Raw genomic sequence first — 576716 nt, forward strand, 5'->3', positions numbered from 1 at the left:
AAAACCTTTGCTTGTTAGTTGATTTTTAAAAATGTGATAAGAGGTTACATTTTTATATTATAATGTGGGATTTTCCCAGCTCCCTGACCTCTTAGACATTGTCAGTACTGAGTGAGCTAAAGTGCAATTACACTAGATAAGTTTAGGTATAACCCAGACTTGTACATTTTTGGTTTCGCTATATCTGATTTGTTGACTGCTAATGCTTTGTGCTTTGACGCTCTCCACAGGCCTGCCCTTTTTTCCCCTTCCCTGCACTGCATGACATCACCAGCTTTAAATATTCCAGCTGCTTTTTTTTTCCCTCAGCGAGTTTGTGCTCCACACAATGACCATGTAGAGTGAGCAAAGGAAACTGCACAGCTCCAGACTTCGCCACCCAGTTCCCCAGGACGTGGCTAAAGAAAGCATCTTACTGGAGAGAGAGAGAGAGATACTCATATTACTACAGACAGGCAGACTCTGAACAACACTGTTTGAACAGGCTCAGAAAAGCTAGAGGGAATCTCTTTTCTGCATTAAGAGTGGTTTGTAGCAGCTGGTCTGAATTGAGACAGAGAGAAAAAAGGAGCAAGTCTGTAAACTTGGACGAAAAGTCAGACTCAGTGGACTATTGAAGAGACCTTGAAGTTACTTCATCATGGCTCACTCGACCCCACAGAATGGAGTGGACGGACACAAGGATCCTTTGATAGAGTTGTTTGTTAAGGTAGGATGTGCCAGAATCTGACTCCTTATTCCAGAAACAGCCAGCAGACAGCTGTCTGAGTGGCTCTTGGCTCTGCTGTGCCCATTGCCTTTTTCTCACCAGAACAAATCTATTTTTATATTTAGGCAAAACTGATTACCATTATACTGCTGAACAATTGACTCTAGATAGTTCTGTATGAAAAATGGAATTGTGTTCCAAAGTATAACATTTTGTACTGAGCCAGTTAAGAATTTATGATTCAATTCTATTTTTGGTTCGCTTTGTGCTGCTCTCTTGCTTTGTTACATTTGTGTAATATTCTCAAACATATGTGAAACAGTTGCAGGTCAGTAAACAATTTTAATGAATTTATGCCTAGCTGTCAATCACATTTTATGTAGACAGTTATATAGAACACAATGGCCATTATTACAGTATTGGTTTCTTTTAGTGTAAAGTTGTGCTTCGAAGTCATTATTTTAAGTGAAATTCAAGCCCTTCTGTGGAACTTGTTACTGCGAAAAGCGGCTTTGTGGAAGCATAGTGGGTCAACGATGGCGTGAAACCACTCCCCGTTGACTAGAGTTGCTTTCCCTAAACTGGAGCCAGTTAAGATCGATATCAGACGAATCCTTCTAGCTGTAAAGATTATGTAAATGAAGCTGTTTCTTTGATTAGGTATGAATTGATTCACTCAGTGCCCACAGAAAATGCTCTGAGCTTAGTTCACCACGTTCATGGACAGACAGGCTGTGACTTCACATTTCATTATGCCAGCAAAGAAATATGTTCATATTTATATTGTCTGTAAGAGATTTTTGGGTGTGGCGTATGCATATTGTATGATATAATGGCTTCCGACATAAACACCAAAACTATCATTCATGGAGTGGTCACAATGGAGCAGTAAGCAATGAGGCCAATTTGACCCCTCCATTCTCTCATCTGTTGTTGAAAGTTTGTTTTTTCAAAAGAAGTTTACCATCTATGTCACGGAGTTCTTTGTCTGCCATGATTAGAATTATCTGTTTAAAGAAAGTGATTTACCTGGGCAACAGGCATCTGACTGAAGCATCAGAATGATTAAATATAATGTCTGCACGCATACTGAAGACCACACCCATGAATTGCTTGATGGCTCAGTTGTGCATTGGCCAGCATGAAGCTGAATCCTACAGACTGGGCCGGTCAAGACTGTATTGAGATAGCTGATCTTGGCTGGTGCAGGATTAAGGGGTTCTTCAATTGGCATAGCAGCACTGGGCATGGGAAGGGAAAATTCAGAGAGATTTCTTGTTTCTGATCTTTGTACAGTGCCCACCGTTGAAAAATGTGCACTTGTGAACTTCAGTTGCCTGTGATGCTGTCACTGCTAAATAGCCTAGCTACTTTCACTGATTAGACATTGGCATTTTTGTTGCACCTTGTCAAATTGTCTGGATATCCCACAGCACTTTACAATTGATGATTTTGTAGGCACACATGAAGGCCAACTCCACTCTGTTATGCTGTAACGTGACTGACGATTTATGCACAGTGAGGTCCCACAAACAGAGACTGAATGAATAACCAAATAATCTGCTATTTGATGGTGGTTTGAGGGAGAGATGTTTCCTAGGACAAGAGGAGAACCTTTCAATAGTGCCATAGACTTTTTGTTTGTCCGAGTAGGCAGATGGGACCTTGGCTTTAATAAAAGGCATCTCAGAAGATGCAGCACTCCTTCACTACTGCACTGACATATCAGCTTAGACTGTGTACTCAAGTCTGTAGTGGGGTTTTAGATTTAGAGATACAGCACTGAAACAGGCCCTTCGGCCCACCGAGTCTGTGCCGACCATTAACCACCCATTTATACTAATCCTACACTAATCCCATATTCCTATCACATCCTCACCTGTTCCTATATTCCCCTACCACCTACCTATACTAGGGGCAATTTATAACAGCCAATTTACCTATCAACCTGCAAGTCTTTTGGCTTGTGGGAGGAAACCGGAGCACCCGGAGGAAACCCACGCAGACACAGGGAGAACTTGTAAACTCCACACAGGCAGTACCCAGACTTGAACCCGGGTCGCTGGAGCTGTGAGGCTGCGGTGCTAACCACTGCGCCACTGTGCCGCCCCTCAACCCCTTAAACCCACAACCTTCTGATGCAGAGGCAAGAGTGCTACCAACTGAACTAAGCTAAGTTTGCTTACCGTAAAAGCTGAAGCTGATCTCTGTGGCTCCCATCAGCACCTACATGTCTCCGGTCTTGGCTCCATCCTGCAGCCCAGGTTTCTTCTCAGGGTAAGTCAGCATATTGCAGGATGCCAAGCTAAGCAAGCTCCTCTATTCCTTTTCAAGACCATTTCTTTCCACCTCTACAACAGTCCCCACCTCTCCACCCTTTCCCCACTGCAGCTGAAACCCTTGTTCATGCTTTTGTCACTTCAATGCTCAGTTTAAAGCTCTCAAGCCAACTACCCCTTGCCAAAACCTCCACAAGTTACAACTTATTTTGAATATTACATTCTGTCTCTTCACCCATAATAAGTCTCACACTCCCATGTACTTTCTGAGCTTGATTGACTTCCTTACCCCAGGAAAATGACTTCAAGATCCCCATCTTCATTTTCAAAGCCTGCATGGCCTCATACTGCCTCAGCTTGGTACAGACAACTAGCAAGTTAAGGCAGCACTTGTTTGACACTGTTAATCCTTTGTGCCCCACTCCTACTGCTTCACCATCAAGAGCTTTGCTTTCAGGCGCTATATCCCTGCCCTGTGAGACTTCATCCTTGGATCTCCCTCACTTTGCTATTCTCTCCTAGCAATTGAGGACTTGCTCAAAGCTCATCCCTAAATCTTCTTTGCAAAGCACCTTGTGAGGTTTTACTGTACATAAGAGGAGAATTGTGTGGAGTATAAACACCATCACTGACCAGCTGGACCAAAAGGCTTCTTTAGGGGCTGGGTTCTTCTTCTTTGGCCTCCTTATCTCGAGAGACAATGGATAAGCGCCTGGAGGTGGTCAGTGGTGTGTGGAGCAGCGCCTGGAGTGGCTATAAAGGCCAATTCTAGAGTGACAGGCTCTTCCACAGGTGCTGCAGAGAAATTTGTTTGTCGGGGCTATTACACAGTTGGCTCTCCCCTTGCGCTTTTGTCTTTTTTCCTGCCAACTACAAAGTCTCTTCGACTCGCCACATTTTAGCCCCGCCTTAATGGCTGCCCGCCAGCTCTGGCGAACGCTGGCAACTGACTCCCACAACTTGTGATCAATGTCACAGGACTTCATGTCGCTTTTGCAGACGTCTTTAAAGCGGAGACATGGACGGCCGGTGGGTCTGATACCAGTGGCGAGCTCGCTGTACAATGTGTCTTTGGGGATCCTGCCATCTTCCATGCGGCTCACATGGCCAAGCCATCTCAAGCGCAGCTGACTCAGTAGTGTGTGTAAGCTGGGGATGTTGGCCGCCTCGAGGACTTCTGTGTTGGAGATATGTCAGCCAAGAGCGACGTCTCAATTCATTCCATCTTCGCTGCCTCCGGAGAATACTTGGCATCAGGTGGCAGGACCGTATCTCCAACACAGAAGTCCTCGAGGTGGCCAAGGTGCTGTAGATTCTATTTAATTCTATGTGAGAAATTTTGCAAAATATTTACATTTAACAATTCAGCTAATGTGTAGTTCAATCCCAATAAATGTTTCAAATTTCTTTTTCATAATGTTAAGAATATTGGGCATGTGGTAACCTTTCACAGATTGAAGAAATCTTGCTAATTAAAAATCATGGCATCAACATTGCAAATCCTAAATGTAGGAGTGCTCACTACATACTTTTAAAAAATTGTGTTGGTTGATACCCTGATTAAGAATGCATTCAAAATATTACATCTGTATCTTTCTATTTTAGTATCAAAAGGATATTGCAGTCTTCTTGCCAAATTAACTGAATCCATCTCATCGGGCCCTTAATCAAAAATGATTTGAATAGGAAGTCTGAAATTCAGCTTGTCATATCATCAGTGCAAGTCCTTTTCAGAAAAGCAAGATCAACGTCAATCTTAATAAATAAATTGTGGGGTTTATATTCAAGACATGAACCTTAATTTTACAAATAGCTATCGTTACCAAAGTTTAAAATTTTTCTTATTGATTAGGAAGCCTGGGCAACATGTCTGCATCCGAAGGAATAATCCATTAAAATCTTTGATTTGATGTGCACAGTAAGCAAGAATATGCATCCACTTTCTTTTACCTAGCTCTTTATTGTTGCATGGTGGTTTATTTTAGGAGATTAACAATTGTAATTGATAAAAGCCTGCAGCCTTGAAAATACTGAATTCTAATTCATTAATAGATTCATAGCAGGGGAACTGCATGCCCTTCAAATACTGGTCCAGTGCGCTTCTACTGATGTGCCACTTTCTTACTTTGTAGTTTTCATCTGCCTGCCACATGCATACCAATATTCTCATGGTTTCACCACAGTTACTGTTAATGTCATGTGGCACTGCGGCCGCTTTCTCGGGTCATATAAGATCCCACGGCACTATTTCAAAGGAGAACGGTGGAGTTATCTCCGGTGTCCTGGCCAATGTTTATCCCTCAACCAACACCATTAAAGCAGAATATCTGGTCCTTATCATGTTGCTGTTTGTGGGACCTTACTGTGTGCAAATTAGCTGCCATGTTTCCTACGTTACAGCAGATGATTACACTTCAAAAGTACTTCATCTTAAAGCATTTTGGGATCTCCTAAGGCCAGGAAAGGCGCCATATAAATACTAGTTCCTTCTTTCATAACTAGAACCTGGACTGAAAGTCTGAAGAAAGACGAAGGAATATAAGTGTAAGGAAAATTGAAATGAGTGTTTTGTAATTCTGTTGGCTGATGCAGTACAAACAGGAGAAAATCCCATATCTCTGCTCTGGGAGAGACTGAGCACATTAGTACCAGACTCCTCACAACCACCAGGTGAGAGGAGACACAAGGGCATTGCATCTTGGTGAAAAATCAAAAAATCATGTCATGCATGAGATGGTGAAGTACAGGCAGCAGTTCAGTAAGCAGAAACATAATTAATTTCAAACAAAAGGATAAATAAATAGACCTAGTTAACAAAAATATATAAAATTAAATATATTTTTTAAAATGGCTACTGCAGGAATATTAACAGCTCACACAAGCCCCTCCCCTCATATCCTATTGTTCAATTATCAGTTGCCAGTGATTGCCAGAGCTGGCGGACTGCCATAAAGGCGGGGCTAAAGTGTGGCGAGTCGAAGAGACTTAGCTGTTGGCTGGAAAAAAGACAGAAGTCCAAGGAGAGAGCCAACTGTGTAACAGCCCCTACAACCAATTTTATCTGCAGCACCTGTGGAAGAGTCTGTCACTCTAGAATTGGCCTTTATACCACTCCAGGTGCTGCTTCACAAACCACTGACCATCTCCAGGCACTTACCCATTGTCTCTTGAAACAAGGAGGCCAAAGAAGAAAAAGAATTATAAAATACAACATTTTTCTGTGCTATTCTGAGCGAGGATTTCTAGCATTTTCATTACAATGACTGTCATTGCAGAACTACATAGAATTTGCACTTTATTTTAAATATGTTATGTAAATTGGTGTAAAAATTGCACTGGCATATAAGCTTCCATTTACAGTTATGGGCTTAAAATAGGCACTACAGGAGTGGCTTGTACTCTGGTTTTGATAGAAACTGGATGTGAGCCAAAGTAAAAAGCTGGTGTACTTTAGGCTTCCTGGGGCATGTTGAAATATTTGGGAGTAGACCTTTGCACAGATATTGCGAAAATGGAAGCCCTGTTTTAAGAGGCATTTATTTCACAGGAAACTATAATACTGTACCGCCCTGAGGTTAAGCATTCAAACTCAGTACAACAGTTGCCACAGCTTGTGAATTTAATTTTTTTTGGAACCAGATCTAAAACAGATGGCATTTTAATAGTCTAATCATTTGGCCAATTCATGTCTAAAAGAAATTGTTGCTCCAGTAAATGACCATATTTAATTTTAACCCTTTAGTAGCCTGTAAGCTTTCTACAGCATGGGAAAAGAAAATGAAGCAAATTGAATTCTGTGCATTTATTTAAAGGATACAGTTTGCAAAGAAAACTATGCTCTTGCGGCATTTTATTTATTCTACTTTGTAGTTTGAAAAATCGTTGTGAAATTATTTTTTATAAACAGTAATAAATGAGAACCATGTACGTAACATGAAACTCATTGAAGCGATTCAGTGCTCAAAGGATTAGTAGTTAGGATTAGTGAAATATTTGGAGGTGATGTTGGTAATGCTCACCTTTTGGAGCAACTAATTATCTTCAAAGTACTCAGTACTATTTCACTGCAAATAGCAGTACTTCGCCTGACATATCTGGAGTCTGAAAGGAACAATGGCTAATTCATCAAAGGACTGCAAATAGTTTAATACCTTCTGTAAGGTCAGGTCAAGTCTGAATAGTTTGATACTGACCTGCACATCTCTTGTTCTGGGGTGGAGCCAGGATCAGGATTTCAGAAAGGAAAGAGGAAAACAATAGAATGTCACCAACTGATGATGGGGCAGATTCTATGACCTCATCTGCTCTGGCCCAATGTTATAAGAAGGTGAGTTAAACAATGTTGCACTCATGCTTAAATGTTTCGCTGCCTCTGTATTCAGCTTGATTATCCTTATAGATGTATGTGCTTGCATTGGCTGGGATTTTATCCCAGCAACGGGGGTCCCGCAGGCTGGCTGGAAGGTGGGAGTGACCCCGCCTTGGCCCCCGCTTGATTCCTGTTGCAATTTCATAGCGGGCAGCCAATTAACTGCCCACTGTTGGTGACGCCGTCCTTCTAACGGATGAACTCCCGCCTCCAAAGCTGCCAGCCAATTGGATGGCTGGCAGCTCAGCAATACCAGCGGTGCCACCAGGAGCAGTGGCCACTGCCGGTATTGCAGGAGGCCTGCAGTGCTGAAGGTGGACGAGACCCCGGGACGCAGGCAAATGGGGTTGGGGACACTGGGGCCAGTCAGTCAGGCCCCGGGTTGGTGAGGGTGGGAGGGGCTCTTGCTGGGGGCAGCCATTGCCACCAGACGGGGCCCTCTGGGGGCCATGGATTGTCCCCAGAGAAGGGAACCGCCCCCTGACCCCACTAGGAGGCCACCAGGTCTCACCTGGAAGTGTCTCCATGAGCTGGCAGGCCCCCTCCATTTCAATAAAATCGGAGTGGAGGCGGGAGGCTGCCCTTAAGTGGTCATTAATTGGCCAGTTAAGGGCCTCATTGGTCTGGGGTGAGAAGGCCCTCCTCTGCCTTCTCCCCCCCCATCAAAATGGCAGGGGGCCAGGACAACGTTGTGCATGCCATCCTTCCCATCTTGTGTGCTGCCTCGCCTCTTTTCTTGTCTCCAAGGGCAGGGATAAAACCCTCCCCAATTGTTTCTGTAAAGAAAATACAAAATTTCTTCCTATCAGCAATCTGCTGAGATGAATTGTATGTGTCTGGACACGTGTCTTTTGTGGTATCTCAGTCTCATCAAAGTGGTCATATAGAAGTCTGAATGTTATGTCCAGGAAGCTCACCTGTGCTTGCTCTATGCCAGAATCAAGTCTTTTTTTGGCTCATTTGTAAACTACTAACAGCTGCCATTATTCATGCAAGAAGTTATTTCAAAGTTGACCTGGTGACAATGGTTTAGATTTTACTATGGGCAATAATCCCGAAGGCTGTTATTGCTCTGATAGTAAAAAAAAATTAACCTGTGCACAGGCAAATTATGTGTTTATTCTGGTGCTGCCAGAAAGGGTAGAATGGAAAGATCAAAAGATGGGACCTGGTTACCAGATTTTTCTTTTTTAAATCTTCGTAGAGTGAACTCTGGGCTCAGTTTCATGAGCACAGATTGCCCTCTGGTATCCTGTCCAAGTGAACATTGATAGTGACTTTCAGCAGGCTGTTCTTGCACTGGGGGAAACCAGGCCAGTTTTGGTCTGGTTAACCCACGGTGCAAAGACCAACTGTAGCATTCCTCCTGCTTCCCCAACTTATATCTGTCAACTCAGTGCAGACTGGGAATTGAACCTGGGACCTTGCTGCTTTGTATGGCTGGGCTACTCATTGGGTTAAGCAGCTCCCTTGTTCCATTTATTGTGCTGTTACACACTCTGTTTTAAAGTGGGGGGGGGGGGGTGGGTGGGGTCTGTTGTCTCATTAGAGAGTCTTCAGATAAATATATGTTCAGGAAACTCGACTGCAACTCTCAGCAGGCCAGTCAGCATCTCAGGACAGAAGAAATAAGCTCATGGGGTTGATTTTCAGGATCTCAGCCTGGCGGGAACGGGGTGGTTGTGGGTCTAAAATGGCTGTGCATCAGTTATTGCCCCTTTCCCGCAGGCAATACAGCCAGCGGCATTTCCCACTCATGGCTGATGTGTGTATCGAGCACTCTCTGCCCACTGATACGAAGCAGCATGTGGCCTAGCCAGTGGACCTTAACGGGACCTGCGCAAGCCCCTACAAAAACAGGTCAATAAAAGTTTTGTGCATGATTCTAGCTGGACCAGGTGGAAGATGTATGCTCATCCTGGTCACACAAAATTTGTGAGACCCGTGTCTGGCCTGTACATGATTTCCCCGCTTTAATATGAAACTTCTGCCTGACACCATGGAGGACTTGCTGTAACCTCCCCTGTTACCCACGAGCTGCCTAAAAGTGCTGGTTCAGCCCTCACATCTTTCCTTCGTTATTCAAATGACGGCTCGTCACCAAATGACTTGCAGGTTGATAGGTAAATTGGCCATTATAAATTGCCCCTAGTATAGGTAGGTGGAAGGGGAATATAGGGACAGGTGAGGATGTGGTAGGAATATGGGATTGGTGTAGGATTAGTGTAGGTGGGTGGTTGGTGGTTGGCACAGACTTGGTGGGCTGAAGGGCCTGTTTCAGTGCTGCATCTCTTAAAAAAAAAAATGGCTCAAGCTTCTCACCAAAGATGAGTGACGTGATCGCGCTGCTTGCCTGCTCCTTGTCTGATGTCCACCCAGAGTCAAAGTTGCCCAAACATTTCAGGTATGGACCCATCATCAGAACTGCTGGTTCATTCATCCGTGTTCTCCACATATGCTGACTGACCTGGCTGAGTGTTTACAGCATATTATATCTTGTTTCAGATATTTAAAAATGACAGCTTTGTCATTTTGAATTGAAAATATCCACATTAGAATATTAACATTATAATGAAGTTCCTGCCTTACTATGGTTGTTTAGGACTTTTAAACAGTTTGGTGTCTTTGGTCCTCAAGCTACAATCTGACTAATCTACCACGCCCTCCAGACTATGGTAACCAAGTGTTAACTGTTCAAGGGCCATTGTCACTGTAGCATCTCAATGCTACATTGTCTGTCCTTTTGAGTTTGGATACTGTGTCTAATGTAATACAAGCTTTATTGAAATACGTTTTGTACTTTGATCTTGATTTTCATTAAAAGCATTAGAAAAGTCAATAATTTCCACCACGTGATGTGGCAGTGACATAGATTGTTGTTATTAATTGCATCATTGCGTGTGTATACAGATCTGGTATAGTGCCTGCAAGACTTTGCCATGGTGACAGCAACCCTTTAATCTCTATTCAACAACTATTATCCTAAGGTACCCTAATAGATGGTGTGATGACTGCATTCCCTGAAGCAAATATTTAATTCTTTGAATAGCTAGTAATTGAAAAAGCAAAAGCAGTTCAGGCTCATTGTATGCATGTGTGCATATGTCTCATCGCCTGTTACCTCGTAGCCATACATTATTAATTCAAAAGATTTGGTGCCATTATTTAACTAGATTAATTGAAACTGGTCCTGTTTGGGATTCAGTGGATGATCTTGGTTGTTGAAGACATTTGCAGGCCAGTGGCAGAGATCTCTTGCTGATTATAGTACACCAGTTGTTTTTCGTCTAAAGCATGAAGATTCAGACACATTATAAACAGTTGTTGGAAGGTAGCAGACAATGTTGCTGCTGGGAATCTGTTGTGCAATCTATTTTCTGTTAGAGTGACAGCGAGCCATCCTTTAATGGTTCAGCATGTTTGCCCAGTGAGCAGCTGAGCCATTCAGAGCAGAAAGATCAGGTTTGATCCCCAGTCTGTGTCAAGTTACCTGATCTTGCCCTGGACAGCAGCAAAGACACGACAATTGACCTCAACAGTCAGGTCTTTGAATAGCTGCTAACTAAGGGAGCAGAACATCAACTGATGGATATCCAGCAGCTTCTGCTGGAAGTGGGTGTGTGGATATTTGGCTAGGGCCAGATAATTCTTTGTTCCAATATGGTCGATTAGCTCGCCAACACTCGAGGCTGAATTTTACCAGCCCCTTGAAGCCGCGGGTCGCGGCAGGGGGGGGTGGGGGGCGGTAAAATCTGTGGGGAGAGGCCCACCCCAACCCGTGACGTCGAGAAGGGCCCGCTGCATATTACTGGCGGTGGTAGGACCTCGGTGCAGCCCCCCCACCCCACTGCCAGGCGGCGGGCCTTCACCTCCATATTAAAATGAGGACTAATGAAATTCAAATTAACCTACCTGTAGGCGGTGGCCGTCCCACTCCGATATTACGGCTGCTATTCGTGCTCCACCCGCCTTTGGAACTCCGCATGGAGTTCCAGGCGAGAACCTGGTGGGGAGGGGGGAGCAATAGAATTTTCAGGGCGGGAGGGGTGAAGGAGCGGGGAAATCAATTTTAATCGGATGTGGGGGTGGTGGGAAGGGTTAAGGGTCAAAGGGAACTAATTTTGGCGGGGGGGAAGTTCTGGATACTAATAAAAGTTTATTATTTGGGGAGAGGGCAATTAATATAGAAATTACCCATTGGGGGGTGGGAGTTGGGCTTCAGAGTTGAAATTTAAATTTATTTTCATTTCCCAGAGATTGGGACCTTTAAATTTAAAAATGTTACTGAAAGGCTTGAAGCTGTTTAAAAATGACGCCAGCACCTGCGCGGTGGCACCGGACACCGTTGCTGGGGAAATGGTGGCTGCCCCCTTCCGTCATCGGGGGCGGCCGCTCTGCCCCCTCTATTTAAATGAGCTCCCACACGAAATATCGTGGGGGCTCCTCGGCAGCTGCTGAATGTGGGCACCGCACTGAGTTTAAAGGGCGCTGCCTCGGAGTACGGCGCCCGAATAAAATTTAGCCCTTAGTGTCTAACTCATATATGAAGGCTGACCATTAAGGTGAGTCACCAGAGAGAACCTGCGAAACTGAACACCCACAACAACATACCAGTCCCTTCAGGAGATGAAAACTGGGCCTTTTTAAAAAAAAACATTGTTGCCTAATTTAGTGAACCTGGTATGTTTGAAGCACATTGCAACCACAACACAAGAAATCCATGCATACTGTAGCCCTGCAGATTCGAGAGAAAACACACTGGGAACCACAGCCTGTCAACATCTTCCATGTATTTAGCAGCGTGTTAAATATCTTTGACAATTTAGTGAGAGAACAATGGCCTTTTGAAATAAGCATCTTATGGTTTTTGTATAAAGGAAGGTGCAACTTTCAAAGGAGCACTTAATTGCTTCCAAGTGGAGCAGAAAATAAAATGTTTCATCTTCTGACAAATTGCTATAGTTATTTTTGATAGAATTTAATGTTTTATGACAGAGATTTGATTTATCAATATTTATATGTAGTACATAATTATGTATGCCTGCTTCTTAAGAGGATATCGAGTCCAAATTATTCAGATATTCAAAATGCTGTGTATATTTTAATTTTCATAAATTTTTATGATGATTATGCTGAAGGGCATTTGGACACCCATCAAGTACATTCAGCTCAGGTGGAGATGATTGAGTGTAAATGAGAGGTAGTCTTACAAGGTAAATTGGGTTGTTTTTGTGTTACTGCAGCAGATGATAAGAGAACGGCACAACTTCAGTATGCAGCTTCTGGTGTTTCCTATAGAGATATAAATAGCCAAAATTGCCTTGCTTGAGTGGCAGGGGAGACCCACTTTATCATGTGTCGTATGATCTGCCATTAGATATGCCAGTTCTACATGTGAATGATGTCTGATGGAAAATAGCCCTGATACCGGAGAGTGACTCAAAGACACCTGTGTAATGCTACTCTCATGAAACTAGAACTGCAATGTCAAAGTGGCTTAGATCTCCCTCATGGACTTCTTTACCACTATAATTTGGCCTTTGTTGCTTATCTCCATTCCCTTGCTCACCGAATGAAACCTCCCCCAGTCTTCCTCAGGCTCTACCTGAGCCCTGAATCCAGAACCCATGTCTTTCTCTAGTATCTCTCCCAACTCCCCTCATACCCTATCGCAGCTTATCTTGTCCATGACACCAATCTCCTTTAACCCAATTTCTACTAAAATTGCTGACTGCTCAGTTACCCTTTCTGGCCCCTATGCTAGCTGACATTGTAAATGATTCTCTCTTCTCAGCTACTGTCTCCTCCCTTTCAAAACCACCCTCATCAGTCCCTCCTCAAAAAGATTACCCTCTGACCTTGAAAACTGCCTTCCATCTTGTTTTTTCTTTCATGTTATGTGGGCGTCGCTAGCTCGGCCAGCATTTATTGTCCATCCCTAATTGCCCTTGAGATGGTGGTGGTGAGCTGCCTTCTTGAACCACTGCAGACCATGCGGGGTAGGTACACCCACAGTGCTGTTAGGAAGGGAGCTCCAGGATTTTGACCCAGCGAAAGTGAAGGAATGGCGATATAGTTCCAAATCAGGATAGTGTGTGGGATTGCCCTCATTTCATTCCACCCTTATCAATCCGATCGTAATAACAACATTTCCAGCAAAAGGTTTCTTTTCCTGCCCCAACAGTGTTACCAAGGATCTATCCTTGCCCCCGCTCTCAACTGTATGCTGCCCCTTGTCAACATCATTCGCAGATATGGATCAGCTGATGACACCCAGCTCTATCTTTCCACCATCTATCTTAGCCTCTCCACTGCCTATGTACGTTCAGGCTGCTTGTTCGGTATCCAATAGTGGATGAGCAGCAATATTCTCCATTTAAGCATTGGGAAGATGGAAGCCATTGTCTTCAGCCCCTACCACAAATTCTGTACCTTCACCTCCTTGCATCCCCTTCCCAGGCTATTGCCTCAGACGCTTCACAACCTCAGTGTCTTATTCAATCTGAAGCTGAGCTTCCAAATCCATATGCACCCCATTACAAAGATCCCCTACATTTAGTTCGATAACTGCCATCACCCTGCCTCAGCCCATCTGCCGCTGAAACCTTTATCCGTGACTTTGTCATCTCCACACGTGACTGTTCCATTTACCTGACCAGCTTCCATTCTCCACCCTTTGTAACATCAACTCATCTAAAACTCTATCCATAGCCTATCCTGCTCCATGTCTCACACACCCATCAAAACTTTCCCACTGACTTACTTTGACTTCCTCTCCTCCATTGCCTCCAAATTAAATTCTCATCCTCATATTTAAACCCACATGATGCCTCCCCGCTCCCTACCTCTGTAATCTCATGCAGCCCTACCATCTCCCCAGAACTATTGCTGCCTCTTATTCTGACATTTTTCATCCTTTTGCCCCACCATTGGTGACCACACCTTTAACCATCTACAACCCACAATGTTGAATTCCCTTCCTAAGCCCCTCTGCCTCTCCACTTCCCTCTCCGCCATTTTAAGACCCTCCTTAAAACCCATCTTTTTGATAAAGCTTTTGATCACCCCACCTAATATCTCTTTTTTTGGCTTAACATACATTTTTGTCTGATTATGCTTCTGTGAAGTACGTTGGGACAGTTTTCTGTAATGTCCCAAGGTGCTCCATGGTGTAAAGATACTTGGTAGAAAATCAGATTGGTTTGATTATGCTGTATAACAACTTGGTGTTTACTAAGGGAAATATAACTAAGTTGCTTTAAAATGTTTATTTTTTGAATCAAATCATTTCCTCCTCTCACACATGTACAAAACTGCCATTGATTTAGATCAATATTTGCATTCTCGGGTTTCTTTCTCATTCCCGCTGGGTTGGGATTGAAACAACTGATCAAACAATGAAAGGACAACACTATACAAAGTTTTTGGTATACATTGTATAACCCAGTTCCATGGTTAACAAGAAATGATTAACAAGAAATTGCTTTTGAACAAGAATAACACAGAAATATTAACAGTGTGCATATTTTCTGACCATCATACATTCAGAGAAATAAGATTATTTTCAGAATTCAAAATCTGAAACCCTTTAACCTTGCCATTCACCTGTAAATTTTGACAACAACAACAACTTGCAATCATATAGCTCCTTTATCATAGTAAAACATCCCAAGGCGCATCGCAGAAAATTAATCAGAAAAAAATAAACCAAAATAGGAGACATTAGGACAGTTGACTAAAGGCTTGGTCAAAGAGGTAGATTTTAAGGAGCATCTTAAAGGAGGAGAGAGAGGTAAATTAGCAAAAAGGTTTAAGGAGGGGAACCAGAGTTTAAGGCCTAGATGGCTGAAGGCACGACCACCATTGCCAGGGTGAAGCAAGTGGGGGTTGCACGGAGGCCAGAATTAAAGTGTTGCAGAGGTCTCAGAGGGTTGTGGGGCTGGAGGAGGTTGCAAAGATATAGTGGAGAGTTTGAACATGGAAGATGAGAATTTTCAAAATCTCATTGTTGGAGCATTGGTAGACCAGAAGCAAATGGAGGACAGTGAGCACAGTGGTAATAGATGAATATGACTTGTTTCGAGTTAGGATACCAGCAATACAGTTTTGGACAAGCTTACGTTTAAGGAAGGTAGAAGGTGGGAGGCTGGCAAGAGAACATTGGAGTAGTTGAATCTGGAGATAATAAAAGCACGGATGAGGCAGAGACAAGCGATATGTTTGAGGTGGGAGTAGCTGGCCTTGGTGAGGAGTGGTAATAGGGTCAGAAACGCAGCTCAGGGTTAAATTAGATGGCATGGGGAATAGGAACAGTAGTTACAGATGAAGTTTCTGGCAGGGGCCAATTAATTGGAGGAAACCTCTACTTAACTAATACTGGATGCTGGACGAGCAATCTGACAATGCAGAGGCGGTGGAGGGGTCAAGAGAGGTGGTAGAGTTACATACAAACATAGAAAATAGGAGCAGGAGTAAGCCATTCGGCCCTTCAAACCTGCTCCGCCATTCGTTATGATCATGGCTGATCATCCAACTCAGTAACCTGTTCCCGCTTTCGCCCCATACCCTTTAATCCCTTTAGACCCAAGAGCTATATCCAACTCCTTCTTGAAAACATACAATGTTTTGGCCTCAACTGCTTTCTGTGGTAGCGAATTCCACAGGTTCATCACTCCCTGGGTGAAGAAATTTTTCCTCATCTCAGTCCTGAAAGGTTTACCTCGTATCCTTGGACTATGACCCCTGGTTCTGGACTCCCCCACCATCGGGAACATCCTTCCTGCATCTAACCTGTCAAGTCCTATTAGAATTTTATATGTTTCTATGAGATCCCCCCTCACTCTTCTGAACTCCTGTGCATATGATCCGAACCGACTCAATCTCTCCTCATACGTCAGTCCCACCATCCCAGGAATCAGTCTGGTAAACCTTCACTGCACTCCCTCTATAGCAAAAACATCCTTCCTCAGATAAGGAGACCAAAACTGCACACAGTATTCCAGGTGTGACCTCACCAAGGCCCTGTATAATTGCAGCAAGACATCCCTGCTCCTGTACTCGAATCCTCTTGCTATGAAGGCCAACATACCATTTGCCTTTTTTACCGCCTGTTGCACCTGCATGCTTACCTTCAGCGACTGATGTACGAGAACACCCAGGTCTTGCTGCATATTCCCCTCTCTCAGTTTATAGCCGTTCAGATAATAATCTGCCTTACTGTTTTTGCTACCAAAGTGGATAACCTCACATTTATCCACATTATACTGCATCTGCCATGCATTAGCCCACTCACTCAACTTGTCCAAATCACCCTGAAGTCTCTCTGCATCCTCCTCACAACTCAGCCTCCCACCCAGTTTTGTGTCATCTGTAAATTTGGAGATATTACATTTAGTTCCCTCATCTAAATCATTAATATATATTGTGAATAGCTGGGGTCCTAGCACCGATCCCTGCGGTACCCCACTAGTTACTGCCTGCCATTCGGAAAAAGACCCATGTATCCCTACTCTTTGTTTCCTGTCTGCCAACCAATTTTCTATCCATCACAATACAATACCCCCAATCCCATGCGCTTTAATTTTACTTGCTAGTCTCTTATGTGGGACTTTGTCGAAAACCTTCTGAAAGTCCAAATAAACGACATCCACTGGCTCCCCCTCATCAACTCTACTAGTTACATCATCGAAGAATTCTAGTAGATTTGTCAAGCATGATTTCCCTTTTGTAAATCCATGCTAACTCTGCCCGATTCTACCACTGTTCTCTAAGTGCTCTGCTGTAAAATCTTTGATAACGGACTCTAGAATTTTCCCCACTACCGACGTCAGGCTGACTGGTCTATAATTCCCTGCTTTCTCTCTACCTCCCTTTTTAAATAGTGGGGTTACATTAGCTACCCTCCAATCTGTAGGAACTGTTCCAGAGTCTATAGAATCTTGGAAGATGACCACCAATGCATCCACTATTTCTAGGGCCACTTCCTTAAGTACTCTGGGATGCATACCATCAGGCCCTGGGGATTTATCGGCCTTCAATCCCATCAATTTCCCCAACACCATTTCTCTACTAATACTGATTTCCTTCAGTTCCTCTCTCTCACCAAGCTTTGTGTTCCCCAACATTTCTGGTATGATGGGTGTTGTCAACAAACATGTATTGTGTTTTTGTCACCGAGAAGCAGCATGTAGATGAGAAATTGGAGGGAGGCAAGGATAGATCCATGTGGGATTCCAGAGGTGGTAATGGGAGAGCAGGAAGAGAAACCATTGCAGGAGATTTTCTGACTATGACAGGATAGGTAAGCGTGGAATCAGCTGAACAATGGAGTAGAGGCATTTGAGAAGTATGGTGTGGTCAGCCATGTCAAAGGTTGCAGATGCTTGCAGTCACATAGGATGCCATTTGCAACTTTGATTAGGGCCATTTCACTCCTGAGGCAAGAGCAGCAACCTGATTGGAGAGTGGAGAATGCAAAGATGTAGTTGTGGGATAGGTGGGCACGGATATGAGAGCCAACAATATTTTCAAGGATTTTGGAGAGGAACAGAAATTTGGAGATGGTGTGGTATTTTGGAAGGACAGAGAGGCCAAGGATGGGTCTTTTGATGAGGGGGTTGATCATAGCACATTTGAAAGGGAGAAGGACAGCAACTGAGAAGAGGGAACCATATCCAATACCAGATAGCATGGAGGCCAGATGGTAAGTTGAGTAGTCAGCAGTTCAGTGAGAATTGGTTTGAGAGAGAATATGGGCAAGCTGAGCTCAGTTAGAACATGATAGGGGATATAGGAGAGAAACTAGAGAAAGATGTTAGTTCAGGGCTAGGATAGGGTGGAGGGTGGGGAACCTTGAGGGAAATTTGGCTTAGTGGGCAAGAGGAAGGCAGGGATGTGGTAGAGGCTGCACAGATTATTTGATTCTTAGTAACAAAGAAGTCAGTAAGCTCCTGGCACTTGTTGTTGGAGGTTAAGGTGGAGGGGGACAGGAAAGTGGAGTTTAAGGTTATGGTTGGTAGTGGAGACAAGAAAGGGCTTATATGTAAGGAGAGGCCAAGGGAGGACAGGGGGTCGGTAAACTTAGAGAGAGAGAGAGCAAGGTGAGTTGAGATGGAGGTTGAAGTCACCGAGATGAGCAGTTGCTCACCCTTATGAGCACATATTGAGGTGACTCAGTCCAAGTCTTAGCTTCTTCCATCTCATGCAAAGGCTGGCTGTTGTAAGGTTCCTTTCTCTACTCAGACCCTCAACATTATTACAATTTTATTATTGTTGAGCAGATCTACATAAAAACAAATACTAAAAACTACAATTCATGTGATGGCATATCACATACATAGTTGAGTTGACAATGTAGACACAGCAAAGAATAATGGTATTTGTAGTTTTTAGTCTTCATTTGCTTTCTGGGGTAATTCAGCAATCCTGTGCTTGCAGGAAGCATGGGTCAGATATAACATTACAACATTGTGACCCTGATACTTCAGACCTCACTCCCTTCGAGCCCATTATCTCGTTTCCCTGGAAAACTGTTTGATTCTCTGCATTCCCTTCTTCCCTGGGAAAATTAAGCTTTTTTTTTTACAATTACTCTTAAAGGGAGCTTGGTCTTCAAAAATGTATGTCTTGCAAATCCAAAATATATGTACTGATAGTTGTCAGCATGTAGAATCAAAGATTAAAAAAAAAACACATTCTCACAAAATATATTTTAGACTGTTTCAGAAGTGTAATCAGGGAATACCCCTCAAGGAAGTCCTTTAAAACTCTCCAGAAAATGTTTTAGTGTAAAACTTGTACTTTGCTCCTATTAACCGCCTAACCTGAGTTCTAAATGAAACCATCAACTTTAGAAAGCCATGTAATACATACACCATTTGGTATGTCCATTGTTCATGTTCATATCCAGTACACCAAATGCTGCAAAGGGCACCTTCCAAAAGCAGCAATAACCATCCCTAAAAAACATAACTTGTGTTGCTACAGTTAGTTAAAGTAAATTTGGTGATTCAAGTTGAAATGGTAGTGATGTTCAGTACCGGAACTTCTAATACTGACTAAGTTATCAAGCTGATTTCCTTAAAGTACGCTACAGACCATTTTAGAGTTGACCTGGAGAGATGGACCTCTTATGTTCAGCCATATTGGAGTATGGAGTATCGATTATTTTCAACATTCGAGCTTATTAGGTATTGTCATGAAGACCCCCATCTGCCAAGAATGAGGCATATTAATTTCATCATATTAACATTAACTTTAAACTGCAGCTGGAATGAAGAGATGACTTGTTTAAAGAGATCAGCAGTGGCTGGAAACACATTTGCATACTAAAAGAAAGTCGTCTAGGAAAAGACAATGGGAACTGTTCACTGATTCAATTAACAGAGATTGGTCTGGACAATGGTGATCCACATCTTGGTGTAAGATACAGCACTACACCCACCACACCCCCCCCCCCTCCCCCCACCGAGAACTTTGGAATCCACAAACGCAGAAAGTGAGTCACATGACTAACCTGCTGGCCCAGGTCTGGTTTTGAACTGCTCACGGGACAGCTTGGGTCAGACTGCAGATTGCAACTGAACTTGGAAGAAGAGAGCCTCTCTCTCCCTCTCTCTCTCTCTAATCTCTGGATCCACTGAAGTCACTTAAACCTCAAGAGAGAAAAGACTGCTACATCGAAGCAAGTTTTAAAGTGTGCACTGGGCCCCAATGAAACGGCAAGACTTATCGGCAACCAAAGACTCTACAGCGAACTTAAAAGACTGTAAATAATTCCCAGATATTGCCTCAAACTTTTCCCCTTTATTTTTTCTACTTTTTCTGTCTCTATCTGCGTGTGTGTTTATCGTGATGCATGCTAGTGTGGTCGCGTCACGTATTTGTAGTCGTTTTAACCGAATTAGAGTTTTAAGGTTAATAAACCTCACCTTTCTTGTTTAAATGTAAGAAAACCTGTCTGATTGATTTCTTTGCCTTACAATTGGAGAGCAGTGAACAAGGATTCACTGAAGGGGGAGCTAAAAACACGGTGTTTCTAAAATTAAACCCTGTTGCGGTTAAATCAGGCAGGGTGAGAGGGAACCCCTAGACCCCTTTCTTACCTGGTCATAACAGAAAGTTTTTAATTTAATGTGTTGCTTCTTTATGATAATATTGAACAAAGTAATTAGAGACTGACCTTCTACAGAAGCTTGTGTAGTGTGATGGTTGGACTACAGTGTGCTACACAGCTACAGCACAATCAGCAGTTTAATCAGCAACAATAAGAGTGAGTCCCAACACTTTGGAAAAGTCATTCTTTTCAAATTTGGCCACGGGATGTGGGTGTCTCTGGCAAGTCCAGCATTTATTGCCAATCCCTATTTGCCCTTGAGAAGGTGGTGGTGCGCCTCTACCCTGAGATTGTGTTCCAGCCTCCATTTCTTCCACGTCACCTGTAATTTTGTGGTCAACATACATGCCACCTGTTTGCATTTGCACAGATGGGCAGTGTTTTTACGTTGTCCATGCTACTGTTTCTGATCATTAAAATCTGCACTTTCTCTGCTTTCAGTAAACATTGTCTCAGAATGTTAGTTAGATTAAAAGTAATTCCTAAAAACATGTACCTCGCAGCATTGCTGTAATATTGCTTGTAATTTCAGCAATCGTGGAGGATGTTACTGATGTAATAATTGTTAAGCTGCTTATTCAGAGTGGAAAATATACCTATTTGATTTATGAATAATTGCACTTTAATTCCATTGTTGTACAAAATTAATTGATATTAATTCAGCATGGGAAACAATACAGTGTAATGAAATAACTATTGATGCAGGACATGCTGGGACTATGAGCAGTTCAGTAACCAGTCAGCCTGGATCGATGGAATGTGGATAAACAGCTTCCCACTGTGTTGTCATCAGCTATAATGCCCTGACTTCAGACAATATGGAGATTCTATCTAGTTATTATTTTACTCCTGTATGTACTGGTGGCTGTGGTACTATAAAGCCTGTGTCGCTTTGGTGTTTGTAATTGTGTGCTTTGATAATCTTCTGAAGATGACAGTGATTATTATGTCAAGTGACAGTATACAATAGCAATTATGCTGAAAGTTCTCCCGTGTACAAATCGTATGACGAGAGACCTGTGACATTGGGACATGCTTGCTACTGTTTTAAGAATTAGACAGTCACAACATATTACACAGAAACGACATAACCTTACATTGTTGTGCATATCCGTACACAGGATCTTGTACCTGCTGTTATACTAATACTTAAAGCACTTCAATATGGCAGCATAGCCAGACAGATAAGGCCTGTTGAATTGATGTGTGCCATGTGTTCTTTGCTGATAGACTGCAGCACTGCAGGCTGTTGCTAATTGCACTGTAATAGAAGCTGCAAATCTATACAATGTGAGGTAAGAATTCCAGGAAGCAGGACACATCACCAGCTGATTCAGCTACAGCGATCTGAAACAAACCAGGATATATTGTTGGAAAGGAAAACAGCAACACAGGAAAATGGGAATGCAAAATGATCGTAATTCCCAGAACACTTGGGTGTTTATGAGTCATTCAGCAGATGTGTATTTACTTGTGTGTTTATGTTAACTTGCAGTATTTCTGGACAAAGGGGGATTTGTTTTGTTTTTTCCTTTAGGTCTCATGTTCGATCCAAAAACGTCTACAAGGATTTCTAGGAAGGTCTGCACACTGCTTCCCATATCTGTGGAATTCTCTCGCAGACAGCATTATTGCCTGGAACAATGACATTGCCCTAATGCTGGCCACATTTAGGGCAGCCCAATTTTGCATAGGAGTCTCTAATTGCCCCCTAAGTGCAGATACAAAGAGCCTAATTCCTGTTTCAGGCATGGGCCCTCATGCCTCTTTTTCTGCCTTCCCCATGGTAGACGAGCAGACAAGGAGCACATGCACCTCGCCCATTGTATTGGCTATCTAGGTGTTTGTTTTGTGCCTGAAAAACTGGCACGCCATCATTAAATCTCTCGACCTCTATCTCCTGGATTACTGGGTGCATAAGATCACATTTGAGTTCATTGGACGTGAGGGTTGAGATGTGCTGAGCATGAGAAAGAGTGTCTGAACAGCAGTCAAATTGTAATAAGCAGCAATTAAAAAAACATTAGTTTGTTAACCTGGAGACACACTACATCCCATTCACAATTTCCATGAGGTTATGTTTTAGTTCATGACAGTCCTAGGCCTGCTTCCCAAATTGTGATGGTCTGTGCTACCTTATTCTGTTAAGTGTTTGGTCTTGTGCTTTATCAAATTGTTCTTTCTGAGTAAAATGATGAAAATTGGACTGTTGACCTGTACCAAAGCAGAACAAAATGGGTCACACGTAGCAGTTTCACTGCTCATGTTACAGCCATAACAGCTTTAAATATGGAAATAATGCTTTTCAGCAAGGTGCACTATACTTCAACTGAATTGTGGTTGACCAGTTCAGAGCAAGATACAGAACTGTTAGTGATTTTGAATTGCAATTTTATTTTCTCCCTCCACTGGCCCCAAAAAATCACTCATGTATGTAGGGATCAAATGGTTAACCTACTATAGAGGCAGATTGATGGAATTTTGGAATTTCAGTTGAATCTTGCTTCAAATGCATATCAAGAAGGGTTAGTATGTTATTTTCTGGCCCAGTAATCACCATTCTAGGTGATTAATACAGTAAAGTCTGCAACCAGAAATATTTTAGGTGGTGAGTTTCTGTTGCCAAGAGACGCAAATTTAATTTCACAGCAACTGAACGGCTGGTAGGTTAAAACCCTTATAAGTAACTTGCACTGTACAGCCATTTATTACAATTATCAATTCTCTAAATGCTGTAAGAGTTTTAGTTCTAAGGATTCTGGACTGATTAAATGATGATGCATAAGGATTGTGTTTTTTCCTTTTACAGCAGAGGCCCTTCATGCTGGTTACTATTTATTCATTTAGGTTACATGGTTTAACACTTAAATCTTGGTATGAATGAACAGGAATACAGTTAATTGGGAAGGAGCCCAACTAAATCAGGTTGATTGGTATTAATAATAAATTCTCCCAGCTACTAATGTTTATAAAGGTGACCGTTCATCATTTTAGATTCAAAGGTCACAAAATTTGGCTCCTTCACACCCAGTTTGTCGCTGCTTACAAATGCTGTTCTGGCGCCAAAATGGCATCTGCGGCTTACTTCCACATTTCTGGTGCAAGCCTTGCCGGACGCCATTTTGGTGAGAGCATTAGCACGGTGCACGGTCCATCAGCCGGAAGTATGCAGAGTAGGCAAATCGCGACATCAGTCCGTGTGTAATGCAGATTTGACACCAGTGCTGTCTCCTATGCGTGCACAGCTGAACAGTGTTCAGTGACAGGAAGGACCCCCTCACCAGAGCCTCGTTGGATGCAATATTTTTGAGGGTGTTAACATGCATCCAGGGAGTGTCTACCAGAAGTATGCAGAGTTGGCAGATCGTGATGCCAATCAGCGTGTAACGTTGAATTGATGCCAGTGCTGCCATTTTGGAGCTCAAAGCTCCAGCTGATGCCGTCTCTTAAACATGCACAATTGAACATGCATTCAATAGCAGGAAGGAAACCCCACTAGCCCGATTTAAATGGATCATTAACTACTTACAGGTTAGTGCTGATTGATTTCTACCGGCTCTTGCCGTGATTGTAGAAGTGTTTAGTGGTTTTTAGAGTTGTTTAGAGTTGCTGAAGTTTAACGGGAGTGGTGTGGCACGTGGTGAAGAACTTTGTCCTGACTTCCAGAATTCTGCACAAGCCACTTGCTCCCAGACATGGGTGCAATAGTATGCATTCCTCTTGGACAATAGCTTGACAGGGAGAATGAACAGAAACGACAGAGCAGGACAAGCAATCGGAAGAGAGAGAAGGAGGAGGGGGAGAAGGGCTCTCAGCAGGAGGCCAAATCTGCCCGGAGTGTTCAGGGAGCAATTCTCCTACTTGAACCTCAGCAAGGAACAATATGTGAGCCAGCTACACTTCAGGAAGGATGTCCTCACAGAAATCTAGCATTGTCAATTGCTGTGGTGACTGTGGCCATGAACTATTATGCACCGTCTCCTTCCAGCTGGAGCTGCTGATATTTGTTATCATTTTCTTGAAAAAACGGCTTGAAAATTGCAGCAATGAGGAAAGATTGGATCGGCTAGGATTGCTTTCCTTAGAACAGAGGATGCTGAGGGGTGACTTAATTGAGGTGTACAAAATTATGAGGGGTCTAGATAGAGTAGACAGGAAGGAACTGTTTCCCCTAGCGGAGAGGGCAATTACCAGGGGGCACAGATTTAAGGTGACTGGTGGAAGGATTAGAGGGGACATGAGGAAAAGAGGGTGGTGGGTGTCTGGAATTCACTGCACGGATCAGTGGTAGAGGCAGAAACCCCCAACTCATTTAAAAGGTACTTGGACCTGCACCTGAAGTGCTGTAACCTGCAAGGCTACGGACCAGGTTCTGGAACGTGGGATTAGATTGGGCGGCTTGTTTTTCAGCCAGCGCAGACATGATGGGCTAAATGGCCTCTTTCTGTGCCATAACTTTTCTCTGGTTCTGTGGTTCCCAGTTTGACATCCACTGTTTTATAAGGGAGGTCACTGAAGCTCTGTATTCTAAGAGAGCTGAATACATTTCATTCTTACTTGCTAGTGAGAAGCAGGCAGAATGAGCATGTGGCCTCATGAGGTTTGCAGTCTTCCCCACGGTGCAGGGTGCCAATGACTGCACGCGTATAGCTTTGCAGCGCCTGCATGTCAGCTCTGAAATGTACCGCAACCAGAAGAGAATCCACTTGGTCCAGCAGTCCACACTTGTGCCACCTACATTTGAGCCACCACAGCAAACCAAATGACATGGCTTGTATCTCTGGTGCACAGCCCATGCTGCCACACAGCCTGGACTGATCTCGAGGAGCCCTGCAGTACTTGGCAGAGAGTGTGTCAAGATTCATGGTGGTCTGCTGCATGCAGCACAACCTCAACATCATGAGGATACAGCCCTTGTCGTCAGCTATATGGTGACTGGCTGAGGAGCAGGAGAAGGAAGAGGAAGGGAGAAGGCAACCAACACAGCCGATTTCTGGCTGGGCTGTCTGTGATCGACTCATCCAACTGCGACAGCAGTAAATGCAACCCCAAGTCCCCATTCACCAACCATCCACACCTTACCTTCCCTCTGTCACTGACCATCACAGCATCCTCCTCGCCACAATATTCAAATAAAAGCCATCACAAAATAAACATGCCAAATCAAATTTATAAATCAAACCATATCATATTGCATACAGAGATCAACTAATCACCCTTGTACATTCCCTTAGTGCCTATGGCTGTCCTAGTGCTACCTGACACAGTGCTACCACATGGCTGGTGGAAAGTGGGGAAGTTTGCCGATGGCCTTGCAGGACAACCTTGAGCAGCTCTGGGCCTAGAATGTTAAACAGCAGACTGCACCATCTCTGCATGTGCGGAAGCAGTCTCAGCTGGCTGGTTGACGGGCAACAGAAAGGGCATGAGCGGAGTGGTAGGGGTTGGAGAATGAATGCTGTCATTGGAAGAGGACAACAGTTTTGTGCTCCACGGAGCCACTAGTCCCAAGGGTTGGCACTTCAGCAATGCAAATAATCTGTTTGAGGACAGATTGCTGGACTGCTGTGATACCCTGCGAGCTCCTTAGAACACTGGTATCAGCAGCCATGATGGCAGCAGTGTGAGCTGGCGTGGCGGCAATCTGAGACATTGGCCATCGGGAGCTGCATCATGGTTGGATATCTATGTGTGCTAATAGAGTTGGCCACCACTTCCACACTGGAAAAGATGGGCTGTACGCTCTGCACAAAGCCCTCTGCCAAGTTGACGCCAGATTCCTTCATGATCCTTGACATTGGCGGCAGGCTTTCTGGCAGACCTGCCAATGCACTTGCAGGTTAATTGCTGATTGATTTCTACTGGCATACTCATCAGCCTTCTTCAAAGTCCTCATCTGGGTCCTCTGCAGCCAAACTCATGTGCTCCCTCATCCTACGGTGTCTCACCATGTGCAGATCCCACCTCTAAGCTATCCTCTAACAAAGTGACTCCTGACAACGTAAATAATGCACAGAGTGATTGCGGATGTCATCAGTGCGTACGAACATTTGCCAGCTTGCCAGTATGAATGCGCGCATATGCGTGCATGATGTCACCACGCAATGATGTCCTCACCCCTCAATTGCTGTCTCCATTCACTCGAACAGTACCCCGCTCCCTCCCGCCATCCCCGCAACAATTGTCACTTCACCCCGCTTGACCACTCGCTGCCCGCCACGCCGCCGCCTTCCCTCAGCCACTCGCGAACCCCACTCCCGGCCACTTTCCCCCCTCAGCTACTCGCTCCCGCCCCACTGGCCGCTCTCCTCCCTTGGCCACTCGCTCCAGGCCTCCCTGCTTCCCCCCCTCAGCCACTTGCTCCCGCACTGGCCGCTTTCCCCCCACCCCACTGGCCACGTCCCCCTTTCACTGCCGCTCCCGCCCCCCCCTCAGCTGCTCGCTACAGGCCTTGCCGCTGCTCCCCCCCTCCCCTCAGTTGATTGTTCCCCGCCCCGCCGCCCGAAGAAGCAAGGCGGGCCTCGAGGGATGACGGGGCGATGTTGGAGCGAATGGCTGAGAGGAGGGAAGCAGCGCGGCCTGGAACAAGATGCCGGGGGCGGGGGAGCGGAGGAGCAGGGAGTGAGCTCCCAGAGGGCGGCGGTGGGAAGCGGGAGCGAGCGGCCGGGGGCGTGGGGGTAAGTGTGGAGCGAGCGGCCGGTGGCGGGTGGGGGCGAAGTGGGGCGGCGAGTGGCCGGAGAGCAGAGGCAGGGTGGGGGGGGGGGGGGCAATCAGCCAGCAAGCAGGGAGGGGATGAGCGAGAGCGAGCAGCCAGCGGTGGGGGGAGCGGTGAGGCTGGGATTGAGTAGCTAAGGGAAGGCAGTGGGGAGCGAGCGGCGAGAAGACGGGCGCAGGAGGGAGCAGCGAAGAGAAACGTGATGGCAGGAGGGAGCAGGGAATTGTTGGGGGTGGAATGGAGGCAGAGGGGATTTTCGGGTTGCATTTGCTTTTTGTGATAAATTGAACAGCGCCATCTTTATTACTGCCAGCTGCCTGAAACGTCGCAGACAGTGAATTTCAGTGGATGAGGCTGCATGTGCTAGTATTGCACCACCCAGTGGTTGTGTTGTCTGCAAATGCAGCTATCCTTTAAAATATGCACAGTGTCAGTACCTGAGCTGGTGGCAGTGAGTGTGAGAGTGAGTGATGGTGTTTCTTCTTCTTCATGGTTTTCCTGCTCTTCCAAGTCAAGTTACAGTCCTTGGGTATCTGAAAGAAGAAAGGCATTAGTTTCGGGTTGTTGCGAGGGAAGGGTGAAGAAGCAAGAGGCACATGCTTACACCATCTCCAAGATGTGTCAATAACAACTTGAGATATCAGGATTTAAACTGTGTGCAACCCAGGAAGACAAAAAGCTTGGATACTCTTGCACTAGGCTACCTTTATTTGTCAAGCAATTCTGCAAGAATATCTGCTTTTTCCTGAGTCATTATGGACATGGTTAACCCTGCATTGCTCATTATTGACCTTAATAAAACGAGGGACAATAATAATAGACCATAAGAGCTGGTAATGGCCACAATGAACATATCAATTGGTGCTACATTTTCTGTACTCAGCTGTATTGCATTGTGACAAGTCTTCAATAATTCACATTTGCTGTTCTACTAACATGTCTCATATGTGGATTGTGATTTTAGTAATTGGTTAAATTATATTTACAGTAACAATTCAGCATGTGTCATTGAGCTGTTTGGATAATGTTTAAGTGGCTGAGCCCGTGGTATCAATTTAGATTTATTGACCTTTTATGATCTCATGGGAAGTTCTAGTTTCGCAAAAACAAAATTAATTTTCAGATTCTACATGATTACAGAGTCTTCCTTCTGGATTATGATAAATTTCACATGTTCGGATACACAGGATCAGTTCGAACTCACATAGTTGCACCAGACAATTTAGTGGGTAAACAAGCATGGATAGAGAGGCATTCACTACATTTCCTCATTAGGGATGCCAGCTCTGGATGACATTCCTGGAGATGTCTTCATATGACTGCCTGCCTCCAACCATTTCACCCCCACACTCCTGCCACTGGTCGCCTAAGATGGCGATACTGCCTTCCTACACCAATTGGATAGTGAATAAACGCTACCTTCCCTGATTGGATGATTCTCCAGGTCACTGCTGTGAGCAACCCAGGAGAAAAATCATAGGGGCAATTAAAAGTCGTGTTTTTAAAATGTTCTTGAAACACTTTTGTTTTCTAGATATAAAATTATTGAACATAGGAGTAAAGGCTGACTGACAAGATTCTTCGATGACCCTTTGTCAGAACTGATGAAAGGTCACTGGCCTAAAACGTTAACTCTTTTTCTCTCTCTGCAGATGCTGCCAGAGCTGCTGAGTATTTCCAGCTGTTCTGTTTTTATTTCAGATTTACAGCATCTGCGGTATTTTGCTTCTGTAGGACTGAGCCTTGTTCTTCAATATACAGCAGGTCTCAGGCTGGATTAATATAAATTCTAAAACAGAATCGTCACTAGCAGAATCAATAAACTCTTGTGCTTAGTGGGAAGAAGCAGATGCTCTGCTTTACATTTGATACAATGGCACAAACAGCGAATGCTGAATTTCTCTTTTGTGTGCTAGCCCCAACTTTCAGGCTTTGTGCAATTCTGTGGGTCTTCTCCCAGAAAGTGCCATTTTACTTAACAGTGCGAAGATCCAATGTACACTGCCAATTACAAATTCTGAAATTCATTTAAAATTAATCTTTACCACACTGCAATTTAAAATTTAGAAATTCATTCCCATGCCGATAAAAAGGCAATTTCCCTTCTCATCAAGGAGCAGTACAAATAAGCTGAAAATAGCATTAAAATGCTTGGACAGTCCTGACCCATGTGTAAGAAGGGTGTGGCTGCATATTTAAAACAGAAAAATGTTGGTAAATTGTGACAATATGCCACTTATAAAACATTCAGAATGGCATAACATGTATCAAAGGCCACAAAACACTTATAGTATTCATGTCCTTGATTGGTTATGTGCCAGAATAAAGAAACACCATCACTGCTGAGGGAGAATAAGATAACATTATTTGTGCTTTGTGTGTTTGAACTGCAAATGTGCCACGAATACAAATATGCCATCCCGTCGGGTTAAATAAAATAATGTAGTACATTTACCATTGCTAATCTGTTATCCCTCTAGTCATCAGTACAAATAAAACTAACTTAATGTGCAAAGGATCCTTCCTTACTCTCCAAGTCAAAATGACAAATGAAATGCTTCAAAAAGAAAGGTTATGGAATTGTCTTTTGAAGATCAGCACAAATCAACTAATCTGATGATAGCAAACATGAATACTAAAACAGGAACAAAACTGTTGTAATTGCAAGCAAGAGCAGGGGAGTGGGACTAACTGGATTGCTCTTCAAAAGAGCTGGCACAGAGCTGATGGGCTGAATGGACTTTTTCTGTGCTGTGCTATTCCATGAAGGCTAAATTGGACAGTCCCTGAAAATAGGCACGACAGTCATGATGCATGATTAACCCACATCTTTTGCTTCCATTGCAGGCAGCATGCCAACCTCATGCGGTCTGATAATTTGCATGATTGCTTCATGCAGTCAGCTCTAAATGCACTGTTGAGCACACCTCAGCAGGGGTCCCAAGTTCTTGCAAGCCTTGCAACCTTTAAAGCTAGGCTGCACTACTTCAAGCCAATCAGACTCTTAAAGGGGAGGCCCATTCTGATTGGAGCAGGTGCTGGAACTGTTTGTGCAAAGGAGCTTGAACAGCAAGAGTGAACCATGATGCAACAGAGGAGAGAGAGTACTCCAAAGTTCTGTGAAGCTGCACTGAGAGCGTTGGCAGGGGATGTTGAGAGGAGGCGAGATGTGATCGATCCACAGGGGGCAGGAGTCGCTCCGGATAAACTTTACGAAGGCAGTGGCACCAGATAGCCGTGGTGGGTAATGCCAGGAGTCAAGTACCAAGGACCTGGATGCAGTGCTCCAAAAAGTTCAATGACCTCACACGAGTGGTCAAGGTCAGTGAATGCATTTCAACTGCCATATCCTACCAACTGCACCACTAGCCTCAGACACTGCACAATGCACCACACCCATAACTCACCTACCAATAATCTCTATCAATCATGACTCATAATTGACATTCATAGCTTCTCCTCACCCTCATACACTTGGCACTGCTGCAAGCCTCACGCCCACATCTCACAGCTTGCACACACTGCCAGCTATTCAATCATGATAGCAAGATCACCAAAATTAATCGCACCATGTTCACTCTCTTGTCAGGCAAATAGGCGCATAACCGGAGTTAGCCACTAATTCTCTCTCGCTACCCCACTCCACAAGACCTCATCCTTCTTTGTGTGTGCTACACAGCTGAATTTCTAGGCCATCGTCTTTTGTGAAGGCCTTCCCCATGACTAGAAATGAAGCAGCTATTTCATTCTAACCCGCTGTTTATGATGTTTACATCACACATGAAAAAAGGTAATGATTGAGTTTGGTCTGACTGCAATGAAAACTTATGAATGGATGCTGTTTTATATTTCCCATGGCATCATGTGCTGTGTACTACTCCCTTTCAAAGTTTATTTGTGAATTGCACATATTTTGATGGTTCTGGGTAGTGACAGGATTTTATTTGTGCAAGTGTATTTTAAAACAGAGAGTCAGTCTTCAACTGGCTGCAATGCAAACAGTCAGCGCACACTGACAATTTTCATGGTGCAACAATCATCTTTCACTTCAATCCAACATTGATTATTTTATTTGAATTCTCTGTTTTAGTGATGAATTTGTAGTTCCCTGCATCATTCTTGGGGCAAGAGGGAGAGCAGATAATCAACTACCAGTCAGATCCCACATGATGTGGTTAACAGTCATTTGTAGTGAAGTTTTTTTTCTTCCTTTTGGGGAGTGATTTAAAATTGGGAATGCAAAAAAGGCCAGAATTGGGAACACACACATCTCGGAGTGCTGCAGGGCTAGAGGAGGTTACAGTGATAGGGAGGGCTGAGGCTAAGGAAGGATTTGAAAAAAAAAACGATGAGAATTTAAAATTCAAGATGTAGCTGAGTGGGGATTGGTACAGGCTAGGGTATGGGCATCAAAGATTTTGATGAGCTCATGTTTACGGAAGGTGGGAGGATGGCCAGGACAGCATTAGAATAAATGCAAAATACTGCAGATGCTGGAAATCTGAAATAAAAACAAAGTGCTGGAAATGATGAAAGGTCACAGACCTGAAATGTTAACTCTGCTTCTTTCTCCACAGATGCTGCCTGTTCTTCCAGCACTTTCTGTTTTTATTTCAGAGCATTGGAATAGTTCAGTCTGGTGATTCTAAGCACAGTCAGGAATGAATTGCCTGGGCTTTATAGGCTAGATTACCCCTGCTCTAGTGATTCTGTGTTTTTGGCACAGCTTCATTATGATGCAGTACCTTAAAACCCTGTGATCATGGCGCTGTACATATTGGAAGACATAACAGTCTGTTCTATCAATTTGTTCTCTACAGTCTGGCTGTTCGGTTTTTATGATTTGCAAAGCAGGAAGCTACGCAGATTTGGCTGGATGTCTCTAACAGTAATAACTTGTGCATTACTTGTGGTAGCTTATCCTGATGTCAATACTGTTTAAGAACCAGGACATCTAGTTTGCTCTTTCAGTGTCAATACAAGAACATTTCAGTGGAGTAACACTGTAAATATATGCAATTAAACTGCAGTATGGGTGGGATCAACAGCTGCAGATCTATTAATATTGTTCATTTGAACAAAAGAAAATTAAGGGAAGATATATGATGGATGTTTTCAAAATTGTGACAAGTTTTGAGAGGGTAAATAGTGAACGATTGTTTCCATTAGTTGGCAAATGAGTAACGAAATTTCAAAGGGCTGAATATTATGGCGGGAATGAAATTATCAGCGCCATCCGGTGTGCTGATTTCCCATTGCCATTCCTGGTGCTGGCGAGTTTCATCAGGGCGGGGGGGAGGGTGGCCCTGAGAACCCACCTGATCCGTTGATTACTGTGATTGAGGTTGTTAAGGAGCTCATTGAGAGCTCTTTGAGGACCATGTTCAGATTTGGGCGGGGGTGCACTTCCTGCATGCGGTGTCTGGGGCAAACCAGGTGCTTGGAGGCAGCAACACAGTGGAGAGCCAGTCATAGCTGCCGCAACAAATTAAGTGGGTCCCATGAAAGGGACTGCAGCGCAGAGAGGGACTTGGCCTTTGACACACAGCTGCCATTGGGTCAGTGGATGTTGAGGGGCGAGTGGTCAGTAAGCACTTGGGCAGTGCTGGGGGCCATCACCCTCCTGGTATCACGGGGGCATAAGAGGAAGGACAAGGCTTGTACACACAATTGGGAGATCACCTGAGCACAAGGAAGGTAGCAGCTGGCAATGGGAACATGACTCTCAGATTTCGGGTCCAGTGGTGATGAGGAGCAACATCCTCCGCAGGAAAGGCAGAACCCCAGGCAACTGAAGGTCAGAGGAGAGTGACAGGTTGCAGGAAGGCAGCGGAGGCCATACACTCAGCATAGGATCTACCGCCGAAGATGGAACAACCTTAAGATGACCAGGAACCAGTGCTGGAGAAGACTGTGACTCTCCAGGCAGATGGTTACACAGATTTGTGCCCTCATCACGGAAGATCTCGTGCCTCGTAGCACTGGTCACCATGCCCTGCCAGTAGCCATCAAAGTCACTGTAGCCTTGACCTTATTTGCCTCTGGTTCCTGCCAGGGATCAGCTGCGTAACTTAGTGGCGTCTCGCAAGCAGCTGCACACCACGCGAAAGCTGGGCATTACATACAATTTCAGACAGATGGTGCCTCGCAGGTGCAGTGGGCAGTGGGTTTTGCCTCCATCGTTCGATTCTCCCAGGTGATTCATCAACAGGAAGAGCTTCCACTCCCTCAACATTCAACTGGTCTGTGACCACAACAAGAGCTTCCTGCATGTGTGCACTCGCTATCCTGGCAGCTGCCATGACTCCTTCATCTTCCAGCAGTCCAGGTTGCCACAGCTTTTCATTCCACTCCCCAAACTGCATGTATGGATTCTAGGGGACGAGGGACATCCCTTGAAGAGAGGGCTATTCACCTCTCTACACAGAGGCACAGAGGTGCTACAACCGTAACTACACGCTCACTAGGATAACCATTGAGCAGGTCATCGGGCTTCTGAAGATGCAGATCAGGTGCCTGGACTGGTTGGGTGGAGCCTTGCAGTATACTCCTGCAAGAGTCTCATGTCTGGTGACCATCTGCTGTGCTGCCCATTAAAATGGCCTCCCAGAGAGGTCTGGACCTTCAAGAGAATGAAGCGCTGGGTGGACACAGACCATCAGAGGAAGAGAAGGAGCTGGATGTGGAAGAGGAGGACAAAGAGGACGAGCAGGAAGAAGATGGAAACCATAAAAAAGTTACAACACAGAAGGTGGCCATTCAGCCCATCGTGTCTGCGCCATCTGAAAAACCTAGCCTCCAAATCTGATTCCACTTTTCAGCACCTGGTCCATTGCCTTGCAGGTTACAGCACTTCAGCTGCAGGTCCAGATACCTTTTGAATGAGTTGAGGGTTTCTACCTCCACCACCAATCCAGGCCGTGAATTCCAGACACCCGCCACCCTCTGGGTGAAAATGTGTCCTCTCTAATCCTTCTGCCAATCACCTTAAATCTGTGCCCCCTGGTAATTGACCTCTCCGCTCGGGGAAACAGGTCCTTCCTGTCTACTCTATCTAGGCCCCTCATAATTTTGAACACTTCTATTGTCACCCCTCACCCTCCTCTGTTCTAAGGAAAGTAATCCTAGCCGATCCAATCTTTCCTCATAGCTGCATGTTTAAAGCCCTGGCAACATTCTTGTAAATCTCCTCTGTACTTTCTCCAGAGCATTTATGTCCTTCCTGTAATGTGGTGACCAGAACTGTACGCAATACTCCAGCTGTGGCCTAACTAGCGTTTAATACAGTTCCAGTATTACATCCCTGCTTTTGTATTCTATACCTCGGCCAATAAAGGAAAACGTTCCATATGCCTTCTTCACCATTTTACCTACCTGTGCCCTAGCTGCACAGGGAGGTAGCCGGTCCTGACGTGGGGCTCGAGGGTCTCTTCGGGATGTCATGAACATCGGGGATCATCTGATTCAGGTTTGTTTCAGATGAGCCCCTCTGTCCCAAGAAGAACGGCATGGTCTGGAACTCACTTTGAGCTGCCTGTGGAACACTTACATTGAAAATACAGCCTGGAACAGCTCAACTCTTACTATCAATGAAGGATGCACATCTACCCAGAGGTTTCACCGATCATGGACCCTTGCTCCCCTTCACCACTTTATCCCTCTTTTGCTGTAGCGCCATTAAGAAAAGGAGGCTCGCATGTCTTCATGTGTCAATATTTACATGGTGCGCCAAAAGACAAAAAGTGCCGTTACATGTGATGGACACCCCAGTGACCCACTCAGTGCTCTACGTGGTGCTTCCCTTGCAGCCTCGGAGGAGGTGGAGGCAGCCTGCTCACTTGTCTTGGCTTGTGGCTGAGATTCACATGGCGGTCGTCCTCGTCATGAAGGTGCCAGTGGGGGCACCTCCAGAGGCTGACACACCGGCCTCATTGCAGGGGTAGCCTCTCCCACTGGGCCCTGCTGCACAGAAGCTCCCACAGTCAGAGGGGCCAAGGAGGCTGCTGATGAAGGTGGTGCCCCATGAGGGCTGGCACCCTCATCCTCCTCGGTGACTGCCTCAGTGCTTGGATGGCACTCCAGATGGTTGGAGGGGCCCACCAGCTGGGGTGCAGCTGGCATCCCCTCCAAACATCTCTACGCCATTGACGCCACTAAGCGGTCAAGGCTACATAGGGTGGCATGCATTCTGTGAACATCAGTATGCAGTTCCTGCACGCATTCCAATAGCTGCTGCATATGGCTCTCAATGAGGTTGGCCAATCTCTCAATGGAGGAGATCATGCACACAAAGCCCTGAGCCATGGTGGCGTTCATGAGCTGGATGGACTCCTCCATTCTCAGCCCATGACCCCGCACTGCCTCAGGGAACTCTGACATGTCAGAACACATTTGTTGCTGCTGGTCTAAGTAGAGCCTCCTTTTCTGTGGCACCCGAGGTCTTGCATCTGTGCCCAGCTGAGCAGGGTTCTCGCTGTCCATCCTCTGAGGGGGACTGCCCACAGCTGCCTCTCCCTCTGTCACCTCCTCCTGCACACTCGTGACGTGCTCATCACCCGGTGCCACCCTGCCTAATTGCGCATAAGGACTCACCAAAGTGACTGTGTCTGAGCCGGTGGAGGGTGTGCTTGTAAGGTGTGACAGTGCTTGGTTTGATCTCTGCCCTGACACTTGGCGCAGCGATGGCGAAGGAATCGGTCTTAGCACCACAACGTTTGAACCTGTGGGAGATACAAGAAGAGATCGTGAAAACTAACCTTGGAGAGCAGAGGCCTCTGCAGTGTTGAGGCACCCCAGTGGAGCCCAGTCTCCGGCATGCTGTCAGACTAGCTGGAGTCCAATGCACCCCTGTAATGTATGCAATGCAGTCTCTAACCGCCATCTCCACCATGGATGCCCATCTCGCCTTCCCTGACTTGCTCTTTGTCAGCAACCTTGGTGATCTCCATGACTCCCTCTTCCATTGTTGTGATAACATGCAGGTAAGGAACCCTTCCTTTTAGTCTGGGCCCTCATGCAGGCATTATATGCCTGTTTCTCCTGCAAGGACAAAAGAGAGCAATCAGGAACTGCTGGCCTCCATGGGCAAAGCCAGTGGCTCATATACATAAGAAGCTGCATGTCTCATTGCTGGCAGGTCCTCATCAGCACTATGGCTCTGAGCCTTGCTGAGGGCTAAGTATCCTGTGCACATACCCCTCGCATGTTCAGGAACAGCGTGCACCCTGAGGCTCCTTAGCTGGTATGTCTGCTGGAGGTTGAACACCCAGAGGCTTGTCCTGAAGGTCTGGCATTGCACTTACCTTGTCAGAGTGAATAAGGTCACTGGGCCTCTTCCTACATTGGACCCAGTTTCTGCGTAGCACACTCCATCAACTCTGTGCTGGTGGCCTCTGTCCAGGCCTGCTTGGTCTGGGAAGGTGTCATTTCATGTTTTACTGACCCTATGTGTGAAAAACCTCCCTCTTCATTCTTCAACTGATAATACTGTCTTTGGGCAGGATTTTCCGACTGGGGGTGCGAAATGAACATTGGGACTGTTTCCGGGTCCCGATCCCAGCCCCGGAGTGGAGGGGAAGCAGTCACAGCCCCCGATTTTCACAGGGCGGAGCTTTAATTGGCTATAGGTCAGGTTTACATAGGAAATAGGAGCAGGAGTAGGCCATTCAGTCCCTTGAGCCTGCTCCACCATTCAACTATATCATGGCTGATCTTCTACCTCAATGCCATTTTCCCACACTATCTCCATATCCCTTAATATCTTTAATATCTAGACATCTATCGATCTCTGTCTTAAATATACTCAATGACTGACCCTCCACAGCCTTCTGGGGTAGAGAATTCCAAAGATTCACCACCCTCTGAGTGAAGAAATACCTCCTCTTCTCAGTCCTAAATGGCCTGCCTCCTCTTCTGAGACTGTGTCCTCTGGTTCTAGGCCCCACAGCCAGGGGAAACACCCTTCCTGCATCTATCCTGTCGAGCCCTGTAAGAATTTTGAATGTTTCAATGAGACCACCTCTCTTTCTTCTAAACTCGACAGAATATAGGCCCATATCCTCATAGGACAATCCCACCATCCCAGGGATCAGTCTGGTGAACCTTCGTTGCACTCCCTCTATGGTAAGTATATCCTTCCTTAGATAAGGAGACCAAAACTGTACACAATACTCCAGGTGCAGTCTCACCGAGGCTCTATACAATTGCAGCAAGTCTTCTTTACACCTGTACTCAAATCCTCTTGCAATAAAGAGCAGGCATGGCCAATTAGCGGCCGTGGGGGTGAGAACAGAGGCAAGACTGGAAGGGAGTGGGCCCAATTTAAACAGGCCTTGGCAGCCATTGCTGTGGCTGCCATTTCATTGCATTACATTACCTGCTGTTGGAAAAGATGGTTCAGAAGAGGCAGTAGCCTGGAACCTGGGGCAGGGCTGCCCCTCATTTTGCTGAGAGGCAACCTGGAGGAAACATGAAATGCTTTATTGTAAGTGGAAACTGAGGCTGAGACTTCAGCATTATTTATAAAGGAATAGGATATATTTTTGAAAATGAAGAATATTAAAGGATGTGAGGAAATAGAATTAAAGTAGACAGCTGTCATGAGGAACACGGTCCAGGACAGACACAATGGGCCTAAAGGCTGCTTTCTGTGTTTTGATTTCTTTGACTGACTGAGAGAGAGAAAAAGGCAGAATATGGGATCCACAGTGTCTGACAAATGATCAACTGGCAGTAACTGAAGTCACCATTGAGAGTGTTAGCCAGCATATTGTATATCCTCAACAATTGGCAACAACACATCAAGTTTCTGAAATGCCATTTCTAGTCCTGATCATCTCCATTTATTTCCTTTAGTTGATCAAAGCCAGGCTATTTCTTTCCAACTGGATGGGTCTGAGAGCCTGGACCACAGACTTTGCCATAGCTGCTCCCAATGCTGCTCCCTTGTACACTGGCAGAGAAATACTCTCCATTCAGTGGCCAGCCTGCTTGCTCTCATAAGCAATGAGATTGAATCCTAGGCCTCCTGGGATAAACCATGAACATATCTGGCTGGGTGTTGGGCTTTAATGGGCGTATTACTGTTTTGCAGATTTGAAACATTATCATTTGCACAAACTAAAGGCAACTTTGCAAATCTAAAAGCAATGTTAGAACTAATTGCAAACTAATGGCAACTGCTAAATGCGTTCTTATTAGGCATTCATTTCATTGAGCTTTGAGCTTATCCAAGGTCTGTAATTCACTGGCAGCCTTTGTAGTCGCAAGAAGTTTGCACTTGTTTCTGTAACAAAGTCCCACTAAATACTTTTCCTGTGCTGGAGGCAACATCCGACTTGTGGGTTTATGGTAATGAAAGAGTTTTGTGAAGCTCTAAAATACACGCTTCATTTCAAAGTCTTGCGCCACACCTCAGTTCAGTGGAACAGTTATGAAACATAGGAAAAAGCTTTCCCTCATGATTCACCGTACTGTGTGCTATTTTTAACACTGCAATAATAACTCTGAGCAGAGACAAGAATTTCCTGTGTGATTTCTGTTACCAGTTAAAAGTCCATCTTTCAATTTTCTTTAGGGTGCACAAGGAATGGCTGTTCTATTTAATAAGGAGTCTATGTGCACAGAGTAATAACTGACTTAAGAACAACAATGCAAAATACAGAATTTCAGTGAATTAATGTAAATCCCTTTCACTCAAAATTCCTCATCTCATTCACCCCTTGCTAAGCTGAGTTATAATGAAACCAATCTTCTCCCATTTATTTATATTGTTTGGACCGATTAATGCAACCAATGTGAAAAGGGTTGGAGGATAATCACAGTCCAAGGGTAGCATTTCTATCCACTTATTTATGTTATTGCTCAGCAAATCGTCAATTTATTTAATATACACAATTCGGAACCTTTTGGCTTTCAGATGTTTGGTGTCCATTTCCTGTTGGGTAGACATGTAGTTTCCCACCTAAACTTGAGCCAGCAATTCTAAGTTGTGAAGTCTGACAGGCATTTCTTCTTGGAAATCCACATCCAATACTCACTCCTAAGCAGCACCCTTGGCTAGGTTTTTGGCTTGGGACATTTCCAACTTCCCAGTTGCAAAAAGATCCTGTGGCTGGGATCTTGTCCTTAACATGTTTTACCTCTATTTTTCTCCATTTTGCCCCTCATTTAGCTCTCTGGAAGATAATAACTTATGTTGGGATCCAGTTCCTGTCAGGGAATTCTGATTAGCTGTTGCATGCAGACATCAATGTGGAGCCTTGTCCTACCCTGACCTGACACTCCCATCCACGCATTTGCAGTGGGGAAGAGGAAGTCCCTGATTAGCAATCGAGACTGTGAACACTCGCCATTTTGAGAACACTGGGCGAACTGTAGTACGTCCACGATTGCTGAATGGCCCCCTTCTATGCTATTCTAAAATGATGGACAGTCACCTTTAGAAACATTAATAACTGGGAGATTTTGCAATTAATACCAATTAATCCGATTTAGTTGGACTTCTTCCCAATAAACTGTGTTCCTGTTCGTTCTTCACAAGATTAAAGATTACACCATGTAATCTAAATGAATAAACAGTAACCCATTTGAAAGGACTTTGGTGTATGAAGACAAACCTCACCTCTTCTGCATCATCACTAAACCAGTCCAGAATTCTTTGATGTAAAACTCTGAGAGCAGTTAGAGAAAACAGAAGTAGTTGCAAAGAAAAAGTACTTCAGTTCTTTTTAAAAAAAATACTTCATCACATTTTAGAAATTTCTACACGACGTACTTAAAAACCTCAGTATATGAGGGCCTGTGCTCATTAAAATTGTATAGGCCCTAAAACTTCTTTAAGTAGAATAGAGTGAGAGAGATGTTTAAATCCCTGTGGTATTTCTTGACCCAATGGTATGAAATAGCTACCTTGTGACAGTTTAATGATGTCATAAAGCATGTCAGGGTTTTAAGGTTGTCTCTTTTTATTCTGAAATTATCACATTGAGGACATCCTTTCTGAAGTGATCTGCCCAAGATTTTCTTGATAGTTAATGACATAAATTTGCTTTCTTGTCTTTGGAACTTGTTGGTAAGTCCTGAATCCTCCCTCCCCATAACGATGTTAAATTCAAACTCGATGCTCATGTGGTATTTGAGAGTTTTACTTTCATTCAATGGATTTCTCTCAAACTGTAAACATTCTTATTCCACTGGGTGCGCCACGCAACTGGAGCACCTATTGTTTTCTGAAGCTAATTGCAGTCAAGTATGAGTTGAATATGAACTAATATCTGGAAATCTTTGGCAATCGACCTGTGTACCTGAGGAACCCAAATACCTGTGGCCTGGCATATTTCAGTGCAATGTGACTAGTTATGCCAAATATTGATGCATAAACCTGGCATATGCAGTCTTTGAAAAATTATTTTCTGATATTTTTTCAGACCATCACATTCCTGAAAAGTCGGCTTCCATCTTTGCATTGGCAAACATCACAATATAGGAATGAACACAAGTGCAGGAATTGTGAATTCCTGGTCCACTGCTGCACATAGCTGCCCAATTAATACTTGCAGATACAGAAATGGGTGTAAAAAAAAATTAAACTGTCCTATTGTAGAAACTTGGACTTTCCCATTTTTGATGAACAGGGTTGTGCTGCGCATGGTATTTTCCCTGTGCCTGAATAGTGAGGCCTGAGGTGCTATATTGGGGCTCAGGCCTAATTTCCATAAAGTGGAATAGCTGCAGAGATTAAGAGACAGCTTGCCTGTCAAAGCATTATTGAAGATCAGGCCATTTCATTACTGGCAACGGCTCTCAAGTAATGAGAAAGGAAGCATCCATAGGTGGAGTTTGGAGGCCACAGGGATAGGGGGGTTTGGTGGCTTTGGAGGATCTATAGGGTGGGGGTGAGCAATCAGTTGCTGGGGGAGGGTTTGGTAGCCAGAGTGGGGGAGGTGAGGACTGGTATCCAAAGCAACGGCCCATGTTCTGCTCTTTGAGCTCAGTAGGAGGCTCCACATTCAGGTAAGTATATTTTAAAATCTTACCTTATTGGCAGGCCACATGTAAGCCTGGCTTTCCTGAGTGCAGCCCAGCTGTTTCATGCAAACCAATCTAGCAGTGGGGGCCTCAAGCAGGGTTAGTTAGGGCCCTTCTTTGCATGTGCTGTGCAGCTGAATTTCTGGGTCATTAACTTTTATGAAGGCCTTCCCCATGAGTAGAATGAAGCAGCTGTTTCAGTCTAACCCGCCGTTTAGGATGTTTACATCATTTGTGAAAGAAGGTAATGATTGAGCTTAGTCTGACTGCAATGAAAACTATTATGAATGGATGCTGTTTCATACTTCCCATGTCATCATGTGATGTGCACTATTCCCTTTCAAAGTTTATTTGTGAATTGTACATATTTTGGTGATTCCAGGTAGTGACAGGATTTTTTTAATGACAGAGTCAGTCTCCAACTGGCTGCAAACAGTCGTTAAAGTACACTCACAATTTTCATGGTGCAACAATTGTCTTTCATTTCTATCCAACATTGACTATTTTATTTGAATTCTCAGGGGGAGAAATTCATTTGTGTAGCACCGCTTCTATCAGTGAAGAACGGTGTGCAGGCCACGCAGGTAGCAGCCCATGGTGCTGTCTGCCCCCATAGAATCAGTGCAAGCGCTACGCAAATGAATTTCTCCCCTTCAGTGTTTTAGTTACCAACTTGCTGTTCCCTGTATTGTTCTTGGGGCAAGAGGGCAACCAGACAGCTAACAATTACCAGTCAGATGACACATGATGTGGCTCACAGTCACTTGTGGTGAAATTTTCTTCCTTCTGGAGAGATAACTAGCTTCTATTTAGTACTTTTTCATAAATTACATAGAATTGCATTGGATTTTATAGAATACAAGCAGCTCATTTGACCCAACAGGTCTCTATGCTTGTGTTTATGCTCCACATGATCATCCTCCCACCTTATTCCATCTCATCCTATCAACATAAAAAACGGAGATTACAAATTCCCAAAGAAGGAAATCATAGCTACCCCGCAGTGGCACTGCACTTTGACACTGTAGCACTTGACATTAATTGTACATGGAGAACATTAAAAAATGCATATGGGATATAAATAGGGTCAGAAAATCAAATCACAATGTGATCAGGTCCTGTCAGTCTGACTATGAGTCAATATTGTTCAAACCTCATGTAGTTTTAACATAAAAGGTCACACATTTGTGGTGCATTGCTCAAGTATGACCAAGAAAGGAAGAAATTCAGGATTAATAATAATTCCAGCCATCACTGATTTCTACAGCCTCAGGCTGGTTTAATGATGTCATCAATGGAGAGTCTGAGAGTTGGCATTACACAGGAAAACTGGCACCCACTACAGTCTGTGATTGTTAGATTCTCAAGGGTCGTTACTTAGTCATCTGTCTGGCCCTGACTTTAGAAGAACTATTCTGCCTGATACCTGACACTTCACAAATTAACTCTTTCAGCACTACTCCCTGATATGTTAAGTTACTTAGTCAAATTATTTCTTGTAGATTTGTGTGTGATTTGTATTCTTTTCCTTAGAAGATTTGTTTTTGCTTTTTCTCTCACATTTCATTTCAGATTTTATACCTGTTTTCTTCCACTGTTTTAAAGTGCACTTACAATACAAGTTTAGCATTGGTGCGAAGTAGTGCCAGCTGACACTTGTAAATCGTGTGTTAAAGCCAACTGACTCTGAAGCAAAGCGAACTGAGACTCTGCTAAGAGTTTCACTCCATTTCACTGTGGTGTCTGTTGAGGCTCTCACTCCAGATTCAACTGCTCTGAAGGTGTGAAGTGACAATACTAGATAGTAGTCATAGTATGAATTATTCTTAAGATCTCCCTATGCCACATTCACTCCCCAGTCAAAAGTGACCTGATCTGTATTGGAGCCTTATTAACAGTTATGTCACTGGTATGTCATCACCTTTAAAGTCCATATTTGGACTGTCTGTTTAACAACTCTAAACTAACTCTTTTAAGGAGATTAAGTGGAAATGCACAACTAAAATTCTGTACTTAGATTAAAATTATACTTAAAACAGGCAGACAATTAGACACCATTCAGATTTATTTTTAACATCAGTGAATCAAATTATCTGACAAGCCTACCAAGTTTTGCTTTGTTATAATAGGATTTTTGTTTAACTTTAGTGATGTAAATAGAGCGTAAAATCCTTGTATAGAGCTGTGGAATTCAAAATGACCAGATAGTGGTTGAGGGATTGAATAGCATGGTGTTGGTTTCAATGCAACAAAGGGGCTGGATTTTAAAAGCCCGCCGGCAAAATGGGCAGTGGGCGGAAAAATTTGTGGCCTGCAGGCATGGGGCCCACATTGCGGAGCTGCCGTGATTCCAAACCCGGCGGCTCATTAGCATGTCTGGGGCAGCCGCCCCTCCTCCTCCTCCGCCGATGATGTGGAGGGGGCGGGTGAACCAGCAACAGCGTCTGCCATCAATGTGCAGGAGTGGCGCCATTTTTAAAGGGCTTACAGCCCTCAATGAGCATTTAAATTTTAAAGGTACAGTGACTTTTAAGTTTTTAAAAATGAATAAAATAAGCTTTCCATGCCCTCTCCCACCATTCCCCCCCCCCACCATGACACATAATTCCTGCCCTTTTACCCCTCCCCCCCACCACCCCACCCCAGAATACTTACCGTGAAAAATTGACCTACCCACCACCCCCCACCAAAGTTCGGAAGCTTTGTCCTTTACCCCTTCCCATCAACCGCCCCCCCCGACCAATCTGAAGCGTTTTAACCCTGTTCACCACCTCCCGCACAGAGAAAATCATCTCCTCCCCCTTCCCCACAGGTGTCGTGCCTTGTTTCCCCGAATGGGGATTCGAAGGCGCGGCATTGCCAGCTGCCCGAATGAAGATTGGTGCGGCAAATAAGGAGGCAATGGGACCTTCATTAATTCAGGTAGGTAAATTAACTTAAATGTGGAAATCGTGGTCCTGTCACCGAACAGCGGGGCAGCCACCATGAGGCCTCGCTGCCACCGCCGAGGTCGGCACGGGGCCTGCCGGTGCGGGATCGGTGGCAGGCCTCCTCCATTGCTATCTTCATTCCCTCCCCCCCCCCCCACCCCGCCACCGTTCCTGGCATCAAAGAGCCTTTAAAATCCAGCCCACAGGATCAACACTAGGTCCATAGTTGGATTGATGCGACTGAATCAGGACATGCAAATACACATTAGAGCTGCCATTTTTACCCATGTACTGTTCCTGGTCTGAATCCTACAGTTGGTGGACAGTGTATTGACAGGTAATTACAATGGCTATATGGTCGATTATACTGGGAGTTCTAGCTTTCCCTGGACTTGGAGTATCACTGCATGCATTGGCATGGATGTGATGCAAAACACAATTTTTCATGCTTGATCATGGACAACACTATCCCAGACCTAGGAGGTCATCCAGTTGCATGTGGCCAGTATAGCCTTGGCAGCAAGGACACTATCCAATCCATCACACTTGTACCATCAGGTTACAAGGGTATATGAATGAGCATCTGTGGCAATCTCCAAACCCTTTTGTGGAGTACGTGCAGTGGTTGCTGAAAAACGCCAATAACAAATTGTCTCAAAATCTTACAGTATAGCAGATGTGAACATCTGTTGTTAACCTGATGTCGTCCTTCACTTGGGAGTAGCTGACATTTTCTGATCTTACAAAGCAATAGAATCTCAGTAATCAAAAGGCGATATTCTGCCCAGGGCAGGCAGTAATGAATTTCGCACTAGTCTTGCTAACAGGAATATACTTATTATCTAGAAATTGTTTTCATATTCCTAAAATAAGAATGATTATTTTTAAATATCTACCTGGCAAGTCTTGTGTGGCATTTATTCTGGTGTTTGCAGAGTTGGTTTTTCATTTGGCTGGGTGTGTTTCATCAGTCGTTCCTGACCCCACCTCCTTTTCCATAAGTCACAGCTGACTCTGCTCAAAGACAGAGAAAACTGCTGACAGCCATAGCTTACTAGTGTCCAGAGTCAACTTAGGGTATAGCTGCTAGCACTGTGCATCTCCCTCTCTTCCCCTGTCTCTAAATGCTATGAAAATATTCACCTGGAGTTTCCTATTCATAGTTTCATGAATTGCTTTAATTAATACTTGTATTTGAAGTAAAATTTGACTGACTTTATTGGCTGTCCGACAAACAGACATCAAAAGATTTGATTGGTAATCCCACATATATATTAATTCATGCAACTACTGAAATACCTTTATAAATGAAGAACAGTTAACTCATTAAGAGATTGGTACTCCACAGGCTGATGCAAAAAGGATAGATAGTTAAGGTAAGCAACGCCTGTTTTTTAATTTTTGCGGCATTTTATGTGAACTTGTTTTTTGTGTGTCTATATGGAAGAAATTATATTGTGCCCTTTTCATTGTAGATGTGGCAAAGTTTTTCTTGATTGTATACAGACACAATGGCACAAATCCTGTTGAAATGTATTGTACCTAGATATCAAGGAAACCCCATATGCCAAATGAGAAATATTAATTTCATTGGTTGGAAACTTACATTAGACACTTAATGGGAAACAATCCAACAGTTGACTTTAAAAAAAAAATTAGCAGCCGAGATGGCCACTGCAATTTGCATCTGAAATACCAGAAGATTGAACTGAGACAAAAGTCTAACAAGAAGCCCAGCCAGAACAATGCTTTGGCTAACTGACTAGATTACCCAGATCATCCTCATTAGTGGGCCATGTAAAGTTATCCTGAGGCATTCATAAGTGGAGATATCCCTCCGGGGGTAAACACTGACAAACCCATCTGTGAGAGCTTTTGGGTTTTAGACTTTGGACCTCATTAAAAACAATGGGGGATTGAGAGAACCATGTGTCTGTCTGTCCATCTCTGAAAAAACAGAAGTTTTGTTACGCTCAGAGAAGACAAGCAGAAACTGAGTGTGCAGTAGCAGAGAAAGCTACGGGCTTCCCTTTCACTCTCCCCAGAAAACATCAAGTTTGAAAACTGTCTGCAACTGTAGCCCCTCCAAGCCTACAAACTGCTACAGCCAGTGACCAAGGGAAGAGAGCCAACTACAATACTGCCTTCAAGAAAACCCTCAGCAAAGCAGGCCAACCACAAAGTGCACTTTGACCAGCGAGGACTTCAAGAATACAGCTTCAGTCAGAGGACTACCAGATCACCCACTTCACAGACTGTGTAACAAGTTCCATTTATTCTGGACTTTAATGCAACCACCAAATCTATTTTTCCCTTTGTAATCTATTTGTGTGTGTGTAATTCTCGCGTGAATGTGTAGCATTTTTTTTTAGTATTTTTAAATCAGGGTTAGAGTGTTAAGTATAATAAACTTGCCTCTTTCTGGTTTAAAGTCAAGAAAACCTGTCCAAACGGTTCTTTCAAGATCACAGTAAAGTAAATAGGTAAAACACTCACAGAGCTGGTAAGCACAACGACTGTTTAAAAGGAATAAACCCTGTTGCAGACAAATAAGTAGATGGGCAAGAGGGGAGCCTGAGACCCCCTCCTCACATGGCTGTAACACTGGCTCTACCCACTTCCCAAGCAAAGATTGATTTAACTCTTTTAACACTTAAGTAAATACGTTTTTTTAGATTAGATTAGATTAGAGATACAGCACTGAAACAGGCCCTTCGGCCCACCGAGTCTGTGCCGACCATCAACCACCCATTTATACTAATCCTACACTAATCCCATATTCCTACCAAACATCCCCACCTGCCCCTGTATTTCCCTACCACCTACCTATTCTAGTGACAATTTATAATGGCCAATTTACCTACCAACCTGCAAGTCTTTTGGCTTGTGGGAGGAAACCGGAGCACCCGGAGAAAACCCACGCAGACACAGGGAGAACTTGCAAACTCCACACAGGCAGTACCCAGAATCGAACCCGGGTCCCTGGAGCTGTGAGGCTGCGGTGCTAACCACTGCGCCACTGTGCACTGTGTTAGTAATATAAATGACAACGGAGTGATTGGTGCCTTAAGAGTTAACAGGATGTGCTGTTACCCGAAGCCCCTGGAGAAGATGAAATGGTGATTAATAACCCTTAGCTTCTGTGAAGCATTTTCTTTCAGTTGCAGTTTCTCGGCATGGGCTCCAGAAAGCACTGGGTGTGTAACTTTCTGCAAATTATCTAAATTAGGAGTCTGATATGAATAGATCAAGTCTCTGATTCATGTTATGTGCCATGCCTTCTTGGAGAAATGTTATTTTTAAGCTGAGCTAAGGTTGTTTATTTTGACCCTGTGCCACATGTCTACTTAGTGAGGCTTTGTCTGAAATTGGAGGCAGGAAGGAGTGAATGAGCCTTCGTGGCTTTCTTGCACACTATTCCCAGGGGCAGCAGACAGCCAGGAGAAGGACCTGTATGAATAAAATAGCCAGGCTCATTACACTGTCATAAATCTGTGCCCTGAGACTGGTTTTGGACAAGAAATTATGAATATTTTATCCTTTCATTAAAACTGCGTGACTTAGCCGAGCCCAGACAGAGGTACAGGATTGGGGGTCGGGCAAGAAAATCCTACTCATTATACAGGAAGCTCTGTTGGAGCACCAAGAGCATGGACCGGTTTGGCTTCTCTGTGATGCCCTCATGATGGAATAGCCATCCACATTGTTGAGACTCACACATAGCTGGCCAAGTATTTGGCATATTCCTGGCTTCAGTGCATTCGTACCTCACCAAGAATACATTGCTTCCAGCAATGGTGAGAAAACTATCTGTATAATTGTAGTAAAATAATTTCTGTTAAGACCCACTAAGTTTGTTTTGTGCATTTGGGCCTTCTACCTTCTGGTGTGTTGTACAAGATGTAAAAAGGCCTCATTATTTAAAAATCACTTCCTTCAGGGGATTTCAGTCTAGCTGAGTTTCTCGAACAGCTTGCTTATAAAACATAGCATCTATGAGTTATCACACTCTGCTGAAGCAGGTGCAACATCTGTTGCTGTACAACATTTTTTTTTAAAGAAAAGGTAACTATTTTTACTCTGAGTGGAGATAAAAATAAAAGTTTTGGAGCGACAGAAGCAGTTTGTGATATCATAGATGGGTCTCACACTGTGTTCTGTTCACACAAGTGTCTTGCAATATACTGTTTAACAGCCAGACATTTAAAGCAATTGGATACATCTGCTATTTCTATCAGTGAATGTGTTCACATTAACCCCTCAACAGTATCAGGATTTCAGAAAAGTCTTCAATATAGTGGCAGTTATACTTGTCTGGAACAGATTTTCCCCTCAAAGTGTTGCTGTTCTCTTGGGTGCAAATCCAGTACAAGAGGTGAGCCACCTGCTCTACTTCCTGGTTTCCCTTTAATGTAAGTACGTGTAAATGAATTTTCAGGGAAACTGGGCATGCCAGGGCCATAAAAATGGCAAGTTATGTATAAGAACTGTTTGGTAGCAAATGCAGTGCAAAATGATGGCATTTTGATGGAGCCATTGAACTTCCTGATCTTCTGCCCCATCATAAAGTCTGCCTATTTAAAATTGGTAGTAAATAAAAATAAATAAAATAAATTGTGGGCCTTTACTACCAATTTTAAATAGGCAGACTTTATGATGGGGCAGAAGATCAGGAAGTTCATTGGCTCCATCAAAATGCCATCATTTTGCACTGCATTTGCTACCAAGCAGTTCTTTAGCTGCCTTTTGAGAAGGGAGGCTTATTACTTTTTCTCCCTGCGCTCCCCACCCCATCCCCAGCCTGTGCAACACCCCTCCCCCACTATCCAGCATATAAGCACTGTTGTTCATCATATAAATGATTTGGATTCTGAATTTGATATTGGAATTTGCAGCTGATACCAAATTGGCAGGGCTGTAGCTAATAAATGGACATCTGCACCAAAATATAGGAAGACCTAAACCAGCTTGCAGAATGGATGAATAAATGTCAAATAAAATTTAATATAGCAAAGAGTTCAGTGGGTCATTTCAGTAAGAGGAATAAGGAGCCCACTTATTCCTTGGAAGGTCAAAAAGTAAATTGGGGACAAGAGTAAAGAGACGTGGGAATACATAATTACTAAAGATAGCAACATAGAGTGCACAGAAAGGTAATGGGGTTCATTTTTAGAGTAATTGAACACAGGAGGTAAAGTTAAATTTATGTCGAACTTTGATTGGATCATACTTGCACTACGTGCAGTTCTGGTCTCTGCCATGTTCGCAGAGTCACTCATATTGTGCGGGTATTAACTAACTGTTTTTATTTCCAAAACATTTCAAACATTTCATTGAAGAATAACAAAGGTATTTTGACATCAGTGGAGATGAAAGTTGGAATGAGCGTAAAAGGGGCGGCTGATTCTCTGTCTCCTGTTTTTAGCCACTGTTCAAAACTAATTCATACCTCTTTGTGTCACAAGTTCTCCCTGCTCTGCCTCTCTTCCTACAACAACACTTTACATGTACTTTAATGTTTATTTCAGCAAAAAACAATGATGGCGACCCCTGCCCCTTTAAGCTGCTGCAGGTCCTTAAATCCTGTAGCAGCATGCTACTTGCTGCACTGCCCACCCCACCCCTACCCTCGAACAAGCTGCCAATCAGTACATTTATAATATCTGGAGCTCTCTAAAATATTATAATAAGAATCACCCCAGAAATGATAGCAGGGTCAATGGTCATGATGTTGAGTGACTGTGAATCACTCTCCGCTCTGCTTCTGGTTGGGCTCGCAGCCAATTGGAAAATCTAGCTTGTAGCTCATAGTCAAACTCAGTATGTTAAAGACGTATATACAGCACAAAGAGGCATGGTGTCATGCACAAATATGCATAAGAGTTTAATTAATATATCTCACTGCTGCTGTATAGTGGCAGAAGCCCGAGGGCATGTCTTCAGCCTGTATTCTCAGCATGGGGGAACCAAAGGAGACAAAATATAATCATTAAAGAAAGTGGAAGGGATGTAATTTTAATGAACATTTTTGAGATATTAGAGGGCAGAAATATGCATATTTTGAAAGTTGCAAAGTACATTCTGCGTGCAAGCTTCAGGCTCCATATAGAATTTGGGCTGTCTTCACCTGAATCACAATGAACACGTCCACATAAAAAGAAAACTAAAATGAGGCAGTAATTTGCACTTCAATATATTTTTGTTCCATTTTTCCCATAAAGTAATAATAAAGCTCTTACAGTTAATAATAGTTTTCTACATCTGTGTTGTTAATGTCTCCCCAGGCATTTTTGTGGAGCACCGCTGTGCTGGTGCTTTAACATCTCCAACACATTCCCAGGGGGTTAGTGGCTACAGAACTTGAATATATTACACACAATAATACTTAGCTGATATTTTGCTACAGTCAATATCTGTACAGTTACTGGGTATTTTAAATTTTGGAAGATGCACAAGGTGCACCAGAAGACCCGCATTTGTAAGGATATCACAATCTATTTTTACTACATGAATATTATATTTGTGATCTCAGATCAGCCAGGAAAATATCACTAGGATATCATTTTACTGGCTTCCTGTCATCATATTAATTGCATATGTTCTGTTCCAAAATGGCTTTTACCCAGTATTATATTTTGGATACTATTCCCAACACCTGAAATCCTCATGTTTGCTGGACTTTAGTGTTATTAATAAAGGTCTGAACAACTCAGTGTAGCAGTTGAGGTGTCCAAATACTTGGCTCCAAAGATCCTTTGGATATTAGTAAGGGAGCTTAAAGTTTGTGGCTGACATTCGTACTCATATATTAAATATTGACTGTAAAAATCAAAATAATATATGAATATATCATGCCTTTGTTATCTCTAAACTTAACTATTCCAATGCACTCCTGGCCGGCCTCCCACATTCTACCATTACTAAACTTGAGGTCATCCAAAACTCTGCTGCCTGTGCTCTTAGTTGCACCAAGTCCTGTTCACACATCAACCCTGTGCTCACTGACCAACATTGGATCCCACTTAAGCAATGCCTCAATTTTAAAATTCTCATTCTTATTTTCAAATCTCTTTATGGCCTCACCCTCCCAATCTCACAAATCTCCTCCAGCCCCACAACCCTCCAAGATATCTGTACTCGTCTAATTCTGGCATCTTGGGCATCACTGATTTTAATTGCTCCACCGTTGGTGGCCGTGCCTTCAACTGCCTAGGCCCTAAACTCTGGAATTCCCTCCCTGCACCTCTCTGCCTCTCTAACTCTCTTCCCTCTTTTAAGGCAGTCCTAAAACCTACCTCTTTGACCAAGATTGTGGCCAGCTGCTCTAATATCCTCCTTATGTGGCACTGTGACAAACTTTGCTTTATAACAATCCTATGAAGTGCCTTGGGATGTTTTATTACATTAAAGATGTCGAGACCCCCGCCATCCGGATAAAATCCCGGCCTGACAGTTTCTAGTTAGTTTCCTGCAGATTTGTGCCGTGTCATGCAAGCAATATACCTACCATCTATAAGCTTATTCCTGAAAGAAGGGCAATGGTGAGTTTTCAAAGTACACCAATGATAATTTGAGTTAAAAACTCCCCACAGAAGAGTAACCAAGAACAAATATGCCTAAAAGGGCGATGCCTTATTTAAATCCTTTGCTCTTCCCTTTGAGGTTGGCAAGCTTCCAATAGAAAGACGAATTTACAATTGCCGGCAGGTTGTTGAGGCTATGGAATCATTCGCTGTTTTAAGGGTTAAGTCCATGATTTCATATGACAACCCCCTCGGCTTTGTTCCCTGTCATTTGTACCACAGTGCTTTAAATCACGCACAGAAATCAATTCCTTCAATAGCCAGCACCCGGAATCCACCCTTTGTTCATATAATAGACACATCTCATTAAAGAAAGAGATATTGTACTTAACTCCAGGGAGCTTTAAGAATGGCCATAATGCACCCTCAGAGGTGGAATCCTAGAAAGTAATTTCACATATAATAAATTAAATTCAGGAACGACTGCAGTAGCAATCAAGCCTCGCCTCAGTTCTCAATGTTTTCATTCCACCTCATAGACAAATGGTGCTGAGAATTAATTTTTCCACATATTACACAATCCAAGCCAAAATTTTTCCATGAAAATGGCAGTCCTAGTGCATTTAACTGGATGCCATTTTATGCGATTCACAATTCAGCTATTTTTAGGACACTGCTCTGTTTTTCAGACTGGTATCTCAAACAAATTATTTCACTCTGCACATCATTAAATAAAGGGTATACATCAGATACTCATGAGCTACAATCCTGATCCAACAGTGAACGATTGGGAGAACACTGAAAACAGGTGTAGGGATCGTGATGCACGATTAACCCGAGCCTGTTGCTTCCAATGCAGGCAGCATGCAAACTCTGTGCTGTCTGCTAATTTAAATGATTGTAGCGTGCAGCCAGTGATGGGCACACAGTTAAGTGGTGGCATGCCTGAGCAGGGGCATAAAATCGTGAGAGGCTAGCACCAGTTCAAGCTAGCCTGCCCTATTTAAATCCAGCCTACACTTCATAAAGGGGAGATGCATTTTGACTGGAGTATTGCTGGAAGTCATTGTAAAAGTGAGCTTGATGTGAGAAAGACACAAAAATGGCAGACAGCAGGACCCAATATTTTCTAATGCTGCCCAGGAAGCCTTGGTACAGGGCCTGTGGAGGAAGAGAGATGTCATCTATCCACAGGGACAGAGGAGGCCCACCAGACAAACTTTGCAAAGGCAGTGGGACCAAATGGCTATGGCAATCAGTGTCAGGAGTCTAGTCCCGCTATTGCTCCATATCCCTTAATACCTCTGGTTAACAAAAATCTATCAGTCTCTGATTTAAAGTTAACAATTGATGTAGCCTCAATTGCCATTTGTGAAAGAGTATTCCAAACTGCTACCACCCTTTGAATGAAGAAATGTTTCCTAATTTAATTCCTAAAGGGTCTTGTTCTAATTTTTAGACCATCCCTCCTAGTCCTAGACTCCCCTACCAGTGGAAATAGATCCTTTTTATCTTTCCTCTACCCTCTACTCTCCCACTATGGAACAGCCTTGCAGCACTGGGCAGAATGCATGTCAAGATCCAAAGTGGCCTGCTGCATGCTGCACAAATTCACTATCGTGAGGGCACATCCATTCTACCAGCTAAATGGTAACCAGCTGAGGAGGAGGAAGAGGAAAAGGCAACCAACATTACAGAACAGGCAAAGGCACGTGGAGGATGAGCTCTAAGGGATTGCATAAGGGTGTTTAGTTGACTTTTGTATTCACTATGACATGGTTTGATTTATAAATTTGGTTTGGAAGGTTTATTTTGTGGTGGCTTTTATTTTTCCAATATAGCCAAGCAGACACTGTGATGGTTAATAACAGAGGGAAGGTCAGGTGTAGGACTGTTGGTGAATGGGGAATTGGGGCTGTGTTTAATGGTATTACACTTGGATAAGTTGATCACGGACAACGCACCAGAAAGAGGTAATGTTGGTTGCCTCTTCCTCTTCCTCAGCTGGTTACCATTTAGCTGGTAGAATGGATGTGCCCTCATGATAACGAATTTGTGCAGCATGCAGCAGGCCACTTTGGATCTTGACATGCATTCTGCCCAGTGCTGCAGGGCTCCTCCATAGTGGTCCAGGCAGCAGAAGCATTGTTTAAGTGCCACAATGGTCTGCTCTATCACATTTTGTGTGGCAGTATGGCTTTTGTTCTCTGCACACTGCCCACATATGTGTGGGTTATGCACCGGAGTCATGAAGCCTATTGTCAAATGATATCCCTTGGCCCAGTAGCCACCCTCTGGTTTGTTGTGGTGGCTCAAATGCAGGTGGCACAGTTGACTGTGCAGAATGAAGGCAACATGACTGACGCCAGGATACCGTGCTTTGACCGACATGATTCTGTACATTTGGTCACACACCAGCTGGACATTGAAGGAGTGAAATCACTTTTGGTTACAGTACACCTCATAGTTGACATAAGGTGCCCATAAACAGCATGTGTGCAGTCAGCACTAATCTGAAAGTTATTGATGACACCTTTAATCAGCACTTGTGGAGGATCCTTTCTTCTGCTGAACACATGTTAACTGAGGGTGTTTCAAGAGATGGCGTTAATTGGAGCATTGAGCTCCGAAATGGCAGTACTGATGTCAAATCAGCTGACATCACCATGGGCGAATTTTACACCCCTCGTGGGAGCGGGCTGGAGGTGGGGAGAGGTGTGTAAAATTATGTGAGAGGCAGGGGTGCCGTTCCCATCGCCTTCCTGCCCCTGCTGCAGTTTTATGAGCAGCGGGAGAGGTGACAAACAGCCCACCTGCCCCAGGCCAATTGAGGCCCTTGTGGCCAATTAATTGCCACTTAAGGGCCTTCTCCTGTCACTGCTTGTATCTTACCAACAGTGGACTTTGTCAGCTGTGAAGGCTGCCCAGTAATACCAGGCGGCCTCATTACGGGCCCGAGGGGTGCCCTCCTGATCGGGCACCCTGTGCCCCACGGAGGCCCCCCCAGCAGCTTCTGTCACCCCCACTAGTCCAGCTCTGACCGCCCTCCTGATTGACCCCCACAGCCCTCGCCCGGGCCCAGCCAATTGCCGCCGGCAGCCATGATCCTCCTGATGCTGGGTGCAGTCCCAGCACTGGCCACCGCTCTCAGTCGCACTGCTGAGCCTGAGGAGCTGCCAGCCCCTGATTGGCTGGCAGCTCCTGGAGCTGGGATTCCCTGCCAATTAAGAGTCTGGGCAACGTAAAATCTCTGCATGGCTCCCTGGCCTGGCGGAGGCGGACTTGCGCCCGACCTTTAAGCCAGTGGGCAGCACCTCCGCCCTGACCTAAACTTCTGGCCCATACTACTGGCAGATGCTCACTGCGCGTGTGTCAGCATCCTCTCGAAAATAGTGTCTGGTGAAGCGAGCACCAGGTGTGTATGCATGTGCCATGGATGCCATTTTGTAGGTAAAACGTTACTCATAGCACCAAAAAAACAGGCACTATGGAGCTCAATTTCATGGTCTTAGGCTGCACGTGTACAAGTGAATTGTGGCACTAAATCCACCCAGTAATATATCTTAAATGTCATGGCACCTAACATTCAGGGTAAAAATAGAAACTCTCAGTATTGAAACCAACCTGCATCTGAAATAGAATAAATATGAAGAGAAAAAAGAGTCTGGAGCAACTGGGTTGTAGTGATGTCTAATACCACAGTTTTTGCTCAACTACACAGAGCGATGCTGAAATGTTAGGCTAAATAAATTGTAAGTGCCCCATTTTCTATTTATTATCTTCTCTGGTCTTGAACAACTATATTTTTATGTTTGAGTCATGCATTTGGACGTCAGTTAGAGGGTCTGCCATCAGTAAAACTCATAATTGGTATCTCATGGTCGACAAGACTGGCAAATGTATAATAATTTTGAGGTGAAGGCCTTTTCCGGGGATTTGTAATTTTTTAGATTTCTGCTCAGTTGTCATGGCAGCTAAAGAGTTCAACATTTGGTAATCAAAACTTTTTTGGCACAGGAAATAAAAACAACAGAGAAAATACCTGGGGACAAAAACCAACAGAAGTGAGTAAAATTGAGTAAATCTTAGTAAATTGCAGAGCAATATGTTCCCCCCAGATCAGGGAACTTAATAGGTGGAGGGTTGATTTTCTACTAACATCATTGCAGCTCAGTGTAACCATCAACTTTTCTGGCTCAGTCAGTTTAGAAGGATAAGTTCCTCTCATTTATAACTCATTCAAATTTTGAGTGAACTTAACGTTCAAATGTTTTAAGCCTTCAAAGAGGAATTTGGCTCCCAGCTGTTCATTTCACTATTGTCATCCTTGTCTCACCTTTAAACATTTTCTTTCAACCTCACTCCCAGACACTAAGTAGTCTAGGGTGATACGCAGGCTCCTTATTGGAGGTGACCAAATCAAAGTGCATACATAGGAGATGGGTTGTTTAAAAACTGAGCAAAGAAAGGAACATCGTACTGCAAGCAGAGGCTTCAAAGATCTGCCTTCCTTAACAATATACGCTGTGGTGTAGTGCTTTCTTTGCATTCCATTAATCTGCTGCGGGAGTTCTGAAGCGCATTTATCTAAGGTTTCTTTAACAGTCATGAAACTCTACTCACTCTTAAGCGAGATTTTAATTGCTCCACCTTTGGTGGTCGTACCTTCAGTTGCCTGGGCCCTAAGCTCTAGAATTCTCTCCCTAAAGCTCTCTATCACTCTACTTTGGTCACCTCCTTTAAGATGTGTTTTAAAACCTATCTCTTTGAACAATATTTTGGTCAACTGTCCTAATATCTCCTTTATGTGGCTCACTGTTAAATTTTGTTTGATTATGCTCCTGTGAAGCATCTTGGGATGTTTTATTATGTTAAAAGTGCTATCTAAATACAATTTGTTATTGATGGGAAAGGGAAGGATGATGTAAAACCAGTCTTCTGTGCTTCTCAGCTATTCATAGGTTCAACAGACTCTCTTCCTTGCCTACCTAAGGGTATGGTAGCAAAGTGCTTATGTTATTTGACTAGTAGTCCAGAGGCCTGGACTGCTTATGTTATTTGACTAGTAGTCCAGAGGCCTGGACTGATCACCCTTGACAATGAAGGCCAGCAGACTACTGGTTGTCAGGAGCATCAGCGCTGCATCTGGTCCTGTTCTCTCCATAGATCTAGACACTTGTAATTCCACCAGGGACCACTAGATACTGATCAAGAGCATGAATGCTGTGCCATTCTCAGGCACACTGAGGTCAATTACAGCACTCCTTCCAGCACCCTGGATGATATCAGATAATCCAGCACATATCCACAGATTAAACCTGGGGCAATACCGGTCTGTCTGGCTTGGTGTTCATTGTCTCCCATCCAATAATGCCCCCACCCTCTGGCAATAATGTTGTATGGGTCTTTGATTTTTGGCAACGCTCAATGATCTGCACGATGGGGAAGCAGCAATTTGGCTGCTTGCACATTGTAACAGGTTTAAACCCTACAATACGCTGTTGGAACATTTATGCTAAGAGTTGGCAGGAAAGAAGTAATAAGTATCTTATGGAAGGAATAAAATGCCCTTCACTGATTGCACATTGTACTGGCACATTGCAAGGTCATTGGAAAATAGAGCTGTTCTGTAGCACTGATAATCACTTTTTTGTTTCATTGTCTTGCAGGCTGGGAGTGATGGAGAAAGCATTGGTAACTGCCCCTTTTCTCAACGACTCTTCATGATCTTGTGGCTGAAGGGCGTGGTCTTCAATGTCACGACAGTTGATCTGAAGAGGTAAGATTGTGGGCGCGTGCCAGAATATTTTCAGATTATATACCCAAGGCCCTGCAGTATACACAGTAACTGCTGGTACGAGTGGATGCTGCTGCTGCTAGATAATCAAACTCTCCTCAGGTAAGTTGGTCTGACACTTGAGCGCCCGTCTCAAATTATGTACCACATTTACTGAGTTAGAACATAAACTGCAATCAGCCTCTGAAAGAAACTAAAAGGTAATGCGGAAGTAGCCAATCTGAATTGTCCTCTCAGTTTTACCTGGGGTAGAATTTTCTCCAGTTGGGTGGAAAATGGATTTCACTGATAACACAGGTAATGTTTGTCTGCTCCAAGGAGCACAGCATCAACCAGTTTCCTTGCCCACAAGTAGGTTGTGTTTCAGAAGAAAATAGCTGGTTTCCTACATTAGAACAGTATTTCGAAAGTCCTGCATTGGTTGTAAAGCACGTTAAGATGTCCATAGGTTGTGAAAGACACTATATAAATGCAATTCTTTCTAGATTGTTCAGTTTAAATTCTGTCACACTGAGGAAATGAACGCACATTAGGATTATCCCAGATGTACCAGGAGCTTTTCCTGACGTCCTTATCTCCACTGATACCAACCTAAAAAGTGGAAAATTACATGATAGTTCAAAATTACCGTCACACAGCTCAGCTCCTTCTGTGAGCCTCATCTTAACCACTCCTGAAACACAATCTAATTTGAAAAGGAAACTCCTACTCTGTATTCGAACCAGCATTAACTAGCAATATGGAAAAGAATGAATGGCATTTTCAGTGACTGGAAAATATTCACCATGAAAATTGCTTCTCATGTGGATGAAATGATTCCAAAATGAATTCAGTATTAGATTCTGTCAGAGTGGTCCAGCTCAGTAACATTGAAGATTGTAGAAGATCCTAATACCCTACACTGTGTTTTACTACCTATCAAAAGCATGATCTCCAGGCAAAATCATTTATATGAAATCACCATATCGAAAATATCAACATTATCACATCAGCCTTCTGCCAGCTTCTTTGAGACTCGAACTGGTTGCTCTGAAAATGGAAATTTCCAACCTGTACAGAAGAAATTCCAGATGGATGAAGCTTTAACCGTAAAAGTCAGATTTTGTTAACAAAATCAAATTGATGAAAGGATGTTGGCAGTAAAGGGGTAAAGCTGGTAAATTCCTAATTTTGTTTTAGAAACTGGGCGTACTGTTGTATTTGAAGGCTCAAATTTACAATGACCAAATAGTTTCAATATGTGCCTATTAAGAGTTGCATCCTTTAATCTTTTCTTATTTCTTAAGCAAGGATGCAGGTCTGTTTTCACAATATCCTGAAGTGGATTAACCTGGTAGTGCATCAGATATTTAATGCTTGCATTACATTACGTTAACTTTGGCACGGCCTTGAATGCTAATTAAATCTGCTGATGGCAGCAAAACACTCTCCAGCTGGGGAGAGTGTAATGCAAATGAAGTAGTAAATGGACTTTAATAACATAAAGCTACAACATGATATAATGCAATTCTGTCACTTCAGAGTGTTATATTAAACACATCTAAAAATAACTATCTTGTCATGCAGGCCCCCACCTGCCAAGAATGAAGCATAGTAATTTTGTCATATGAACATTGATTTTAAACTGTTGCTGGAGTGAGGAAATGACTTGTTAAACAGATCAGTCGTGGCTGGAAAAAATATTTGCATACTAACACACATTGCTTGGAGGGACAAAGGGGCTATTCCTTGCTCCAATTTAACCCACAATGGACTTTGAGCACCAGGTATCATGTGTAAGAAGAGACATTCCAGGGTCGGCTAAGACAAGAGAATCCACAAACAGACATGGTCAGACCAGCTAGTCACATGACAAACCTGCTTGGCAACCTGGGTTTTTTCTGAATTGTACAAAGAGTTTGAACCCATTAAGACTGTTTTGCTTCTGGAGTGAGAAGACCTCTCCTGTCTGCTCCCATCTCTTTCTCACAAGCCTGTGGACCCACTGAGGACACATGAACCGCAAGAGAGAAAAGTCTCCTACATCAAACAAGGTTTAAGAAGAATACTGGACCCCAACAAAAAGCAAGACCTACCTACAATCAAGGACTCTACAGCGAGCTCGAAGAACAGTAACCAAAACCATCATCAGATATTGCCTCAAACTTTTCCACTTTATTTCTTCTGCTCTTTTTTGTCTCTATCTGCATGTTTATATCGCATATGCATGCTAGCGTGGGGGCGTCGCATATCCATAGACATTAACCGAATTAGAGTTTTAAGTTTAATGAAGTTCAACCTTTTTTCTTTAAACCTAATAAAACCTGTTTGGCTAGTTTCTTTGCCTTATAGTTAGAAGTTAGTGAACCAGGATTCACTAAGGGAGAGCTAAAAACATGGTGTGTAAAATTAAACCCTGCTATGGTAAGACCAGGTGAAGGCTGAGAGGGAACCCTAGACCCCTTTCTCACCTAGTCATAACAATCTACTCATAACTAAACCCAGAAATCACTACAAATGAGTGCTCAGTGCAGTCATATTACATTCCTCTGTCTGCTATTTGAACAGATGTGTTAACTCAGTTAAAATAAATAGGATACTACCTGCATTAAATCAATAGACTGAAGAACATCCGCCAATATCCTTAACAGTAATGTCTAGCCTCTGGTCATGTGAGTCATAAAATTTTTTTGTCTCGGTGTTAGCTGTCGTATTTATGATGTAAGCTACGTAGGTTTTATGCTCACCTTAACAATGGAGGCAGTATTTCAGAGAAGGACATTTTTTTTGGTGATGGAGCATTTATTTGTCTAGCATTTTGGGTAGGTGCAATCACCCTATAAATGGTATACATCTCCTCTGGAAATGGTGCACAATTCCAATGTGACATCACTCTACTATATCAATGTTACCATGGCTAGTGATACTCTCAACTTTTCTCTCTCTTTCCTCCTAAGCTGCAACACTTTTCCACCTCCCTGCATCTTCACTGTGTGGGAGTCAAGGCACAATTGCCTATCCTAACTCATTTTTGTCCCAGGACCTCAAAACTGTGGAATACCTGGCAGTCATTTTCAGCACTTATAACCTTCAGGCTTTCAATCCCTAAGCTTGTGTCACCTAATTATTACATCTTGATTTATTCCATCTCTTTCACACTTTTCTGTCTTGATGCTATTCTGTGCTATTCGGTGCTCCCTTTGTGTGCTGAATTTAAAAAAAAAATACGTAGGAGTACAAGACAGTTGAGGATGGGAAAAGCCATTCAGCCTACTGAAGCTCATTCTTCCAGTATTCTAACTCTGCCAGTCTAACATCTAACTGCGCTTTCAACACCCCGGCCATCCAGCACTATACTTAAATGAGAGTGCTAAATCTTTTGACATATTTATGGCAGATATATTTGACTGCAATGGGTAGGATTATTATGAGCCTACTTCTGAAAGTGCTAGGATTTCAAATCGGCGTGGAAAGAGGAAAACCCTGCTCGGTCTGGATTCCACTGTTACAAATTCTGACCTCTCCCACTGCAGACGTTATGCTGCTTAACCACCCTTCCCAGGCCTCACACAGTTTTGGGAACGGCAGCTCTCCCACCCTGCCTAACAGATTATTCCAGATATTTCTTTCCATTTGCATAAAGAGTTTCCTTCTCATGCCTGATCTAAATTTAATTTCACTAGTTTATAGGTTTGGCCTCTTTGAAATTTACATATGGGATATGTAAACACGTCTCAGCAAAAGCTCTTATGCATCATGAATCATGCCTTTAAGTGACAAAAAAGAACAGTGCTAAATTTAGAATAGCATTGACAGTATTTGATTTGGTTTTTAAAAAGCCACACAAGACTACAGGAATAACACTTAAGAGTACTTCTAAAGAGTAAATCCTACTCAGATATTGTAATGTTCCTGTCCTGATTTCAATGTCACCCCTCAGTGAACTGTGAACAAGTGGTGAAAATCATACGGGATGAAAAAGTTGATTACAGATTCCACATTTTGGTCTCTGCACAGGCAAGACAGAGGGCCCATTCATCACAGTCTCACAGTTCTGTAGTGTAGGGCTTTGTGTGAGCACTGACTCCATCTGTTGCCTCAAGTACTTTCATGTGATAAATACATCATATTTTCCCCTAATTGTAAAGTTCAGTAAAAGTTGGGACAAATCTTCAAGTCTTCACCTGTCTCTGAGCATGAGTTGTTCTGGTAACCTTCCGTTAGGACCTGGTATGATATAGGTTGTAGAACTTCTGAAAAAATCCATAAAGCTTTTGACTTTTTCCCTGCAAATCCATTAAGAAGGAAGTTGAGACCAGTGGACAGATTCTTACTTGAAAGACACAGCCGTTCAAAACAAAAATAATTACATAAATAAATAAAATGCAGCTCAGTTCCCCAGATAGGTCATATAATGTCTTTTTTTTTAAACCCAATTTGTTCAATTTTCTCCCATTATCCTATGAATTGCTGACTAGCACCACCTCATCCAGAATCTCATCTCAGCTGCTGATTTTCACATGTGAGCCTGGGCAGTGAGTGCTGGCAAGCTATTTCATCCTAGAGGCATCAGAGCCCATCTGACCCTGTCCTCACTTGACTGGGGTTGCCAATTCTGGTTGGATGTACAACTGGAGGTTTCATCACATAACCTCGTTGCTGTAACAGCTCAGCTCAGTTCTTTGTTGGCCAGTGGGTGGCACAGTGGTGCAGTGGTTAGCACCGCAGCCACACAGCTCCAGCGACCCGGTTTTGATTCTGCGTACTGCCTGGAGTTTGCAAGTTCTCCCTGTGACTGCGTGGGTTTCCACTGGGTGCTCTGTTTCCTCCCACAGCCAAAGACATGCAGGTTGATAGGTAAATTGGCCATTGTAAATTGCCCCTAGTGTAGGTAGGTGGTAGGAGAATTGTGGGGATCTGGTAGGGAATATGGGATTAATGTAGGATTAGTATAAAATGGGTGGTTGATGGTCAGCACAGACTCGGTGGGCCAAAGGGCCTGTTTCAGTGCTGTATCTCTAAATAAAATAAAATAAATAAAGGTCACTGAGGAGAACACCTTACTCTTCTTTGAACCGACCCATGGGATCTTTTACATCCATCTGAGAGAGCAGACAAGAGCTCAGATTAACATCTCATCCTAAAAAACAGCATCTGCTACAGTGTAGTAGTCGCTCACTACTGCACTGGAATGCCAGCCTAGATCTTGTGTTTAAGACTCTGGAGTGGGGCTTAAATCCACAATCATCTAACTCAAGAGGTGGGAGTGCTGCCAACTAAGCCACAGCATCCAATCTACCTGCAGCGGCATGAAATCTCTGTGTTTTGCACAAATCATTCTGTAGCTCCTTATTATTACAAAGTCTCACAGCACTCACCACCTTCATGATTTGGCCCCACTAAATAGCTTGTTATTTGTGCCTTTCATACTGATGGAATTTAGAGCGAAATACCATTCAGCTGCTTCAAATTCTGTCTGCTTACCTCCCCTGCCCTGCCCTGCCCTGCACACAGTGCCAGTTTTCAACTGCTATGACCCAATTAAGGCAATTAAGTTTCTGTCACACAAATGTAAAAAATGCATGAATTGGTTGTATTGCATTTGAAAAATTCACTAGCGACTGTAACAGTATTAGAACACACGAGTTTTGCACCAATTATCCAAAGAAAAACAATAACCGTGCAACACTCAGTGGTAACAATGGCAGGTAGCTACCTTGGTGCTTAAAATATTTTTCATAACACAAGGTTCTAAGGTAATCAGAGAACCAGTAAATTGCAAGCAATTTGTAACCTTCACTGCCAGAAGATACATGATAGTTAAATGTAGCAATAAATTTTGTGGATTATCCTGTAATAATTATTTTCTGTCGGGAGTATTTTGTTGTGGATTTGATGGCATAACAACCGGATGGAGCTGGTACAACTGTAACAGGAAAAGATGTTCCATCAAATCAACCCAGATGTTACTGGGGACACTGAAAAATGTGAGGAAATTTTACAATGGGCAATTCACAGATTTCCGACAGGCTAATATGTGAGTCAGAAATCAAAATTCAGCTCATTCTTTCAAAGTTCCCTTGATGGTTCATAGCTAGTGGGTTATGGGAAGCTATGATATTATTTTTGATGGAGTCTGTTGTGAAAAAGTTTGAAAACCGTTGTTGTAGAGGAATAACATCCTTGTCCAAAGCTGCGGAGGGCATCTGCTCCCTTTGGCCTTGTTCTACATTGAGTCCTTGAATAAGGGATGGGTTTTCCAAACAGGCCTACATATTCCATTAATGCACAAATGTAGGCCTTGTATCTCCCCTAGGATCCTTTCCATTGGGCATCCTCCTCCCCCTTTGCCCCATCATTAGCAGCTGTATCTTCAGCTGCTTAGACTCCACGCTCTGGAATTCACTCCCTAAATCTTGCCACCACCAATTTTAAAACTCTCTTTAAAACCAGATTCTTTGACTAAGCTTTTGGTCACCCTTGTTATTCTTCCTTTATGGCTCAGCATTCATTTATTGATTAAACCTCTGAAGTGCTTTGGCATGCTTTTCTACATTAAAGGCCCCAAATAAATCCAAGTTATTGAATTAGCAGCAACCATAGTAGCAATGCTGACAATTGAGACTAAACATTCTTCAGAAGTTCTGATGTGTTGACTGCAAAGAGTGCTAATAATTTTCAGTTACACATTTCTTCTTGCTTTTAAGTGCAGTGGGTTGTTATACAACTGCCTTTGTATCAATATTTGAGAAGAAAAATTATAGTGTATTTCAGGAGTCAGGTCAGAGTTTTTAATATAGAAGAGAACCCATGTTCTCACCAGCACTGTCCTTACATTAAAATTTAACAAGTTAGTGAGATGAGACAGTCTGTCACCAGAGTTGTCGCCTGTGTATCATGCTCGCTGACAAGCAGTTTCAGATCATAGTATAATGGCAACCTTATCACATTATTTTTTCAAAGATATACATGTTTGTGCTTAATTATGTTTGTCATTCCTCTAGAATGGAAATGCTTCCATTTATGACAGCATTGAGTAATCCCAAGTCAATTACAGTAGGAAAAAGCAGAGCAAAGCTTCCTGTATGAAGCCTCAAAATGTGCCTTCGTCCAAATCTCTCTAAATGAAATTACCAATCTGTGTCAAATTGTGGTCAATTTAGTGCCTGGGGTCCAATAGCAATGTGAATGAAACTAACCAAATTTATTTTAACCCCTTATAGGGACTAAACCAAACCAAGCGTACATCCCTATGAATCTCCTTTAATTTAAGTTCAAACTAGACAGATCCTTACAGACACTTATTTGGGTCTAAAGAACTGAACTAGTCTTCCCTCAAAGAAAGAAAACTAACAGAGAATATTACCACCTTTTGGATAACCTTTTTTAAAAATAATTATGGCTGAGTCATAAATATACCAGATATTAAAAAGGTCTAGGAACCTCTCTTCAATACGTATCTCTCCACTTAAAGAGACAGAGAGAGGGGGTTCTTGTAGATGTATACAGAATGCTACATGAGACAATTTATGAACTTTAAGTGGCTAAGTATACCACAATATCAAAGATTACTGAGATGTAACACATAATCTTATTTCTAAAATAGAGTCCAAAAGTTCAACCTTGATATTGTTACAGCAAAATATCTTTGAATATCCATTAAAATTTAAAGTAAACTTTTACCTTAAACTTCCCAAGTAATCCATAAGTTGAGCAGCATTGATGAGAAAGTCAATAATTCTAGTTTCTTGATTCAAAAACTCTCATGTTTATACTGTTTCTAAGCTATCATCTGACCTTTTAGCATATAGGTGTTACCTTTCTGTGTGTGTTTTTCCTGATGTTGAGATCCATATTGGGTAATATTGTTAGCTACCATCCCCACTTAACTTATTTGCTGGAAACCCCCTGCTCTTGAAGTTGTGAGCTTTTATCTGGTCAAAATTTATATTATTGGGTTTACATGGCATCTGTTTCTGTAAGTACCATTTAATTTTATTATTTTATTATCTATATTGTCTTTTTATGGTACCTTGAATCCTTCTTTTGCATCATTCTGTCTTTTTACTAACACTATCAACTAATTAAGTTTATAGCTATCTCTTACTGACGTCACACAGGATGTTTCAATGTGTGTTTATCCTCCGATTCCCTGGAAACAGAGACCCTGAAATGGATTTCACAACTTAAAAGGTGTTTCTGGTTCACATTCTATTGTAACAGGGACCTTGGAAGACCTTGACATTTTTAACTCTACCTTCATAAAGGGGAATTTCAGTGAGTCTTGAAAACTGACCATTTATTCAATCTTTAATTCGAAAAGCTATAATATATTAACTATATCTAAATTCTACCTAATTAAGCCTATGTTTCATCACAGCACATGACCAAGTTTAAGACCAGAATTTTGACACAGGCACACCTTTTGCATGATGAACTTTTATTTTGAGAAGTAGGAACATCAATACTTAATCTGTCAAAAATGTTGAGTGTGCCACTCAATCATCTCAAAGCACTTTTGAGGAGTACATGATTTTAGCATTTGTTTTGACATTTGAGATGAGGGCAGTTGAAAACTGCTCCAATACTTTTTCTTCTGTAAAGAATATTTGAGAGTCAGGTTTGGCTGAAGGAAATAACTTTGCCACTCCTCTTGTCATGTGACCCTGTGTCATTGCAAATGCTTGTGCTGCAGTTGTTGAGGCAGCTGTACAAGATTGAAATGCAAATGGTAAAGCAGCACAGCAACAAAAAACAGAATAGTACATATGCATTTATAAAAATAACAGCTGCTATGGGCAGCACGATATGAGTCTGAAACACAGTCTCAGAGTCCCAGCAATCTTATAACTTGCTATTGACATTTATATGATCTTGGTCATAGCGTATGGCAGCCACATGTATTGTATTTTAATAATATGTTAGGAAAACAAAAATGGGGCTACCTGTATTTTTCTCTTTCTATGCTGTATGATTCTATTGCAATAAACTAACAATTGTGAGGTCAAAATATCTTTAACTAAGAGCAGCAAAAGAAAGGCTTTTAAATATACAAACAAGAGCAAATTCCTGTATTATCCAGTGTTTGCGGTGAAGGCTGTGTAGTCCAGGGCAACTGCAGGCTGGGCAAGAATGTAAATTCTTTCTGGACTGTGGATTGAGCAATGATATTAGTTGGCTAAGCTGGGCTGGGTTGCTGTATGTATTCGTCCATACTTCTTAGTATGTTTATCTTGCTTTCATGGTTTCTAATAATTCAGTGTTTAATAATAAAGAAATAATCACTTACTGCAAGCTTACAAAGTCCATCTTGCAGACTAACCTATTTGCCTAATCAGCATCCAACTGATTGCTTAATTGTAACATTGATACTTGGTGATGGATATGGCCTTACATCCTCTTCTCTTTTTGCCACTGATCTGTCACATGATAAAGCTAATATGGCTCAATTTTGCATCCCCAATAGATGATTCCCCAATAGGTGATTCCGGAGTGTGTTCCTGATTGGCTTCTCTGATGTCTTAATAATAATATCCAAGTTAAGCAACTGTCCACTTCGTACCAATTAAAAAGCTTGGATGTTGCTTCTTGATAGTGCCTTTCTATGTCCCTTGTTATTTGTGGTGTAATTTTAAGCTATTACCAGATTTCAGCGCTGGTAGCCTTTGTGTTCTCTTATTAAAATAAAACTTTTATCTGTGGTTATTTTGTTCTTTTTTAGATCTTAGCATTTCTAAAATACTAGTTTGGAAAATCTTTCTTGATCATAGATTGGCTCTTATTTTCTTTCTTATAAACAGTTTCATTGATGATAGTCTGCCCTAAAAGGTGACTGGGGTAATATGGTAAGATAACAGACTCTTAGAGAAATTGTTTCCATTACCCCACATTTTCTTCATAATCCATACTTACATCTCCACAAGTCCATTTAACTGTGGTAAATTCAAACTTGAAGTTGTGTGAGGTGAGATTCCCTTCTTTGGAAATTGTCTGAACTTACAAACTATGTCCCATTGGTCACTAAAGACAGCATTAAGTAGCTTACATACAATTTATCATTGCTTCACTTGTTGTGCTGTGTACCAGGTACACTTCTGGGTAAGTTGAATAGTATTCAATAACTGAATTATTTGCGAACAAATTGGTATTAACTTTTCAGTACTGGCTGAAATATCAGTCGTTCTGCTTGTCAGCTTAACTTCAAACAGGATAAGTAATTTAGAGTACCATCTTATTTTATTTCTTACCTCTCTCCATTATTTTTTCTTTGAGGAGACCTATGGTCTTATCTCTTTCTTCTTCATTGGCTTTTGTATCCTGGTCCCTATTCTTAATCATGTATCAGTGATGTATATACATTTTTCAAATGCACTGAATAGCTGCTCCTCGATAACAACTCACTTTTATTTTAGCCTCCTGCAATTTTGATTAATGCTACAGTCTCATGTAATCTTTATCAGAAAGGACATCCACTGGTGCTGCTGTGTCAAATTTAATTCATGACCAGAGGTAGTTACCAATCTCTTTTATTTATTTGACTTATAGTGATTATATTTATATAAAATTCCCAAGTTATATTTGTTTTCCAAGTATTGTCACACTCACAGAGGGAACAGTGATGAATGTGAAATGAACTGGAGGAATTATGAAATAAAAGTCAACTGTTGAACTGAATTACAAAAAATGGATACATTTGTGCCATAGACAAAATGCAGTCGCAGTCAGGTGACCCCCCCCCCCCCCACACACACACCGCCCCCCCACTCCTGTACTGTCAATAAACATGTTTATCTGTTGAAGACGAAACCCATTATCCACTTCTGAATTAGCTTTGGAGAAAAGACATTGTAATGGAAGACAGCCCATTCCATGTTAACAACTCCTATCTGCAGGAATGGAACTAACAAAAACTTTTGCAGACAGACGAACTCCAAAGCCAAAGCCAAAATAATTGGTGTGAAAAACACCTATTAATCAAAATGGACCACATTCAGATGCCATCATGTAACAATGGTTCCCATATCCTGGAACATTTTATGAATCACCCCAGGGGAGAGAGCCCTTAGTCACCTGACCGGCAGCCCAACCTGACAAGTTTCTACCTTAAAAGGTATCTCTCTGGAGAGAGAGGGACAGAGAAGATCTTTTCCAGTCAGGAGAGCTGTGAGACAGTTCCAGCTAAGGAGGAGTCCTGCCGATGACAACTTTTAACTACGACAGCAGAGAAATTGCAAGGTGACTTTGGAATTCCCCATCTGTGAAAGTGAACCAGGATTTCCACCATTGCCTTTGGATTGAGGCTCAATCACAAGGAGCCTGCGACACTTCATCCTTTTCAAGATAATGAACATTCGGGACTGCGCCACTGAAAGATTTCCTCCTGAAAAGCTTCTAAAGGTTTCTTTTAAAACAACAAACTCTTTTGCAGCAATTGGATTCTAATTGCATGCTACCTTCTACTCTATTTTTTCTTGTGTGTGTGTTTGTGTGTGAATGTGTGAGTGGGTGAAATGGCAAATATTTTTAGTTGTTGTGTAGAAATGAATATTTATCTTTTTTAATCTCCGAGAAACCTGTTGTATGTCTATTTAGTTGATCCTTAAAACACAGGGGAACTAAAAAGACTATTTTAAAAAAAAACTATCTGCAGTCAGTTGAGAGGTGAAAAATGGAAGTCACCCACACCACTTCCCACCTCTCCATATCAGAATGCACTTAATTGTTATAAAATCAAAATACTGCCGATGATGGAAATCTGAAATAAAAATAGAAAGTGCTGGAAATACTCAGCAGGTCTGGCAGCATCTGTGGAAAGAGACGCAGAGTTAACGTTTCAGGTCGGTGAAAGTTCATCAAGTCGGGGAACGTGCAACAAGCTGACCCAGTGTACCATCGTCATGGGGAGGGAGTGCAGGTGGCAGGGTCGCCCGATAGCGAACACATGTCAGGATATGTGCCTACCCACCAGGAGGGGCATACCGGCTGCGTCTGAACTACCTGCAGCTGTCAGATCGCCAGTGCAGAAGAAGACTGCGGCTGTCACGGGAGACTGTCACATCTCTTTGTGAGATGTTGGCAGTGGATGTTTTCTCAAACTGTCTTCGAGGCCATCCAATGCCGGTCGCGCTAAAGGTTACAATATCTCTTAACTTCTATGCGTCTGTCTCATTCCAAGCCTTAGCAACAGACTTGTGCGGAGTCTCACAAGCAGCAGTGCACCACTGCATTAAGGTTGTGACTGATGCATTGTTCCAACGTGCTAACCAATTCATCACGTTCAAGGCGGACAACACTTGTAAGGCTGAGAAAGCCAGCGGCTTCAGCACTATATCTGGGTTTCCAATGGTACAGGGCATGATCGACTGTACTCATGTGGCCTTTAGAGCCCCAGCAGGTCAGTCGGGGGCATTGATTAACCGCAAGGGATACCATTCAATGAATGTTCAGCTCGTCTGTGATCATCGTTAGAGAATCATACAGGTATATACACGTTACCCTGGGAGTTGTCATGATGCCATCATTCTCCGAAACTCCCACGTACCTGCACTTTTTAGGCCTCCATACAGAATGGAGGGATGGATACTTGGCGACAGGGGTTATCCTCTGAAGACATGGCTCATGACACCAGTGAGGAATCCAAGGGGTCATGCGGAGGAACGATACAATGAGAGCCATGCGGCCACCACAGTGACCTTCGAACAAACTATAGGCCTGCTTAAGATGAGGTTCAGGTGTCTTGACCGCTCAGGTGCAGCACTGCAGTACGCACCTTCAAGGGTTTCAAGAATAATTGTCGTCTGCTGTGCCTTGCATAACCTGGTGACTGAAAATGGAGAGGCACTGGAGGAGGATCAATGTCAGCGTGATGTGTCATCAGATGACGATGATGTTTCTGATGTTGAAGCTGGACACCACTGACTTGATGATCATGGAGAGGAAGCTGAATGTAATTTGGATCTAAGTGCTCGAGAGACAAGGGTGTCTTTAAGAGGCAGATGTTTCCATTGAGAGTCTGTAAATTTTCGCACAATTGGGATTACCGTATGACAAGACTAATTGTCAGGCTCTGAAAGGGCAAATTCACTCACCTTCATGGGGAGAGAGAATGCGACGATGCAATCCTTCACATCATGAGGAACGCCACCCAGGTGTGAGACCTCACATGTTGAACTACTTTTGTTGAGCAACAATGTTGGAATTGACTTGAGGAAAGCCATGACAAAATCTCAGAGAACCCGATTTTATTATAATATTTTATAACACATTCAAATAAAAACCTTTCAATTCACCCTGTGAACCAGTAGTGATGTTAAAGTGATTTCTTAAATCTTTTCCGAGTGCTCTTTCGGGTGCATGATCCCTCGCCACCAGACACACCAGAGGGAGGTGGCTGAACTGTTTGCTGCCCTGCTTGTGATGACTTTGGCGGACGTCCTCTGCTTGCTCACGACCGTGAGGGCTCTGGCATCTCAGGGTTCTCCTGAGAAATCTCATGAGTACCCTGTAACACCCTGGGATTTCGCTGATCACATGTCCCTGGCAGAGGGAGCAAGGAGCTGCAGGATGCATCAGAGGCGCCCTGAGAGGAACTCCCATATGCGATCTGCTGCCCCTGTGCCCTCGTGAGACTCGGACGATCCTCAATGGTGATATCAGAGGGATGAGCGGCCTCGAACTGGCGCCAGCGCATCAGATTCTGCTCTCTGGTGCTCTGGTCCAGGGAGGCCACAATCGATCTGACGTCACGAAGTGCATCCAGAACTGGCCCTTCCACTGCAGCCGCCAATCTGTCAATGGGGGAAGCCAGATGTTCAATTGCCTGAGAGTAAGCAGAACTCATACTCTGGATGAATGTAGCCAGAGTTTGATTAATTCCGCGCATTGTCTCAGGCAGCTCCACCAGATTTTCAAGGACCGCTTGCTGCACCTACAACATCTCCCGCCGAATGGATGTTCTCAAAGGCATGTCATCAGCTTGCTGCTCTGCACTGGCCTGGCCTCCCACACTGCTCCGACTGTGTGAGGCATCGGCCGATTCTGTCTCCGGTGGCTGGCCCGGCACCTGTGCTGTGCTGACACCTGGATGTGAAATCGAATCCACGGACACGCAAATCCCAACCGAGGTGTCTGTATCTGCGCTGGTGCTTGGTGCGTCGCGAGGATGTGACGGTGCGCCCTCTGAGGCGCCCTCCTCAACCTCAGAGGTGGATGGTGGTACAACTGAGATGCTTCCTGTTCCATGCAGTCACCTGCTGGGAAAATCATATTGATCAGTTTGATCAGAAAGCCAGAGTGGAGAACATGTATTTGAGTCCATTATGGTCACATCAGTGTGATGTGACTTTTGAGGACCAAATTATGTTCATTAGTAAATCATAACAACATTGGCCCATCAACACTCCCCCACCCTGCCCCCTCCCTCCTGAAATGCACTAATACACCACTTTCTGGATTACTCACTCTCATGGCCATGTCCACCGGCCTCGCCATCTGCTACAGCTCGTCCTCCTTCCTCCCCTGCTATCATCAATGTGTCCTCCTCCATTCGACTGAGGAATGCTGGACTGACCACGCACCACCTGTCCGGGACCTTTTTCAGGCGTTGTGTGCCCTCTTTTCCTAATGAAAGAAAAATATTAGGTCAAACATTTTTGTGCGCATTTCACGCAATCACCCAAATGGGTTGATGTGTATTTTAACTGCTGTGCCATTGCTGAGCGTGCCCTCATCAATCCCTCCTTAATGTTCATCTCACATATGCCCATCTTGCATCCCAATGCAAGGAGGCAGCCAGGCAATGATCACACAGGGGTTCCACATTGCATCATGAATACAAATACACCCTCCCTTGACAAAATAACGATTAGATGAATGAGGAATGCCCCTTACCTGGGCAGAGTGAAGCAGGTCATTGAGGCACTTGTGGCACTGTATCCATGTGCGCCGAACGACACCACGGCTGCTGACCTCCTCTGTGATCTCTAGCCAGGCCCTCTTTGTCACTGTTGACGGTCGCCTTCTACCATCTGCATTGAAGAGGATATCACGCCTCTCCTCAACCGCCTGAAGGAGGACCTGTAGTGAAGCATCCGAAAAACGGGGGGCTGAGTGAGTGCTTCTCCCCTCCATGACTTCCTCCACCTGTGTTTAAATCTCTAACTCCTTCTGCCCTAACAGAACTGTAGCCTCTCAGTGAACTACAACTACTACTGCAGATTTTTAAACAATGAATGAGTACCTGGTCAATTTCATTGAGGTAAACATTTTTCAAGGGTTTACGTCAGACATTACCGGATGTGGCTCCGCCCCCTATGATGTATATCTTCCCGCCCACACCAGCCGATTCAGGTCTCAGTTACGCCGCGGGGCCGCTAATTGGCTGCCCCGCACGTGATGCCGGTGGACAGGAGACGCAGCGCGGGAACGGAGGCCGCATCCGTTTGAGTTCCACCCGTACCAGAGCCAGCGATTAAGGTAAAATTCCAGCCATAATCTGGGCTGATACTTTAGTGCAGTTCTGAGGCAGTGCTGTGCTGATGGAGGTTCCATTATTTGGATAAAACGTTAAACCTAGAACCCATTTGCTGTCTCAATGGATGTAAAAGATCCCAGGCACTATTTGAAGAAGGGCGGGAGAGATTTCCCCAGTAAAACAGTTTAAGTGGCCGTTCAGCTCATTGCTACTTGTGCGATACTGCAGTATCATATCCCATCTGAGATTCATGAACATATATGCACAATATGCCTTTTCTGAGATTGGTATGAGAAAAGTGTGGAAAATGTTGAGCTGCCTTGTCTTGAAAGTAGGAAATTGAGAGTTTTTTTAATGAAGTTTGTAAGTTATTAAATATTGTAGAAAAGATAGTTTTTGATATATGACATCAATCTACAACATGACAATAGTAAAAAGACAAATTTGATATGAAGAAGTATTTTACACAGAGTGATCAACACATTTACTTGATTTACTGGGTAGAGTAATCAAGGTGATGAGCCTAAAAATATTTAAGGAACAGTTTGATATAATTATGGAGGCAGGGGAAGCATGGGGAATTGCAAGGTCTTTCTGATTTGATGAATTACAATGGGCTGGATTGTACCTTAGGCGGACGGGAATTCGCCACCGACGTAAAAGACGGTGGTGAACCCGCTTCCGCCTAGCCCGGGATTCAGTCCGTATTTTGGGGGTCCCGGGCCTTAATTGTCCCAAGGCGGGACTTCCACCCGCTTGTGGGAGGAGGTCCCGCCTCAGTGAGCTGCCGGCCAATCAGCGGGCTGGAAACTCTTAGTCCCAGCAGCACCACCGGGAGCGGTGGCCACTGCTGGGACTGCAGGTGGGCGCGGGGCCCTTAAGTGGCTATTACGTGACCACTTGAGGGCCTTAATTGGCCTCAGGCGGGTGAGCCGTTCCCCTGCCCGACTGCCGTAAAGTTGACCGGAGGCGGGAGTGGGGCGGGTAGGCCTCCCGGAGCCTCCCTCTCAATTTTACGCTGCCCCCACACCACCAACTGACCCATTGGAGCGGCGTAAAATTCCGCCCAATGTGTGGGTGACCGTCCTCATTCTGTGAACCAAAAAAATTGCAAGAAAATGGTTTTCTCCTCTCTTGTATTGGCTGCAAGAGCTGCTAAATACACCTCCAGCTGCTTTTAAATATCTGTTTTCCTTTACTCATGAGAAATTACTTAAGGTGATTATTGACTTTCACTTTTCCTTTTCTTCATTAACATTTTCAAAATCACTTTTGTAAGGTTCTTATTATTCTAACATTTCATAATAAAAGAACAAGAACTAGATTTATTATAATTGAAAGCAATTTTATAGCCAGTAGTTCTCAAACTCTGAGATAAACAATGGCCCAACTGGTCCCAACTGTTTGGTTAATTGCAACAATGGTACAGCATTTACTGCTGTTCAGACCTAAAAATTTGTTTAAATAAACTGATATATCATGATTACTTCTTCAAAACGAATTAACATTTGCACTATAACCTAAATGACCACCTTTCTGTTTAATTCCAATGAGATGTTTTGGATGTATTAAAGCAATTTTGATTTTTTTGGGTTATAAGCTGGCGAAAGTAACATTCACACTGCAATGTTTTCATCAGTACTCCAAATCTGGCTGTATGATTTAAAGACTTGGCATTGCTTGACCTTAGTATCCTTTTCTGATTAAAATGCAGATGGCTATGGGTGTTCGTGTTCTGCTCACTTCCTCTGTGTGAGTGCATTTCCTTCCAATGACGTTTACAGTAAGTTGCATGTGCTGAGCTCCTGCTGAAAATATGAACATTTTGTATCAGAGAAAGGGGGCTTTCCGGACACTTTGCTGTTAGCTGCTGTGGTACTTGGTCAAAAGGTCATGGAAAAATGCCAAGGCACTAAATAATTTCCTGTAATTGTTTGCCAAGTTGAATATTTCTCTCTCCTGAAGGGTGACCATATGTGGTAGGGTGAGTATTTAACAGCTGCATGAAAAACATTATGAAGGATTTCCTTTAAGAATTGGGTTTTCTGACATAAGATGGACAGATTTCTGTGTATTTATACTGTCAAAAGATTTTGCAGTAAGTGCTGAGTCTTTGAACTTGAATGCATAATCATTTGATTAGGAGACTGGTGTTCTCCTGGACCAAAATAATTGAATAAATATTTATGTGTTGCCCTAAATTTAAAAAAGCACTCAGTGAATTGTTTTGTTCAGTGATAAACTTGTGAAAAAACAACTTAAAGTAATTGGGGAAAGGGAATTAGTATGATAGAGATAAATACACAGGAAGAGATAATGCTGAACCTGATAAAAAAAAATATGCATCCTGCCAGTATAGAAATGATGCAGATGCCCATGTGCGATAATTTACAATTTACTCCCGGGAAGTAGGGACAGACATTGTTCTGGCAGCTGTACAGACTTGATTCAGGATATGACAATCAAAATCACAGTGAGTGAGTGAAGGGAAGCAATTAATAGCTGAGAAAGCAATTTTCCAACGCTAATGGGGAGACTCTAAGATGTTATGTGCATATTCCATACAAATGTGCAAGCAGATTTGAAACAGGCCTGACTCCTGTTCCATAGTTAAAACCAATAGGATGAAGTGAGCACAGCTAAGACTCAGGAGTTCACTGCAGAAAGAATCATGTTGTTCCAATGAAAGAGTTGCCTCAACAAAGACGCACCAAGTTAGTTGGCTCAGAAGTCCAATGGGGAAAAAAGGAAAGCTAACTTCAGCAGAATTTAAATTAAGACACCAGGAATTCTTAAAAGACACAAGAAAAAGATGCTTAGAAAAAAATTGGTAATTGATGTATAAATGTTCCCATAGATAACATCTGTGCAGATCTACCGATTGTAAGGATAAGCATTAAAAACTGAATGCTAAAAGAAGCACATTTTCAAAATAAATAAGGAAATGACTGTTTGAGAAACAGGAATTGCTTACAACATAAAAAAACAAAAAAAGCATAACTGAATGAATTAGGTAGATTATTGTGTTCAAGAAGTAAATCTTTCCTTTATCATTGTCATGGATCTGTAATTATTTTTCTCCTCGGATTAAAAACCTGTGTGTGTGCTTTAAGACATTGTTAAAAACAGTGCACCTTTATGGGAGAGAACGTTCTGGAGAGACAATATGCCACAGCTGCATTTTCTGTTACCCTGGGCAACAGCAGGAGAGAGAGCTCACATGGTGCAATGGCCAGAATTTTACGCCACCCCAGAGGGTCGGATGGTGGCATGAGGGCAGCATAAAATTGAGCGGCAGGCTCCAGAAGGCCTACCCGCCCCGATTCTGCCCTGGACATGTTTACGGAGGTCAGGCGGGCGGGGGGCGGTGGGGGTGGGAAACGGCCTGCCCGCCCGCCCGAGGCCAATCAAGACCCTTAAGTGGCTACTTAAGGGCCCTCGTCCACCTCCAGGGGTATTTTGCCCATGGCAAGCGGTTGTGCTGGGGACGTGAAAGGCCGCCCAGTGATAGCTGCCAGCCTTTCTGCGCCCTGGGGGGGGCATGGCAGTCGGGCACAGGGTGCCCGGTTGAGGGCCACCCCTCCCTCCCAACCCACCCCCGGAATCCAAGACATCCCTCTCCTCCCAAAAGACCACTCCAGCTTCACCAGGGAAGGACCGATCAGCCTGGTGAGGCATGCCCCTACTTACCTTCCCTCCTCGATCCATGGCGTCAGCTTGGCTGCAGTCCCAGCAGTGGCCACTGCTCCCAGTGGCACTGCTGGGACTAAGAGCTGTCAGCCCGCTGATTGGCTGGCAGCTCACTGAGGCGGGACCTCCTTCCTCAAGTGGGTGGAAGTCCCCCCTCGGGACAATTAAAGCCTGGGGATCTGTAAAAAACGGGACGGATCCCCAGACTAGGCGGAAGCGGGTTTGCCACCGACTTTCACATCGGAGTCCGGCTCCCGTACATCCACCGTAAAATTCCGGCCAATGTGTCCACTTGACTGTGTGTGGAACTGGCAGAAACCGGCTGAAACCAGTTATTTCTGAGAGATTTTCCAGCGAAGCGAACTGAAGAGAAGAAAGGAGCTGTTTATTCTATCTCAGCAAAAATTCTACAATGAACTACTAGCCAAGTTAATTCCCCGAGTAAAGAAGAAAAGCTTTACCTTTTCAATAAATAATTTTTATTGCTGTGCTCATTGTTCTAAGAACTGTTTAATGCTATTGCAGCTGAAGAGTTGAATGCCTATCTTCTGATGGACTATTTGCATCTGGATGAAGACTTCAAGTGACCTTTGACTATTTCCACATTAGAAGACTGCATCCATCAGGAACATAACCTACAAAAACTTACTTATTTTATTATTAAGAGACAGCTAATTTGAAAAACTCCACTTTTAAAACTGTACTGTTAGTTTACTGTATGTGTGTAAATTAAATTAGAGTTAGGTTAAATTAAGACGTTATAAGGTCTTTAGACATAGGTTTATCTTAATAGTATTTAAGATTTAGTTTTTTAAAAATAAATAGTTAATTTGTTGTTGTCTAAAGATACCTGGTTTGGTCTATTTTATTCTGGGGTCACTAGAGTGTTTAACTGTTTTGCAGTTGGGTAGAAAGCTTTAAATAATATGCTGCGAACTGTGGAGTGATGGGACTGAATTAACAGTGCGTTGCTCCCGCCACAGTCATAATATCATGAAAAAATGCCCTGAAATGTTGCTCTGTATATGAGGAGAACTACAGAAATGTAAATTGTTGAATGGGACGTGCTCTATCAATAGTCCAGGTACATTATTAAACTTTTATATATAATTTAAAAAGGGCATTTTAGTTTGCTGTTTAGTCATCCTCTGTACTGATTAGTCTTATTATGTCAGCAGGGTTAATCTAAGCCAATACTTCATTAGTGTAGAGAATGTATGCCTATAAATTCTGGTCAGCAATGTTCTTGTATGAATACTTAAAACACTTGTACCAAATTCCCGAGAGGTGTTAATATCTCCATTAAAATAGTGCAGAAAAGTACTTGGTAGCAGTATATTAGTATTTATGAGAACAGCACTGACCATAGCCTCCACCTATTATGAGTATTCCCTTTAATTTTCCCTCAGAAACTACCAAAGCTTCTTACTATCTTTTATGATTCTTTGTTAACTTTTAAAAATTAATTTTCAATAAATGTTAGAACTTAACTTTCAACTGACCATGATGTCAATTGTTTCTTTGCCTTTGCTTAATCTTCAAGTTTTTTTAACTGCTCTGTCTGCTCCTTCTTAAATTTCCCTGTCCATTTGCTCTGTAATCTTTTGCGATCTCTGTTGCTGCTCTTGTTGATTTTGCTATTTTTACATTTTGATAGTAAAACATCTTGAAATCTGATTGCTAATGAATTGTTTTTTTTAAATGATCATTTGGTGATTTGCATGTCAAAAATTCTCAGAGGCTCAGTACTTTTTTAAAATTTGCTTTGAACGGAGTAGGGGTTTCCTAATTAATGCTATCATGGATTAATTACTAAAGGGCATTGCAACACACATATTACATGCTGTAAGCACTCTTTTCTTCTCATACAGAGTTAACAACAAAGTTTTGGTCATTAGTACACCACTGTCTGAACCTGGTACTAAACAACAAAAGATCCGTAATCAGATTTTAAATTCACATGCACGGAAAACATTTTCAAATCCCATGTAGACATGTCAAGTTAGATTTGGAGTATTGGGAGCAGACATTGAGTAAAGTCTTTTAAGTCGTCAGAGTTCCAAATCAATACATTTCAATTTCACTTTCAATTGCAAATTAGGACTGATCCCTTAGTTTGCTTAATTCCACTATTCTTGTTGAACTATAAATGCATTCAATAATACCCATCTTTCCAGTAATTCCTCCACTCACTCATTGTGAAGGTATTGGCCTTTGGCTAGTGTCTGCTTTCTTGGGCTCAAGTGTAAGTCTAGACGGTGAGTGCTGGCAGGTTATTGATCGATGGAGGGCATTACAGTTGAGGTCAATTCTGTCCTTAGTTGATGTCTATATGCAAGCACTTTCTGAAAGGGTAGTTGGATTGATCGGAAATGGTGACTTTGCTGATTTCTCCTCCTTAGCCTTGGCTGTTGAAATTAGTACTACTTTTATAGTTGGTGTTTCTACTCATTAAGATATTTGGGGAATCAGAAGAGGCAATTTTGAAGTGCTTGATAGTAGCAGAACACCTCAATACTGACATCCAAGAGGAGGCCTGCAGCTACATTCCTGTTTTTACCCTTGATCCCAGCTGAAGGCTCTGGTGGAGCTGGATCTGGGTTGAGACGGTGCCCAGACCAGGAAAATTCAGCGACTCATCCACTCACAGGAGCAGTTCACCCCAACAAGCTACGCATTCTGAATGTCCTTTGAAAGGAAAATCACCACTGTTGTGTGTTACCAAGATTTTGATTTGCGTTCCTCTCATTAATCACTGGGTTCTTTTAAATAATGGCCATTCTGGGACCATCCATAGGTTCTGTTTATGTACCTATAAGTCTTGATTGATTACTCCAAGCTAATTCTTGGAATACTTTCTATAAAAAAATGAATTACTTCCATTTTTCAAAATGGGATGCCTCAATGCCTTTTAACATTTATAATCTGCCCTTAATATAGTTGTATTATCCCAGGACAGATGTGAATCAACTTTACAATGTGAATTAAAAATTAACAGGGTAAAACAGTAACAATTTATCCAACAGGAACATATTGCAAGTTTTATTCTGAAAAATAATTACGTTGGTAGTTCTTCTGTAATGTGAAGTCAGTAAAATTTGCTCATTACAAATATACAGTTGATATTTCTTTTGAGTTCTTTTTTCAGCACTTTACAGTGATCATATTCTTTTAAGCAAATATACAGCTTTAGTTCCGAAGAAGGGTCACTGACCCGAAACGTTAACTCTGCTTCTCTTTCCACAGATGCTGCCAGACCTGCTGAGTGAATCCAGCATTTCTTGTTTTTGTTACAGCTTTAGTTTCTGTGTGAATATTCCGACAGTACCGAGAGCTCCCAAGTTACAAGATCCAATATTTTAAATTTTGCCATGTGAACAATACTTAAATTATTGCCCCACGCTGTAGAGAATATGTGCAACCCTCTTTAATGCTGTTTTTATCTTATATAAAATAGTCCTGAGGAAACAGAAGACAGAAACCTGCAACTTCCTTGTGACTCTCTTTACTATTTATCTTTCTCCCTGCTCCGTTCCTATCCAAACCCAGAGATCTGTGATTCTCGTGGTGAAAAGGAAAATAATCTGATTTTGTACTCTTAGTTTTAGCTGGTTAACCAATGACAATAGCCAACAGTTATAAAAATGTAAGTCTGCAAGACAAATGGGTCACAGGAGGATAGATGGTTTATGAGAGTGAAGTCGTATCTGTAGGCAACAGCACTCCATTAATGTAATACCAGGTTTAAAATTCTCTTGTTCTACCTGGATAATATACTATGACAGGACTGTCACTGTGATTGATTGTGCTGCTGATTTCTCTGGAAGATTTTCGGCACTGTCCCCGAATAATTCATTCTGTATCGTTAGTGGATCTCCCATGACATTGCTCACAGTAGGTCACAGGGTGTGCTGTCTGCATTACCTATCTATCAGGTTGCTGATGTCTCTATCTCATCTTCTACTTCTCTCCATCTCCTGAAGTTTCAGCTTTTCTTTTTGTGAATGTTTGCTTCTGTGTCTCTTCATTTCTGGTTAATTCTCTGTCATGATCTTTTCCCTCTGTCTTTTTCTTTTCCTTTTTATCTCTCTCTTCTGTTAATTGGCATCTCTCTCTTTCTTTTGTTGGATGCTGATCAGTGTGGAGAACAGGTGGTAGATAGTGGAAGGATCTAGCCAGGGTTTCAGGCAGGTTTCAAGTAATGCATCAAGAGCCAGGGTTCAGGGCATCAGCGGAAAGCAACATGAAGCAGCCTGAAGCTTGCTCAGTCTGTTTGTACGGCACTAACACAGATTGCCGCAATGTCCACAATGTGAGCATTCTGTGCCCTGTCTTTGAATTGTATTCTGTATTGTGGCTGCCCAGTTATTTTCCTGATGATAACTGATGACATTCTCTCACTTTCTTAATCAATAGGAAACCTGCTGACCTGCAAAATCTGGCTCCGGGTACACACCCTCCATTCATAACCTTCAATGGAGAAGTGAAAACCGATGTCAATAAGATTGAGGAATTTCTTGAAGATATCCTGGCTCCACCCAGGTAAGTGTCTCAGCGTAGGACTACAAGTTTCTGTTTCCCTGATATCCATTGGACAACTACAGCATCAAACTAGATTAATGGATGTTCCAGAATAGTGCTGAGAATTTAACATAGTCTTCCAGATGGAGCCAAATTGAAATTGCCACCAATTTCACTACAAGCAATCAAAAAGCACTGAAATGGGTTTAAAACATCCTAATTCAAGGATATAATTTTGTAAACACCCACAGAACAGGCTTTTGCACTGCAGCCTCTTAACTAATTTTTAAAAAATTGACCTGAAATGCAATTGGATCTATAACAGGCACGTTAATATTCACTGATTAAAAAGGAAAAAAATAAGAATACTCATCTGCCATCACTAGATGCAGCCACGAGATTCAAGCCCCATTCCAGCACTTGAATACATGATGTAGGATGACACTGCAATACAATACTGAGTTGGTGCTGCTCTGTTAAAATTGCCATCCTTCAGATGTGATGATAAGCTGTCTGTTTTGTTAGTTAAGGTGGGCATTAAAGATCTACCGTTTAAGTAGAGTGTTCCTGGTGTTCTGCTCAATATTTATCCCTCAGACAACACCACCACAACAGATTGACTGGCCATTTATCACATTGTTACCTATGGGATCTTGCTATGTGGAAAGTTACTGTTATATTTGCCTGCTTAAAAACAGCCACCACACTTCAAAGTAATACATTGGATGTGAAGTGTTTTGAGATTTTTTAAGAAATGTAATGGGATGCAATTTAAATCCATGTCTTTATTTTCTTTTAAATGAAAACATATTTTAAAAAAAAATTCTCACAGCTTTCGCCCCCCCCCCCTCCTGCCCCCCACCACCACCCTTCTGATGTCTCCAGTAACTTCTCAGTCTCTGCCCATACAATCTCCTCTGGTTGTCTGAGCGACCCATTACTGCTCCCCTGCTGTTTATCATCTACATGTTGCCCCTGGCCTTGTTGTTCTACTCCATTAGGTCCAACGGTGAAGGATAGAACTGGAGCCATTCGTCACACACATTTATAAGCTTTTATTTGCAGAGATGCACATTACAAACATGCACTTAACCCAGCCACCACAGTTCAGTTCCTGTTTATAGGAGCACAAGTGAATCTCCAGTTAATGCCCACCACCTGCAAACAATTTAATACGCAATTAATTTACAATTAACACTTGACTTCACCAGCCTTCTCATCTGCCACCTCAGCTTGAATCAGATGTGAAACGTTGGCAAACTGCTCAACCCCAAACTGAGCTTCCTCCCTCACATCTGTTCTGTTGCTAAGTTAGGAATCAGTTAAGAAAAGTCAGGCTTGTTTTGATTTTTTAAAATATTGGTTTGGATCCTGCCCATAGCATTTGGTTCCAAACTTCCATTGGGCAGGCATACTTGACAGGAGTGGGTCAGAGATAGGGCTACAAAAGCTTCACTGTTGGATTCTCAATCATGCTCTCTTTTGAGCACAGTTACCCATGTGAGGTTTGGCATTGGTCAACTTACCATTATATGTTTTGCACAGCTTTTAAAATAACACTTGCTTGATGTATAAGCTCAACAGAATTTTTTTTAAAGTTTTAAAGTTTTAATGTTGAATAATTAAAAGAAAAATTATGTCTGTATATGGAACTCCAGCACATTTTTATTCAATAGTGCACAGCTCCATGACACTATATAAAATCCATTTCAGCCCAGTTGCCCATTGATATACTGAAATTAAAATACTGCTTTTCGTCACTTTTGCAATTTAAAATGAGCTCCATTACAGGGTGCTTCAGAATAATTTTTCATCAGCAGAATTCTGCTTAGAATTTAGGAGCCCTTCCCATTTTATTGATTGTTTGCAGACTTGCAAAGCTTGTGGGAAAACATTCTTAAAAATGAGCAGCAAGCGCACTTAGATCATACAACCAAAACAATAGGGTTGATCTGAATGTGTTCCCTTCTTACATTGTCTATGTTGGCAGTTTTTGTGTGGTGATTTTTTAGAGTCTGTATTTCTTCTCTGTTGCAGTACTTCCCAATTAAACGCAAGTGCTCGCAGCTCCCTCTGATTGATCAGTGTAATTAACATCTGCAGACAATTGTAAGAACAGTCACTGCACAAAGCAGCCTATTTAATTCCCTGTCATTTTACTACACAGCAATTCATCTTCTGAATGTCATTCTAACAGCTACATCATGCTGGAAGAAAACTGTGCCCCTGCCCCTTTATATGTCTGGTGGTGAAACACTCCACTGCAGCTACTGCTGTTGATTTTCTTTGGTTTCAAATTACTTTAGGATGAATTTTGTGCTCATTGAGGTGAAACAAGATTGTGTTAGAAAAATTTTGAATTTTGTGCTCATTGAGGTGAAACAAGATTGTGTTAGAAAAATTAACATTCTTCCACAGAAAACACAGTCACAGTCTCGAGCCCAGGTTAAATGCAGTTCAGGACTGTTCTCACAATTGGCCTCAACTTCAACTCCCCCCCCTTACTGCAACAGGATGAGATTTCTGAATGCCATGATACAGATCCTGTGAGTGAGACTGCATAGTTAGTGCCGATTAGTGTTTTTTTATTACAGGCCGTTTTATGCTGGATGGCGGCTGCACAAGCTCATTTTATTTCTCACCCTTAACAGTGAAGGAAACCATAACCTAATTTGTCTGGGTTTTTTTTAAACTCAGGTTCTGAGGGCAAAAGGGCACAGTTGAACAGATTGTATCACCAACTGTGCCATGTTTCAATCTCTATGCTGTCAGAAGTGTTTATGACATAATGATGTTATTTGACCTGCTAGATTGTGTTTTAAAAATGGACATTCAATGTAAGATTTTAAAGAGAACCGAAACATTTTATTACTTTAATATCTCTCAAATTTATGACAATATTATACCAGGGATGTTGAGTAGGCCTCTTGACCTTTCCACATAACAGTTGCTGTTTGTAAATGTGCTGTGTGAAATGTGCTTAGGTGAAAGGCAACATTGTTGTGTCCCCAGTAACTTGCAGTGGATATCATTTGTTTTTATAATACAGCGCAGGAGAACCCAAGTTAGGCATGTCTTTATAGAAGCTTCAGCCACGGTGAATCCAGCATCTAGCATGGTACAGTTTGTTCTTCAGGATGGGTCTGGACATCTTTGCTAAGCAACTTCTGGAAAACTGGAGCTTGGATTTTCCAATTGCTGCTATTTAACCCTAGCAGTAACCTACTGATTTTCAGTAGTAAGAAGATGAGGGCTCAGGATGGATAGTGATAAATAACAGTTGCAATTATAAAGCATGACATTAAACATCTCAAAACAAGTTATATCCGAACTTACTTTTTGAAGCACAGTGATTATTGTAACACAGGAGATATTACTAAAGCAGGCAATAATGATAAGATTATTAATTAGAATGGGAATAAATGAACTTGGTGTGCAACATGGATTGAGATGTCAATCTTAGCCAAACTTAAAACACACCAGTGATTGAGTTTATATGTGGTATAAATGTGACTGGAGGGGGAAATAATTTACAAGACAATATAATAGAGCATTCAAATTCCCTCTATATTTACAGTGGTCCAGATTAAATACTAAATTTAATTTATACTAGGCTTTTAGTAGAATTAGCACGTTCAGCAGCTCTCTGTCCTCGTATCATTCATGGCTTATTTGGTCAAGTGGGGGATATCTTCATATTCAGTGTCTTTATTATAAGGCAGTCGTTTAATATTTAACAATCATCTTGGGAATCGAAAAAAATTACTTTGGTGGGGTAGATATCTGGATCTATATCTTGAACGCTGGCTTTCTCCAGTGTTACTCTATTGGTACTCAGTATGTAAATTTCATTGTAATATAGTTTCCATGTATGATAGGTAAATCTTGCACTACAGGATGGAATATTGTAGGGACCCAGCTTCTATTTTTAGTTGTTTACATTTCAGTCTAAGTTATTAAAAAAGTCCCCATTTGAATTCTAATTAGCACTTTAGCACAGATTAATTACTATTGACTGGCCTTGTTTCAATTAGTTTTTAAAGGGACTGATACTCTGGGTTGTCTCACTTTAATGACTCAAGGTTGGTAAATGTTCACTGCGGAAGTGAGTCATACAGATGAGGAAAGCCTCAGGTTCAATCACTAATCTGTGCTTAGTTAGCTGATCTCAGCTGGGCAGCAGTAGGAAGTGCTACAAGTGCAATGAAATGGAGCCTATCCACAGTAAACTGGGCAAACCTGTTTATGGGTAAAACAACAGAAGGTCAGGCAGAGATGTTCAAAAAAGACTTTAATGTGATAAAGAGCCAGTTTATGCTCTTAAGGGGCAAGAGCTCTACTTGCCAAAATAGAAACAGCCATGGACTACTAAATGGTAACAACAAAAAATTAAAAGAAAAAGCTTACACAAATGCGAAAAATAGAGCAGATCCTGGCAAATGAAAAAGATCCAAAGAACAGAAAAGGGTGACAAAACAAATAGTGCTATAAAAAGGGAGAATGAAAAACTTGCAAGGGATATCTAAATCAACACAAACATTTTTTACAGTTACTTTAGGGAAAAGAGGGTGTTCAGGACCAATGTGGGCCCTTAAAACCTGATAACAGTGATATTGTCGATGAAAATAAGGAAATGGTGGCCATGACAAATAATCCCAAGGAAACTGATATTGAGTCAGGGATAGGGACCCGCCAAAATTAACGTAAGCAAAATAATGAAGAAAATAATGACACTAAAGAGTGCCAAATACCCAGAACCAGATGGTTTTCATTTCAGGGTTTTTAAAGGAAGTAGGTGAGAACATTACAGAAGCCCTAACTATAATCTTCCAAATTTCTCTTGATTCGGGAACCATTCCCTTAGATTGGAAATTGCACATGTCACTTAAGAAAGGTGAGGGAGGAAACTAGGGAATTATAGACCAGTTGGCCAAACAACTGTTGTCAAGAAAGTACTAAAGTCTATAATTGAGGATAGGGTGACTGATCACTTTGAAAGTTTTCAGCTGATCAGAAAGAGCCAGCATAGATTTGTAAAGGGTAGACTGTGCCTGACAAACCTTCTTGGATTTATTGAAGAGGTGACTGAAGTAGTGACAGGGAAATGTCTATGGATGCTATTTATATGGACTTCCAGAAGGCATTTGATAAAGCCCATCATAAATGACCGTTAGCTAAAGTTGAAGCTCATGAAACTGAAGGCAAGTTATTGACCTGCTTAGGAAATTGGCTGAGGAGTGGGATAATGGGCAGGTACTCTAATTGGCAGGATGTGACTGGTGGTGTCCTGCAAGAATCTGCATTTGGGCCTCAACTATTCACGTTATTTATTAATGACTTAGGTGATGGGATAGAAAGCCATATATCCAAATTTGCCGATGACACCACAATAGATGGCATTGTAAACAGTGTAGATGGAAGCATAAAATTACAATGAGATAGTGATACATTAAGTGAATGGTCAAAACTGTGGCAAATGGATTTCTGTGTCGGCAAATGTGAGGTCACCCACTTTGGATTTAGAAAGGAAAGAACAGATTACTTTCTAAATGGTGAAAAGTTGGAAACAGTGAAGGTCCAAAGAGACTTGGGGTTCCAGGTATGTAGTACATTAAAATGTCATGAATAGGTACAGAAAGTAATTGAAAAAGGCTATTGAAGTGCTTTCTCCCTGTTATTTTGTCTCATCTCTATTTTCTGTTCCTCTCTCATTCTCCCTATTAGCTGAAATTCCTGTTCAATTTTACCAGTCAACATCAATGCTTCTGCTGGTGAGGAGAGGAAATTTTATCAGCTCTCCTAACTCATTGCTACTTTTCTCCACATGGTCTTCTTACTTATCTGTTACTCTTCTCTCTGTGTTTCTCTGTACTCTATCTCTAAACGGCTCTCTTTTACATTTCTTTTTCTCTGTTACTCCCTCTTTTTTGCTATGTTTCTGTTTTCCCTGCTTTGAGTGACTGTGTCTGGTGCTTTCTCTGTTCCTCTGGTGATCTCTGGGTCTTAATTGTGGACATTCCTCTCCTCCCCCCAGTAATCCCCAACTCCTGCCTTTTCTTTCAGTGATCTCTGCCAACTCTATACCCGATCATTGTACATGACACTTACACTCCTTCATTCTCCAGACCCTTGAACAGCTGGTAGAAGTTTCTCCTGTGCTTTGGGCCCCCGAAAAGCTAATTGACGCATATTTGCTGCTTGACACTGGGGACCTTTCATGTTTGAAGCCTCTGTAATCACAAGATTTGAAGCTGAGAGATTTTCTTAACTTTTTTTTAAGAAGTTATTGGACAGAGCTGGAACTTGAATAACTAAAATTTCCGTGTCATTAGTTGTGGCAGATTTAGTTTCATTGTCCTTAGTGAAGAAGAAAAACAGAATTAATAATGTCCACTACAGCCATATAATGCAGCATCCTGAAAATGATTTTAATGGGATTTAAACATTGTGGCACATATTACTGTGACATCAGTTAAATGTTACATTTTCTGAGTTTGGGGAGTACAAGTACATCAGTTGTGTGTTGGGAATGGAATCTGAGCTTCAAAGCATGGATTACAGACAGCTCACACACAATTAATAGCTTTCTTTGTTGGTGGGTAGAGTGGTGCTGGAATAATTCCATGGTTCTCTGTTTGGAATTTGATAAAGTTCATTTGACAGTAAAATCCTTTGCTAAAGTTTCCTGCTATACAGTACTTAACAATAACGGAGCTAATTAAAAGGAATGATGCACTGTGGTAGTGCCATTTTGTCATTGCTCATGCAATGCATTTAGGGTATTATAATGGTTGACTCAGACTTCATGTTCAGATCAAGCTTCTGAAGTCCTCAGTGTAGTTATGGTCATCTTGCGACTTATTCAGTGGCGGGAATTTTTCGTTGGGCGGGGGGGGGGGCCCCGTCCACTGGCCAAAATGTCGGTGGCAAGCTCGTCTCCGACAAGCCTGGTGAGCCAGACCAGATTTTACACTCCCCAGGCCCCTTAGTGGTCTTGGGTGGGAGTTCCACCTCCTTGAGGCAGGAAGTCCCACCTATTGGAGCTGCCGGCCAATCAGCGGGCCGGCAGCTCTTAGTCCCAGCAGCTCCACTGGGAGCGATGGCCACTGCTGTGACTACACCCAGCCATCAGAAGAAGATGAAGGACGGCTCCTGAATAAAGGTAAGTTTTTAGGGCCTGGCCAGGGACAATCGGTCGGGACTTGGTTAGGAAAGGGGGGTGGGTTAGGGGGGGTTGGGGGAGTGTTGTGCGTTGGTGGCAGTTGTGCATTCCATAGAGTACAGGGTGCCCATGCTCGATCAGGAGGGCCACCCTCCCCCGCCAGTTGGCAAGAAGGCTGCCTGCTTTCATCAGGTGGGCTTTTTGAGGCCTCAGCCTCAGCGGGCGGAGGCTCTTATGTGCCAGTTAATTGGCCATTTCAGGGCCTTGATTGGCCTGGAGCGGGTGGGACGTTTCGTGCCGCTGCCGCCCAGTGTAAATTGGCAACGGGCACGGGAGGGTGTCGGGACTGACCTTCCCCCGCCTCCCACTCAATTTTACACCCCCCACTCCCACCACCAGCCCGCTCGTTTGGGGGCGTAAAATTCTGGCCAGCAAGTTTGTTTTCACGTCAACAACAACAACTTTCATCTATAAAGCATCTTTGCTCAAGTAAAAATCCCCAAGTAGTGCACAGAGCATAACTGAATATGAACTACTGGGAGAAGTTCAAAAAAAAGCAAAAAAAACAGCTTCACAAAAGAAAAGGTGGCTACCTTGATAATTAAATTGTTATCCTTAATAAATTGGCATTATTATGCACCATTTGCCAGTTGTTAAAATCCAGATTATTCAATTATAATATGCTGATTTTTCTTTGTCATGGCATACATTGAAATATTAATGAGATATTAAAATAGTAGGCATCCTAGTAAAGGAAGGGGTTAACTCACCATAAGATATAAATTTAGAGGGAAAAAGCGAATGAAAAGGGATTAATGATAAGTAGGTAAATGATTTGCTGGGATGCAACATCCCACGTAACATAATCTACCCCCTAAACATAGCAATTTTGGAAACCAGATCTAGAGGCAGTAAAAATGCCAATTTTCTGAGCAGATCTAAGTGACTATGTCAGATGCCCGCACAATTATGTATTCAGAGTTAGTTTTCAACCAGATCTTTTCTGTATTTTCCAAGGGACCATTTCTCGTGAGTTCAGATCAACTGTAGTGTAAAACAATTACTTGCAATGAAACAAAACAACAGATCTCCTGGTCTGTAGTACTAATGTGTGTGTGTGCACATACACAGACTCAAAATAACACCGTGGGAGAATTTAAAGAGATTTTAGAGACCTTGAGGGACTGACGCTCATCTCACAGCCTAATCCCTCCAGCCTTTTTTTGGAACTGAGCAAAGAACACTTAACTGAGATAAGTCAGAGGTGAAAAATAAAGGCTATTATTGACCCACGGTTGTAAGAGGCAAGCACAGTTCATATGAATTTGTGGTTTCTAAAGCCTTTGTAATTGTTAATTTGTGCCATCTTTTGACTCTCCTAATCACAGAATTCAGTATTTTGTTTCTTATTAGGTGGAAAGGGTACAGAAGGAGCCAGACCCTCAAGGCCTCAAGAAGTTGGAACCTTCAGTTCTATTCATTCGTGGCATTTGGAGGTCAGATTGCCTGGAATCTGCCAAAATCTGATCTGCATTTGCCACTATAAATTGTTTGGAACTTACATTCTCAATTGGCCTTTTTGTAAACTCGACTCACCACAAGGATAGGTTTCATACCAGTGCTAAAGCAAAGGCATGCAGACAAACACCAGTATTAACTGACAGTGAACTTGTGAGTCAAATATTTCCACTGCATCACCCTCATTGCTCCTCCCTCTGCCACAACTTCTCTGTACCACCCACCACGTCTCGCACACCACATACCACCTCTTCCTGCTGCTGTTCATTAAAAATAAACTCCGAAACAAATTGCAAGTACATTTATGGAACGTCTGTGTGTTTGCAGTCACAAATAAATGTAATTTAATAGAATATACCGGTGGGAGGTCAGCAGTCCATGAACTTAGTTAGGTTGTCCTCTGTGGTTGGACTGTGAGCCCTGATTATGAATCTCAATTTTAAAAAGCAAATTAATATTTCGTCTTGTGCTGCTGTGCAGTTTCACATCTGGCAGAATTTTATGCATAGGGCACATATCAGACGAATACAATACAAAGAGAACAGACTGAGCAAGCATTAAAAGAGAGCTAAATGGGATTTCACAATGACCTCAAGGCCTGCATTAAATGTATTGTAGTTAACACATTCACTAAGGTGTAGTTAATGACAGGAATATCTAAGCCAGACCCATCCAACAAGTAATTGAGTGTAGAGTTGGTTGTTGTGATGTATATTTTATTAGCATCACTTGTTTCATGTTGTTCCAAGTGGTTTGCTAACACACAAGATGAGTAACACTGAATATGTTGGCATGCCTTGTATCAAACTCAAATGAACTGCTGTATAAATTTTTAATGCTGTTTCCAACTATTTATTTAGCTCTTGGGGGAAATGAAGCTTGTTTGTCTGGGACAATTTGTGTTATTTAAACTGGTTTAATGCTGTTGGAGGAATAGAGTAGCATCTTTAAAATAAAATTGAAGATGTAAAGGGTTACTGTCATTCAAAGGTTATTCTGTGGTTCCATATATTTCTAGAATTTCTCTAAGGGAAATAATAATGAAAATTTAAAGATAAGAATGGCTCCAAAGGTCTGCAGGCTGTGATCCCAGTGGTTATGCTGGATTAGGCCCAATGGTATCTTCGAGCATTGAGTCCACCAGAATTTCAGGGTTCAGTTCAGGGGCACATAATTTGCTAGTTCCAGCCGGTTGCAACAACACTGCAGGCCCATCCCCAGTGTCCACCTACCCTATGCAACTGGAAGATCCAGAATCTGGCTATCAACTGGAGGAGGTTTGCTCTGGGTTCCTCCCTCAGACTCCATTTTGTCATCCAGGTCCAGACTTGTTTCTCTTGAAATAGCTTACCTTTTCCTCAGGGAACAGACTGCCACCTTAGCTTGAACACCGCCCCCCCCCACCCCACCCACCCTGTGGAACCCACATGCACCCATCTGGAAGTCAGTATGCCTTGTCTTTCAATGTACGGAACTTCAGTGATATGCTGGGATCCTAACTGAGCAGCCTTCTGGGTGTTAGACTTCTTGTAAGAGGCAGGTAGAGGTTTCACCCCTTACAAGGTCACCAGACAATCCTGGAATTGTTGGGGATCTGCCGTAACTGGGTCCCTGCCTTTATCTGGTCAGTTTTGTCAGAGTTACGGCAGGAGTTTGGCGGAACCCTAGAGAAAAGTCAAGGCCAAGATTTTCTTTTGATAAATGTTTTGTGACAGACTATATATAGGCTGTGGAGGATAGTTCACTTTCCAGTAATACTGAATCTTTGATGATTTCAAATTTGCAGACTTTCTATCCTTGTCTCGTTTCACACTTGAATTAATTACTTCTACGGACAAGTTTCATTGGAAAGGAAGCATAAAGATTAGCAGGGAATGTATCCTGTGAAGCTCACTTGTTGCTGACTAGACATGGAACTACATTGATAGCAATGGTGGAAAATTATATAGTCCAGCCCCATTATACTCTCCAGGCAGAAGAAGCAACAGAGACAGTAATTTGGGAATATGTTCTTTAAATTTGATTGATTAGACTTTCCTGTTATATTGTATTATGAAAGCTGATCCCACCTGACTGAGCTTGCCAGTTAAAACAGATACTGGGATGAGGTCACTTCAACACACCCTGAGTCATGGTTGGACAGTCACATGGAGAGAGTCAACAATCAGAGGGACTTCTGCACAAACACGCAGTTTTGTGGACAAAAATACCAACAGCCTTTGGAGATTATTTTTGTGGTTTTGTAAACATATTTTCTTCTACTGAATAATTCAATTTTTATTTTACTTCAAGAGATTGTTTTCTGATTAAGCACTTTTCTCTCTAGTCTCCTGAGAAATAGGTCTCTTGGGTTAGAATTTCTCAAAACAACTGCATCTGATAAAATAGGACCCAGATTTGGAAATGTAATCATTTTACAACTGAGCCTCAGCCACCTTTGGTATAATAAAAATATAATTAATTTTTACAAGACACTGTTTACATTTGGGACAGAGAATGGGGTTAACCCTATTCAGAGAAGCATGCACTGAAAAGATAATTAACTTGACAGAAATATAATTCTTGGATTAAGCCTTTGTGGAAATGTTCTGAGTGGACCTTAAATTCTGTAGTGTTGGAATGGTACAGTAGAATTTGAATCTCTAGTCATCAGGAGCTGAGTTTTCCTTTACATGCAGCTGTCTTGAAGGCACTCGAATCCGACGAAATGTTTGACTATATTAGAACTTTGTTAATAAAAGAATGTCACCCATATATTGTCACATCATTATATTTCCTGTGAAATGTCCTTAGCACAGTGGCGCAGTGGTTAGCACCATAGCCTCACAGCTCCAGAGACCTGGGTTCGATTCTGGTTACTGCCTGTGCGGAGTTTGCAAGTTCTCCCTGTGACTGTGTGGGTCTTCACCGGGTGCTTTCCTCCCACAGCCAAAGACTTGCAGGTTGATAGGTAAATTGGACATTATAAATTGCCCCTAGTATAGGTAGGGGAATTGAGGGAAGGTAGGGATGTGAGAGGGGAATGTGATTAATGTAGGATGAGTATAAATGAGTGGTTGATGGTTGGCACAGACTTGGTGGGCCGAAGGGCCTGTTTTAGTGCTGTATCTCTAGAAAATTAATAGCTTTAAAAAAGATATGGATGAATAGCTGATTTTGAAACCAATTGAGTGGTATAAGGATAAGGTTTAGGTAGAGATGATTAAATGCCATGGGGATTATAGTTCCTCACTGCTTGCACAATGAAGCTGTACTTCATTTTTCTATAATTTGGGGTGGGGGATGCGGTGGAGGGGTATTGCTGGTGGGAACTTTTGTCAGGAAGAAGTCTAACAGAACCTTTCCTTGGGAGCTGAGTGCTGAAGATAGCCTAGTGCTAATTAGCACTGCAAGCCTGATTTTATTTTTTCCAGCATAATCAGATTTTTCTGAGGTGAAAAATACAACAGTAATTTCCTATTATTTTTAGCTGCTGTTGTGATATATTTTTGTGGCACTAACAGGCTAGATGGACATCAAGCATGGGCAGTTCAAGGAAATATTTATTTACGCATGCCGTCATGACATCATCAATCATTAGCATATTATGCAAATACACTATACCACTTCCCCTTTCAAAAGCAAAGTTTTTTTCTACAATGATCTATATTTACAAAACATGTTTTTTAACAGGTTTACAAAGTCTTTCTGATCTCCTGACAAATTTTGGTGTAGTCAGGTTTTTGATTGCATGGTTCAGGTTCAGAACTTAGACAAGATCTTGTTTCTTTCTCAGAAATTGGTCCTGTAGACACTGATATCTGAACCAGTTCAAACTCTGCCAAGAGCTCGTGATCAAGCAGATCATGCTCATCTTTTGGTTTATCCCTTGCCGGAAACATGTGATCTGCATGGAAGTTTTGAAATGTTAGGGTCAACCATGACCACAATTGCAAATGAGTTTTAGGGAGCTTGTTTCTACAGTTTTGGCAATGATTCTAGATCACTGTCTAGACCAGGCTGATAAATACTTTAGCCTTCGTATTTGTGTTTAGGATGGAGTTCTGCCATAATCCTATCTCTCAGAGAACTAGGCACTACCACTCTATGACCCCATTTAATGCAGTTCTGTTTACATGACAACTCATTGAGACGATTGTGTTTCAGTTCCTCATGTGTACAATAATCGAAAACAGTCCATCCATTCCTGAACTGCCTGATAAACCTGTGTTTTAACGTACTGATGTGGCACAGCCTTTGCTTTTTCCTATAGTCTGGGGTGTCAATAAAAAATTTTCATCGCACTAACCCTCTTTACTACTCTGTACGAGCCACTGAACCAGGCTTTCAGCGGTTCTCCCTGTATTGGTAATAGTGCTAACACAAGGTCTCTGGGCTGAAATGTTCTGGCCTTGGCATGTTTATCTGCCTGCCTTTTCATAACTGTCTGGGAGGTTTTTAGGTGTTCCTGAGCCACTGCACAGGCTCTCGTGAGCCGCTCCTGGAACATGGAGATGTAATCTAACATAGAAGGTTCATCCACGTGTCCCAAAAACCTCTCCTTGATTAGTTTAAGAGGACCTCTCACCTCGTGTCCATAAATTAATTCAAAGGGACTAAAGCCAGTGGACTCATTGGGTGAGTCCCTGGTAGCAAAAAGAAATCCCAGCCCTTTGTCCCAGTCATGGGGGTGCTCATAGCAGTATGCCCTGATCATTGTCTTCAGATCTGGTGGTACCCCTCCAAAGCCCCTTGTGACTGTGGGTGGTAGACTGAGGACTTTAGCTGGGTTATGCCCAGATTACCCTTGAACTTTTGAAAAATACTGGACATAAAATCTGTGCCCTGATCCGACTAGATCTCAGCAAGCAGCACATATCGGGTGACGAATTGGGTTAGCCCCTCCACCACTACCTTGGCAGAGATAGTTCTTAGAGGGATAGCCTGTGGAAATCGAGTAGCCACATCCATAATGGTGAGAAGATACTGGTAGACCGTTTCACAGAACTCCACCACATCCTTGTGGAGTTGTGGCCAGTCAAAATGCTGTCTGATGCGGGCTTGGGTTTTTCTGATACCGACACGTCCAGCCATTAGAATTTCATGGGTTCTTCTCAATATTTCCCTATGGTAGCTCAGCAGCACCACTATCTGGTGGACCACTCTCCAGTTTTCATCCGCAGGTCTATGAGGAGGTCTCCTCTTCCTCATCGGCACCTCATTCTTTAAAAAGTAGCATTCTGAAACTATCTCTGCTTTAGTTTCAGTTTGGGCATTCTGTGCTAACCTTTTTAACACTGGGTGGGCTTGCTGAGCCTCGACCAAGGAAGACCTGTTGAACACTTCCTTTGGTTTCTCTAAATTCCTGAAGAAGGTTTCGGATAACCAGACAGCAGGTCATCCATCTGTGGTGCCAGTTCAGCCTCCTGTGACGGAGCTTGTTTAGCCATGGACCGGATCACCACACAGTCAGGGAAAGTGCCAGGGACCTTTTCCTGTAACTGCTCTGTCTCCCTGACCTCTTTCAGTCTCTCTAACACCACTGGGGAAACTACCATCTTTGCCCCCACCCCAGGTCATTACCAAGGAGTAGGTCGACCCCGTTCACAGGTAAATTAGGGACGATCCCCACAGTTACTGATCCTGAAATAAGGTCGCACTCCAGGTGCATCTGGTATAAAGGTATGGGCATATACTTTCCCCCCCATACCGTTTACTAATACTTTGACATACAATGCACTCTCTGGGGGTAAGGTCATGCCTTTTCCAAGCAGAAGGGATTGGGTGGTCCCTGTATTCCTAAGTTTGACTATGGGCTTACTGCCTCACTTGAGGCATATGGGGTCACTTTTCCTGGTAACTCTCAGGGATTTTGTTGAGTTCTCCCGCACTCTCAGCGGTGTGTTTACTGGGTCTTACTGCCGCAGTTAAAGCCACGGCCTCGTCTGCTGTGCTTTCCATCAGGGCCCCTTTTCCTGTCCTGGCCTGGTGTACCTGACTAATCCTACAGGTTTTCCCCGTAACTTCCAGCAGTCAGTTCAAAGGTGACCTGCCCAATTGCAATGGAAACAATACAGGCTTTCGGGCATCACTCCTGTTCTCAGCACCTTCCTTTTCGGCCTGAGGAGAGCCCCCTGTGTTTCCAGCTTTCCCTTCTCGCCCATGGCTGTTCATCCTCCTATCACCCCCCTGTCTTCTATCCTTGACAGGCATTTGGAGGTGACTAGGGAAGGGTTTCCCTTGGGGCAAGGGCTTGTGAATAAGTGTATAATCATCAGCCAGGATTGCAGCCTGCCTGGCTGTTGGAACTTTTTGTTCCTCCACATGGGGTTTTATGGAAAGGGAAGTGAGTTTTTGAATTCCTCGAGGAGGATCAACACTCTTACATTTTCATTGGTGGAATCTATCTTAAGCACCCATATCCATCAGTCGAAAGCAAGTTGCTTAACCCTTTCAAACTCGATGTAAGTTTGTTCAGGCTGTTTTCAGAATTTTTGGCAGTACGCCTCCGGTATCAACTTATGTGCGCTCAGGATAGCATTTTTGGTCATCTCATAGTTTGATGAACTCTCGTCAGACAATCGGGAATAAACTTCAAGGGCTTTTCCTGTTAATTTGCTTTGCAGTATCAGGTCCAGCCCTCTGCTGGCCACTTCAGCTGCTTTGCAAGCTTTTCAAAAGAAATGAAAAATGCTTCCACATCCCTCTCATTGAACTTTGGTATCAGTTGGGAGAATTTTAAGAGCTTAGCACTCGGTCCTGAGCTGGGGTAGTTCCCTCACTGGTGGTGCCTTCACTGGGTGCATTGGGTCTTCCCCTATTCAGTTCGATCTTCCTTAACTCTGTTTCCTGCTTCTCCTTCTGGAAAGCTCCTTCTTTCTCTCTTTCCTGGAATTCTCTTTCCACATTCCGTTCCTGGAATTCTAGCTCTAGTCTCCGCTGCTTTAGCTGTAGCTTGGCTAATGTTATTCTATCTGTTTCAGATTCTATGCCTGTCTCCTGTTCTTCAGTGTCAATTTCAAAATGGTTGGCCACAAGTTTTAGGATTTTGGGTTTGGCTTTTGGACAAATATTTATCTCTAAATGCCTAGCTATACTCCTTAACTCTTCAATGCCTAAGGCTTTTAAACTGTCCCAAGTTACTTCACTCTGTTCTAGGAAGGTACTGGCCTCAAATGTAGACATTTTAGTACTCTAGCACTGAAAACCACAAGAAAACTGAATTGAAGTTGTTAAATTATTGCGAGGGATCAATTTGGTTTCCCACTTCCAATTTTTCGTTTGTCTTTGGATTTGATCCTGGATGAGTCCCCAAATTTCTGAGGAAGGGTCAAAGGAGTCCCCTCTTTTCACAGAATCACAGAATAATACAGTGCGGAAGAGGCCCTTCAGCCCATCGAGTCTGCACCGATGCATTAAAACACCTAACCTGTCTACCTAATCCCATTTGCCAGCACTTGGCCCATAGCTTTGAATGTTATGACGTGCCAAGTGCTCATCCAGGTACTTTTTAAAGGATTGAGGCAACCTGCCTCTACCACCCTCCCAGGCAGGGCATTCCAGACTGTCACCACCCTCTGGGTAAAAAAGTTCTTCCTCAAATCCCCCTTAAACCTCCCACCCCTCACCTTTGCCCTCTACTTGTTTGAACACAACAGGTTTATTTCCTTTTTAAAGTGGATATACTTGCCAATTCAGTGAGTGTTTAACTATTTCCATGCTATGATCATAAAAAGAACTAACTGGACAGGTTTTCTTAAGTTTAGCAAAGAAAGAGGTTGGCTTTATTGTGCTTAACCTGATCTAAGTAAAATAATAAACTACGCTCCAACTTTCACACACGCGCACACACACACACACACACACACACACACACACACTCAAGGTTCATGCACACAAATAGGTTACAGAGTGGGGAAGGATAGATTGGTCGAATTAGGGTCCAGAGAAATAAAAAGGGGTATACAGTCTGTGGCGGTTGGTGACTCAGCTGGCTTCAGGCTGAATCCGGTGGTACTGAGGCTTACAATTTGAAGATGGGGACAGCTGATTCAGTGGTTCTCCTGAAGACAGTGATGCAGATGATTTCCTTCAAAGGGTCTCTGTCTGCAGCAGTGATAGGCCTATGTAGTTACAGCCAGCAGGCAGGCTTCAAAGCTTGCAAGGTGGATTGGAGAGAGAGAGAGGGGGAGGAGGGACCTCACTTGGGTCTTCTCTTGCCAGTCTCGAGCTGCTTGTCTCGTTGCTCCAGAGAAAACACTAGCTTAAGCACACAGATGGTGGGCCTGTCACATGACTGTCACCCAGTCATTCAACATGGCGGTTACCAATGTGTATTCCCTCTTGCACCTTAATTAGTCCATGTCTAGGAATTCCCTTCTCTCAACCATCCCATTGTTCAAGTGATTAGGTTTGACTGGTTTGTCTCTACCAGTTTAATGTCCCAAGTGGTGGCCTTAATGTCTTGCTAATAGGAGCAGGATAGGTAGTTCACTCAGATTCCCCAGGTCATTGTTTCTGCTGGGACTGTGCAGAAAACTTGTCTCCACCTCAATGCATTGGAATGTGGAGTATAGTGATGCAAATTGGGGTGGCCATCTTAGCTGCAAGTAGAGTCAACTTTTATCTGTTTCTTTTCCTTCTAAATTTAATTAAGATTTCCAGCCGGAGGATTAAAAAATCTTCATCCGACATGGCACATTTTTGTGACGCACTCCATTTGTCTGCACGTTTCTAGCAATTCAGCAGAGTAGGTTTTCAGTTGATCTGTGCTCTCAGTCAGAGATACATCACCGAATTTGCTCTCGTATATTTCTCTACTCCTAATGAAGTAATCTGCAGCCGTATAGATGCATCTTGATGTACTGTTGCCTTACCAACACCTTTGTACAAAAGTCTCTGTCATTTGAGTGATTGCTATTGGCATAAATGCTGTACAGCCCTAATTCCTCTTTGCTTAGATACAGTGCATTCACTTCAAGATTCTGGACTCCACCTTTATGATGACACTGTTTTCCATTACCACTGGAATGAGTTCCCTTTCCTACTTTGGTCTTTGCTTGGTGTCCTACTTTGGTAAGCAGTAGCAATATGGCCTTTCTTCTGGCAATTAAAGCACTGAGCATTTCTTTACTGAAATGCTTGTGCCGTATGGTTGCCCTTGCAGTGATAACAAGACACTAAAATGCAATCATCAGCATTCTTCTGACTAGGCTTGGCGTAAGCCTTCTGGCTGTGGTCAGAAGCTGCACTAGTCATTGGCATGGGACAAAATTCCAAGCATTCCCCAATGCCATCTCTAAAAAGAGCAATGTGACACGCCAGCTCATTGTGAGATTTAGTAACGTTGATTGGATTCTTTCGTCCATCAATCCACAAGCAAATCTGTCTCATAATGCACGATCTAAGAATGTGCCACGGTTGCAACGTGGTGATAAATTTTTCAGTGCCACAATGTACTCACCAACTGGTTCACGACTTTTCTGATTTCTGCTTCCAAATTTGTAGGTTTCTGCTATCTCTAGTATCTTACGGTTGAAATGTTTCTCCAACTTGGTGATGATTGTTTGAATGGCACATCTTTTGCCTGTTGTAAGAAAAAAAGTTTGTTAACATGCCATACACTTCCAGGCCAATTTTCGTTAGCAAAATTGCATTCTTGCGCTCATGAATTGCCTTATTCTGAGTTTTGACCTCTTCACTATAACCTTTGGCTCTGAATTAGCTCTGAAAAACATGTCCATTCTTTCAATATATGATAAATGGTTCTTGAGCCCTCTCATATATTCCTCGCTTTCCAATGTATCACATGCTGGCAGCCATTTTTCCCATTTGCAAATTCACAGCAACTCAGTAGACCCTTTACTGAAGTTGTCTGTAACCGTGATACCTGAAACCACTCTGGTTGGTGGTTGCAAATATTCTCTTACCTGAATGAGCACTTTGAAACCAATGCACACTAGGACCCTGCGACATCCCAGTCAACTGAGGAGCTAGCTTGAGGCTCAGGTTTCGCACAGCCGAAATCTCCACCATCCGAGCAGGTAGGTTATCAGAAGCTGGCTAATCTTGTTCACTGCAGGCCCTGCTGCTGTTTGCTGCCTATATTGACAGACCTTTATCACATCCTCATCACCATTTACTGTGATATATTTGGGTGGCACTAACAGACCAGATGGACACCAAGCATGTCTATCTAGTTCAAGGAAGTGTTCATTTACATCATGATGTCACATGTCATCACACCATTAGCATATTATACAAATACATTACAGCTGCTAATGAAGAAATGGAGGATTTGTGTCATGAAGTGGTGACAGCTTCAGGCCTATCTTTTTAAGCCTTTGATCCATTGTGCCCTTGTGTTTCTTTCTCTTTCAAATTCATGGCTGGTTCAAGTTTAGAATCATTTCTCAATAGGAGTGATCACATTGATGCAGGTTGCAACTCTGCGATATTACTGTCAGTAAAGCGGCAGTATGCAGAGCTGTCAGGAGCAAATACTGCGTGTAACTTCAGAATGAGTAATGTGCTACTATAATCCTCCTGCTAAAAACGTAGTCAGCACCTTAGAAGAGGATACAAGTGCTGTTTCTAATTGTGTCCATTCAGGAAAAGAAGAGGAGACATTATTAATAAGTAAATAAAATAGTGCACTTACCTGTTGTGACACAGGGTGCATGGAATTCTACTGGATATATCGAACCGCAGAATTGCTGATTTCTTTTTGTCAACTTTTTTCCAATTAGAAGTGGTAAACCTAGATTTTTGCCCCTCAGACCTAGTGGCACTGAGGCCAGCTATCATGTTCTAGCTGAGATCAGCTAACACCGCACAGACCGGGGGTTGAACCTGAAATCTTCTTGCACTATATGGCTCGGCATTTTGCTGGATGAACTTACTAAGCTATCAGACGCTATCACAGCTGAACGTTGCAATATGATTAAAACAACCCCAAAAAACTGGATAATTAAGAAATAGAAGCCAGTGAAATATTCCAAGAAGCATGTCACATGTACCCCTTTATACAATTTATTTTTTAAGCAATTAAGTTCAACAGGCCAATTGAAACTATATTGTTGACAGTGGGGGAAGTATCTGACTGAAATCTGACAGACTTTTAGAGAAGTATAATTTTCAGGGCTGTAAAGTCTCAGGGTTCTGATGTGTTCTGAAACTGCAATTAGTCCCAGGCTATTTAGCTCTACATAATCCTTGGATACTGGCCTTTGACTTTTATGGAATCTGCTGGTAATTCAGTACTAATGGGCACTGAATTGGTAACCTTACTCAGAGGCTACAGGATGGGCGGTGTGGAAAGTGGAGAATTATCACACTGGTGTAGTAGAACAGAGAAAAAAGAGCTGTACTCTGCATCTAATCTTGAGAGTGCTTTATGCTAACCCTGGAGTGCATCAGCTGTGAGTCAGTTGGTAGCACTCTCGACTCCGAGTCAAAAGGTTGTGGATTCAAAACCCACTGCAGATACTTGAGCACAAAATCTAGGCTGAGACTGCAATGCAGGACTGAGGGATGCTGCACTGTCAGACGTACTGGTCTTCGGGTGAGCTGTTAAACTGAGGCTCCGCCTGCCCCCTCGGGTGGTTATAGACGGAGAGGAACAGGGAATTCTCCCAGTAAAGTCTGGAAAACAAAAACCCGACCCGAACCCGACAGAACCATGTCGGACCCGAGCCTGACCTGGCCCAAGTCCTTCCATTTCTTCCTGTGCCCGACCCGACCCCCGCCCAACCCGACCCTGACCTGACCCGCGCCCAACCCGACCCGTGACCGTCCCGACCATAGTGCATTCACTGTACTTACCACTTTTGGATGGAATGGAAGGAAGCTGCGCTGCTGCAGCATGAGCAGGATGACATCATCGAGACGCTCACTGCGCCGACTAAGAGTCTGTGGAGTACTGTGTGTGTCCGACGCGGATCCGGCCCGACCCGAGCCCGAAAACCGGACTTGGAAGAGCGACCCGACCCAAACCCGACACGTCGTCGGGTCCCATCGGGGTCAGGTCGGGTAGCAGGACTTCATCTCCCAGTGATTGGCCAATACCTGTGCTACTGCCAAAATCACTAAAGCAGATTATCTGGTCATGATATCATTGCTGTTTGTAAGATTTTGCTGTGTGCAAAATTAGTTGCTGCAATTGTGACATTACAACAGTGACTATGCTTCAAAAGTTTTTCATTGGTTGCAAGTGTTTTGGGATGTCTTGAGGTTGTAAAAGGTGCTATATAAATGCAAGTCTTTCTTTCATGGATGTCCGAAATGTAAAATGTTACATTCCCCATGTCAGCTCACCCCACACCCCACACCCCCCGCCCCCCGCCTCCCGCCTCCAGTTCTTACATCTTAATGAATGTAGAATTCATATTTTTAAAAAAAACTTGAGTCCTAATTTAGTATGTCCTGATTAGTTGGCCACTGTCTTGAGGAAAGACTGATGCTGATTTACAATCTGACCAGTGGTTCAATTACAGAGCAGATATTGGCTTAAGACCAGTACCTGCTTAGAGCGATGCAGAGATCTGTGCATACCTGCTTATACATGTATTCAGAACTCTGTGCATGTTTGTGCATGCAATGTTAACAATAGAAAGTTTTAAAATGAGCTTCATGAAGTTTGCTGTGCACTGGTTGAAATGATACTGTAATCAGCAGCAAACCGAAATGATTGGCGACTTTGGGGGAGAAATTTGTTCACTGCTCCGCAGTCATATGTCAATTCCCTGGGAGCAGGCAGCGCATATGCAGCATTGATATCGTTGAACAACATAATTTGAGTAGCATCGCTAAAACGGCGCTACGCGAGCAAATGTCTCCCCCAATGTCTTCATTATACATGTAATCGATTCTTCATTATATACTACTTCCTCCTGGCTTGCATTCATCTCATTTTCAACCTGTTATTGCCCCACATCCAGTTCTGGGCAGCCGATTTATAGATCTTCTCTGTATAGTGCACCAAAGCTGTCCTCCACACCACGGGCTGGATTTTGTGCAGGAGGCGGGGCTCCTGGCGCCAGGCGGAAAAGTCGGAGGGAACCCCGCCTGTACATTGATTCAGACCCCGGAGTGATCCTCTGGTCTTTTGTGGTCAAAGTTTAAGGAGGCGTGATCCCCATCCCTTTAAAGACTTTATCGGGACGGGGATCCTGTCTCCAAGAGCTGGCCTATCACAGGGCCGGCAGCACAGCAATATCAGCAGCGTCAACGGGAGCAGTGGCCACTGCTGGTACTGCAGAGGCTTCGCACCCAGGCCCAGCGCTGGAACCCCAGAGAAGAGGTAGGAGAGGAGGAGTTGCCGGGGCAAGTCCAGAAGGCCCTGGCGAGGTGGGGGACGTTCGATCCAGGGGGAGGGAAGTCCCAGGGGGTATAGTTATTTCCGCTGGGTGTCCTCCATGAGCCACAAATTGCCCATGACAGAGGGACTCTCCCCAAGCGGGCAGGGAGGACGTCTCATTTTACAGAGGCCAAGTAGGTCGGCGTTGGCCTATCTCACCCCCGGGAGAACTGGAACCGAGAATCCCAGCATCGGGTTCTGTGGCAGGTGATTCTGCCCCGATTCTACAGCCCGCCTGCCACGAAACCCGCCGTCAGGATGAGAACAAAATCTGACCTCACGTCTCTGACTGATTTCTGGTTGTCTTGCCACTTGCAATGCAGGTGTCATAAATTCAATCCACTTGATTATTATATCAGTTATTGATGAGATGCATATTACAGAGCTGTGATTTTTTTCTACACTCAGGACTAAACTAAATACTTCTGATGTGTTCCCTGGCCAACACTCCCAGCATCTAGTTCCAGGCAATGTGTCTCTGGTAATGCATTTTGTTAGGTGATACAGAGCACAGGTCACACCTCTGCATGGTGGTGAATTCACTTCAAGATGTTCCCCATATGTCAATGTACTAGTTGGGAAATGGGCTCATAGAACCATGAAGGTTAAAGCAACAATTTCATCTCTGATTGTGGAGCAGCCCCACTACATTTCTAACGTCAATAAAATCCATTTTGAAACATGATGTTGCAATAGCCAAAGATGCATTTTGTTTGAATTTCTCACTTATTATACCTTTTGTTTCCAGGTACATGAAGCTTGGCACAAAGCATCCAGAGTCCAACACAGCCGGGAATGATATCTTCGCAAAGTTCTCCGCTTACATCAAAAATTCCAAGCCAGAAGCTAATGAAGGTGAGCAGTATGGTAGAGTAGCTGCATTAATGAAGTATCCAGTTCATAATTTCAGTAACACACACAGAATACATTCTCTAAGTTAACCATGCTGAATTTATTTTATTCTTGGGGAGGTTTCTCTCCATTTTGGAATGTCTGTTAATGGGAATTGTTGGGTAGTTTGGTTATGGATTAAATTCTTCCATTTTGAAAGAGTGCATTTGTGATTTACTTGTGTCTAGCAAGGTGGTAGGGAAGTTTAAAAAAAAAACATATTGAGAAACCAAGGTGTTGGCCCAAGGCTCATAGTGCAGGACAGCACGTAGTTTAAAAAGAGTAAAAGAGAAGTCAGGGTAAATCAGGAAACCGTGATTAAGTGATGCTCAGCTTGACTTTTAAAAGCTTCAGGATTGTAGCAGGAGTAAAAGACAGGGAAGTCTGGAGATCCGCAGCCTTGAGATTCTGAGAAAAAATAAATTGGAGCAAGAGATTATGCAGTGACACTTGATTTCAGCACAGCAGGAATGTAGGGAGATATAAATTGGTGCATTCCAAACTTAGAATGAACAAGTGAGAGAATGTTCAAAGGAGCATTAATCGTAGAACTATTGATATAATTAAGGAAAGAAAAGTTCAACTGAGAAGTTGTGGAATGTAGCTGTTTGAGGGAGAAGTTGTCTATCATTTGACAAGCTGTCCTTGTATCCTGTCCAGAAGTGAAAGATGTGCCAAAATAGGCTCTCCACAAATGGAAGTTTAAATGCAGTTCCTCCTGGCTACCAACTTCCTCATCTTTGGAGACCCCTAAACAGAAAGAAGGAGAATATGTGTTAGTATATAGTATATATATGCAGTTGGAATCCCATTATTGTAACTTGTAGTAGAGAGGCAGATATGGCTGCCTGTTAGTAACTGAGTGGCTAGCAATGATATTATGTTGGAGCAAACACTCATCTTGTTCGGCTGGCACAAAAACCACCAAGCTCTACCTTGCCAACTCCCTCAATGGGCTCCATCCCATTTATTTAATTGGCCTGATCCTCATGAAGGGTGAAGTGTCACAGGTTGGATAGACTGCCATTAATGTGGGTTCTCTCCTGGTGGTTATGTGCAGCCTTCTCTTGAAAAGAGAACAAAGAGACCATGTGAGCATTGGAAGGTAACATGATGGACACTCCAGCGAGCAGCCTGCATTCCACTTGATGCCAGAGGGTGAGCAGAGAGCATGCAGCTAGTTCTAGAAGCCAAATAATGAGTGGTCAGAAAACATGCCAGAGATTGCAAGATAATTGTGGGCGAGGAAGTTCATTTGATCCATCATAATTTATCCATCCCTTCACTCCTCCAATGATGAATCTCATTCTTTCTTAAATGATGGAAGAATCTTTGCTTTAACTTTATCTAGAAGTTCATTCTGAATATTGATCATTGTGTTTGAAGAAGAACTTCCTGATATCAACCTTAAATTTACCTTTTACTGGTTTGAGCCTGTATCCTCTTGTCTTACTCTCACTATTTAATTGAAAATAGTTGGCCTGGAATCTTTTTTTTAATTCGTTCATGGGATGTGGGTACGTTGGCAAGACCAGCATTTGTTGCCCATTCCTAATTGCCCTTGAGAAGGTGGTAATGAGCTGCCTTCTTGAACTGCTGCAGTTTGTGTGGTGTAGGAACACCACCCACAATGCTGTTCGGTAGGGAGTTCCATGATTTTGACCCAGTGACAATGAAGGAACGGCGATATAGTTCCAACTCAGGATGGTGTGTGGCTTGGAGGGGAACTTGTAGGTGGTGATGTTCCCATGCATCTGCTGCCCTTGACCTTCTAGGTGGTAGAGGTCACGGGTTTGGAAGGTGCTGTGGAAAGAGGCTTGGCAGATTGCTGCAGTGCATCTTGTATATAGTACACACTGCTACCATTGTGCACTGGTGGTGAGGGGAGTGAATGTTTAAGGTAGTAGATGGGGTGACAATTAAGTGGGCTTCTTTTTACTGGATGATGTTGAACTTCTTGAGTGTTGTTGGAGCTGAACCCATCCAGGCAAGTGGAGAATATTCGATCACACTCCTGAATTGTTCCTGGTAGGTGGTGGAAGGGCCTTAATGAGTCAGGAGATGAGTTGCTTACCACAGAATTTGGTAAGCCTTTGACCTGCTCTTGTAGCCACAGTATTTATGTGACTGGTCCAGTTAAGTTTCTGGTCAATGGTGAGCCCCAGCATGTTGATCGTGAGGGATTCAGCAATGGTAGTGCTGTTGAATGTCAAGGGGAGATGGTTAGATTCTCTCTTGTTGGCGATAGTCATTGCCAGTCACTCGTGTGGCGCAAATGTTACTTGCCACTTATTAGCCCATACCTGAATGTTGTCCAGCTCTTGCTGCATATGGGCTTCAGTATCTGAGGAGTATCTGATTGAAGACAGTGTAATCATCAGCAAACATCCCCACCTCTGACCTTATGATGGAGGGGCCATAGATTCGAGATTAATTTAAAAGATTTAGAACAGAGGGCAGGAGAAATATCTTCACAGAAGAGCATTGTAAGGCTGTGAATTCACTTCCAGGGTTAGCAGTGGAAGCAGAAACTAGGTCAACATTCAAGATTAGATTAGGTGGATGTAGGAGAAGGGGATGAAGCAATATGGGAACATGGTGGCTAAATGTGATTAGGATGATACCAGCAGACTTCCAAACTCTGGTTGTAACCCCAATGTGAGATTGTTGAAACCTCCAGTGCAAACTGTTGAAAATGGTAAGAGGTACAGCAGGAGACTGTGAGAGCCCCCACAGAATTTCAGGCTGGTATTCTGAATTTTTCTTGACTGCTCCTTCAACTTTCATATATATCGATAAGGTCACATTTCACAGACATCTCCTATGCAGCCAGAAAAAATCAAGTTTCTACAGACTCTCCTCAACCCAAACTCCTAACACTAGAAATCAAACTCATGGTTCTTTTCTTGCAGCACTTAAAATGAATCCCTTCTTGATTAGTGACCAAAACTGACATATAATCTGAGAAAAGCATTGCACTATTTGATCATGACTTCTTTTGCCTTATACTCTGCAGTTTTTGCAATGTAGTTTAGCATTCTATTCGCTTTGCTGATTGTTGCTCTGTGTTGGTTGGACATGATGAGTGTCAAGTTTGTTATGACTGGATCTCAACTTCATCACCATTTAACATAATTCTTGGAGTATATAGCACCCATTTTGCCTTTCTTTGTGCGATAGTTGTCACTTGGGTACATTAAATTTCATCTGTTATTGTTCTGTCCACTCACATATTTTGACGAACTCATTCTGCAATTTTTGGACTGGTTCCTTCAATTTCACTGCCCCTCTCAGTTTGGTATTAATTGCAAATTTGGCCAATTTGAATTGGACTTGTTTGCTATCATGTGCAAAACACAGAGGAACTTGGGTTTTATCTGAGTGTGATGGTACTGAAGGGGACAGTCACACAAGGAGAAACCATTGGATGTGGGGGGAAACTGCTGCCAGTGGGAGACGAGGAGAGTGCAAAATATATATCTTTAGCAATGTCAGAGCAGTTCCACTAAAACTAAGAGTACCAGTTTTGAATACTGAGCCAAGATTAGAGTGCCAAGCCTCGATGTAGACCATATGGCCCATCGAGCCTGCTCCACCATTCAAAATGATGATGGCTGACCTTAGGATTTAACTCCACTTTCCCTCCGCTCGCTATATCCCTTGATTCCTTGAGAGACCAAAAATCTGTCTATCCCAGCCTTAAATGTATTCAACGATGAAACACCCACAACCCTCTGGGGTAGAGAATTCCAAAGATTCATAACGGTTTGAGTGAAGTAATTTCTCCTCATCTCAGTCCTAAATGATCGGCCCCTTATCCTGAGACTGTGCCCCCATGTTTTAGATTCCCTGAACAGTGGAAATAATCTCTCAGTGTTTACCCTATCCAGCCCATTTAGAGTCTTATATGTTTCAATGAGATCACCCCTCATTCTTCTAAGCTCCAGAGAATACAAGCCCAATTTACTTAGTTTCTCATCATAGGACAACCCCCTCAACCAAGGGACCAATCTAGTGAACCTTCACTGCACTGCCTCCAATGCAAGTATATCCTTTCTTAAATGTGGAGACCAAAACTGCACACAGTACTCCAGATGTGGTCTCACCAAAACCCTGTAGCAATACTTCATTATTCCTGTACTCCAATCCCCTTGCAGTAAAGGTCAACATGCCATTTGCCTTCCTAATTGCTTGCTGTACCTGCATATTAACTTCTTACGTTCCTTGTACAAGCATACCTAAGTCTCTTTGAACATCGCGACTTACAAGTTTCACACCTTTTAAAAAAATATTCTTGTCATGCAGACCCCCCCCCCAACTGCCAAGAATGAGGCATATTAATTTTGTCATTTGAACATTGATTTTAAACTTTTGCTGGAGTGAGAAAATGACTTGTTAAACAGATCAGCCATTGCTGGAAAAAACATTTGCATGCTAACAGACTTGGAGGGACAAAGGGGCTATTCCCTGCTCCAATTTAACCCACAATGGACTTTGAGCACCAGGTATCATGTGTAAGAAGAGACATTCCAGGGTCGGCTCGACAAGAGAATCCACAAACAGACATGGTCAGACCAGCTAGTCACATGACTAATCTGCTTGGCAACCTGGGTTTTTCTGAATTGTACAAAGAGTGTGAACTCATTAAAAAACTGTTTTGCTCCTGGAGTGAGAAGATCTCTCCTGTCTGCTACCAACTCTTTCTCACAAGCCTCTGGACCCACTGAGGACACATGAACTTCAAGAGAGAAAAGTCTCCTACATCGAACAAGGTTTAAGAAGAATACTGGGCCCCAACGAAAACCAAGACCTACCTATAATCAAGGACTCTACAGCAAGCTCGAAGAACAGTAACCAAAACCATCTTCAGATATTGCTTCAAACTTTTCCACTTTATTTCTTCTGCTCTTTTCTGTCTGTATCTGCATGCATGTATCGCATATGCATGCTAGCATGGGCATGTCGCGTATCTGTAGTGTTAACCGAATAAGAGTTTAAGTTTAATAAAGTTCAACCTTTTTTCTTTAAACCTAAGAAAACCTGTTTGGCTAGTTTATTTGCCTTATAATTGGAAGTTAGTGAACAAGGATTAACGAAGGGGGAGCTAAAAACACGGTGTTTTAAAATATAACCCTGTAACAGTAAGACCAGGTGAAGGCTGAAGGGGAGCTCTAGACCCCTTTCTCACCTGGTCGTAACAATTCTGCTTTTCTATTCTTATGACCAAAGTGCATAACTTCACACTTCCCCACATTATACTCCATCTGCCATCTTGTTGCCCACTCATGTAACCTGTCTATATCTCTTTGCAGCCTCTTTGAATCCTCCCCACAGCTTACTTTTCCACCTACCTTTGTAGCATCAGCAAACTTAGATACATTACTCTCTGTCTTTTCATCTAAGTCATTAATATAGATTGTAAGTAGCTGAGCCCCCAGCACTGATCCTTGCAGCACTCCACTATTTAATGCCTGCAAACTTGAAAATGCCTGTTTATGCCCACTCGTTGCTTCTTGTCTGTTAACCAATCATCTATCCATGCTAATATATAACCCCCAACACCATGAGCTCTTATCTTGCCAATTAACTTTTTGTGTGGCACCTCTTCGAATGCCTTTTGGAAATCCAGGCATACGACATCTACTGGTTCCTCTTTATCTACCCTACTAGTTACATCCTCAAAAAGAGTTAATAAATTTGTCAAATAGGATTTCCCTTTAGTAAAACCATGTTGACTTGTTCTAATCATACTGTGCTTTTCTAAGTGCATTGTTAAGACTTCCTTAATAATAGCTTCCAGCATTTTCCAATGACTGATATTAGGCTAACTGGCCTGTAGTTCCCTGTTTTCTCTCTCTCTCCTTTCTTGAAAAGCAGTGTAACATTTGCCAACTTCCAATCTGATGGGACTGTTTCCCGAATCTAAGGAATTATAGAAAATCATAGCTAGCGCATCCACTATATCTACAGCTACCTCTTTTAGAACCCAAGGGTGTAGGTCATCAGGTCTTGGAGATTTGTCAGATTTTAGTCGCTTAAGTTTCTCCAATACTTGTTCTCTGCTGATATGAATTTCCTTAATTTCCTCACTTTTTTGAGCCCTTAGGTTACTGTCTATTTCTGGTATGGAACTTGTGTCTTCTACTGTGAAGACAGACACAAAATATTTGTTCAATGCCTCTGCCATTTTCTCATTCCCCATGATAATTTCTCCTGTCTCTGCTTCGAAGGGGCCAACGTTTACTTTAACTACTCTTTTCCTTTTGATATACCAATGTTGTTACATACACATTTTCATATTCTATTTATCGTGTGCAGTAAAACAGCACATTATGTACATAAATGCTGTTTTTGTTGCATTGGGTACTAATAGGGTATGTTTAAATGGGAAATAGCTGCTGGCCTAGCAACTGATGTCATGGTGGCTTAACCCTTCAAATAAAAACCAGCTAAAACTGAAAAAAAATTCTACATCATAACAGTATTACAAAATGGTGTCATCGTTATGACATACACCCACTCAATTCAATTAACCACCCCAACATAATTAATAGCTGTATTGCCAAGATTACCTAGGTAGTAGATAGAGGTCACCAAAATGCAAGTTTTATAAACTCAGTTAAACTCTTACAATCTGTTTTTATATTACTGGCTAGTTTACGCTCATATTCTATTTTTACCTTTTTTTAATCAACTTTTTGGTGGCCTTTTGTTGGTTTCTAAAATACTCCCAATCCTTGGACTTGCTACTATTTTTTGCAATATTGTAAGCCTTTTAGTCTAATACTATCCTGAACTTCCTGGGTGAGCTACGGATGGGTCTTTCTGGCTGAGTTTTTATTTTTCAAAGGAATGTATGTTTGTTGAAAATTTTGAATTGTTTCTTTAAAGGTTTCCCACTGTCTATTTATCCTATTTACCATAGCCAGTTCTCCCCTCATGCCTACATAATTGGCTTTCAGTTTAAGATTCTTGTTTGTGATTGGAGCATGTCACTTTCAAACTTAACATGGAATTCAATGGTATTATGATCACTATTTCACAGTGGATCTTTTACTGTGACATTACTAATTAACCCTGCTTCATTACACAACACTAGATCTAAGATAGCGTTATCCCTAGTTGGCCTCACAACGTGCGGTGCAGTGGTTAGCACCGCAGCCTCACAGCTCCAGTGACCCGGGTTCAATTCTGGGTACTGCCTGTGTGGAGTTTGCAAGTTCTCCCTGTGTCTGCATGGGTTTTCTCCGGGTGCTCCGGTTTCCTCCCACATGCCAAAGACTTGCAGGTTGATAGGTAAACTGGCCATTATAAATTGTCCCTAGTATAGGTAGGTGGTAGGGAAATATAGGGACAGGTGGGGATGTGGTAGGAATATGGAATTAGTGTAGGATTAGTATAAATGGGTGGTTGATGGTCGGCACAGACTCGGTGGGCCAAAGGGCCTGTTTCAGTGCTGTATCTCTAAATACTAAACGTATTGCTCCAAGAAACTGTCGTGAAAACATTCTACAAACTCATCTTCTGGACCACTCCTGGCAGTTTCATTGTCCCAGTCTAAATGAAGATTAAAGTCCCCCACAATTATTACATTGCCTTTGTTACAAGCTCCAATAATTTCTTGCTTAATGCTCTGTCCAACGGCATAACTACTGTTAGGGGGCCTATAAACTACTCCCACCAGTGTTTTCTGATTCTTGCCGTTCCTTATATCCATCCATACTGATTCTACTTCATGATCTTCTGAGGCCAGATCCTTTCTCACTAATGCCCTTATGTCATCCTTTATCATCGGTGCTACCCCTCCTCCTTTGCTATTCTGTCTTTCTGAAATATTGTGTACCCTGGAATATTTATTTCCCAACCTTGATCACCATGTAATCATGTCTTTGTAATGGCAATTAGATATAAATCATGTCCCTCTATTTGTGCCACTGGTTCATCTATCTTATTGCAGATTCTTCACGCATTCAGATTATAGAACCTTTAATTTCATTTTTTCGGCTTCTATTCTCTTCAAAGCCCTTATTTGCTAATGTACAATTTCTGTTAAACTCTCTGTCCCTTCCTGTCACATTCTGTTTGTCTTTATCCACAATGCTATACTCTTCCGATGCCTTGGCCTTTCTCTTTGGATTTCTAAATCTCACCTCTCCCAAACCCTTCCCAACTCTGTTAGTTCACAACTTCGAGTCTTAACTGCTGGCTCACTCTTGAGTTTGTAAGCACTGTCCCTTCCTGTCACACCCTGATTATCATTATCCTTATAGCTAGCTTGCTCTCTTGCCTTCTCCTCTCTCTTTAAATTATCACATCTTCCCTCGCTTGATCCCTCACCCCCACTATTTAATTTAAAGCCCTCGCTACTGCCCTAGTTATACAACTTGCCAGAACACTGGTCCTAGCATGGTTCAGCTCCCACCTTCTCCAGTACTGGTGCCAGTGCCCCATGAATTGAAAACCATTTTTCCCACACCAATGTTTGAGCCACGCATTTAACTGTCTAATCATATTTACACTTTGCCATTTTGCTCGTGGCTCAGGTAATAACCCAGAGATCATTACCTTTGAGGTTCTGCTTTTTAATTTAGCCCCTAGCCACTCATACTCCCTATGCAGAACCTCTTTCCGCATAAGCAGATACATCAAGTATTATTTTCTGTAAGATAAACTACAACTAGTCTGCCAAAAACCATTATTGGATTCCAATAAACTTTATTTAAAAATAGCACAAAATCATACATACTCATCACCCTTATCCTCATTGGAGTTCATTGGCTCCTTATGGACTAGAAAATTGATCTAAAGATCCTAGTGTAATAAAAATAGAAAATGTTGGAAATACTTAGCAGTTCTGGCCGCATCTGTGGAGAGAGAAACAGAATTAACATTTCAGGTCTGGCATTTTCTGTTTTTATTTCAGATTTCCAGCATCTGCAGTACTTTGCTCTTGTAAAGATCCTAGTGCTTGTGTTCAAATCTCTCTGTGGCCTCGCTGCATTCTCCTGTTGCTGTCTCAGGACTTGTTTCCTTCCATGTTCTCCACTATTGGAGGTCTTCTGCGCTCTCTAATTCTCTTCCAAAATTACTTCTTTTTGCTTGCTATCTTTTTAGTTGTCGCCAAAAGATTCACAAAGCTCCTCTCTTTTTGATTGTTCCTTCAGCCTTCTCTTTGCTTAACAACTCAGTGTCCATCTCTCCCATTGTAAAGCACTCTGAAATGCAGATAAATGTGAAGTTGTTTTTATTATTACTGTTTGTTAGCTTTAGTTTAGGAATTCTGTCCAAGTTAGATGAAACCTCTTTTTTCTCTTTGCTGTCTTCACACTCAGCCCAACAGACATGAGTTTGATATTGTTAGGGGACACCTAGGACAGCCAGGTGAGGAAAAGGGAAGCATTATAGAAATGGGCACTATTTTAAATTCAGCTTGGAGCAGAAACACAGATTGTAGAGGGAGCTTTATACTCTGAGCTACCCAATACCCCCTCAGAAATAAGCATTTAATTGTTTTTCTCACCAATTGTCCTCTGCAGGTTCTGATTCATGCTGAGGAACAGTTTTATGAATACTTGCATCTCCTCCATGCGGCCCATTTTATTCATAAGCCTCGAGGGTGATATTCAGGCTACACAACTGTAGGGTGTCACAGCCAAACCGTATCACCATTCATATCATATATTTTCCTCAAAGAATTGATAATTCCATCTTTGTTCATGTTTAACAACCACCAATCGAAATGGCAGGTACTACCAATTTTACCTCAACTGTTTCCGGGCAACACAAATTTAGAAATGGGAATGACAGAAAACTGATCAATCAGAACACTAAAATAAAAGCAAAATACTGCAGATGCTGGAAATCTGAAATAAAAGCAAAGTGCAGGAAATAAGTATGGCAGCATCTGTGGAGAGAGAAACAGAGTTAATGTTTCAGATTTGCGACCTTTCATCAGAGTTCATCTTTTTGTGCATTTTTTTCTGTGAAATATGCAAAGCTCAATTCAAATGGACTAGTGAAGATTTTTTTGAAGTCAGTATTACACACTCTGTTGACTAGTTTGACTGAAAAGCATGATTTCTCAACTCAACCCCTATTCTCAGACTAGACCTGACCCAATTTCTTCTGGCAGTCCAACCCAACCTGACTCAATAGCAATCTGGAGCTGCTGCCCATGGCAGCCCTAATTTGACTGGATACGTGTTGTAGAAAGACTAGGGTAGCAGGTGCATGGGAACACCTTTACGTCTAAGTTCCTCGCCAAGTTGCACATCTCCTAACTCAGGGATATAGCGTCAGTCCTTCATCATAATCCTGAAACTCCCTACCTCACAGCACAGTGGGAGTATTTTCAACACATGGAACGCAGCAGTTCAAGAGGAAGGCTCACCACCACCTTCCCAAGTTTACCTAGGGATGGGCAATAAATGCTGGCCTTGCTAGTGATGCCCATATTCCAAGAATGAATGAAAAAAACTTGCATGAACTTATAACTGACAGATGTGTCACTGTTAATATGGATAGGATATACATACATTAGAGGTAAAGTTCCGTGTATTTGCTTTTTAACAATATGAATACAATAAATGAGCTCTATTGAAATGAATGAACGTATGATGAAGCAGATGTTAAGCCTAACTTAAAACATGAAGAGTGCTGACTTGGGCAAGATACTGGGCTGATGGAAGGTAGTGTAACATGATTCTACAGGGAGATAGGAGGGGGATTCCAGATATTTTTGCTTATTCCTGTATAAATAAATTTATCTTCAATTTTTTTCTGTAGTGCTGTAATCTTTAAATTCAAGAAAGACTTTCAAATGTTTTGAGTGAATTAAACCTAATTTGAAAACCCAACCTCTCAGCAGCCAGCTGTAGTATGATAATCACTGATTTTAATAAAGAGTGCAGTGAGTTAAGGAATTCAACCTCTGAAGTGATTTAAGACTGAGCTCATTTCCTTGCAGTCCCTGGCTAGCTTCTTGGAAGGGGAGACAATGGAGTTATTGAAGCTACCTAATCCCCCCTCTGATTGGCGACTGGACTAGCAGGGCTACTGAAAAAGAAAACCTATCATCCTGTGAAGATTAGTCGTCACACAGCTGAGGCTGACAATTCAGTCTTGCTCCCTCAGTATCAATATCATTTTTGAATAAATATATTACTCAAACTCAGTGAAAGTGGGCATTAGCTATTCACCATCATCTCAGTAAAAATACTCAAAGGGTAATTCAAGACATTGAAATAGTATTTCAAAATATTTGAGCATCAAATGTCAACTGCAGGAAGATTTTCAGTCATTTAGGGCCTTTGCTTTTCTTAACCAACACTTTTAAAATCAAGTAAATAAGACTGCGTTGAAGTTAATTACAATTAAGAGCCACAAAAATCACCATAATTTTTATATATAAAGGATAAGATAATGCAGTAACAATACACATACTTATAGTATAGTGGTCCCTCTCTTTCGTTTCTAAGTCACTTGGGAAATAGAGTTTTCTAATTACACGATGCAGCTTACTACAGGTTATGGGGGTACTGATATGATTGGAGTCACCCAGAGCAATTCAAGCTTTAGAATTCCATCCTAAACCTCCCTGTCTCTCTCTCCTCCTTTAAGTTGCTCCTTAAAACTTACCTCTTTGACCAAGCTTTTGTAGCCTGTGTACAAGGCTCATTAAAAACTTGAATTATCACAATAATGAGAATAAGTCCTCATAATATGATCTCAGTGCCTTAGCAGTGTGCCATAGGATAAGGACCCATATATAACAGATGATTTAAGAGAAGTCTTTCGTTGGGTTCTTGTTGTTCAAAGCAATGTATCTCTTAGCAGCTCATTGTCTATCTAAATCAAAATAGTACAGAAACAAAGAAAGTTATGGATAATTCTTGGTACCTTCCTGAGAGCTTTGTAAAACCGTACTCCATCTCTTATCTGTCCCTGCTATGGAACTGGTTTGCAAGTATGGGTGTACGAGTGTGGATAGTTCTTGGAGAATCTTAGTCTGTGTAGGCAGTTAACTTTGGACAGGACTACATGCAAGATCATAGCCTTGCAAACATGAATGGCAGTCTAAGGATGGGTCCTAATGGAGATCTAAAGTCCAAATACATCTGTTTGCATGTATCCTCCCTCAAAACTTGTAAACAAAGAACTATAGCAGTAGGAATATCCATATCTGCAATTGAGCACACTAAGATCTTCAGCTGTACTCCCATGTCTAAGAACTGGGAGAACCATAAAACTGTATACCTTACATTATGCTGCGAGATCAGCCATGTACCCCCACGGCATACATACTAATGATTGCATAGCAGCCCAAATGCTACCGCTGAGAGATTGCATTATCAGCTTTATGGTTTCTGTTGTCTCATTGGACTTACTGATCTTTGTCTTTACCTCATTCATTGTATTACTAAAATAATGACAGTAATAAAGTTACTCAATACCTATATTAGTGCACTGTTTTACTCATTCCAGAACTCAGAGGGCTATTCTGTTGCAAGTGAATTTAGCTCTTCTTATGCTTGAAATGAGACTATCATGGAAAGACAGGGGAGGAGGAGATAGCGGAACTATTTTGGAGCAGGAGAGTGACACTGGGCAAATCCAACGTCATCAAGATTAAAACAAGGTTACAAGAGTCCCTTAGGAGGTCACCACTAATATTACTAAAAATACAATTATTAACAATACAATTAACATCTTGCAGAGTCCATTCGTTGTGAAAGACCTCAAACGTACTGGTGGGCACTGCATAATCCCTCTCCAGGGCCACCGGGCAGGCAAAAGGCACAAAAGTGAGGCAAGCAGTTGGAGTGACCCTCCCCAGCAGATCCTGTACACCCTGAACCTATGAATATTGGATTTTGGCCGCCTTTACTTTTGGACTGTTCCACGAATATCAACAAGTTGATTTCCCCCCATTTTCAAAGAAGTTTACTCTGTTTTCTAAAATAATCTGTATGAAGTATAATGGTGATCTGAGGCTATCTGGGCCAGATTCTGTTTAAGTAAAGTTTCTGTTTTTTGACCCCAAATCTTGCATTGCTGGGACAACATGCTCAGGCACCAGTGAAAGTGACTTTTTCTGAGATCAGTAAACCCTGCTGATAAAACACAGTTCCATCACTCCCTCTTCTGCAGCAAATTGGGGTTGGGAAAGAATTTTGTTGCTTTCCATTTTTTAAAGAATATATTTCTCTGCAAAATGTTTGATTGAGAATGTACACTAACATTTTCTACTGCACTTAAGTGAAGTATCTTTCAAGGTCATGTCAAAATCTTTATCACTTCTGTGTAATATATTGAACAGGAACTACATCATGAAAAGCAGCAAAGTAATATTCTCATGAAATATATTTCAGCATGACATGATGAATGCCTCAGAGGTAATCTCTGTGGAAGCTGCCTCACTTGAAGGAGTAGAGCTTAGCCCAGTAATGATTGGCAGAATGAGTTCACAAATGTAATCAATGTAAAATCCACGTTTTGCATGATTATAATGTACAGTTTTCTGTACCCTAGGTCATTCTCAGGGCTAATTTCTATGATGACTTGAGGTCAAATCTCACTTCTGGTAGCTGATTCAAGCAGCCAGTTACCCTTCCCCTGCTGTAATCTCACCCAGTATTTGAGTCTCTCTGGTTAGATCAAGTGGAGTTGTGCAACATATAGAGATGGACAGCTCGACTGCTGTATATGTTATTATTTTGTTTTGTTTTGTACATTAGGTATGGTATTGGTGTAGATCCCTAGAACAGTGTCATCAGCTCTATAAGCTGAACAATCACTTGTATTTAAGTACAGTACCTATATTCATAACATTAGTCACAATGGAGAGCGAGGGAAGGTGCGAGTGAATCAAATCACAGCATCATATAGAATTTGTTCCTGCTTTGAGCATGCAACTGACATGAACATACAGTAAGTAAAAGAATTAGAGACATGTAGTATGGTAATAGACAGGAGAAATCGTTTTGAGAGTGCAACTGAAATTTTAAAACAACTGGATTATATCTGGCAGAATCAACATTAAAACCTAAAACTATGCTTGTTTTGAGATGTATCTCTATGACATTTACTACATTCTTTTGGGTGAAAGCCTATCCTTTAGACTGTAATTTGCATCAACAACTTGTATTGATTCAGCCCCTTTACCATAGAAAAAAATCTCAAAGCACTTCACAGAAGCATAATCAAAAAAAAAAATCGACAGTGAGCCAAAGGAGTTATGAGGAGGGGTGGGGTCACCAGATGTTTTATCAAAAGTTGTTGGAGATGTGCTGGCTACGATTGCGTAAGAGTTTAACCAAATGAAGGTAGTCCCTCTGAACTGCAGATGGTCAAATGGAGGTCCTGACCACGCATTGTGTCGGGAGCGGGCACCCGACAATTTGCCTGAATGGGCCAATTAGTGGTCAGAGGGCATGCTAGCCATCCAATTAAGGATGGCGGCGGGCTCTCAAAACTGGAGGGACAATGGGAGGCATTCCAGCACAGAAGAAGCTGCAGCCTGCCGTCACAGGTAAGGGAGAGAGGGGGCACCTCCATCTTGAGGAGCCTGCTCAGCAACTTTTAAAAGATCAGTGATACAAAATGGCCACAGCTCCTGGGCCACCATTGTGGAGAGAGAGCCCTGCCATAGGGCGGCCTGTGGCCACAGCTCTGGCCAGGTAGGCAAGGGGTGGGGAGGGCCTCAAAGGCATCCTGAAGTGTTGGGCCCCCCGTCTGCCATCGGGAGGCTGCCACCAGGCCACTTACAGTCCGGTAGCCGTTCTGCTCCAGAATTGGCCTCCAGCAAAATGGCTTGGGGGTGGAATAGTGCTGAATAACTGGTGTGCTGGATGAGGGCGTTCTCACTCCTTATCAGGCCGAAAATTCTGCCCTATACATGCTTACTAAAGATTTACCAGTACAACATTGACTGAAAGCATGAAAATATTATGTACCTTCACTATTTTGTATGTAAGAATCACATTATTTCAATGGAGTTCGCCTTAAAGCTTTATACATAAAAACATGCTTTTATTTCAGTTTCATGGAGAATAGCTTCACTTGGTGCTGGTTATGAAAGGAATGGAAACTTTGAGTGAGGACACCCAGTACAGATGGGGTATGAGGCAATAGTCATTGTGGGATTCAGATATGCAGGAAAACGTGCAGTCTACTTCCAGTCTAGCTGCTTTTTTAACTACTACTTCTTTCTTCTTTGGCCTCCTTGTCTCAAGAGACAATGGGTAAGCGCCTGGAGGTGATCAGTGGTTTGTGAAGCAGCGCCTGGAATGGCTACAAAGGCCAATTCTAGAGTGACAGACTCTTCCACAGGTGCTGCGGATAAAATTGGTTGTCAGGGCTATTACACAGTTGGCTCTCTCCTTACACTTCTGTCTTTTTTCCTGCCAACTGCTAAGTCTCTTCGATTCACCTCTCTTTAGCCCCGCCTTCCTTTCTGTCCACCAGCTCTAGCGATCGCCGGCAACTGACTCCCATGACTTGTGGTCAATGTCACAGGACTTCATGTCTTTAAAGCGGAGACATGGACAGCCGGTGGGTATGATACCAGTGAGGAGCTCGCTGTGCAATGCGTCCTTGCCGATCCTGCCATCTTCCATGTGGCTCACATGGCCAAGCCATCTCAAGTGCTGCTGGCTCAGTAGGGTGTATATGCTGGGGATGTTGGCCACCTGGAGGACTTCTGCACTGGCGATATGGTCCTGCCACCAGATGCCAAGGATTCTCCGGAGACAGCGAAGATGGAATGCGTTGAGACGTCGCTCTTGGCTGACATACGTTGTCCAGGCCTCGCTGCCGTAGAGCAAGGTACTGAGGACACAGGCTTGAAACACTCGGACTTTTGTATTCCGTGTCAGTGCACCATTTTCCTACACCATCTTGGCCAGTCTCGACATAGCAGCAGACACCTTTCCCATGCGCTTGTTGATTTCTGGATCGAGAGTCAGGTTACTGGTGATAGTTGAGCCTAGGTAGGTGAACTCTTGAACCACTTCCAGAGCCTCGTCGCCGATATTGATGGATGGAACATTTCTGATGTCCTGTCCCATGATGTTCATTTTCTTGAGGCTGATGGTTAGGCTAAATTTGTTGCCAGTAGCCGCAATCCTGTCGATGAGTCTCTGCAGACACTTTTCCGTGTGGGATGTTAATGCAGCATCGTCAGCAAAGAGGATTTCCCTGACGAGGATTTTCCGTACTTTGGTCTTCGCTCTAAGATGGGCAAGGTTGAACAACCTGCTATCTGATCTTGTGTGGAGGAAAATTCCTTCTCCTGAAGACTTAAATGCATGTGAAAGCAGCAGTGAGAAGATCCCAAACAGTGTAGTTGCAAGAACACAGCCCTGTTTTATGCCACTCAGGATAGGAAAGGGGTCTGATGAGGCACCGCTATGCTGAATTGTGCCTTTCGTATTGTCATGGAATGAGGTGATGATGCTTAGTAGCTTTGGTGGACATCCGATCTTTGCTAGTAATCTGAAGAGACCACATCTGCTGACCAGGTCAAAGGCTTTGGTGAGACCTATGAAGGCGACGTAGAGGGGCATCTGTTGTTCGCTGCATTTCTCCTGCAGCTGGTGAAGGGAGGAGAATGCAGTCTACTTCCAGTCTATCTGCTTTTTTAACTAGTCCATCTATTATAAATGAAAAGTAAAAATGCTGGAAATACTCAGCAAGTCTGGCAGCATCTTTGGAGAGAAAAACAGTTAACATTTCAGGTCGTTGACCTTCCATCAGAATTGGAAAAAGTTAGAGATGTAGCAGGTTTTAAGCAAGTACAGAGACATGGAAAGGTGTGAGGGGAGGAAAGAACAGAAGAGCAGGTTTGTGATAGGATGGAGGACAGGAGAGATTAAATTACAAAAGGGATGATGGTGCAAGGGGGTGGTAATAGGACAATAAAAGAAACAAAAGATGGGTCTGGAGGAGCTGGAAGTGGCAAGAACAGAAACATTACATTAGAACATTACAGCGCAGTACAGGCCCTTCGGCCCTCGATGTTGCGCCGACCTGTGAAACCATCTGACCTACACTATTCCATTTTCATCCATTTGTCTATCCAATGACCACTTAAATGCCCTTAAAGTTGGCGAATCTACTACTGTTGCAGGCAGGGCGTTCCACGCCCTTACTACTCTCTGAGTAAAGAAACTACCTCTCACATCTGTCCTATATCTATCACCCCTCAACTTGAAGCTATGTCCCCTCGTGTTTGCCATCACCATCCGAGGAAAAAGACGCTCACTATCCACCCTATCTAACCCTCTGATTATCTTATATGTCTCTATTAAGTCACCTCTCCTCCTCCTTCTCTCCAACGAAAACAACCTCAAGTCCCTCAGCCTTTGGGCGGCACAGTGGCGCAGTGGTTAGCACCGCAGCCTCACAGCTCCAGGGACCCGGGTTCGATTCCGGGTACTGCCTGTGTGGAGTTTGCAAGTTCTCCCTGTGTCTGCGTGGGTTTTCTCCGGGTGCTCCGGTTTCCTCCCACAAGCCAAAAGACTTGCAGGTTGATAGGTAAATTGGCCATTATAAATTGTCACTAGTATAGGTAGGTGGTAGGGAAATATAGGAATAGGTGGGGATGTTTGGTAGGAATAGGTGGGGATGTTTGGTAGGAATATAGGATTAGTGTAGGATTAGTATAAATGGGTGGTTGATGTTCGGCACAGACTCGGAGGGCCGAAGGGCCTGTTTCAGTGCTGTATCTCTAATCTAATCTAATCTTTCCTCGTAAGACCTTCCCTCCATACCAGGCAACATCCTAGTAAATCTCCTCTGCACCCTTTCCATAGCTTCCACATCCTTCCTATAATGCGGTGACCAGAACTGCACGCAATACTCCAAGTGCGGTCTCACCAGAGTTTTGTACAGCTGCAGCATGACCTCGTGGCTCCGAAACTCGATCCCCCTACTAATAAAAGCTAACACACCATATGCCTTCTTAACAGCCCTATTAACCTGGTTAGCAACCTTCAGGGATTTATGCACCTGGACACCAAGATCTCTCTGTTCATCTACACTACCAAGAATCTTCCCATTAGCCCAGTACTCTGCATTCCTGTTACTCCTTCCAAAGTGAATCACCTCACACATTTCCGCATTAAACTCCATTTGCCATCTCTCAGCCCAGCTCTGCAGCCTATCTATGTCCCTCTGTACCCTACAACATCCTTCGGCACTATCCACTACTCCACCGACCTTAGTGTCATCTGCAAATTTACTAACCCACCCTTCTACACCCTCTTCCAGGTCATTTATAAAAATGACAAACAGCAGTGGCCCCAAAACAGATCCTTGCGGTACACCACTAGTAACTAAACTCCAGGATGAACATTTGCCATCAACCACCACCCTCTGTCTTCTTTCAGCTAGCCAATTTCTGATCCAAAGCTCTAAATCACCTTCAACCCCATACTTCCGTATTTTCTGCAATAGCCTACCGTGGGGAACCTTATCAAACGCCTTACTGAAATCCATATACACCACATCCACTGCTTTACCCTCATCCACCTGTTTGGTCACCTTCTCGAAAAACTCAATAAGGTTTGTGAGGCACGACCTACCGTCACAAAACCGTGCTGACTATCTCTAATGAACTTATTCTTTTCCAGATGATTATAAATCCTGTCTCTTATAACCTTTTCCAACATTTTACCCACAACCGAAGTAAGGCTCACAGGTCTATAATTACCAGGGCTGTCTCTACTCCCCTTCTTGAACAAGGGGACAACATTTGCTATCCTCCAGTCTTCCGGCACTATTCCTGTCGACAATGACGACATAAAGATCAAGGACAAAGGCTCTGCAATCTCCTCCCTAGCTTCCCAGAGAATCCTAGGATAAATCCCATCTGGCCCAGGGGACTTATCTATTTTCACACTTTCCAAAATTGCTAACACCTCCTCCTTGTGAACCTCAATCCCATCTAGCCTCGTAGCCTGAATCTCAGTATTCTCAACAACATTTTCTTTCTCTACTGTAAATACTGACGCAAAATATTCATTTAACACTTCCCCTATCTCCTCTGATTCCACATACAACTTCCCACTACTATCCTTGATTGGCCCTAATCTAACTCTAGTCATTCTTTTATTCCTGATATACCTATAGAAAGCCTTAGGGTTTTCCCTGATCCGATCCACCAATGACTTCTCGTGTCCTCTCCTTGCTCTTCTTAGCTCTCCCTTTAGATCCTTCCTGGCTAGCTTGTAGCTTTCAAGCGCCCTAACTGAGCCTTCAAGTCTCATCCTAACATAAGCCGGCTTCTTCCTCTTGACAAGCGCTTCAACTTCCTTAGTAAACCACGGCTCCCTCGCACGACAACTTCCTCCCTGCCTCACAGGTACATACTTATCAAGGACACACAGTAGCTGCTCCTTGAATAAGCTCCACATTTCGATTGTTCCCATCCCCTGCAGTTTCCTTCCCCATCCTACGCATCCTAAATCTTGTCTAATCGCATCATAATTTCCTTTCCCCCAGCTATAATTCTTGCCCTGCGGTATGTACCTGTCCCTGCCCATCGCTAAGGTAAACCTAACCGAATTGTGATCACTATCACCAAAGTGCTCACCTACATCTAAATCTAACACCTGGCCGGGTTCATTTCCCAGTACCAAATCCAATGTGGCGTCGCCCCTGGTTGGCCTGTCTACATACTGTGTCAGAAAACCCTCCTGCACACACTGGACAAAAACTGACCCATCTAAAGTACTCGAACTATAGTATTTCCAGTCGATATTTGGAAAGTTAAAGTCCCCATAACAACTACCCTGTTACTCTCGCCCCTGTCGAGAATCATCTTCGCTATCCTTTCCTCTACATCTCTGGAACTATTCAGAGGTCTATAAAAGACTCCCAACAGGGTAACCTCACCTCTCCTGTTTCTAACCTCGGCCCATACTACCTCAGTAGACGAGTCCTCAAACGTCCTTTCTGTCGCTGTAATACTCTCCTTGATTAACAATGCCACACCTCCCCCTCTTTTACCATCTTCTCTGTTCTTACTGAAACATCTAAATCCCGGAATCTGCAACATCCATTCCTGCCCCTGCTCTACCCATGTCTCTGAAATGGCCACTACATCGAGATCCCAGGTACCAACCCATGCTGCAAGCTCACCCACCTTATTCCGGATGCTCCTGGCGTTGAAATAGACACACTTTAAACCAGGTTCTTGCTTGCCAGTGCCCTCTTGCGTCCTTGTAACCATATCCCTGACCTCACTACTCTCAACATCCTGTACACTGGCACTACAATTTAGGTTCCCATTCCCCTGCTGAATTAGTTTAAACCCCCCCGAAGAGCACTAGCAAACCTCCCCCCCAGGATATTGGTACTCCTCTGGTTCAGGTGAAGACCATCCTGTTTGTAGAGGTCCCACCTACCCCAGAAAGAGCCCCAATTATCCAGGAAACCAAAACCCTCCCTCCTGCACCATCCCTGCAGCCACGTGTTCAACTCCTCTCTCTCCCTATTCCTCGCTTCGCTATCACGTGGCACGGGCAACAACCCAGAGATAACAACTCTGTTTGTTCTCGCTCTAAGCTTCCACCCTAGCTCCCTGAATTTCTGTCTTAAATCCCCATCTCTCTTCCTACCTATGTCGTTGGTGCCTATGTGGACCACGACTTGGGGCTGCTCCCCCTCCCCATTAAGGATCCCAAAAACACGATCCGAGACATCACGAACCCTGGCACCTGGGAGGCAACATACCAACCGTGAGTCTCTCTCGTTCCCACAGAACCTCCTATCTGTTCCCCTAACTATGGAGTCCCCAATGACTAATGTTCTGCTCCTCTTCCCCCTTCCCTTCTGAGCAACAGGGACAGACTCTGTGCCAGATACCTGTACCCCATTGCTTACCCCTGGTAAGTTGTCCCCCGCAACAGTATCCAAAACGGTATACCTGTTGTTGAGGGAAACGGCCACAGGGGATCCCTGCACTGCCTGCTGGTTCCCTCTCCTTCCCCTGACGGTAACCCATCTACCTACTTCTTTTACCTGAGGTGTGACTACCTCCCCATAACTCCTCTCAATAACCTCCTCCGCCTCCCGAATGATCCGAAGTTCATCCAGCTCCAGCTCCAGTTCCCTAACGCGGTTCTATTGATTTACTATCATTGATTTACTATCAATGATCTGGTTATACAACAAGAACTTGCAGTTGACATCATAAAATATCCCAAGACCCTTCACAGAAGTGTTACAAACAAAATTTGACATGAGCCACATAAGCAGATATTAGGACGGGTGGCCAAAAGCTTAGTCAGGAGGTAGATTTTAAGGAGCATCTATTAGAGTAGAGAGGTGGCCAAGTTTAGGGAGGAAATTTCAGACCTTAGGGCCAAATGTTCTGAATGGATTTAGCTTTCTACTACTACTACTTTCTACTACTTCTCTGAAACAATTTAATGAATCAATTACATATGCTTCACTGGAGTGCACTGTATCTATTTTCATTCCTATTTCCACAGCTCTGGAAAAAGGCCTGCTGAAAACACTGCAGAAGCTGGATGAGTATTTGAACACACCCCTCCCTGAAGAGATCGATGCTGACAGCATGGAAGATGTCAAGGCTTCCAACCGCAAGTTCCTGGACGGAAATGAGATGACACTAGCAGACTGCAATCTGCTCCCAAAGCTTCACATTGTCAAGGTACTGAGTTATTTCTTATTGTGTTTGGATCCAGTCAGCTATACAAATGTGTGTCAGCGAAGAAAGGAAGTAATAAAGCATTCTCTGTAGGACCAGGTGATCCAGAGCAATGGCACATTGTTTTGTCAGTACATTTGGGATGCAGTGCAGTGAAATGGTTTCTGAAGCTTAGCATTTCTGCTTCTCCTGGCCAACAAGGGAAGTTAAATCTTCTTTTAAAAAAAATTACCTGCCTGCACCTCTTCTGGCCCACAATCCAGCTCCTGGCAGCTTTGACCAAGCAGGGAAACTGTCATTGCTCCCCTACTCACGCCTCCAGTTAGAACAGCAGATTGGGCCTCAATGATGTCATCAAGCCTGATCTACATATTTAAAGAGGACTCGGCCAGCTTTGCATAGCATCTTTGCTGCAGACAACTAGAACGGAACAGGAAAGCTGTGGTTAAGTCCCTCACTCCATTTTAACTCTTTACTGCCTTGCTTGCGCCAGGTGGGAGGGAGTTAACATCAGGGCCAAAGACTTCTTACCCCTCTGTCAATCACTAAATACCATTACTGGAAACTCTAGGGACTTTCATACTCTGAGACACCCTGTTATAAAAAAAAAACACAAATAGCGAAAACATTAAAATAAATTAATGAAGTCAGCTTGGTACCAGTCTGCAGAAGGAGTTGATGGGAAGCCAACAACTTTTGGAGCTGCCTTTGTGAAACATGCTTCTCTGCTCCATCGTGAGGCCGCAATATGCAGTAAACATATTTAATTTCTGACAATATTCAATTTTTCTTTATGATTACAATTAGACTGCAACTGCTGTGGGGCACAGTTGTTATCATTTTAGTTAAACGGGAACACAGCGTGATGGAAGCATTTCAAACACAAGAAATAGAAGCAGGGGTAGCCCACTTGGCCTCCTCCGAGATTCAATAAGATCATGGCTGACCTTCTGCATGAACTCCATTTCCCCACCCGATCCTCAAATCCCTTGGTTCCCTTAATGCCCAAAAAATTTATCAATGTCAGTCTTGAATATACTAAACAACTGAGCATCCACAGCTCTCTGAGGTAGAGAATTTCAAAGATTAACAATCCTCTGAGTGAAGAAATTTCTCCTCACCTTAGCCCTAAATGGCCGACCCCTTATCTTGAGCCTATGGCCTCTACTTCTAGACTCTCCAGCCAGGGGAAACATCATATCAGCATCTACCCTGTCAAGCCCTCTAAGAATTTTGTACATTTCAATGAGATCACCTCTCGTTCTTCCAAACACCAGAGAATATAGGCCCATTTTATTCAACCCCCTCATCCCAGGGATCAATCTAGTGAACTGTTGTTGCACTCTTATTAGCGCAAGTATAACATCCTTAGGTAAGAAGACCAAAACTGTACACAGTACTCTTGCTGTGGTCTCACCAAAGCAAAAATACAATTGTAGCAAAACGTCCTTACTCTTGCCTTGCAATAAAGGCCAACATGCCATTTGCTTTCCTAATTGCTTGCTGTACTTGCGGTCTAATTTTCTCTGTTTCTTGTATGAGGACACCCAAATTTCTCTGAACATCAACATTTAAACATTTCTCACCATTTAAAAAAATTCTGCTTTTCTCTTGGGCGGTGGTTAGCACCGCAGCCTCACAGCTCCAGGGACCCGGGTTCGATTCCGGGTACTGCCTGTGTGGAGTTTGCAAGTTCTCCCTGTGTCTGCGTGGGTTTTCTCCGGGTGCTCCGGTTTCCTCCCACAAGCCAAAAGACTTGCAGGTTGATAGGTAAATTGGCCATTATAAATTGTCACTAGTATAGGTAGGTGGTAGGGAAATATAGGGACAGGTGGGGATGTTTGGTAGGAATATGGGATTAGTGTAGGATTAGTATAAATGGGTGGTTGATGTTCGGCACAGACTCGGTGGGCCGCAGGGCCTGTTTCAGTGCTGTATCTCTAATCTAATCTAATCTTCTTCATATCAAAAAACCTCACATTTCCTACATTATACTCTGTCTGCCACATTTTTGTCCAATCATTTAACCGGTCTATATCTCTTTGCAGTCTCTTTGCATCCTCCTCCCAACTTACTTTCCAAACTAGCATTGTATCGTCAGCAAGCTTGGATATTTTACACTCAATCCACTCACCTTAGTCATTGATATTGATTGTAAATAGCTGAGGCCTAAGCACTGATCCTTACAGGACCCCACTCTGCTCTCTGGCTGTTAACCAATCCTCAATCCATGCTAATATATTACCCTCAATCCCATGAGTCCTAATCTTGTGTAAAAATCTTGATCCTTTCAGAACTTATTGTTATAAACAGTCAACATTTCCAAATGACAACAAAGCAACAATCTCATTAGGCAGCCCAGATGATGTCAGTATATTACCCGTAGATAAATGAAGACCTTGAAATCACTCTTATGTACATGCTATTTTCTTTCATTTAATATATCTTCTTCTTTGGCCTCTTTGTCTCGAGAGACAATGGGTAAGTGCCTGGAGGTGGTCAGTGGTTTGTGAAGCAGTGCCTGGAGTGGCTATAAAGGCCAATTCTAGAGTGACAGACACTTCCACAGGTGCTGCAGATAAAATTGGTTGTCAGGGCTGTTACACAGTTGGCTCTCTCCTTGCGCTTCTGTCTTTTTTCCTGACAACAGCTAAGTCTCTTTGACTCGCCACTCTTTAGCCCCGCCTTTATGACTGTCCGCCAGCTCTGGCGATCACTGGCAATTGACTCCCACGACTTGTGACCAATGTCACAGGACTTCATGTCACGTTTGCAGACGTCTTTAAAGCGGAGACATGGACGGCCGGTGGGTCTGACACCAGTGACAAGCTCGCTGTACAATGTGTCCTTGGCGATCCTGCCATCTTCCATGCGGCTCACATGGCCAAGCCACCTCAAGCGCCGCTGGCTCAGTAGGGTGTATATGCTGGGGATGTTGGCTGCCTCGAGGACTTCTGTGTTGGAGATACGGTGCTGCCACCTGATGCCAAGGATTCGCCGGAGACAGCGAAGATGGAATGAATTGAGACGTCACTCTTGGCTGACATTTAATATATACTGTGAAGCTTATGGGGCAAATTTGTCATAGCAACTTCCATTTTTGCCCGTAGTGAGTATTGTGGAACATGAGGATTCCATGTGGCTTATATGTTGACACATGATGACATAGGCACTGAAACCGATGGTCGCTGCACGTTTATTGAATAATATTCCACAAAACATAGTACATATCAAATGAATAAACTGATGAGAAACACAAATGAGATTTAAACATGATATCATCAGTTGTTCTGTGGGACCTTTTTTAAAGTACTTCGGGTCATCCTGACAATATAATAAGGCAATATATAAATGCAAGTTCTTTCTTTCTTAGGTTGTAGCAAAGAAATATCGGAACTTTGACATCCCCAAATCCATGACGGGAATCTGGCGATACCTGCAGAATGCTTACACCAGGGATGAATTCACAAATACCTGCCCCGGAGACAAAGAAATTGAAATCGCTTATGCAGATGTAGCAAAACGCCTCAGCAAGTGATGGTGGACAAGGCCAGCACAAGCATTCACTAACAGAAAAGCTTTTGTTAACAGACTACGCTTTACTTTTATTGCATGGTTTTGCAAGTTGTCAGATATTTTATATTTTCCATTGGATTATAACTTCAGGTATCTCAGTCCTTACTTTTTTATATATATATTTTTAGGAAGGGCTTTCAAGGTTCCCTAAGTTAAACAAGCAGGTGCCTATGTGAGCGGAACCATTTGGCAATTAATATCCAACAAACTGTTGACTTTCTTGATATCTATGGGAAAATGTTATAGGAACCTGTGCCTTTAAGACCTTGTGCTGTGAAAGGTCATTCTACAATATGTGAAAAGTAGCAAAAGAACATTGCTTGTCTTAGTCAATTTTGATCACATTTATATGTAGATATCACAAACCAATCTTAGCCTCAAAAGTTAACAGGTTACAGTTGCCTAATTGGTTAGGATCCTATTAGTTAACACAAGTACCTAAATGTAACTACCACCATTAATTAGGCAATAACTTTGAAAGCCCTAGTTGTAGGTATTATGAAAGAAATACACATACAAACACTAAATATAAGTTACAGTATTCAACTGATCAGTTTTATCATTGTATTTATAATGCTGCAATAATCCTCAAATCCTTGATTGATTAATCATGAATAAAATATTCCCATTTTCCCCTTTGTTAAACTTCATTCCAAATTTTTTTGACAGATTTTATTGGTTTTTGTTTGGTTTCACAGATATTTTGAAAGTTAACAGAAGAATAAGTTTGTCCTGGATTCCTATAGTTGATATTAGGGGTGGGTGAGTCAAGATTGAGCAAAATCAACACTGAAGTAAAACATGATGAGTGGCTGTAGCGGGTGATGCAATATCCAGTTTATAGAATTTTTTTACAAGCATTTGTTAGGTAGACATTATTGTCCTTATAGAGATATACAAACTCAAGACAATAAAGTCTGTATTAATAACTCTCCCCATGTTTTTGTGTAATTTCAGAAGAGTTCATCTGGTTCATTTGAATATATAAAGAAAAAGATATTAATTTGCCATGAGCAGGTATTCCTCATGTCTGTGCACAAAAAGAGCTGATGCCACTTGTATTTTGGATGTTCTGAAGAGAGAGATGCAAAACCCTGATATATTGCGTGGTTCTCTGCACTGTGGGGCCAGTTGCTCCACAGGACATTTGTTGTTGGAAATTTCTGACAAGGAATGCCCAAATTGGTCTTACATTTTTTTTTTGCCAATTCTTCTTCCTCTTCTTTATCTGCAGCAGAATACCAAACCCAGGAGCAGTGGCAGTGTATGTTTGGCATATGCCAAGTTCATGACTGATTTTCAGAATACAATGAAAGTGAACACTTCCACTGGTGATTATCTCATGGCTCAAGTAAATCGTTGTTGTAGAATGTAACGTACCCGACAACCTACAGACTACTTATCTAATAGTCACTTGGTAATGCAGTTGTAATCTATAAAGTATGTCATCTGAATTTATCCCAGATTGATTTGTCCTGATTTAAGGCCATTCATTAGTGATTTTGAAGGATTTTATATAAAGATCAAGCTGCCATTTTCCCACTTGTGACTGAGTTGTGCTTGGGACCGCATTATTCTCCTCCCAATGATGGCAGAATTACAAGTCAATGAAAGATTACTTCAGTTCAGATGATACAAGTAGAAGTGATTGTTGCAACATTATAAAATAACTCTCTTTGAAATGCAGTGAAAATGAAGTTACACCAAATTGGTTTTATTACGAACATTTTCATATTCCTGAGTGCAGAAATGGAAGTCATTTGGAACACCAGCTGGATTGTTGTCTATTTGTGTGCACAACCAAAGTGTAGCACCGCAAAACTGTGCGTTTCATCGACTTGTGGCCAGCTCATTCACTTTACCTCATGCACATCTCCAGCCAGTGGGTGGTAGTAAAGCATTTCAAGGCTGTGCTGGAGACTCTACAACTGAGACAGTAACCTCTGGAGACAGAGACTGCATGGTGAGAGACAATAGCTCCTCTGAGAACACTGGAGAATGTACATCCTGTTCACAAAAGAAAGCAGCTTAAAAATGAGCCCAAGTCCTTTTTGTAAGTAACAGTACAAGCTTACAGAATTTTCTACCAGCTTATAAGGAAACCCGAACTGTAAATTTGTAATTTCTGATTCAATAGTGGTGATATTTTGGGTGGTATTTAGTGCTGTCCCACCGTGGCAAATTTGGAGGCGGGGAGGGCATTTAATTGGGCAGGATGGTGGCAAGTCTCTGTCCCAGTTAAGTCCGTGGATGGAAGACCGGTGGGCAGCCTTCCCACCTTGCTGCCAATTGAGGCTGTTAAAGGGCAATTAATGCTCAATTAAGGGCCTCTTCCCACCGTCGCTGGTATTGTCACCATGCGGGGAGCATGACGTGCAAACCTCTGCGGGGTTGCTTGTGATCTCCCGTGGGGCGGGGGTGGGGGGGGAGGGGCGGTTGTCCCTCATTCAAAGGTACTCAGTGCTTGATCGAGGCGCCTGGCATTGCCTGCTGACAGCCACCACCCTGACCTTGCTGCTGACTCCTCTACACCTGCTGCCACTGTGAACCCCACCCCGCAAAACCCTTCCTGTCATCACTTACCTCTGGCCTGGGCTGCTCCACGATCCTGGGCCTCTGCTAGGTGCTGTTCTGGCAGCAGCCACGGCCTCCATGTTGGCGCTGCCGGCCTCTGATTGGCTAGCTGCTCTCGGTGGGCAGGACTTCCTGTCCCTGGGGTCTGATCCCAGGAAAGGCTACCAGTGGCCTCTCAGGTGCCTGATAGGCTCCTGATCCGGCAGGGCTTCCCCAAAGTAGGCAACGCAGGTCTGTCACTGGCTCCCCAACTGGCAGCCGAGACCCCTGTTGCTTCCATTAAATTCTCCCCTTTTAGTTTTGTTTTCACGATATCAGGCTGATTTCATTGTAAACAGATTTCCCAAGGAAAGCAATCCCAAGTGGGATACATTACCCAGAGTACTGAGTTGCAAAGCACCATTAAGTCATTTAAATTATGAGTCTCACCTGGTACCATTTGTACCTGAAAGCCACAATTAGGTAAGCAAGCAAACTGAAAGAATCAGAATCGGCGAGCTTATGTTCTGACAAGGTACAATCATTCAAATTGAATCTATGTTGACATTTCTTCATTTTTAAGTAGAGTAAAATTTTACTTTAAAAAAAAAACAAAATAGCTGAATTACTCTTTTGTAGAATAGGTTCATTTTCAATGTGTTATTAATAATCTAAAGATAAGCATGCCCTTTTAAGAAATGGTTGTGCACCACAAAAGCCAGTGTGTATTCCCCAGCTGTACATCATTTGAGCTGCCCATTCTCCTCTGGAAAATGCAACTGTCTGTTCATTTTTATGTTAATATACTGTTGCATAAATAGAATAAATGGAATGGTGAACAGGTTATGGTTGATTGCTTTTGTACTTGTGAGCAAGACCTGGAAACTCACTTGTGACTTAGATGAAGAAATTTGCATCTGTACTAAACTGAAACAATGTTGGTGTCAAAAGGTAACAAATGTGTAGTTTCAGGAATATTTGCAATGATTTAAGGAAAACAAGTATTAGTGTAAAGTAAAAAGCAAAATACTGTGGATGCTGGAAGTCTGAAATAAAAACAAGAAATGCAGGAAATACTCAGCAGGTCTGGCAGAGTCTGTGGAAAGAGAAACAGAGTTAACGTTTCAGGTCAGTGACCCTTCTTCAGAACTGGCAAATATTAGAAATGGAATTCCTTTTCTAATATTTGCCAGTTCTGAAGAAGGGTCACTGACCTGAAACGTTAACTCTGCTTCTCTCTCCACAGATGCTGCCAGACCTGCTGAGTATTTCCTGTATTTCTTGTTTTTATTTTATATTAGTGTAAAGTCACAGGAGGGGCTCTTAGCATGAAATTTGAAGTGATTGTGCTCTCATCTCCTAAAACTGGACTATATACATCTCCTCTAAATATGGTTCAGCCCAGTTCAACTTTCTTATCTTCCAATCAATATTCCTTAAACTATTTGCTTTTCTCTTTTGTAAACACCAATAGTTTGGTTTAATACAGATGCTAGATTGTTAATCTCTACCCAAACCCATTTTGTTTACACTCTTCTAAGTTGAACATTTGAGCATTTAAGGCTTTGTGCAAACGCTGATGTTGGATTCACAACAAAGTAAGCACACTTCCAAGATGGCGGTGACGTTACTGCTGAGTTAATATGAATTCAGTATTATAAACACTAGTTCTTCTGGGGTGGCGGCAAAAGTGGGTGGAAGAAAAAATACTTGTTCAAGTTATTTGCTGCATGGTAGAAAGGGAGAAGGAGGCTATTGGCATTCTGTCAAATGAAAAAAAAAATCATTTCACCTCTTTTATATCACCATCATGAATTAATGGATTATTATTTGCTTTTCAACATGGGTCTTCTAAACTTTGTCAACAATATTCCATGCTCAGTATTGCTCATTTGCATTTACTTCTAGGATAATGATGAGTCGATGTTTATTGACTATGGTTGTCCTGAAACTATAACAATGTTTCCAATGTCCACATTATATCGAACATTATTTTCAAGACATTTGCTTATTAACTTGAGTACATAGGATATTTACATTTAGAATTGCCCACACTGTTGCTGTCAAGATTTTAAAACAATTATCAACACTTCAGTAAAAACATTTATAAAAGTAATGCTTAGCAGATGGAAAAAAAAATATTTTAAGCGTAGCGAAAGACAGGGACTGAGATTGACAAAAATTGGAATGGAGCGAAGTCAAGACTCCAGGTAGGATATTAGGGAACCAAGAAGATCGTAGGCTTCAGTAAACTTTGAACTAGACTGAACTGAGCCAGGTATATGTGAAGCAATGTTGGTTCTTACTGTTCAGGTAGTCCTTACTGATTTGGTGACATACATTAGGAATTTAGGCTTACAAATTGGAGAGTAGGAATGTCAGTTTAGCCTGGGATTCCTAATTCCCAGCTTATTCATGATTACCTACACAGTAATGATTATAGGTGAGATGGAAGAATCAATCCAATGATCCAAGAGCCTAATTCCTCATAGAAATCTCTAGAATGGTGCATCTGGGAATCTGGCACATCACAAGAGTGTGTTTCATGTTTGCATGCAAACTGGTACCCCTTTGCTGAATTTGATTAAACATCATTACCCCAATTAAAAATCCACAATTATACTTAGATGTGCAGTTGCATTTTTTAAGTTTTTAAAAAAATTTTGCAAATGAAAATAAAAATCTGGTTCAATTTACCCAAAGTTCACTTGACCTTGGATTCCACATTCAGGTTCCATATTGTCTTTACTTCAGTAGTTTCCATTTATTATAGCATTGATAACCCAATGGTGAGTTTTATAGCACGCACTGTTTTAATACAAGAAGAGGGGCTCTATATCAGTACCTTATACACTGTGTTTTCTTGATATTTGGACTGTTGACTAATTGTGCCAGCCCCAAACTTTTACAGTTTGCTATATCATACAAAAGGGCTATATACTAAAGTGCCACCAGCATCTAACATTATTGGGGTCAATGTTAATTGGCTATTGTCTTAAACTTTTAAGAATTTGAAGTGGGCACATCTTCAGAGAACATCTAAAACAGATTAAGCTGACTTTCGGCAAACTCTTTCAATCATAGCACCAACAGTAAAATAATAATTAAGTAGCGGTGGAGAACGCAGAGATTCTTCTGACCCAGTATGATATATTAGGAGGTGTCATGTTTAGCTTCATCTGTAAAGGGTCACTGTTGGTCAGTAAAACTAAGGGATTGGACCAGATTTAGCACTACTGTGATCTCCAATTTTTAAATACAATTTTAAATGTGAGTTTTTAAAATTGTGAAATAATTGAGACAACAGTTAGAATGATTGTCGCAATGTTAACTGAAAATGCAACATAAAGACCTTTCAGAGCCAGCTATGACAGTGTGTTCAAAAGGTTCTAATACTGGGGTATAATGTCATCCGTTTGTTTTTAGACATAAATAATCAAGTGGGGAACGCTGCTTTTTCACTCGTGAATGAAAAGGTAGATCATGATTATGATCTCAATTATTTCTAAGCTGCGTCTTACAAAAGTTAAACCCTATTCTGTTGTCTAAGATGATGGTTTAAAAATAAAAATAAATTGAATCAACTGAAACCGTATTTGAAGCAGATTACTGACACTATCGTAAATTCAAATCCAAATACATGCAGATATGTTAATGCTGGTCCAGTATATACTGTAGCTGTACAAAAACTTAAATTCACTTGTAATTTCTAAAGCAGTTACCTCAATAGAATGCCTCAGCCGTTAAATGTATGTTTGTATCCATCTTAAATCTGTGCTCTCCTTAACCCAACACATTGGTACGAGTACCCCGAAAATAATTTCTCCATGTTCATTTTCTTTGTATTGTAACCTTTTACTGTTTTTTAAAATAGTTATGCAAATTTAATGTAAGTGCTTATGTACAGTCATAGGACAATACTTTATCAGCAGAAATGGGGAAACTATGTGTAAAGTCACTGAATCAAAGCTTGAACAGTGTAACACACATTCTTGGAAATCACAAGGAGCACACATACCTTGGTGCCTACAGTGGACATTATGTATTAGTAGTACTAGACTGTATTTGGAGATTTCATAATAAAGCTTCAATTTGAAGTTTTTTATTTTTATTTTTCAAATTTAATGATTTTAAAAAGGATCGCTGCATAATCCCAATCCACCAATGAAAATGAACAACTATTTGCTCATTTTGTTCACGGTTGGTATTTGCTGCAGGCAATCCTTATTTTGATGACTTCATGTTTCTGCACAACACAACCAGCAGAGTCCATAGCTTAATGCTTTGTTTATGGCTGATCAGATTTGATGGGAATCGACAGCTAAAAATGAAACTACATTGACAAACTTCATGGTGTTTCTCAAGTTGTAACAAGCTTGAGACTGACAGCCTAATCATTCATCAAGGAACAATGCCAGGTTGGTATTGAAAGAAGCATCTTTTTCTAGTCCTTTCAAAGTTGTTTTGCAAAGAGTAGCCTTTTGTTATATTTATGAAGCTTGAGTGGCAAAAGAGTTCTAGCCACTGTTAGTAATTTTAACCAACCAGTCAAAATGAAGAGAGAACACATGCATGTAATTCGTTAACGTTGCAGATTTGTACTCATCATTTAAGACAAGTACCCTGCCAGTACTGAAAATTAGAGTACCAATTTTTTTTTAAAGGCGCCTGTGTACAGTTTGGGGCGTTTTCCTCCTCAGGCCTATTATTAGTTTCAGTCCCTGTTGTACAGTATGCTTAAATCTCTTACTGTATATTGACTATTTTGCAAAAAACACCGGTATACTGCTGGCAGCTGTTAATAAAATAAAATGTATATTTTCACATCCAAGATATGTTTCCTGTAGCATTTGTATGTGTACATATATCAGTATAAAAATTGGCAATGGAGAGTAATGGGCCAAAAATATTATTCGAGTATTACCCAGCAAAAAGGTCAAACCATCTTACCAATGTATAATAGCATCTGAAATTCCATTACCTCAATGTTCTATTCTATTAGTGGGAACTTCAAGAACTACCTAAATACTGTCATTTTGAAACTTGTGAGACTTCTCAATTATAATGTGACTGTCTCCCAACTCTGTGTTCACAGCAAAAGGCAGTTTCTGTAAGTATACCTGTAATCCCTATGATATGGAGCGTATAATCATGTGTGTGCATGAATGGGAGTAGTGTGGCTCAGAATTAGCAAGGATTCTTTTTTGCCAGATGATATACAGCTACCTTCCTGTTCACATTTGAAAGGGGGAAACAATCAGCCAATGTTAGAAAGTAACATTCAGGTTAAAATGATAGTTAGGTTTATTGAAAAGAACAGTAATTACACAAAGCAGCAAAAGTATAGTGAACAGTCAGGAACACAATGCTTGAATTACCCAATACTTCAAATTGTTTCTGAAAATGAAAAGTTGAAACTTTTGGTGTCATATTCAGAGTCTTTTGAACTGAGTTTTTGAATGTTATATAGCCCCTTCTCCACAGTACCCCTCCCACTGTTGCAACTAAATGCAGAAAGCAGGTTATTGGGAACTGGAGATGCTGGGGATAACCAGCAACATTTATAAAGCAGACTTTTAATGTCACATATCAAAGCAGACCTTCCCATTAGGAATCCTTCTTTGAAAAATAAACATAATTAGAATATTAATTATTTCTACTAATCAAGCATTTAGGATGTGAAAAGCACCCCCTTGACTATTCAAACTCTTTTCTGATTAGTTATTTAACTGGCCAGGCCTGAGACAAACCTATTAAAATTTCTCACTGACATGACATCCTCTTAATGGTTGCAGTGATAACAGACAAATTCTGTCTACACTCTCAGTGGTAAACTTGTGTATATTAACTCCTTCAAAATCTGAGGTATTAGCCAAACAAACTTAGATGGATTACATTCTGATTACACCAATACTATTGGGACCCCGCCCTTCCTCCTCACTCCAAGACTAACAGTTATTTTAAGCAATATTTGTGTATTGTCTTTCCTCCATACAAAGACAAAAAGAATTCATTGCAGAATTTAGCTAATAGAAGTCCATTTTTATTTATTTATTTATACTGACTTGATGGGTTGAATGGCCTCATTCTATGCTGTAAATTACTCTATATAAATGACTCCATGATACACAAATTAAAATTGAAGTTTCTGGAAGAATAATTTGTTCTTTCCTGACTTGTATCTTTCCTCGTGTTTCTCTTTGGCTCCTTGTCTGACTTCGTGTTTCAGAGCAGGATCCCTGGAAACATCCTTGTTCACAATGGTCGTATCCAGGGAAATGTCAATTGAGTACCTGGCCAGCCAGGAGATTGTAGTTGTATGCTTTCACAAAGTACTTAAACTTTGACTTCTTGGCCACCTTCTAGCCCATTTTGGAAACTCACCATCTTTGAAATTCATCTGGCAAAGATATCATAGATTTTTTGGTTTTTGGCACAATAGAGCTTTGCTTTCATTATAAGCAGTCATCATGAAATTATGCAATGGACTGATCTGAATTAGAATAAAACTTCTCAAAACACGCAATATTTTTAGGTGTGCTAAAAATGACTGCCATTCCAGATTGGTTTGCTAACCAATTGGTGATGGTTTGGCTTACAAAACCTGAGCTGACTGTTGCCTGCTTTTTCTTGTATTTGTGAAATTGTTTAACTGGGTATATATCTCGTACAATAAGAATTCTGGAATTGGACTTTTGTCAACATTGCACACTCAACTTATCAATAAGTCAGAGATGAAACATTTTGATGGTGCAACAAGAAGGATGTTTTCATGAAACTTGTGGAATTGGTGTGTTTTTTTATTTGGAATGTTGGTTTTTTCCAACAATCAACACTCTTTCCCATGTTAAAAACAAAGCATTTCTTGCCTTTGCATCACATTATAGTATGGTACTATAGGCTTAATTCCAGTGATCATAAAGAAAGTAGCAGGTGGACATTGAAGGGATGAGACAAAAAAGACCTCATTGCTTTACTGTCAGGTTTGATTCACAGTGATTATAATGTTAAGTCTTTTAGTAAATACCAACATTCAAAATGGCAGAGAAAGATCAGCTGGTCCATCTATGCATGTAGACTGCTGAAAGAGGTGAAAAACCATTTTTAAAAAAAGAGAAAAAATAATAAAAGTCCAGGACGCCCCATCAAAACGCTTGTTTTATTTGGCACCTGCCTCTTGTCATGTTGTGATCGCCATTCCCGCCAGGGACCAGGCCCGGTCTCTCTTGAAGGTATACCACGATTATGGGGAGGCAGTGGTGTAGTGATAATGTCACTAGACTAGTAACCCAGAGCTCTAGGCTAATATCCTGGGGACATGGGTTCGAATCCCAACATGGCACAAGGTGGAATTTGAATGCAATTAATAATAAAAAAAAATCTGGAATTAAAATTTAGTGGTGACTATGAAACCATAGTTGTAAAAAAAAAACCCATCTGGTTCACTAATGTCCTTATCTGGTCTGGCCTACATGTGACTCCAGACCCACAGCAATGTGGTTGACTCTTAAATGCCCTCTGAAATAGCCTATCAAGCTACTCAACTGTATCAAACTGCTACAAAGTCTAAAAAAAAGAATGAAACCAGAGGGACAACCCGACAGTGACCTAGGCACTGGAAATGGCAAACCCAGTCCTGTCGATCCTGCAAAATCCTCATTACTAACATCTGGGGGCTTGTGTCAAAATTGGGAGAGCTGTCCCACAGACTAGTCAAGCAACAGCAACAGAATCATACCTTACAATGTCCCAGACACTGCCATTACCATCCCTGAGTATGTCCGCCCCACTGGCAGGACAGACTCACCAGAGTTGGTGGCACATTGATACACAGTTGGAAGGGAGTTGCCCTGGGAGTCCTCAACATTGACTCTGGGTCCCATGAAGTCTCGTGGCATCAGGCCAAACATGGGCAAGGAAACTGCCTGCTGATTACCACCTACCGCACCCCCCTCCCCACCCCACTTAGCTGAAGAATCAGTGCTTCTCCATGTTGAACACCAATTGGAAGAAGCACTGAAGGTAGCAAGAACACAATGTATTCTGGGTGGGGGACTTCAATGTCCAATGTTCAATGGCCAACAGGAGCAGCAGAATTGTATTCAACCACTATCTGTAACCTAATGTCCTGGCATATCCCCCACTCTACCATTACCATCAAGCCAGGGGACCGACCCTGGTTCAATGAAGAGTGCACGAGGGCATGCCAGGAGCAGCACCAGGCATACCTAAATATGAAGTGTCAGCCTGGTGAAGGTACAACACAGGACTACTTGCATGCCAAACAGTGCCAAAGGAGCATGCAATAGATAGGGCTAAGCGACCCCACAACCAACGTATCAGATCTAAGCTCTGCAGTCCTGCCACATCCAGTTGTGAATGGTGGTGGACAACAACTGACAGGAGGAGGAGGCTCCACAAATATCCCCATCCTCAACGATGGAGGAACCCAGCACATCAGTGCAAAAGACAAGGCTCAAGCATTTGCATCCATCTTCAGCCAGAAGTGCCAAGTGGATGATCCATCTTGGTTTCCTCCTGAGGTCCCCAGCATCACAAATGCCAGTCTTCAACCAATCCAAATCACTCCACGTGACATCAAGAAATGGCTGAACACACTGGAAACTGCAAAGGCTATGGGCCCTGACAACATTCCAGCTGTAGTACTGAAGACTTGTGCTGCATAACTAGCCACACCCCTAACCAAGCTGTTCCAGTATAGCTCCAACACTGGCATCTACCCAGAAATGTGGAAAATTGCCCAGATATGTCCTGTGCACAAAAAGCAGGACAAATCCAACCTGTCCAACTACCGCCCTATCAGTCTACTCCCAACCATCAGCAAAGTGATGGAAGGGTTTGTCAACAGTGCTATCAAGTGGCACTTGCTCAGCAATAACCTGTTCACTTATGCTCAGTTTGGGTTCTGTCAGGGCCACTCAGCTCCAGACATTACAGCCTTGATCCAAACATGGACAAAAGAGCTGAACTCCAGAGGTGAGGTGACAGTGACCGCTCTTGACATCAAGGCAGTATTTGACTAAGTATGGCATCAAGGAGCCCTAACAAAACTGGAGTCAATGGGAATCAGGGGGAAAACTCTCCACTGGTTGGAGTCATACCTAGCACAAAGGAAGATGGTTGTGGTTGTTGGAGGTCAATTATCTCAATTCCAGGACATTACTGCAGGAGTTCCTCAGCGTATTGTCCTAGGCCCAACCATCTTCAGCTGCTTCATCAATGACCTTCCTCCATCATCAGGTCAGAAGTGGGGATGTTCACTGATTGCACAATGTTCAACACCATTTGTGACTCCTCAGATACTGAAGCAGCCCATGTCTGTATGTAGCAAGACCTGGACAACATCCAGGCTTGGGCTGATAAGTGGCAAGTAACGTTGGCACTACACAAGTGCCAGGCAATGACCATCTCAAACTAGAGAAAATCTAACCATCTCCTTTTGATGTTCAATGACATTACCATCGCTGAATCTCCCACTATCAACATCCTGGGAGTTACCATTGACCAGAAACTGAACTGGACTAGCCACATAAATACTGTGACTACAAGAGCAGGTCAGAGGCTGGGAATTCTGCAGCGAGTAACTCATCTCCTGTCTCCACATGTCTGTCCACCATCCACAAGGCACTAGTCAGGATTGTGATTAAATACTCTCTACTTGCCTGGATGGGTGCTGCTCCTACAACACTCAGGAAGCTCGACACCATCCAGGACAAAGCAGCCCACTTGATTGGCACCTCATCCACCACCCTCAACTTTCAGTCCCTTCACCACCGATGCACAGTGGCAGCAGAGTGTACCGTAGACAAGAAACAACTCACCAAGGCTCCTTCGACAGCACCTTCCAAATCCGCGACCTCTACAACCTATAAGGACAAGGGTAGCAGATGCATGGGAACACCACCACCTGCAAGTTCCCCTCCAAGCCACACACCATCTTGACTTGGAGCAATATCGCCGTTCTTCCACTGTTGCCAGGTCAAATTCCTGGAATTCCCTTCCTAATAGCACTGTTGATGTACCTCCACCCCAAGGACTGCAGCAGTTCAAGAAGGCAGCTCACCACCACCTTCTCAAGGGCAATTAGGGATGGGCAACAAATGCTCACCTTGCCAGCGATGCCCACATCCCATGAACGAATAAAAAAAATGAATCAACATTTGCTAAACAAGCTGACATCCTGTTCCATAGGTAGACAGTTCTCTAGGCAGAGAGGAAGTAGATAACATCTATCCTATTTCTTTCCTTGTGTAATTGACACCAATGAGCTCTGCTCCTGCTCAACCTATCAAATTGCCATAATTTGTCAGCCTGCACAAAATCCAGTCATTTAGAGTCTACAAACTAGTTCTTTATGAATATCTGGTAGCTAAAATATTTTAAACTGGGTTTCATGCTTATGGCTCTCCTCTGAACCTTTTTCAAAACCTCAATATCACAGCTTGTGAGGGGACCAAAACTGAACAGTATTCTGAATGAAGGTCTTGCACAATGCCAAAATGGTATGGTTTGGTTTGTAATTGGCAGTCCTGTGAACAAAATCCGGTACCATATTTACTTCAGCTGTAGCTTCATGCCATTGGTTGTGAACCTTTAGAGAATTATGAGTTATCTTTTTCTTGCACGACAGGCTTCAGTTCTTTCTTATAAGATTCAAGTGTGCTTACCATTGGTCCTTCCCAATTGTGTAACCCTACTCATCTATGTTAAATGCCATTTGTGAGTTGCAGGCCCATTCTCACACACATTAAGTTCTGGGGCTGGGTTTTCGTTACAGAGGCGGGAAACAGAAACCGGCTCTGGTTTTGGGTCAGAAACCTGCCTCCAGTGGGAAACTGATTCGATTGAGATTTTCAAATGGGTAAGCCCTTGATTGGTATGGCGATGGGTTTCCTTTCCACCTAGAGCCAGTGGGACTGGGAATGGAGGTGAGCCAAATCAAGTGTGGGACTCATGTAGACTCCCATAGCAGCCATCACTGAGGCTGCTTGTCATCCTATGGGAGAGATCTGCCTTCCACAGCACCAGGGGGAAGCAAGATGTCAGCTGCAGTCCTGGCACTAGGGGCAGAGCAGACGCTCATTTCATCGATGCTGACCTGAATCTAATGCTGGAGGCCATAATGGAGAAGAGGAAGGTCCTCTTCCCAGAAGGTGGCAGGAGGAGGCCACTTTGTTCGGAGTTATCCCCCTCCACCTCCTCTTCCTATTCCTCTCTTACCTCCTGCTCCTCCACTGATGAGCTTCCTCCTTCCAGGAACTCTCTGTCCTCAAGGTCCACACCTCTCTGAAGGGCCATGTTAGGTAGAGTGCAGCAGACCACCGCAATGACATTGCAGGAGGGTGTTGGAGGGCACCACCCAACCGGTCCAGGCACCAGAATCGCACTTTCCGAAGCTGGATGGCCTGCTAACCAGTTTTGTTTATTTTTGGTTTGTGCGCATTGCTGCCTGACGAGCATTTGTTGCTCACTCCTAATTGCCCTTGAACTGAGTGGCTTTCTAGGCCATTTCAGAGAGCAGTTAAGAGTCAACCAAATTGCTGTCCATCTCGAGTCACATGTAGGCCAGATCACATAAGGATGGAGGATTTCCTTCCCTAAAGGACTAGTGAACCAGATGGGTTTTTATAACAATCAATAATTGCATGGCACCATTACTGAGACTAGCTTTCAATTCCAGATTTTTAAAAAATTAATTGAATTTATGAATTGAATTTAATTGCCGCCAGCTGCCTTGGTGGAATTTAAACTCATGTCCCCAGAGCATTAGCCTGGGCCTCTGGATTACTAGTCCAGTGACATTGCTCTCCCCTATGGCATTGGTTGCATCACCTCTGTGCCTCTGTGTGGGCCTCCTGTTCCGGGGCCAACAGCTATCTCTTCAAGGGATTTCCCTTGTCCCCTTGGATCCATCCACATACTTTGGGAGATGGAGTGAAGATCCAAGGAAGCCTGGACTAGCAGAGGATGAATGCGTCATGGCAGCTGCCAGGAAAGTGAGCACACCATGCAGGAAGCTCTTGTTTGAAAACAGGAAGTTGTGTTTGCAGAGCAGTTGGACATTGAGGGAGTGGAAGCCCTTCCTGTTGATGGATCTCACTTGCTGGTCACTGTGTAGTTGATGGCCACATGGCTGCAATCAATGATGCCCTGCACTTGAGGAAGTCCAGGCATGGAGGCGAAACCCAATGCTTCCCGTGCCTGCACAGGCCCATCTGTGTCAAAGTGGATGTAGTTCCCCACCCTCCAGAATATAGCATCCATGACCTGCCTGATGGTGTGATGAGCTGCCAACTATGCGATACCACCTAGGTCTACAGATGACCCCTGGAACGACCTGGGTGTGGGGAAATTCAGGGCAACAGTGACCTTAATGGCTGCAGGTAAGGGACTGCCATGGTTGGGGGGGGTGGTGGGTGGTGGGTGGCGGTGGGAGTGCAAGGCCTCAGGTCATTTATGGATCAGAGCACAAAGGTCTGAGACCATCTGCCTGGATAGGTGTAGCCTCGTACAGCACTGCTGTTCTGCCATTTGCAGGTAGCCTCTTGGGCAGTAGACCTGATGTCTTAGGTAGTGCCTTCTTCCCCTTGCAGACCAAAACCCCGCCCCCTGCTGCGCTCCTCTGGCCTCCTGCTGTCCAGGAGGTTACATCTGCTGCAATTCATCCTGGCTGCTCTGTCCAATGTCAGAGTAACCTGTTCCCATCTGAATTCCTTCAGCTGGGCTCCATTCATTCACCGGACCTTTCCCGGCCAACATCAGGTGCCCAAATAATGCCAGTAGGCTCATGTCCCTCTCTGGATTCCTGCCACTCATCACTAAGGAAAGCAAGTCTCACAGCTCCAAAAATGGCTACGCTGTGGCAGCTTTGAAGCTGTTGAGCTTAATTTTGTACCTTAACATTATTTTAATCACTCCTTCCTGTACCTCTCATGGTCCCCCATAGTGTTCACATCTTGTACACCCTGCCATGTTCCAGACATAACATTCTCCTCACTCCCTACCTTTAAAAATCTCAAACTGCTGCTAACAAGCCTGTTAATGAGCTCCACAATGAGCTCAACAGACAATTATTTGGGGGCGTGTGGGGTTGCCATTCCCTTCCTCCCAGCATCCCTTTAAAAATGGCTTTGCATTCTGGAGGTGGCGGGACTCAGTGCTGACCTCGGAGAACGCAGTCTTTAAATCATGCTCATGCCCTTCCCCGCACCCGGCAGGCTTTAAAAATCCAACCCCTGATTGCAGTTGTTGAGTGTCTTCATTGAGTAAGTCTCCCTCTTAGTCTTTTTCTGGGCTGCAAACACACTTTTACTATATTTGGCTTTTTGCAGCCTTGGTTGAAAATCTTCAGTACTTAGTAGCATATATAAAAAACACAAGCTTCACACAAATCATACCATTCAACCTTTGGGTATAAAGAACCAAATTTGGAAAGGTAGTTTGGGAACTTTTGATTGTAAATCTGAGTTCTGCCAGTCTAATTTCTGCCAGTCTAAGTAAATGATTAGAATATATATATATATATCACACACACATATATATGCGCACACACACACACAAGCATATGCACACAAGCTAGTTATCAATGGTTATTGAACAAGGATCATAGAGAGCTAAGAGACTGACACCAAAATACTCAATTGGATATAACACTGATTAATTTGATTGTATCAGTAAACTAAAGGGAGAAGGATCAGAAGAGAGGGAGTTGGTTGCAGCAATAGGCTTGCTTACATTTCTTGGATAGAGTCCAAGCAGTAAGAATGAGTCTCAGATTGGCAGCTGCTGTGTAAATACAGCATTGGTATGCTGGTTGCAATAAGAACCTTGTTCCATAATCAATCAGCTTAGTGCTTCTGTTCCAGTTTCACCATGCAAAATGCCTTCAAACATTACTTCTAAAGGTGATACAATTCAGATACAAAAGTAAGATAATAGCAAAGAAGCAACAAACATTAAAAAAGCAAACATACTCAAAACTGAGGATGAGCACAAAATAGTAAATAATTCAAATGATGAGTTCTTCTAAAATTTCACATGGGAGGATATGAGCAACATGCCTTGCCCAAATAGAGATATTTTAAGTAAAATGCCTTTGATATAACTGAGATGAAAATGCTAATAAGGCTAAAAGGGCTCAAACAAACTAAATTGCCAGACATGGATGATCTAAATACCAGAGTGCTGAGAAAACATAAAGATGACATTTTTGAGGCACTGACCATCATTATGAAGAGGCAATTGGCACTGGGGTGGTACCAGCTGACTGGAAGCAACAAAAGGAACAACAAAACAGAAGCAGACTCATGTAAAATAATGACATTTATTAACAGGAGTAAACCTGAGAATCTTCTGTAAAATAACAACATAGTAAAAATCAGTCAACATGGGTTCAGAAGGGAAAGGTCCTGCCTGACCAACCTCCTTGACTTCTTTGAGGAAGTGACAACTCATGTGGCCTGTGGTAGGCCCTGTGACATGGTGTACCTTGACTTCCAAAAGACTTTTGACAAAGTTCCACATGAAAAGCTATTCGTTAAACTCAAAGATGTGAGGATTCAGTGTAAACCTTGGGATAGATAAGAAACTGGCTGAAGAGACGAAACCTATTAGACTTATGTTATTGTCGGGACGAAGTACTGAAATTTAATGTAGAAAAATGTAAAATACTGCATATAGGAAGGAAAATGGGTGGCATGTTCTCTATGAATAGTATTAAAAAGCAAAGGATGAAGCTAAAGGGACCCTAGCAGTCTGCGTAGAATGGACACTTAACATATGCAACCAATTCAGTGCAGCAATCAACAAAGTCAGTAGCATCAGCCAATAAAATATAAATTAGAGGATGCTGAGATCAAAATTTGTAATATTCTGGTCAGATTACACCTTGAATAGTGTCCAGTTCTGGCATTGTTAACCCCATCATTATTCTCAATGCTATAGTGGAAGAAATCTGACAGCAACTTTTGGAGTGCACACATATGTATTTAAATGCAAAAATCCAAAGGTTTCTGTCAGAGATACCGTGTTCCTCCACCATGGTGCACTGTTGCAGTCCTCGCTGACAGACATGGCATTGAAATGACTGCAACGCTGTAACTTGCCCATTATTTCCACACTAAAAATGGCTGAAAAAGTTAGGGCTGGTGCATTCAGGAGTGAGAGAGTTTCTAATGGTGTGACAAGTGATAATTACTGAACAACCTCTCTGGTCCAGAAAAATTAATTTTACAAGTGTGGAGTCTCAGTTCCTCAGAAAAAACTGTTGGAGATTTAAAATAAATTTTAAAAATTCTTGTATTTTTAGCTTTTCTGAGTGTTTCTTATCTTTCTTCCAAAATTCCATCTGTGTTTCCCAATCTTTATTTCACTTTCTGTACATCATTTATATCAACTTTTTATTTCCTGCTTTAAAGTTCTTGGTTTGGACTTTGCATTGTCTTCTCAATGAGGATCCTTCAATCTGATCAGTTGAAGAGCCTTGCTATTGCTTGCTTTGTTCACATACACCACAGATCCCCTTTAAAGGGCGTTGTGCTGAAATAGATGCCAGATTAGGTGAAATTTCCATTGACAAATTCACAAAAAGTCTGTGGGCAGTTCTCTGAGGTAAATGATGAGCACTGTTACTTTATCATTGACAGCACAATCTGGGCCAATGGCTACATTCAAGTGCTGGCGACAGTGTGGAGAAGAGTCACACAGCTGATACTTAAAAATTCAGCCCCTAGTGTCCGACTTATGAGGAAAGACTGAATAAAATTGGGCTTTTTAAGCCTGGAAAGGAGATTGTTGAGAGATGACCTTATTGAGGTATGTACAATATTTAAAGGAATTGAAAAAGTAGTATAATAGAATCATAGAAATTTACAGCACAGAAGGAGGTCATTCGACCTATGGTGCAGTAACCAGAACGGCACGCAATACTTCAGCTGTGCCTAACTCGTGTTTTCTACAGTTCCAGCGCAATCTCCCAGTTCTGATATTCTATGCCTTGGCTAATAAAGAAAAGCATCCTGTCTGCCTTCCTGACCATCTTATTAGGGTGGTGCATTGGTGCAGTGGTTAGCACCGCAGCCTCACAGCTCCAGTGACCTGGGTTTGGTTCTGGGTACTGCCTGTGTGGAGTTCGCAAGTTCTCTCTGTGACCGCATGGGTTTCCTCCCACATGCCAAAGACTTGCGGGTTGATAGGTAAATTGACCATTGTAAAAATTGCCCCTAGTGTAGGTAGGTGGTAGGACAATTGTGGGGATGTGAGAGGGACAATGGGATTAATGCAGGATTAGTATAAATGGATGGTTGATGGTCGGCGTGGAATCGGTGGGCCGAAGGGCCTGTTTCAGTGCTGTATTTCTCTATGACCTGTCTAGCATCTTCAGGGATCTGTGGACATGCACTCCAAGATCCCTCTGTTCCTCGACACTTCTAAGTATTCTATCACTGCCAAACTCCCCCGTTTTCTATTTTCTAGCCTTTGTTTCCTCTGCCTTCCAAACCTGCTTACTAATTTTCTGCCTTCCATTTCCAACTTTTCTTTTTTCCCTTCTGAATCTACACTCAGGTTCCCGTCCCCCTAGCAAGCTAGTCTAAACCTTCCCCTTCAGCACTAGCATACCACCCTGGGAGGATATTGGTCCCGGCCCTGTTGAGGCGCAACCCATCCGGCTTGTACAGGTCCCATCTCCCCCAGAAGCAGTCCCATGCCTCAGGAATCTAAAGTTCTTCCTTCTGCAACATCTCATTAGCCATGTATTCAACATCTTATTTCAGAACTGACCAGCACGTGGCACCAGGAGCAATCTGGAGATTACTACCTTTTGAGGTTCTACTTTTCAATCTCATTCCTAGCTCCCTAAACTCTGCCTTCAGGACCTCATCCCTGTTTCTGCCTGTGTCATTAGTGCCGATATGGACCACGGCCTCTGGCTGTTCACCCTTTCCCCTCAGAATGTCCTGCGTTCAGTGACATCCTTGACCTTGGCGCCATGGAGGCAACATACCATCCTGGAGTCACATCCACGGCCACAGAAGCACCTATATGTTCCCCTCGCTATCAAATCCCCTATCCCTATTCTCTTCCACTTTACTTCCTCCCTCCCCTGTGCAACTGAGCCACCCATGGTGCCATGGACTTGTCTCTGCCTGCGCTCCCCAGAGGAACCATCACTCTCGCCGGTATTCAGAACTGAATACCAGTTGAATCCCTGCCCTGCCTGCCTGGTCCTCCTTGTCCTTCTGTTGGTCACCAATTTCCTCTCTGCCTGCACATTTTTAAGCTGCGGGGTGAGTACCTTCTGAAATATACTATCCATGAATCTCTCAGCCTCGTGGATGCCCCATAATGACTCCAGCCATCATTCAAGCTCCAAAACACGGAGCTCAAGCTGCTCTAGCTAGCAACACTTCCTGCACATGTTGTCCAGGCCACTAGAAGAGTCCAGAATTTCCCACATGGCACAGGATATGCGTTCCATAGGGTTGAGTTTCCCTGCCTTGCATTTGCTTTCCTAGAGCATTATCTGGAAACATTTACCCAGATTCTCACCAATTAGCTCCTTCCCTGGTCGGTACATCACTATAGCTATTTTGCAGATGTTGCTTTTGTTGTCAGATTTTGCTGGAGGCGCTCTCCTCTGCTGTAACTCCTCAGTTGCTCTGCTTCCTCTTCACCCAGGTCCACCACCGGTGCTTGTGCTGACGTGTCTCTCTGTAATATGGATAAAAACTTCCCTGCTCACCTAATTAATGCGTCTAGAATGCAGCTTTCTGATCTCACTGTCTCTGACTCCCTTTCTCGGACCACTCCTTGTTTTATGAAAGACCAAAACAGCATCTCTTCCCTCAATGCACCAAATTCCCCGAGTTAGTACTCAGTCGAAGTAGTACTCGTTAAGCTGGACTTTGTGCTACTTACAGTAAACTTGAAATATTTCTTATAATTAAACAGCAGGAATAGAATACCAATTTAAATTAAAAAGAAGATAATTCATGACTAATCAGGAAATTCTTCTTCATGCAAAGAGTGATTAATGTGTGGAGGTGGTTGACTCTTTAACATCCTCTGAAATGACCTAGCAAACTATCCAATTAAAACAATTTTTACAAAGTTCATCAGCAATGACCAGGCATTATATTAGGCTGACTAAGGCAATCTCTAACCAGTCAACCCTGCAAAGTTCTCTCCTACACATGGCTAGTGTCCAAGTTGAGAGAACTGTCTCAGACTAGTCGAGCAACAGCCTGATATTGTAATTCTAGTTATCAGACAACATTCTCAACTCCTCCATCACCACCTCTGGATATGTCTTATCCCAGGGGTGGACTACAATAATGTTCATTTCAGTGGAAATGGTGTTGAGTCATTTACTCCTGACCTCATGAAGTCAAAGAGTTATAGAGAGATACAGCACTGAAACAGGCCCTTTGGCCCACCGAGTCTGTGCTGACCATCAACCACCCATTTATACTAATCCTACATTAATCCCATGTCCCCTACCACATCCTCACCTTCCCTCAATTCTCCTGTTACCTACCTACACTAGGGGCAATTTACAATGGCCAATTTACCTATCAACTGGCAAGTCTTTGGCTGTGGGAGGAAACCAGAGCACTTGGCGGAAACCCACGTGGTCACAGGGAGAACTTGCAAACTCCGCACAGGCAGTACCCAGAACCAAACCCGGGTAGCTGGAGCTGTGAGGCTGCAGTGCTAACCACTGCGCCACTGTGCCGCCTTAAATTTTTAGGTCAAACAAGGTCAAGGACACCTCCTGCTGATCATCACCTCCCTGCCTCCCCTCAGCTGACAAATCAGAATTCCACGTTGAACAGTACTGGAAACAAGGGCACAGAATATACTTGGGTGGGGGACTTCAATGTCCACCAGCAAGCATGACTCAGTAGCACCACCACTAACTGAGCTTGCTGAATCCTGAAAGACGTAAATTTCAGGCTGGGCCTGCATCAAGCAGTGAAGGAACTAACACGAGGAATTAACCTACTTGACCTCGTCCTCACCTACCCTACAATCAGAACACCTCCAGTGCCTGGAGTCGTACCTGACACAAAGGATGATAATAGTGGTTGTTGAAGGCCAGTCAGCAGAGCCCCAGGACATCACTGCAAGTGTTCCTCAGGGAAGCATCCTTGGCCCAACTATCCTTGGCTGCTTCATCAGACAGCTTCACTACATTATAAGATTAGGAATGGGGCAACTTGCTGACGATTCTGAATTGCTCAGTTCCATTCACAACTTCCCAGATAATGAAACAGCCCATGTCAGCCCACAGCAAAACCTGGACTGGTGCCAGAAGCCCTGGATATTGGACCACAGTCCTCATTTGCATAGGACCAGCACTGTGGGAGGAGCCCTAGAAAGGTAAGCGGTTTAAAGTTGGGCTACTGTTGGTGCCGCAGCAGCCTACAGGTAAATGATGGAGAAGATTGTGGGTCTTGGGTGGGGGGAGGGGAGCAAAATCATGGACCTCAGTGGGGCGTGCAGAGCTCGGATAGGGATGGTGTCAGCCTGTACTGGCCATGGGATCGGGACCTCGGTTAGGGATCTCAGGATAGGGCGGAGGGAGATCGGGGGTCGGATGCAGAGAGCCTGTAAGTCAGGGGTTGGGATGGTAGTGGAGTGGAGCCAGGAGTGGTAGTGATTGGGCGGGTGATTTAATGTGGGGTCCGGAGGAGCATCCTTACCTTTTTTTTAAACAGGCATTCTGCAGCATTGGTTTCCCTGCATACAGCCAGCCAACTGTTGTAGACCAAACCAATCTTGTAATGGGGACCTCATACAGGTGTTGGGCCCCTTACTTGCAGATGCAAAGGCCACCTCGTTTGTCCTTACCTGATATGGCGAGCTGGGCATTTCCAGTTAGAAGTGTGTGTGTGCTTGCTGCCCCCCATTTTGTGGGCAAGAGGCCACATAGCACCTGAGAAACAATCAATATGTAACAACATTTTGAGGTCATAAATTAATCATTTGCCAGATTGTCTGTTTAACAGTTACAAACTTTCAGAATGAGCTTTGAAAGATAAAATAAGGTGCTCACTATTTTTTTTCTCTGTTGGAGAACCCTGAATCTGTCCACATGAATTCCTATAAATACATTTCTAGTGTTGCTTAAATCTTCTTGATGCACACATTTCACAAGTCTTGGGTTTTGAATATATATTTTTCTAATGTTCATTCTGACAATAGCACTTCTATTAACAACTCATTTACAGGAGAATGAGTTTCCTACTACTATACTGGCTGCTCTTCAAAACCACCCAGGCCAATCAGGGTCCTTAAGTGGCCCGCTGCCATGGGGATTTTACCATTCCATTGGCAGGCGGGCGGCCCAGGCCTGAGAAAATCCGCCTGACAAAAGTAGGCAGCTTTCTGGCGACCTGGGGAGGGCCCCCCTCCTGTTCAGGTATTTTGTGCCCGACGGAGGGCCGTCCCTGATGCCCCAACCACCCCCAATGCCCAGCATGCCCCCGCCCCCCCAATCGACCCCCTCTTGCCTTGCTGGGGTTCGACCATTAGATGGGGCTTCCTGCCTCGATGAGGTGGAATTCCCGCCAAAGACCAATTAAGGGCCTGAGGACTGTAAAATCCAGACTGGATCCCCAGGCCCGGTGGAGGCAGGATTGCCACCGACCTTTTGGTTGATGGACGGCTGCCATCCAACAAGCGAAAAATTCCAGCTATCATCTATAAAGAAGTCCATTGTGTTGGTAGTATCCATTCTATTGCATTCGAATTTCAGTTTTCTGGAGGTTGCTCTTTCAAACTTTAAGAATTTTCTGACTATCTGTGTCAACCAATTCAACTTTGTTAGTAAGTAGCAATTAATTTTCAAGTACAGAAGAATTTGGTGCAGCCTTCAATTTTCTGTTGCTCGATACACAGCTCTGGGCTTCAATCTGTCTGATCACATGTCTATTGCTGCTTGTAATCTGTTCTATCAATCGCTATACGCTGTAACATCAGTAACAACCTATTAGTTATTTTGCTGATCGTTGCTGTGAAGCTGAATGCCAAAGGCCCATTTATTTCAAATTCTGATCCCATGTTTTGTCTGTTCTTAAGGATTTGTAATATTTCTCCGACCAGAATAGAATTGTCCATATCAAAAAATTTAATTCAAACAGATATAAATGAAAATGATAGACTACAGTAATGCAGCCAAGTGTTGTTTTCAAGTGATGCAAAACAACAATAACCCAAAGTACCTTAGAGGAGGTAACTGTACAAAGAAGTCTGGGCACCTGGTAATTGGGAGGAGAGCTGGAACAGTGACCGAAAGCTAAGGTTGAAGAAATAGATTATGTGGGGGCTTTTGAAGGTGGAAAGAGAGAGAGATAGATAGACGGAGGGAGAGAATCCCAGAGTAAAGGACCATGAAGGCTAAAGGTGTTGCCTTTAATGCTGAAGCAGAGGGAGTGGGAAATGAACAATAGACTATTAATGGCAGAGGGTGTAAGTTAGGTTGTAGGGCTGGAAGAGATTGAAGAGGTAGAGTGGAGAAAGGCTATCGAAAGGATTTGTAAACAAGAATGAGGATTTTGAAATTTAAGTTTTGGGGGATGCAGAACGAGTAGAGGTCAATGAGGATGGAAAATAGGTGATTGGAATTTAGCATAGAATAAACACTGACAGTGGAGTTCCAGATGAATGATAATCTGGGTGGGCTGGTGCTTGATACTGGAGAGTAAACTGTTGGTCGAGATTAGACTTCAATTTAAAACAACTCTTGCTATTGAAGTCAATTGTTATTGTCTTGGCAGAAGATTCCACTTCTGACTGGAAAACTATATCATTTCAGCTTGTTATCCTGACTTTCATAAGGAATGACCAAATATGCCCTCCGGAATTTAAAAAAAGAGTAAATTTATTGGAAAACGTTCCAGTAACATCTATAATCTCATTATACCTCAAAAGCTTCAGCAAATATCTGCTGCTAGTCTCCAGACCTTCTCTAGGCTGCCTACCCAAACCTTTATCGTTTTGCATTATTTTGTTTTAAAACATTAATATAGCAGATGCTACAGGGAGTCATTAACTGGATTATAGTGTTCCTGCCAACAAAAACACTTTCAAGGGAAATGGCTAACCTGCTTTAACAGAGCAGCTGTTAATGCTTACTGCAGTTGGAGACACTAATATCTCCAATTTCTTGTGAAATCAGATTCCACAAAAACTCAGTTCTTCAACATGTATAAACCGTCACAATTTTTTTCAAAACATTAATGAGCGTAATTGCAAAATGGAGTTCAATTGTTTTTTTTTACAATCTACTTGTATGGTTTATCCCGACTTTTCTGTTGCGCTGTCAAACTGAACTGCTCGACCTGAAGCCGCCTAGTGTTTGCGGATTTGAGATCTCAGCAGGAGGACGTAGTGCCGACCAATGGAGCAGTGAAGTTTCAGAAACACAATGGGGCTCCTTCATGGCAGTGGAACAGTCTCAACTCTGTTCTATCGCCATAAACCTACAGAGCACAGAAGGGATCAAGGGGGGACATTTCCTGAATTCAGAGAACTGTGCAGGAAAGAAAGCTGAATTGGCTGAGTCACAAACTCTGGTAACAAATGATAGAAAATTCAGTGAGTCCTATGGCTGATTCCCAGTGTTTGTGTAAAACTTTTCACTTCAACCTGCGAACAAGCAAAGAAACCAAAAATGGGAATTTCAGACGAGCTTGTGTACTTCATACACTGGGAGTTTAGAAAATGTGAACAATCAAAACTTGCCAAGAGAAGAAGCAAATGGGAACTGCTGGAAGCTGTTTCATGAAAGGATAAATTTTCTTTGTGCATTATATTGCCAGTGAGCTGTTGTTTGTACTTTAGGGTCAGGGCCCCTTATCAGTTCCTCCTTCATTGCGAGAGCCCATCTCTCTATTGCTTTAGAAGCTTTCTTCTCTGAAGTGGTCTGATCTCATGGTTCACTGGGCCCACAGCCTCGATAACCTCATGAGGTTCCAGCTACCATGCAAAGAGCTTGCTTTCAGGTGCGGTGACAACAACCTTAAACAGGGTCGGAACCTCCTTACTGCAGCCTCCTCATTATACCGGGCTCTCTGGTTTCACTGTGCCTTCTCTAAATGATCACTGTGCATAATGGCCTTAATCCACTCCCTCATCTACACTACGTGTTCCACCATATTTTAGAATGGTTTGTACCTCCCATTCCTCTTTCATAATGCTGAAGATTCTGCAAGGCTGTCGCTCGTCCAGCAGCTCCATCAGGGATAACCCTGTGGCTCCTCCCTAACTGCAAACATGAGATATGGCAGTGTGATATCTTAGTTTCTCCCATCCTTATTCACAACAGAGTTTTGTTCAGTGTATGTGAGGGTTCTATTGAACCTCACCACAAGGCCATTGGTTTGAGGATGCTACATGGAGATACAAAAGTCTTTCATCAGTTTGGACACAGAGGTAGCCCTCGGTCTATTAAGATCATCATTGGGATCCCTACCCTGGTGACCATCTTCATTAATTCACCCACTATGGTTTTATAGGTTGTATTCCTTCATGGAATCACTTCAGGATAACGCATAGCATAGTCAACAACTACTGAAATATATTGGTGTCCTCATACTGACTTCTGCACTAGGCCCATAGCAATCCTTTTAAAGGGCACCTTAATTATTAGGAGGGGACTAATTTCCGGGCCCTTGATACAACTCTGGAACTGAAAAGAAAAACACTTGGAAGAGGCTTTTAACCTGCCCTCTTTCTTGCAGGCAGTCTGGATCCCCTTTGGATCAGTGTATTAAACCTCAGGATATCCCTCCAAAGTATTACAGGCCAAGGAAGCTTGGGTATCACGCCAGTCTTTACTTCCTAGGGACCCATCCTCACTTCCACCTTAAGCCAAGGGGTGGGGTAATAAAATACGGCCCCATGCTGGCACGTTATTCCCATTTTATCCACATGGTCTAGACATGAAGCCGATATGTGACTCAAGGAAGCTAGGGTTAATGCTTCAGCTGAACAATCGATGCTCCCCTGCATTAATAGTCTCGTAGTCCTTCCATCCTTTAAATAAATAGCATCTCCCCAGAGACCAACATAGACTTATCATGTAACACCAGGTCACCGCCTACTACTGGAACACTCTTTTCACACAAAGATTTCAAAAAGGTTTATACTTTTCTTTACTTGTACAAATGCAGGCATACTAATTAACATAGAAAACGCTGGAAATAATCAGCAGGGCTGGCAATATCTGTGGTGAGAGAAACAGTTAATTTTTCAGGTGAATGACCTTTCATCAGTTTTAATGACAGGCCATCGCCCTGAAACGTGTTAACGTTTCTGTCTCCACAGATGCTGCCTGATCTGCTGAGCATTTCCTGCACTTTCTGTTTTTATTTCAGATTTCCGCCATCCACGGTATTTTGCGCTTGTCACACTAATTATGATCTTGGTATGATTCCTTAATGCCTGCCTTAAGTGCTCTTTTGCCTACATTAGTCCTTCTATGAGGTGCTTCCCCAGTGGCTGCAGCATGAGAGAATGGTAGAAGATTGGCTGGCTGATAGAAAACAGAGAGTATGCATAAATGGATCCTTTTCTGATTGGCAAGATGTGACAAGTGGAGTCCCGCAGGGGTCTGTGCTGGGGCCTCAACTTTTTACAATTTATATCAATGACTTACATGAGGGGAGTGATGGCATAGTAGCTAAATTTGCAGATGACAGAAAGATAGGTAGGAAAGTATGTTGTGAAGAGGACATAAGAAGGTTGCATACCGATTATAGATAGGTTGAGTGAGTGGCAAAAATCTGGCAGGTGGAGTATAATGTAGGAAAATGTGAAGTTGTTCAGGAAGAATAAAAAAGCAGAGTATTACTTAAACAGAATTTCAAGGTGCAGTGGGATCTAGGTGTTCTAGTGCCTGAGTTACAAAAAGTTAGTATGTAGGGACAGCAAGTCATAAAGAAGACTAATGGAATGCTATCCTTTATTACGAGAGGAATTGAAAATAAAAGTAAGAATATTATGCGTCAGTTATACAGGGCATTGGTGAGATCACATCTTGAATACTGTGTGCAGTTTTGGTCTCCTTATTTAAGGAAGGATGTAAATGCATTGGAGACGGTTCAGAGAAGGTTTACTAGATTGATACCTGGAATGAGCGGGTTGTCTTATGAGGAAAGGTGGAACAGACTGGGCTTGTTTTCACTGGAGTTTGGAAGAGTGAGGGGAGACTTGATTGAAGTTTATAAGATCCTGAACGGTCTTGACAAGGTGGATGTGGAAAGGATGTTTCCACTTGTGAGTGAGTCCAGAACTAGGGGGCACTGTTTTAAAATTAGGGGTCGCCCTTTTAGGACAGAGATGAGGAGAGTTTTTTTCTCTGAGAGTTGTGCAATTTTGGAACTCTCTGCCTTAGATGGTGGTGGAGGTGGGGTCATTGAATATTTTTAAGGTGGAGGGAGATAGATTCTTGTTAGTCAAGGGAATCAAAGGTTATCAGGGGTAGATCGGAGTGTAGAATTCGAGACACAAACGGGTCAGCCATGATCTTATTGAATGGTGGAGAAGGCTCGATGGGTCAAATGACCCACTTCTGCTCCTAATTCATATGTTTGTAGATGGAAAGCTGCTGTGGCTTAGTCAGTGGCTCATGAGATGCTTATGGAGCTCAGACCTGCAAGGGCCTGACTGGAGATTGTCCCTCGTCCCTAAGCAGCCAGTCTCTCACTTGCTATGTAGGAGCAAAGAGTGTAAGGGATGGACAATTGCCCCAATATACAAACAATATGGCAGCTGCCAGTAAAGTGAGCATACTCCTAAATGATGAGCTCCTGCTGATCACACACCAATTGCACATTCATGGAGTGAAAGTCTTTGCGATTCATGAAGGCTGTGGATTCGTGTGAAGGAACCCACAGGGCAACATGGATGCAGTCAATGATACCCTGGACATGGGAGAAGCCTATAATCTGTGCAAACGCCAGAGCCCTAATGTGCTTCTCCCAGATATTCAAGGGGAAAGTGATGAATGTGTTTGCTGTAATTTACTTACATCCAGTTTGTGCTGTGAGTAAAATTTAGATTATTGAGAACAAAGTCAAATATTGCTTTCTGCAGGTTTGCTCAATTGTTTAATCACATTTACTTCTTTGTTCAAATAAACTTCCAGAGCAAAAAGCTGTAGTTGCACAACCTGAGAGTTCTGTCTTCCAACTGTGATATCAAGTCTCCAGGCCCTGGCCAGTTTCCAACAAGCAATGAAGTTCTCTGCTCCTCATTGCTAATTTTGAATTTTGGAAGAGAGCTAGTGGGAGTGTTTTCTTTATTCTAACATTCAAATGATTCTATAAAAAGTTTTAAATGCTCCCAGGAGATCCAATGAACTGTTTTAGGCCTGAGGGATAACAAATCATAAAGAGCTGATGGGGGAGCATGGGTAAGAAGGTGAAAGCTATGCCACACCAAAAAAATCTGGGGGGATGGGTGAGGGTACTTGTTCCCATTGAACCCTCCCCCAGTTGTTGCGTCTAAACCTTAGATACGTTAAAAGGTTCCTGGTGCATCTGGTGGAAGCAATGTGAGAAGACTTCTTTGAGGGGATCTCACACTACTTGGCATTAACCTACTTGGGCATGATATTGGGACCTTGACACTTGTGCACACCCGAAACAGCTTCACACTGATGCCAAAATGTAGCATGATTGTGTTATATGAGTTTCATACCCCATGAAATGGAATCTAAAGCTAATGCCAGACTTTTGCACAGACGTCCATTTCTAGTCGATCGTCTTTCTTCCAGTTCTTTTTTCTCCTTACCTATCTTTCAACTTTGGCACTCTTCACCAAGGCCTCACTGCTCGGAGTAAAAGGAAACATCGCCCACGTGAAGCAGTTGAAATATATCACCCAGTTTTGATGCAAACATGTTAACTCGAAAAACTAGCCAGTTATAGAATTCAGCAGCTTTACATTGTGGCAGATGTGTGGGCAGACAGAAAGTCTTTGAAACGTTGTCTAAGCATTGAGAGTTTCTCAATCGAAGGGAAATATACCAATTGCAGTAGGCTGTAGAGTGATCATATAGTAAGCTTGCTTGTATTGCAGTTTTTTTGCATCTGTGAGACATCTGTGACCACAAATGACATTGGAAGGCCATCAAAGCTTCACTGTGGTGTTAATTGTATATTAATTGTACACAGGTGGTGGGCATTAACTTGGGTTTCACTTGAGCATATAAATAGAGACACTTAGTGAAACTGTAGGGTGGCTGAGTTAGGAAGTGTATGCTTGTAATGTTTAACCGTAAATAAATATAAGCCTGAGTAAAGATTGACTCCAGTATCATCCTTCACCAACTGGCTTTCTAGATTATAACGTGGTTCCTAAAAATGTCATAGGTTTCAAGTTAGTTTTGTTTACACTACTGGATAGTCAAGTTAAATTATTTTGGTGGGGTAATGGGACCTCTCTTCCTCCCTTCATACCCCAATCCCCACTAATGGTGAAGTTGAAAGACCATAAATGCTGCTCACCAACCCAATAATTTAAAAATATCTTATGATATTTGAGCCAAACTTCTGAAGTAATTTCTGCTGACCTTACACTGTGCTGTTTTTAATGACTGAAATGGTGATAAGTAACAACTTGTGCATTTCTATCTCTATAAGCTGAAGTACTCTAGAGAAACTAACTCAATGTTTTAGATTTATGAGCCACTTCAAGAAACAGTTCCATCCTGTCCAAATCTCAAACCTGTGCTGTTTAAAACCACCCCATTTATCATGTAGAATAATAGTGCGAACACAAAGGACTGTGACAGTAAAAAAAAAACCCATGACTGCCCCAGCATGAGTGGTTGAACTTTTCTACTTTCCCTGTGGAAGGAGTGAAGTGATGTTAGTATTGCTGGCTTGTATGGCGATTCCCCAGAATTGGGGAAATTATTAGAAAAATTATTTTAAAAAAGGTCAACAGTTTCAAAAAGAAAGACTTGCATTTACACAGCATCTTTCACGACCTCAGGATGAACCAAAGTGCTTTATAGCTAAAGACATACTTTGAAGTGTAGTCACTGTTGTAATGTAGGAAATGCAGAGCTCAATTTGTGCACAGCAAGACCCCACCAACTGCATAATAACATGGGAAATAGGGCTAGGAGTAGGCCATTCGGCCCCTCGAGCCTGCTCCGCCATTCAACTAGATCATGGCTGATCTTCTGAAATAAAAACAAGAAATGCTGGAATCACTCAGCAGGTCTGGCAGCATCTGTGAAAAGAGAAGCAGAGTTTCGGGTCAGTGACCCTCCTTCGGAACTCTCTTCTACCTGAATGCCCTTTTCCACTCTATCTTTATATCCCTTGATGTCTTAAATAGCTAGAAATCTATCAATCTCAGTCCTGAACATACTTAATGACTGTGCCTCCACTGCCCTCTGGGGTAGAGAATTCCAAAGATTGGCCACCCTCTGAGTGAAGAAATTCCTCCTCCTCTCAGTCCTAAATGGCCTACATCTTATTCTGAGATTGTTTCCCCTGGTTCTAGAGCCCCCAGCCAGGGGAAACATCCTTCCTGCATCTATCCTGTTGAATCCTGTAAGAATTTTGTATGCTTCAATGAGATCACCTCTCATTCTTCTAAACTCTAGAAAATGTAGGCCCATTCTCCTCAATCTAGCCTCATAGGTCAGTCCTACCAACCCAGGGATCAGTCTGGTGAACCTTCATTGCACTCCCTCTATGGCAAGTATATCCTTCCTTAGGTAAGGAGAACAAAACTGTACACAACACTCCAGGTGGGTCTCACCAAGGATCTATACAATTGCAGCAAGACATCTTTACTCCTGTACTCAAATCCTCTTGCAATAAAGGCCAACATAACATTTGCCTTCTTAATTGCTTGCTGCACCTGCATGTTAGCTTTCAGTGACTTACGAACAAGGACACCCAGGTCACTTTGGACTTCAATACTTCCCAATCTCTCACCATTTAAGAAATACTCTGTATTTCTGTTTTTCCTCCCAAAATGGATAACTTCACATTTCTTCACATTATATTCCATCTGTCATGTTCTTGCCCACTCACGTATTCTGTCTAAATCCCCTTGAAGCCTCTTTGCATCATCCTCACAACTCACATTCATCAGCAAACTTGGAAATATTACATTTGGTCCCCACATCTAAATCATTGATATAGATAGTGAGAAGTTGGGGGCCAAGAACTGATCCTTGCGGTACCCGACTAGTCACCGCCTGCCAATCTGAGAATGAGATAAATGACTAAGTTGGCTGTTTCAGGTGTTGGTTGAGGGATAGATATTGGCCTGGACACCAGGGACAACTTCCCTGTTCTTCAGAATAGAGCCAAGGGATCATTTATGTCCACCAGAGAAGGCAAACAGGAACTTGGTTGAATGTGTTGTCCAAACAACGGCACCTCCAACAGTGCAGCACTCCCTCACTACTGCATTGGAGTGTCGGCCTACATTACGTGCTCAAAAGTTTTAAATCCATTTTTGCTTTGCTAATTCCCTCAAAGAGCGGGGAACCTCCAGATATGTGAACTTGAAACTTATTCACTCCCCACACAGAGTGAGTGAGGAAGTACAAACATTCATTCTTGTGGCCAATGGTTGATGCTACCTTTAATTCCAGCACTGTGACTGTTTGCATTGAGTTTGTATCAGAGTAGATTGATGTTGAAAACACACAAAAACCTTTTACATTTACAGTGCAAATCTGCCTGCACTTTCAGCAGTTCCATTGTGATGTCATTGGGCTATGAGGCAACGCTAGATTGTTCCTCGTTGCTTATAGAGGACTGTTGGATTTTGACTCTGTTTCTTTTTAAAATATCACTATTGCTGAGTGTTATGAAGATCCCCACCTGCCAAGAATGTGACATATTCATTTTGTCATATGAATATTGATTTTAAACTGTTGCTGGAGCTAGGAAATGACTTGTTAAACAGATCAGCTGTGGCTGGAAACAACATTTACATACTAATAGACAGTGCTTGTGGAGACAAAGGACCATTCCCTGACACATTCAAAGAACAAAAGAACAAAGAACAGTACAGCACAGGAACAGGCCATTCGGCCCTCCAAGCCTGCGTCAATCTTGATGCCTGCCTAAACTAACACCTTCTGCACTTCTGGGGCCCATATCCCTCTATTCCCTTCCTATTCATTTATTTGTCAAGATGTCTCTTAAACGTCGCTATCGTATCTGCTTCCACCACCTCCCCTGGCAGCAAGTTTCAGGCACTCACCACCCTCTGTGTAAAAAAACTTGCCTCGCACATCCCCTCTAAACTTTGCCCCTCGCACCTTAAACCTATGTCCCCTAGTAACTGACTCTTCCACCCTGGGAAAAAGCTTCTGACTATCCACTCTGTTTATGCCGCTCATAACTTTGTAAACCTCTATCATGTCGCCCCTCCACCTCCGTCGTTCCAGTGAAAACAATCCAAGTTTTTCCAACCTCTCCTCATAGCTAATGCCCTCCAGACCAGGCAACATCCTGGTAAACCTCCTCTGTACCCTCTCCAAAGCCTCCACGTCCTTCTGGTAGTGTGGCGACCAGAATTGCACGCAATATTCTAAGTGTGGCCTAACTAAGGTTCTGTACAGCTGCAGCATAACTTGCCAATTTTTATACTCTATGTCCCGATCGATGAAGGCAAGCATGCTGAATGCCTTCTTGACCACCTTATCCACCTGCGTTGCCACTTTCAGTGACCTGTGGACCTGTACGCCCAGATCTCTCTGCCTGTCAATACTCCTAAGGGTTCTGCCATTTACTGTATACCTCCCACCTGCATTAGACTTTCCAAAATGCATTACCTCACATTTGTCCGGATTAAACTCCATCTGCCATTTCTCCGCCCAAGTCTCCAACCGATCTATATCCTGCTGTATCCTCTGACAATCCTCATCATTATCCGCAACTCCACCAACCTTTGTGTCGTCTGCAAACTTACTAATCAGACCAGCTACATTTTCCTCCAAATCATTTATATATACTACAAACAGCAAAGGTCCCAGCACTGATCCCTGCGGAACACCACTAGTCACATCCCTCCATTCAGAAAAACACCCATCCACTGTTACCCTCTGTCTTCTGTGACTGAGCCAGTTCTGTATCCATCTTGCCAGCTCACCTCTGATCAGACAATGGACATTGATCACCAGAGATTGAAGGTGAGGAAACTCACATTCCAGGATGACTGCTAAGATGGCCGAATCCACAAACAGACGTGGTCAAACCAGCTAGTCACATGGCTAACCTGCTGGGCAACCTGAGTTTTTCTGAATTGTACAGACAGTTTGAGAGAGAAAGACTGTTGGCTCCCGGACTGTGAAGACCGCTCCTGTCTGCTCCTATCTCTTTCTCACAAGCTTCTGGACCCACTGAAGACACGTGAACTTCAAGAGAGAAAAGTCTCCTACATCGAACAAGGTTTAAGAAAAATACTGGGCCCCAACAAAAAGCAAGACCTACTTACAATCAAGGACTCAACAGTGAGCTTGAAGAACAGTAACCAAAACCATATTCAGATATTGCCTCAAACTTTTCTACTTTATTTCTTCTGCTCTTTTCTGTCTCTATCTGCATTTGTATATCGCGTTTGCATGCTAGCATGGGCGCATCACATATCCATAGGCATTAACTGAATTAGAGTTTAAGTTTAATAAATTTCAACCTTTCTTCTTTAAACCTAAGAAAACCTGTGTGGCTCGTTTCTTTGCCTTATAATTGGAAAGCAGTGATCAAGGATTCACTTAGGGGGAGCTAAAACATGGTGTGTTTAAAATTAAACCCTCTTATGGTAAGACCAGGTGAAGGCTGAGAGGGAACGCTAGACCCCCTTCTCACCTGGTCGTAACACTGAGTTAAGTTTAATGTACGTTTTTGTCTTATTTCTCACGATAAATGTTCTAATTCTTAATACGCCCATGATATTACAATAAGCCTTATTTGTATCTACTGTAACGTTTATGTACGTTTAACATTTGGTGGTGCAGTTTTTTCTGTGTACTTTTTGTTAGTTAAGACTAACAAAATCTGCAGATTGTTGTAAATTAAAACCATTCTGATCTTGTAAATGTCTCCAATTCTGTTGTAGATTTGCTGTCATTAGACTCCATTAATGTTCTTCAAAAATAGATCAGTTTAGTGAATGGACACAAACTATTAATTGAAACATCCCTTCAAATACAGGGTGAGATTTTAACTCATTTAAAATCAATTCACTTACGCTGAGTTAGGATTAGTCCAATAGTCTTAATTTGTGATCAAAGGTTTAAATGTCAAATGTGAAATATATGAAAAATAAAAGTGGAGCTCCTGAGTAATCTAACTTCTGGCTTATTAGGGTGAAATTTAACATGTGCCTGTTTTTCTGGCGTAAAATGGATGCAACATGCCCCAATTTCAGGGACCAATATCTTTTATTAATGAGGCCTGAGGCCTAATTTCAGGCTAGCCTCTGGCCTCTTGCTCTGGGCCTGTGCTGCCTTTGCTGTGCTGAATCTGGATCCAAAAACAGGCCAAGACGAATGCCTACCTCATTGGATTTTGGTGATCAACAGTGACATCTCGTGGTTATTTTTGGTGATAACACCAATTAAAATCAGAGGCAGTGATGAACTATTGGCAACATTCAATTTAGGAGTAATTGGTTGGCTATGGCAGCAATCTATGGATAATTCTTTCTCTTACAATATTACCACTGCATTGCATTTCTGATAAGGGTTTAGCACTTTGGCAATGTGTTACCGCTTGTTAATTAAAAACATTATGTAAGCCAGTCATAAGGATTTCTATTACATAAACCAATTCTGATCAGCTTTGATACAACTCCAAATTTGACTTACAAGTTTAGTGCTATGTATGCTATTTTTTCACAACAGTATAATGCATTTCCCACTAGAGCGCTGAACATTTTTAGTAGCATTATGACAGGAATAGATAAACAAAATTAGGAATAAAAACAAGAAATGCTGGAATCACTCAGCAGGTCTGGCAGCATCTGTGGAAAGAGAAGCAGAGTTAACGTTTCGGGTCAGTGACCCTTCATCGGAACCTGGAGGACAAATACTGCAACATATGCACGAATGAAAAGAATGGGACATTGACCCACTGCATCTTTGATTGTTTTAGAAGAATAGTAAGTATTGTCTTGTGTGGGAATGAGGGTAAAAGTTTTTTTTATTCGTTCATGGGATGTGGACATCGCTGGCTAGGCCAGCATTTATTGTCCATCCCTACTGAACGTAATGATTCATTAAATGGAAATTAAACAAATAATCAATAAATCAACTTGGCTCAGCTGCTGACAGGCTGAATTTAGCCACGCAGATTAGGGAAAGCCAAGGTTTGATTATTTTTTTTGAGCTACGCTAAGTTAGCTGGTCTTAGGGCATTTGGTGTTCGGTTTTCTATAATGTTAGGGAGGGATAAGGTGTTCACCCCTGATCATTGTTCAGGATGTGGGTGTGTATCATTCGGTGAATACTGGATTGGGGTTGACTGTGATGCCCACTGTGGAAAACTAGTTGTTCTCAGCTACACAGTTATTTAGGCGAAGTGTTGGTGAGTGACTGTTGCTCAGGAAAGCCTTTTCCAACAAGGAAGGGTAAGAAGAGAATTGGTGGAAAACAAAAGGAGGGTGGGAAGAAGAAAAAGCAAATAGTTCTCATCTAAAATTCATATTTAATTGCACTGTTGCCATTTTAATACATCCAATAATATTGTGAAGAACCTTCCACAGTGTTAGCTTCTGAAGAAGGTACAACAAGAATACTTGATGTTTACCCTGCAACCTTACTATGCTGGTTTTCAAGTGACTCCATACAGCATTGAATAGCACCCCGTTTTAAGCAATATGTGGATAGTGCAGGAAGATGGAGTTGAGGTAGAAGATCAGCCCTGATTGTATTGAACATCAGAGGAGAAGCAAAGGGCCGAATGACCTACTTCTGCTCCTATTTCTAATTTTAAGTTCTTATCTAAATGTTTTGTGAATTTGGGCATCTCCCTCCCGCATTTGTAATTATTCTTTTTTTCTAATTAGTGCAAAGGCACATCTTAATATGTAACAGCCACTGAGCAAACTCATTAAATAATCTATAATCATTTTAAATAATATTTTGCCGTGCAGGCTGCTAAGTACAACAGGTGCAGCTCTAACTTCAATGTCGTAGACTGCTAACGCTTCCCCTACTGCTTTGAATGGTGCTCTGTCACACTCATCACTTATCACACTCATCACACTTAAAAGTGTAGTCAATAGTAAAAGTGACAATGTAAGTGACAATGGTGAAAGTGACGATGTAAAACAAATTGAGATCTTTCAGTGTGGAAGGCCCAATATAAATGCAAAATGTTTTTACTTGCGTAACTGGCACCAATAATTCACATAGTGTGAGTGAGACAATGTTTGTTTTCCCTCCTCTTAATAGGATGCCTTGTTTCCATAGGGCAGTTTGGCTGTAAACTGATAACGTTTATACTACGCTGGGGTATTTTCTTCCTGATGTTCCACTTCCTCACGTAAAGAGAAGATGCTCTTATGCAGCAAGTTCTTATAAAAGTGCTGCAATACCATTCAACACAGTTTGGAATTAGTGGCCAGAAATGGTCAAACAGGAAGTCAGCCAGATCACATTATCAGCAGAGACGTCACAGCAATGAGGTGTTGGGGGAATGAAGTCCAATTACTCACTCAACTTAAAAGCAAAATACTGCAGATGCTGGAAATCTGAAGTAAAAGCAATAAAATGCTGGAAATACTCAGCAGGTCAGGCAGCATCTGTGGAGAGAGAAGCAGAGTTAACGTTTCAGGTCAGAGACCCTTCATCAGAACGCAGATTAAGTTCCACCTGAAAGGATACAAATTAAACTCAAGGCTGTGAGGAATCGGCACAAAACTTGGACATGGAGCGAAAGTAAAACTATTTGTTCTCCTCTCCTGAGTCAAAATTGGAAAGCATTAGATTCTGCATGAGTCAGCCAGCCTGCAGCTAGCCTCTTCCACCTCTTTGGAGGATTTTGTTAGCCGTTTCAAGATTCCTATGGCCTGAGTAGCTTGTGTCGTTGCTGGACACTTGTTTTCTCCAAAAAAAGGCAAAAAAAGGGCAACCCTAGATCCAGCAGAACAATAGGGCGTGGCCTATTTCTGCCCACAAAGGAGCTAACATGGAAGTAGGATCTATGAACCTTTTACTTCCAGGAGGCATTTGATAAAGTTCCACCTGAAAGGGTAAAAATTAACCACAAAGATGTGAGGAATCAGCACAAAACTTGGATATGGATAAGACACTGACCGAAGGGTAGAAAAACAATAGGCCCTGGTTAGAGAAGTAATGCTAGGTTGGGGAGAAGTACTGAGTGGTACTCCAGGACTCAGTGTTGGAACCATTATTGTTTCTAACTCACACTAATGACTTGAATTCTGAAACTCAAAGCTAACTGGTTAAATTTGCTGATGATAACAAACTCGGAGGAGGCAGCACAATCGAAGGAGGCAGCCCAGAAATGACAGAAAAAAGCTAAACAAAATATGAGTGGGCCAAACCATGGCAGATATACTTTAATTTTGATAAATGTAAAGCATTATACATAGGAAGGAGAATTGGGAAGCATACAGAACCCAAGATGTTGAAATAGGTAAAGATGAAGGTGTAAAAGACCAAGTTTGTGTCTGTGCTTCATTACACAATATGTGGCCAGTCTCTCCGCCAAGTTAATGAGACGATATCAGACACTGAGAGTGTTTACGTCAATCTAAGATTGGAATAAATCACTTCTCAGTGCAGCATTTCAACTGAAATCAGTTGCATTTTCAGGCTAATGGTGAAATTGTAATTGTCATAGAGTGATACAGCACTGAAACAGGCCCTTCAGCCCACCGAGTCTGTGCTGACCATCAACCACCCATTTATACTAATCCCACATCCCCACCTTCCCTCAATTCTCCTACCACCTACCTACACTAGAGGCAATTTACAATGGCCAATTTACCTATCAACCTGCAAGTCTTTGGCTGTGGGAGGAAACCGGAGCACCTGGCAGAAACCCATGCGGTCACAGGGAGAACTTGCAAACTCCGCACAGGCAGTACCCAGAACCGAACCTGGGTCGCTGGAGCTGTGAGGCTGCAGTGCTAACCACTGCGCCACTCTTGTCATGTAAAAAGGCAAGCCAATTGCATTTGGTGTCATTTATTATTATACAGAAAACCTGTCCATCAGCTAATTTGTTCCACTTGATACATTGGTGCAGTTTTCCTGTGAATACTGCAATGTTATGAAGAAATGGTCACAATTAATCCTGATGTTAGCCACTAGGTGTCACTGTAGTACAGCAATGCAAACAATGATCAATTGTGCAGTAAGCAGATATGGAAAATTCTGCAGAAAAATATCCTTATTTTAGACAACTCACGATTATGCATAATTGTTCCTAGAAAGAGTGAGGAAAGTGACTAATTGACTGCAAAGAATGAGAGTGGGTCTCCTCTTTTACAGAGCATAAGAGGGTGCAGAGGTGGTGGTGAGGTGGGGGAGAGGAAAATCTGTGACTTGGTGATACTTAGGCATTTCTCTTGCAGGGGGCACTTGTAAAAACACAGACAGAAATACTAGCTTTATGCAGAATGTTTACGTTTCAATTGAGACAAAGCTGAATTGCTACACCACCTTATTAATTAGATGATTTCCCCCCAAGTTCCTCCTACCTCCCCTTCCTTTTTGCTGGTATTTTGGAGTACAAGCCAAATAATGAGGGACAGTAACATGGGGCAGAACACAAGGAACTGTGTAACACAAAAACATTTCCATCTCGACAGGAAAGATTAATCGTGCTCGGAAGACATTTTTCTTAATAGTTCTTCTTTTTCCTGTTTCACAGGACTTATCGCCATAGGATGTGAATCAGTACAAGGGCTGTAGTGACAATTTATATATGAAAAAGCACGAGGACCAAAGGGGATTATATTAAACTAGCTGCAGTACTTTCTATTACCCGAAGAATCCAGTAATGGGAAATGGAAAATAAGAATTGGAGAACAGCAATAGTAATCAATAGCCCAAATTTTGCAGTTGTAACGATGGTGAAACAACTGTGAAACTGACAGCAACTTCCATAATCTGCACCTGCGTAGTTAAACATGGAAATCCAGAAGTTGCTGTCAGTAATTCCGTGCTCCTCCACATGGTGTGCTGTGTTAAAACTAGGATATCTAGGTGGTGAAGGATAGACCACTGGAGCCTAGTTTTTATTCACTTCCAAGCTTTTATTTACAGAGACACATGTTGCATACCATGCACCTCCAACAAGATATTCTTCTTTCAGTCTGCTCCTATAAATGTAAGCACAACCAAGACCCAATTAAAACCCAGCACTTGAATAGAATTAACATCCAATTGATAAACAAATAACATGCTGTTGAAGCCCCCGAAGTCACTTGATTCGATGTAAACTTTCATGTTTTATGCTATTAGTCTCACTGCAAAACCCCTTGAAAAAGATCCACCTTACCGAATGAGGTATAACTGGGTTTTATCAGTGTACTAAGTCATAATTACTGCTGATCAACCTCTCTGATCCTGAAAAACTAATTTTATATTTGTGGAATGTCAGATTTCTCCATAACGATAAATTCATAATTTTTTAAATGATTTTTTTTATGATCATCAAGCTTCTGCCTTAATGCCACAAGTATGTATCCCAATCTTTATTTAGCTGTCAGTAAAGTGGTTAAAAAGTGAAGGATAATCAGGGCTTTTTAATTCCTGTTTGCTGTCTGTGAGAATTCTTCAATGTGATTGGCTGCTTAACCTGCTTGTTGATTTCACAGTTGCGGGACTCCAGAGATCCCCTTGAGCTGACGCTGGAATTACATTAATATTGGGAAAGGCGAATTCCACCCCACAGAAATTGCTAGATCTTTGTGGGCAGCATTTTTCAAGGTTAGTGCCAAGTGCCATCACTTCTAACTGCAAAATCCAGGCCAACGTAAAAAAAGGAAACTTCAGTTTTGTAGAAAATTGACCTGCAACTTCAAGAACAAAAAAATGGTTAACTGAAAAGTGTCAATTTATTGTTACAGTAAAGAGCACTAGAAGAGACAGCCTAATTGATTACCATATTTTATCGCCAACTGAGGAGCTCAGGTAGAATTATGAGCCAAACACACCCAATGGTTAGGTACCATGGACATTGAAGAATAATTCTTCAATAGCTTTTACAGACAAGTGAAAACTTCCACCTGTTACAGGTGTGTTGTAATAGGACAGCTGAATCATTGAGGTAGTCATGTGCTCACCGTGTCTGGCAGACATCACAATTAATCAACAGTTAAATTACAAATGGTAAAAGTTACACTCTGCAGTGCTAATCCCTGTACAGGTCACTCTATTTCTGGGTAGAGTGTTGTGACTGAGCTTTTGGAGAAAGACCATGAAACTCGTCTATCTGTAGCTCCCATGAGAGTTGTTTTTGGTGGAACATACTCAATGGACATACTCCTGCTCGCAAGGCTCTTAACCTGTCAGAGGGTCAGGATTCTAATGTAAGCAAGAGTTGACAGAAGGATTAGAATGGGGGTTATATAGTACTGGTACAAGTGAACCCTTCACATTTCACTCATAGTCCAAATTATATAAGAACACATTGAACAAAATATCATGATGATGGACAGAAATGGAAGCATGTTCATAAAAATGTGGATTAAACCCTTTGTTCTATCTTAACTGAGGGGTATGAAACCATCCTGGACAGCCAAATGATAATGAGAATAATAGGAGAGTACTACCCCGTCCTGATGTTTGGAGAAGTGGACACTTGAAACATACTGTAGAGTTAACCATAGGCTAGGGAGGGACAGGAGTCACAATCCCGAGGTATGTAAGGCCACAACTGGGTAAAATGTTAGGAGGTGGTTCTTTTCCCAGAGAATAGTGGACCAATGGAACAGATTGCTGGCTTGGGCTATGAATGTTGATTCGTGAATTCCTCGGTTCTGACTGGGACACAGGTCACCTCGTACATAAGGCAGATACCTGGCAAGGCTAATCAAGCTCAGCCTGGTCTCCTGGACTAGTTTTGATTGCCTGAGAGGGTCAGAGAGGAATTTTGAAGATTTTCGTTTCCCTAATTGGCCTGGGTTTTTATCGGATTTGTCGCCTCTCCCAGCAGAAGATATGGCTTCCGGGTGTGGTCAGGAGTCTATACATTTGATATACAAGGCATCACAATAGTGTGGATCAGATTGAATGGACATTTGGGTTTTTTCCTGTCTCTCTTTGTTGGTTTGTCTGTTTTATAATCTAATTTCATTGTAATTGAGGCAAGACTGACAATCTGAATTGAAGTAGTAATTGTGGGAAGCTATTCACTACTAGAACACTGGCTCTCAATGTTAAGCTACTGCATATAGTCTTTTAAAATAGTCAAAGAAATTCATCCTTGGATTGCAATCAGATTAATGGATTCAGAACACCCAACAGAGTTAATTTAGTCATAGATTCATAGAGTTATACAGCACAGAAACAGGCCCTTCAGCCCACTAATCCCATTTTCCAGCACTTGGCCCATAGCCTTGTATGCAATGGCGTTTCCAGTGCTCATCTAAATACTTCTTAAATGTTGTGATTTATTTTATTTTATCTAAATTTATATGTTAATAATTTCTTAATTCCATCTGAATGGAGGAAGGGAATCAAAGACCATCACAGCTGTCATTGGTACAGTTGGTATACCCAGAAATAGAAACTAGTATCTCAGCCTTGGTATTGTGGAGTGGCAACGTTTAATGTAAAGCAGAACATTGCTGCATAAAGCAAGATTTTGGACTTTATAGTTCTTTATATTGCAGCTATCCAGGCTTGCCTGTTATTTGATGGATAATTGACTGGATTGTTAAAAGAGGAGTAGTAACTACTCTGCTGTACTTCGTGATAGATCAAACAAATGAAATTTGCACTGTTAGGTAGATAAACGACAATGGGAATATTGGGTGAATCTTATTTGAGTTAAGATTTCACCAACCCACATTCATTCCCTTTCATTCTAACAATCACTTTTGTGCATTTAGGGAGAGTACCACAATAGATGAATTGGCTGTCTGACACAAATGGGATTAAAGAACCTCGTGGATGTTATTTGTAGAGTGCCTCCCACAGGTAATTAGACTAGCTGAAACTGGACTTATCACATCATTGAAGTCAAACATCTTAGACTCTGAATTTGAGTAAAAAGATTGGTCTCTAGGATGTATACTGAAATGGGCCTTTAAATTCTTTTAAGGTTGTATATGAGTTATCTATGGCCTGCCAAATAAAAAAGTTTTTCCAGTAAAAGAGGAACCATGTTGGGAAACATTTTGTCAGAGGGGTGCAGGAGCAGAGGGACCTTGGTGTATATGTGCATAAGTCATTGAAGGTGGCAGGACAGGTTGAGAGAGTGGTTAATAAAGCATACAGTATCCTGGGCTTTATTAATAGGGGCATAGAGTACAAGAACAAGGAAGTTATGATGCACTTGTATTAGCTATTCTAATCTAATAATGGAGTATTGTGCCCAATTCTGGGCACCGCAGTTGAGGAAAGACGTGAGGGCATTGGAGAGAGTACAGAAAACATTCACAAGAATGGTTCCAGGGATGAGGAATTTCACTTATGAAGATAGATTGAAGAAGTTAGGACTCTTTTCCTTGGAGAAGAGAAGGCTGAGAGGTGATTTGATAGAGGTATTGAAAATCATGAGGGGTCTGGATAGAGTAGATGGAGAGAAACTGTTCCCACTCTTGAATGGATCGAGAACAAGAGGGCACAGATTTAAAGTATTTGGTAAGAGAAGCAAAAGTGAACGAGGAAAAACTTTTTCACGCAGCGAGTGGTTAAGGTCTGGAATGTGCTGTCTGAGAAAGTTGTGGAGGCAGGTTCAATTGAAGCATTCAAAAATTAATTAGACAGTTATATGAAAAGGAAGAATGTGCAGGGTTATGGGGAGAAGGCAGGGGAATGGAACTGAGGGAGTTGCTCTTTCAGAGAGCCGGTGTGGACATGATGGACCGAATGGCCTCCTTCTGCACTGTAACGATTCTGTGGATTCTGTGATATGAGTTGAAATTGAGCCAGAAGTTCATTCAATGTTAAGAGAGTTCAATCACATTCACTCTGAGACTGGCAGTTCTTCAATAATTTTGAATGTCAGAGGAACTAGTTATGTAGATTTTCTGGAACTCTCCGGATGCATCTGAATGTTTACTTCCTCTATAATTCACAAGCAGAAAGGATCCTGGTTTGTTCCTATGCTCAATATTTTGAAGTGTTGAATGAGTTGCTCCATTTATGCAATACACAAGAAGACCAGCTCCCTTCCAACCTGCAGAAGGATGTTAAGAACGATCACTTTAGATTCCTAGTTGTCCAGAGATTCTTGTATTTTGTGCTTATTCTCCAAGGTTCCTAACTTTTGCTTCTACAGTCTCATAATAGAGATGATGCAAAGCTAGAAGTTCAGCATAAATAGAACTCAACCAATTAGCACCCTCGAAACTTCCTCCCAATCATTAGTAAAGTATTTAAAAGTGTAGTCAATAGTATGATCAAGTGATAACTAGTCACAAATAACTGGCTCACCAATGCTCAGTTTGGGTCCAGCAAAACAATTTGTCTCGAAACCTCATCACAGCAAGAGTTGAGGAGAGATCTGTGTTGCTGCCCCCATCATCAAAACAACACTCGACCAAGCAGAAATCACTCTGGCAATACTGAGGCTAATGAAAGTCAAAGGGAAAATTCTCCAGTGGCTGGTGTCTTAACCGCTGTGTGGTTGGGGGTTGTTGCAGTTCAAAGATGTTGCGAAAGGAGTTCCTCAGGGAAGCATCCTTGGTCTAGCCATTTTCAGCTGCTTCATCAATTATGTTCTCTCCATCAATAGCTCAGGACTGGGGCTGTTTACTGATAATTTTGCAATGCTTTGCTGCATTCTCTACTTTCCTGATAATAAAGTAGCCTGTGTTAGCCCACTGCAGGACTCGAAGAAGATCTGGGTTTGAATCATCGTTTTGAAACGAGAAAGTCCAGGCATTGTCTTCAATGGCATCACCATCATCAACATTTTGGGTAGTGAGGTCACAATTGCTCAAAGTTTAACTGGAACTGCCATATCAACAGCTTGGCAGGGCAGATGTTGGGTACCCTGTGGTGAATGGCTCAACTTCTGACCTGTCAAATCCACTCCACCATCTACAAGGTTCCACTGAGGAGCATGATGGAATATTCACCACTTGCCTGAATGGATGTAGTATAACTACACTCAAGAAGCTTGACAACATCCAGGATAGAGTAATTCACTTGATCAGAACCGCTGCCACTGGACTCAATATCCGTCCCCTCCATTAACAGCACAATGTGACTACAATCTGTACCATCTATAGGATGCATTACAGTAAATCACTAATGTTACTTTGACACCAACTCCTCACCGTCCTCCTCGGCCATTCCATCTCCACAACCTCAACCACCAAGAAGGGAAAAAACACCAATGTCATCTGAACACCACCACCTTACAGTTGCTGTCCTAGTCAGACGGCATTCTGATTTGGACATATATTGTTGTTCTTTCATTGTCACTGAGACAATATCCTGGAACACCAGTGTGGGGCATTGATATTAATCTCTATGTCCATTTCCCAGGGAGGGGAAAAATGATCTAGGTTACCTATTCAAAAATGGTTATCTTGCGAACTCTTGTTGTGAAGTATTGATGACATGTCAGGACAAGGTGAATGGTTGACCAGGCTGGGTTCTCTACCTGTTCTTCCCGATAATCAGTAGCACTATAATACACTGTAACTTTAATAGGTTTGGATTTTTAGAGCTTGTGCAACAGGGTTCAAAGACTGAGGGACCTGGTACCTGAAATTAATTTGAAGAACAATGGCTTTCAAAGCTACTTGGTTTAGTTTACTCATAGATGAAAATGTGCAGAATATTTACTTTTCTTCTTTCTCAATGTTGTGTTGGAAACAGCACATTTTATACAAAAGAGATAGATTTTGATAACAAACAATCCTAAGTTTGCTTAACTTGTAAAGAAAATTAGTCTCATGGCAGACGCCACCTATATAGACATCTGCTTCAAATCCAGAGCTACTTGTAGTAACTTAGCACTTTCATGCGTTATAAAATTGTGGAATATTTTGCAGCTGTTTAGTTAAAGATATCTAAAACACTCTTGTGTTTAAAAGGCTGCCTAAATATAGATTGCTGCAGCTTTACATTTTTTAATAAAGGGACAACCTGAACTGCAAGAATGAGACCCCCTCCCCCCATCCTTTTAATTAAACAAAAGTGTAATAATGGTTGTAAAGAAAGAATGAACTTGCATTTATATAGCAACTTTCATGACCTTAGGACATCCCAAAGAGCTTTACAGCCAATGAAGGACTTTTGAAATGTAGTTACTGTTGTAAAGTGGCAGCCAATTTATGCACAGCAAGCTCCCACAAAGAGCAATGTGATTATGATCAGATAACCTGTTTTTAAGTGTTGGTGGAGACAAAAGCACATCACCTCCTGCTCAGAGAACTCCGCTACGCTGATGATGCTGTGCTAGTCGCTCACACGGAAACTCAGTGACAAAGGTTCATGCCTGTAACTTGTTCTCCTTGACTATAAGTGCCAAGAAAACTGTGGTCATGCGACAAGGTGTTGCATCTCTGCCCCTGATCACACTAAATAACACCCCACTTGAAGTGGTTAGCAAATTCTGCTACCTTGGGTCCACAATGACAATCTGTCCCTTGATGCAGAGCTCAATACACGCGTAGGGAAAGCAGCTACCACCATTGGCTGACTTGCGAAACAAGCATGGAATTAAACCAAGCTGACCCTTAGGGTTTATAAGGCCTGCGTTCTCAGCACTTTGCTGTATGGCTGTGAAACATGGGTGATTTACAGTTACCAGGAAAAGAAGCTCTATAATTTCCAATAATAATATAAAAGCAAAATACTGCAAATGCTGGAAATCTGAAATAAAAACAAGAAATGCTGGAAGCACTCAGCAGGTCTGGCAGCATCTGTGGAAAGAGAAGCAGAGTTAACGTTTCGGTTCAGTGACCCTTCTTCGGAACTAGCAAATATTAGAAATGTCAAAGGTTATAAGCAAGTGAGCCGGGGGTGGGGCAAGAGATAACAAAGGAGAAGGTGTAGATTGGACAAGGCCACATAGCTGACCAATAGGTCATGGAGCAAAGGCAAACAATGTGTTAATAGTGTGTTGAAAAACAAAGCATTAGTACAAATAGGGTGTTAACGGACTGAAGGTTGAACAGCAGCAAGTACAAACATGAAAAAACTGTGGGTAAGCAAACTGAACAAACTAAGATGAAATGGAATAAACATAAAAAAAAGGTGTAAAAAATGTAAAAAAGAAAAAAATAACTAAAAATAAAAGTAAAATGGGGGACCCGTCATGCTCTGAAATGATTGAAAGCAATGTTCAGTCCGGCAGGCTGTAGTGTGCCTAATCGGTCAATGAGATGTTGTTCACTGGAACATTGCAGCAATCCCAGGACAGAGATGTGAGCATGAGAGCAGGGGGGGAGTGTTGAAATGGCAAGCAACCGGAAGGTCAGGATCCTGCGGTCACCCAGTCTGCGTTTGGTCTCCCCAGTGTAGAGGAGACCACATTGTGAGCAGCGAATACAGTATACTACATTGAAAGAAGTACAAGTAAATCGCTGCTTCCCCTGAAAGGAGTGTTTGGGGCCTGAGATAGTGAGGAGAGAGGAGGTAAATGGGCAGGTATTACACCTCCTGTGATGCAGGGGAAGGTGCCATGGGACGGGGACGAGGTGGTGGGGGTAATGGAGGAGTGGACCAGGGTGTCACAGAGGGAATGATCCCTTCGGATTGCTGACAGGGGAAGGGAGGGGAAGATGATCATTTCCATCTTCGCTGTCTGTGGTGCATTATGGGTATATCCAGGTGGGACAAATCACAAATGTGGCAGTCCTCTCAAAGGCAGAGCTCCCAAGTGTGTTAGTATTAATCAAACAGAGGGGGTTTCATGTCTGCAGGATGGAAGATAGTCGTATATCCAAAAACCTTCTGTATGGTGAGGTAGCTGGGGCCAGATGACCAGTGGGGCGCCCAAAGCTCCGCATCAAGGATGCTTGCCAGCGTGACATGAAGGCCCTAAATGTTGACTATTGCACTTTGGAGTCACTATCTGGTGAAAGAGGGAAATGGCGACACATCCCGTGGACTGGTATGCACTACCACGATGACCAGTTGCTGCAGCAGCTTGGCAACTGGCACCAATGTCAAAAACAACAATTCACAGCTCGCAATGCCACTTAATAGCTTCACGTGCAGCACCTGTGGCAGAACCTGCCTCTAAAGGATTGGCCTTCACAGCCATCAGCAAAGGTGCACCAAGAGAAGACATCCCACCTAAATGGATTGTTTGCTGTGTGTCCATCATCTTTCGTAGATGGAAGGATGCCAACCAACCAAGGAGACAAAAATATTGGGCAGGACTTCCCTTCTCTAAACAAGTACCATGGGACCTTTTATGTATAACTGAGGGGGTAGACAGGGCCTCAGGTTATCATCTCATCTGAAAGACAGCACCTGTGGCAGTACTGCACTGAAATGAATTATGTGCTCAAGTCTCTCAAGTGGGATTGACCCCACAACCTCTGACTTACAAGTGAGAGTGCTACCCACTGAGCCACAGCTGACGCTTGTACTAGAATTAGCATATCAAAGCATCAAGAACATAAGCATTGTTAAGATCAACCCCACGTAGCTACCTTCACTTCATATTCCACCATTCCTCCTTTCTGAAGAGACATTTAATTGTCTCAAATCTATTGATATGGCTTGTTTTTATAGCTTTGCCTGGTAACTCATTCCACAACGTATTGGGTGACCAGATTTGGCTGGCTAATCTTTCCTATTCCTAATGTTCTTCCTCAACTATAATTATCCTGTGACTTTGGAAGGACTCTTTCTAATGCAGCACATTGATAGTGGAGGTGTCTTCCAGCAAGGTGGGAGGAGTTGAAGGTGGGGGGATTGCTACATTTCAATCGTCTTCCCTCTTCCAAAATATTCCTCTTAGCTCTTCATTTCCTTTGGAATTTGGAAGTAGGTAAGAAAATAATACATTCAATTTGAGGTAAGAGCCATTGGGATTTCTTCCCACGTCCTGTGGAATGTGACAATATTATTATATTCCCTCCTTCACATTTCCCTGTGTCTATGCACCATCTTTGGCTGAAATGGTAGGTAGGCAATTTAAACACATGACCATTAGTGTTGTAGTCAGGTACGATAAACTCTAACTGTATTTTTTTATTTTAACGAGTTGAATAATTTAAATTGAATTTGCAATACATTGTGTCAGAAGGCCAAATAAGCTAGATACTTTGCCAAAGAAGAAATTTTACCAAGTAACAAATCAGGAAGCCAAACACAGACTCTGAAAATGCAAGCTTTTCTGCTATTGTGCACTGGTAGTCTCATGCTGTGAAATGAACTGAGGCCAAACCAAACCAAACCAGCGAAGAAATGTGATCTTGGGGAAAATTACAAGCTTGTATGAATCCACACTAAAGAAAGGGCTTCCTCAACCTGAATTCTGCAGATTTTACAAAAGTTGTTATTTTTGTATATTTTTTGTTCCCACTTCTAGAACTTGCAGCCAAATGGTGTATAGTTTCCCAATTTAATGCTGCACTCAATCATTTCTTTATTTAATAAGTGTTTATTTAGCTGTACTAATATAATGTTACAGAAGCCAAACTAAATGTTTGATTGAAACATGTAAATGCCGAAATAGATGGTCCATATATGTTTAACTTGCCATTGCACTTGAAAGGTAATTTGGTATTCAGTACTTGCAAGTCATTTTATTCAACCTGCAGCAGGAGTGTTGTGAGAAGAAATTCACTGGAATTTGGGAAAAGCCTCAAAATGTAAGAAAGGGTTGAGGATTCTTAAAATGATCTTCTCTCCAGGTTTGTTGCTGCCTTACTTGTTAATCCAAATGTGAATTAGGAAAGGCATACTCATATTAGATTTCTTTTGTTGCAGTTGTTGTGCAAGTAGAGTCAAGGGGCAGGGGTTGGGGTGGTTGGAGGATGGAGGAAGAGGAGTAATGTAAATAAGGGATCCACTCTGCATGGGAGATACTTTTAGCATTCGGCCCTTCGTGCTGTGCTGGCTCTTTGAAGGAGTTATCAAATTCAACCTACTCCTCTGCTCTTCCCTCAGAGCCCTGCAAACTTTTCCACTTCAAGTTTTTCTTCAATTCCCTTTTGAAAGTTGACTCTGCTTCCACCAGCCTTTCAGGCAGTGCATTCCAGGTCACAAAAACTGACTGCATTAAAAAAAAATCTCTTTATTAGCTGTCCGAACTAGTTCTCAACCACCTCTGACTGACCTGACGTCCCTGAGCATCAACAACGTGGAGATCACCATTGCTCAGAGGCTTCAGTGGACCAGCCATATCAATATAATGGCTACAAAGAGCAGGGCAGTCTGCCATAAGTGGTTCACGTCTTGACCCCTCAATGCCACCCCACCATTGTCAGGACTCAAATCAGGAATACTCGCCACTTAACTGGATGAGTGCAGCTACGACACTTGAAAAGCTGAACACCATCCAGGAGAGAACAGTCTGGCCGATTGTCACCCTGCCATTGGATTTAGTATCCACTTCATTCTTCACCAGTGCACTATGGTGCAGTATGTACTACCTACAGTCGTACTGAAGTGACTGACAAGCTTAATTTGACAGTGCCTCCAAGCCGTGCGGTTAATACCACCGAAATGGACAATATCGTGGGAACATCATTAACTTCCAAGTTTCCCACTAGGTTATACACCATCCTGATTTGGACTGTAGTGGTGTTCCTTCATGCCACTCAGGCAATATCCTGAATTCCCTATCTAACATTATAGTGGGAGCATTATCAGCATTAGAACTACAGCATTTTAAGGGAAAAGTCTATTGTCATCTTCTAGGAGCAGATAGGGAAGGCCATTAAATGCAGCCTTGCTACTGCTGCCAAAATCTTGATCAAATTTATTTTAAAAACTGCATTGGAAACCCTAATATATTAAATTGTTGTTCTGCTTTCTCCACACATTATTAATAATAAAGTTTCGGATTAACAGCACACTTGGTGGGAAACACCCACACTGATGGGTGCAACGATAGGCTTCCAAACCTGAATGCTAGCAAATCTCTCATAGTTTGCTCACAGTAAGTTAGAGGATGTGTTTTGTTTTATAATAATCGAGGTTATTAACAGTGTGTGACAGAGAAAATAGTTCCTTACAGGAAGTAAGGGTGACACTAAAAGGAAGTACGTGCTATATACAAGACTTTTAATATGTTACAGATGATTTCCTTATATGTGCTCTCCTAGACGCCAGGGACACACATTCACACTGGCACTCAACATCGATTGCTATTTGCAAACAAAATTTCCGTTTCAGCACACAGCAATGTCCAATAAAAGCTGAAAATTATTGAGAAGATTTTTCCTGTCTGATTTGAAATAAATACTCAACAGTGTCTACTTTAAATAAGACAGGATTTCCCAAGGTTGGCGAAAACCTTTTGAGAAATATAACCCACTTTTGCACCCCCTGTCTCCACCACAGACCCCCGCTCCCCACCCCCGCCATCACTATGACTATATTCATTTTGCAAGGCATGAAGTTACTTACTGAAATTTGAGTCGGCTTCTAGAAATAGACAAATTATGGATTTTCATGGCTCAGTGATTACAGAGTCTTGAAATTTTAGGCTTGATCAGGTTATCAATCATGGTTGGTAGAGCTCTAGAAATGGAGGAGGGGGATGCGTCAGTCATTCACGATGGTAGTGGGGAGGGACCAGGCAGCACTCAACCACATGCCTGATTTTAGGAGTTACAAAGCGGGTGATACTGTGGAGAATGTGACCACACTGCCAGCAATATTGAAGATCAAATTTGGAGGACTTAATCAGTACTAAGTAAAATGAATAGGTGGGTTTAATCATGATAGAAATTGTATAACTCAAATGTATGGTACTTGTAGAAAGTGCACTTTCAGCCTATTTTTAATAAAAGCCAAAGCAAGTGTTAACGTGATGGTCTCCTCTGATGTAGAAGGAGGTACTAAAACATACTGTATTCCCCAGCTTTCACATGAGACACAAGACCTTTTATTCTGTCTTGCCCCATTCTTGTTCAGAGATTGTCTTGGCTCAATAGTAGCAGTCTCAATTCTGAATCAGACTGCACTGTTATTGCAGTGAGCAAGTTTCACACTGGGACTTGAGCACATAATTGATGCTAATACTTCAGTGCAGGACTGCCGGGAGTGCTGCAGTGTTGGAGGTGCTGTCTTTTGGATGAGACATTAAACCGATGCACCATCTACCCTCTCAGGTGGATGTAAAAGATCCCATGATGTTATTCGATGAAGAGCATGGTAGATCTCCCTGACCAATATTTATCCTCTAACCAACTAAACAGGTTCATTTATCTCAGTGTTGTTTGTGGGACCTCGCTGTGTGAAAACTGGCTGCTGTGTTTCCCTACATTATAGTAGTGACGACACTTTTTAAAATTCTTTCGTGGGATGTGGGCATCACTGGCAAAACCAGCATTTGTTGCCCATCCCTAATTGCCCTTGAACTGAGTGGATTGCGAGGCCATTTCAGAGGGCAGTAAGAGTCACCCACATTGCTGTGGGTCTGGGGTCACGTGTAGGCCAGACCAGGTAAGGATTTCCTTCCCTAAAGGATATTAGTGAACCAGATGGGTTTTTATGACAATTGATGATAGTTTCATAGCATCGTTACTACAACTAGCTCTCAAATCTAGATTTTTATTAATTAATTGAATTCAAATTTCATGAACTGCCGTGGTGGGATTTGAACCCTTGTCCCCAGGGCATTAGCCTGGTCTTCTAGATTACTAGTTCAGAGACATTAACCACTACACCACCATTTCCCTTCTAAAGTACTTACTGGGCTGTAAAGCATTTTGGGAAATCTCAGGGATACAAGTCATGCCCAACTTCGGGCAGAACCAGCAAATTTTCCGTGGTGATAGCGGTAGAGCTAGAACCTTGAGGCACAATGGCTGCTCGCAGGCAGAGGATCCTCCAGGAAGAGGACCTGTGTTTCCTTTAAAGGACACATGAGGAAGGCAACGGGAAACCACTTCAAGTACTTTTTCTCTCATCATATTGCTCATTTCTCATGGAATTTAAAAAATGGGAGGCTCTTACAAGCAACTGAAGAGGAAAGCACAGAACCATGAGGAGTGGAGAAATGAGCAGAGGACCTGCCTTGGGCAGATCACCACAACTACTAGTTATCCAGAGCCCGGCTTCTTTTTGACTTGTACTTCCTACAAGCCAAAAGACTTGCAGGTTGGTAGGTAAATTGGCCATTATAAATTGCCCCTAGTATAGGTAGGTGGTAGGGAAATATAGGGACAGGTGGGGATGTGGTAGGAATATGGGATTAGTGTACGATTAGTATAAATGGGTGGTTGATGGTCGGCACAGACTCGGTGGGCCAAAGGGCCTGTTTCAGTGCTGTATCTCTAAACTAAACTAAACTACTGTGATTTTGTTTCTCTGATCCATTTGTGTGCAAAAATTTTCTTTCTTAATCATCCCTGATTGAAACCCTTAATAGTTGCAGCTTTTGTTGTGGTCTTCAGCTTGATTCTTTGACATTGGCTATTTCAGTTGCTCTTTATGTGTTGATGGATGGTTCATATTTCACTTCTAGGTATCATGGCAAGAAAATGGGCAGAAAGAAATTGTCAGTCAAATCTACATGAGGTAGATCAAACACCGCTTGTTGTCTCAAAGTTAATTCAGAACACTCAACAATGCAAGTCCACTAAGTTGGCAGCTGAATCTCATTGCAGTTGCTGAATGTTGCTATTATGATCCAGGACTGAAATGTCTTGCAGTAATCAAAATTCAACTCATCAAATTATATGTTTATTACATCGGACATTAATTATGATTGTTTGAGCTGTTGTGAGAACTGCAGTCTCATGCTATTTCCCATTAGTGGCATAAGTGGGCAGTAGAAGAGGCTTTATCACAGAGGCCACAAAGCAACTGTGTGAAACCAGTAAAATAGTTTCCAGTTGTAATTAACACTGACTGACCATGAGCTGTCACAATGTGACTACATTTTAAATTTGTAGCTTATTTCCAAATATTGATTGGTTATCAGTTCCAATATTGGAAATCAGGATTATTTCAGTTTATGGCTTTGTCAGGTACTCACTACATTTTTATCATGCATCAAAGGGTATAAAAAATGTACATTTTCCAATTGGTTTGTATTTGCCTGATATTTGGCATGAATCAGAGAATCTAATTGAAATGTAGAGTGGAGCTCTGTCATGAAAGAGCTCTGCCATTTTTTCCTCAGATTGATCTATTGATCTGACTTATTGGCTACAGATGTGGGCAGGCTTGAATAAATTAATATATTATGACATATTTCATGTAATATTTTATCATCTTTGCCCAGATAATGCTGTTTCACTTAACCTGGCCAGGGTTGCTAGGCATAAGTTTCAATAGACCAGTAATGTAATTCTCATTATCAGGCCATTGTTTAAGTTTTTGTGCATTTTTGTTGTGTATTTTCATTACTATTGAGCTTTTTGAAAAACATTTGGGACAATTGCTGTATTCCGACCTTTTTATTTCCTGCTTTCAAAACACTATAAAGGGTGTAAAACTATATAAAAAAAGTTTTTCTTAAAAAAAGGTTGCACTTCAGTAATTGGGACTTAACCTTTATTGCAGCTTTATGGAAAAAAAGAGGGAGACAAATAAAAAGACCAGGTTCATCTGATTTCTCTGCACCCTCCTGTTAACTCTCGCAGACTGGAATATGCAAAAGAGATGCCCAGAACTCCACTTGTCCAAGAATAAGAACATAAGAACATAAGAACTAGGAGCAGGAGTAGGCAATTCAACCCCTCGTGCCTGCTCCGCCATTCAATACGATCATGGCTGATCTCATCTTGGTCTCAACTCCACTTTCCTGCCCATTCTCCACAACCTTTCAACTCATTACTAATTTAAAATCTGTCTACTTCCTCCTTAAATTTACTCAATATCCCGGCATCCACCGCACTCTGGGGTAGTGAATTCCACAGATTCACGACCCTTTGAGAGAAGTAATTTCTCATCATCTCTGTTTTAGATCTGCTACCCATTATCCTAAAACTATGACCTCTCATTCTAGATTGCCCCACAAGAGGAAACATCCTCTCTATGTCTACTTTCTCAATCCCCTTAATCATCTTATATACCTCAATTAGATCTCCTCTCATTCTTCTAAACTCCAGAGAGTAAAGGCCTAAACTGCTCAATCTCTCTTCATAAGACAAACCCCTCACCTCTGGAATCAATCTACTGAAACTCCTCTGAACTGCCTCCAGTGCAACTATATCCCTCCTCAAGTAAGGGGACCAAAACTGTACGCAATACTCCAGGTGCGGTCTCACTAATGCCTTGTACAGTTGCAGCAACGCTTTCCTACTTTTATACTCTATTCCTTTAGCAATACATGCCAAAATTCCATTTGCCTTCCTTATTACCTGCTATAACTGCATACTAATTTTCTGCAAATCATGCACGAGGACACCCAGATCCCTTTGCACCGAAGCACTCTGAAGTTTCTCTCCATTTAGATAATAATTTGCCTTTCTATTCTGACCAAAGTGGATAACCTCACACTTATCCACGTTAAACTCCATCTGCCAAATTTTGGCCCATTCACCTAACCTATCCATATCCATTTGTAAATTTCTTATTTCTTTATTGCAACTTACTATCCCACCTGTTTTAGTGTCATCTGCAAACTTCGTTATCGTACCTTCTATCCCTGCATCCAAGTCATTAATATAGATTGTAAATAGTTGGGGCCTGAAGACCGAACCCTGTGGCACCCCACTAGTTACATCTTGCCAGCCAAAAAAAGATCCCGACTCTCTGTCTTCTGTTGGTGAACCAATCCTCTATCCAAGCTAATAAATTGCCCCTAACCTCATATGATCTTACCTTGTGTATGTATTAACCTTTTGTGCAGCACCTTATCAAATGCCTTCTGGAAGTCCAGATATACTACATCTACAGGATCCCCATTATCCACTTTGCTTGTTACAGCTTTGAAGAACTCTAGCAAATTAGTCAAACACGATTTACCCTTCATAAAACCATGCTGATTCTGACTGATTGCGTTTTGACTTTCTAAATGTCCTGTTATTACTTCCTTAATAATGGGTTCTAACAATTACCCAAGACAAATGTTAAACTAACTGGTCTAAAGTTTCCTACTTTCTGCCTCCCTCCCTTTTTGAATAAGGGCGTTATATTGTTTTTTTTTACAATCCACTGGAAACTTTCCCGCATTGAGGCAATTTTGGAATATTATAACCAATGGATTCACTATCTCCGCTGCCACTTCCTTTAAGACCCTAGGATGTAGGCCATCAGGCCCTGGGGACATGTCTGCTTTCAATCCCAATAGTTTGCTCAGTACTTTTTTCCTAGTGATGATGATTGTTCTAAGTTCCTCCATTTCTATAACCTCTGCATTTCCTGTTACTATTGGGATGGTACTAGTGTCCTCCACTGTGAAAACTGAGGCAAAATACTGATTTAGTGTCTCCGCCAATTCTGTGCTCCCTTCTATTAACTCCCCTGTCTCATTCTCCAAAGGGCTAACATTCACTTTAGCTACTCTCTTCCCTTTTATATACTTGTAGAAGCTTTTGTTATCCATTTTTATATTTTGCACTAATTTTCTTTCATAATTTACCTTTGCTCTTTTTATTACTTTTTAGTAACCCTTTGTTGATCTTTAAAAGTTTCCCAATCTTCCAGCCTGCCACTAGCCTTTGCTGTAGTTTTTGTCTTTATGTTATCCTTAATTTCCTTGCTAAGTCATGGATGTTTTCTCCCCCTCTTAGGATTTTTCTTCCTCTCTGGAATATATTTTAGTTGGGAGGAATTGAATATCTCCTTAAACATCTGTCACTGCTCATCAACTGTCCTACCTTTTAGTCTTCTTTCCCAGTCCACTAGGGCCAAATCTGCCATCATGCCTATGTAATTACCTTTGTTTAATTCCAGAACGCTAGAGTGGACTCCAGTTTCTTGCCCTCAAACTGAATGTGAAATTCTAGCATGCTATGATCACTCTTCCCTAGAGGATCCTTAACTATGAGATCATTAATCAATCCCGCCTCATTACACAATACCAAATCAAGAATAACCTGCTCCCTGGTTGGTTCCACAACATATTGCTCCAAAAAACAATCGCTAATACATTCAATGAATTCTCCCTCGAGGCTACCCTTGCCAATTTGATTAATCCAGTATATATGCATATTAAAATCGCCCATGATTATTGCCGTACCAGTCTTACAAGCCCCCAGAAATTCCTGGTTTATACTGTGCCCCACTGCGGAACTATTGTTTGGAGACCTATAGATTTCTCCCACCAGGGACTTCTTTCCCTTGCTATTTCTTATTTCTACTCAGACTGATGCTACGTCTACTAATATCCATTATAAGCCCATCAACTCCCACAGCTACCTCGACTACACTTCTTCACACCCTGCCTCCTATAATGACTCCATTCCATTCTCCCAGTTTCTCTGTCTCCGACACATCTGCTCTGATGATGCTACCTTCCATGACAGCCCTTCTGATATGTCTTCCTTTTTCCTCAACCGAGGATTCCCCCCCACTGTGGTTGACAGGGCCCTCAACCGTGTCCGGCCCATTTCCTGCACCTCTACCCTCACCCCTTCCCCTCCCTCCCAGAATCGCGACAGGGTTCCCCTTGTCCTCACTTTCCACCCCATCAGCCTCCATATCCAAAGGATCACCCTCCTCCATTTCCGCCACCTCCAGCGTGATGCCACTACCAAACGCATCTTCCCCTCCCTTCCCCTGTCAGCCTTCCGAAGGGATCGTTCCCTCCGTGACACCCTTGTCCACTCCTCCATGACCCCCACCACATCATCCCCATCCTATGACACCTTCCCCTGCAATCGCAGGAGGTGTAATACCTGCCCATTTACCTCCTCTCTCCTCACTATCCCAGGCTCCAAATACTCCTTTCAGGTGAAGCAGCGATTTATTTGTACTTCTTTCAATGTAATATACTGTATTCGCTACTCACAATGTGGTCTCCTCTACATTGGGGAGACCAAACGCAGACTATGTGACCACTTTGCGGAACACCTCAGCTCAGACCGAAAGCATGACCCCGAGCTTCTGGTTGCTAGCTATTTCAACACTCCTCCCTGCTCTCATGCTCACATCTCTGTTCTGGGATTGCTGCAAAGTTCCAGTGAACATCAACGCAAGCTCGAGGAACAGCATCTCATTTACCGATTAGGCACACTACAGCCTGCCAGACTGAACATTGGGTTCAATAATTTCAGAGCATGACAGGCCCCCTATTTTACTTTCATTTTTAGTTTTTTTTTTACCTTTTTTATAGTTTTTTTTGTGTTTGTTTTATTTTATTTCATCTTAGTTTGTTCAGTTTGCTTATCCACTGTTTTTTTCCATGTTTGTACTTACGGCTTTTCAATTTTCAGTCCATTAACACCCTATCTGTACTAATGCTTTGTCTTTCAACACACCATTAACATATTGTTTGCCTTTGCTCCATGACCTTCTGGTCAGCTATTCTGTGACCTTGTCCTATCTACAACTTCTCCTTTGTTATCTCTTGCCCCACTCCCGCTTTACTTGCTTATAACCTTTCACATTTCTAATATTTGCCAGTTTTGAAGAAGGGTCACTGACCGGAAACGTTAACTTTGCTTCTCTCTCCACAGATGCTGCCAGACCTGCTGAGTATTTGCAGCATTTCTTGTTTTTATTTCAGATTTCCAGCATCCACAGTATTTTGCTTTTATTTTTATTCTACATGTTGATCTCCAGTGCTTATATCATTTCTCACGACAGCACTGATCACTTCCTTTACTAACAAAGCTACACCACCTCCTTTTCCTTCCTGTCTATCCTTCCGAAATACTGGGTACCCTTGGATATTCAATTCCCAAACCTGGTTTCCCTGCAACCACATCTCCGTAATCGCCACTAAATCATACCCATTTGTCTCCATTTGCGCTGTTAACTCATTTATTTTATTCTGAATGCTTTGTGCATTCAAATACAAAGCCTTTCAGTTTGTTCTATTATCAAATTTCCCTACTCTTGTACAATTTCTTGGTGCTCACACGTTGTGTCCCTTCTTTTTATTTTCTGGTAACAATCAGCCTCATCATTACCCTGCACTCCTACCTTCTCCTTTAACTTTGACTTCCTAATTTTCCATGCAACTGAACCCTCCCCCCAACTATTTAGTTTAAAGCCCTATCTACAGCCTTAGTTATGTGATTCACCAGGACTCTGGTCCCAGCATGATTTAGGTGGAGTCCATCCCATCGGAACAGCTCCCTCCTTCCCAGTATTGGTGCCAATAAGGGTCAGTAGAGGCTTCACATCACACAGGAAGCTGTGACATGATGTGCAACTTGCTTTAAAGAAACCTAAAGCCCAACACCAACCCACACTGGTCCCACAAATATTTGACCTGGAAAAGTCTTGGGTAGTCTTTTATTGATTGAGGATATTCTTTGTGGCTAGGTCCATGGTACCTCTGTGATATCGCAGATCACCAGCCGAATACCTAAATAGTGAGGTGCAGGTCTCCACCTGTAACCTTTATTGAGCACAGCACTGGCATGATCTTATTGAATGGCAGAGCAGGCTCGAGGGGCCGAGTGGCCTAGTCCTGCTCCTAATTTGTATGTTCGTATGTTGAACCAGCACTTTAGGTGCCTAGAGCAATCTGGGAGCAACCTACAATACAGTCTGCAGTATGCTATATAATTCTGTGGTGCATAGCAGCTTCATCATGAAGGCTGTGGTGGAGGAAGGTCACCAGTTGAAGCAGGGGGCTCCCAAGATCAGATGAAGTAGCGTGGAGAGAAAGTAGAAGAAATCCCTTTCCCAGTTGCAACAAAATCCCACGCAATTCTCAGAGGAAGCCCTCCTATAACTTGCCCACTCCATTACCAATGCTGTCTACATCTTCCCTGTGCTGTTGCACATAAACCTCCACCCACTGCACCTTCTCTTTTCAACACAACTCACAAATCTGCAATTTGTGCCACTCGATGAAACCTCCCAGTTAAAGTTAAACCTCCTCTGTTCCCAAATCTTGACAAGGGCACTGCAGGAGTGGGCTTCCAGTTTCTGGAACCTACATGTCCAACCTTTGTGGAGTTTTTGTGTGCAAGTTTTGGTTCTTGGTGATGGTTGTGAGTAGGTAACAGTTCTGGTTAGAATTGTTTTCACCTGATTGGAGATGGATAGATGAACTTGTATTCAGAGCAGTGTAAAGGAAACATGCATCTATGTTCCCTGGCTCACCAGCTGACAGGGTTAGGGCTGGTTCATTAGACTCAGGTTGACAAATAGATGAATTTTGACCCTCCTGTATTCTAAAGACTGCCAGACGGGAAGCATCAGATAGAATATGAAAACCTTCCTCCTTCTCTGCAGTTTGGACTACTTAATTAAAAATCTTGTTGAGCTTTTACAGAACTCTGCTAAATTTTAGATTCTCTTGATTCCTTTCCAAATTCTCTTAAGTGTGTAGAAGACTTTTGTTTTAAAAATAAAAGGCTAGTTATAGTTCTAGAAATACAGAATTCTTCATTTTCAACAGACCCACCTACTGAGTTAGGCAGAAGTATCTGTCAATGGGTAGGAATGCATAAAATTTGCCCACAAGCAAAATTTCATCTTTACCATCATAGTTGATCTTTCTGCTTTCCAGCAAATTTAATCGATTTTTTTTTGTCAGTGCAACTTGCTACTAGAGTCATAGAGTTATACAGCACAGAAACAGGCCCTTCGGCCCATCATGTCTCTGCTGGCCATCAAGCACCTAACTATTCTAATCCCATTTTCCAGCACTTGGCCAGTAGCCTCGATTGCTATGACATTTCAAGTGCTCATCTAAATACTTCTTAAATGTTGTGAGGGTTCCTGCCTCTACCACCTCTTCAGTCAGTACGTTCCAGATTCCAACCACCCTCTGGGTGAAAAAATATTTCCTCAAATCCCCTCTAAACCTCCTGTACCATACCTTAAATCTATATCCCCTGGTTACTGTAGTAGTTTCTGTAGTAGCTACTGTAGTAGTTTAAATCAGTCCAGGTACTACAGACAACCATGACTTGATGATTCAGCCCACAATATTTGCTAACTTTTTCTATTTGACTCTTGCAACTTAGTCATGGTATAAAAAAAACCCTATAGGGACTATAATAAACTCCGTTCCACATGGAAGATTTAATCAAGTAAATTTATATCTGATCAGAAAGAAAAGTTGTGACCTATGGCTATCATCTTAAACAATAGAATAACATTTCCATAGCCATATGAAATTATTCTAACAAGTTTACAAGCTTCTGTTTATTTAATACTACCACGAATGGCAATACGCCATGTGAAGTACTTCAGTTGTTCAAAGTCCAGTTTTGATATTCAGTACTTAAAAATATAAGAAAATAATTTTCCAGATGCACTCAAAGTGAGAAGCCTATATTTAATGACCCACTATTGGTATTAGGTTATGTTATTATCTAAAATGGTGAACACCACTGGCACTCTGGGCCTGATGGTCAAGACAAGAAATTGGGCTGCATCGCACCTGTTATTTGGGCACTACTCTGGCTACTAAAGCTCCAATATGGCGAAAGGGAGGTTTGCATACATTTCCAACAACAAAACAACTTGTACATATATAGTGCCAATAACGTAGTAAAATGGCCAAAGGTACATCACAAGTTTCAATAAAATTTGTCACCAAGCCACATAAGGAGATATTAGAGCAGAAGGTCAAAAGCTTAGTCTAAGAGGTAGGTTTTCAGAAGCAGCTTAAAGAGGAAAGAGGGGTAGAACAGAGGAGAGCTTTAGAGCGGGAGCTGCTCAGGGCTCAGGGCCTTGGCAGCTGAAAAGTAGTCGCCAATGGTACAGCTATTAAAATGAGCCAGAATTGGAGGAGCACAAATGTAGGGCTGGAGACAATTAGAGAGATAGGGAGGGGTGAGGACATGAAGGGATTTGAAAATAAGGATGAGAATTTTAAAATTGAGGTGTGGCTGAATCAGGAGCCAATGTAGGACAGCGAGTAAAGGATTGATGGGTGAATGGGTCTTGCTGAGAGTTTGGACAAGATTAGCAGAGTTTTGGATGATCTCCAGTTAAAGGAGCAGATTGGAATAGTCATGTCTAGAGGTAACACAGATATGAATAAGGGTTTCAGCCACAGATGTGCTGAGGGCGAGGATGGAGATGGGCGATGTTACGGAAATGGAAATAGGCGATCTTTGTGATGGTGCGGATATGTGGTCAGGAGCTCATCATGGCGCTCAAATATGACACCAAGCTTGCAAACAGTCTGGTTAAACCTCAGGCAATTGCCGGCTAGAGGGATGGAGTTGGTGGCTAGGGAATGGAGTTTGTGGCAGGGATGAAGACAATAGCTTTGGTTTTCCCAATATTTAGTTGGAGGAAATGGAGGGGTCGAAAGAGGTGGTGCTGAGGTAGAGCTGGGTGTCATCAGTGAACATGTGAAAATGTAAGCTGTGTTTTCGGATAATGTCGCTAAGGGGAAACAAGTAGATGAGAAATAGGAGGTGACCAAGAGTAGATCCTTGGGGGACACTAGAGGTAACAGTGTGGGAGTAGGAAGAGAAGCTATTTCAGGTGATTATCTGGCTACAACTGGATAGATAAGAATAGAAGCAGACAAGTGTAGTCCAACTCAGCTGGATGATGATGGAGAGGCATTGGAGGAGGATGGTGTGGTTAGCCATGTCAAAAGATGTAGACTGGCCAAAAAAGACAAGGAGGGATGGTTTATGTTTGTTACAGTCACATAGGATGACATTTGTGACTTTGATAAGAGCCTTTGGCAGCAGCGGAAACATGATTGGAAGGATTCAAACATGAAATTCCAGGAAAGGTGGGCACAGATCTGGGAGACAGCAGCACAATCAAGGAACTTGGAGAGGAAAGGAAGGTTGGAGATGGATGTTGTCTGGCAAACCGATCTCTAACTTGCAGAGGCCGAATGCAAACCCTCTGACACTTCCACCTACCTCCCCCAGACCATGACTGAGCCACTAGACATTAAGCCATCAGTTCCAGGACTGTCACTGACTTCATTGCCTCTGAAGCTCTTCCCTCTATGGCCTCCAACCTCATAGTACCCCAACCCTGTACAGTCCACTGTTACCTCCTTCCCAAGATTCGCAAACAAGACTGCCCTAGTAGACTTACTGTTTCAGCCTGTTCCTGCCCCACTGAACTGATTTCTTCCTATCTCAACTCTATTTTCACTCCGCTTGTCCACCTATATCCATGACTCTTCCAATGCCCTCGGTCACGTTAATAGTTTCCAATTTCCTGACTCCAGCCGTCTTCTTTTCACCATGGCTGCCCAATCTCTCTACACCTCCTTCCCCACCAGGACAGTTTAAGGGCTCTCTGCTTCCTCCTTGAACGGAGGCCCAACCAGTCTTCATCCACCATCACCCCCCTCCGCCTGAGTGAACTTGTTCTCACATCGAACAACTTCTCCTTTAACTCCACTCACTTTCTCGAAATAAAAGGTGTTGCTATGGCTACCTGCTTGGATCCTAGCTATGCCTCTCTTTTTTGGAATATGTGAAACTTTCCTTGTTCCAGTCCTACTTAGGCCCCCACCCTCACCTCTTTTTTCTGGTACATTGATGACTGTATCGGTGTCATCGCCTACTCTCACCTTGAACTGTTAAATTTACTTAACTTTGCTTCTAATTTCCACTCCTCTCACCTTTGCATAGTCCATTCCCGACTCTTCTGTTCCCTCCCTTGCCTTCTCTGTCTCCATTTCTGGGGTTAGGCTATCAACGAATATTCACTATAAGCCCACTGACTCCCCCACAGCTACCTTGACTACACTTCCTCACGCCCTGCTTCCTGTAAGGCCTCCATTCCATTCTCTCAGTTTCTCCATCGCATCTATGCTAATGATGCAACCTTTCATAACCAGCGCTTCTGATGTGCCTTCCTTTTCCCTCAATCATGGAATCCATGCCACCATGGTCGACAGGGCCCTCGACTGTGTCCATCCTATTTTCCGCACTTCTGCTCTCAAGCCTTCCCCTCCCTCACAGAGCCGTGATAGGGTTCCCTTTGCCCTCTACCTTCCACCCCAACAGCCTCTGTATTCAATGGATCATCCTCTGCCATTTTCACCATCACCAGCGTGATGCCACCACCAAACACATCTGCCCTTCCCCTCCCCTTTCAGCTTTCCAAAGGGACCATTCCCTGGTCCACTCCTTTATCACCCCAGACACTTCATTCCCTTCCCATGGCACCTTTGCATGCAAGTACAGGAGATGCAATACCTGCCCTTTTACCTCCTTCTCTCCTCACTGTCCAAGGCTCCAAACACTACCTCGAGGTGAAACAGCGATTTATGTGTACTTTCAATTTAGTATACTGTATTTGTTGTTCACAATGCAGTTTGCTCTACGTTGGGAAATCAAACACAGGTTTGGTGACCTCTTTGCGGAACATTTTCATTCAACCTGCAAGTATGACCCCAAGCTTCTGTTTGCCTGCCATTTTAATTCGCCACCTTGCTCTCATGGTGACCTCTCTGTCCTTGGCTTCCTGCAGTTTCCAATGAAGCTCAATATAAGCTCAAGGAACAGCACCTCCTCTTTTGATTAGGCACTCTACAGCCTTCTGGACTCAACATTGAGTTCAATCATTTCAGCCCCCATCTTGTTTCCTTTCTGTTTGCAGGTTTCGGTTTTAGTCGCATTTTTCCCTTGTTTTTGTTTCTGGACGGTAGCTGTTTATCAGTTTGCCATTCCCTCTAGACACCTTTCACTTGCTTAAAATCTTTTACATTTCTAACTTTTTCCAGTTCTGATGAAAGGCCATTGATCTGAAATGTTGGGCTGGATTTTGTGTGGCCTTATGAGGCGGGATTGGAGGCAGGGGGCACGGAGTATTGTGACGTGTGGCCAGGGGGCCGGCAGGGCGGAAGACCGTCGCTGAGCGATCTTTCCAGGGGTGGGATAGGCCGATGATGGCCTTCCTGCCCAGAGGCCAATTGAGGCCATTAAGTGGCCTATTAATGGCCTCTTCCCGCCGTGGCTGGGATATTACCAGCGCTGGGGGGAGGGACCTCCGCCATGCGGCGAGATCACCTTGTAACATGAGGCACCCTCCCTGTGGGCTTGAGGTATCCCTCCTCTGTGGGAAATTTGTGCCCCACGGAGGACCCTCACTGGTAAGCAAACCACCCCCCTCCCCCTGCACTACCACCCCCTAGCTCCCCTTGCCAGGGCGTTCCGGACTAGCCCCTGTGACCCAGCCTCATCTACCTCTTGTCTGGGGTTCCAGCGCTGGGCCTGGGTCCGAGGCCTCTGCTGTACCGGCAGTGGCCACTGCTCCCAGTGGTACTGCTGATACTGTTGAGCTGCCGGCCCTCTGATTAGCCGGTAGCTCGTGGAGGCGGGATCCCTGTCTTTAAAGGGGCAGGGATCCCACTTCCTGAAACTTTGATTTAAAAAGACCAGAGGATCACTCCGGGCGGCGCTAAAAGGCAGAGTGCCTTCATCCCACTTTTCGGCCCATCGCCGGGAGCCCTACCTCCAGCACAAAGTCCAGCCCGTTAACTCTGTTTCTCTATTGACAGATGTTGCCCCACTTGCTGAGTATTTCCAGCATTTGCTGTTTTATTACAGGTGGCACAGTGGCGCAGTGGTTAGCACCGCAGCCTCACAGCTCCAGCGACCGGGGTTCAATTCTGGGTACTGCCTGTGCGGAGTTTGCAAGTTCTCCCTGTGACCGTGTGGGTTTTCGCTGGGTGCTCCGGTTTCCTCCCACAGCCAAAGACTTGCAGGTGATAGGTAAATTGGCCATTATAAATTGCCCCTAGTGTAGGTAGGTGGTAGGGGAATTGAGGGAAGGTTGGGATGGGGTAGGAATATGGGATTAATGGAGGATTAGTATAAATGGATGGTTGATGGTCGGCACAGACCCGGTGGGCTGAAGGGCCTGTTTCAGTGCTGTATCTCTAAATAAATAAATTATTGGAGATGGGATGGTAGTTTACAAGGAAAGGAGACTGCTTTATTATGTGGATGGGTGATGGCAGCAGATTTGAAGGAGAGCGTGACAGTACCCAAGGAGAGAGAACCATCAACAATATCAGTTTTAATGGGAGCCAGGAAGGGAAGTTGAATGTTGAGCAGTTTAGTGGGAATAGGGTTGAGGGATCAGGAGCTGGGTCTCATGGACAAGATCAGCTCGGAGAGTGCAAGAGGGGAGATAGGAGTGAAACTACAGAAGGATGCAAGTTCAAGGCTAGGGCGGTAGGGAGGAGAATCTTAGAAGAAGTTTGGCCCGTTGGGCAAGGGAACATGCAGCTGATTGGATGGTCTCAATCAGTGACAGGGAGGTCCATGAGGTCCTCGCATTTGATGGAGGTGCCTGTGGAGGAAACTAGGAAAGGGGTTTAAGAAGACGGTTTGCAGTGGAGAAAAGAATTATCTTTGCATTCCAAGACGATCCTGGAATAGTGAGCAGTTTTGACAGATGAGAGCAGGATGCAATAGTAGTGCTTTATATGATCCACCCAGATCTGGCAGAGAATAATTAAACCAGTTGTCCGCCGTATCTGTTCAAGTCTGCGATCCCTTGGACATGGGGAGCAGAGGTGAGGAAACCAGGAGAAATGGCCAGGGTGAAACAATGGCATGAAAGGTGGAGCTGGTTCTGGCCAGAAGAGCACCACCCACCATATTAAGTAAACAAATAAAATATGCGTCCTTTACCCATACCTAAAATGGGCATTAAGCCCTTCTCTTGGTCTGATTCGCTCTCCAAGATTGGTTTGCCCTAAGGCAGCCGGCTGCACTCAGGCCAGCCAGGCCCAGGGATCACTTGCTAGGCCCAGCCAAGAAGTTGTGACTAATCTGAATGTGCAGCTGGGAGGATTGCTGACACTGCTGACACTCGTTCATCCCATAGTTGCTGCTCCTCCCTCACCACCACCATTCCACCCCCACCTGCCCCCAAATATCAATCTCCCTCAATACCAGCCCCTGATATTCTGGCACTCTATAACCCTTGATCTGACCCCTGGATCCACTTACCTGAGGGCTGCTGCAATGCTAGCAGCAGTATGACTTTGCACTCCTCTTCACTGGTGGGCTTTCATTTCCCTGCTGGCTTCATTATAAAGAGGCCTGAGCCCAATATCTGGGGAGTTTCAGGTTCAGGTCTGGGAATGTAACGTAGGAGTATGGGAATTTCCAGACCAGTGATTGAGTGGTAATGTGTTGAAGACTCCAGTGGCATAGTGATCGGAGGTGTTTTTTCATAGTTCTGCCTCCAGTTAATGTCACCCACAAGGATGATAATGGATTGGAGCTGATGTGGGTGCCAAAAATGTAATGGCTTTTGTTGGCAAGATAGTTTATTGTGCAACGGGGAAATAATATTACTGATAAATTCCAGCCTGCATTGTTTTGGGTGTTGGGTGATTGTGATTCCCATTCAGCTATGTGGAGAGACTGGAGAGGTTGGGATTGTTCCTTTCTGAGCAGAGAAGGTGAAAAGGAAATTTAATAGAGGTGTTGATAAGAACCATTTTGGCACTTTGGCATGATGGAAACCTGATTGGAGGGACTCAACATGGCGTTCTGGGAAGGATAGGCACAGATAAAGGCACTTGAAGGAAATAAACTCGCAGGGCTACGGGGATCGAGCGGGGAAACAGGACTGACTGGATAGCTCCGCAGAGAGTCAGCATGGACCAAATGGCCTCCTTCTGTGCTGAAAATGACTTTGTGACTCTATTTAGTTGAGGTTTATAAGACACTCCCTGCAGATTCCTGTAACAAGAAAAGTCACATTGAGAATTTAGGAATGCACAAATCTTGATGTAAAATTCTCTCTGTGTGATATGGGTAATAAAATCATAAAAAATTAAATTATCTTTCTGTTATGTATAATGAACAGAGGGAATCATTACCCACTATGAGACCTTACAAAATTCAAACTTTTCAGTATCATTTGAACGTGCATAGCCATTACCAGAATTGAATATTGTTGGATTAGGTCCCATAACATTTGAGTCAGGAATGAATAACTTGGAGTTTGGTACTTATTTTGGTTTTGGCCAATTAATTCATGGGAAAGAAACATTAAGGGAAAATGAAGTGTTCAGTCAGTCCTTTAATGTGGCTACTTTCATATTTTTCTTTTTGAACAATTTTTGTAATCTCATGCAGTCATCCTCCTCTTGTACAAAAGCCTGCCAAACTGCCTGCAAAGATCCCAAAGAACACTAATACTGGTTTAAAAAAAAAATCAAATAGAAAGATCAAGAAACCTACCTCAAACAGCTTATCTTTTAAAGGCGAGGAAGGGAGGAAATTGTTGAAAAGAAGGTTCCTGCAAAACAATTGAATATTTTGGATAGAATTTACTGAGTCCTAATCCACAAGAATTTGGCCTTGTAAGAAAATTAGGAAAGCTGGTATCCGATACAATGGGCCAAATAATGACAAGTTTATGTCGCACATGTTATTAATGAGCAAATCGACCAGCATGTTCAGGGGAAGAAGAGATCAGGCGTGAGTTGCATGTCCCCAGAACTTACTGATTGATATTATGCCTGTTGCCCTCAGTCTCCCTGTTCTTTTTAAGAACTTGCTGGCATTGCACATGAATTGCTCATTAATCTTGTAGCAGAAAGTTAGGGCAAGTAATAGTGCAAGTACATTTTTAATGAAAAGGTTAATGTTCCTGCAATGCCAATCAACTTCTCCTGTCCAAAATAAGGAACAATTTAAATATTGGAGTCTCATTGCTACAGGTAGTAATTTGTTTTTCTCATAGAGTCATACAGCACTGAAACAGGCCCTTCGGCCCACTGAGTCTGTGCTGACCAACAACCACCCATTTATACTAATCCTACATTAATCCCATATTCCCTACTACATCCCCACCATTCTCCTACCACCTACCTACACTAGGGGCAATTTACAATGGCCAATTTACCTATCAACCTGCACGTCTTTGGCTGTGGGAGGAAACTGGAACACCTGGTGGAAACCCATATGGTCACAGGGAGAACTTGCAAACTCCGCACAGGCAGTACCCAGAACTGAACCTGAGTCACTGGAGCTGTGAGGCTGTGGTGCCAACCCCACTGTGCCAACCCCACTGTGCCACCCCTTCAATCTAATCTTACTTGCCTCTCATTACTTCTCTTTCTGTACCTGATGTGACTCTAATTTGCCCCCCTCTTCCATCTTTCCTCTATTTCCTTCTCCAATCTTTACATCTCATTGAGTAAGGTGTTAGACTGTTGGTCCTGCCCTTCACTAGGGTCCCAGCTACCCTGTTGCCCTCACTGTGCTGTTATCAGCTCACATTTCCAGCAAGTTACAGTGCAAACTATGTTCAAGCTGAAGGGTGCAGGAAAACTCTAACAATGCACACTGCAAGCTGCCCTGCTCCAGCAAGTTCCAACCCATTGATATAAGCTGATGTTCTACTGACACTTTTTACAAACTTTCCCTCTCCATTTTTACTTGTGTTGTGTTGTCAGGGATTGTAGTCACACCAGTTTGCCTTATTGTGTTCTAGCATAAGCACAGTGTAAAAGAAAGAATTGTGTGATGCCTCTGCTTGACTTAAGTTTGAAACTTATTTTAAAATTGGGATATTGCAAGGTGCATAATATAATAGGATAGCATTCTCCCTGGAGAGGTAGCCAAGTGTCATTGAACCATCCAGTTCTCAACACAATAACTGATTCAAGAGGAGGTAACTGTAGATTACTAAAGTATGCCAGCCTTGGGCAGGTGATGTGCTTCTTTGCTATCTCACATTGTAATATGCCATTTCCATAGTTTCTGTATTTCTTAGTATTTAATTCTTGCGGGCATGTAGGGAAGCAAGCAAAGAAAGACTTGCATTTATCTAGTGCCTTTCAGGACCTCAGGATATCCCAAAGTGCTTTACAGCCAATGAAGTACTTTTGAAGTGTACTCACTGTTATAATGTAGGAAAAGCAGCTGCCAATCTGCACACAGCAAGCTCCCTCAAACAGCAATGTGATAATGATCAGACAATCTGATTTTGTGATGTACGCAAGTAATTTTAGAGTAAGAAGTGTTTCTGGTGATTCCACTATCATTCTGTTTGTCAGCTTTCAAATTACCCTGGAGGAAATAGAATTTTTATTCAACAAGATCAAGACACCTATTGTCTAACTAGAACCATCAACCAGACATGTTTACAGCACAGACAGAGATTTTTCGGTCCATTGGCCGGAATTTTACCCCCCACAAAAGAGCGGGCTGGTGGTGTGGGGAGGGGGTGGGGGGAGTGGCGGTGGGGGGTGCGTAAAATGGAGTGTAAGGCTGGGGGAGCCCATTGCGACCTGCTCCCACCTCCGCTGCTAATTCACGTGGCGGGGGGGGGGGGGGGGGGGGGGGTGGCGGCAGTAAGTAACGGCCCACCAGCCCCAAGCCAATCAAGGCCCTTAAATGACCAATTAACTGACACATAAGGGCCTCCACCCGCTGCCACGGGTATTTAACGTTTGGATGGCAGGCGGCTGAGGCCTCAGAAAACCCACCTGATAAAACTAGGCGGCCTTCTGGTGGGCTGAGGGGAAGGGGCCCACCTGATTGGCACCCTGTTCCCCAAGGAAGGCCGCCCTCGAAGCCCCAACTGCCCCCAATGCACAACATGTCCCCCCACCACCCCCCACCTCCAACTGCCTTCCCCCCACCTTGCCTCACTGGGCCCCGACTGATTGCCACCGGCAAGGCCCTAAAACGTATCTCATTTCCGGGGCCGTCCTCCATCTTCATCCTGCAGCTGGGTGTAGTCCTAGCAGTGGTCACCGCTCCTGGTGGCGCTGCTGGGACTAAGAGCTGCCGGCCCACTGATTGACTGGCAGCTCCATTAGGTGGTGGAAGTCCTGCCCAAGACCAATTGAGGGCCTGGGGATCGTAAAACCTGGTCTGGGTTCCCAGGCCCAGCAGAGGTGGGATCACCACCAACCTTTTGGCTGGTGGCGGGCTCCCTCTGCCCACCATAAAATCCAGCCAGATCTTTACTAGAGCAATCCAAACGGAATTCCATTCTGTCCCCACATTCTTTTTCAGTTCACATAAATGAGCAACTGAAATGAGCACCAGTTCTAGGTGCCCTTCTGCTGTGAGTTTGTTGCACTTATGCTCAGCAGCACACCCGCCGGCTCAAGTTTACAGGAGGCGGCCTACTAATTAGTCACCTCCGCATTCACCATCCAATTAAGGATGGAGGGCGGAACAGGGATGCAGGAGGGCCAACGGGAGGGCCCACAGGAATGTTCGGCTGGCAGCCCCACCAGGTGAGGTTAGAGATGCTGAAGAAAAGGGAGAGTTAGAGGGTATCTCAAAATGGAGGTGCTCAGAAAAGTTTCCAGAGTCAGTTTGAAAAAAACAAGGCCCAGAACTGTGAGGGACCTCAGATTGGAGGGGGAACCCCCCACCACCCCTCCACAATAATGCCTGCGAACATAATTGGACCTCTTCTAGCCTTCAGCTCCCTGATACTGGCATTTCATTTAGCCTCTGATGGCCCTCTGACCTCCCACCCAGAGGCCGCCTCCGAAGCATTGTCAGGCTCCTGACATAGCCGGGAACCCATGCGATGCTGAGAAACTTCTGTTATGGTCAAGTGAGGAGGGGTCGAGGGGCTTCCCTCTTTTCTCTCTCTTGTTTGACCACAACAGGTTTAATTCATTTGTAAAGTGGATGTGCTGGGTAATTCAGTCGGTGTTTGATTACTTACTTGCTATGATCATAATAAGAACCAATTGGGTAGGTTTTCTTGAGTTAACAAAGAAAGAGGTTAACTTTATTGTACCTAAACTGAACTAATAAAATAATAAATACGCCAACGTTCACTCACCCACACACACTGCAGGTTTGCACAGTCGCAAATAGGTTACAGAGTGTGGAAAGGTAGATTAGTTTAGAGTCCATAGAAAAAAGAGGTATACAGTCTGTGGCGGTTGATGATTCGGCTGGCTTCTAGCTGATCTCGGTGGTCCTGAGGCTTTTAGTTTGAAATAGTAGATGATTGGTTCGGTGAGTCTCTTTGGAGACAGCGATGTGGATGATTTCCTCCAATGGGGCATCTGATTGTAGCTGGAGTGTGCAAAGGTGGTCAGTCAACAAGCAGAATTTGAAAGCTTTCAAGCTGGAATGGAGAGAGAGAGAGGGACCCTCTCTTAGGGTCTGCTCATGTCAGAGTCCAGTTGCTCCTGCTCTGTTGCAGAGAAAAACACCAGCTTAAAAAAACACAGATGGGGAGGGACTTGTCAAATAACAGTCACTTAGTCATTCAAACATAGCAGTTAACAGTATTTTTCCTTCTTGCTAAAAGAAAGAGAACAAACAGCTCCCTTAAACTTCCTGGGTCTTGTTGTATGATTACCTTTAAGAGTGATGTCCCTTTAAGATCTTAGTAAGCTAATGAGCTAAGTGCCAGGATGCAGACATATGACTTGAAGCCAGAGTCACTCTGCTACTGTAACACCTAAGGGCAGGTTCTGTAAATAGTTAGCTCTGTACTGTATATAATAGTTTAGCTGTAAATAAACCTGTTTGAGATCTTCAACCAACTGGACTCCACACATCTCATTTATATTGCTTCAGACAACATAAAAAGAACTCATTACAGGTCTTGGTTCTTGCTAGGGAATTAGCAGACATTTTGTTTCCCTCCTCACAGTCCTTTGCAATGTAGGATACAGTGTAGCAAGGTAAGTGATCATCTTAAGCTGCTAGCAGTCACCTGGTTTTAAATGTTCTTTTTAAATTTCTTTAAAAAGTATATATAACTTTAAATCTCCAGTCAATGGACCAAAAAAAATTATGATTCAACCAAACACATTGGCGTAACACTTCCCCACCACGCGAAATGAAATATGACACAGGAGCATTTCATTATGAGGCCACAAATTTAAAAAAAACTGTATACACACACACTCAGCAGTCTCACTGTCATAGCCATACACTGCTTTAATTTTTTTTTATCCAGGATGGTTCCATGCTGAGCTAAACTCTAGATAAAGTGTCAGCTATCGCGTTGTTTTTCCCTGCAATGTGAATAATCTTTAGATGATAAGGTTGCAGAATCAGGTTCCAATGAAAAAGCCTTGCATTATGGGTTATGATTTTTTCTATAAAGCAAATGATTGTGGTCGGTATAAGCCATGGTCTCGATATTCTTTTTGGACATACGCCTCAAAATTTTTGAGACCAGCAACAGTCCCAGGGCTTCCTTCTCCACAGTAGAGGATCTCCTTTGATGTTTGTTTAATTTTTTGGAGAAGTACCCAACTGGTGTCTCAGTGCCTAACTCATCATCTTGGAGCAGGATGGTACCTACCCTTAGGGCACAAGCATCCACTACCACTTTAAATGGTTTGTTAAGGTTTGGAGCTGCCAGCACCGGTTTATTGGTTAAGCTAGCTTTCAGCCTCTCCAAAGCTATTTGGCACCTCCCTGACCACACTACCTTTGCTTCTTTCTGTAATAAATCTGTCGGGGTTGGGGGTGGGGGGGTGCGGGTGCTATAGTGGTGAAGTTTGGGACAAACTTGCAGTAAAACCCACACGCCCCCAAAAATCGCATTATTTCCCGTCTGGTCCTCGGGACGGCAAAATCTATCAGCGCCTGTACCTTTGCTTCTCTGGGTAACACTTTCCTTTGACCCACAATATGCCCTAAGTAGGTTACTTGAGCTTCAGTGAATGCGCTGTTTGCAAGATTTATCATGAGGTCAGCCGACTGTAACCTTTGGAAGAGGGCTTCTAACTGGTCTAGGTGGTCTCCCCAGGTGTCGTTGTACACTAACCGATCATCCAGGTACATTAAAAAGTTGGGGAGGCCAGCCATTACCTAGTTCATCAGCCTTTGGAAGGTGGCTGGGGCATTTCTTAATCCAAAGGGCATCACCCAGCACTGGAATAAGCTGTCTGGGTTGACAAAAGTCAAGATATCTTTAGCTCGGGGGGTTAAGGGAACCTGCTTGTACCTTTTTAACAAGTCTATTTTGGTTATGTGGTTGGGGTTTCCTATTCTATCTGTACAGTCTTCCAGACGGGGAATTGGGTAAGAAGCAGATCTGGTCACTACTTTAATCTTTCTGTAATCAATGCAGAGCCTTGTAGAGCTATCAGTTTTGGGCAACAGCATAACTGGGGAACTCCAACTGCTTTGACTGGGCTCACTCAGATTGTGCTCCGGGATATACTGAATTTACTCCCGTACTTGGGTCAGTTCCCTGGGACCCAGGCAATAGGAATTTTGTTTTATGGGAAGGTCTCTCCTATATCGACATTGTGTAGGGTTAGGGCTGTACACCCTGGTTTGTCCCTGCAGATCCCTTTAAATGCTGTGAACAGCCTTTTTAGGTCTCCTCTCTGTTCTGCGTTTAAATAGGAGAGTATGGTATCTAATTTCCCTAGCATTTCAGTGTTAGCTAACCGTACGGTAGGGGGTTTGATTTGGGAATCCTCCAGGCCTCCCTCTAACTCGTCCTCACTGTCACTTTTGCCCTCCTCTTTTCTGATTGCCTGACAGACCTGGGCTTGTTTGTCCCCTTCCCGGTGGTGATACCGTTTTAACATATTGATGTGGCACAGCCTTTGCTTTTTCCTGTGATCTGGGGTGTCAATTACATAATTCACCTGGCGAATTCTCTTTACTACTCTGTACAGGCCACTAAACTGGGCTTTCAATGATTCTCCATGTGTTGGTAATAGCACTAACACATGGTCTCCGGGCTGAAATGTTCTAGCCTTGGCATGTTTATCAGCCTGCCTTTTCATAGTTGTCTGGGAGGCTCTTGTGAGCCATTCTCGGAACATGGAGATGTAGTCTAAGATTCGTCCCTGGGTCCCAAAAACATCTCCTTGATTAGTTTTAGAGGACCTCTCACCTCATGTCCCTAAACTAATTCAAAGAGACTAAAGCCAGTGGACACATTGGGCTGAATTTTTGGTGAGCTTCAAAGATGGCAGCCTGCACCGGCAGCTTTTACTGCGCGGCGCTGCTGTGATATTAGACACAGCAGCTCATTTACATGGCTAGGGCGGATCGCTCCCCCACCCCCCTACCCTGCTGACGTGAGTCTCTTTGGAGACAGCAATGCAGATGATTCCTCCAATGGGGTATCTGATTGAGCCGGAGTGTGCAAAGGTGGTCAGTCAACAAGCAGGATTTGAAAGTTTTCAAGCTGGAATGGAGAGAGAGTGAGAGAGCACTTAGGGTCTGCTCATGTCAGAGTCCAATTGCTTCTCCTCTGCTGCAAAGAAAAACACCAGCTTAAAAAACCACAGATGAGGAGGGGCGTCATATGACAGTCACTCAGTCATTCAAACATAACAGTTAACAGTATTTCTCCTTCTTGCGAAAAGAAAGAGAAAAAACAGTTCCCTTAAACGTCCTGGGTCTAGGTTCTTGCTGGGGAATTAGCAGACATTTCATCTATCTCCTCAGCCCTTTGCAATGTAGGATACATTGTAGCAAACTAAATGATCATCTTAAGCTGTTAGCAGTCATCTTGTTTTATAGGTTTTTAAAAAAATTTCTTTAAAAAAAACCTTAGATCTCCAGTCAGTGGACCAAAGAAAATTATCATTCAACAAAACACATTTCCATAACAGTTCCATTAGTGTCAGAAAATAGCCCTTGATTGAAACTTTAATTATGTCAAGTGGGCTGCCGATTCCAGTAGTATCCCGCCTCTGGGAAGCTTGCCTGGAGGCAGGACCAGGTAAGGGAACCATTCTGATGGGATTTCTGGTACTTTCCTGCCCCCCATCCCCATTTCCCAACCTGCCTCCATGGAACTGGAAAAATTTCCCCCTTTCTTCTCATTTCATAGAAGGGGAAAATAGAGTAAAAGAGCAAGCTTGCAGGGAACATAAAAATTGACTGTAAAAGTTTCGATAGGTATGTGAAGAGAAAAAGATTGGTGAAGACAAATGTAGGTCCCTTACGGTCAGAAACAGGGGAAATAATGATGGGAAATAAAGAAATGGCTGACCAACTAAATGCATACTTTGGTTCTGTCTTCACAAAGGAGGACACAAATATCAAACCAGAAATGTTGGGGAACACAGGGCTTAGTGAGAGAGAGGGACCGAAAGAAATCAGTATTAATAGAGAAATGGTGTTGGGGAAATTGATGGGATTGAAGGCTAATAAATCCCCAGGGCCTGATGGTATGCATCCCAGAGTACTTAAGGAAGTGGCCCTTGAAATAATGGATGCATTGGTGGTCATCTTCCAAGATTTTATAGACTCTGGAACAGTCCCTACAGATTGGAGGGTAGCTAATGTAACCCCACTATTTAAATAGGGAGGTAGAGAGAAAGCAGGGAATTATAGACCAGTCAGCCTGACGTTGGTAGTGGGAAAAATTCTAGAGTCCATTATCAAAGATTTTATAGCAGAGTACTTAGAGAACAGTGGTAGAATCGGGCAGAGTCAGCATGGATTTACAAAAGGGAAATCATGCTTGACAAATCTACTAGAATTCTTCAAGGATGTAACTAGTAGAGTTGATGAGGGGGAGCCAGTGGATGTGGGTTATTTGGACTTTCAGAAGGCTTTCGACAAAATCCCACATAAGAGATTAGCATGCAAAATTAAAGCGCATGGGATTGGTGGTAGTGTATTGCGATGGATAGAAAATAGGTTGGCGGACAGGAAACAAAGATTAGGGATAATGGGTCTTTTTCCGAATGGCAGGCAGTGACTAGTGGGGTACTGCAGGGACTGGTGCTAGGACCCCAGCTATTCACAATATACATTAATGAGTTAGATGATGGAACTAAATGTAATATCTCCAAATTTGCAGATGGCACAAAACTGGGTGGGAGGGTAAGTTGTGAGGAGGATGCAGAGAGGCTTCAACGTGCTTTGAACAAGTTGAGTGAGTGGGCTAATTCATGGCCGATGCAGTATAATGTGGATAAATGTGAGGTTATCCACTTTGGTAGCAAAAACAGTAAGGCAGATTATTATCTGAATGGCTATAAAGTGAGAGAGGGGAATATGCAGCGAGACCAATTTTTGGCCAATTTCTGCCAATTTTTTATGCAATTTGTACTTTTTTTCTGTTTTGGAGTTCTGTATATCAAGTTCCCTGGTCTGTATGTCCAGGACCCTGCATTTTTGAGTTTTCTTTCATTATGGATGATTTCACACTAAGTTGACAGCCTAAAATGACTTGTGTAAGTTTACTCAATTATCTAGCTTGGTCTCAACTTAATATCTAAAAGGTTACACTTTCCACTTAAAACTGGCAGCTTTTAAGGAGCGAAGAAACAAAATAATTGTGTTTAATACCATTTTCGGTGTCCCATTATTCCATATATGCAGGGGGCCAAAACTTCCCTGTGAACATGGTCAGTAGATGTCCCATGAAAAGGTTTAATTTCTCCTTGGCGCCTAATGTCTGGACTGGAGCCAAAAAGCAGAGGTAAGTGATGTTTTTGAAGCACATATCTATACATGATCTTGCTAGTATGGTACACAAGTGGGAGGTTTGCATTCCACCCAATGATGTCTAGGGTTTTTTTTGAAATTTTAATTGCCGAATTGTGACTGTAGTCTTTAAAGCATTAACTCCTCTTCCACCCACTCCTGCTGAATGGTGAATCATTAGCATCATGTCATACCTGGTTATTTCATATGAGATGTTTTCGGGATGCTGTCAGTCCACTCAGATTTTCCAGGAAGCAGAGACATTTTAGCAGAGCTAAACAAGATTAACCCCTTTTTTGAATGTGTAGAAACAAACATAGTGCTGATTATTCAAGTGGGTACTGAACATACTGGCTTATTCGTGTCAAATGTTACCCAAGTGCCATTTTCTCCACTTCAGGAACCACTGGATTTAATGCTACTGAGGATATCTTAAGTTGGGGAGCAGGACAATGATAATTATTGCGGAGTGGCAGTACACATTCTTTAGATTGAACAACTGAGGATGGTGTTGTCTGAGAGATTCACTGGATAATGTTTTTCTTTATTTCCCTAATAAGAAGCTGAAAGGTTTTTCCCCCAATTCCTTGTACTTGGGATTTCTTTACTTGTATTGCTTCAATGTGCAATCCACTATGTGTTACATCCAATTGGGAATAGCTTCTAGAAAACCGTAAAGGATTATAGCTTAGTAAAAAATACATAGTGGTAAATTCAGCAGTAACTGTTCAGAATATCCTGCCTGGACTGGATTGTGGGCTTTCAGTGTTGTCAGAAACATAGAACTCTCTTCAGATTGGATGTGATGCAGGAAGACTCCTGAAGGGTTAAACAGGAGAGACGGAGATTTGGCTTGGCTGTCAGACACAACTTGTGAGTAAGTGAAAAATACCCTCCAGGACATATCGGCACTGACTCATGAGAATTTGGCAAGCTGTTGTTCAGACACAGTATGTAAATTAAAAATAGCAATGTCTAGATTGGAAGGTGATAAGAAGCCACAGCCACATTTTTTTGGCATCTCTGCACACTCATTATGGGCTACTGAGGGAAACCAATTCTCTTACCTGAAGGGTTCACTGTTTACAGCCAGAAGCTACTTTCTTTCCATTTCACAACCACAACGCGTGGAAGGTAGCTAGTTTGTTTCACCCTGTACCTGTGACCTGAGAATTGCAGGTTTATGGCCACTACAATACATCATCCTGGTTTTAGGGTAGGATCTTGTACATTGCCAGTCGTGGACGGAGGGGTAGGGACTCAAAGTACAACAAGCCACTGAGACAACTTTCTTGATTAGTAAGTGGTGCCAATGACTGATAACAATCACCACCATGAAAAATAAATCACTTCAGTGATGGTCACTGTTTTCCTTTCTGCTGACACAGCCTTTCAAGCATTCGACAAAAAAAAGTTTGTGTTTTAATTACTTCCAGGGAGCCCTGCCTCTCCCCACCTCACTGCCTGCTGGACCTGAAGACACAAACACACACACTCACACACACACACAGATAATATGAAAATTACGGTATAGAAAGTATGAGTTAGTGGGCCTCAGGTTTATTGTTTTCGATTCTCATTTCTAATAGGGAAGTAATCACTGTGGAAATACACGGTGATTGTTACACTTTGTCCCATGTGTCTACCTGTCAGACTAGCAGACTCTATGCTGTCTGTCCTGATGTACTGGCCATCATTTTAGTGCAGTTTTTTTCATTGCAGTTCCTTACAGTACTGCTAAGGATGGGGATATATAGCTATAATTATTTGTCTAGACAATAAAGAACAAGGACAGGATATTAAAAGTCAGGTGTGCCTGCTTTTAAGAGCACCAGCAGCTCTTTTACATTATTCACTGAGTACACTTGTGAAAATATCTGCAAAGTAATCTACCTTCATCAGCCTTGCCTGTGAGGGCAGGCATGACCTAGGTCCTTTAAAATGCTGAGAAGTAGACATGATGGAGGCTATTACACTTGGACTCTGACTGTGGAACTTGAGAACACTAATTTAAAATTAACTAGCGTCAAGAAGGGGTACAAAACACAAGGTAATGACTGTGTGGAAAAAGTAATTATGATGTTCATTTCAACTCCTTCAACAAATGCTAAGCCTATATCTGGGAATGGGATTAGATGCTATAACAACAAAAACTTGCATTTATTTATCACCTTTAGCATAGAAAAAATCACAATGTGATTCACAGAGGTATAATGAAAAGATGGACACTGAACCAAAAGGAGATATGGGGGGGGGAGGAGGGAAGAGGCGAGTAAAAGCTTGATCAAAGATGTGAATTTTAAGGAGGACCTTAAGGAAGGTGAGAGAAGTGTAGAGGCAGAGGATTTTGGAATTTTGGAAGGGAGTTCTGGAACATGGGCTCTGGTGATTGAAGGCACAACTGCCAATGGTGGGTTGAAAGGAAGGAGGGATGTACAAGAGGTTGAAACCAGAAAAAAAAGAGAGTTTGGGTATGGTTGTGGGAATAGAGGAGGTTACAGAATTAGGGAGAGTTGAGACCTTGAAGAAATTTTTTTTAGTTGTACAAAGGAACACAAGGAAGAGAATTTTAAATTTGGGGCACTGGAGACAGAACCAATGTAGGTCAAAGAGAACAGGAGTGATGGGGGAGCAGGACTTAGTGAGGTTTAAGATGCAGACTGCAGTTCTGGATGAGCTGAAGTTTATGAAGGAACAAGAATGGGAAACTGCCAGGACAGTATTGGATTGGTCAAGACTGAAGGGGAGAAAGACATATCTGAAGGCTTCAGTAGCAGCTGAAGGCAATGGTAGAGGTGGGTAACATAATAACATAAGAAATAGGAGCAGGAGTAGGCCATTCAGCCCCTCAAGCCTGCCCCGCCACTCAATAAGATCATGGCTGATCTGTCCCAGGCCTCAACTCCGCTTTCGGGCCTGCTCTGCCTAACCCTCGACTCCCCGAGATTTCAAAAATCTATCCACCTCCTCCTTAAATACATTTAGTGACCTAGCCTCCACAACTCTCTGAGGTAGAGAATCCCAGAGATTCACCACCCTCTGAGAGAAGAAATTCCTTTGCATCTCAGTTTTAAATGTGTGCCCCCTTATTCTGTAACTATGTCCCCTAGATCAAGATTCCCCCACCAGTGGAAACATATTCTCAATATCTACCTTTTCAAGCCCCCTTAAAATCTTATATGTTTCAATAAGATCACCTCTCATTCTTCCAAACTCCAATGAAAAAAGGCCTAACCTGTTTAACTGTTCTTGATAAGACAACCCCTTCATCCCAGGAATCAGCCTAGTGAACCTTTTCTGAATTGCTTGCCTTAGCCCTAAACCTTCTCGTTAAAGTGAATAAAGCCCCAATTTTTAAGTTTTCCATCATAACTGTAACCTTTCAATTCTGGATCATATTGGTTAATTTTTGTTTTGGGGCCAGAGGTTATTTTTGTGGGACACTCTTGAGATCATGAAAGGTGCTTTATAAATGCAAGTTTTTTTCTTGTCAGATTTAACCAACCAGAGAAAAACATTAAGTATAACTTTGAATTTTTTTGTCATCAGTTGAACTGCTGAGTCAGATGTCAAATCTGTTCAGTGATAAGCACCCAGATTTTGCTGCACCAGGGCCTTTGCACATTCAAATGTTAATTTTTTTGCGTGGTGAGTAGCTAGAAGTGTGAGCTGATAGTGAGAGAAACAATGTAGCTGGGACTTGAGTGAACAGGGAAAACAACTGTGTTCCTCCTCAACTAATCAGAATGAAGGATTGAGAAATACACAAAGGAATGACTGAGAAGGAAGCATAAGTTACAGTGGGTGAATTCAATGTCAAATGAGGTACAGAAAGAGAAATAAATTGTGGGGAAGGAAGATTGTGTTCAAAGAGGGAAACAGTTCCAAAAGACAAAGTAAAATATAAATGTTTAAATTTGACATTTTTGAAATCTCCAACAACAATTAAAACTTGAAGGAATGAGACTGCACACTTCTAATAGTAATTTTTCAATGCCAAAGAGGTTGATGGGCAGTAATTTATCACATTGTTAGAAGCATAATGATAAGACTTAACTTGCTGTAGTGGATTTCGTTCATATCTACTGCACAAATACAGCAACTTCACTCCATTCAATGCATGTAAATGGTGAGGCAGCAAAGTTATCAGCAGAGCGGTTCATCTTGGGCAACAACTTTTGGGTAATGACGTTTAACGATGTCTCGTCTGAAGTTGCTGTATCATTTATGCTTAAGTAATAGTAAGCATCATTAGCCTCACCATTTTGACAGCAAAATCTGAGCCAATGTTCTTTGGGAAAATCTATTTTTTTTCAACAATGGCTCTAATCTAGGATAGGCTTGTTTTTTCTTTTTTGAAGGCACTTTATTACTGTAGTGTACAATGCAATAAAGCCAGAATCATCCTTCATGTGTGAGCCAGTGAACATCAAGGCTATTTGACATTTAAGAACTTGACAGCTGAACCCTGTCCTCATCAACAATCCACACATGCACACTTTTTTAGCAGATGTTGTCCCCCTCCCCCACACACCAAACCCCCCCTCTCCCCCACGCACCTCTAGACTCAATTATATCACCCAATTGCTTGCCAACTGAAATCAGCTAACAACTACAGAGCAAAGGCCTACTGGATTATTCGAGATGGTGGCTTTGCATATTGCTCCATCAAGAAAGTTCTATGCATATATGTGCAAATAAAGCAGCTTCAGCTTTTATATTACAGCTACCATTTTGAAATGGAAGTGCATTGAGATGGCATCAGTGAACAAGCCTCTTTAATTTAATCTCCCAATATATTCAATACTGTATGACTGAAATATGTTGATCAGAAATATCATTATAGACGTACTTAAATATTGAATGCATCATAATTTCACCTAGCCTTCTATTATGCTGTTCTGGTGCATTTTTCGGATTTTTGTGTTGTGGTTCAATACACTGTAAACCACAAACGTAATGAGATCTTAACCACCACCTACCACTTAAAAGAACATTGTACACTTGGTGCAGCTGCGTGAACTTACTGACACCTCCATTTTAATCCATGTGGAAAAAGAAGCATTGTATGGAATGACGCATTAGAATACATTAGATTGTTTGTTTTGGGGAGATCACTCTTAAATTCAAAACTGTCTTGACATGCAGTTTCTGACAAAGCCATGTTTAGTTTCCATCCTAATCTCATTCGAACAAACCAGGGCTCTATTTGAATGGCAAACACCTTACTCCTTTTTGCCCACAGTATACATTTTCTATGACCACATGATAATATATCATCATCGTATTGTCTGATTAAAACCTCAGGGTCAATTGGACAGTGTCCTGCATTTAAATTCAAAGCACTGGAGGAGTATTTGTTTTACTGGAGTTTGTCTTGAAACAGAAATGGGTAAAAGCTGTGTTAAGCATTTGTATTGTCATTTGCCTTAGAGATTTGAAATTGAGTATTAAGCAAACCAGAGCCAAATGGCAAACCTGATAATTCAGGTAGAGCCTCACCCTCCCTAAACCCTATTCCATTAAATTACTTGGAATGAAATGTGTTTTCACTGTTAAATCATGAGGAAATACAAAGTGATTTTTAGCTACTAGTTGTCCTGGATCAGACCCATGTCTGCTACCAATCCATCTTTCCACAACCTGCCAAGACAGTATGGCAATGTAGTCAGTACTAGCCCAACAAGGACCAATTTGAAATAAATAATACTGGCCTGTTGCAAGTGGCAATTTGTATGCAAATTCACAATATGAGTATAAAATGTATTGTATAAAAAGTTCAGTCTGAAATGTGAATGTAAATTGTTGATTTGCATGCATATAACACACGAGTTTGCATGAAGGACACCACGTTTTTAACCTAGTGGTTAGGTTATTTTAAAACACAAGCTTAAAGGCTTGGAGCAAGACATTTTAAAATTACCAGGAGAGAAAGTAATTCGAAAGGATTGGGATTATTGGGGCATTGGGCTAGATCCTAGAACATGGCTGTTCAACATATGGCCCATGGGCCAGAATCTGACCCACCAAAGGTTTCATTGCAGCCCGCCAAAAGCACAAATAGTTTGCCCTGCACGCGGATCTCCGCCGAATAGGTTTGCAGGGAGGCGGGACTCGCTGGGAAAATTGGTGCTGTCAATTAGGGACGCTGACCATTGGGAGCGGGGCAGGGAGCGGTGCTGGCGGAGGGAGGTGATGCGCAATTCAGAGTGTGAGGCCAGTGGCAAATGGCAGTATTCAAAATGAAGCTCCAAAGAAAAAGCCAAAACTTGAAACAAAGCTCTCCAATGGAGACAAGCAAACTCTGGGAATTAAACTTCTGTTTTCTTATTTGGGATGGGGGACGTTTTTGTATTCAGTACAACGCATAAGGTATTCAGCTAGGCCTTAAAAGTAACCAAGCTCGGAAATGTTACTGCCTTAACCATACTGATCAGGAAGTTGCCAAATTAAACCCCTGTCTACACAGAATTAGCTGATTTTATTTGAGTAGTTGTGCTTAAGTCCTTGGGTCAAGGAAGGAAAATTGGCAAGAGTTCCTGATCGTTATGTAATGACCTCTGCTTGAAGTGTGTAAATGTGGTTGTTGGTTGAGGGCAGTGTCTGGTTCAGTGGTGATGTCGTCCGTGGCTGCATAGCCTGTCAAAGCTTGTGCATGAATGTTGTATTCTGGAATCACATGCTGAAGAGTAAACGTTTCCCATGGAACTGTATTCTATTAAAGAGAATCTATGCCTTCAGAAAGGAAGAGAATTTCAGAGAAAAGTATTTTTTACAAAGCCTTATACCAATCTACACAAGTCAGTAAAACAGGCCATAATTTGATGCTCCTAAAGCAATTAAAGTTATGAAATTGAATATTAAATCCCAATCTTGTGCATCTGCAGGCTGATTCAAAGACTTTTCCCCCCCTTTTCCTTATTTCTCCCACCTCCCCAAAATTTGCGGGATTCCTCAGCTACTGGTGATGTGGATAACATAGATGGGTGCACATTCCTATCCACTAGGATGGAAACTGATTTGAGTTTTATGATGAGGTAGAAGTTTTAAAAACCAAACTACAGAAGTTGTTATTACTGGTTTCTGTCAGGTTCCTAAAGCTATCATTACACCAAGTTTAAAACATGGTTTATAAAAGTTTCATAAAACTTAAAAGATTAGCATTGATTGTAAAAATGATTATAAACAGCAAACTAACTGCTGAGTACTGACATTTGATTACTTATATTTCAGGCAACACCGTGATGAATTGAAGCTCTATTATGTCAACAAAAGTAATTGGCATTGCATATTGTTTTGTTTGCTAGCTAGCTAATACAGCTGTGCTGCTCTCCATTGATGTTTTTATGCTTAGCTACTTTATTTATAGGGAGAAGTGTGTTTTAAATCAGAAAAACTCCTTTGATGGCATTAGGTTAGCTATACACTTTATATACAGATTAATTGCCCTCATGTCCATGGCTGAGCCAATAATATTGTCAAATGTCCATGGTGCAACATGTTGGTGCCTATCCCTGATAATGTTTCAGGTCAATAACCTTTCCATTCTGACGAAAGATCATTGACCTGAAGCATTAGCTTCGTTTTTCTCTCTCTCCAGAGATGCTGTCAGACCTGCTGAGCATTTCCATCATCTCTTTTTATGTCAGGAAATCTGAATCCATTGAATTAGATAATTTTATGCTTGATTGCCAGTTACAATTGAGAAGTCCCACTTCAACACTTTCCCCAATGTTGCCTTGTGCTCTGGCTGCAAACAAGTGCAGTTAAATCTATAGTACCTATGTTCAGATGTCTAGAAACTATTCTGCAAGTCTATGCAGGAGATGTTTAATTTACATTTTGGTGAATGGGATTGGATGAGGTAGCCATAGCTTTTACTTTTTCTGGCAGTTCAAATAGTTCAAAAGGGCACCCCACTGTGAGGGACCTCAAACCTGGGACCCAAGCTGCCTTCAAAGACACCTACCCAAAATAAGTGGGGTGGGGGGGGGGGGGGGGTCTCATTTTCGACAAAGATTAGGAGGAATTATTTCTCCCAAAGTATCATTAATCTTTGGAATTCTCTTCCCCAAGGAGCGGTGGAGGGTGGGTCATTGAATATATTCAAGGCTGAGTTGGACAGATTTTTGGTCTACAAGGGAGTCAAGGGTTATGGGGCTGGCAGGAAAGTGGAGTTAAGATCACGATCAGATCAGCCGTGATCTTATTGAATGGCGGAAAATGCTCGAGGAAATGAATGGCCTACTTCTGCTCCTATTTCTTATGATCTTATGATATTACCCATACTTGCCACTTGTTTGCTACAGGAGGAAACAAGATTGAGGAAGGAAGAAATGGCCCAAATGGTTTCAATTCAATGGCACACCGAGTCATTGTGAATAACTTAATTTTGAAAGCTTGGCTGAGAGCTGATGAAAATCAATGCAGTTGTTGCTGGAATAATTAAATATCTACACAAACCTTAGTCTGGATTGTGCAGTAGACGTTACTTGATGGCCAGCTGTTTTAGATATAAATGATCACATGGTGGAAGGGAACTGCATAACACAACATTACAAGCATAAATGAGCTATGAAATTCCCCTTCAAGACTGACCCAAATTTGACATTTAATACCTTTACACAATATATCTGATACATACCTATTTTAGCCTGGGCAATTGTGAATGCAAATTGTGCTTTAATATTTCCCATTTATTGTTATTAAGTGGCTTTTAACTCTCTCCAGAACTCTTTCCTCTGTTAGCTTGAAAATCCCATCGGGCAATTGAGATCAGAGGTTTACGAGCAGTTACTGTCCCAACAACTATAAATTTAATTTTCTTAGGAACCTGCAGTGTTCCAGTAATAGAAACACATCCATTATTTCGGTTTCCTCCAGATTTTTTGTGCTTGTCAAGGGAAGAGTATGATGTCAATATTGGGCCAGAATTTGCTGTAGCAAGGCATCTAACAATTTGCCTTGCACATTTACTTTTAAAAAAGATTTTGCATGGCGAGTTGCTGAAAGTGAGCTGATAACAATGCAGGGAAGGAAAGCAAGTATCTCAGATCTGAACAGGGCAAGCAACTGTGTATCTCATTCACAAATTAGATTGAAGGATTGTCAAATTAACAGCATGAGGACTGACAAGGAAATGTAAGTCGTAATGTAATGATTTCAATGTCAAATCTGGTACAGAAAAGCGAGTAAAAAGAGGGAAGGAAAGACTGGATTAAGAGAGAGAGATAAAAAAAAGACAGAAAGGAAAAGAAAGTTTTAGATTTTACATTTTTAAAATTTTCAGCAACTAAAATCTGTAGGAATGAGACTCCACACTTGTAATAATTAAGAGGTTTACTGGCAGGAATTAACACGTATCTCATCACTAAAAGGGTACTTAGACTGAAATGAACAAGACATAACTTTCTGTGGTGCTTTAGTTCATACCTAATGGCAAATACAACAACTTTATGACTTTCAATATATTTCAATGGTGAAATGTCCTTTTTGTGAAGCTAACAATGGAGTAAGGCACCTCGGACAGCAAGTTTTGGAATTCTGCGTTTAACCATGCATCTGCCACTCACAATTAGCCTCTCCATTATTTTGACAAAACCATTATAGACCAATATTCCTCCAATCATGCACTCAATATTGGCATTGCGCTAATAGCTTAAATAGTTTCCTTCAACCTCACATCAACATCAATCACAGCATTTTTATCTTTCCTTCATAGCCCCCCAGAAAAGGCTGAAAGACGTTGAGAAACACCCGTTGGTAGCAACAATGCTCACAAATGTGGTGCATTTTTCCGATAAATCCTTTAAGGTTTATGAGCAAGTTCCCTATTTTGTGCAATGGGAAATACCTAGACAAATTAACTGTGGGCTGGATTTTGTGTTGGAGGTGGGGCTCCCGGTGCCAGGCCGAGAAGGTGGGGGGAATCTGGCCTCGGCCTTTTTACGCCTTCCCAGAGCAATCTTCCGGTCTTTTTAAATCTAAGTTTCAGCAACCGGGATCCCCGTCCCTTTAAAGACGGAGATCCCACCTCCAAGAACTACTGGCCAAACAGAGGGCCGGCAGCTCAGCAGTATCAGCAGCACCACTGGGAGAATTGGCCACTGCTGGTACTGCTGAGGTCTCGGACCCAGGCCCAGCGCTGGACCCCTGGACCAGACGTAGGTGAGGCGGGGTCACCGGGGACAGTCCGGAAGGCCCCGACGAGGGGGGCAGGGGGTCCGGGGGGGAGGGTTGTCCCGGGAGTAAAGTGGTTTCCGGTGGGGGTCCTTTGTAAGCCTCATTTGCTCATGAAGGAGGGACCCCACCCCCCAAGTCTGCAGGGAGGGTGCCTCATGTTACAAGGCATCCTCCTCACATGGTGGAGGCACCCTCTGCTGCTGGTAAGATTCCAGTGGCAGTGGGAAGAGGCCCTTAATTGCCTGTTATTAGGCCACTTAAGGGTCTCAATTGGACTCTGGGCAGGAAGGCCCTCATCGGCCTATTCTGGCTCAGGAAAATCACTTGGCGATTGGGAGGTGACAGGTCCTCTGCCCCTACCCCACCTCGGGGCCACATAAAATCCCAGCCTATGGGTGGGTTCTGAATTTTTTTTTATTCGTTCATGGGATGTGGGCTAGCCCAGCATTTATTTCCCATCCCTAATTGCCCTTGAGAAACTGAGTGGCTTACTGGGCCATTTCAGAGGGCATTTAAGAGTTAACCACATTGCTGTGGATCTGGAGTCACATGTCGGCCAGACCAGGTAAAGATGACAGATTTCCTTCCCTAAAAGACATTAGTGAACCAGATGGGTTTTTACAACAATCGACAATGGTTTCATAGTCACCATTAGACTAGCTTTTTAATTTCAGATTTTTGTTAATTGAATTCAAATTTCACCATCAGCCATGGTGGGATTCGAAACCATGTTCCCTGAGCATTAGCCTGGACCTCTGGATTACTAGTCCAGTGTCATTACCACTATGCCACCACCACCACTGTGTATCATACAAAAAAAGGCATCACCGGGCTGAGTTAGAGAGTTCTGACCGAGGAAGCTGGATGGGCTGGATTGTTATTCCTCAATGCTGCATTCTTCAGTCTTGATAATTCAATGTATATACATGTTGTAAAAATACCCTCATTATTAGTTTAAAAGCCTGTTTTGTTAAGGACAGCAGAGGGAAGTGCTTTGCAAAACTCACAATGTATGGTTTAAGCATTAGGCTTTTTATTATTGACATACCCTTTTGAAAATAACAATCCTTTCACTGTCTGTTTGAATGCTTAATTTTGAGACCATAAGGTTCCCAATTACAAGTAACACACTAGAACCTTTTCTTTTATAAAATGCCCAAAATTGTGTTTTGTCTATATAGAATTATAGAAAGATTTGTGCACGGAAGGAGACTGTTTGGCCCACTGTGTCCTTGCGGACTGGAAAAGAGCCATCCAGCCTAATCCCACCTTCCAGCTCTTGGTCCATAACACAGTAAGTTACGGCACCTCAAATGCATATCCAAGTGTTTTTTAAATACGATGAGGGTTTCTGCCACTATCCCCTTTCGAGGAGTGAGTTCCAGACCTCCACCACCCTCTGGGTGGCAAACAGCAATTAAAAAAGACAAACCAGATTTTGTTAAGGGAGAGACAAGGCTGTGTATCACTTTTGTCAGAGTAATATGATACATAAGTGATGTGTTATAGTTTGTGCCACTGCATCAAGAGTTTGTAATCAAATACTTCTCTTTAAAAATAAAGTGCAAGGTTCAATTTTCTTACTGATTTTACTGTTCATTGATAAAATTGGATTAATGAAATGAAACCTCAAAAGGCTCAAAGGGACTCCTTTCTTTCCTCTTGTACCAAATAGGTAGCTATAAACAAGAGAAGTGAGGACCGTTGAGCAGTTTTTACAGCTAACAGGTAAGCATGTAATGTTAAGTGACTCCTTCGTAAATCATTCTCCCATAATGAATGTTGTTAATCCCAGTAAAGGGAAATAGGCAACAACATTACAAAGTTCTTGATTTACAGCACTGACAGTGGATGAAACTCACCATGTGTTCTTCTCTGCAAATTGTGAAGTTAATAGGAAAGATGAGCACAGTGCATAGTGTTACGATCAGGTGAGGAGGGGTCGAAGGGTTCCCGTCTTATCCCTCTCCTGTTTGACCACAACAGGGTTTATTTCTTTTTTAAAGTGATTGTGCTTGCCAATTCAGTGAGTGTTTAACTACTTATATGCTACAATTGTAAAAACAACCAATCGGACAGGTTTTCTTGAGTTTAGCAAAGAAAGAGGTTAACTTTATTGTGCTTAAACCAATCTAAGTAAAATAATAAACTATGCTCCAACTTTCTCACACACATACACACTCAAGGTTCACACACACACACACAAATTGGTTACAGAGTAGGGAAGGATAACTTGGTTGGATTGAAGTCCAGAGCAATAGAAAAAGGAATATACAGACTGCGGAGGTTGGTGACTCGACTGTCTTCCAGATGAACTCGGTGGTCTTGAGGCTTCTGGTTTGCAGATGTGGCCAGTTGGTTCAGTGGTTCTCTTGGAGAACAGTGAGGCAGATTGTTTCCTTCATGGGGTCTCTGCCTGCAGCAGTGATAGGCCCAGGTGGATTTGGCCAGCAGGCAGGGTTCAAAACTTGCAAGGTGGATTGGAGAGAGATAGGGAGAGAGGAACCCCACTCGAGTCTTCTCTGGTCAGTGTCCAGTTGCTTGTCTGGTCTGCAGAGAGAGAAAAACCGGCTTAAACAAAGATGGTACAGCATGTCACATGACCATCACCCAGTACATTTCCTCTTACAATTTAATCAGTTCATGTCTAGGAAGTCCCTTCTCTCAACCAGGGTGCCATTGTTCAAATGATTGCCTTTGAGTGCTTCGTCTCCACCAGTTTAATGTCCCAAGAGATTGCCTTTAATATCTTGTTAATGGGGACAGGACAGGTAGTTCACTCAAAATTCCCAGGTCATTGATCTGTCTGGGGACTGAGAAAACACTATGTCTCTGCCTTGATGCATTCAAATGTAGGGTATTCTGATGCAAATTGTGATGGCCATTTTAGCTGCTGCAGTTACCTTTTATCTGTTCCTTTTTTAATACTTAATTCAGGTTTCCAGCCAGTGGAATAAAAAAAAATCATCTGGAATAGCATGCTTTTGTGACAATAGCTAATTTAGGCTGAGCTGTTGAGTAGCACATGCACATTTTCAGTTGGAAACCATGCCTATTTGGATGGTATCAACAGACATAAAATGGTCTTATTTCCCATTGTACAGTGCAGCAAACTTCATATTCTGTGGCATATATTAATTCCCCTTCCAAGCTAACTGCCTATATCTCCACTGCCACCCTCTATTTAGAGGATGGACAAATCCCCATGTTCCATTGTTTTCCTAAAAGGATAGAGTTTTGTGCTGTTGAAAAGAGCCAGGGTAACATCTTAGCCCAAGCCAACTTGTCTAAGGGAACTGGGACGAATTGAAAATCTCTACCAAAGAGCCAGCACAGGCATGATGATCTAAATAGCCTCCTTCCGTGCTGTATCATTCAATTATTCCATGGGGTGATCTCTCCCTCCACCTCCTTTGCCTGGGACAAGCATATTGATGGTAAACATGTAACCTACAGGAAGTCTTGGTTTCTTACAGCTTGCCTATAACACTTGGTTTAGCATAAGCAAAGGACATTGAACTTGTACATTAACTGAGATGCAGCATATGAACCATAAGAAATAGGAAGAGGAGTGGGCCTTATGGCCCATTGAGCCTGCTTCACCATTCAATAAGATAATGGCTGAACATCTGCATCAACTCCACTTTCTCAGCCTATCGGCACATCCCTTAATTCTCTTAGTGCCCATTGTAGAATTTATAACCTAGAAGGAAGGCATTCAGCTCGTCATGTCTGTGCCAGTGCTAATTCACCAACTGGGGCTGTCTACTTTAATCCCATTTCCTGTTTGCCTTCTAAACTAAAAGTGGCAAACTCACAAAATCCAAAAGGTCCAGATGTGTCTCAACCCTTGGTCTGGTTTGGATTTCTGAAGGGAAAATTGGTCTGTGGGCTTGTCATCTAAGTTTTACATGTTTAAAAATAAATGCTTTGGCAAGGCCACTCTTTTTCACTGAATCAGCCCCACACAAGGGTCTGAATTTTCCTGGACCTGCAGAGGTGGGTTAGGAAGCAAAGTTGCAAGATAGGATATTGGGTTGGCTACCTGACATGTTTCACCTCTGAAGGGTCAACGTGGCAGAGGCTACCTACTTGGCAGTGGCGGGTAGACAATTAGGCCCATTAATGGGCCAGTTGGGGGAATGTTGATGGCACTGCCTGGGTCAGGATTGTGACCCAACCAGGAAAATTCAGCCCGAGGTACTTGAAAATATAATGTAAGCTGACACTGCAGTGTAGTGCTGAGGAAGTGCTGCACTGTTGGAAGTGCTTTCTTTTGAATCAGATTTTAAACCGAAGCCCCACCTGCCCTGGCTGGTGGACATAAAAGATTCTGTAACATTATTCAAAGAAGAGCATGGAATTCTCCTATTGTCCTGGCCAAGATTTATCGCTCAACCAACATCACTTAAAAGAAACAGTAGTCATTTATCTCATTGCCGTTTGTGGGATCTTGCTGTGTGCTAATTGACTGTTATATTTCAATATCTTCCAACCATGGCTGCACTTCAAAAGTACTTAATTAGCTCTGAAACACTTTGCGACACCCTGAGGTCATGAAAAGAGCTATATAAATAAACTTCCTCCTTTTTTGGTTATGACAGTACAGTTAGAATTGTACAAATGACTTTCACATAAGGGCCTGCTCGGATCTGCAACCCGACCCGAGCCCGACAGAACCACATCCAACCTGAGCCCGACCCGAGCACGACCTGGCCCGAGTCCTTTGATTTTATCCCGCGCCCGACCTAGCCCAATCCGACCACCGGAATAAAGTTGATTATATTAAAGAGGTTATGCTCTATCTTGGATGGAATCACTCACTGCAGACTAGTGCGGAGTCCAAATGCACGTTTCCCGCCTTGACGTCCTGGCTGTCACTGTGTCTGACCCGGCCCAACCCGAGCCGACCCCGAAGGCCAGACCCAGAAGAGTGACCTGACCCGACCCGACCCGACCCGACCCGACCCGAACCTGACACATGGCGTCGGGCCGGGTCGAATTCGGGTCGGGTAGCCACGGTTTACTTGCACATGCAGCTTCCACCTCCACCTCCTTGGGCCACTTGCGTATGCACTTCTAAGGGTCCAGGGTCATACTTCTTTAGAAAAAGTTTGACTTTTTCTATTACAATGCGTATTCTGGATAATTTTAGAACATTTTTTACTTCACAATTGATCCGATTTTTCATATAAAATTCATGAAAAAAATGACATTTTCTATATATCTGCGTTCAACAGGCCAAACAGATCATCAACAATATGTGGCCTGAACAGCCACTCTTCCCTTCATTGAGGCACTTTCCTCCCCCTCCATCTTTCCAGCCTATGAAGAAACTCTTCTCTGCCCCTTCATCATTCCCATAATATGATGGTACTTTCCCTTCCCTCCCCATTGCACACACCCCAGTAAATAAAAAAGAAAGACTAGCATTTATATAGCGCTTTTCATGACCACTGGATATCTCAAAGTGTTTTATAGCCAATGAAGTAGTCATTGTTGTAATGTAGGGAACGCAGCAGCCAATTTGCGCACAGCAAGCTCCCACAAACAGCAATGTGATAATGACCAGATAAACTGTTTTTGTAATGTGGATTGAGGGATAAATATTGGCCAGCACACTGGAGATAACTCCTCTGCTCTTCTTCAAAATAGTGCCATGGGATCTTTTATGTCCACCTGAGAGGGCACAGACGGGCCTCGGTTTAATGTCTCATCCAAAAGACAGCACCTCTGACAGTGCAGCACTCCCTCAATACTGTACTAGAGCCTTAATAATCGTGCTGAAGTCCTTGAGTGGGTTGAACACAGAACATCGTGACGTAGGGGTGAGAGCGCTATCAAATGAGCCAAGGCTGAGACAGGAGGACTTCCTCCCTCGTGTCTCCCAGCCACCCCTCACCCCCCCCACCAACCAAGTTCACTAAAGCAGTTCCTCCTTGATGGTTTTCTCCATGTCGGTGCTGTTTGTGAGTGAGAATTTCTTATCTATCAGACCAGGAATTCCCACTTGCAGTCCCTATATATAGACTACCTCATAAGCAAAGAAGCAGTTTCTAGTATGAGCTACAGTTGGGACCAATAGTGAGAAGGGGCGGCACAGTGGCGCAGTGGTTAGCACCGCAGCCTCACAGCTGCAGCGACCCGGGTTCAATTCCGGGTACTGCCTGTGTGGAGTTTGCAAGTTCTCCCTGTGTCTGCGTGGGTTTCCTCCGGGTGCTCCGGTTTCCTCCCACATGCCAAAGACTTGCAGGTTGATAGGTAAATTGGCCATTAGAAATTGCCCCTAGTATAGGTAGGTGGTAGGGAAATATATAGGGATAGGTGGGGATGTGATAGGAATATGGGATTAGTGTGGGATTAGTGTAGGATTAGTGTAAACGGGTGGTTGATGGTCGGCACAGACTCGGTGGGCCGAAGGGCCTGTTTCAGTGCTGTATCTCTAAACTAAACTAAACTAAGATCGAGGAATAGAGCAGCAACAATTTCCTGGCCAGATCCTTTGGGAAATAACAATCAGTTGCTGGATTATGAGAGTGTTCAGATTTGCAGATGGTGCATGAACATGGTACATAAACCTGGGCTATGTCCCCGCCAGTAGTTTCTGCCTTACTCATCCTAGCCATTGAATGAAGACCTACAGATGAAATCAGTATCAAGGAAGTAAAATAAATTAGGAAAAAAATTGCTGCATGCGCAGGCATGAAGCATGTATTGCAGCACAATGGGTCAGATAAGTGTGGGAACATTGGTACACAAAAGAGTACAGAACCTGCAGGAAGGGTGTGGGTAGTCAAGGTTCTTTTTTCCATATCTTTTTGGAATCTTTATGAATCTAATCCTGTTATAACCTAGGTAGTTTTACAAGCCAATAGAATATTGTTCTCACATTATTCTGATTAGTCTGGTGTTCAGTCTAGTATTAAATGGGATGAAGTGTTTTTTCAGCTGCTGTAGAAAATAGTTTACCTATAAGCACCAGTCAAAAGCTTGTAAGAATATAGCTACCTCAGCCGGTTTCAACTACAAACAACCCACGATGACGTAGCCTTGTGTGTCATTCCACAATAGTACTGCTGTAAAAGGATCTTGTGAAGAAAAACAAAAGATCATTTTTGCTGGTGAACAGTTAATGACATTCTATAATGTTTTGTTTAAAGTGCAAACCTAGGCTTGTGCCAGTTGACAAGTTAAATCTTATTTGGCAGTGTACAGCACTACAACAGGTTCAGTTGCTGGATTCTACTGAGCCTGAAAGAGATGACTATTCTTTAAGCCTTTGCGTGATAGGCACTGATAGAAGCTGTATTTGTTGGTTCAGTGGCACCCTGTGATTAAGATTTCTGGAAGGCATGCATTGCATTCCATGATAACTGCAAGCTTATTGCATGTTGGTTGCATAATTTTTACTGAAATTCCAGAGGTGGCAGGAGGACAGAATGTTCTCAATAATATCCTATACCAGTCTTTGATCTCGATTCTATTCCTTATGATTTTGAGCCTTATATTTCGGTCCTTTCCTTCAACCACGAATGTATTCTGGTGAAATACAGTATGCTGCCAAGAATATATCATTTCAATCATTTTAATGTCTTACAAAACGTCCTGCCAACAATGAAGATTTGCAGACTATCTCTGGGTTATAAATGATGCTTTTTTTGTTGTCTACAATGAAGACTTTGGGAATTGGCCAAAATGCAAAGTTAGGCAGATGTACAAAAGTTTGATGTACTGCATGAAAAATAGACAGGCTCCATTAGGACTACAAAATTTCCCTCAGTACTATGTCATAAAATGGATCAGTTACTTATTTGGGATGTTAATGTGTTGCTAGTTGAAGATTAAATTAGTTCATGTTACAAAATTCTACTTGAAACAAATAGAATCTAGATAAACTGTGAACAAAGCCCCATAAAAACAATAACTTGATGTTACTTATATGAACGACTGAAATCACTCTCAAACACATGAGATCAAATGAATGACTGACTTTAGGGGCTAGACGGACACAAAGCTTGAATGTGAGATGCCTAACTAGAAGATTGATATCTGAGTGCCAGTCTAGATTGGCATTTGCACTTAATGCTTTCATCTTTTGCCAGTCTTAACTGGGTTATTTGTTGGAGAGAAGGAAAACTGTCTGGAAGGGTGTCCATTTCCATACTGTGCAGATGTGCCTTCTGTTACATTGACCAAGGAAGTCTTGGGGTTTTAATGTCTACTGTGATCAGACTGAACAAATGAACAATTAAACGCCACTGGAGCCTGCAGCTTTCCTGTCCACAATTGTGCTGAGCAGCAAAGTTCAGAACTGTTTCTTCTGCCAACCCTGTGTGTCAGTCACACTCTGACTTCTATTTTTGTTCTCCAAATCGTGGTCTGTGGTGACAGACAAAGATATTGTAACAATAAGGGCAACACAAGGAATCAAAACCTTTTGGCTTTACAAAAAGACAGCCGTCTAAACCAGATATTTAAATTTTCTTTCTGACCCATATAAGGTGCTCTTATACCTGTGTCCTATTTATTATGTGATTGTGGACAATCTTCCAGCTACTCATCCTTTTTGCTGATATCATTAGAAAAACACCTTTTCAACATTTAGCTCCTGGTTTTACTTTTTTGCTTTTGGGTTTAAAAGTGCTTAGTCAAGATTCTTGCTCAACAGATCAATGGATGGCCATGCTGAGAAGTCAGTTTACTGCCACATTTTTCACTAACTATTGACCACCTCCAGGCGCTTACCCATTGTCTCCCGAGACAAGGAGGCCAAAGAAGAAGATTGAGCTCTATATCGTGGGGATCAATATTTAGATAGACAGGAGTGAAAAAGATACTTGCATATTATAGAAAGGGTTGACAGCATAGGAGAGAATGGTACAAGGCGACAGCAAATGCTGGTGTTCCCATTAATCTTTACCCAGAGTGGTTCGAAAATGGAACTTGCTACCACAAGTAGTAGTTGAGGCGAACAGCATAGATGCTTTTAAGGGGCACGTGAGGGAGAAAGAAATTGAAAAATATGCGATCGGATTAGATGGAGAGGAATGGGAGAAAGCTCATGTGGTGCACAAACATTTGGGCCAATGAGCTGTTTCTGTACTGGAAATGTTATGTAAAATTTAAATTCACTTTCATTGAGCTAATAAACATATTATATGCTAATTAATTATTGAAATAACATTGGCTGAAATCTTCTGGACATTGGAAATAATTGCGGGTCGGGACCATTTCCGGGTTCCAACCCAGCTTGGTGAGAGGTCTGTTCACGAGGGGAATCTTCTGGAAGGCAGACAATTAACAGGTCTTCTCCACATCTGCTGTCCAATTAGTAATGGCAGGTGGGTTCCAGAGGTGGGAGCAGAGGACCTCATGGCCCACCCCAATCGAATCTGGCAGTCTCAACTGTGAGACCAGTGGGAGAGCTGCTGGGAGCCAGACTCATGGAGTGGCAAGGAGTCACTGCAGCTGCCTTCAGTGTCAGTGGAGCAGTGAACAGCCTTGGTCCAAACATGGACATAAGAGTTAAACACCAGAGGTGAGGTTAGAGTGACTGCCCTTGACATCAAGACAGCATTTGACCAAGTATGGCATCAAGGAGCCCTAGCAAAATTGGAGTCAATGAGGATCAGGGGGAAAACTCTGTGCTGGTTGGAGTCATATCGAGTACAAAGGAAGATGGTTGTGGTTGTTGGAGGTCGATCATCTCAGTCTCAGGACATCGCAGCAGGAGTTCCTTAGGGTAGTGTCCTAGGTCCAACCATCTTCAGCTGCTTCATCAATGACCTTCCCTCCATCATAAGATCAGAAGTGGGGATGTTCCTTGATGATTGCACAATGTTCAGCACCATTCACGACTCCTCAGATACCGAAGCAGCCCGAGTTTAGATGCAGCAAGACCTGGACATCATCCAGGCTTGGACTGATAAGTAGCAAGTATCAGTCGCACCACACAAGTGCCAGGCAATGACCATCTCAAACAAAAGAGAATCTAACCTTCTCCCTTTGACGTTCAATGGCATTACCATCGCAGAATCCCCCACTATCAACATCCTGGGGGTTACCATTGACCAGAAACTGAACTGGACCAGCCACATAAATAATGTGGCTACAAGAGCAGGTCAGAGCCTGGGAATTCTGTGGTGGGTAACTCACCTCCTGACTCCCCAAAGCCTGTCCACCATCTACAAGGCACAAGTCAGGAGTGTGATGGAATACTCTCCACTTGCCTGGATGGGTGCAGCTCCAACAACATTCAGGAAGCTTGACACCATCCAGGACAAAGCAGCACACTTGATTGGCAACCCATCCACCACCATCAACATCCACTCCCTTTACCAGCGACGCACAGTGGCAGCAGTATGTACCATCTACAAGATTAATTGCAGCAACTCACCATAGCTCCTTCAAGAGAACCTTCCAAACCCGTGACCTCTGCCATCTAGAAGTACAAGGGCAGCAGATGCATGGGAACACCACCACCTGAAAGTTCCTCTCCAAGTCACACACCATCCTGACTAGGAACTATATCACCATTCCTGCACTGTCACTGGGTCAAGATCCTGGAACTCCCTTCCTAACAGCACTGTGTGTGTACCTACCCCACATGGACTGCAGTGGTTCAACAAGTCAGTTCACCACTATCTTCTCGAGGGCAATTAGGGATGGGCAATAAATGCTGACCTAGCCAGTGACAGCCACATCCCATGAACAAATAAAAAAAAAATTAAAAGTTCACTGCATCCGTCTCCATGATTTTATCACTCAATGGCTAGGCTGCGATATGGGCCGACAGCAGTCTTGCATTTTCTGCTAGTGAGCTCTTCAACAGCCTTAAAAGTTACGAGGCTCAACTTCCCGCTGTGAAGCCGCCTCCTCTCACCTGCCGGGGAGTAGACACAGTGGGGGTCTCGTGTGGCATTTGTAAGATCTTATTGCAATGGATAAATACGGGCTAATTGCTCTTGTAATCTCCCTAATTGGCTATCTGCCACTGACGGACAGATAGCTGCTACCACCGGGAGCCCACCTCCGGCAAAGTACACAGAGGCAGGAACATGTTGGCGAGCCGACCCAATGCACAATTATCTAAATTTTCCCACCCCTCTGTCTCCAAAGCTGCCTCCAAGAAGCCAGGAAGATTCCGGCCACTGACTGAAGCTTTTCTGGTTTCATTTCAGGTGACGGTGTTGGAAGCAGTCCTCTCATACAAAATCACAAAGGATAATTTTTCAGAAACACACTTTCCCTCATCCCATTTAGCTTTACATATCTTCCATTTGTTGAGCCTAAGGGATTGGCCATTCCTATCTACCTGGGAGTGGGAGCCAGTCACCAGTTTGTGCCTATGTAAAGTAAATTCTTCCCTTTCCAAGTTTGGCGACCAGACCCAGAGCCCATCCCCTCATCGCCTACAGAAGGTCCAAACTTTTCTGCCAATCTCCTTCCCTATTCCCATTAATTTTCTTTGTATGTATTTTAAATATAGTAATTAGATTACAGTATAGCTGATTATCTCCTTATTAGAATATTCAATATAAATTTTAACGTTGGATGTAAGACAGGAACCAATTTTTAATAATTACCTCTCTAAGAGGCTAAAAGACAAAACCATAATCTTCTTGCACACAGTATAATAAGTTTATTAAGAACTAAACATTTCCACATCATTTTCTGGCATTTTGTTCCGAGACTTCCATTACGAAGCTGGAACAGGTTTTACAACAGGATGAAGCACCTCGGGCTGAGCTTTAAGAGCCTTTAACATATGGGTTTTGATGAGCTCATTCTGCATACCAAATATAAACTTTCCAGTGTTTTAGATCCAGGAGTTATCACTTGTCTTAGAAATGAAGTCAGTTAAAGGGGAACCCTCAAACAAAAGCAAAATACTGCTGATTCTGGAAATCTGAAATAAAAACAGAAAATGCTGGAAACACTCAAGAGGTCAGGAAGCATCTGTGGAGACAGAAAGAGAGTTGGACTGGATTTTGTGGTGCCGGCGGGACTCTCAGCCGAAACGGCAGGGACATCCCTGCCTCAGCCTTTCCGAGCCCCCCGCACAATCTTATGTTACTTCGGCACTTAAGTGACAGGGATCACACCGCCAAGAGCTGCCGGCCAATCAGAGGGCCAGTAGCTCAGCAGCATCGGCAGCACCACCGGGAGCGGTGGCTACCACCGGTACTGAAGCGGTCATCGAGACATAAAGTTATACAGCACAGAAACAGGCCCTTCAGCCCATCGTGTCTGTGCTGGCCATCAAGCATCAAACGATAATAAAAGCAAAATACTGCGGATGCTGGAAATCTGAAACAAAAACAAGAAATGCTGGAATCACTCAGCAGGTCTGGCAGCATCTGTGGAAAGAGAAGCAGAGTTAACGTTTCGGGTCAGTGACCCTTCTTCAGAACTGACAAATATTAGAAAAGTCACAGATTATAAGCAAGTGAGGTGGGGGTGGGGAAAGAGATAACAAAGGAGAAGGTGCAGATTGGACCAGGCCACATAGCTGACCAAAAGGTCACGGAGCAAAGGCAAACAATATGTTAATGGTGTGTTGAAAGACAAAGCATTAGTACAGATTAGGTGTGAATACCCTGAATATTGAACAGCAGCAAGTGCAAACCTGAAAAAAAACCTGAAAAAAACAGTGGATAAGCAAACTGAACAAACTAAGATGAAATGAAATAAATGCAAAAAAAGATAGTAAAAAATGTAAAAAAGAATGTAAAAAAAAGGAAGAAAAAATAACTAAAAATGAAAGTAAAATGGGGGGCTGTCATGCTCTGAAATTATTGAACTCAATGTTCAGTCTGGCAGGCTGTAGTGTGCCTAATCGGTAGATGAGATGCTGTTCCTCGAGCTTGCGTTGATAGTGAATAGCAGCTCCTCTACATATTATAGAGAATAGCAGCAAACGATGCTCATCCCATTTTTCAGCACTTGGCCCGTAGCCTTGTATGCTATGGCATTTCAAATGCTCATCTAAATACTTCTTAAATATTGTGATGGTTCCTGCCTCTACCACCTCTTCAGGCAGTGCGTTCCAGATTCTAACCACCCTCTGGGTGAAAAAGATTTTCCTCAAATCCTCTCTAAACCTCCTGCCTCTTAACTTAAATCTATTCTCCCTGGTTATTGACACCTCCACGAAGGGAATAAGTTTCTTCCTATCTAACCTATCAATGCCCCTCATAGTTTTGTATACCTCAATCATGTCCCTCCTCTGCCTTCTCTGCTCTAAGGAAAACAACCCTAGCCTTTTCAGTCTCTCTTTATAGCTGAAATGCTCCAGCCCAGGCAACATCCTGCTGAATCTCCTCTGAACCCTCTCCAGTGCAATCACCTCCTTCCTATGTTGTGGTGCCCAGAACTGTACACAGTACTCCAGCTGTGCCTAACTAGTATTTTATACAGCTCCATCATAACCTCCCTGCTCTTATATTCTATGCCTTGGCTAATAAAGGCAAGTATCCCATATGCCTTCCTAACCACCTTATCTACCTGTGCTGCTGCCTTCAGTGATCTATGGACAAGTACACCAAGGTCCCTCTGACCCTCTGTACTTCCGAGGGTCCTACCATCCATTGTATATTCCCTTGCCTTGTTAGTCCTCCCAAAATGCATCACCTCACATTTCTCAGGATTAAATTCCATTTGTCACTGCTCCGTCCATCTTACCAGCCCATCTATATCGTCCTGTAATCTAAGGCTTTCCTCCTCACTATTTACGACACCACCAGTTTTTGTGTCATCTGCGATGCCATTAATAGGCCACTTAAGGGCCTCAGTTGGCCTTCTGGGCAGGAAGGCCGTTGTCGGCCCCCCACCTCCTGTCACAATTCTATGGGCCCCCCACCTCCGAACCCGTCTTAGGGGGCCCATAAAATCCAGCCCGAGAATTTCAGATCAATGACCAGAACTCCATCAGAAAGGGGAACTCTCCTTGTGTTAGAGGACCTTCAACTCTCCAAGAGCTCAAAACAAGCAAACTTTTAGAGCTAAGTAATATCTATCTGTGAGACTAAAGAGGTGATTTGTGAAGTCACTGAATGCTAGTACATTGGAAGCAAGCTAACATGTCATCCACTTTCAAAAAAGAGAATTAGATAATCAATGCTACATTAATAGTTGAAAAAATAATCAAATTGATTATCGAGACAGAATTTGAGGACTTTCTCACGACAATGTAATGAACAGCATTCAAGATGGCTTCAGAACAGCAAGATCCTTCCTGGCCAAGCCTCTTCAGTGACATCCTAAGTGGAAGACCATATATCTTTGCGTACCTCGATTTCCAGAACGCCTTTGATTAAGTTCCTCACAGAAAACTACAGAAACAGAAAGCAAAGAGAATGCAAGGTTAAGATAGGAAAGGAAACAATGGTACTTGTTGGGCAGCAATGTCAGTATGGAGGGAGTACTTAATGGAGTGATCTAGTGATTGATGCGAGGCCCCTTCTATGAAGGGGTCTATAATGGAGAGTAGTATTGGGCCGGGTATAAAACTAGCATTGCCCCGGATCCCATCAGCTCCTCGACCAGCAGATTAGGTTAAAATTGTCCCTGCATTTTCTGGCTAGCAATCACAAGCCTTGGAGAATGTTTCCATCCAGAATGCAGGAATGCTGAAACTAATTGGAATGGCCCTACTGCTGATGGAGTTGAGACAAACTAATTCAGACGAGGAATTGATTAGGGAGCTACTGCTACACAGCTCAGCTACTCGTTGGATAAACTCATCGATCCATCAGGGAGACCTAAGGTTTGTGGAAATCTACTAAGTGCTAAGTAACCACTTGATCCTCTTTGGTCTATTGAGTGTGGGAGTTGTGTTCATTTTCCAAGATAACCTAGTGGGTCATTTGATGGCTCTTTCTCTTTCATGATTTTTTTTCCCCTGATGTAAAGCTATCAATCTCAGTCCTTTAAAGCCAAAGGTAAAGGCAAACCCAAAATCCATAGTATGCTTCTCCCAAGTGTAAGGGATTCTGATTACGACTAATCCCAGTTTTTCTTGGAGAATAGACATCATTACAAGCTTTTGGAATACAAATGTCATTAAATATGTGTGTGATAAGAATGACAATATTGGTTGCTGTAATAGATATAGTTATTTGTATGATACAGTTGACTAAATATTTATCCTTTTGTTATGAGCAACACAGTTATACATTAAAAAAATATATATTTATTCCCCTTCTTTTTGCCTGACTCTCCAAGAGCCACATACCATTCTTGAATGGGGCACTGGGTGACAAGACAAGAACACTCTGAATCCCTTTCACCCAGCAGGATGCCTGGCCTCTGCTTGGTGGGTTCCCAAAGTGGCATGGCTGAGACGAACCCTCAGTGTACGGAAAATTGCGGGCACACCATCCTGTCCAATGCAATTTAATGTAACAATAACGGGCCAAAATGCTAAAGGGACATTTCAACAAAGGAAACTGAAGATGCAGGCCTGAAATTCTGGATCCTTTGGCTAGATTCAGCAAAAAAAAACAAGCTCCAACAGACATTTATTACGTAAAGAACTCTATTTTAGTTCATTTCCCCCTCTATTGTCAAAATAGAAACTTAATGATTCTTTGTTAAAGATTGGCAACTTTAGTAGTTTGGGCTTGGTTTAGATTCAATGTTAAGTATTTGTTAATCCCTAATGTAAACTGATTTTAAAAACTAAGCTCTTGCACAGACACCTAAAACTTGCATCCAGACTGTCGGGACATTGTTTGCTGGGGATGAGTAAATAGGAGTCAATTTAAACTCTCAGTCTGGTTTCATCCAGTACTGACTCTGCTCCATTGATGCCAATTCACTAAACAAGAGTAGGACAAATGGCTCGGGTCCAATGTATCTGAGATGTGGATTTGAATTTCTTGAAGAACAGAGTAATCTGACTTTTAAAATTAAACCTGAAATGAGATGATTAAAACTTGGTTATGGGTGTGACTTGATTGTTTTAAGTAGATCTGGCTGCGTGGCCTGATATAGTTCTTGTCCCTAGTAAGCAATTCAGTGATACTGCGCTAAACTCCAGCTGCTGGGTAATAATATTGGAAGAGCAGTTTTTCATTATTTTATGCAATGTAAAATAGATATTTTTGTTAAATGAGTATTGTGGCTATCATCATGCTTGGATACAGAGCAGTATTCTATGATGTGTTCATTGATGCAGTACCACTTCTGTGGGTACCTGCTGTATATCTGGCACAGGGATAATAATTCTGTCAAGAAAAAAAAACAGACAGCACTGGTGCTGCCTACTGGAGATGAGACACAAGGACTTGGGGAATTTTCCAATGATATGCTGGCAACAAGGAACATTGCCCAACTTCCAGCACATGTTGGTAAATCACTAACATGTTGCCTGTGATTTTGTGTCCATGGATGGAAAATCACAGGCAGCATATCCCACAGCTCTCTGATGCATGCCAGCAGCCAGCAGAGTTCCTTACTTCTGGTGAAATGCTCAGGAAAATTAGGCTGAGGTTTTATGGTCAGGTTTCAGGATCCCTGCTGCTTGCACCTTGGGCTTAAAAGAGACTTTTGGTTTCAGGTTTTGGGAATTTAGGTGTGCCACCTTTGGGTTTTCCACAGTTCTCTAGAAATGAAGTTGAGGAAGTTGATCAGGCAGGATCTTTCCCTTTGGAACTCTGCTGACTGCTGTTTGCAATGTTTTATACACACAGTTAAAAAAACATGGCAGTCGGCCTGTTAAATGAAGCACCCAATCCAATACATTGACTTGTGTTTCTCCTTCAAGTAATGTCTGATGTGTTGTAAATTTCCAGCAATTTATTTTTTTGGCAAAAAATTGCAATTCATTTTTCTCTTTATCCCCTCCACCCATAGTCCCAAATAATCACAATCACCACACAACCTCTCAAAGTAGGTACACAATGTCTTTGTATAAATTATAGTTTCTAATTTTAACACCCAATTATTTTGGTGTTTCAACTCCACATTATTGTTAAGTAAAGCTTTGTTAGTGCTTATTAAAGTTAAACTGAGTCAGTTTTTATTTACTGGATGTTGGCACTAACCACACTGAGCTCATTCTGTTTTCTGGGAGTCAGGGAAAAAATTCTTGCTGAAAACATTTTGGGTGGTAGTGGGTTAATTCAATACAGTCATGTTACTATTCTCTTTTAAAGAAGCATTTTTGTGGTAGCTGGGATTGAGGTCACTGCACATCACTGGGTACAGTACTTTTTAAGAGCACTGTAACTGATTAATGCTTCAAAACACAAACAAGCTGCTGCTCCACTGTAGACATGTGGTACTCGAGCTGACTGTGTTCTATATCCATGAACAGGAAATATGCCGAAAATATAGGGCTACGTGGCAGTTTAAATAAGCTGAGCCTTGTCTTTAAATGTCATCATATGGATTGGCAAGCAACTGAACTGCCACTTCTTGAAGTCATCTTTGTGCTAACCCTTACTGTGCTCTACGAACCCGACAAACTGAACACAATCATTGTTACGACTAGTAGTACCTTAAACAGTTAATCCTTTCATTCTGCTAAATGTACAGACACTGCATTAGCACATTACAAGCTGTAATTAGTACTGTAACCCCTTATCTTGCTGCATAAACACAAACTACATAGTGTTACACCAGGAATGTTATCCATTAGCACTTTCAGCTGCATACCTCTTTGAAAAAGCATGAATTCTGTATAGCTAATGTGACAAGAGATGCGACTGATATTGAAATACTTTGGATTGGGCCAATGTTTTGATATTGGAAGGAAAGTAATACCTGAATTAGGATTTTTTTCAGTTTGCTTGGATTTGGTTATATCTGTGCCTTTAAGAATTTATTGTATACTGGGCATGTTGTTCTTTCCCTGTTCCTTTCGCACATATTCAGTGTCATTTTTAAACTGTGCCAAATGGCATGTGCTCCGATATTTAGTGGGTGAATTTTGGTGGCTGGGATGAAGACACTATTAGCATTTCAAAAAAAAAGTCTTCATTCAAGTTTGCCAGTGGCCTAAGAAATTGAAGGGGAAGGAAATCTGATATTTTTGATGATACCGTGGGCGTTTATGTGCAATTTCCTTGGTAGTTTAAAAAGGGTCTTCTCTTTTACAACTGTCTGCTTATTCGGAACTTCCGATTGCGACCATTCTGAATTTTGGGTGGTCCTCAGTACAAATTGGTCTAGATGCTCAGTTATACTGTACTCTTAGATTCAAATCTTTCAGCCCCTTCCACCCCTTGGTTAGACCACACTTGAAGTACTATGAACACTTCTGGTCTCCATATTACAAAAAGGATATCGGGGCATTGTAGAAGGTGCAAACAAGATTCACAAGGATGATTCCACAACTTAGAGGATATACTTATCAGGAAAAGCTGAACAGGCTGGAGCTCTATAGAAAAGAGAAGGCTGAGAGGTAACCTGATAGAGGTTTGAAGATAATGAAAGGGTTTGATGGGGGAAATGTACAGAAAATGTTTCCACTTGTGGGGGTGTCCAAAACTAGAAGCCATTAATATAAGAGTTACAAATAAATGCAATAGGGAATTCAGGAGAAACTTCTTTGCCAAGAGGGTGGTTATATTGTGTATCACACCACCACAAGGAATATTTGAGGCAACTCGCATAGATGCATTTAAAGGGAAGCTAGATAAACACATGAGGGAGAAAAGAATGGATGGATATTTTGATAGAGATAGATGAAACGGGTTGGGAGAAGACTCAGTGAAGCATGAATGCTAGCATAAACCATTTGGGCTAAATGACCTGTGTCTGAACTGTAGACTTGATTAAACTCTTGAATAAAAAGAGGAACTTGCCTGTAGCAACTGACCACATTTGGAACTATTGACAAGTCTTTAAACAGGTCCTATTATTGAAACCAATGCCAGAAGTAAAGATCCAGATATAAACAATGTCACTGTTATCTTTACTTTGTTTTAAAATCTTGTAATATTTGTCAATGTTTTTGGGGCTAAAATTGTTTGGACAAAAAAATCCTTTAGTCTTTGAAGTACCAAACTTCAGGACAATTCACTATTTACAGCAGTGCAGCACTGGCCTTCCATGAAGGCCAGAGATAGGAATCCTAGTCTCAGTACACCTGCTCACATTGAGCAAGCATCCTCAGTTTATGACTAGGAGATTTGACAGATTACCACACAACAGTAAAAGGTTTTGATAGAAAGCATTTCAGGAGGTGGGAAACAAATGGAACAAAACTGCTCCCCAACCCCAACCCATGAAACAAACCTTCTAACGATTGAAAATGAAATGGCATTGATAGTGCCTGTAAAAGAAAATTAATTACCTAGCTTCATAGAATCCTATAGCACAGAACTAGGCCATTTGACCCATCTCATCAATGCCGGAAATTGTCCCAACTGGCTAGTTAAGCAAAGCAGCACTGCAGAACCAAAGCAGAAAAATACACAATGTTCTAAAAGACAAGATTGTCAATTCAAACACTTACACTGCAATTGTTACATCAGAAAAAGGCCATTTTTATTGAAGCACAACTTAACTCCAGTGATTAATCAAGAGAACAAAATGAAAAACATCTTGACCAAATATAATCTATGTTGTACAGGAGTTCTAAGTACAGTAATTCAATTTCATCAATATTTAAGTTATTTTACAATATCAAACCAACAAAAGCGGTTTTAAATGCAGAGTTCTTTTCATTTTATTAATGTTAGAAGAAAGCAATTATTTGATACAGCCAAAGCATATAACAGTGACAGAACTGGCTTGAGGAAGTATACTTTTAAAATAAAACAGGCAGCAGTTTAGTTGCATATGGTAATACATGGCAAGCATTTCATTGTTTTGCTATGTTTATAGAATGTACATTTATGCATGGAAAATGTTTATCCTACAGAATTGAATTGTCCTCAATTATTTTTAAGGCTGATATCTTCAAGCATGGAAGCCTAGGCCAAAAATAAAGATTTTTTTAACGTAAAGAATCACAGAATTATACATAATTACCTTGCCTCCCCTAGAAAAGATGATACCTTCATTGATATGAATCTCCAGAGGGGTACACATGGGAACCAGGCCTAAAAAGCAAGCCAAACTCAATATGGATGTTTTGGAAAAAACCTCACCTTTGGCTCAAGGTAATAGCAAGTTCAAGCAAATACTCAAGGATATCCAAAAATTATAAACTCAAATTGGGATCCAAAAATGGATAAGTGCGTATGATATTTTCATTGGATGTATATATTATGTTGCTTTGTTGGCTTGATTCCGGTGCTGGCTTCCGAGATGTCCATCTTGCTCAGGTAGAACTGAACCACCAAAGAAGACTTTGATCTTTCAGCCCATCCCCATACCCACTGTAATGGCCACCAAATGTGTTAGGTACCAATGACCTGTGACAGTATCAGAATGCCTGTCCTGTAGCTTCTAATCTAAATATTTCTGCAGATCTGTGGCTGATTACATTACATTTCTAGTCACAATGGGGTGGGGGGGGGGGGGGGGGGGAAGAAACTGTGGCCAGGCAGCTATTAGCAACCTTTAAATACTGGTTACCAAATAAGGATAACAGAAAGTGGCCAAAATGGGCAGCTGCTTTACACTTGTTTCAGACAGCTTGTTAAGTGGCCAGGTCTTTGGCTACTGGGTTTTTCTTTATGGCTCAGTGGGCTATTGGCTGATACAAAACAAGGGATTTCCTATCCCATGTCCCCACTGTGACTCACTGTACTGAGCTAACTGGTAAACCCTTGTGAGGATGAAGTGTGCAACATTTGGTACAACTGAACAAATTGATATTGTACTTTGCTTTCCAGGTTGCTGCCTGCAGCCCAAACTCACAGCTTAGCATAGAATTGTCACTTCTCTAGTAAGAAAAAAATAATATTCCAATCTTTTAAAAAGCCCAGCTTGGCAGACAATTAATCTTTTGAAAAACAAATATATTCAGTTATTAAATAGGATGGAATTTGCACTGACACAAACTTAAAAGCGTGTAACCCGACACCCTTGTATTAGTGCTACTGCTTAATCCAAATAAGATACATCTGTACAGAAATAAAAATGTCTTTATGTGGACAGCTTCCAGCTCCCACTCTTAATAAATAAAATACAAAGGAGACTTTATGCTTAAAGAGATAAGCTGGAAAATGTTAAGCTGGCACTGTTTTTTTTTTAAAGAGACAAGTCTTCTCTGGACCTTATGAAGCTACAAAGCTGCAAACAATAAGGTTATATTTTGCTTCTCATTTTGGAAAATAAATATATTTATACCAAAGGTATGCAAGACAAACCATTGGTTAAAAATGTATTGCTTTATGTCAACCAAATAACATCTGTGGGTGAACATATTACTTGCAATAACATCTTGGATGTCAGAATAGCTTTCACATGGTTTTAAATGTACCCATTAGCAAGTGTAGTCTCAGTCTAGATCTATGCCTATGGAATAAGGAACAATGGGATAAAGTGTACTGTTCAGCCTGTAAAACCTTTAAAATCTACTAGCACATAAATGAGGTCTTCCCTGCTCTCTACATATGACTAAGTATCCTGGCTAAGGTTGTTTGGCAGGAAGCAGCAATATCCATAGCATGCAATAGGTAGAGAGACTTTGTAGTGGCATCGGTGTCTTATTTGAATGCTGTTCATGAACTGTGCCTCACTAGATTCCAAAGACATAATCTTTCAATGTTCAGGGAGAAACTGCAATCATGAAAGTTGCATGTTTATACCTGACGACATTAAAACATATCTAACTGAGGATTTGAAAGACACTACTGTCTCTTTGTAAGAAGTTGTGCTGAGAAATAAAATTGGCAATTTATAATTAACCTTAAAAATTGTTTACAAAGGCATAGAAATACTGAAATAATCAACTTGAATTTTAATTGGGACGTTCATAAAGAAAATCTTGTTCATTGTTACTGTGCAAACCTCACTCTGAAACAAAAAGAATCAGGAAGCTAGAATCAAGCAATTACCTTTGAAAGCTTTTGTTAGATTTTAGTTCCCCAACTGTGACTGGATGATTTCAAAACACAGGTGCAATAAAGCTTCCAATTTCTCACATTAATTATCCAAATAATCCCTGATGGAACAGACCCACAGATACGTTATTGATGACATTTGGGCTAATGGTAAACACTAGTTAAAATATATTTTGTGGGCTGCCAGTGGCTACTTACAAATAATTTCCAGGACAATTTAGGGTAGCCACTACACATCAAGTTATTCATTTAACAAACCCACCCTTAATTCCTTGTTAAATGAACAAGTACATACACACCTTCAAAATGTTGAAGAAAATTAGTCCCTTAGATAAAGAAACTGGAAGGATTCCTTTTGGGTTATAGGAGTGCTGTGATAAGTGTAGCATCTAGTAGTCATGCTACCATATTGTATATTGAGTGTAAAAAGATAGTGGGATGCCATTTGAAACATGGAACTGGATGAAACATAGCTAGGATAAAAGAAAACAATGAAAAAAGAAATGTAAAGATAACCCTCAAGAAACCTAGACTTCTTTAGACTATATATTTGTCATTTACTGGTCTGTTCAATAATGATTATTCTGGATAAACAAGACTGCATTGTACCTTTTCAAAAAAAAATCATCTTAACCAGAAGTATTGTTTTTTCTTCAATGAATAGCAATGCTTCACTTTACATTTTTATGTAAACAATCAAAAACCTGATGAAATTATTATTTGAAAAAGAAGTACTTACATTTTGGTCAATTTTTTTTTTTAGAAAGGTGCAACAACTCACTGACTTACCAAGTGTAAAGTGTGGATCACCAACCGAAAGCTTCATTGCAACACTGTTTTTGGAATGCATACTACACATGCACATTAGCCATGCAAGGGCTCATATAGGACCGAGGCAATCTCTACTAATGTGCCATTAAATTGCTACCCTGCTATATCCATAAGAGCAGATATTTATCACCATTCCACCAATGTGCAGAGTATTTCTTAAATGCTAAGAGATTAGAAAGTTAGATGTACAAAGGGACCTGGGTGTCCTCGTCAATAAGTCACTGAAAGCTAACATGCCAGGTGCAGCACGCAATTAGGAAGGCTAATGGTATGTTAGCCTTTATTGCCAGAGGATTTGAGTATAGGAGTTGTGAAGTCGTGTTTCAATTGTACAGAACCTTTGTTAGACACACCTGGAGTACTGTGTGTAATTTTGGTCCCCTTACCTTAGGAAGGATATTATTGCCATAGAGGGAATGCAATGAAGGTTCACCAGACTTGTTCCCGGGATGGCGGGACTGTCCTATGAAGAGAGATTGGGGAAACTGGGCCTGTATTTTCTAGAGTTTTGAAGAATGAGAGGTGATCACTTTGAAACCTACAAAATACTTAAAGGGATAGACAGGGTAGATGCAGGTAAGATGTTTCCCCTGGTTGGGGAGTCTAGAACCAGGGGACACAATTTCAAAATAAGGGGGAAACCACTTAGCTCAGAGATGAGGAGAAATTTCTTTACTCGGAGGGTCGTGAATCCTTGGAATTCTCTACCCCAGAGAGCTGTGGAAGCCCAGTCATTGAATATGTTTAAAGTAGAGATTGACAGATTTCGAAATACCACAAAAAGGGATATGGGGGTAGTGTGGGGAAAAAGCCATTGAAGTGGATTATCAGCCGTGATTGTATTGAATGGCGGAGCAGGGTCGAAGGGCTGAATGGCTTACTCTTGTTCCTATGTTCCTAACTATTTAAAGAACTTCACTAGCAGTATCACATGATCAGTAGCACTGCGTATCTCCGTGCATTATATGTTGCAGTCCACAGTGAGTGAAATAATCAACTTGAAAATGATTTAATCTACTCCTGGATCCATCTGAGCATGTATCTAGTTTTTGTCGATTCAGTGGTAAACATGAAGAAATACTCTGCTATCTATAAGCATAATATGAACATAAAGACATTTGCAGCTCATTGGTGGCAATTAACTCAAAGATTAAAATTAACTGTTTCTGCCAGTATAGTATGCAGCACTTCAGCTAAAAAGAGAGTGTCCTAACATCAACATACTAAGGAATGCAGTAAAACCAAAATCCACATTTATTTCATGAATATAGCCCTGCCCACTGGGAAACAACGATATAAGTAGTTATCTTTAAGTATGCCAAATTACTGTTCCAAAATATTTCTTACACAAATATAATACAATATGTGGGTTTGCAGAAACATTTCCAAGTGCGTCCTTCGGTACAGACCTAATTTTTTGATTTGGTCTTCATTCATCATGCAGAGACTGTAAACTGAAGTACCTGAGCTTGGATGACTTCAGAATATGAATGTCTAATGCTTTGATAAATCAATTGGCTCATACACCGCTGCCTCATTTGCAAAAGGAAACATTAATAACATCAAAATGCAATTTTTGAAAGTTTACTCAACAGTCACTAGATAATGTCTTGTGGCCCTTATTTCAGTTTTTGGTCTTCATGAGAACTTCAGTATGGCTTGTTTAAACCTCTGAAAAATTGCACAAGTACTGTGCATGCCCTAAAGGTAAGAATAGAGGCATGACTACAAGAATCTAATCTTTACAAAGTGGTCTATTATAAGAGGACTATCTTATTTTTGATAGTTGTGGCAATTCTGTGCAGGTTAAGAGAATGTATTGTCACTTTAATACAGTTTAAAAATGCAAGTGCTGAAACACTATGTTCCCACCATAGCAGAAAACAATCCAATATCCACATGGCCAATGGCAATTATATAATTGCAGCTGACCAACAAATGATAATTGCAAGAGGCTAAAATACTAATTATGTCCAACCTATGCCAGCCCGTTTGTTATTTATGAAATATGATGGTCATTATCTTTGGTTGGAAGTCATTTTGATTAGGTGGGTATTTGGCTACTAAAAGGTGAGCTGATTATTTTCCACCATCGCTCACCATTTGAATGTTTGTATATACAATATGTACCTTTAGCCAAAAATCATTCATTGTCTGTACACGGACATATAAGGATATCTTCTTTCCCCTATTCTCTCAACTACAGCTAGAATTAATTAATGTACACTGAGAGAAGGTTTTCTTGATTTTTGAACAATTAACGTTGCTCATGCATCTTTGGTTTCCTAATAAGGCCTCCAGACTGATTCGTCCATTCGCCCTGTGGTGGTCATTGCTGTCGGAGAATTGCTTTGGCTGCCATCAGCATCCACAACATCACTCTGATTGGCTAAATTAGGATTCATGAGTGTGCTTCCACTAGATGCACTGGTGCAAGAAGGCAGCATTCTGGTAGGTGAGCGGTCTCCTCCTGCGACCATGGAAAATTGGTATGATCCAGCAGAGGTGCCATAGTAGAGATGATATGGTGAGACACTGGTCTGAAAGGGTCCACTTTGGTTCTGGGCTGATCCAGGATAAGGTGGTGGCAAGTAGGTATGGTACCGAGCTGTGGCTGCCATGCCTGTCATGCTGATACCCCCGATGCCCCCTGTGGATGGAGTGGTGGAGTAGGTAAAGGCAGCAGCAGACATAGCACCAGGATAGTTCATGCGAGGATCTGAAAAACGGGATTCTGTAAGTGAAGACAGTCCAGGAAACTGACGCTCAAATTGGCGAGGGTCTGCGAATGGGCTGATGTCAGAGGTGCCTATAGGGAAAAGCAAATTAAATACATGATAGGTTACTGTATGAACACTAGCATTTCAAGTCTAGCATTCTTCTAATATTGTACTTTACATTGATTTACATTCAAACGGAGGCCCCCCAAGGCCATCTCAGATAGGCACATAAGATCCCATGCTACTATTCAAAGAAGAGCAGGGAAATTCTCCTCATGTCCTGGCCAATTTTTATCCCTCAACCAATTTCACTGGTCATTTACCTCATTGTTGTTTGTGGGACCTTGCTGTGCACAATTTGGCTGTTGTATTTCCCGGCAATACAACAGTGACTGCATTTTGAAACAAAACTTATAAAATGGCTAGTGTTGTCTCAGTGTCATTTTTAAAAAAATTGTTCCTGGGATGTGAGCATCGCTGGCCAGGCCAGCATTTATTGCCATTCCCTAATTGCCCTTGAGAAGGTGGTGGTGAGCTGCCTTCTTGAACTTCTGCAGTCACACCAACAGTGCTGACATTTCTGTAGCAGTTTTGGTACAACTGAATGGCTTGCTAGGCCATTTCAGAGGGCAATGAAGAGTCAGCCACATTGCTGTAGATCTGGAGACACACGTAGGCCAGAACAGGTGAGGACAGCAGATTTCCTTCCCTAAAGGACATTAGTGAACCAGATGGGTTTCTACAGCAATCCAGCAGTTTCATGGTCACCACTACTGATACTAGCTTTCTATTCCAGATTTATTAATTAATCAAATATAAATTCCACCAACTGCCACAGTGGGATCTGAACTCCTGTCTCCAGAGCATAAATCCAGGCTTCTGCATTGCTAGTCCAGTAACATTACCACTATGCTACCATCTCCTGCTAATTGTGACCAATTTATGACCATAAAAAGGTTATTTAAAAAAATTAAGTCAAAACAGAAGAAATGAAGGAGTAAAAGATTAATTCACTGAACTGTGGATGTACTCGGGCTCCTTTTTTTTTTTAAAAAGATCTGGAATTGTTTGTGTTCAGTACAGCACCATTTGGAAGTGATTGTACAATCCAGCTGCATCAATCAAAAAAAGTTTAAACATGTTCATATCATATTATAACCTGCTGCTGAATAAAAGCCTTGTGAGTACAGAATTCTGCATAAACAATCAGAAACTACTTCAATGTTGAGCAATGCTACTGGTCAATGAAGGACTGCTAAACCCAAACAGGAAAGTACCCAGCCAAAGCGCTGAGTCACCAAGCCAAGCAACAGACTGTGTACTGCTGGCAACTCCATGACTGCAATGATTTTCCATGTGGAATAGCTTACACAACTACAACAGGGCTCTCATCCTGCAGGATCTGTATGTGCTGTCACTCCGGAATGATTCCAAATAGGTCACAACAACTAACCAAATTATGTCAGCTTATTAATGTGATTGTTTTTAAACTAGCAGTTATTTATTACATCATACCATTTTATAGCTCAATTTGCTTATTTTTATATTCTCTAAAGCACAAAACCAGTTGTTATATCTTTGTCTCATATTCTGCCATAAATTAGTTTGATTTCTTAAAATAAAAGCAAAAAGTGCTGGAAATACTCAAAAAGTCTGGCAGCATCTGTGGAGAGAGCAGCAGAGTTAATATTTCAGGTCAGTGACCTTTGATGCTGCCAGACCTACTGAGTATTTCCGGCACCTTTTGCTTTTATTTCAGATTTCCAGCATCTGTAGTATTTAGCTTTTATATTAGTTTGATTTCTTACTGGTTTCCAGATTTCATGCATAGCGCCCTGAATATTGTAGAGAGAAATTTACCTCCCCATTCCCGCTCCCATCCTGAGAGGGACTCTTCCAATGTGAGGCTGGAGCACCCACCTGTTTCAGGTGATAGTGTTAGTGTCTAATAAGTTCTGTTAATGGATGTTAAATAACTACTGGTTGAAGGTAATAGGGTGAACAGGTATTGATTAGTTAATTGTACTGAAATGTATATATAAAGAAGAGCCAGCCGGGGATGGGGTGGGTGAGTGCTGTTAGGAGTGGAGAAGTAACTTCTGTGGCAAGCAATAAACAGTCTCCATCAAAGCATCCTAGTCTCAGTGTCTTCTTCACAAACAGGCTTGGAAGTTTCTCTAACAGATAGGCCCTTTTAATATGTCAATCAGAGTTGCATGAAGTACATAGGATCTTGATTGCGACTTAGAGAGACAACTGGCATTGTAACATTTTACATGGTGGCACTGTCAATTTGAGCGCCAAAAACAGACAGTTAAAAATGATTTTTGTTGGGCCACCAAGTGCAGGAGTACTCCGCGGGTGTCCAGAAGAAAACACTGAGCTGCCGACACCCTGGCCTCTGTGATTGCATCAACTTCAGTCCATCACAAATCTGAAGTATTCATCTTTCATCACCTGGATTCCATGGAAACCCAAAACTGAGATTACAACACTTCAACCACATCTAGCTCTCAGGTGATTTCATTTCCAGATTGATACAAAAATAAAAATAAAGTATTGTAGATGTTTAGATGCAAAAAGGCAAATGTTCCCATAACTGGATTTTTGCAGTGAGTTCTGTATTCAGTGTTAGAGATGAAAGGGGTAATTTTAATCGAACTCCCCCATTTGGAAATTGATGAGATCGGGTGCCCACCCAATTTAATTCTCCATTGAAACCAATGGGCGGGGTATGAAACTGGTGTCCTGCTCGATCCTGTGGGTTTCCCGTTTGCCGCATTTGGCTAAAATGACCCTCAAAGTGTTTTCCTCTGTAGACCACATGTACTTGCATCATCTGAAGGAAATCTGGTTCATACATCAGATGAACCGAAGAAAAATGCAATCTGATTTATAGAAGACTATGTCTTCAGGAACTCTGGTAACACTTGAAAGTATTGCCATGAACTGTTTTCTGAATTTCTATTTGCATTATATAGAGCAGGCATAGACTATGTTAGCTCACAACACACTAGAACCAAGCCATAGATTCCACATAAAATAAATCTGGTGGTGGATCACCCCCATCTGGGCAAGTAGTAAAATCATTAGAGTAAGTTTTGTGTTCCCAAGCTCCAGGCAGGTAGCCATATTTACAAGGAGTGAATTGGGGCTACAGTGTTGCAGCCAATATCTCTGCACATTTGTTTAGCATTACTCGGGCCATTGCACGTGCAGAAGGGATGGTGGGAGGTCACGACTGGTCAACAAGACTGTAACAGGGTTAGTTACCATACAGCCAGCAAATATGAGCCTGCTTGTCGAGTTCTTGTGAAATAACGTCAGCTGAAATAATTCATCGGCGAAACAATTTTGTAAAGCGTTTTCAGCTGACAGCGCTGACCCTCTACAGTGAAAGTAAAACATAGCCAGAAACAACGGCTCAACTGATGTACTTAGATCAGATTTTAGCAATATTTCCACAGCAATACACTTTCTACAGGGCAACTTTTTTTTTAAGAAAAGGAGTAGCAGCTCCTCCTGATGAGTCAAAAAAGAACAGGCTGGCTGTTTGTGGACAATAAGAAATAGAGCTCTCCAGGTGCCGTTTTTGGATAAAATTATAATTCCTGTCGAGTATGCAACACCTCAGTCTGATTCTTCTGGCACGCACACAACATGCCACAGGGGAAGACTGTTAATCAGCGTACTTGAGATGGTTTACAACAGTATAATTAAATGATGATATCAAGTCTGAGTTTTAGGGTGGACTTTAGGTGTGAGACAGTAATTTAAAGAAAATTACTGCTCCCAGTAATCAAAGGCTAAACTGCAAGAAACAATGAATTACAGTGAACCCTTTCATCTATGATTTAGCACCCACGTGCAGGCAATGTGTTTTACAAAACTGAGCGGGTTTATTTGTTTTTAAATGAATTTACCTCTCCCTTCTCAATTTTACATTTTTGTTTAGCTCACTGTCCATTCCCTGGCTGTATATACAGTAGCTGTGCAAGAGCAGCATGAGATAACTTGCTTCACTGTTTCCCAACCCTGTGAGAGTGCATGAAATCTCCATTAGCTTACTCCACTGTGGGCAGAATTTGTTACTTAAACTTATTGACCTGCTCCCTATAATTGTTATCATAGTCACTATGACAAGTTATCCAGGGAAAAGGCAGATTTTACTAGATCCCGTATTTAAATATAACAACAATAACTTCCAGCCCACAACCCTCTGAGATAATTGAGCTCCTCCAATTTTGGCCTCTTGCTCATCCCTGATTTTAATCGCTGTACCATTGGTGGCCAGGCCTTCAGCTGCCTAGGCCCTAAGCTCTGGAATTCCCTCCCTAAAACTCTCTCCCTCTTTTTCCTCCTTTAAAAAGTTCCTTAGAACTTATCTCTTTGACCAAGCTTTTATTTGTTTGCCCTAATATCACCTTGTGTGGCTCTGTGCCAAATTTTGTTTGATGAAGCTTCTGTGAAGCGCCATGGAATGTTTTACTACGTTAAAAGCACTATATAAATGCAAGTTATTGTTAATTGAAGTATTGACATGCAAGCAACACAATCATTAACAGAATATGTATGAAACTGCAATGCCTGATGTAGATGTCCCAGTACGAGATGGCTCTATCTGAACACGCTGTAGCTGACAATTTCTTTTACGTTTGATATGTCTTTTAATTACTGGAGAATACAGGTTACAAGAAAGTGCTCAAATGTAGTCTATTCTATAAGAATGTGCACATTTTAGTAAGTTTTTTTGTGGCTTGCCAAAACAGATTGATTTGCCACATGTTCCACTTTACTGAGTTCCATAATACAGAACTGATAACTTTTCATGCTACAATATCACTTCCCTTATTTAGCATTTACCATATCTTTTCAGTGTTTCATATCTTATGGAAATCCTAACAATCTTGTACATTCCCAGTATCCACTGCTTCTTAGTGAACTATTCTGCAGTGATGCAATCACACAAATGTCATTCCAAAGAAAGCCATTCATTCAGTTGTATGCAACTTTGTAAACTACTGGCACCAACAGAATTGCGAAGCCAATTTGCAAATAAATCACATTATCAACACACGACAATTCATTGAGCTTTGCTGTAGCTTTGCCAAACTGGCTCACTAGTTTCTCAAATTAGCTTGATTCAAACTTTAAAAAAGAACTGTCAGTTCCTCTAAATGCACTGATCTTATATGATTACAGTAGGTAATTCTGCTGAAAAATAGAACCCAGAGTAGAAACTGTCCTCCACCACAAAGTTCTTCTTTCTTAACAGCCAATAAAAGTAATACATCTTTTCAGTGTAGCCTAGATTAGAGGGAGATTAATATGAGGTTATAGAAATCGGTTTTTGAGGGCAAGGAAAGCTAAAAGCAATGCAATGAGTCGGATGCTAGCACTGGCAGGGTAAATGTGTTTTGTTGTCACACACATGAGCTATGCACAACCTAAGAGACAAATACCTTACCTGGACTTGTTAGCATAACATAATGGTAACTGGAACCTAACCACATTGGTCAGTAGCCCATGTTGGGGAAATAACTTTTTGAGTTGTGTTTAGTCAGGCAACTAATTTCACTGCTTTGGCTCCCACCCAGTTAAACATTCAAGTAGTATTCATTTTTATTTTGAATCTTATGTTACTTTGTTCTTAATAAAGGTTTAATTTGAGGAAATATTTTTGTGTAATGAGAACGGAAATGACTTTTTCAACAGGCTTTTTCGCTTGCATGTGCGTACACACATATAGTATTTACTTCAGAAGAAAGGAAAATAGCAGGTTATAGGATTACCACACATTTTGTTAATGTTGCTCTGCAGGCAATATGTTAGAACATTCCCTTGAGCAGGCTGTGAATGGAGCTATTTCTCCACCCAGATATCACCTGCCCAAAATTGGCAAATTCATCTTGTGGCAAACTTGAGGCTAAATGTCAGTTAAGAATAGAACTTTAACTCTGGTCTCCCAGTTCTATCACTTTAGCACTGCACATATTTACAGACTCACTTTATTTACTGGAGAAAAGACTTTCATCTCTTCATTCCAAGATCCCAGAGCCAAACAAACAATATTTAGGATGCTTCCCAGTTTACCATTACCCTACTTTTGAGGATATATTCAAACTGAGGCTCCACGCCTGCCAGTCAAAGAGAGGTGGCCATTATACCCTCTGTTTGGGTTGAATTTAAGCTAAGGTTACAGAGATGACTGTAGTGTTTTAACCCACCCTGTTTCTGGCATAAGACAGAAGAAACATCATCCCAAGAAGGAGCTTCATTTCCATTCCACTCCTAAGTGAGTGTAACTCGAAGCGTGCTGTAAAAGTTTGGAACAGAGTGAGGGTACGGGGGTGAGGTGGGGGTGCATGGTGCAGGGGGTGTTGGATGTGCAAGAATGGCTAGTAACATTTTATTGATCTGCTTTGAAAAAACTGTAAGATTTTTTTAAATGTTCCTATTTTTGGTTGAAACGTACTGCTATTGAGTTTCCAATATGCACAAGCTGTGAAAGATATACTTCTTTCTCTGAGTTTTTGACCAAATGTCTCTATTCTTTCCTTTTATTGGAATGAACAAACACTAAACCTTACTGCCTGCCTGATTCACAGAATGACAGACACATTTATCAATCACCAGGTATGTCGTAAAAAAGGAAAATAATTCCTGACAACACATACGTAAGTGTGATTAACGATTTGTGAAAAGACAGTTCTCTAATAAGGCACCGTCTGGGAATTTCTTGTGTTAAACCTTGCTGGTTCAAAGAAATGTTTTGAAACCCTGTGGAATTAAAAATGAACAATATGCAAATGGAGATTGTAAAAAGGGAGATTGCTCTGATAGCTACTACAAAATCATAAAACCACAGAGATTTACAGCATTCAGCCCATCATGTCTATGCTAACTCTTTTCTGGTACAATACAAAAATAATCCCATTGCTCTTTATCTTCCTCTGCTCCAAGTGTCTGTCCACTTTTGCAATTCTTCCTTGATCTGATCTCTTAACCATTAAAATCACACTAGTCTAAAAATTGTTGTTGTGGAATTAGTGGATGAATGCTAAATATGTTTGTATGACAGTCATTTGATATTTTAGCACGGGAATTAACATCTTATTTAAAATGAGTTAGCATCTCCTGTAAGATCGTGGACAAAGAAAATCAGACCAACATGCTCAAGAGTCCACCTGCGAATATCACAAGTACCATTTAACAGCTAGTTGTCTTCACCAAGAGGGTCTCATGAATTTTTATTTGAGGGAAACAGGAATGCCAGAAGACTCATATATGACTTCCATCATAATGGCCTCGTTCCCCAGCAATGAGATATTTCAACAGAATTTGCCCCACTGCATGATACGTTTGGAAGCCAGGAAAAATTGTTTCACAAACAATTTTTAATGAAGGTGATGCTCCTTTAAAGTACAAGTCGGTATAGTAGTTGAGTTTATTCAGAAAACTATTTCCTTCTATGAAGGTAGGATGAAATGAACAGCTTAAGTATAAGGGGAAATTTTAATACACAGGTGGGAGGCCCAGCCAGGAGAGGCAGCAGCAGGCTGGGCCATAAGAGGTGAAAGAGATGCGCGAACAGGAGGGGGAAGAGGGAGGGTGGTTTCGGTGGCATCTCCTGGGTGGGAGGGGGGCAGAGCAGGGCCAGCAGAAATATAGACTTTTTTCATCAGGCTAGGAGGAGCACACTCCTGCTCTCCTTAGCCCCACAAGGGTATGTTTCAAACTTATCTTACAGGGCCTAGATTTCATTCAGGCTAGACTTCACTGAGCAGGGCAACCACAACAAGGAGCCCTGCTCACTTAGACGTTAAAAAGCCATCAGGTTTCTGTGCACATCATAGGACCCTGATTTGCATAAATGATGCAGAGTCTGCCTGGTTCAGGTGGGCACTGCTGCCTTTGAGAGAACAGTGGCATTGATATTTCCACAGGGTGGAAATTGACCCATTCTGTTTTAACACCAGCTCCTCCTGGTTTACGCTTCACAGAAGAGTTAAAATTTCTCCTCTTGTCACTACACTGTGCCTGCTTTGAGATCAAGTCTGTGCACACAGAACTTTACATGTGCATGGCAGGCACAGTAGCTTTACTGTTTATTCCAACCATATCCTTAGTGTGGGTGGCCTCCCTGGAGATGTATTCTGCACGTTCCTATGACTGTACTATACTGGGTACCAATTTAACCAACCTCAGCTGTTGCTGTATGAATTTGCAGCAGGCTGTCAGAATGGAAAATTCTGAAAGTCACACAAATCTACACCAGAATCACTCACTTAACCACTTCTGCCTGAACAAGGCTCCTCCTAACACTGCACATTTTTAACTCTAGCACAGGATTCCATTCTGCACTTAACATTACAGCGTAACAACACACAGAATATAAACCCTACATTTATAGCAGTCTGGATGCTCACTTTTCCAAATGGACCTGCACATCTGTTGGCAACTACAGTTGAGGGTAGCATGTTCGCACGTTCCCTGAGTTTCACCTTTGAAATCTATGATTTGTATTTATGCAATGGCAGTGTAGGCAGTAGAATGTCATCATTCACTGATCACAACCTCTATGCAATCTCTCAGTATGACACTGCACAGCCACTCACTATTAACCTCACCCCTCCTTGTCCTTCTTTTGCCACTCATTCTCAAACAGCTGCTTCCTTCTCCATTGCCACTTAACCCCACTCTCCTCCCCCACCTAACAAACTATCTATCATCACTTAGCCACTTGACCCTGTTCTCATTTAGTTGGGTACACGGGCAGTGCTGGAGCAGATTTCTATAAAATTGCAAATAAAGAACTCTCCACATGTTCAGTTGATAGCAGGTATATTGGCAAAGTAAGTAATTTAAGGGAACTGTAGTCTATTATCAACACCATCTGCAGTCATTATTCTAAGTAACCACACAGTTACTAATGTGGGCAGGAGCTAGCCCCAGCTTCAGCCCACGCTGACTTTCATTTGTATTTTCTGATGGATTTCATTTTAGTTGATTTTGTTCCAGGCAGCCTTTCAGATACAATTGGAATAAAACTGTGGAATCAGATAGCAGCTGAAGTTCAGAGTTAGAGAATCAATATTCTGGGATATTGTAGTTTAGAATAAAACTTCCCAGTTCATGCTATGAAACCATGATACACTGACTTTGGATGCTGCACTTATTTACATGCTTTGCTGTGATTTGTTTTTGTAAGTCTATGTCCTTGGTAGAGAGGTTGTTAAACTGAATAGTGGGGGCAAGGGATCAAATTTGGGAAGATATGGTAAATCAAGGAGTAGAGACAAGGCAAGAGAGAAAGATATTAATATGGGAAATGATAAACAGACTGTGACAGGAAGGGACAGAGCATACAAAACTAAGGGTAAATCAAGATAAGGCCAGAGGTTACAAAAATAATAAAAGGACAAAACTAAAGTCTCTGTATCTGAATGCACATGGCATTCGAAACAAAACAGATGAACTTAGAGCGCAAAGAGAAATAAATAGGTACAATCTGACAGCCTTTACAGAGACATGGCTATAGGATGACATGGATTGAATATTGAAAGGTACGTGGCATTTAGGAAGGACAGGAAGCTAGGAAAAGGTGGAGGGGTGGCTCTGTTAATTAATGATTGTATTAGCGCAATAGACAGGGATGACCTAAGTTCAGGAAACCAGGATGTAGAAGCAGTTTGGGTAGAGATAAGAAATCATAAAGACAAGAAGTCACTTGTGGGAGTGGTCTACAGGCCACCTAATGTTAACCACACTGTAGGATGGGATATAAAGGAAGAAATAATGGCAGCTTGTCAGAAAGGTATGGCGATAATCATTGGGGATTTTAATCTACATATAGACTGGAAACAATCAGACGGGCAGAGGTAGCCTAGATGAGGAGCACATAGAATGTATTCGGGATAATTTCTTGGAACAGTACATCTGGAGCCAGAGAGCAGGTGAGACTAGACCTGGTATTGTGCAACGAGATAGGATTAATTAATTACCTCATAGTTAAGGCACCCCTAGGCAGCAGCGATCATAATATGATTGAATTTTACATTCAGTTTGAGGGAGAGAAGAGTGGATCCAAGACCAGTATTTTAAACTCAAATAAGGGCAATTATGAGGGCATGAAAGCAGAGCTAGTTAAAGTAAACTGGCAAGCTAAGTTAAGGGATAGGTCAATAGAGATGCAGTGGCAAACATATAAGGGGATATTTCAGAATATACAGAATAGATATATTTCAACGAGAAAGAAAAATTCCGAGGGTGGGACCTGCCATCCGTGGTTAACTAAAACAGTTAAAGATAGTAGCACCAAACTTAAAGAAAATGCATATAATTGCACAAAGATGGGTGGCAGGTCAGAAGATAGGACAGAGTATAAGAAACAGCAAAGATTGACTAAAAGATTGATAAGGAAGGTAAAATTAGAGTATGAGAGAAAGCTAGCTATAAATATAAAGACAGTAAGTTTCTGTAGATATTTAAATAAGAGCAGTTAACAAAGTGAACGTTGATCCTATAGAAAATGAGTCTGGGGAATTAATAATGGATAATAAGGAGACAGCAGATGAATTTGAACAGATATTTTGCATCAGTCTTCACTATAAAGGATACAAGTAACATCCCGATATTAGGTGCAAGTCAGGAAATGGAAGGGAGGGAGGAACTCAAGAAAATTACAATCACCGGAGAAGCGGTACTGAACAAATTGTTGGAGCTGTGGGCTGACAAGTCCCTGGGTCCTGATGGTCTTCACCCTCGAATCTTGAAAGAAGTGGCTAGTGAGATAGTTGAGGTGTTAGTTTTAATTTTCCAAAATTCCCGAGATTCGGGGAAGGTTCCGCTAGACTGGAAAATAGCAAATGTAACTCCTTTATTCAAAAAGGGAGGGAGACAGAAAGCAGGAAATTATAGGCCAGTTAGCTTAACATCTGTCTTAGGGAAAATGTTAGAAGCTATTATTAAAGATGTTATAGCAGGGCACTTAGAAAAATTGAACATAATCAGGCAGAGTCAACATGGGTTTGTGAAAGAGAAATCATGTTTAACCAATTTATTGGAGTTCTTTGAGGGAGTTACATGTGCTGTGGATGAAGGGAAACCGGTGGATGTATTGTACTTAGATTTTCAGAAGGCATTTGATAAGGTGCCACATCAAAGGTTATTGCATAAAATAAAAGCTCATGGTGTCAGGGGTAACATATTGGCATGGATAGAAGATTGTCTAGCTAACAGGAAACAGAGAGTAGGCATAAATGGGTCATTTTCTGGTTGGCAAGATGTAATGAGTGGTGTGCCACAGGGATCTGTGCTGGGGCCTCAGCTTTTTACAATTTATATAAGTGAGTTAGATGAAGGGACCGAAGGTATGGTTGCTAAATTTGCTAATGACACAAAGATAGGTAGGAAAGTAGGTTGTGAAGAGGACATAAGGGATATGTATAGGTTAAGTGAGTGGGCATAAATCTGGCAGATGAAGTATAATGTGGGAAAATGTAAAGTTGTCCATTTAGGCAGGAAGAATAAAAAAGAAGCATATTATCTAAATGGTGAGAAATTGCAGAGCACTGAGATGCAGAGGGATCTGGGTGTCCTAGCGCATGAATCGCAAAAGGTTAGTATGCAGGTACAGCACGTAATTAGGAAAGCTAATAGAATTTTATTGTTTATTGCGAGGGGAATTGAATACAAAAGTAGGGAGATTATGCTTCAGCTATATAGAGCATTGGTGAGACCACAACTCATGATAATTAACTGTCCCGTAACAACGTTCAGACATCAAAAGTGTAAAGGGCCCTGAAAAAGGGTGCATGCCCCTTTGTAGGTACTGTGTTACTCCAGGATGTGCAGAAATCATAAATAATAACAGCAACTGGATCTAATCAAAATATCAGAGAAGGAACCCTGAAATTGGATTAGTGGAATATGGCTCAAATAGTCAGACGTTTTAATTCCTGTCTCACTAGACGTTGAGTGGTAATCACTATTATGAGTTGCATTCTATGTGGCTTTTGGTCTATTTCATAATAAGATCACAATCCTGTGCCAAAACACCCTGCCTGTTCCTTGAGTTTCCATAACTGCACACTGCTTTTATTTCTGCTTTGGGGACAATATCTAAAACTTCTCCCCCTAGTTAAAATCTAATTAATGCAGGCTAGAAATTACTTCTGGCAATATTAGGGGACAATGCATTTGCTTGATATTCCTCTGCCCATCATCTCAAAGCAGCTGTTTAACACAAGAGGGTTCACATCTCTATTAAAATAATGAACAGAGAAATGCCTCATAAATATCTTTAACTGTTTGTCTACTATGATTTAATTATCTCTAGCTTTTATTTTTTTCCAAACCAAAGCATAAAAACACAATTTACACAAAGATGAGGAAGGCCATTTGGCCCATCGAAGCTCACCTATCTGGAAAGATTCCCTATCATAGCATCCAACTGCTTCTTACAAGACTCCAGAGTTTTCCACTTCACTACCTTACTCCATTCCATGTGACCATTCTTCACAGCAAAAGGAACTTCCTGACTGTTTTGAATTTGTGTCCCCTTGTTCGAAAGTCATGGTTTAATTTGAAATATATTTTTCCATACCCTGCATTAGCTCACATATCTTTAAGGCAAATTCTTTTAAAGTCTAAAATGCCCAAGTTTCTTCTCTCTGTCTTCATCCTGTGACAATGGAGATCAGTCTTTGTATTGCCTCTAGCGCTTAAATATCTCCCTGTCTCTTCTTTTTTCTTTTGGGCCTCCTTATCTCGAGAGACAATGGATACGCGCCTGGAGGTGGTCAGTGGTTTGTGAAGCAGCCCCTGGAGTGGCTATAAAGGTCAATTCTAGAGTGACAGACTCTTCCACAGGTGCTGCAGAGAAATTTGTTTGTCGGGGCTGTTGCACAGTTGGCTCTCCCCTTGCGCCTCTGTCTTTTTTCCTGCCAACTACAGTGGCGCAGTGGTTAGCACTGCAGCCTCACAGCTCCAGGGACCCGGGTTCGATTCTGGGTACTGCCTGTGTGGAGTTTGCAAGTTCTCCCTGTGTCTGCGTGGGTTTTCTCCGGGTGCTCCGGTTTCCTCCCACAAGCCAAAAGACTTGCAGGTTGATAGGTAAATTGGCCATTATAAAATTGTCACTAGTATAGGTAGGTGGTAGGGAAATATAGAGACAGGTGGGGATGTTTGATAGGAATATGGGATTAGTGTAGGATTAGTATAAATGGGTGGTTGATGTTCGGCACAGACTCGGTGGGCCGAAGGGCCTGTTTCAGTGCTGTATCTCTAATCTAATCTACTAAGTCTCTTCGACTCGCCACATTTCCCTGTCTCAACGACCAGAATAGTATGCAATTCTTAAGGTATGATCTGAGCAGACACTATACAGTTCCAGAAAATTTTGTTGTTCTTTGGATACAGATTGGGTCAGGCTACACACAGACAGTGAAAACAGTCCACTTGATCCTCTCTCTTTGGACGTTTTTATTGTCCAACTTTAATGTCTGTTCTTTGCCTTCCTCCTCAGACTTTGTTTCCTTTACTTCTTACCGGAGCTACGTGCCGTTAGGACAGTGAATGTTACAATGATCCATAACTTCTCCATGACTACTATTAATTTTGCATTGTGATCACTTGACAAGAAGCTTTTTGAATTTTTATCTCTCTCTCAGGATCTGTTCTATCAACCCAGTCAAGAAAATGCACTTGGAACAGTGGCAGAGAGATTCGAATAATAGGCAGCCAAAGGATTTTAACCAACATCCAGTTAGTGTGAAAGCAGGTGTTCCATGTTAAGAACCACATCACAGGCCATTTATTTGACTTTCTTTGTTCCTATTCCATGAAATTAGAAGCTACATTATAATACATTATGAAAATAAAAATCACAAAGTAACAAAAGGTTGAATGGAATGGATCTGGCAACACTCTCTACCTCCTCATAAAGGTCTATTTTGTTGGGATTGTATGAAAAGATTTTTCCTTTTTCTGTTTTGAGCTTGTATTACTCTACTGAAGGAATGCTGCGTGTTTGTTTTTTTATGTAAAAAGGAATTGGTCGGATCTCCACCTTCTACTCTAATTGTTTTGACTGGAAACGCACTGAAATGGGTGTGTTTGTCGTTGAGTAAAAATGTATGTGTGGGAGTATATTACTGGCAGTATGAAAGCAGCAATATGGACAGGGCATGAGTAGTCAAGCAAGCATTCCATTACAAATATATCTCAAGATCAACAACCATACTGTCCCATAAGTCCATTAATGCTGCTGAGTTATTCCTTCAGGAAATTTTGTATTTTATAACTGTGAAAGGGTATTTGCATCAAGACTACTGAGCCTTCATAAAAGCCTATACATGAAGACAGGCTAAAGGCAGAGATTCTACAATAACTCACCACATGTGGTTGTTAGATCTCTTTCATTAGGACTACATTTCATCTTGGGTTGCATAATACAGTGATGTGATGCATGCACACTGTTGTCATTTGTGTCATTATACCATCACAGCATTTGCATATGACAGCATAAATATGAGGCAAAAGTGGCAATGGCATGTAATTTGTCCAGTAATATGCCAAAACCAAGAAGTTATTCTTTCAGGCCCAAAATGATGGCAAATCATATTTAAGCTGTGTGCACTGCAGCTATATAAGTGGGTTGTGAAATAGTCTTAGGTCAGAAGTGGTTTATTAAGGGAGAGACTCTGATACATGCTTGGATTAGAAGGAGGTAGACCAGATGCTTCTACTGTGATTTCTAGAGGACCAAACTAAATGAAAGAGATGATTTGGTTGAAACTCTCTGGTTGGATTAGGCACCTGTTCATCTACACTACCCGGGCAAAACACCCTCAGTGCTAACTCTGATTTATATCTCATCTTTGACATCACTTTTTACACCATTTTGTCATTTTTATGAGGACATTCACCAAAATACTTTGCTAATTTCGAGATGGAAATTCCATTTCGACAAAAGGGGAATAAATTCCTTCTGTTGGTTCATTTTAATGAAACATCCATGTGAGTATAAATTGGAAAAAAAAGACTTCATTGCTTTGTTTTATATTGCAGCTTTCTGCAATATGTGCAAGTGACTAAACGTGGATATAACTGAAACTATCGATAATGTGATGAGTTTTTTGTGCCTTTGACCTGCAAAATCTTTGTGACACCAAGGTATTATTCAAGTGTTAGCTACGTACCTTTGAACGAAAATGTTGCAAATTGTCATTGTGATGCAGTAAGACCCTCTGTGTAATATGAACACAGGGTTATAGTAGATGGTGCATTGTAAAGAAGTTGTTTTGTGTCCTTTAATAATCAGAGAACCATAAATGATGTATGCTTGCCAGAACTGACAACATAGCTGTGTTATAATAAGGTTACTTTTCTACCAGGGAGTCATCAATAATGTGTGATATAGTGCTGATCTATATCGGAGAGGGCCAGAACAATGGGTTTACTGTGCATAGTTTCAGTGATGCAGTGTGTTGTTGTTGAGTTCAGTAACTACCAGTCTGAAGTCTGATATAGAAAATGTACTCGAGGGGGGCCCTGACCTGCTTTCACCTGCTATACCTTATGGGAGCATTTCACAAATACAGAGTCCAGTTTTGGATTTACCAGAAGTATTTTTTTTACACAGACTATACAAAGGTGAATTCAAATGTTGTCACAAGAAGCCAATGTGAATCTGAGCATGGATTAAGTTATGCTGAAAACAGTGGACCTGGGTACAGGAAGAAAGGCACCAGTATAGTCAGTACAGGAATGTCAAAAACTTCTCATGACCATTACAAATAATGTTTATTGTAACTTGTGACCATGCTCCCCCTCTATCTGGATGCAATTGATTTTTATAATGAAGCATTGCATGGAAATATTTTACTCTTTGACTGCTTGCAAGGATTTCCTAGAGTTGATCCCAAAAGTGCATTCATGTTCCACTCACCCTGCATCTGTGTTTGGGTTTGTGGGTTGAAGTGGGGAGGTACACCCAGAGATCGAGGGCTGGGCGTTGATGGACCAACCCTCATGGCTGTCTGGCGGTACCGTTCCAACTCGCTTAGACGGGGGTCCGGGAAAAGTGTGCCAGGTTTTGTCTGGTCTTCAAGCTTTTGTCTATGCCCTGCAATAAAAATAACACATTAAATTAAAATGTTTTAGTCTGTTCATTTTTTCCTCATGTTCATCCACACTGCTATTAGCCTCTACCCGTTAATCATCTTTTAACTTTAAACCTGTTGCTGTACAAATTTTTGTGAAAGGAAGTAGAAACCTTTATAATTGGCTTGAGGGGGGATTTGGAGGGAGATACATCATGACCTATCCCACAGTGCAATAGAAATTAAAGACAGATGCAAGGCAGAAATTTTGTTGGGCAAATTTGGGCAAAATATGGCCACTGTTGTTTGGAAAGGAACTGGTTTCCTATTGCAGTGTGCAACAAGTGTTATCTGCCCAGTCTTTTCATTGAAAATGGCTACTTTACCATACCCATCCTTTCTAATAGCATTGGCTGTGATATGATGGAGAACCAGTCTAGGGCAGCATTAACAAACAACTCCACCTGCTGGTCCCGTAGAGAACTGACAAAGCATATGTATTTAAGGCTTATAAACCCTATGGCCATCTGTGAAAAGAGTGCTTCCAGAACCACCTCCCTTGTTTTGAACTGATTAATGTTTCATAACCTTGTTGAGTATGAGGAGTTCATGTTCATAATGCTGCACATTGCCACAAATCTTGCAGGAGTTGGGCACTGAGATTGGTGCTACCTCTCAAAACCTGATGAGCCCTATTGAATATCATTGACTTCTTGAAGTAAATTCCATTAAACTTGTTAAATTCGATCAGCATAATGGTGATTTAGATATCCTCCTAAGAATCATTTGCTCTGCTTGTTCAGTTTCAAAACCATTTCAGTACTATGATCTTTATTTCTGCACCAAAAGAAACTTGTAACAAATTTCTTAAACACTATGAACTAAGCATTTTTTTCTAGTTCTACTTTATAACTGTCACCAACACAAATGCAGTGCCATCTGTACAGATGTTAAATTAAGGTTGTGCAACATGTCAGTATGGGAAGGGGGTCAAACTGATATTTGTTTTTCTCTGAGATATTTCTCCGCACAAGGAGTGAACATAGAAATGCAAGTGGCTGTTAAAATTTTCAGTAAACTTTGATCCAGCGACAGGTATAACTCTAAACATTTTCCCATTTCTCCCGGGTTTCTGCAGCTTTCCTTCCGATGTTACTGTGCTTCAGTTGGAGAACAAGTCCAAGCACTTGGTATCTAGAAAGCCACTGGTAGTTGTCATGGTTTAGCGCTAGTTCTCCAGCTTTGAAAGCTTCCCACAAAGCCTATCCCATCAGGCCCCAGGGTAAGTTGGCACAGCAGCACTAGTGACCAGACCAAAGATTTGCAAACTTTGGAGCTTACCTCGCTGGCAATATGAGGAATGGAGATTTATCTAAAGTTATCCATTTGCTACTAACTAGTCCTTTAGTACCTAGGTTTATTTTAATTATTGGTCTGCATGCAAGCAGTGAAAATTATTGATTTAGATTTGGACTTTGTTTTTTCTTAGGGTGAGATTACATAGTCAAGAGCTTAGCTGCTCATGCCTGTTCCCCGAGAAGGCCTTCTAATAAGAAGGTAGGAGTGAGCCTTCTGCTTCATAGCAATTGTTCTTACAACTGATTGGCTAGCTAGCCCATTTTGAAGTCAGTCATGTAACAAGAGATTGGAATCATAAGTTGGCCAGACAGGATAGGAGTAGTAGGTTCTCTCCCCTGGAAGAAGGGCCAGTTGGGCTTTTACAACAATGTGACAGTTTTCATTCTTGCAAATTAATAAAACCGTCACTTTCTCTCTCCACACCAACCGCCAATCCCCCCCCCCCAACACCCCCTCCCCCGCCACTGTCAACGATTTTGCTGGAAATAATAAGGTGGGGTTTCAAAGTCAAGTGTGCTTTCAATGCCTTTGAGTTCATTGTAATTTCAGTCTGCTTCTCCTTCATTCTTCAGAACTTTATTCAACAATGCATTAGTCCACATTGTGATAGCATAAAACAGAATGCACTCTCCATTTTACTAACAGCATCCCCACATTCAGCAGTACACTTGACAGTTTTCCTGGCTAACAAGCAATATGGAATTGGCAGTATAACTCTGGCTAGTTGGCAACATACAGTTCGAAGCAGGTACAACTCTTAAAGCAGCAGCTGTCGTATAAATATAACTGCAATCATTCCAGATTTCAAAGAGCTTCATAAATAAACTGGATCTTTAAAGAGCTGAACCTTTTAGTTATTGTTATCTTGTTGCTATACTATAGCATAAGTAGTCATTCAAATTTATTTTGGTCCCCTTGTGCCTATTTTTGAACATGTTTTAAAAGCAGACAGTCACACCAGGATCGCAGCTGACCAAAGCCAGGTCTTATGTGTATGCAGCTCAGAAATAAAAAGTGACAAAAATCTCTTTGAAATTTCTTATAGTGTAAATGTGCCCAGTTGCTGCAATAAAACGTTTCACCAACAGCTTTTAAGCAATCTACTTGAAAGTCACTGTACTTTCCTGCCCATCCTACTAGTTATGAGATTAAGCAACAGAACAACTGAAGGAATGTGTTAATTGCTAATTAATGTGCCGAGGGATCAGTTTGGGCATGAGATGAAACTAAGTGCTTACAACTAATCCTAACTTGCACTGCTTAATCAATTGCCAATTAAGGCATAGTTTCAATTCCGAATTGGCTCAGTAAGTAATGATTTAAAACATCTCGCATCAATTTAAGAAAAAATATTTCATGTTAGAGACACCAAAGCTGCAAAAATCAAGAGTTCATAAAGTTTATAGCTAAATACATAGATTAAATAGGTTAATTTATCAGTCAACTTAATGTCATTTGTGGGATGTTGCTCTTGCAAGATGGTTACAGCACTTGCCCACGTAACTGTCTCTGCACTTCAAAGTAATTCATTGAGTCAAGCGCTTCGAAACTTTCCAACGTGACAAAATACTATATAAATGCAAGTCTTCTTATTAACAATCATATGGTGAAAAGACAGCAGCATTCAATTTCCTGAATAGAGTCTCTGTTTTATATTTATCCTCTGTCCCGTGTGCATGCTTCTCTTTAGCTTGAACTGTATTTTTTGAACTTTGAAGTATATTTAGTGTTGTACCACCTTGCAACAGGTTCTCTGGTTCCCAGAATATACAGTGAGTGCAACTCTACAAAAACAAAGCTGACTGCTTTGAAATGGCTGTTGCTTTCTGCTAAGTTTAAGCTGAAGACAATTCAGCACTGCAGATACAGATCTCAGTCTTCAACAGGAACCATTTAACACAGAAAAAAGCAACAGACTGCAGCGGATCAAGAAGGCAGCTCACCACCACCTTCTCAAGGGCAATTAGGGATGGGCAATAAATGCTGGCCTAGCCAGCAACACCCACATCCAATGAATGAATTAAATAAATAGAAAATACAGGCAATTAGCCCAATATCCAAAAAATGCATTAACATATTACTGTTCCACAAAGTAGTAAGGTAGGCCATATTTGGGTTTTTATATTCATTATTTTTATTCTGGAAAAATTAGGCTTCAGCAGGGTAAGTGACAATTAAGTTTATATCTAATGAGTCAATATTAATGACCTCTAAAAGCAACAAAAACATGGTTAACTATTGAAAATGCATGCAGGTGGACAGTTGTGGACAGTCATTAGTTTCCACGGCATGTGTTGGACTAAAAAAACAAATCGACAGCCTTGACCATCATTTGAACTCATTCAGCTTCATTGGGCAATGCTAATTGGCTCTTAGCTAGGTCTATAATCCTGGAAAACATATACTGAACTACAACCAGCAAGACAAACCATTCTAAAGAAGGGCACCTCTGCAGGCTGCTCAACCGAACCGCACTGACACCAGGGGCTGAATCTTTGAGTGTGCGCAAATTGCGGCGAGGCTCTGATGTTGGCGTTCTTCCTGCGTGGATGCGCTGTCGCTGAGCCCCTGCAACGTTTCGTGTGGGGGCTCATTTAAATGGAGAGGGCGGGACGGCCGCCCCTGATGACGGAGAGGGGGATGCTGCTCTGTCCCCGGCAATGGCGTCGGGTGCCACCACGCAGGCGCTTGCACTATTTTTAAACGGCTTCAAGCCCTTAGAAGAAATGTTAATTTTTAAAGTTATATTATGTTCATTGTTTTTTAAGAATTTAAATAAATACTGGAGGCCCTTTCCCAGCACCCACCTCCCCCCCCTAGCAGCCCCGCCCACAATGTTTGTTTATAGGCCTATATCACAAAATGAACTTTATTCCCAATCTGAACTTTCCCTCCCAACCTCGTAACAATTACCCTTCAACCCCTTCCCACCATCCCCCTCCCCACCCCCTGCACTGATAATCTCACTGCTCCCCCCTGCCTACCGTGTCATGCCTTGGAACTCTGAACGGAGTTCCAAAGGTGCGAGAGTTCCACCCAGCAGCCGCAATATCGGCATGGGATGGCCACCGAGACAAGGTAAGTTAATTTGCATCTTTTTAACTTAATTTTAAGATTAAAATGAAGGCTCCGCCGCTTGGGGTGCGGGGTGCCACACCAAGGCCTCGCTGCTGCCCGTAAAATGCGGCGGGGCCTCCTCGGCCTTGGGGGTCATGGCGGGTCTCTCCTGGAAAAATTTTCCGGGCCTCCCGGCCACGACCCCCAATGCCGGAGGGCTAGTAAAATTCATCCCCAAATGTCTAAACCTTCCAGAGGTGGGATGGCAGCAAGGCAGAATGGGAAGCTCAAAAACAGAGGGGCACCTGACAGATATGGATAAGAAAGGCAAATGGGCAAATGGTTCAACCTGGTAGGAGTTGACTAATGCTGCTTTCGCAGGAGAGCAACATAGGGTAACTCCCTCTCTAACACTCCTTCACTCCACCTGGTGGGGAAGTGCCTTGTCTCTATTATATTTCTCCATCTAGCTGAGATTGAGACATCACCATGTGGAAAATTGCAGCATTCCATGTCATGATAGCTGCAACACCAAAGGCCCACTACATTGCCACCACACCTTCCAGCTCCATTAACAAGATGATGAAACTTCTGAAGATCCAGCAACGGTGGTACTTGCTAATTCGTGCACAATTGGTAGAAATTTGCATTTTTGTTTTACTTAATTGCCTGACAAGCTGACATTTGTGCTCTGTACCACTTGTCCCCCAGTGTGCAGAACCTCCTATCCCATAATATAAAAAACAAGCTCACTTTTGCTTCCCCTATCCAAAATAGAAAGCAGCTCAGTTCTGACACTTGCCTGCGTTTCCAGTCCTGAAGAGGAGTAACTTCACCCAAAATAGGGATGAGGTAAGGCAGCAATATGCTGGATATGTTCGTCAGTCAGAAAAAAGTAGACAAAGGGGTTTTCTGATTCCTTTTGCCAAAATTTAATTGATATGTTAACAGTTACACCCTTGCATTTTGCAGTTTTCGTACCTCTGCACCATTAGTGCTTTGGTTTATATTTTTATTCAGGAAGTTTTTCAGTTAAAACTCAGTTTAAAAAAAAACTCCAAGCACAGATGCCCATCTTATAATTGAACACACGCAAAAGCCACAAGACCCAGCATAAACAGCCAGAGAAATATTTAGGAGGGAACAGACTCTTCTAGCGACTAACAGAGGCAGTCACAGATAGATTATTATTCACATGTTTGAAGTTGGCTTGCTTGCGCCATTTGGAAAGGGATCCAGTCACGCCAAGTCTTTGCCTTGGCTGTACTCTGTTCTGCTTAAACACTGCAGCTACTGTCTACTCCCCACAACGTTCCAAATGTCAACTTTTAAAAAAGAAACCCGCCCATAGCCAAAGTGTCTGTGCTTTGCTCAGAATTTTTTTTAACCAGCTTTAACAAATATAGGGCAAGAAAAAAGAATCATTCCAACACTACAATAATTCATATTGCTTAAGGTTATATTACATGTGTGATGAATTGACAGCCTCTAAAGGCGTAAAGAAAATATCCATTTAAAGGGAAATAGGCTGGCTGGCATCCAGTTGGCAGAAGGATGTCAGCTGCTGAAGTCTGAGAGATTTGGACTGCCTTTAGTCAGAACAGTGGGAGAAATGTTCATTAAAGGCCTGATGTTGATTATGTGGAGGTAAAGTTTCCAGAAGTCCTGAACTACACAGAAGGCAAAAGCAGTCGGAAGCATAATAGTCAGTTTTATAACACACCGATTACATTCTGTCCTGTTGAAAGTAATGAAAGTCTGTGTCGGCCAGATGAACTATTTATAACATAGTCGTAATGCTTTCTCTCATGCCGAGGTAAAAGGAACCTGCATCGAGCAGCTGAATTGCTAATAACACACTGTTATGCTCTTATAACCTACCCATTACATGCTTCCCCTTAATACTGTCACTGCAAGCATTAGGAACATGCGCTGATCTGCTTAACTGTTAATGAACCACATGTTACACTATTATAACACACCTGTAGTAGCCTGTCCCATTGCAAGTACCAGAAATAAGTGGTGACCAGCTGAACTGTTTATAAAATGCATACTCCACTCATAGCGCGCCTGTAATGCTCTCCCGTTCTGAGCAATATGAACATGAGACGAACACCTAAACACTTGTAACAGATCCATCACACTCTGTCTCATGCTGTTATAACACACTTGTAATACTCTCATTGCAGCTAAGAGGAAAGTGCACTCAGCAGCTGAACAATTACTGTTTATATCATACATGCTACACCCTGATAACGCATTTGTAATACATTCTCATTGTAAGCCACATGACCATGAGCCGAGCAGTTTATTGCACATCATTCCATTATGTTTTTGGAAAACACCGTACACTCTTTCTGTAAGTGGAATTAACAGGTGCCAAACAGCCGACTAGTAGAGGAAACACCCAGAACTCTCTTTCTCTCAATTTCTACAACAAAAGCATGTGCTGAGTACTAAAACTACTAATAATAAAGGCTAGACATTTCGCAGATGTCAATGCACTGGGCACTTGCAACATGTTGGAGGGGACCTGGGATATAGGATGTGCTTGATGTCTCTCCAAGTCGCTCTGTTACTCAATGTCCAATCCAACCGAGGTGTGCCAGTACATAAAAAGTCTTCTGCTCTCTGTCTGATATTAAAGGAAATTGTGGAAATACGACTCAGAGACCAAAAAGACTTGCTACTAGAGAATAGACTGGTTTCAGATTGTAAGGTATATCCTGCCAACAACATTTCCTAAATCTTTCTCAATGTGAAAGTAAGAACTGCAAACAACAACAACTTGTATTTATATGGCACCTTTAACTTAGTAACACGCCCCAAGGCGCTTCACGGGAGCATTATCAAACAAAATTTAACATCAAGCCCCATAAAGAGATTTTAGGGCAGATGGCCAAAGCTTGGTCAAAGAGGTGACTTAAAGGAGAAAAGAGATAGAGAGACAAAAAGGTAAGGGAGGGATTTCTAGATCTTTGGGTCTTGGCAGCTGAAGTGGTGGAGCAATTAAAATCAGGGATACTCAAGAGGCCAGAATTGGAGGAGCACAGATACCTTGCAGGGTTGTGGGGCTGGGGGAGATTACAAAGATAAGGAGGGGCAAGGCCATGGAGGGATTTGAAAACGAGGATGAGAATTTGAAAACTGATGTGTTGTTTAACTGGGAGCCGTGCAGGCTTATTTTACCCTTATTTTAGGGGGTACTTGCAGACCCAAGTGGCATCAGTTAAAATAGAGGCATAAAAGAGCACTGCCTCTCTAAGCTGACTCTTGGAAACAACAGCAGATTTTTTTTTTGCAACAAAACATTTTCTAGTTGCTCCCAGTATTATGACCTTAGCAATAACTTTAGCCTGTAAGAAAGCAGACTTTATTTCCAACAGTCCAAACAGTTGGTGCAGATTTGTGTTTGGTAAGATTGATTTTAGAAATTTAAATACCACCAATGTATTCAAATTCATCTATCTGTGAAACCTACACAGGTCACTGTGATGTTCTCGGGACTTCAGTGAGGTTTAGCTGAGATTAGTAAAAGATGTGAGACAGAGACAAAGTTGTTCAAACACCATGGATCCTTCTTTATTCATTTTTACTTTCACTTTCCCTTTGCTGGCTCATGTGTGTTGTACAGCATCTCAAGTGGACAAAATGTACAATGCAATTTCAAAACACAACAGTCATGGGACACTGGCAGCACAGATATGAGTTGCAGGAGTGCGGTCAGAGGTAAAGGAGGGATCAAAGGTAAAACAATAGCGAGGAGAATGGAGCAGGCAAGCTCCGAAAGCAACATAACATTTTGCAGAATTTCTCTCAGTGAATCAAACTGTGAGGTTCAGATTCTTTCTCTTGTCTCTATAGCAATGATGTGTGTGAATTTAAAACTCTGGGTGTCACAGACCACATTTGAAACATTCTTCCTCTTAGGTAACTGATATTTTCTATTCTTTTACATGTCACGGGGGTCTGGCTGCCCGATGATCTTTCAGATTCTCACATATGCAGTGGTACCTCTCCTCCTTATTTAAGGCTAACAAATCCTAATAGATTTATGGTGAAGAAACATCTCTGGAAAACATGTGAAGTACACATTTGTGGCAGTTTTTGTTTCAATGAAAATGGTTATTGGATTACAAGATGATTTTAAGATTTGATAAACACTGGAATACTACAGATGAAAATGTCACTGAAAGGAACACAGTTTTGGGGACCTCACAGCATTTTAAAAGCACTCAAGTGTTAGCTCTCCTTATACAATCATATCTGTACTGGTCCATATCACATACATAATCAGTTCTGTTCAAGGTAGTTCTTATTGCTGTTCCTGCATCCCCTTATCCCTCGCTGGGTGATAATGTTTCGACATATTTTCCCTTCCTCCTTTCTTTTCCACTGATCAGTTTCCACCTCCATCCAGCCTTTTCACAGCACCTAAAAATATTATCCCCTTGTTGTGATACAGATCCACATGCATGCGATGTCTGATACCTTTCCCAAATGACCGCCTTCATCTGTGAGTCCAAAGAATAGGCCTGAGCAGGATATTTGACTGTGTGGCACCAAACATGCTTTCCCAGCATGGCAGAATGAATAGTAATCAGACTCAAGCTGATTTCCCCCTCCCTAATCAACAGTGCTGTGAGCAATTATATCACCCCTATCACCAACTGAGCTGAGATCAGCTAACTCAGCAGACAGCAGGGATTGAAACTGAGCTTTTTTTTTTATCTGTATGACTTAAGTACTCACTGGATAAACTCTTTGAGCCGTTAGGGGGATCAGGTCTTTGTATCTTTTAATGACGTTTGTCAGGTGATTTCCAATCTGACGTCCTTAATGAAACAATGTGCTGAAAATACTTTATTAGATTATAAAAATGTAATACATTGACACACACACACACACAAACACAGATATATGTTGGAAAGAGCATTGGCCCAGGATCTGCTGGAGGTTGCCAGCTCACATATGCCCTGTTAGTTAGAATCTTTTCCCTACATCTTCCAGCCCAAAAAATTTTGCATTGCAAATTGCTGGAAGTGCGAGCTGATCACAGTGCAGTGAGGGCAATGGAGCATCTGTGACCTTAACCAATGTGATTTTAAAATTGAGAAAGAAACAGAGGAATGCTGGAGAAGGAAATTGGTTGAATTAAGGTAAAGTCAGGTCCAGAAAGAGAAATAAAGTGAGGGAAAGGAAAATTGAATTAAGAGAGAGCAAGAAAAAAAAAGGAAAAGTAAGCATAACATTCAAACATTTAAAATGTTAACTTCTGACGAGCAATTTATGCCTAGCAGGAATGAGACTCCACAGTTTCAATTGTTCACTTTCTGGGTGGCAGATATTGAATGGCATTGCAGGAACATAAATCTCCTCATTAAAAAGGGTATTTACTCTGTTAAGTATCAGTCCTGTTTAAAGAGCAATTAATAGATTTCAAAAGGAAATTGGATGGACACTTATGGGAAATAAACTTGCAGGGTTACTGGGGAATGGGACTGATTGAATTGCTCCAGAGAGCTGGGATGGACTCGATGGGCTGAATGGCCTCCTTCTGTGCCATTATGACTCTATAAATGCAGTAATTTCTTGAAACTCACGGGGAAGCTGAGGCGAGTTGCAGTTTCTGTGATGTGGCACAAATCATCCAGCAGCTTGTGGCAATTTTTAATACACTGGGCATCTCTTCCTTGCCACAAATTGTTGGACAATTTACACACTAATAACGGCGTGCACATTAAACTCACCCCTATTTTGCCAGCAATCTTTGGCCCATTAATAATGATAGGAATTCATCCAATCACTGATAATCTACCTAGGTTCTTAGGATACAGGAATATATTGAAAACACATGACTACTGGCTGCACTCTGTTACTAGCTCAACCAGTGATCAACTGTATATGACCCAATTTCCAACGTACAGTTGCTGACACCAAACTAATTCTAAGATCAAATATAAAAATGCCTTTCCATAGGGATGTACCTTGATGAAAGTCTAGAATAACGTTTATGCTCTCCTGCAGCCTTTGGGTAAATCATAATGCTCATGGTCAAGCACTTGTTGAAATGCAGCAATGAAAAGAACAGAGTTTAAGACCAATGCTATCGAGCAAAATTGCACCTCTTACTGACTAATTTCCACATGATCAATCAGGAAGAAACCTATGGCACAGACTCCCTTATCTCTCTTTTATCAGTCTAAGTATGGTCAGTGCCCCTCTTAACTTTCCTCTCTTCTTCCCACCAAGCTGCGAGTACATCCTCCTTAATCTCGCTCTGCGTTACTGTTGAATCAGAGTCACTGCATTGTATCCTTCTCTAACTTAGTGCTGGGATGCAAACTGTGAAACTCCTTACCTCCCTCAGTGTTTCCTTCTCCCTGCAATCTTTAGGCCTTTAATATTCAAGCTTGGCATCAGCTAATCACTAGTTCTTTATTGACCTCAGCTGCTACCTTTTTCAGCCATGCTGATGCTCTGCACTATGGACCTTGGATTTTTCTGCTAGGTCTGTTAACAAAAAGAATTCTGAGTCAAGAAGGAAGTGGTGGGAGTGGAAGGGGCAGCAGTGGTGAGCCTTTATAAAGGGAGACAGCAGGAGCGAAATGAAAATAAGTAAGAATTGATTGCACATCCCATAATTTAGTTGCCTCAGGGAACCATCAGGGTATCTATTTGATGACTTTCTGTCAGCTCATTTGAACAGCAACATATTTATTCACTCTGAGGTAATAAAGACTCTTCACTATAGGCAACTAGGTTATGATTGATGAATCTCCCATGATACAAATCCCTTCTGTTTAGACTCAGTATTGTAAATCAAAGACACTGATAAACAATGCAGTGTAAATAAATTTGGCCAAGGATGCACCTGTAAAGCAAAATTCCAGCTGACAGTTGTCTTCCTGTTGTTTGCCTGTGAGCAGAGCAAACAAGTTAGCAAGGAATGCAGGATTGAGGTTTCTTTTTCAACTAGGATATGGCCTGCAGCCAATAGACGTGCCACAGCCGACTGCCTTGGCCGGTAAACAGTGCAGATTTATTTGTGGAGGTGATAAAGCATAACTGGACAGGAAAAAGTTAAAATAATTTGAAGCCCAAAATGTTGAAATGCATAGAATTGCACAGAACATACAACACAGCAATAGGCCATTCTGCCCAACAGTTCTATGATCATGTTTATGGTCCAAACGATCCTCCTCCCACTTCACTTCATCTCACCCTATACTTGTAATCTTTCTGCATCTGTGCTATTTGTCTCAACCATTCTACACGGTAGCAAGTCCACATTTTCGTCACCCTCTGAGTAAAGAAGTTTGGATTTATTAGTGATAATCTTGTATTTATAGTCCCTAGTTTTTCACTCCCTCACAAGAGGAAACATTCTCTCCATGCCTAACTTATTAAACCCCTTTCATAATCTTAAAGTAGTTATGTAAACTTTTGCTCAATATTTGAAAAGTTAGAGATAAAGACAGGGTTATCTTTTCCCCTGAGGATCTGGGGAAAAGTGATTGTAAAATTTAGTTATCATTTGGCTACACTTTTTTCCCATTCTGTCTACCTGTTCGTCCCCATCCTCCAACTGGAAAGAAGAACACTTTTCCCCAACCGGCAGTCAGAATTCCATCACTGGATCTCCCTTGTTGCATTGAATTTCAGCCAAGCTATTAGATAGAGCTAAATGTCACAGCAAAAAGGCAGATATACAGACCCGTCAGAGTTGCATTTTCACGGCACACCTAGGCTTGGCACAGTTCTGGAAGCCTACCTGTGATCCAATCTATTTTCAGGACTGCAGTTCAAAAATACATTGATGTTCTCGCATGCAACTGAGGGATTTAGAATCTGGTTACACTTAAAGTCTTTTGGATGCATCTTCCAACAGCATAAGCAAAAGTATCTGCAATACTTACCGTTATATTGGCTAATAAACAGTTTTGCTAATCTGATATGGATTTGGAACGTTTGGCTGCAACGATCACTTCACCCTGTGCAAACCCTGTTAGCTGGAAAAGCAAACTGATGCAGCCACAAAGATAATTATTCCTAATCTCATTGTTACTATTTATATAAATACATATCAATAAAAACTGATTACACCCAGTGCTTAGCTATTTGTACATTTACATGTGCTGTGTCAAGTCTGGTCTGGTCAAACCTGCGATACATGAACATAATATAAATACTTTAGCCTCGATCCAGTGACTGTCTTCTATTGTCTTTCACCTTGCTGAATGATCATGTTGTATTTTTGATTGTGGTAATGACTCTCTTGGTCGAAGAAGGCGGTCTGGAACTGAATGGTTTCTGAAGTGAGAGTAAAGGGCGGAGAAGGGAAAAATCACATTTTGCTAGCATTGCAGTCCAACCCTCACCCTCAATCTCTCGCTGTACAAATATATGCCTGAGCTCCCCTGCCTGCTATGCAAGTGCTGGAAACTTTTAAAATTCATCACTGTAGCCCTAAAGTCACTGCTACCAGCCATGCTTACAGATAAATAGTGGGGGAGATTTACTATGCTGATCCTTTAGGAACATAGGAACAGGAGTAGGCCAGTCAGCCCCTCGAGCCTGTTCTGCCATTCAATTAGATCATGGCTAATCTGTACCTTAACTTTCTGGATGTCAGTAGCATTCATGTACTGAAATAAAACTAAAAGTAAGTGAACTGGGTGGTGAAGCAAAGGGGTGAACAATGGATTTTCACCTCTGGGACATGAGTTCAAATTAAAATCAGACTAGTGGGATGATAGTCTCCCTTGTTTGCTTGTAAGATCTATGTCTGAAATGAGTTCAGGCAGTCTTTGTCAGTTTCTTAGTGTGTATGGGTCTACAGCACCAAACTGTACTAATTTGAAATTAATCGAATATGTCACCCAGACAGACATAAAGATGGTTGTGCGAAATGGAGAAAGTGCCACATTGATGCTGTAGAGGGTGCTCCTCCAGGATTACGGCAAAGCAGAAGGAACTTTACTCTGCATCAGTGCATTGCTGACACTGGCTGCCTGCAATGGAGGATGTTCTCTTGCTTGGCACCAACCTGCTTTATTTTGTTGAGCGCAAAAAGGAAGAAATGAAAATAATATAAAATGCCAACAATATCACTGATTCAATGAAGGGATATTCCGTGCTTCTGAATGTTGTTCTGATTCTACTTCAGACATGAAGCAGTTGTGTGTTTTCAAAGCATTCAGTAGCTAAAGGGTTAATGTTGCAGAGCCTTGATTAGTTTCTCACCAGTGTTAAGGAACCAAATGTGTTAAACTGTGGAATCCAGTTAACTAAGCCAATCAAGGCTGAAAGCAGGGAGATAATTTGTTCTAATTAATTAAGTATCAAAAGGCTTCTCTTCAGTGTGCAACTACACTCACAAAATGTACAGCAGTAAATAAGCAGTGATGTACAAGTTTGTCTTCCATCCACAGTTAAGAACATTCAGATATTGGCCAAAAGACCAGCATCGCTGCTCAATGTGCTCCCGGCTGTAAATAGAATTTTACGTGACGCCTACAGTCTAGACATTATTTATGTGCATCAGACCTCTTGTAATGAAGACTCCCCAAGTTGACTAGCTGACCTGGTATTTGCATTAAAATAAAGTACAACAATAAAACTGGTTCCTCACGTCTACGAATTGTTTAGTTTGTCGACATGCAGAGCGCAGAAACATGCAGTGAAAATAAAAGCATGCACTGACTAGTGAATGCAGAGCTTGGATGTAGTCAGCATTAAAGAGGAGTGTCAGAGCTGAAACTGTAATCTGAACTCAAAGAAGAAATTGATGGCTGAAGACAGTACTTTGAATTAAAGGGGAGTGCCAGAGTTGAACCTGTGTTCTGAAGTAAAGGTGAGGGCACGTTGACTCTCATCTTAAAGTCAGCTCCTTCATGTTAGAGGATTTGACATTGACACTAGGGATGAAGATAAATCTTCTGAATTTAAGAGTTCACAGAAGCTTTGTGTCCTTTATTTTACTTTCTTCCTTCTCTGATTGATTTTGGTGAACTGAGAAGTGGAAATTACATCAAAATATTGCCTCTTCTGGCCTGCATATTAAATTGCTCTACTGAATAGTTGGGTAGTGATTCCCTTGTACTGTTTCAGCTCATGTGGCACGGCATTTTCCCCTGAGGAGTGGATGGGGGGAATGGGATGGCAAGACAAATCTGCAGCACTCTGACATAGCTACGAGCAGAAGATTTAAGGTTAACATGGGCAGAGGCCAGTTGCTTGTGCATTCTCTCATGAACAGTACATGCACTTACAGAGCTCTCAGTATGAAACACAGCCCAACTAGGTGGCAGTCATTAAGCCTTCTGCAACTCTGTATGAAAGCTGTGTGGCCTAGGTAGGTGGCTTTCAATAAGCACTGTGCCTCTCTTATGTGATTCTCTCTATATGAAAGACATGTGTCCCGGATAGGTAGCTTTTCTAAGCACTGTGTGTGCCCTATGTGTCTCAATATGAATGCAGCATGCCCTGGATAAGTGGCTTTCAATAAGCGATGTGCCTGCTCTGTGTGACTTTCTGGGTATGAAGGCTGTGTGACTGGGTGGGTGGCTTGTTTTGTATGAGCTGTGTGTGTCCTGGCTCGCTCAGTATGAAAGGTCTGTGCCAGTCAGAGGAAGTATATGGAGTCAGGAATGAAACAAGTTACACAACGCAGGAGAAAATGTTGAAAACATTTTTTAAAATTCTTTATTTTTTCATAGTTTATTATCTGTTTTATTAATTCACTGAAGGCTGACGGGCCCTTTCAGATTGCTAGGTATCTCCTTATATTCAGTCAAGCCACCTTTGCAAAAATAGATAGATTTAATACCGAGTATTTCAAAGTAAATTGAGAAAAAAATGGGCAAATCCCTGCACATTTTTTCCTTTGCATTTTCTTTCAATGACTGCAGGGTTTGAAAATAAAACCTGCCTCCTACCCCACTATTTAAAGCAATTTCTTAAGCCACAATATGTGAGTGAGGGAACTTTTCAGCAAAACAACTCCCATTGACTGACATCATCTGTTTTGTTGGGAAAAACAAGCTTTACCAGCTTGACGGTAGAGGCTTTTGCCTCCAGGCATATCTTTCAATGTAACCAGTAAAAGTTGATTTTGTATTAAGAATCTGGGTTAGTGCTTGCATAATTTGATTAGTGCTGCTTCTTGTAGTGGTCTGATGCTAGATTTTGCACTGTTTTGCAAATGGAGGTGTGTAAAATTTTTAATCAGTCTGCTCAGCTTGGCTCTGAACCTGAAGGTTGTGGGTTCAAGTCCAACGCCAGGATTTGAGTCCACAATCCAGTGCGGTGCTGAGGGAGTGGTGAGTTATCGGAGATGAGATATTAAACTGAGGCCCGATTTGTCTGCTGAAGTGTACATAATAGATCACATTATTTGAAGAGCAAGGAGTTCTCCTGGGTTACTGGCCAACATTCCTCCCTTAGCCAACACCACCTAAACAGATTATCTATTCATTCATTCATTTGCTGCTTATAGGACTTCGCTGAGTGCAAACTGGCTACTAAGTTTGTCTACACAACAGTGCTATATTCAAAACAAAAATTGTTGGTTGCAAAGCACTTTGCTACTTCCTAAGAATATGATGAGGTGCTACATAAATGCAATTCTTTCTTCAAATCTGAATCAGGTGGCATTTCAGTGGCAAAGCAGCCAGCCATTGGGAGAAATATCCATCTAAATCATGAGCCCCATAACATCTGGGGCACAAGTCACATCACATGATGTGGTTGATGTCCTCAGTATAAGGCAGTAGCTTATACACTGATGCATCTTTTCACATTTTCACTGCAGTGACTATTATTAAAAGAGTGAATGCAGCTTGTACATGGTCAAGACCTATAGCCTGAAATTTAATGTAAATTGACCTCAGCATATTTTCTATTTAGATTTCCATGAATTCTTAGCTGTAAATCATTTACGTTTTTCAATTTGATGGGGAGTTTAGGAATAATGCCAAGAAAAAAAACTCTTTATTTTCTCTTAACAAATGCATAATAGACTGGAAACCAGAGGTAGCTGAGGGTTTTGCTGGGTATGGTCTGTCCAAAGTGTGGCTTTGTGAAATGTTAGTTATGGTGCAGAAGACTGATGTCAACTGTTGTTGCTGTGCTGCTGTTGAACTGCAGTAGGGCAGCATTAGATAGGCTGGTGCCAATGCGACAAGTGCAATAGAAGTCTCGCCACATCAAAGTGTAGATACACTAGGGATTTTGTGGATCACTGGACGTTTTTGTTGCATTCACGCTCCAACTGTAAGGTTGTAATGAAGCAGTTTGGCTTTGCACCAATGCTGCAGATTATAATAGAAATGTAGAAAGAATCTGAGTGAGACTTTCTGGAGGAGTCACTTAGGGCTTTGCCACCTGATCTACACACCAAGCACTTTCCGCTTCATATGAACACTAAACTTGTCCAGTACGAATAAGTAAGTTATCAGACAAAGTTTTGGTGCTACCTTTTGACAAAGAAATATCTACAGCATTGTTAGAGACAACACAAACAGACTAAAGAAAACTTTTTTCAGCATCCACCATTAACAGCACTCTATAGGACAAAACGTGGAATGGAACACTGAAGTATAATTGGTATTATTGTACCAAAAATCACCGAGGATAGTGCTAAGCCACTAAATTACATTCAACATTTTGCACACGGAATTGTTCACATAAAAACTTTTATCAACATGTTATAAATATGTTATATGATGGAGGTGCTATGATAAAGTAGCACATTAATTGGGCCGAAATCTAGGCTAAACTAGTGGTGTTAATACATGATTGTGTATCACTTGTTTTGTTTATTTCCCCATAAGCATTTAATTAAGTGTTGTATATTGTAACCAGTAAAATCTGTAATTGCCCACAGCTGCAAATGTCTGAAGTTGATGTCATTTAACTAAGGGTGGAGTTTGCTTGGTCAAGTAAGAAGCCCTTAAAGCCTCAATCATGTTTCCAGCCTTGCCTCCATACATAATCAAATAGCAACTTAGTTCTTTGACCTGCATGTAAGTACGATGCTAAGAAATTAGATCAAAAGGGAACAGGTTTCTCAGCTTGATTTTTCTAAAAGTTCAAAACAAACATAAAAAATATGGAGAAATAAGATAAACATAACCAAATAAAGCACTGCATTTAATCTGATAATCAGATTTCCCCTTGGTATTGCTTGTGGGTAGTATAGCCTGAGGTCTTGATCATGGTTGTGATGTTTAATGTGGTCTGCCCCATTAGGGTCACTGTTCAAATAAGGTGTCTAAATAGAGAAGCCAGCTAGATGGAGCTGTTGGTAAACTCCTGGGATCAATCAGAGGATAATTGTCAGATCTTGTAAATATCTGGCTCCAGGTTAGAAGAACTCGACATGAAACGAGTTGGCTTTCTTTCTGTCTTCATCTAAGGTCAGTTTGCATTTGCAACAAAGTGTGACATCTGGAGTGTGATGGATGCGCATTCGTCAAAACTCATAAAAAGAGAGATTACGAACCCCAGTGGGACTGTTGTGTGTAGTAGTGAGTACAGACTTAGTTTCTCTAATGTTGGTCCAAAGAAATGGAGCATCTGCCTCCAAACCACAAGGTCAAATGGGATGGGAAAAGGGGAACATTCCACTACCCAATCTCCAACTTTAGTCCACAATGACATAATTTCCCCATTTATTTCTTACTTTTTGCGCCAAGTCGATTGTGGAATGCAAATTTTAAAAATCTGGATTGAGTAATGAAATAGAATTAGTAACCACAGCTTTCTGAGCTCATACTCTCCATCAATACAGCATTTTCAATATCACACAGGGAGAATCTTCCTTTCATTGGTATAATTGCTCAGATTAAATTTACCACTAACCTGTCAATCAAGTTTATTTTTATTAAATGTTTTTCGGGCTGTGTGTTAGAGGGACTCAGGTGACAGGTTCCCTCACATCTGACACTCTACTTGAAGATAAGGTGGCAGGAAGTGAGATTGGCTGGTATAGTGCGAATAATAAATTAAGATACATATTTTTTTTTCAAAAAAATACTTCACATCACAAAAAACAACCCCAAATAAGTCATCGTGAGAACATGCTCAAACCCAACAAAATGATCATTAATATGAAAGCGCACCCACTAAGTGATGATCAAAGTGGTCACATAATGAGTCTATCTTTGACCTTTTCTCTCTCTCACACACACTTGAACATTTGGTATTAACTTGCAGATTCCCTACAAAAGCTCAACTAAGATCAAGAATGCACCATGTAGTGAATAATGGACACAATCCCAGATACTGCCTGCTGAAGGGAATGCCTATACAGTGATTTTTGCAAATGTAGATACACATTAAGATGAAAATAATTCTGTGAGCTTTGATATTTTGTTCAGTGAGACAGAATAATAGATGAAGTGGAAACTTAGCCTTGTTATTCTGAAAAATAACACTGAAATACCCTCTCGTCCATTGAAAAGACAAGTCTCTCTAACATCTCCCCATACATTCTGATTGGATTTAACCCAAAAATCTGAGGTAACAATATACTGTTCTAACAGAGGCAATGCAATGCAAATCTTAAGTGGCATATTCTGATAAATTACAACATGGACTAATTTAGGACACTTCACATTTGAATGTACCTGGCCCTTTATGAAAATGGCAACCTGCATGTACACTATTTACTGGTATGTTTTTCTTTCCCGAAATAAAGATTTTATTTCTTACACCAGGATAGTTGTTAGCAGCTAATGGGAAGTGATTGTTTAAAAGTTAAGTAGTGATTTTATTTCCAATGTTTTAATGCCATTAAGTCCATCTTTTAAAATTGTTGTTTGGTAGATACATACCAGTTTTGTTAGGTTTTCAGCAATTATTATTTAGCTGGTTCTATATTTATTTTAGGCTGTTGTCATGCAGGCCCCCACCTGCCAAGAATGAGGCACATTAATTTCACCACATGGACTTAAATTTCAAATTGTTGCTGGGAAGAAGAGAAGGTCTGTGACAAGGGGTTGCCAGGCCCCTGGCTGGAAAGACATTTTTGTATATTAACAGACAGTGCTTGTAGACAAAGGAGCTATTCCCTGCTCCAATTCAATCCAAAAACAGACGTGGTCAGACCAGTTAGTCACATGGCTAACTGGCTGTTGTGAGTTTTGAACTGAGAGCTGGCAGAAAGCTCTTTGCTCCTGGATTGAAAAGACTTCTCCTGCCTGGCCCGCCACAGCCTCTCCTGTCTGCTCCCATCTCTTTCTCAGGGAACTCCAAAAACCCATGGAAGACATATGAACCATGAGAGAGAAAAGTCTCCTATAGCAAACACGGTTTAAGAAGAACGCTGGGCCCAAATGAAAAGCAAGATCTATCTACAATCAAGGACCCTACAATGAGCTCGAAGACCCATAACAAAAACTCTTCAGATATTGCCTCAAACTTTTCCACTTTATTTCTTCTGCTCTTTCTGTCCCTATCTGCATGTGTATATCGCATATGCATGCTAGTGTGGGGCGCGTCATGTATCTGTAGGTGTTAACCGAATTAGAGTTTAAGTTTAATACATTTCAACTTTTCTTCTTTAAACCTAAGAAAGCCTGTTTGTGCTGGTTTCTTTGCCTTATAATTGGAAAGCGGTGAACAAGGATTCACCAAGGGGGAGCTAAAAACATGGTGTGTTTAAAATTAAACGCTTTTACAGATAGAGCAGGTGAAAGCTGAAAGGGAACCCTAGACCTCTTTCTCACCTGGTTGTAACAGAAATTTGGGTGCTAGCATCTGGAACTGACCCACAGACAAACAAGAGAAATTAGAAGTGGGAAGCCAAATTGTTCTCAACCAAAAAAGAGCAAGTTTTCAAGACAGGTTTTCTTGTGGTTATGTGTGCTTGAATACTAACATATCTGAAGCTAGTAGCTCTCCAAGCCAGGATGAAGTAACTTGGGACAAGTTAAAAGCACTGTCTATAGAGGAGTTGAGGAAAATGGCTGAGCAGTATGGGATCACTATATGGGGCAAGGCTAGGAAGTCTGAACTCCTAAGGCTAGTGGCCAATTATTTTTCCCTTGAATCTGAAGAAGCAGAAACAGGGTTAGAAGCAGACTCCGACAGGGTATTGTTAGCAAAGATACAACTGGAACAGAGGAAACTTGAATTTGAGGAAAGAGAGAGGGAGAAAGAAAGATGGGAGAAGGAACGAGAGAGAGGGGAGAGAGAGAGAGAGAATATTCTGGAAGGAATGCGAAGAAAGAGAGCTGAAGTGGCTTGAGTTAACTAGGGGGTGACAGAGTAACCCCAGTGAAAGCATGGCCAATATGGAAGAGCATAATTCAGGGCTGGGTACAAAGTTGTTAAAACTAGCTCCACTAATTCCAAAATTCAATGAGGAAGATGTGGAAGTGTTTTTTGTGTCTTTTGAGAAACTGGCAAGGCAGCTAAAATGGCCAGCTGAGACCTGGTCTCTTTTACTACAAAGCATCCTAACGGGAAAATGCCATGAGGTTTATTCCTTGTTGCCAAATGAGAGTTCATCAAATTATGAACTGACCAAAAATGCTATCCTCGGGGCCTACCGCCAGAAGTTCAGAACCCTCAAGAAGCAAGCTAATCAAACTTATCTGGAGTTTGAAAGAAGTAAGCAGCTGGCTTTTGACCAGTGGCTGAGGGCTCTTAAAGTACAGCTCAGCTATGAGAATCTCAGAGAAGTAATTCTGTTAGAGGAATTTAAACACTCCCTCCCACTCTCCATAAAGACCCATGTAGAGGTGCAGTGGGTTCAGAGAGCCCGACAAACCGCCGTTCTGGCTGATGAGTTTGTTTTAATTTACAAGTCTGTTTCCCATGGAAGAACCTTTCCTAATCACCACGACAAATCTGAAAAGGGCAAAGGGTGGGAAGGTGATAGAAGCGCAGGCAGTCCTGGGAGAGAAAAGAAAGCAGAGACACAGGGGGCCCTCCTCCAGCCTAAAAGGAAGGTGCTGTGAGCAAGAGTGAGACCTGGAGACCTGTGTGCTTCCATTGTAATAAAGCAGGGCATTTAAAAGCTGACTGCTGGAAACTAAAGGGAAAACTGGTAGGGTTAATCAGGGCACACCCACTCAGCAGAACAAGCTGTGGCTTTAACTACAGTAAGAGTGAGACCTAGGAAGCTTACAGTTGCAAGTGCAGGAAAATTTAATAGGATTCCTGAAGGTTATCAAGGTTTTGTGGCTGAAAGGAAAGTAACCCCGTACCATTTGAATGGGGCAAGAAAACCCATCGTGATTCTCAGGGACACAGGGGCCACTAGATCCCTTTTACTGGGAAAAGGCCTGACCTTTCTCCCAGAGAGTATAGTGAACACCAAAATGGTGGTGAATAGTAATGGAGGGCCGTGTATGCCTGTACCTGTACACCAGGTGTACCTGGAGTGCGACCTAGTTTCGAGACCGGTGACTGTAGGGATTGTCCCTAGATTGCCAGTGGACAGGTTGACCTGCTCTTAGGTAATGATCTGGTGGGTGTGCAGGTGTCATGCAGGCCCCCACCTGCCAAGAATGAGGCACATTAATTTTGCCACATGGACATTAAATTTCAAATTGTTGCTGGGAAGAAGTGAAGTCCTGTGACAATGGGTTGCCTTGGCTGGAAAGATATTTCTGCATATTAGCAGACAGTGCTTGTAGACAAAGGAGCTTTTCCATGCTCCAATTCAATCCACAAACAGACGTGGTCAGACCAGATAGTCACATGACTAACTGGCTGTTGTAGAGTTTTGAACTGAGAGCTGGCAGAAAGCCCTTTGCTCCTGGATTGAAAAGACCTCTCCTGGCTGGCTCGCCACAGCCTTTCCTGTCTGCTCCCATCTCTTTCTTACGAAACTCCAAATACCCATGGAATACATATGATCCCCAAGAGAGAAAAGTCTCCTAAAACGAACAAAGTTTAAGAAGAATACTGGGCCCCAACAAAAAGCAAGATCTAGCTACAATCAAGGACCCTACAATGAGCTCAAAGAGCCATAACAAAAACTCTTCAGATATTGCCTCAAACTTTTCCACTTTATTTCTTCAGCTCTTTCTGTCCCAATCTGCATGTGTGTATTGCGTATGCATGCTAGCCTGGGTGCATCATGTATCCATAGGTGTTAACTGAATTAGAATTTAAGTGTAATAAATTTCCATCTTTTCTTCTTTTTCTTCTAAGAAAACCTGTGTGTGTCTGCTGGTTTCTTTGCCTTATAATTGGAAATTGGTGAACAAAGATTCACCAAGGGGGAGCTAAAAACACAATCTGCTTAAAATTAAATCCTGTCACAGTAAGACCAGATGAAGGCTGAAAGGGAACCCTAGACCTCTTTCTCACCTGGTCGTAACACTGTCCTCATTGAAACACTAATAATGTGTTGCTGATAGTTGTCAAGTACAAAGTTATTATAATGTGGACACATACATATTTACACCACTGCACAGTGGTGCTGTATCCCTGTGGCTGTTCTTATTAATGACAGGAGAGTGTGGCTTGTAATGTACACTTCCTTACAAAGAAAGTGTTGCATTTATATAGCACCTTATCGCATCTTATAAATGTCTTAGATCACCACACAATGAATTATGATAAACTGCAGTGACCTTCCCTATGTAGGCAGTGTGGCAGCCTTCTTATTCACCTCAGGATCCACAAATAGTAATGCCATGGTTAACTAGTTAAACAGATTTTAGTGCTGTTGATTTGAGAAGAGGAAAACTTCCTGCTCTTCGTCAAACAGATTTAATTCTAACTTTATAAAGTGTCCAGAGATCCAACAAATTTGTTACATTTTTAGGTCAGAATTTTACGTTCCCCTGTGGGTGTGGGCTGGAGGTGGGCGTGGGGGCATAAAATTATGTGAGAGGCAGGGGGTGCCGTTCCTGTCGCCTTCCTGCCCCTGTTGCAATTTTATGAGTGGCGGGAGAGGTGACAATTGGCCCACCTGTCCCAGGCCAATTGAGGCCCTTAAGTGGCCAATTAATTGCCACTTAAGGGCCTTCTCCCACCACAGCTCCTGCCACCCCCGCTAGTGCACCTCCCACCACCCTCCTGATTGATCCCCACCCCTCTTGCTGATTGACCCCGGCGAGGCCCAAAACCCATACTTACCTTTATCGGCGCCAGCGTACACGATCCTGCTAAGGCTGGGTGCAGTCCCAGAAGTGGCCACCCCTCCCAGAGGCACTGCTGGGACTGAACAGCTGCCAGCCCCTGATTGGCTGCTAGCTCCTGGAGGTAGGACTGCCTGCCTCAGAGGGGTAGTTGTCCCGCCTGAGGCCAATTAAGGACCTGGGCCACGTAAAATCTGTGTGTGCCTCCCAGGCCCAGTGGAGGTGGGCCCGCCCCCAACTTTTAAACCGGTGGGCGGGGCTTCTGCCCTGCGTAAAATTCCAGCCTTAGTTCTGGCTTCACATCAATTTGAAGCTGTTTGTCATTTTCAAAAAGCCCAAGTAGTATCAGAGGCCTTTTGGGGGGGGGTGTCACATCACTCTGCTTTAGTGCACTCAGGAGAAAGATTGGGACTGTATTCCTTAACTATACTGCCAATTTCACATCGATGTACACCTCAAAATTGTTTTGCATTACCATGAACGCGGCTATATAACTGGAATGAATGGCTAGTTTAATTAGTGCTTTAGAAATGCTTTTGTTAGTTTTCTGTTTTCATAATGGTTAAGTTGGAATTCTGATTGTTTAATTGATGGTTTGGTTGGGTTTCTACTGGGGTTAATGATGTCAGTTGAGTTTCTGTTTGTGTGGTTTAGTTGGTTTTGTGTTCACTTTTCTGATAGTTGGGTATGTCCATATTTTCTAATGTGCTGACACACAGTAGCAGTGCAGGAATGCATCTATCTTCCCTGAAGTCTTACCGAGAAAAATACATCTACATCTTAGAACAGTCAGCGATACGTGTGTTGCCCTTAATGGTCTGTAATCAAGTTCCTTGGTCTCACCACTGGTTTCTTGTACAAATGTCAAAGTGACAGAATCCAAATTTTGCTCTCTCCCCCAACTTGAATATAAAGTTGAAATTTATCCAAGTTCTCAGCTCTAATTACCAGACATTTCACCATGGTTCTCATTAGAGAAATACATCACATTCCAAAAAGTGAAAAATGAACGGTAACAATGTTAGGTATTATGTATTGAAACATTGAACAAATTGGACCTGCCAGTGATTTTTGTTTTACATATCAAGTATTATTGGAAAATAGATACAAGACCCAGACATGAGAACTTATTTTACAAAAATGTTAGGAATGTGTGTTATATATGAGTATGCATTGCACACCAAAAGTTATGGATGTGAATAAACTGCACTACATCACTTAGTCCTTCCACCAAAACAATGAGCAAATAAACTTTTAAAGAAACCGTCAGAACAGGTTTGGTGGGTTTGATGACATTGCTTTACTCTTTCACTGCCTTAAGCATAGTCTTTCATCGGGTGATTTTTTTTTTAAAGTCGGAAGGAGACTTCCAGGTTCATTGGGCTCTCGATTCAATGTGTAGATGTGTAATAAATAACAGTACACTTATATGCAAATCATATATAAACACATTGCAGATATAAATACATCATTGTTCGGTCCCTATTTGTTCCTTCCCTAGAATATAGGAACAGAAGTAGGCCATTCAGCCCCTTGAGTCTGTTCCGACATTCAATTAGATCATGGCTGATCTGTATCTTAACTCCATTTACCCGCCTTGGTTCCCTAACCCTTAATATCCTTACCTAACAAAAATCTATCAATCTCAGTTTTCAGATTTTCAATTGCTCCCTAGCCTCAACAGCTTTTTTGGGGAGAGAGTTCCAGATTTCCACTCCCCATTGTGTGAAGAAGTGCTTTTTGACATCACCCCTGAATGGCCTAGCTCTAATTTTAAGGCTATGCCCCCTTGTTCTGAACTCTATGACCAGCGGAAATAGTTTCTCTCTAGCGATCCTATCAAATCCTTTAATGATCTTAAACATTTTAATTAGATCACCCCTTAATCTTCTTTATTCAAGGGAGAGTGATGGTCTGCCATTGTTGAGTTACACCAATTTGACTATAACTAACCTTTATTGTCAACTCAACCAGCTGCTTAAATAATAGCCAACTGGTGCAAAAAATATCATGAAGCCCTCAAGGGGCTCATGTTCATTTTACTTTAATTTAAATTTTTGGTTCATATCCAATTTCATCAATGTTGCAACAGTGAGAGGTCACCAGGAAATGTTTAATCTTCAAGACTGGGTTCGGGTATGAGTATGTAAAGCCTTGTGCAGCGACTGTTGCAACTACTGACATTCTCTCTTGTACAACATCTGAAAATAATATTTTAAAATCAGATAACAGGAGTTTACACAACTGGATGCTGCTTTCCTTTGTGTATTGTCATCTCATTAACAGGCCACACTGTAATTGTGCATTGTGTGTTGAGGTACAAAAATATATTACATTGCTCAGAGGGTTAAGTAGCTTTCTACCACAACTTTGTACTTAAGTGTTAAAAAAAAAGCAGGCGGGTTTCTTAACGGAAAAACATAGATGATAATCAACTCCTCAAAGCGATGTATCGCGTTCTGAGTAACATTTTTTTTTATCTGTGTGTTACATGCTTGACCCTTTTACTATAAGGTGTGATTGGCAACTTTCAAAAATATTCTCACGCTTTGCTCTGTCACATACTTACTTGATCAGTGTTCTACTTTTAAATTTACAGTTTTTGGGCTTGATAGAGCTGGAGAAATATTTTAAAAAGCACAAAATATTTCTTAGCCTCTAAGTAAATTAAAAGTAAAAGTAATCTTGTTTGACATTTTGCAACTGCAGTGCTGTGCTCTTCAACTGTTTTAAAAATTTACAGTTGAGTCAGTGAAGGAGCTAGTACAGTTAACTGTATGATAGATCACATGTCCTGTAGGATAGGCATTGTTCTTTGTGAGTCCCACCAAATGACACAATGCAGCAAAAGCATCATTTTGCTCAGACAATAATCATTTCGGAGCCTAGGGTGGTCATTATTGACTCACCATTTGACCAGCAAATGTTGGTCTCAATATTTAAGGAAAATGATGTTATCCTTGTGTTTGCCAGTTCACAGTTCTCAGCACCGATAACTCTAGTTTGTTGGATTTAGCACAATGTTTTAAACTTGTTGACTACCACTCATTTAGAACTCCCTCAATGGTCTAATATCAAGTGACTTAGTCCCAGCAAACCTGGGTAGACATGTTGGCTGAATATTCAGTTATTGGTTTGGTTGATGGGGAATAATTAAATGCATTATTTGTATTGGAAGGTTTGATGAAAGACCGGTATAGCTCACTGTAAGCACTAGATTGACTGATTATAATTTTGCTGCAAAACTAGCATAATAAACTCCCCGCAAATTCTCTAGAGTTTCGAAGAATGAGAGGTGATCTCATTGAAACCTACAAAATACTTAAAGGGATCGACCGGGTAGATGCAGCTAAGATGTTTCCCCTAGTTGGGGAGTCTGGAACCAGGAGACACAATTTCAAAATCGGGGGAAGCCACTTAGACCAGAGATGAGGAGAAATTTCTTTACTCAGAGGGTTGTGAATCTTTGAATTCTCTACCCCAGAGAGCTGTGGAAGCTCAATCATTGAGTATGTTTAAAGCAAAGATTGGCAGATTTCTAAATACAAATGACATAAAGGGATATGGGGATAGTGTAGGAAAAAGGCATTGAAATGGATGATCTGCCACGATCGTATTGAATGGCGGAGCAGACTCGATGGGCTGAATGGCTTACTCCTGCTCTTATGTTGCTATGAAAATCTCTCCTAGTCGTAAGCATTTTGAAAACAGTACAATTTCAAAGATATTTAACATGCTACGCATGAATGGTATATGAAACATACACATAGCATGGTTTGTGACAGCATGATCAGGAATAGTTCTGAAATGAATTACACAGGCTGACAACCACCGTTATGCCTAAACTTAAAACTATTATCACCATTATGGTCAGCCTACATAGGAGTTTTCAAATTGTCCTCCCTCTGTTTATAATTTTCTGTTCTTCCTTGAGAATCTTATTTCTAATTGTCCTGCAGTTTGCCTACAAATGTGAAATGGATAATAAACTGTATTGGAAAAGAAGCGAACTTCAGAGTTGTCAGAAGATAGGGTAGTGGGACAGGCTGGTGAGCTTTGTGGACAATACAGTGGTGGAAGTGGATGGTATTATCAGTTTGATTGCTTGAAACGGAAACAGTCTCATCTAATTTATTAATTTCCCTGCACTCTTGCAAAGTTTTGCAACCAGCTCACAAATTCAGCCTGAAATCAATGCACCCTATTTGCATGCGCTCTCTCTTCAACTCATGCTGAGCTCAAGGCCAATGTGCACGGAGAGCTCCCTCAGTACTATGAATTGGTTCATAAAACCTTTTATTAAATAACTCACATTAAGACCACGTAACTGGAATATCTTCAGTTGGTCAGCTATGTGAGGAAAGAAATAGTTGTCATCAATAATTTACTTCCCTTTAATGCACATTTATAAATGTTGATTTCTTTTTATGATGGAAGTATGTTTATTTGCAACAATTTCCAACTTAAAATATTTGGACCGTGAAATAAATGCTTCCATAAATTAAATGTATTAAAAGTAATTGCACTGCTCTTTTAAACCCTGATAAAAGTAATAAGTATTTAGCCAGGAAATGTTATGCTTGGAGCAGAGTTTTCCAGAACAATGAAGATAGAAAGTGCTCTTGTTGTGGCTCAGTGAGCAATCATCGAGTACCTAAGCCATTCAGTCAAATGGCATGCTCCATCCTGACTTGGACACATATCTCTGTTCCATCATGGTCACTGGGTCAGAGTCTGGAATTCTCTACCTAACACTATTGTTGGAGCTCTACCTCCACAAAGGCTTCCGGTACAAATAGGAATGGGTAATAAATATGACTATTTCAGCATTGTCCAAATCACAAGAACAAATTTTGAATCCCTGATCTGTACTAAATTAGCTGATCTCAGCCAGAATATTGATGGAGATCATCAACCAGAGCTGGAGGTAGGCATACATGGATGTCAGATGAGGGCTGAAGCTGGTCAAACTGCAAATACCCTGCTGACCCTCACTTTCAGGGCTAAAACATGAATAATGAGCCATCATAGGGAGCCCAATACCCAACAAAAAGTCCGTACATTGAAGAGAGGAAAGAAACTGAGGAGAAATTGACAGGTATTTGGTGGGATGGGTTGTAAAATCTGAATAATTGGGCATATCTTATCTGTGGGATTTTTGCATTGAAGTCTTATCTTTTAATCATAAGTACTAATAGGAGTGAATAGATTGCATTTTTAGGACTGGATTTGAATTGTATTTATCTTTCTATTTTATTGACACTACAATAGTCATTGCTGCTCTGAACTTTCCTCTCTTTTCATTCAGGTCATATATTAGATAAAGTAAGGTGGGAGGAGGCTCGCATGAAGCATAGAAACACTGGCACAGACCAGTTGGACCAAATGGCCTGTTTCTATGTAAATGCTCCATGTTTTTCCTCCCCTTGTAGCCTTAGTGTGTTGGAATCTGGGAGTAGATTCTCCCTCCATGCAGTTTTTGAATACTCAGCCGGCAGAGTGAGTTAACCGGCCGGCAATGCCAATAGGACACCCATTCTATTTGAGGACCGGGCATGGCCTCATTAATACAGAACTGGCAGGTTGTGGTTGAAAATAGGGTGAAACCCATTGCAACAGTGGCTCAGATTGTTTCTGTGAAGCTTAGGGGAGCACTTCTTCTCCTTCTGGCTCGACAAAAATAATCTATATCTTGACTTCTGGGTTCCTCTTCCACCAGATCACCTCCTAAGACTGTGCGTAATCTGCATGGCACATGCTCCATTGGTTGAGTTATGGACCAATGTATGTCATAGTACTCCAGTTTGCATGTTAATTGGGCCTACCACCTGTCTCGGGTTTGTGCTCTGGGCACCCAGCAGAAGGCAGCAGGAATGGGATGCCATGTCATTCCCCATTATTTTAGGGCACGACCAGCCAATTGCACCCAGCAAGTGGTCACACAATCTATACCTAAATCCGCTGCAAAATCTCCTACTCTAGTTTATGCCTCAAGGCTGCAGAACTGTGGAACTTCTTACATTCCTTAGTCCTCCCATACCTCTTGCAATCTACAGGCATTTAAAATCCAAACGTAGTGTCATTGAATCACTGCTTCTCAGTTTACTTCATCATTTCTGCCCTACCCATTTCATGTCTGGCGGCTTCCCAAAGCATGGCCCTTGGACTTTCACCTGAGGTTTCTCAATTAAAAATAAAGCAGAATAGGTAGGTTTTATGTTGGAAAACTGGACATTAGCAAAATCTATAATAAATGTATTCTGAAGCAATAAAAAGAGTTAATGCATTCATAACAAAGCTAGATAATGGAAATTTAAATGGAATTCATGGCTTGTTCCTGGCAGTTGCAGGAGCCAAGCTCATCCCAAAGTTCCCTACTGCGGCAACATACCCCTTTAACAAATATCGTTGGCCCTTTGGATAACTGGTTTACTTATTTCTTTCAAGAAGCTTTGCATCGCCAGTCATTCAAACTTGGGGATAGTTTTTAAAAGTTAAGCATTGTTCCCAGATCTAGTTGCGCCTAATCTGAAACTTTCTTATCCTCATATCGGACAGCAAATACACATCCGTCAGTCTGATAGCTTTCTTGTGTTTCTTTTCTCTAGTCACACAGACGGCACATTCTTGCTTGAATATGCCCATTCATAGGAACCTTGTTTTAAATAATTAACGCTGGTTGCAGAGTTGATCTTCAGTGGCAATTAGTCAGGAATGAACACCTGCCATATAGTTACAAAGTTGTTTATTTAATATCATATGTGGTCGTTGTACTGCTTGGACAACTCAACAAGCCATTCAGTATTTCTCAAACATTCCACAACAGAAGAGAGAAAATTTAATTTAAAAAAAAAATCCTAAGGGATTAAATATTATTTTCATTAGGCAGCCAAGCAATAATTTACTTGGGTTAAATCGTCCCTTCCAACCAATTATCACGTCACAGTCACCAGTCACCAGTCACATCCAGCACTGAACACGGTCTAGGTTCTACACTCCCACCACAACTGAAAGCCATGGAATAAACAGAATTTCTTATCTTTGCTTCCTGCTCCAAGCATTCTTTCATCTACATGAAGAGTGAGGCATTTCATAAATCTCACATGGCACTGGCACTCATGGAAAAAAGGATCTTCTGAACTTCCTCTGTGCTGGTTGGTAGGTATGCTTTTCCTAATCTGGTTTCTCATCCCTTCCTAAATTTCTACATATCCAAACCTTACTTTCTTTGTTTAATTATAAAAGCAAAATACTGCAGATTCTGGAAATCTGAAATAAAACCAAAAAAGTGCTGGAAATACTCAGCAGGTCCGGCAGCATCTGTGGAGAGAGAAGCAAAGTTAACGTTTCAGGTCAGTGCAGTTCGGATGAAAGGTCACTGACCTGAAACATGAACTTTGCTTCTCTCTCCAGAGATGCTGCCAGACCTGCTAAGTATTTCCAGCATTTTCTTGGTTTTATTTCTTTTTTTTATTATTATGAACAGGATTATACTCCCAGCTTGGCCACTAATGGCACTGATCTCTGCTCTTTGTTGTCAGCTCCTCATTCCTTGATTGGTAGGAACTACAATGAAGAGGGGAGTTTAGTCCAGACTGCATGCTTCCACAGTTCAGTCTCTGTTGCACAAGAAGTACAACATTTCTGCAACCCTGCAAATTTGAATTGTGATTTTAAAAAATATTTTTCAGCCAAAACTCTGGCTGTTTATTGATAATAAGGTAGCAGCAACAAATTATTCAGCTAAAGACATTGAATATTTAAATTGGAAATTCTACTGTCAAGGAGCAAATAAACGATTCAATGCCCCAGTTGTTCTTTTTATAACCATGACTTAACATCAGTATTTTGCACCAATCCATAAACAAGAATACAAGTTGTACTTCATGTTGCCTAATTCATTGCTTTTCCAGACACGGTTCCTCTTTAACTGTTAAATATCCATAACATCATATCCCCCAGCATTCGCTTAAAAATACTGAATCATACTTCAGGGATCTATTGCATTTTTAGCACTGAATCTGCCCACTCATGGGTTAAAAACTGAAGAAACAAAGACTTTCATTTATATAGTGCTTTTCAAGACCACCGGACATCTCAAAGTGCTTTACATCCAATGAAATACTGTAATTAATTAACGTTGATTATAACCTCTGATTTGAAATGACTGTTAATCCTGCATGAATACTTTCCATATTATCTTTATTTCATGTATTTAAGATTTCAGTGTAAATATATAATAATTGATATCAATGTACAACACAACTCTGAAATCGCATTTCAAGTAGTGAATAAACCTATTCATGAACACTTTACATTCAGTAATTACAGCTGATTAAAGCATCGATCTCAGATGATAATTAATCCTGAATGAATGTATTCTATGTTTGATATTTATAAAAATGAGCTCTGACTTACTGCGTGGCTCTCTGGGTCCGTCCACTGTGACTTTAATGGCTCTGTGGTAGGTGGCAACTTGAGGAGGACTGGTGAATACAGTGATTGTCAGTGTGAAGCTTTTACCTACAAGGGGAGAAACAGAAAATATTGTTTATTTTGCCATGTTTCTGCCAGACACATCAAGCATTGAAAACTGGGGAAGGAAAGGGAACAGGAAGAGGGACAACATTCCCCAGCCTGTTGATGCAGAGTAGCTTAGCCTTCCACTGCTGATTTTTTTTTAATGCAGAAAACTATAATTTATTATGAAGTAAACCCTGCTGGATATAATCTGTCTGTTACATTAGGGATGGATTTCATTAGTTCCTGGCTACACCTCTACGGGAGTACCTTTCACAAGTGAAGAACTAATGAACTTGCCTTATCTTAACTTGTTCGAAAAACACCTCTTGGCCATTCATGCCTTGACACTAATGATGGTCTTCAAGACTTTTGTTTCCAAAACACCACAATGTCCTAGGCTGATGCACGATTTGTAGAATTGAATAGTTGTATTAGGATTTTTTTTTAAAGGGGGAAACAGTTAAATAAATGGGTAACTATGAAGCTTGGTTTTGTCAAATAGATTTTTCCTCGCTTTACCCCCTCCCCCCTAACTTGTCCCCCGTCAGTAAGGTAGGATCATTCTGGGCAGTAGTCGCCTCATGGCCACTATCGCTACTGCTCCATGATCTGTCATTTGGAAGGGGGATCCAAATAGAGCCACTTGGGTTCTGTGAGTTTGTTTTCTGCTCCCATGAAGGGGATGCACACGATAGCACAATGGACCTCAACTGCCTCAACACTGAGAAGCAAGAAGTCACCCTGCTGAGAGCAGTGGGTGGGAAACACAGGCAGCCTTCAAAATGAAGTGAAATCTTCTGGTCAGTTTCAAGCATTTGCCCAAACTGAGGTTGCAACCACCATTTATATCAAGTTAATTTGTCAGTGCCATTCATGAGTGTCTCTTCACTGAATGAGACAGTTCCCTATTTTCGCACACAGATGTCATTCATATTGGCCTAACAGGGCTGTACAGTAAATCATAGGACAATACAAACTCCAGTATTCTGAAGGGAGTGTGCTTTAATCAAATGTATTATTCTGAGAACTTTTGTTGTGTGGATTTCTTTTGAACCAAAAATAATTTATCCAAAAGTGCTGATTTATTGAGACAATTTTATCGATAAACACGTCAATAAATTCATTGTATTCCCTCTTCATACAGCTCAGCACTTCATCTTCACTAAATATTGACCCTTGCGTTGCTGTAGCATAATAGTTTCCGCTAATTCCGCTCGTTGGCAGGCCTTCAGGAGGTTTTAAAATTCAAGCTGGATCTTTTGGGTGCAAGGACATTAAAAGGAACACTTTAAAAAATTTTAAATGTGGTTTTTGTTTTAACTTACAAATAAACTGACTAATGCACCCCAAGATAACTGGAAAATAGTTTTTTTTTTAAAAAAGTGGATTTCAGTAATTTAAAATCTGGTACTCAGGTGGTGGGTTGCACTGTGATTAAAAATATTTATTTTTGTGATAAACTTAATTTCAGCTATTCTAATCAAACATCACCCAGTTACCACTTTTAAATATGTGAAGGAAAATTACTTATGGCATTTTTAAAAAGTTACCATTTAAAATGCTAATTGATTGCATTGATTCATGGCAGATTTTGTATTCAGTGGCCATGCAAATGAGTTTGAGCACAACCTCTGGGGGCGGGGAAACACTTTTCAAAACAGACACAATTTGGGGAAAAATTTGCACCAGAATGAGCATTTGCACGCAAAGTGGAAATTATACCCCCATATGTGTGCTTTTCAAGTTGCACAGGAAATCTAAGGAGTCAAAGAGTGGATATCATTAAACACTAAAAATCATATTGTATCTTTTTAAACTGGAGAACCAAGTTATTTAAAGCTGGCATACATGATTGGAGGATAATCCTATAAACCGTTCTTGTGCTACAGAATGAGAAAGAATCAGCTGACCTTTTCTACACAGGGCATCTGCAGGTGAGCAGCAGTCCTCAAGCCCACTTAACTCTTACACTTAATAAACTTTTGTTATCTGCGAGAAACAAGAATATCTTTGGAGATTAGCTTTTTAAGGAAATGAAACAAAGGTCAAGGAGTTAAGTGAAGAATCACTAAAGAACAGAAATGGGAAGCACAAAGCCTAAACATTTTAAAGCCCAGGATGGCTCATCGTTGTGCTGTGACTGCAGCTGAGAACGCTAACTACAGTATTTCAATCACTGGGACAAAATCAACTTCTGTTAGATCATTATAAATTTTGATTCATAAAATTTCAGATTGGCAACATTAAATAAACTTTTGAAACGTTTGCTACTCTAAAAGAGAGAGAAAATGCAGGTGAAATCTCTCGGCTCAACCCGAATATGCAGAATGTGAGGCCACAGCAACATTATCGCTATTCAGCGGCCTTATACCAGCCCAGCTTCTTCAACCATATCCCAATGTTTTACCTTTTGTTTTTTCATCCCACTAAATGTGACATAATGCAAACGAACAGCTTTATAGACTTTCCGGATAACAAGCAAGCGTTAAGATGTTAGTATAAGGCAGGCATTCCCATTTTCATGATTTTTAATGGGCTGTTTCTTAAAATTTTCAAATTTAAATTCTGATGTGGTTACATGACTCTTAAAAAGGTAATCTGGTGCTCAACCCAGTCCTGTGATGTGGTTCATTGCATAGTGCTTTTATGGGGCATTCTTGTGATTTATTGTGGCCTGTGAGAAGTAGAATCAAACTGGCCACGAGTCGCCATTCAATGTTATTAATAGTAATATATTTGCTACAAATTATTGCTCTGTAGTCAGATTTACCAACTCAATTCTTGCACACTGATCAGTAATAGATTAGGAGAGAAATACTTGTCTGGGTATTCCTTTGCAACATTTCCATAATGTTGCTTTCTTTTTCCCTTTTTTTCACATTAGCAACAGCAGATGACAGAAGGAAATGTTTGAACAGTGCCAGTCAGACATCAATAGGACAACCAATGGGAATGAATATAATTATCGGTAAATTTAGTACAGTTTGACCTGATTGAAGTGAAATTATCCTGCATGTTACATTGTTCCTTTTAAGTAAAAATATTGACAGTAAAATTGATCCCTCAGAAAATGTTCCACGAGTATTCTTTGTAGTCCTAAATTACTGCCAGTTTTCTCATTTAACAACACAACCCCTGTACTGAGACTTACTGTGTTCTTGTTCTATTCTGGTAGATGCTGTGAAAAGGTTTCTGCAATGTAATTGCAGGTAACATGGACAGTAAATGTAAACATGGGCTAGGGGAAGGCGGCAAACCATTCACATGACAGAAATGTACTGTTAAACTATGGAATAAAATTTTTTAAAATATAAATGATATGGACTGATAGAGTTTGGCATCTTTTCCATTTTCAGTTTTGTTACCAGAAGTATTCATTCATCAAGGGAGGTGGTGGCACAGGGGAATTGTCACTGGATTAGTAACACAGAGGTCCAGGGCATTGCTCTGGGGACATGGATTCAAATCCCACCACGGCAGAAAGTGGAATTTGCATTCAATTAATAAATCTGGAATTAAAAGCTAGCCTGAAACTATTGTCGATTGTTGTAAAAACCCATCTGGTTCGCAAATGTCCTTTAGGGAAGGAAATCTGCTGTCCTTACCTGGTCTGGCCTACATGTGACTCCAGACCCACAGCAATGTGGTTGACTCTTAAATGCCCTCTGAAATGGCCTAGCAAGCCACTCAGTTGTATCAAAATCTTACAAAGTCGATAAGGAATTAAACCGAATGGCCCACCTGGCATCGATCTAGGTACTGACAACGGCAAACCCAGCCCTGTCGACCCTGCAAAGTCATCCTAACAACTGAGGGCTTGTGTCAAAGTGGGGAGAGCTGTCCCACAGACTAGTCAAGCAGCAGCTGACAGTCATACTCACAGAATCATACCTTACAATGTCCCAGACACCACCATGGACAGGTATGTCCTGTCCCACAGACCCAGAAGAGGTGGCGGCACAGTGGTATACAGTCAAGAGGGAGTTGCCCTGGGAGTCCTCAACATTGACTCAGGACCCCATGAAGTGTCATGGCATCAGGTCAAATATGGGTAAGGAAACCTGCTGCTGATTGCCCCCTACCCTCGCTGCCACCCCCTCCCCCTCAGCTGATGAATCAGTACTCCTCCATGTTGAACACCAACTGGAGGAAGCACTGAGGGTGGCAAGGGCACAGAATGTACTCTGGGTGGGGGACTTCAATGTCCATCTCCAAGAGTGGCTCGGCAGCATGATTACTGGCCGAGTCCTAAAGGACATTGCTGCTAGACTGGGTCTGCAGCAGGTGGTGAGGGAACCAACATGAGAGAAAAACATACTTGACCTCGTCCTCACCAATCTGCCTGTCGCAGATGCATCTGTCCATGACAGTATTGGTAGGTGACCACCGCACTGTCCTTGTGGAGACGAAGCACCATCTTCACATTGAGAGTACCCAACCCTCATGTTGTGTGGTACCACCACCGTGCTAAATAGATTTCGAACAGATCTAGCATTGCAAAACTGGGCATCCATGAGGCGCTGTGGACCATCAGCAGCAGCAGAATTGTACTCAACCACAACCTGTGACCTCATGGCCCGGAATATCCCCAACTCTACCATTACCATCAAGCTGGGGGATCAACTCTAGTTCAAAGAAGAGGTGCAGGAGGGTATGTCAGGAGCAGCACCAAGCATACCTCAAAATGAGGTGTCAACATGGTGAAGCTTCAACACAGGACTACATGCATGCCAAACAGCATAAGCAGCATGCGATAGACAGAGCTAAGCGATCCCATAACCAATGGATCAGATCTAAGCTCTGCAGTCCTGCCACATACTGTCATGAATGGTGGTGGACAACTAAACATCTAACTGGAGGAGGTGGCTCCACAAATAGCCTCATCCTCTACGATGGGGAGCCCAACACATCAGTGCAAAAGATAAGGCCGAAGCATTTGCAACAATCTTCAGCGGAAATACCAAGTGGATGACCCATCTCGGCCTCCTCCTGAAGTCCCCAGCATCACAGATGCCAGTCTTCAGCCAATTTGATTCACTCTGCGTGACGTGTGATATCAAGAAACAACTGAAGGCACTGGATACTGCAAAGGCTATGGGCCCTGAAAACATTCTGGCAACAGTACTGAAGATCAGTGCTCCAGCACTTGCTGCACCCCTAGCCACGCTGTTCCAGCACAGCTACATTGGCATCTAACCGGCAATGTGGAAAATTGCTCAGGTATGCCCTGTCCACAAAAAGTAGGACAAATCCAACCCGCCCAATTACTGCCCCATCAGTCTACACTCGATCCTCAGTAAAGTGATAGAAGGTGTCATTGACAGTGCTATCAAGCGACACTTGCTTAGCAATAACCTGCTCACTGACACTCAGTTTGGGTTCTGCCAGGGCCACTCAGCTCCTGACCTCATTACAGCCTTGGTCCAAACAGGGACAAAACAGCTGAACTCAAGAGGTGAGGTGAGAGTGACTGCCCTTGACATCAAGGCAGCATTTGACTGATTATGGCCCTAGCAAAACTGGAGTCAATGGGAATCAGGGGGAAAACCCTCCACTGGTTGGAGTCATACCTGGCACAAAGGAAAATGATTGTGGCTGTTGGAGGTCAATTATCTCAGCTCCAGGACTTCACTGCAGGAGTTCCTCAGGGTAGTGTCCTAGGCCCAACCATCTTCAGCTGCTTCATCAATGACCTTCCTTCAGTCATAAGGTCAGAAGTGGGGATGTTCGCTGGTGATTGCACAATGTTCAGCACCATTCGCGAATCCTGAGATACTGAAGCAGTCCATGTAGAAATGTAGCATTACCTGGACAATATCCAGGCTTTGGCTGATAAGTGGCAAATAACATTTGTGCCACACAAGTGCCAGGCAATGACTATTTCAAACAAGAGAGAATCTAACCATCTCCCCTTGACAGTCAATGGCATTACCATCACCGAATCCCTCACTATCAACATCCTGGGGGTTACCATTGACCAGAAACTGAACTGGACTAGCCACATTACTGCTGTGGTTACAAGAGCAGGCCAGAGGCTGGGAATTCCACAGCGAGTAACTTACCTCCTGTCTCCCCAATGCCTGTCCACCATCTACAAGGCACAAGTCAGGAGTGTGATGGAATACTCTCCACTTACCTGGATGGGTGCAGCTCCAACAACACTCAAGAAGCTCGACACCATCCAGGACAAAGCAGCCCGCTTGATTGGCAACCCATCCACAAACATTCACTCCCTACACCACCGACGCACAGTGGCAGCAGCGTATACCATCTACAAGATGCACTGCAGCAACGCGCCAAGGCTCCTTAGACAACACCTTCCAAACCCACAACCTCTACCACCTAGAAGGACAAGGGCAGCAGATGCATGGGAACACCACTACCTGCAAGTTCCACTCCAAGCCACACACCATCCTGACTTGGAACTATATCACCATTCCTTCACTGTCGCTAGGTCAAAGTCCTGGAACATCATTCCAAATAGCACTGTGGGTTTACCTACCCCACATGGACTGCAGCGGTTCATGAATGTGGCTCACCACCATCTTCTCAAGGGCAATTAGGGATGGGTAATAAATGCTGGCCTGGCCAGCGACGCCCACATCCCATGAATGAAAAAAAAAGTTTATGTACTTGAACTGACTGAAGTGCCATCAAGGTTGCATTAAGTTATAGTAAACAAGGGTTCCACTGGACTCTATTTTTGATACAATATATATCGTCATATATTGTTACCAGCCAAAACCCCACAGAAAATGGGTTACTAGAGTTTTTAAGTAATTATCTCAGGATTCACATCAATTAAAACAGATTGGAGAAGTCCTGTTTATTACACAAGAAATGAGATAGGTTCCAAGTAGACATTTTTTTTTGCTATGAATGTAAGATTGAGGACTGCAAGAGTGGGTACATGTTAACAAAGCAGGTTGTACTTTAGTACCTCTTAGCATGTTGTCTTTACTACAGATAACTGCATTCTGGTAGGATGATATTTGTGAGGTGTTATGAAAGTGTTTCCTTTTTTAATTTATTTTTTTGAGGACTTGTGTTAAAACTGAAACAATTCCATGGATGTGTTTTTTTTTACCAAGTTCACTGAAGGGACACTAAAAGCTTTCTGAAAGGTTTTTGTTAACTTCAACTTTGCAAAATAATACTCACGGTTGAGCCAAGAGATCAAGTATTATATTTACAAGTCAGTTTAATTGCTGAAATTTTTACATGTCAAAATCAATTGATTGTTCAAAATTTCCTACTGTGTATAATTTTATGTTATGTTTTATGTTAGTTGCTTTTTATGAAGTGTTCACCTGGAGCTTTTGTTTTTCCAAGTTACTAGTTGCTTTAGATTATGTTCAAATGCTACAATTATATCAGTAAATAAAATATTGGCCACATTTACCTAAATCTGTTCTACTGTTTTGGAATGGAATAAAAAAACTTTTTCAAGCACTAAAAGAACTACACCTGTCAATTATTGTTAACTCATTAGAAGTGAATCTCCTTTGTATTTTGTTTACATACATGTGCAATAGAACTGCTTGCTACAAATACAATTCTGAGATTTGGAGTTGTAAAGCAGAATAAGTAAAACACAGTGAAAGGGGCCACTGCCTCAATTATATTATTTTTTAAAAAATCAACCACAATTAATGTACACAGATGGACTTCAACAGTTTCCAGCCTATTCTGAGCACAAACTTGCAATTAGTTTGAACAAAATTACTTTAAAGGTGTAATTTCCTGTAAATGGAAAGACTGTTGAATTTATTTTCCAATGTTTTGGCTGCTAAATATATCTGGTGACAAAATCTAAAGCAATTTTCAATGATCAGTAATGATCATACCATTAAATTATCCAAGTAAATTTTAAAATTGTCCTATTGTGGCAGTCCTTCACAGTTTTCAGAATTAAATTAAAATCATGAAACACTGATAACACTATAGGGAAATAAAAATTTGTATCTAACCTGGGATTGCATTAATTTTATGTGAGTGCAAAAATAGGATTCTTGTACAATCAGTAACATTTTGAACCTGTGTGGTACTTTGTGAATAGAATGCTAATAAACAGCAGATGTAGTTCAGCAGGAATATTCTAAAATATGTACCAATAATTTAGGAAGCAGAAGTAACATCCAGGGTCAGGGCCATAATTACTAGAGTAACGGCATTTAAAGATGGGAAATAAATGCTGGCCTTGCCAGCAATGCCTACCTCCCATGGGCGAATAATAAAAAATGAAGTATCTACATCAGCACAACTGGCTTGTGAAAGATTAATGTCTACACAGAGCTCTTATGAAGGACATTGTCTCCTAACAATGGGCCCTGCAGTTAATAAAACATTGCCCTTCCTGCTTAAATATTTTCTAAACTATATTTACGACTGAACTTGCATGCTGATTTTCTTATAGTAATAATCTTACCTTTTCTTGCTTTCTTAAATGGCTTTAACTGCAATGATCAAACCTTGCATAAGAGCAAATATATGTGCATGGAAACAGATCGAAAGATAACACTCAAGATACCCAGACGTTTATGTGCCTTAAGGGTATTAGATAGCTAAAGTTTGAATAACATATTTGTACTTGTTACGAGCGGTGGCAGTTTATATCATTTAAGAGCCTCTGCTTTGTTTGTGAAGGTTAATTTATTATACGTGGTCCCTCAAAAGAGGTAATTATGAATGGTCACTTTTGACCATTCTGAGTGCTAAAATTAATACATGGTGCCAAATGTAACCAGAGATTAATTTCTGAATGAATAAGTTGTAGCATTTACCAACAATTATCTTAAAGATAAGCAGAAGCGTGTTTTGTTTAACTGGCCTTTATCATCATTCCGTTGCGTTCGCGTCCGACAGACAGCGTGCTTTTTGTTTCACTTAGTCTGTACTTATTCCTTTGCAAGTTGAGACGTTGTTATTATTGCCCCTTTTTGTTGCTCTTGTACAATTGAATAATTTTGTTGAATAGTTATTGAGAAAAAGTATAATTCTAACGGGCCATGGGGCCGTTTACAGACGATCAGATGATATTTAAGGTAAAGAACTGAGCGATCGAACAAAGGCGCGGACATCCAAATGAAAGCCTAAAAATCGACCCAGGTTGAATAGGTTTGGTTCTAAGCCGAAAGCGAGTTTAAAAGAAATATTCTATGAATAACGGTTCAATCATAATTTTCTCCCACAATACAAAAAAAAATCAGTTTCTCTGTTATTACAATTCAGTTCAGCAGGACAAATTGATAAAAAGTCGCAGAAGGAAACCTTCCCCATTCTACAAGTGCTTAGAAATTTTGGAAAATCGAAAGAGAATCGAGAGGAAAAAAGGGAAATGCCACAAGACGGTGGAAACAAACCGGCTTTACATTTAAAATGAGGACCGCCCAGCCGCTATTAAAACTGGAAATGCAGAAATAATCTGATTCTGTTTTCTGCTGAACTTAATTCGCGGGGAAAAAAAAACAAAGATGGGCAAAACAGTCAAATAATAATCTATTTCTAATCGAATGGGCTTCGTTTGGGAACATTGATTCTTTTAAAAAAAAGCCAGAACAGATGTCAATTTTGAGAGGCATTTACGGATACGAAAACACAAATGACTTTAATTCATGCAAAAGTGGCCTAATGTTAATATCAATTTATCTGAAAACTACAAATGAAAGCATTTAAAGAAGACTAAAAGAAAAGTGTGAGCGGGAAAAGGGAGAGATTTGGTTAAACGTTGGGTTGTCACAGCCCTTCGAACAAGAGAATAGATTTCGTGCGGTCAAATTGTTTGTGAATTGCGGTTTGAAATGATTAGAAATGAATTAAAACCCTCCAATCGGTGGAGAAAAGTGCGCTACTTATCTACTGATTAGAAAACCAACCGAGAGCATTCCCAGCTGCGGCGATCTAGTGTTAAGGGGAAAAGAGGTTACTGTTAACCCCGAACCCCAAAAACCACAAATCATTTTGTGTTGTCGGTGCAAATACCTCGTCCGCTTCTTCCCACAAATCTGAGGTCATTGAATCGGGCGACTGCATTTTTCATGACAGCTGAAGCGTTCCGGAGTTCTGCCGAATAGTTTTCGTCGTTTCCAGCCATCACAGTGACCAGGGTTCCATCAGGAACATCTCCAAGGGCCACGACCTGCACAAGCGAATCATTGCTGGGGTTAAACACTGCGAAAAAGAACTGAAACCCACACACAAAACGCGCTGATAGCTCGGAAATACAACCCACACGGCAATGCACGACAATTTCTGTATCTACACTAAAATAAAATCAACGCCAATTCGGTATAAATATAGATAATTTCATTATTAATCCCCTAATAGTATTTGGGGGAAAAGGGTGATGTCAATTTATATTCGGTGCATTAAATGTTTGCATGTGTGAGTATCTATATCTTTAATTAAATTAGAGTATATTGTACATTTTATCACCAACAAGGACATCAGTTTCAAAGCAAAGAGCTGGAATCTTGCCCATGGATTTCAATCCAATTTGAGGCACTACTGCATTTCAGTGAATTAGTTTGTACTTTGAATGCAACAACCCCGGTTTATTCTGCTTCTTTGAATTTTGTGAAAACTCCATTATAATTATTATTCCAGTTTTCCTGCAGCACCAAGATTGGGTTTTCCATAAGTCATTATTATTACTATTATTATTATTGAGAGTATGAGCGTTTCCGTGGCACTGTTATATTCACTTCTCTTGTTTTAAACTAACAGAACATTAGCACGCGGATTGCTGAACACCTGCACAAACTCTCACCTCGACTCAAACCATACAATTAGGATTTTTGTACAATTTGAAGGCTAATTACATTTCGATTTGTGTCTTGTGCGTTGTGAAGGAGGATTTGCTTGTTTTCTATTTTACTTACTTCAAGTTTTTGTCCATATTAGTTATCTGAAAATGTTGATGCGTTGAATTTGTGCCTCCAGAAATGTAATGTATGTGTTGCTTATGCATATGGCATAATTCGCACTGACAAAATGCGACCATTTCCTCATCTCTATAATGTCATAAGTATTGAAATATATCGCAGAGAGCAGTAGGCCCACTTTCTGACGCTGAGTTGATGGGACATCCCACTCAATTGAACGGGCTGATGATTAGAAACAGAATGGTGAAGCATAAAAGAAATTTCCAATCATTTGTAATGCTTGCTTAAATCCAAGAAAAGAAACAAATCCATGTTTTTTTTCTTAAAATGTTGAAAAGCTACCGGCGACGTTTTGACCCTCAACTTGTATGCTCTGGATGAATTCAGCACAGATTGTGTTATGTTACCAGATAGAATTATCATAGATCCCACATCATTACATATACCACTTGATTCTGGTGCTGGTGTATAAATTATATTCGTACTAGACAAGCAGTAGGTACGTTACATTACATTCCTGAACTGCGTGTTGTAGTCCAATCACTTACATTGTCAATTCCATTAGATTAGTAACAATGTATTTATGGCAAAAGAGTATGGTGTAAACTTTTTTTAAAAATCTACACTTTCACTGTCAAGAACACAGTCTAACTGAACCTCTGCACGGACGGTGTAGACTTTTAAAGTAATTCTATTTTTATTTTGTTACATTTTTACTGTAATTTTTTTAAAAGTCACGCATGTGTTAATTAAACTTGTAGATAATGGCCTTATCATTATTGTATTCCTACACAGACCTGTATATGAATATTGCGGTTGTGGTTGTAATGCGGCAGAAACTTTCCCAATTTGACAAAAAGTTTCAGCCAACAGATACGTTACTGACCTTAAATGCCACAGGCAGTGTCTTGTTGCACCTCCAGTGTGAAGGAAGCACCGAGCAGAGGAAGTTGGGGCTGTCAGTCCGGACTAATTCACCAGCGTGATCCTGCAGGACATCGACCACGGTGCGGGTCTCGGGCCGGATTCGGGACAGCCCTGCTGGGTTGGGCTGAGTCAGTGACACCGGTTCGCTCATCTTCCCCGAGCTGGAAGTCAGCGTGGTGGACGGAGGAGTGAAGCGCCTGCTAGTGCTGGGATCTACGGGAATATGCATCACAACACTCGGGTTAGGAGGACAGCAACAAGGAGGGTTCAAGACAACGGCAATGAACCGCTTCAAATAATGGCTGCGGTTAAATAACCCTCCGTCTTTCTTTAATTTGAAGTCCTCTCAAAAAAAAAACTTCAAAAAAAAAACTGAAGTCCTGCAATCAACTTTTTTTTTTCAGTTAGCGCAATCGCGTTTCAGATCGTCAATCGAAATGTGCTTTCAGTTCCAGATACTCTCAACTTGCTTCCTTCCTATTTACTGAGATAGTGAATAGTTCATTCCTCCTGCCCAAAGATCACTCAGAAGTATGAGGATCCGCAGTCTGGTGCCAAGTGTTTCTGCAAACGACCTCAGATTCAGCAAGCTCTTCAAGCCAGGAGTTCTGCAACTTCAAAGCGGCTGAACACCATTTCCCCCCATGCAGCTCACAGTGATCAGATGGTGAAGCCTTCACTTCGAACTCCCCACGCCGAGACAACCCAGAGAGGCGACGATCACTTTCAATATCACTGCAACCCCTTCAACGTCTAATCATGAAACAGATCTGGCCACCTCCAAACCCGCACACAAACCGGCGGTGCAGCGTCTCAAAGCATAAAAAATTTTTTAGAACAAAAATTTTTTAAAAAGTATTCCTAAAGGTTGCACTCCGCTAGGCGAATCTCCACATAAATTACTGAAATCCTTGGGTTTCTTTCAGAAAGTTTGCTTGCTTCTCTGATTAAAGCAGGGAAGTGCACTGAACTGCCAATATACAGCCTCCGTCACCTAACCTGAGGGGGGCTGGCGGTGAGTGACAGGGCTCTCAGCCAGTCACATCCTGCAATGTCGCTCTCGAAACTCTTGCAGCCAATGAGCGCAGGTTTCGCCCTGAAGGAGGTTGAGTAACCCCACCCCCCACGTTTGAGCCCAACCTCACTCAGATGCTTGTGCATTTTTGCGTTTTATTAATATGTTTACATAGCTGACATAGCTCAACAGAAAATTACAAACAGTACTTTCCTTGGGTAAAGATTGACAAGCCAGCCCTGTTTATAATGGGATTTGTTTGTTTTATAACGAAATTCTAACATCAGTATGATTACTACAACGTAGGGAAGAAGAGCTGTTGGGTAAATCAGGCAGGGAGGACATGCAATACTAAATATGCACAGAATTATCTGTACGATATGCGGATCTCTGTGAACATAGAAAATTAGATGGAATGCATGCATGTGTACTCTTGCATACTTACATAAATATTATAAACGGTAGAAAGCTATTGTTTATGATTATACTCCTGCTACATGTGTGTTTACATGAACCGGTCGTTATGCCATTTACATGCCCTGTATATAAATCAAATGTATATATTATAAATATGATGTATTTGGATAGATTCATTCTAGTTTAATTGTTTTCCCCCTTTGGGAGCATATTTTGTATGCATGTCATTATATATTTTTCTTTAGCATAATTGAAATGATTATGGGTGTAACTTTGATAATCACACTCCATTAGTGGTGGATCATTAAAATGTTATCACAGCCAGGCGACGACGAGCGAAACATGGATGTCATACTGGGGGAGGGGGGAAGGGTGTGGGGGAGGGTGGAACCCCCCAGGAGTCAAATAATCACAAGCATCCTTCCAGGCATGTAGTATCAGGAGCAGTGTACTTATTATCCGTTCAGGAAACAAGTATACAATACGATGCATGACGTCTTGGATTCATTTTCGTGTATGAAATTCGACTCTTTTGTGATTTCTTCTGCATGATAATGTCGCACAAAAGCATCACAAGTTCTGCACTGCTTAAATATAATCCATTGTCATCAATACATTTGGGAAGCAAGTGTGATAGAAACATATCTTGATTCTGTGGAACAGTAATCAGTTTTTCCCCCGGTTAAATAACTTTTGCGGTTTAATTTTATTTGGTCACCTGCAGAATCAGTTTGTACCCAGGGGATTCCTTGTACAAATAAAGTAGTTGTACACCACATTATATATCCCCAATCAAGTCCGCTCAAGGAAAAATAATTGACGTACAGTAGTCGGAATTCTATAAATAAAGGATAATTCTGTTCAATTCCTACAAAAATGGAATCAAGAAATCAAGGGGTTTTCCTGAACATTTTAAAATTAAATATTACACATTTTTAGAAAGCCCAGGAGCTGAAATATTCCATCAGAGAGGCCTAAATATCTCTTTGTAAAACGAATAATTTAAATAGCAGTTATTTACGTTGTGAAACTGATCAGCAAAAAGAAAAATAAATAATTTTCCTTCTGAATTTTCCTAGACAGTGGAATAGTCGGTATAACAAAGCAAGTGAAATTGATGTTGCCCAGTTACATTATTTCAGGTCGCATTAAGATCTGAATTAATCTTTGAGGACAACGCATAATTCTGTTTAATAGACTAGTTCCAAACCATCTGCTTGCAGTGAACATCCACTTTTTTTTTTCAAAGTACTGCTCAATTCATCTAACAAGGATATCCCGACCCTTTAAACCGATATTGGGTTTTCGAAGAATGTGGCTCCTTGTTTGAAATGACAGGCGAGGTTGTAGAATAGTGACAGATTGTTTGTTAAGTGCGGTGTAAGATCTGTCAATAACCTTCACCATAAAATACCCACAAGAATTTGCCATAAGCCGCTTCTTGTCAGGATTTCTCTCTCTCAGCCACAGCTGCATATGGGCAAAGCAGTGAAATCTGTAGAGCTACAGGCGCTGAGAGCATAAGCAACTGGTGACCGTTGTCATTCCTCATGTACTGCGCGTACTTGCCGAGATCTGATGCTGGTTTCATCTGCGTTTTGGAATGCAAGTTACTACAGGAAGCACTGGCTTCAACATGTTTTTTTGTAAAGCGCTTTTCTGAAGATTACAAAATATGGATTCTAAGCCACTATTCATTACAATTTTGAAATCACTGACGCCTCATTTGTTACGTTTTCCCAATAGTTTTCACCGCAGACAAAATCCGCTCCTGGCGCTCCCTGTCAAAGCGCGAGATGTTCACTCCCCATTCGGAGTGCTTGGACTGTTGATTTTCAGGGCAAGACGGAAGGGTCAATCTTTCATCAAGCATTGACCTGTGTTTTCTAACAACCCCCTCAATCGTTTCCTTTATTAGCTATTTACTCCTTATTTGGGAATTCCAGTAGGAATAGGCAATAGGCAACGAAATATCTAAAAAGAGGGCATTTTCTAGGTGAGTGTAAAGAGCCGGCGGGACAGGATCTCCTTTCATATCTCACTGTGACTTTCCTCAGTTGAAAACCTGCTGGATTTTCCGAGGACCATTGCACAGCCATTATATAGCTCCTGATTTCGCGCTAAAAAAGTGATCCAGATTTATTTAACGAAAACATGTTTTCTTGCTGGAATTCATAGACACCGACAGGTGTCAATATTTCAAAGTCGTCGAAATAACACCTCAAATCAATTTGGAGCAACTTCCACTAAAGGTGTGTAAAATCCGATCGCCTGCCTCCCTTAGATTTTAAAGCGATTGAACTGGATGTAGGTTTATGAGCATCTCACAATGCATCAGATAATCCATCCTGTTTCTGCCTATAAATTTGATTGAGATTAAGAATAAATGCGTTAAAAAGTCACTTGAACGATCGAATGGGAAGTTATTCGCTACAACTCTACTTTGCCGAATTCTAAAACGTCGCCACATCACAGTAGCTCCTTCCTTTCCAATTCCCAAACTATCCAAACATCAGGATTAATGTATTTTCTGTTACTAATTAACAAATCTGTGCTATAGACTCGCCGTTCAATTAGGTCTCTACAAAATCATTCAGTTCCAAATAAAATCACACACAGGTCAATAGGTAACTGTATTTCTTCATGTTCCGATATTCTTCAGCGTTTGTGCTGGCTGTGGGGTCTGCGGAATGTATGTATCACGGTGCCACATTCACCCAGTTTCTTGGGAGCTGTTCCGTGATTAAGGACAGGTAAACAGGGCTCACACCAACAATAAATGCATCGCTTACCACAACAACATTTGCTTTTTACACCTCTTTAAAATTCAGAAATTAGGGTCAGTATTCTTTTAATAGTAAGGCATCATATTTGTCTCAAATTCCAAATACATTTTATTCTTAAATTGAGATCCTGACGCAGCCGCAATTGTGAAAAAAAAGTTGCTCCCTTGAAATATTCAATTAGAAATTACTTTCAAAATAATGCAGTTGCATCAGTTAGTCTGCATGAGGAGGACGTGGCTCTATGGAGGAGATAAAATGTATTTCCTAAATGGTTTTGAATAGTTGGCCGTTAATGTCACAATGTTGCCACTAGTTGGCGCTTTCGTTGTACCGAAAGGGACCAAAACTATGCAAAGCTGCAGAGAGCCCGGAAAGTTGAGTTTATAAACTCACCCAACTCCGCCACTCAGTGCATTTGTAATTTTTTTTTTTACAAATGCAACAATCAATGTTTGGGGTGAAAAGTAACAGTCGTCATAACTCTTAAGCATCGCAATCCCGAGTTCATGTAGTTGGAATGGGGGGGGGGGGGGGGTCACATTTCATATGTTTTATTTAGTTGCATTTAGTATTTATTTATTTATTTATTTAGAGATACAGCACTGAAACAGGCCCTTCGGCCCACCGAGTCTGTGAAGACCATCAACCACCCATTTATACTAATCCTACACTAATTCCATATTAGTGCCTGTCACTCCAGAATTGGCCTTTATAGCCACTCCAGGCGCTGCTTCACAAACCACTGACCACCTCCAGGCGCGTATCCATTGTCTCTTGAGATAAGGAGGCCCAAAAGAAAGAAAAAAAAGAAAACACTAATTCCATATTCCTATCACATCCCCACCTGTCCCTATATTTCCCTACCACCTACCTATACTAAGGGCAATTTATAATGGCCAATTTACCTATCAACCTGCAAGTCTTTTGGCATGTGGGAGGAAACCGGAGCACCCAGAGAAAACCCACGCAGACACAGGGAGAACTTGCAAACTCCACACAGGCAGTCCCCAGAATTGAACCCGGGTCACTGGAGCTGTGAGGCTGCGGTGCTAACCACTGCACCACTGTGCCACCCACTTTTTAACCTGAGTGAAATATAAATTGTTTTCATGAACATTGCGACTGCCCCATCCTACCTAAGCGATGTGATCCCAGCATCCTATATCGCAAGTATGGAAATATTAGAAATATCTCCATGTGCGTCAACACAAGTGATGGAAAATGGCTCACACTTCATGGCTTATCATTTATGACTTCATCCGTATGCGTTGGTTGATGGTCATATTTGACCGAGTGTGTGGTACCTACTCGTGATTAATACAGTATAGAAAAATAAAATTAATTCTGCTCATAACAATTTTAAATATAAGAATTTGATATTATAAATATTACATTTGCACTAAAAAGTTCCATGCACAACTATTATGTAAAATCCCCTGGAACTTGTAACAGTGATACAGAAGTAAAAGAACAAAAACATATGACCAGCCTCCACATCCAGGCAGTTGTGGGGCAAATATTTTGGAATTAAATTTAATATGAGTGAGAGGTGGGGTTTAGGAATTGTTTGTGCTTGTAGCTCTCCACCTGCTGCATTCCCAATATCAGCCATGGTGTTGAGCAGGGATGGGTGATTTCTCACTGAGAGTTTTGTGACATTAGAGAAGCAGCTGCCCAGGGTATGCTCGTCCTCCACATGTGGACTTGACTATAGGGTAGCATTGGCAGAGGCCTTGGATTAGATGTTTGTGTTTTTTCAGAGGAAAAAAGCAGTAACCAGGGAAAAAGTAAAGCGTCTTCTGCAAAAGGAAAATTTTATGAATTAAAATTCAACAATGCTCACTGGAATAAGTTGTTCAAAAATAAAGACAGAATGTTATTGTCTTATCATAGAGAGGTTACTGTGTTAAGTCTCGTAAGCAAAGTCTCTGATACCCAAAGCAGTCTGTTCAATAGAATATCTCTAAGATAAAAGGGAATTGAATTTTTTTTTATGAATGATTTGTTATAGGAATGCTCATGGGGTGCTCTGTACTTGTCCATTACCATTTTCCATAATGCTTTCTATATTGATTCCACATATAGAACTAACAAAAGTTAATGTACTACAGTATAAAATGTGTGAAAAGGTGCTGCTTTATATTTTTAGTAATGATGTATTATATGATCAGTGAATAGTTTAATGTATCCACATGTAAGCAGTCCTGTCACATTGCGGTCTGAGACTTCAACAACAACAAGTTGTATTTATATAGTGCAATGAAGATAATAAAATGTCCAAAGGTGCTTCATGGGAGTGTTATTAAGTAAAATTTGACCTTACAAACTATCCTGTTGCCAACCTGCTTTTCCTCTCCAAAGTCCTTGAATGTGTTGTTGCCTCCCAAATCTGTGCCTAGAACTTTATGTTTGAATCCCTCCAATCAGGTTTCCAACCACACAACAGTACTTAAACAGCTCTTGTCAAGGTCACAAATGACATCCTCTGTGACTGTGACAATGGTGAACTATCGCTCTTCATCCTCCTTGACCTATCGGCAGTCATTAACATGATTGACCACGTTAGCCTCCTCCAATGCTTCTCCATCATCGTCTGACAGGGTGGGACTGCACTTGCTGTTTCCATTATCTATCCAGTCATAGCCAGAGAATCACCTGCAATATCTTCACTTCGTGTTCCTCCTGTCGCTGGTGACTCCCAAGCACCTATCCTTGGCCCCCTCCTACTTCTCATCTACTTGTTGCGCTTTGGCAATATCATCCGAAAGCACAATATCAGTATCCACATGTATGCACCCAGCTCCACCTCACCACCACCTTTCTCAACCCCCCCACTGTCTCTAAATTGTCAAACCGCTTGTCTGATATCCAGTACTGGATGAGCAGAAATTCCCTCCAATTAAATATTGGGAAGACTGAAACCATTGTCTTTGGTCCCCACCACAAACTCTACTCCTTAGCCACCAACTTTAAACCTTTCACTGGCAACTGTCTGAGGCTGAACCAAACGATCATATTTGACCTCGAGTTGAGCTTCCGACCATATGTCTAAAACCACCTATTTCCACCTCAGTGACTCCACTCCTGCTTCAGCTCAACTGCTGCTGAAACCCTCTTCCGTGCCTTTGTTACCTCTGAATATAACTATTCCAACCCACTCATGGCCAGCCTCCCACATTCTACCCTCTGTAAACGAGGTTATCCAAAACTTTGCTGTCTATGTCCTAACTCTCGTTAAATCCCATTCAACCTTGTGCTTGCTGATCTACAGTGGCTTCCGGTTAGGCAGCAACTCAATTTTAAAATTCTCATGCTTATTTTCAAATCCCTCCATGGTCTTGCCCCTCCTTAACTCTGTAATCTTTTCCAGCCTTACAACTCTCTGAGATACCTGCTCTCCTCCAGTTCTATCCTTTTGAGCTTCCCTGATTTTCATCGCTCCACCATTGGTGACCACACCTTCAGTTGTCAAGGCCCTAAGCTCTGGAATTCCATTCCCAAACCTTTCCACCTCTCTACCTCTTTTTCCTCCTTCAAGATGCCCCTTATAAACTCTTTCTTTGCCCAAACTTTTGGTCATGTGGACTAATATCTCCTCTGTGGCTCAGTGCCAAATTTTGTTTGATAACGTACCTGTGAAATGCCTCGGAATGTTTTATTATGTCAAAGGCATTATAAAAATACAAATTGCAGTTGTTGTTGTTGTTAGATGATGTCGGGCAAGCATCATTCAACCATCAATTCACACTCCATAGTAGAACTTCCTTTCTATGCTATCCGATTTGATACTTGCTGCACCCAAAGGGAGTTCTCACTCTCCAAAGTGCAGTAATTGGAAATGTTCAAATCATCATACTACTGACAGCCTTGGTTAAAAGCAAAAATTGAAGCGGGTTCAAATGAGCAACAACTGAGATGGCTCCTGCGGGTATCAGCAAACAAAACATAAAGTGGTTGAAATTGAAATCTGCATTAGATAAGGTACCGCATAGTAGACTCGTGACTAAGGTCAGAGCATTTGGAGTCAGAGGACAAGTAGCAGAATGGATAGCAAGCTGGCTACAGAACAGAAAACAACGAGTGAGGTTAATGGTAGCTACTCAGACTGGCAAAAGGTGGGAAGTGGTGTTCCACAGGGATCAGCGCTGCAATCACTGTTGTTCACAATTTACATAAACAATTTTGAATCAGGAATTGGAAGTACAATTTCAAAATTTGCAGATGACACCAAATTGTGTGGGGCTGGGGTCAGTTAATACTAAGGAGAACTGCGACAAAATACAGGAAGACATTAATAAACTTGAATGAGTGTGTAAATGGGAAATTAATTTCAATATAGACAAGTGTGAGGTGGTGCGTTTTGGTAGGAGGAATAAGGAGGCCACACATTCCTAGGAAAATAAGAGTCTAAAGGGGTAGAGAAGCAAAGGGACCAGGGGTACAAAAGTGCATTCTGTTCAAAAACAAAAACTCATCCAGAAAGACCCATCCGTGGCTCCCTCAGGAAGTTAAGGAGAGTATTAGACTAAAAGAAGAGGCTTACAATGTTGCAAAAAATAGTAGCAAGTGTGAGGATTGGGAGTGTTAGTAACCAACCACCAAAAAGTTGTTAAAAAGGGGAAAAATAGAATGAGAGTAAACTAGCCAGCAATATAAAAACAGATTGTAGAAGCTTTTATGAGTACATAAAAAGGAATTGAGTAGCTAAAGTAGACCCTTAGAGGCAGAGACGGGAGAAATCATCATGAGGAGATGGGAGAGGCACTGAACAAATATTTTGTGTCTGTCTTCACAGTAGAAGACACAAGTTTCGTACCAGAAATAGGCAGTAAACCTAGGGTCTAAAAAGAGTGAGGAAATTAAGGATATTGACATCAGTCAAGAAAAAGCATTGGAGAAACTTGAGAGACTAAAATCTGACAAGTCCTGGGACCAGATGGCCAACATCCCAGGATTCTAAAAGAGATAGCTGCAGAGATAGTGGATGCGCTGGCTATGATTTTCCATAATTCCTTAGATTCAGGAATGGTCCTGTCAGATTAGAAGTTGGCAAATGTTACACCGCTTTTCAAGAAAGGAGGTAGAGAGAAAACAGGGAACTACAGGCCAGTTAGCCTAACATCAGTCGTTGGAAAGATGCTGGAAACTATTATTAAGGAAGTCTTAACATTGCACTTGGAAAAGTATAGAACTTAGAACAAGTCAGCATGATTTTACTAAAGGGAGATCCTGTTTGACAAATTTATTAGAGTTTCTTGAGCGTGTAACTAGTACGGTAGATAAAGTCGAACCAGTAGATGTTGTATACCTGGATTTTCAAAAGGCATTCAATAAGGTGCCACATAAAAGATTAATAGGCAAGATAAGGGCTCATGGTATTGGGAGTAATATACTAGCATGGATAGGGGATTGTTTAACAGACAGGAAGCAGAAAGTGAGCATAAATGGGGCATTTTCAAGTTGGCAGGCAGTGAATAGTAGGGTGCCTCAAGGATCAGTGCTGGAGCCTCAGCTATTTACACTCTCTGTTAATGACTTCACAAAATCACAGATTGTTACAACGCAGAAGGTGGCCATTCGGCCCTTCGTGTCCGCACTGGCTCTCTGAAAGAGCAATTCCCTCAGTCCCATTCTCCTATCTTCTCCCCATAACCCTGCACATTCTTCCTTTTCATATAACTGTCTAATTACCTTTTGAATGCTTCAATTGAACCTACCTCCACCACTTTCTCAGGCAGCGCATTCCAGACCTTAACCACTCACTGCGTGAAAAGTTTTATCTTCATGTCACTTTTGCTTCTCTTACCAAATACTTTAAATCTGTGCCCTCTCATTCTTGGCCCTTTCATGAGTGGAAACAGTTTCTCTCTATCTACTCTGTCCAGACCCCTCATAATTTTGAATTCCTCTCTCAAATTACCTCTCAGCCTTCTCTTCTCCAAGGACAACAGTCTTAACTTCTTCAATCTATCTTCATAACTGAAATTCCTCATCCCTGGAACCATTCTCGTGAATCTCTTTTGTACTTTCTCGAATGCCCTCATGTCTTTCCTCAAGTGCGGCACCCAGATTTGGACACAATACTCCAGCTGAGGCCGAACTAGTGTCTTATATAAGGTCAAGGTAACCTCCTTGCTCTAGTACTCTATGCCTCTATTAATAAAGCCCAGGATACAGTCGGTTTTATTAACTGCTCTCTCAACCTGTCCTGCCACTTTAAATGACCTATGCACATATACACCAAGGTCCCTCTGCTCCTGCACCCCCTTTAGAATTGTGCCCTTTATTCTATATTGTCTCTCCATGTTCTTCCTATCAAAATGAATCACCTCACATTTCTCTGCATTGAACTTCATCTGCCACCTGTCTGCCCATTCCACCAGCTTGTCTATGTCCTTTTGACGTTCTACACTATCCTCCTCACAATGCTTCCAAGTTTTGTATCATCTGCAAACTTTGAAATTGTGCCAAGGTCTAGGTCATTAATATATATCATGAAAAGCAAGGATCCCAACACTGATCCCTGGGGAACTCCACTACAAACCTTCCTCCAGCCCGAAAAACATCCATTAACTACTACTCTTTGTTTCCTGTCACTCGGCCAATTTCATATCCATGTTGCTACCATCCCTTTTATTCCATGAGCTACAAGTTTGCTCACAAGTCTGTTGTGTGGCACTGTATCAAATGCCTTTTGAAAGTCCATGTACACCACATTAACAACATTTCCCTCATCAACCCTTTCTGTTACCTCCTCAAAAAACTCCAGAAAGTTAGTTAAATATGATTTTCCCTTGAGAAATCCATGCTGGCTTTCCTTAATTAACTCGCATTTGTTCATGTGACTATTGATTTTGTCCCGAATTATTTTTTCTAGATGTTTTCCCACCACTGAAGCTAAACTGACTGGCCTGTAGTTGCTGGGCTTATCTTTACCCCTTTTTTGAGCAAGGGTGTAACATTTGCAATTCTCCAGTCCTCTGGCACCACCCCCGAGTCTAAGGAAGACTGAAAAATTATAGCCAGTGCCTCTGCAATTTCCACCCTCACTTCCTTCAGTATCCTTGGATGCTTCTCATCTGGCCCTGGTGCCTTATCCACTTTAAGTTCAGACAGCCTATCTAATACTTCCTCTTTATCAATTTTAAACCCCTCTAGTATCTGACTTACCTCCTCTTTCAATATTGCCTGGGTTGCATCTTCTTCCTTGCTAAAGATAGATGCAAAGTATTCATTTAATGCCTCAACTATGCCCTCTGCCTCCATGTGTAAATCCCCTTTCTGGTCTCTAATCAGCCCCTTTCCTCCTTTTACTACCTTTTTACTATTTATAAGCCTATAGAAAACTTTGTGATTTCCTTTAATGCTGGCTGCCAGTCTCTTCTCCTGCTCTCTCTTTCCTTCTCTTATTTTCTTTTTCATTTCCCCTCTGGACCTTCTATATACAGCCTGGTTCTCGATAGTATTTTCCTATCTGGCATCTGTCATAAGCACACTTTTTCTTCTTTATCTTAATTTCTACCTCTGTTGTCATCCAGGGAGCTCTGGATTTGTTTGCTCTACTTTTCCCCTCGAGGGAACATACCTTGACTGTGCCTGAACTATCTTTTCTTTGAAGGTAGCCCATTGTTCATCTACCAGTTTTCCTGCTAGCTTTTGACTCCAATTTATTCGCCCCAGCTCCATTCTTACCCCATTGAAGTTGGCCTTCCCCCAGTTAATTATTCTTACTCTGGATTGCTCTTTGTCCTTTCCCATAGTCAGTCTAAACCTTATGATACAATGGTCACTATCCCCTAAATGCTCTCCTACTGATACTTGGATGAAGAGACAGAGAGTAATGTATCTAAGTTTTCTGATGATACAAAGCTCGATGGAAAGGTAAGGTGCGAGAAGGATGTAGAGAGGCTGCAAAGAGATATGGACAGGTTAAGTGAGTGGGCAGCAAGATGGCAAATGGGTACAATGAGGGAAGTGTTCAATTTGGTCATAAAAATAGAAAAGCAGAATATTTTTTAAAAGGTGTGATACTGGTAAGTGTTGATATTCAGAGAGACTTGGAGGTACTCATACGAGGAACACACAAAGTTAATATGCAGATGCAGCAGGCTATTAGGAAGGCAAATGGAATGTTGAACTTTATTGCAAGGGGATTGGACTACAGGAATAAAGAAGTCTTACTAGAAGTCTTACTAAAATTGTACAGGGCTTTAGTGAGGCTGCACCTGGAATACTGTATGCTGTTTTGGTTTCCACATTTAAGAAAGGATATACGTGCACCAGAGGCAGTGCAGCGAAGATTTACTAGATTGGTCCCTGCGATGAGGGGGTTGTCCTACGATGAGAAACTGAGTAAATTGGGCCTATATTTTCTGGAGTTTAGAAGAATGAGAGGCAATCTAATTGAGACATACAAGATTCTGAAAGGGCTTGATAGGATAGAAGCTGAGAGATTATTCCCACCAGTCAGGGAATCTAGAACACGGGAACACAGTCTCAGGATAAGGGGTCAATCATTCAGGACTGAGATGAGGAGAAATTACTTCACTCAAAGGTTTGTGAATCTTTGGAATTCTCTACTCCAGAGAGCTATGATGCTCCATCACTGAATACATTTAAGGCTGGGATAGATAGATTTTTGGTCTCACAGGGAATCAAGTGATATGGGGAGCAGGCAGGAAAGTGGAATTGAAGCCCAAGATCAGCCATGATTGTATTGAATGGTGGAGCAGGCTCAATGGGCCGTATGGTCTACTCCTGCTCCTGTTTCTTGTGTTTTTGTGTTCTTGTGGGTACATATTTACAAATCATTAAAAGTAGTAACACAAGTTAACAAGGCAGTAAAAAATGTGAACAAAGCACTGGGGTTCATTTCTAGATGCATAGAATAGAAAGGAAGGGAAATTATATCAAACTTGAATAGAATCTTGCTTAGACTACACTTTGAGTAGTGTGTACAGTTCTGGCCTTCATATTACAAAAGGGTATAGAGCCACTGGAGAAAGTGAAAAGAAGATTTAAAAGGACGATACCAAAACTGACAGAGTATGACTTTCAGGATAGACTGAACAGTTTAGGACCCTTCTCTATAGGAAAGAGAAACCGGAGGAGCCTTTAAAAGTTTGAAGGGTTTTGAGAGGGGAGATGTAGAGAAGGCATTTCCATTTATGGGTGAGTCCAGAACTAGGGGCCATAAATATAAGATAGTCATAAATAAATCCAATAAAGAATTCAGCAGAAGTATCTTTATCCAGAGAGTCGTTAGAATGTGGAACTCGATACCACATAGTGTGGTTGAAGTGAATAGCAAGATATTTTTAAGAGGAAACTATATGAGTACATGGGGGAGAAAAGAAAAGAAGTGTATATAGATACAGTTAGAATAAGTAGGGTGGGAGGAAGGTAGTGTGGACTATAAACACCACAAACACTGGTTGGTCAGAATGGCCTGTTTTTGTGCTGTAAATTCTATATAATTCAAAGCATTCCCTTTATAATGAGCACAACCTAATGTAATGAACTTCAGAGTTAAGAATTTATTCTAAGCCTGGCAAGCAATTGGCCAATAGTGCCATAGAAATTATAATAAAGTCTGTCGAGTGTTCAGGGAAATGATAAGTAAGGGACATTCTGCAGTGAAACAATAAGGATCTCTCAGTCCAGTAGCACACAGACTGAAATGTAGACCTAAAATCTGCTGTAGAGAAATTTAAAAGTGCTGCACTCAGCTAGCACAATTTGTAGTATAGTCGATAGGTAATAGGAAAATTGTCAGCAGTGCAGATTCCACAGTAGAACAATAGGGGTCCTTCACTCCCTCAATATATTATCAGATATGATCCACTAGAATCAACAGTTATGAGGTAAACAATCTACTTTATTTAAATAAACCACACCACACCAAATGCCGTCACTTTATCATGTTGACTCATAGGATATTATAGCAAATCCTGAATTCTTCCTGCTGTAATAGGGGATCTGTGACCCTGATGGGTAGAAACAGTGTGGAGTGATCAAAGAGAGCAGGAAGTCAACCCTGGGATTGTGCTAGCTGGCATTTTTCTGGTGAATCTTGGTTCCCAGATACCCAATTAATTCATATGTAAAATTTCAATAGCCTCTCTTCTAACACCTGAAATAACCCTACTATTTTCTAAAAAAACACATCTTTTTTTAGCCTGTGTTTCTAAATCAAAAATAATAGCAATAATATAATGCCTAGCATTGCTGAACTTTGCCTTGGACCCAGGGTTGTGCCGTAAACAGGCAGGTGTTTTCTTTCTTGCATTCATTCTGGTGGTGTGACTCCCAACGATATTTGGTACACAGAAGAAAGGGCCATTTCCAGAGTATTTTATCACTTTAAAAATAAGAGATAGTTGTCCAAATCCAGTTTAAAATATCGGTGTGTATGATCTGAGCTAAAATATGAAGCATACTGTGTTACTTTGGCTTAGTATTTACTTTGGCTTAATGCTGAAGCATACAAAATGTATGAACAATCTATATAAAAACCTTAAGGTCTAGTAAACCAACCAGACCTCCAATTAAAATGTTAAAAGTTGCACCAGCTGGAAAGCTGATCACCCACTGGCACATTCCAGCCAGAATTTCTGCACATCTTCAGCCATATTGTTTTCACCAGAACAAGCTTCCCACTCCTTGGCTCCATGAAAGTTCACAACGACAGAACCAAACCAACCCCAATTTCACCCAGCAAACACAAGCAGGCCGCATGGTTGCCCTTTTAGATGGGATCCTTTTGTTTTACAAGTATCACATCACGCGCTGTGCCCTGTGTTTATTTCACACGTAAACATCTGGGCTGATTCCCCAGGAAAACAATCAAAGATTTCTGTGTATGTGGAGTGCTTATACTGCATCCACAAATTTATTACCCACTGTCTGGCTCCATTGTGTTCACCGCAGGTGCAAAATTTGGGCGGATGCTATGGGTATCTTTAATGAGGTACTTTACCAGAACAATAAAAATACTTCATATAGTACTTTTCCTTCCATGGTTCACACAAAAAATGATTAACAAAGAAAGCATTACAAAGTTTAAAAAAAATTTTATTTGGTGCAGTGGGAAGTTTGTAACAGGATTTGGCTTGACAGTATTGGCAGTACTTGTGGAAAAACAAGCTAATTAATGTCAGGAAATGTTTTCCTTTTGTGAATGAAATTCATTTGAAGTACCAATATATGTGCCAGCCTCTGAACATTAAAGACCCAAAAACTGTTTCCTGAACAACAAAATACTTGTTTGCATAAAAGATTGCTTACATGGTAATTAAAGCATTCATTTGAAAACTTATTGACAGAATTATGAACATCAGGATAATATTATAGGCATGAGGTAGTGTCTGTTGCATTGTCATCAAAGTCATTATTGATTAGTGTTATTAAACTTGCATAATTATTAATTTAAAAAGGCAGTCTTGATATTGCATTTTCACCTATTCTTTTAATGTGTAACTTACATTTTCACTACTCCCAACATGATCATTGATGACAATGAAAATAAAAATAGTGTAACAGCTAGTTGCAAAGAATCACTCTGCCCTCTACACAGCACTGATGTTTCACCTGGACTAGAATTACCAGAATCAATGTAAAATAGTCACTCCGTGAGAAATATCTTTATATAACGGGTTATATCCATAGTGTCTTCAGCACAAAGACAGGCTATTTGGCTCAACTGGTCTATGCTAGCGTCTGTGCTCCACATGAGCCTCCTCCCACTCCTCTTCATCTAACATTATCAGCATTTCCTTCCGGATAGATTTCTAGGTAGATTTTTATCTTCACTGCCTAGCCATTAAGCATTGCCTGGACAGAGGCAGAGGGGAAAACCAGATGGATGGCATGCCTGTGTCAGAAGCAGTGTGATTTTCATTCCATTAATGTAAATGAAGGAAAATCAGATGGGTTCCGTTGCTGATGTGCAATCTTCCCTGCCTGACTTTCCTCTCTGTGTTCCATTTAATTGGCTTTCTAAATGTATTTCAACAGATATCTTACAGCGACAGCACTGTTTAAATGTAACCCTTTTCCTTGGCCTCGCTAGAAGGTAGTACATTTCAGACAGGAGTTAGTAGGACTAAAAGTATGTTACAATGCACTCAGAACTAAATTCTGTTGATTTTGCAGGCCTCAGACGTTCGAGAGTTGCAGCAGGTTTTTTTTTGATGGAATAATGATCAATTTTTAAAAATGTATTCAAAGTTAGCTTTATTAAGTAACCATTTCACTCCCCTAATAGCATTTTACTCCAGATGGTGATGTAAAAATAATTTATATGTATAGATTATCATTTTCCATTATCATTGTGCCACCTGGCACTACAGAAAGAAGAAGAATGAACTTGTATTTCATAGGAACATCGGAGCAGGAGTAGGCCATTCAGCCCATCGAGGCTGCCCTGCCATCCAATTCAATCATGGCTGATCATCCACGTCAGTGCCTTTTTCCCACACAATCCTCAAATCCCCTTATGTCATTTGTATTTACAAAACTGTCACAATCTCTGCTTTAAACATACTCAATGACTGAGCTTCCACAGCCCTCTGGGGTAGAGAACTCCAAAGGTTCACAACCCTCTGAGTAAAGAAATTTCTCCTCACCTCTGTCCTAAGTGACTTCCCCCTTATTTTGAAATAGTGTCCCCTGGTTCTAGACTCCCCAACCAGGGGAACCATCTTACCTGCATCTACCCTGTCTATCCCTTTAAGTATTTTGTAGGTTTCAATGAGATCACCTCTCATTCTTCAAAACTCTGGAGACTACAGACCCAGTTTCCCTAATCTCTCTTCATAGGACAGTCCTGCCATCCCGGGAACAAGTCTGGTGAACTTTTGTTCCACTCCCTCTATGGCAATAGTATCCTTCCTAAGGTAAGGGGACCAAAATTGCACACAGTACTCCAGGTGTGGTCTAACCAAGGTTCTATACAACTGAAGCAAGACTTCAATACTCCTGTACTCAAATCCTCTTGTGATAAAGGCTAACATACCATTAGCCTTCTTAATTGCTTGCTGCATCTGCATGTTAGCTTTCAGTGACTCATTGACAAGGACACCCAGGTCCCTTTGTACATCTACACTTTTTAAACTCTTACCATTTAAAAAATATTCTGCACATCTATTCCTCCTACCAAAGTGAATAACCTCACATTTTTCTACATTATATTCCATCTGCCACGTTATTGCCCACTCACTAAGTTTTTCCAAATCCTCTTGAAGCCGCTTTGCATTTTCCTCACAATGCACATTCCCACCTAGTTTTGTGTCATCTGCGAACTTGGAAATACTACATTTGGTCCCCACATCCAAATCATTGATATATATTGTGAACAGTTAGGGCCCAAGCACTGATCCCTGCAGTACCCCACTAGTCATAGCCTGTCAATGCGAGAATGACCCGTTTATTCCTACTCTCTGTTTTCTGCCTGTTAACCAATCCTTAATCCATGCCAGTATATTATCTCCTATCCCATGTGCTTTAATTTTGCTAACCAACCTCCTGTGGGGGACTTTATCAAAAGCCTTTTGAAAATCCAAGTATACCACGGCCACTGACTCCCCTTTATCAATTCTGTTAGTAACATCCTCAAAAAACTCCAACAGGTTCGTCAAACATGATTTCCCATTCATAAATCCATGTTGACTATGCCCAATCAGATCATTATTATCCAAGTGTCCATTTATCACATCCTTTAGAATAGATTCTAGCATTTTCCTAATAACTGATGTAAGGCTAACAGATCCGTAATTCCCTGTTTTCTCTCTCCCTCCCTTCTTAAATCGTAGGGTGACATTTGCTACCTTCCAATCCGCAGGAACCATTCCAGAATCTATCGAATTTTGGAAGATGATCACCAATGCATCCACTATCTCCATAGCTGCCTCTTTCAACATTCTGGGATGTAGAATATCAGGTCCTGGGGACTTATCAACCGTCAGCCCCATTAATTTCTCCAATATAACCTTCTTACTAATACTAATTTCCTTCAATTCCTCATCCGCCCTAATCCTTTGGATCTCTAATTCTGAGAGATTTCTTATATCTTCCTCAGTGAAGACAGACACAAAGTTATTATTTAGCTTCTCTGCCATTTCTCTATTCCCCATTATAAATTCTCCTGACTCTGCCTGTTATGGACCCACATTTGTCTTAGCCAAACGTTTCCTTTTTATGTACCAATAGAAGCTTTTACAGTCCATTTTTATATTTTTGCTAGCTTACCTTCATATTCTACTCTCCTTTTCTTTATCAGTTTCTTCGTCCTCCTTTGCTGTATTCTAAAATCCTCCCACTCCTCAGGTTTACTACTATTGCATGACCTCAGGATATCCCAAAGTGCTTTACAGCCAATGAAGTACTTCCTGAAGCATAGTCACTATGGCAATGAAGGACGCTTAAGAACATATGAACTTAAGAAATAGGAGCAGGAGATCTTCTACCTCAGCTACAGCTTCCCACACTATCTCCACATACTTTGATTCCCTTAGGTCACCAAAAAATCTATCAATCTCTGACTTGTATATACTTGAATAGAAAAGGGAAATGGGAGACATGTTTTTGAAAAGCACAAGAAAATGAACAGAACAACTCTCAATTGTTTAATTGGTGCATGTGAGCTATGCATCTTTCAGACAAAAATTACAGAATTCATGGGAGTTGTCCCCTAAACAAAACAAAGCTTTCTTTATGGCCGTCTTACCCAACTTCTCTTTTAAGCTGTCAGAAATTATTGGCATGTCAGGTAACTATGATGGGGAGAACACAACCAAACAACTATCGTGGGTTTTTATAAGAAGATAGGAACAAATGATAAAATTAACATGGACTTTTAAATTAATATGGGCAGAAACGTGAACATAATGTAATGCTTACATTGAAGACTTATTCTATTTGTTTAATTATATAAACATAATGAAGTTTCACTTTTTAAGTTCTCTCCAATCCCTTCCATTTTGTTAAAATGTTGAACCATTATGATCACAGAGCTGGAAACAACTCCACCTCAATTAGCCAATCATTGGATCTATTTCAAGACATTGAATATACATGCCTGGTAGCAGCAACGCCATCGTGTCTCTATGAACCTACTTGACCAGGTACAGCACAGTGTGATCTGATGATCAAACCACACGAGTTTGACTACTGACAATCATGTTATTGCAAAGAATCCAATTTTCAGAAGGTGTAATCATATGATAAGATTGATTGTGCAAATGATATGTGTACTACAGTCTGGTGTTACATAGTATACCCTGCACATATTGTACATATTGACTAGCTGATTTCCCATGGCTAGATGGGGGTCTGCAACACAACTGTGATGTGTCGTTGCTAAAATGTAGTTGTGCTTAACTGGCCCTACTTTGTTAAGGTCACTGCTCAGTTACTCCCTGGGGTAAGGGGTGTGTCTGTTGGTGGGGTTATTTGGTGGGCAGTGCCTGAATGTTACAATAAAGTTTTAAAATATCTAATTAACGAACTGTCTTCTCACAGATGGTTGCCCACCTCCTTCTGGAATGTGTCTTTGCAAAGCAGGTGTGGAAAGAGATGCAGTGGTTTTTGTCGAGGTTCATCCCAAGCAGCTCTGTAACACAGGAGTCTATGCTCTCCGGGCTGTTCCCAGGGACGCACACCAAGATAAACATCAACTGCTGCTGGAGGACTATCAATTCGGTGAAAGATGCTCGTTGGTCTGCCCGAAACTTGCTGGTCTTCCAGCGCAAAGAATTGTCCACGACCGAATGTTGCCAACTGGCACATTCCAAGGTCCAGGACTACGTGCTGAGGGACGCACTAAAGCTTGGGGCAGCCGCAGCAAAGGCTTAATGGGGAAAGACCACTGTGTAAGGTACGCCCACCAAGCTGAACTGAGGGGCTGGATCCATGGAAAACCCCTCGAACTATATCCAGAAAATATTTGTTTGCTGTAAAATGTACATGGCATGAGAAATAAAATGGAAGGGTTGTGAGGCAACTCACTCCTGTATTGAAGGAAACTGATCTCTTTTGCACTCTTTGTATTGTTTGACTTGGTGCTGTTTGGAACTGTTTTGTAATGTTTTTTTTTACAGATTTTTATGAATAAAGTATATTTTAGAAATAAAACAAAACCTAGGCAAATCCACTTCTTATAACTGCTTACAAATTCCTGAGCCCCAATTTTAACTCAGGCCGAGAGTTTAGCATGGAAACGGGATGGCAAGTGGCAGATTTGCCTCAACTCGCTGACACGAGGCCAGAATCATTTTAACACCTGGGCATCGTTACCATAGTCCAGGCCCAGTTCCCGCCAGAAGCCGGCAGGAATGATTGGTGGGCTGAAGAGGGAAATCACACAGTCGCGCATCACTACCAGAGTCCCAAAGAAACAGTCCCCATTATAAGGTTAGCAACTGCAGTGTCCCAGCAGATCGCAATTGTGAGAAGGGGAAAGGAAGCCTATTCTATGGTTCTATTAGGGGTGCGGGAGGCCCAAGGATTCTTTGTGGGGACCAGAGGAGCACTCCTGCTCCAGCCTAATGTACAAGGAAACTCTTGCATTATTTGGGCCTCTTCTGGCCCTGGATCCTTCTCATGGCCGCTTCTCTGGGCATGATTTTTACTGTACATAAGTCACGCCCAGAGTTCAAATAATATTGAGGTCTGGATGATGTGATCAGACCTTGACTTTTGCCTCCCAATGATGCCCTCACCTGCCATCGTGGAAAGCCTTCCACGCTGCCCAAAATACATCCATTAAAATGATATATGGTGTGAAGTTGGAGAGAAGTAGCTGGCTGCCGTGATTAGAAACTCCTGCATGCAGCATTCTCATTGGGTAGGAGGTTGAAATCTGGGCTCTGCAATCAATTAGAAGACAATAGTAGCTGCTCATAAGCTTCAGATGTTAGGTCAGGGTAAACAAACATTAAGTGATTTTTTTTCTTTTTTCATTAAAGATTATTTTGCCTCTGTAGCAAAGTGTGACAATTTAAAGTGCAATCTTTTGGATGTTGAGGGATGTGTGCTGGATGTCAGGTTTCATGTGATATAGGATCATAGAACCATAGAAAAGGCCATTTAGCCCATGAAATCTGTTCTTTCAAAGAGCAATCCAGTCAGCCCCACTTCCCCTGCTCTTTCCCCATATCACTACAATTCTTTTGCCTTCAAGTATTTATCCAATTCTCTTTTGAAGGCTACTATTGAATCTGTAGCAGTGCATTCTAAATCCTAACCATTCGCTGTGTAAAAGGTTTTTCATGTCACTCCTGGTTCCTTTGCCAATCACTTTAAATCTGTATCCCCGATTATTAACCCTTCAGCCATCGAAAACAGTTTCTCTTTATTTACTCTATCCAAATCCTTCATAATTTTAATCATCTCTGTCAAATTTCCTCTTAGCCTTCTCTACTCTAAGGAGAACGACCCCAGTTTCTCCAGTCTATTCACATAATTGTAACTCCTGACCCCTGGAACCATTCCAGTAAATCTCTTCTGTACTCTCCCAAAACCTTCACGTCCTTCCTAAAGTGTTGTGGCCAGAATTGGACACAATACTCCAGCTGGGCTAGTGTTTTATATGGGTTTTGCATGTATAAAATACACATCAAACAGATATGGTTTTATAAAAAATGCAACTTGATGCAGGTCTTTGTAGCTGCTCACTCCTGTGCCACTCAGAACTATGTGTTGCAATTATACTATCAATGAACTATGGCTCACTGACATATCTCCATCATCTTTAATTTCAACCAGCAGGCAGTCAGTGCAACACTTACTAAAGTATGTCAAACACACGCAGACCCGAAGCATTTGCCCCAGTGTCTATGTATGTGTGTTCTGGAAAGACCAACGCAGTTTTATGAAACATCAAGGGTTGCCTAATGCCTTTTTCAGATACAATTACTTTCCATGAGAAGAGAGCTGAGTGGCTGCCCTTTGCACAGTCAGACCTCGATCTTTCTTTTACTGTGGTTAGAATGGAACGCCGTTCAAAACATTCCTCCTCAAAGCACAAACCACATGCTACAAAGATCATTTTTCTCTGAAATCGTTTTTGCAAAAAAACCACCAGAATTAACATATATTATTCAGGTTTTTGGCTGTAGTCTGAATAACTGTTTATTGTATTTTCCCCCCACCAAGTTTCTTAAGGGTGGTGGTTTGAGAGAAGCCCATAATATGAGATGGGCTTTGGCTGAGAAAGAGGTGTTTATAATTTGAATTCCATCTTACAGGAATGGCTAGGGCTGAGTCGGGAATAAACTTGGATTTAGTTAAAAATGTGCTTAAGTTGGATCTTGCCAAGATTCTACTTATTATATATCTTTTTAAAATCCTATTTCATTGCTAAGATTTCACTGCTAAACAGTCCTCTACTGGCTTCAAGATTGGTACAGCTCATCTGATTACCGTGGTGTGCCTGCAACATGAATTAATTGATTTCGCTGGCCAAGGACCTGAAAGAACTGCAAAAATACATCATCAGAAGTGTGCAGATTCCACAAGCCAAAGTTAAAGTTGTACCCTCTATTAAAAGAATGATTGTCTCAGGGATAAATGTGTTGTACAGTGTGGTGCGCGATTAGGTAGGTCCCAGATTTGATTTCTGGCCTGTACTGAGTTAGCTGATCCTGGCTAGATGGTATTAAAATGGTAGTCCACTACAAGGCCAATTTTATCAATGCCGTACAGCCTCAGCTGTCAGTTGTTGGTTCTCAGCATGTGGGAGGATGAAATAATATCAGCCAGGGACTCAGCTCCTGATCACTATCTCCTGGACTGCTGAAGAATATATGTGTTCACTTGTAGGATGTGAACAGGGTTAGGCTTAATTGTGATGTTTTCTATAGTCAAATAACCGACACAAACCCAATGTTCTAGGCTGATGCATTCAGAGTAGTTATTTAGATGAGAAACAGGAGGACTATTGGTGCTCATTAAATCTACCTGAACCACATCTTCAGGAGAGGAGAGGAAAACGTTAGGATGGGGGCAAGCAGTAAATTATTATTAAAGAGTAAAGATTAATGACCCTTCAACTGAAAATTAAAGAAAAAAGCATAATATTGGACTCAAATAACAATGTACATAGATCAAATGAGCTCCGTTTATCATAAATATGTTTTCTCATCTTACTGCCTTGGCTCTTTGACTTCATGGGCTGAATTTCACCAGCCCCTCGATGTCGGGGATCATGGCAGGGGGACCCATAAAATACTTGTGGGAGTGACCCACCACAACCCCCGACGCTGAGAAGGCCCCACCGCACCTAATCAGTGGCGGCGAGGCCTCGGTGCGGCCCCCCCAACTGGCAAGCAGCAGGGCTTTCAACTAGATATTACAATTAATTAAATAAACATGCAAATCAACTTACCTGGTCCCGGTGGCTATCCCACACCGATATTACGGCTGCCTGCTGCAACTTGCGTGCTTTTGGCACTCTGTTCAGAGTTCCGAGGCGAGTCATAGGTAGGGAGGGGGGAGGAGTGAAATTAGCAGGGTGGGTCGGAGGGGAAGCGGGGAAAACATTTTTTATTGGCTGTGGGGATGTAGGAAGGGGTTGAAGGGCAAATGTGATGAGGTTGGGGGGAAAGTCCGGGGTGGGAATAAAGTTATTGATTGTCATATAGGACAACAACAAAAAACCATTGGGGAGGTTAGGAAAGGGCCTCAGCTTTTGATTATTTCTTATGACAAATTCCAGAGTAATGTTCGTTTAGAAACCCAAATTTTTGCTAAGGGCTGGAAGCCCTTTAAAAATAGTGCTGATGTCTGCATGGTGGTACGGATGCCATCGCCTAAAGGCTGCCAACTTCAAAGTACGCCGCCGCGATATCCAGCACGCTAATAAAATTCAGCCCCATTTATCTGCTATTGACTATTTTTCCCCTTAATTGTTCACCTTTACTCCCATCCCCAAACCCTGACCATTCCTCAGCTTCCTATTCTCTGAAGTGCAGAGAAGACGAGGCAGTAAACTTCTTTAATTCCAATAAGTCACATCTAATATTGACTAACCACACGTTGTTGATATTTCTTCTTCCTGTATCAGCCAGATTTTTATATGACCAGCAGTATCTGTCTGCAAGCATGACCAGATTGTAAGGTTGGTGCATCTGCTCTCACATACACATACCTTACACACAATGGCTGAATTTTGTTGCGCTCCCAACATCGGGCTCCATGGGTGGGGGGAGATGGGGGGGGCCCAGAAAATCACAGCAGCAGTGGCCTGCCATGGAGCCCGATGCTGGGATTACCAGGCCTGATCTTCCCGGCAGCAGCAAGGCTCCATGGCGACCCCCATGCCCCGCACCACCCCCCGCCGCTTGGCAACAGGACCCAACTTTAAATATAGAAATAAAGGTCAAGAATACCAACTGTCCAGGATCTTCCATGCGATGGCGGCACTCACACATCATCGCTTTCCTGCCCGGGGAAACCAAGCGCCACCAAGTTGGGGAGGAGGGGGGGGTGGTGGTGGAGCTTAGGATTTTTAGTGTAGTGGGTGAGGGGGAGGGGAGGAATGGAGTCAACTCCGCATTTCTAGTGCAGCAGGGTGGAAGGGGTGACCTCTGCACTTTGTGCAGTTGGTGTGGCGGGAGAGGTTAACTCGGCAATTTAAGTGTTTTGGGGGGTCCAGGGAACAGGATGACCATTTATTTGCAGTATATTGTGGGGGAGGGGTGGGTGTACAGGGTTCAACTCTGTAGTTTATTTGCAGGTCTGGTAGCCCTTTAAAAATGGTACCAGTGCTTGCACAGAGGCAGCTGACGCTGTTCACAGTGTTTCTGAGGCATGGTTTGATTGAGGGGATAGCCCGCCCTGCCTATTTAAATAAGCCGCCACACGTTAGATCGCAGTGGCGTGACAGTGCGAGGCCTGTGCGTGCGGTCTGCCATTTTTTTCGCCTGCCGCTGCTCCTGGCAGCAGGAAAAGAAAATTCAGTCCAATGGATGGGCTGTAGAGTAGTTTGCTTTTACAATTAAATTGATCTTGATTGTAAGAGTAAATCTTTTCTCTCATCTCTACTCAATGACAGTCTCTCACTCAACCTGGGTTTAAATTAAGATTCCCACTTCTTTTGCAGTCATTGTTGTTTGAAGCTTTTCGTTTGTTTTAAACAGCATGAACCACCAAATACTTTAAAATCAGTACTTCTCTGCTATCCTAACAAAAAATTAAGATAATCTTTTCCTATTCTTAAGTTAACGGTTCAGATCCAAAGACCCACCATATTCTTATCTTTGGTAGTCTTATCAGTTATCATATGCCTGGACCATTAGGCTAGATGCTTGACGATAGTAGATCAGCTAATCTGCAGAGAAAAGAAAAACTGACACAAGCCATATCTGCTGGTCCCATACCAAGTACATATTCTGTCATACAATCATAGATCTGCAGAAGCAGTGAATGTATGAAGAAGTCTCATTCATTGTATCAACAGAAGATTGTGTGGAAATGTGACACTTTGAAGTGTTACCTTTGGAGGTTGAGGGATGTGTGCTGGATGCCATATTTTTATACATATAATACACATCAAACTGCCATGGATTATGGCTGGTCTTTGGAGTTCACACCCACTCACCAAATTTCTTAACTGGCCAAGAGACTTTGTGCAGAAGAATGTGATTTTTTTCACTTGATCTTAACTGCTGAAGGAAACTGCGGGCAGAAGGTTGTCTGCTCATTTACTCTCCTGTCAGGAAGAGCTTGCATGGAAGAAGATTCTCTCCAGGTAAAAGGAGCTTGAATAGAGGAAAATCACATATCCCCCCAATTAACAATTTTCTTGCATGAAACAGATAGCTTTTAAGATAGGGGAGGATTCAGACCTGGAACTGGGGTGAATTTGTTGATAACATGTAGTAAACAGCCCCATCCCCTGCCTATCTGAAACATGTATTGCAAATACATCCAATATCTATTCATAATCTATTTTATACAACATTAGTAATGTCATTCAGATTGGAAACATTGCTTTCATTCAAAATTGCATCAAAGGTATAGATTGCATGACATTTGATATTTTCCAAATATGCTCTTTTATTTGTATATATCTGCAATATGTGTATATACATACATTGTAGCACATAAACCATTGATAGTCTGCAACTGGGAGACATGGACCATTTAGAAATAATGTTACAACTTGTGAAACGGTCACATCAATTTCAAAGCTTTAAAATAGCCCCCGAACAAATAAATAAATAAGCAAATAAATCAATCAGTTGTTAATTCATACTGTCTATGTACAGGTTCTGTGATAGAAGGACCCATGCTCAGAGACACTGAGGACAATGAGGGGGAAGAAGCAGTAGATTTTAAGAAAGAGAGATAAATGAATTGTCCAGGTAGTCGTAGCTTCTGACCCACATTCATCACTTCTTTTTAACTGCCAGAGCTACTGCTCAGGAGGTGGCTTTATTGCAAGCATTCAACAGATGCATCTCCATCACCGCTTACAGCTGTAAGTATCTTGAACATCAGTGAAATTTTAAATTGTTTAGAAATTATTTTCATCACTCCCTGCCCCCATCACCATGTAATATAAACAAACCATGAATTTGTGCGATCGTGTCAATTGACATTGAGTCAGCAGCTCATTTTACATCTCTCCTGTTGAAGTCAAATAGAAATAAAAATAAAAGATCTATTTCTGTGTTTGAAAAGGGTCCACCTATGTCGTGAGGTGTATTGTAACAGTCCTGTGTTATAAGACCCACTGCTCAGTGGTATCTTTTTCATTCAGCTTTATACTCAGTTGGTCATACCTTTATGCTCCCTTTAAATGTCTTCTACAGTTTCCCATTAACAAAACCAAATGTGCTCATAAATAATGTCAAACTTGTTGTTTCGTGTTGTATTTTGAATTATGGCACTCATGGCTCGGCAGGGTGTGGAAATACCTCACTTATTTCTAGAGTTGCGACATTTCATTTGCTCAGAACTATTGCCCAAGATTCAAGGCATATTCTCCAGTTTAAAAAATGAACTGTTAATCTGATCTTGAACCCTGTAAAAATACAGCCAGTGTGACAAAATGAACTATTATCTCCCTATGAAATTTTCATTTCCACGAGTGAGACTGACCATAATTCACTCATGAATTTTTCAATCTTTAGTATTCCAGTCACCCTCCCCCTTTCACTTCAAAATTATAATTGCATTTTATTAATTAGCATTGGCAATCCTATCTTTTTATTTATAGTTGGTTAGTGCTTTATTCGACTGCAGTCATACTGCAATTCCTGTAAACCCATCATGGCACGTTGTTGCATAAATTGGATTAAATGAATTCATCTCAATCTGACTAAGATATTTTACTTGGCTGTCTTGATATGACATGTGTTTCAGAACCTGCATTAGAAGAGTTAAAAAAAAATCCACCCCACCCCTCCTCTATAATTATTTTCTGAAACTTCCAGTCAAAGGCTTTAATATTCTGTTGTGATCGGCTAAAGATCATTGGGCTGGATTTTTCCACGGTGGGGTTAGGGTTAGGGTTTGACAGCAAACTGTCAGCTTTCGCCACCATTTCTCCTCTGAAACTGATGGCAACTTCAGGATGTTCGGCACACACAGATTAGCGCAGAAATCCTGAAGTCGTGGCCTGTTACCCAGTGCTCCAACACGAGCTGTGCTGTGGACACCCCCTCGCACCCCCCAGAGCCGACAATAACTGAAATCAGGGAGAATTTCAACTTCCCCGCTTCCACATTGCTGTTAGAAAGCCTGTGAAAAGTTACATCTTGTTCAATCAGGTGTACCTGGGTTTTTAACAGCGATGTGATTCATAAAATTTGATGAACAGCAGAGCTGGTCCTGAAAGAAATATATATTTGTGGAATGTTGTAAAATGATTAATAGTAGATTTTTCAAGCTAAATTTTTTTTAAAGAATTTTTTCCCGGAATTTTTAGCTTCTACCTTCACTCCATGTGTATGTCCCAATCTTTAATTTGCTCTGTGTAAAAATTTTTAGAAGTGGATTTATTTTAGTGCTTTTAATTTTCTGCTTGTTGGGGGGGGGGGGGGGGAACGGTGTGTGGGGTGGGTGGTGGGTGGTGGGGGTCTGTGAAAATCTTTTGATATGATTGGCTGCTTGGACATCCTGATGACATCACTCCAGCTGCATGCTGTGAATGGGGAATAAAGAATGATGCAATCAGTTGCAGTAACACTACATGGCGAGAGAGGTGAAATTCCCGCTATGGAGATCACTAGGTCAACAGCAAGCACCCTTGTTTCACCGCTGACCGCAAACGCTGGGCCATTATATCTGCAGCAAAAAATACAAACCACAGTAGTCAAAGATTCTTTTCTGTGATTTATCATTAAGAACAAGGGCTGAATTATACAGACCCCCTGATGTTGGGGGTCATGGTGGGCGGGGAGGGGGCCAGAAAATGCCTCCAGTAGAGGCCCGCCACTGGCCTCAACACCAGGAAGACCCGGCCCAATATTGTCGGCGGCGGCGAGGCCTCGTGATGGCATCCCACCCCCCGCCGCTCGGCGACAGGAGACAAATTTAATGATGTAAATTAATTTAAATAAAAGAATAAATTACCTTCTCATTCCCGCCATATGTCCCAGTGCGATATTGATGCCAGAGGCCAGCACTCCCAGGCCTTCGGTTCCCCGAGGCGGAACACTAATGGGGAGGGGGGGAGCAGATACGTTTCTTTGTGCAGGAGGGCGGGGAGCGGAGTCAAACTAATATCATTGGTGTATGGGATGGTGGGAAGTGTTAGAATGTAAAGTTTATGTACTTTGGTGGGGGTGGGGGTAAGGTCAGGTGGGCAGGGGAAGTGTTTTGGGGGGAGAGGGCAAGTGATTAATTTTATAGTTTTTGGGGGGGCAGGGAGGGAGAGGGGCAATTTAAATGGATTTAAATTTTTTATTGAAGTTACATTTAAATATTTAGGTCTCGGAGCCCTTTAAAAATAGCCTGCGCAAAGGTGGCTGATGCCATTGCCAGGGACGGACAGCCCGCCCACTCCACGTCATCGGGGGGGGGGCGGGAGGGGGGGGGCGGTGGGAGGCGGTCCGCCCCGGCTATTTAAATGAGCTGTTGTGCTGAATACCCCGGCAGCTCCACGACGTGTGACCTGCACGGGCGGACTGCCATTGTTTTCGAAGTATAAATTCCAGCCCCAACTTGCATTTGTATAGCACCTTTATCATAAAAATGTCCGAAGGCACATCACAAGTGGGTATACAGAGAATAGGTACTGAGCTGGGAAAGGTGACCAAAAGCTTTTCAATTCAATTCAATTTCAATTTATTGTCCATACGAAAATTCATTTCAGGTACATTACTCATTCAATAATATATTACATGTGAATAATAAAAAAAATTACTCTATCACAAAAAGTCTAACTTGATTAAAATATATATGTTAAAATCTAATTCCAGTATATTAAAATAATCTGTCAATGAATCCCATCATGAGTACATAGCCTCATCCATTCATCAAGCTTCCGTTTAAAGTTCTAATCGAGAAAGGCACAAACGAGTTCAAGAACTGACTTGTCCTTCACTAAGGGATTGTGTCCATTTCCCTGAATGCATCCAACAGTAATGCTGAGACAAGGGGTGGTTCACACTTTTCATCACACTCTATACTTTTGTCAAAATTCTTCAAGAACAGATGTCCTCAAGAAAGATTTGCTCATCAAATACCCTTCCTGTCTGGTTCAACAATCTCTGTACCTTAAAGAATCTACATTCCTGAGAAAACAGTATGAGGAGAGACATCTGAAAAGGATAGCACTCTCAACCACAGCCATATAGAAGAGTTTCATGAAGAGTGAAGAGGTGGATGCATCTTGAATAGCTTTTTAAAGGAGGATAAAGAGATGGAGAGGCAGACACATTTAGGGAGGGAATTATAAACAGTCAGACCCAGACAACTGAAGAGTCCACGATCAATGGTGAAGGGTGAAGGTGGGTGGGGGTGTTGGTGGGGGTGCACAACAGACCAGAGTCAAAGGAATAGAGAGTTCAGGGGAGGCTATAGGCTTGCAAGAGGTTGTGGATGTTGCATATGGGGCAAGGCCATGAGGGATTTAAAGACAAGTGCAAGAATTTTAAACTTGAAGCTTTGGTAGCAAAGCCAATTAAGGCCAATGAGGACAGGATTTGGTATGGGACAGGATATGTGCAGTTAGGTTTTAGACAAATTGGAATTTATGGACGATGGGAGACCAGCAAGGAGAGTGTTGCAGTAGTTGAGTCTTGACGTGGCAAAGGCATTTGAAAGAGGTTCAGCAGCAAAAGGCCTGAGGCATGGATGGAGGTGGGCATTGTTGCAGAGGGAGAAATAAACAATTTGAGTGATGGAGATGATCCACTCTGAGCTAAGAACCAAACAGGATGCCAAGATTTCAATCTGACTGGGGATAATGAGTGAACATCACCAATACTCAGTATATTAACACCTAATCTGTACTAATGCTTTGTCTTTCAACACACCATTAACATATTGTTTGCCTTTGCTCAGTGACCTTTTGGTCAGCTATGTGGCCTGGTCCAATCTAGACCGCCTTTGTTATCTCTTGCCCCACCCCCACCTCACTTGCTTATAACCTGTGACTTTTCTAATATTTGTCAGTTCCGAAGAAGCGTCACTGACCCGAAACGTTAACTCTGCTTCTCTTTTCACAGATGCTGCCAGACCTGCTGAGTGGTTCCAGCATTTCTTGTTTTAATTTCAGATTTCCAGCATCCGCAGTATTTTGCTTTTATCACCAATACTCGTTTACTTTGTTTCGCTGACTTATGTTTTGAGTTTTTTATACCTTACAGCTTAATTGTCATGAAGCAGCCACCCACCACTTCCCATACAGAGTGGGCAGCGTTAACCAAAGCAGAGCCGTGACCGGCGTGGTTTAACTCTTTCATTGCCAGGTGACATTCAAATTGAACCCTTCAAAATGTTGATTCTGCTTTCTGAGAAAAGAGCTTCCCTCTTACGATAGCTTCTTTCATCATCTATATATGAAATCATTGCAGACCTTTTGACTGATCCAATCGTTCCATTTCTGATCGATAAAGATCTTATAATCCTCGACAGAGTGGACAAAGGTTGAGCCCTTTAATGGAGCCTACTCTTACTAATGCATGAATGGGGTGGGCTGGTGGAGGTTAAGTCTCATTCATTGCTAATTCTAATTAATATTTCACAAATTCAAAGAAATCAATTTGCATTACAGTTAAATCCTGATAAAAGCAAAACTACTTTGCTAATAAAAGTTATGCTTTGGTTGTGATTTGTATAATCTCCAGATAAAAGCAGGCAATTATCAAATACTTGTACTACAATCACTTAATTATCCATTCTGTGACTCAGCTAAAGCAAAAAGAACAGAAAATTTAGGACAAAGACCCAGATTTAGATAGAAGCAATTAAATTATTGTAATGTATCACTGTCTTCAAATATTTCATTATCTTGTGTGTTCATACTCATAGAACAAGGGTAATATTTTATCCCCAGTTCAAGATTTTGCATTTAAATGTTTTGCTTGGACCAAGATTTCTATATAACAGGAGGGAATGGGAAATGCTTGGTACAATGGAATTCTCTGTTTAGAATTATGCTTGGATCAGCTTATGGAGTTGACTGTGCTTCATGTTACAATATAATATTTTGAAATACTTGAGAACAATTTTTGTGTTTTTTATTTGAATGGTCTCCATCAAACACCTTCATATTGTTACGACCGAGATTGGAGGAATGCACTGTCTTTCTCTAGTTCCACTACTCTACTGGCCACAGCATATATTTAAATGTTTTACCCAGTTACAGATACAGTCATTTATATACTTCATCTATATTAGTTTCAGAATAAAGGTTCTAGACATAAAATTGGAACCTTGATCCAACTGGATCTCAATCGGTAATCCATATCGAGTGAAGAACTGGGTTAACTTCTCTACCACTACCTTGGCAGAAAATTGTTCTCTAGGGAATGGCCTCTGGGAACCGAGTAGCCATATCCATAATAGTAAGCATATATTGGTGCCCCGCATTTGTTTTTGGTAAAGGTCCCACACAGTCTACCAACACCCTACTAAATGGTTCCTCAAAAACTGGTATGGGAATTAGAGGTGCTGGTTTTATTGCAGGTTGCGGCTTTCCCACAATCTGGCATGTAAGTCATGTTTTACAAATCTGCACCATGTCCTTGTGAAGACCCGGCCAGTAAAAATGTCAACTATACGTGCTTGCGTCTACTGGATCCCCACATGTCCCGCCATAGGAATTTCAAGTGCTATCCTTAATATTTTCTGGCGATACTTGGGCGGTGCCACTATTTGGTAAACCACCGTCCATTCTTTGTCCACAAGTCTGTGAGGGGGTCTCCACTTCCTCATCAGAATCCTACTTTTAATATAGTAGAATTTCAGAACTTCCTCTGCTTCAGCTTCAGTTAGAGCCGATTGTGCCATTTTACTTAACTTTGGATCAGCTTGCTGAGCCTTGATCAGAGAAAACTTACTGAACATTTCCTTCAGATTATTATTCAAATCGCCCCAAAAAGTTTCAGATATTCAGCTATCTGTCTGTGGTGCCAATTTGACCTCTGACGATGGAACTTGTTTAGCCGTTGCTTGGGTCACTACACTGCGTTGTCTCCTTGACTTCACTTGATCTTTCTGTGACTGCTGGAGAAAGTACAATCTTCGCTCCGGCCAAATCGTTTCCCAGGAGTAGGTCAACTCCACCTACAGGCAAACTATGGACAACTCCTACCGTTACCATTCCAGACATTAGGTCACACTCCAGGTGCATTCGATACAAGGGTACAGGTATATACTCCCCGTCGATACCATTCATTAAAAGCTTGGCATTCAATGCATTCTCTGGTGGAAAAGTCATGCCTTTCCCCAGCAAAAGAGTTTGGGTGGCTCTTGTATCCCTAAGTATAACTATAGGTTTACCTGCCTCACTTGAGGGATAGGGAGTTACTTTTCCTTTTGATCAGAATTCCCTGTAGCTCTCGGGTACCTTGTTCATGTTCCCTGCACTCACAGCAGTTTTTTTACTTGGCCTTACAGCTGCAGTCAGAGCTACAGCCTGATCTGTCATACTCTGGGTCAGGGCCCCTTTCTCTGCATTGGCATTGTATACCCCACTTAGTTCCATGGGTTTATCCCGTAACTTCCAGCATTACGCACGAAGGTGTCCCACCTTGTGGCAATGGAAACGCTTAGGCTTTTGGACCTCCCTTCCACCCTCCTTTCTGACCTGAGGAAGAGATTCCAGTATGTTCCCAGCTGTCCCTTCTTGTCCCTGCCTACTTGACTTACTTTCACCCTCCCAACTTCGATCCTTCTTGGGTTTGTGGGTGTGACGGAAAAAAGGTTTGGGCTTGTGCACAAGCTCATAATCATCAATGATCTCAGCTGCCTGTTTGGCTATTGAAACCTTCCGGTTCTCTACATGTGTTCTTACAAATGGAGGGAGTGAATGTTTAAATTCTTCCAGGAGAATTATTTTCCTAAGGTTCTCATACATGATCTCCATCTATAGTGCCCGCATCCAACGATCAAATTTAATTTGCTTTACCCTCTCAAGTTATATATAGATCTGCCCAGGTTGCTTCTGGAGGTTCTGAAAATTCTGTCTGTATGCTTCAGGGATCAACTCATAAGTAGCGAGAATAACCTTTTTTGCCATTTCATAATCTGCAGAGGCCTCCTCAGAAAGCATAGCATAAACTTCATGAGCTCTGCCAGTCAGCCTGCTTTGCATGAGCAGTGTTCAATTTTCTTTTGGCCACCTCATCTGTAAGCTAGCTTTTCAAAAGAAATTAAAAAATGCCTCAAATTTCCTCAAACTGTGGGAGGGCTTGCACAAATTTAAACAGCTCCCCACTGGGTCTTGGGTTGGAGTCAGATTCTTCCTCATCAGAACTTTCCCTGGAGTCAAGGCCACCCTTTTGTTTTAGTTCCGGCTTTTTAAATTGAAATACCCTTTCTCGCTCCCTTTCTCTCTCCTGCCTCTCTTCATTTTCCTTTTCACTTTCCCTTTGCAATTCTGATTCCAGCTTCTAAAATGCTCTTTCTTTTTCTTTCTCTCCTCTTTCTCTTGCCCTTTCTCTCTCCTGTCACACTGCTTGCTCCCTTTGAAATGCCCTTTCTTTTTCCTTTTCCTCTCTCTGAAATTCTAGCTCTAACTTCGTCCTGTACAACTGACTCTGTGCCAGTGTTAGCTTGTCTTCTTCCGATTCTACTTGTCCCTCTGGCTCTTTTACTTCAATCATCAGCTGTCTGGCTACTAGTCGCTGAATTTCACGTGTCCTAGCTTTTGATCTAATATCTACCTTCAAGTGCTCTGCCACACTTAACAGCTCGCCAGCAGACAACACCTTCAAAGAATCATAATTTATTCCAGACTGCTGCACAAATGCACTTGCATCAAAAGTATCCATTCCGGTAGTATAAATTTTACTCTAATGCACAAGAAATCTGGTGTTTTCCTTTTCCCCCTTTCAATTATTATTACCCCACTTACAATTGCACTGCGTCAGCTTTGGGTTATCCTGGACAGAGTCCCCAATTATATGTTATGACCGAGGTTGGAGGAATGCACTGTCTTTCTCTTGTTTCACTACTCCACTGGTCAAAACATAGATTTAAATGTTTTACCCAGTTACCAATACAGCCACAGCCACTTATATACTTTATCGATATTGGTTTCAGAATAAAAATCCACCAACCAGGTTTCTTTAATAAACAATAAAATTATTAATTTATTATAAAACAATACTTATTCAATAAAGATGCAAAACTTATTAACACACAGGTTGAAATATGAAAGTATAAATAATTAAAATAAATAATCGTACACACACACACACACGCACATATATATACCGGTTAAAGAAAAAATAAAGAAACTTTCTCTGCAGAGATCAACCTTACAAAAACAAAAATACTTTGGCTAAATACTTGTTAATTCTTGAAGAAAAAATGATAAGATATGAAATATTCCAGATGACTTTCGGTCTGGTGTCCAGGTACATATGGACGGCTGTCACTGGGATCTTTTCAGAAGCAGATTGTTTAGGAGACGTCGAGAAGTAGTCTTGCAGGCTTTCTGGAAGTATTACTGCATCCTTGGCTTCAGCTATCACACAGGATTCTCAGAGTTTCTTAAAGAGGTGGAATAGGGTGAGTCTCCCTGAGCAGGATACGCACCAACTGCACTCCAAACAATCCAAAAACAAAAACAAAACTCCTGACCACTATAAATCTAGGCATGTGACCTCTCTGTAAACAACTCCAAATAATTCCATAGTCAATAAGGCTTCAGCTGTTTACTTAGCTTAAGACATGTGACTTCCAGTAAGTGTTTGTTTTTAAACAAAGTCCCAAGTGTCCTTCCAGTGACCCTTAATAAAATCCAACATCTCCTCAGATATTTTCCACATTCTTTTAAACATAAGTCCTCAAAAATATTAATAATGGAAGCGTGTTCATGAGAATATGAATTGCTCTCACCACTGCCCTGGTAGATTATAGTATAGTGCTATAGGGATCATTTTAATCTAATGCCTGGTTGGATGCTGACTGGATCAGATCGACAGCCCATTTTACATCCCATTGGATTTTACTTTTCATTGCTTAACCCATGGCTTCACTATGCTGTTCAAGATCATTTTCTTCACCTCACAGAGACTGACATAAATATAAGTGGACAAAATAATTTGGACTGATATGAAACAATGTAGAAAAACATCTGGTTTCCCCCTAACAGAAGTAGACAGCTATAAAGTTGAGCAGAGTAAAATCTATATGTAAAATTCTGATCCAAAAATGCCTGGAATTTAAAATTCCCATCCTTGTGTTCCTTGGCTCCCCACTCCTTCCCTCCATAACCTCCTCCAGCACCACAACCCTCCAAGAGTTCTGCTTTCCTCCAGTTCTTGTTTTTATGCATCCCCAACTTCCTTTGCCCCATCATTGGCAGCTGAGCCTTCAGTTGTCTAACACCTAAGCTCTAGAATTCCCTCATTAAACCTCTCCACCTCTCTTTCCTCCTTTAAGAAGCTCCTTAAAATCTAACTTTTTGACCAAACTTTTGGTCACCTGTCCTAATTTCGCCATCTTTAGCATGATGTCATTTTTTTTGTCTGATCACACTCCTGCACTCCTGTGAAGTGCCTTGGGATATTTTATGACATTAAAGGTGCTACATAAAGTAAATTGTTGTTGTTGTACCTCAGTTAAGCTTGTAACTACAACTTGTTGGATAACTTTGGGAACGATTTCCCTTTGTTGTTATTTTCCAGCAATATCGTGAATATTGTGCATTTACTCTTTCTAGCAAAATCGCAAAAGCATTCTGAAGCCAAAAGTTTACAATTTTGCTAGAGATAGCAATGAAAGGGAATTTTCTTGCTACGTTTATGATGTTGCTTGAACATAGAAACCAGAGAAAATCATCTCCCATCAAACACTTTTTATATGTAAGTTTGATCCAGCGTAGATTTTATGCCTCTCAGGTTATGGATAAACTATTTCACTTACCAATCATACCAATTTCCTCCTGGATTGATCCAAATCAGCATGTATAATTCAAGGCTGTCTAGCCAGGAACTTTGATTGGTTTCTTACATAGGGATAAATTGTTTATGATGACACAATGCCATGAAAGATAAGGATATTATACTGCACGAAAAGAAGGCTGTTTACTGTTAGTGATGTTCTTCCATGAATAAATGGCATACAAAATTTGTGCAATCGCTCAGGACACAGTAAAGTGTGCCAGATGCCAGTAAATGAGTGCAGCATTCAGGAACAGATTACTGTCTAAGGTAGTTCCACCAGAATCCAAAGGAGTTTCTACAATCCCTCCCAAAACCACTATCTGCACAACATATATGGGCAAGGGTAGTAGGTGCATATAGGTACGCCACAACTTCCAAGTTCCCATCGAAGTGACACACCATCCCGATTTGAACATATATCACTGTTCCTTCATAGCCGCTGGGCCAAAGTCCTGCAATTCCCTACCTGATAGCACTGTGGCAGTAGCTTAATTACACTGAGCGCCGTAGTTTAAGAAGACCCACCACCTTCTCAGGGATGGAGAATAAACACTGGCCTTGCTAGTGATGTCCAAATCCCCAGAATGAAAAAAGCAATCAGTACACAAGAAATAGGAGCAGCAGTAGGCCATTCAGCCCTTCGAGACTGCTCTGCCATTCAATGAGATCATGGCCGATCTTCCACTTCAACACAATTTTCCTGCACTATCCCCATAACCATTGATGTGTTTAATATTTAGAAATCGATCGATTTCAGTCTTGAACATACGTAACAACTGAGCCTCCTCCACCCTCTAGGGCAGAGAATTCCAAAGATTCACTACCCTCTGAGTGAAGAAATTCCTCCTCATCTCAATCCTAAATAGCCTGCCCCTAATTCTGAGCCTGTGCCCCCTGGTTCTGGACTCGTCAGCCAGGGGAAACATCGAGCTCGGGAAGAATTTTGTATGCTTGAATGAGATCACCTCTCATTCTTCTAAACTCCAGAGAATAAAGGCCTAGTCTATTTAATCTTTCCTAACAGGGCAATCCCTCCATCCCAGATATTAGTTTGATGAACCTTTGTTGCACTCCCTTTATGACAAGTATATCTAACATAGTTGAGTAATTCCTAATAATTGGTCACCAGACAGCCCAGGAAATATCAGAATGCTGCTTTTCAATTGCCAGTACATTCAACGCATTCTTTTATCAATTGGTCCAAAGGGCACGTGGTGTAAATGTTAACTTTGCGCCCTTTTATCCAAGGGCATGTGCATTAATCACCCATTTATGACCCATGTTAAAAGCATGAGAAAGTGTCAGTATTCAATTTGTGAAAGGTTCAATAAGATGACACCTTGGTATATGTCTGCCAGTAAATGTCGAGGGATTTCCCAATAGCTGACTTACTGCCAGTTATCAAACAAAATGCTTTATTTTGCAGTTCAGTGCACTTGTTTCCATAGGTTGCTCTAACAGCAAGTGATTTAAGAGCAATTTCCCCACTGCTTTGGAGCAGCTCATCGAACGGTGAGTTCCTGATACATGGAATTTCAGTGAAGCATGAGTCCTGTGCTAGACGGTTTTATTTGGTTTTCTATGTAATAAAGTGTATTATTTTTGGCTGTGGGGCAAGAATTCTGCTGCCATCCCCAAATCCTGAGGAAGTTGTGTTAAATCTTTCTGGAATCCCATGTTGAAAAGTCCACAGGGTGACAGTGGGTCTTCCATAGAACCCTTGATGTAATGACCCTACAATTAAGAATATAACTTTTAAAAAAATTAATTCTCAGGATGTCGGCATTTATTGTCCATCCATAATTGGCCTAAATATAACAGAGTGACTTGCTAGAGGCCACTGTAGAGGGCAGTTAATAGTCAACCATATTGGTGTGGTACTGAAGTCACATATAGGTCAGACCAGGTAAGAATGATAGGTTTCCCTCCCTAAAGAACATTAGTGAACCAGTTGGGTTTTTAATGACAATCCAACTGCCCCACGATCACTTTTTCCTAATAGCCTTTTTTAAAATTTCCAGATTCCATAAGCTGGATTCAAATTTTCAAACTGCCCTGGTGAGATTTGAATTTACATTCTCTGGATTACTAGTCCAGTAACGTATCCACTAGGATGCCATACCCAGATAATGTTGCTGCTCTGATGGCTCAATTGGTGAGAATACTACTCAGTGTCATATTGAGCCATGAAGATTCAACAGGTCCCTAGTTTGATTCTCAACGTCTGCTGAGTTAGCTGGTCTCAGTTTCTGGCAGTAAGAGCATTAAAATTGACCTCAGCATCCCTGAGGGGGAAAGAGAAAAATTTAAATAAGGTTCCTGCTTCCTATTGCTGTCCAGTGACCCTAGCTTGAAAATCTACTTGAGTATCAGGCGAGAACAAGATCCGGCTCCACTACTGATACTCATGGTGTAGGTGAACAAGATGTAAGATACTGGGCTGAATTTTATGCTTGTGGTGCGGGTCCCAATGAGGGTCTGGAAAGCTGGGGTGACCCAACTTATTTGTTTATTTAGAGATACAGCACTGAAACAGGCCCTTCGGCTCACCGGGTCTGTGCCGACCAACAACCACCCATTTATACTAATCCTACATTAATCCTATATTCCCTACTACATCCCCACCATTCTCCTACCACCTACCTACACTAGGGGCAATTTACAATGGCCAAGTTACTTATCAACCTGCAGGTCTTTGGCTGTGGGAGGAAACCGGAGCACCCGGCGGAAACCCACACGTTCACAGGGAGAACTTGCAAACTCCGCACAGTTACTTGGCCGTTTGTGGGACCCCCCCCCCCCCCACCCCCACAAGATGGATTTTACGGGGGTCAGGCAACTAATTAGTTGCTTTCGGGGCTGCCGTCTCTTTAAAAGTTGACTGCCTGCCCCCAGGAGCTGCCAACCAATCGGAGGGCCATTGAAGAAGAGGGCGCCATTGAAGGATGCCATCTTCCACCCAGTTGCGTGGGGTCTGGGGGGGGGGTGGTATTGTGGTTGCTGTGGGTGCAGCCATTATCACCGGGGGGCCCCTCCATGGGCCAAAGGATACCTGAACAGGATTCACTTGGCGGTCTCCCCATGTGCCAGAGAGCCCACTTACTACTGGTAAAATGCCAGTGGCGGTGGGAAGAGGCCCTTAATTGGGTACTTAAGTGGCTGTATTAGCCTCTGGACAGGAGGGTCATCCTCCACCTTCCCTGCCACTGGAAAGATGGCTGGGCGGCAGTAAGATGACTAAAACTCTGCCCCCCATGTTCCCTCACCATTTTATGGGCCCCCAGCCCATCCTCAGAGGGCTGGTAAAATCCAGCCACTGGAGGTAGCTGGAACTGATAGAACTGCACCTCATGAGGAGTCAGAATCTTCAGCACAATGAAAGGAAATATTCTGAATCAGAACATTAATGTCTCCTCACTCGTCCCCATTCTCTGTCTTTGTCTCATTTAAGAGATCAAGTAGTTTTAATAAAATATATTTCTGAACTCTTATTGTCCAAACCACAGAGCATGATGCACTTTTCTGCATCAAAAAATGGAAATATGAAGATGATTTCAAAACGTTGTTACACTAAAAATATCTTATTGATCTTAGATTTGGATCAGATAAACTATTTAAAATTTCAGGTCACCAAAGTTCAGGAATGAGTTTTAAATTTTTAATTAGTTATAAGAAAATTGTTGGAATGTGAGCAGCCAAAAAGCAGAGACAGCAGTTTTCAGCATCTCAGAATTAACAAAAAGGGCGAGGGTAGAAATTTTCCGAGTGCACACTGGGAATTGCATATATACTCCTCCAGTATCTACTGCTGGTGGGTGAGCTTCCTGCCTCTAGAGAGGACTTGCAAAATGACCCCAAATATGTTTTAATGCTTTACAGAATAACAGATAATGAATAATGAATCCAGCGATTGCGTGTATGTTTGTATACATGTGGTAGAATTAGGATGCGATGGGAGGTTGATTGGTGAATAACCTAGTTTGGGTAAGGATTGGAATGAGGAATAGGTGGGAGGTTTTAGTGCGTTTCATTTCGGAACTTCGGGGCATTTCTATTTTTAAAATTCTCCAGTTCTGATCATTCCCTTAATTGGGTCCCCATCTCTGCCCCTCAGTCAGTATTCTCCCTCCACTGGGAAGGCATTGATTCATGTTCTGGTATAGTTTCATGCCAATCACTTTCTTCTGATTCTTTGCCTAAATGGCCATTCTTTAAGTGAAAAGAGAGAAAACCTTGAACTTATACAGTGATTTATCTCGTCTCTCCACATTTCATTGACCATGAAGTCCTCTTAAGATAGTAACTGTTTTCATGTAGGTAAATGCCTGGGTATAGAGAGTGAGTGGCAGCAGGCTATTTGAGCATGCAGGTATCACAGCAAAGCCTAATCCTGACCTAACCACCTGGCATCCATACATGTGTTGTGTCCAGCAGAGGTCACTGGACTGCAACCAGCAACAGTGGATATTCCCCATCCTACACAGGTTTGCTGTGGCTATTTGTCGCACACTTAGCACTGTCATGTCTGAGGTTAGAAAAGCCACAATGATTGGGGCAATTTTGCAATTTTCAGCAATTGTAAATAATCATTAAAGAAATTGCCTTGTCACTGACAGGGTGTAGATTTGGAAAGCAGCAGCGAATATTAAGCTGAATTGCTGTCTCTCTGGGAATGATATTATTGTGCAGCACAGCATTTCAATACTCAATGTAAAGCTGTATTTCCTACTTGTACCACTCATATTGCCCATTCCTCATGGAATTAAAACAACGCTCTTTATAAGGCAAGGCATAGAATAACATCTCAACCAAGCTAATTTTCCCCCCCTCCCATCCCCCTCTCTCATGCAGCACTTTACTACAGCCATGAAAATCCTGGGATTGAGGAAAACAGCTTGGATTGTAGAAGCTGAAAATTAAATCATTTTACAGTTCATTGTGAAGCTACTGAAAACTTGCAACTCTGTGACCAAACGCTGATTTATGACCTTGCAAATGTTTATAAAGCAGCAAATACCACTTTTCACCTCAAAAGACTGATGCTGTAAATGCAGACATATTAATTTGCTCTTCGCGCCTTGATTGTGCATTGAGGTTAATTTTTACTCCTGGTTTGTTTAACACATCAGCAGGTTCACATGTCTTTATTTAGTAATGTGTTTTCTGTAAGGTTAAATGCATCGCCACTACCATACAATTAATGCTCAGCTATCCGGTTAGGCTGCTAGCCATGCACTTAGTGTGCTCAAACCTGCCAAAGTTGTTTGAGTACCTGTAGTGCTTTTTATTCTGATGGGTCAGGTAAGAAGTCTAGGAAATCTAATGTACCCAGATGGCCCTGGATTAACCTATGCCTTTAATGTCAACTGTCCTGGTTTTTACTTACATAAGAAAAGTTGTTAAGATAATTATTTGCGCAAGAGTTCCTTGCTGTCTTATCCATACGGCTGATTGCTAACTAAAAAGTATATGTGCCTTGATGAATTTTGAAATTTTTATGCTAGATATTTTCAGCATTGTTGGCTACTCTTGTAAGCAGGCTTCATGTCCCCAGCAATCCACAGTGTGTCTTTTTTTGTCCAATATGCAGACAAGTGGCAGTGAGACCCAGGGATTGTAACAGAGAAGCCTCACTCTGCACGCTACCCAGTTGAATATATCATGTGCTGCCATATAATTCTCCACTCTGCAAAGTGGTTTGAATGTACACCTTGATAAGAGCAAAGCCCAACAAATGGTTTTATTTATATATGGCAAGCAAATGAATTATATTTTGTCAACAAAGTAAATCTTACATCTTTCTACTTCCTTTGATACATAAAATAATAAAGATGCTACTTGCTCTCTTACTAAACTGAAGGGTTAACATTTGGTCTTAACCGTTGGCGTAATCCTCCAGTGGATCACACGTCTTTTCTATAACCAATCCGATTTTCATCCCATTATATTACCAGATTATCACTTGTGGTGAAGTTGAAAATCTACCCCTTACCTTTAAACAGAAGTTTACTTGGAATAGTTCTAATCTAGGCTGGTTTCCCTACTGATGCAAAATGTAACACAAAGCTCTCAGGCTACTAGCTGAAGAACTGGAAGACTGACTGCAGATTGCCTTCTTGGACAAGATAACCCACAAAACTCCCGTATTTGTAATTTTTCTTTTGACTTTGTAAATGCTCATTTAACATGACATTCTTGAATCTAACTTTTCATACAATAGAGTCATTCGTATTGGGGATCTAGAAACAATCACTGAATACAGGTCTATTTATAGACTGGTGTTTCTGAACAGAGCAAAGAACTTGGCTACTGCTGTTCCAGCACAGGAATACCTGCATGCTTTGTCACATCTCCATGCAAAATAACAAATTTTATTATTAATAATAATATGCAACATTGTAACAAGTTTACAAATCCAGTGAATGTGTACCCATGCCCATTAGGTAGAAGTGTATAACCTCATTTCTCATTACTTGCTGGTTGTAACACTAACTGTGAATGGGCACCAGTTATACCTTGCTCCTTAGCAAGCAAGAATCAAGAGTAAATAAGGTTAAATCATGAAAATCACTTCAAAGTAAGTTGTGAGGGTTGGACATGAAATCAGAGGTTCAAACAAGTTAAGTGAAAACTTAGGACTGATACTTTGAAAATGGTGGCCAGCAGTTAAATTAAAATTAAATAAAAAGGAATAAATAAACATCCAATGTTAAGCAACAAGTATTGGTCAAATATAATTAAATCAAAAATGGCAACAAAAATTGAGAACTAATCTCACCAAAAATGTTAAAAATGCTTCTGGTTGCTGTGCGCCCACAAAAGTGTGATCTGCTTCAACTTTTAAAGGTGAACAGTGCAGGATTGTTGACGAGAGCATAATGTATTGGATTTCCTAGACTAGCAATTGAATGGTGCAACCAGCTTGATGCTGCAGAACAGCACAGACTTTCAGCACTTGACCAGTAGAAAACCAGGGGCAAGTGCAAATCAAATACACTTAACAACGATGACCAGTTTTCAGCTATTCCAGCCCTTTTTGCATTCTGTAAAGTTCTCAGATACTCAGGGCTCCAATGAGAAATGAGTTGTCTTGCATGACGATGTTGAACAGCGGCACGAGCAATACCCGAGTCAGTCAGTCAGGAATTTCCCTGTCAGCATTACAGCATCAGAGAGCCTCAAGTGGCCAAGCCAGCATCTATCAGAGAGTTGCACCTCCCTCCAAAAAGAATTCTCACCCTATCGTTGAAAGGATAGGACTAGTATTGTGGTTGTGGACAAAGAAACTGCCATTATTAGGGCTGGAAAAGAAACTGAGTGGAAAGCATTTTTTTTTCAAAATGGTAATGCTGGCAAAGAAAATAACATTTTGCATTTTGATTTCAAGTTGCAGTGCTCCCCTCATCCCCAACTCCGCCCCATTGAAATGAACCGAGGGATGACGCAATATATTAAAACCTGGTTGTTAAAGTGCTGCTGGGAACGTACATATCAGCTATTTTGTGCGGCTGTGCAGCACTGCAGTGAGACCATTTCCAGGGTTTGTCATTTGGCCCTGTCCTCCATTCAGGTGTGAGATGGACTAATTGCCAACCTTTGTATTCAATTATTTTTAAGTGCTATATAGCATAATCCTGATGATGAGCATCATTGACTTTGGATCTGGAAAGCAGTAGGTATTGTAAACAGTCCTGCACGTACAATTCATTTATTTCTACAGTTAATTCAGTATTTTTTAAAAGATTGTAGGAGTGCTGCATGTCCTTAAGAACAAATGAATGGCGGAGGGCGGGTGGTCAGTTTGAATATATCATTGAGTGATGGGAAGCCCTTATATACGCGCGACTGACTGAACGGATGTGTTGTCTGTGTGTATAAGAGAGAGGGTTCATATGTGAGCCTTGTACAAAGAACAGTACAGCACGTGAACAGGCCATTCGGCCCTCCAAGCCTGCGCCGATCTTGATGCCTGTCTAAACTAAAACCTTCTGCACTTCAGGGGATCGTATCCCTCTATTCCCATCCTATTCATGTATTTGTCAAGATGCCTCAAACATCGCTATTGTACCTGCTTCCACCACCTCCCCTGGCAGCAAGTTCCAGGCACTCACCACCCTCTGTGTAAAGAACTTGCCTCGCACATCCCCTCTAAACTTTGCCCCTCGCACCTTAAACCTATGTCCCCCAGTAACTGACTCCTCCACCCTGGGAGAAAGCTTCTGACTATCCACTCTGTCCATGCCGCTCATAACTTTGTAAATCTCTATCATGTCGCCCCTCCACCTCCGTCGTTCCAGTGAAAACGAATAAGTGAATGAAAGCACTGTGTAGGAGTAAGAGTGAGTGATAGGACTTTCGTGTGTCTGTGAGAGAGTGAGAGGAGAGACAGTGGCTGGAGTTTTGTTTGGAGTCTGCGGGTCCTGGCGGCAGCACAGGAAGCGGGTGCCACTTCCGCTCGAGTTCCACGTGGCTGGCCGAATATGGTCAGGAGGTGGCCGGCCAATTAGCTAACTGGAGGCTTGGGTTCCATCCAATTAAGGAGCAGGGGCATGCAATGAGGTGCTGATGGCAGTGCCACCTGACTCAAAGGCAGGTGCTGCCACCATATTTAAAGAGCTGTCAGTCCTGCATGCACTGCTGTCTCCTTTTAAAGCATTGCCTCAGCAACATTGCAGAAGACCCCTCCACCAGGACAAAAGAACCTTGTACCCCCTCCTCCAGAAGGGAAGACCCAAAGAGCCTGCTGCAACCATGGCAGAAAGAAGACACCGGGTGACCCCATGGTTTAACAATACCTCCCTGCAGGTTCTCCTCCATGCTGTAAGGGCAAGACGGGAAGTCCTCTTCCCAAGGGTTGGGAAGAAGAGACCAACCTGCCTGACCAAGCAAGCCTGAACAGAGATTGCAGAGGAGGGATTGCTGTTGGGTCACCCCCCCCGCACTGAACTTGGATGCAGTGCCCCCACCAACTCACGAACACGGGTGTAGTTCTGCAAGCAGGTCAATCACCTACTCTGCTCTGCCAAGGTGAGTTCACAATACTGTTTTCCTCTTTGGGACCAGCATGTGACAACACAAGACAGGTTGTTAGATGGGAGGGAATGACCACCCAGTCAGTGGCAAAGGGGTGAGACAGCAGCATATCCTTTCAGATGTATGGCTGCATCTTGGTGAGAGACAGCCGTGTCTTTGCTGACCTCCACCAGGTCCCTGGAGAGCGGACGTATGGTGGAGGCATTTGTGGGCCCCCATCATGGGCCAAAGGGCTACCGTCAGCATAAGTGTTGTGTTAGTCTTCGTGGGGAGACTAACAGTGTTCCTTCTTTTGCTTGCAGGGGAAACAGGCACACAATAATAAAGAAAGGACCAAGATTGGTGGAGGCTTCGCAGACCTTCATACTCTGACCCCGCTAGAGCAGGAGGCCCTGCGATTGTTGATGGCAAGCCAGAAGTGTCAATGCGAGTGAATGAGTGCAGGGCCACAAAGGTGCATCTGGGCAGCACATGAGGCATAGTGCTCATGTGGCCACCACTGGGCATATGGAGCTCCACATCAAGCATGGTTGGGATGAGGATATATGAGGCTCCTAACTCCTACATGTTTGTGTTCTCTCATGCAGGTTTCGGTAATTCTGAAAGACCTCCAGCTGCAGAGACCTGGGGCCATCTATCCATCTCGGAGGAGGAGGAGGAGGAGGGATCCTGGGAGGGTGCACTGTCACATCATTCCCCCACACCCTCAACCAGCGCAGATTGTTGGTGGGTATGCCTTCACGATTAGATTCAGGGTCACAAGCTGGCAAGCACAACACAGACGTGGCCAAATACCTGACGGAGGCTGTGACAGCTGCGGCCACTGACACTCAGAGGACTGCCTGAGGCCAGGCCCATGCTGAGTCCCAGGCTGATGGCGTGCCTCTGGAGTCGTCAGCAACGCAGCATCTGCTGGAGCTGCAGCAAGAGATCAAGAGTCCATTCAGGCCCTGAGTGCTGCCATGTCTCTGGTGTGTGCGTGTATGGCTTCCTCCATGGAGAGATTGGCAACCCTCATGGAGAGCCTGATCCAGCAGACCAGTCGGTGGATGCTGGAGATGCACACAGACCTATATAGAATCATAGAAAGTTTAGGGCATAGAAAGAGGCCTCTTTGCCCATTGTGTCTGTGCCGGCTGAAAAACGATTCACCTATTCTAATCCCACCTTCCAGCATTTGGTCTGTAGCCCTGCAGCTAATGGCACTTGAGGTGCATATCCAGACTCCTTTAATTGAGTTCAGGGTCTCTGCCTCAACTACCCTTTCAGGCAGTGAGTTCCAGACCATCACCACCCTCTGGGTGAAAAAATGTTTCCCCATCTCCCCTCTAATTTTTGTACCAATCACTTTAAATCTATGCACCTTCATCACTGACCTCTCTGCTAAGGTGAATAGACCCTTCATCTCCACTGTATCCAGGCCCCTCAAAATTTTGTACATTTCAATCAGGATCTCCCCTCAGCCTTCTCTGTTCCAAGGAGAACAACCCCAGCCTATCCAATCTTTCCTCATAGCTGCATTTCTCCAGTCCTGGCAACATCCTCGTAAATCACCTCTGTACCCTTTCTAGTGCAGTTACATCCTTTCTGTAATGAGGTGACCAGAACTGCACACAGTACTCAAGTTGTGGCCTAACCAATGAGTTATACAGTTCCATCATAATCTCCCTGCTCTTATATTCTGTACCTCGGTTAATAAGGGAAAGGATTCCATATGCCTTCTTAACCACCTTATTGACCTGTCCTGCTACCTTCAGGGATCTGTGGACATTCACTCCAAGGTCTCTTACTTCCTCTCCACTTCTCAGTAGTTTCCCATTAATTGTGTATTCCTTTTCCTTGTTTGACCTCCCCAAATGCATCACCTCACACTTCTCCAAGTTGAATTCCCTTTGCCACTTTTCTGCCCATCTCACCAGACCATCAATATCTTCCTGCAGCCTACAGCTATCGTCCTTGCTATCTAACAGACGGCTAATCTCTGTGTCCTCTGCAAACTTCTTGATCATGCCCCCTACATTTACATCCAAATTGTTAATGTACACCACAAAAAGCAGGGGACCCAGTACTGAGCCCTGCGGAACGCCTTTGGAAACTGCCCTCCAGTCTCTATAACACCCGTCAACAGTTACCCTTTGTTTCCTGCCACTGAGCCAATTTTGTATCCACCTTGCTGCATTTCCCTGCATCCCATGGGATTTTATCTTTTTAACCAGTCTGCCATGTGGGACCTTGTCAAAAGCCTTGCTAAAATCCATGTAGACCACATCAACTGCACTACCCTCATTTATCTTCCTTGTTACTTCTTCAAAAAATTCGATCAAGTTGGTCAAACAAGATCTTCCCTTAACAAATCCATGATGACTATCCTTGATTAACCTGTGCCTTTCTAAGCGACAGTTTATCCTGTCTCTCAGAATAGATTCCAATAATTTGCCCACTACTGAGGTTAGACTGACAGGCCTGTAATTATTCAGTCTATCCTTCGCTCTCTTTTTAAACAGAGGTACAACGTTAGCAATTCTCCAATCCTCCGGCAACACACCTGTATCCAGTGAGGACTGGAAAATGATGGTCAGACCTTCTGCTATTTCCTCTCATGCTTCTTTTAACAGCCTAGGATACATTTCATCTGGCCCTGGTGATTTATCAACTTTCAAGGATGCTAATCCCATTAATACTTCCTTTCTCCCTATGTTTATCACATCCAATACTTCACACTCTTCCTCCTTAACTACAATATCTGCATTGTCCCCTTCTTTTGTGAAGACAGGTGCAAAGTATTCATTATGAACCATACCAATATCTTCTGCTCCTACACATAGGTTACCTTTTTGGTCTTTTACGGGCCCTACTCTCTCCTTAGTTATCCTCTTACTCTTAATGTATTGATAAAACATCTTTGGATTCACCTTGATTTTGTTTGCCAATATTCTTTCATGCCCTCTTTTTGCTTTCCTAATTTCCTTTTTGATTTCACCCCTCCACTTTCTATACTCCTCTCGGTTTTCTGTAGTATTGAGTTCTCGGTGTCGGACATAAGCTTTCCTTTTCTGCCTTGTCTTACCCTGTAGGCTCCTTGACATCCATGGGGCTCTAGATTTGGCCACCTCACCCTTTTTCTTTGTGGGAACTTGTTTGCCCTGAACCCCTTGAATCTCCCCTTTGAATGCCTCCCACTGTTTTGACACTGATTTACCTTCAAGTAGCTGTTTCCAGTCCACTTTCACTAAATAACTCCTCAGTTTAGTAAAATTGGCCTTGCCCCAATTGACAACTATAATTCCTGTTCTATCTCTGTCCTTTTTCATAATTATGTTAAAACTGACTGAATTATGATCACTACCACTAAAATGCTCTCCCATTGCCATTCCTTCCACCTGCCCATCTTCATTTTCTAAAACTAAGTCTAAAACTGCACCCTCTCTTGTTGGACTTGCTACATACTGGGCCAAAAAGGTTCTCCTGAATGCACCTCAAGAATTCTGCTCCCTCAATTCCTTTCACACTAAAACTATCCCAGTTAATAATGGGGTAATTAAAATCCCCTACAATTACTGCCCTATTATTCTTGCACTTCTCAGAGATTTGCCTACATATCTGCTCTTCTATCTCCTTCTGACTGGGGATCTACAGTGCACTCCCAGCAGTGTGATTGCCCCTTTTTTGTTCCTTAGCTAATTACATATGGCCTCATTTGATGAACCTTCCAACATATCAGCCCTCCTCACAGCTGTAATAGTTTCCTTGACCAAAATTACCACTCCCCCTCCTTTCTTATCCCATTCCCTATCGCGTCTGAAAACCCTGTAACCAGGAATGTTGAGCTGCCATTTCTGTCCCTCCTTAAACATAGGGGCGGCACAGTGGCGCAGTGGTTAGCACCGCAGCCTCACAGCTCCAACGACCTGGGTTCAATTCCGGCTACTGACTGTGTGGAGTTTGCAAGTTCTCCCTGTGTCTGCGTGGGTTTCCTCCGGGTGCTCCGGTTTCCTCCCACATGCCAAAGACTTGCAGGTTGATAGGTTAATTGGCCATTATAAATTGCCCCTAGTATAGGTAGGTGGTAGGGAAATATAGGGACAGGTGGGGATGTTGTAGGAATATGGGATTAGTGTAGGATTAGTATAAATGGGTGGTTGATGGTCGGCACAGACTCGGTGGGCCGAAGGGCCTGTTTCAGTGCTGTATCTCTTAAACTTAAACCATGTATCTGTAATAGCTGTGATATCATACTGCCACGTGTCTATCTGTGCCCTCAGCTCATCGGCTTTATTTGCTATACTCCTTGCATTGAAATAGATACCCTTGAGCACTGCCAAACTCCTTTTTTATTTTCTAACCCTCGTTTCTTCTGTCTTCCAGACTCATCCATTAATTTTCCACCTTCCGTTTTTATTTTATTTAGAGATACAGCACTGAAACAGGCCCTTCGGCCCACCGAGTCTGTGCCGACCAACAACCACCCATTTATACTAATTCTACATTAATCCCATATTCTCTACCACATCCCCACCATTCTCCTACCACCTACCTACACTAGGGGCAATTTACAATGGCCAATTAACCTATCAACCTGCAAGTCTTTGACATGTGGGAGGAAACCGGAGCACCCGGCGGAAACCCACGCAGACACAGGGAGAACTTGCAAACTCCACACAGGCAGTACCCAGAATTGAGCCCGGGTCGCTGGAGCTGTGAGGCTGCGGTGCTAACCACTGCGCCACTGTGCCGCCCAAATTTAATTTTTGATTTGTGTCCCAGCTGAGTCTAACCTCATGTCCCCATCTCCCTGCCAAACTAGTTTAAACACTCCCCAACAGCACTAGCAAAACATCCTGCATCGCCTTGTCCATGACTTCTATGCAGCAGTGACAAGGCGAGAAGGTGATGAGGTGTCTGGAGTCTCCATCACGACCTGGTCCTTCTCAGGTTAGTAGGGAGATGCAAGTGTGCCTTGCAAGGGCAGAGGAGTGGCTGCTTTCTGCATCTGGGGGCTCCTCTCAAGGCGCTCCAAGTGTGGATAGTGGCTCCTCAACCCCTCTGCCAGTGACCCCAGTGCCTCCAGTAGCTGTGATGAAAAAGAAGGATCCTGCAACTGAGGAGCCCCTCAGCAAGCTGGGGCCCGACAGGCCTCAGGCAACCAGAGGATGGCCACCAAAGTCATCCCATGCCACGGGGAAGCCCGATCAACAGCCTGCCTCCACCACAGCTGCAGCTGCAGGGGTGGCACCTCGTAGGAACACATAAGCACATTAAGAAGAGCACCTGGACGCACTTGGAGTTCATGGGTGTTTAGACTTTGTGAATGTTAAGGCATTGTGTCAATCAATAAATGTTAGTCATCCCTTCATATCTTATTGCCTTGTTAGATGTTATCTACAGCCTTGCTCCCTCAATGGGCTACTAGTGTTGGAGCAAGCCAGATTCGGTCAGCTCCTTAGCTTTGTCAGTGTGCGCTGTGAATCTGGGCAATGGAGTGCAAGATGAAGGAGGCGACAGCATATCTGCATAAAGTTGAGTCTATAATGCATAGATTGTGAAAGGGCATCAGAATCTCAAGAAACGGGTATGTATGAGATTGTCCTGAGCCTCCCTTGCTTGTCTGTCATTTCCCCTTGTCTCTGGTGCAAGGAGTTCCTCAGCCTGTACTGCCTGCTCAACAGCTTCTGTCACATCCTCCTCGTCAGAGGAGGAGGAGGAGTGGTGATTGATAATGTCCTCATTATTTAAGACCTTCCCCCCCCCCCCCCCCCCGCAGTGCTAGATTGTTCAGAGCACAGCAGACCACCATAATACACAAGCCCCTCACTGAGGCATACTGCAGGGCTCCACTGTAGGCACCCAGATCTAGGCACCCAGATCTCATCTTCAGCAGCATAATGGCCTGCTTGATGGTTGCTTGGGTCAACCCGTGGCAGGTGTTGTATCTCTCATCTGCTACTGTGCGAGGGTTGCTCAGAGGTGTGAATAGCCATGTCTTCAATGGGTAGCCCTTCTCCTCGTGAATCCATCCCTAAAGGTGTGTAGATGGCCGCAATAGCTCTGGCATGTGAGTCGTCATGGCTGCTTCCCGAGAACCGTGGACACACCTGAAGGATCCACTGTCGACATTGCTGAAATAGAAGCCCTTTCTATAGATGGCCGCTGGCTGGTCTGTGAGAACCTTAATGGCCACATGCATGCAGTCGATCACACCCTGCACTTGGGGGAATCCAGCGATGTCCCTGAACCCAATGGACCTCTCCACCTGACTGTCCGGGTTGATTCGGTATCACACATGGTGACCAGCCCTCTTGAACACGGCATTGGTCACCTCCTTGATGCACTGATGGGCCTCAGCCTGGGACGTCCCACACATGTACCCAGTGGATCCCTAAAAGAATCCAGAGGCACAGAAGTTGAGAGCCACAGTGATCTTCAGGGCCACTGGCATTGGGAATCCACCAAACCACATTGGTCTCAGCTTGTCCTGCAGCATGGCGCATACATGGTGACGCCTCCTTGGAGATCCGCAGTCTGCGCTGACACTACTGCTTGCACATCTGCAGATAGTTGAGCTGTGTATGGTAGACTCTCCTGAGGATAGGCCCTAGCTTCTTCATGCAGGAGGCTGTTGGAGCACCCCTCTGCATCCTTCTCTGGTGTGCCCATCTGGAGGGTGGCCCTCTTGCTGCTCCTGCTGTTCCTATTGTAGCCCCACTAGTGCCTGGACCTACCTCCCTCTGCACCGCTCCTCCTCCTCCTCGGGGTGGGGGGTGTGGGGGGGGTGGTTGCGGCGGGGTGCCATGAAGACTGGGTGGATCAGTCCTGTGCCAGGTGGGCTTTCACATTCTGTGCATTCTTGGCAGACCACATCTCCCAAAACCTTTCCCTTGCTATTCCCTAGGGAGCAGGGGTCACTGCCTTTCTGTGACCCTTGCATAAGTACCCCCTCCCACCCCCTCACAGTCCCAGCACACAACCCCCCTCTCCCCTCCCCCCCCCACTGATGGTGATGGCACCTTTACTCTGCTTCGGCCACTGTCCAATAATGGCCTCTATGTTCTGCCCACCTTTCCAGTGCTTGTTGCCTCACAGTATGGCTGCCTGACAGAGGCAGCACTGAACTCTCACTTCCTTGCCAACTCCTTCAACCAGGCGAGGTTCTGAAAGTTATTTGGCATCTAAACTACTTTAATTGATGTCCCACTGTAATGTATTGTGAAGTCCGCCTTCCATGGTTCCCGCCACGAATAAAATTCGCAAGCTATGGGCTGGAATTTACGTCGGGCGGACGGGAGCTGGCCACCGACATAAAATTCGGTGGCGAAGCTGCTTCTGCCTAGCCTGGGGATCCGTCCCGTATTTTATGGGTTCCCAGGCTTTAATTGTTCCGAGGCGGGACTTCCACTTGCTTGAGGGTGGAGGTCCCGCCTCATTGAGCTGTCGGGCTGGTAGCTCTATGTCCCAGCAGCGCCACTGGGAGCGGTGACCCTGCTGGGACTGCAGCCCAGCCGAGGACATGGTGCCAGGACTGTAGGTAAGTTTGGGTTGCCTCATCAGGGATAATCGTTCATGCCCCGGTGAGGCAAGGGTGACTGTCTGGAGGGAAGGGGGGGTGTTTTGGGTCCTCCCTCCACCACCCCGGGACGCTCAGAGGCCGCCAACTTTCACCGGGCGGCCTTTCCTGGCTCCAGGATGCCCGCTTGCCACAGGTAAAATCCCCGTGGAGGGGGGCGAAGGCCCTTAAGTGGTCGTTAATTGGCAACTTGAGGGCCTTGATTGGCCCATTTTCCGCCACCCCACCACCCTACGTAAAATGGAGCGGAGGCAGGAACGGGTCGGTAAGGCCTCCCGGAGCCTCCCGCTCCATTTTATGCCACCACCCCCCCACCGCCCAACATCTGGCTTGCTGGGCTGGCATAAAATTCTGGCCAATGTCACAACTCTGGACTTCTATTCGATTGCGGCCTGTCCGCAATTTGTGCTCCCCCCATCCCACCCCTGCACTGATCCCACTCTTAGAGGCCCATTAAAATTCCGGCCAGTGAGTGAGTGAATGAATGGATGGATGAGACCACTATATGTGTGTGTGTCTCTGTGTGTGTGTGTGTCTCTGTGTGTGTGTCTCTGTGTACAAGTGAATGGGAGCCCCATTTATGGGTTTGACTGGCTGAATGAATTTGTGCCAGTGTGTGTGTGTGCGCGTGAACGAGAATGAGTGCACCTTTGTTGGGAAATATTATAAAATCGCAGTTACTCAATTTCGTTTAATAGGGGAATTGAGTTCAAAATGGAATCAACAGATGGACCTACAGTGTCCTTCCAGCATTCTCCATTTTCATTTCAAATTTCACACATTTGCAGTTTTTCTTTTTGTTTCACATGAAACCTTGAAAGGTTAACAATGATAATAAGTCCACCAACATTTTATTCAAGGCATTTCTTGTCTATTACACAAAACCGAAGTGATGGCTAAAGTTGTATACTATGGAAAGTTTGAGACTTACTCACTTTTTAAGAAATGATTTTGACTTACTATCCTATATTCTTGGAGCTTTATCAGGGAGATCTTCCTGGGTCTAAACTTTACTTGCTCTACTTAATGTACATGTTTATTCGACTGTGAATGGACATATGTTCAAAAGGCTGATTTTTTTGAGCTCTGAAAGTGGCATGTAACCACTCAAATATGAAGTGACATTAACACCATTTTTCTTAAGAAATAGATTTCAAATGGGGTATTATTTGCTTATGGTAGTGAGGAGCAGGAGGGCTTTTTACCATTGTACATTATATGTAGAAATTCTGACCTAGAAACCTCTAAATAGAAGCCTCTGGCATCAGGCTATGACACTATGTTGGTCCTGGTACAAGTATGAGTGAAATATAATTAATTATTTGATTGTACAATTCCACACCAAAGGATTGCAAAAACATACTATGCTTGAACTATTAGTAGTACTGTGAGGTGCAGCTGTCTGTACTATACTGATGATGCTCTAGATAGGTGGTATTACTAATCATTCACAGGGCTGCCTGATACGTTGTGGCTAGTCTATATGATCACACTGATGAAGCCCTTGCACGTATAGAGCTATATAGTTGCAGACGTTGCAGCACTGCAATCATACTCTGGTGTGCAAGCGAATTTTCCTTTCGGCTGCACAATTCACATGGCCAAATCTACGTGCTTTTAAGGGTGTATTACTCTACAACTCTTGGTTCGAGGCTCATACCTGCTGAGAGACCTCGAGTCTTCAGACTAAAGCTATACTATCAGTCCTGTGTCAATCTTCGACCAGTGAAAAAGGAGCTGTGCACATGTGCAGGGATCCATTCAGTGGCGACTAACCACTCATTAAATTTTACTAATAAAAGCAGAAAACGCTGGAAATACTCATCAGGTCTGACAGCATCGGTGGAGGGAGAAACAGAGTTAACGTTTCAGGTCGATGAACTTTCACCAGAACTGCTAAATTTTCATGTTAACACAGAACTGCCTGTCTTATTAGTTTGTTGCTTACATAAAAATGATTTTAAAAAGAAGTTACAATAATTCCCAGATGGTGAAATAAGTCTGCTGAACTTGTTAATCTTGGCTGCAGTTATACCTCAGCGAGTGTGAAGTTCAAACTGTATGAGGTCATGCTCCGACGGTTGTATCATTCCCCTTGCCTAAGTGCACTTCTGTTGACTTCATACTTGCACAACGCAATGTGCATTGATATGAAGTCAAAACCATTTTGCATCAAGGCACACTCTCGAATATAATTCCCCTGTGAAACTTTGCAATCGTACTGTGTTGGTGATACAGGAGCCAGTGTTTGCTTCACTCACTCCCTGACAGCGTGCCCCCACCACAGCCCCTCCGCGCTCCCCCCCACTTCCCACAGCCCCTCCGCACTCACCCCCCCCCCCCCTTCACCCCGCGCTGCACCTCCCCCTCACTGCCTGGTGCTGTAGGTAAATACACCATCTGGTGTATTACTTGGCCTGTCAGCAGTCACTCTCAGAATTCACACAAAATAATGGCCTCTTCAGAAAGGTGCTGGAGAGTGCTTGGTATTTGTGCAACAGGGCCCCAGCAAGGAGTCAGTGTTCTCAAGGGAGGAACAGAGAAAATGAACAAGAAAGCATTCAAACTCTAGAATGCTAAAAATATTCGTGGAAACTTATTTTTGGTTTAAATGGAATTAAGTGTTACAATCTAAGTAAATTCCTTGAGCATTTCTAGTTTTTCTTTTCTGTTGTTTATACTTTACAGTTTCCAAATTATTTGACAAAACAGGTATTGATGCACAAGGTAAAACTATCACCTTAAGAGTAAATAGGAGATAGCATTACAGTGCACATAAACTTTCAGAAAATATATAGTTAAGATGAAGTGTCATTTCTACCAACCCTGAACCCTCAGATTCTCTCCTGAGTACTAATCAAACACCTAATCCACTAAACTATCTGATGTTATCTATCTACAAGCATGATTTTCAAGGAGCTTGCTGTTAGTTTTACTGAGAAATTGTTGCAATTTTATCTTTTAATCTGTCAAACTAGCTTCTGTGTGAAATTAAACTGAAAACAGATGAATTTTTATTTGATTTGATAGCAACGCCATGTCAGGTTAAACAGATGTGTGCATTCCTACATTTAGATTGGACAAGGAACACTGTGTATTGAATAATTTCAAGGCCCACATTGAGATGTTAATATCATTACTGCCCATTTTCAAAGGACTGTAACTGGCTTTTGAATAGCAAATTATTATTTTTGGGAAGCCAGACGAGTGTCGATAGCTTATTATTCCTGTCGTTTATCTTTGTTACTATAGGTCAGACTGATGGTAACTACGCAGAATTTTCTGATGTCAGTACTGCAGTGGTAATAAGTGAAACTTGCCCTTAACTCTGCTGTAATGTGTGTTACTAGTGAATCTCCCCAGAACAGCTCATCGTACATGAGATGATGAAAAGGAGATGCAAGTTGAAGAACTGATGCAAAGTAAGGAAAATCAATAGCTAAGTTCATGCATGAGGGAAAATGTGGCAGAAAGGTGTAATGGTAATAGTATTATTGAAATAAGGCGGCAGAAATCCATGACAGAAAAAGTGTTAACAGGAAGTAGCGTGACTCTTGCAGGAAGTGTGCACAAATGAAGACATTTGATATGTTACTAGCAGATCTTCTATGGGAATGCTCATGGTGTGTTGGACAATATTCTGTTTTCTAACAATCATGGTGTCATCTGTGAACTGTGGTGGGGAAGGTGCTACAGGAAGTATGTGAGATACTTGTGAAAAACACTGGAAAAATGCAAGGGTTGAATTTTTAGGCCCCGATTGGGATGAACATGGAGCCGGGTTGACGCATAAATTCCAGGCACCATCCCGCCCCCGGACTATTTTCCTGGAGGCTGGATGAGGGGGGCAGGGAGGGGCAGCAGGGCTACCTGCCCACAAGCTTGTAAAAGGCCTATTAAGGCCTATTGTTGGAGTACAACTGGAATTTTCTAGTTGGCCTCCAGATCCCTGGAGGCACGGGGAATGGTGTAACTGGCTGGAGGCGGCCTCCTGGCGGCAGACAGGGGTCCAGTGCTCCAGGTAGGCTTAGAGGCCCTCTCCCCTTGCCTGTCTTCAGCTGCAGCCATAGGCCGCCCTGTGGCGGGGATCCCCTTCCATAATGGTGGCCAGGCTGCGAAGGGCTTTTGTTTATTTTAACTTTTAAAAAGTTGGAGAAAGGGCTCCTCAAAATGGCAGCATCCTCTCTCGTACTTACCTGGCAAGGCAGCCTGCTGCTTCTACAGTGCTGGAGGGCCTCCTATTGGAGCATCATGCACAAACCCAGCATCCGAACTGGACAATGATCCTGCCCTCTGGCCACTAATTGGCTAATTCAGGGAAAATCACAGCCAGGTGACTGTTCCCCACACAGTACGGGCTTCTGACTCCCATTTGAGCCTGATGGTGAAGCCCTCAGGGAAAATCCTTCCCCAAGTCTTTCTTACCAATGGTTGTGATGCAGTTAGTAGCCATTTTGCTATGTCCTGTTGTTCACTGAGGACCCCTAAATTGTCCTATAATTATTTTTGCAGCCTGAGCACTGTCCCTGTTCAGAAGCCCCAAGTACATCTTTCATTCAAACTCAGTTCTTTTTAGCAGAGGAGTTTCATTGGCTGAGTAGAGTACCTTATAGTACTGAAAAGCTCTTTCTCTCTAAAACAGGGTCAGGAAAAAAGCTTGCTGGACCAAGAGCAGTAGTGTGCCTCAAGTTAAATAATCAGAGCAATTTTAGGAGTACTGTAGCATAGTGTCTATGTTACTGGACTAGTAATCTAGTAGGCCCAGGAAAATTATTTTTTTTTATTTGTTTCATGGGATGTGGGCATCACTGGCAAGGCCAGCATTTGTTGCCCATGTCTAATTGCCCTTGGGAAGGTGTAAACTGCAGTCCATCTGTTAGGGAGTGAGTTCTAGGATGTTGATCCAGCAACAATGATGGAACGGCAATATAGTTCCACGTCAGGATGGAGCGTGGCTTGGATGGGAACTTGCAGGTGGTGGTGTTCCCATGCACTTGCTGCCCTTATCCTTCTAGGTGGTAGAGGTCGTGGCTTTGAAAGGTGTTGTCTAAGGAGCCTTGGTGCATTGCTACAGTGCATCTTGTAGATGGTACACACTGCTGCCATTGTGCATCAGTGGTGGAGGGAGTGAATGTTTGTGGATGGGGTGCCAGATGGTGGTGTTCCCACGTGTCTGCTGCCCTTGTCCTTCTAGGTGGAAGAGGTTGCAGGTTTGGTAGGTGCTGTTGAGAGAGGCATGGTGAGTTGTTGCAGTGCATCTTGTGGATGGTACATGCTGCTGCCACTGTGCATCAGTAGTGGAGGGAGTGAATGTTGAAGGTGGTGGATGGGGTGCCAATCAAGCAGGCTGCTTTGTCCTGGATGGTGGCGAGCTTCCTGAGTGTTGTTGGAGCTGCACCCCTCCAGGCAAGTGGAGAGTATTCCATCACACTCCTGACTTGTGCCTTGTAGATGGTGGAAAGGCTTTGAGGAGTCAGGAGGTGGGTTACTTAGAGCAGAATTCCCAGCCTCTGACCTGCTCTTGTAGCCACAGCATTTATGTGGTTGCTCCAATTCAGTTTCCGTTCAATTGTAACCCCAGGATGTTGATGGTGGGGGATTCAGCAATGGTAATCTCATTGAACATCAAAGGGAAATGGTTAGATTCTCTCTTGTTTGAGATAGTCATTGCCTGGCACTTGTATGGCCCGAATGTTACTTGCCACTTATCAGACCAAGCCAGAATGTTGTCCAGGTCTTGCTGCATCTGGACACAGACTGCTTCAGTATCTGACAAGTTGTGAACAATACTGAACATCGTACAATCATCAGTGATCTGGAGACAGGAGATCAAATTCCACCATGGCAGCAGGGGAATTTAAATTCAATTAATTAACTGAATCTTGCATAAAAAGCTAGCATCTATTGGTGACCATGAAACCACCAGACTGTTATAAAAACCCCTCTGGTTCACTAATGTCCAATAGGGAAGGAAATGTGTCATCCTTACTGAGACTGGCCTAGATGTGACTCCAGACCCACAGCAATGTGGTTGACTTTAATTGCCTCTGAAAAGGCCTAGCAAGCCACTCAGTTGTATTCAACAAGATAGCTCACTACCAACCTCTCAAGGGTAATAATTGCTGGTCTTACCAACGATGCCCACATCCCACGAATGAATAAAAAAAAAGGTTTTCAGTCTGAGCTTCCCCATAGCACTGAACAAAGGAGGTAGGAAGAGGAGCAACAGTGGATCTCTAACAGAAGAAAAATGGGGGTGAGGAAATGTTAATAATATAGAGATAATTTTGTGAGGTGGATGGAATTGCACTAGATCAGAGCATTAGAAGGAGGATTGGAAATGGGGCTAATGCTGCCACCCACACTTGTATCTGGTGAATCTCCACGCTGGGAGTAGGGCCTCACAACATTGCTCCTTATACATCATTAGGCTGAATTTTACTTTAAAATTCAGCTTTTTCTCATAATATTGTCACTGTGTCCTCTAGCCATTAAGCCAATTGTAACTGTACTGCTGAGTGACACAGCATCTGTCAGTGATACTACAAGGGTCCAGTTAGGAACAAGAATCAATCTGCTGAACAGTGCTTCCTAGCTATAACTAAATAATTGAAATAGCTACCAACCAGTTACAGACCAACATGGAGAATTAGATTACATTAGAAGGGACACTCATCACTGACCCCATCCTTAATTATGGCCTATTAACACCAAATGAGAACTTCACGCAGTCCTTAATTTCATTCTTTGTGCTATCTCGTCTTAGTATTTTTAAAGAGCAGTATTATTTGCCTGGGGCAATTACTCTTACTGAGACACTCAGACTGCTCAGTCTGCAGTCTTTTGTTAAGTAATGGAGACACGCAGAGAGTAGGGTAGCTTAGGGAGCAGAATTTCACCGCCACTTGCTTTATGCATGCACCTCATTGTAACGCAGTAAATGTCTGGCTCCTGAGAACTTCATTATAGTTAGGGTCAACTGTATTGGATTTTCTATAAATTTCTAATGTTGAAAATTACAGTAGCCTGTCTCTATAAAACTCCCTTTGGGAGCCATATGAAAGCAACATTAAAGGGCGTAGAGAGAGATTTGGTATTTGTTTTCTTTATTAATTTGAGAACCAAAAGCAATTTGATGTGTCTAAACAAAAGTAAGCAGGCACTTATTGTTGAGTCAGCATACTGGAGAGAGCTCCATTCCATTTCTTCATTCTTAGCTTTCTTCAAGTATATGAACACATTGTAAGAAGATCTGTAATATGTTGATAGTTAATGCAGTGGGGCACAACTTGACAATTTATATTTGTATCATTTTATTTTACACATATTGCTGTTTGTGGGAGCTTGCTGTGCACAAATTGGCTGCCATGTTTATTACATTACAACAGTGACTACACTTCTAAAGTACTTAATTGGCTGTAAAACAATTTGAGATATCCTAGGAACATGAAAAGTATTCATATAAATGCAATTTTTTTTTCTCCTTTTTTGAATGTTCTGAATTAAAGGGCCCCTGAAACCCCAAGGCCCTTCCTACTCTGTGTTCAGAGTTTCTGCCAAAGTTAAGCCAACAGAGTGGGAGAACCCTTGAGGAAATTTGGCCTATTGTCTTGATCAAAAAAATCCTCTCTTGTAAACCTTTCATGTTGATTAGATAAGGAGCCATTGTTCTTGTGATGACTTCATGCAAATGTGACAGAGCAAGGCATTTGACGCAACTCATTCCACCATAGATTTATTAATGCGCAAATAGAAAGAAGCTAAGCTAAATATGATCAAAGTTTCTTTAGGAACTATCTGTTATTCTGTGCAATTTTTTTTTCTAATTCTACCTCATATGATTCAGCTTAATTTAGTTTCATAAAATTATTCTTAAAAGCTCCTGTAGCTCAGCTGGTTAAGATAGATCATCAATCATCCCCGTTCTATATTGAATAAGCAGGTCTCAGTCAGGTGCATTACAGTTTCCCTCAGCACCCTCAGCTAGAGTCAGCCAAGGCACCCGCACATGATCCGTTTTCAGTGATTCTGTTAGAACTGAGCATACATGCTGTGTTAGGATTGGGTTTAGCCTTGGCTCTGATGCCCTTCATGATTGAACAGCCTGTAAACACTCACTGCCTTAAGCTGATACATTAAGAATGACCAGTTAGGTAAGGTACTGGATTGTGACTTGTGCCCATGGAACCATAACCCAACAAGTAATAAGTAGTTTCAGGAGAGGTGGGAGAAAGTTGGTAGAAAATCGGAAGAAATCAAAAATACTGCATTTTAAAAATTTGTTCATGGGATGTGAGCATCGCTATCAAGGTCAGCATTTATTACTCATTCTTAATTGCCTTTGAGAAGACGGTGGTGAGCTGCCTTCTTGAACCGCTGCAATCCATGTGGTGTAGGTACACCCACAGTACTGTTGGGAAGCGAGTTCCTAGATTTTGACCCTGCGGCAGTGAAGGAACGACAATGGTGTGTGGCTTGGAGTGAAACTTGCAGGTGATATTGTTCTTATGTGTTTGGTGCCCTTGTCCTTCTAGAAGTTGCTAGCTTGGAAGATGCTGTCAAAGGAGGTTTGGCAAGTTGTTGCAGTGCTTCCTGTAGATGGTACATACTGCTGCCACTGTTGTGCTGGTCGGGGAGGTAATGAATGGTTAAGATGGTGAATGGGGTGACGATCAAGTGGGCTGCTTTGTCTTGGATGGTGTCAAGCTTCTGTGTTGTTGGAGCTACACCCATCCAGGCAAGTGGAGCGTATTCCATCACACGCCTGACTTGTGCCTTGTAGATAGTGGGCAGGCTTTGGGGAGTCAGGAGGTGCCACAGAATTCCTGCTTTTGTAGCCACAATATTTATGTGGCTGATCCAATTAAGTATCTAGTCAATGGTAACTCCCAAGTAGTTGATGGTGGTGGATTCAGCGATGGTAATGCCGTTGAACATCGAGGGGAGATGGTTAGATTCTCTCTTGTTGGAGATCATCATTGCCTGGCACTTGTGTGGCCTGAATGTTACTTGCCAGTTATCAGCCCAAGCCTGAATGTTGTCCTGGTCTTGCTGCATGTGGGCACAGGCTGCTTCAGTATCTGAGGTGTCACAAATGTTACTGAACATTGTGCAATCATCAGCGAACATCCCTACTTCTGACCTTATGATGGAGGGAAAGTCATCGATGAAACAGCTGAAGATGGTTGAGCCTAGGACACTACCCTGAGGAACTCCAGCAACAATGCCCTGGTTATGAGATGATTGGTCTCCAACAGCCACAACTGTTTTCATTTGTGCTAGGTATAACTCCAACCAATGGAGAGTTTCCCCCCCGATACCCATTGACTTCAATTTTGCTAGGTCTCCTTGATGCCACACTTGGTCAAATGCTGCCTTGATGTCAAGGACAATCACTTTCATTTCATCTCTGGAATTCAACTCTTTTGTCCATGTTTGGACCAAGGCTGTACTGAGGTCAGCAGCTAAGGGGTCCTGGCGGAACCCAAACTGAGCAGGTGAGCAGGTTATTGGTTGAAGGGACAGTGATCTCTGATTCCCTGATCTGATGGGCAAAAAGGAATAGGCTTTATGACTTGTACCTTTGCATCACTATAGTCACACAGATGCAATATGTTTAATAATATGGACAGAGACATGTAGATAATTAAAATTCAGCCCAGGGAAAATTTAAAGTAAATTTAAAAAAACCCTCCTATATTTATTTTTAAGCATCATAAAATTACTGTTGTGCTGTCTAACTCTAAACAGTTTGAGGAATAATATAGAATTACTGCAAAAAAAAATGGTGGAAAAAAATTGGAGTCCAAAAAGTGCAAATTATGAAACACTTCCTATTCTTTGCCCTTCTAAAGCTGCTTTTGTGTAGCATCTGTATTTGCTTGCACTAAGTGATCAAAAATGTCCATATTTGAAAGTTTTAGAGTGCATTTGGTATGTGAAGGGGAGATAGGCTCATTTCAGTTTTATGATTTATTTAATGAGGTAACATTAATCTCATTTCCAATCTTGTATCATGCATATTGTGGCTTTTTACAGGTGACAGGTGACTGTCCTTGTGGAATTAAGCAACCATGAGAAACTTTGTGATTACTCAGAGCAAGTAAAGGTCATTTCAGAGCTACGTTATTGAAATGAGTACAACAGATCATGGCAATAGGTCATATTTTGTTTAAATTGCGGTTTTGGGGAAAACCCATTGCGATTTCACATTGATCCCGTGCCTTTCTTTAGAGACAGAATCACAGAAGGCTAACCTGTGTGACCAACAATTGTTCCCTAGAATGGAAAGAAGTTAGGATTGACACCATACTATAATGAGATTTGTTGTTAAGTCTCTGATGCTATGAAAATCTACATGACTAATAATATGTAATGAACAGGCAAGATTCAGCGTATGTAAATTTAAACAAAATGATGTTTTATTTTGCCTCTTGCAAATTTAGTTACCTCTCTTCTACTTTTGGCTTACTTATTAAAACACTTGCATAAATTCCACTGTTTAGGCACAGATGTTAACCCATTTAAAGGAGGTGAGCTAAAAACTGTGTTAAAATAGCACAAAGAGGGATTTAAGAAGAGGAGTATGTTTTCCCAGTTTCCTGGCCAGTATTTATCCCTCATTCAACACCACCAAAACAGATTGCCCGGTCATTTATTACATTGCTGTTTGTGGGATCTTCCTGTGCACAAAATGGGTGCTGCATTTTCTTACATTACAACAGTACCTACATGTCAAAAAATTATTTAATTGGCTCCAAAACATGTTGGGACATTCTGAAACCATGAAAGGAGCTATATAAATATAGACTCTTTCTTTCTTATCAACTTTTTTATTTGAGTTTCACATTTTCATATCAGCCTTATGCTGCATAAAAGTGGGAGGGAAAAGTGCGATGTTTACAAGCCAGGTTTAGGATGAGTCCACGGCCTTGTGCATCAGTAAAGATTGTGAAAGTGTTTGTCGGCAATACTACCTGGAAGATTTCCAATTACAGCCAATATGGATTCTGAACCTCGCATTCATTATCAAAATCCATACATATAGCCCAGTTCACTTGAGATTAGAAATGGCCTGATTGATGCAAACATGCTCTGTATATGTGAGCTCCTTTGTGCATATACTACTAATGTTGTCATAGGTGAAGGAAGTAATGCAGTTACATTAGCAAGAGGAGTTTTTTTTTTAAAACCCTGGTTGATATTCTTAGTAAGCTAATAGGGATTATTCTGACAAAATATGAATAGTCCCCTAGTCTAGTGGGGGTTGGAGAAAGGATGCTTAGTGGTCTCACTATGATGATAGATCAAACCAAACCCTGGTACTTAATAAGGGAGCCAGGTATTGACCTGCTACTTCACTCCATGCCAATGTCAGAGTTATTTCTTTGCTAAAATGACACACTCTGCTTAGTTTGACAATTGGGGTTCTATGTATTTCAAAGGACGTGGATTTAAATATTAAAAGGATTTACCACCTGAAACAGACACTTGGGACATCCAATGGCAGGTCCCCTTTAAAGTGGCCAGATCAGGAGCGATAAGCCTATCAACCCAATTTGTTAACACTGATTTGGCTAAGTTAAAATCATCCCCCTGGTGTGAGGCAACCTAACCACAGTTACATGCCATAGTTTCTGTTTCCATTCCATTCAATGTGACAAACTGAAGCTCGTCTTATAAAACTGAAAGTAGAATATTTTTGAAATGAGTTTAAGAACAAAATGACTTGAGACCCGAACTCATTTAATGGCAAATCTTACCACTTTTGTGAAAATTTATAGCCCTCATCATAATTTAAGATTAAATCCAAGGTGGACATGTCTGATTAGCAACATTGACACAGTGATGATGTCTAAATAACTTCTGGTTGCCAACTTGAAAGTTTTTATTATACTGTTTATAAGCAAGAATAAGAAATAAAATAAAATAGAAAATTTTGAAGATCAGAAAAAACAATTAATAACGCTGGAGTACACTGCAGATCTGTTGATATCTGGAAGAGAAAAAACAAGTTAACATCTTGGATGGAGAGCTGTTCTGACTGCTGGACTTTTGGGCTTATGGTGAAGTTGCCTTTGACATATTTAATTCAATGATCTGGTTGGGAGGGGGCCACACTCATAAGGAGCACATTGTCAGGGTGCAGTCCATGCTTTTCCATTTATTAAAATTAATAATGGAAGCATAGTAACTTACGTGAATGGGCGCAGGAAGTTGCAAGGACATAAACGAACTGAGTGAGCAAAACTGTGGCAAGTGGGGAAGTGTGCAATCATTCACTTTGAATCTGAGAAAGCTAAATCAGTATTTCTTTAATGGTGAGAGGCTAGGAATTGTGAAGGAGCAAAGGAATCATGTACAACAAATCACTAAAAACCTAGTATGCAGGTACAAAAAAAAAATCAGAAAGTCTAATTACCTTTACATCAAGGGTGGGGTGGGGTGGGGGAAGGGGTGTCGTGGAATTCTAAAGTGAAAAGGGGATGCCTCAGTTTTACACAACCTTGTTTGAACCCTTCTGGAGTACTGCATGCAGTTTTGGACACCAAACCAGAGGAAGGAAATATTGGCCTTGGAAGAGATACAGTACAGAGTCACCAGAAAAATACCAGGGCTGAAAAAGGTAAATTATGAGGACAGGCTGCATGAACTTGGTATGCATTCCCCGGAGTTTACTAGATTGTGGTCTTTAAAATGGTAATGGATTCAATAGAGTAGATACAGAGAAACTATTTCCTCTGGTGTGGGAATTCAGAACAAGGAGGTACAATCTTAAATTTCGAGCTAGGCCATTTAGAAGGGCGATCAGGGAGCACGTATTCACACAAAAAGTAACAGAAATGTGGAGCACTATCCTCACCCCTAAAGACTGTGAATGCTCGGTTAATTGCAATTTTCAAGATTGAGATTGATTTTTTATTAGGTAAGGGATATGGAGCAAAGGTGGGTGAATGGAGTTGAGGTACAGGTCAGCCATGATCTAACTGAATATTAGAAAAGGCTATTGTATGAAAATTACAGGCTGCACACCTGAGAATTCCTAAAATGCACTCCCAGGGAACGCTGGATCCTGCATTCACCAGCTTCTCTCTGCTGTGTATTGCCAGCATTTTCTCTTTCTATAATAGAAAGTGACTTATGCTGCCAAAACTTGTCCCTCCTGCCTTTTTTAAACGAAAATGACCTAAATTCCACACATTCAAAATTACCGAAAAGGTTGAAAAATTATCAAAAACAAAATGTTTTCACTAAACTTTGTTGAAATTGCAAGGACATTAGGTGCACCATGGACATGATGGGCCGAAGGGCCTGTTTCTGTGCTGTATAACTCTATAACTCTATGACTGAGCTGAGGTGTAAATTGATGAAAAGTGGTGGAAATCCCCAGAATTTCAGATGTTTAAATGAACAAATTTTACACGTTTGAACAGAAGCAAATGGCAGCAATTCAATTGTTTTGGTTAAGTAATATTTACGTTAACTGATGTTGATATTGGAGAGCATGGTACCAAACTAAAAGGTTAACCGTCTTCTTTTGATTTGATTAATCAGACAGAATTTTAAGAACCTTTTAATGAGCTCATTCAGACCTCATTTTCTGCACGCCTCCCCAGCACCCCCACCCCAACCAACCACACCCCTTCCCACACACAACCCCTCCGACACAGTCCCCAGAAAATGATTTCTTTGTGACTTTGAAGGGGGAGGTGTCAATGTTAAGAAAGGCACAGTTTCCATCCTGAGGTGCCTGTATCAAGGCAGGATATTGCAACAATTAGGTGGTATGTAAAGCTTCCTCTATTCTGCTCCATCAAGGTGCCTTAACTTCAGTCTCAGAGTATGATGTACCACAATCAGCATAAGTCAAGTCAGATGAATTTAAATACTATCCAATTGCAGACCTTTTAGTTGTGGGTGAACCTCTAGAGTTCATAATATGGGATGAAAACACTGAGAAAGATTGGGCAAATCTAAACAGTCAGCATGGAATTGTAAAGGGTTCTATTTTAATTTATCTTTTTTAAGAGCTATCACAGAGTGTGTAGATAAAGGAAATGCTATCCATGCTGTACAGATGGATTTTCAGAAAGCATTTCAAAAATGCAACAAAAGAGGCTCTTAATAAAGATGAAGGCAAATGATATTAAAAGGAATGTGGTCACATGACTAGAGAGGTGGCTGGGGGGAAAGAAACAGAGTAGAGGCAAGTGGGTTTTTTCTTGAGTGGTGGTTGGTGGGGGTGCCTCAATGATTGGTGCTGGGACCTCTCTTTTTTGCGATTCAAACAATTAATTTGGACATAGACATAAGAGGAATGATATTGAAGTGTGCTGATGATATTAAAATAGGAGAATGATAAATTATGAGGAAGAATACAGGAGATCCCAGGAGACAGACTGGCCGAAAAATTAGGAAGATAGATGCCAGGTGCAGTTAAATGTGGGGAAATGTGAAGCAGTATATTTTAGGAAAAAGTAAGAATTAAAGGAAACATACCCTATGATCAGTGAAAAGAAGTATACATCAATAGAATCCAAACCCATGACCCATACTGCCAACAGGTGCATGGGAACATGACTACCTGCAGGTCCCACACCATCCTGACTTGGAAATATATCATCATTCCTTCATCGTCACTGGATCAAAATTCTGTAACTCCCTCCCTAACAGCACTGTGAGTGTACCTACACCTCACAGATTGCAATAGTTCAAGAAGATGGCTCACCACCACCTTCTCTCAGGCAATCGGGATGGTCTATAATACTGGCATTGCCTGCGATGCTCACATCCCATGAACAAATAAAAAAAAAAAAATGAAGGAATAGACAGATCTGAGAGTGCAGATGTATAAATCTTAAAAGGAAGGGAGGGCAGGTAGAAAAATCGTAAAGACAAATGGAATCCTGAATGTTACATGGGGGCAGGGAAAGAGGTGATAAATCTGTAAAACACGTTGGTTAGGCCACAGTTGGAGTGTGATGTGCAGTTCTTAGCACTAGGAAGGTGATTGTTCATGGAAAGAACACAGAAAAAATTGTCTAGACTAATATCAGGAATGAATGGTTACATTTATGCAGAATGGCTCAAAGTTGGAGCTCATTCACTTGCAGAGATGTCTAAGGGGGAATTTAACACTGTTTTACAATTATGCAAATTTCTGAGAGGTGAAATAACAATAATACATCAGCAAAAGGAACAGGCTCAGGATTATCAATAGTAGAATGAAACGGGAAGTTAGAGAAACTTTTTTTTTCCACACAGTGTTATCAGAACATGAATGCTTCTCCATAAGTGATGTGAGATTTCAGCTGTATTTTGAAAGGGAATTGGATAAGTATTTAAAAAGCAATATAAAAAGGTATCAGGGAAAGGTAGGGGAATTATATTAGAGAATAGAGTTCCCAGAGAAGATAGGTGAAGTGGCCTCCTGTAATTTCTAAATTTCTATAACTAGCCGATTATTGGACCAGAAATCATGCACCTGTTTGACCTTCAGTAATGAAACTATGCCAAATTCTATTCTTTCTCGTCTCACATCTCTGCAGGGCATTAGTAGCATACTACATTGTGGGGGGTGGGGGGAAACCAAACGCAGACTGGGTGACTGCTTTGCAGAACACCTCTGCTCAATCTGCAAGTGTGACACCGAGCTTCCAGTTGTCTGTCATTTTAATTCTCCACCATGCTCCCACTCTGACTTCGGCCTTTTGCAGTGTTCTAATGAAGCTCAACATAAGTTCAAGAGACAGCACCTCACCTAATCAAAATAATTTCAGATTGTAACCTCTGCCCCCATATTGTTTCCTTTTCTTTGCTGGTTTTGGTTTTACTCTCCTGTTTTTCTTTTTTTTTTGTATTTGCATGACAGCTATTCATTATCCTGCCATTCACACCTCCTCCAGACACATCTTTTCTTTCTTTACTGGTTCCATTACCACTCCCTTTGGTCTTGCACCATCAACCCTTTTGTCATCTTATCTCTTCTGCCCTCCACCCTATCACAGACCTTCCCTTTGTTCTTTCTCCCCACTCTCTCCCTTTCATTTGCTTTAAAGCTATTACATTTCTAACTTTTCCCAGTTCTAATGAAAGGTCACAGACCTGAAACATTAACTGTTTCTCTCTCCACTGATGCTGCCTGACCTGTTGAGTATTTCCTGCATTTTCTGTTTTTATATAGTAGCATACTCCTTGAAATGATGCTGTGACAGTAGCTAGAAGGCAACCATTCTTTACTCAGAAAGTTCTTTACATTGCAGTTGCCTTCTCCAATCATGATTCCCATTTTAGGGACTATTTGGATAATGAATGAGAAATGATTTCCAAAGAAGGTCTCTTTACTGATATAGAGGAAAACAGGCTTCCTTCACACTTCAAAAGCAACAGACTAGTTAGAGCATGGAATACCTTCCTGTGTGAGAATAATTGAATGGTGCTGATGCTATCCATTACTGTGTTGAATGTACATGGCTAATTTATGCTGTCAGTTCCAAAATTCCTGGAAAGAAAGAGCTGTATCCTCTGACAAGAGCCCTTAAATAAAGGAAAGCACACCAGGACAAGTCTCTCTCACTGTTGTAAATGACAATCTGTTGGCTATGCATCTTTAAGAAAGGGAAAATTACCACCTTTTTCTTTACCAATTAATATTGTCTTTACAATTGTTTGAATACTTAGATAAATCCAGTTCTGGGGTTGCTGTTTCTTCACAAAACTGTCCATTTCATGTCAGCAGTGGTTTTACCAATTGGTTGGTAAAGGAAAAATATCCATGGTCATTCCTCTCACTTCTCATCCTCTGTTTTGCTCAGCATTCTACTGGTGTCTGCCACTTACCAACCATATCCATTGCACAGAGCTCACCGAAGAAAACAAAAATAAGCGTAAAAGATTGAAATATGACGTAGATGTAGAAGTGCAACGTCTGTGTGTGCTCAAAAGCTCTATATGCAGCTGTGATAACAGCAGCAAAAGGGAAAGCTGGCCCTCCCACCACCCCCCCCCCCCCTCCCCACAACCATTACCTGCCACACATACCGACCACCTGCTACTCCCACTCCACCACCTTCCAGCTCCCTCCCACCACCTGCTTTCACCCCCACCTCCCACCCCCCCTTCACCTACGACAGAGGTTTTGAGAGATGGCAAGAACAATAAATGCAATGTCCAATTAACAGTAACTAGATATAATGAGTACCTAACAATACAAATGTCCTACTTGTATGTTCTTTATATGACCCTAAAATGTTGTTTCATTGGCATTTTGAAACATTCTTTTCATTGTAGTAGAGCAGACGTCGTGTGTGGAGTATGCTGTTTTTGATGCATCTTCTCAATCTGGGCATTTTCCCTACTACCTGGAGCCAGCATGCACCTTCCCTTTAAGAGGTGTTGCTGTTTTTAAGTGAAGTCAGAGACACCTGATTTCCCACCTCCTTCCTCAGATAGTTGTGCATCCAAACAATAGCATGAGCTTTTAGGTGGAATTGAATTTCTAGGCCAAAATATATTGCATGATTATGATTTTTTTTTTAAGCTGTGATTTTAAAAACAAGTGACCCTTTAAATTGTGCTAGTTCCATTTTATAATACTTAATATTGGAGATTTACAATAAATCATTTATGCAACTGTCATACGACAGAAACATGATGTTATGAGCCAAAAGAACAGTCTTTTGAAGAATTAGAATCTTTACTGGCAGTATTTGGTGAGAGACAAGCGGCAGAATCCCACTTTGAAATAGTGAAGTGAAAGCACCGCTGTTGTATGGTGCCAAACTGCAGAGGGCAGACCAGTTGCCAGGAGGAGTATGTGACAGGATATTGGACTTGGAGGTAACTGTGTTCAGTCTGCTGCTTGGTTCCAAGAAGTGACTGGTCAAGTCATGACTTTTAACCATTTACAATCAGCGAGCACTCAAAAAGCAGCTAGGCATGTCGGGGGGGGGGTGGGTGGGGGGAGAATCTGGCACCTGTTGTAACTAAAGGGATTGATCACAACAGAAAAAGTGAAGTAATGAAAACCAGTCCTATAAGAAATACAGCGACTCCTTTCTGGAAAAACTTTGTACAACAGTGTACTATGTGTACCTTCCATGGAACCATAGCAAACCATGTGTGACCCCCAACACCTTTTATTTAACAAAAAAAAACAGGCGAAATACCTCTTCAGCATAATTAATGAATAATAAACAAAATTGCAAGAATATTTAACTTTGAAACAAGTCAGCCAGTCACAATTTGACAACAATCTTGATCCTTTAATACTTCTCAAGCAGCAGTTAAGTCACTTAATAGAAGTAAACATCCAAAAGTTTGTTAATGAAGGTGGGAAGTGTACAGTTCTTATTGTAAATAGTTGAGAAGTGAGAAAATCCTGTTTTAATGATGAGACCCTGCAAGTGCATATAACTTCAATAATGATGCGAGAGGACAGCTGGCAAATGTGCAGAGGAGACAGCAAACCTGGCAGTGCTTATACTGTACACACCATTTTAATTACTCAGCGGACCCAGCTGGAAGTGCAAAAAACGTTATATGCCTTAAGAACAGCACAAAAATAAAGCATGAATGTTACTGTAAAATGGTAGTACTCATCTAGGAATTAAAGTAGTACTTGTTAAAGATACATGAACAATTGTTATACCAATGCAGCAAAACATAAGCATAGATGTAGCAATTGAGGCATTAGAAATGAAAGTAGCAGAATTATGCAGATTACATTATACATGCCTTGATGGGAAATGGAATATACTGTAGGAAGGAATAGCCCATAGGCCCAATCACAATGTCTCAATTCCTACTGCTTTTATGTCTAAAGTCAAAATTTGTATATAGCAGCAGATCACAGTGTAGAGCAGGTGGTAGATACCATAGCTTTGGACACTTCACTGAAGAAGCTATTATATTATTTGGGAGGGAGAGTTAAGAAGAATTCGCACTGCAGAGATTGAAAGGGTCTATAGTATTACTGGCAAGCACCATAATGGCTATTTGCTGCATGATTCAAAATATACAGAGTGTTTATAAAGTCCTTGTGCAACTTTCAAATTTAATAACTTTGGACGTACACATCATAGAAGCAAATTATAAATGGCATCTAAAAACATGATTCATAATTTTTTTTAAATGTTCATGTTAATGTTAATGCTGTGTTAATGATGCTAAAACTGATTGAATATGGCAACAGTAGAAGAAAAGGTGAACTGTTGGAAAACTGGATTGGACGATATATCACAAAACATGGCGGTTATGTTGATGTCTAGAAATTTTCACTGTATTATGTTCAAATGTTCTGAATTATGCTTTCATATGCTGTTTACAGATAGCTTCTATCATGTGTACACCCAAAGTTCTTAAAGTTTAAAATTGCATAAGTATTTTAAAAACACCCTGAGCTTTTTATCAACGTGTCCATATATACTGATTGCTCATAATAAAGATGTAATGACAATACCTAAATGAATAATTGTTTTTATGTACTCATAATATTCCCTCTGCTGTTCTCACATTTTACAGTTGCACCTGAAAGGCAGCACATACATAAGCTCCAACTATGACCAACATAGATTATGAAAAAAGTAAAAGTTGATGATTCTGAGGAAGCACCGGCTGAAGCATCAGGCATTCGTGAGCAAGGAGTGGCAGTGATGATGGTTGATGAGGGACTAGCGTGCTGAGATGCCACCTGTATCAAGATACAGACCTCAGTAGGTCAGCTTTGAATGAAATAGTATCATCATATAGCCCTTGCATATTGAAATAGATGGTGGCATAGATGGTGTGGGGCAGTTGAACACTCAGATACACTCCGCTGTTACTATCGTGAGTGAAGTCCTGGGACGCCAGTTGAATGCATTGCGTTGCCACTGAAGATATGGCAACACTGTGAACTTCGCAGTTACACAAGCCATTTGCATGGAAATGTTTATGAATGCTCTCACTGCTGCTATGGATGCTTTGAATCCAAACTCCAAGATGCCATCATAGCCAGCTTAAACTCACTTCGAGAATAATTACAGGTAACTATGATGGACAGATTATGAAGCTTCACAGATATCCACTGTATTTTGCTTCCATAGATCAGGGGAACATCAGAAGCAGATATTTTTCAGCAGTAACATGTGTGAAGTGACAGGGATCAGCTGGTTAGCACTTACGTTCAATGGCAGTTCTGCGCTGTTGAATAGCCCCATGTTAGTGACAGTCGGTGACTGAGAGCAATGACCTCAAACTAAAGCAAAGGGACCCCTTCACTGATGCAGGGCCATAATGGCTAGTTACAGATGCATGAAGCATGCCTTCTCCATCCTTGAAGCTCAGTAATTGCCAGTGCTGCTTCCTCAGCAAGAGGAGTACATGGTAGGAGGGAAATCGTGGAGAAGTGTACGACATACACTAAAGCCAAGCAAATTTAACATACATACAACCAGCACTGCACAACTGAATAAAATGAATTCACCTTTATTAGATTATAGCAGTGTACCAGTCTTTCAGTTTCCCAATAGTCAAACAAAGTAACACTGGCTCTTGTCTTGTGCCCTCTGGAAGGCCCCCATGGCATCGAAACTGAGGGTAAATGACTAGCTATTTCTGTTGCTCTTTGTGGACCACATGACATATCTCAGTCAAAGTTTCACTGGTGGGAATGAAGCTTCTCGCATATTGACTCTCCATCACTTCAGGGAGCTGACTGTTGAGGTACTGGGGTAGTATTTACTGTGTGTTATGCACCTCCTTATGCAGTTGACACTTCCAGGTTACCTGCTCTTCTCTACCTGCTGCTCCACTGAGATATTCCAGCCAATTGCTACAATACCCATATCAGAGGGCAGAAAATCCCAAAATGCTATTGACTTCTTTCACTGTTCTCATCAATGATGTGAATTTTTTTTTCCCTCACTAAATTTAATAACTCCAAATCTGACCTACAGTTAAACATTAACCAAAAAAAAAGGACTCTGGTGTGTTGATAAGGTAAGCTTTTTATTTAAAAAGTTCAGTCCGTCGGATTGCTAAGCGAACATGTTTTGACTTTTTTTTTTGTTTGGTTTTTCAGTAGATTTATTGGGAATCTAGAATAGTGGGAATGGAGGTAAAGGCAGTTGTATGTTCCTCCTGCAGAATGTGGGAGGTAGGGGTCGCCAAGAGTGTCCCTGCTGACTGCATCTGCGGGAAGTGCACCCAACTCCAGCTCCTCGCAGACCGCGTTAGGGAACTGGAGCTGGAGCTGGATGAACTTCGGATCATTCGGGAGGCGGAGGGGATTATTGACAGGAGTTATAGGGAGGCAGTCACACCTCAGGTAAAAGAAGTAGGTAGATGGGTTACCGTCAGGGGAAGGAAAGGGAACCAGCAGGCAGTGCAGGGATCCCCTGTGGCCGTTTCCCTCAACAACAGGTATACCGTTTTGGATACTGTTGGGGGGGACGACTTACCAGGGGTAAGCAATGGGGTGCAGGTCTCTGGCACAGAGTCTGTCCCTGTTGCTCAGAAGGGAAAGGGGAAGAGGAGCAGAGCATTAGTCATTGGGGACTCCATAGTTAGGGGAACAGATAGGAGGTTCTGTGGGAACGAGAGAGACTCACGGTTGGTGTGTTGCCTCCCAGGTGCCAGGGTACGTGATGTCTCCGATCGTGTTTTTGGGATCCTTAAGGGGGAGGGGGAGCACCCCCAAGTCGTGGTCCACATAGGCACCAACGACATAGGTAGGAAGAGAGATGGGGATTTAAGGCAGAAATTCAGGGAGCTAGGGTGGAAGCTTAGAGCGAGAACAACCAGAGTTGTTATCTCTGGGTTGTTGCCTGTGCCACGTGCTAGCGAAGAGAGGAATAGGGAGAGAGAGGAGTTGAACACGTGGCTGCAGGGATGGTGTAGGAGGGAGGGTTTTGGTTTCCTGGATAATTGGGGCTCTTTCTGGGGTAGGTGGGACCTCTACAAACAGGATGGTCTTCACCTGAACCAGAGGGGTACCAATATCCTGGGGGGGAGATTTGTCAGTGCTCTTCGGGGGGGTTTAAACTAAATCAGCAGGGGAATGGGAACCTAAATTGTAGTTCCAGTGTACAGGCTGTTGAGAGTAGTGAGGTAGGGGATAAGGTTACAGGGACGCAAGAGGGCACTGGCAAGCAAGAACTTGGTTTAAAGTGTGTCTACTTCAACGCCAGGAGCATCCGGAATAAGGTGGGTGAGCTTGCAGCATGGGTTGGTACCTGGGATCCTGATGTTGTGGCCATTTCAGAGACATGGGTAGAGCAGGGGCAGGAATGGATGTTGCAGGTTCCGGGATTTAGATGTTTCAGTAAGAACAGAGAAGAGGGTAAAAGAGGGGGGGGGGGTGTGGCATTGTTAATCAAGGAAAGTATTACAGCGGCAGAAAGGACGTTTGAGGACTCGTCTACTGAGGTAGTATGGGCCGAGGTTAGAAACAGGAGAGGAGAGGTCACCCTGTTGGGAGTTTTCTATAGACCTCCGAATAGTTCCAGAGATGTAGAGGAAAGGATAGCGAAGATGATTCTCGACAGGAGCGAGAGTAGCAGAGTAGTGGTTATGGGGGACTTTAACTTTCCAAATATTGACTGGAAATACTATAGTTCGAGTACTTTAGATGGGTCTGTTTTTGTCCAGTGTGTGCAGGAGGGTTTTCTGACACAGTATGTGGACAGGCCAACCAGGGGCGATGCCACATTGGATTTGGTACTGGGTAATGAACCCGGCCAGGTGTTCGATTTAGATGTAGGTGAGCACTTTGGCGATAGTGATCACAATTCGGTTAGGTTTACCTTAGCGATGGGCAGGGACAGGTATATACCGCAGGGCAAGAATTATAGCTGGGGGAAAGGAAATTATGACGCGATTAGGCAAGATTTAGGATGTGTAAGATGGGGAAGGAAACTGCAGGGGATGGGCACAAACGAAATGTGGAGCTTATTCAAGGAGCAGCTAATGCGTGTCCTTGATAAGTATGTACCTGTCAGGCAGGGAGGAAGTTGTCGAGCGAGGGAGCCGTGGTTTTCTCAAGAAGTTGAAGCGCTTGTCAAGAGGAAGAGGGCGGCTTATGTTAGGATGAGACGTGAAGGCTCAGTTAGGGCGCTTGAGAGTTACAAGCTAGCCAGGAAGGATCTAAAGGGAGGGCTAAGAAGAGCAAGGAGAGGACACGAGACGTCATTGGCGGATAGGATCAAAGAAAACCCTAAGGCTTTCTATAGGTATATCAGGAATAAACGAATGATAAGAGTTAGAACAGGGCCAATCAAGGATAGTAGTGGGAAGTTGTGTGCGGAATCAGAGGAGATAGGGGAAGCGTTAAATGAATATTTTTCGTCAGTATTTACAGTAGAAAAAGAAAATGTTGCCGAGGAGATTACTGAGATACAGCCTACTAGGCTAGATGGGATTGAGATTCACAAGGAGGAGGTGTTAGCAATTTTGGAAAGAGTGAAAATAGATAAGTCCCCTGGGCCAGATGGGATTTATCCTAGGATTCTCTGGGAAGCCAGGGAGGAGATTGCAGAGCCGTTGTTGTTGATCTTTATGTCGTCATTGTCGACAGGAGTAGTGCCGGAGGACTGGAGGATAGCAAATGTTGTCCCCTTGTTCAAGAAGGGGAGTAGAGACAGCCCTGGTAATTATAGACCTGTGAGCCTTACTTCGGTTGTGGGTAAAATGTTGGAAAAGGTTATAAGAGACAGGATTTATAATCATCTTGAAAAGAATAAGTTCATTTGCGATAGTCAGCACGGTTTTGTGAAAGGTAGGTCGTGCCTCACAAACCTTATTGAGTTTTTCGAGAAGGTGACCAAACAGGTGGATGAGGGTAAAGCCGTGGATGTGGTGTATATGGATTTCAGTAAGGCGTTTGATAAGGTTCCCCACGGTAGGCTATTGCAGAAAATACGGAAGTATGGGGTTGAAGGTGATTTAGAGCTTTGGATCAGAAATTGGCTAGCTGAAAGAAGACGGAGGGTGGTGGTTGATGGCAAATGTTCATCCTGGAGTTTAGTTACTAGTGGTGTACCGCAAGGTTCTGTTTTGGGGCCACTGCTGTTTGTCATTTTTATGAACGACCTGGATGAGGGTGTAGAAGGGTGGGTTAGTAAATTTGCGGATGACACGAAGGTCGGTGGAGTTGTGGATAGTGTCGAAGGGTGTTGTAGGGTACAGAGGGACATAGATAGGCTGCAGAGCTGGGCTGAGAGATGGCAAATGGAGTTTAATGCGGAGAAGTGTGAGGTGATTCACTTTGGAAGGAGTAACAGCAATGCAGAGTACTGGGCTAATGGGAAGATTCTTGGTAATGTAGATGAGCAGAGAGATCTTGGTATCCAGGTACATAAATCCCTGAAAGTTGCTACCCAGGTTAATAGGGCTGTTAAGAAGGCATATGGTGTGTTAGCTTTTATTAGTAGGGGGATCGAGTTTCGGAGCCACGAGGTCATGATGCAGCTGTACAAAACTCTGGTGAGGCCGCACCTTGAGTATTGCGTGCAGTTCTGGTCACCGCATTATAGGAAGGATGTGGAAGCTTTGGAAAGGGTGCAGAGGAGATTTACTAGGATGTTGCCTGGTATGGAGGGAAGGTCTTACGAGGAAAGGCTGAGGGACTTGGGGTTGTTTTCATTCGAGAGAAGGAGGAGGAGAGGTGACTTAATAGAGACATACAAGATAATCAGAGGGTTAGATAGGGTGGATAGTGAGAGTCTTTTTCCTCGGATGAGGATGGCAAACACGAGGGGACATAGCTTTAAGTTGAGGGGTGAAAGATATAGGACAGATGTCAGAGGTAGTTTCTTTACGCAGAGAGTAGTAGGGGCGTGGAACGCCCTGCCTGCAACAGTAGTAGACTCGCCAACTTTAAGGGCCTTTAAGTGGTCATTGGATAGACATATGGAATAGTGTAGGTCAGATGATCGGCGCAACATCGAGGGCCGAAGGGCCTGTACTGCGCTGTAATATTCTAATTCTAATTCAATTTCACTGTGTAGCACAATGTCTCAGCAAGGAAGAAAAATCAGACCTTTTCTATTTTTTGACAGTCTTTTTAAACTCTTGCAAATCAGCAGTAAATATTAAAAATCCTTCTTTGGCAGCCTTTGGCAGCTTTTCAAAAAGTCGGCCACTTTTTGCTTCGGCCTACATTTTGCTAAAGGAGCCTACAGCTGATGGAAATTTACAGTAGGAATTGTTGGTTAGTTAGTCTTCTATTTTATGCAATGTAAATTAAGAATATTTTGAAGCATTGTACAGGTGTGAAGGATTTTTCCCTTTCCCTTACAGTTTCTCCAGAATAGCTTGCGCTGCAATAATAGTTTCATTTGTCGACATTGTTTGAATTATTGAAGATTTGAAGATTATTTGAATGTTGACCGTAACATGTCAAATTTACTTTGAAACAATCTTGAGCCACGGAAAATGTAAAAAATTGGAAACAGAAGCTGGATAGTTGGTGAACTTTTGTTAGAACTGCTCATAATGTACCTTGCGGTCGGCATTATGGTGCTTCGAGGCCGAAATATCTAGAATAGAACTACATTAACCTACCTTGAGGTCTATGGATCTAGAACACAGTTGCAAACCTGGTATTAATTTTGACAAGACTATTGAAAATATGTTCCTCAAAAACAACATCTGCTAAAGAAAGAAATTGATTTTGTAAAATTCTTCATAAACTTACGCTTTTTTTTGTTGGACGCACTTCCTAATTGATTCACTTAGGGCTGGATTTCCAAAGGGCCATGGGGCCAGGACCTGGTGCTGAAACGATTTGAAAATGGTGGTCCCGGAGATCATCTCCAGAGCCCGATGCTTCCGGAACAGTTCACAAATTTCAATGTGATGACCGGTGGGGTGCGGGGTTAGTGTGGGGAATGGGGAAGCCGCTGGCCTCCAATTAAGGGCTCATTAAGCTCATGGAGCAACTTGTTAAGGGGCTGGGGCAATCTGCACTGTAATTTTCCAACGCGATTCCGGTGAGCCCGACCAGTCTGGTGCACAATAGTGCACAGCTTTCGGCCTCACAGTGGACAAGGGCAAGCTTTGTCGTTCCACAATTAAATGTTTTGGACCCACGGGGATCCTGTATCGCGCTAAATGCAGGACATTTTTTTTTAAATTCTGAAAGTGCTGCCTCATTTCTTTATTCCGCTGGCCCTCCATGGAGCTGCCTGCCCTCATTGGCAAGGCAGCAGCAGGCCCCATCATGGCTGCCACATGCCTTTGCCGCACACGCTCCGCAGGCAACTGCCGCCTCCTGCAGATGCTCAGTGCCATTAATTGGGGGAGGCGGTGGTGTAGTGGTAATATCACTGGACTAATAACCAGAGGCCTAGGCTAATGCTTTGGGGACATGGGTTCAAATCCCACCACAGCAGATGGTGAAATTTGAAATCAATTCATAAAAATCTGGAATTAAAAGCTAGTCTAATGATGACCATGAAACCATTGTTGATTGCTGTAAAAACCCATCTGGTTCACTAATGTCCTTCAGGGAAGGAAATCTGCTGTCCTTACCTGGTCTGGCCTACATGTGACTCCAGACCCACAGCAATGTGGTTGACTCTTAAATGTCCTCTGAAACGACGGCAAACCTAGTCCTGTCGACCCTGCAAAGTCCTCCTTATGAACATCGAGGGGCTTGTGCCGTAATTGGGAGAGCTGTCCCACAGAATAGTCAAGCAATAGCCTGACATAGTTATCATCATACCTTACAGACAATGTCCCTGACACAACCATCACCATCCCTGGGTAACTCCTGTCCCATCGGCAGGACAGACCCACCAGAGGTGGCAGCACAGTGGTATACAGTTGGGAGGGAGTTGCCCTGGGAATCCTCATCGACTCCGGACCCCATGAAGTCTCTTTGGCATCAGGTCAAACCTGGGCAAGGAAACCTCCTGCTGATGACCACCTACCGACCACCCCCCCCCCCCCCACCCCCTGCCACCCCTCGGCTGATGAATCAATGCTTCTGGGTAGCAAGGGCACAGAATGTACTCTGGGTAGGGGACTTCAATATCCATCACCAACAGTGGCTCGATAGCATCACTATTGACCGAACTGGCCGAGTCCTGAAGGACATAGCTGCTAGGCTAGGTTTGCAGCAAGTGGTGAGGGAACCAACAAGAGATTAAAACCTACTTAACCTCATTCTCACCAATCTACCTGTCACAGATGCATCTGTCCATGACAGTATTGGTAGGAGTGACCACCACACAGTCCTTGTGGAGACTAAGTCCCAACTTCACATTGAGGATGCCCTCCATCATGTTGTGGAGCACTACACCGTTGTACAACACCGTGCTAAATGGGATAGATTTCGAACAGATCTAGCAATGCAAAACTGGGCATCCATGAGGCACTGTGGGCCATCAGTAGCAGTAGAATTGTACTCAATCACAATCTGTAACCTCATGGCCCGGCATCTCCCCCACTCTACCATTACCATCAAGCCAGGGGATCAACCCTGGTTCAATGAAGACTGCAAGAGGGCATACCAGGAGCAGCACCAGGTAGACCTAAAAATGAGGTGGCAGCCTGGTGAAGCTACAACACAGGACTACTTGCATGCCAAACAGCAGACCAGCATGCGATAAATAGGGCTAAGCAATCCCACAACCAACAGATCAGATCTAAGCTCTGCAGTCCTGCCACATCCAGTCGTGAATGGTGGTGGACAATTAAACAACTGACAGGAGGAGGAGGCTCCACAAATATCACCATCCTCAATGATGGTGGAGTCCAGCACATCGGTGCAAAAGGCCAGGCTGAAGCATTTGAAATAATCTTCAGCCAGAAGTGCCAAGCAGATGATCTATCTCAGCCTCCTCCTGAGGTCCCCAGCATCACAGATGCCAGTCTTCAGCCAATCCGATTCACTTCATGTGAAATCAAGATACAACTGAAGGCACTGGATACTGCAAAGGCTATGGGCCCTGGCAACATTCTGGCAATTGTACTGAAGACCTGTGCTCCAGCACTAGCCGCGCTCCTAACCAAGCTGCTCCAGTACAGCTACAACACTGACATCTACCTGGCAATGTGGAAAATTGTCCAAGTATGTCCTGTACACAAAAGGCAGGACAAATCCAATCCAGCCAATTACCACCCTATCAGTCTGCTTTCGATCATCAACAAAGTGATGGAAGGGGTCATCAACAGTCCTATCAAGCAGCACTTGCTCAGCAATAACCTGCTCACTGACACTCAGTTTGAGTTCCGTCAGGGCCACCTGGTTCTTGACCTCATTACAGCCTTTGTCCAAACATGGACAAAAGAGCTGAACTCCAGAGGTGAGGTGAGAATGACTGTCCTTGACATCAAGGCAGTATTTGACCGAATATGGCATCAAGGAGCTGTGGCAAAACTGGAGTCAATGGGAATTGGGGGAAAATTCTCCGCTAGTTGGAGTCATACCTAGCACAAAAGAAGATGGTTGTGATTGTTGGAGGTCAATCATCTCAGACCCAGGACATCACTGCAAGAGTTCCTCAGGGTAGTGTTCTAGGCCCAACCATCTTCAGCTGCTTCATCAATGACCTTCACTCCATCATCAGGTCAGAAGTGAGGATGTTCGCTGAAGATTGCACATTGCTCATTACCATTTTCAACTCCTCAGATATTGAAGCAGCCTGTGTCCAAATGCAGCAAGACCTCGACAACATCCAGGCTTGGGCTGTGAAGTGGCAAGTAACATTCGCGCTACCCAAGTGTCGGACAATGACCATCTCAAACAAGAGAGAATCTAACCATTTCCCCTTGATGTTCAATGGCATTACCATCGCTGAATCCCCCACTATCAACATCCTGGGGGTTACCATTGACCAGAAACTGAACTGGACCAGCCACATATACTGTGGCTACAAGAGCAGGTCAGTGGCTGGGAATTCTGTGGCGAGCAACTCGCCTCTCGACTCCCCAAATCCTGTCCACTTTCTACAAGGCACAAGTCAGGAATGTGATGGAATATTCTCCACTTGCCTGGATGGGAGCAGCTCCAACAGCACTCAAGAAGCTCGACACCATTCAGGATAAAGCAGCCCGCTTGATTGGCAACCCATTTACCACCTTCAACATTCACTCCATTCACCACCGACACACAGTGGCAGCAGTGTGGACCATTTACAAGATGCACTTCAGCAACACACCATCTTTGACAGCATCTTCCAAACCCGCGACCTCTACCAACTAGAAGGACAAGGGCAGCAAATACATGGGAACACCACCACCTGCAAGTTCCCCTCCAAGTCACACATCATCCTGACTTGGGACTATATCGCCGTTCCTTCACTGTCGCTGGGTTAAAATGCTGAAACTCCCTTCCTAACAGCGCTGTGGGTGTACCTACCCAAATGGACTGCAGTGGTTCAAGAAGGCAGCTCACCACCACCTTCTCAAGGGCATTAGCGATGGGGAATAAATGTTGGCCTGGCCAGTGATCCCCACATCCCATGAATGAATTAAAAAAAAATTAGGGCATTAACATTTGAAGATCGCGTTGCGTTAGTGACGCAGCTCAGGTGTGGGGTCGGGACCCAGAAATCATCCAGGCATTGGGTTCCTGAATCCATTTTGAAAATTCAGTCCCCTATTTTATGTATCAGCAGGTTAGAGAGATAACTAGTCTGGTTTCCCGGAATCAATGAACACTTAATGTCTGCACAATTGTAAGTACTACTATGCTAATTTGACACAAAGGTAAGTCTGAAACATTTTCTAATATAAAAATTACCTTTTGTTAAAAAAAACTTTTGAAAGAAACATACATTTTGATATACATTTTATGTTAATTATTCAAGTTCGTGGAATTCTGTCAGGCAAAACACATCTGCGGTTTATTAGTTAATCTGCTCGTATTTAGTAAATTAATTACAGTTATAACCTTATTATTTTAATACAATTATTGAAAATGCCATTTTCATGGCTAATATTTATGTTGCAAAGAATTTAAATCTCTCTTAGATATTTCCAGCTCATTGATACCTCATTGAACTGATTTTAATAAATGGTGTTTAGAGAGGTTTACATGATGAAATGTGTGCTGTAGAGAATTATTTTGACCTGATGCTCAATATAGAAACACAGAGGCCTTGACTTCAAACCCCAGCCCCTGACCGCAAAATCGAGATCCTGCCTCCCACCCACCACTTTCCTGGCATCGATATTATTATTGGCATCGATTCAGGCCATCGAAGAGGCTTCCGCTAAAAACAGGCGAGTCCTACTTAACATGCAAAAGTCACAGCCCATTGATATCATCGGTGCCTCAATGTAATATTAACAGCAGATCAGGGGGAGTCCCACACTGTCTGCTGCTCAGCAGCGGAACCTTGGCAGGAGGAGCTGACTGGCAAGCAGAGATATTCTTCTCGTTGAACTCTTTGTGGGCCAGGAGAAGCAGAAGTCTTTGGGTTCAGCCTCTCCCGCCCCCTCCAAGTACACGCCATGATTATCCTGGAACCCCTCCTCCTAAAGCCTGCTCGGGTCTGGAATAAAAAATCCGGCACAGTGGCGCAGTGGTTAGCACCGCAGCCTCACAGCTCCAGGGACCCGGGTTCGATTCCGGGTACTGCCTGTGTGGAGTTTGCAAGTTCTCCCTGTGTCTGCGTGGGTTTTCTCCGGGTGCTCCGGTTTCCTCCCACAAGCCAAAAGACTTGCAGGTTGATAGGTAAATTGGCCATTATAAATTGTCACTAGTATAGGTAGGTGGTAGGGAAATATAGGGACAGGTGGGGATGTTTGGTAGGAATATGGGATTAGTGTAGGATTAGTATAAATGGGTGGTTGATGGTCGGCACAGACTCGGTGGGCCGAAGGGCCTGTTTCAGTGCTGTATCTCTAATCTAATCTAATCTAAACCTGACAGAACCACATCGGACCCGAGCCCGACCCGGCCCGAGTCCTTCCATTTTTTCCTGCGCCCGACCCGACCGGAGCCCGACCAGACCTGAGCCCGACACAACCGTAGTGCACTCACTGACTGTACTTGCCCCTTTTGGATGGAATGGAAGGAAGCTGCAGCATGAGTGTGATGACATCATAGAGACATTCACTCACTCACTGCACAGACTCAGAGGCTGTGCAGCCAAATCATCGACTCCGGACCCCATGAAGTCTCATGGCATCAGATCCAACATGGGCAAGGAAACCTCCTGCTGATTACCACCTACCGTCCTCCCTCAGCTGATGAGTCAATACTCCTCCATGTTGAACACCACTTGGAGGAAGCACTGAGGGTGGCAAGGGTGCAGAATGTACTCTGGGTGGGGGACTTCATTGTCCATCACCAAGAATGGCTCGGTAGCACCACTACTGACCAAGCTGGCCAAGTCCTAAAGGACATGGCTGCCAGACTGGGTCTGTGGCAGGTGGTGAGGGAACCAACAACAGAGAAAAACATACTTGAGCTCGTCCTCGCCAATCTACCTGCCGCAGAAGCATCTGCCCATGACAGTATCAGTAGGAGTGACCACTGCATAGTCCTTGTGGAGATGAAGTCCCGCCTTCACATTGAGGATACCCTCCATCATGTTGTGTGGCACTATCACCGTGCTAAATGGGATACATTTCGAACATCTCTAGCAATGCAAAACTGGGCATCAATGATGGGCTGTGGGCCATCAGCAGCAGCAGAATTGCACTCAACGCCAATCTATAACCTCATGGCCCGGCATATCCCCCACTCTACCATTACCATTCGGCTAGGAGACCAACCCTGGTTCAATGAAGAGTGCAGGAGGGCATGCCAAGAGCAGCACCAGGCATACCTAAAAATGAGGTGTCAGCCTGGTGAAGCTACAACAGAGCCAGATTGCGTAAGCAGCATGCAATAGACAGAACTAAGCAATCCCATAACCAACAGATCAGATCTAAGCTCTGCAGTCCTGCCTCTTCCAGCCGTGAATGGTGGTGGACAATTAAACAACTAACTGGAAGAGGTGGCTCCACAAATATCCCCATCCTAAACGATGGGGGAGCCCAGCACATCAGTGAGAAAGATAAGTCAGAAGCATTTGCAACAATCTTCAGCCTGAAGTGCTGAGTTGATCCATCTCGGCCTCCTCCTGAAGTCCCCAGCATCACAGATGCCAGACTTCAGCCAATTTGATTCACTCTGCGTGATATCAAGAAACAACTGAAGGCACTGGATACTGCAAAGGCTATGGGCCCTGACAACATTCCGGCAATAGTACTGAAGACCTGTGCTCCAGAACTTGCCCCGCCCCTAGCCAGGCTGTTCCAGCACAGCTACAACACCGGCATCTACGCAGCACTGTGGAAAATTGCCCAGGTATGTCCTGTACACAAAAGGCAGGACAAGTCCAACCCAGCCAATTACCGCCCCATCAGCCTACTCTCAATCATCATTAAGGTGATGGAAGGTGTCATCAGCAGTGCCATCAAGCAGCACTTGCTTAGCAATAACCTGTTCAGTGACGCTCAGTTTGGGTTCTGCCAGCGCCAGTCAGCTCCTGACCTCATTACAGCCTTTGTTCAAACATGGACAAAAGAGCTGAACTCAAGAGGTGAGGTGAGAGTGATTGCCCTTGACATGAGAGTGATTGCCCTTGACATCAAGGCATCATTTGACCAAGTATGGCATCAAGGAGCCCGAGCAATACTGGAGTCAATGGGAATCAGGGGAAAAACTCTCCACTAGTTGGAGTCATACCTAATGCAAAGAAAGATGATTGTGGTTTTTGGAGGTCAATCATCTGCGCTCCAGGACATCACTGCAGGAGTTCCTCAGGGTAGTGTCCGAGGCCCAACTATCTTCAGCTGCTTCATCAATGACCTTCCTTCAATCATAAGGTCAGAAGTGAGGATGTTCGCTGATGATTGCACTATGTTCAGCACCATTCGCAAATCCTCAGAATCCTCAGTAGTCCATCTAGAAATGCAACAAGACCTGGACAATATCCAGGCTTGGGCTGATAAGTGGCAAGTAACATTCGCGCCACACAAGTGCCAGGCAATGACCATCTCCAACAAGAGAGAATCTAACCATCTCCCCTTGACATTCAATGGCATTACCATCACTGAATCCTCCACTACCAACATCCTAGGGGCTACCATTGACCAGAAACTGAACTGGAGTAGCCATATAAATACCGTGGCTACAAGAGCAGGTCAGAGACTAGGAATCCTGCAGCAAGTAACTCATCTCCCGACTCCCCAAAGCCTGTCCACCATCTACAAGGCACAGGTCAGGAGTGTGATGGAATATTCTCCTCTTGCCTGGATGGGTGCAGCTCCAACAACACTCAAGAAGCTCGACACCATCCAGGACAACGCAGCCCACTTGATTGGCACCCCATCTACAAACATTCACTCCCTCCACCACAGACGCATAGTGGCTACAGTGTTGTACCATCTACAAGATGCACTGCAGCAATGCACCAAGGCTCCTTAGACAGCACCTTCCAAACCCGCGACCTCTACCAACTGGAAGGACAAGGGCAGCAAATGCATGGGAACACCACCACCTGCAAGTTCCCCTCCAAGTCACACACCATCCTGACTTGGAACTATATCGCCGTTCCTTCACTGTCGCTGGGTCAAAATCCTGGAACTCCCTTCCTAACAGCACTGTGGGTGTTCCTATCCCACATGGACTGCAGTGGTTCAAGAAGGCAGCTCACCATAACCTTCTCAAGGGCAATTAGGTATGGGCAATAAATGTTGGCCTAGCCAGTGATGCCCACATCCCATGAATAAATAAAAAAAAGGATGCATGTTTCCCTCCTTGACATCCCGGACTCCCAGCTCAGGCAGGCTTTTCAAATTTTGACGTTTACTTACTCAACTTCCCTTTTCGTCCCAGCAGAGCAAAAGGTAGTATTGTGTGTGCCCGGCCCAACCCAGACCCAGCCGGACACGACCTGAGCCCGAAAGCCAGACCCGGAAGAGCGACCTGACCCAACCCGAACCCAAAACATGTTGTCGGGTCCCATCGGGTTCGGGTTGGTTAGCAGGCCTTTATCTCCTCCCACTGGCTGTTGGGTAAACCTCTCCCTCTAGTCTCCCTAGTCTCCAGCTGCTGTCTCCTGAAACTAAATTCTCACCCCCATCTCCTGCTCAGTTAGTGAATCTGGATGGGTGTTGCCAGGATTCTGGGACGTTTTATTTAAATCAGGCCCCACCATTAAAACTAGCAGGACGTCCATATCACCTATCTGGCTGGGGGCGCAAGCTGCCTTCAGGCTCAGGCGCTCCATACAGACCCTCCCCTTTTAAAATTGGGGCCAGAGTGTCTGTCCTTACAGGAAGTTCTGATATTCTATCCAACTCAACTCACAGTAACTGTAGCAATCACTTTAGCTCCAGGATTCACAGAGAAGACTGTGATCTATTCATCTTCTCCTTTAAAAAGAGAAAACACCTATAATACATTGACTGATGTCGAAATTAAATTAAAAATGTTCCAAAATGAAGGGCACAAAGTCTTCAAAACTCTTGCAAGTCTCTATGTCTGGTCAGTCAAGTTAGAAGTAAAAATGTATAAATCTTCTTGCTTCCCGCTAAAGCAATATTTTGCTACTTTATAATTTCTATTATAATGATTTAAGCATTTCTGTGAGCTGATTTGAAGCAGATGGTTGAGTAACAATTGCTGCCACAATCTTTTATGCTCTTGAGAAGTCTGCAGCAGTTCCTTATTGGGAGTTTGTGGCCACACAGAGGATGTCTGTCTGACTTGGTCAGCTGTTTGTCTGTGGACAGGACTGAAACTTAAGCTTCAGACATAGTAGAGAAAAGAAATGTCTCGTTCACAGGCAGGAGAATTGGTTTGATAGACTGGAAGCCTGCTAGAAATGCAGAACTTGCCAGACAAAATGGCAGTTGTGTGTTTAGCATAGCGTGAGGACGATAGCTCTTGTGGTAAAGTTTGAACCTTATCTGTGAGCACAGCTTTGCAGGTTGCTTGACTTGCAGAAGCAGATTGCAATGTTGGTTTTGTTTTTCATCTGTGGTAGCATAGTCTGAAGACTGTATATATAAATATATAGACCCAATTCAGACACAGTTAATTGGCAAACTATCCATTCCCAAGAAAAAAAAAACCTGTCGCCAACAAACGCCACTTCAGATGTACCTTGGCTTTAATTGTGGGAACAACACAGGTATAATAAGCACATGTTAAAGATAATTCATTAGAAATTAACCCTTGCAGCACTCAATCGCCATTTTTTATCAGTTGATTTTTTTTGCTCTTTAAATACAAATGGATATCTTTTCCTGAATTAGAATTCCATCTACTTTAACTGGACTTCACTCATGGATTGTGATATATTTTTGGTTCCATAGAACATCGAAAAAATACAAGCTAATCCCATCCAAGAGGTTTTGTGTCCATAATGGGTGTTAGTTGGTAAAACATCTCCGGAGGCCGGTAGGAAAACAAATGTACCAAAGACTTAAATGTTATGAATGTTGGAAAAGGCAGCTAGTTATATGCCTAATGGCAGAAGCCAACCATTTAGAAACAATTTCTTTAATTACTAAGATACACTAAAAGAGCTGGGACTCTACTTGGGAGAAGTAGAGATTTGGGGGTGATTTGATCAAGGTTTATAAGATGATGAAAGGAATAATTATATTCGAGTAGGCAGCTTGTTTCAACTGCGTAGGTTAGGGAGGACCAGGGGTCACAATTTCAAGTTATATAAGGCCAGATGGTTTGATGTTAGGAGGTGGCTCTTTGCCCAGAGAATAGGAGAAACAGCTTTACTCAGACAGTGGTGAGAAAGTGGAACTCATTACCACATGGAGTGGTTTAGGTGATTAGCATAGATGCATTGAAGGGAAAGTAAAGTGGGAAGAGGCTCATGTGGAGCATAAACACTAGTATAGACCTGTCAGGCCAAGTGACCTATGTAAGAATAGTGGGCCTGTGGAACAGGCTGCCAGCTTGGGGTGGACATCAGTTTACTGAATTCCTTCAAGCAAAGGTTGGAGCTGTTTCTGGCTGGGCGTGAAATCACCTTGCATACAATGTAGTTACTGCGTAATACTAATCAGGCCGAGTGTGATCTTCTGGACTAGTTTTGATCATGTGAGAGGGACAGAAAAGTGCCTCACATGTTGTTTTCCCCAGGTTCACTATTTTTACATAGAATTACATAAAAGTTTACAGCACAGAAGCAGGTCATTCAGCCCAGCTGGGCTACGCCAGTATTTATGCGCCACACAAGGCTCCTCCCACCTCATTTCATCTCACGCTATCAACATATCCTTCTATACCTTCCCTCTCATGTATTTTTCTTGCCTTCCCTTGTATGCATCTATGATAGTCACCTCAACTGCTCCATGTAAACTCGCATATCTAAATTCATGGCCACCCTCTCAACCTTGCCATCTCATGTGGCCTCTCTACTCCCATCGTACTACTCACAGATAAAGCCATCTCTGATACTTCCTTGATCCCCCTTCACTCACATCCCCTTTTCCCCACCTACCCCACCTTCTTCTGTGTCTGCTCCTGGAAAAAAACTCCCCCCCGACACACTTAAAGTGGCACTTTCAAATTCCCTGCAGTCTTGCTATTGACCCTCCATTTGCCCCAACATTTCTCTAGCTACCCATTTGCTCAACCACAAAAAGCACAACTGGGTTCTTCTCTGCTCTGCCAAAATTGTTCAAGATTCCTGGAATGTAAAGATAACCAACCACTCCCCCCCCCCCCCCCACCTCACCCCCAACAGCTTCTCTTTTCCACTACAAACCATCTTCTTAAACACTTTCTACCTTGTCCCTTCTACCCTCACCTCCAACAACAAGTGCGAAGAGCTCATGGACTTCTTTGTCACTAAGATTGCGACCATCCATTCAGCTTCCCTTCCTTCCCAAGCACACAAAGCCAAACATTCCCAAAGATTGCCCCACCCTAGCCCTGAACTCACATTTTCCTCTAGTTTCTCTTCTATCTCTCCTCATGCCTTCCACCCTCACCTCATCCTCGAGATATCACGACACTGTTTACTTCTAATTCTGTAACATTGCCCGTCTCTGCCCCTGCCTTCATCCGTCTGCTGCTGAAACTCTCATCCATGCCTTTGTCACCTCCAGACTTGATTATTCCGATGTTCTCCTGGCTAGGCTCACAGCCTCAACCCTCCATGAACTTCAGCTCATCACAAATGTGTGCTACGTGTATCTTATTCCACCAATCAAACCTGTGCTTGCTGAAATGCATTGGTTTCTTGTTCCCCAATGCCCCAAATTTAACATTTTCCACCAGTTTGACCAAGCTTTTAGTCGCACCTTCTTTTGTTTTGTGCCCGTTTTTGTCTGATGACTCTGTGAAGCACCATGCAATTTTGTTTTTAAATGCTATATAAATGCATGTTGAATGGTGGCATTATAGTATAAAATGCCAAAGTATTACTTTAGCATTGCACTAGTGCCAATGTTAATAGCAAATATATCAATCTTTACATGTAAGCTGTATTTAAACTTCAAGTGTAGTTGTCTATTTGCTAATAGTGCTCACTCCAAAATCAATATCAGCACACAGGGATCACTGGATGGATGGTGCAATTGACCTGAAATTATGAAGGAAATCAATTGAAAAGAAAAAGAGCAGCCTGAAATGCACGGCATAATACACTGACGTGGCACTTAGCATGCGGAGATTATGAAAAGAAGGTCTATAGCAAATTTGATTGTTAATATGCATTTTTTTCCCCAAGATGTCTTTAATAACCCAAATTGTGAAACACTTTAATAATAAGTCCAGGATTTTTTTGATAGAATTTCTCATCAATAATATTTAGACAGTCTAACTGCAGCAGGAAAAATGACTTAACAGGATCCTCAAGGTTAACGAGTTGTTTTGTAATAATATCACAGCCAAAATAATCTCTTAGAATGATTAGAATAAGTAATTACATTGAAAAATATGGGCAGATGTGTTTCAGAATTCAACCCCTTATTATGAGGTTATGTTTAAAGACTTTTATTTCTTCAACTTCATAGTATTTCAGTTTATTAAGGTGCCTGAAAAATGAAAATAGACTAATTGCTGCAGATTTGTAGGTCACATTTTAACATGCATGTGTTCTTGTTATTTTACACTGGCCCTCTAGTATAATGTTAAAAAAAAGAAAAGAAAGACTTGCATTTATAGAGCGCCTTTCACAACCTCAGGACATCCCAAAACACTTTACAGTTAAATGAAGTAGTTTTGAGGTGGAGTCACTGTTGTAATGTAGGAAACCTGTCAAACAATTTTCACACAGCAAGCTCCCACAAACAGCAATGTGATAAAGACCAGATAATCTGATTTGCTAATGTTGATTGAGGATAGCTATTGGCCAGGATACTGGGGATAACTCCACAGCTCTTCTTTGAAATAGTTCCATGGGATATTTTATGTCCACCTTAGAGAGCAGACAGGGCCGCAGTTTAACGTCTTATCTGAAAGATGACACCTCCGATAGTGCAGCACTCCCCCAGTACTGCACTGAGGTGTCAGTCTAGATTTTTCTGCTGCAGTCTCTGGACTGGGACTTGAATCCACAAACTTATTAAGTTATTTTTAAAAATAGTTTATGTGTAAATAAGAGATGTAATAATATAAATATTCAGCACAAAACTGCATTCCCAACACTGGTGTCTTAATGTGCCATTATAAAGATATGCTGATGAAATATATGTAAAAAATATTCTATAATATTTAGAGTAAACTTGTAAGAACAGAAAAAAGTAATGGTTTGCATGCCTACTAGAACATGGATTTTGTTTCAAAGACACAAAAACATCATTAACTTGCTCATCCCTAGGGTCTAATCATGCTTATTTCATGGTAATCAAATGCTGATTTTCTTTTACAACTGTTCTATCAGAATGTTAACCTTTCTCTGAGGATATTATTACACATCAATAACATGAAAGACATGCGAGGAACCTCAAAACAGTTGTATACGAGTCTCTGGATCAATTCAGGAGGATCCTGGATCATCTCCCACTGCTGACCACCTATCCCTGCCCTCACCTGCCCCCACCCCATGTATTGTGAGTGGGCCTCTCAATTCTGCTGCTCCTTTGCTCCGTCTGCTGCAATATGGTTGAAGGATTTGCTCATGACATTGGGACCTACTTGTAAAATGATTGCACACTTGTTGTCAGCAAAGCAAGCAGACTGAGAAGTGAACAAAACCAGCCAATAGAATTAACAAATTATGATATGCTGATGTGGTGACCATCTGGTAATCAACAGGAATTAATAATGTAAAAACTACCACCATCTACATCAGAATTATTAGTTTTACTGTGCAGACAGCAACTGGCCATCATTGTTAGTTGTGACACTGTGACCAACAGAAAACAAATGAAATACAGTAAGTGCTGGAAATACTCAGCAGGTCTGGTAGCATCTGTGGAGGGAGAAACAGAGTTAACGTTTCAGATCTGTGACCTTTCATCAGAACTGGGTTCTCGGATGACAGTTGTTCATTGAGTTCTGATGAAAGGTCACAGACCTGAAATGTTAACTCTGTTTTTCCCTCCACGGATGCTACCAGACCTGCTGTGTATTTCCAGCACACACTGTTTTTATTTCAGATTTCCAGCATCTGCAGTATTTTGCTTTTATTATTGAAATACTATAAGTTTGCTCTTATCAACTACACAAATTATATTCAGGTGGATGACAGTTGTCCACTGTTTGAGCTTTGATTTCCATACTTAAAATTACCTTCTGAACTCACCCATAGGACTACGACAGAAGGTCCAGATATTCTGTGAACTTGCTTGGTGTGTAATCATTTTGGGTACCCTTACTTTCTGCATAGTTACTCCAGTATTCATTACTTTCTGTGTAATTACTCCAGGTATCCATTGCTCTCCATCCATTGCCCCAGGTATCAATTATTCTTTGTATAATCACTCCAAGTATCCATTACTTCCTGTATAATCACTCCAGGTATTTATTACTCTCTATGTAATCACTCCTTTCAGAATCTGACCAGCGGAACATGTCGACAGCCAACCTGCCTCATTTCAGTGGAACCAGTGACCAGTGCGTGCCAAACAGGCATCCTGATACAGTTCGCCAGATTTAGGCCAGCACAATATCAGGCAGAAACAGGTTAAACCCGGGTGAGGATACAGATGGAGGGAGTGGGGGTGGTAGTTGTGATCATAGGAGGGTGCAGCCTAGGACAGCAATAGATCAGATTAATTTTGTGGGCCTGGGAGGAAAATAATTTAAACCTTTTCAGGGCCTCTGGCTCTATCAGCAGTGAAACTAGCACACTTTGACAAGTTCTGTCCTCAAGAGGCAATTGGTTTTCATGTTAAAAGTGGCAGTGGGCCGATTGTGGGCGATAAAGCTCAGTCTAGCAATTGCAGTTTGAGGCCTTTACTGACCCATTAACATTGATGTTGACAAGTTAAAATCAAACCCTTTGTAATCACTCAATGTAGCACTATTGTGTATTTGCCACTCTAGGTATTCTCTATTTCGTACTTCATCATTCCAGGAATCCATTACTTCCTACCTAATCATTCCAGGTACCCACACTGTAGCTAATTCAGTTATGCATTATGCTCTATAAAATTACTCCCAGATATCCATTCTTCTTTATTAATTGAATTAAGTATTTGCTTCAGAGGTCTGATTCTAAATCCACAATATTAATCTTATTGTGATACTCCATCCATCTTAATTTCTTACTATCACAATGGCAGAACCACATACTGAAACCCATAGCGATCCAATGATGTGAAATCATCTACTTCAGGGGCAGATTAACGCATGGGCCTATGGGCCTCATGCCCAGAAGCTCCAGCCAGATATTGGACCTTTGGTAAAACATAAGACAGAAAAGCTGTATACAACAGCTAGATCAGTTTCAATAAAGCAGAGTTTATATATTGTGATGTGATTTGCTTTACTATTAATGCTGTGTGTAAACATGCAATGGCCTTGTTCTTTGTACATTTTACTACATGGTGTTTTAATGTAAATGGTGGCAGGGGGTGGGGGTTGGGGAGAGATTTATTCATGTGAGTGCGGCAGGTCCCTGAATGTTCTTGATGCCCAGGGCCCCAAGAATTCTTAATCCGTCTCTGATCTGCTTAGCTCTAAATCATAACTGCATTTCTCCTTTCTAGTTATCACATGAAAAGCAAGTGGAATTCCGAAATGTTCTGAAAGGTATCACACGCAGTACTTTTCAGTATATGCTTAATATGTCATTCATGGCATGCCAAAGGCTACACAGCTGTGAGGTGATTGTTGTGCCTGCCAGTCCCTGTCCCATGCATCTAAAAGCAAAGGAGCAGGGCCGATCAATACAGAACTGACAGCAATTTCACACTAGGGCTGGTAATTCCTTTTCAATGCCACAAATTCAGTAAATAAAGATTTAGACTGGCCAATCATGGATAACTTTAGAAAAATAAATCATTTAATTATAAGACCTTACAGTTGTTATTCCAGGTGCAGATCAGGAAGAGTGAAATGGAGCTGGCCAAAAATATTCAGTAGAATATGGTTTATAGTGAGAGGCAAATACTTATTTCCCTGGTATTTGCATTGCTTAATCTGTTTATGTTCGGCACACTTTATTGCATTAAATGGGAATGCATTTCTCTCAGAAGAAAACACAGGTTAAAATATTACAAATCTGTGTCATTAAAAAACAGAAAGTCCACAATTAAAGTGTGTCAGCAGTATGATCAACGTATTTTTAAAATTTGGGCCCCACCTAAACCTTGTTAACTGTATTTATTCAGCATTAGGGTGCTGTTTACTACAATGATAGATGTTTCCATTTTGCATAGGGCCAGCTAATTTTAAGATTTTATTTGCATTGCTAAACTACTTATATAACAGCAATCTTTTCAGCTTTAAGAAATTTTCTAGGTTGTTTATGTTCTAGTCCAGTTTAATCTTGCAATTGAATTTGTTTTATGAGCGGTTTTTGTGCTACCACTGTCATTTTATTCATACCAAATCTATCAAAAATATGTTTAACTTTCTCACACAAGGTTAGGAAATGATAGGGCTTTCAATCTGAATTATGACAGTTTTAAACTCTAAGTTATGCAACCCTTCAAAGAGGCTATTGTTTCTTTTACTGGACAGCATATAGAGTAGATGATATTTTTTCCTTTCTCATTTTCTGCTTTTTATCACATTTTTCCTTAATTTTTTCCCTTAAATTTACTTTCATTTTTCTGATCTGCTCAATTTCCTTATTTCCTTCTTTCATTCTCTCCACAATCGCTGGTCAATAACTTTACAAAACAAATAGTTCTGGTACTTCTTTACTTAAAATATGAATCACTTCATCACAAGGTTTCAGAGGCAATCTTATTCTCCAAATCCCATTTGAGACATTAGATCTTTTGCAGGCTTTTAAATAAATCCTGCATAGTACAAATGATAAATTCTACAGTATAGTTATTATTAGTTATGGAATTTAAGATCCTTTGGGAACTCCAAGAAGATTCTGTGGTAAGGGACATGTTTTAAATTTGAACTACAGATTTTCATCAGGCCAAACAAATGGCACTGTTCTGATATGAAACAGATTATTTGTACAACAATGCACAGTAGGGCACATTTGTAGTATGTTTCATGAATCTGATAACTAATTATAGTATTAAATAAATTTCAGGAAATCAAACTAAGCTTAACATTAAGAGATCAGTGAAATGCCATAGAGTGGTACAATTCAAATGCCCAGTTTCCAAAAATACACCAGGGGAAAGTGTGTCCAACAGTGAACATGAATCATTTTAAATGTCTCTATATAATGTTGTACTTGCATGATAACACAGCTCACTCATTTCTAGTTAACATCCATTCCAATCCAGGTAATATATTCAGAAGAGACTTACCAACTTATACCAGAAATCAGACCTGAAAACAAGTAGCAATATTACCGCGGTGGAGTGGTGGGCAGAGGGAGAATTTTTTTCAGAGTGAGTTGTTATGATCTGGAATGCATTACCTGAAAAGCAGCTTCAATCAGAAATTTCAAAAGAGAATCAGATATATACTTGAAAAGGAAAAATTTGCAAGGCTATGAGGAAAGAACAGGGGAATGGGACTAAGTAGATAGCTCTTTAAAAGAGTTGGCACAGGCAGGATAGGCCAACTGGCCTTCTCCTCTGCTGCAAGATTCTATTATTCAACTTCTAAGACAGATAGGGCAGCACAGTGGCGCAGTGGTTAGCACCGCAACCTCACAGTTCCAGGGACCCGGGTTCGATTCTGGGTACTGCCTGTGTGGAGTTTGCAAGTTCTCCCTGTGACCGTGTGGGTTTTCGCCGGGTGCTCCGGTTTCCTCCCACAGCCAAAGACTTGCAGGTGATAGGTAAATTGGCCGTTGTAAATTGCCTCTAGTGTAGGTAGATGGTAGGGAATATGGGATTACTGTAGGGTTAGTATAAATGGGTGGTTGTTGGACAGCACAGACTCAGTGGGCTGAAGGGCCTGTTTCAGTGCTGTATCTCTAAATAAAAATAAATAAAGTAAATATGAAAACCAAAAATGCTGTAAATACACAGTAGGCATGTCTGCATCTGAAAGAGAAAGACAGATTAATGTTTCTGTTCGGACACTAAATCAGAAACTAGTTATGTAAACCTGTTGTGATGCACGGTCCCAGATCTCTTTCAAGTGCTTATTGACCTGCTGTGCATATCCAGCATGTTTTGTTTATATTTCAGATTTCCAGCATTCATTGTCCCTTTTTATCTATAATTTAGACTTGCCATCTGACCAGGCAGATCAAGATCAGTAACTTCTAGTGTTCGGGTCATGAGAGATCAATTTCATTTTAGTGACTAATGTTCTTTCTTTCTTTTGGGCCTCCTTATCTCGAGAGACAATGGATACGCGCCTGGAGGTGGTCAGTGGTTTGTGAAGCAGCGCCTGGAGTGGCTATAAAGGCCAATTCTGGAGTGACAGGCTCTTCCACAGGTGCTGCAGAGAAATTTGTTTGTTGGGGCTGTTGCACAGTTGGCTCTCCCCTTGCGCCTCTGTCTTTTTTCCTGCCAACTACTAAGTCTCTTCGACTCGCCACAATTTAGCCCTGTCTTTATGGCTGCCCGCCAGCTCTGGCGAATGCTGGCAACTGACTCCCACGACTTGTGATCAATGTCACACGATTTCATGTCGCGTTTGCAGACGTCTTTATAACGGAGACATGGACGGCCGGTGGGTCTGATACCAGTGGCGAGCTCGCTGTACAATGTGTCTTTGGGGATCCTGCCATCTTCCATGCGGCTCACATGGCCAAGCCATCTCAAGCGCCGCTGACTCAGTAGTGTGTATAAGCTGGGGATGTTGGCCGCTTCAAGGACTTCTGTGTTGGAGATATAGTCCTGCCACCTGATGCCAAGTATTCTCCGAAGGCAGCGAAGATGGAATGAATTGAGACGTTTTGAATTGACTAATGTATTGCCATTATAATATCTCAAGACTGGAGTTAGAAATATATGAATCCCTCATTATGATTCATAGTACATATATGAGGCATGTTTTTTATCATCTCTATGCTTGTTTGTTTTAAATGGAAAACTGTTCTTCCAATGCAGTTTTTTATATACATATAAGTTCTTGAGTACTGTCATCTCCTGTCAAAAGTCATATCACATCCTGCATTGTAGGATAAACTAAACAGCCTATAGAACTTTTGCAGTCTCTTAATGAATCTACGAGGAATCTATCTTGGATTTTGAGGGTTTTTTTAATAAAGGATCATGCTTTAAATTATAAATCATTGCTCACACCTAATCCTTATAAATATAATACAAAACAGATCCCTTTCAACAATGTTCAATCTATAAAGCACATCTGCAATACATTTCATTTGAAACTATAATCTTACCATAGCATTATAGTCAAGAAATTGGAATACAGTTAAATCCTATGTAAAGTAGATTGCCTTTTAATCTGATCACTATCCAAGTTTGCTTATTGAAATATTCAGATCAGTAATAAGGTCTGCTTAAGTGAAGCTGTGTCCAACATTTGTTTGTGTTGTTGCTAGGCAGAGTTTGTGGAGTCATTCTGGTAAAGGCATTCTTGATCTACATTTGTTGCAATTAACATTGCTCTCAGAATGACACACAGGCGTGACTTTTAATTTTGCCAACTGTACACAAAGAAGTGGAGCATAGTTAATGATCAAGAGCCATTGTGTTCAATCAGACCTTTGGGTAGTTTATTTGGATGAAATGCTGACTCCATTTACATTTATAATGCAAATAAAAGTGTAAATTTAAAGTTCTGTACAATGGTGGAAGCCTGAGAAATTGTTAAAATATTGATGGAAGAATCAGACTATTCTGTGTGGGTTAAAATAGTGTTATTTGTATTGGTTTAAATAGAGGTGAAAGGGTCAGACTGTGTATGGCTCATATAATGATAGAAGTGGGAGAATATGTACAGGAGGTTGTAGCAAGGGAAGGATCATGCTGTCTATATGCATGTATGCAGTTAAGAGATTTATGCTGGGACTGGTTATAGACATTTTTCCATGTTGCATTTGTTGCAGTTAGTTTTATATTAAATCAGTCCAAAGTGTGTGCATAACTTGTGCTCTACCATCTTACTTGAGAATTCAGCTTGTGATTTAACCCACATCCACCCACAGCTCCATAACCTCTACCACAATAATAAACTATTTCAGATGCACTCCAAACTGTTAGAGTTAACTTCACTACTGCCATGTGTGAAAATCTTAAAAGTGTAATACTCCGCAGAAAATCATAACATAGAGCCTTTTAAGACATTACTTTAAATAGAATTACATCCTGTAATTCCAGAATGTATCTTTTCTATTTACAGTGAGGATTTTCCATTCATTTTAAATGTTGAAAATTACAAGATAAAAATGGTTAAAAAAAAAACTAAAGGTTTCTAGATCTACCCCTCCCCAATCTGCTGAACAAAAAGATTGCAATCTTTATTTTCTCTTTGGGGGCAGAAGTACTTCTGCAAAGTTTGATGCATCTTTCAGATAAGGCTGCAGTTAAAGGGTGGCATATTTTGATGTTTGTTTTTGCATATTGTGAATCAGAGTGAACATTTACCCTGGGGTCTCAAGAATGGCAGTTTTTGTTCTGTAACACGCCCAGGAAAGGTGATAACTGAAACTTTCATTTTGGTGGTTGGCAGCTAGGTAACTGCAAAATCCGCCATTTAAGTCACACCCCTGTTTTTATAGCTATGATTGTAATTAAATTGGTTATAAGCCGCATATTTGGTGACAAAAACAGTTTTGCTAACACATTTTATTTGCCTCTCTTACTATTATCCTCATTACCACGCTCTGTCACTAACCGTCCTTGCCACATGCCCTCAAATTGCTCTAAAATCTATGATGTTATGAAATTGGATTGCTTGACTCGTTCTATCATATGTGTCTGTTTTTCCGTTACTAAATGTGTGGTCCTGACAATCTGTATGGTATTTGCCATCTGAATTATTACATATATTATGTAAAAAAAGACTTGCGTTTATTGAATCCCTTCCACAATCACAGATGTCCCAAAGCATTTTAAAGCCAATGAAGTACTTTTGAGATGTAGCCACTGTTGTAATGTAGGAAACGTGACGGCCAACTTGTACACAGCAAGCTTCCACAAACACAATGTGATATTGACCAGCTAATCTGTTCCATTGATGTTGTTTGAGGGGTAAATATTGGCCAGCACTCAGGGGAAACTCCCCTGCTCTTCTTCGAATAGCACCATGGGATCTTTTACATCCACCTGAAATGGTTGAATGTCTCATCCAAAAGATGGCACCTCTGACAGTGTGGTACTCCCTCAGTACTGCATTGGATTGTACTGATCAGTCAGCCTAGATCTTTGTGCTTAATCTTCTGACTCAGAGGCGAGAGTGCTACCACTAAGCCACGACTAAAGTATTTATAAGAAGAATGTTCAACTGGTTGCTTTGCATTATTGTACAGATGAGAAAACTGCCATGCTTAGCAGTCCTGACATTGCTTATGAATTTGGGTCTTTTACACTGAGAGAATGAAATTAGCAGCATACTGCCATGAAGGAATAGCCTCTCGCCAGAAATTTCCCTGGGGCTTCTCCTGCTTCTCTGCTGTAACTTTGATGGAGTTTTGACAGAAACCTTGCTTACATGTGTCAAGAGGGTTTCAGCTGATCTTAGGCTGAAGTTGTGGTGGCATTTCATGGTGGCACAGTGGCGCAGTGGTTAGCACTGCAGCCTCACAGCTCCAGGGACCCGGGTTCGATTCTGGGTACTGCCTGTGCGGAGTTTGCAAGTTCTCCCTGTGTCTGCGTGGGTTTCCTCCGGGTGCTCCGGTTTCCTCCCACATGCCAAAGACTTGCAGGTTGATAGGTTAATTGGCCATTATAAATTGCCCCTAGTATAGGTAGGTGGTAGGGAAATATATAGGGACAGGTGGGGATGTGGTAGGAATATGGGATTAGTGTAGGATTAGTATAAATGGGTGGTTGATGGTCGGCACAGACTCGGTGGGCCGAAGGGCCTGTTTCAGTGCTGTATCTCTAAAAAAGAAACCCCTGAGGAAATTTGCCATGTCTACGTTAACTTGATTTTATTGTCAGACACAGGTTTGTTTAATGAGACCACAAGGTTGGGAAAGTTTGCCCTTTGCCATTTATAGCAACATCCTTACTGGCTGAATAAAGAAAATGTTTGAATAGAGAATAGAGGAAATCTTCGCTCTAATGAAGGAAATTATGCAAAACCTAATACTGAATAGCTGGAGTTCAAAAACGTGGTCCACAGCCCCCCGTCATCTGCGAGAAGGTTTCAAAATGTCCACCAAAAATAATTGCATGACATAGATCCTCATACAATGCACCAAGGCTCATTTGACAGCACCTTCCAAACCCATGGCCTCTACCGCCTCGAAGGATAAGGGCAGCAGAGCACCACCACCTGTAGGTTCCCCTCCAAGCCACACACCATCCTGACTTGGAACTATATCGCCATTCCTTTACTGTCGCTGGGTCAAAATCCTGGAACTCCCTTCCTAACAGCACTGTGGGTGTACCTACCCCACATGGATTGCAGTGGTTCAAGAAGGCAGCTGACCACTACCTTCTCTTGGGCAATTAGGGACAGACAATAAATGCTGTCCTAGCCAGTGATGCCTGTATCCCTTGAACGAATAAAAAGAATTTATGAATGGAAATTCCTATCTACGAGTCCCAGAATCAGGTACACCATGTGACTTTGTCTCTCCTGGCTACAGGAAGTGTCTTTTTTGTTCTGGGTGATCTTTCTTCAATCAGCAGAAATATCCTCAGCAAAGCTTTTCCAAATGTTTTTGATACTCAAACATAAATCTTTTCCCGTTTCCCCCATGCCAATTTACTGCTTCCAACAAGTTTATCAAAACGCACACTTTTAAAAACAGATAAGGATTGAATTGTATTCCTTCTAAAACTTGCTTTTAACATGTTTTCACAGCCACATCTCCTTCCTCAGTGACTGTCTCCGGCTCCGACTTATTCCACGTGGATTCCAACCGATTAGGCACACTACAGCCTGCTGGACTGAACACTGAGTTCAATAATTTCAGAGCATGACAGCCCCCCATTTTACTGACATTTTTAGTTGTTTTTTCTTTCTTCTTTTTTTCTTTTTTACATTTTTTACAACATTTTTTTTTGCATTTATTTCATTTCATCTTAGTTTGTTCAGTTTGCTTACCCACTTTTTTTTCATGTTTGCACTTGCTGCTGTTCGATATTTAGTCCGTTAACAACTATTCTGCACTAGTGCTTTGTCTTTCAACACACCATTAACATATTGTTTGCCTTTGCTCTATGACCTTTTGGTCAGCTATGTGGCCTTGTCCAATCTGCACCTTCTCCTTTGTTATCTCTTGCCCCACCCCCACCTCACTTGCTTATAACCTGTGACATTTTTAATATTTGTCAGTTCCGAAGAAGGGTCACTGACCCAAAACGTTAACTTTGCTTCTCTTTCCACAGATGCTGCCAGACCTGCTGAGTGGTTCCAGCATTTCTTGTTTTTATTGCTTTTAACATGTGCCTGTTTTGGTCAACCATTTTCTTCAGGAGAACAATGTGCCCTTTCCCCATCTTCATTCATTCATTCATTCAGCTCCCTGCCAATCATTTCCACACTTTTAAGGCTGAACCTTAACTGTCAGATCTCCTCGCAGTGGGTGAGGCTGGCAATCTGTCAGCAACCCAGAGGTTTTCAGCCTGTTTCAGCCCCAATATTTAAAGGGTTCCTGTGAGGATCAGAATTGAGGCATTGTAAAAATGTCATAACAGAGCCAGGAACTTCACAGATGGAGGCTCAACATGGAAAGGGCAGCACCATGCTTCTCAGATACATCCCTGGACACCATGCTGTGAGCTGTAAGGGCACGCAGGGAGGGTCTGTTCCCTGTGGATGGTGGAAAGAAGGCTGCCTCAGAAAACAAGCAGGTGTAGCTGGAAGTGGCCGAGGAGTTCAGCAGTAGGAATGCGGTGCCTCCCTCCAGGATACAGCGCTGCAAGAGATTCAATGACCTGATCAGGGCAGGAAAGGTGAGTGACATGGCACATTCAAGTACAAACCCCCTCACTCTGCCTTCCCCAGCCTTCTCCTGAACATTACTCCTCAGACCAACAAACCTTGCAGATACACCCATCCTGCTTTGTCAAGGCACCTCCTCACATCCCCATCTGACCAGCCACCACTGACATTCACCCTCATCTTATTACAATGTCACACCCATCCCTCACAGAGTCCTACACAAATGATGTCCTTCCATCCTCTCAAATTATTCCACTTCTCAAACTTCGATCTCTCCTTTGTCTCCTTGCAAGAGGAGAGCACAGAACACCAGGGAGAGGCAGAGAATTGGAGGTGGCCCTCAAGCCATCTCTACCTTGACAGCTGTGGAGGAGGAGGCAGCGCTGGAGATAAGCTGGGTCTCAGGTTGCTTGGCCGTTGGCGATGGAGAGATGGTGACAGAATTAAATATAACACACCCACAAGGTAGACAACACTTAATCATGTAGACTTGATGTCAGCAGCCACTGAAATATGATGATCTGCACAATGATGACTCAGAAGCCTCTCACCTTGTCAGTTCTAATTTTTGTCCTCCATCTCCCACAGGTCCTACAAGTGAGCCTCAGGAGGCAGTACCAGAGGAGCAGGAAGACTCCTTAGTGAAGGTCACTCACTCTGAGGATGTACTGCCACAGGACTCATGTACACCCTCCACCAGCTCAGATACACATACCTCGGTGGGGCCACCAAGACAAATAATTCTGTTGTCACATGGTGAAACACACATCACAAGTGAGCAGGAGCAGGTTTTGGAGACAGGTACAGCAGTTGAGAGTCCCTATCGGAGGGCGCAGGATCCTCCAAGCTCTGCCCGACTGGATGCAGATGCTGAACTTTGGAAGTTGTCAACGAAGAGGAATATTCTGGAGCAGAAGCAAAAAATACGTGATGTTCTGTCAGCCTTTCTGGAGGCACTGTGCATCCTTGGAGAGAGATTGGTGGAGTATGCCTCTAGCGTGAATGACATGATGTCTCGGGCATTTGGGTTCATGTCTACATCGAAGGAAAGTGTGGCCATCTGCATGGAGTATAAGACAGTGCAAGCGTCTGAATGCATGCTTGCCTTCACCAATGGCCTGCACACTCAGACTGCCACCTTAAGCATGCGCCTCACAAAAGTGCAGCAAAATGCTCTCTAGCTCTTGGTTGGCAGTGAAGTGTGGGTGGGTCATGAGAGGAAAGATGGAGAAAGTGGACATGCAAGTGCGGCTTGTGCTCAAAGAGCTTCCACGCCTGACCTCTTGTCCACCACCTGACCCCACCCCGACACCCTCCCCACTCCCCAGTCAGAGCTTGGCATGTTGCCGTCCCGATGGCTGAGTCCACTACTGCACTGGTTACAAAGCCCAGTGGACAAGAGGCAAGAACATCTGAGCAGTCACAGCAGGGAAATGAGCAGCCATAGAAGTAATTGGAAGAGGAATAAAAAGAATTTGTAGTTGCACAAGGGTATTCACTTGGGTACTTAACACTGTGTTACACTGTCACATTTCTGTTTAATGTTTATGAATCATAAACTTTATTTCAAAACGCCATCATCCTGTTCTCCCATTTTTGTCTGCCACCTGCCAAGTGAACTTGTGCCTTGTGAAGAATGGTATGACAACACGGTAAAGATGAGCTGTTGGTGTTTCTGAGAGGGCTAAATTGGTGTTTGCAGGATTGCTTTGTGCTGGGGGTTGAGGGGCCCATAGCGGCTTCAGAATTGATGAGCCCGATAGCTGCACTGCCTCAGACTGGCAGATGTGTGTCTGAATCAGTCTGTCTTGGGCATCCCTGGAAGGTAAGTGAGTGGCTACTGGTGCCCTCACTACATCAGGCTCCTCCTCCTCCTGATCAATCTCCTCCTCCGAATTGGCAGAGTGCTCATCACTTTCCTTCTCACTGCTGCACTATGTCATACAAGGCGCAGCAAACCTTTGATTGCCACAGCTACGTGGGCAGTCTAAGACTCCCTGTGTCTGTGGGAATCCAGCCTGAGCAGCAAATCCGAGGGTCCTCTCATTCTGATTGGCCTCATCAGTAGCGAAGTGCACGTAGGTGCCAACCCTGGTAAGCATAGCACCCGTCACTTGGAAGACATGTGGCCAGCAAATGGTAACATTCGACAAGTGTCCCTGGAAGGAGCCGGAGGCAAAAAAATTAAGGGCTGTGGTGACCTTGACCCCCCACTGGCAATGCACAACCACCTGGACCACAGTTGGCAGGAGGTCTTCTTCCAGGAGGCTGCAAATGTCAGCAACCACTTGACGGGAAAGTCTGAGCTTCCTGAGGCACTGGTGCTCAGTCATGTGCAGAAAGCTAATCCTTTGCCGGTATAGCCTATGTTGGAGATATCACCTTCTGCAAGTTAGAGCTCTGTGTTCATCCCCTCTGTCCTGTGGAGCAGAAGGTGGTTGAGGAGAAGCAGCTGCTGCTCCTGCTAGAGTTGTTCCTGCTACTGGAGATATTACTGCTGCTGCTCCTCTTGTTCCTCATCAGAGATCCAAGGTAGAGCTGCATAAGTGGCTCCCATGCTGCTGTGAAAGCGGCTGGGAAGTGCAGATCAAAGGCAAAAAGCTCCAAGGTAACAGAAATCAACACCAAAGCAGTGAAAGTGCACTCTCAGAACAAGTCCTAGGAGTGAAAACTTTTCATTTAGGCAAGGAAGCAGGTGTCAGATCTCAGTATTTAAAGCCTTTCTTGCCTGCCAATGGCTCATCCCTGTCAATCCTCACTGCTGCAAAGATGCTGCCAGACCTGCTGAGTATTTCCAGCATTTCTTGTTTTTATTTCAGATTTCCAGCATCTGCAGTATTTTGCTTTTATTTATCTCACTGTCTTCTCGCCATGTTTCACCTGGTGAGTTTCAGCAAGCCTGGGAAACACACGTGCAAAGAGTTAAAGTCAGAATCTTGGTTTAAACCTGCAGTTAATTAGCATTTAACATATTTAAATGCCAGGCTGACCTATTCCACCCATGTTTCCTGTGCACTGGAGAACATGCTCGATTTTAAAGGTGGAAGTCGGCAGGTTCAGGTGATTTAACCGACTGTCCGCAGAGAAACCCACCCAACTTGGCAGGTTAAAGTTCTCCCTAAATCTTTGTGTTTAGTGATCTTTGATCACAAGTCTCATTATTGTAATGCCACTTGTTTTAAGAATCTTTACGAGAAAATAAAACTCAACACAGGGACCAAACCGAACAAACACCCGTCTTTTGCCTGTCAATCGGTTTTAGTTCTTATTTCCCCAAAGTCCCAGAATGGCAGCTGGAGAATTTAAATTCAATTTACCACTATTCAAGCAAGGAGGGAGACTGAAAACAGGGAAGTACAGGCCAGTTAGCCTGACATCAGTCTTTGGGAAAGTGCTAGAATCTATTATTAAGGATGTCTTAATAATGCACTTAGAAAATCATAATATGATCAGGCAAAATCAACATGGTTTTACGAAAGGAAAATCACACTTGACAAACTTATTAGAGTTTTTTGAGAATATAACTTTTGGGCGGCACAGTGGCGCAGTGGTTAGCACCGCAGCCTCACAGCTCCAGCGACCCGGGTTCATTTCTGGGTACTGCCTTTGTGGAGTTTGCAAGTGCTCCCTGTGTCTGCGTGGGTTTCTGCCGGGTGCTCCGGTTTCCTCCCACAGCCAAAGACTTGCAGGTTGATAGGTAAATTGGCCATTATAAACATGGATAGAGGATTGGTTAAGGGGCTGGAAGCAGAGAGTAGGCATAAATGGGGCATTTTCAAGTTGGCAGGCTGTGACTGGAGTGCCACAAGGATCAGTGTTGGGGCCTCAGATATTTACAATCTATATCAATATTGTACATGAAATGACATAGTAATGTGTCTAAGTTTGCTGATGATACAAAGGTAGATGGAAATGCAAGCTTTGAGGAAGACACAGAGAGGCTGCAGAGAGACAAAGACAGGTTAAGTGAGTGGGCAGCAAAGTGGCAGATGGAGTATAATGTGGGGAAGTGTGAGGTTACTCACTTTAGTCGTAAGATTAGAAAAGCTGAATATGTTGGCCTTTATTGCAAGGGGATTGCAGTACAAGAATAAAGAAGTCTTGCTATAATTGTACAGGAGACCACACCCAGATTACAGGGCTGGATTTAGTCATGCTGGTTGGGCTCCTGGCACCAGGCTGAAAAGACAGTGGGAACCCTACCTCAGCCTTTCAGAGCACCCCCACCTCCACTCCCCCCCCCCCCACCCGCTGTGATTCAATGACACTCGGGCAATTAACAGCCCAGCCCAGGATACCTGTCCCTTTAAAAATGGGAATCCCGCCTTGAAGAGCTGCCAGCAAATCAGAAGGCCACCACTGGACACTGCCGGACTGCAGCAGGTCTTGGACCCAGCCCCAGCGCTGGAGCCTGGATCTCCAGTATGTGAGGCAGGGTCACTGGGGCCAGTCTGGTAGGCCCCAGTGGTGGGCGATGAGTGCGGGGGTGAGCATTAAGGGAGGTGGGTTGTTTGCCAGTGGGGACCCTCCATGGGCCACAGATTTCCCATGGAAGAGGCCCCCCCCAAGTCTGCAAAGAGGTTGCCTCGTTTCACTGGGCGACCTCCCCGCGTGGGGAAGACAGCCTCCTGGCTGATTTCATTCTAGTGGTGGCAAGAAGAGGCCCTTAAGTAGCTAATAATAGGCCACCTAAGGGCCTCAATTGGCCTCTGGGCAGGAAGGCTATCTTCGGCCTTTCCCGCCCCGACTTCATCATGTTGTGATGAGAAGGCAACGGGCCCTCCGCCTTGCCTCCTGTCACAATTCTATGGGTCTCCTGCCTCCTAGCCCACTTCCGGGGGTCCCATTAATTCCTATGTGCAGTTTTGGTCTCCATATTTAAGAAAGGATATATTTGCATTAGAGGCAGTACAGCGAAGGTTCACTAGATTGGTCTGTGGGGTGAGGGAGTTGTCCTATGATGAGAGACTGAGTAAATTGGGCCTATATTCTCTGGAGTTTAGAAGAATGAGATGTAATCTCATTGAAACTTGCAATATTCTGAAGGAGGGTGTCACGGTAGACACTGAGAGGTTGTTTCCAGTGGCTGGGGAATCTAAAACACAGGGGCACAGTCTCAGGATAAGAGGTCGATCATTTAGGACTGAGGTGAGGAGAAATTACTTCACTCAAAGGGTTGTGAATCTTTGGAATTCTCAAACCCTGGTGAATGCTCCATCATTGAATATATTTAAGGCAGGGATAGACAGATTTTTGGTCTGTCAGGGAATCAAGGGATATGGGGAGTGGGCAGGAAAGTGGAGTCGAAGCCCAAGATCAACCATGATCTCATTGAATGGTGGAGCAGGCTCGACGGACTGTACGGTCTACTCCTGCTCCTATTTTGTTTGTTCTTATATTCCTGTTATAAAAATATATATATTTTCAATTCAATCACTTGTTCTTATCCTAGATTAAACAATCTCCCCTTCTATTTTCTTTCTCGCATTGGTTTTTCTCTTTCACTGTCGCCTAAGTAATTAACACAAGCAGCTTTTGCTAACTTTGTATTTGCATTGAGGCACGCCCATTAAACACAGTCATCTATATGTAAAATATATGTAAAGGATTAAAGACAAGGGCATAGCTACTGGTACTGCAAGGCCAGATGTGGTATATGAGCTCCTGACTTGGGGAATCTATACCAATGTTGGGGGGAAGGGTAGGGGAGGGAGATAGGGGTGTGTGGGTGTGTTTTTGCACAATTTTAGCAATAAAACTCGAAGCTGATGTACGGTGACAGTCTAACCAAAGTAACATTTGGCAATACACTGTTATACAGGCTGCCTACATTAGCAATGTGTGTTGTGTAATACATGTCGATATATATAGAATATATAGGCCTCTACTGATGAATTGTGGGGTAAATGCACTAACCTAAGGTGATAATTGCACAGGACTGTCCTGGCTAGATCCCTGGGCTGTGCTCAGTTAACCGTCCTGAGTAGAACTGCAATAAGAGTGCCTCCAACATCTGTTGGAAAGTTAAATGAAGTCAGTCAACATTCCCATGATTGCCATCCAGTGACCCCTGCTGGAACGTGCATGTGTGAGGACATCACATGGAGCAGGATCATGGTAGCTATGACGCAACTGAATACAACACTGTTTCCACTGCAGCACTGAAAGTGTTGGTCCCATTTAGTACAACTTATTTATGAGAAGCTGGATTTTCAACAATGAAACCAATGAAAACAAAGTACCAAGCCTGAATGAACATCGGCCATGACCTGCATATGTACTTGTTGAAGATACCTCCACCTCTTGACAGAATTGTTATTCAGCACCAGCAACAAGTTTCACATTAAGTAAGTAAAACAATAATAATGAATATATATGTTTAATTGCATAACTAAATTTTATACCGAAAAAACACCTGTGTTACAGGGGCACCGTGGAATTTTTATAACACAGGAGGGGGGCTCAGAAGCAAAAGGGTTGCGAACTCCTGTGTCAATTTGGCAAAGCCTACAGCATCTTCACTTCTGGGTTAGAAGTTTTCACATTTGTGCTCCACACATGATTTGAGGCTGACATTCCTTTATCATACGGAAAGACTGCTACAATACAATATCAGCGTTGCCATCTTTTGGATGAGATGTTAAGTTGAGGCCGTTCAGGTGGATTGCATAGATTCAGTGGTATTATTCAAAATCAAGGCAGTGATTTACAATCAAACATTTAGGACTAACTTGTTGGCTCAAAACATCATGATACTCCAGCCAAAATAAACCTTTGGTTTTAAAGAAACCATATCAAGCTTCATGAAAATCTGCGACATTATTGAATAATAGACCTATTCGTTCATGCTTAACATTTTAGAGTCAAGAAGAACATTTGATGTGTAACTAATTATAGTTACAAACAATTTTTTTTCTGCCTTTACTCTTTCTTCTTCTTCTGAAGGTGCAGATTGATGCTGGATTATGGCTCCACTGGTTCCACTCACCCTCCACTACTTTGTCAAACTGGCCATTTTGTATATGTGGTCCTTGACGGTAAGTGTTATCAGGCTATTTGTCTCTGGACTTCAACACAGCTGAGCCTGATCCTGTCCTCAAACCAACATATGTTCTTGGTTGCCTAGCCTAGGGGTTCCTGAATCCAATTAAACTACACCTAAAACAAATTAGAAATGAATTAATTTTCAATGTTGATGTAGCAATTAAAATCCAGTTTATGAATGGTGAACCTCTTCTCATGTCCTCATCTGGACCCTTTATTAGATTAGTGAATGTGTGCAAATCAGCATAAAATTTATTTGCTTATAGATAACTGATTACAATGAGCTTCTTCTTGGAGTACTGTTAATGTTTTTTCATAGGCAGATGAAGTATAAGTCATTAGGCAAGACTGTTGGTAATGGTACAAAACATGTGCAATGGCTTGCGATACCCCACGTGCTGAATGAGATTACCACTTAACGCTTATTTCTAATAAATATTTAGCAGTCTGTGCTTGTATAAAAAGTCTTACATTGTATTTTTTTAAAGCGATGTCAATGAAGCACCATGGTAATTGACCAAGACATTGTAAGAAAGGGTGGGGTTGGATATAGATTCGTACCTTTGTTTTTTAATGATTATTTATTTCAACTGTGGGGAGATCCAATGAAGTTAAAAAGTTTCTCCTTAAAGGAAGCAAAAGAAGGTCTGAAAGCAACCTTCATGAACAACCTAGGCCCTGGCAATCTGGGACTGTGGCCTATTTATCCAGCCAATTCTTTTGGACAGGGAGGGTCTGGAGCACTGGGAGTGCTCAAGGAAGGGGGATAAAGGAAGTATGATAGACTACTGATCAAATTAAGATATATTATTACTTAATAAGGTATTAATCATATCTCTACTTGAATGGTGTATGCTGTTCTGCTTACTGAATCACATGAATAACCTCAACAGTATGCAGAAATATGTAATAAAGATAATTCTATGTATAGCAAATTTATATTATGAGGAATGAAAGTTGGGCTTGCTTTCTTTACAAATAAAGAGCTACGATGTGATCTAACTGAAGTTTTCAAGATTTTGAAAGGAATTGAGAAAATTGATCCAAGTAAATTATTAACTTTAGCAAAGGGTTCGAATACCAAGAGGCACAAGTACAAAACTAAAATATTAGGAGTAAGACATAAAGTCATGTGAAAAGTTTTTATTCAAAGGATAAAATAGTTCTAAAATAAGTTAACAGAGAGGACCATCGGAGCAGACAGATGAGGCAGTTGGATGTTTTCTGGAAAGAGAAGGAATTGAGAGAATAATGGAAAGATAGGTGGACAAGCGTGTTGGCCCAATTGCCTATCCTTGTTCCTAAAAATTCTTTACTTTTTTATATATATTGTAAAATAGTGGAAACATGACAGATTGTGCCATAGATGAGCACATTAATATTTCATCTCTGGTACCTCTGTTTAAATCCAGCCCAAACTGATGTCATTTTTTCACTCTCTCTCTGGTGTGTATAAGGGTCCAAAGTGAATTTTGTTTTGGAAGTCTTAACTCAATTCCCAATGGCCTTTGGCCTATCTCAACAAAGTGCTCTGAGTTTGGTGGGAGTGAAACTAACTGGTAACATTGCTCATAGAAGCCATAAGGTGGCTAATAACAAACAAGAAATGCCACACAGATGCTGTTGATGATGCTTTTCTGAGACTGGGATTAAAGGAAGACTTTGAGATAATACAGAAGGAACAATGCCATGCTACACCACACACTGTCATTCAAATCTAGCCGAGAATGATGAGATGAAAGTATTTTTTTCTGCTGGCTTTAAGATTTCAGTATGGAATCAGTTTGGCACTCTCACGTCAATTAACATGAGAGTGCTTGCTTTTGACAGGATATTAGAAGTAGAAATTGTTTCATTTACCAATATTGATACTAATGAATGCAAAATTCAGCATTGTAAAATCTTAGAGATCAAAAAAGCATAGTCCTACATATCACTGAAAGACACCCCCAACTTCAACACTATGGCAAAGCATTTCTAAGAGGAACTTGAGTAAATATTTAACGCCCCCGTTATTATTTTAAAGCACTGTTAATATTACAATGCTTTTTCTGGATTTGGAATTCTATAGGAATGCATATCAGGAAATTTGACATGTTGGAACTCTTTGGTCAGAAATGATTTCATCTACACCTTTTCTTGAGAGTGCATTGAAATTATTCTTTTTGGGCACGAATTTGAGCAGATGATAATTTCTTTATGCTTTAAATAGATTGCTGGTTTAACACCTTGGTTAAGTCTCTTGCTATTATAACTTACCACACGCTTGTCAATAATTGATAAGAACCTGGCTGAGGACAGACATCTAACCACTATCTCGCAGTCACTTAAATTTGATTTTACATGAAACATTACAGTCGGGGATAGCCTTTGACATTATCGGTAACATTTTTGGAAATTCTAACCAGGAGACTTTTAGTGTAGAATGTAAACTCTGCCTGATATTTGGCCTAGGATGCGCTATACCCCTAGCTTCATAGCTCTTCAGATTTGTACTTGTTCCAGTCTGATTAAAACTTCATCTGCTCAGGAGTACCTAATTAATCTGTATCAGAGTTCCCATGAAAGACAAGTTCAAATATTGTACAATAAAATAATTATAGCATCAATGATATGCTAAGGGACTCCAGGTTTGAACACCAATACGAATTTTGGACTTCAATCATTTTGGGACTATTTGAACTGGGACAAAAGGTCTAATTAAGTCCACTCCGATTGTGGCTACCCCCTTTCCCTTTCCTTTGTGAAAGCATTAACCCATGCTGGGATTTGATAGTGATATTAATAACCTTCTGGTACTCTAAGTCACACACCATCCTGACTTGGAAATATATCACCGTTCCTTCAGTGTCACCGGATCAAAATCCTGGAACTTCCTCCCTAACAGCACTGTAGGAGTACCCGCACCAGATGGACTGCAGTGGTTCAAGAAGGCAGCTCACCACCACCTTCTCACGGGCAATTAGGATTGGGCAAGAAATGCTGGCCTTGCCAGTGATGCCCACATCTCATGAAAGATTAAAAAAAAATCTCTTCAAATATAACTCTAAATAGTGTGTTAGTGGAGACTTTGTGCAGGCTATCACAGAGAAGTCTGATTCTATTCTCATCAGTATTCAAAACCATGCAATTCCAGTAGGGATCACTGGAATGTGTTCAGGAGCAGGAGAAGTGATCAAATCTTTCCTTCCCTCGGCTGGGAATCCTGATGCCAATTGAAGCACATTCATTACCGCTTTACCTGAAATCTTGTAACTCAACACAGATTAGAGCTGGGGCCATCCTGGCCAATATGGCTCATTAGCAAAACTTACCCACTCAGAGAAATGGTGCAATGAATATTCAAAAGAACAAACCTCATTGTGCACGTCTGCTAACATCCTCTGTAAACTGCCAGAGGCTCCTACCTTAAATAATGGAGCGTGAGTTAGCAGCTTCTACAGGTGAAACTTAAATCACAAAGATAAGTTTTATTTTGAGCGCTTTTCTTTCATTTATTATCTCGCTTTATAAATCATTATCAGCCGCTGATAGCCTACTGTCATGCTAGGCCACCACCTGCCAAGAATGAAGCACACCAATTTTGTCATGGACATTGATTTTTAACTGTTGTTGGAGCGAGGAAATGACTTGTTAAACAGATCAGCCGTGGCTGGGGAAAAAAAACATTTATATATGAACAGACATTGAAGGTAAGGAAGTGTATTCCAGGGCCTGCTAAGGAGATACAATCCACAAGGGCCAGGACTGGTTAGACCAGCTGGTCACCATGACTACTTGGCTGTTCCAGGGTTTTCTTTTGAACTGGCCACAGAGAGTTTGAACTCAGAGAGTCTGTTTGCTCCTGGACTAAGTAGATCTCTCTCCTGTCTGCTCCCATCTCTTTCTCACAAGCCTCTGAATCCATTGAAGACACATGAACCCCAAGAGAGAAAAGTCTCCTACAGCGAACAAGGATTAATAAGAATACTGGGCCCCAACAAACAGCAAGATCTACCTACAATCAAGGACTCTACAGTGAGCTCAAAGAACCATAACAAAAACTCTTCAGATATTGCCTCAAAGTTTTTCACTTTATTTTTCTTCTGCTCTTTTCTGTCTCTATTTGCATGTGCGTATCGCGTATGCATGCTAGCATGGGCGCGTCCTGTATCCGTAGGCGTTAGCCAAATTAAAATTTAAGTTTAAGTTTAATAAATTTCAGCTTCTCTTTAAACCTGAGAAAGCCTGTTTGTGCTGGTTTCTTTGCCTTATAATTGGAATGTGGTGAACAAGGATTCACCAAGGGGGAGCGAAAAAAAACTCTATGTGTTTAAAATTAAACCTTGTTACAGTAAGACCAGGTGAAGGCTGAAAGGGACCCCTGGACCTCTTTCTCACCTGGTCATAACAGAAATTTGAGTGCTAGCATCTGGAATTGACCCACAAACGAGAAATTGGAAGTGGGAAGCCAAATTGTTCCCAATCAAAAAACAGCAAGATTTCAATACAGGTTTTCTTGTGGTTGTGATTGAATACTAACATGTCTGCAATGGAAGTTAGTAGCTCTCCAAGCCAGGGTGAAGTAACTTGGGATAAGTTAAAAGCACAGTCTATGGAGGAGTTGAGGAAAATGGCTGAGCAGTGTGGGATCACTGTACATGGCAAGGCTAGAAAGTCTGAACTCCTAAGGCTAGTGGCCAACCATTTTTCCCTTGAATCAGAAGAAGCAGAAACAGGGTTAGAAGCAGACTTCGACAGGGTATTGTTACCAAAGATACAATTGGAACAGAGGAAACTTGAATTTGAGGAGAGGAAGAGAGAAAGAATATTCCAGAAGGAATGCAAAGCGAGTGAGTTGAAGAAGCTTGAGTTAACTAGGGGATGACAGAGTAACCCCAATGAAAGCATGGCCAATATGGAGGAGCATAATTCAGGGCTGGGTGCACAATTGTTAAAACTAGCTCAACTAATTCCAAAGTTCAATGAGGAGGATGTAGAAGTTTTTTTTGTGTCCTTTGAGCAACTGGCAAGGCAGCTAAAATGGCCAGCTGAGCCCTGGCCTCTTTTACGACAAAGCAAGCTAACTGGAAAAACCCATGAGGTTTATTCCCTGTTGTTAGATAGGTATTCCTCAAATTATGAAGTGACACACAATGCTGTCCTCGGGGCATATGAATTAGTACCCGAACTCTATTGCCAAAAATTTAGAACCCTCAAGAAGCAAGCTAATCAAACTTATCTGGAGTTTGAAAGAAGTAAGCAGCTGGCTTTTGACCAGTGGCCGAGGGCTCTTAAAGTACAGCTCAGCTATGAGAATCTCAGAGAAGTAATTCTGTTAGAGGAATTAAAACACTTTCTCCCACTCTCCATAAAGACCCATGTAGAGGGTCAGAGAACCTGGCAAGCGGCTGTTCTGGCTGATGAGTTTGCTTTAATTTATAAGTTGGCTTCCCAGAGGAGAACCTTTCCTAGTGACCCCCACAAATCCAAAAGGGACAAAGGGTGGGATGGTGATAGGAGCCCAAGCAGCCCTGGGAGAGAAAGGAAAGCAGGAGACACAGGGGGCCCTCCTCTAGCCAAAAGGGAAGGTGCTGTAAGCAAGAGGGAGACCGGAGACCTGTGTGCTTCCATTGTAATTTCAGAGCTGACTGCTAGAAACTAAAGGGAAAACCTATATGGTTAATCAGGGCACACCCACTCAGTGAAGACAGGAACCTGATGGAAAGCACAGCAGAGCAAGATGTGGCTTTAACTGCAGTAAGAGTGAAACCTAGGAAGTTTACGGCTGCAAGTGCAGGAAAAGCTAATAGGATTCCTGAAGGCTATCAGGGTTTCGTGTCTGAAGGGAAGGTATCCCCATACCCCTCGAGTAGGCCAAGCAAGCCCATAGTGATTCTGATGGACACAGGAACCACTAGATCTCTTTTACTGGGAAAAGGCCTGCCCTTTCCCCCAGGGAGTGGAGTGAACACCAGAATGGTGGTGAATGGTATTGGAGGGCAGTGTATGCCTGTACCTGTACAGCGGGTGCGCCTGGAGTTTCGGGACTGGTGACCGTAGGGATTGTCCCTAGTTTGCCTTGGACAGGGTTGACCTGCTTCTAGGTAATGATCTGGCGGGGCTGAAGGTGGTAGCCCCCCGCCTCAGTAGTGAAAGAAAGACCTGCAGGAGGTCAGAGAGACAGGGCAGTGGTGGGAAATGGACCCCTGCAGTTTCCCTGAATGTGTAGTGGATCAGGCCTTGTTCAAACCAGCTCCCCCAGAGAAAACTGCATTGGCACTGCAGGCAGATGACCATGTCTGCCTGTTCGAGATTTTCTTTGGAAAGTTAGGAGATCCAGGGAATGAATTAAATGGATTTTCCCTAGTTAAGGCTCAGCGAGCTGACCCAGTATTGCTGCCCAGTCTGAAGGTGAAGCAGAGGGAGTCCCTGATTGCTACTAATTAAAGAATGAGGTACTGATGAGGAAATAGAGTTCTCCTCACAGACCTGGGGGCAAGGAATGGACAGTAGTTCACCAGTTAGTGGTGCCACAGAGGTACCAGAGAGAAATATTAAGAAGGGCCCACGAGACTACAGTGACTGTACATGCCAGTATACGAAAGATCAAAGCCCGCATAAGACAGCAGTTTGACTGGCCAAAACTCCACAAAGGTGTGGTGGAGTACTGCAGGAGTTGCCACCTGTGCCAGGTTGAGGGGAAACTCCAACCCCTAAGTCCTGTACCTGTGTTCGGGGACCCTCCAGCAGAGGGCTGGTGAACAGTAAGGGACCCCCACTGAGAACAAAAGGGGACATGCAGGGACAAGGCTGGTAAAAGGTTAGACAGGGAAGGGGAAAAAGTGACCAAGACGGCAGGTTAAAGGAAGTCCGGGAGGAAACCCGGATGAAAACCCAACTGTCCTGTCAGCCAACGCCGAAAAATGTGAAAGGTTAGACCCCACATCCTCCTACTTAAATGCCTTCACTAGAAGCACCCCACCAGAGTTGCTAACAGCATTTACAGGAACCTGCAGAGACAAAAAAGACCTCGAGGGTGCAGAGAAACTGTGAGGGTGATTCCTCACCTAGTCGAAGTGCCACAGGGCTGTGCAGTCAGGTCTGCACAAATACCTGCAGGCAGGTGTGTCCTCTGGGACAAAGGGGCAATTATCAAAGAATCCTCCCCGACAGTCTGAAAAAAAGCGAACTATCCATCTCCTGAAGTCAAAAGCCTTTGCATGACTCAGCAAAGCACTGAAAGAGAGTTCAGGATAGACTTGCCTACTACTGACTTTTTTTTAAAATTACCTCAGCAGGAACAAAGACACTAGGCAGCCATGGAAATGGGCAAACAGAAGAGAAACTTCCCCCCCCCAAAAAAGAACCACATGTTTATTGGGATGCCAAATAAGGGGCAATTAAAGCAGCACTGGCACCAAGAGAAGACAGGCTGTAATAAGTTTTAGAATTTATGAATGAATGGGAATGAATGAGAGAAATGCATGTTTTTTCTGTATCTTACATTTTTCTCTCGACCCTTTAATGAAATGTGCTTTTCTCAAATCGCATTTCATTCCACTGGGTGTGGAGGTGTCATGCTAGGCCCCCACTTGCCAAGAATGAAGCACATCAATTTTGTCATGAACTTTGATTTCTAACTGTTGTTGGAGCAAGGAAATGACTCGTTAAACAGATCTGCCGTGGCTGGAAAGAAACATTTACATACTAACAGACATCGAAGGTGAGGAAGAGCATATCCGAGCCTGCTAAGGAGGATACAATCCACAAAGGCCAGGACTGGTTAGACCAGCTGGTCACATGAGTTCCAGGGTTTTCTTTTGAACTGGCCACAGAGAGTTTGAAACATAGAGTATCTGTTTGCTCCTGGACTGAGAAGGTCTCTCTCCTGTTTGCTCCCATCTCCTACTCACAAGCCTCTGAATCCATTGAAGACACATGAACCCCAAGAAAGGTCTCCTACAGCAAACAAGGTTTAAGAAGAATACTGGGCCCCAACGAAAAGCAAGATCTACCTACAATCAAGGACTCTGCAGTGAACCGTAACAACAACCCTTCAGATATTGTCTCAAACTTTTCCACTTTATTTTTCTTCTGCTCTTTTCTGTCTCTATTTGCATGTGTGCATCGCACATGCATGCTAGCGTGGGCGCGTCGTGTATCTATAGGCAAAAACCGAATTAGAGTTTAAGTTTAATAAATTTCAACTTTTCTTTTTTTAAACCTGAGAAAGCCTGTTTGTGCTGGTTTCTTTGCCTTATAATTGGAAAGCGGTGAACAAGGATTCACCAAGGGGGAGTTAAAAAAGACACGGTGTGTTTAAAATTAAACCTTGTTACAGTAAGACCAGGTGAAGGCTAAAAGTGACCCCTAGACCTCTCTCTCACCTGGTCGTAACACTATTTCCTCTAGCACACATAACATCGTATGGTATATAATATTTAATGCATATTTAACATACGTCCATGGCAGGGTGGTGTAATCAGTTCTTGGCGATGCAGTGGTGAGGTATGGATCATTACTCAGGAAAAGTGAACTGATCAACTGGAATGTTGAAGGATTTGTACATAGTCCTAGGGACATAGGATCTATGTCTGAAGCGAGTTTGCATCTACATTTTCCAGCAATATGGTCTGGAGAGGGGCTGGAAAGAATGAGTTCATCTCCACGTTCCTTAAATGACATGAAGAAATTTCAGACTAGAACCTGGAATGAGGATTGAAGCTGCAACTGGATGCTAATATTTGCCAGTTCTGATGAAGGATCACTGACCTGAAACGTTAACTCTGCTTCTCTCTCCACAGATGCTGCCAGACCTGCTGCGTATTTCCATCATTTCTTGTTTTTATTTCAGATTTCCAGCATCTGCAGTATTTTGCTTTTATTTGCTTATCCTTACTGTTGGCTATATGAACCATAATTTATAAGAAAATTGAATTCTTCAGCCTATCAAAATGCTGTTAGTTACTTCCTTTATAGAACTTTCAGACAAGTTGTAATCTCCCAATCCAACTTCCGTTTATGCTATGTTAATAATATCAATATAAAAATTATAAATAACATAGCTGAACTCAGTTCTGTCCTTATACATCCACTTTCCAACAGGGCTCACTGGATAACAATCAGGAATGGCAATTCCGTCTTATTTTTTGTTGTTGTAAGTTGTCATTCCAACAGAATTTGCTTGTTCTTTTCTGTTAAAATTGCTCCGTTATTATGTTGCTGACAGATGCCCAGTTTTGCGAGAATGCAATAATTGGGATTGGGCATCTGCATTGGTAACTCAGAGGAAAAAATACTTCAAAATCCGACTGGAAATGCAAACAAACACTTGCAATAACAACTGTGGAACAATAATCTCCCTTTAAGAATCCTCTTTGAATAGGCCAACTCGCTGAACTACCAATACATCCATTTGCATGGGTGAAGTGGTGCTCGGGGAAGAGCTTGACCTCAAATTGTGAAACTGTGCAATGAACCTGATTTAAATATTCAATGGGAGTGAGTCTCACTATCACCAACATTACAACCTTCTTCTTCGCCCCAAGAATTGGACATCACTATATGATGTGTACCAATTTGAGAGGTCAACTGCACCACCCTGTACCCCCTCACCCCATCATCTTCTGACCTGTGCCTGGCACAAGTGAATCTCTGCCATGGGAGGCTCCTGAAATAATCGGCCCAAATTTGCTTATCTGCTCATCCTCTCCTGTGCATTACCAATAGCCTCGTCACCTGCGCAAGTCAATTCAATCTGAAGCAAAGCCAATCATTTTCACTGGAACCAAGGGTTAACAACCATACAAAGTTTGAAATGTTCAAGGGATAAACTCCATACCCAAGTGAAGTTCTTGCTTTGGTTTTCATGCTTTATTAACGCTACTATTCTCAAATTAACTTGAACTAGCATAGGACAAATACATACAGGTCTGAATTTCATCCTTGACCATTTTCAATTGGAAAAGAGTCTGAGATTTGATATACAGTGTTCAGTTGGAGAAACTATAAGGTCACGTTGATAGAGGGTGAAATCACAATCGTACATAAATTCCATGGGTGGTTAAGCACTTAAATACTATTTTTGTTTATAACGCTAGTTTCTTCTTTTCTCTTATTTTTTTCTCGAGGGGCCGAGTAGCCTACTCCTGCTCCTAATTTGTATGTCCGTATGCTCATTTTTGTAGAACCATCTTTCACGGTCTTGTAAGATTCTATCAAAGACTTACATTTGTAATAGATTCTGTTCCATAAAGACTTCAACACAATTTGTAATACTGAGAATTAATAAGCAATGGTAAAATAAGCACTGTTTTGAAATAAAAGGTTTTCAATGTAAAATGATGGGATTAACAAAGTAATCTACAATTTCAGAATTTCCATGATAGGATCAAAGTCCACATAATGTGACTTATCCATAGCACACGAGACTTGAATTATGCTCGGACACCCCACCTTTATTCCTGGCATCGACAATACATTCTCACCTCTCATTCCTATAGATATGGGCAGGTATGCCCAATTGATGCAATACAAACATCCCAGACTCTCATTTGTAGTAATTTTAATACAAATATTCTGAATTCTTACTCTTCGCAGTTACAATAATTTAAAGCTAGATCGTTGTGCACCATTCTGAACCAAAATGGTATGCACGTGAAAAGTTCCCAGTTCTCACATATACAATGTAAACATATTTAATTCACAAACCAACCAAGGTAAGACAACAGTCACAGGTTCACATCAAACCAAGTATGTTATCCCTTTCAGTAATGAAAGGTTTTTCCAGCTTCAGTAATGCACAGTTCATTTCCCTATTTCACTTGCAGAACTGATTCTCTACAAGTTTCTATAGATGGGTGTTCTAAGGTAGGAGTGGAGAAATTTACAGCATCAATTATAATTGCAAGTTAATAATGTTCTTTGAATAACCTAAATAGATTAGCAAAAAGAATATATTACAACAAGATGCAGCTAACTGTATAAAGGGGCTGCAGCCTGAAGGTCAGTCTACTGCACATGTTTTGATCACATCCCCATATTCAACCAATCTGGACAATTGTCTGAGATGGTAATTATGTATAGAGGCCATGACTTACCTCAGAACCATTGCAGATTGAGGCCTACAGAGCAATAGACAGCCTGTCATAATATTCAGTTAACTAGCAGGAAGTGCATCGTCCTACAGTAATGGCGTGCAGTTCTCCCCACATTGAAACACCTATAGGATAATATTTCCATTGGAACTAATAATGTTTGGTCACTGTCTGGAACTGGAGAAATACTTGGTAGATGTGACCCTTCTCCCAAAAGCCCAAGCTTTATCCTAAGAGGAATAAGGAGACCAACACAAGAAGGGAAATAAGCCAATAAAAATGACCTAACAGGGCCAGTCTCTCTAGTCAACTGAATCTCAGGGACCAAGCCCAAATGTAATGTTTAAACCATTAATCATGCATTGATCTTAGTGCATGCACAATCATGTAAAACCATCCAATGCATCTATGCACTTTCCAGTAAGAACCATAAAATTAAGTAGTAGAGCCATAATATATGTATCTGGATTTCAACTCTGAAAAATGCAATGATGAAGAAAAGAAAATCATAACAAGTGAACTAAAAACATGAGTTGCCACATTAATTGAAAATTGAATATTTAAGATGAAGGAATGTCAGTAATGTTAGATGCCTCCTCTGTTTGACTGTATACATGCATGATTTATATTTAAGTACCTCTACGGCTTCACTTGTCTCTATATTTGTAACTTACTCCTGCTTCAAAAACTACCCTGCCCCCATCCCCCACCCCAAATCCTGCATTCATCTGACTCTTGAATATCTCCCCCTGTCTTGGCCTCACCATTGGAAATGGAGCTTCAACTACCTAAGGCCTACTCTCTGCAATTCCATCCCTAAGACTTTCCATACCTCTCTCTTCCTTTAAGTCCCTCCTTGAAACCCATCTCATTGACCAAAGCTTTGGTTACCCCCTCCAAATCTCTATTCTTTACTTCAACATGTGTTTTTTTCCGCATGCCTCTGTGAAGGGCTTTGAGATGCCTTTCTCTGTTAAAAGCACAATAAAAATGCAAGTTGCTGTTGATTTTATAGAATACATTGATAAGAAAGAAAGACTGGAGAAAATCCATTTAACTTGTTGAAGCACTTTCTTTATACAGACTATGTATAACTTTCACCACAATGGTGCATCTCTAAACTATTTATTATCAAGTAGCAAGACAAAATTGTCCTTTGTGGCCGATTTAAACGGATTGTAGAGATTAACTACAAATGCATTGATTAGTTAATTTCCTTATTGTTAAAACATCCATGGTCCTGTTTCTAATTATCACTCATCTGTCTTAGCTTGACAAATCAAATTCTGCTGTAATGCATGCCAATTTATGACAAATGCATACAGATCAGAATCAGGCCTTTGGTCCTCGACCAGCATTTGGGGATAGAAATTACACTGGTGAGTGATTTTCAATAAGAACTTGTAAGCACAGTTATAAGCATTCAAATTACAGCATAACACAGCCATGATAATCCGCCATCCTCGAACCCCTTCATTGGGTCATTCAGATTGCAATGTGAGTTAGCTTTGATAAACAAGCAATTTGCATAGCTGTCCAACATCCTCATAAAGACAGCTTACAATATGAGCCGGACACAATGAACCAGCAACTTTCAATTTGATTTCCTTATATTATGGCACATTTCTCTGAAGCTGTATTTACTTGTTAAGGATAGATTCTTTCATACATTTATAGTGACAGTTGCAAAACAAGAAATAACACAGATTAGCCAATGTTCCATTTTTAAATATTTTACCTGAGATTAGCACTTCTAATATTTAGTGCAGACAACATATATGATTTTACTTTCAGGAAATTGGTATCAGATGAAGATTCAAGTTTAATTTTGCATTATATCCACCAGCAAAGATCTGACTTGATGACATTGCCTGTGTTGTTATTGTGAATCAGAGAACTGCGTGATGAAGTATTTGATATGACTGTTATCCCATAATTGAGGCTGACCATATTACTTGCAAGCAACGGAGCTGGCCTAATGAGTGGAATCAAATTACATCAAATACATCATCAGATATTATTCTAGTTATACCATATTATTTTCATTTTAATTTGTTTTTCATTTTCATTTTGGCTTTATTTGTGCTATGAGTTCAGGCAATTTATGCTGTAAGCATGTTAGGGTGGGTGATGTCGCAATTGTTATGTAGATTAGGAACCAAATGGTTTAAAAAAATGTTATCACACTGAAGTGAGAGAAAAAAAATCTCACACAAGTTCTTTTGACACTTAAGGTACAAAGTGAAGGGTTGATTCTTTTTGCAGCTCTAATGTGAACATCTTGTGTGCTATTTTGTCATTTAACCCTTGAATGTTTTGCCTCTAACTATTCATTTTTCACTGTACACCTTCATGTCAGGGTAAGGTGGTCTGGGCCATGGATTTTGAACTATGATACTTCATGATTGAACTTGAACAGAAGGGGAGCAGGCACAATTCAGTAGAATTAGTCAATCTGTGTTAACTTGTGCTTCTCAGATGGCCCCTCCACCTATCAATACCACATAGAGTTTCATAGATCAGCCTGGGCATAACAAAATTAGTCAAATAAAATCAGTGGTTGAGGTGACAGGCAGCCCTTAGTCTCAAACGTTTATACTTCTGAGAATGGAATGAAGCTGTTGCTTGCAGTCACCAATTACCTGAGTTCACTCATGATATGGAAATGCCAGAGCACTGGGCCATTTGTGTGTCAGATCCTTGAATACTCTGCATAAAGCCTCTGGATTATTCATGCTTCTCAATTGTCATCTTCACAATGACAACACACCCACTTATTTTAACACTTGGCGATAATGTTGTGACACAGAGGATGCTTAGAACAAACAATAACCAATACAGAGTCCAATTCCTCTGGTGGAATCCTTAAATAAATTAGATGAGTTCCATTTATTAAAAAAAAATTCTATAGTTTCCTGGCTAAAAATCTCACTTTCCCACTATCCTTGGATATTGAAGCCAGCTAAATGACCAACTAATTTACTACATTGCCACAAAGATCATGATCTATGTTTCTTCATGTCCAGGCCCTTAATTGCTTCATTATCTTTTTGCTGTACATTTTCCCTTCCCTACTGACCAGTTATTTTACTCCAATATTATTTTCCAATGGTAAAACTTCAAGCAACAGGTTTTAATGAGTGAAAACATAATTTAGATGGGTGAAAAACTACTGCTAACCAGTGGGTCAATTTTTAATGTTATTGAGGAGGATTCCATTGACTTGGTTGTGCTCATAATACTAATGAAATGGTTATTATTGCACCATTACTTTTTTTGGTGTTTCTCTTTCCAATTTTCTTTTCTCTTGTGAAGGGGAAATTGACTCGTTACTGTGAGATTCATTAACTCAGCTCAGACTTGGTTTCAGACGTGAGCCTTTTCTGGTCTCTATTGCTCAGCTACTCACTAGACAAAGTTGCTAAACCATGCAAACTAGGAAGATCCCTGTTTCGACATACTCTCTGTGCTGAGTTTGCTGCTCTCAGTCCTGCGCAATTAGCTACACTGGATAAATTTGCTGACCCATGGGGGGAGCTTAGTGAGTCATTTTTAAATTATATGTAGAAATATGGTGAGATTCAATCACCAGAACTTGATTGTTCTTGAGAAACAATTGTGTAAAAATGAATTACGAAAGCAAATGTGGTCGATGGTTCAGTCGTGTAAATGTGCTGCTTTGCAGAATCCTTGGGGTAGAAAATAGTCTACACCCCCTCCATCTTTGGGTACCGAATTGGCATTGTGCAAACAGACCACATTTGAACATACGGGTGCTGTTAAGTAGTGCAAATTTCACCCCGTGCCTCGTTAACATGGGCTACCAATGCTACTCATGCTGCTTATTGGCAACTTGCCTAATTGGGGCTTTGGAAATGGCAGCCTGTACTTCTTAAAGGGGAGCTAGCTGCTGAACACTGGATTCTGTTGTGGACACTTCAAACGTGCCTGAAACAGCTGTTATGAAGGTCATCAGATTCTCAGATGCTGCACTGGGGGTCCTAGTGGATGAGGCCCACCAGTGGTGGAAGGTGCTGTTCATACTGAGGGAGGAAAGGCTAGGGAGTGGGTAAAGAATCTCCAGACATGTGATCAGGCAAGAGGCGGTAGGAGCAGTACATCCAGGACATAGCTACAATGCTGCAAGAAGTCCAATGACCTTGATGAGATGGGAGCAGGGAGTGTTCAGGTGAACCTCTCTTATGAATTGCTGCCTGACAGTTGAGATGAATGTCGCCCCCCCCACCCAAACTTTCTTCCTTGTCATTGTGATCTTGCTCATCATCCTCAAGCTTTTACTTCCTCTCCAGGTGGCTCCAAGGATTAGGGCAAAGTTATGAAGCACGCAGCAGTCGACCATGAATTTTGAGACTCAGAATTCTGTACTGCAGACTCTGCATTGCAGAATTCCTCCTGAACGTCAGGACAGTGGAACCTCTGCTTGACAAGGCTGATGTTCTGCTGAATTAGCGATCTGGTGGACACGTGGCTCTGGTGGACACAGGGCTCCAATTATAGAACTTCTTGGGATCTTTGCTCAGGTTTCTGTTGGAAGGCATGTGACAGGAGAAGGCATACCACTATACCCACTCAACCCCCCCTAACCCCCTGCAGCCATCCCTGTCCCCTAGCAACCAGTCTGATGCCCAATAAGGGGCTCAAGATGAAGGCATCATGACGACTGCCAGGAAACCATGTACAGACCTGGATGTTGTGCTGCCTGTTGTCACACACTACCTGCACGTTGAGGGAGTGGAATCCCTTCCAACTGACATACATTTATAGACCTCAACGCAGACCATGCCATGCTGTGGGTGCAGTCAATAAACTCTTGAGCTCAAGGGAAGCCTGCAGTCATGGAAAACCTCCTGGCCATCTCACCCTGGTTCGCTGGCTCCATTGAGAAGATGAAGTTGTTCCTCTTGGATCGGAGGACCTCGGGGACATCCCTGATGCGACAGTGCACCGCACACTGAGTGATGTCACCTGGTGCAGCCTGGAATGACCATCTAGCATAGAAACAGAGCCACCATGACAGTGACAGCCACAGGCAGTGCTGTCCATACTCCTGTTTTGGACTGAAGCTTGTGCTGCAAAGTGATGCAGCTCTTATGACCACTTCCTTTGTGAAGTGGAGAGGCCTGATACACTGCTCATCAGTGAGGTTGAGGTACGATGGTCAATTCCTGAAGACCTCCTGCGGCCAGGCCTCCTTCTCTCTCTCCCTTGTAGCAAACACAGCTCTGTGGATTGTTTCTTGCTGGTGCTGTTGTTCCTCATCCAGCAGCCCCAATGGCAAATCCAGCAGAACACTCATGACAGCAACAATTATGCAGAATTGTAAAGGCAATATAGCTGCTGTACCTCCAAATGTTGGCCGCCTCGAGGACTTCTGTGTTGGAGATACGGTCCTGCCACCTGATGCCAAGTATTCTCCGGAGGCAGCGAAGGTGGAATGAATTTAGACGTCGCTCTTGGCTGACATACGTTGTCCAGGCCTCGCTGCCATAGAGCAAGGTACTGAGGACACAGGCTTGATACACTCGAACTTTTGTGTTCTGTGTCAGTGCACCATTTTCCCACACTCTCTTGGCCAGTCTGGACATAGCAGTGGAAGCCTTTCCCATGCGCTTGTTGATTTCTGCATCTAGAGACAGGTTACTGGTGATAGTTGAGCCTAGGTAGGTGAACTCTTTAACCACTTCCAGAGCGTGGTCGCCAATATTGATGGATGGAGCATTTCTGACGTCCAGTCCCATGATGTTCGTTTTCTTGAGGCTGATGGTTAGGCCAGATTCGTTGCAGGCAGCCGCAAACCTGTCGATGAGACTCTGCAGACACTCTTCAGTGTGAGATGTTAAAGCAGCATCGTCAGCAAAGAGGAGTTCCCTGATGAGGACTTTCCGTACCTCGAGGCGGCCAACATCCCCAGCTTATACACACTACTGAGTCAGCGGCGCTTGAGATGGCTTGGCCATGTGAGCCGCATGGAAGATGGCAGGATCCCCAAAGATACATTGTACAGTGAACTCGCCACTGGTATCAGACCCACCGGGCGTCCATGTCTCCGCTTTAAAGACGTCTGCAAATGCGACATGAAGTCCTGTGACATTGATTACAAGTCGTGGGAGTCAGTTGCCAGCGTTCGCCAGAGCTGGTGGGCAGCCATAAAGGCGGGGCTAAAGTGTGGAGAGTCGAAGAGACTTAGCAGTTGGCAGGAAAAAAGACAGAAGCGCAAGGGGAGAGCCAACTGTGTAACAGCCCCGACAAGCAAATTTCTCTGCAGCACCTGTGGAAGAGCCTGTCACTCTAGAATTGGCCTTTATAGCCACTCCAGGTTCTGCTCCACAACCACTGACCACCTCCAGGCGCTTACCCATTGTCTCTCAAGATAAGGAGGCCAAAGAACCAGAACCTCCAAATAGTAGATTGAAGATGTTTTAAAGTACTGCTATGACAGCCAAAATTGTTCCACAAGCAGCTGGAAATAACGAACCAGACACTTACCTTAATGGGGTGGAAAAGGCATTTAAATAGCAGTTGTAAAGGCTGTTTCTTCACTGATTCCTCCATGACTTACTAGGCAGGCTTAAGAACTGACATCTCAGGGACTGGCACAAACTAATATCCCCATCAAGGCCATAATCAATGCAAGGACCCTCAATGAAATATTTTAATTGGCTTTAGGCAAGTGTTTGGAACCAATATGGTGGTCGACACACTTTGGGCTGAAATTTATACTCCTGGCGCCAAAATCGGTGGCGGGCGGAAACAAGACATGCCACACGTCGCGGAGCCACTGCGCTATTAAGCACGGTGGCTTATTTAAATAGCCGGGGCGGACTGCCCACCCTGCCCATGACGTGAAGGGGACGAGCTGTCCGTCCCTGGCAATGGTGTCAGCTGCCTGTATGCAGGCGCCTATGCCATTTTTACAGGGCTTCGAGCCCTACCATTCAATTTAAATATTTAAAGGAACATTTAATAAAAACATTATTCCGTCCTTCTCCCACCAGTGTTATGCTTTGGTTCCCTGGACGGGAAATCCGAAGGCACGGGAGTGCCAGCCAGCAGCACAAATATTACACGAATATTGACAGACAGCGGAATGTAAAGGTAATTAATTCATTAATTTAAATTTATTTCAATATGTTAATGGCAATCCCGCTGCTGAGCGATGTGGGGTGGCGGGGGTTGGGGGGTGGGTGCGGTGCCGCCATGAGGTCTTGCCATCGCCGGCAATATTGGGCTGGGTCCTTATGGCATTGGGATGAGTGGTGACCCTCTCCCGGAGGCATTTTCCGCACCCCCACCCCCTGCCGCCCGCCATGACCCTCGACGTTGCGGGGTCTGTAAAATTCTGCCCTTTGGGTGTCTTTCAGTTGCATGTAATTTGCGCTACGAATTCATATTTTGCGGACCATTTCACACCTGAAAAACGTGGGAAGCAAAGTCCAATTTTGTCTCTCCCCTCCAACTTGTACCTTCAAAAGGATTATTTCATTTCTAAAGGAATTTTGTCTTTTTATATATATCCACTACAAATGTTAAGTACAGTGTTCAAAAGGGATATTCTTCCAGGGTCTCTAATTGCTCAACAGCTGTGAAGAATATTCCAAGTGTTTAGTCAATTGTAGCCTTTTGCCAATTGGAATTAAATGAATGTGCTCGGACCTTCCCCAATGCGCACATCTGGATCAGAGGAAAAGTAGGAGGTTTTGAAAATGATTATACAACTTTTTTTCTTAAATAGTCTGTAACTTATTTTGGCAAAGCGTTGCCTTTAATTAAGAACACTGGGCCTGCCGACCACATTTGGAGCTTGACTTTTCTTCAAGTGAAGCAGACTGCCCCCTCTTTCTTTAAATGTTTACGCTCAAGAAGATGTTTATGAGCTGTTCTATGATATTTAGTTACAATTTGTGCTGAGTTGCACAAAGCTGTTTAAGAAATTGTCATCATAATCTTTGTAAACCTTCCAATGCCAAGCTCTTTCATAAAATCTCATTTTACATCATTTTGTGATGAGCTGACCACCAGCCTTTGAATGAACAGTACAGAACAGAGGCATATGTGACTTTGCCATGCATACAGTAGAGGCCTCTCCATGGGAACACCCTTGTGGTGGGCAAAGGTCTTACTTTAAGTGAAGTTCCTGTTAACCGAATGCCCTTTAGCTGGTGAGAGCTGCACTGTTATTTATGGAGACAGTAATATGGAGACAGCAGGTATCTGGAAGTTGGTCAGGAGCAGTGGTACAAACTATTGGTAACTAAACTCCTGTAAATCCCACATGACTGTTGAAATCTCTTTAAATCTGGAATGCAATTTAAGCCTTTGTGTTTAGTAACTCTAATGCTCACCAATAATGATCTGAAGCATTTTTCTGAAAATGTAACTTCCACTGTAACGGGAACAAAACATAACCGTGCAACTAATATTTGAAATTCAGTATAACTCTTTGTTAAACACAATTTTGTTTATCCCCATTTCCCTTTTTAGATTTTACCAGTGCTGCCACCACAGTTATACTTCCTCTTTTAGCCAGGAAGGTTGGGCAGTTGTGGTAGCAGACTTCTCCATGGTCACTGGCAACCAACTTTGGCAGAGTCTTATCTTTGTAATTCAAGTGTAAAGCAGAAATGAAAAAAAAGGCAACACATCACTTTGTGAAAGAAATACTTAAAAACGTTTTTACACAAAGATTATCACTTTCAGGTGAAACAACTGTGAGAGGTAGTTGTACAAGCACTTTCTGCAGTGAGGTGAATGCAACCTAATTTATACAAACAGCTTACAATGCGAGTTACATTGATAGCATTAAGATGGCATCAGTCTACCCCTAATTACTGTCTTTCATAGTTTTTTTCCCATTCACAGAAACATAGAAAATAGGAGCAGGAGTAGGCCATTTGGCCCTTCGTGCCTGCTCCGCCATTCATTATGATCATGGCTGATCATCCAACTCAGTAGCTTGTTCTGGCTTTCGCCCCATACCCTTTGATTCCTTTATTCATTTGTTTCTTGGATAGTTGCAATTTTGCTTTCATGTTGCAGCACTGCTTGATAGCAAAAGTTTTACACTTCCACAAATGTGTTCTCATATTCTATTCAGATGAAGAGAATTAGAGGATTGCAATGATTACACTGGGGAGAAAGGGTTCATGTTCAACTTGTTGAGTGAAATGCACCAACCAAAGTTGTAATTGGCCTCTTGAGTAAAACAACTGCACGCTCTAACCCACAAGTTGAGAACAAAGCAGTCCAATTTTAAAAACCATGGCTGGAAAAGATCTCTTTCACTGAATCCACAGTTGGGGCTACTCACAGAGAACAATGTAGAAGTACTTGCTAAAGGTAACTGCTATACTTCATAGGTGTCACTGGCAGAACCTCAAAAGTAACATAAGGAACTGATAATAACCTTCAGCACTCCAAGCCAGTCATTCCAGTTAGAACACAGCTTACAGTGAAAATGCAACGAAGCTGAAAGGGAGCTGATACCCAGAAGTGATATTCTCAGCTAAGCAAAATCAAATGTTCAGACATCTATTATTTTCATTTAGTGAATCTACTGTTCATACAATAATTTTTATTCCGATTACGCTTGAATATCCAATTCTTAAGATGAGTTTTGCTCTCAAATAAATAAGAACCTGTAAAAATAACGTTCCAAATTCCATAAATGTATCAAAAATAATAAACTTTAAAGTATGTATTAGGAATAAAACAGCTCAAACCCACTTTGGAAAATGTATCAAACTTACCATATAAGAAATGTAAATGAATATTTAATCATTTAGCAATTAAACAATTTAAAGTCAGATTTTTGTGCTCCTACTAATAGAGAAAGAAAATGTAGCCCAACCAATTAGAGTCCTGAGGACAGGGCTTCGGATACAAGGAAGTCAGTGGTACAATTTGAAGAAAAGCTGTAATTTAACACATTCAACCTAAAGCAATAATTAAGTTTTGCTTTATGGGCATCGACGGCAAAATTCAAGATATGGTTTACAGCTAAGACCATTCCATCTAAATCTAGGAAAAGAATATGCCTTTGGCTTTCCTGGTAGCTATTGGGGTGGCCGGGAGGAGGTTGGATACTGGTGAACCATTCCGACAAAGAAACAACTTTAGTCGGTTGGAAATGTTAGCTTTGTAAAAGTGATTAATCCTTGTGGTCAGTACTAACTTCATACTGCGTCTGATTGTCGTAAGTGTATTACAAAGTAAAGAGTTGGAAAATAATGATTTGGTTGCTGTTCTGTTGGTCACAACTCCCACCCTCTGTCCCGTGAAGCCACAAATTCACTCTTAAATACCAAAGCTGTTGAAATTATTAATTCACTCAACCCGATACCAATGTGCAAAGAGTTTTGATCTGTTCCATTTCATTTCATTGTCGTGTAACCTTTAGTCAGTCATACATTGGAAAGCTGCACTGAACTGAACTTACTAGAGCTAGTGATACATCTTCAAAAAGATTACTCTTAGGCTGTGAGGTTTCCTGCCTTGAAAGACAAAAGAGGCCTGTACTCACCCCGCAAGAAGGTCTGTGGATAGGTTGTAAATGAATCGAATATGCTGTTGGATGCCATGGTCCGTTGCAGATGATACTCTCGGTCCTTGTGGTTTTTTTGTCACTCTTTAGAACGTTACACTGAAATGAGCAAGAGAAAGCAGAAAAATCCCAAAGGAAACTGAGTGTCTGTTTGTAACCAAGAGTCTGGGTTTATACTGCCACAGGAATGCTCAGCCACAAGCTTAGCAAGAGCTATATGCAGGCACTCAAAATAAAGAGCGATTATGAAGAAGCAGCAGCAGTGGAAGTGTGGCATCTCTATGAAGTCCCTCAATGAGGGGGGTACCGCTTACCGTAAACGTGTGGAGGTCCAGCTGAGGGGTAGCCTGCTAAAAAAATATAAACCCGCTGAGGTTCAGGTGCAGTCTTGAGATGTAGGCTGCACCGCACTTGTGGTTCTGTGGTTCAAAGTGAGGCCCGAGAGAGTGTCGGCTCAACCAGAGCACTGTGCCTGAAGAATCTCCAGCTAGTCACTTGCTCATTGGAAAACCGTCTCACATGGTATGTGAGGTCATCAAACTTCTTTGTAAGTATGTGGCCCTCGCTATTGGTTTAGAACAGGAGATTGGTAAGCCCGTGGTTGAGTTCTTCAAAATTTGGTTGAATCACTGGGAATTTCTTGTGGCTAACGAGTTGTGAGAGAATCGCATGCATTAAATACTGTAGCTGCTGTGATATCATCAGATAATAACGATGCTCCGTTTTGATCTGAGACTTTTTTTCTTTACTGGTTAGTTTCACTCAGTGTGTCAGCTCTTCTGTCTTTGTGGCTTGAAATGTGTATAGCACTGAGCAGTCGTGGTTTCAGTCCAAACCCCCAGAAAAACAGTTGATGTTCTCAGAATTCAGCTGTGCAGGGCATAAGTTTACCAATCCATATGTTTAAGTTCTACCAGCCCATGTGTTCATCTGACAGTATAACATTATGTAGCAATAACTTTTCTCAGCCATTTGTAATAGATGTGACTGGTTAAGGATAGAGGGTGGGTGGGAGTTACATTTAAATATTCATTTTTAGTTTGAAGAAATACAAAATATAAAATTGATGGGCTAAAAATTGGTCTGCACCTTTTTTGAGCATGGGGGTCGAGATTCGTGGATTCTCTCACCTCCGCCCACCCTGCGCACAGTCCCATTGAGGCAGGCAGCAAGCAAACTTCATGCTGCCTCCTCATTTGCCTGGAGGCGAGTGCCACCTGTGCTACTGGATGGCTATATGCTCAACAGGGGCCCTAACAGCGGGCAAGGCTAGAACCGTAGCATGTGTTCCAACTAGCCTTCAGCTCTTGAAGGCAATCTGTCCCTCTTCTAGGGGAGCTGCACTGGCTGAAAGGGAGCTGCTGCTATTGACTGCCAGTACTGCAATTGCAAACAAAGCAAATGGACACAAAGAGAGCTCTCAGGTTCACAAATGTGGCTCTGGAGGCCTTAGTCATGGAGGTTGACAGGAGGAGAGGCCATGTTTCTGCAGGTGACCAGGAGGCCATCAAGGAACTCCCTCCAAAGAGAAGGGGAACAGGCGGCCAGAGAGGTCAATGCAAGGAGTCTGGTGCTCAGGCCCTGGCAACAGTGCCAAAAAAAGTTCAAGTGCAAGTGCTCAAGGTCAGTGAATGAATCCGCATGTCATCCCATATCCACCACACCATCAACCTCTCACACTACTCAATGCACCACACGCCATCACTCACCTATCAGCAGTCCCTAGGACTTAGGCCTAACATTCACATACTCCACCTCACCCTCACACACCTTCTATTGATGGCAGCCTCACACCCACCTATCACTGCCTCCACATACCTCCAGCTATTCATATCACCCAAACTAGTGCGACACACTCTCTGGCATTCTTCCCTCTCCCTTGCAGGACATGTTAGCAAGAAATAGAAGGGAGCAGAGCAGAAGAAGCATCCCCTGAACTCTATGTAGGAGATGGTGCTCCGCATCACAGTTTCAGCTGCTACAAAGCCTGTTGCATCCAGAGTCACTGAAAACTTTGAGAATGATGGCATGTTTCTCTCTTATGTCCCTTCTGAACTTCCATCTCAACCTCATCATGCTATCTGGTATGAAGTTCAAGAGGCAGATGGTGTGACCATGCACCTCTTGCTGTCCACCCCACCTCCCTTCCCTCACTATAATCATCCCTTTCTGATTGCCTCTCAACCAGCCAGCGCACACTGTTGCTGCCCATGCTAAGATGTAGTCTGAAGCTGAACCTTCTAGGCCAGAGCTGTTCAAGGGTGTCCTGCAAGGCCATCTGCAGTTTCCTCCAGTGACAGTCAGCAGCATTCCACCTATCTGAGATTGCTAGATTTTTGTTAATGAAAGGTATTAAGTGACATGGGGCAAAGGTGTATATATGGAGTTAGGTTGCAGATGAGCAATGATCTGAATGAATGAGGGAACAGGCTCGACAGGATAAATCGCCTGTTCCTGTTCCTATTTTCCTTTGTGTTTGTGAGTAGATGATAATTTTTCATTTTTTTTATTTGAATAGATCAAGCACCCACCAGTTTGTTTGAAGAAGGCTAACATGGGTTGGTCTTCAGAATGAAATACTTCCCCTCATATATCATTTGAAAAATTGATGGAAAACACTTCACTAAAATCATTATTGATTTACCCCTCTGCCTTCCCTTTCTTTTCCTTGGAGACTTTTCACTTTCCCCTCACAGTACAGGATGATATATGTCAAAGTGGGAGTTCTATAAATGTTAGTCTGCTGTAAATATCTTCTTTGGTTCAGTGGTGTCAGTTGCTTTCGTAAGTGCTCTGGCTGTCTTATTTTTAGGCTTCGCATGCCTATATCTACTTGTATGATAATGTAAACTCGGGACATATTAATAGTATCCCCTCATGATCTGAATTGATATTTGTGTCTTTCGGACAAGTGCTTCTTCGATCTATCCATAGATTGACCAAACAAGCATTTGGTGAGATGTAGCCTGATATGAATTGATAGCTGCTTTATTTCATAGTACGTTGAACTTACAGACTGACAGGTAAAATCACACTCACTGTCATGCAGGCTCCCCACCTGCCAGGAATGAGGCATATTAATTTTGCCACATGGACATTAAATTTCAAATTGTTCCTGGGACGAAGAGACGGCCTGATATAAGGGGTTGCCAAGCCCCTGGCTGGAAAGACATTTTTGCATATTAACAGACAGTATTTGTAGACAAAGGACCATTCCCCGACCAACCCAATACACAAAGCCAGAAGTGGTTATACCAGTCATGTGACTACCCTGCTGGCCAACTTGGGAAGTTTTAAATTGTAGGGACAGAGTTTTGAACCGGCAGAAAACTGAATGCTCTGGGATTGAAGCAGACCTCCTCTCCTCCCGTCAGCTCCTATCTCTTTCTCACAGAACTCCAAAACCCACTGACAACACGTGAACCCCAAGAGAGAGCAAAATCTCCTACAATGAGCAAGGTTTAAGAAGAATACTGGGCCCCAATGAAAAGCAAGACCATATCTTCAATCAAGGACTCTGCAGCGAGCTCAAAGCACAGTAACAAAAAACCCTCCTCAAAGATTGTCTCAAACTTTTCCACTTTGTTTTTTCTTCTGTTCTTTTTTGTCCCTATCTGCATGTGTATATCACATATGCATGCCAGCATAGGCGCTTTCCCCCAGACAGTGCAGTGAACACCAGAATTGTGGTGAATGGTATTGGAGGGCAGTGTATGCCTATACCTGTACATCGGGTGCACTTGGAATGCGACCTAGCTTTGGGACTGGTGACCGTAGGAATTGTCCCTAGTTTGCCTATGGATAGGGTTGACCTGCTCCGAGGTAATGATCTGGCGGGGCTGAAGGTGGTAGCCCCACCCCCCATTAGTGAAAGAAAGACCTGCAGGAGGTCAGAGAGACAGGGCAGAGGCAGGAGATGCACCCCAGCAGTTTCCCTGAATATGTAGTGGATCAGGCCATGATCAAACCAGCCCCCCCCAGAGGAGACTGCATTGGCACTGCAGGCAGATGACCATGAGGTCTGCCTGTTCGAGATTTTCTTTGGAAATTTAGGAGACCCAGGGAATGAATTAAATGGATTCTCCCTAGCTGACGTTCAGCAAGCCGACCCAATATTGCGAGAGTTAGCACAGGCTGCCCAGTCTGAAAGTGAAGCAGAGGGAGTCCCTGACTGCTTCTATTTAACGAATGAAATACTGATGAGGAAATAGAGTTCTCCTCACAGACCTGAGAGCAAGGAGTGGGCGGTAGTTCACCAGTTAGTGGTGCCACAGAGGTATCGGGGAGAAATATTAAGAAGGGCCCAAGAGACTACAGTGAATGTACATGCTGGTATATGAAAGACCAAAGCCCGCATAAGACAGCAGTTTGACTGGCCAAAACTCCACAAAGATCTGGTGGAGTACTGCAGGAGTTGCCACATGTGCCAGGTTGAGGGGAAACCCCAACATACAGGGAAGCCTGCACCCGTAAGTCCTGTACCGGTGTTAGGGGGACCCTCCAGCAAAGGGCTGGTGAATGGGAAGGGATCCCCGCCAAGAACAAAAGGGGACAAGCAGGCACAAGGCTGTCAAAAGTTTGGAAAGGGAAGGGGAAAAGTGATCAAGAGGGCAAGTTAAAGGAAGACTGGGAGGAATTCCAGATGAAAACCCCTACTGTCTGGTCAGCCAACCCTGGAAAATTTGACAAGTTAGACCCCATATCCTCCTATGTAAATAGAAGCACCCCACCAGAGTTGCTGACAGCATTTACAGGAACCTGCAGAGACAAAGAAAGACCTGTAGGGGGCAGAGAAACCGTGAAGCGATGCCTCACCTAGTTGAAGTACCCCAGGGGCGTGCAGCAGAGTCTGCACAAATACCTGCAGGTAGGAGTGTCCCAGAGAACAAAGGGGAGATTAATGAAGAATCCTCCCCCACAGTCAGAGGAAAAGGGAACCACCCATCCCCTGAGGTCAAAAGCCAGTGCATGACTCAGCAAAGCACTGAAAGAGAGTTCAGGATAGACCCAGACACCACTAACTCTCCTGGAAAAAAATTACCTCAGCAGGAACAACGGTCGTAGGCAGTCTTTGAAATGGGCGAACTGAAGAAAAAACAAAGAACCACGTGTTTACTGGGCTGCTAAGCAGGGCACAATTAAAGCAGAACTGGCAACAAAAAAAGACAGGCACTTTTAGCAAGTTTTAGGATTCACGAATGAATGGAAATGAATGAGAGAAATGCAAGGTTTTCTGTATCATATATTTTCTCTCAACCCTTTTAATGAAAATGCACCTCAAATTGCATTTCATTCCCCTGGGTGTGGAGGTGTCATGCAGGCCCACACCTGCCAAGAATGAGGCATGTTAATTTTGCCACATGGACATTAAATTTCAAATTGTTGTTGGGAAGAAGAGAAGGCCTGATACAAGGAGTTACCAGGCCCCTGGCTGGACAGACATTTTTGCATATTAATAGACAGTATTTGTAGACAAAGGACCATTCCCCGACCCATCCAATACACAAAGCCAGAAGTGGTTATACCAGTCATGTGACTACCCTACTGGCCAGCTTGGCAAGTTTTAAATTGTAGAGACAGTGTTTTGAACTGGCAGAAAACTGAATGCTCCGGGACTGAAGCAGACCTCCTCTCCTCCTGTCTGCTCCCATCTCTTTCTCACAGAACTCCAAAACCCACTGACGACATGAGAGGGAAAAGTCTCCTACAGTGAACAAGGTTTAAGAAGAATACTGGGCCCCAATGAAAAGCAAGACCATATCTTCATTCAAGGACTCTGCAGCGAGCTCGAAGCACAGTAATAAAAAACCCTCCTCAGAGATTGCCTCAAACTTTTCCACTTTATTTTTTCTTCTGCTCTTTTCTCTCCCTATCTGCATGTGTGTATCATGTATGTATGCTAGCGTGGGCGCGTCGTGTATCCGTAGGCATCAACCGAATTAGAGTTTAAGTTTAATAACATTTCACCTTTTCTCTTTAAACCTAAGAAAGCCTGTTTGTGCTTGTTTCTTTACCTTATAATTGGAAAGCGGTGAACAAGGATTCAGCAAGGGGGAGCTAAAAACAGTTTGTTTGAAAATAAAACCCTATTACAGTAAGACCAGGTGAAGGCTGAAAGGGAACCCTAGACCTCTTTCTCTTCTGGTCATAACACTCACTTAATTTGACACTGCGACCTATCATTGTGTATTAATAAAAATGAAAATTGCAGCTTAAATTAATTAGAGTTAGCTGTTGTTATTTAGCTCTTTCTTGGTTCTGCATGTATAAATAGAACATTAGAACATAGGAAATAGGTGCAGGACTAGACCATACGGCCCAACGAGTCTGCTCCACCATCCAATATGATCATGGCTGATCCTCAGACTCAACTCCACTTTCCCACGCGTTCCCCATCTCCCTTGATTCCTTGAGAGACCAAAAATCTGTCTATCTCAGCCATAAGTATACTCAACGATGGAGCATCCGCAACCCTCTGAGGTAAGAATTCCAAATAGTAATTTAGCTGACCACACAAGTAATTTTTTTGCAACTGTGAAATTCAGAAAAATACTAGGGGCAAAATTCAATAACCCCCGAAAACAGGCGGGGGGATCGCGATGCATGATTAACCTACGCCCTTTGCTTCCAATGCAGGCAACATACCAACGTCAGGCTGTCTACTAATATGCAGCCTGTGCTGAACGTGCTGTTGAGTGGCTGTCCTCTTCAGCAGGGGGCACAACAGAGGAGAGGGTGTGCTCCAAGTTTCTCTGACGCTACACTGGATGCCTTGGTAGAAATGGAGGAGAGGAAGAGAGATGTGATCTATCCACAGGAGCCCTTCCAGAAAAAAAATTGCGAAGACAGTGAGAGCAGATAGCCATAGAGGTCAAATGCCAGGAGTCAAGCCCCAAGGACCTAGATGCAGTGCTGCAAAAAGTTCAATGACCTGACATGAGTGGTTGAGGTCAGTGAATATATCTTTAAATGCCATATCCTCCCAATTGCACCACTCGCCTCACATATTGCAGAATGCACCATGCCCCATCACTCACCTACCAACAATCTTTATCAAACATGATTCATACCTAACATTCATAGCTTCACCTCCTCCTCATGCACTTAAGCACTGTTGTAAGCCTCACGCCCACATCACACAACTTGCATACACTGCCAGCTATTCAATCATGACAGCTACAATAACCAAACATTGCGCCACACTCACTGACACAGTCCTGTCACACTTGCAGGACAAGGTGGTGCACAACAGGAGGCAGCAAGAGCTAACTGGAGGGGGACAGGCAGGGCCGCATGTCCTTATCCTGGTGGAGGAGACCGTGCTCGCAATCATTGGAGTGCACATGCCTGAGGCTGTGGCTAGAGGTGGGGCTGAAACCATCGAAGATGATGGTGTCCTCATACCTAATCCTTCATCTCATGTTCCACCTCCCCCTCATCCCCCAATCTCTTCTGGTTTACAAGTTACAGATGGTGCAATCGTGCACCTCTTGCTTTCTCTCGTCCCTGCCCCCCCACTCCCCACCACCACCCCACCACAAGCCAACCTCTGTGCCTTCTTGTTTTAGACACCGAGGAACTGCCACCTGGTCAAGCAGTGGTGGAAGAGCAACAGTTGAAAGAACGAAAAGGCAGCGATGATGAAGAAGGTATTGCAGTCGGATGAGTTGTTCACGTATAGTCCAGTCAGAAAGGAACAGTGTTGATTGCCCCCTCCCTTCCTCTTCCACCTCCTCTTTTTTTGTATTCATTCTTGGGATGTGAGCGTTGCTGGCAAGGCCAGCATTTATTGCCCAACATCAAGTGCCCTTGAAAAGGTGGTGGTGAACCGCCTTCTTGAACTGCTGCAGTCTATGTGGTATAGGTATACTCACAGTGATGTTAGGGAAGGAGTTCGGGCAATTTGACCCAGCGACAGTGAAGGAATGGCGATATAGTTCCAAGTCAGGATGGTGTGTGGTTTGGAGAGGAACTTACAGGTGGTGGTGTTAACCTGTGGCTGCTGCCCTTGTCCATTGAGATGGTACAGGTCAGGGATTTGGAAGGTGCTGTCAAAGGAGATTTGGCACGCTGCTGCCATGCATCTTGTAGATGGTACATACCACTTTGTGCTGGTGATGGAGAGAGTGAATGCTTATGATGGTGGATTTAGTGACGACCAAGTCGACTGCTCTGTCCTGGATGGTGACTTCAATTTAGCTAGGGCTCCTTGATGCCGCACTCAGTCAAATGCTGCCTTGGTATCAAGGGCAGTCACTCACACCTCACTTCTTGAATCCAGCTCTTTTGTCCACGTTTGGACCAAGGCCGTAATGAGATCTGGAGCTGAGTGGCCCTGGTGGAACCAAACTGAGAAGATTGTTGCTGAGTAAGTGCCGCTGGATAGCACTGTCAATGAAACCATGGGCAGAATTTTCCCGGCCCATTGGGGTTTGGCTGGCAGCCTGGGAGGCGGGAGGGCTGGCAATATACTGGGGGAAGGCATTGGGAGGGGTCCCAACATCTTCCACTGGGTGGCCAACTGAGCCACGTAAGGGCCCAAATAAGGGCCACATCCTGCCCTTGTGGGCACTTTGTCCACAGAGGGAGGGTCTGCCGCTACATGGAGAGACGACCTCCCAGCAGGATCCCGGGGGTGCCCTCCTTAATGGGTCCATGGCCCACAGAAGGACTGGCCATCGACAATATCCGCCCATGTGGCAACGGCGACACCAGTGCACCACGATACCCCAAGTCTCACCGGTCGCCGGAGCTTGCGTGCTGCACCCTGGCTTTCCCACAAAAACCTACCTACTCTTCGAGGGTGCCTCAGAATTGAGGCTCTCTCATCCTGGAGCTACAGCATCAGCAGTGGCCACCACTAACAGTAGCAATGCTGAGTCTGCTGAGCTGTTGACCCTCTGGCAGCTCTAGGGGATGGGCCGCCATCCTGAATTGAATGGCCCCAGCAGTGGGACGTCAGCCTCTGCCAAAAAATTCAGCCCCTGCTATCACTTTACCAATTTCTGAGAGTAGACTGACAGGGCAGTAATTGGCCAGATTGGATTTGTCCTGCTTTTGCAGACAGGACATACCTGGGCAATTTTGCACATTCTTGGGTGGATGCCAGTGTTGTAGCTGTACTGGAACAGCTTGGCTCGGGGTGTGGCTAGTTCTGGAGCATAAGTCCTCAGGACTACAGCTGAGATGTTGTCTGTGCCCTTAGCCTTTGCTGTATCCAGTGCTCTCAGCCATTTCTTGATATTAGGTGGAGTGAATTGAATATTCTGAAGACTGGCATCAATGATGGTGAGACCTCAGGAGGAGGCTGGGATGAATCATCCACTTGGCACTTCTGGCTGAAGATGGCTGCAAATGCTTCAGCCTTGTCTTTTGAATTGACATGCTGGTCTCTGCCGTCATTGAGGATGGGGATGTTTGCAGAGCCTCCCCCTCTCATTAGTTATTAATTGTCCACCACCATTCATGGCTGGATGTGGCAAGACTGCAGAGTTTTGATCTGATTCATTGGTTATGAGATTGCTTAGCTCTGTATATTTCATGTTGCTTCTGCTGTTTAGCATGCATGTAGGCCTGTATTGTAGCTTCACCAGGTTGGCACCTCATTTATAGGTATGCTTGGTGCTCCTCCTGGCATGCTCTCCTGCACTCCTCATTGAAGCATGGTTGATCCTCTGGTTTGATGGTAACGGTAGAGTGAGGAATATGCAGGGTCATGAGGTTACAGATTGTGGTTGAATACAATTCTGCTGCTGCTGATGACCCATTGTTCCTCATGGATGCCCAGTTTTGAGCTCCTAGATCTGTTCTGAGGCTATCCCATTTAGCATAGTACAGAGTATCTTCAGTGTGACAACGGGACTTCGTCTCCACAAGGACTGTGCGGTGGTCACTCCTAGCAATACTGTCATGGACAGAAGCATCTGTGACAGGTAGATTGGTGAGGATGAGGTCAAGTAGGATTTTCCCTCTTGTTGGCTCCCTTACCACCTGTCGCAGACCCAGTCTGGCAGATATGTCCTTCAGGACTCAGCCAGCTCGGTCAGTAGTGGTGCTACTGAGCCAGTCTTGGTGATGGGCATTGAAGTCCCCCACCCAGAGTACATTCTGTGCCCTTGCTACCCTCAGTGCTTCTTCCAAGTGGTATTTAACATGGAGGAGTACTGATTCATCAGCTGAGGGGAAAGCAGTACGTGGTATTCAGCAGGAGATTTCCTTGCTCATGTTTGACTTGATGCTATGAGACTTCATGGGGTCTGGAGTCAATGTTGAGGATTCCCAGGCCCACTCCCTCCTGACTATATACCACTGTGCCACCACCTCTGGTGGGTCTGCCTGCTGGTGGGATAGGATATATCCAGGAACGGTGTTGGAGGAGTCTGGGAATTTGGCTAAAAGGTATGATTCGGTGAGTATGACTATTTCGGGCTGTTGCTTGACTAGTCTGTGGGACAGTGCTGCCAATTTTGACACAAGTCCCCAGATGTCAGTGAGGAGGACTTTGTAGGTTCGACTGGGCAGGGGGTGCCTTTGTCGTTTCCTGTGCCGAGGTCGATGCCAGGTGGTCCGTCCGGTTTTATTATACACATAGGGCGGCACAGTGGCGCAGTGGTTAGCACCGCAGCCTCACAGCTCCAGTGACCCGGGTTCAATTCTGGGTACTGCCTGTGTGGAGTTTGCAAGTTCTCCCTGTGTTTGCGTGGGTTTCCTCCGGGTGCTCCGGTTTCCTCCCACATGCCAAAGACTTGCAGGTTGATAGGTAAATTGGCCATTAGCAATTGCCCCTAGTATAGGTAGGTGGTAGGGGAAAAATAGGACAGGTGGGGATGTGGTAGGAATATGGAATTAGTGTAGGATTAGTATAAATGGGTGGTTGATGGTCGGCACAGACTCGGTGGGCCGAAGGGCCTGTTTCAGTGCTGTATCTCTAAACTAAACTAAACTAAACTCTCCTGTAGTAGTTTGCTACAACTGAATGGCTTGCTAGGACAGTTTAGGACAGTTGAGAGTCATCCCCGTAACCCTTGATGTTTTTAATATGTGGTGATCTATCGATTTCAGTCTATATTAGTGTAATTAAAGAATCCTAACATTACTATTCAATTTTTGTTACATGCCATTGAAATATGCCAAGAAGTTTTCTCATCTATCTCCTTCTCACTGTTTGGGCCTCTATAAAAAAAATCAACAAATGCAACAGTTCCCCCTCTGTTCCTCAACTCAAGCCAAACATCCTTAATCAATATGGTCACGCCCCCTTCTCTTTTTCCTTCTCTTCCATTTCTGAATACATGGTAACCAGGAACATTAAGAACTCATTCCTGGCCTTGGTTGAGCCAGGTCTCTGTTAATGCAAATCCCAATTGGCAATTTGTGCCTGCATCTTACCAATCAAATTAATAATACATACAATATAATACCTGCGCCATTACTTTCGTTATTTTCCGCAATCTGGTCCCTGCAATTCTGGGATATTTCTGATTTTACTGCTGTTTGTATCTTTTTGTCCTCTGATATTATTACAGTCCCTTTCTGCTATTTTCTGGTTCCCCTTCCCCTACCAAATGAGTTTAAACTCTCCCCAACTCTACTAGTTAATCTCCCAATGAGAATATTGGTCCCAGCTATGTACAGGTACCGTTTCTCCCAGAACCTGTCCCAATGCCCCAAGAATCTGAAGCCCTATGCCCTGCACCATTTCTCTAGCCATGCATTTTCTTGAGTTAATGATGTTCCAAAACTAATAATCCTTTATTTTATATCCACTAGGTATTTGAGACATACATTAACACATTGCCTTGCTTAAGGGTCTCCAAACTGCACTGAATTCCATAGAGGCTGCTTCTATTTACTGAATATAGAATGAACGCTCTCACCTGCTGAGGGGTATATGTAATTGTAATATCTCCAAATTTGCAGATGACACAAAACTGGGTGGGAGGGTGAGTTGTGTGAAGGATGCAGAGAGGCTTCAGGGTGATTTGGACAAATAAGTGAGTGGGCAAATGCATGGCAGATGCAGTATAATGTATATATGTGAGGTTATCCACTTTGGTAGCAAAAACAGGAAGGCAGATTATTATCTGAATGACTATAAACTGAGAGAGGGGAATATGCAACGAGACCTGGGTGTTCTCGTACACCAGTCGTTGAAGGTAAGCATGCAGGTGCAACAGGTGGTAAAAAAGGCAAATGGTATGTTGACCTTCATAGCGAGAGGATTTGAGGATCAAGGACGTCTTGCTGCAATTATACAGGGCCTTGGTGAGGCCACACCTGTAATATTGTGTGCAGTTTTGGTCTCCTTATCTGAGGAACGATGTTCTTGCTTTAGAGGGAGTGCAGCGAAGGTTTACTAGACTGATTCCTGGGATGGCGGGACTGACGTATGAGGAGAGATTGAGTCAGTTAGGATTATGTTCACTGGAGTTCAAAAGAGTGAGGGGGATCTCATAGAAACTTATAAAATTCTAACAGGACTTGGCAGGGTAGATACAGGAAGGATGTTCCCGATGGTGGGGGAGTCCAGAACCAGGGGTCATAGTCTAAGGATATGGGGTAAACTTTTCAGGACTGAGATGATGAGAAATTACTTCACCCAGAGAGTGGTGAGCCTGTGGAATTCGCTACCACAGAAAGCAGGTGAGGCTAAAACATTGTATGTTTTCAAGAAGGAGTTAGATATAGCTCTTGAGGCAAAAGGGATCAAAGGATATGAGGAGAAAGCGGGAACAGGTTACTGAGTTGGATGATCAGCCATGATCATAATGAATGGTGGAGCAGGCTCGAAGGGCCGAATGGCCTACTCCTGCTCCTATTTTCTATGTTTCTATGTTATATCACTTTCCTAAGCCAAGGTGCAGGTCAGCAAGAACCAAAAATTAAGACCCTAAATTGTACATGGATGTACAGTTTATCAGTACAGAGATTTGGTAAATTTCTTACTGCTTGTCAAGATGGGACCACACTACCCATTTAGGCAAAGACAGCTGCAGATTACTGGAAGAATCCCATCCTCTAGTTGTGGCTATAACCCTAATGGCCGTATCAGTGAGTCAGGGTGGCTACTCAAATGACAATAGAGCTTTGGAATACTGCAGAAGCACCTGGCTCAGGTATAGAGATTACTAATTCCACTACAGAGGATTGACAATTCAAAAATACAAGGAAAATAAGTAACCTTAGTGCCAAGTCAACCCAAAGTGACTTTGCTTAGTTGTACCTCACCTATCCCCTCACCCCGGAGACACTGAGTTTCCAATTTCACTGAAGCAGAATAAAGTGCAAAAGTGAAGTTCTTCCCAAAGAATGAAAATCACAGATGAATTACCTGGGTTGTTGTTATCATCCCCATGGAGAGTATGAATGAATGAATCGCCCTGCAGGACAAGCAAGAGGCAGACCTAAAGAGGAGAGAGAAATAACTCATAAATGAGGTGGTGGGGGGGGGGGGGGGGAGAAATGGGGAGAGGCTGGAAGAAACGTCTGCTATAGGCCAGGTGGCCGTGGAGTAACCAAAATATCTCACAGATACCAACATTTTAGATCTTCCTTCTTCAGGTGAAAGATCGTGACCATTTGTATTTGTACCAACAGTGTCTTGTCAGTTCTAAATCTTCCACATTTACACATATTGTCATGATTTGAAAAGGAAAGTCTGTTCAAAATGCTATATGCTAGATTCTATATAACTACAGCTATTTGCCTGCACGTATCTCAGTTGAATGGATCAAATCTTTAAATCTGCCCCCATATTGGACTTGAGCAAAGCTCCACCCACAGAATGCAGCACCTTGCCCATCTAAATTGGACAAGTGGATTTCCTAGGACCTGGCCTCCACAGGTAAGCTTCTTCAAGGAAGATAATCATTTCAGTTGTTGACAAATGTTTTCAATTGCATTTTACTCCATGAATTAATTATTTTTGCAGAGTAATCTAAATATCCAGCATAATTAATATGAGGAAGTGGAGTTAATGTAGGTTCACGAATTGGAGGTGCAGCAAGCTCCTGGGTAGTTTGTCCACACCTGTCGCTACATTGGAACCTGTGCTTATAGACCTCTCCAAACATATCTCAATGTGTTAGAGGAAAACCTTCCCTTTACTGTCTTTAATCACAAGAGAAATTTGTGCTATCTTTCAGGATGAGCTGAAGACATCTAGAATAGACTTGGTTCTTCCTGTAGAAATGAAGGTTATCACAACATGAAGATTTGGTGCTACCAGATCTTTCTAGGCCACCCAAGGTGTCATTTGTCAAATCAGGCAATCTGCAATATGCAGATGTAGCAAGCACTATGTTTGCAAGGGGAACACCTTCATCACTCTTTCTGTGTAAATGAGGCTGACAAGATGAAGCACTTTCAGGGTTCTCAAGGATGCCAGGATTCCCTCAAGTTCAAGGCTCCAAACACAGTGCACATGAAGTATCAGGGCTCCATTTAATCAAACTCATGGTGAACAATTATGTGAACATCAAGGGTTTGCAGTTAATTAATATTCAGGTGGTAACTGACTGCAGAAGCATCATTGTGCATGTCAATGTGCAGCCTGCATTTTTCCAAAGGAAGGAAACACAGAGGAACAAATCATAAAAGACCAGGACTAGCATCTGCATCCATGTCTGTTGACCCTATTGAAAATGCTGCTATTAATAATGGAGCATCTTGGACTGCCTGCCTCAGCATCTTTTTTTTTCTTTCATGGGATGTGGGTGTCATTGGCAAGGCCAGCATTTGTTGCCCATCCCTAATTGCCCTTGACATCTGAGTGGCTTGCTAGTCCATTTCAGAGAGCAGTTAAGAGTCAGCCATATTGCTCTGGGTCTGAAGTCATATGCAGGCCAGACCAGGTAAGGACAACACATTTCCTTCCCTAAAGAATAGTAGCGAACCAGATGGATTTTTTTACAACAATCAACGATAGCTTCATATCAATTTAATCTCGACCAGCTGCCACGGTGGGATTTGAACCCAAGTCCCCAGGGCATTAGCCTGGACTTCTGGATTACTAGCCCTAGTGACAATACCACTAAGCCACCATCTCTCAGTTGATGCAGTCTCATCCCTACTGTCACTGTATTGCCTTCGGTCTTGCCTCACTGTCACTGCACTCCACGTGATCTCAGCCCAGCTGTGCTTGTACTCCCTACCGTCTCACATTCACTGTCCTTGTACTCCTTGTAGTCTCACCCAACACTGTCAATGTACTTCCCATGGACTTGCCCACGCTATCCTTGTTTGTTGTTCCTTGGCTGCCAGCTCCACATGCAAGAAAAGTGTGTCATCCAGCAGTGGCCCAATGGAAAGTATGTGAAAAGGGCAATAGCTGCATACAGAGCTTTAAATGATATCTCCCAGAGGGTTTGTGTGGCAGGTCCTATTTTAGGTTTGTGCCAGATTTGATAGGTTCCACCAGAAATGTATGTTTAAGTGAGAATCACAGTGACCATCATCTTATGCTTGATGCCAACAAACCGATTTTTCATTTGTAGCCAGTTGACTTGGTTAGTGATATTGCACCGACCAGCAGTATTTTCACTAGAGGGTGGCCTTCAGCTACACAGAGGCCCAGCCTCTTTTGGGGCATTTCCTCCAACAGCACCTCCAAGTCTTCAGCATCAAGGAGAAGCAATTTCTCCGCTGTAAGCAACTAGCCCACCTTTCTGCCATCACCATAACTTCCCCTTTAGTGGCAAGCTGCAGCCCATAAGTAACCTGTCAAATTAGGCAAAGAGATTCTCATTGTAAAATTCAGTGCAACCTGCCCTTTGAGCAGTTGGCATAACTAAGCCAGTTCAAGCTCATTTTTGTCATTCTCAGAAAAGTGGAGTTTAAGTGATTTTATAATACTCTTCAACACGTCATGTTTAGTAGCTGCCTTCCAGGGTTTCATTATTTTATAAAGGAGACGAGCATTTAAGAACAGCAGAGGTAGCAAGAAAATTACAGGCAAAACTTTCCATAAAATTTGCTGCAGCTTGATCACCACTCCCTTTAAAACATAAGGAGATCTCGCCATCTGACTAATTTCAGACCTGAACAGATTCTGCTTTTCAATGCAAAATGCAAACTAGTGATTTAAAGTAATTGAAAGATGCTGAATGCTAAGCATCATCACAATGCAAACTGCCTTAATTCAATATGTTCTCAACTGTGGGGGTGAATTTTCTGGGCATGAGTTCTCAATCTCTGTTGCTGTAACGTCAGCAGCTCTTTGGCAGAAACCCTGTTCAATGAGGTACAGTGGGAGAAGTTCCAAGGAAATTCACCTCGGATTGTGATTTGTCACTCTTTAAATGTAGTAAAAACTGTGCACTCTTTTTCAAACAGCATAGTCTCCAGCTGTAATTTTTATTTGCAAAGTACACAGGAGGGATTTTTAACATACTCTGCCAAGTGGGATTGGAGCGAGCATAGTTAAAATAACTATGGGAAGACTTATCACTCTATTTTTGCTCAATTCTTGCCGGCCATCATCTTAAATGAGTAATTGTTTTAGGTGGCTGAGACTTAGATGGGAGCATCATAAATAATTATTAATATGTGATGTTATTAGGATCCTAATGCCGTTTTATCGACGTATTGAGTGGGGTGCCTGATGTGTGCGACTTGCTCAATAAATCCTGAAAACAGAAGAAGAGGTGTTCTCTAAGGTAAGTCAAAAACTTTCCTTATTTGGGCTAGGAGAAGCAGCCGAGCTCCTCTGGGCTCTACAAGGAATATTTGGGCTTCTGTTATCCCAGGATCCCCCATTCCACCCGTGGAAAGTACCCGCTCGTGACTTAGCCTAGTGACAGCAAATGGCATCCTGATTGCGCAATTTAGACCCATCAAAATCTGGCCAGCTGCTTCTTTCTGTGCATTTTGAGCAGGCAGCTGGCTTGTGGGATGTAAGTGAGGCCTGAGAGTTAAAATCGTCCCATCAGCATTATGTCGAAGGGCCTTGTCACACCAGTTCAATTGCCAATGTCTGTGCTGGAAAGGGCTGCCTGTACCCCTTCTGAATCTATCTCTTTATTCCTAAATCAGAGCACCAAAATCCTGGATACAATTGTCCTGGAGTAGAAATTCAGCTTGGACTGTAGCACAAAACTGGTGCTGTCTCATCAGTGGCCATCTTATGCGCCACTCAATATTCAGTCCATTGTGGGTAATGGAATTGACTATCAGGGCAGGGAGCATAACAGGTGACAAATATGATACTACTTGTTTTGTGCTGCCACCCAAAATGCATTTCTACACCTTGGAGTCTGTTTTCAATCCAATTACGGATGACTTTTACAGCTGATAATTTTTGTGGCATGTTTTTGTCAATGTACAGTGCTACTGTGTTTCAGTTCACCATAACAGTGGAATAGGAATTGCGTTGGGCCCAGACCTCCTACTGGAGTTGTGAACCTAGAATCATAGAATGGTTACAGAAGGCAGTAATTAGGCTTGTTGGGCTCATGCAGCTCTTTACAAGAGCAATTTAGCTAGACCCACTTCCCGACCCTTTTCCCCATAGCCCTGCAAATTTTCTCCCTTCAGGTGCTTATCCAATATCTTTTTGAAAGCCACTATTGAACCTGTCTCCACCTTTCAAGCAGTGTATTCAAGATCATAACCACTTGCTGCTTAAAAAGATTTTCCTCATGTCACTTTTAATTCTTTGGCCAATCATTTTAAATCTGTATCCTCTGGTTCTCAACCCTTCTTCCAATGGGAACTGTTTCTCACTATCCACTCTGTTCAGACCCCTCATGATTTTGAGCCCTCTATCAAATCTCTTCGCAACCTCCTCTTCTCTAAGGAGAACAACCCCAGTTTCTCCAATCTATCCACGTAACTGAAGTCCCCCATCCCTGGAACCATTCTCGTAAATCTTTTCTGCACCCTCACATGCTACAGAATATCTGCCCATATGGTAGTCTCCAATCTGCATAACGCAGTGTCTTTTTTAATGTTACATTGCAATGCCATTTTAATCATATAAAATGTGTTGCTATTTCTTCCTGTGATTCTGGGAGTGCAGTCATTCGTTCTCACATACATTTTTTCTTAGACATTTTCTTTCACCATTGGTAATTTGCTTTAAAAGCTTAAAGTTCCTAAATTGTTAAAGATGTTGCAATCATATAATTAGGGCACAGTCCAACCATTCACATCATTTACATGCAATTTAAATACCTTTTGTTTGTGCTACCACATGGGCAAACTGAATGCAGCATAAGCCCTTGAGAATCTCATTTACATTTTGCCGTCATATCTACAAAACAAACATGTTTTGCCGCAAGAAACAAATGCTTGATAGTTGTGTGCTCAGTTATTACGACTGCTGAATTATTTCTCACAGAGGCCCCTGCATGCAATTATGGCTTTCTCAACGTGAAAGGGATTCAATGTTACAACCATGGTGTGGAAATACGAGGTTGATTCTGAGTCTATATCATCAGTACACATTTAGCAGTGGTATTTGTTAGTCTTAAACTTTCTAACATTCTCATCAAGAGGATCAAAAATCAATTCATTAACTTCAGTGTTGCAGTCATATGATGTTATACATTTGAACAGATCTGCACCCCAGTCTTTACAGTTATTACAGTACTTGGCTACTACACTTATATTATACCTATAAATCCAAAAAAAAAATCCAAGGTCATATTCTGCACCATAAACCCGGAGATTTGGATCTATGGGTTAAGGACTATGCAAATACCAAAGATTCTGAAATGGGAGGGTGAGCAGCCAGAGGCTATATTCATATGGGAACTAATGACATAGATAGGAATAGGTTTGATGTTCTGCGAGTTAAGCAGTTAAGTTCTAGAGTAAGGAGCAGAACCAACAGGATAGTAATCTTGTACAGTGCCTTGGACCAGGCAGGGAGAGAAAGATTGTCAACATGTTGCTAGAAGTGTGGTATAGAATTCACCAGGTTTCCGATTCGTGGCACACTGGGACCACTTTTGGCACCCATGTAAAAAGTGCAATGGGGATAGACTTAAATATTTTAGTGTCTCAGCCGAGGCTCAGTTGCTGGCACTCTTGCCTCTGAGTCAGAGCATTGTGCGTTCAAGTCCCATTCCAGGACTTGAGCACAGAAATCTAGGCTGATACTCTAGTGCAGTACTGAGGGAGTGCTGCACTGTCAGAGATGCCATCTTTCAGATGAGACATTAAACTCAGGCCCCTCTGCCCTCTCAGATGGACGTAAAAGAACCCACAACACTATTGTAAAGAAGAGCAGGGGATATATCTCCTGTATCTTGCCCAATATCTATGCCTCAATTAACATCACGAAAACAGATTTTCTGGCCATTATCACATTGTTATTTTTGGGAGTGTGCTACGTGCAAATTGGCTGTCGCGTTACCTACATTACAACAGTCAAAAGTTCTTCATAGGCGGTAAAGTGCTTTGGGACATCTGGTGGTTGTAAAAGGTGCTGTATAAATGCAAGTCTTTCTTTTTTCTTTTAAGCTAGTTTGGGGGTGAGAGGAAAAACTTTACAGTAAGTCAATAAGTATGAGAAAAAGACCAATATGCCAATTGGACTGGGTGGAGATAGTTACCAAAATCTGTACACAAACGCACATAGCATAAAAAATAAAACAACCTAGTTAGAAACACAAATTCACCTTAAAGAGAATGATGCAATATTCATAACAGAGGCCTACCTACAAGCTGGGTATAATTGGAAGCCAAATATGCCAGGTTGCAGGATCTTTAGAAAGGAGAAAGAAATTGGGAAAGGAGATGGAGCAGCAATATTGATAAAAGAGACAATTACAGCAGTAAAAAGAAGGGATTTCAGAAACAGTGATTAGGCAATGGAAACACTAAAGTAGAATTAAAGAGCAAAGGATGGAAGATTCCTGTTGTCTATAGATCTCCTGATTAGTAGTAATATACTGGCAGTTGTGTAAATACAACAACAACTACTTGCATTTAAATACCACCTTTTCATAGTAAAACTGCCCAAAGCATTTCACAGGAGCATTATCAGACAAAAATGTGACACTAGCTACACAAGGAGATATTGGGACAAAACTTGGTCAAAGAGGTAGGTTATAAGAAGCATCTTAAAAGGAAGTGAGAGAGGAGGAGAGGTTTAGGGAAGGAATCCAGAGCCAGAGCTTAGGGCCTAAGCAGCTGAAGGGACAGCCGCCAATGGAGGCGTGAAGGAAGTCAGGGATGCATAAGAAGCCAGAATTGGAATTCTCGGAAGGTTCTAGGGCTGGAGGGGGTTACAGATATTAAATGAGCGTTCAGCATTGGCTGCTTGTGTCAAACGCCAGACATCATACTTGCTCCACTCTGAAGCAGCGGCTGGCACTGCAAAAGTAAGTTTAATTTTATTTAGTGAAGCCAGAAGGAGTAGAAGAACATTTCTGCTAGTCGCTGGTGCCCATGGTAGGCGCCCCCCCCCTCCCCCATCCCAACCCCGCTGCCTCTCCCTGTACAACCCTGATGGATTTTTTTTTAAGTGACAAAATTGTAGATACATTAGTTATAATTTTTCAGAACTCTCCACATTCAGGAATTGTGCTTTTGGATTGAAAAATTGCAAATGGTAGTCTATTAATTAAGAATGAAGGGAGGGAGAACTGAGGCAATTACAGAACTGTTAGTTTAACGTCAATTGTGTGGACGTTGCTGGAATCTATCATCAAAGACAGAGTGACTGAGCACTTGGACAACAGTCAGCAAATATTTGTGAAGGGTAGGTCAGGTCTGACTAATCTATTTGAAATTCTCAAGGAGTTCACCAGCATGGTGGATAATCATGTCTGTGGATGCTGTCTATGTCAGCTTTCAGAAGGTGTTTGATAAGGTCCCTCACTAGAAATTATCAGCAAGAATGAAAATGCACAGAATTGGAGGTAATCTTATTGCATGGGTTGGTAATTGGTTGGGAGATAGGAGGCAGAGAGTAGGGATAATATAGGAACAGGAATAGGCCATTTAGCCCCTCGAGCCTGTTCCACCATTGAGATCATGGCTAATCAGTGACCTACCTCCACATATCCACCCTATATCCCTACCTTTGTTCAGCAATAATCTATCAATCTCAGATTTAAAATACAATCATTCTAACATCAATTGTTGTTTGCGGAAGAGGGTTTCAAACTTCTAACACCCTTTGGGCTGGATTTTGTAGTTCCGCTGTGCCAAAAATGGCAGCCACCCCCATGGGACCTGCACCCCTGCGCCGACATGAATCTGTGGCAGGCGGCCACTTTACATATTCATGGCGGCTGCCTCCCCCCCTCAATCACGTGGTTGGGGCAGCATTGGTGACACCGCTGAAGGTGTCACTGATGTGGAAGCAGGTGCTGGTGCCATTTCTAAAAGGCTGCCAGCTCTGCAGACAGTTCAACAAAGTGCAGAGTTAACCCCTCCCTGTACACAAAGTGCAGCTCCAACAACACTCAAGAAGCTCAACACCATCCAGGACATAGCAGCCCACTTGATTGGCACCCCATCCACAACAAAATCCCTCCACCATCGATGCACAGTGGCAGCAGTGTGCGTCATCTACAAGATACACTGCAGCAACACACCAAGGCTACTCAGGCAGCACTTTCCAAACCCGTGACCTCTACCACTTAGAAGGACAAGGCCAGTTCCCCTCCAAGCCACACACCATCCTGACTTGGAACTATATTCCTTCACTGTCACTGGGTCAAAACCATGGAACTCCCTTCCTAGTAGCACTATTGGTGTACCTCCCCACATGGACTGCAGCGGTTCAAGAGGGCAGCTCACCACCACCTTCTCATGGGCAATTAGGGATGGGCAATAAACGCTGGCCTGGCCAGCGACACCCACATCCCAAGAAACGAATTTTTTAAAAGTGCAGAGTTCACTCCTTCCCCCCACTTCCCTATACACAAAGTACAAAGTTGACCCTTCCCCCCACCCCCCTAATGGACCATCAGAGTGCAGAGTTCACCCCTTCCCCACCTCGGTGGCGCCAGCTTTCTCTGGACGGGAAAGTAAAGGCGCATGGGTGCCACTCGTCATGCTGACGATTGGTGACTGAAGGTAAGATTGCTGTGGTTTATATTTTAATTCATGCAAATGTGTTATTTAAATATGCTACATTGGGTCCCTTTGCAGAGTGGAGGAGTGGCTACCATGGAGCTTCCCCGCCACCAGGAAGATAGGGCATTGGGTTCTGTGGCGGCCGCTGCTGCACTGCTTCTCCGGCGCACCCCCCCCCCCCCCCACAACCCCTGCCACAAACTGTGCCCCCACCCCCCCCCCCCAGCAATGGAACCCAACGTCAGGTTGGGAAGAAAAGTGTTTCCTAATTTCACTTCTGAAAAGTGTGGCTCTAATTTTTAGACAATGATTCACTGGCCCTTGACTCCGCGACCACTGGAAATAATTTCTCTCTATCTATCCAGGGAGCATATTCTGATTGGAGGGATGTGGTAAGTAGTGTTCCACAGGGATTTAAACTGGGTCCTCAGTTTTGCACCAGATATATTAATAACTTGAATGAAGGAATAGAGAATTGTATACCCAAATCTGCAGATGACACTAAGTTAGGAGGCACAGCATGTATAGAGGGAGCAGGAACTTATCGAAGAACATAGACAGACTAAGTGAGTAGGAAGATCTATGACAAATAGAATTCAATGTGGGAAAGTATGAAGTCATTCACTTTGGGTTTGAGAAAGACAAATTGGAATATTTTCTTAATGAGGAGACATTAGGACCTGTAGAGGAGCAAAATAGTTTAGGTGTCCATGTATACAAATTGCTATAAGCTAATGCACAGGTTCAAAAAATAATCAAAAAGATAAATGGAATGTTAGCCTTTATAGCGAGGGGGTTTGAATGCAAAAATGAGGAAGTGATGCTTCAGTTGTGCAGACTCAAGGTCAAATCCCATCTGGAGTACTGCCTCAAGAAAGGTATATTGGCTTGGAGGGGTTACAGTGTAGATTCACCAGAATGATACTGGGGTTTAAATTATGAGGACAGATTCCATAAATTTGGTTTCTATTCACTTGAGTTTAAAAAGGTGAGTGTTAATCTTATTGCCTTTAAAATAACAAAGAAATTCAACAGGGTAGATGAAGAGAAGCTATTTCCTTTGTTGGTGGAATCCAGAACAATTAGAGCTAGGCCAAGTAGGAGTGAAGTCATGAGGCACTTTTTCCAAGAGATGTTTGTTAGTTGAGGGGATAAAGGGACCTGGAGTACAGGTGGGTAAATGGGGTTGAGTACAGATCAGTTATGATCTAACTGAATGGTAGAACAGGCTTGAGGGGCTAAATGGACTACACCTTTTTTTATGTTTTCTCGGGATATGTGCATCGCTAGCAATTGCCTATACCCATTGCCCTTGAGAAGGCAATGGTGAGCACCTTCTTCTATTCTTTTGTAGCACTGTCATCACACCTGAATAAATTAGGAAAGAAAGACTTGGATTTATATAACGCTTTCACAACCTCATGATGTTCCAAAGTGCTTTACAGCCAATGCAGTATCTGAAGTGTAATCACTGTTGTAATGTCAGAAATGTGACAGCCAATATGCACACAACAGCGTTCCACAAAACAGCGATGAGATTATGCCCAGATAATCTGTTTTATTGATATTGGTTGAGGGATAAATATTGGCCAGGACACTGGGGATAACTCTGCTGCTGTTTTTTGAATAGTGCCATTGGATTTATTATGTCCACCTGAGAGGGTAGATGGGGCCTTGGTTTAATGTCTCCTCAGAAAGAATGCACTTCTGACACTGCAGCAGTCCCTCAATACTGCACTGAAATAATGTACATAAATACATACAATTGAATAACAAATATAATTAATCCTTTACCACCATGACTGGTATAAGTATTTCTATAGTACTGTTTCCTTTGAGGGTCTGACTGCAATGCATAGCGACCTTTGCAGCCAATTTAAAATAATAGCATTTGTAAAAGTTCAAGGTTTTATTCAAGAAGGAAGCAAACTGTGAGAACTAAGGGGAGTCAGGCTGCCCTTCCCCTTTTCTGGAGGTTTCTCCTTCCCACTGAAACATAGATTTCTTCTGCTTCTGGTGTACAACTGCAAAATCTGGAATGTGGTTGATTCCTGTTAATGTCTCACTGACTTGACATACAAAAAGGGTGCAATTACCAGCAGATGCAAAATAACATGCAGCTAGGAGCATGTTACAACACATAAAACTATTAAGAGGTACACATTATATAAACTATAATAGTGAACACCGAGCAGTTTCTCCACATCACCCAAACTCATCAGTTGTGCTGTAGCATTGCTCTAGCAATGATTCAAAGAGGTATACTTGGTTTCAAATCTTTTAAAATGCTTCTCAAAGTTGACAGTATAACTTTTCTGTGTGTCACAAACATGTTACTCAAACTGCAGCGTTATTGCACCATGTAAGTCATATTGCAATCCTATTGTACCATATGACTCATGCCACAGTGATGTAGGATTGAATCATCCTTCATACATGTGTAAAACACTTTTGGTAGTAGCTCTGTCTGCACCAAGCATCGATGCACTGAGTCATAAGAATACCACTTTTCAAATTCTGGAGAAGTCAATTGGTCCTGATGATAATTTAAGCCACCAAATGGAATATAACTTCTACCAATGCACACATCACAACTTTACAAGCAGAGATGAACCATTAAGCTTCACTAACGATTGTGGCTTTTAGCTATGTGTCGATAAATGCAGGAAAATTGCCTACAAAACCAAGGTATTATGGAACCTACATTCAGAGAACAGGAACTTTGCTGAAACAATTCACTAAAAGAAAGAACATTTTAGACTTTGACAACAGATTTACCGCAGCTACTGGTTATTGAGGTGCTGGGCTGAGATACATAAAAAAATTAATACATTTTCCAAAATTGGAAGACAAATGTAGAAGTATAATTAAAAAAGGTGATTGAGCTTAGAAGGACGGCATGACTAAAGGTGGCAGTAACCAAGGTTTGAATGGAACAGGCAATGGTAGGAATGGTACTACTGTTTAAAAAACATAAAAACAGAATTAATTGCTGATTGTGACAGGGGGAGGGGTGGGTTTTCAAAGGGTGACCGCTAATTTTTGTCTGAAAATGGGCAGCCAGCAGAGAAAAATCTGATGGGAACCTTGGACACCTATTTGCTTGCCTGATTCAATATTCCCTTGAAATTGCTGTCCACCAATCTCACCCAAAACGGGGGATAGGGCTGTATAAATATGCAAATTGGGGACCGACACCCATTGTCAGACTCCGGTTGCAATTTTCATGGGTGAAGAATATGATGTGCACGCTAGTCCTAGCTCTCCTTGCTGTCTGCAGTCATGGAGTTCTAAATAAGGAAATCCCTCATCTGACAAAAAATGGGTATCTCAATTTGCTCTGCTGAACTTTCAGTGTTCCTGGTTTCCAGGGCTACTAGAAGGTTCTACATTGGGTGTGCTCATCCTCTATGTTGCTACAGACCTTTAAATCTTGCAGCAGCAGCAAGAAACATCTTCCGCCATAATGGCAACTTCCTAATGTATTGCACCCACATTATGTTAATTTGGCTGAGCCTGCAAACCTCGGCTAGGCCATCCCACTTCTTGTTCAATAGGTGGGAAATGTAGTATTTGTTTTTTGGGAAGAGAGAGAAATAAGGTTTGACCCTTTCAGTGTCACAGATGTTACTCATGTACGAGTTGTATCTTGAGAAGCTGCTGCCAAATGTACTTGTCAGCAGAGTTTCTCTGGTGTTTAACATCTTTTTTATGTCAAAAATTGACCTGCTTGACCTTTACACTCTAAGCTTTTGATTGGGTGGAAAATCCACTTTGAAATCTGATTTTCAACAAATGGAAACTCAGATTTTTTTGGAAGTTGGTCTAAACTCTGAAATTGACAAAGAGCCTGAAGGAAGATGGCAAATAAAAGATATAGACTTTTTTGAATAAAATAAGGAAGTTAACAGGCATAATAGATTAGATTAGCTGGGAAAAAAGTAAAATTAAAGAGAGAAAAGGAACGTTTGAAGAAATGGGGCTAAAATACAATCGGGTCAGCAGAAAAAAAAATAACAAATTTTTGTTTCCAATGAAAATTCTATTTTAGATATTTATTTTAGTAGTTTATAGAGTTAATATTACGCAATGCAAGTACTCTTGACATTTGAGTAATTACATAGACAATCAGCCCATGTAGCTGTAAAAATATCTCTGTATCTGTTGGCAATCTAAGGGTTAATCTGGTCCCATGTTTGCAGTGTTGCCCTTGTTTATGCTCTGTTTTTAACATTCCTTATTATCCCAGCTACAACAGGCTGCAGTTTCTTCCGTTCGCAAATGCAGAACAGTTTAATAACCCTTCATCCTTCTCCACCTAGGGTGTGGCTCAGACTCCACATGTGGTGGTAAAATGAAACATTCGGGATATTTTTCATGTGGCAAAAATAGGATCAAAATTGATGGTTTGAGCAGATTGTGATGCATGTAAATCAAGGACATGTTGTGCAATTGAGAGGGGGTGTTTTGCAGAGTAATGGATAGGAAATGACAACTCCATTAAAAACACATGCACGAAAACCAAGGACCTGCTGTTCTTCCCAAGTACACTGTATCTTTCTGGACTTCATATCCCAGTAGCCATGTCGGACTTACAAAGCTGCACATTCATTCTTTGCTGTGCCCACAAGCATATTGTTAACTTCTGGCGGATTCTGCAAGTTTAACCACTTTTTGTAAAAGTCAGAGATCTCTTCTGATTTTGTTAACTGCTTTAATTCCACCCAAAAAGATATTACTTATTCTCATTTACCAGATGATCATCAGCAGTAGATTTATCAGTATTCAACTACAAGTAATTTCTTGGTAAAACTGTAGTTATGATGTAACGATTATTAATTCTTCAATGTGAACATCATTACACACCAGTCACACTGAGCATACTGACAAGCAACTCAACTGACAGCTACTATACTGTTAATTTATTTACACTAGGTCTCTTTTGTCTAATATCACTATCAGATACTTCAGGGCATTAGCTAATCTTAGGCCTTCGATAACAGTTATATGGCACCTCCCAAGTTTTTATTATGTAGGATTAGAGAAAATGAGTGTCAATTGACACTCCTAAATATTAGTGAAAGTAATAGTAATGGAAATAGGGAAAGATGCTCTTTAAAAAACACTAAAAGGGGATTGAAAATGTAAGGGAAGTACTTTCTGTTCTGCATGCAATAATATCCAGCCAGTTATGTATTTTATCAGGGTTGGGCAGCTCCAAATTATTTTCGTAGGCAATTTGAAGTGATGGTTCTTGTTATAATCATAGAACTCCTAAGGCCATAGCAGTTAGGAGTCATGGAGCTTTCCAAGTCTACTAAGAAGTCCAAGTGTCCTTTATTTTATTTATTTTTATTTATTTAGAGATACAGCACTGAAACAGACCCTTCAGCCCACCGAGTCTGTGCCGACCATCAACCACCCATTTTATACTAATCCTACATTAATCCCATATTCCTACCACATCCCCACCTTCCCACACTAGGGGCAATTTACAATGGCCAATTTACCTATCAACCTGCAAGTCTTTGGCTGTGGGAGAAACCGGAGCACCCGGCGAAAACCCACGCGGTCACAGGGAGAACTTGCAAACTCTGCACAGGCAGTACCCAGAATCGAACCCAGGTTGCTGGAGCTGTGAGGCTGCAGTGCTAACCACTGCGCCACTGTGCCGCCCCTGTGCACAAATATTTATGAATTTCAACCAAAACTAATTTCTACCAAATTAGTAGAGAAGCTGATTTCTATTCAGTAAAGAAAAATGGCATTGATTGAGAGAAGAACATTTTGCTGTACAGAAGGACAAATGAGACACTTTGCTCTGTGTGCAAAATTAAGAATGGATTCCCTCACAGATAATACTGGGATGGGTTGAAATGGCATTTTGTGGTGTTAGTGATGAACACATTAACACACTTGTATGAAAGTTATTTGTCTTGTATTTAAATGTGGGTGCTGATGTATTTAAATTAATTAACATTTTTGGTTAAATAGCAGAAAGAGGAATTTCATACAAAAATACATGTATTCACTACTACTATCTCACAGTACTGGGAGGTTTACAGGGACAGTTCAGTACAATAATTTTTCTTTAACTTAGACACAGCACAAAATCTTTCTAAGTTCTCAACACTATTTTTACTAATACAGTCATAGACATTTAAGTGTCTGATATTTATACGCATTTCCATTTCCTGCATGCCTTTTTGAATCAAATGTTGCTGTTTTCTATTCTGTGTTTCTTTATTAGCCTCTGCTGCCTTCACTCTTGATCTCACTGTTAGCAAATCCTGACTGCTGTTAGCATGATAACCTTGCCAGCAGAACTCATAGTATTTTAATTATGATAGCTTGCATCGATTTTCCATCTGAAAAAGGAAAAGACAGAATTTTCCCCAAACAATTTGCCTCACTGATCTTTGCATAAAAAAAACAGAGCTGAAACATGAAAGGATATCTTATTGACTGCAATTTTTAAAACTTCGAAAATCTTCCAGTCAGTGTAGTGCATTTATGAAGTAACAGTCTGTATGTACAAAGGCTGCATTCATTTCAAGTATCTCTAGCTCTGTTTCGAAACAATAAAACATGTTGATATTTGTGAAAGGGTATTAGTTAATCCCAACAGGACATGATGTATGTAAATACTAAATAATCAGCTAATTGATGTGGATTGGAATGTTTGCCAGCAGGAATATCATGCTGCCGTAATGATGTCAAAATGCTCCCCCCCTAATTGCAGGATTAAATGAAGTGATGGATTGCCTTTAAAATGCAATTACCAGCTCTTGCATATCATGAATGGATCTTTCTTACACGTCATATATTTCTGATTTTTGGTGTTCTTTACTTTCCCCCCTTTCCCTGTATATACACCAAGAAATAGTGGGGCAGCACAGTGGCGCAGTGGTTAGCACCGCAGCCTCACAGCTCCAGTGGCCCGGGTTCAATTCTGGGTACTGCCTGTGTGGACTTTGCAAGTTCTCCCTGTGTCTGTGTGGGTTTCCTCCCACATGCCAAAGACTTGCAGGTTGATAGGTAAATTGGCCATTATAAATTGCCCCTAGTATAGGTAGGGAAATATAGGGACAGCTGGGGATGTGGTAGGAATATGGAATTAGTGTAGGATTAGTATAAATGGGTGGTTGATGGTCGGCACAGACTCGGTGGGCCGCAGGGCCTGTTTCAGTGCTGTATCTCTAAATAAAAAAAAATAAAAACAGCGGAATGTGAAATGGCAAAATATTACATTTTTGTTGTTTTCTTATTGTGTACAGAGAAAATTAAACCATCATAGAACATAGAACATAGAACATACAGCACAGAACAGGCCCTTCGGCCCACAATGTTGTGCCGATCCTTTGTCCTCTGTCAAGGACAATTTAATCTATACCCCATCATTCTCCTTTATCCATATACCTATCCAAAAGCCTTTTGAAAGTCCCTAAAGTTTCTGACTCAACAACTTCCCCGGGCAAGGCATTCCATGCCTCGACCACTCTCTGGGTAAAGAACCTTCCCCTGACATCCCCCTTATATCTCCCACCCTTCACCTTAAATTTATGACCCCTTGTAACGCTTTGCTCCACCCGGGGAAAAAGTTTCTGACTGTCTACCCTATCTATTCCCCTGATCATCTTATAAACCTCTATCATGTCACCCCTCATCCTTCTCCGTTCTAATGAGAAGAGGCCTAGAATGTTCAGCCTTTCCTCGTAAGACTTATTCTCCATTCCAGGCAACATCCTGGTAAATCTCCTCTGCACCCTCTCCAAGGCTTCCACATCCTTCCTAAAATGAGGCGACCAGAACTGCACACAGTACTCCAAATGAGGCCTTACCAAGGTCCTGTACAGCTGCATCATCACCTCACGGCTCTTAAATTCAATCCCTCTGCTAATGAACGCTAACACCCCATATGCCTTCTTCACAGCCCTATCCACTTGAGTTGCAACTTTCAATGATCTATGCACATAGACCCCAAGGTCTCTCTGCTCCTCCACATGCCCAAGAACCCTACCGTTAACCCAGTATTTTGCATTCATGTTTGTCCTTCCAAAATGGACGACCTCACACTTTTCAGGGTTAAACTCCATCTGCCACTTTTCAGCCCAGCACTGCAACCTATCCAAGTCCCTTTGCAGACGACAATAGCCCTCCTCGGTATCCACAACTCCACCAACCTTTGTATCATCTGCAAATTTACTGACCCACCCTTCGACTTCCTCATCCAAGTCGTTAATAAAAATCACAAACAGGAGAGGACCCAGAACTGATCCCTGCGGCACGCCACTGGTAACTGGGCTCCAGGCTGAGTATTTACCATCTAAGACCACTCTCTGCCTTCTATCAGTTAGCCAATTCTTAATCCAACTGGCCACATTCCCCACTATCCCATGCCTCCTGACTTTCTCCATAAGTCTACCATGGGGGACCTTATCAAATGCCTTACTAAAATCCATGTACACCACATCCACTGGTTTACCCTCATCCACTTGCTTGGTCACCTGCTCAAAGAATTCAATCAGGCTTGTGAGGCAAGACCGACCCCTCACAAAACCGTGCTGACTGTCCCGAATCAAGCAGTGTCTTTCCAGATGCTCAGAAATCCTATCCCTCAGCACCTTTTCCATCAACTTGCCTACCACCGAAGTAAGACTAACTGGCCTGTAATTCCCAGGGTTGTTCCTATTCCCTTTCTTGAACAGGGGCACAACATTTGCCACCCTCCAATCACCTGGTACCACCCCCGTCAGCAGAGAAGATGAAAAGATCATTGCCAGCGGCTCTGCAATTTCATCCCTTGCTTCCCATAACATCCTTGGATATACCCCGTCAGGCCCGGGAGACTTGTCTATCTTCAAGTTATTCAAAAACCCCAACACATCTTCCCTCCTAACGAGCACTTCCTCGAGCTTACCAGTCTGCTTCCCACCGTCCTCTTCAGTAATACACCCCTTCTCATTCGTAAATACCGAAGAGAAGTACTCATTCAAAACCTCACTTATCTCTTCCGGCTCAACACACAGTCTCCCGCTATTGTCCTTGACCGGACCTACGGTCCCCCTAGTCATCCTCATATTTCTGACATACGCGTAAAAGGCCTTGGGGTTTTCTTTTATCCTACCCGCCAAGCATTTTTCATGCCCTCTCTTAGCTCTCCTAATCCCTTTCTTCAGATCCTTCCTGGCCATCTTGTATCCCTCCAGAGCTATGCCTGTGCCCTTTTTCCTCAACTTTATATACGAATCCTTCTTCTTCCTAACAAGACTCTCAACCTCTCTTGTCAACCACGGTTCCCTCACATGACCATCCCTTCCCTGTCTGACAGGGACATGCTTATCAATGGCCCCTACTATCTGCTCCTTGAAAAAGTTCCACATTTCGACCGTGCCCTTCCCTGCCAGCATATGCTCCCAACTTATGCTCCTCAGTTCCTGCCTGACAGCATCATATCTACCCTTCCCCCAATTGTAAACCTTGCCCTGTTGCACATACCTATCCCTCTCCATTACCACAGTGAATGCTACAGAATTGTGATCACTATCTCCAAAGTGCTCGCCCACCAACAGCTCTATCACTTGCCCTGGTTCATTACCTAGTACCAAATCCAATATTGCCTCCCCTCTGGTCGGGCAGTCTACATCATTATAAAATAGTTTAATTTACACCAATGCTGTCAGACAATTTCTTATAAATTTGTATGTGAGAAGCTGGGCTTGAATAAAATTGAACACAATACATTTTTCCCACATTTCCCTGACATTTTACTTCTTTTTCTATCACATTTCTCTAACAGATTACTAGCTATCCTTACTTTCCTCCCTGCATCTGGATATACATAATTTTTCCTGTGAAGTTCAGGAAGCCCTGTAAATATAGGAGGACGGAAATGCAGATCACTGGAAAATATATGAAGTCATTATCGTTCTTTATAGACTGTATTTTGAGCCAGTTTTCAATACCTGGAGTGCCATGACCTAAAACACAGGAAAAATGTAGTTAACCTTTAGACTTCTTCCCCCTATTTGCTAAGATTTAACTTTATAGAAGTCTAATCACAATGCATAGCCACTTCTTCCTAAAAGCCAGATCTTTTCATTCACTATCAGGTTTAACTGCACGTAGCATATTATAATATTCTGATACTATTACTGTAATTTCTTGCCTTTATGGTACAAACTAATCATGATGTATTTACACAAAAGTCCGAGTGTATCAAGCCTCTGTCCTCAGTACCTTGCTCTATGGCAGTGAGGCCTGGACAACGTATGTCAGCCAAGAGCGACGTCTCAATTCATTCCATCTTCGCTACCTCCGGAGAATCCTTGGCATCAGGTGGCAGGACCGTATCTCCAACACAGAAGTCCTCGAGGCGGCCAACATCCCCAGCTTATGCACACTACTGAGTCAGCGGCACTTGAGATGGCTTGGCCATGTGAGCCGTGTGGAAGATGGCAGATGAAGGTGATCCCCAAAGACACATTGTACAGCGAGCTTGCCACTGGTATCAGACCCACCGGGCGTCCATCTCTCCGCTTTAAAGACGTCTGCAAACGCGACATGAAGTCCTGTGACATTGATCACAAGTCGTGGGAGTCAGTTGCCAGCGATAGCCAGAGCTGGCGGGCAGCCATAAAGGCGGGGCTAAAGTGTGGCAAGTCGAAGAGACTTAGCTGTTGGCAGGAAAAAAGACAGAAGCGCAAGGGGAGAGCCAACTGTGTAACAGCCCCGACAAACAATTTCTTCTGCAGCACCTGTGGAAGAGTCTGTCATTCTAATATTGGCCTTTATAGCCACTCCAGGTGCTGCTCCACAAACCACTGACCACCTCCAGGTGCTGACCCATTGTCTCTCGATACAAGGAGGCCAAAGAAGATTTACCCTTTAAGAAGAAAGAAAATTGATATTGCATAAAGCTCTCCTGTGCACTTTCTCTTGCAGATGCTGCAAGATGAATATATGAGTGTTAAAATGTTTGTAAGCAATTCCACTGTCTGCTATTTTAACAAAGGCATTAACCTATTTAGCACCTCCATAGAAGAATTTAATGTGAATATGTTAACACATTTGTTGCTAATCACACACAACCCTGACATGGCACCTGTAATTCTGTTCTATAAAAGGTTGGAGAAACAATCTCCATTTATCCCTGTTTCAAAAGACCCTAAAATATCCACCGCCCAACGCTGGTGTGTAAAATCTTTCACTTTAAAGTTCCCTGGAAGACTGACTTACAATAAATTTGAATGATGACCAATAAATGTGGGAAATAAAGACCTGTTAGGAGTGATTGTTCAATCCATTTTGTTTCCATGGAGCAGATCTTGGGAAATCATGGAAATGTAGCCTATGATTTGCTATCCATTTATTTTAATTAATTCAATTTCAATTATTCATTTTAAAGGATCAAAATTACAGGTTACAGCCCCAAACTTTCCCAAATATACTCCTGCAAATGTTGCTCCCTGTTGGAAGTGAGAATCACATCAGTCCTGTTATCTCATGTTCAGGAATATGAATTTTATTTCTGAGAGTTCACGGTTAACAATGGTTGAAGCAGCATAACCGAGGTAGTGTACCACTGTAATCTGGTCAATAACTGTACACAGAATTGTACATATATACATGGCTTCAGTGTCCCACTCTAAAAATGAGAGTAACTAAATCTACCACACATGCATTATGTTATGAAACACAAACAAGAAATGCTGGAAATACTCAGCAGGTCTGGCAGCATCTGTGGAGTGACCCTTCCCCAGAACTGGCAGATATTAGAAATGTAAAAGGTTTTAAGCAAGTAAAGCGGGGGGTGGAGCAAGAGATAACAAAAGAGAAGGTGTTGATAGGGCAAGGTCACAGAATAGCTGGCCAGAAGGTCATGGAGCAAAGGAAAACGATAAGTTAATGGTGTGCCGAAAGTACAGAGAGGGTGTTAATTGACAGAAAAATAAACAGCCCTGGCCCCAAGGACAAACACGGAAAAAAATAAATAGTGGGTAGGCACAGTAGAAACAAACTCAACAAACTAAAATAAAATAAACAAATAAAAAAAAGAAAAAATAACTAAAAATAAAAATAAAAATAAAAAGGGGGGCCCGTCATGCTCTGAAATTATTGAACTCAATGTTCAGTCCGGCAGTCTGTAGTGTGCCTAATCGGTAGATGAGATGCTGTTCCTCGAGCTTGCGTTGATGTTCACTGGAACACTGCAGCAATCCCAGGATAGGGATGTGAGCATAAGAGCAGGGAGGAGATTTGAAATGGCCAGCTACCGGAAGCTCAGGGTCATGCTTTCGGTCTGAGCGGAGGTGTTCTGCAATGCGGTCACCCAGTCTGCGTTTGGTCTCACCAATGTAGAGGAGACCACATTGTGAGCTGCGAATACAGTATACTACATTGAAAGAAGTATATGTTATTATGTTATAGTTGCAAGGGCGTGTTAGCCAATTCCTCACTGCTGTTTGCTTTGTTGGTCATAAAACATTATTAAGCATTAAAAATAATTACACCCATTAGTCAGCAAACATTCATTGTTGTGAAATGACTTGGCCCTGCTGGAAATATCTGAAGCATTCCATATCATTTGCACAGAGCTTTACATTATTATCTGCTACCACAGGCACTCCCGATAGAAATTACCTCTTTACACCCACATAAGAAATAATGATATATACTAAGTATGCCACCGTTTCTGTGACCGAGGATCATGGATTTTTGATTGGACTTTTAATCAGGTGATCACAATTGGAAAAGTGGATAGGTGATCTGGGACACTTTATACCAAGTGCTATTTCCCATCAGAAGTGCCCACCTCAAGGAGATCATAACTGTATGAAATATCACTTTGGGGCACCCCAACATATACACAGAAAGTTGGAGTCCTGCCATGCACAGGAAGCCTCCAGATACAGAATGGCTCAACTCCCAAAGGAACTGTAGGCCCAACTAATGAAAGCAATCTTCTGAGATCGATTTTCTGCTTCCACTTGCATTTTAGCATCTTTATCAAGCTCATACCAGAACTCTCCCAACCATACCTCTTCATATAGAGGGTCAGGTAGAGGGTCGGCCCAAGGTTGTCTCCCCACCAGAATGTTCCAGTCTTCTTGGAATGGGGCAGAACCCTGGCAGAACTGAGATTGATGAGATATTATGGACATGCTGGAAATGCATCCAGGGCCAGTTTGGAATTTCAGTCCCAAAGTGCTACTTATGGCCACTTCAAGGCAACCAAGGGTTACTGTCATGCAGGCCCCCACCTGCCAAGAATGAGACATTAATTTTATCGCAGGAACATTGATTTTTAAACTGTTACTGGAGTAAAGAAATAACTTGCTTTTAAAAAAACCCACCAGACCCTTGACTGGAAAGACATTTGCATAGTAACAGACGGTACTTGGAAAGGACAAAGGGGCCACTCCCTGCTCCAATTTAATCCACAATGGACTTTTGATTACCAGACATTGAAGGTGGAGAGGCTAGCATTCCAGGTTAATTGCTAAGATGTCCGAATACACCAACAGATGTGGTCAGGCCAGTTTAATCACATGACTAACTGGCTGTTGGAGTTTTTTTGAATTTGAACATTCCACAGAGTTTGAAACTCAGACAGAAAGCTCTTTGCTCCTGGACTGAGAACATCTCTCTCCTGTCTGCTCCCATCTCTTTCTCACAGAACTGAAGACCCATTAAAGACACATGAGCCCCAAGAGACAAAAGTCTCCTACAGTGAACAAGGTTTAAGCAAAATACTGGGCCCCAACGAAAAGCAAGAATTACCTAAAAGCAAGAACTACCTACAAAAGAATTACAGTGAACTCGAAGCACAGTAACAAGAAACTCTTCTGATATTACCTCAAACCTCTCCACTTTATTTTTCTTCTCTTTTCTGTCTCTATTTGCATGTGTGTATCACGTATGCATGCTAGCATGGAGTGCGGCGTGTATCCGTAGGCGTTAACCGAATTAGAGTTTAAGTTTAAGTTTTAGTAAATTTCACTTTTCTGCTTTAAACCTAAGAAAGCCTGTTTGTGCTCATTTCTTTACCTTATAATTGGAAAGTGGTGAAAAGGGATTCACCAAGGGAGAGCTTAAAACACAGTATGTTTAAAAATTAAACCCTGTTACAATAAGACCAGGTGAAGGCTCAGAAAGACCCCTAGATACCTTTCTCACCTGGTCGTAACAGAATTTTGGGTGCTAGCATCCAGACTTTTACCCAGAGATGAATGAGGGAAATTGGAAGTGGCAAACCAAATTGCTCCCAATCAAAAAGAGCAAGATTAATATATGTTTTCTTATGGTTGTATGTAATTGAATACTAACATGTCTGCAGCTGAAGCGTGTAGCTCTCCAAGCCAGGGTGATGTAACATTGGATAAGTTAAAAGCACTATCTATGGAGGAGTTGAGGAAAATGGCTGAGCAGTGTGGGATCACTGTACATGGCAAGGCGAGGAAGTCTGAACTCCTAAGGCTAGTGGCCAACCATTTTTCCCTTGAATCTGAAGAAGCAGAAGCAGGGTTAAAAGCAGACCCAGACAGGGTACTGCTAACAAAGATACAATTCTAACAAAGGAAACTTGAATGAGGAGACAGGGAAAGAGAAAGAGAGAGTGAAAGAGAGAGCCTTCCAGAAGGAATGTGAAGAAATAGAGAGGGAGGAGAGGGAGAAAGAAAGACAGGAGAAGGAATGAGAGAGAGAGGAGAGAGAGAGAGAGAAAGAATATTCCAGAAAGAATGCGGAGAAAGATAGTTGAAGCGGCTTGAGTTAACTAGGGGATGACAGAGTAATCTGTGAAAGCACGGCCAAATGGAGGAGCATAATTCAGGGCTGGGTACAAAATTGCTAAAACTTGCCCAACTAATTCCAAAATTCGATGAGGAAGATGTGGAAGTATTTTTTGTGTCTTTTGAGAAACTGGCAAGGCAGCTAAAATGGCCAGCTGAGACCTGGCCTCTTTTAATACAAAGCTAGCTAACCGGAAAAGCCCATGATGTTTATTCCTTGTTGTCAGATGAGAGTTCATCAAATTATAAACTGACCAAAAATGCTATCCTCAGGATATATGAATTAGTGCCCGAAGCCTACTGCCAAAAGTTTAGAACCCTCAAGAAGCAAACTAATCAAATTTATCTGGAGTTTGAAAGAAGTAAGAAGCTGGCTTTTGACCAGTGGCTGAGGGCTCTAAAAACACAACTCAGCTATGAGACTTTCAGAGAAGTAATTCTATTAGAGGAATTTAAAAACTCCCTCCTACTCTCAATAAAGCCCCATGTAGAGGAGCAGCGGGTTCAGGGAGCCCGGCAAGTGGCCGTTCTGGCCGATGAATTTGCTTGAATTTATAAGTCAGTTTCCCAGGGGAGAACCTTTCCTCGTCACCCCCACAAATCTGAAAAGGATAAAGGGTGGGAAGGTGATAGAAGCCCAGGCAGTCCTGGAAGAGAAAGGAAAGCAGGAAACAGAGGGGGCCCTCCTCCAGCCAAAAAGGAAGGTGCTGTGAGCAAGAGTGAGACCCAGAGACCTGAGTGCTTCCATTGTAATAAGGCAGGGCATTTAAAAGCTGACTGCTGGAAACTAAAGGGAAAATGGGTAGGGTTAATCAGGGCACACCTGTTCAGTGAAGACAGGACCAATAATGGAAAGCCCAGAAGAATAAGCTGTGGCTTTAACTGCAGTAAGAGTGCAACACAGGAAGCTTACTACGGCCAGTATAGGAAACGTTAATAGGATTCCTGAAGGTTATCAGGGTTTTGTGTCTGAAGGGAGAACAACCCCATACCCCTTGAGTGGGACAAGCAAGCCCATAGTGATTCTCAGGGACACAGGGGCCGCTAGATCCCTTTTACTGGGAAAAGGCCTGACCTTTCTCCCAGAGAGTGCAGTGAACACCAAAATGGTGGTGAATGGTATTGGAGGGCAGTGTATGCCTGTACCCGTACACCGGGTGCACCTGGAGTGCGACCTAGTTGCGGGACCGGTGACCATAGGGATTGTCCCTAGTTTGCCTGTGGATGGAGTTGACCTGCTCCTAGGTAATGATCTGGTGGGGGTGAACGTGGTAGCCCCCCCCAGTAGTGAAAGAAAGACTGCAGGAGGTCAGAGAGACAAGGCAGTGGCAGGAGACTGTCCCCTGCAGTTTCCCTGAATGTGTAGTGGATCAGGCCATGATCAAACCAGCTCCCCCAGAGGAAACTGAATTGGCACTGCAGGCAGATGACCATGAACTCTAACAGTCCTAGACTTTCTTTGGAAAGTTAGGAGACCCAGGGAATTAATTAAATGGATTCTCCCTAGCTGAGGCTCAGTGAGCCGACCCAGTATTGTGGGAGTTAGCACAGGCTGCCCAGTCTGAAAGTGAAGCAGAGGGTGTCCATGATTGTTACTATTTAAAGAATGAGGTACTGATGAGGAAATGGAGTTCTCCTCACAGACCTGCGGGCAAGGAGTGGACAGTAGTTCACCAGTTAGTGGTGCTACAGAGGTACCGGGGGGAAATATTACAAAGGGCCCACAAGACTACAATGGCTGTACATGCCGGTATACAAAAGACCAAAGCCCGCATAAGACAGCAGTTTGACTGGCCAAAACTCCAGAAAGATGTGGTGGAGTACTGCAGGAATTGCTACATGTGCCAGGTTGAGGGGAAACCCCAACCTACAGTGAAAACTGCACCCCTAAGTCCTGTAGCAGTGTTAGGAGTCCCCTCCAGCCAGGGCTGCTGAACTGTAAGGGATCACCACCGAGAACAAACGGGGACAGGCAGGCACATGGCTGACAAAAGTTTGGAAAGAGAAGGGGAAAAAGTGACCAAGAGGGAAGATTAAAGGAAGTCTGGGAGGAATCCCGGATGGAAACCCCTACTGTCTGGTCAGCCAACCCTGAAAAATGTGAAAAGTTACACCCCACATCCTCGTATGTAAATGCGGACTCTAGAAGCACCCCACCAGTGTTGCTAACAGCATTTACAGGAACCTGCAGAGACAAAGAGAGACCCCTCGGGGCACAGAAACCTTGAGGATGATGCCTCACCTAGTTGAAGTGCCACAGGAGAGTGCAGTCAAGTCTGCACAAATAGCTGCAGGTAGGAGTGTGTCAGGGAACAAAGGGGAGATTAACAAAGAATTTCCACCCCCCCCCCACAGTCAGAGGAAAAGGGAACCACCCATTCCCTGAAGTCAAAAGTCTTTGCATGACTCAGCAAAGCACTAAAAGAGAGTTCAGGATAGACCGACCCACTACTAACTCTTCTGGAAAAAACATTACCTCAATAGGAAAACATCCTAGTCAGTCATGGCAATGGGCAAACTGAAGAAAAGCTTCCCCAGAGAACCACATGGCTACTGGGATGCCAAAAAAGGGGAAATTAAAGCAGCACTGGCCCTCAGAAAAAACAATTTTAATAGGCTTTAAGATTGATGAATGAATGGAAATGAATGAGAGAAATGCATATTTTTTCTTCCTGTATCTTATATTTCTCTCAAACCTTTTAATGAAATGCGCCTTTTTTTCAAATCGCATTTCATGCCCACGGCTGTGGAGGTGAAATGCAGGCACTAGCCAAGAATGAGACATTAATTTCTCCACATGAACATTGATTTTTAGATTGTTACTGGAGTAAAGAAATAACTTGTTTAAAAAAAACCCCACCAGACCCTTGACTGGAAAGACATTTGCATAGTAACAGATAGTACTCGGAAAGGACAAAGGGACCACTTCCTGCTCCAATTTAATCCACAATGGACTTTTGATTACCAGGCATTGAAGGTGGAGAGGCTAGCATTCCAGGTAAGCTGCTAAGATGGCCGAATACACAAACAGACATGGTCAGACCAGTTTGGTCACATGACTAACTGGCTTTTGGAGTCCTTTTGAATTTGAACTTGCCACAGAGTTTGAAACTCAGAAAGCTCTTTGCTCCTGGACTGAGAACATCTCTCTCCTGTCTGCTGCCATCTCTTTCTCACAGAACTGAAGACCCATTGAAGATGCATGAGCTCCAAGAGAGAAAAGGCTCCTGCAGTGAACAAGGTTTAAGAAGAATACGGGGCCCCAACAAAAAGCAAGAATTACCTATAAGCAAGAACTACCTATGAAAGGACTACAGTGAGCTTGAAGCACAGTAACAAGAAGCTCTTCTGATATTGCCTTAAACATCTCCACTTTATTTTTCTTCTCCTTTCTGTCTCTATTTGCATGTGTGTATCACATTTGCATGTGTGTATCACATATGCATGCTAGCTTGGGGCGGGCCTGTATCCGTAGGCGTTAACTGAATTAGAGTTCAAGATTAAATTTTAATAAATTTCACTTGTCTTCTTTAAACCAAAGAAAGCTTGCTTGTGCTAATTTCTTTACCTTATAATTGTAAAGTTGTGAATAAGCATTCACCAAGGGGGAGATTAAAACACAGTATGTTTAAAAATTAAACCCTGTCACAATAAGACCAGATGAAGGCTGAGAAAGACCCCTAGCTACCTTTCTCACCTGGTCGTAACAATTCCCCATTCATTCAGAAACTTGATATTTCTGTGTAGATAGGATAGTAAAAATGGAGTTTTGCTCAGAACTTGACATTCCAGGGTGGGGCTAGGGTGGGGCTGGTGTGAGATTATATGATCAATTAATGAAGACAGCATAAGCAAGTGAATTATAAATGGAGCCCAGAAAACTGGGAGTTCCTAAACTCACTGGATTCTCATCCACTTGGCATTATATTTATGTTTCTGGCCTGGGTACCTGCCAGTCAAGTGCTCTCCTCCACACAATATGCATTTCAAGGATTTTCTTTTCAATTATGCCCACAAAAGGCACTTGACAAGATATCTTGCAATACTCCTGAATTCAGTGCCAATGCCACAATCACTATCTCAGCCTTTTGAAATGGGTGCTAGAGGTCACCATGATTCTTGCATGTCAGGAATGAAAGCAATTACTGAATTGTGAAGTGTTGGAGACACATGGTTCAGACCCTGCATTCTTAGCTCAGGCAGGCAGAGGTGTGGGAATGCAGTATTTTTGTTTTATTTCTCATTCATAAATATGTTTCATTTAGATGTCCACATGTCGTCAGGACTGGCTGTTTCAATTACTGTCTTATTACTCCACCTCAGTTCACAAATTTATACTTAAACTGTGACAATTCCAGGTTTTTTATGAAACCAAAACCACAGTTTTGCAACTATGTAAAGTCTAATGTAAAAACTTTTGTAAACATTTACATTTTTAGCATGTCTTGGTGATAGAGCAGTGTTCATCTTGGCTGCTGCACTGGGAAAGTTCTGATCACTTCCCTGTCCTTTCATGCGATTAATACATTAAAGCAGGAAAGAAAATGACCAACTCGACAAAATGATTTAATGTCTTATTACAAGAATGAGGTTGATTGGAGATAATAAATAACTTTGCCGAGCTGAGCTGGTTGTTCTTTCTTGGTTTGGTATATAAATCACAAAGAATTTGAGACGCAATTTGAACATTCCTAGCCAATGACTTTATTATGTTCACCACTGGCCAAAGCAGTAATGTGAGAGGGTAATACAATTCTGCTGAACTGCAGGCTTCCTCTGAGTGTGCAGGGTCATTATCTACAGTCATGTTGCTGTTTAGCATCCCAGGACCAATTACTGCGCTCTATATGACATGAAGTATTTTTTTAATGCCAATATGGGTATGGCATGCAATTGCCAGCACAGATCCAAAGGTTCGCCAAAGCTCTCATGATGCCTTCACTTTAAGACAATTATTGGTACCATTCTTACTTGAAGGAGAATGAAGAGTGGTCTCATAGCTCCAGAAATTCCAAAGATACCCAATGCAGTTAATAATCATGACACCCATGCACCAGCCAAGCATGGAAGCAGAACACAGATGCAACAAATTTCATGCTACAACTAGAATTATCAGATATACTATTGGTATCTTCAAGCATCACTGATGAGGGGCAATACAACCCCTGCCCCAGTGGATTCCACAGAAATTATGGTCTGTTACATTATGGTCTACAATGTTATTCTGTAAGAGACAGTATCAAGCTCAAAAAAAGAACAAATACAAGGAAAAGTGAAAATCCAGCTGACAGGGAGAGCAAAGGATAGTGGAAATCTCTCTCCTTCAATGGCTGTGGATGCCAATCCAATGGCTAATTGGAATTTTCAGGACTGAGGTTGATACACTTTTGTTAGGCAAGGGTATCAAGGAATTTGGATCAAAACTGACTAAATGGAGTTGAAGTACAGATCAGCTACGATCTGGTTGAATGGCGGAACAAGTGCAAGGGACTGATTGGTCTACGCCTGTTCCAATGTTCCTATGTACAGATTCCTCACCTCAATTCTCGATGATCTGGATATCAATACCAGAGCAGAGTAAATTCCAATGAGGAACTAGGAGTAAACCAGCAAAACAGTAAAGAAGACTGATGAAAAAGGCCATAATTCCAGATGCCTTCCAAGGAGTACCACAGCTGCACTATTGGTTAAAATGCTGAGCAACATCTGCTCGCTTCTCAATGGTTGACCCATTGTGTGGGAGAGGCATCCGACAGTTTCAGCCCACAGATAGAAAACAGGAAATTCATAGGCAAACCAGCATGGGTGATCACTCCCAGTAACTTTTAGTAGCCCGCAGTTTACCCACAAACAGGAATTTCCTGGTGAGAAGGTGGTAAGGAAGAAAATGACTTGCATTTATATAGTTCTGTCTCCCAGAAACATCTGAAAGTGCTTCATATCCATTGAATTACTTTGAAGTGGAGTGACAAAAAGCAGCCATTTTGCACAGAACATGATCCAACTTGTAACAATTGAATGATCAATAAAACTGTTTTTGGTAGTATTGGTTGAGGTAAGAAAATTAGCTAGCACACCCAGAGAACTCGCTGCGCTTCTCCGATGTCTGTATGTCAAGGGGACCAGTTCTTTCAGTTACTGTCTTATTATTGAATCTCAATCCATGGATTTATATTTAAACTGTGACAATTACAGTTTAGTGTCACGGGATTGCTAATGTCCAGCTGAAGTATTGAAACGGGCGTGTTTTAATATTTGACACCTCACGTGAAAGATGTTACTTCCAAGAATGTGACACTCAAAATAAAAGCAGAAAGTGTTGGAAATATTCAACAGGTCTGGCAGCATATGTGGAGAGAGAAACAGAGTTAATGTTTCAGGTCTGTGATCTTTCATCAGAACTGGCCAAGGTTAGAAATGTAACAGGCTTTGAGCAAGTGAAAGGGGGGGGGGGGGCGTTGGGAGAAGAAGAACAAAAGAGAAGGGGTGTGATAGGGCAGAGGGCAGAAGAGATTAAATGACAGAGATGTCATGGAACAAAGGCAAAGGGAGTGCTATTGGCTATAGTAAAAAAAAAGCATTAGTCAGTAGAGAGTGCTAATGGCAGAATAATGGACAGTCCCAAAATACTCAAAATACTCCCAAAGTAATCATTAAGGCATACTAATATAAAAATGAACCAACACTTTCGCAGTCACAATGCTTTAATAATATCAGAATCCGTGTTATAACATACTCAGGGTATATATGTAACTTAAACTAAGTGAATAATGCAATTTTCTGAGATGGCAAACATTAACTAACATGGTTAAAAGCCTATGGGAGTGAATTCACTCTCCATTTTTTGGCATATTGTAGAAATGGTGCAAGAAACTTTTTTCCTGCAGAAAACTTGGGTAGAAGCCAATTCCTCCTAATTTCCACCATATAAGTGCTTCCCCAGTTTCCTTTCACTTTATGACCTTTCCCATGATTGGCCAGCTGAGTCCCAATTGTCCTGTTTACGCATATTATAATAAGGGCCAGTGGCGAGGTAGTTTGGAGTTTGCGGCTCTTACACTCTCAATGCACTTTGGGAACAGACTGAGAATCATAGGGTGCAGCAGGTACCAGGACCAGTTGATACAGGCAGAAGTGAGGCGTTTTTGGAACAGAATAACCTGGAGTATTTGAGGAGCAATTTCTGCAGCTGGAACACATTTTGTTGCAGCAATATTTTTGGCAATTTGCCTACACACTCCTGGACTTGTTTCTTATTAAATTGTGATCACTAATCCTAGATGTTCTCCCATGCTTAATTCTCTTATCTGCTCTGGTTCATATTCCCGTTAAAAATCCTAGCACTGCTTATGCCCTTGTTATTATACTTAAGGACTTGGACCTGAATATCAAGCACTATGTATAATGGGCGGTCAATCTGATATTGCCTGTTTAGTGCCACGACCCTAGACAAGTTTCTACCTCCTGTCTTTGACCAAACTTGATGTCTTTTCTTTTTCGAGTGCACTCTGTAAAGCATTTTGGATTGTTCATCGAAGTTAAAGGCACTATATAAATGCAACTTGTTGCTGTTTTATATCGATAGTTATAACATAGATGCACGCTGTAGAGTAAAAGTGTCCTTTGCTATTAGACAGTATGAGTCTGTGGAGATTATAGGCTAAATATATATTGGGTTTAAAGACCTGTTAAAAATATTCCATCAGTGGCACTTTTTGAAAAATTAAGCCATTGAAATAATTTATGATTAGCTTTTCCATCTCATTTTTCTGTTTTGCTTTTAATTTTAATATATATATATTTATAAACAGTGAGTACATCAAGAGAGAGGAGTTATTCATCCTGACTCATTGAAGGAGTTGATCTAATATCAATGGGAATATAAGGCAGATGAATCTTACAGTTAGTAGGCAATATGGACTTGCTATTAGTGAAAAATAGATAGCTGCCTGCAACACCTATGTTCCGTTGCCAGCAGTAAGATGATTATTTGTTGGAGAACATAGCCAGGTAAACATACAGCATTATAGGACAGTGGTCATTATGCTGGAGAAGCAAGATTGTCGTTGAAGTGACGTGCTTCTGCAATGTTATTTTACCTGCACAGTTAAGATTCAGTACCCATATATGTCCTTTTACTAACTCATCAGCTGTGGCTCAGTGGGTAGCAACCTTGCCTCTGAGTCAGAAGTTTGTGAGTTTACATCCCACTCAAGGACTTGAGCACAAAAATCTAGGCTGACACTCCAGTGCAACACTAAGGGAGGTGCCGTCTTTCAGGTGAGATGTTAAACGGGAATCCTGTTTGCTCTCTCAGGTGGAAATGGTACTATTTTGAAGAACAGCAGTGGAGTTATCCCTAATGTCCCGGCCAATATTTGTCCCTCAATCAACAGCACAAAAAATAGATTTTCTAGTCATTAGCACATTGCTGTTTGTGGGAGCTTTCTGTGTGAAAATTGGCTGCTGTGCTTCATACATTACAGCAGTGACTACACTTCAAAAGTACTTCATTTGCTGTAAAGTGTTTTGGCACACTGGAACCATGAAAGGAGCTATATAAATGCAAGTCTTCTACTTTTCTTCTCCCTGTCAGTTCCCCAGTGATATGATCAATATGTTTAAACAAAAATATTTGAAAAATTAGCAGAAGTGGAGGAAATGAAAGCTTACTAAAGTTAATTGTAATTCATTGGACCATTGTAATTATAAAAGGTGTATTAATAGTCAGACTTCTTTAATTATGCAGTATTATTGTAAACAGCACACATACCGTAAAGCCCAATAGTTATTGCAACATATAAACTCATACATATCATAACCACAGTACATGTTGTACACCACACTAAGGGGCAATAATGGTTTGTGCTTGCATCCATATGTAGAATAAATGACAACAGACTGGCAAAAGGAGAATTTCGCAGCTGGCTGAAGAGACGAAGACTGAAGTAGGTGGAATTAAATCACAAAGCGAATGGGAGTGACAAAGTTATGAAGAGGCATGAAGTCCCTGTCGGTATGAAGGAATTGAGTTTAACTCAACTGGGATTAACGCTATTACCAAGCAGAAAAAAATAGAATATACATGCACTGTCACAGTTGTGGTAAGTGCAACAAGAATTACACGGCACTGTAAAGTAATATGAGCTTATTGGAACTTAGCTTAAAAGAAAACAAAAGCAGTTTCCTTATGGAATGACCCACATAGCTGAGCTGAGCAGTTATTAATAGTAAAGGCAGTTCTACTCAGGTTCACATAAAGAGACTTTTTGACAGTGACATGCCTCTGCAGACAATGAAACTGACCATGAAGAATAGAAAGAAATTCCAAACTAGAACCTGGAGGTTTGAATCACACAAGTCTTGAATATTTACCATCTCATTTATCAAAATACAGGTGTGTAAAGTTTGAAGGCATCACATGTTTGGCAATATGTGAGCATGCAGTTAAGATGCTTTTGCATTTAGGATGTTTGGCAGTGTTTATCAGGTTATGATGTGCCCTCAAGGCCTCTTTGTCTGTCACTTAACCAGTTTCAAAACAAAAACGGAATCACTGATGTGCCAACATTTATAATGAATAGTTCACATAATTTTTTTTGTCTCGTCTGTGGTTAAGTTAATTATTAATGGGTGGGACTGTTCAGTGAGATGCAAAAAAGATTTATAAAGCTATAATTATCATGTTACAATTGTCTTATTAAAAATCCTTCAGCTAATCTGATACCTATAGCTGAGGTAATCAGAGATGCCACATAATCAAGCACTCAAACAACTTTTAACGTCATCAGCTATCAGCTAAGTCTAGGGTGCATCGCTAGACAACATTTCAAGGCAATTGCGTGAACACCTTAGCTACCATATTGATCTGGGCATATATGTGTGTCGAGCTTTGTTCACATACTAGGAATCACAAGATGTTGCAACAAATCCATCTGCATTAGTTAAAACCTTGTGTCTGTAACATTGTATGTTAGTAAATTATAGCCCACTTCTAAAGTTGCTGTTTGGTGCAAATGAACCACACCATAGCATGGATCAGTCAGATTCCAACATAGATTCATCATTATCATGTGACACTACAGAACAATTAGATTGTTGGAAAGCAATTTTGACCTGTTTTTAGCCACCGTGATAGTTTTTCATTTAATCTTGCTTTTGGGTCATTCTACCCACTATATCCTGTCTCTCAGCTCTCCCAGGGACCACTTGCAAGTGCGCCAGCTTGTCTCTGCTGATTCCCTTTTCCTGGCCTACCTTGAATGTTTTCAGCTCTGACTTCACCATTTTCCTCCTTTCGAAGCTCAACGTCCCAGCCCCCACTCCTGCTTGTCACCATAAAACAGATGAAGTTTGCTGATGATTTGCCAGCTCCATGTCTCTGGGCTTCCATCCAGTACATTTTATTAGATTCCTTGGAGTTAATCAAATGCCAATTAATGCCTTTTAAAAAGACTTGGTTAGGAATGGACTTCAGGTTTTACGGCTAAGTGCAGATCAAGATAATTGTATGCTCTGTGAACCATGATGATTTCTGACTCCCGACACCTCCAGACTGTCTTGCCAATGGAAGCAGCTAATCAGGGGGTGTACAATGCAGTATTTGTAGTCAGAAAAGCCTTCTAGGATTTTTCTGGGTTTGCCTTTGGAGGTCTTTACAGAACTAACCCTCAGGAGGTTAAATGGATGCATTTATGGGGTAGAAAATCACACCACTCAGTTTCATTGCAAAGGCAGTGATGTGGCCACAACATAACTCTGAACCAGGAGGCTGGCCCAAAATTGGCTCTCGGCCCTCATTAACATTAATTTGGTGAACTGTCGGTACCTGTCACACCTCCACAGGTAACTTACCCATTTGAACAATGGGCTGTATTTTACAATGCCGCGTAAACAATGGCAGTCTGCCCCCGCGGATCACATGTCGCAGAGCTGCCACGATATTCAGTGCGGCGGCTCATTTAAATGGCCGGGGTGGACTACCCACCCTGATGACGTGGAGGGGGCGGACGATCTGTTCCCGGCAATGGCATCAGCTGCCCTTACCCAGGCGTTGACGCCATTTTTAAAGGGCTCTGAGCCCTTCCACTTAATTTCAATATTTCAAGAAATAGGTTACAAAAAATTTTAAAAACATTTAATTGCCCCTCTCCCACCCCCAATAACAATGCAAGGCATTACTTGTCCTCACCCCCCAAAACACTTCCCCTGCCCACCTGACCTTCTCCCTCAAGCACATAAACTTTAAACTCTACCCCTTCCCACCATCCCCTAAACCAATGAAATTAGTTTGACCCCAGTCCCCAGCCCTCCTGCACTGAAAAACGTAGCTGCTCCCCCCTCCCCACCAGTGTTACGCCTCGGTTCCCCAGACAAGGATCCGAAGGCACGGGAGTGCCGGCCACCAGCACCAATACTGCAGCAGGACAAAAGGCGGAGGTGAGGAGGTAATTAATTCCTTTATATAAATTTATTTACATATGTAAATTTTGCTCCTGTCACCAAGCTGCATGGGTGCCGCCCCGAGGCCGGGCCTACCCAGCATCAAGGCCCGTCGTCGGCCTATCCCACCCCCATCAAAATCGCTTGGCAATGGAGTGACGACGGGCTCCCCACCCCCACCCCCACCACCCGTTGCGATTCTATGCCCACCACCCCCCCCCCACACTTTTGACTCCGCCTCAGGGGAGCCCATAAAATCCAGCCCACATACACAAGAATAGATAGATAGAATAGATAGATAGAGAGCAAAGGGTAGGAGGTAGTTAGGAGTCCATGGGAGAGGTAATTCTTATAATTCTTACAAATTTAACTTCAATAACTGAGGTCGAAGTAGACCCAGCTTTTGGACTTGTCTAATTTATAATTGTGTTAAGAGACACGATGATTATTAAGGAGCAAATTGGATAGTAACTTCTGGTGACCAGATATTTGCAGCCAAATGCAGAAATCAGGAAATTGCAGTCTTATTTGTCCTGCTCCGCCAAATGTTTCACTCTAAGAATATCTCACCGAGAGATTCAATGTTGAAGTACATGGATGGGGATTAAGCTGCTTGTTAAGGGCAAGTGGTAAGTGTTGTGGGTGGTTCCCAATGTTCACCTCCCAACTGACCACAATTGTGTTTTGTTAAAAATGGTGAGTTAGTCCCTGAGTGTTTTTTATGGTCAAATAAACAGACAAATGATAAGTTCTCTCATAGGTTAAAATTATTTTTTGACACAATTCGATAAATGGTCGCCAACTCAATCACCACATTCACCACACACACAGGGCTGGATTTTGTGGAGGAGGCGGGGCTCCCGGCACCAGACTGAAAAGACGGGGTGTACCCCACCTCGGTCTTTTCATGACACCACCCTCCCCCACCCCCCGGAATTATCCTCCGTCATTTTGCTCCCTCAGTGTCCCATGCTGGGATCCTCGTCCTTTTAAAGGGATGGGGTTCCCGCCTTCAAGAGCTGCAAGCAGTGGCCACTGCCGGTACTGCAGAGGCCTTGGACGCAGGCCCAGCGCTGGAACCCTGCACCTCATGTAAGTGAGGCGGGGTCGCCAGGAGCAGTCTGGAAGGCCGAGGTGAGGAGGGGGTGAGATGGTGGGCATGAGGTCCAGGGGAGGTGTGTCCATGGAGGGGGAGGTTTTACCGGCGGAGGTCCTCCGTCAGCTACAGATTGCCCATGACGGAGGGACCCCCATCAAGCCTGCAGAGAGGGCACCTCATTTTACAAGGCACCCTCCCTGCGTGATGGTGGCATTTCCACTCCTCCTGCTGCTGGTTCAATCCCAGTGGTGGTGATAAGAGGCTTTTAAGTGGCCATTCATGGGCCACTTGAGGGCTTCAATTGGCCTCCGGGTGGGAAGGCCATCATCGGCCTATCCCGCCCCTGGAAAAATCGCTTGGCAATGGAGTGGCGATGGGCTCCCCACCTTCGCCACCCGTTGCAATTCTATGGCCCCCCCCACCACCTCTGACCCCGCCTCAGAGGAGCCCATAAAATCCAGCCCACATACTCAAGAATAGATAGATAGAGAGCAAGGGTAGGAGGTAGTTAGAAGTCCAAAGTGAGGTAAGTGTTTGTGGTTTACAGAATATTGTTGAGTCTTCTCAGGAGGAAAAGTCTTTTTTAGTAGTTGCAGGCCTGTTTATTTGCAGCCTTGAACTTGCGGAGGTATTGTAGAGTGCAAGTGGTTGTCATACAGCCCAAAGCTGGTGGTGTGTAGTTTGTTACCTTCACAGATAGCTAGTCTCAAAGGCACTTTGTGATGTCTCTGCTGTGGTCATTGTTCAATTTCTGCAGGGCTCTTCCCTTGCCTGGCTGGATCCTTAAGACAGCTCTTGGCTGGGCTGGCTTTCTGTGACGTTGGCTTGATCTCTCCTCTCTCTCTCTCCAGAGGGCTACCTTTAAAGGTAAAAATCTTAGGAGACACATGGCCCTCTTTCCTGCTGTGACCATACAATGGGCCAAGATATGATAACCATGGCTATAGTTAATGTTTAAATGGGTAATATTCTTTTATGATGTTGCGACCACACCCATTCATCCTGGTTTTGGCTGTGAGTCAGATTGTCTCCAGCATCCCTTGTTAATCTATTCATGTCAATAAGAATCATTAATATGCGATGGTCTTCCTTTCAATTTCAAAGGGGTTCTCCCCAGAGCTATTTCAGATGAGGTTAACGAGTTCCATCTTGGCAGACAAGTTTTTTTATTTCCAGTACAGAAGGGGTCACATGACCACTAATCCATTTCAACTCTGGTTCAAGTGTCCACATTCTTGAGATTTTGCTTTAACAGTTAACTTTTTAACTTCATAATTCCTCCATTTCATTGTTTATTTTGTCATGGCTCCTTCCATGTATGACATGCTCTACTTACCCTTTAGTTACCCTCTGTTTTTCCTTCTTTTCTGGTCATGATTCTGCTATTCATACCTCCTGTAGCCACATCTTTTGTTTTGTTACTTGTCCCATTACCACTCCCTTTGACCTTGCAACTCTTTTGTCGTTTGATCTCTCCTGTCTTCCACCTTATCACAGACCTTCCCTTTTGTGTTTTTCCACTCTCCACCCTTTCATTTGCTCTGAACCTATTACATCTCTCACTTTTCTCAGTTCTGATGCAAGGCCTGAAAGGTTGGGTAGAATTTTACGCTCTCCCCCACAGCGGGTTTGAAGGTGAGGAGAGCATAACATCAGGCGGGGTCTCCCCTGCCACCATCCCGCCTCTACTGAAATTTAGCCCAGGGTGGGAAGTCCTGTGAATGGCCTTCTTGCCCCGCCGCCAAATGAGGCCCTTAACTTTGTAATTGACCCTCAATTAGGGGCCTCTTCCCGCCGCAGCCACAATTACCCATGCGGCGGGCAGCCCTGTTGCCGCATAGGAAGTATGGCATGAAAAACCATGCGGGCTGCTTCCCTGAACAAGTGATCCAGCATGGGGAAGGGGGGGGTGCCCTCTGAAGGCCAAACCCCTGCCCTTGCTGCCAACCCCCCGCCCGCCCATGACCCCCACCCTGTGAGACCCTTCCCACCATGACCTACCTGAGACCTGGCTCCAGCGCCGCTCCTTGGCCTCTGGTAGGTGCAGCTACAGCAGCAGCCACTGCCTCCATGGTGGGGCTGCAGCTGCTGGCCTCTGATTGGCCGGCAGCTGCAGATGACCGGGACTTCCGGTGACGGGGTCCTAAAAATCCTATACAAGTCCCACTGCTGTCCAGTTAAGTGCCTGATTGGCACTAAATTTGGCGGGCGTAGAAGAGGTATCGCGGGGTTCGTGGCGTCAGTTTCCCCCGACGTTGAGACCCCCACTGCCAGCATAGAATTTCCTCCACTGACTCTGTTTCTCTCTTCAGATCTGATGTTTCCAGCATTTTCTGTTTTTATTTGGGATTTAAATCATTTGGATTGTAGAATGAAGAAAAACTGAGGTTGGTGGTGAAGAATTCTAATGCTTTGAAGTCATTCGTAAGAACAAGTACGAGTTGGAGCAATGAGCCTTACTTTCAACTCAGTAAAGGTAGAAGGAGGAGGAAGAGAAAATATTTAAACTGAATCATTAACACAATTGGCCTGGCCCTCTCTGACTGGAAGCCTCATTGACAGTGGAAAAAGGTTAGCTTAACACTGATATAGAATAAAGGCTGCAATATAAAACAATCAGTCCCATTCCAGTTTCGGAAAATATAGTTTTAAATAATAGGAGTTTGGAACTAAAACTTCTAGAAGTTTTGGTGTGGGGAAGCAACTGACTCTGTGTCTCCCCTAATGGCCAAATTTCATTTGCAAGGAATCAGGGATAGAATCCTAGAATCCCACTGGTATGTGGCAAATGCCCAAGGCTGTCTGTTTTCGGTGCCAGCTTGTCTCTGCAGCAGTTAAGCTCATTTCTCAGGCCTGCTGGCACCCATTTGATTCCAGGTTTCTGACAGGTAAAGGCAGCTTGTTCGGAAGCAGACTACCTCAGCATGGCTGCAGAACAAGCTGATGGGATTGGTTCAGCAAAAGAATTGATCTATCATTACTTAAGGCATGTTATTGCTAAACTATTCCCTGCTCAAGCAGTGAGGTTATAAAGCTCCATCTTTAAATCAGTTACAATTGCAATGTTATAAAAATAACAAAGTACATGGGAAGGACTTTATAAAAATTATTCTGTTTTCTTCCTGAAGTAAGGAACTTTTTAAATTTGTTATAGTGTAGACATTAATGGTACTTAAATTATGTTGTGCCATAGTGGCACAGTGGCGCAGTGGTTAGGGGTGGCACAGTGGCACAGTAGTTAGGGACGGCACAGTGGCGCAGTGGTTAGCACCGCAGCTCACAGCTCCAGCGACCTGGGTTCGATTCTGGGTACTGCCTGTGCGGAGTTTGCAAGTTCTCCCTGTGACCGTATGGGTTTTCGCACGGTGCTCTGGTTTCCTCCCACAGCCAAAGACTTGCAGGTTGATAGGTAAATTGGCTATTGTAAATTGCCCCTAGTATAGGTAGCTGGTCGGGGAATTGTGGGGATGTGGTAGGAATATGGGATTAATGTAGGATTAGTATAAATGGGTGGTTGATGGTCAGCACAGACTCGGTGGGCCGAAGGGCCTGTTTCAGTGCTGTATCTCTAAATAAATATTACACGTCCTGTCAATCTCATTCATTGACATAGATACAGGATAGGAACAATGTACTAGTCAATCCTTGGCTGTGAAAATACAGACTGTGTTCCTGCAGTTGGAGACAGGCATCATAGTGGTGAGTACGTTAGACTTACAGAAATTGTCTGAATCCCTGTAGTAGTGAGTCTGAATACCAATATGTATTTAAGGCAGAAATACCTCATTGAGGGAATGCTGCATTATTGAGTTGACATCTTTCAGTTGAAACATAAAACCGAGGCCCTCCTTGCCTCTTCAGATGGACATAAAAGATCCTCAGATGCTATTTGACATTGTTCTCCCATTGTCCTGCTTCAAAGTTTTTCTCTCAACTCACACTATCTAAAAAAGAGTAGTATGCATCTCACGGGATACTGTTCCGAGATTGCTTCTATTCACTGCATATATGGATTTGGAATAAAGTTGTTGGGAGTGGTGTCCAAATTTACAGATGATGCTAGGGTAGGAAGCATAGGAAATAATTCTGAGGACCAAAGGACATTACAAGGGGATATTGATCAGGTGATGGATTGGACAACAAGATGGCAGGTGGAATACAGCGTCAGTAAATGTGAGGTGGTACATCTTGTTACAAAACAATTAAAGTAAACATTGAGGGAAGGGTTAAGTGAGGTGGACAAGGAGAGGAATTTGGGATTTTCCCATGAAAAACAACACTGCAAATGTAATACTGAATTTTATGGCAAGAGATATGGGGAAAAAACTGGATTGGTTACAAAAACGGGCAAGGGGATCATGATGAAAGATTAACCCATGCCCGTTCCTTCCAGAGAAGACAGCATGAAGTTTGCATGCAAACCTCACGCTGCCTGCTCATTGCCATGATTGTAGCATGCAGCCAGCGCTAAACATGGTGCTGATTGGCTGCACACCTCAGCACGGAGCCCATGTTCGTGCAAGGCTAATGCCACTTAAATCTAGCCTGGACTATGTAAAGCTAACCTTAAAGGAGAGGTGCATTCAGGCTGCAGCAGTGCTGGAAGTTGCTGGGGAGAGTGTCCAAGCAGGAAGAACACTAACTAAAGGAGCAAGAGTGCAGAGAGCGTGCACCAAGATTCTCCAAGGCAGTACTGGATGCCTTGGTGCAGGAGGTAGTCAGGAGGAGAGAGATCCCCTATCCACAAGAGACTAGGTAGCCCTCTAGACAGACACTGCGAAGACAGTGGGAGCAGTTAGCCGTTGCAGTACTCCCGAGGACCTAGATACAACGCGGAAAGAAGTTCAATGACCTCATACAAGTAGTCAAAGTCAGTGAATGCATCTTTGTATGCCATATCCTACCAAATGAGCCACTAGCCTCACACATTGCTCAATTTACCATCCACTTTATCTGCCCAATTTATCACTCAGCTATCAACAATCTATATCCATGACTCATACCTCACATTCATGGCTTTACCTCAGCCTCACACACTGAGCACTGCTGCAAGCCTCACATCCACATCTCACAACTTACACACATTGCCAGCTATTCAACAATGGCAGGCACATCACCCAAACACATTGCACTACATTTCCCTATCTTTTGCAGGACAATGTGGCAGACAAATGGAAGCAGCAGGAGCTAATCGGCGGAGGACCGGCATGACTGCAAATCCTCACCTGCATGAAGGAGACGGTGCTTGCCATCTTTGGAGCCACCCTGACTGAGACCGTGGCCAGCAGCAAGGCTGAAGGCATCAATGATGAATGGTATTCTCACACCTAATCCTTCTTCTCTCATCCCACTTCCCTCTCATCTTAGAATCTCTTGTGATTTACAAGCTTCAGATGGTTTAAGCGTGCATCTCTTGCTTTGCTGGCCCACCACTGTCTCCTTCTCCTTCTGTCACCACAACCCTAGACTTATGCCTTTCTCCCTTCAGATACCCAATAACTGCAACCTGGTGAGTAGTGATGCAGGAGCAAGAAGTGGAAGAGGAAGACAGAGACTGATGATGAAGAAACACCGTCACTTTCTCTCACACTCACGGCCTCCAGCTCAGGTACTGGGATTACACATAATTTAGAGGGTAGCTAAGAGGCAGGATGGTGAGACACCAAGCATGAATGGCCTGCAGCCAGGGCAGGGGGCAAGGGTAGCGTAGGTTTCAGCTCCCCAGACGGTGAGGTCACACATGAGTTCTGCTGCAAAGGACTCAGATGAGGACTTCGATAGGGCACTCGACAGAAAAAGGGTGATGGGCTTGCACAGATATATGCTTGGTGCACTGCCAGGCCTGCCAGAAATCCTGGGATTTCCATCAGGAGTGGAGCAATCCAGCACCAACCTTGCACAGGGCTTTGCAGATAGCTTGTCCGTCCTTTCCAGTGTGGAAATGGTGGTCAACTTCATTACTAGATCTGTGGACCTAAGCCAGGTGCAGAGTCCAATGGCCAATGTCTCAGCTTCCATTTCAGCACAAGCAGAAGTCACCTAATGTCTGACTGCTGCAGAGGAAGCTCAGACTGAAGTCATGTAAGTGCAGCTTGAACTGAATTTAGTGCTTGTGGAGGGTGTCCCGCTGATGGGCCCAAAAGCAGGAGACGACCCTCGGTTCAGTGGGACCCAGGGCCGCAACCCCTTCCGGTTGCGGTGCATCTCTGAGTTTACATGCAGTACCCGCAAAGTGACCTGCGTGCAGTGGCTGGCATCCTGCACCATGGGAAGCTGGTTATCCTGGCAAAGCCATGAGTTCACTCTGCTTGCTTCTGTCCGGGAAGAGAGAATGAAATGTATTCAGCTCCCTTTGCATACAGAAACTCAGTGACTTCCCCTCCATGCAACAGTGGACTGTGCACTAGGAAATGTTGGAAATATTGTCTACTCTAGCTTGGAAGGGGTCTGAGGTAAAAATAATTCATGGCCATGGTCACCTTCATAGCCACTGGCAATGCTGTCCTTGCTCTGAGGCTGCAGTTCTTCCTGCAACAGGTGGCAGATTTCAGTGAGCACCTCCTTAGTGAAGCAGAGACGTCGCACACAGTGTTCCTCACTGAGAACAAAGAACAAAGAACAGTACAGCACAGGAACAGGCCATTCAGCCCTCCAAGCCTGTGCCGATCTTTATGCCTGCCTAAACTAAAACCTTCTGCACTTCCGGGGCCCATATCCCTCTATTCCCTTCCTATCCATGGATTTGTCAAGATGTCTCTTAAACGTTGCTATCGTACCTACTTCCACCACCTCCCCTGGCAGCAAGTTCCAAGCACTCACCACCCTCTGTGTAAAGAACTTGCCTCGCACATCCCCTCTAAACTTTGCCCCTCGCACCTTAAACCTATGTCCCCTAGTAACTGACTCTTCCACCCTGGGAAAAAGCTTCTGACTATCCACTCTGTCCATGCCACTCATAACTTTGTAAACCTCTATCATGTCGCCCCTCCACCTCCATCATTCCAGTGAAAACAATCTGAGTTTATCCAACCTCTCCTCATAGCTAATGCCCTCTTTCGTCTATGACCGAGCCAGTTCTGTATCCATCTTGCCAGCTCACCTCTGATCCCGTGTGACTTCACCTTTTGTACCAGTCTGCCATGAGGGACCTTGTCAAAGGCTTTACTGAAGTCCATATAGACAACATCCACTGCACTTCCTTCATCAATCATCTTCGTCACTTCCTCAAAAAACTCAATCAAGTTACTGAGACATGACCTCCTCTTCACAAAACCATGCTGCCTCTCGCTAATAAGTTCATTTGTTTCCAAATGGGAGTAAATCCTGTCCCGAAGAATCCTCTCTAATAATTTGCACAGTGGCGCAGTGGTTAGCACCGCAGCCTCACAGCTCCAGTGACCCGGGTTCAATTCTGGGTACTGCCTGTGTGGAGTTTGCAAGTTCTCCCTGTGTCTGCGTGGGTTTTCGCCGGGTGCTCCCGTTTCCTCCCACCACCAAAGACTTGCAGGTTGATAGGTAAATTGGCCATTATAAATTGCCCCTAGTATAGGTAGGTGGTAGGGGAATATAGGGACAGGTGGGGATGTGGTAGGAATATGGGATTAGTGTAGGATTAGTATAAATGGGCGGTTGATGGTCGTCACAGACTCGGTGGGCCAAAGGGCCTGTTTCAGTGCTGTATCTCTAAATAAAAAATAAATAAAATAAATTTCCTCACCACTGACGTAAGGCTCACCGGCCTATAGTTTCCTGGATTATCCTTGCTACCCTTCTTAAACAAAGGAACAACATTGGCTATTCTCCAGTCCTCTGGGACCTCACCTGTAGCCAATGAGGATACAAAGATTGCTGTCAAGGCCCCAGCAATTTCTTCCCTTGCCTCCCTCAGTATTCTGGGGTAGATCCCATCAGGCCCTGGGGACTTATCTACCTTCATGCTTTGCAAGACGCCCAACACCTCCTACCTCTTGATAACGACATGACCCAGACTATCTACACTCCCTTCCCTAGACTCATCATCCACCAAGTCCTTCTCTTTGGTGAATAATGAAGCAAAGTACTCAATTAGTACCTTGCCCATTTCCTCTGGCTCCACACATAGATTCCCTCCTCAGTCCTTGAGTGGGCCAACCCTTTCCCTGGTTACCCTCTTGCTCTTTATATACGTAAAAAAAGCCTTGGGTTTCTCCTTAATCCTGTTTGCCAATGACTTTTCATGACCCCTTTTAGCCCTCCTGACTCCTTGCTTAAGTTCCTTCCTACTGTCTTTATATTCCTCAAGGGCTTCGTCTGTTCCCAGCCTTCTAGCCCTTACGAATGCTTCCTTTTTCTTTTTGACTAAGCTCACAATATCCCTCGTTATCCAAGGTTCCCGAAACTTGCCAAACTTATCCTTCTTCCTCACAGGAACATGCTGAGGTTGAGGTAGGAGAAATAGTCCCTGGGTGGAGATGGCCTCCTGCTGAATCCCCTGCTCTCTCTCCTCTTCCTCCCTCTTCCAGCAGCTTGTACTCTTTTTTGTTGCCTCTGCTCATCCCCCCTCTCACGCAGCAGGCCAAGGAGGATAGAAACGACTGAACTTATGGCCGGGAGCAAGTGGTCTGAGCAGAACTCCTGAAGTCAGAACCAAGGTCGCATCACGCTACTCCCTGTAGACTTCAGCAACTTTAAAAAGCAATGCAAAGCACAAAACTATTAACTCAGCAACAGCCGCTAATAATCAATCAGCAGCTAACATGAAAATAGTTGCTGATCCCTTTAAATAGTGCTTGTAGTGGGAGCGGTGTGTTCAATTGTACAATGTTAAGCTAGGCTGTTAGCTGGAGTGTTCAGTTAGAAAATGGCAGCACTAGTATCAAAACAGCATTACACCCTAACTGACCTCACAATCAGCCTACTCTCTATACTTCTGGTACATATTCCCAGAGCCTGGGCTAACAACGTACCCACAGTGCTGTCTGGCACGGTCTGCACCAGAAGTGTGCACACGTTGCGCACGTGCCATTTTGGGACTGAATTGGCATCCACCAAAAATACAGTCGCGCAACCAAATTTTGCGGCCATTGAATAGAAAAGTCAAAACAAGATCTATAAAACAGCTTACTAAGACCACAGTTGTGGTGCAGTTTTGGATTCCATTCTTTGGGAATGATGTTGAAACAATGGAGAGGGCAGTGTGCAGATTCACTAGGATGCTGCCTGGTATAAGTAAATACAAATAAGAAGAAAGATTCAAAAAATTGGGGTTAGTTTTGTTAGAATAGGAGGAATTATGGCATGATTTGGTTTTTAAAATCATGAAGGGAGAGAACAGAGTAGTTAGAAACAGTGGTCCCTGTGATTAAGGGATCTAGAATGAGAAGACATATATATAAGATTAAATGTAAGAGATTTGGATAGAGAGCAGGAGAAATATTTCTACATAAAGGGTTGTGAGATTGTGGCACGCACTACCAGAGTTAGTGATTGAAGTAGAGACCATGACAACATTTAAGAATAGTGTAGATAGATGATTGAAGGAAAGGGAGATAAAATAATATAGGAATAGGGCAGGCCTATGGATGATAAACATCAACATGGACTGGTTAGGCGGGGCAGACTATTTTCATGTTATAATTTCTATGTAATTTGGATTAAGTACCAGGTAGGTGGCATATATTGCAAAGTGTAACTTGTTCAATGTTTATTACGCATTACAGCCTTAATAAAACCTTATAGTTCTTTTGTTGTATCTCATGCTATCCATTCCTCACCAGGGCACACAGTCAAAATGAAATGTACAATAAATGCCTGCCACACACATACATCTTCCATATGCTTTGACTTGAATGTGTGACAACAATCAATGACCCTTCAGAATTGCACTGAAATGATAATATTAGGCATTCAATGGGAAAGGTGGCGAAAGAGCTGCCCATGGTGATCAATATATCAGTCACCTTATTGATGTATATGTGGCCAACACAATAGCTGATATTGCAGTTCCAGGCAGGACAGAGCCTTAGACATAACAATTGAGGCAGTGATGATCTTGCCAATCACAGGAAATGCCTGCCGTTGTTGCTGAAAGCTGCCTTCATGGAGATGACTCTATCCTGCTGACCTGGAGGAAGCTGATGCAGTTCCCAGGTGTAATTGCCCAATAGGTGCCCCAGAGCTGCTGTTATCCCTGGAGCCTGCTGATCTCCCTGGATGCCTTCATTCATCTTGCACAACTGTTGCCAAGAAATCAAGGTGTTTTAAAAGCAAACTTAACTTTAGGAAAGAGTGACAATGGCCACCATTTCTCCCTCCCCTCCCCCACCCCTACCAAATTAGTATTAGCTTAAAAATTTCCAAACTATGGAAAATTCAATTTTCAAGTTTTATGTTATCTGCAAACTTTGATATTGTGCTCCCTATATCCAAGTCCAGGTTATTCATAAATCGAGAAAAACAATGGTCCGACTACTGATCTCTGGGGGACACCACTGTATACTTCCCTCCAGTCTGCAAAACAACTTTTCACCAATACTCTCTGCTTTCAATCTCTTTATCCATTTTCATGTCCATGCTGCCACTGCTCTTTTAATCCCACGGGCTTCAATATTGTTAATAAGTCACAATGAATCACGACTCAAAATGGCCCCTGATGTTTATCATTTGTTCTATTGAGAATGTTCAAGTGAAAATCAGTGAAAGACAGAAAGAAAATGCAGAATTTGCCCTCAATTAATGCCCTTTGGTATGGGTTTCTTCTTGTAAGACATCCCTGAGCAGATAATAATCAGCACAATGTTTGGTAAAAATGTTATCGTTTGTTATATCAAGAAAACAAAAATTAGTAATATGCAACCAACACCAAAAAAGCAATAAGACATATCAAATGATGAACAATCTATGGGAAACCTGGAACACAATGTTGTTTTAATCAGGACAAATTTGTTACCTTTAAATTTTACTAATTTCCTTTTGTTATTATCTGTAAAACATCTTGAAAGGAAGGCTTTTGCAGAATTTGTATCCTGACTGCATAATCTGGTGTCTTTGATGGGCAGAGGTGAGTGTTTTTGTGGGAATATACTTTTCATTTGGTTTGTAACCCTAATATCTCTCGATACCAGTGTCCAAGCCACTAAATCTTAGACCTCAATACACTGTCATTACAGAAAACCAGATTCAGAACCACGGTGAGGTGTCTGACACGGCTCCAATCCCAGCTGAGCTCTGCATGGTTTGAGCAGGTGGTTTCCTCAAGTTCTCTGGCTAGCCACTTAATTGTATTTTACCTATAGCTTGGTTTAAAAAAAAACATAATTAGCGAGCAAAAATTACTTTACTGCATCACATCAGTTAATTGCTGCAACCCAGCCTGTGACAGAGGTGGCACTGAAGCCTTGCATTTGATTTGTGCGAAAAACAAGTGAGACTGATAGATATCTTGTATAACAACCTACTCAATAATTGATGTCAATACAGTTTCCTGTTTATGGGTAAGACTTTTCTTTTAAGAAGCCAGATTACTTTTTGTCAGCACTATAATTTGGATTCCCTTCACTCAACCCCCTCACAATTAACACCAAATGGTTATATTGCTCTCTTTGATATGGCAGATAGAATAGTTGCGGTGAATGCTGCTCCCTACGCATCTCACTATTGGGTTGAAGGAGAATGTAAGGAACCTCGCATAGTTTTTCCTCTTTTGCTCTTGGATGGCCTGTCTCATATCTGCTGAGCTCATCTTCCACCACAAGCCTCAGCAGAATGTGAGACAAGGCTAGGATCGAACTTCAGGCTTGACTTCCTATTTACAGTGATAATTGGAGGTCACATTAATGCTCATACATCCAAAATCCATGGGTGATACTACACATTGGCTAGATGATGTATTCATGTACCCGGTAGCATCTACAGACACAAGCTATTATAAACAAATAACATATTCAATTCTATTCCACCACCCAGGACATCCACCCATCTCCTCATGTCAGCCTTGGCTGTTCTGAATGTTGTTTTGCTGGAGCAAAGCACCTGAAGTGAGCATGGGCAACCATTCATATTGATTTTCTTGAATAGATGTCTGTATAATAAGAAGCATAAACAAGACAACACCAGAGAATGGTGGGGGGGGGGGGGAATTTTAACTTTGGGCAATAGTGTAAAACAGGTAATAGCAAATCACCAATCTGTTTTACAGATGGGGATGTGGGGATGAATTACCCAAGGCTGGATCATTGAAGTCTTTTGAGACCATACGATTGAATTAGTTTCATTTAATGCATATTTTTGCAATTCATGCACAGAAGGCATAAATAAATAGCAGTTTATTGACTCCAATCTCACCTTTGCAACTGCTAGTTTTTTCAGATGTGTCAGTTTAACACCTCAAAAGTCATTAAAGTTTGCAGTTTGTTCAGTGTGAATGTCAGAGCTTGCAGCATTTGTAGCAGTTGTAACAATATTTAATAACACAGGTTATTGTAAGCTGTTTGTGATAATTACTGAGCTCAGAAACGTGCAAATAATTAACAATAATGAGATTAAATCTACTGGAAATTAAAAGGATTTTCCTGCCTACAGAGTAGTGAAGGAATTAATGCTGTGCTGACTAACTCCTTCGAAAAGGAACTAGATACACATCTGGCTAGGAGTGAAATCGAAGATCATAGAAATAAACAGGGGCACTCAAACAAACATGATGGTCCCAGTGTTGCTAGGGTCATGGAGTTTTCATTTTGAAAAGCACTAAATCTGTGGAATATAATTTATGCTCAGTAGTCAGTCAGGTTGCTGAAGAGACATGTGGAGTTGGATGGAGAATTTTGAAGAATATTTCCTCAGGATATTGAATAATATGCAATAGAGTCCATGATATTTTAGAGTTTTCATGGTCTGTGGATTTTCTTTTTCATTCCATCTTTTTTCATGGTTTTATGATCTTAAAAACAACAAAGAATCATAGTTAATTATCCTTTCAAGGTCTTCACCATGTGACACATTCTCGAAGGTATTTAAAATCAAATTAAAAATAACAGGAATATCACACCCTTTGATTGGGAAAGCCTGAATAAAAGATTGTCAAAAAACTCTTCCCATCAACAGCCCTGCAAGTACTGCTCTATTGGCTTCCAAATATTTCCCTGCTTACATTGTGCTGGTCTAGTTGCACCAACTCCTTTTGCAACCTCCATACATTCTGCATCTCCAAAGTTACCCATAATGAAGGAAGAATATATAATGTGATTGATTTCATACTTGAACTAATGTAATGACAATATGGACGAAGCTGCACATTTCCTTTCAAAGTCCACATTCCTCCATTCCTCTCATTGTATTAATAATATTGTCATGCAAAGATACCTGAACATATTGTAGCACAGTCAAAATAAAGAAATGGGATAGTTGGAAAACTTCAGAGTTCTGCTAAATAGGACGCATCTACCGAGTATTGGTTCTAAGTTCTCGTAGCAGATTTAGTCAAAAAAATCAGCATAGAGTATCAAAGTCTGAAGCTCCTGTTCTAGTCTCAAATAATGTCTGTACTTAGGTTATCATTAGAAAAGAAAGAGCTTTATAGTGCCTTCTATTTATATAGTGCCTTTAATAACCTCAGGATGCCCCAAAACGGGTCACAGTGGCTGAAGTACTTTTGAAATGTAGTCAATGTTTTAATTTAGGAAATGCAGCAGCTAAGTTGCACAATGTAAGCTCCTGCAAACATCAATTAAATAAATGACCAGAGAATCTGTCTTAGTGATGGCAGTTGAAGAATAAATATTGGCCAGATCAGTAGGAAAGCTACGCTAATTTTCTTTGAATAGTGCCATGCAATGTTTTACATCCATATGAGAGGACAGATAGGACCTCAGTTTAACATCCCATCCAAAAAAGGGCATCTCCAACTGTGCAGCGCTGAAACATCAGCCTAGATTCTCTGGTGTGGAACTTGAACCCACAATCTTCTGAATCAGAGGTATGCATGCTACTGCTGAACCATGGCTGGTACCTTGAGATTATGAAGGCAGCAGTGTTAGCTTTAGTATTTTGGTGGAAGGGATGGAAGGTGGTCACATTCTTACAGCCCAGATCTTAAAGTTTCAATCAGAGGCAGCATTCTCATATCCCAAAGCTCAGCTCTTGGAAGAAAGATAATTAATATGGCAGAATGGAAAAATGAAGCAAAGTATGCTTGTAACATATGAGAGAACTTGTGCAGTGAAACATCATTAGCACTCAGTATAGTGGGAATCCATTTACTGCATAAAATTGTCTGATGTGACAAAATTCATTAACTTATTTGCCTATATCAGAAGCCAGGAAACTGACAGTGAAAATGGCAGGTTCAAGTTCAAAACACTGGGGTTCACTTTCAGAAAAGCAACCAATGATGCAGGGTGGACATTAAGGCCACTGAAAAGTGTTCATTGTGTACCACTAAAGAAATTTTGATATATCGAATAGGATGTCCATTTGGAACTAAAAATACCATCAACTTTCATAAACTATTATAGTTATATAAACTGTTAATCAAAATAGTAGCCTCTCCAAAAAGTTGTCTTTGTTGTTAGCATCCATGGAGTTTGGTGTTAAAAGAGGCAGAAAACTAGGCAAACTGCAACCATGAGTCGTTTTAGAAATCTTCCATACTTTCTGCCATGTGCAAAAGGATACTAACATTCTGCTGTCGTTTTAATATCTCTGCTAAAAATTGCCATTTAACAGCATGTTAATGGTCCATGGTATTTCTAGTACTTGTTATTGCTACCCTGAATTGGAGCTATTAGGGTAGGCTTTCCTCTATGTTACACATCACTGCACGGATGAGCAAACAGCAGCCCACTTTTTCCTCTCCAGTCCATTTGAATGGCCTGGGCTGACTCCAGTCACTGACCCAGCTCTTGGCCGGGCACAGCACCTAAAATATCAGTAAGAAGTTAGACCACAGGTACAGGTTTTTAAGCCGGTAGTCACAATTTCAGCCACAGTGATTGGAGTTTTCTGGTTGCTGATGGAAAGCAACAACTAAAAGGCCTGACTACCTCAAATCATCTAGTGCATAGGGGCAGGGGTGTTTTCAAAAAAACAAATCTTGATATGCCTTCATGTCTTCAGCCTGCATTCCCCTCAAGCCCTCCAGTTGACAGTGGTCCAAGGACATGTCCTAGTGATAGGTTTTCTTGAGTGCCCTCCTACAGGGCACCCAACAAGTGGATTGTAAGGAAAGTGAGACAAGATGTCCCCCTCCGGCTTCACTACGGTACCAACACTGCGCATGTATCTACTGTTGGCACAGGCCCTGCCTCGCATCGTGAGGGAACCCAAGACATCCAGGCTGGGGCTGATAAGTTACAAATAACATCCGCCTCCACAAGTACCAGTCAATGACTAATGTCAACACGAGAGAGCCTAACCACAGCTCCTTGACATTCAATGGCATTTACCGTCACTGAATTCCCTGTTCAGCATCTTGCGGGATCACCATTGACCAGATACTGAACTGGACCAGCCGCATAAATGCCGTGGCTCTTAGAGGCAGTCAGAGGCTAAGTATTCTGTAGCTCACTCCATGAAGTTCTCTACTGGCTACAAGGTACAGGATTGTGACGGAATACCCTCCACTTTCCTGGATGGGTGCAGCTGCAACAGTACTCAAGAAGTTCAACACCATCCAAGACAAAGCAGTCTGCTTGACCAGCACCCGGTAGACTGATTTAAACATCCACTCCCTCCACCACCAGTGTGCTGTGTGTTATCCTAAAGACGCACTGCAGGCAGTGGCCAACGCTTTATGTGGCAGTGTCTCCCAAACCCATCACCTCCACCATCTAGACCCTGAGTCAAAATTCTGAAACTCCCTACTGAACAAGGATTGAGTGCTACACTGGATGATTAAGGTATTTCTGGATGGATGAACGAAGAACAAATTTCCCCATGTGTAACTATTTTGTGATCAAGGGAAGGAACACTTCAGCTGCTTAGCCTGCTGTTGGCCATGTTTATTTATCACCTTTTCTGTCCTGGTTGTGGTGAGGCTGGAATTGTGATCAATTGTAAGTGTGCCAACTGGCACGGAAATAGCTGAATGTGTCAATTTCAATTGTGCTGTGAGGTACATTCTATTGTTCATTATAGGTTAAACAATAGAAGGTTAGTATTCAGATTTTTGCTGCACAGGAATACAGATTTCAGAACAGGAGATTTGATTCCAATCAATGTTTCACTCGAAATCACGTTCAAAATATCTGCCTTTTTTCTAATTAATTGGGCTAGCCCTGGATTGTTCTCAATTGAAAGTCACCTCAGACAGCAAAATTCCTTACCAATCCAGTGTAAACCAGATTCTTCGTCTCTTCCCCACATTCAGCAATCCATTTCTTCCACTGCTTTACATCCAGGAGATTGTGCTCTGAGTTGTTTCTGTAACAAAATCTCTTTTTAATGTTAATACAAAAGCTAAATACTATGGATGCTGGAAATCTGAAATGAAAACAGAAAATGCTGGAAATACTCAGCAGGTCAGACAGTATCCGTGGAAAGAAAAACAGGGTTAATCTTTCAGGTCGATGACCTTTCCTTATTCTGACGAAGCATTAACTCTGTTTCTCTTTTTAACATTGGCAGGTCATTAGCCTGACTCTGACTCAAACTCCTTAATGGGAACTCGTTAAATGAATGCAGTAACAGACAAAGCACGATCACCACATTAGCAGAGGAGTGGTTAAGCCTCAATGGCTAGAATGTCATGGATGACGTTGTATTAGGGTTAGTGAAAATAACCAATTCTACACATTATTCTTCAGTTGAGAACAGCATGTTATTCCTAGGATAAAAATATTCAGACACCAACAAAAATGAGCACATAGATATATCCATAGCCTGATGATAGTAACAAACTCTATACTTCGCTAAGGATCTAAAAAGATCATATTTGCATTTATCCAGTGTCCTATCAAGTCAAAACACTAGGAATTATTTGTAATAAAAACTGAAAGTGCTAGAAATACTCAGCAGGTCAGGCAGCATCTGTGGAGAGAGAAGCTCGAGCCTGAGTCCCAAAGGACTAAAGGCATCTCTCCCCATTAGAGACAGTTGATGATGTATAGCTTGAGGGTCACCACTCCCCAAGCGTGGGGCAAGGTGAGGAGGCAGGCCTCCATGAACTACCGCAGCCGGTACGGGGAGAGAGAAACAGAGTTACACTTCAGGTCAGTGACCTTTCATCGGAACCGTTCTGATGAAAGGTCACTGACCTGAAATGTTAACTCTGCTTCTCTTTCCACAGATGCTGCCAGACCTGCAGAGTATTTCCAGCACTTTGTTTTTATTTCAGATTTCCAGCATCCACAGTATTTTGCTTTTATGAACCATTTTTAAGTGCAGTAGCTGTTGTTCTGAAGGCAAACATATGTTGCACTATGTTTCAAGCTACTGACCTGTGTATTTGAAATTCTCAAATGCATATGCTGGCATTGTTGTTCGGTCAGAGCACAAAGGTCATAATTGCATTTCCACTGTAACTGCAAACTTAATTTAATTCTCCTTAGCATTTGGGCTTTGTCTTTGCAAACACCAAATAGTGAGCACAGCTTCTAGTTCATTATTACTGATGTTTTCTCAGAATAGACCTCCAAATGTTAATCTTGCTCTGTATTTTTATTTAGCTGTAGACATGCCACAGTCTTCAAAGGGTTAAAAGCACACATAATATGCATTTTGTTCTGTTGACAGCGAGATGATAAAGATGGGAGAGCTTACAGAACCAGTCACTCAGAAATGAACAGCGTTGATCCACTTATGATTTATGAGAAACCAGGCAGCTGTATATAAGCACTGAGATAGCCAGAGATGAGAAAGATAAGCAAGACAGGAAATTGCCTGAGAACAATGCTGCTAATTGTCGAATTGTGCAGAAAAATGTTTCAGAGAGAATGTAAGTAAAGTTTCTCTAGTTTTGTGTTTCTGTGTGTGTGTGTGGGTAGTTTGTGGTATTCTGTTCTTTCGTTTCATCTTAAACTTTAGTAACGCTGTCAGCTGCAGGCCTGTTGTTCATATGAAGGCTTGCAGCAGATAGGCTCCTGGGATAGTTGATTGTTTTGGGACCAAAGGTTCCAAATGTCTTTCAACATCTGAAAGTTTCATTAATAACGTTTGAAAAGGTGTTCATCTTTTAATAGTTCATTAATGTCAGGTTTCTGTTCTTCCAGCTTGACTGGTTATGGGGTGGAACTGTATTATTGATGACTGTTGTCAGCGATAGCACATGAAGTCAATCACCAATCTACCAAGGCAGCCCACATCACATTAAATGTGTATCTAACACTTTACATCTCTCTGTAGCATTAAAAAAACACACATCATACTTTACAATTTGGCATAAATAATTGGTATCTGTTAAGTTAATGATGCTGATTTGCTGAAATATAGACAGGCACAAAAAGCTACCAATCAGAAATAAGGAACTTCCACAAAACAAACCAATTAGGTTACTCACATATTTTTAAGGTATCAATGTGACAAAGTAATCAATTAGCTCAGTTTATTTTTTCAAATTGGTTTCTGCTACCCTCTGAATAAACAACCATATAAATCACATGCGGGATTTAATAAATTCTATAAAAACATTACGCTTGCCAATAAAGTCAATCATTGTATGTTAGAAATGCTGTGCACAGTTCTGTCCCCTCTCCATAGTCCAGGGCTTGAGTTATGTTGATCTCAATTTTCATTGTGTGTTTGAGCTGACTCTGAAGGAGAGGACTTTAAGTAATGAACTAGTGCCACTTTGCATATTGCACTGGTGCACTACAACTCCCAGAATGCAGCTCCAATTTTTAGTCATCCCCTCCCAATATCACCTTCTTTGGCTCGGTGTCAATTCGTGTCTAATTATGCTTCTGTGCAGCACCTTGGATCGTTATCCTATAAAAAAAGGAGTGACATAAATGCGGATGGTGTTGCATTTTGTTCACTTTGATGTAACACTGATGTATACAATAATGCTGTCATTCTTTAAATAATGTTATTCCATTCACGTATTTTTCATTTGTTACTGATGGTTCTGCACTGAGGAGTCTTCAGTTGAAACGACTTGCTATTAATTATACCTCCACATTGTTTGATAGCTAGTTAAAAATATCTAGGCAAAATTACAGAATTAGATGTGAGCATTTTTGGCCTTGCTGCTTTTCATATATGCCGCACTTTCTAGAGCGAGTCATAATCTTCACATAGAAAACTATTTATTAACTCACTGACTCACTAATACACACGCACACACATACATTCCACCAGACTCGCATGGCACATATTGTTAGCTATGCATCCTTTAATTGAACAGATGCCTTACAGCCAGCATGCTAACATACCTGTATTTTGTTTCTGTAGATGAATCCTAAGGACCAGCTCACACCCAGATAGCATCCAAGATTCAGCATCTCACAACACCCTGAAGCATTCATTCCTTCAATAGCAAGTACCAGCACGAGTATAACCTACAAAATAGTGTACAAAATATACTTCAATTCAGGTTAAAAGCATAAAAGAGTCCACTAGCCAAATTTGTGTGTGTAGTCATGAATGAGTTGTTGTTTGCATTGCAGTGCATGGCATACCAGGGAATTTGCAGCAGAGCCAAACCCACTGAATGTAACCCAGAAATGATCAGACTTCTGCTGCAATGGCCTTGGGCTTCAACCTACAAGAGACTCTCTTTTCCAGCTTCCAAATTCTGAGCAATCAGATTGAGAAAACCTTTAGTTAGGGGTTCATAGACCTTGGGCCTTGCAAATCAGTGTGCATGCCCAACAACAGTGTTGTGTTAGGTATGCCAGGAAACGACTGCTATCTGTCAGGGCAAAACCATATCAGCCCAACCAACAGCTCTTTGCAAATGACAGTAGCTGTGCCAGGACCAATTAAGCACAGCAACAGTGGATGTGGCTAAGTCAGTTACAGAGTCATCCCATCATCTCAGGCCAAGGAAGCACAGGATCATCAGAATCCCAAGCAGATCCCATCAAAACCATACAGTTAGTGCACAGGGGATTCTCTTAGAAGAAGTCATAGGTTAAATGATGGTACATCTGCACTAAGAGGAATTGAGTACCATGGTAAAATTGACTGACGTTATTTACACATAACACTAAGTCAGAAAACAACCTGGTTACACTGTATATAAACTTTGTGTTCAGAGAATTTATTTCTGTTTATATAGAATAAAATAAAAGTGCAACAGTAGATAGTTCGAAAAATGTTTCAGAAGGTACCTTGGCCCATATTGATGGAAGGGTTCTTGAAAGAGGCAATATGGGCACTGAGCTGAATTATTTTAGATGAGCACCAATCATTCTGGTGTTTGGAGGCTACATTCTCCTGGTCAGTATCAGCCAGCTGCTCTGGCCTTGATTTAGATTTTCGTCCTCATCCTCCATGCTTAGGTCACTGTATATAAAGTTGTGGAGCATGCACAAATAACAATGGTTTACTCCATCATAATCCTGGTGGTTACATGAGTCTTGTTGTATTTTCACTGTGCCTCCATCTGTGGCTGTTGCAAGGGTGTCCTTAGCCAAATGTGAAGATGGTTGCTTTGAACTCCAAAGAGCTGTTCTTTCAGTTTTCCTTTGCCTTCAAAGGAACTGACACAGATAATTGATGAAAAATTAAAGAATAATGGATGCTATCTGGGAAATGGTCATTAACCTGCATGACAAACATCAATAACTTGCATTTATATAGCGCCTTTAACATGTTAAAATGTCTGAAGCCACATCACAGAAGCGATATCAAATAAAATGTGGCATCAAGTCACCTAAACAGATATTAGGAGAGGTGACCAACTGCTTGGTTAAATAGGTAGGTATGAAGGAGCATATTAAAGGAGGAGCGAGAGGTAGAGAGTGGAGAGGTTTAGGGTGGGAATTCTAGAACTTAGGGCCCAGGGAGCTGAAGGCACATCCTTCAATGCTGGGTCAAGCTTCACATTGAGAAAGGAGAACCCCTGCCTGTTCAGATATACCATTTCATTGTGGTCATGGGCACAGAAGATAAAATGTGTACTATCATCAATCCCTGTCATTTTGGAAAGACAGAAGTCCAGTAGAATTGGGCAATCCTGCCATATTACTGTTGCTGGTCAGTAAAAAAAAAGATAAAGTTACTGGATCTTTCTGAAGAAAACATTTGCCATCTTTTTAATGCACTTGTGAGTAGCAAGTTGGCTACTAATATCTGTATACTGATAGTAGCCCCTACACTAGCTGGAAGGCAGCTGATGCATAAAAATAATCACTTTGATAGCCACTGGCAAGCCATCCATGTGTTCAAGCAGATGACACAGCTGTCTTCCTGCTAAACCTAAGCCTTCAATTGCAATACTCTGGTTATTAATAGTTGTTTGTAGTATTGAACTTGAGTTTGCTGAAAAAAGAGACATTTTGTTGAAGCTGTTTGTCTTGCACTCATCAGGACAATTTGCAAGAATACCAATGTAAGGGAAAGCAACAAATTTATACTGTATGAGAAGACAGTGCTGATTGGTTGGCAAGTAGACTCTGATTGGTAGAGGCGTTGCCATAGAGAATGCATCAGTTTATGGTGGCTGACAGTTAACTGCCCAGCTTTGTTTGAAATTTAAACCAGGCAACTTGACTTTGGCCTCAACCAATCAGAGTCAAGCTGCCTGGTTTAAATTTCAAACAAAGATTGGCAGTTAACTGTCAGTCACCATAAACTGGTGCATTCATCAGCACTCTCTTCTCGTACAGTATAAATTTGTTGCTTTCCCTTACATTGGTATTCTTGCAAATTGTCCTGATAAGTGCAAGGTGAAAAGCTTCAACAAAATGTCTCTGTTTTCAGCAATACTCAAACTCTGGTTATTGTTGGCTAGCTATCCCTGGCATTGTGGCAAGTCTGAACAGTATATCTTTGATGCCAAATGACATGTCTGGCAGCCTTTCTCTGCCCCCTGCTCATCTTTCCCACGAGATCAAATGACAGGCGAGCACTGAAAGCAATTGCAACTGTGATGAGCTTCCATTCTGCACAGTGTGAAGTTTCAGCAGTTCCCTACTGGGTCCTGACATGGGAGAGCCTGCTTCAACTATAATGTCCATTTCGTATGGCAAGAGTTAGCTCATTATTTGTGCGATCTGTGCAGATTGGAATCTTGTGCAAAACCTCCTTGACAGCACAGTCATCCAGGAATTAGCTAGCATTTCAAGGTAATGCACAGCGTGCATTTGCTATAGCAATTAGCTGACAGTCCAACAGTAGGCAGGAATAAGGTAAAACAATATGGTGGCCTGTAACACAGAATTTCCACCAATGTAATGTTTAATGCTGACATCAATTTATAGTCTCAGTGAGCCAATAATAGGGAATAATCTGCAATAAATCAAAGTGATCAATCAGCTCATGTTTTATGATGTGGTTAAAATAATAAAATACTGGGCTTCGGGGAATCAGTTTCAAAGAGTTTTTTATAATCAGAAATCGAAAGATAAAAGTTACCGTTGTAGGAGTTTTGGCTGAAGAGTCCCATAGGTTCCTGGCAGTGAACAGCATGGTTCCAGAAGGAAAAGGTCATGTCTTATAAACCTACGGTAATTTGTTGAAGGGATAGCTAAAGTGGTAGGCAAGGCTGATTCAGTAGATGCATTTTATTTGGATCTTTCAAATAGTATTTGACAAAGCTGCTCATGTGAGGCTAATAGGAATGCTTAAGTTTCATGACATAGTTGATTCAATGGTTTGAGAACTAGTTCAGCAGTGAGGGTAACTGTTCATCTTCACCACCTAGAATATAATCTGATGGAGTTTGTTTTATTCTTTCTTGGGATGTGAGCACCACAGGCAGGCCAACATTTGTTGCCCATCTCTAATTGCCCCTGAACTGATTGACTTGCTAGGCCATTAGAGAGGGCAGTTAAAAGTCAACCACATTGCTGTGGGTCTGGAGTCACATGTAGGCCAGACCAGGGTAAGGCAGCAGATTTCCTTCCCTAAAGGACATTAATGAACCAGATGGGTCTGTGGTGACAATCGATAATAGTTTCATGGCATTATTACGGAGACTAGCTTTCAATTCCAGGTTTTAATTAATTGATATAATGTGGAGTGAATTGAATTGTCTGAAAACCAGTATCTGTGATGCTGGGGACTTCAGGAGGAGGCCAAGGTGAATCACACACTCGGCACTTCTGGCTGAAGGTGGCTGCAAATGCTTCAGCCTTGTCTTTTACACTGGCGTGTGGGGCTCCCCCATCATTGAGGATGAGGATATGTGTGGAGCCTCCTCCTCCAGTTGGTTGTTTAATTATCCACCACCATTCACAACTGGATGTGGCAGGACTGTAGAGCTTTGATCTGATCCGTTGATTGTGGAATCACTTTTCTCTCTCTATTGCACGCTGCTTCCACTGTTTAGCATGTATGTAGTCCTGTGTTGTAGCTTCACCAGGTTGGCATCTCATTTTTAGATATGCCTGGTGCTGCTTCAGGCAAGCCCTCCTGCACTCTTCATTGAACCAAGGTTGATCCCCTGCCTTGATGGTGATGGTAGAGTGAGGGAAATGCCAGGCCGAGGTTACAGATTATGATAGAATACAATACTGCTGCTGATGATGATCCATTGTGCCTCATGCATGCCCAGTTTTAAGCTGTGAGATCTGTTCTGAATTTATCCCATTTAAGCATGGTGGTAGTGCCACACAACATGATGGAGGGTATCCTCAACGTGAGGATGAGACTTTGTTTCCACAAGGACTGTGTGGTGGTCGCTCCTTCCAGTACTGTCATGGACAGATGCATCTGCGAAAGGTATATTGGTGAGGACAAGGTCAAGGAGGTTTTTCCCTCTTGTTGGTTCTCTTGCAGGCTCAGTCTGGCAGAAATGTCCTTCATGACTCAGCTAGTAGTGGTGCTACCAAGCCACTCTTGGTGATGGACATTGAAATCCCCCACCCAGAGTATATTCACTGCCTTTGCTACCCTCACTGCTTAGGAGCATAGGAAGGAACATAGGAACGCAGGGGTCGGCCATTCAGCCCATCAAGCCTGCTCCACCGTTCAGTTAGATCATAGCTGGTCATCTACCTCAATGCTACTTTCCTGCACTATCCCCATATCCCTTCATGTCATTAGTATCCAGAAGTCTATTGATTTCTGTCTTGAACAGGTTCAATGATTGAGCTTGCACAGCCCTCTGCGGTGGAGAATTCCAAAGATTCAGCACCCTCTGAGTGAAGAAATTCCTCCTCATCTCAGTCTTAAATGGCCTACCCCTTATTCTGAGACTATGTCCCTTGGTTCTAGATGTACCAGCCAGGGGAAACATCCTATCTACATCCACCCTGTCACGCCCTGTAAGAAATTTGTAAATTTCAATGAGATCACCTCTCATTCTACAAAATTCTAGAGAATACAGGCCCAGTTTCTGCAATCTCTCCTCATAAAACAATCCCGCCATCCCAGGGATTAGTCTGGTGAACCTCCGTTGCACTCCCTCTGTGGCTAGTATATCCTTCCTTAGATAAGAAGACGAAAACTGTACACAAGACCCCAGGTGCCATCTCACCAAGGCTCTATACAATTGCAGCAAGACTTCTTTACTCCTGTACTCACATCCCCTTGCGAGGAAGGCTAACATACCATTTGTTTTCCTAATTGCTTGCTGCACCTGCATGCTAGCTTTTAGTGACTCATGAACAAGGACATCCAGGTCCCTTTGAACATCAACACTTCCTAACCTCTCACCATTTAAGGAATACTCTTAACTTTCTGTTTTTTCTACCAAAGTGGATAACATCACACTTATTCACATTATAATTCAACTGCCATGCTCTTGCCCATTCATTTAGCCTGTCCAAGTCCCTTTGAAGCTTCCTTGCATCTTCCTCACATTTTACATTCCCACCTAGTTTTGTGTCATCATAATGGGTAACAGCATTGCCTGATGTAATATCAAGTCATATAGACTAGAAGGTCCACAACAACAATGAGACAAAAGACCAGTAACCTATTATTGGTGGTGATGGTTGAAGGAGGAATGTTGGTTGTGACAGCGGGGGGAGATCCCTGCTCTTTAAAATCCACTGGGACAGGCAAGCAGGACCTTGGTTTAATGTTACTACATAATGCAGCATTCTCTCAAAATAGCACTGAAGTATCAGCCTAGATTATGTGCTCAAGCCTTGGCATGGGCCTTCAACACAAAACCTTCCAATTTTGAAGCTACCATCTACCAAGCAGGCACGAACACAGATACACCATCCAGGACAAAGCAGCCCGTTTGAATGGCACCCCATCCACCACCTTCAACATTCACTCCATCCACCACTGACCCACAGTGGCAGCAGTATGTACCATCTACAAGATGCATTGCAGCAACTCACCCAGGCTTCTTCGACAGCAACTTCCAAACCTGCAACCTCTACCACTTAGAAGGACAAGGACAGCCTGGAAACACCACCACCTGCAAGTTCCCCTCCAAGCCACACACCATCCTGACTTAGAAATATATTGCTGTTCCTTCACTGTCGCTGGGTCAAAGTCCTGGAACTCCCTCCCTAATAGCACTGTGAGTGTACCTACACCACATGGACTACAGCGGTTCAAGAAGGCAGCACACCACCACCTTCTGAAGGGCAATGAGGGATGGGCAACAAATGCTGGCCTAGCCAACAATAGAGTCATAGAGTTATACAGCACAGAAACAGGCCCTTCGGCCGATCGTGTCTGTGCCGGCTGTCAAGCACCTAACTATCCAAATCCCATTTTCCAGCACTTGGCCCGTAGCCTTGTATGCTATGGCATTTCAAGTGTTCATCTAAATACTTCTTAAATGTTGTGAGGGTTCCTGCCTCTACCACCCCTTCAGGCAGTGTTCCAGATTCCAACCACCCTCTGAGTGAAAACATTTTTCCTCAAATCCCCTCTAAACCTCCTGCCCCTTACCTTAAATGCCCACACCCCATGAATGAATAAAAATCAGCTAATTTGGAAATATTTCATTTGGTCTCCACATCCAAATCATTTATATAGATTGTGAACAGTTGTGGCGCTAGCACTGATCCACTGGCCACAAGGATACCCCACTAGTAACAGCCTGCCATCCTGAGAATGACCCGTTTATTTCTGTCTGTTAACCAATTCTTAATCCATAGCAGAATATTACCCCCAATCCCATGTGCTCTAATTTTGTTTACAGCCCTCCTGTGTGGGACCTTATCAAAAGCCTTCTGAAAATCCAGATACACCACATCCACTGATTCTCAAAACATTCTCAAAAAACTCCAACAGTTTTGTCAAACGTGATTTCCCTTTCATAAATCCATGTTGACTCTGCCCAATCGTATCATTATTTTCTAAGTGTCCAGTTATCACATTCTTTACAATAGATTCTAACATTTTTCCTACTACTGACATCAAGCTAACAGTTCTGTAGTTCTCCATTTTCTCTCTCTCGCCCTTCTGAATTGGTGGGGTTACATTTGCTACTTTCTAGTCTGCAGGAACCTTTCCAGAATCTATAGAATTTTGAAAGATAACCACCAATGCATCCATTATCTCTATAGCCACCTCTTTCAACACTCTGAGATATAGCTCATCTTGTCCAGTGGATTTATCAACCTTTAATCTAGTAATGTTTCGGTACTACCTCTTTATTAATACTAGTTCTTCCAAGTGGCGTTCAACATGGAGGCGTATTGATTCATCAGCTGAGGGAGGGCAGTAGGTGGTAATCAGCAGGAGGCTTCCTAATTCATGTTTGACCTGTTGCCTTGAGATTTCATGGGGTCTGGAGTCAATGTTTACCTCTGGTGGGTCAGGACTTACCCAGGGATGGTGATGGAGGAATCTGCAACATCGGTTGTAAAGTGTGATTGAGTGAATATGACTATGACAGACTGTGTAGTTTGTGGGACAGCTTTCCCAATTTTGGCACAAGTCCCTAGATGTTAGTGAGGAGAACATTGCTGAGATTAGCTTTTTATTCCATATTTTATTAATTCATTGAATTTGAATGCCACCATCTGCCGCAGTGGGATTTAAACCTGTGTCTCTCGAGCATTAGTCCATGCCTCTGTATTAGTAGTCCAGTAACATTACCTCTACACTATTGTCCGTTTAATTATCTACTGACATACTCTATCTTGCTATTTCTAGATTGATTCTTTGATGGATAGAAATATGAATTATAGAAATGTAAGAAACTTACAAAACGAAAACAATTCTGACTTTTTTTTTATTTTGATGTGAAAATGTTGATAGAATTCTGGGAGAGTTAATGTTTACAGTCTTGGACTACATTCCATATTGGGTATCTGATCTTTGTTAGTATTTGCAATATTGCTCTTTTCTCTGCATCAAGGCTCCTCTATGCTTTACTGTAGAATTTCTGGAGAGTGGTTCTGATTTCTGAATTCCCCTCTGCATTGTTTACCATGTCAGCCCCAACAGAAGGCATGTGGTTTCATTAATGATGTAAGGCTGAAATACTACAATGGTCTGTGTTTCATCTAAAGCTAGTACTCTTTATTGGTCTGTATGTAGGTTTTAGTAACTGCCAGAATAATTTGATCTACTCAATGTTATCTTTAATTATCATCAGCTGCCTTGACAAACTGGGTGCATGTTTAATCTTATCGAGCGATTAGTAGCAATTTTTCTGTAGGCCGCCGCGATGTATATCATCAATTCTGTGTAATTCAGCAGATTGTTTTGGAACAACTTTCTTTGCACCTCTTCATCCAACCCAGATAAAACTGATAGCACTTCTCTCTAATAAGGAACTGGGTGGAGCAATGTGTTGCAGTGTCCTTTTCACCTCTTAGACCTGAGTTTGACCCAGACAGAGGACGTGATGACTTCCTCTCTTTCAAGAATTTAAGTGCAAAATGAATATGTGGAAACTTTTTAAAGCTCCTAATGGGGAGGAGGTCACGTAACAAAACTGCAATCATATTCATAATTCAATGAAATCCTCCAATAATTTGGGATTTATTTTCTATCCATTATTACCTTGCATTAGTCCCATGTTTCTGTTTTAAGAGTTGTACTTTTATACAGATAGCTGCCACTGAGAAGCAAGACTTATGAGAGTAAGACTTCTCCACAACCCAGCTACCAGTACTGCTCTACACGTGCAAAAGTTAAGAGTCCTTATTTGGTGTGAGATAAGCTAAACCGTGACTACCCTCAGTTGGGGATGTCTTCAAACTGCAATTAGGCTGCAAGTGAGCAGAGTCCTTTGCAAGTGGAAAACAGTGTCAAGTATGTTAAATAAAAAATGCTCAGTGAGGCACGGACCTGCTTTCTTTATTGGAACTGTGGTGCTTCTCTCAGAACCATAGAACCAGAGAAAAATTATGGCACAGAAGGAGGCCATTCAGCCCATCGTGTCTGCGCCGGCTGACAAAACTAGCTGCCCAATCTAATTCCACTTTCCAGCACCTGGTCCATAGTCTTTCAGGTTACAGCACTTCAGGTGCATGTCCAGGTACCTTTTAAAAGAGTTGAGGGTTTCTGACTCCACCACCATTCCTGGCAGTGAATTTCAGACACCCACCATCCTCTGGGTGAAAAAGTTTTTCCTCATGTCCCCTTTAATCCTTCTACCAATCACCTTAAATCTGTGCCCCCTGGTAATTGACCTCTGCACTTGGGGAAACCGGTCCCTCTTGAGATCTGGAGCTGAATTTTATTTGGGTGCCGTGCTGCGCAGTGATGCCCTGTTAACTCAGCGGAGTGCCCGCATTTAATATTTACTACATCTCAAGAGGGACCGTTTTCCCCAAGTGGTCATTTCCATAGATGCCGCACGCCGCCCACCACCCCCCCCCCACCACCATATTACATGTGGAGAGGTGCGACATGTGACGCAGCGAGAGTTTTTGACAGTTGTGCAGCAGGTTCTGAGGTCCTATTTTAAGCACCCCAGCACCTGCTTCCTGACAGCTGTCAAAGAAATACTTACCTGGTTGCTGAAGAATGGGGCTGCTGTCAAACTGGCAGCAAAGCAGAAAGTGCTGCAGAAATCCAAGTTCACAGACCTGAAAGTTAACTCTGCTTCTCTCTCCACAGATGCTGCCCGACCTGCTGAGTGACCCCAGCACTTCCTACTTTGCCACCACATACTTACCCTCATGTGTCCCAGTGTCCTGTGAAGTTGTGATCCTCTTCTCCCACTCAAGTGTAACATTCCTTCCTGTAGGCATGCCGCACCTGGGTGAATAATCGTACATTTGCACATTCCAGGACGTGGACTTAAATAGACCATTAAGGTATTACAGAGGTTTATAGAGAACACACTGACATAAATGGGAATGCATGGGTGTCACAGCAATGCAAATACGTCTTTCACTAAGTGTTCCTCACCAACATGTGTCCTGTTCTCAGTGCGAGTGATGTGTGCCAGCATGTAGCGCCAATGTCACATCCCTTTGCACCGTTGGCCTTTCAGGAGAGCCAACGTATGCAATAACATCATTGCCATACCACCATTACTCATGAGCGTCTCCACAGATGCAGTGACATGGACATTGGCTCAGTCAGCTGCTGCCTCTAATGGTTTTCACAGGGATCTGCAGATGTGCAAGAGGGAGGGCTTTAGTTTCCTGGATCACTGGGTCTGTTTCTGGCAAAGTTGGGACCGGTACAAGTTGGACTGGTTGCACCTGAACCAGAACGGGACCAACATCCTTGCTGGGAGGTTTGCTAGTGCTGTTGGGGGTGGGGGTGGGGAGGGGGGGGGTAAACTAATTTGGCAGGGGGATGGGATACAGAGTGGAGGTACAGTAGGGGGTGATGCACAGTCAAATATAGAAGAGAAATTGAGTTAGTCTCAAAGGCAGAGCAAATACAGACCTGTTAAGGCACAAGTGAAAAATGCACGGCTGGATTGCATCTATTTTAACACAAGGAGTCTTACAAGTAAGGCAGATGAATTGAGGGCATTGATTAACACAAATGAATATGATATTATTGCTATCACAGAGACATGGTTGAGGGAAGGGCAGGACTGGCAGCTCAATATTCCAGGGTACAGAATCTTCAGGCGTGACAGGGGAGGGTGTAAAAGAGGAAATGGCATTGGACTGTTGATAAAGGAATCAATTACTGCAGTAAGGAGGGATGATATATTAGAAGGTTCTTCAAATGAGGCCATATGGGTAGAACTTAAAAACAAAAAGGGGGCAATCACTTGGCTGGGAGTGTACTACAGGCCTCCAAACAGTCAGGGAGAGATAGCGGAGCAGATATGTAGGCAAATCTCAGAGAGGTGTAAAAATAATAGGGTAATAATATTAGGGGATTTCAACTTCCCCAATATCAACTGGGATAGTCTTAGTGCAAAAGGCTTAAAGGGGGCGGAATACTTAAAGTGTATACAGGAGAGCTTTTTTAGCCAGCACGTAGATAGTCCTACAAAAGAAGGGGCAGTACTGGACCTAATCCGAGAGAATGAAGCTGGACAAGCGATGTGTCAATGGGGGAGAATTTTGGGGATAGTGAGCATAACTCTGTAAGATTTAAGGTAGTTATGGAAAAGGACAAAGATGGACTGGAAATAAAAGTACTGAATTGGGGGAAGGCTGATTTCAATATGATAAAACAGGATCTGGCCAAAGTGGACTGGGAGCAGCTACTTGTAGAAAAGACTACATCAGACCAGTGGGAGTCATTCAAAAAGGGAATAGTGAGAGTTCAGGGCCAACATGTTCCTGTAAAGGGAACCCTGGATGTCAAGGGATATAGAGGATTGGATAAGGAAAACAAAGGAGGCTATGGCGGATTCAGAGTGCTGAAAACAGCGGAGGCCCTAGAGGAATATAGAAAGTGTAGGAGGGTACTTAAAAAAGTAAATGGGAGAGCGAAGAGGGGTCATGAAAAAACCCTGGCGGGCAAGATAAAGGAAAATCCCAAGGTGTTTTATAAGTAGATTAAGGGCAAGAGGATAACGAGGGAAAGAGTAGGGCCCATTAGGGACCAAAGTGGTAATGTGTGTGTGGAGCCAGAGGACATAAGTGAAGTTTTAAATAATTACTTTTCATCTGGGTTCACTATGGAGAAGGACGATGCAGGTGTAGAGATCGGGGAGGGGGATTGTGATTTACTTGAACAAATTAGCACTGAAAGGGAGGAAGTATTAGCTGTTTTAGCGGGCTTAAAAGTGGATAAATCCCCAGGCCCAGATGAGATGTATCCCAGGCTGTTATGTGAGGCAGGGGAGGAGATAGCAGGAATTCTGACACAAATTTTCAAATCCTCTCTGGCCACAGGAGAAGTACCAGAGGACTGGAGGACAGTGAGTGTGGTACCATTATTCAAGAAGGGTAGCAGGAATTCTGACACAAATTTTCAAATCCTCTCTGGCCACAGGAGAAGTACCAGAGGACTGGAGGACAGTGAGTGTGGTACCATTATTCAAGAAGGGTAGCAGGGATAAACCAGGTAATTACAGACCAGTGAGTCAAACTCAGTGGTAGGGAAACTATTGGAAAAAATTCTGAGGGACAGGATTAATCTCCATTTGGAAAGGCAGGGATTAATCAGGTATAGTCAGCATGGCTTTGTCAGGAGGAGGTCATGTCTAACAAACTTGATTGAATTTTTCGAGGAGGTGACTAGATGTATAGATGAACGTAAAGCAGTTGATGTAGTCCACATGGACTTCAGTAAGGCGTTTGATAAGGTCCTGCATGGGAGATTAATTAAGAAGGTAAGAGCCCATGGGATCCAGGGCAATTTGGCAAATTGGATCCAAAATTGGCTCAGTGGCAGGAGGCAGAGGGTAATGGTTGAGGGTTGTTTTTGCGAGTGGAAGCCTTTGACCAGTGATGTACCACAGGGATCGGTGCTGGGACCCTTGCTGTTTGTGGTGTACGTTAATGACTTAGACATGAATATAGGAGGTATGAACAGAAAGTTCACAGATGACACGAAAATTGATGGTGTAAATAGTGAGGAGGAAAGCCTTAGATTACAGGACGATATAGATGGGCTGGTAAGATGAGCGGAGCAGTGGCAAATGGAATTTAATCCTGAGAAGTGTGAGGTGATGCATTTTGGGAGGACTAACAAGGCAAGGGAATATAGAATGGATGGTAGGATCCTAGGAATTACAAAGGGTCAGAGGGACCTTGGTGTACTTGTCCATAGATCACTGAAGGCAGCAGCACAGGTAGATAAGGTGGTTAGGAAGGTATATGGGATACTTGCCTTTATTAGCCGAGGCATAGAATATAAGAGCAGGGAGGTTATGATGGAGCTGTATAAAACGCTAGTTAGGCTACAGCTGGAGTACTGTGTACAGTTCTGGGCACCACACTATAGGAAAGATGCGATTGCACTGGAGAGGGTGCAGAGGAGATTCGCCAGGATGTTGCCTGGGCTGGAGCATTTCAGCTATGAAGAGAGACTGGATAAGCTAGGGTTGTTTTCCTTAGAACCGAGAAGGTTGACGGAGGACATGATTGAGGTATACAAAATGATGAGAGGCATTGATAGGATAGATAGGAAAAAACTTTTTCCCTTAGCGGAGAGGTCAATAACCAGGGGGCATAGATTTAAGGTAAGGGGCAGGAGGTTTAGAGGGGATTTGAGGAAAAAAAATTTCACCCAGAGGGTGGTTGGAATCTGGAATACACTACCTGAAGGGGTGGTAGAGGCAGGAACCCTCACAACATTTAAGAAGTATTTAGATGAGTACTTGAAACGCCATAGCATACAAGGCTACGGGCCAAGTGCTGGAAAATGAGATTAGAATAGATAGGTGCTTGATGGCCAGCACAGACTCAATGGGCCAAAGGGCCTGTTTCTGTGCTGTATAACTCTATGACTCTATAACTCTCTATGATGTGGACTGGTGCACAGGCAAGTGAGCGAGGCTGATGTGTGGCTTGCAGAGCTCATGTCGGTTCCTTGGTGCAGAAAGCCTTTGTCTGATAAGCCATTTCCATACATCCCTAGCTCACTGCTAGCCCTGCGTGCAATGCCTGGGTACCATCTGGCCTCCCATGCGTCTTTCATGTTGTAGGCCATCAGCGTCCTCATAGTCCGAGGAGGAATCCTGTTGATGCCTCTCCTCATCATGCCAGGCCTTCCCCAATTGGGTGCGTAGTTGTGCAGAGCAGCAAAGAAAGGAGCTGGCCTTTTAGGCCCGTAGTGCAGGGCATCACTCTATCCATCCAGGCATTGGAGGCACTCTTTCAGCATGCCGATCTCCTGCTCATTGGTGGCTCATGTAGCTCAGTGGCTGGCATTGTATCTCTCCTCTACAGCAGTGGTGGGGTCTCTCATTGGTGTCGGGAGCGATGTCTGCAAGAAGCCACACCTGCATCTGAGCCAGTTGAGCGGTGGCAGCTGGGGCTGGCGCAAGACCCAGGTGTCATGGCAGCTGCCTGAGAAGCGGTCACACATGCGCTGAAAGCATCTGCGGTGATCACATACTAGCTTCACCTAGATTGAGAGGTCTCCTTTAATGGTGACGTCTGCAGGTGGTAGCCTGGCAGGAGGCCTGATGGCCACATGAGTGCAGTCTATGAACATTACAACCTATGGTCTCTGGCAATGGTGCCAGAACCAATGGCCCTCGGGGCCTGGCTATGAGAGTCCGTCCTGAAGTGGACATATTCACTGGCCCTCCGGTGCAGGGCATTGGTAACCTCCCTGATGCAGCGGCGTGCTGCTGACTGTGTGACCCCACAAAGGTCTCTGTTGGGCCCCTAAAAAGGTGCATAGGTGTCAGGCTTGAAACCACTGCCACTATGAGGACAAAAGGCATGGGATGTCCACCGGAGCCCATGGGCTGCAGGTCATCCTTGAGCAGGGCACAGAGACGTGTCACCACCCTCTCTACATGCGCAATTGCCTCTGACACTGACACTCTGACACGGTGGCATGTCATGTGGGGCCTGTAGATGCACGGCAACCGTAATGGCGAGCTCCCCATGGGGGCTGCTGCTCACGACCAGGGGCCTCTACGTGGATCACACCTGCCTGTCGGTATTGCCTCTGGCGCATGCAGATCCTCACGAGCAGGGCATCACACAATGTAGGATAAGCCATACCTATTTCCATGTGATAAATAAAGTTGAACACTTCATGTATTCGAAGGTTCTTAACAGGGCAGGGATTGGTGATGATGGGCACATCAGCTGCTTTTCTGGATCAACTATGTGGCATCCCATGGCATTGCCTACCTTGGCCAACACTCAGAGTGGAACAGCATGACCACATCAAGATCCTACCAGCTGAATCGATTACCCTCACCATCCATATAACCTTAATGTTCCTGCCTTTTCTGGCACCCTCCCCACACACAGGGTGTCTAGTGTGCCATTGCTCCCTCCCAACCATGAACAAACACAGAGCGTACATTGTTAACGGAGGGATGATACACAGTACCTCCCATCATGGCAGCAGAGCTTTCCCACCAGCAATCCCAGACTTCTTCCATTTAAGAATATAGAATGAGACCCCTGTGTATCCCTCCCTCCCTCCTCCCTTTAAGAATGCAGAGTGAGACCCCTGAAAACAGAACTTACCTTTGCTGGCGACAGCTTCTGCCTCTGACAACCCGCCAGCTTTTCAAATCGTGAACGGGACGGCACGTGACGGCGGCCCGTTCAGCGAAAAATCAGGAAGTGTCAGTGGAAGGGCGGTGGGCTGCATAATCAGCAAAGATAAGCACCGTTTACCATATGCTAATTGCGGTGCCGCCGCTGTGTGGAGGGGGGGGGGGTGCTGCACCGACATCCCACCGCCGCCGGTAATATGCGGCGGGCCCTTTGCGGCGTCAAGGGGCCAGTAAAATTCAGCCCCCGATGTGCATTTAATCTGGATCATACACAAGCTTGTGATTTTTAACCAGATTTCTCTCCTCCCTTCCCCTCCCCAAGGTGCTGCTTCATCCTGGGATATGGTTCCTCCAAACCACCCTTCAGTATCTCATCCAAGCAAGGCTAGTTTTCTTATATGACCTAGATTAAGAATATCAGCAAGCTGCTTAATTATGAAGGGTACCATGGCTGGACTCATCTGAAGTCCACACACGTGCATTTTCCAACTACAATAACTCGACAGGAGCAGAAAACATGGCTGATTTTTCCTCTCTAGCCTAACTATGCTGAGGCCAGTTGTGATCCTCTAACTGCTGAGTTCAGCTAACTGAGAACAGACCAGGGTGGCACAGTGACGCAGTGGTTAGCACCACAGCCTCACGGCTCCAGCGACCTGGGTTCGATTCTGGGGTACTGCCTGTGTGGAGTTTGCAAGTTCTCCCTGTGATCGCGCGGGTTTCCGCCGGGTGCTCCTGTTTCTTCCCACCCCCAAAAGACTTGCAGGTTGATAGGTAAATTGGCCATTGTAAATTGCCCCTAGTGTAGGTAGGTGGTAGGAGAATGATGGGGATGTGGTAGAGAATATGGAGTAGTGTAGGGTTAGTATAAATGGGTGGTTGTTGGTCGGCACAGACTCGGTGGGCCGAAGGGCCTGTTTCAGTGTCTGTATCTCTAAATAAATAAATAAAGAAGTTGGATTTGTGACCTCTTGTCTGTATGGCTTAGTGCTACACTATCCATGCCTTTACCCTTTGGGCAACAGAAAGCTCAACTCTTTTTTTGGGGTAGAATTGAAAGCACAGTTTACTTCATTTTGGCAGCAGCCTTAAGATCACTGTTGAGAAATATGATTTCTCATATGGAGTGGGAAGGAATTCTGTTCAGCTCCTTACATAAGCACCTATGAAGATCTCATAATGTCCAAAGTGCTTCACTCCAACCAGGTACAGTCATTGTTATAGTGTAGGGAATCACAGCAGCCAATTTGTGCACAGCAAATTCCCACAACAAACAATATGGTAATAATCAGACAATCTGTTTTAGTGGTGTTTGTTGAAGGATTACTGTTGGTCAGGGCAAAAATAGAACTCCCTTACTCTTCTTCCAGTAGTGCCTTTTAAATCCACATGAAAACACATGTACTGCTCTTGCATGCAGATTTAAGCGATCCCAAGTCCTTAATTGCTCACTGACTCTTAACATAACTGAAAAAGGGTTTTTCATCACCACCACACCTGTCTACTGATCTTTATTGTCCTTTTGGCTGCTTTGGATGCAACTTTCATTGCCCTCAGTCGAATTCAGCTCCTGCTCTCTTGAGAGATATTTTCCTTAAACTTGTAAAAATACTTCTGCTTTAGTCTAATTTGTCTTTGACCATGAACATTTACAAATTAGGTTTTGTTTTAGCATGTGCTCTTCGTTAAACCCTAGGGACAGGCAGGCTTTCTTCTGCATTAAGATGGTTTTAAAAGTATTCAATTTTTCTTCAGCATAGCTACGAGCCTACCTAGTGTGACACACAAATAAAGGCCTGCTACCCAACCCAAACCCAACGGGACCCGACGACAAGTCTCAGGTCGGGTCAGGTCGGATTGCTCTTCCGGGTCTGGCTTTCGGGCTCATGTCGGGCCGGGTCCGGGTTGGGCCGGGTCCGGGTCCGGGTCAGCCACGCACAGTCCTACCTTTTGCTCTGCTGGGAGGAAAATGGAAGTTGAGTAAGTAAGCGTCAAAATTTGAAAAGCCTGCCTGAGCTGGGAGTCCGGGATGTCAAGGAGGGAAATGTGCATCCGGACTCCACAGACTCTGAGTCTACGCAGTGAGCGTCTCTATTAGTCATCGCGCTCATGCTGCAGCTTCCTTCCATTCCATCCATCCAAAAGTGGTAAGTACAGTAGTGCACTATGGATGTAAAACGAATGCCATCAACTAAAGAAAGTGAACAATCCGGTGGTCGGTGGGGCTCGGGTCGGGTCAGGCGCAGGTCGGGTCAGGCGCAGGTCGTGTTGGGCGTGGGTAAAAAATGGAAGGACTCGGGCTCGGGTCCGATGTGGTTCTGTTGGGTTCAGGTCAGGTTTTTTTTCCAGACCCGAGCAGGCTTTTACACATAAATATCCTTAACAAAGTCATCTACCAAGTTTGCAAAGTTAGACCACTTATAATGTAATAAAAAAAATGTTTGGAAGGCTTTAAAATAAATGGTGTCCTTGACAACCTTCTCCTTGACAGAGTTTTAGCTGAGTTAGATCACCCCACAAAGCTCGAGAGTAATAATGACAATTTGGTTCAAGCTTTGCAAGTTGTAGAATACAGGTTACAATTATAACTATTTGACAACGCAATAGATCAATGAAGCAGAACTTTAGTTTTTGCTGGAATTTCCTGTACTTCTTTCCAGCACATACATATAGGTAAATAAACCAACATGCACATATACATAATTAGTATAACCCTTGAATCATTCAGATTAACAATATGCTCCTTGGCATTTCCCATTGAGTTCAATCTACTCTGATACCAAATAAATCAAGGAGGAAGATGAGATTGAAACAGTTTTAAAATCACAGTTTTCTCTCTTTTATCCTCTCCTAATGATGCTGACTCCCTCCTGTGGTACAGTTCCATGGATGTCTGCTTCTTTCTGGCTATTCTTCATGTTGAATAATAGGGAATTTTGCAGGCAACCCAACCATGGTACGCATTACAAATGAGCTTGACTCTGTCTTCACCTGACACTTTTCAGCAGAGGTGGCTAGATGATAGCAATCCATTGCCAATTTTCCTTTCTAGGGTGCTGAGGCCAATTGCAATGCCTCTGCTGTCACTCCCGCTAAGACCTAATTCAACACAGACAGGGAGTAGAACCAAAAACCTTCTGAGTTGCGTGACTCAGTTACAAGCCACCCATGCAACTTGCATCCACTTGTGGCGCTCCAAATTCTTTTATACATGAAACTTCTTTTTGTTTTCAATAAATATACATTTGGAAACTAGAGTGACAATTGCTCACCAAAATAATTGAAAAGGGCTGAGAAAGAGAACGCAGGAAAGCAAAACAGAGGTTCAGAAAACCTGCCATGGTCACATATATTATCACATAAAGGGGAAAAAGGGTTAATATTTACATTCTAAAAATCTTAATTATGGCTTTATACTGCATGGCCTGTAGTTTCCTACTTGGGTGGAAGTTAGACCCAGAAATACACCTGAAGGTGTGTCCATTTTGTCAATGTTACTTATGCTCAAGTACCCTCCTAATCTCATTTGAATATATCCGATCTTAAAATGGGCATAAATCGGCAGAAACAATCCTGGCACAAGGAAACTAACTCACACCATATATTTCTTCTTGAAGTATGAAAGTGTAAGTTTCACTTATTTAACTTATTCATGCACATCAGGGACAGCATGCTTAAAAACCTGCAATCCAGGAAGCTTTCCCATTTTGAAATGTGACTTATACTGATACCATACAAATCCATTCAAAGAAAGGAAATATACAGAGCAGGACTCAGCGAGGATAAACTTTTTAAAATTCTCATAAAACTACAATTAATGGATCAGAAAAAGGACTTTCCTTCCTGGTGTGACTGAAAATCTGGTTGCAATGTGAAGAAACCCAGCCAAATTGAGAACAGTTGCTCACATTTGAGAGTTGGGGTGTGCACAGCTTTTTTTAGATGAAGGGTCTGATGGACGGAGGTAAAAGATCGAGACTTGGGTTTCTTGCAATCGCAAGCGATTTACTTACACCCAAAATTCCCATTGGTTTGCACCTAGGCAGTATGTCTCTCTGGGCACAAATGCAAAGGAAACTCCAGGCCCATGTTTATTGAAATTGAAATAATAAGTATGTAAATTCTGCTCCTTATTACATGGTAATTAGGAGCTATGGCACTTTTATGTGCGATAACGTGCATTATGGTGAATGTCCAATAACAGTGTACATACATTCAGATGCCTTACATAAAAAAGGGCCATAATTGACAGATTTATAATGAGGCTGCCATGAATGTATATGATAGAGATGCTGATGTACAACCAGTACTGACATAGTGTGGATTTTCTTGGCTCAGTTACTTTCAAACAGCTGATATACATTTATAAGCTTCCTTTTTTGTGATCACTGTTGAACAGTTCCTGATGAATGCAATAAGGAGAATTTTTATATTCTAATTTCCTATGTAAATCTTTCATTATTTACACCTAGATACACTATGTAAAATGAAACAAAAGGTGAAACTTTTGACAGTTAGAGATATAATGGATAACATCTTGATAAGAAAGAAAGGAAACACAGTCAGAGACTGATACAACTGTCTTTGTATATGTCGCATAATATATGCCGTTGATTAACAATAAAATTGTCTAACTGTTATTCAAATATATTTTAAAAGTGTTTGTCATGTACTGAAAGAGCACCTGCATCTGTCCCCCACTGCATCTCTACCCATATGGCCAACCAATAGAAGGAAGGCCTTTTGACTGAGTACAGTCAATTTGCCTATAACCTGACACAATTTCTGTTAAGATCATAAAGTGAAAGGGCAAAAACATTAGATAACCTGTGTAGAGACATCAAGATTCTGGGATAAAAACAGAAAATGCTGGATATACACAGCAGGTCTGGCAGCATGTGTGGAGAGAGAAATAGAGTTAACGTTTCAGGTCAATGACCTTTCATCAGAATTGGGAAAAATTTGAAAAGTAGTAGGTTTCTAATAGGTCAAATGGGCGAGGGCGAGAAAAGGTCACTCGTGGACTTTCCAGCATTTTCTGTTTTTATTTCAGATTTCCAGCATTCCAGCTGTATTTTGCTTTTACAAAAGGGAAGGTCTGGGGCAGAAGATGGGAGACATTAAATGACAAAAGAGTTGGCGGGACTAGTAATGGGACAAGTAAAGAAACAAAAGCTGTGTCCAGAGGGGGTGTGAAGGGCAAAATAATAAACAGCTGCCGTCCCAAAAGCAAAACAAGGGAAAACAGGATTAAGACCAAAACATGCAAAGGAAAGGAATCAAAGTGGGGCAGAGATTACAGTCTGAAACTGTTGAACACAATGTTGAGTCCAGAAAGCTGTAAAGTGCCTAATCGGAAGATGAGGTGCTGTTCCTCAAGCTTGCATTGAGCTTTGTTGGAACACCACAGGAGGCCAAGAACATAGCTGTCAGTGTTAGAACAAGGTGGAGAGTTAAAATGGCAGGCCATTGGAAACTCGGGGTCATGCTTGCGACTGAACAGAGGTGTTCCGCAAAGTGGTCTCCCAATCTGCGTTTGGTCTCCCCAGTGTAAAGCAGAGTACATGGTGAGCAGCGAATACAGTATACAAAATTGAAAGAAATACACTTAAATTGCTGTTTCACCTGTAAGGAGTGTTTGGGGCTTAGACAATGAGGAGAGTGGAGGTGAAAGGGAAGGTGTTGCATCTCCTTTACTTGCATGGCAAGATGCCGTGGGAAGGGAGGGGGTATTCAGGGTTATAAAGAAATGGACCAGGGTGTCGCGGAGGAAACGGTTTCTTCAGGATGCTGAAAGGGGAGGGCAAGATGTATCTGGTGGCAGCATCACACTGGAAGTGGAGGAAATGATGGCAGATGATCCTTTGAATATGGGGCTGGTTGGGTGGAAGGTGAGCACAAGGGGAACCATTTTGTGGCTCTGGGAGGGAGGGGAAGGGGTGAGAGCAGAAGTGTGGGAAATGGGTCAGGCACAGTTGAGGGCCCTGTCAGCCAAGGTGGGGGAGAGACCTGCGGTTGAGGAAAAAGGAAGACATATCAGAAGTGCTGTTGTGGAAGATTGCATCATCAAAACAGATGCAATGGAGAGATTGTTAGAACAGAATGGAATCCTTGCAAGAAACAGGGTGTGGGGAAGTGTAGTCAAGGCAGCTGTGGGAGTTAGTGGGCTTATAATGAATATTTGCCAATAGCCTATCCCCAGAAATGGAGATAGAGAAGTTGAGGAAGGAAGTCAAGAGTCAGAGATGGACCATGTGAAGGTGTAAGAAGGGTGGAAAGTGGAAGCAAAGTTGGTGAAATTTTCCAGTTCAAGATGAGAGCAGGAAATGGCACTGATACAGCTATTAATATACTGGAAAAAGAGTTGAAGAAGTGGGCCCAAGTAGGACTGGAACAAGAAATGTTCCACGTATCCCATAAAATGGCAGGCATGGTTCAGACACATGCGAGTACCATAGCAACACCTTTTATTTGGGGGAAGTGAGATAAGTTAAAGGAGAAGTTGTTCAATGTGAGAGTTCCAATGAAGCTCAACATAAGCTCAAGGAACAGCACCTCATCTTTCCAATAGGCACTTTACAGCCTTCTGGACTCAACACTGAGTTCAACAATTTCAGACCTAATCCTAACCCTAATCTTTATCCAAATTTATTTCCTTTTCTTTGCATGTTTCGTTTTTAATCTTATTTTCTCTTGTTTTTGCTTTTGGACAGCAGCTGTTCATTATTCTGCCATTCACACCTCCTCTAGACACAACATTTGCTTCTTTACTTGTCCCATTGCCACTCCCTTTTAGAGCATAGCTATCCGATCCAAACCCGACCGGGCCCGACGACGTGTCGAGTTCAGGTCGGGCTGGGTCGCTCTACCGGGCCTGGCATTCAGGCTCAGGTCAGGTCAGGTCAGGTCGGGCCGGGTCGGACACAGTGACAGCCAGGACATCAAGGCGGGAAACACTCCGCACTATTCTGCAGTGAGCAATTCCATCCAAGGTAGAGCACAACCTCTTCAATAAAGTTGATTATATTCTGGTGGTCGGGTCGGGCGCGGGAAAAAATGAAAGGACTTGGGCCGGGTTGGGCTCAGGTCAGGCCCGGGTCAGGTTTCATTTGCAGACCTGAGCTAGCCTTTACTCTCTTTGGCTCTGCTCCACCAACTGTTTTGTTATTTAATATCTCCCATCGTATGCCCTATCACAGATCTTCCTGCATTGCACTTTTTCTCACCCTTCTGCATTTGACCCACTTAAAATCTATTACATTCCTAACTTTTTCCAGTTCTGATGAAAGGTCCTCTCAGACCTGCTGAGAATTTCTAGAATTTTCTGCTTTTATTTCAGATTTCCAGCACCTGCAATATTTTGCTTTTATAGCTAGATCCTAGGAGTTTGGTTATAAAGGTAATGAGCTGATAATCTGTAGTGCATCTCTTAAGTGCATCGCTATGTAGAATATAGATTTGTTCCCACATTTACTGAGTGCCAAAAGTATGATTTTGCTTATGTGATCAGTGGGAGCACTGAGTGCAAGTGAGGCATTTCCCAACAGGGAGGGAGGAATAAAGTTTGCTTTCATACATTTTGCAGTGGGTGGTCACTCTGATATGTAGTATCATGCACAGTAGGAGCCGTGATGACATAAACAATGAAATGGAGGAATTATGAAGTTAAAAAGTCAACTGTTAAAACTAAATCTCAAGAACTTGGACACTTGAACCACAGTCAAAATGGAGTAGTGGTCACGTGACCCCTCCTGTATTAGGAATCTACAAACTTGTCTGCAATGAAGGAATTCATTAACCTCATCTGAAATAGCTTTGGGAAAAGCTCATTGAGATTGAAAGGACCACTGTTGCATATTGATGACTTCTAGCTACATGAATTAACTAATAAAGGGTTTTGCAGACAGTTGGACTCACAGCTCAAACCAAAAATTAATAAGTGAAGTAGCCACATCCTAACAGAATGATGCCCATCCAGACATCAATAAATTGCCATGGATTACACATCTTGGTCCATTGTGTGGTCACACCAGGGGAGAAGGCCATGTGTAAATGAACAGAAACTCTAATGTGATGGATTTTGATCTTAAAAAAGTAGTCCTCTAGAGAGAGAGAGAGATCAAGCCAACACCTTCAGAAAGTAGTCCAGCCAAGGGCTGTGCAAGGGATTCAGCTAGGCAAGGAAGAAGCCCTGCTGCTAATTCTACACTTCAACTTGCTGCAGCAAAGAACTGAAAGTGACCACCACCTCCAGTCTGAAGTCTTAACCACCAGAAATCTACAACACCTCAACAAGGTCAAAACTACAATCACTCAGGCCTGCACATTTAAAAAACACTTTTCTTCCAATAAGATTCAATTGTTTTACCATAAACAACGAACAACTACTTCACTTTGAAATACATCCTTCCCTTTTCTCTCTATCTACCTATTCTTGTGTATGTGTGTGGATGAGGTTCCGACCATTTCACGAACTGTGTAAAAACAGTTATTTTTTTTAACCTATAAGAAAACATATCATTTGTTTATTTGACCCTAAAAAAAACACTCAGGGGCTAACTCACCATTTTTAACAAAACATGATTGCAGTCAGTTGCAAGGTGAACAGTGGGAACCACCCACACCCCTTAGCATCTGTCCATAACAATAGGAAGAGGTTAAATGCTTGCCTTTGAACTGCAGAATGTATAAAGGACAGTTAGATCCTAAGGAACAAAAAACTAAGATTGCCCAGTACATATAACAAATTAATAGACTGGAAGAATAGGGGATGGCCAGGAATTATTTCTCTCATAACTACTTTTTAAAAATCATACTTATTAGAGTTTTCAAATGAGTTGAAAAAACTGTAAACTAATAACTGTGGTCTAGTCACCAGATTGTCACTGTTCCTTGTACAGTTATCATCCAATTTCTTGCCTTTAAGAATGTGCCATTTCAAGGCCGTCTACTGTTCAGGTGTATTTTCACCAGACGTAATTCTTCAGCAACCTCTGACACCTGTACAGAAAGGGAGCCTTCATCTGCTTTTCACAGCCACTTAACAAGCTCAATAGGCCATTCAGCAAAGGAAAAAATGTTATTTGTAGTATATGTAAGAACAGATCATTTTGTAATACTACCCTCTCTATTGGGAGGTTATATTAAATAAAGGAGTGAGACAACATGGCCAATTAAATAGAGTGTCTATGTGAGTTATTTCCAGTCCAAACATTGAGAATGTGCTATGTGAGCACAAAGTAGTTTTTGAGAAAGGAGGACCAAATAATAAAATTTGGCATCATAAGGCTGAAGTCAAGAAAAAGGACAATACACAGCTGACATTTTGCAAGGCTAGGCCAGTGCCTTATGCTCAGTTAGAAGCAGTGAGTGAAGAGTTGGATATATTGGAAAGATCAGGGGCAATTAAGAAGGTGAAGAGCAGTGAATGGGCTACACGCAATGTGGTAGTTACAAAAGCAGACAGGTTCGTTCGGATTTGTGGAGATTACAATCAAATAGCAAATAACGTGATTAGTGAAGATTTGTTTTCTAATTTTGGTAATGGAAAGGTGTTCAGTAAGATAAATCCGTCAAATACATACTTGCAATTAGAATTAACTGACAAGAGTGAGGAATTGCCTATCATCAATATACACAAAAAGTTGTACGTAAAGTTAGCATTTGGGGTGTCTACTGCTCCCGCAGTTTTCCAGAGCATCATGGACCAGGTGCTAAGTGGGATGAAGGGAGTGCGCTGTTTCTTAGATGACATTTTAATTAGTAGTAAGGCAGAGGAAGAGCACATTGTAAGGTTGAAAGAAGTCCTAGATCGACTTCAAAAGTAAACACAAGTGTTGCTTCATGTTGTCAAGAGTAACATACCTGGTTCACCAAATCGATGGTGAAGGTATCCACACAACACAGGTAAAGGTTGAGGGGATTTTGAAAGCAAAGAGACCAGAGAGCAAAGAAGAACTTGAAGCGTTGATAGGACTGTTGTGTATTATTCCAAGTTCATCCCTGATTTAATTAATACATTCACCCCACTGTATAAACTGCTCAAAAACAGAATTGTTGAGTGCCAGAAAACATTTGAAGAAGTAAAGAAAGTACTGACTAGTGATGCTGTTTTAGCCGACATGATTCCAAGAAACAATTGGTTTTAGTGTGTGATGCCTCACCACAGGGTTTAGGTGTTATCTCACATAATGGAAGATGGTGTGTAGAGGCCTATAGCATTTGCTTCACCTATGTTAACAAAGACAGAGCAAAATTACTCACAAGTTGGGAAAGAGGTGTTAGTCATCACATATGGTGTTACAAAGTTCCATAAATACCTGTATGGTAGGAAATTCACTATGTTAACTGACCACCAAGCCTTTATGATCATATTTGGTTCAAAGAAGGGGTAACATCCCTAGCAGCAACATGGTTTCAGAGGGGGCCGTTAATTTTCATGTGGGACCCACACTGCTGCACCACTGTGATTCTGTGGAGGGTGGCCACTTAGCATATTCATGGCGGCTGCCCCGCCCAATGACATGGCAGGGGTGACATTGCTGATACCATTTACTGCGTCACCTGATGCTGGTGCCAATTTTTGAAGGCTGCAGACAGTTCAGCAAAATGCAGAGTTGACCCCTTCCCCCCTTTCCCTGGACAAATACTGAAGAGTTGACCACTTCCCCATCTCGGTGGCGCCAGATTTTCCTGGATGGGAAAGTGATGGTGTGCAAGTGACGCAAGTCACGCTGAAGATCGGGAACTGAAGTTAAGATCACTGCAGTTTACATTTTAATTCATGCAAAGATGTAATTAGCATATGGAAAGCAGAGTCCCATCGCAGAACAGCAGAGGGGCCGCCACGGAGCGTCCTGCCATCGGGAAGATTGGGCCCAGCAAGCTCGGCATCAGGTTCTGTGGCGGGCTGCTGCCGCTCCAATTCTCCAGCCGCCCGCCCCTGCTGCCACGGAACCCGACATCGGGCTGGGAACAAAATCCAGCCCATAGAAATGAACTGAGTGTCGATCAAGGCTGTCTCCTTTGGAACTTAATACTTTTTATACCGCGCAGATTTAGAGAGAGAGATTTTTAGAGGAACTACATCAAGAGCACACAGGGATAGTCTGTATGAAAGCAGTAGCAAGAAGCTATTTTTTGGTATCCAAAGGTAGATAGAGATATTGTAGAATTGGTGAAAAGTTGTGAAGTGTGTCTCAGAATGAGAAATGATCCAACCAAGGTTCCTTTCATTCCATGGTCAAATATGAGGAAATCATGGAAATGAGTACATGTCAATTTCTTTGAAGTGGAAGGAAAAGAGTATCTTATTTGGGTAGATAGCCATAGCAAGCAGAAAAATGTTGAGTCTTGCCCAATCCACAAGTGCCAAAACTGTTGAGGCTTTGAGAAATTGCTTTGCAATCTATGGGTTGCCACAGGTGTTGGTGTCAGGCAACAGCCATCAGTTTACCTCAGAGGAATTCGGAATATTTCTCAGTAAGAATGGAGGCAAACACACTCTGGTACCACCATATCACCCAGCAGCGAATGGTGCTGCAGAAAGGAGTGTGCAGATTGTGAAAATTATTTGCTAGGTGACAAGCTAGGCAGTGATTCCCATTTTTCTCTTCAACATAGGCAAGACAATTTTCTGCTTTCTTATGGAATAACCCCAGAGTCTTCAATAGGTTGCTCACCTTATGAGTCAGTTTTTAAACAAGCTCCTAGGACAAGGTTTAGTTTGCTTAAGCCTGACCTCAACAGCAATGGAAGTGAAAAGCAAGACAAAAGGAAGGTGAGTTACGATATACTAGGCATGAAACTTAGAGAGTTCAGTGCTGGTCAGAAGTTCATGGTGAAAAGCCACCAAGGTAGTAAGGAGAAGTGTATGTTTGGAGTTGTTGTAAAGAGACTAGGTGCATTCACATATCTAGTGAAGATTGGAGAGAGACTCCATCCGTGTCATGTAGATTATTTGGTTGAACGAGGGAATCCGGTGAAAGGAGAGCATGATAATCCTCCTATAGTCCAAATTCCTCCTGCAGTCCCAAGTGAAAGTCAGGAAGAAAGGGAAAGTCACAAAGAAACTAAAATTTTGCCAGTATCACAGAATTCACTGTTAGAGCAAAGTGAGCCAGGGGCTTTGATTAAGAGTAATCAGTCAAAGTCACAGTCCCAATTATTAAGTGGAGTTGGTAGTCAGAGTCAAAGTTCAGGTTGGACACAGTCAGAGATGTTGAGACAGCATGGTCAAGCTCATGGAAATGAAAATGGGAGAGGATACCCAGACAGAAAGAGAAAGAAACCAGATAGGTTAATTAAGACTATGTAGGAAGTCAGAAGCAAGAAGTTAAAGAGGAATTGGAAAATTGGGAGTATACTTCCCACTCCAAGAGAGGTTAAGATTTTTTTTTAAATATTTTGTTGTTGAATAAAACCCATTAGGATAAATGTTTTTTTGAAATGCTTGAATTAGTGCAGTTAGATACCGTGTTTATGCAAATTGTACACAAGACGGAAGATACATGTACGTATTGCAGTATTATTTCAGAAAATAAGTTGCTTTTTTCATTATTTCTTGTCAAATGATGGTTTTTAATTATATACATACTGGTGTTAAGGCAAAAGAATTTTTTTTACAAGTAATTTACTCTTGTTGTATGTATATGTATATATATATATATATATATACTTGTATTGGTTGTAATTACTGGCAAAACAAAAATGCAACCCAACCTATTAAATTGCAAGTAGCTGAGATTGGTTGAATCATATTGTGGTGTGAGGTAATCATACTTTTTTAATTGGGGAGTGAGTGTGTTTTATCTAAGAGCTGATCATTTTGTAATACTGCCCTCTCTGTTGGGAGGATATATTACATAAAGGAGTGAGAAACATGGCCGATTAAGTAGAGTTTCTGTGTGACTTATTTCCAGTCCAAACACAACATTATTTTTCAGAGGCCTTTTTAATGCCAACCAGACCATTTGTACAGGTAGTAGAAGCAGCAATGAGAAAGAAAAAATAAGCACAACTGTGCAGTTTGTGCAGCATAACCCACATTGAATTGATTGGTGCTGATAATATTATATGGGCAATTTAAATAACTTGTCTTAATGAGAGGTGCGTAGTTTCAGGATTGGATATAACCTTTTTAAAATTGTCGGAAAGAGAGGAATCATCTTGTTGGTTTTTATTCTGAATATGGCATCCATTTCATATTCTAAGTCTCATAGATTGTGGAGAACAGAATGTGATGCTACGAAGACAACTTTAGCATTTGGACTGTTAAGTTGAACAAGTTTCATCTCCAATGAACAGCTTCCCTTACCATGGTTACCACTCCCAGTCCATTCCATAGGAATCCTTAGGCATTATACATGAGCCTCAATTTACATCCATATGACATCCAACTATCCCACTTAAAAGGTGAATGTGTTCTAAACTCATTGGTAGCCATGTTACCAGTACTGGCACCAAGCTTTCCTTTATTACAGACAGATAAAACTGTCATTTTTCTCAACTTTTGATCAGGTCACACCAGAAAACTCATCTCAACTTGTCATTTTAGAAAAATAAACAGGCCATTCCATGTTTATCTACTGTGTAAAGACCTTCATTGTGTTTTCCTCTCCATTCTTTAGGGTTATTTGGTCACAGTAAGTTTCATATAAGTACCACTATTTGTCTTTTGACCCTCCTACTACTTTCTTCCTTTTGTCAATTCAGCGTCTCAACGATAATAATTCAATGTCAGATCTCCTGAAAGGAAAGCAGAATACCAGATTCATGTGCATGTCCAACATAACAATCCAATTATTAACATTGTCTCCTTAGAATCACATTCTGTTGTCTACAATTTCTGTGAGTCACAATGTGACAAAGACCTGTATTCAGAATAGAGATCAGTAAAATGATTCCCCAGCCCCACTTTCCCCTGGTTTTAAGAAATATCTTGTTGATTTTCCAATCCTGGATCTATGAACTTCTCACCAAAATAAGGGGGGGGGCTAGATAGCCTACGACGTTATCCGTACCAATCAATTTCATGTGATCTTATTGTTGCACAATTTGGGGAGTAGTGTTTAGCCCTTTTTCTCTCTACTGTTTGTGACACCTCCACAGGAAGTCTGGTTGGCATTAGGAAGTGCTCTGCAATGTAGCCATTTTTTTTAATGACAAACCTATATAATTTGTTAAGTGATCACAAAATTCTTTTCCATGCTTTATGATCTTTTTGATCTTGTCTCCCATTAATAGATTGGCATCAGCTGGCGCAATATCCCATGCTGCTGTCAAAACATTTGGTATGCCTTAGGGAGCATTAGTGGAATTTGCAAAGAGCCATGGGCTACACATTACTAGCACTGACATGTCAGATAGACACTGAAGCAATTGCTGGACTCTTCTAGCAGAACCTGAAGACCTACATAGTGCCAAATAAATCCCAGCACCTCCCCTTTCCAATAAGTTTCAACATGAGAATAGACTACAAGATAGAAGTGGCACAGTGGTGCAGTGGTTAGCACCGCAGCCTCACAGCTCCAGTGACCCGGGTTCAATTCTGGGTACTGCCTGTGTGGAGTTTGCAAGTTCTCCCTGTGTCTGCGTGGGTTTTCGCCGGGTGCTCCGGTTTCCTCCCACAGCAAAAGACTTGCAGGTTGATAGGTAAATTGGCCATTATAAATTGCCCCTAGTATAGGTAGGTGGTAGGGGAATATAGGGACAGGTGGGGATGTGGTAGGAATATGGGACTAGTGTAGGATTAGTATAAATGGGAGGTTGATGGTCGGCACAGACTCGGTGGGCTGAAGGGCCTGTTTCAGTGCTGTATCTCTAAATATAAAAATAAAGAAGGCGTAACACTAGAACATAATGCTACTACTTGAGGGGAGACCCTCTGCACTACCCCCCAGATTTTGCTCAGGGCCACTGGCAGGCTCCTGTTTGTTGGCAGGAATTTATCCGGAGCCCTTCATGTCTAATTATCGTAGTGCAGCAATTTTAAAAAAACAAATATAATACTGAGCCACACAGGAACATCAGTAGATAACTTTCAGGTCATCACACTGTGCTGCACAGTGTTAAAAAGCACCTTGAGTATGCAGTTCAGTTCTGATCATCAAAGTACAATGTCCGCATTCAAGACATAGAGGCAGTAAAAAGGTCCATGAGGCCCTACTGTCTAAGTTATAAGGAAAAAATAGACTTTTCCGCCTTGAAAGGTGACCAACAACAACAGTTAGCTTTTATATTGTGCTTTTAACATACTAAATGCCCCAAGACACTTCACAGTGTAGTGATAAGAGTAATGGAAATACTGATTGATAAGGGATGATTGAAGGCTTTGAAGAAAAGATGTAATTTCAAAATGTTTTTAAAGAAGGGGAAAGAGGTCCAGTGGTAGGAGGGTTTAGGAAGGGAGAGGATGGTCTGGGTTTTAAAAGGTCTGCTACCAATGGTAGGAAAGAAGGAGGATCAGAACCAGAGGAAACTAGAGCTAGAAGATCCTAGAGTGAATGAGGGAGACAATATAATACTAAGGTCTAGGGGGGATTGCAGAGGTAGTGTGGAGCAAAGCCATGGAGGAACTCAAATAAGAGAATGAGGATTTTTTAAATGTGTTGAGAGACAGGGAGCCAATGTAGATCTGAGAGTACTGGAGTAATGAACAAGAGTAGGACAGGATTATTTTGAACAAATTGAAGTTGTTGGAGTGTGCTGAAGGAAGACAGGTAAGGAGAGCAGTTAAATAATCAAGTTTGGAGTTGACAAAAGGATGAATAAGATTTTAGTGACAAAGATGAAATAGAGGTGCAGAGTCAAACTGGATGCCAAAATTTTGAGGTATCTGATGATTAAGACTTTTTCATTATAACAATTTAGATGATGACATCCCTGACATCCATTCTCCGTTTTGGTGCTCTAAAATTATTTTTATAAAGTCCATGGAGTAGCATCACTCTGCCAGCTTGAGCCATACGATTAATTTTATATTATTCAATCTTATCTTCTGTAACTCTGGCGATATAGGTTATCTCATTTACCTTTGCCCTTATTTCATCCCAGGCAACATGTAGTCCAGATAGCATGGATATCTTTGCTGGAGACCAGTAGTTTTCCATCATTTCATTAATCAAAACATTGACCTCTTTCTCTCTGAGGACTGTTCGTGTGTTTTCCTTGCTTACCAATTCCCTGGATTTACTCCTAACAGGAATTACTCAAGACTCATTAAAACGAAAAAGAAAGGTTTGCATTTATATAAAGCCTTTCATGGCCTCAGGAGGTCCCAAAGCACTTTACAGCACAAATTATATTTTCATATTGTTACAATGAGGTGAGAAGGGGTCTAGGGGTTCCCTCTCAGCCTTTGCCTGGTTTAACCATAACAGGGTATAATTTTAGAAACACTGCGTTTTTAGCTCCCCCTCAATGAATCCTTGTTCACTGCTCCAATTGTAAGGCAAAGAAATCAGACAGTTTCCTTAGATTTAAACAAGAAAGGTGGAAGTTTATTAATTTTAAACTCTAATCCGGTTAATGACTACAAACATGCAATGCAATCACACTAGCATGCATATGCGATAAACACGCAGATAGAGACAGAAAAAGTAGAAAAGAATAAAGGGGAAATGTTTGAGGCAATATGGAGCTTATAATTACAATCCTTTGAGTTCAATGTGCAGTCTTTGGTTGCCGGTAAGTCCTGCTGTTCGTTGGGGCCCAGTTCACACTTCAACTTGTTTCGATGTTGGAGTCTTTTCTCTCTTGAGGTTTACGTGTCTCCATGGGTCGGGTGGCTTGGGAGAAAATGAGAGAGAGACAGCCAGGAGAGAGGTGTGCTTGATCCAGCTTCAGTTGCAAACTGTCCCGTGTATCATTCAAAAGCCTGGATCAGCTGGTTAGTCATGTGATCAGCTGGCTTTTGTCCCTGGAATGCGCTTTCTTACACCTTCAATGTCTGGTGATCAAAATCTATTTGGGTTAATTAGATCAGGAAATAGTTCTTTTGTCACTCCAAGCACTGTCTCTTAGTATGCAAATGTTCTTCCAGCCAAGTGTCTGGTGATCTTCAAGCAAGTCACCTCTTCACTCTAGCAATAGTTTAAAATCAATGTTCATGTGACAAAACTAATATGCCTCATTCTTGGCAGCTGGGATCTGCATGACAATAGTTATTGTTATAATGCAGGAAACATGTCAGCCATTTTTGCACAGCAAGCTCTGACAAACAGCAATGAAATAAATGACCAGATCATCTTTTTTAGCTGTTGGTTGAAGGGTAAATATTGTTTAGAACATCAGGAGAGTTCCCCTGCTCTTCTTCAAACAGTACCATGGGATCTTTTATGTCCACCTCCACAGTTTCATGTTTCATCCAAAAGATGGCATCTCTGACAGTGTAGCACTCCTTCAGTACTGCATTGAAGTGTCAGCCTAGATTATGCACTCAAGTCTCCGAAGTGCGGCTTGAATTTACAATCTCTGGCCTAGAGGTGAGAATGAGCCACGACTGACATAACAACAAAATTCTTGAGTCTCATTTCAGATTGCTAGGGTAATAAGTTTATGCAGCTTCAAATAACTTGTAATTAATTAAATTGCATGCACAAACGGTCCACATTTACTGCTTTAAGATTGTTAGCATCCCTATAAGGATAATTTCTCATCCCCCCGCCCATGTTGTAAAAGGATCATTGTTGCATTAGAGTATTTTAATATAGTCCAAGTTCTCAAACTGCTAGGATCATCTGCTATTATGAGCAGGCAATATTTTCTCTGTTAAGAGCAGATCTTAAACTTGAAATGTAAATGGAAAGGGCGCCTAGTCCAAGAATTTAACTTCTAACATACAGTTTAAGAATATTCAAAGGATGCTCTACTGTTAGAAAAGTCATCACGGAAAATTCAAGTTATCGCATAACATTGAAGTAAGATGACACATTGGTTAGCTCACCTGTTAATATTAGGTCATTATTCTGAAACATGAGACAAGCCGCAGACATCTTAGATCACAATTGTGGAATAGATGAGTAAAACAAATTTTTAAAGGTAAAGTTGTCCAATCTTATCAGAAATGTAGCCACATTGAATACTAGGAAAAATACGTTATGGATTAAACTTATTGTTAAATATGTACAGCTTAAAACCCAAACCCCGCAAAAACTATCATTGTGACTCGGAAATAAAAGCAAAATACTGCAGATGCTGGAAATCTGAAATAAAAAGAGAAAGTACCTGATGAAAGGTCACAGACCTGAAACGTTAATTCTGCTTCTCTCTCCACAGATGCTGCCTGACTTGCTGAGTATTTCCAGCACATTCTGTTTTTATATCTTTGTGACTCACCTGCCACAACCCACGTCCACTCTGTACATATGGGGTTTTCTCAGAAAATGTGACTTTCTACAGAAATTGCATCAAGAGACACATACATAGGAGTAAATCAATCAACTTCTTTGTTCACCATGTAATGTTGCATGTATGGTACAGCAATACCTTAGGCATGGGAATGAAGATAAATAGATTACAAATAACAAAAGGAACATTATGCAATTTCAACATCATGAACAGGGCTTTGTCCTGTGAAAAGTCTGGTGGATAATTGGGAAAGCGGATAATTGGAGGTTGTAGTTTGTAGTTAATAACACCTCTAGGAGGTAAATATGTTCAGAAACTTTAAGGTTTTATTTTATTTATGTCAACGCAAGCCCTATCTTGATGTGTTATTGTTACTTTGACATGAATATTCTTCACTAGTTTGGAATGTTTGTTGGGATGGGGCAATGAGTATCAATGCTTCAAATGCCAAATTTTGATTATTTTCACCAATAATCAACGATAATATGTCATCAACATTCTGTGCATCATTTCTTTGTACAGCCTTTTAAGAAAAACCCAATAATAATTTCTTCTTGATGCAAAATGACAGCATCAGTGATGTGGAATGATATAATTAAATTAAAGAATCACTTTTGTACCATCGCATTAAAAGTTCATGAGCTGCTGTTCTGAATGCACATTTCCAACATTGGGAAATCAAATGCAGCTCCATAATTTTACATCCATTAAAAGTAAAAACTGAGTACTTTTTAAAACAAGTATTTGAGAAGGTTAATGACTTTCAATACTTGGGATCATGGATTAGAACAACAGAAAAGGAGATTAACACTGGAATAGGTGAGGCTTGTTCAGCTTTCAATCAAATTAATACAATCTGGAAGTGCGAAGAACTGGGCCTGAAGGATAACATCAAGATACTCAGGAGTACAGTGGAGTCATTGTTGATATATAAGGATATAGGGATATAGGAATAGGCCATTCAGGCCTTGAAATTGTGCCCCCTTGTTCTGGAATTCCCCACCAAAGGAAATAGCTTCTCTTTATCTACTCTATTGAATTAAAAAAAAAATCATTTGAGACACCTTTAGATCATCTCTCGACCTTCTAAACTCATGGGAATACAATCAAAGTGTATGCAACCTGTCTTAGTATAATTCAGGTGAATCTGTATTGTATTCCATCCAAGGCTGATGTATCCTTCCTGAGGTGAGGTCCCCTTCCATTTGTATTCCAATCACCTTGAGATAAAGACCAAGATCCTTCGAACAGACTGCACATGAATTTTGTGGCACTGGCAGGGCTCCCAGCGCCGGGCCGAAAAGGCAGTGAGAATCCCACCTCGGCCATTTGGAGTACCACCCCTACCAGGAGTGGTGGCCACTGCTGATACCACAGATGCCTTGGACCCAGGCCCAGTGCTGGAACCCTGGACCCCAGGTAAGTGAGGCAGGGCCAGTCTGGCAGACCCCAGCGATGGGTGGGGGAAGGGTGGGCATTAAGTACAGGGCAAAGGGGGTTCCAACGAGGTGAGTCCCATGGAAAAGGCCCCACCCCCAAACCCCCAGGGAGGTCGCCCTGTTTTACTGGGCGGCCTCCCTGCGTGGTGCAGGCCCCACTGCTGCTGACTTAATGCTAGCAGCGGGCAGAAAAGTGGCTGTTGATAGGCCTCTTAAGGGCCTCTAGGTGGAAAGGCCATCTTCAGCCTATCCCGCTCCTGCCAAAGTTGCTGTGACGGGAGGGTAATGGGACCCCCCCACCACCTGTAGCAATTCTATGGCCCCCCCCCCCCCCTCCTCCTAGCCTGTTTCCAGAGCCCATAAAATACACCCCATAGAAGGCATTGGAAGGGGTGCAGAACAAAAGAGGCTGTAGAGGAATGGCTGGAGTCAGAGGACGGATGGCTCCAGGGTTCAGTGAATCCTCCCTGATGGTGCTCCTGCAGGTGGTGAGGGAACGGAGAAAGGTGCTCTTCCCAGTGAAGGGGAGGAAGACGACAGCAAGCCTCACGAAGAAGGCAAGGCTGGAGAGGCCATTAAAGTCAGCAGCCGCGGGGTGGTCACACGAACATGGGTGCAGTACCAGAAGTAATTCAATGGCCTGGTGCGGTCTGGCCAGGTAAGTGCCATTCATAATTGCAAGCTTGCAGCCCTGCATGTCTTAAATGGCATCCATGAGATGTGAGGTGAGGTGACTGATCCATGCATTGGACATGATCAGGGACCAGAGGTGCCTCATGCCGGACGCCCATGGTCAATCAGAGGTGATCTCTACATTGGCAAGACTGAATGGCCGCTTGCAACAGGCCTTCCAGTGGGATGATGTTAGATATGGAAATGGCAACAGGCTGACAAGCACAGCTGGGCTATAAGACAAGACTGGCACTGTGTGTACGTGTTTACAGGAGAAGCACACTCACAATGCTAGGGAGCAGAAACAAATGGGAAGTGGTGTGCCATTCATAGTTGTTGTGATTCCAATGGAGGAAGAGGTGATGGAGATAGGATGGATTGCAGCAGGACAGCCTATCGCTGTGGCCGAGGCAGATATGGAGCCCATAGAGAAAGTAACATGATGAAAACGGGCATCAAGCCTTCTGATGAGTATTAGGTATGGCTCCTCTGTGGGCCTTGAACACAGGAAGCTCCAGATCAAAGGCAGGCAGCAGAAATTGGTTGAAAGCTCAATTCATGAATATCACTATTGTCTATCCTGCAGGTCCCGTAGGAGATGATGGACCGATGATGGCTCTGGGATCACATAAGACCTCGGAGGAGGATCCCCCACCTGAGGAGACAGCATCACATCAGTCCAGCGCACCCTCCACCAGTGCAAATACTCTCACGTCAGTGGGAATTGATGCGGGTTTAGAAAGGATGGCACAGATGCGCATGAAAAGGTAACGGAGGCAGTGACAGCTGTGGCCACACCCCATTGGAATATTGATGAAGGTCTCAGCGATTCTCACCTTCACGCAGATGGCAAGCCTCAGGAGTCATTTGCAAAGCAGCAGATGCTGGAGCAGCAGCGTGAAATGGGTGGACATGTCAGAGTTCCCAGAGGCTGTTTGTTCTCATGCACATATGCTGGAGGAGTCCATCCATACCATGAGTGGCGGCATGTCTCTGGCCTGTGAGCGCATGGACTCTACCATTGAGAAACTCGTAACCCTCATGAACAGCCACATGCAGCATGCCACCCAATGGATGAAGGAGGGGCTCACCAACCTCCACAGTATAGTCTCATCCATGAGCTGTGTTGAGCGATGGATAGGTGCAATGGCCCCGAGACACATGGACCCATTGTCAGTTGTTGAACCACTCCAGGTAAGTAGGGAAGGGCAGGTGGGCTGTGAAGGGTTGAGGAGTGGGAGCCTGAGCCTTATTGGGGCTCTTCTCAAGCTGTTCCTTGTGTTGACGGTGGATCTTTGACCCTTTGACAGTGACACAAAAGCTGCATAAAACCCTGATGACAGAGGCGGCCCTTGCACAAAAGCAGGTGGCCCCGAATGTGCTGGGCCCCTCTAGGGCTCAGGCACACAGAGCAGAAAAGGCAGCAGCCTGCTTCCATATGAACTGCAGGCACTGGGAGAGCACAATGGAGGAGCACCCAGAAGTGTTCGTGTAAATCCACCTAGTAGCAGGTGGGGTCTCATTGAGTTAGAGTTTTTTGCTGTATGTGAAAGCGTTAGATGTATGTGGAAAATTAAAGGTCTTGTAATGCATTCTTTAACAGTTCATCTGTTCATTTCTGCACCAGTGGGCCGTTACCAGATGGTGAATGGTTGAGATCGAGGGCATGAAAAGGTGTGTACAGAATAAGGGCAATGGTGAATGTAGCCCTTGGAATGATGTAATGATGGGGCCACTGAGATGGTAAGGGAGTTTAATGAAAGGCCACCAAGGCTACCTCAGGGAGAAGACTGAATTATTTCCAGGGACGTTTAACAGTCTCTCAGGAGAAACCTGTGCTTATGAGTGAGTCACGTGTCTCCCTGGCAGACATGCCATTGCCCGTAGACATCAGAACTCACGGGTGCATTTCCATTTGCTGCCTGGTCTCAAAGTTGCTCTAACTCATCCTCCTTGGAGGAGGAGCTGGTACGCTCAATGCGATCATCATTCTCCAATGTAAATCCCCTCTCGAGCGCCAGGTTGTGCAAAGCGCAGCATACCACCATGGTATGTGAGATCCTTGATGGAGCATATTGCAGGGTTCCCCCGGATCTATCGAAGTAAACTCATTTTATAAGGCCAGTGGCCTGTTCGATGCTCACCCTTGTAGTCACATGGAAGCAACTGAAGGTGTTTTCTGCCTCTGTGTTGGGAATCCACACAGGTCTAAGCAGCCTTATCTTCAGTGCATCCCCCTTGTCACCCAGGATCTATCCAGGAAGGTATTCAGGTAGTCTGAACAGCTGAGGCACCTGAGACTGTCTCAGGAGGTGAGTCATGACAGCTTCCTGGGAACAGTGCACACACCTGCAGAATCCGTTTGCGGTGGTTGCATACTAGGTGCACATTTAATGAGCGGGAACCCTTCCTGTTCACAAAGGCACCTGGCTGCTTTGTGGAAGCCTTGATGACCACATGCGTGCAGTCTACCCTCTGGCCTGAGGGAATTCTGTTGGTCCCGATTCCTACCACTCTCTTGGTATGACCGGCTTGATCAGTGCGATACCTGATGCATTGCCCTGCCCTCTAGTGCATGGCATCCATCACCTGCTTGATGCAGCAATGGGCCACTGACAGAGAGATCCCTCATATGTCTCCTGACAATCCCTGGAACGAGCCTGAAGCAAAAAGGTTGAGCACCATGGTCATCTTCACCGCCAGGGCAAAGGGTGCCCATCACATCCCAATGGCCTCAAATCCTCCTCCAGCATTCTGCACAGGTCCATTACCACCTGTCTTGACAGATGCAGTCTTTGGAGACACTGGTGCTTTGACATCTCCAAGAAGCTAAGCCTTTGTTGGTAAACCTTTTCAGCTGGTTACTACCTTCTGCAAACATTAGCCTGCCTTACTGCCCCTGTGCACCCTCCTTGTCCGCATCCCATTGCATCCTCATGATGCTGGTGCTGCTCTGATCACTGCAGCTCCACTCCATGTGGCTGAACCGGTCACTCTTTCCCACTCTCCTCTTCACTGGTAGAATCAAACTCTGAGCGCATACCATCCATTAAGGTTTGGAGCCTTCACAGCTCAATGGTTCTCAACCACTGGTGCTGCCTGCATTGGCTGCAGTGGACCTGGGAGACATCCTTCCACTAACTGCCCTCTACTATAGCCTCACACTCTTGCAATCCCTCCAAATTGCAAATCTTCACTTAACTGAACCTCAGCCTGCCTGGTTGACAATGCAGCTGTACTCAATGGCTGCCACTTACAGCCAACACTCACCTACCACTGAGCTCTCACCTCCTTTGAGCAGACGACCGCTGCCACTTTGTGGAACCTGTGCACCCCATTGAAAATTTAAAAGACACTGCAAAATCACTCTCAATTGGCTGCTTATGCTGTCCCAAAATCTGGCTAATCGTTTAGTTTGCATAGCAGTAAGTTTTAGTGTGTTGCAGCAGGAATTTTCTAGAATGCGGTCCTCTCATTTTTATTTGATAATTAACAAAGTTTACTAGATAGCAATATTTAATTTAGGACGAACAAATGCCATGAAGGTGCTTCCAATATTAATTTTGTTTTGAGGACTTGTGTTTAAAAGACTGTGGAAAATATCTGAGAAGATGCCTGGAATTTTTTTTAAAGGGTCACTGGAAGGACACTTGGGACTTTGTTTTAAAACAGTTACTGGAAGTCATATGTTTTAAGCTAAGTAAAGAGTCAGAGCCTTATGGACTATGCAACTGTTTGGACTTAGAGAAGTCACATGTTTGGGTTTATGTCTATTAAGAGTTTTGTTTTTGTTTATGGATATAGTTTTGGAGTTCAGTTGGTGGATAGCCTGCTAAGAGAGAAGCCACCCAACTCATCCTTTGCCACCAGTTTTGAAAAATCTTCTGACAACCCAGTGTGATAGCTGAATCCACTGATGTAGTAATTCTCCCAAAAAGTCTGCAAGATGTCTCCTGATCAAAACTGCTCCAGAAAGATCCCAGTGACAGCCATCTACACGTACCTGGATCCCAGACCGAAAGTCATCTGGTACATTCCATATTTTATCCATTTTCTTCAAGAATTGACAATAACTTGGCCAAAGTATTTTTTTTTTAAAGCTGATCTCTGCAGAGTCTGTTTCTTCCATTTTTCTTTATTTTTTCTTTAACCAGTGTGTGCGCATGCACATGCGTGTGTGTTAGGATATCTTAGAAGGGTAGATATTTATACTTTCATATTTCAAACTGTGTGTTAATAAGCTTTGCATCTTTATTGAAAAAGTCTTGTTTTATAATAAATCAACAATTTGTTGTTTATTAACGAAACCTGGTTGGTGGATTTTTATTCTGAAACTAATATACATAAAGTATATAATTGGCTGTATTGGTAACTGGGTAAAAAATCTAAATATATGTTATGACCAGTGGAGTAGTCAAATGAGAGAAAGACAGTGCATTCCTCCAACCTCGGTCGTAACACAAGAAATACTAATTATATCTGCATACATAATGACTATGTGATATCATCTTACCCCACAATAAGTCAATTGGATGATGAGAGGCAAATTATGGAATTAGGAATTACAGTTGGCAATATTACTGGATGAACACTAATTACATTCATAAGCATTCATCCATCTATTTTATTGCAGATGTTAATCTGATTATTTTAAATAGGTTAACTCATTAAAATGACTGACAGAGGAATATTGTACAAACAAGTTAAGTGTTCAACTTTTTTCCATTAATATTGCGAACAGTACTTGCCAGGCTTATAGTACCCATATATTCCCATGTGACAAATGCTATGACCACTGCATTTTCCATTCCATAATTGCTTTGCATTGAAATTCTTATGTTAAACAGTGACTGCACATCATCATGGTCATAGTTTAGGCCACTCTCAAGTTCAGTGATACTTAGTTTTATCATCAAGCAATAATTACCAAAGTGTTGTAAAAGTTCATTTTCCATTAAACTTTTAAGATCATTCCACTTGGGTCTCGAATTGCATCTTTACATATGACCTTGTCTGTGGATGTAACACTTATAAATATTAATTATTGCACAAAAATGAACAAGAGCAACATGAAAATAATGAAAAGAAATTCTGTCCATTATATATTCATTCTTGGGATCTGGATGTTGCCAGCAAGACTAACATTTAATGCTTCTTCCTAGTATGGAAGAAGTACGTGGACTTTAGTCAAGTGTACACCTGTTACACCCTAGGATTTTTTTTTAGCTATCCTTTATTAGTTTAGAAAAAGGGCTTGCATGTCAATCAACATTACACAATATTATTTAGCTTTGTACCGCCTTACAGACAGCCCACATATGAGAAAAACTGTTCATTTTCTGCCAGCTGAACTGTTAATCGCTCATCCGATTGAGAATGGCTAATGCCTCATAATACATTGACTAGTCTCTAACCAGATGTTCTGCACACACTGCCTGAATTTCAAAGATGCACTGCAGGGTTTTGTAAAGGGCTAGGTCAACGAAGGGGTTAACAGAGCAAATTTGTTTAGCAGGCATTGATTGACAACAGATAGTCCAAAAACGAACCGTATCTTCTTGTGCCTGACCACAATGGTGGTAGTTTCCCATGATCTGTACTTAAAATAGACAAATGCAGCGGTGAGTCCATGGGTATTAAAAAATGCTGGTCACATTGGTAATTATAATGGACAAGTCCGTTTATGACACAAGGTTGAAATTAGCTCTCCTACGTAAAACTACTAGTTTTATTTATTTTTTTGAAGAGTTCAACAGATATTGAGTGTTGGTACAAAAAAGACCAATTTTGCAGTGAGAAGTTTTGTTTATTGTGTACTGGGGCCTCCAGGTGCGTGCAAGCCTTCAGTCCTGCGGTCAAGGATGTGGTTAGAAAGCAGGCTCGATCGTTTTTGCAGGCTAGAAAGGAAGCAGCTCATTTTTGCAGCGCAGCAGCTCGGTACTGAGCTGTTTTTTTTTTTCTCTCAGCTATCTTCGATTCAGGTCACCTGATACTGGTGGCCCAGTTTCGTGACAAGGCAGCAAGGGCCAGTTTCCGGAGCGAGAAGCACTGATGACGTGCTACGCGCTGTCGGAGTACGGAACGACTGTGAGAAAGGAACCAGTGCTTGCGCGCTTAGCCCCTTTCCAGTAAATGAGTACAGCTGCTGTGTATCACAAGTGATAACAGATCGGACACACGTCTGAGAAACTGAAAACTGCTGCATTCTGCAAGAAAAAGCTCTGCGAGCCAATAAATGAATATAAAAATTAAAATACAATATTTTATTCTTTATAGACTTTTATTGCTACAAAACTGGTTGTAAATTATATATCTATAATGCACCATCTGTACTCAAAGAATATGGTCATTTGCAATTAATTGAATTCATGATAACTAAAATCTTCTGTTAAGTGAATAGAAACTGAAAATCCCAAATTATTTTTTTATTTCTATCTTGTGCACTTTTTACTAATGGAATAAGAGAAGCTTTTATTTCTTGATAAATGAAATTTTCCTGAATCATTTATTTGATCATGTTTACTGCCCAAATTATACCCGCTTACTTTGTGTATATCAGATTGCATGACCTCTTGTTTCTATTGCTCATCCAATTGCTGTTAACATAGGGAAATTAAAATAGTGATATCTAAATGATTGGGTGTGCTGGATGAGCTGAATGGGCTTCCTCATCTGAACCTTCCTTTGACAATTTTTTCACTTGGCTATAATTTGGACACTATTTACTATCCTGTGGTTAAAAAGCCAATCCAGCTGTAGAAGGGATTTTCAATTCTGGTGTAAAAAGATAAAAACTTGTAAAACTTACATCAGTCAAGTAAATGGATGAATTTAGTAAATTATCCAGGAAGGAGCTAACTAATTTTGCTAACTATGAAGTGTTTTCAAAATGATTGAATTCAGCAATGTTTTTATGCCCTTTTGGGTCGTGATACATTACACATCACATGGTTCTCCCAGATACAAACAATGAGAATATAAAATAACTCTATATTTTCACAATACCATGCAAGTTGACAGGTCCAGGGTCATCCCTCAGGGATAGTGGGAGAAGGCTACTAAGATTGTGCAGGATGCGTAGATGAGGAGGCACACAAACACATTGAATGGGCAATTTTTGAATGACCTATTTGTCAGTGGATGCTCATTGGGTGGAACTGTAGATCACAGGAAAACTGGGTGGTAGCTCCAGAAACCATATCAAGAGGCCTTCCGTAGAGGCTGAAGAATTCTGAATGGGAAACATCCCGCAACAGTGTGGATGTAGGGTTACTGGCTTTAAACCAGTAGGCAAAGGAGTTTGACTAGGAAACCAATATATTCTACTAATTATATTCAATGCAATTGTGTAATGTTAAGCTATGTGACCATGTCAGCACGTCGGTGTTATGAGATTTCACACTGGCAGGGACATTCCCAATATACTCTAATTTGCAAGGATCAAGGATGATGGTGAAGATGTCAGTGTGTGATTGATAATACATATTTAGGCTAGTGTTGCAAACCCTCCCACACTTATCATGCTCTAGAGAAGATCCTATGGAGGATCCAGTAATAGGCCCTTCCACCCTCAGCAGTGTACATTGAACTCCACTCTCTGATTAGTAAGTGTGCTCTTCAGTCCTCCCCACCCCACACCCATCATTACTCTCTACTAAGATAGTTATTGCTTTATGGATGTATACAGCAAAACCGGATGGAGATGATACTTCTGGTCACTAGAAATGTTATGTATGATTAACAAATCTCGGTGCTCTATAAGAGACGTATATGGTATAAATCCATTATATATTTTGTTTGTATGGTGTTTGCGGGAGGGATGCATTGATAAATGACTGGTATGACTAAGCTGGGAACTTGTGAGGCAACTTGTTTGGTTTTGATTTCTGGGAACTAGTTCCGGGATGAGGGCCAGGAGTACGCCCAATGTACTAGGGATCTTGGCCAGTTGGAATCATTGCCATTCTTGGTCAGTGAGTGGGTTATTCGGCTGGTAGGTGGGAAGCTTGTGTTGAGTCAGCTTCCAAGATTGTGCCTCCAAGACAACTTGGTGTTGCTCCAGTTCCAGGTGAAGGTTGAACATCACTCCGTCTCATCCAGACATAATCCACATGTACTTCAGACATGTTTTTCTTTGGAAAAGCCTTCACTTCTCTCTCTCCAGTGTGAATATCCAACAAGCACTGAAGACCCTGGTCCTCTAAAATTGTAAGACACTCAATAATTTTATAGGCAGAAAATCATAGTTGGTGGGAGAGTCTAATTTGCATTATGCACATCCATCAGACAAATATGTGTCAAATTGCTCTTTACTTCCCCTGGAAGAGCTGCTTCAGATGCTGGAAAGAAATAAAAGAATTGGTATAGTTTAATTTCAGCTGAGGAGCATTTACAAGTGTCTTACAAAATTAAATTAACACGTTCATGAAGGGAGACATTAAGCACAGTCCTTTTCAACTATTTGTAGTGATTGTAAAACTATCATGGTATTTCAAAGTTAGCACGTTCAGACTCAGTTAGTGAATGCTCATTACTGTGGACTATTTTGATCAATGTGGTCTAGCCACAGGAGTGTTTTTTTTAAAGATACTGAGAGCTTCCTAGGATCTTTGAATATATTTTGACTTGCTTCAATACTGTGACTCCACTTTTTGGAAATGCAGTTTAGTTTGATATTCTAGGTCATGCACACACTTGCCATTTGAAGCTGATAGCAGGGATTTATACTGAAGAACAGATCTTTGCACTTAATGAATTGTTTGATAGGAAGCAATGTGGATTCAGAAAAAAACATTTTTCATCTTTTAGCTCCATTGTTAACCTTTACCTTACCATACTTCCATATTATTTATTACATTTTGCATTGTTAATATATATAAAACGTATCAGTCAACCAGTAAATTGGATTAAGTCCAACCAGACATCTGATTTCATGATAAGGTACCTTTGGCAGTAAGTTCAGATACCGTTTATCAATGTTCGCACCTGTGTGGTAAGCGAATGTGTTTACTATTTAATAACTGTCCAACGTTAAAATAGGAATTTTTTTAGTGAAATGTAAAATGTGAAACATCTCACATTACAGAAAATATTTTCTTTCCTGCTTCAGAAGAATACACATTCTTATTAAAGCTAGAGGCAAATTAGCTCTATACTCCACATGTAACAAAATTGCAAACCTTTTTTGAATAAAGAATGTGCTAATGATAGCCAAAGGAACCTAACCACCAAGCCCCACGCTGAGGATAAACTCCTAATAAATAAGTAGCATTTGTGGTAAACAGGCTATTCATTTAACAGAGCTAACTGTTGTTCACATGTATCATTAGTAAGTAATCAATTGATTGATCCTGTTCTTTCTATTTTTGGAGCATTGCACATCAAATGAACCAGCTTTGTGAAAATACTCACTCCATGTTCCAATCTAACTGTAACTGAAGGACCTTTATTTTTGAACCTGTGGTCAGATCATTAAAAAAGCAATGCCTTGGAGCTACATCAAATTTCTCACAATATTTGTGAATTTTTGAAGCTTTTTTACACTAATTATCGGAGGTATTTTGGACAGTGTCATTGTAGGGGTTAAAAAATGATCGAAACAAGAGGAAAACTACTCTGTACAGAATAAGATGTTAAAAAAACAACCGGAATAATCATAGAGTCATAGAGTTATACAGCACAGAAACAGGCCCCTCAGCCCATTGTGTCCATGCCGGTCATCAAGCACCTATCTATTCTAATCCCATTTTCCAGCACTTGGCCCGTAGCCTTGTATGCTATGGTGTTTCAAGTGTTATTCTAAATAATTCTCAAATGTTATGAGGGTTCCTGCCTCTACCACCCATTTAGGCAGTGTTCCAGATTCCAACCACCCTCTGGGTGAAATTATTTTTTCCTCAAATCCCCTCTAAACCTCCTGCCCCTTACCTTCAATCTATGCCCAACATTGAAGCAAAGGGTTTTGATGTGAATCTAATTAAAGCCCCTGACCTCTAACTGTGTTCCATTTTCAGTCATCATCCAACCCATCCCACCTTTTACAGTTAGTCACTTAACCCATTGCGATGAAATAAAAACAGAAATCACACATCAGTTCAATCAGTACCTGAAAGGCAAAAATGGGTCAATGTGATAGAAATTTTGATTAAGGGTCACACCCCAAACATTAATCTGTTTTTGCTCATTCACACACTGATCAACCAGCATTCGTGTTTTTTCTTTCCCTAGTTCAGTGGTACTACTCTTGTTTTTGAGTCAAAAGGTTTAGAGTTCAAATCCAATTTCAGCACTTGAGCACTTCAGTGCAGTATTGAGGGAGTGCTGACTTTCCACTAAGACATTAAACCATTTTGTCCTTGCAGGTGGATATGAACAACCTAGTGGCACCATTGGAAGAAGATGAAGAGAGTTGACCTGTCCAACATTTATCCCTCAACCACATCACAAAAACAATTGGTTTGTTCATTCATTGATTTACTATTTGTGGAACCTTATTGCGTGAAAATTAGACAGAACAGCAGTGACTACATTTCAAAGTAATTCATTGGCTGTTATGCGCTTTGGGAATTCAGAGGACATGAAAGGTGCAATATGAATGCAAGTATTTTCTTTGTTTGGGCAGAAAACATGGCTGGTTAAACACAATGGCTGCCACAATAAATATAGAGGCAGGAAACAGAATCTTGGGTCAAGGGTTTTGGAAGCATAATAATAAAATCTGTCATTTGTTAGTTGGTAAAGTTGTTGCTGTAAGAGATAATTACAAGGTAGGTAGTCCTGTTTTCCAATCGAGAGTACCTTTCCCAAAGGACAGCATGTCAGGAAAGAGATGGAGGTACAGGATTTGAAGACATAGCAGACCATTACTGCCACTAGCAGCGTCTGCCCTATGGTGCATGCTAACTGTAGGTGCTCTTGCAGCAGATGGCACAGCTATATCACAGCCTACCTGATTATTCAGGGTAGCTGTAGGCAGAGCTCTGTGACAAATCCAGGTAAATGTCTCTTTGTCTATAAATACGGATGCCACCAGATGGATACATGTCTGCCCAGGCACATCTTCTGTTACTCCTTCCCTTCCTCCAAAAAACATAAGCAAAGGAGATTGGCATGAGCAACAGATTGCACTAATATTATGAAGTTTTCTGACAAAAAAGATCAGAGTGCCAAAACATCTGGCACAAAGCTTGCTGGAGCACTAAGTGCTGAAAAGGAAGAACAGAACATAAACTTACAAAATAAATTGAGAAAATCAGACTTAAAATGCAATAATAAATCCTTAAATAAGTCTATTTAAATGCACTTCTGCATAGAGTACAATTCCTAGCAAACACACTCACGCATTTTATATGTGAGTGTTAATGACTCAGAGTGATATTCCAGTGCAAATTCTGAGACATTGCATGGATGTCCAAGTGACATAAATTGGAATCACTTTTAAGTATTACAAATGGGAAACTAGTGGAAACTTCCAGTGCTGCTCATAAAGCCAACTAGAAAATCAAGTGAGGTGCTAAAAAGGTGGTGATCTGGTGTAACCAATCTCTGCCCATATTTTGGATCAGTTATACTTTACCTGCATTTATCAGGGTAACTGATTGAAAATTTACCATAGTGTAACTGAAAGTTCAATAAAATTGAGAGCTTCATAATAGAGATAAGATTATAACTGAGAGTCTTCTAATAAGGGAGGGGTGTGATAGAGGGTGGAGTGGATAACAGAAATAACTGAAAACCTGATAATGAGGGTGGGGTGTACAACAAAGTATAAAAATATTTTCTGGTTTTGTGCATTTATTTAACCCTGTGTTCCAACTCAGTTCACAACTTAAAAGGAATGTGTAGGACTGAAGAAGGTGGACAGTCAGTTTAGAGAAGTGGTGAACTGCTCACCATTTTCAGAAGTAAAAATGGGGACAATTAATCTGCTATTCTGTAGAGAACTCTGAATATGGATTATAAAGCATTAAACTTTATTAACTTTTACTCTTACAAGCTTAATAGAATGAACCTCTGGAGAAATAAATAAGGGAAACCTTATAAAAAATACACTTCATACTTCAGTGAATTGACCATAGTTTCATAACATTTCTGTGCAGGAGACCCCAAGAAAATAATGACACATTCTCAGGGCCTTCCAAACCAAACTTCTGAAAAACAATGCAAGTAAAGAAAAAGGTGCTTTCATCAGAGAAAATGTTTATACTGTGAGTTAGCAAATACAGAAAAGTGCATAAATCTGAAGGATAGCCAGAACGATAACCTCACAGACCCATTGGGTTGTCTCGTGCACTTCCTAGGATCAAGGTCTCTAGTTTGGAAACTTGTGAGTTCGAGTCCAATAGACTTTTGCAGAGGTTGCATGTCAGGGGGATGTATATTTGTTCATAGCACCAGCTCCAGCGATCAATTTTAATATAACTGATGGCATTACCACCCCCTCAAAAGTGCACTTGAATATGTTCTTCAGAATTATGCAGTTTAACGCTGCATTTAAATATTTAAGCTAATGCTCAATATGATTTTCCATGTGTTGACCTGCTACAGGTTACAGTGAAAGATTGGAAATTCTATTCCACTATGTTTAATCACACAAGCGACACTAAACACATGCCACATGAATGTTAACATTTTGAGTGAGTTGCGTTAAGTGTGCCTCAACCTTGTTTCTGAAACTTCTTGTATTTATACATTGTGCTGTTTGCGTGAAAATTATTCTGAAAAATGAGTTTTGCATCATTCTGTATTTCTTGGAATTGTTTTGCAAGGAGACTCTGAGGGCTGATGGCCTGTGCGACAAGGAATGGCCGTTGGACTGTGTTTGTTTAACTTGAGAAAACAAGTCAAAGAGTCAAGTATCGGGCACCATCAGGTTTGAAAACAAGGAAAAGTGATGAGGTAAGTCAGGACGTCATAATCAGGTAACAGCAAACTTGGCTTTTAAAAACCTGAAGGAAAAACCTGAGGAATTCTTTGATTTGAGGTCCTGAGAAAAAATATTTAGAGTATGAGACTGTGGGATTAGTCTTGATTTCAACACAGTGAGGATGTATGTCAGGCCCATTTAGGATGATGTTTTGGAAGATTAGACAAAGCAAAAGACAAAGTTCAGAAGAGCACTGACCATAGTAACATTTATTAACCATAAAAAGAAAGGTTGTGATGGACAGTTGTATAAAGATAGAGGTGAGAAATGGAAGAGAAGAAGTGAGAAACTGAAATTAGCATGATGATACATGTAACCCACTATTGAAGTGATGACACATTGATGCATCATGTGGCGTCTTTCAATGGAACAATTAATTTGGCCTGCGTGCATGCAAAAATGCGAGTGAAATAACATTTCCAGAGAAAATTCATGGTGCTTAGTGCACCCCTGTGCAGAAAGGATGTTGATCACATGCTTTAAAAGTAACTTAAGAAGGTGTAAGGAGGAGGTCATTGTAAGCGTGATGGGTGAATTAATGAAAAGCTGTGCTGTTAAAGACATTAAAGTTCCTACATTGTAATCAAGTGCATAGAGCATTGCTCTTGGCATTAATGATGGTTGTCACTGCAACAAGAATGAAATCTTTAATCCCCTAGTATTAGCATGGTATTACCTCCTTTAATTCATTCAGTGTACTTGAGGAGTTATGTAGCAGCAGCTCTCACCGAAACCTTGGGCTAAGCTAAGTTGATACAAATGTTGTCAGGACTACGATGCAGTTGTCTGCAAGCAGTTGGCTTGAGGGAAGGAGCCATATTATACAATTCTACCACAAACATACTATCGGCAGGAATTTCCTCGAGAGTTCTCCCTATCAGCTGCTATAACTTTGGCAAAAGCTCTGGATATACTGGGGCTGAAAATAGTCTAGATCAGTAGGGTAAATCAGGGTCAGAGCAACTCAACAGCCTGTTTTACAACATGCCTGATATAATATAAAAGAAAACTAGTTGTGGTGTACAACAATTCAGACCAATTTCATCACCACTATGTAAATTGCGTTTCCGATGATCTTCTGGCAGATATACAATGGCATTTTGGGCAACCCCTGACAAAATTACTGGCATGCGTGACTTGTTTGTTCATGTGACAGCTTCTTTTGAATTTAACAGACAAACTGCCTACAAGTAGCATCAGGCACAGAAACCAAGAATATATCTATAGTTAAAAGGCAAAAAGAAGCAACAACTGATCAGCATTCTTGTTGGGCAACTGATAAGAAACCTGGTGTCATGCCCTCGCAAAGAGAGCTCCCTTACTATGTGTCTTATTGCATCCAGCAGAATTTTGCATGGTTGCATCGGAGAAATGGGGCATTCTGTGCCTTACGTCCTATGTGCTTATAAGCCTTAATGCCTGCCTTTATATCCTGCATCAGCATGCAATTTTCCACATGGCAACTGGAAAGGTCCCAAACATAGGTGGTTCCCATGCTGAGAGCTCTCCAAAATGTGCTCAGGGTCAGCATACTGTTGATCAGGTGGATACTCCTTCCCACTGTCCTACTTCTGGCCAGGACTGTGTTTGTTCCAAAAACATGTGCGACATTCCTGATCATTCCTGAGGTTAGCTGTTTTCAAGTCCCAAGTCCAGTAGATGTCATTCGCTGCCAGAAGTACATTTGCAAATCATAAATGTATATATTATATATAACTTGTGCATTTTTTAAAAAATGCAGGGATTATTGTAAAATTCAGAAATGTTAAAATAAAATCAATGATTATAAATGCATAATATAATGGATCATAAATCAAGTCATAAAATGTGTTTGAATTCGGCTAAGCAGTAAGTAATTAAACCAGCTATGGTTACAATCACAAACAGCAATTTAAAAAATACTGTTATATTTTGATAATGCAAAGCCAAACCACATAATAGTACAGGTGTGGCCTGTAAATCCCACATTACCCTCCCTTACTTATACTTGAACTGCTGATAACGTGAACTCAATATTTTGGATAAAGAGCAACAGCAATGAGAGTTATAAAAATAGTTTCAGTACTTCATTTTTTTAATAGATTCTTAAGTAAATCTTTTCAAAACAAATCCTGGTGGAACTTGCAAATGAGGCAAAACTGTTTCAAGTTATCCCAAATTTGACTGTGTGGACTCTGTTTTCATCAACCAGACTTGATTTCACTTCCACCAGCATTCCCGAAGAAGATTTATGAGATATGAAAATCAGAATCACATCATAAAACTGTTTACAATGAAAGATTTGACTCAATAGGTGAGCAGGGCTATTTTAGTATTCAGGGCACCACAGTTTGCACAGGAACATTCAATGTGGTTTCTTAGCAATACGCACCTCAAAATAAACTTTACAGTTCAAATAGAGCCTCTCTCGACTTACATATGAAAAATGCCTATTTTCAGCATGGCATTGAAATGTGGCCAGCCATGAAACCATACCTGAACCAGCATCAACACCTTCAGGAGATGGCCATAAGGATTCTCTGAGTGACATTGCCAGTTTGTGCTCAATTGGGCACAGTGTTGTATTCTGAGTCCACCCCTATTACTATGTCCAGAGCCTGATCCTGACAGTCAATGCACGGACGTACATTTTAGTCTTTACGGCTCTTGGTACAGAGCTTTTTTGCCTCAGAGTATATATCAGGAAATCAGGTGCACCCCCCCAACCACCCTACGACCCCCTTGCAAGGCCCAATCTTTTTCCATCAATTTGAATGGATAGAAAAATATGGGCCTATAAATCGGACATGTGTTTGAATTCCCAGTATACCCGCCTGCTGTGTCAAGTTCTGTGCTGAAAGTACAAAAGTGAAGCATTTATTCCCTCAATCTTTTGTCAATTCCTAATCCGTAAATGGACCAGTACTTCTTTCCCCTGGAGGGGAGTACACTAGTACAACCTTGGAATACACATTTTTTAAAACCTTTAACTTGAAGTTTTTTCGAATTCACTACCATAACCCACTCAAGAAAACAAATTAAGAGTGTTGTAACAAAATGTGAGTCACCACTTGGATTGATTTGGCCTCACCTCGCTTACGCTAAAAAAAATAACTGCTCATCATTTCTTTACACAGTGAGTTGTTCTCATGTCAAAATTGAAAACTTGCATACAATACCACACTGTGGCAGCCTAACCCTTTTTGGTACTGTGGGCAGGGTTCAATTCTAAAATAAAATTACAGGTGTACATTTTTAGTTTTATGCTCAGATAATTCTTAATTAAGAACTATTTTGAAATGTGATATATATTTCTAGTGTTCAATCGCAATATTTAGCAAAATCAAATTATACTAAGTTTAGATTCAGAGGTGGACCCTTTTGGAAGGTAAATAGCATTAGCAAGGTGGATTTCATTCTCACCCGAGTTTCAGAGTGGCGTTAAGGCTGATTTGAACTACGCACTGCTCCACGTAGTTTGATTTTTTTAAACTCCACCCGTCCCTCAAAATGGCTGATTCTTGTGTTCAGTGGGTCAGATTCCAATAAAATACTTTCTCTATCAACAGGAATATGACATTATATTAAGAAAACTACCTGAGCTAACTTTACCATTGTGGGACCGATGCCACAGTTAGGAGGCATGGATTTCAGGTGCAAAGCATCTAATTCCCACTGGCAGTGAGAGTCAAGAGATTTACAGAAAAGGCTCTGCTCACTGGCAGGAACCTGACAATTCAATCAGCTGTTGATGGTCAGATCATGGGGTTGCTCAGCAAGGAAAAAGACATTTAAACTTTATTATCTATCTTGAAGGCATTGCAAGCCATTAAGAACAAAAAAGATGTGATTGCACTCGCCAGGGTGCAGAGGAGATTTACAAGGATGTTGCCAGGACTGGAAAATTTTAGCTATGAGGAAAGATTGGTTGGCTGTAGTTTTCTTCCTTGGAACAGAGGAGGCTGAGGGGTGACTTAATTGGGGTGTATAAAATTATGAGAGGCCTGGATAGAATAAATAGAGATGACCTATTTACCTTAGCAGAGGGGTCAAAAACCAGGGGGCATAGATTTAATTAAAGTAATTGGTAAAAGGATTAGAAGGGAGATGTGGGAACATTTTTCCACCTAGAGGGTGGTAGGGACCTGAAACACACTGCCTGAAAGAGTGGTAGAGGCAGAAACTGTCATCACATTTAAAAAGTACTTGGATGTCTTCTTGAAGAGCTGTGACCGACAGGGCTATGCACCTAGTGCAGGAAGGTGGGATTAGGCTGGATAATGCTTTGTCGATTGGCACATGATGGGCTGAATGGCCTCATTCTGCGCCGTAAATTTTCTATGATTTCTAACCCAAAATAAATAGCAGACGTAAATTTTGCATTAACAACACTGAGGTAAATTTTCAAGTTAATTCTTTATTTCAGAGAATAGTGACAATACATGCTCGATTATCTCATAATAGGTTTAATAGAGTTTTCATTATCTGAACAATGGTAAGTAGCTCTTCATTTGAGCATGCATAAATATACATAACTGCAGTGATCTTGTTATTGTGCCTGTGTGGTGCCTGCAACACAGTAAAGATATACAGATAACATTTGTGAAGCAAATTAATTTACCACCTTCATTTATATGTTTTGGAGTCACTGAGCATATAAATGTTTTAAACAAGTACTATTTAAATGTATTTCAAACATAAGGACCACTTAATCTGATTGCCAAAATCATCACTTGCAGAGAATCCCTCTCTCTCTTGACTCCAATCTTCTGGCTGAAACAAGAGTGGCAACCTAAAGGAAGTAAAGACAGCACACACGAAATGAAAATGTGGAGGAAGATAAACCTGAGATGAGTTTGGGCCAAGTCTTGACCCAAATCCCAGAGCAAAGTGAACCGCAGCACAAAATACCCACAAAGTCAAAGGTAGCCACCCTCAGAGAAACCATAAGGACTAGAGGATGTGGGGAATTTAAATGTTATGATGGTGTAGTAGGCCGTGGTCTTCCGAGGTTGAGGGTTAGGCATCTCGCCAGGGTAATTCAAAGAAAGCTCCGAATTCGATCTGACCAATTTTGTATGCCTGACTTGGAGACACTTGTTGCATAATTTTATAAATCATTCTCCTGTACAGTAATTTCATTCTGTAATGATTACAAACACACCTTTTAATAGAAATCAAACCTGTTTTTCACCAGCACCTCAAAGCTATGGAAATCTTTGCCCCCTCCATCAGTTTTTCCTTACTCTTACCATCTTAAAGCTTTTAAAAATACAAGCTTAGCATTACTTAATCACTATTTCCTGATTGACCTTGCCTTCTCTTTTACTCTTTTCAACCTTAATGGTGTCCTGAACTATGGACCGTGGACCTTCACTTTGGTTTCTCAATAAAAAAAAAAAGCCATTAACCTTTGTGTTATATCCTATCAATACTGGCTGCCTGATCCAAGCTTTTACTAGCTCTTGTCACTGGGGATACATGGAATAGGGCTTAAACACAAGCTCTTTACAGTAAAACCTAATGTACGCAGAGTAAAGGTATACAGATAACCTCAAGCCTCAGAGTCCCTGAGAGAGGCAGAAATGTGGCCACAGCTGCAAAAGGAGTATCTTACAATCAGCCTGTTAAAAGGATCAGTGGCATGAAGCCACCAACCAGCCTAACCTCTCTTCTCAAAGAAACACACAAAACAGCAAGTCAAAATTGAAACCATTGCTTAAATCTTTCCACAATGATCTCTGTAATGTATCAGTAAACCCAACTATGAGATTTAAATTGATAACCAATTAAAGAGACAGTGTCTCCATCACTGAGGAGGAAGAACAATTGAATGGTCACACAATCTGGTTGTTTTCGACTTTTGGGTCATTGATTGGTGGAGCACATTGGCAGTCAGCACATTCCAGTGGTGAAGAGGCCAAAGCCATTTTGAAGTCACGGCCTCATTTAAATGGAACCAGGGAGCTTCAGGCACCAAATCGGTGTCCCGATGCAGCTTCCTGGATTAAAGACAATACAATATTGGGTGGCTCAGAGACTGCTGGGTGGAGGCTGGCAGCACTCCTGCCCCGCCTGGCCCCACAAAAATAAATTAAAAATTACTTTTCAGGGCCTCTTTGGCCCTTTCTCCGGTACTGACAATAGTCATATTCCTGCAGACTTTCTCTGAGTCCCCTCTTTCAACAATAAATAAGAAAATTGACCATCTGTCAGAGGTGCACTGCAGGCCATGTAAATTTGGCAGTGATAGGTCTATGTCATGAACAATGTAAGATATGAGATGGTGAATAGCTGGTCACTTAAGTTTCAATATTGGAATTTTGAGCAATCTATTCGCAATTTTTTTTTTAACAAGCAAGAAATAAACTTTATACATTTCAAAACAGGCTTGCTCAAACATCCTGAGCGTTAAAGGAGCATTCTTTCTTGTTTTCCTAAAAATAACAAACTTCAAGAATGTACTGGTGAAGTTCCCACATAAGAGACTTTTAAATGAATGGTGACCTGCAGTTACTAAACACACACACCTCCAATATATATAATTATAAATCTCTGCTTTTGTAAAGTTCTCTTGCCTGTCACTATTTGTCCCCCGTACATCACAAGAACTGCCTACACCATAACATTGCCCACCTTTGCCCCTGCCGCTAGAGCATGGCTACCTGACCCGAACCCGACCAGACCCGACCACATGTGTTGGGTTCGGGTCGGGTCGGGTCGGGTCGGGTCGGGTCGGGTCTCTCTTCTGGGTTCGGCATTCAGGCTCGGGTCGGGTCGGGTTGGGTCACAGTGCTGCCTTTTGCTCAGGGAGGGAAAAGCTTCAAAATTTGAACAGCCAGGATGTCAAGGCGGGACATGTGCATCCGGACTCCGCACTAGTCTGCAGTGAGCGAGTGAACGTCTTCATTCCATCCAAGGTAGAGCACAAGCTCTTTGATATAATTAACTTCATTCCGGTAGTCGGGGAGGGTCAGGTTGGGTCAGGCACGGTATAAACGTCAAAGGACTCGGGCCGGGTCGGGTTCAGGTTGGATGTGGTTCTGTCGGGCCCAGATCGGGTTTCAATTGCAGGCCTTTACCTGCTACAGCCCGTCTGCTGCTGAAACCCTCATCCATGCCTTTGTCATCTTCAATTATATCTATTCCAAATGATCTTGGCTGGTCTCCCAGCCTCCAAGATCAATAAATGTCAGCTCATCTAAAATTCTGCTGCCCACATCCTATCCTGTGCCAAGTCCTCCTCACCTATCACTTGCTAAATGCATTGGCTCCTGGTTGGCCAATGATTCAAATTTAAAATGTTCATCCTTGTGTTTAAATTCCTTCAGGGCTTTGCCCCTCCCATATTTCTGTAACTTCCTTCAGCCCTACAACCAATCCCTCAAAACTCTCCAGAGGTATGTCATCAGCCTGAAGCTGAGCACCGCCGGGCCGTCCCACAGTCCTCCAAGTGTGAGTGGTCCCTACTGCCACTGCCTCCGTCAGCTGCTTGAGCGTGTCTGTGCTCAGCAGATTGTGACCCCTTTGCTACACATGTGCGACTGCCCGCTGACATGAGAGTATCTGCGGTGGTGGAGGGTACAAGGAAATGATGTGACATTGCATCCTCTGAGGTCTCCTCCTGTTCATAGGTGGAAGGCTGTCCCACAGGCTCTTGTACATGAACTGTAAGAGAGAGAGAGAGAGAGAGGAGTGGTGAGAGGGCACTGTGCATTCCAACATGTCCTTCTGACTACTCATCATCTGAAGCTCTATGTGACCTGTAGTACACATATGAGCACTATGCATTTTGCTCGCCAGAAGGTCCATTGCCCCCATCCATTCGGCCACTCACTGTCTTGAGGCTCTACACCCAACTCACCATCAGCGATATCCTGGCCTGCCTCCATGCCTCCTAGCTTCAATGCCTCTTCTTCCATCAGCATAAAGATCGCCCTATATGGAATTCTGCCTCCAGTTCTTCCTCTCTTTCGCACATTGTGAGCTCTCTTCTGCTGTAAGCATTTAAATTACCAGTCACTCGCCCGTCATAGACACGCACCATGCCTATGTTGGTGGCAGGCCAACTGTCAATCATGGTGCCACAGAAATGCCTGCTGCATGCAGTACTGAGTGCAGCGTTCAGCTCCGATTGGTGTCCTCCACAGAGAGGCTTCTATGCATATGGTAGCCAATGCAGGTGCCTGGGCATTGCCACTGACTGGATGGGCACTCCCCTCACCAAATTCATGTTCATCTTTTGTCACATTCAAGGCTGCAAGCTTAATGTTATGCGCTGCACTCACCTTGCTAGACTGCATCAGGTCATTGATCCTCTTTTTAAACTGCAGCCATGTACATGGAACCACCCCATGGCTGATCACCTCCTCTGCTATCCCCATCCATGCTCGTTTTGTCTGGTGAGCTGGCCTCCACCTCCCAAGGGAAAAAGGACTTCCCTCCAAGCTCATGCCGTCTGGAGAAGCAGCTCCAGGGGGGCATCAGAAAACCTGGGCACCACCTTTGCTCTGCCTTTTGCCATTTCCCAATCACTCCAGTTGCCAGGCCTCCCTCTCAGTTTCCTCCAAGTCTCCTATTTTTAAAACTACTGCTGGCTGCCTTTTAAAGATGGCACCAGCCTATCCTGATCCAGTATGTCCTTCCACCCACACCGTCTAACTGGCCAGCTCCCACGCCTGCCTGCTGTTAATCGGACAGCCCTGACAATATTGCAGTTCAACTTCCGCTCCTCATTCACGCAGCCACGCCACCCACTTGAAGTCCCAACATTGGGACCGCGTAGCTGCCGGTAAAATCCCGGTCAGAGATTTAAAAACTGTCCAAATCAAAAGAAGTTGAACTTGAGTTGACGAGGTTATTGGCCAATAAGAATGCAAAGAGGAGCATATTTCAGCTAAAAGAGCATGAGTCTCAGTTAGAACATGAGCAACATGAACTGTAAGAACAGTAATGCAAATGGGAAGAAGACTGAGGACTAGAGCAATGGAGACTGCATGATGAGTGGAAATTTCACTAATTTGAGACCAACACCAAGAAGAAAAAGCATCTCTGTGTTCATGTACTCTCAGGCTTCAGATATGTAGCTGTCCTTTACTTGATCACTAGGACTTGAAAATGTACTAACTTTCCTCACTCGCTCACCAGGGATCAACATCATGTCTTGTAGTTAAAATATTTTTGCTGCTCCTACCACTACATGGTGGAGGGCCAAGATGGACTGTACCTTCTGGCAGGGCAGTGAAAATGATGTTGCAAATATAGGGTGCATTTTTGTGTCCCATTACACATCAACTATAAGAGGGTAAATACATTGGAATTCAAAGAGGTCCAAACTGGACAAAATTCAGATTTTGACAAATATATCCATTTTGGTCCAGTTCAGAGAAGCTTGGATTTTCAATATGGTTTCAGTGCTTATCTCCAATTGCTTTGGTAATAAGTGACCTTTGCCCTTAGGAGAATGAAGTTGCTCATACAAGCACCATTCCAGTCTTATTCCCAATACAGACACTGCTATCTGGAACTGAAATAAAGCATTCTGTTAATATCAGCTTGTCATTGTATGCTGAAAGTTTCCATTTAATTCAGAACTTTTTTTACTTTTAATTTTAAAGTCAATGTATAAAGGTTTGCACAGAGACAAAAGGAATGAGAGAAGGTCCCTGTTGAATTTGAAAATACTGTAATCCTTTCCTTAGTTGCTAAATTTCATATGGGAAGCCATGAGTGTTCTGCTACCATATTACAGGAAGGACATAATTGCTCTGGAGAGTGTACAGAGGAGATTTACAAGAATGTTGCCAGGGCTTGAAAGTTGCAACTATGGGAAAAGATTGGATAGACTAGGATTGTTTTCGCTAGAACAGAGGAGACTGAGAGGTGACTTAATAGAGGTGTACAAAATTATGAGGGGCCTATATAGAGTAGACAGGAAGGACCTGTTTACCCTAGCGTAGAGGTTATTTACCAGGGGGCACAGAGTTAAGGTGATTGGTAGAAGGACATGAGGAAAAACTTTTTCACCCAGAGGGGTTGGGTGTCTGGAATTCACTGCCAGGAACGGTGATGGAGGCAGAAACCATCAATTCTTTTAAAAGGTACCTGGACATGCACCTGAAGTGCTGTAAACTGCAAGGCTATGGGCCAGGTGCTGGAAGGTGGGATTAGATAGCGGCTAGTTTTTTCAGCTGGCACGGACGCGACGGGCTGAGTGGCCTCCTTCTGTGCCATAATTTTTCTATGGTTCTATGATTTTGATATGAGAGCATCCAATACAAATGCAAGTAAAGCCACAACATTGACGCAACCTTTGCAATTTTTCATTTATTACTATTTGTGTGAACATGAGGAGTTGGAAAAGGTTCCAATTTTCTGTGATACAAATGTGAATGGGATGGGGAATATTATGTCCGAGCACAGGGAAATGCAATTCAACAGGTAATTCAATATATGAAAACATCCTTTCACAACCTATGCAGTAGGATTGAACTGAAATAACTCCGCAATTAGTTTTATTTCCTCCTTTCTACATCCGAGACAACAATTACACCACAGCTGAAGGCAGTTTGCCCCATTGGGACACATCGGCCATCCACTGCTGGAAATAATGCTCACAAGGAAATCATGTGGGTTTTCAAGCGAAATTGAGCTGAAAAGCCGACTGCTGAAAATAAATCTAAAGGAAAGAAAAGTGCATAACCTTGCAATGTTGCACCTCAGATTTTGGTAAAGCTGAATGGTCAAATGTATGAAATGTTCACGCTGCTTGAACTGTGAAAAACATCCAGCACACAACTATAGACTTTACCCTTCAAACTTGCCTTGTCTACAGAGAACATTTTTTAAACCGCTTAACAGTATGGTGAAGCTCTGGTGGTTATAGGGTCTATCACTGGTGGTAGTAGTGGTGAGTATTTATTGAGCTAATGAATAAAGAATGTCGCACAAAAGACATATTGGCACAACGTGAAAGTCTACTGGATTAAATGCAAGCTTTCCCATTGCCCAGAGATATCTATATACCAATAGGCCTAGCCATAACACTATTTACCAGGCAGAATGCCTGTACAAAAGAACAGCAACAGCTTGAATGTTCCATTCTTTGATAAATATATGTGTACATAACATTTTATGTAAATTATCTGCGGTATCCTATAATTATCTGACAGTTTTCAGGTCTGCGTACAAAGCAATAGCCTCTGCAGTTGTAGGTTTGGTTCAAAACTAAAGTTAAGAGCCACAATATTAATATTAATATATGATCAGAGTATTTTCTCTCTGTTGTCACTGGTTAATATATAATTACTTCTTTTCACATTAATTATGAGTTGTACAGATGTATTACTCTTTTATAAGGGAACTTACAAGAAATTTATATCTCTTCACCCATTTTTGGCATGAATTATTCCCCCTTCCACTCTTCCCCTTAGCCATCCCTTAGACACCACTGACAGGGGGGCAAAAGATTGCAGTGCTCACTTATACCAATCACTGGAAGGTACCTGGGGCTAATTTATCTCCTCACTGTGTGGCCCATCGCAGGGACTAGAACCTTTGCCCTACCAATGCACAGGAAACTCCATTAGTCCAGTATTATCACCCCCAACCCAATCCAGGTTGAATAAGAGCCTATTGTTACAGTACCAAGTGCTATTTAAACTTACGCTATAATTAAACTAACAGGACAGACTTTTCAACAGCAGGGTACTTTTTGTGGTGCTATGTGGCAGGAACGTGGGTAGACAACAGGCACAGAGTATTTCTATATTCAGAAGCTAGGTCCCACACCTATTTCCTGCAGTTCTGTGATCTGCTGCATTTGTGAGCTGACATGCTTGTACCCATTTTGTGTCTTAGGCCCCAGATTTGATTCAAAAATATTTAAATGAGCACCTGGCTCACTTCATCAGCTTTTGTTTCAGGGTTACTGTTCATCGTGAGCACATTTAGATTGGGAAGAAACAAAGTTCCATGTGCGAACATGCTCTTAACATGCCACAGGTTTCGTACGTTTTGTCTTTTGCAATAGATTTTTTAGTTATTTATTTTATAATTCTTTCCACATTTCTGATCAAGCAGCAGTTCAAGAAGGTATCTCACCACTACCTTCTCAAAGGCAATTAGAGGAAGGCAACAAATGCTGGCCTTGCCAGTGACGCCCACATCCCATGAAACGAATAAAAAAAAAAGTATACTTCTTCAATAATGGTTTGGGGTTCATTTTATATACTCCTCATGATGAGTTTGTTTCAAAATTGTATCAAATGCAGTATTTCATAGTTGGAGTGGTACAAGATAGCGAAAGACATGACCACGAGACAAGCGGGCCCCAAAATGTAGGGCTAATTCCCGGATCAAGTGCTCTCTGTGAGAAGCATTATTCTTAAGAAGCACTGGTCTGGAAATAGTGGGCCTAAAGCTCCTGATTTTCTGCCCAGTAAGTTAAATGCATGGAAAAGTAGAGACTGTACGCCCACCATTTCTCAATCAGCAGTCCTTCCTCAGCAGGAGAGCCTGATCAGGGAACATCCCTTATTCTGCAGTTCTTAGCATGCCTATTCTGACAGTAACCAAGGATAACTATTTCAGCTTGTCCTGAGTCAGCAGGGTGCCAAGTACAACACTTTGCCATATGCAACAAGGGTATATACTGGCAATTTGCAACATTTTGATGGTATTGGTAGTGGCTGCCAAAATTATCATTGCCCATAGCTGTTATGCTGCTGAATGATTTGCAGCTATCATTCAATATCAGCAAATCCCAAGAGAGCTGATGTATCATTCAACATAGCCTGCACTTTCATTGATTCTCCCACTCAATAGCGTGACATAGAATCATAGAACCGTACAGTGCAGAAGAAGCTTATTCAGCCTATTGTGTCTGTGCCAGCTCTTTAAATGAGCTATCCAATCAGTTCCATTCCCCTTCTCATTCCCCATAACCCTGTAAATTTTTCCCCTTCAATTATTTATTCAATTCCCTTTTGAAAGTTGCTTCCAGTGAATTCCAGATCACAATGGCTCGCTGTGTAAAAAGAAAAGTTTCCTTTTGCGTCAAACATCCTAAATCCTCTGGTCACTGACCTTCCTGCCACTGGAAAGTTTCTCCTTTCTTTACTGCATTGAAACCCTTCATAATTTTGAACACATCCAGCAAATCCCCCCTTAACCACAACTAATAGCAATAATGAAATATTACCTTAAACCAACTACTTCAGATCACTCCTTATGAACAAAAAAAGGATAAATATGTGTCAGATTATTCCTATTAGTGTGCTCACTTAAATTTCCTGTTCAGCCCTCTGTTTCTGACTGTCTCTGAGCTTGAGATTAGCGAGTTTTCCCTCATTAGGTCAGCCTAGCTCCCAGATGTAGCTGGACTCACTTTAATTTAAAATACAAAGCTCAAATGAAAATCACTTCCAAATTCTTCCTGTGGATAAATGGTCACAAAAAAAATCCCAAAACATGGAAACAGTTTAGAGATATATTGTAGTTCGACATATCGATTTACTTTTCTTATTATTGTGTACCGAAGATAATTTTACATCCCGTAGGCATTCTGTGAATTAAATTTGATAAAACACACGTCATTAAAAAAACAAAGTAACAATACAGGAGCAACAAGTGGCCCTTTTGGGCAACGTGGAAAATGTCTGATGAATGAGTTGATGGAAAGTCCTTCACAAGGCCCGAAGCTCTGTTTGCAGTGAAGCAACTTGTTTGAAGTTCCCCTTTGTGAATTGCAGTATGTGTCTAATCTCCTTAACCACCAAAACCTAGCTGCATTTTGCACCATGCTCCATGTGCCCCATTGTTTCTGACAAAAATGTCCCACAGAAACAAGTGGTGTGTGTGGAGGAGTGGAGGTTTGGTGCTGCATATATAGTCTACCACCATGCCTGGTCTCCTGATCGGTGATTTTAACTCCCCTCACCCCAATTGGAGAGCACTTAAAATGGAGTATCTCCAATTTCTGCTCCATTCCTGTTGATCTGCAATTTTAACACAATTGGTTTTGGGGAAGCTGAAGCTCATACCACAGTCTGGTGGCAATCTGATTAAGTAATGCAAATTGTGATCATATGATGTACATGGGACTCCGATGGTATTTTAATCTGTTCCTGAAGGGGATGCCCTGTGAGGCTGCCATGCCGGGTAAAATTGTCAGAAAGCCAACCTGCTAAGATAAGTTTAAACAGAAAACATTCCCTACTGGTGCCTGGAGAAATAGGAGTGCTCCGATGGGCTGCAGAAGGAAAGCCTGGGCTTTTGCTGCCCCATCCCTGCCAGTTTCCCCACAGTAGTTCAAGGCAGACTTTAGATTCCTACCCCTTAGTTTTTGGGCTGGCGGGGTGAATTTTACATTTAAATGAAACAAAAATGGGGGGAGCGGGGAGAAGTAAAATGTTTGATTGCTTTTTGAAAATTCTTGAATGGTAATTCTTGCTCGATGTGATATTAGTTAAAGTGTGGTCTTGTTTAAGCATCATTCATTACATCCAGAATTGTTGATTTTTAAAAGATTTTTTTTAAATTCATGAAACTGCAGCTGCTCAATCTATTTCATTTCTAGAGCTTTACATTGATGTTGAAATCGTTATCATTTGTTTGCACATACAAACACATTACTATGAAAAGCAATGGAGACTTACAGCGTATGCCAGCTAATATCATCCACTGATATATTTGATTAGAAACCGCATGTCACAGTCAGTGCGTGATACGATACTGTGACACACAGGTTTGATCCATGCGCTGTGATAAGATAGCTGTTCTCAACTGGGGAAGCAGTGGGAGTATGACAACTGGCATCAGTGTCCCAGGGCTTTAAAAAACATCTGTCAAGGTTCCTGCTTCTGATTGTAATCCTGGTGGGAAAGGACATATATGTGAATGTCGGCTGAGGCCAGGAGCAGGCTCATCTCTGATGGTCCCTGTGGCCATGCAGCCTGGCGGTGTTCTCTTAATCAGCTCACAAGTGATGATGACCACTAATACAGGATGCTGGTGTCCATTAAACCACCCCATAGCAGAAGCCACTACCATTAGGAGAGGCTGAGGTGGGTAAAAGGGATGGAATTCAACAGAAAAAGAAGGGGGGTGAAACTGGGCTTGGGCAGTAACGCAAAACAAGTGATTATGAGTCGGCTGCTCATTTTACATCTCGGCCACTTCTCTTTTCCATGGACTCAAGATAATCGAACAGGGTGTAAAAGTGGGCTGCCAGTTCACCAAGGCCCGCTTGTCACTCCCGCCCAGGATTAATTTCACTCTCGAACTGTTCTGGGAGAAGGGCTCTTTAATAAGGTGGTTCATTGGAAAAATACTGCTCGAGTTCTAGAAATTAAGAAACAAGAGTGATGAGAAAAAAAAACGAGTGATGTTTAAATGTGACTGAAACCGAAAAAACATCTACCTTCCCATGGATATCAGATGAATAATTTGTAGAGCAGTAGGTATGAATGACTCAATAGATAGAGATTTGAAAATCACTTACTTTCCGTATCTAAATATTAGGCTCTGTTATTTTAGCGTTTAGATACTACATATACTGTACCAAGACTAAAGCAGTTGCAAACTGCAACTGCACAATACCATTTTCAAATTTAGCTTGTATAATAAAGGGAAAAAGTTCATAAGGATTGGTTAACAGATATTTTCATAACATACATCTCCAGTATTAACACAATGAATGCTTCTACTTGCTGTTTCTGTGTTATGATCCTGATTATTTTTGTGTTGCAGTAGCACTAATCCTGCATTTTAAATAGACTTTTAATTACAGTTGTACCAATTAAAAAGAAAAGGCTTTTGAAAAGTTTTTAAATTGTTTTCTCAAGTTTTAATCTACCCATCCGACTGCCCCATTGCAACACATGTTTCCCATAAGTATATTAGAGCCTTATAAAGACGCAACACCCAGGGTACTTGCAATCAAATGGTAATGACTTCTCCAGGAAGCTTTTATGGCAGTTTTACGCTAACAGTTGTTGCAATATTACCAATGTCAATAGTGTTGCCAAGTATAAAACTGGTGACTCTAAACCAAACATTTATGGAGCTTTGAAAGTGAAGGCACAGAAAAAAAATCTTTTTCTACTGACCAGAAAGTACATAGGGGTGATAAACAGTGGAGATCACTGCTCTCCTCTTGACTGCTGTTTCTACCAAAGCACCAGCAGAAATACAAGGCCTGCGACTGAGATGCCCAGTAAGCTGAAGTCCATCAGACACAGTCTCCCTTTATCATCAGGTATAGAGACCAAGGCCTATGACAGTCCCACTGGGCTCAGTGGAACCCAATGCAAATTGGCTGCACTGGATATCAAACTGAGTATAAAAAATGTTTATATTTGGAGGTCTCTCAATAATGCAATTGAGGAGCATGAACAGTGCTCCAGTTGTTGAGCACTGAAGAAAACGCTACTGCTTAGGTAGCCCTTATTTTTCAATGGGGCAAGCCACCTTGTCTTCTGTTCTGTACTTCAGCCTCAAAAGGCTGCACAGGCTAATTGCTGGTGCCCTAAGTTCTGAGCTCCAGGTATCCAGCCGATACTTCCAGCAGATCATGCACTATGGGCCCGATTTTAATGCTGCGCAAGTGAATGGGTTTAAAATGAGTTAAAATCTCACCCTACGGGTTGGATTTTAAGCCCCGGCCAGGGCCAGGATTGGAGGCAGGCAGGAACTAAAAATAGCCCCTCCGGCCGGCATGCTGGGTCCCTGGCTCCATCCCGCCTCCAGGCTATTTTTGCAGAGGCAGGATCGGAGAGGCAGGTAACCCACATGGCTCATTAAGGGCCATTTAAGGCCAATTAAAGGAGGCCAACTGGGATTCTCCAGTTGGCCTTGAGGTTCCCACAGGTGGTGGGAACCAGTTTAGGTGCCTGGAGGTGGCTTCCCAATGGCAAACGGTGGGGGGAGGTGGGCACACTCCAGGCAGGCCTAAAGGCCCTCCCTGCCCGCCTGGGTGCATGAACAGCCATGGGCCTCCCTGTATCGGGGTTCCTCCCCCACAGTGGTGGCCTGGCTCCATGAGCCATTTTTAAATTTAAATCCATCTCCATCTTGAAATGCCAGCTCTCTTATTTACCTTCCATTAAAGCCTGCTGCTCCTGTCAAGCTGGAAGCCCTCTGATTGGCCCTGCAGCTTTGAGTGCCCGCCTGCCATATTTATTTGCTTGGCGAGCCTGTCTCCATGCGAATTAAGGGGGCATGCCATGAAATCACAATGAGTGACCATCTCCTCCTGAGGGCAGGTTCGGCACCCGGAAACTGTCCCAACCTCTGTTTCTCACCCCCTGAGGGAAAAATCCTGCCCTCTGTGTTGGGAGTGCCAGAGTAATGTTTAAATGAGTTGTCGTAACATCACCGTTGGAGATCAGTTCATTTATGCGCAGGCACACAGAACACCTCTGGAGCAGCCATCCCCCATTCACATTCGGGGGGGGGGGGGGTTCAGATTTTAACCCCCAAAAAACGGATGGGTTGGGATCAGATGTGAAGTAAAGATTTTAAAAATCTCAAAACCTGACCCCAAACCGCCTCCTTTGCTCTCAAGAGGTGTGTTATAATGAGGCTGTGTGTCTTAGATTTAACCTGTCTTCCAGATTTAACTCTTGTCGGTCAAGTTTCCTGGGCACCTAAAGGGAGGTGAGGACTGCTTTGTGGAAAATAAAAGTGCCTTTACGGCACTGCTTGTGGGGCAGGAGGAGCAGGTATGCTTCCACGCAGTACTTCTCACTGAAGATGTTGTGAAGGTTTGAGCCTGTCTTTTGCACACATGTACTGGGCTCTGCCATCACTGAGGATGGGGATGCTCAAGGATCCTCCTTCCCCCATTAGTTGGCAATTGTCCACCACCATTCATGACTGTAGGCGGCAGGACTGCAGAGTTTTGACCTGATCCATTGGTAGTGGGATTGTAGCTTGCTGCCTCCGCTGTTTACTGTGTGTGTAGTCCTGCGCTGTATCTACACTGTGTTAGCAGCTCATTTACCAGAATTTCCTGTGGTTAGATTATTGTTTGGAATATTGGACAAAAAGAAAAACATTGAAAGTAACAATTTCAACAAACTGGCCATTCTTTAACAACGTTTTATACAACATTCAGGCCCTAATTTCTAAAAGTTGATGCTTAAAGAAAAACTTATAGAAGTATTTTTTTAGTCAAACATCATATTATACCAAACATTATCCATGTCGTGTGCATTAACTCTTCTAGACTGGTTAATAGTTCCCATCAGTACAATTATCTAACTATTTTTTCTCTAAAAGGTGTAGACATGTTGCTGAGGGACTTGAGGTTGTTTTCGTTGGAGAGAAGGAGGAGGAGAGGTGACTTAATAGAGACATATAAGATAATCAGAGGGTTAGATAGGGTGGATAGTGAGCGTCTTTTTCCTTGGATGGTAATGGCAAACACGAGGGGACATAGCTTCAAGTTGAGGGGTGATAGATATAGGACAGATGTGAGAGGTAGTTTCTTTACTCAGAGAGTAGTAGGGGCGTGGAATGCCCTGCCTGCAGCAGTAGTAGATTCGCCAACTTTAAGGGCATTTAAGTGGACATTGGATAGACACATGGATGAAAATGGAATAGTGTAGGTCAGATGGTTTCACAGCTCGGCGCAACATCGAGGGCCGAAGGGCCTGTACTGCGCTGTAATATTCTAATTCTAATTCTAATGTTAAACTGAAACAGACCTAGGCTGTCCAACAATGTTTACCTGTGGAGCAAAAAATTTAAAAAGGAGACAACATTGCTCACTATTTTTGACCTCATCCAATCAAATCTCACTCCTTTGTGTAGGTGAAACTCTCCTGGTAGAAAAGCACAAGCAATATTTGGTGATGGTCAACTTGGTAACATCAGGATGGGAAGAAAATCAATGTGGCTTTATCCCAGATTCCAGGAATGGTGCCTAGTCTTGAGGAGGAAACAAGATTTTTCTGGCATCAGATTTGGTGGCAAATGATCATGTTGATTTTGAAAGGTAACAGTGGTGACAGTAAATGCAATGCACTGTAGGTTGCGGGTTTTGAACTTTAAGTAAGTCTTTTCTGGGAGAAACTTTTATGACAATTAATTTTGGGGAGACTGTGCTGTAGAGGTGATGACACTGGGCTAGTAATCTAGAGGCCCAGGCTAATGCCCTGGGGACATGGGTTCAATTCCCACCATGGCAGCTAGTGGAATTGAAATTAAATTAATTAATAAAAAATCTGGAATTGAAAACTGGGGCTGAATTTTATGAGACCTCCAGTGCCAGGGGTCGTGATGCCATGAAGGCCCCGTCACATTTTACCAGTGGCGGCAAGGCCTCGGTGCAGCAACCCCCACACCCCCCCCCCCACCCCGCCCACCGCTGCTCAGCAGTGGGGTCTTCATTTAAATATTAAAATGAAGTAAAATAAATGCAAAATAACTTATGTTGTCCCAGCAGCAAATTTGATAGTACCTGAAGGGCTTGAAGCCCTATAAAAATGGCGCTGGCACCTGCATGGTGGCACCAGATGCCGTTGCTGGGGATGCAGTGGCCGTCCCCTCCATTTAAATGAGCCCCCGCGCAAAATATGGCGAGGGCTCAGCGATGGTGCATCTGCGCAGGAAGACTGGCAATATCGGAGCACGCCACCACAAATGGCGGCGCACTCAAATTTCAGCCCCTGGTCTCAGTAATGGTGCCATGAAACTATCATCCATTGTTGTAAAAACCCATCCGGTTCACTCATCCCCTTCAGGGGAGGAAATCTACTGTCCTTACCTGGTCTGGCCTACATGTGACCCCAGACCCACAGCAATGTGGTTGACTCTTAACTGCCCTCTGAAATGGCCGAGCAAGCCACTCAGTTGTCAAGGGCAATTAAGGATGGGCAACAAATGCTGGCCTTGCCAGTGAAGCCCACATCCCATGAAAGAATTAAAAAAAAACAACTGGGGCTTCAAAATTATTACAATACGAAACAGACAAAAGAACTGTTGATGGCCTTCTTAGATATTATTGCCTATGCTTAGTTTAGAAAGAAAGATGTATTTTCTAACAAAAAGGTATACTTAAGACTTGTAAGTTATTAAGCCCATTACAATCCCAAGAAATTAATTCTGCCGTCGATAGTCACATTGAGGTGTATTCAACAATATCTGATTAATGCTGCCTAGTTTAAAGCAGGATATTGCTGGGACAGATCATTTAAAAGGTTAACGATAATTCCTTAAACTCCATCATCATTATTGTGGTCACATGAACATCACAGTGGCGCAGTGGTTAGCACCGCCGCCTCACAGCTCCAGGGACCCGGGTTCGATTCTGGGTACTGCCTGTGTGGAGTTTGCAAGTTCTCCCTGTGTCTGCGTGGGTTTTGTCCGGGTGCTCCGGTTTCCTCCCACAAGCCAAAAGACTTGCAGGTTGTTAGGTAAATTGGCCATTATAAATTGTCACTACTATAGGTAGGTGGTAGGGAAATATAGGGACAGGTGGGGATGTTTGATAGGAATATGGGATTAGTGTAGGATTAGTATAAAAATGGGTGGTTGATGTTCGGCACAGACTCGGTGGGCCGAAGGACCTGTTTCAGTGCTGTATCTCTAAAAAAAAATCAAAATGCTACTGGTAGCCATCTTGAATTTGATCATTGGTACCCAATGTTGTAAACAATACAACATTTTGGGTTTTATTCAGATGATCAGAAGTACTAAGGTCTTAGAAAAATATGAAGAGCAGTTTATAGTATAACCACCAGCTCCAATCCACAATTATTTTAATTTCAAGACTTGTAACAGCTCTCTCTGGCACTGTACTAATCTGCACCACTCCCTCCCATTTGGCAGCACCATGTTTAATATAGTCTGAGGTAGGGAGTTTCCAGTGTTCAGCCACAAGTACAAGCGTGTGAGTGTCACTTGAACAGTTCCATTCTGGAAGCCTGAATTGATTCCCCTTCATCTTAAACAGGTTTGCTCAGGAAACTCATAATTCTTTACTCTATATGAACTGATCGCAGGGCTTTAATTAACTACAACACAGTGAAAGCAAAGTAAGCAACTTTACTAAAGCCCCGTTTCCAGCCAGAATAGCCGTGACTGCTTCCCAGCACCAAAGTAACAATACCCCACGCGGCACAGTTTAAATTAGAGTTTATGGTAAAAAGTCACATATGAGAAGTACGAATTAACTGGGCATTTTCATTGTTGAACAGCCTGACAGATTCCGCTTACTAACAGAAGGTGCGTTTCTCAACTGCTCAACAAAAAAGGTATACTTAAGATTGAAATTCCTCTGTGTCTTAGAGTTAATACATAGGTTGAGCATGCAGTAAGTGTATGTAATTTTGTGCCTCAGCATTAACAGAGCACTCATTAATTGTTAAGTCATGCTCCTAAAATATCTGGAAATACTCAGCAGGTCTGGCAGCATCTGTGGAGAGAGAAACAGAATTAACGTTTCAGGCCAATTACCTTTTTTATTTCAGATTTCCAGCATCTGCAGTATTTTACTTTTGCTTCTAAAATATCTCTTGAAAGTGAACTGGTTAAATCTACGTAAATGCAGCAACCATGCTTTCACTGTTCTTTTCTTGTTTAGGGATGTTAAAAAAGAAAGAACATTCATTTATATAGCAACTTTCACACCTCAGGATGTCTCAAAGTGTTTAACAGTCAAAGAATTACTTTTGAAGTGTAGTCACTGTTTTGTAGGCAAACACAGCAGCTAATTCACACAACAGAAAGTCCCATAAACAGCAATGAGAAGGTAATCTGTTTATGGTGTGAGAAAAATGTTAGACAGGGCATTTGGAGAACTGCCAGCTATACTTTCAATAGTACTATAGTCCAATCAAACAGATGGAATCTTAGGTTTAACAGCTCACCTGTACGATAACATTTCTGACAATACAGCACCTCTTCAGTATTGCACTGAGATATCAACCTAGATTTACATGTTGATGTCCTGGAGTGGGGCTTGAACCCATGGCCTTCTCACTCAGAGGCAAGAGGACTATCATTGAGCCAGGCTGAGTATCGATGGAAAGCCTACAAATGTTCTTAATTAAGTCCACATGGACCTGATGCCTATGTTAAAGGTAGCACTAAGATAACAGAGGGAATTGGCAGATGTCTAGCACGAAGCAAACAACACAAAGTTTCAGTCCAAGCAGTGCCATCAGTTTATCAGGCAGCCTCACTTTGCTGGAAGTTTTGGAGGAGAAGAATTAGGAGTAAAAGGAGGAGCAGAAATCCTCCTTTTATTTGGCAAAGCCATAGGAGGACAACTTGAACCAATTACTACACTACGCACAGTTTGTCGGCAGGCAAGAGAGCAACATGTGTAAGGAGACTACATCTCAATTTGGAAACCACCAGATCCGCAACCAAGGAACAACATAAAGACAGTCCTACCAATGGAGATAAAACTGATTATGAGTCAATGATTTGTCATCATTTCTTTACAGGCAATGATTAGATAATTTGAAGATCACCACTGCATTACTAATACTATACATTATATATGTTTTGACAGGCTGATGACTGCATTATATTCAGTTGCAGGATAGGTGCACGTCTTCTTATTAAAGAGCAGCAGAAGAAAAATATGTCACAGGAGGCTGAGATGGAACAGGAAGGTAGACCCAGCAGAAAATGAGCAGCCACTACAGCATGAGGTAACCAGAATTATTGGGACGTTCCTTCCTTGAGTTCATGGTTAATTAGACATTCTTTTATGGGGGTTATTTTCTTAAACAATCAATCCTTATTACTGTTGATTAAGTGGAAAACATCAACTTGGATTTCACAAAAAGGCTGCATAGGTTAAGATGATGTTTATGGAGCTACAATATATGTGCAATTTAATGTGCTGCTCCTTTATGCTATGTGTACTAGAGCAACCTGGTTGCCTTAATACTGTTGTATTCATAAGTGATGTGCCACTGGTAGAAGTAGGATGGAGGCTTCCTACAAGATCTACTGTGGACCAGCTTGTGATATAGTTGCTCTTCTATTTTACAGATAGCAGATTCAAATTGTTCTGCCCGTATAGGGATGGACTGGCCAAATAAGTAATTGCGAGATTACCCGTGTGGCTCATGAATGCTTCCACTAGCCACTATGCTTCCACTATCTGCATCTCCTTTTTCCATGACAATGCAAAGTACCCTGTACCCCTTCAGGGTAACAAGTCTGCTTCTGTACCCTTGTTCTAAGTATCATCTGTGATATCCTGCTTGCTTCAGGGAAATTCTTCTGTCACTTGACAGGTGCAAGCAAGCAAGTGGTAGCAGCTAGAGAGCCTCCTGCTTACACATATGGTCTCCAGGAGAACAACTCAGCCATCTAACTGCTCAGACACTAAAGCCTCACCGCAGTCAGGAACTTTGGCGGGGGAGGCAATGAAAATCGGTGCGGCGGAGGCCCACCACCTACCCCGACGGCGACAGTGAGGCCTCATGGCGGCCGCCCCACCGCTTGGCAGCGGGACCCCCATTTCAATATGTAAATTAATTTACATACCTAATTTAATGAGGATCCCGTCGCCTCCTTAATCACCTCACTGATCTTCATTCGGGCGGCCGACAATGCCACGCCTTCGAATCCCCATTTGGGGAAACGTGTCGCGACACCTGTGGGAAGGGGGGAGGAGGATTGTTTCACTGTGCGGGAGGGGGGGAGTGAGATGACATCACTGCAGATTGGTCGGGGGGGCGGGGTGCGCGGTGATGGGAAGGGGTCAAGAGCAAAGGTGCCGAATTTTGGTGGGGTGGGTGGCGGGGGGTGGAATTCTTGATAAACAAATTCCGGGGACAGAAAAGGGCAGGAATGTTTTGAAATGCCATTGTTGGGGTGGAAAATAAATTTAACGGTAATTTAAGTCTTTGTTTTGGTCATTGAACTGGCCTGCTCCTTTAATTTTAAATCTCCATTGGGGGCTATAAGCCCTGTAAAAATGGTGGCGGTGCCTGTGCATTGGCGCCGGACACCATTGCTGGCGACGGCTCACCCACCCTCCCCACATCATCGCGGGGGGGGGTGAGTACCGCGGTCAAGCAAATGAGCCACCGCATTTGAAATCGCTGCGGCTCTGTGACGTGGCGCCAGTGCGCGCAAGCTGCGTTTTTTTACGTCCACCGCCTACTTTGACGGCGGACTGTTAAAATGTAGCCCATAGAGTTGCACTGCTAGAAAGTGTCAACAGCACCAACGGGTATGTCCTTGAGAAATGTTCCAACTATGCTTTTTATTACCATGTCCGAGATCTCCCCAACAGAAGCTAACTGTTGCTCGATGGAAGTCTGTAGATCAGGCTGTTGCTACATAGTTTCGACTAACTGACTGAGAACCCTATGGAACCAGTTTACTGCATGCCATGAAAGGAAAGAAGTGATTCGCCACCCATTCATGCTGCTGGAACATCCTCCTTTCACAGCCTTCTACTGAGGTCAGAATTACAACACAATTCTGTAGGGACAATACCAACATGAAGCCTCCACTCAGCAGCTAGTAATTCTTCATTACCACCTCCTGTCTTTCTACACCCATCAAAACAAACTCACTTTACATTCTCCACTGAATGACAAAATCCTGCTGGTATCTGCATCGCTGGGCTGGCGACACTTTCAAATGGTGATGATGCCGACTACTGTGGTATGGTTTGTAGCTAAAAGGGATCTAACATTCTGCTTAAGAGATTAAGATATAAATAGCAAGAAGAAAAAGGCACAAAATAAGTACATGCGCTCAGTTAGGCATGCTATTACTGCACATAAAATATCTGATACATTTTGTGATACGCCACAGTCAGTGCTTTACATTGGCTGAAACACATTTACACAGATAACCTATTGGCTTATAATAGCACAAGGAGCATGGTGTTTCTCTCCCAAGCCTGTGCACCATCCATGCCATGTACTGGCTCCCAATTGATGATTCCATTATCACCAGTCCAAAGGTTGATGTACTACAACAACACCAACATGTATTTATTTAGCACCTTTAACATCATAAAATGTCCCAAGGTGTTTCACAGGAGCTTAAGAAAGCAAAATTTGACACTAAGCCACATAAGGAGCCATTAAGTCAGATGGCAAAAAGCTTGGTCAAAGAGATAGGTTTTAAAGAGTGTCTTAAAGGAAGAAAGAGAGGTAGAGATGAGGAGAGATTTGGGGAGGTGATTTCAGAGTTTAGGGCCTAGACAGCTGAAGGCATGGCCACCATGGTGGAACAATTAAATCAGAGATACTCAGGGGGCCAGTATTAGAGGAGCACGGGTATCTTGGAGGGTTGTGGGACTGGAGGAGATTACAGAGATAGGGAAGGGCGAAGCCATGAAGGGATTTGAAAACAAAGACGAGAATTTTAAAATTGAGGCGTTGCTTAACCAGGAGACAAGTTAGGTCAGCGTGCATAGGGGTGATGGGTGAACAGGACTTGGTCCAAGTTGTGGGCAGCAGATCTTTGGATGATCTCAACTTTACAGAGGGTAGAGTGTGGGAGATCAGCCAGGAGTGCATTGGAATAGTCAAGTCTAGAGGTAACAAAGGCATGGATAAGGGTTTCAACAGCCGATGAGCTGAAGCACGAGC

The 576716-nt window shown here is 42.4% G+C and overlaps 2 protein-coding genes and 2 long non-coding RNA genes across 7 annotated transcripts; 2 read left to right on the forward strand and 2 right to left on the reverse strand.

The window, feature by feature from the left end:
* Positions 1-283: 283 nt before the first annotated feature.
* clic4 (chloride intracellular channel 4) lies at positions 284-132935 on the forward strand. 2 transcript variants are annotated; one of them, XR_010968881.1, is made up of 7 exons: positions 284-709; positions 57337-57446; positions 81022-81147; positions 103891-103997; positions 125531-125712; positions 129083-129375; positions 130243-132935. XR_010968881.1 is itself a non-coding variant. In XM_068011339.1 (6 exons), exons 1-6 carry the CDS (start codon positions 641-643, stop codon positions 129245-129247), a joined length of 759 nt encoding a protein of 252 aa, XP_067867440.1. In that variant the 5' UTR covers positions 284-640; the 3' UTR covers positions 129248-129485. The 2 variants fall into 2 exon arrangements, 1 of the variants encoding a protein (XP_067867440.1); XM_068011339.1 differs by lacking the exon at positions 130243-132935 and having other exon boundaries at positions 129083-129485.
* An 85915-nt stretch (positions 132936-218850) lies between these two features.
* LOC137347166 (uncharacterized) lies at positions 218851-231105 on the reverse strand. The gene is made up of 3 exons (XR_010968882.1): positions 228574-231105; positions 223786-223865; positions 218851-219327 (listed from the first exon to the last, which is right to left on the reverse strand). It is a non-coding gene; the product is annotated as an uncharacterized lncRNA (long non-coding RNA).
* Positions 231106-236249: 5144 nt separating this feature from the next.
* runx3 (RUNX family transcription factor 3) lies at positions 236250-434330 on the reverse strand. 3 transcript variants are annotated; one of them, XM_068011340.1, is made up of 8 exons: positions 434159-434329; positions 433824-433943; positions 302214-302467; positions 300426-300582; positions 290340-290444; positions 271048-271128; positions 258246-258422; positions 236250-242382 (listed from the first exon to the last, which is right to left on the reverse strand). In XM_068011340.1, exons 2-8 carry the CDS (start codon positions 433879-433881, stop codon positions 241859-241861), a joined length of 1356 nt encoding a protein of 451 aa, XP_067867441.1. In that variant the 5' UTR covers positions 433882-433943; positions 434159-434329; the 3' UTR covers positions 236250-241858. The 3 variants fall into 3 exon arrangements, with proteins under 3 accessions (XP_067867441.1, XP_067867442.1, XP_067867443.1); XM_068011341.1 differs by lacking the exon at positions 271048-271128 and having other exon boundaries at positions 434159-434325; XM_068011342.1 differs by lacking the exons at positions 258246-258422; positions 271048-271128 and having other exon boundaries at positions 434159-434330.
* Positions 434289-466323, forward strand: LOC137347168 (uncharacterized). The gene is made up of 3 exons (XR_010968883.1): positions 434289-434391; positions 450403-450499; positions 466085-466323. It is a non-coding gene; the product is annotated as an uncharacterized lncRNA (long non-coding RNA).
* The last annotated feature ends 110393 nt before the right edge of the window (positions 466324-576716 follow it).

Source organism: Heterodontus francisci, chromosome 31 (genome assembly GCF_036365525.1).
Source record: "Heterodontus francisci isolate sHetFra1 chromosome 31, sHetFra1.hap1, whole genome shotgun sequence".
NCBI lineage: Eukaryota > Metazoa > Chordata > Chondrichthyes > Heterodontiformes > Heterodontidae > Heterodontus > Heterodontus francisci.

Excerpts from the sequence above, each read along its gene's own strand:
- clic4 (XM_068011339.1), top strand. The coding sequence starts at position 641 with ATGGCTCACTCGACCCCACAGAATGGAGTGGACGGACACAAGGATCCT. Across the intron at positions 81,148-103,890 it reads GATATCCTGGCTCCACCCAG|GTACATGAAGCTTGGCACAA; the intron begins GTAAGTGTCTCA and ends TTTTGTTTCCAG. Across the intron at positions 125,713-129,082 it reads CAAAGCTTCACATTGTCAAG|GTTGTAGCAAAGAAATATCG; the intron begins GTACTGAGTTAT and ends TTTCTTTCTTAG.
- runx3 (XM_068011340.1), bottom strand. The coding sequence starts at position 433,881 with ATGGCATCCAACAGCATATTCGATTCATTTACAACCTATCCACAGACC. Across the intron at positions 302,468-433,823 it reads TCCACAGACCTTCTTGCGGG|ATCCCAGCACTAGCAGGCGC; the intron begins GTGAGTACAGGC and ends ATATTCCCGTAG. Across the intron at positions 258,423-271,047 it reads CAACATGATCATTCAGCAAG|GGCATAGACAAAAGCTTGAA; the intron begins GTGAAAGACAAT and ends TTTTTATTGCAG.